Genomic DNA, 576,716 nt, shown 5'->3' with positions numbered 1-576,716 from the left:
CTGAAAAGTGAAAGTTTAAAGGTCATAGATCATTCTACTTAAAGAGGAGGCATTGTTAATACTGAAAATTGTTCAGCAAATAGTTTTAATGTTGCATAGCTGGGGGCCACAAATAATATTGACGGCACCACCAAATGATGAATCATTTTAAGAGATCCCTGCAGAATATACACCACAATGCTCTGGGATCTGTGCAGAAAATCAAAGGTTGATGGAGAGGGGTTATATGCTCTTAAGCACCATGCAGTAATTGGCTACTGAAGGGCAAGGAGAACCACTGTGGGCAGGGGACCCAAGTAAAGAGAAGATTTGTTGGTTGGCATTGTGATCGACAACAGTGAATCTTACGATTTTGATTTACAAAAGATCCTGTACGTGGGAAACGAGAATAAGCTTGAGAAAAACTCTGATCATGGTCTTCACACATGATCTCCTATTCCTTTTTTCTTACATCTTCATGTTTTTTTTGTCCAGCTCTTACGATTTACTGCTCAAAATTGCAAGCTTCAAAATGAATAGCTGACATATTACAATGGCTAGGCAAGTACAGTTCTCACCACACAACCTCAACTTTTCCAGATAAGCCCTGACTGCCGTGCTTTACATTTTTCCAACGCAGAGCTTCTATTACTCAGACCTATACCCATGGTTCGTGTCAGCAACTAAAAACCTGAGCTCAAATCGCATTGTTTTACACGAATATGCCATGTGACTGCCAAAAGTTAACACTGTGGCATCAGTACAGCAGTATTTCTGCCATCTGGGTAACTTGTAAAGTTAAATAGCCATTCCTGAAAGCCAGATAAAGAAACCTGTGCCCTTGGAAACTTAGAATGTTTGTGTTCTAAGAATAGAATCTGGGATCGGTCTAATTCACATCCCAATGGATAAAATATTGAACCAAACATGAGAAAGAAAATTCTCATTTGACTCCCCTTGTTATCGTATTGCTGTAACAGTCTTTATTTCACAGGAGAACTCATTCATCAATGTCACTTGTTAAAATCACCTTCCACTCCCTCTCAGAGGACTGTTTAGTGTCTCTAATTCCCTGGATTCTGAAACTGTTCAACTGTCCAACGAGTACAGACAGTCACTTAATAAACAGCAACCAATTTATTCTAGGAGGCTGCAAACAGGCATTAGCATGAAGAAGAAAGAGTACGTTTTGTGTTTCTTGTAGTAAATGCCCTAAGGATTTCAGATTGGAACAAACACAAACAATGAAAACTTGACATTCTATAGAAAGGGGTGACACAGTGTCTCAGTGATTAGCACTGCTGCCTCACAGCACCATGGACCTGGGTTCAATTGCAGCCTTGGACAACTGTCAGTGAGGAGTTTGCGCATTCTGCATGGGTTTCCTCTCACAAGCCAAAGATGTGCAGGTTAGAGGAATTAGCCATGCTAAATTACCCACAATGTCTAAGGGTGTGTAGGTTAAGTGGATTAGCCATGGGAAATGCAAGGTAACATGGATGAGGTGGGATGATCTTTGAAAAGTCAGTGTAGACATGTTGGGCTGAATGGCCTATTTCCACATTGTGGGGCATCTGTTAAAAGAGTCCCATTTGGCTTAGATAAGGTTTGACTGTGCAAACATACACACATCATGTGAAGCATGAAGTTTACTGGCAAAGCTATATTCATTACCCAGCACTAATTGATGGTGGCCTTCTTGAATTTTGTGGTGATGGTGTTTCCACAATGTTTTAAGGTATAGAGACATGCCTGGGATCAGAAGGAGGAATTGAAAATGGAAAAGTGGCTAACTTTGTTTTCCAAGGTAGGGAACCTTCTACCTTATATATACTGTGGATGCTGGAAGTCTGAAACAAATACAGAAAATGCTGGAGAGACTTGATATATAGTGCTCTAATAGAAAAGTGAACTAGGTTTAACAAAGTACAATTAAAACTCATAGCACCTTCCCATGCAATCGCAGAAGGTATAAAAATTACCCATTCATCTCCTTCCGCCTCACTATCCAAGGTCCAAAGCACACCTTACAGGTGGAGCAGCGTTTTATATATATTTCATTCAATCCAGTCTACTGTATTCACTGCTCATAATATAGTCTCCCTTTACATTGGTGAGGCCATGTGTAGATTGGGGTCCTGCCTTGTAGAGCACCTCCACTCTGTCCATAGGAATGAACCCCAACCTTCTAACTACTTATGAATTTCAATAAGCCATCTTTCTCTCATTCTAACATATGTGTCCTGGGCTTGCTGCAAAGTCCCAATGAAACACAATACAAACTTGAGGAAAAACACTTCATTGCCCATTTCGGCACTTTACAATCTCTCGGACTCAATATTGAATTCCACAGCTTCATATCTTGGCCACATGATGTTTGACTTCCTTTTTTTAACATTCTTCTCCCCCTTTCCCCCTCCTTCTCGCACGGGCTTGTCTTGTTTTTGTCTTATTTACGTTGTCCTCAGCCAAAATAAGCCTTTTTCAACTTTCCACATCTTAATTTATATCTGTATTTCTCTTTCACCTCCAGTTAGCAATACCTTTCTCTTTTGCACTGGTCCTCTAACCATCTATTCCCCTCACTCCTCCCCTGCCTCTGCCAAAAGTGTAATAACTATCATTTTCCAGCCTCTTCCAAATCTGAAGAAGAGTCATATCAGACTCAAACTATTAACTGTTTCTCTCTCCACCGATGCTGCCAGACCTGCTGAGTTTCTCCAGCATTTTCAGTGTTTCCTTCTTCTGGATAAGCACATGGATGATAGCACAATGAAGGGTCTGTTACGTTAGTTTGATCTTAGAGTAGTCAGCACAACATCAAGGATCGAATAGCTTATACTGTGCTGTATTGTCCTACGTTCTATGCTCTACCTTACTGCTCAATGCTGCTTTATAGATGTGCCAATGTATGTCTTATCATTGCTGTCCTTTGATGCTGTCAGGTTTCACTGTAACTTGTCTCATATCTCAGCAGAAATCCCCTTCATTGTGTTAATATGATAATTTTCTGAAGGTGGACAGGCAAATTAAAACATTGCTAAAAAGGTTTCATGAATAGAGGCAGAGAGTAGAAGAGCAAAAAAATTATGCTTCACCTCTACAAGTCATTGGTCAGACCACATTTGCAGCATTGTGTTCAGCTGGGCATTTTTTAAGGAAGGATGTTAAAGCCCTGAAGAGATTGCGAAGGAGATGTACAAGAATGATACCTGGAATGAGGGACTTTAGATACAAGGAATGATTAGAAAGAATTAGCTTAACCTCCTTGGAGCAGAGAAAATTAAGAGGGGACCTTATTGAGGTCTTCAAAATTATGAACAATTTTGACAGGGTAAAGAAACAGATTCTATTATCACTAGTTGGTATATTAGTAACAGGGATCAAAGTTTCAAGACTGTTGGTCGGAGAGCTAGGAGTGAGATGAGGAGAAATTTCTTTATTCAGAGAATTACTACACTGCCTGGGAGAGTGGTGGAGGCAGATTCTAAAGGACATTTGCAAAGGTATATATTTGAAATTGATTAATTTCGAGGGTTGTGGAGATAGGGCTGGAGAATGGGACTAGCTGGGTAGCTCTTTTGGAAACCAGTAGAGACGTGATGAGTCAAATGGCCTCCTTCTATACTGTAAACTTCTACAATACAATCTAAGGCCTTCCTTGCAAGAGGATGTGAGTGCAAGAGCCGGGATGTCTTACTGCACTTGTACAGAATCTTGGTGAGACCACACCTGCATGCAGTGTTTGTCTCCTTATCTGAGGAAGGATGTCCAGACTAATTCCTGGGATGGCAGGTCTGATATACAGGTGAAGACTGGATTGGTTAGAACTATATTCACTAGTTTAGATGAATTAGAGGTGATCTCACAAAAACCTATAAAATTCAATCAGGATTAGACGGAATAGATGCAGGAAGGATGTCCTCAACGACTAGCGAGTCCACAATCTGGGGTCACAGTCTAGAGATAAATGGTAGGCTTTTTAGATTAGATTAGATTAGATTACTTACAGTGTGGAAACAGACCCTTCGGCCCAACAAGTCCACACCGCCCCGCCGAAGCGCAACCCACCCATACCCCACATTTACCCCTTACCTAAGGCTATGGGCAATTTAGCATGGCCAATTCACCTGACCTGCAGGTCTTTGGACTGTGGGAGGAAACCGGAGCACCCGGAGGAAACCCACGCAGACACGGGGAGAATGTGCAAACTCCACACAGTCAGTCGCCTGAGGCGGGAATTGAACCCGGGTCTCTGGCGCTGTGAGGCAGCAGTGCTAACCACTGTGCCACCGTGCCGCCCTGTATTTAGTATAGACAAGAGAAGAAATTTTGTTACCCAGAGTGTCAAGTCTGTTAAATCCTCTGCCACAGAGAGTGGTTGAGGCTAAAGCATTGACTGTTCACAAGGAGTTAGATATAATTCTTAGGGCCAAAGAGATCAGAGGATATGGGGCGAAAGCCAGAACAGAGCACTGATTTCAATGATCAGCCTTGATAATATTGAATATTGGAATAGGCTTGAAGGGCTGCCTGGTCTACTCCTACATTCTCTATTTCTATGTTTCTAAAACAACTCGAAAGTGCATAAGCTGTTTTTGACAAAGTTTTGGCTTACAAAAATCATGTCTTGCCTTGTCCCCATTACATAGTTGTTTTATTTTTCACTGCGCTCAATTAGTTTTAATTTCAATGGAAGACAAAGAAATCCAGTCAATGTTTTCCATATCATATTGTGTAGTCAAAAAGAAAATTGAAGCAAGTTAACTAAAGGGAAGTAGTTAAGAGATAAAAGCTATTAGATTGGAGTTGAAGAGATTTTACGATGTAAACGGAACTTTTATTGAATTCTTCAGCTTTTACACTGTAATATTTTTGAGATGTGGTTTCAATAAATACATCTTTATTAAGATACTCATCTACTGTGTGTGAATATTGACATTTTATAGGGTTGCATCATGGACAGAATTTATGTGCTCCTGTATTCTGTGTCTGACTGATATACTTACATGTAAACAGTGTGCTTTCTTACCCTTTGACTGAAAAGGGCACGTTTTCAGAATGACAACCTGTAATTAGTGAAGAACTACACAGATCAGTGCTGGGGTCACCATTAATTCCACTATATTTTCATGTTTGGACAAGGCAAGTAAATATACTATTGCCAAACTTATGGATAACGCAAAAAGGTGAGTGCTGAGGATTACAGAAGGAGTCTGCAGAAGTGCACAGACTGGGGATAAAACTTGACAAATGGGATATAATGGGGAATGACTGTGCAAAGCTGCAACACGGATGGATTTGGAGGTCCTTTTGCAAGAATCGTAAAATGTTAGCATCCCAGTTCAGCATATAATAGAGGAAACGAATGGATAGTTGGCCTTTTTTTGCAAAGGGAATGAGGTATAAACATAGGGACATTTTGTTAAATCTATACAAGGCACCAGTCAAACTACATTGGAATGCTCTGAATAGTTTTTGCCTCATTATCTAAGGAAAAATGTACTGGCATTGGAACGGATCCAGAGAAGAAACTTGTTAGTTATAAAATGAAGAAAACAAATTAGATCCAGAGAACTAAGTAAATCATGTTTTAATTCTTTTCTATTCTATTGTTCTTCAAATTGCTTTTAAATATTTGTCAACATTCGGAAAGAATGGGGACTTTACAAACGCACATAACTCCCAATATGTAACTACCAAGAGCTGTAAATGAACCATGGCTGTCAAGCCAATCATTGTAGACCACACTGATGCCTCTAAGGTAAGAGCCTCTTATACAGTATATTGTTTGAACATATATAAATAGTTTTTAATTACATCTTCAGCTTTTGAAATTCATCTTAGCTTATGAGATATAATTAGATCTCAAAGCAAGCTTTCTTCTGCAAAAAGTACTTTAAAGAAATTGATTAATATAGACAACTTCCATTAATGTGCTAAAAATGTGGTGTCACTAGAGTCTGCGGGTTTTTCAACTGTGAGTGTTGCTTTGAGCATAATGTGACAGGGTGGCTTAATGTCAAAATTCCTAACTCCACTTTGAAATTACACAAGGAAACATGTTCTATGGAGATGGCAGAGACAGCTGAAGTAGTGTACAAGATGTTTAAGCTCTTTCAGGAAATATTCCCAATATGACACCTTCCAACACAGGAACTCTCAGACTGCATCCATCTCTTCTTGCAGGTAAAATGGATAAGACAAAAGGGTCACAAGCTAAAGCCATGCTATCTCACTCAAGACAACATTTATTCACAGTTATCTCCCCTCTCCGATTTTCTTCATCCCTTTTATGCTTGTTTAATCCAATTAGTGCTATCGCCCCAGATAACAGTGGATAATTGAGATTTATTTAACATCCCGTAAAAATTTTTAAAGTCTAGCTGACAGAAGAATCAGCGATTTTAATTAATGAAAGCTGTTCAAGTACATAGATCCCTCAAAGTTGCCAACCAAACGGATAGGTTTGTTAAGTATGCATATGGGGTTTTGGCTTTCATTAACGGGGGGATCCGAGTTTAAGAGGCGCGGCGTTTTTGCCAGAGCTTTACAAGTTTCTGGTGAAACCACATTTGGAATATTGTGTCCAGTTCTGATCGCCCTACTATAGGAAAGATACAGAGACTTTTCTCTCTGGAGAGAAGGAGGAAGAGAGGTGACCTGATAGAGGTAAACAAGATAATGAGAGGAATGGATAGAGTCAATAGCCAGAGACATTTCCCCAGGTCAGGATTGACTGGCACGAGGGGTCATAGTTTTAAGATATGAGTAGAAAGGTGTAGAGGGGATGTAAGAGGTAGGTTCTTTACGCAGAGAGTTGTAAATGCATGGAATACATTGCCAGCGGTGGTGGTGGAAGCAGAGCCATTAGGGACATTTAAGTGACTGCTGGACATGCACATGGATAGCAGTGAATTGAGGGATGCATAGATTAAGTTATTTTATTTTACATTAGGATTAATTCTCGGCACAGCATCATGGGCCAAAGGGCTATACTGTGCTGTACTTTTTTATGTTCTATGTTCTATTACTGAACTTCCCTCAAGCTACCCCAGTAATATGAGGCTCTGATGGTCTGCTCTATTCTCTATTCAATCCTATTAATATATAAATTACATATCTGAAAGTCCTGCTGGGCATTTAGAAAGTCAGGTCATTAACAGCCTTTAGCACAGCTTTCATTAATTAGAATCACAGATCCTTCTGTCAGCTACACTTTGAAAATTTTTACAACATGTTAAATAAATCTCAATTATCCACTGTTATCTGGGGCGATAGCACTAATTGGATTAAACAAGCGTAAAATGCAAAATAGTTGCACCATGGTGTGAATGAAGTTAATGAAGATGAGAAATATGTTTTCTTGATAAGATTTCACTTGCTGCCTGCCTTTTTCATCTAATAATAGGCACGTCGAGAACTCTGGCATAGCAGAAGCCTCAGTGATATCTTTATTATGGATTTCTTGCACGAGCCAGTCATCAAACAATAGGACATTGGTAAGACCTCGTCTGGAGCACTGTGTCCAGTTCTGGTCACCCTGTTATAGGAAGGATATTATTAAGCAAAAAAGGATTCAGAATAGATTTACTAGGGTGTTGCCAGGTTTGAGTTATAAAGAAAGGCTAGACAAGCTGGAACATTTTTCACTGGACTGTAGGAGGTTCAAAAGTGATCTTATGGATGTTTATAAAACCATAAGGGTATTGATAGAATTTCAAAACAAGGGAGCATATTTATAAGGTGAAAGGACAGACAGTTAGGGCAATTTTTTTTAAACAATATTGGTTTGCATGTGGAATGAACTTTCTGAGGAAGTGGTGTATGCAGGCACAGTTTTAATGTTCAAAAGACACTTAGATAAGTACATGAATAGGAAAGGTTTGGAGGGATAAGGGCCTGGAGCAGGCAGGTGGGACTAGTTTAGTTTGGGATTGCATTCAGTATGGATTGGTTGGACCTGAAGGTCTGTTTCTGTGCTGTATGACTCTATGCCTCTAGTAAGTTCTTCCATTCAAATGAATTAAATGTAATATTAGCATAAAATCCTCTTATGGAGAAATGGACAAAGAAAGACTTGAAGACCAAGACAGTGCAATCCCATATTAGAGACCAGACCATCTCCCCGCCCCCCCCCACCCCAAAAATGTTTTATGGAGATTGCCTGGACGCTAGCATTTATTTTGTTTTAAAGGCCAAGTATAAGACACTGTGATCCAGATGTGATTCAATTGATCCATCAATAAGCTTTAATCAAATTTCACTTTATTCTGACAGTGCAATTAAAATGCAACAAAACAAAGTATGGGTATAACTTTATTCTATTGACATAGTTAACAAGACAATGTATTTAACCTTTAATCATCAACAATTCCAATATAGGCAGAATCGCATAAACATGCCCTTTGGCAAAATGCAATGCAAGAAAGCAGTAATCATTTCATGTGCTGTCTCTCTCCAGTCCAGTAGAAAGAAACACTGAAAGAAACAATCCGTACTTTTGATTTCTAAGAAGAAACTCTCTGACTAAGTTTTTGATCTCGCAGTAGAGAGAACTCCAGCAGCTAACTAACAAAAAAAAACAGAGCAACTGAAAGCAAAGCAAACGTCCTCACGGTCCGTGTGAACCTGAGACTGCCCACTCATGATTCTTTTGTCTTATTCTGAAAAAGACACTCAGGGAGAAACCCAAAACTATTTACAAACAAAAACAGAAATTGCTGGAAAAACTCAGCAAATCTGGCAGCCTCTATTTCCGTTCAAGTGATCTTTTCCTCAGAATTGATGGAGGCTAGGAAAATGTCAGTTTGTATGCAGAAGATATAGTGGGGGGAGGAGGTAAGGAGTAAATTATAGGTGGGGATAGAGCCGAAAGACAGAAAAGAAAAGATGGACAGATGAAGGCGTGGATAATGGTTAGCCTAGGAGAATGAATACCTGGTAATGGAGACTATTCACGACTAACCACGGGCTGTGTGTCATAGCAGACTATGTGATAACAATATTTTGCCTGCTGGGAGGAGACACCTCAGCACCACAGTGACAAAACCCTTCTGCAAGAGAAACAGGACAAAACACATCTCTAAAAGGCACAGTTTTGTCACAACATTCACTCCTGAGTTCTTGTAACAGGTGGGACGTTTCATTCTATCTCCTACTTGTTTGGATGCAGTTTTCAAAGTGCTGTCCAGAAAATGATGCATCTTTTTCTCCAGAGGTTATCCTTGCCTTCAACCCCTCCAAATAGGACTTCCATAACCGCTTCCTGGAAGGAAGCCTTTCAGTCCATTAATCCATCTCTCCATCATTTCTATCCTCTAGAAGTTTTAAGTCAGGAAATAGCCCTGTTAAGCAATATTTCAATATTACGCGACGTCTCATTTGCCTATAAGCAGTTACATAGAAATTATAACATAGAAATGTTCAGAATTACCAATCTGTGCCAATGTTTATTCTTCACACGCGATCCTTCTTATACTATTTCAGTACATTGTATTAGCAGAACCTTCTGTTTCTTTCTCTTTCATTCCATAGTGTAAACTTCACTTAACAAATATTTATCCCATTCACCTCAAATATTTGATATAGTAGCAAATTCCACTTGTAAAAAGGTTGTTCTTTTTTTCATTATATAATATATTAGGTTCCTGCTTTACAGTTGACGACTACACCAAAATAATCCCAAAGTGGCACTTTGCTATGTCCAGTAGTCATGAAAAGCATTACGCAAATGTAGGTTTTGTTTTTGTTCATTTACAACACAATAACAAAACATTGTGAACTTTAATGTTTAGTGGTCAGAATAATAAATGCACTGTCTGAAATAAAGTACAATTCATTCTACTGCCATGTTCTGGTATATTTGGAGTTTTCAATCAATATTTTGTATTTTTAAAACTAAAATAAAAGGCTGCAACAGATGGCCACCTGAGGGTCACCTGCTTTCTTTCATGAATCGAATCCCCTCCCATGTCTCATGAGGAAACAAAAGAGACATTTCAGGCTGGTGTTAAATCGATGCTTCACTGGAACTAATTTGGAAGGGAAATTTCAATTTGAATAGCGCACTCAAACATAAAGGCCTCAGAAGCAATGGAGTGGGTCACGGAATACTTTCAATGCAGCAGGGGATACATTCTTGTTAGGCAGGGGAATCAAAGGTTATCCGAGGCAGATGGGAATGTGGAATTCAAAACAGAAAGCGATCAGCCTCAGTCTTATTGAATGATGGTGCATGCCTGAGGGCCGAAAGGCCTACTACTACTCCGAATTTGTATGTTTGCATATCATACATGTATTTATATAACACAGGTCATCAAAAACAGAGTGTCAAACAACAACACGAGGTGATTGGAAAAAAAGACAGATTATCCTTGCTTGAACTTGCAGAAATCACGTGATGTGGAAACCATTTTGGTTGCCTACTTCAAAAAAAAACCCCTTATGAAAAATGGGCATCAGAGGCTGGGCCAGAACACTTCCCAAGGATGTTGCCACGGTTGGAGGATTTGATCTATTAGGAGAGGCTGAACAGGCTGGGGCTGTTTTCACTGGAACGTCAGAGACTGAGGGGTGACTTAATAGAGGTTTACAAAACTATGAGGGGCATGGATTGGATAAATAGACAAAGTTTTTTTCCCCTGGGGTCAGGGAGTCCAGAACTAGAGGGCATAGGTTTAGGGTGAGAGGGGAAACATATAAAAGAGACCTAAGGGGCAACTTTTTCACGCAGAGGGTGGTACGTGTATGGAATGAACTGCCAGATGATGTGGTGGAGGCTGGTACAATTGCAACATTTAAAAGGCATTTGGATGGGTATATGAATAGGAAGGGTTTGGAGGGATATGGGCCAGGTGCTGGCAGGTGGGACTAGATTGGGTTGGGATATCTGGTCGGCATGGACAGGTTGGAACGAAGGGTCTTTTTCCATGCTGTACATCTCTATGACTTTATAAAGGATCAAATCTGTTCACAGTATTTCAGCAATGGTCTGACCAGTGCCTTATATCATTTTAACAAGACCTCTCTATTTTTATACTCCATTCCTTTTGAAATAATCACCAGCATTCCCATTGCCTTCCGTATTACTTGCTCAACCTGAATGCTGACATTCTGTGATCCAGCCGACTGACGTATCCATCAATGTCTTGTCTGAAACTCATCACAATTTGTTCTCAGCCTTTTGTCCTAAGCAAATGGCAAAGGCGCCCATCGGAATTCAACAGGATTATTCCTGGGAGATTTCATTAATTCCTGACTGCAATTGTAACTGAGATCTGAGCAGGAAATTCACAGTCAATTTCATGTCAAATGATCTTCAGTCAGGAAAAGGAAAGGAAGCAAAAGTAGCAATCAAGATAAGTTTTTTTAAACATGCCTTCATAAAGTCAGAAGGACATAGTTGTGGAAAAAAAATAAATGCACAGAATTATTTATCAAGACCCAATGTACTGACATTACACCTTAATTCATAAGCTATTAACTCTGATTGACAGTTTGTTAATTGCTTTGTCTAAACTTAACTTCTTAAAGTTATATGGTGATGATTCCACTCAAATCTGTCTACTCTCATTGCCTTTTGCTTAAAAATGCAAACTACCAATTTCACTTCGAGGATCAAGATGAAACTTTTAAGGCAAATGGGATCCCACTTCATTTCACTGAGCTGAATTGATGGATTTAAACTGGGGTCCTTTTTAAAAATAATACTCGATACATTCTCTAAAATGCAAAGAGCATGAAACAATCTCTCTTCGGTCCTTTTCACTTGTCTGCAGTCTTTGATATGATTGTTCACACCATCCTCATTCAACATTCTTCCACAGCTGGATTCCACCTGCTTAGCTCCATTCCTTTGTAATCAATCATAGTCAGAAAATTACCTGCATTAGCGTCTTTTCTTGCTTCTTCACAGTTACCTCTCCTGCCCTGTAAAATCTATCCCTGACACCCTGTTATTGTATATCTATGGTGTTTCCCAACAGTGATACCATCTGAAAAGGCAGTCCAAATTTCCACATGTATGCTGTCGGTACTCAGTTCTATCCCAGCAATACCCCTCTCCAGACACTCGCTAGGGATTGTGGATTCCAAGACAAATTATACTGTGCTGCCGATGTCCTAACTCACATTAAGTCCGAGGTAAAAACAATAACTGCAGATGCTGGAAACCAGATTCTGGGTCAGTGGTGCTGGAAGAGCACAGCAATTCAGGCAGCATCTTTTCGGATGCTGCCTGAATTGCTGTGCTCTTCCAGCACCACTGATCCAGAATCACATTAAGTCCTGTTCACCCATTTCCCCTCGGTTTGATGACCAACACCGATGCTCAGTCAAGGAACAGCTTGATTTTACAATTCTCATCTTTGCTTATAAATTGTGCATAATCTTGCCCTTTTCCATATCTGAAACCATTTCTAGTCCTATAGCCTTTTGAGTTATCTGCATTCCTCTAACAGGCATCTTGATATTCCATATTTTAATACCCCACTATTTCTGCCATGCCTTCAGCTGCCAAGAATAGATTTTCCTCCCTGAACTGTACTACCTCCCCCTGCAACTTTACGGAACTCCTTAAGACATAGATCTTCAGCCAAGCTGCTGCTCATCATTCCTAATATCCACTTTGGAGCAGATACAGAAAAGCATTATCAGGATTTTTCCTGGTTTGGAGGGTATTAGTTATGAGGAGAGATTGGACAAACTTGGTTTGTTTTCAATTGAACATCGGAAGCTGAGGGCAACCTGATAGAGGTTTACAAATTATGAGAAATATGGGTAGGATGGGTCGTTGAAGTCTTTGTCTCAGGGTAGAAATATCAGTTACAAGGGGACATGTGTTTAAGGTAAAAGGGGAAAGTTTAAAGGAGAAGTGAGAGGCAAGTTTTCTTACACAGTGCATTGTCAGAGGAGGTGGTAGAACCATCTATAATAGCAATATTTAAGAAGCATCTTCACAGATCAATGAATAGACAGGGAATAGAGAGTTATGGAATGCTTGGAGGCAAAATGTTTTTAGTTCAGAAAGGCATCATCTGATGGTGTAGGCTTGGTGGGCCAAAGTTCTAATTAGATTTGTGTGCCATATTATATTTTATAATGTCCTTGTGAACTGCCTTGGGGTGCCATACATTAAAGGCTCTATAAAAACAAAGTATATTGCTGCTTGCCATTGTGTTGGACCAATTTGTACAACATTGCTTTTTCACCTAACAGCTTCTTTCCATCCACATTTTCCACTGTTATTATTGAATTTTCAATGTTATTTGATGCCAGTTGAGGAAGTACTGCAAAACATGAAAAACAATAAACTCTTAAAACGTACACAATTCTATTTCAGGAAAGCAAGGAAGGGAATGAATGAAGAGGTAACTGGCTGTTTAGCAGAAACAGCCTAGAGGTATGCTGCCCTCATATCTTAATGCCTTTGTTACTTCATTCTTTTATGATAGCGTTCTTCAACCAATTCCTAAAATTCCCAGAGCCCAAGGATTCTGTGAGCATTCCTAAAGGATTCCACACAATTTTCAGATAATTTGAAAAATGTATCAAATTTTTCCATTTTTCATAATCCAGGTTATGTGAAGAATTACACTGACAACCAATTAAGCATTGCCAGTCAGGTTTGCAGTGTGTTGCACTTGTTTATGCTTGAAGCTACATATATTGATATTCAAGACCCTGTTCTTTGGAGAAGGAAAGAACACATACATACCTGTTTCAAATCAACAAAACAGGTGGTATCTATTCATTGGCTCATTTCTCAGAGCAAAGCCCTTGCCAATCAGAATCAACCTCCTTGATTAGATTACTTACAATGTGGAAACAGGCCCCTTGGCCCAACAAGTCCACACCGAAGAGCAACCCACCCAGACCTATTCCTCTACACCTAACACTATGGGCAATTTATGAGGAGAAAGTGAGGTCTGCAGATGCTGGAGATCAGAGCTGGAAATGTGTTGCTGGAAAAGCGCAGCAGGTCAGGCAGCATCCAGGGAACAGGAGAATTGATTCCTGAAGAAGGGCTTATGCCCGAAACGTCGATTCTCCTGTTTCCTGGATGCTGCCTGACCTGCTGCGCTTTTCCAGCAACACATTTCCAACTATGGGCAATTTAGCATGGCCAATTCACCTAATCTGCACATCTTTTGGACTGTGGGAGGAAACCGGAGCACCCGGTGGAAACCCACCCGACAAGGGGAGAATGTGCAAACTCCACACAGACAGTTGCCCGAGGCGGGAATTGAACCCAGGTCTCTGGTGCTGTGAGGTTTGCAGCTCAGCACTTTCCCCATGACTTGTCCGGACTTGACCTACCTGCCTATCTCCTTTTCCACCTATCCACTCCACCCTCTCCTCCCTGACCTATCACCTTCATCCCCTCCCCCACTCACCCATTGTACTCTATGCTACTTTCTCCCCACCCCCACCCTCCTCTAGCTTATCTCTCCACGCTCCAGGCTGACTGCCTTTATTCCTGATGAAGGGCTTTTGCCTGAAACGTCGATTTCAAAACTCCTTGGATGCTGCCTGAACTGCTGTGCTCTTCCGGCACTACTAATCCAGAATCTGGTGCGGTGAGGCAGCAGTGCTAACCACTGTGCCACCATGCCACCCATAGGTTTAAAATCTAAATAATGCCTAGTAGCTAATAGTCAATCATCAATAACAGCTACATTCTCCATGGCAATGCTAGTGTCAGTCAGAGTCCACCTGCCAACCAATCAGCACTTTCCGCTCATTCAGTCTATATGTTGGTTTCCCCTTTATGGTGTGGAAATCATCCTGATGAATGCAAAATGGAAACCTTCAACAAACTGTTTCTTTCAACAATGCTAGCATTTTCAAGACAAATTGTTCTTAAAATTAACCAAAATAATAACTCATTCATTTACTTTGTCTCATAACCTATGACGATGTGGATTCATTAACTCAGTTGACTGGACTGCTGGTTTGTGACACAGAGAGTAACACTAACAGCACAGGTTAAATTCCTGTCCTGGTTAAGATTACTATTAAGTTTCCACCTTCTCAATTTTGCCTGAGGTGTGGTAACCATCCAATTAAACCACCACCAGCTGTCTTTCACCCTTCTGGGACTCTGGCTACCTTTCCAGAGATAGGGGAGAGAGGATTGGAGTTCCAAAGAACAGTACAAAATAATGCAGAAATCCTAAAGAAAAATGCAAGATTAAAAGGTACCATCGTAGGATCTGCGTCCTGCTCAGTCACCAGCTCAAGCCCTGTACTCACCCCATCACTTCCACCACACATTGAACAAGGCAGGAAACTCAGTGCGGTGAGGAAAGCTGAACTTCCATTAGAAACTCTTGCTGGACTGACATTAGCACTGCAATGACAGACATGATAGGAATGGCAGACGATTCTCCTACTCACAGGTGACGTTGTCTGGCTGAGGGTGGTGAGGGGTTGTGGGGTGAGCTGGTTCTCTAACCATGTCAAAAATAACTGAAGAATTACATCTCTTGCAAAAAGCATCCTCTGAGGGTACGTTAAACGGTTACAATTAGCAGAATAAATGGTGGCATGGAGCCCGATTATACAATGCACAGTGAGCCACACTGTGGGTGTGAACGCAATCTGGTGCATTCTCCTATTTTCCAGCTCTCTGGGCTCAGAGTGAACATGGCTAAGCAGTTGAGATCAAAAAGGAGGATGAATGCTCTGACAGCTCAGCAGATGGATGTTTAAATTAAAAAACACAATTTTTCAAAGTGATCAACGGGCATGGACAAAGTAATTGAACTCCATTGATCTTTGGTTAATTAATATATTCATCTGCATCAGTCCACTCAAGGTAAAATATCTCAATTAGTGGAACGTAACCAGATGAATAAGGTACACCATGTATTGTATGAATGGTGTCTGAATAATGAAGGCTGGTTAAGCTGGTCTAACATCCCTTTGGTAGATTTGATGCTTCACGAGTGGAATTTTACTTTTCACAAGATTTCGATGGTACTGAGGAAAAATGTGAAGCGTTTTTGAATTGGTTGAACACGTGATGCAATTGGCTGAGTGATTGTTAAAAATAAATTGCTGGAGACTTAACTCCTAACGTTGGTTTTAACAGACAGGAGAGAGACTTCACAGCTTATGTGAAATTCTCCAGGGTCTACAACGCAAGAGCATTGTGGTATTGATGACTGCAAAAAATATTCAAATGTATGTAAGAACACTTCAGCACGGTGGCACGGTGGTTAGCACTGCTGCCTCGCAGCTCCCGAGATCCAGGTTCATTTCCCACCTCAGGTGACTGTCTGTGTGGAGTTTGCACATTCTCCCCGTGTCTGCGTGGGTTTCCTCTGGGTGCTCCGGTTTCCTCCCACAGTACAAAAATGTGCAGGTCAGGTGAATTGGCCATGTTAAATTGCCCGTAGTGTTAGGTGTAGGGGAATGGGTCTGGATGGGTTGCACTTCAGAGGGCGGTGTGGACTGGTTGGGCCGTAAAGCCTGTTTCCACACTGTAAGTAATCTAATCTAAAGAGGAAGACATGCAATCTTTTTCTGATGGGACCGGAGCTGGGACTTCTTTTACATATGCAATTTCTAATACTCTTAAGGCCATTTCTTAATACCTGGGGCTTTTTACCCCACTTCAATTGCACTTTCTAGATGCCAATCTTCATAACAGCATGGGACCAGCTCTCCCTTCGATCTCAGATGAGCATCAACTGCTCAGATGCTGATGGTGGGTGGCTGCTGGTTTTAGATCAAGGGTGGAGTCTGTGAAATACCGTGCCTACCACCACCTATGCCTTCCTCTATTGGGCCCCCTTCTCCATTTTGCTCTCATGACCCACCCACACCTCCCTGCTCACCAAGAGTTAAAGAGCACTTTGTTGCCCTTTAATGTAATGAAAGGCAAAGGGAAGTCTTTCCTACACCCTAAACTTGCAGAGTGAGTGTGCTGGCCATCGATTGGGACCAGAACGCACTGAGTTGATGTATCTGATACTCCATTGTGACAATGCTGTCACTTTGAGAGATTATTTTATCCTTTCTTTTAAAGGCAAAGGCGCAGAGCTGTCTGTAAGAAAGTAAACAATTTGTGAGGCCTTGGGTTTTTTTAAAGTTGAAACAATGGAAGTGGCTTGGGTGTGGCCAGCTCTCACAGATCAGGCTTTCTTTTCTTTAGCTTGTTTAAGTTTTTAGATTTAACTTTGAGCAGAATACTGGATACTGGAAGGTTTCTTGAATGTGCAACCAGCCAGGATCATACATTGTCATTACAGACCACGGTGCTACATTGTAACCAAAGGGAAACCAGCTTAGCTCAATATATGACACACCAATCATGTACAAAGAGAGTGAGGAAGTACACTTTGATGATGCTGAAAACACCAAGGAACTGCAGATGCTATAGAAATCAGAATCACAAACAGAAATCACTGGAAAAACTCAACAGGTCTGGCAGCACCTGTGGAAAGAAAGTAGTGTTCATGTTTTGAGTCCAGTGACCTTCTTCAGAACTTGATGATGATTGCATGGTGAGGTTGAGTGACAGTTACCAGCAGCAAGGCAACCAATTTGTCAAACAAGTGCAACAGAGAACAGCATGAATCTCTCCTGATGGTTGGTCAGGCAGCATCTGAGGAGCAAGAGAATCGACGTTTCAAGCATAAGCTCTTCACCAGCCTCATTCCTGATAAAGAGCTTATGCTCAAAATGTCAATTCTCCTGCTCCTCGGACGCTGCCTGATTAGCTGTGCTTTTCCAGCACCACACTCTCGATTCTGATCTCCAGCATCTGCAATCCTCACTCTCTCCAGAGATGGTGTCAGAAATACATATTAATGGACTATGTGAAAAGAAATACTGAGAAGATACTGAACTGTTCGGACACTTTTGAATATAAAAAGGGTTTACTACCCTTAATTGCTGGAACACTTTGCAGCAAGGCTGTAAGATCTCTCACTCTATCTTTCTCCTGGCTAAAACCAGTGTTTTATACAAATTTAACATACCCCTTGCCACTGTACTCTCTGGTTTTAATAATAATGCCTAGGATACCTTATCATTTATTAACTATTCTCTCAACCTGTCCTGCCACCTTCAATGACTTAGGTATGAATACATCGAGATTGCTCTGCGCCTGAACCCCTTTTAAAGATTGGACCATTTATTTGTATTATCTGTCCAGATTCTTCCTTTCAAACTGATTCAATTCACATTTCTCAAAATTGAGTTGTGTGTGCTCCCAGTCTGCCCATTACACCAACTTGTTCATATCCATTTGAAGTCCTGCACTATCCTGCTAAGAATTTACAATGCTCCCAAGTTTTGATTAATCTACACTCTTGATATTTTGTCCTGCAACCCAGCTCTAGATCATCACTGTATCTCAGGAAATGCAAGGGTTTTAATCTCTGCCAAACACCTTCCTCCAGCCTGAAAATCATTGATTAACCATTACACTTTGTTGCCTGTCACTCTGTTGCCTCTATTCTATGAGCCATCACATTGCTCACCATTCCATTCTATGGCACTATATTAAACACCTTTTGGAAATCAATACGCACTACATCAACATCATTGCTTCACTTCCCTCATAACCACTTCAAAAAATCCAACAAGTTAATTGAACATGTTTCACTCTTAAGAAACCTCTGCTGACACTCTTTAATGAATTTGCATTTGTCCCATGGCTATCAATTATGTCCCAAATTATTGCTTCTAGAAGTCCCTACCATCAAAGTTAAATTGACTGACCTTTGTTGCTAGGCTTATCTTTACACCTTTTTACAAATAAGAGTGGAACATTTGCAATTTTCCAATTTTTAGCACTTCATTTGAGTCTTAAAAACTATTGCCAGTGCTTAGAAAGATACAATCTCAATTCTCTTAGTGTCCTTAGATGGATCTCATCTGGCACTGGTGTCTTAGCCACCTGAAATACAGAAAGCCAATCTAAGACCATTAATTTTAAACCCTTCAATTGTCTGACCTATCTGTTTTTTCTCTATGGTCTGAGTAATATTTTCTTCCTGGGTAAAGAAAGCTAGAACATATTAATTTATTACCTCAGATATGACTTCTGTCTCCATGAATAAATGTGTTTTTTGGTTCCTAATCATCCCTACTCTTCCTACTAGCATTCATTATCTTAGTGCCTTTTAAAAAAAAACTGTGCAATTCCCTTTAATGTTAGCTGCTAATCCCTTTTCAAAATCCCTCTTTGCTCATCCAAAGGTGTGCAGGCTCGTTGGATTAGCATAGGGATACAGGAATAGAGGGGGGAGCTCAATCTGGGTGGGATGCTCTTCAGAGGATCATGGCAGACTCAATGGACTGAATGGCCTCTTTCATCTAGGGAAGCTATGATTATTTGTTTCATCTCTGAACCTCCTATTTTAAGCTTACTTCTCAATTATACCTGCCTGACATCAGTCATTAAGCACACTTCTCCTTCTTGATGTCTGTTATCCAGGGAGCTCTAGTTTTGGTTGCTCTACTTTTTCTTTTCGAGGAAATTTACCTTGGCTGCTCTGAAACACTTCTTTGATGATTTCCCAATGAACAGCTCCAATTTTGCCTGCCAAACATTACCTCCCATTTATTTGGCCCAGATCTGATCCTACCTCATTGAAGTTACCTTTCGGTAGTTAATTGTTCTTACTCTGGATTGGTCTTTGTCCATTTCAATAGATAGCTCATATTCCCTACTGTTCTCTTCTTGATCTACTTTGCCCATCTCATTCCCAAGAACCATGGGGTCTAGTAGTGCTTCCTTTCTTACTGGAGTGCGAACACACTGCTGGAGAACATACTCCTGAACACACTGGAAATTCATGCCTCTCACTGCCCTTTACACAACTGGTATCCCAGTGCATTATCAGATAATTAAAATCCCCTCAATGATTGTGGTTTTCTTTTCAGTTTACTGAAATTTCTTTGCAAATTTGTTACTGTACATTTTTCCCACTATTTGGTGGCTTAGAGTCAACACTGAGCTATATATGTTTTGTTCATTAGATCTAGCTATATAATTTCTATGTTCTACCACTCTGGAACATTCACTTCTCCAGCACAGAAGTGCTCTCCTTAATCAATACCTCCACTCCTCCTTACTTTCTTCCTTTCCTGCACAGGAGTAGTAAGGTGTCCTGTCCTTTTTTGACCAAGATCTCAGTTATAGCCACTACATTGTATTTCCACAGGGTAACCTGCAGCTCCAACTTAACAATCTCTTTATCACATTCTTCACCTTCACATGCGTATGTGTGGTAACCCTGAGTTAGACTTCCTTACTGTTTCTCTTACTCTGACTCCATCTGTTCAATTACTATTCCTTTGCAGAACTCCTTTATATCCAGCATCAACGAAATATTGCCCTTATCTTGTCACACTGCAACATGAGAACTAATAAACTGATTAAAAAGTAAATACCTTAAACACAAGAAAAATAAAATGTTTATTTGCATCTGTGGTGTTCCATGGTACCTCGATAACTCAGGAATTCCTTGACACAGTCCTTTCAATGTCTATTTCTTTGTCTTTTAGAGCATTCACACAGCAGCAGCTCTGGCACCATAACACCATTTGTATCATAAATTAAAACTTGAGAAGTGCAATAAAGGTAGAAACATATCACAGCATCAGCATCCCAGGTTCGATTCTAGCCTCGGGCGACTGTCTGTGTGGAGTTTGCACATTCTCCCCGTGTCTAAGTGGGTTTCCTCCGGGTGCTCCTGTTTCCTCCCACAGTCCAAAGATGTGCAGGTCAAGTGAATTGGCCATACTAAATTGCCCATAGTGTTAGGTGCATTAGTCAGAGGGAAATGGGTCTGGGTGGGTTACTCTTTGGAGGGTTGGTGTGGACTGGTTGGGCCGAAGGGCCTGTTTCCACACTGTGGGGAATCTAATCTAATCATTGGAGCTCTTGTACACAGCCCCACAATTTTACTCTTTTCACTCTCTTTCTTTGTAAAGTCTTCTTTTGTTTTTCTTTTACTCTGAAACTTGCTCACCTTCCTTGTTCTGAACTTAGCCATTATGTCCTTAAGCTGCTCCTTTCTTTGAGTTAACTATCTTCTTCCTCTATCATTTGTCCTTTTAAAACAGGCCTACTTTGAAACTTGAAATCATCTTCTCCTATACCAGCCTAGACAAGGCCCTGGTACCCCGTTATACTGCTCTTATCCAGCCAAGGCACATCCATAGGCCTCCTATTCATTGTACATTCCCATCCCAGATATAGCACCAATACCACCAACCACTAGTTGTACTGTCTATATCCAGCCCAAGAATAGGACTAACCTTGTATCCTCTGCATTGCCAATAACCATCCCAGAGACAGCACAAACCCCTGTCTAACAATTCTCAGACCCATCCCAGACAGCATCAAACCTGGTCTATACTGGCCAATCCAGCTCAGACACAGAACCAACCATCTGCTACCCTGTTCGTACCCAGCCCAGAGCCTCCCTTGGCTGTCCATTGCCCATATTAGGTAGGCACATTCTGTCTTTGAAGCTGCTTATGTCTAGTCCAGGGGCACTCCTCACCTTCATGGACAATGCTTACAATGTAGCCAAGGCACAGCTCCATCACTCTCAGCACTATCTACACCACTGACCCTCCTTAACACTGTCTATATTTAGGTCAGAAATACATCATTAGCCAGCTTGACAAGCTTTTCCAAACAAAATGATTGCATCACACAAATGAGTGAATTAATTGCTTGTCTCTTATCTACTCAAGTTTCTATGTTGTAAGGACCGTGCTGTCAATGTGTGTTTGCTGTCTCTAGGTTTTAGTGTGGGCTCTCGGCAGCTGGTTGATTAGATCTGAATGCACCGTCAGTGAGGCAAGTCTCTAATACACATTTTAGGTGGAAAGAAATCTCATGGTGCACATAAATGGACATGTGCAGACATTAACATTTTAAAGCAACAGCGTGGGGCTGTGTACAAGAGCTCCAATGATGGATGATACATTTCTACTTTTCAAGTTTTAATTTATGATACAAATGGCAAAAGGTGCCAGAACTGCTGCCATATAAAAATGAAGGTTGACATTTCGAGAGGGTGTGTATTGTTGAACTTGGATACTATTAAAATAATTTACTTTTCGCCATTGTTTATTTGTTTTGCCCACAAATTGCAGTATTATAGTGCGGATTCTCTATATATCCTGGTGCCAGGATCATGATGGGTGGCACAGTGGCTCAATGGTTAGCACTGCTGCCTCATAGCACCAGGGGCCAGGGTTCGATTCACGCCTTGGGCAACTGTGGACAGTGGAGTTTACACATTCTCACTGTGTCTGTGTGGGTTTCGTCTGGGTGCTCCGGTTTCCTCCCACAATCCAAAGATGTGCAGATCAGGTGAATTGGCTGTGCTAAATTGTCCATAATGTTTAAGGTAAATGTGGAGGAATGGGTCTGGGTGTGTTACTCTTCGGAGGGTTGGTGGGGACTTGTTGGGCCAAAGAGCCTGTTTCCATACTGTAGATAATCTATTCTAATCAAATATTCTCTATTCTTCATCACTGTTCAATGTTCTGACTTTGGATATACATTGCATATAGATTTTGACCCTTTTACATGCAAGGAAGCATATTTTTCTTTCCTGTTTGTAATATTGAAAGATCTTGTTGTAACTCTGTTTCCCACTGAGTGAAACTGAAATAATGGCAATGGGCAAGAGGTCAGCTCATTCATGCACTCCTGCCCCATCAACCACAAAATAGCTTGGTCCTGTGATGTGACTCTGTATGCTGTCAATTTCTGATCTGCCTGTTTGGAAGCAGGAAAGAAGGAAAACATCTTCAGTGAGAAAGAAATCAAAAGTCAGATCCACTTTCCTGTATCTCCAAGGTTTGGTACATTGCCAGCGATAACAGAACAGAATTTCTGACCACTCATTCAATCAGGTGAGGATGAACAATTAACACTCTTGCCTCTGAGTCAAAAGATAATGAGAAGAAGTTTGAGTGGAATGGGCTATGTGAGAAATATGGGGAAACACAGCAAGATTGAAAAGAACACAAGAACATAAGAACTAGGAGCAGGAGTAGGCCATTTGGCCTGTCGAGCCTGCTCCGCCATTCAATAAGATCATGCCTGATCTTTTCATAGACTCAGCTCCACTTACCCGTCCTCTCACCATAACCCTTAATTTCTTTACTGTTCTGTTTATCTTTCCCTTAAAATCTTTCAACAGGCTAGTCTCAATTGCTTTACTGGGCATGGAATTCTACAGATTCACAACCTGTGAAGAAGAACCTCCTCAAATCAGTGCTACATCTGCTCCCCCCTATTTTGAGGCTATGCCCCCACAGTTTTACTTACACCCACTAGTTCTATCCTATCTATTCCCTTAATAATTTTATATGTTTTCCTAAGAACTCCCCTCATTCTTCTAAATTCCAATGAGTACAATTCCAGTCTACTCAATCCCTCCTGCTCCTTGGATGCTGCCTGACCTGCTGTGTTTTTCTAGCACAACACTCTTTGACTCTGATCTCCAGCATCTGCAGTCCTCACTTTCTCCTCATCTTATTCTATCCCAGGAATTTGTTTTGATTTATTGTAGTCACGTGTACCTAAGCACAGTGAAAAGCTGTGTTTGCAAGCATTATGAGCAGACCACAGTAGGCAAGGACATAGACCATAGGTTGCTTAGACAGAGTGAGGCATACAGATTACATTGCACAGGAGGTGTGTGAAGCAAGATCAACATTAACCAAGTCAACATTATTTGAAGTTGGAGAGTCCATTCATCAGTCTAATAACAGCAGGGAATAAGCTGTCCCTGGACCTGTTGATGTTCAAGTGTGTTAAAGTTTCTGAATCTTCTGCCTGATGGAAGATGTTGTAGAAGAGCATTGCCGGGGTGGGAAGAGTCTTTGATGATGTTGGCAGCCTTTCCACAGCAACATGAAGTGTAAATGGAGTCCGTGGAAGGAAGGTCTGGTCTGGTCTGTGCACACAACCTTTTTATAGTTTCTTATGGTCCTGGGCAGAGCAGTTGCCGTACCAAGCCATTATGCACCTGGATAGTATGCTTCTGCGATGCATTTTTAAAAGTTGGTGAGGGACCTTATGGACATGTCGAATTTCCTAAGCCACTTGAGGAAGAAGATTCATTGTTGTGCCTTCTTGACCATCGCAACGCACAATGAAGGAATTCCTTTGCTTTTATCTATAATCTGCAGGCTTCGAACTAAAGTTTGCTATCACCAAATCTCCTGACATTTTTCTTGTACTTCTTTCAGATTTGATAGCATCTGATACTCTTGGTTTTGGCCATCTATACTACATACATAATTAATCCAACTCTCACTGAAAACAATTAATCTGCTTTCTCCTCAACATCTGTCCACAAAGATTTGTCATCAAGAAAAATTATAAATAATATTATAGACACAATTTGATTCACAAACACTGAGTAGATAGGAGGAATCTTCATAAAAACAAGAATAAATCAATCCAAAGCAAACATGGGATAATAGCAGATATATCATAGCAGACATCTGGAAATGAATCATACAGCAAACAATAGCTTTTTAAATTTTGCATAATTAATACAAACAGCTGCAATATACTAAGGGATTAGCCTGATATCAAGAATCATGAAAACAAAGATTTAACCTGGTTATACCATTGTTTAATCCATAAAGTATGTTAAACACATAGAGACTTGCATTTACACTCTTGTCTGTGACTAACAGGTCAAATGGGAGGTGGGTGAAAGAGATAAAAATGCAGCGAAACTTGCACCAAGTATTCCCATAAAAAGGAAAGACAAACACCAAAAATTCCTTCTGAAAACACATTACTTTTGTGTCATCACCCAATTAAAAAACGGCTCCTTTTAAAGTCCTATGGTGTATTTGGGCCAAAAACAGTTAGCATTGCAACACTGAGGCTGCCAACAACCTCTCCACAAATGAGTGAATAATATCTTCATAAACCTTTGGTGTTATTTGTAAATGAAAAGCTAAAAATGAAAGCACTGAGAACTAAACTTTGGTGGAATATTTTGTTTGAATCTTATAAGTTCCTTTCAGGCTCAGTTTCCAAGAGCACAACATTGTTTGCACTCCTTTGTATCATTTGGTGGTTGGTTTTTAGTAATTTCTCTTTATATTTGCATGTGGGAATTGCAAAGGGACTTATGTTGAAGGTATTCTTTCATAAACTCTAGGTGATCCATGTGGTCACTAGTCACATTGTTAATCTTTGGCAATTGCTTCCTGTCACAGCGCCTGCCTGGGTATAGAACAATAGTCAACATATTTCATTCAAACAAACTATTCTCTACAGCATTAAATTCAGGCAGTCAAGAGAATGGGAGGCAATCTGAACTAGTTGCTTGGCTTTGATCAATGGAACCTTGTTTCAATCCTTACTCAGATGAAAAGAATTGAAAGTCTGGCCCAGACATTTAAAAGGTCCCTTTTAAAATAAGACCAGCTAATGAGTCTTGAGTAGGCATGGGTTCACAGCAAAATATCTGCAGCATACGTAAGAAATGTCATGCATGATTGATACACGAATGAAACATATATATATTTATCAGTAAGTGCCAAGATGGGAGTCAGGTACCTTACTGAGGGTGGGGAACATTTATTCCAGCCTGTACTTTTTGTACTGGGTCAGAAGTCACACAACACCAGGTTTTAGTCCAACAGACTTACTTGAAATCACAAGTTTTCAGAGCACTGCCCCTTCATCAGCTGAAGTGAAGAAAAGCAGAGACATCAAAAAATCATACCAATGGTGTGAATGGAGTGTTGATAGGCTGAATACATTGCTGCAGGTGATCAAAAGTGTCAGGCAGTGTGAATAAAGTGTCAACAGCTGAATAGTAAGTGAAGGCATGATCTATAATCCGATTAATTGAGGCAGAGAGATAATTACAAAACAATTAAAAATAAGGTGGTGCTGGAGACAAACCAAACAGCTGGAATAACATAATAGGTAGAAGAGTTGATTGCTGAGGGTCTCACCAAATTAACAAGTAATCCAAAACTGTACAAACTAATTAAGGTAGAGAAATCATAACAAGTTACTTAGATGATGGTGTTAAAATAGGACAGTAAGGAAGATTTTACAGATATAGAACAGTATGGTGAGGTTACATATAACGTGGCATGAACCCAAGATCATGGTTTAGGCCATCTTCATGGGTACGGAACTTAGCTATCAGTTTCTGCTCAGTGATTCCATGTTGTTGTGTATCTCAAAGGCTGCCTTGGAGGACACGTACCTGAAGATTGGAGGCGGAATGTCCGTGACCACTGAAGTGGGATGGAACATTCTTGATTGGTGATTGTTGCATGGTGTCCATTCATCCATTGTTGTAGCATCTTGTGGTTTCCCCAATATACCATACCTCATGGAATCCTTTTCTACGGCATATGAGTAAGACAACATTGGCCAAGTCACATGAGTATCGGCCATGTATGTGGTAGCTGATGTTCCCACATGTGATGGTTGTATCCATGTCGATGACTTATTCAGCCTATTGACAGTCTACTCACACCATTTGAATGATCTTTTGATCTCTCTGCCCATCTGATCCCTCTACCTATAAATTCAGTGCCTGTGTGCTTTTCTTCACTTCAACTGATGAACAGGCAATGCTCCAAAAGCTTGTAATTTCAAATAAACCTGCTGGACCTGGTTTAATGTGCTTTCTGACCTTCCCTACACCAGCACTGTTTTATTAACAGAATCATTTATGACACAGAAGGATGCCACTCGACCAATTGCGTCAACAAAGAACTCTTTGAAAGTGCTCATTCCAGCATTAATATTCTTTGCATAGCAACATTTTGGCCTGGAACAACAAGGAAGAGTTCACTGGAACAGTTCCTTGTGGTAGTTTGATACTAATGAATGTAGGGAAAAAGCAGTAAAAGCACAGGAGACCATGCACCTTGTCATTCTACGCCACTTTTGTTCCCTACCCAGAATTTCAATTTTCTTCTTTGCTTCAAATATTTATCAATAGCTCACTATAACTTGCTTTTTCCTACTCCATCTGATACAAGGTGTCCTCGTAGATATAAACTCTCAGTTTCCTTCTTTCAATTTCTTTTGACTAGAAAAATAAATGCCAAGCATCAATGGGATATTTCTGAAATAAACCAGCTAATTAACTTTAGAATTTCAAAAAGGGTCAAAGTGATAAATTAATGGGCCTTTTTATTTAAGATTATTTTATGTGATGTGCGTATTGCTGGCAGGGCCACCATTTGTAGCCCTTCCTGAGGTGTCCTTGAGAAAGTCATGCTGAGCAACCTTCTTGGCACACTGCAGTCCATATGCTGAAGGTACATACACAGTTAGGGGAGGCAGTGGTATTATGACTAGAGTAGAGTGGTGCTGGAAAAGCACTACAGGTCAGGCAGCATCAAGGAGCAGGAAAATCGACGTTTTGGGCAGGAGCCCTTTATCACGAATCACTGCCTGAAACATTGATTTTCCTGCTCCTTGGATGCTGCCTGACCTGCTGTGCTTTTCCAGCACCACTGTAATCTTGACTCTGATCTCCAGCATCTGCAGTCCTCACTTTCACTAGTGGTATTGTGACTAGACTGGTATTCCAGTAGTCTGAGGACATCACCTTGAATTCCATCATGGCAGATGGCAACATTTTAGTCAATAAACATCTGAAATTAAAAGTTAATCTAATGGCAACCCTGTAACCATTGTCAATTGTTGTTAAAAAAATCCATCTGTTAGCAATCTCCTTTAGGGAAAGAAACCTGCCACCCTTACAAGGTCTGTCCTCCATGTGACTCCAAACTCACTGCATTGTTGTTAACTCTTAACTGCCCTTTGAAATAGTCCTAGCAAGCCAGTCAATTCAACTGGAAGTTAGAGATGGACAATAAATACCTAGTGGCACCCACGTCCTGTGAGTGAATAAAAAAGTCAGGAGGGATTTCCAAGGTATTGATCCTGCAAGGTAAGAGCAGCATATTTCTAGGTATTATCGCTGGACTGTTATTCCAGATACCCAAGAAATGTCCTGGGGATTCAGATTCGAATTCTGCCACAACCGATAGTGGAATTTAAATTCAATAAAAATCTAGAATTAAGAATCTAATGAATATATTGCTGATTGTCAGGAAAACCTCATCTTGTTCACTAATGTCCTGAAGGGAAGGAAACTACCATCCTTACCTGGTCTGGCCTACATGTGAATCCAGACCCACTGCAATGTGGTTAACTCTTAACTCTGAACAATTACAGATAAGCAATATATGTTGGCCTAGCTAGGGATGCCCTCATCCTGTGAATGAATATAAAAAAAGTCAGGACATGTCAGATTTAGAGCAGAACTTGCATGTGGTATAATTCTCATGCATTTGTTGCTTCCAAAGCTCTCTATGGAAAGAAGACAGTTAATCCTGTGACAGAAGAAATTCCTCCTTATCTCAGTCTTAAATTTGTCCTCCTGTATTCTGAGACTGTGCCCTCTGGTCGTAGAGTCTCCCACAAGGGGGAAACACCATCTCAGAATTTACTCTGTCAAGCTCCTTAAGAATCTTATAATGTTTCAATGTGATCACCTCTCATTCTTGTAAACTCCAAAGATTAGAGTCCCAACTTGTTTAACCTTTGTTCATAAGACAATCTCTCCATATCAGGGATCATCTGAGTGAACCTTCTCTGAACTACCTTCAAAGAAATAATATCTTTCCTTAAAGAAGAGGACCAAATGTTTTCACAGCACTCCAGATGTGGTCTCACCAGAACCTTATCAGTTGTAGTAAGACTTACCTATTCTGATACTTCAAATCCTTAAAAATAAGAGCCAACATTTCATTAGCTTCCTGATTACCTGCTGCATCTGTGTGCTAGTTTTCTGTGTCTTGTACACAAGTACCCCAGGACACATTGTGTTGCAGCTTTTCTCCATTTTAATAATAGCTCTTTTGTTCTCCCTTCCAAAATGAAAAACTTCACGTTTCCCACACTATAATCTATTTGCCAACATTTGCCCACTTACGTAACCCATCAATATCTTTTAGTACACCTCTTGTAGTACGATCTTTACTCATCTTAACGTGAGCCATGACCACATGGTTTGGAGACTGTGGTATGGTTGAGTTTTGTGGAAGGGCAATCAACACATAGCATCAACAGTCAAGACATTAGATGGAACATTAGATGTTTGCATCCTCACTAGCCACTGGAGAGGTCCTGGAGGACTGGCGAGTAGCTAACATTGTTCCTCTGTTCAAGAAGGAAAATAGGGATAATCCAGGAAACTATAGACTGGAGGTTGGGAAGATATTGGAGACAATTCTTAAGGATAAGATTTCCACACATTTGGAAAAGCATGGCCTAATTAGGCACAGTCAACACAACTTTGTGCAGAACAGGTCATGTCTTACTAACTTAATTGAATCTTTTGAGGAGGTGACAAACGTGATCGGTGAGGTTGGAGTAGTGGATGTTGTCTACATGGGTTTTAGTAAGACTTTCAATAAGGTCTCTTATGGTAGGCTCAGCCAGAAGATTAAGATGCATGGGATCCACGGTGACTTGGCCACTTGGATTCAGAATTGTATTACCATAGAAGGTAGAGATTGGTGATGACAGGGTGTTTTTTAGACTGGATGTCTGTGACCAGTGGTGATCTGCTGGGATTGCACTGGGAGCTATGTTGCTTGAAATATATATAAATTACTTGGATGAAAATATAGATGGCTAGCTTGTGTAGAACTGTGGATAGTGTAGAAGGTTCCCAAAGAATACAGAGGGATAGAGATCATTTGCAGATATTGGTGGAGAAATGACAGATGGAGTTTAATCCTGTTAAATGTGAGGTGCTGCACTTTGGGAAATCAAATGTTTAGAAAGACTATACAGTTAATGGCAGGACCCTGTACAGCACTGATGCACAGAAGGATCTTGGGGTTCAAGTCCATAACTCCCTGAAAGTGGCCACACAAGTACAAAGGGTGGTAGAGAAGGTATATGACATGCTTGCCTTTATTTTTTGGGGAATTGAGCACAAGAGTCAGGATGTCAAGTTGCAGCTTTATAAGACTTTGTTTAGGTCACACTAAAGAGTATTGTGTTTAATTCTAGTTTCCACATTCCAGGAAGGATGTACAGCCTTTGGAGAAGGTACAGAAGAGGTCTGCCAGGATGCTGTCTGGATTAGAGGGTACGAGTCATGAGGAGGGACTAGAAAATCTCGGGTTGTTTTCTCTGGGGTGGCGGAGGCTGAGGGGAGACTTGATAAAAGTCTATAAAATTATGAGGTATATAGATAGCGTTGATGGTCAAAATCTTTTTTTCCAGAGTTGGAATGTCCAAAACTAGAGGGAAGGTGAGAGGGGGAAAGTTCAAAGGAGATGTGAGAGGCAAGTTTTTTTACACAGAGAGTGGTAGGAGTCTGGAAGGCGTTGCAGGTGTAGTGGTGGAGGAGGATATGGTAGAGGCATTTAAGGGACTTTTAGATAAGCACATGAATATGTAAGGAATGGAGGAATATGGACCAATGGTGAGTGGAAGGGAATGGTTTAATTTGGTGTCATGAATGGCACAACATTGTGGGCTGAAGGGCTCATTCCTGTCTTGTACTGTTCTATGTTGTATGAAAAATAAATTTTAAGGTAACCCTGGAAGAGAGACAGATTTGTCTTCAAACATAACTTTTGCTCTGAACTAATCTGCCAGGCAGATTTTCTTCGCTAGTAAATCCAAATATTATAGCTATAAAAAATAATCTCCATGATAAATTTACAAATCCCAACTAAAGTCACCTTGCACATTTACAATACTCAGGCCAAATAGTTCCTAACTTTTCCCATTGGTAGCCTCTGCCATTTACATATAGTTCACCAACTACTTTAGTTACCTCATCAAATGTTTAAGAGCCACATCTAATAATAATGAAAGGATATTTGCAATGCTCATTCATATACATTAGTGCAAGAGACTTTTTTCTGATAAAAGTAGGGCACATCAGTTTAAAAAGAATGGACATATCTTCCACATCTGGTCCCAGCATGATACCTTCCCATGTCACGAAGAAAACGCTTTTATTAAGATTCAATGGAATGCCTTCACCTTAATCTCAGTGCAACACACTCTATCGCACTAAACTTCCTAATTTGTACAATAGCAAACCAAACTAAAAAAATTACAAATTGACATTCTTTAGAACTCCTTTTGCATTTTCACTATTTTGTTTACATTGATGATCTCCAGTTTTGCCATTCTATCTTGCCTCTTTGTCTACTCTATTAATGTTTTACATAATTTTAAAATATTTTCACTAGGTCATCCCGAATGCTTTTGCTTTCAACAGAAAAGAGCCCCAGCCCATTCATCCGTTCTGAATAGCTAGAAATTTGCAATACTGATATCATCCTCATAAATCCTTTTAGTTTCAATTATTATTTAAGAAAGGTGGTAAGGACAAGCCAGGGAACTATAGACCAGTGAGCCTGACATCGGTGGGCAAGTTATTGGAGGGAATCCTGAGGGATAGGATGTACATGTATTTGGAAAGGAAAGGACGGATTAAGGATAGTCAACATGACTTTGTGTGTGGCAAATCATGTCTCACAAACTTCATCGCGTTTTTGAAGAATTAACAAAGGGGATTGATGAGGGCAGAGCAGTAGATGCGATCTATATGGACTTTAGTAAGACGTTCGACAAGGTTCCTCATGGGAGACTGTTAGGCAAGTTAGATCTCATGGAATACAGGGAGAACTAACCATTTGGATACAGAACTGGCTCAAAGTTAGAAGGCAGAGGGTGGTGGTAGAGGGTTGTTTTTCAGACTGTAGGCCTGTGACCAGTGGAGTGCCACAAGGATAGGCGCTGGGTCCACTGCTTTTCGTCATTTACATAAATGATTTGGATGTGAGCATAAGAAGTATAGTTAGCAAGTTTGCAGATGACATCAAAATTGGAGGTGTAGTGAAAAAGGTTACCTCAGGTTACACTGGGTTCTTGATCAGATGGGCCAATGGGCTGAGAAGTGGCAGATAGAGTTTAATTTAGATAAATGTGAGATGTTGCATTTTGGGAAATCAAATCTTAGCAGTACTTATACACTTAATGGTAAGGTCCTCGGGAGTGTTGCTGAACCTTGGAGTGCAGGTTCATAGTTCCTTGAAAGTAGAGTTGCAGGTAGATAGGATAGTGAAAAAGGGATTTGGTATGCTTTCCTTTATTGGTCAGAGTATTGAGTATAGGGGTTGGGAGGTCATGTTGCAGCTGTACAGGACATTGGCTAGGCCACTTTTGGAATATTGCATGCAATTCTGGTCTCTTTCCTATTGGAAGGATGTTGTGAAACTTGAAAGGGTTCAGAAAAGATTTACAAGGATATTTCTAGGGTTGGAGTATTTGAGCTATAGGGAGAGGGTAAATAGGCTAGGGCTGCTTTCCCTGGAGTGTCAGAGGCTGAGGGGTGACCTTATAGAGGTTTTATCTTTTTTTCTACCATATAGAGATTTATAAAAGCTTGTGAGGCATGGATAAGGTAAATAGACAGAGTCTTTTTCCTGGGGTGAGAGAGTCCACAACTAGAGGGCATAGGTTTAGGGTGAGAGGAGAAAGATATAAAAGAGACCTACAGGGCAACTGTTTCACGCAGAGGGTGGTGCGTGTATGGAATGAACTGCCAGAGGAAGTGGTGGAGGCTGGTACAATTGCAACATTTAAAAGGCATCTGGATGGGTATATGAATAGGAAGGGTTTGGAGGGATATGGGCCGGGTGCTGGCAGCTGGGACTAGATTGGGTTGGGATATCTGGTACGTATGGACGAGTTGGACCGAAGGGTCTGTACCCGTGCTGTACATCTCTATGACTCTATGACCAAGATATTCTACGGTAGACAACATTTTGTTTTCATGTTCAATCACCTTATGTTCCATGTTTACATCTTGATCAACTTACCCATTAGTAAATTTAAAATGCAGTGATTTCTACGAGCAAAGATAGCAACACCACCAAAGCTATATTGCCATTCCTGCACTGTCGCTGGGCCCAAATCTCAGGACTCTTTCCCTTTGGCTGTATCCACACAGCAGTTCAAAAAGGCAGCTTAACACTACTTTCTCAAGGGTCAATTAAGGACACGACTAGTCAGTGATGTCCATATCCCATGAAAGAATATTTTAAAAACAAAAGAAAACAGCTTTGTTTTTCCAGTGATAAGCACAGATCACAAACTCTAACCTAGTGAGAAACATTTCCAATGACAAACCAATCAAATAACAGTTTCTATGATAAGATTATCTCATTGATTTTACCTCATAGCAAGTCAACTAATCTTTACAAGACCATAAGACATTGGAGCAGAAATTAGGCCATTCAGCCCATCATGTCTGCTCCACCATTCAATCATGGCTGATAAATTTTCTCAACCCCATTCTCCTGCTTTCTCCCTGTAACCCTTGATTCCCTTGACAATCAACTACCTATCTATCTCAGTCTTAAACATATTCAATGATCTGGCCTCTACAGACTTCTGTGACAATGAATTTCATAGATTCACCACTCTCTGGCTGAAGAAGTTTCTCCTTACCTCCATTCAAAATGGTCTTCCCTTTACTCTAAGGCTGTGCCCTTGGGTCCTAGTCTCCTGGAAATGTCTTCCCAACATCTATGCTGTCCAGGCCATTCAGTATTCTATAGGTTTCAATTAGTTCCTCCCCCCATCATCTTTCTAAACTCCATCAAGTATAGTCCCAGAAACCTCAAGCATTCCTCATATGTTAAGCTTTTTATTCCAGGGAACATTCTTGTGAACCTCCTCTGACCCATTCCAGGGCCAATACATCCTTCCTAAGATACGGGCCCCAAAACTGTGCACAATACTCTAAATGTGGTTTGACCAGAGACTTTTAGAATCCCAGAGATACATTCCTGCTATTATATTCAAAATAAACGCCAACATTGACTTAACCTGCAAGTTTACCTTTAGAAAATCCTGGACTAGAACTCACAGGTCTCTTTATGCTTCAGACATGACTTGTGCGGCACCTTGTCAAAGGCTTTCTTGGAGTCCAGGTAGATAACATCCATTGGCTCTCCTTGGTCTAACTGGCTCATTATCTCCTCAAAGAATTCTAACAGATCATTTCCCTTTGATGAAACCATGCTGACTTTTCCCTATTTTACCATACGCTTCCAAGTATTCGGAAATCTCATCCTTCACAATGGACTCCAAAATTTTACGCACTACCAAGGTTAGGCTAATCGGCCTGTAACTTTCCATCTTTTACTTTACACCTTTTTTAAAACAGGGATATCATGTTAGCGATTTTTCCAGTCTTTTGAGACATTCCCGAATTCTAGTGATTCCTGAAAGATTACCACTAACACCTCCACTATCTCTTCAGCTATCTCCTTTCAAACTCTGGGGTGTAGTCCATCTGGTTCACGTGATTTATCCACTTTCAGACCTTTCAGTTTTTCTAGCACCTTCTCCTTGGTGACAGCCACCATACTCAGCTCTGCCCCCTGTCTTTCTTGAATTGTTGGGGTATTACTCGTGTCTTCCATCATGAAGACTGACGCAAAGTAATTATTCAGTTCCTCGGCCATTTCCTTGTTCCCTACTACTATTTCTCCAGATTCATTTTCCAGTGGTCCAATGTCCCTGTTTACCTCTCTTTTGTTCTTTTGTGAAGATTTATTCACAAAACCAACAGCAGTGACAAAGATAAATCAATCTCATTTATTAAGATTTATTGTAAAATGGTTGGAATGTTTCACTTAAGACTACAAGATACTGGAGAAAAATTTTGTTTTAAAATACAAGTGCACTGATTGAAACTGGCAACCGTTGAACAGCACAGTGTGATTTACAGCACCACAGTAGACAGACACTAACAATGCAATTTCTAGCCAAACTCTCAATGTGTTCTCCCTTAAAACAGTCTGTTGCAAATGTCATGTTTACCCATCTTTTTCTGAATTTTCCAATTGCTTTTACATAATTTATTTGATGTTCAAGTTAAAAATATATCTAAACCCCAAACAAGGAAAAACTTTTGAACTTCTATGTCAAGCTAAATCAAAGAAAAATTAGAAATTAAAAACATAAGAAAATACAACCAAGCTTCTGGTGGCACCTGATCACATTTTTCTTTCAGAGGCTGATTGTCAGTATTGCCCATTTTTAATTCAGATTTCAAACATTTTTGACTTTATAAAAGATAGACTCCTTTTAAGTCCAATCACATTTTTAACATGAATAATATCTGAATTGGCCGCTGCAGTGTAGTCACATTTTCATTAATTGCTTGGGGTTCACTGAAGTCTTCAGGCAAGTGCCCATGTTAAAATGCAACATTGCCAAGCAAATGTCTTCAACTTTCCATTTAAAACATAAAACTGTTTTCTTTAGTAGTGGGAGTTGTTAGTAGGTCTGAATATTTTCATGCCCATGAAGAAGTGGCTTTTAAAGCTAAAAAAAGCACATTAGAGAGATAGCATTCATCACTTTAGAGAAAACTTAACTCAGGGAGAATGTACAAGAATATTAGAAAGATGAAACTATTGGACATTATAGTATTGGTTAAGATTTAAGATGGAACTTGTGTAGAATTAGACAGCTGACCCATAAAATACAGACCAGACAACTGAACAGCATAGGAACGTGCCCTTTGGCCCATGATGTTGTGCCAAACATGACGCCAAATTCAACTATTCCTTCTGCCTGCCCTTGGCCCATATACTGCCATTCCTTACATATTCATGTGCTTATCTAAAAGTCGTTTAAATGCCCTTATTATATCTACCACAACCAGCACCCCAGCAGTGCATTCCAGACCCCAAACACTCTGTAAAACAATTGCCCCTCACGTCAATTGTTTTTCAATTGAACTTTCCCCATCTCACCTTAACCGCCTACCCACTAGTATTAGACATTTCAACACTGGGAAAATGGTTCTGACTGTCAACCAGATCTATGCATCTCATAATTTTGTAGATTTCTACCAAGTCTTCCCTCAGCCTCTACTGCCCCAGAAACAACAAACTGAGTTTTCCAGTCTCTCTCTATATCTCATGTCCTCAGATCCAGGCAGCCTCCTGGCAAACATCTTCTGCATCCTCTCCAAAGCCTCCCACATCTTTCCTGCAATGGGGCGAACAGAAGTGAATGCAATACTCTAAATGTAGCCTAACAAAAGTCTTGTAAAGCTGCAACATGACATCCTGACTCTTGTACTCAATTCCCCGACCAACAAAGGTGAGCATGCCACATGCCTTCTTTATTATCCTATCTACATGCATGGCCACTTTCAGGGAGCTATGGACTTTTACCCCAAGATTCTTCTGTACTTCAATACTGTTCAGAGCCCTGCTATCACCTCTGTACTTTTCCTTAACATTTGATCTCCCAAAGTACCTCACACTTACGTGGATTAAACTCCTTCTGCCTTTTCTTCACCCATATCTGCGACTGATCTATATTCCACTATATCCTTTGACAATTTTCAACACTATACATAACTCCTTCAATCTTTGTGTCATTTACAAACTTTCTAACCCACCCATTTACATTTTAATCAAAGTCATTTATGTATATCACTAACAACAGAGGTTCCTGCGGAACACCATGAGTCATGGATCTCCAGCCTGTAAACCACCCTTCCACCACTAATCTCTGCCTTCTATGAGCAAGCCAATTTTGAACCCACGCGGCCAAGTCACTGTGGATACCATGCCTCTTAATTTTCTGGATGAGAGATGGATCTTATTGAAAGCCTTTTTAAAATCCACGTAAACAACATCCACTGCTCTACCCTCATCGATCACCTTTGCCACCTCCTCAAAAAATTCAATCAAGCTAGGAAGACATGACCTGACCTACACAAAGCCATGCTGACTGTCTCTAATTAGGTCATGCTTTTCCAAATGTGTATAAATCCTATCCCTTATACTTCTCTCCAATAGCTTCCCAACCACCGAGGTAAGACTCATCAGTCTTATAGTTTCCTGGATTATTCCTATTTCCTTTCTTGAACAGAAGAACAACATTAGTTACTCACCAGTCCTCCAGTGGCGAGTGAGAATACAAATATCTTGGTCAAGGCCCCAGCAATCTCCTCTCTTGCTTCTCTCAGTGATATAGGGTGAATATCATGGGGACTTATCCACCTTGATGTTCATCAAGAGATCCAACACCGCTTATTTCTTGATCTTAAAATGCCCTATTAGCATGTTCCACACAAATCTCACCATCCTCCATATCCTTCCCCTGGGTGAATACCGACACAAAGTAATCATTTAGGATCTCACCCATGTCCTCTGCCTCCAAGCACAAGTTCTCTACTTTATCCTTGAGTGGTCCTACCTTCTTCTAGCTATCCATTTGCTTCTAATGGATCTATAGAATGCCTTGGGATTTTTTAACACTACTTGTCAAGGTCATTTTATGGAGAAAGTGAGGACTGCAGATGCTGGAGTGTCAGAGTCGAAAAGTGTGGCACTGGAAAAGCACAGCACGTCAGGCAGCATCTGAGGACCAGGCCAGTATTTCATGACCCTTTCTTGCTCCCCTAATTCCCTATTTGAGTACTTTCCTGCTTTCCTTATATTCCTCACAGGCACTGTTCGATTTTAGCTTCTTAAACCTTACATATCCTTCTTTTCTCCTTCTGACTAAATTCACAATCTCCCTTGATATCCAAAGGTTCCTTACTTTGCTATCCTTGTCATCCCTCCTTACTGGAACTTGCCAGTCTTGACCTCTCATCAGCAGGACTTCAAACAATTCCCATATCAAATGTGGACTTATCTGATAACAGCTCCCTTCAATTAACACTCCCTCCCTTCTTCCTAATACTGACATAATTTGCCTTCCCCAATTTAGTATCTTTTCGCGAGGTCCGGACTTATCCTTGTTCATAGTTATCTGAAAACTTAAGGAGTTATGATCACTGTTCCCAAAATGCTAGCAAAGGAGTGGTTAGGAAGTATCTCTGTTCTCATCCACTGAAAGAGGCTATCAATAGATGCAAGAATACAGCTCAGTAGGTACTGGTTGCCATGCCACTGGACCAGAGGCCATTCTTCACGTGAGAATCAATGCAGTGTATTTCAGTATTTCTTTTAATTATGAGGATCACAAATGGTGATAATACACACACACATTTCAAGAGATCATCAGATGCCAATCAAGAATAAACTCCTATGTAATGTTCAACACACGGATAATAAAGTAAACTGTGGAGCAGAACAGAGCTTATTCCACCTTTGCTTGGATTTCAAAGGATGACTGGGAACTGCTCTCCATAACTGATTTTGTTGTAACACAGCAAACCGTCCATAAGCAATAGGAGACCTGAAAACGGGTCATCAGGTCATCTGATGCAAAAGATTTTAAGGAGACAGAAGTGTACAGCTGCTCAAGACAGTGAAAAAAATAATTTATTAAAGTACAGCAGATACTCAAACACACTTGTATACTGTTTATCTAAGATTATGTCAATTACATGACGTACACACTTAGATAATTGTACAAATGCAAATAAAAAATGCATGAAAGTCCTTTTTTTATACAAAGCACAGCCTTAATAGAGAATCAACAACATTCAAACATCTATAAGTTCTTCCTTTTCATTACCCATCTTTCGTCTCTACAGATTAAATGAAACATGGTACAAGTGATCCTCTTTAATTTAAAGCTGTTTCATTAAATAACAGAATCTCTGAAGATGTTTGGTTGACCACTTGTCATTGAGATTGTGGGAAGAGTCCACCAGGAGTCTATGACGGTGATCACTTAAACTGATTGTCAATCAGGGTACCTTTCATCTTGGCTTTCTTCGCCTCCAACTCCGCCTGCAAAGAAAGGAGAAGACGGATCTTTACAGGAGCCTTTAATCCACTATTTGGTGAAACCAATAATTATAAATTGATTAACAGCGTCATGACAACTAAATAGCTAGACTTTTTCTCTTTGCAATCACATTAATACTGTGGATTTACGATAACTACGAGATAGTGAGGGCTGCAGATGCTGGAAGGTCAGGGTCGATAAAGTGTGACACTGGAAAAGGCACAGCAGGTCAGGCAGCACCCGAGGAGCAAGACAGCCGACATTTTAGGCATAAGCCTTTATCAGGACTGAAGATGGGTTACGCCTGAAAGGTCAACTCTCTCGCTCCTCAGGCGTTGCCTGACCTGCTGTACTTTTTCCAGCACTACACTTTATAGATTTACAATAACTTACAGCCATGGTTGCTATATTTTCAGAGGAGGTTGGAATGGTGGGGGTTCAGTTTATTTTTGATGAATTTATTTCTCAATAAGAACAAATATTTAACCTATTATATGCTTTGTTTTCCAGAATGAGGTCCAGGAAAAACATTAGCTAAGTATGCAGTGGGTATGGACTCAGCATCAGTTCCAAAAACCTTCTGCTATTTGTTGATTGCAGCGATGGCAAAAAGGGAAGAAAGCTTGAATGCACTGGCTGTCAAGCTTGAGTTAGTACAGGTTGCATTCATGTTTGTGGAATACTACTGACAAATCAGACATCTGGCCCAGCAGCAAAATTCTAGCTGGATTACTAAGTATTGCAAAAGCTACACAAGCGGGCTTTCACTACTAAAAATATCTTGGATAAACCCTTTCTTTTTTCAGTGGCATTACACGAGAGAAGCATTTTAGGTTTTCATAGGTCTCTCAGTTTATGCAGAGATTTTATTTTGGTCCCATTTATATGAAAAGCAGATCCTGAATCTGGCCTAATGGATCTTGATAGGAGCGATGGTAAAATTGCTAATACGTTTACCAGTTCCTGCAGTCTCTTCTTGCTCATGCCCTTTCTTTCCAGCTGCTTCTCAATCACTTTGGCATTCTGCGCATAGGAATCAGCAATCTCCCTCTGTCAAATGCACAAATCACAGGTTAGTGTCATTTCGTAACAATTTCTAATTCTGACATTCATACATATCTGGGTTGTTGTAAGCTTCTAATACAATGCCCATGAAAGAATAAGATTTTGTTTTAGTGGACAGCAAAGAGAGTTACCTCAGATTACAACAGGATCTGGACCAGATGGGCCAATGAGCTGAGAAGTGGCAGATGGAGTTTAATTCAGATAAATGCGAGGTGTACATTTTGGGAAAGCAAATCTTAGCAGGACTTATACACTTAATGGTAAGGTCCTAGGGAGTGTTGCTGAACAAGGAGACCTTGGAGTGCAGGTTCATAGCTCCCTGAAAGTGGAGTCGCAGGTAAAGAGGATAGTGAAGATGTGTTTGGTATGCTTTCCTTTATTGAGTACAGGAGTTGGGAGGTCATGTTGCAGTTGTACAGGATATTGGTTAGGCCACTGCGTGCAATTCTGGCCTCCTTCCTATCGGAAAGATGTTGTGAAACTTGAAAGGGTTCAGAAAAGATTTACAAGGATGTTGCCAGGGTTGGAGGATCTGAGCTACAGGGAGAGGCTGAACAGGCTGGGGATGTTTTCCCTGGAGCGTCGGAGGCTGAGGGGTGACCTTATAGAGGGTTACAAAATTATGAGGGGCATGGATAGGATAAATAGGCAAAGTCTTTTCCCTGGGGTCAGGAAGTCCAGAACTAGAGGGCATAAGTTTAGGGTGAGAGAGGAAAGATATAAAAGAGACCTAAGGGGCAACTTTTTCATGCAGAGGGTGGTACGTGTACGGAATGAGCTGCCAGAGGATGTGGTGGAGGCTGGTAGAAGTGCAACACTTAAGAGGCATTTGGATGGGTATATGAATAGGAAGGGTTTGGAGGGATATGGGCCGGGTGCTGGCAGGTGGGACTAGATTGAGTTGGGATATCTGGTTGGCATGGATGGGTTGGACCGAAGGGTCTGTTTCCATGCTGTACATCTCTATGACTCTATGATTTAGAGAATCACAGAATTGTTACAGGACAGAAAGAAGCTGTTCACTGACTTACTTCCACTTTATATGAACCATAACAATCCGAGGAGTTAGTGATTAAATTTTAAAAAATCCATCCTCTAACACAGCGATAAAGCAAAACACTGCAGATACTGGAATTCTGAAATAAAACAAAGCACTGGAGAATCTCAGTGGTCTACCAGTAGTCTACATTTGGTCTCGCTAGTTTAGAGCAATGTCAGCAACAAATACAGCAGATTAGATTATAAGAAATAAAAGTAAAATACTGTTTCTCCTGGGAGCTGTGTTTGAGACCTTGCCGAGTGGGGAGGAAGGAGGTCAATAGACAGGAGTTACATCTTCTGCGAATGCATGGGAAGGTGCCGTGGGAGATTGATGGAAGGGCACACCATGGTATCGAGGAGGAAATGGCCCTTGTGGAATGTTGATAATGGAGGGAAAGATGTGTGGGGGCCCTCGGCTGAGGAAAAGATCATGTCAGAGACACCCAAAGAGGTGGCATCATTGGAACTGACATGACAGAGAGAAACTGGGAGAAGGGAATGGAATCCTTCCAGGAAGCGGGGTGCAAGGAAGTGCAATTCTAATCAAAATTCACAAAAGCTAAAGATTCCACATCTGTAGTGAAGTCCTTAATGTGTACAAATGAGTGGGTTGGGCAATAAATGCTGGCCAACTGGCAATGCCCACATCCCATAAAATGAATAAATAAATAAAATATCAATTACTTCTTTAAATATTTCTCATTTTACCTACAGATTAAACCCGTCAACAGTTCAGCTCAACTTACTGTGCAATTCTCATTTGTTCAAAACTGGTTTTAAATTTAAAACCTTGTTTTCTGGCTCTTCCTCACAAACTTAATATCAATCATGAGGCCACTATTCACAAGAAGCTCACTTTTCATCAGCTTATTAACTAATATTGGCTTGTTGCCTAGCATTACATTCAGTGCAGTGCACCCTCTTGTTGAGTTCTAAAAATAATATTCTCGAAAACTGTCTCAAATACATTTTGGTATTAAATTAATTGTCTTAACAACTTGGACTGTTTACTTTGGTCAATCTGTACAAAATATTTAAAATCTGCTGATTGCTAAAACTTTATTTTTTGATTATCTCACAATGTATCCCTGGAGTGTGTGGTGGAACACTGGCAAGACTGGTATTTATTGACCATCCTTAGTGGTGCCAAAAATATTAGGACGTAACTGTGTTCTTTTTCAGGCTTTTATGTGGGTTAGTTAAGCATCAGCTACACTGGTATGTGACGGGGGCACTGCCTGAAACTAAACAAATTTTGAATACAACAACTTTGGGACATATACAATTCATTCTGTGAGTGAAACAATGCATGTTTCAAGGCGTAAAATCTCAGACAACTAGTTTTGAAGATCAGTAATTAAGGCAACAGAAAGTATGAATTACAATTAGTTAATTTTACCTGGGTAAAGATACCCTACTGATAATATTGGTGACTTAGGATTCACCTGGAATAAATAGTAAACTGACAAGCCTAAAGTTTATTGATTTTCCCCAACTTCTTAGAGAATGGAGTGCCATTTGCATCTTTCTGATCCAATTCATGTTATTTTTCATAAAGTTATAGTAATCATTTGTTTTACTTAAAAATCATTGACAGCATTTGAATGGAGACATAGAAAATAAAAGCAGAAAAAAAACATGATATTTACCAGTAGAATTAAAATGCATGAAATATTTTGCAGATTATATAGTTGTACATTAATATTTGTCAATGATGAATATTATTTCACCATTAGATTTAATTTCTAAGTAACAAAGAACACAAAAGTTAACATTCCAGTCTATCAGTCAAAAGAAGAGTTTTGATCTATGAAGAAACTCACTGCTTCGATCTCCTCTTCCTCTTCATCGATGGTGGACACAGTGACAGAGCTGAATTTACCCATGTCTTTGGTCCTCTTTGTCATCATTACCTGTGGAAGCAAAAATCCAGTCAGTCAGTTATTAAGTCACATACTGCTTCATATTGCAAAATTAAAAAGCAATATGCAAATGATTCAGAAGAGATAATGTAGAGCCTTTTATTTTGAATCTTTGCGGACATATTTATTTATTTCTCATGGAACAACTGCTTTTTGTTTTACATTTTTCCTAACGTATTATGTATTCTGTACCAAGCCTCCAACCAAGGCTGTTTATAAGCAGTGAATCAACAGCAATTCAGAACAAATGCACTGCCCCAGACTTGATAACTTGCAGGCAATTCTTTGGTCATGGTCTCCCACTGTCAGCACACCTTTGATCAAAAAGATTACGAGCCTAGGTCAGTACATTACTCAAGGCTACATAATTTTGGAGCACAAGTCAGGGTGCTTGACTTTATAGTTGAAATATAATGCATATTGTGTTGTATATTTAACAATGTACTATAACATAAATAATATTTATGCACTGCCTGTAGGGGCATCGTCACACATATTATTAATCTTTTTCCCTGAATGGTGCAACTTAATTAATTTGCCTAACTGGATATACAATTTATAGACATAGAGCAGCAAGGTTATTGATTTTAAAATAAAGAAATATATCAGCAATTTGCTGCTAGAAAGAATATTAATACTATATTAGATCAAAGAAAGAGGCAATTATGGCATGGTGACTTACAGCTTAAACTTCAAAGCTGCAATGTCAATATGGGTGAGGGGAGAAGGGGAGGGAGAGGAAGGAAGGGAGAAGGGTAGGGAGAGGATGGAAGGGAGAAGGGACGAAGGAAGAAGGGATGGAGTGAGGAAGGGAGGGGAATGGAGAGAGAGGGATGGGGGTGAAGAGAGAGAGTTTGCTTTTGTTTAGAAATATTTTAAAGAGGCGACATTTTTCACTGTTCTATACATCACCATTCCAATGTATTCCGGCTGGTCCTGCATATTCCATCCTCTGTAATTTTGAGATCACCCAAAAGTCTGTTGCCTGGGTCTTACATGAACTGGGTCTAATTTCCCTATCACCCGTGCTCCAAAATAATTGATTTATAATCCTCATTTTGATGCAAGATAAAACTGCTAATTAACTATTGAGATGAATATCAGAATCAACCAAAATAAGATTGTTGTTGATAAACCATCTGGTGACAATCTTGGACCATCCAGAAGAATTTTCCAATTACACAGTAATTAACTGACATCACTGCACAACAAAACTTATATTCATAGAGCATATTCACAAAGACAAAATGTTCCAATGTGTGCACAGGAGCTTTACAAAGTAAATGCAACAAATCTTTGTATTCTGCAGATAGGGGCATGGAGCTCTCGCAGCTAACAAAAATACAGTGTAAATCTTCTATCTGCAAAGAGATAATGCAAAGGTTCGTACAAACAGACTGGAAGAATCAATGGGAAACAAAAAGAAATCGGGTCTGGGGTTGACCTTGCAAGTACATGGATCCATGGGTAGCAAATCAACTGATAATGAGGCATGAGTGTATAATGTTCAGCTACATTTAGAGAATTAGATGAGATGATCAAAAGCTTGATTTAAGAGGTACAGTTTACAGCGTGCCTTAAAGGGAGGTACAGATAGAGAGAGAGAAGGGTTTTCCAGTATTGGTGTGTAAGCAACTAAACGCATGTCCAAATGATGCAGCAAGCAAAATCAGGGAAGGCCAAAATACCAGAATTAGAGGAGAACAAATATATTAAAGAATGTGAGGCAGAATGAGATTACAGTGGGACAAGGTCAAGTAAAATATAATCTCTAAATCATCCATCTCTAAGTCCCTAGTGACATCTACTTGTACAGCAAAACGATTTAAAATTCCTTGGGGAAATGGAAAGTTAGAAGAATCTTTAAGGAGTTATAAATATATCAGCAAATGAATCTCATGACATTATTCTTCCCATAATTTGGCTATGAAACGGAAAATAAATGTATGAGAAAGTTATTTTTCTTGTCTCTCTTGCTGTGCAGACTTCCAATTACAGCATGCAATCACTTTTATGGCTTTAGAAGTGCAACAAACAACAAACAACCAACAACCTGCCACAGCTATCGTTGTAAATACAAATGGGTTCACTGACTTAATTCAAATCAGCAGTAGCAGAAAACTGGTGAGCTGTAACTGGATTGGTAGGCTCTGGAAAGTCAGTATCGAACCACTTTTATGAAACATATACAGCAACATAAAAAGGTAATTGCTTATTTAAGATTGATGAAGTATTCCTACTGATCCATACTAATGAAATCTACAATCCATATCCCTGAAGGAGCAGAATTTGCTTTGGTTTACGAAAATAATCTGATCGTCAATTTTAACTTTCAGCTGCATCCTGGGTTCACTGGGAAAAGATTTTCCTTACTTTGGGTGTTCTAGTGTTACATTTAAATGGTCAAATGCCAGGTTTCAGATTGGAAGACCTTTTTGTAGGTGCCACTGTTACCTATACCTGCTCAATTCACTCACTACAAAACTTCTGTTTGGAATGTATCAACATGTGGAAATGGAACAAATTTCCATTTCATGTGTTGGAATGAAGTACTAGAGGCTGGGTGCACAGACGGTTACAGATGCAAGTTCTCTTCATGCTGCTTCAGTGTTCCTATTATCCTACCTTCAGTTCAATTTTGCTATTTTCTATATATGCCATGCTGACTGAATTTACATCTTTTGTACACACAACAGAGTGCAGGTCAATCTGCTATAACGTGAGATTTGTTAACTCTAATTCGTTGTAACATGATTAACGAATTGGGGACACTGTTTCTAAAACGTGAACTTTTTAAAACTTTTGCTGGCTGTCGTGTGGTAACATCATCAACACTTTAAGTGCTGTTTCTAAAGCACGATTTTTCTATAATGCAGAGTTGTACAAGAATGCAACCATGTCATAGAAGAACTACCTGTAACTTTATACAGTGGAGCATTACCATGAATAACAGGGTTGAGTTTGTCTTGGATTCTGTGGACTTTAAACAAGACTAGTATTATACAGCCCCAATCATACCTCTCAACTTTGTTTGAAATGTAACAAGCATAATAAACTACTTTAAAGAGCAGTAGCTGTCATTAAGGTACCAAACTTGCAACTGAATAGTTCCAGGAAGTAGAGAAAACTGATTAAACAAACTGCATCAAATATAGTACTGCCCTCATGTACTCTGCCAAAATGGGGGTCAGAATTGAAGCATCAACCCAAATATCACCCAAGTTGGGGTACACTAAGGCAAATATAGCATCCACATATAGGATCAGCATGATTTCAACCCCACAAGAAATCAAGCGTGAGTCCTTCCTGATCTGTACATGTTATCTATTCACTCGAATAAACTAGCTGACCCAGAGGCATGTCTATCCCAAGCTTTTCAAACATCAGAATACAAATATTTATTGTGAAATCGCATCCATAATTTTTTTATTTTTTCAATTTTGATTACTGAAAAATAGTTTCATAATAAAAATGTTGAAACAAAAAGCAGTATTTAAACCAATTAACAGTTTGGAACAAAAACATTATTTCAGTCTTTAAATGGCAAAGTTGAAGAAACTTTCAAAAGTCATCCACAAATCAATATTTGGTAAATCTTGAGTAGAGTCAATGACTGTCAAATCTCATGCATTAACGCTATTGTATATGAAGGGCATGGAGTACAATCATCAGGTTAAATGGTTCAATAAGTTATCTTAGTGCAGAAAACTATTCTCTATATGAGAAAGATGAATTGAAACATGAGAAAGTTCAGTTGAAACTATGCAAGAGTATTTCAGATTAGTGATCACATATTTCAATGGCTTGCAGCTAGACTGTAGTAATTACTGGCAAAAATCTGGATGACTTCCACTTAGCTTTTTTGGTTCGGGGTCAACTCCCTACCATAAAGTAGCATGAGTCATTGTAAAATAATTTGCAAATAATCAGGAATAAAAGTTTTCTAGAGAAAAATACATTAACATACATACATACTGAAATAAAGAGGGCACATCAGCAGCAGCACCGTGTGGGGCTAAAAATGAGGCGTCAGTCTGAAGCTACATCACAGCACCACCGAAAGAGACAGAGACTACTAATCTGATGACCGATGGAACAGATCCAGTTGTGAATAAAGAAATAAACCCTAACCCAACTAACAGGAGGAGAATGATTCACAAATAGCCTCATACACAACAACAGGGATGTCCTGCACATCAATGCATAAAAAAAGGCTGAAGCATTTGCAATAATCTTTAGCCTGAAGTGCCCAGAGGATGGTCCATTTTGGCTCTCTCACCGACACTCAGTTTAGTTAATGCCAGTCACTCAGCTCCTGACCTCGTTACAGCCTTAGTTCAAATATGATGTGGAGGTGCCAGTGTTGGACTGGGGTAAACTTAGCCTTAGTTCAAACATAGAGAAAACAGATGAACACACGGGGTGAAATAAGAGTGACTCCCTTTGACATCAAGTCAGCTATCAACTGAGTCTAAAGTGAAGTAAATGGGAATCAAGGGAATACTTTCTGTCGGTTGTACTTAGTACAATGTAAAATGATTGTGGTTGTTGAGAGTCATTCAATTTCAGTATACTACTGCATAGGTACCTCAGGATACAGGCCAATTATCCTCCGTTGTTTAATTCACGACGTTTCGTCCATCGTAATGTCAAAATTGGGGATATCCACTGGTGATTGCACAGTTTGGCATAATTTGTGACTTCTCACACAACTCCAAGTTTGGGCTGATGTGGCAAATAACACTGACATCACACAAGTGCCGGTTAACGATCACCTCCAACAGAGAGAATCTAACCATCATCTCTTAATGTTCAACGGCAATACCACTGCTGAATCCCTCATTGTTAATGTTCTGGGGATTTACTATCAGCCAGATACTAATTTGGAGCAATTGGATAAATGTTTTGGCTGCAAGAGAAAGTCACAGGCCGGAATTCTACAGTAAATAACTCAGCTCCTAACAACCTAATGTACATTCACCATCTACGAGGCATAAAGGCATGAGTATGATAGCATGTTCTCAAATTGGACAACAACATTCAAATGGATTGGCACCATCCATTGCTTTCAAAATTCAGTCTTCACCACCAAAACACAGTGGCACCAGTGTCTACCATCTTGAATATCCAATGCAGTAACTCACCAAACCTCCTTTGATAGATAGACTTTACAGGTTTGGAAGGTGCTATCATCAATAAGGACAAAGGCAGCAGATACACAGGAACACCACCACTTGCAAGTTTTCTTCCAAGCCACTCAATATCCTGACGTGAAAATATATAGCCACTTCTTCATTGTCAATGGACCAAAATCTTGGAAATACCTCCAGTGCACAACAGTGGGTGTCCCTACAACAAAATGACTGCAGCAGTTCAAAGCAGCAATTCACTATTACCTTCTCATTAGGGGTGGACAATAAATTCTGACCCAGCCTGCAATCCCACATCATGTGAATGAAGTTTTTTTTTAAAAAGTTCAACACTATTAATTTAAAAAATTCTTTTTTCATTCTGCTCCATCAACTTTATCTACGTAAGAAGAAGCCCAAGATGAGCAGTTATCATATTGAATGGTAGAGCAAACTCAGTGGGCCATGTTTACTCCTGCTACTATTTCTTGTCTTCTAACAACTCTGCACCGTATATCACATTGCTCTGTTTTAATATACAGACTCTAATTTCCAAAGAGTATATGCAATCTGCAAAATCGAAGTGAGGTTTTCTCCTGTACTTGGATTCATCTAGATGCTAGCTGAGGGACATGGTAGGTAAACGGGGAAAAAAGATAGTGGATGGAAATAAGCATTAAGTTGCAATAGGGAGCATGAGAGGATATCTGGATTAGTGGTGCTGGAAGAGCGCAGCAGTTCAGGCAGCATCCAAGGAGCAGTGAAATCGACGTTTTGGGCAAAAGCCCGTCATCAGGAATAAAGGCAGAGAGCCTGAAGCGTGGAGAGATAAGCTAGAGGAGGGAGGGGGTGGGGAGAAAGTAGCATAGAGTACAATAGGTGAGTGGGGGAGGGGATGAAGGTGATAGGTCAGGGAGGAGAGGGTGGAGTGGATAGGTGGAAAGGAGATAGGCAGGTAGAACAAGTCATGGGGCAGTGCTGAGCTGGATGTTTGGTACTGGGGTGAGGAGGGGGAAGGGGAAATGAGGAAACTGTTGAAGTCCACATTGATGCCCTGGGGTTGAAGTGTTCCGAGGCGGAAGATGAGGCGTTCTTCCTCCAGGCGTCTGGTGGTGAGGGAGCGGCGGTGAAGGAGGCCCAGGACGTGGGGTCTTTTTGGAGGTGGCAAAAATGTCGGCGGATGATTTGGTTTATGCGAGGGTTGGTAGGGTGGAAGGTGAGCACCAGGGACGTTGACCCCACCACCAGGGATATATTTCCCTCCCCACCCTTTTCCGCCTTCCGCAAAGACCGTTCCCTCCGTGACTACCTGGTCAGGTCCACGCCCCCCTACAACCCATCCTCCCATCCTGGCACTTTCCCCTGCCACTGCAGGAACTGTAAAACCTGCGCCCACACCTCCTCCCTCACCTCTATCCAAGGCCCTGAAGGAGCCTTCCACATCCATCAAAGTTTTACCTGCACATCCACTAATATCATTTATTGTATCCGTTGCTCCCGATGCGGTCTCCTCTACATTGGGGAGACTGGGCGCCTCCTAGCAGAGCGCTGTAGGGAACATCTCTGGGACACTCACACCAATCAACCACACCGCCCCATGGCCCAACATTTCAACTCCCCCTCCCACTCTGCCGAGGACATGGAGGTCCTGGGCCTCCTTCACCGCCGCTCCCTCACCACCAGACGCCTGGAGGAAGAACGCCTCATCTTCCACCTCGGAACACTTCAACCCCAGGGCATCAATGTGGACTTCAACAGTTTCCTCATTTCCCCTTCCCCCACCTCACCCTAGTTCCAAACTTCCAGCTCAGCACTGTCCCCATGATTTGTCCTATCTGCCTATCTCCTTTTCCACCTATCCACTCCACCATCCTCCCTGACCTATCACCTTCATCCCCTCCCCCACTCACCTATTGTACTCTATACTACTTTCTCCCCACCCCCATCTTCCTCTAGCTTATCTCTCCACGCTTCAGGCTCTCTGCCTTTATTCCTGATGAAGGGCTTTTGCCCGAAACGTCGATTTCAAAGCTCCTTGGATGCTGCCTGAACTGCTGTGCTCTTCCAGCATCACTAATCCAGAATCTGGTTTCCAGCATCTGCAGTCATTGTTTTTACCTAGCATGAGAGGATATGAGAAGTGGAGTATAGGGTAGCATTTGGGAATTTGAAGATTTATGGGGATAGGTAGAATTGGTGGCATGAATGGGGAATGGGGTTACATTTGGGGATGAGGGCTGGAGGATTTCTTTACATTTTATTCTTTTGTTTTGACCTTTGAATATGATGTTTGAGCAAGGAGGCAGGCTTTCCACCCAATCCACAATGGGAACTGGCTGCTCCTTCAGTTCTTCCTGGGTCTCCTAGCCTGACACTGAAACCAACCTGAACACCAGAATGAAAATAAGAAGTGGTGCTGGCCATTTTTAAAGGTGAGGATTCTGGACGTGGATTGCTTCCACCTCTGTGCACACGACGCAGGAATGAAAATCATGGTTTAGCATCAGGTTTTCAAAAGAATGAGCTTGATCCCCATTTACAGCAATTGAGCAGATTTGCTTATATTTGGAGCTGGGGTACATGAATCTTAGAATCAGACATTACTGAAGAGGCCCTTTACCCCATCGAGCGTGTATCGCCCAAACTATGCTAAATCTACACCACTTCCATTTTTCAGCATTCAACCTATAGCCTTGAATGTAGTGGTACTTCAAGTGGTCATCCAAATACTTTTCAAGGTTGGGAGGCTATCCTTCTCAATTACCCCCGTAAGCATCCGCTGAGTGAAAAGACCTTTGCGCTCTGAGGAAGGGTCACTCGACCTGAAAAGTTAACTGATTACTCTCCACATGTGCTGCCAGACCTGCTACGCTTTTCCAGCATTCTCTGTTTTGGTTTGCTCAAAACCCCTCTAAATCACGCTCAAAGCTTCACCCCTGCTGTCATCAGACTTAAGAATTGATCTCACATATGTTAGAGTTGATCTTTCTCTGTAACTATAATGTTGCAATCTGCATTCTGTTCTTTTGCCCTAATGTAGTTATACAAGATATGATTTGTCTGGTTAGCATGTAAAACAATACTTTACCCTGTATCTCAGGATATGTGACAATAATAAATCCAATCAAAATGTGTGACCCTTGTTGCTGATCTTCAACTAAGCATAACAAATGCCATCTAATCAAGCTGTTCATGTCACTCAATCTTTTAACCTCCATCTGAACCCTTCAACCTCTCTGCTCCAAATAAAACAACCCAGGCTTATCAAGCCTTGCTTCATAGATGAAGGGTTTTATCTCAGGCCACATCTGGTTAGTCTCCTTTGCACACCATTTCAGTTCAATCACTTCCTTCATTTGGTACACTCGCCAGAACTGCACACAGTCCTCCAGCTGTGAGCTGACCAAAGTTCTGTACAGCTCCATATTACGACATGGAGTAAACTCTCCTGCATAATTTAAAACCAGCAACACCAAAATGATTTAAAATGTCCAGTAATCTGTGAAAATTTGATAGGCCAAGAACTAGCTAAAGTAAAAATTAACTTTATTTCTTAAAGTATAACAGAGAATAATTAACAACTATTTATAATTCCTTACTCTAATCTATCAGTTAGCTTCACATCTATAATACTAGTCCAATAAAACTCCCGATTACGATTTACAAAACAAAACTTATTATCTCAAAACCAGGCAGCTTTTATTTTCTCCGAATTCCAGTCTTCTTTTCTTCTTCTTAGGGATTTCCACTTCACAGGTTACTGATCGATAAAGGTACCTTTGAGAGAGCTCTTTTTCAGACAGTCTTTTTACATGCTAGGACTTGGCAGCTCTCCTCTCAATTATTCAATTTCCCTGGTCTTATACCCCAAAGCATTGGATTGTGTCATTGGCTTTTAAGATTGTCAATGTATTAAATTCAAACTGGATTGGAGTTTCGTATTTTTCAGGGTATAATTTGAATTGGCCTAATTCGAATCTGTTTTATCATTTCCAGGCAACCAGCTAAACGAGTTATTTAACCAAATGTTACATTATATTCCTTTTCAGAACACTTGGTTCTGTCAGGTAGTTCTGTTGCTTTTAACTCTCTTAAAGGACAGTACACACACATCTTCATAACATCCAACATCACCTCCCTTTTCTTATAGAACACTGTGTGGTAAATGGGTTCCATGTGACTGCTTAACTACCCTACTAACCGTTCAATGATTTGTGGACAAGCACCCCAAGATTCCACTGTTCTCTGAGCTTTCTAGTGTTCTGCTATGCATTGAGTATGGCTTGCATTTGCCATGAACACATCAAGTTTTTCTGAACCTAAGCTCACATGGATGAATTGGTTTTTTGAATAAAGCGTCAGGTTCACAAGAGGTGACACTAAAATGGATCTGATGTTTCATTTAGAAACAGTAGTGGGCCACTTTGCCTTTTGTGCTAGCTTCGTTATTTAATTAGGTCATGACTAATCAGTGTTTCAAATCCATTTACCTGCCTCGGCTCCACATCTACCAAATGTAAGTAAAAGTTTTGGAATTCAAAAACAAATAATAGAAAATGCTGCACGTCAATCAACACCCAAGAGACCAAAGCAATTTTCGTCATTTCAGGTGTAGAATGAAAGATCCTGCTGATGCATTAACCTCTATTTCTCTTTCAGGTTGATATTAACCTGTTGTGTCTCTCAATTTTGACGATATTTTGATGCATAGAACTGCAGCACAAGTTTACTATCTGTTGGATCTTGAAACAAAAATAGTGTTGCTTTGAGAGACATTTCATCTTTGTTAGCAATCAATCATTGGCTTTAAGTGAGAACAAAGTTGGGCCAATAGTAATTTGCTAGGCTAGGTGTTCACCTTATATCAAACTAAAACAGTGAAACTATTTCCAAAGGAATATTGCATTCAATTCTGGTCATTCTGCTATAGGGAAAATGTTGTTAAACTTGGAAGGATGCAGAAAAGATTTACAAGGATACTGCCAGGTTTAGTGGGTTTAAATTATAGGGAGAGGCTGAAAAGACTGGGGCTGTTTTCCCTGGAGCGTTAGAGGTTGAGGGCTGACCTTATAGAGGTTTATAAAATCATGAGAAACCTGGATGCAGTCAATAGCCAAGGTCTTTTTCCTAGAGTATCAAAGTCCAAAATTAGAGGGCAGAGGTTTAAGGTGACGAGGGAAAAATTTGAAAGGGACAGAGGGGCAACATTTTCAAGCAGAGGCTGGTGCATGTATGGAATGAGCAGCTAAAGGAAATGATGGAGGCTGGTACAATTACAACATTTAAAAATGCATCCGGATGGGTACATGAATAGGTAGGGTTTAGAGGGATATTGGCTGATAAATGGGACTAGATTAATTTAAGATATGGACGAGTTAGACCAAACAGACCGAATCTGTGCTGTACAATTCCATGACTCTATTTCAGCATGAGGAATAAAGTGCACTCCCCCATTCCCCATCCATGCCACATTATACCTTCTACCTATCCTCATAGATTTTCAAATCCCGAAATGGTATTCAACACTCAACTCTGCATACCACTTCAAACTCCCTATGTCAACATTGTGCCTATTTCCACCAGCATACTTTCCCTCTTTCCACCTATTTTGCCAATTCATCTTGTATCCAGATGTATCCAAGCACATAGGAGAAAAACTAAAATTTATCACTCAAAGTTCTATTTTTCAGACTGCACTCTTATCGAGAAAAAACACATTTTGACGGGTCTCGATTGCTTTGACACTGTTTGAAGGGTTCAAGGTTGAATGGCTTGACAGGGCTAGACTGACTTTGGCATGACTTAACAAGTTGGATAGCTCTGAAGATTTTATGCACCTTTTATTCAAAATTTTCTCCACTGTCATAAATGCCAACGGGTCCATGATCCCCATTCCCAAATAACACATGATTCCCCCATTCTGAAGTAGTCCTGGAACCATAGCTCCATGGGCACTTCACTTCTCCAAAGGGTACTCTGGCCATCCAAATGAAGAGCCCGGAGGACAGTCCTTCTCTAATCTAGTCTAATCTTGAATTCAGATTTCAGATATCTGGGAAGGAGCTCCAAAACGAAATGTGAGTGAAGACAGCTGATCATTTACAAGGTCAGTTACCTGTGTGAACCACACATGCATAAACCAAGGTCCATCCCAATCCTGACCAGAAAAATGAAAATGCCTGGTTTGGGGGATTTGGGACATCTTCCATCATTTTCATCACAGCAGAGACAGTCTCTGATATGGTGAACATCTGGGCCCAATACTTGCTTACTTATCAGCTAGAAGGGCTTTATCATTGCTCTGAAGCAAGTGAAGGATGGCTGTTATGTGTAGCTTTGCCACTGCAGTTTCCTTTGCCATCTACCAACTACAGACCGGCCACCATAAATGCGGGTCCGGTTTCTGCGGTTTCAGTTACCCGAACATATTACTGGAAACATTCCAGAACCAAATGTTTGGAAAAAAACATTTTCCAAAGGACTGGGGGGGGGATGCTGGGAAGGTATGTTTCCCATTTAAACGAATAGATTTGCTCTTATCCGCAGTTTCAGGCTTCCACGGTAGGTCTTGGAACATATCTCCCGCGGGTGTGGGGGAACTACTGTGTTTGATTTTCTGAGATGCACATTTTGAAGTTCCATAAGAAGTTAAATGCTGAACCTAAGTTAATCTCAATCAACTTGATGCAGATAAAAGAAACTTACAATTTTCATACAGTGTTGGGCTGACAGAATTTGCATTTTGCACCTTCTACTGGTGATTTATGGTTTGGAACCGCTTCCCCATCAGCTGGACAAAAATGCTGCTAGAAGGGATAAGGTAGTCACTACTCTTATTGTAACCAAATTACTATTCTGCAGGCTCTCTCATGTCTGGGGTTCCTCTACATCATTATTTTAATTGTGCTCACAACAACCAAAATCTATGTGCAACATTTTGAACAGTGGTTACAAAGTCATGTTAAGCAACTGAATACTTTGATGAAGGATATAACTTCCCCAAAAATGGATTCAGAATTACAACGGAACAACAAAACAGGAAACAAAAAGCAAACAGCCAGGTTGGCAGCAGCTTTTTTTTCCAAACATTTGGGACTTTAATACTTTATTTTCAACTACATCAAAGCAGAACAGAAGGAAGCATCAAAATTAATTTTTGCCAGGTTTTCAAACTCTAAGCATTGTCACTTAAGCACCTCTTTTGCATTAGTTATAGTGAACAGAGAACTTGAGGGGTAGGGGTGTAAATAACTTGTGTTGATTTAGTTCTTGTTTGAGCTATAAACAAGGTGTTATTATCAGCAGTGAAGAATGTTAGGATCAAAACAAACATTAGCAGAATCCTAGCAATAGTCAAAAACACCCTTGGAAATAAGTTCAGCTTGTCCCAGAGACATTTCTAAGCTTTATAGGTCAGCCAAGGTGCTTTTAATTATTTTCCCATAAAGATGTTTGGCTGGGGTCATTTGAAAGCAGTCCACCACAACTTTGTTACAAACTCAACTCTTCATAACACAATACTGCTTACATTCTAGCATAATAACTTCCTTGGGAATAACCCAAAAATACTGAAGCCTCACAAATATACTGTTGTCTCTCAGGTTGTAAAATCAACCAACATTAGGTGTCTCAATAGTTCTGTTAGCATTTGTACTACTGAGTTTGCAGTTGAGTCATGCCATCAGAACATCAGTGAGATGCAACATATATATCCTGTGTATAAGTAATCTGCAGGAAATCAGTTATCAAGATACTTCACTCTCTGCTGTATCCAATATGCCCTGATGAAAACATCCACTATATTAACTAAGAGTAGGTTTGTGATCAGTTGCTGTGCTTTGCACAGCCAATTACTACCGTCACTCACAATCTAGGTTTTTGAATTAAACAGTGATTGTTACTTGTGGCATCGTATCCAAATCAGTACCTTCAGTGAAAAGCAGGAATATTTGTTGGAAAAGGGGATTGACCGAATAAGAGAAATGATCAATATTTTTCCACATGTTCCATTGGACCATCTACATTTTTCCAATCTACATTGAAAACCTCAATGTCCCTAACAGCCATTCCATCGTGTCTTTCCCCTCATGTCCCCATTTGTTGACCAAGATTTGGGAAGGTTCCAATTGTAAGCTTTCTTTATAGGCTCCCCTTGTTCAAAGTAATTTCCTTCACACTTTGGTCATTAACACTGTCATCATTCCTAGTGCACAGGACGAAACCTGATTCATGTATAAATGTCTCCTTGCTCCTTTAAAAAATAAAAACTAACATATTGTTAGCTGAAATACACATTAAACATACTATGATATACCATGTTGTATTAGGTTGCTGTTTACTAAATCTGAAACTTACTTTATTACTAAACAGCATAAGGAACATTTTGTAAAATCTGCACTGCCAAAAGTTTTGACTTTAAGAGCAATTAGACTAACTGGATTAACTTACTTCCCCCCCACAAGATGTAAGCACTCTGCTGATAGGAACCAGCATGTATTGCTCAATTCTCATTGTGCCAAAAAGGTGATGGTGTGTGGAGTTCTTGAACAAGTACTTCCACATTCTGCACATTCACCTGAAGTCTGGTTAGAAAGGAACTGGGAAAACAAATTTTAAAAAGACTAGATTGGGGCAGCAAAAATTCAAAAATACAGTTCAACAAGCCCCTGATTAGTCTGCTCAAAGAAAGACTACTGTGAATGCTGAAAATTCAAATTATAACAGAAAGTGCTGAAGAAATTTAGCAGGCTGGCAGTATCTGAACTTGAACTTCAGTTCTGAAGAAATTATACTGGACATAAAACATAAGTTTATTTCTCTTTCCACAGGTGCATCTCGGATTGCCCCTTCCTTGGTCTGAAAGATTAAAAACTATAAACTCAGTAACCAGGATCCTCTAGCTCAACAGACTAAGTAAATACTTTGGTATATATCAGGATAAGAATATGTGCACTGATAACAACAGATGGCTTATTTAGGAAATATAATAAAAAAAGAGAACCAGGAAAGAGTAGAAATATGAAACATAGGGCAATTCTTTCACTCCTTTTCTTTGAGGGGATAGTTTTAATAATTGTTGAGCAGTGGTAAGAATAAAATACCTCAAAATACTTCACAAAAAATCCTTTTTGCTATTTTGAGCAATTGTCTCAGTTCATTTGCAAACACTAAAAGGAGTGTACACATCTCTCAATGGTCAGTATTAGGACTAACGTTTTTCCCAAGATGTATAAATGATCTCGATGCACAGGGGACAATTTCAAACTTTGCAGACATCACAAACTTGGGGGAATTGTAAACTGTGAGAAGGCTACTGGGGAACTTCAAAAGGACATACTAAAATGGGCAGATTGATCGTGGATGGAATTCAATACAGAGAAGCAAGAGATCATGCACTTTGGTGCAAAGAACATGTAGAGGCAAGGGTACTTTTGTAAAGAATATGTAGAAGTAGTTCAACAGAATGCATATATAACTCAGTCATTAAAGATGACAGGACTGATGGTGAGAGCTATTAATAAAGCATTCAATAGGCTTCATTTGTAGGAGGACAGGGTTCAAGAGCAGAGAAATTATGAAGTACTTAGGACACTAGTTACATCTCAGCTGGAATTCGGTGTACAATTCTGGGTACCACTGAGAAAATTAACGTGCAGTGGACAGAAGGCAAAAGGCGTTTACAGGAATATTTCCAGGAATGAGACACTTCAATCCATGAGGATAGATTAGAGAAATTAGGACTGTCTTCCTCGGAAAGAAGAAAGCTAAGAGTGAATCTGATAGAAATTTTCAAAATCGTGAGTAGTGTGGACACAGCAGATAGGGCGAAACTGTCCCTGCTCGTAAAAGGATCAAAACCCAGACGGCACAATTTTAAAGCAAAAGAAACAAATGCAAGGTAAGATAAATGGTTTTCCAGAAAATCAATTGAAATACATGAAGTGCGGCTAAGGCAGTTCACTTGAGGCATTCAATAGGGCATCAGATGATTATTTAAATTAATTGATGTGCAGAGAAAAGGCTGTGTGTGAGCACTAAGCAGCATTTTGAATCAAATGGCACTGAAAAGTCTGGTTTGCCACGAAAGTTTTAAATCGTGATTTCACAATCTCACTATTGGACAGTGACTACTTTACTTCCTCACACTTATATCTGGTTACAAGTCCACCTTGTCTTATTTATACTTCTAATTCTATTCTTCTGTCCTTGGTAACTATATGGTGCAACTTCCCAACAGTGAGTCTGAGAGGCACTGACAACTGCAGCTCACTATGTGCTTATCATAACCATCAATTATCTTTACCCAATGACCTTAGATTCCGTGGCCACTATCCTCCATGACACTTTATCCACACACGTTGGGCAATGGGCAACCACCAGTTCACCACCACATCATACTTGCTCTTGGGTGAACAGTCTTTCAACAGTTTACTTCAGAGCCTCAGAGACACCCAACACCAGTATGCTCCTGTCAGATCACTGCTTGCAGAGACACAAATGCATCTATACAGGATGCACCTTATGGCTGTCAGTGCTCACTCAATTTGCACTTACTTGGAGACTGTCAACACCTGTGGCATGTATTGTTTTTTTTGCTGCAGAAGATGTAGTAGGCCGTTTGTCATACTGGGAAGCATTGCACATTCAAGGATATGAAGCAGTCACTGCAAAGCACTGTCAAATCTGCAGTATGCAACATCAGCCAACACACCAAATATGGTTCAATCAAAAGGCCATATCTCAAAAGCAAACGGCAGCTGTCATTAATGGACCTCAGTGGGACTACAGTTGGTCAGGAGATACGTCCACAGTCAGTCCATGATGCTCATCTGATGCCAGCCCAGGGATTAGTCAGGCACTTGGGTCCAAGTGATTTGTTAAATTGAAATCCAAAGAGTGTGCTAAGGTCAGTCCTGCAGACGGGGGATAGCAATAATGTCTGTCAAGGCACTGTAGAGACATTAATACACGTGTAGTGATGTGGAGGTGAAAACAGACAGATTGAGAAAATATGGCCTTTGATGACACAAAGGGAGGGACTGAGTGTGCTGTAAATGGATGGAACAACAGTTAATGGTGATGCAGGAGCAGAACAGGTAGTTACCGGCTTTCAGTGAGTGAGTAGGAAATGCCAGAGGTAGGAAAGGTCAGTAATTTGGGAGGATGAGGTGCATTCTCATGAGAGTTGTAGTCCATGAGCCTTAAGAATGTAAGTGTACGATGGCAGAGTTTGAGTGAAAGTCAGTATTAAATAGCAGACACAAGGTGATGGCACTTAGAGTCATAAAGTTATTCAGCATGAAAACATACCCTTTGGTCCACCTCATCTGTGCCAACCAGACATCCCAAGTTAATCCAGTCCAATTTGCGAGCATTTGGCCCAGATCCCTCTAAAACCTGCCCATTCATGTATTCATCCAGATGCCTTTTAAATTGTACCCACCTCCATTACTTCCTCGGTCAGCTCACTCCACACATGCACTCCATCTGTGTAAAAAAGTTGCCTGTCAGGTCCCTTTTAAATCTTTCTCCTCTCATCCTAACTCAATGCCCTCTAGTCTTGGACTCTCCACCGCTGGGAAAAAGACCATAGCTATTCACCCTATCCATGCCCTTCAATAGTTTATAAACCTTTATAAGGTCACCCCTCAGTTTCCAAAACTTCAGGGAAAGAAAGCCCCAGGCTCTCCCTCGCGCTCAAGCCCTCCAACACCGGCAATACCCTTGTACATCTTTTCTGAATCCTTTCAAGTTGTAACTTTGTTATAGCATCTTTCCTATAGAGGGGAGATCAGAATTGAATGCCATACACTAAAAGTAGTCGAAGCAATGTCCTGTACAGCTGCAACATGACATCCCATCTCCTATATGAACCTTTTTCCTGCACTGCTGGACATTTCTTTTAACCCAGGGCATAACACTGACCCAGGTTGCCAACTGGGTCCATGCTGGCCAGTTTTGTTGGCATGGCCTCCTTCGGTGGTAATCAGGAAAAACGAATGCCCTTCTCTCCATAATTCCATCCACTAACACCTCCACATCCCCATCTGTGAAATGAGGAGTGGGCTTTGCTTTCTGGGCCATACCTTCAATGATGATCGTGTGAAGGACAGTTCCTTTGTTGCAGCACCTTGTGGAGTGTGCAGCTGGGCTTTAAATATGGCCATGATGTGGAGACGCCAGTGTTGGACAAGGTCAGAAGTCACACAACACCAGGTTATAGTCCAACAGGTTTATTTGAAGTCACAAGCTTACGGGAGAGCTGCTTCTTCATTAGGAGAAGTGACTTGACCTGATGAAGGAGCAGTGCTCTGAAAGTTTGTGATTTCAAATAAACCTGCTGGACTATTACCTGGTGATTTGTTACTACTGACTTTAAATATGGCATCAGAGGTATGAGTGGTGGATGGTTCGAGCAATGGCAAGCATATCCACCTCGACTCTTGAACAAATGGATGGGCAAAGTGCACCAAAAGTTAAGATTAGAGTGGTGCTGGAAAAGCACAGCAGGTCAGACAGCATCCGAGGAGCATGAAAATAGACTTTTCAGGCAAAAACCCTTCATCAGGAATGTCAGTCTAATACTGATTCTAATCGGAGGAGAAAGTGAGGACTGCAGATGCTGGAGATCAGAGCTGAAAATGTGTTGCTGGAAAAGCGCAGGTCAGGCAGCATCCAAGGAGCAGGAGAATCGACGTTTCGGGCATGAGCCCTTCTTCCTGCTCCTTAGATGCTGCCTGACCTGCTGCGCTTTTCCAGCAACACATTTTCAGCTACTGATTCTAATCTCCAGCATCTGTAGTCCCCACTTCTGACAAAATGCACCAAAGAGTCCAGTTACATTATAGAGGAGAAAATCAAAATACTTAGAGAGAAAAATCTCTATGAGCCACTGCAGACTAGGCACTATGAATCTCACTTGAGAAAACAAAAACTGAAAATGGGAAAATTCAGCCCAATGTCCATTTATGCCTCTGAAGCATCTGAGGTTGGTAAAGGCATTACGCAAATGCAAGTAATTGCTGTTCTCAAATGCTTGACCTTCTGTTGATCCTAAGAGTTCTTCCAAACTCTCAACAGGGACACGCGTTACATGGCATTGACACCACCATGTTCACAAGTTCAATATCTGCTCCGTGAGGTAAACTCAGCCATCACATGGTGATGGCCATGCTATGGTTGCTTTCAAAGCTTTTGGGTAAAGAGGAAAGACAAAAACAAAGGACAGCTATCTAGAATCTCCGGCTCGAAAAGATGAAAAAAAAACACCAGGTTTTGGGCGGCACGGTGGCACAGTGGTTAGCACTGCTGCCTCACAGCGCCAGAGACCCGGGTTCAATTCCCGCCTCTGGCGACTGACTGTGTGGAGTTTGCACATTCTCCCCGTGTCTGCGTGGGTTTCCTCCGGATGCTCCGGTTTCCTCCCACAGTCCAAAGATGTGCAGGTCAGGTGAATTGGCCATGCTAAATTGCTCATAGTGTTAGGAAAGGGGTAAACGTAGGAGTATGGGTGGGTTGCGCTTCAGCGGGGCGGTGTGGACTTGTTGGGCTGAAGGGCCTGTTTCCACACTGTAAGTAATCTAATCTAATCTTACAATAAAATCAGGTTTCACCGTAATAACCTCCACGAAGCTGGATAATGGACTCCGATGGACAAGATGCGTCGGGATCTGCAGGTTGTAGTTATAGTGTGCCGCATTACCATTTGATTAAGAAAGGAAACAAACAAGTGCAAGAATACTTTACAATGAAAAAAATTAGCTATTGTATTGTAAAAAAGGGTATGTTTTCATTATATCAAAAATGAGACCGAAAGATCCACGAGAATTCCATCAATGGTTCAACATAACCATGGAGGCCAACATCAAAACTGTGGAGTTCAGTAAGGGACGGGGAAGTAGTACAGATAATTACTCCTCCTTCACAATATTGAGATAAGCTCCCAGCTAGAGGAATTGCTGAACTTAAGAACTTAGCACTCAAACTGTTTTGGTTGAAGAATCTCTGTTTAAATGGACTAATAGTTACAGGCCCCAATCTAAAATCATAATACTTCATTATAACACTTCTATTTAAATACACAGAACGTAAAATTACGTCAGACTATTCTAAGGAAATATGCAGGTCAGTTTCTTTGGCTGCTTGTTATTTGGAAAAAGATATTTTCCTATTGCTTTGGCTGCTGTGGCCAAATCACTGTGCACTTTTTCCAGCCGCTGCGCATACTCAAAGAAAAGTGTTTATAAAAGATAAACAAGAAATACATCTCAAACCTTTCAGTGGTTCAGTGGCAGCTGTGCTTAATGTGGATCAGTTACAGCAGCACATTTGTGAGCTTTTGAAACATTCCTGTATCATGGCAGTGATGGTTGGAAATCAGGTGATTAGAACAGTCATGGGTAATCACTGGTTGCTCACAATCATCAACGGTAATGCAAAGCGTTGCAGGGCTCTTCTGGTGCAGTAGTACTGTATTTAATACTGAGCCAAGAGGTTTGGGTTCAAGTCCCACCTTCTCCAGAGGTGGGTCATGGCATCTCTGAACAGGATGTTTCAGACAAAAATGCAGAAGTTTACATACTTGTTGCTAATGAATGACATGATAGCCAACTGATTTTTACTTGATGTCTCTGATTGCCTCTCAAACACTTATTTTAAAGACCACCTGGAAAACCTCCACAGAGCCTCAGTGAGTTTTGAGAACGATTGAACTGCAGCAGTGCAAGAAGGAAGCTCCACACCACGTTAAGGGGGGACATGAGGGGTGGGCAACAAACCTTGGTCTTTCTAGTGACTCTCACATTTCACAAAAATGTTATTTAGAATCAAAAAGTCAATTTCCATTTTTTAAATTGATTCACAGGATGTGGGATGTATGTGTGTCACTGGCTCAGCCGGCACTTACTGCCCATCCCTAAGTGCCCAAAAGGCAATTTAGAGTCAACTACACTGCTGTGGATCTGGAATCACATGTAGGCCAGACCAGGTGACCAAAGATGGTGGCGGAGGCAGGCTCCTGAGCCAGAGCTTGTCTCCTCCAATTGCTCCTCTTAATTTTTAAAGAAGTTTCTCTTTTATTTACTTACCTTTGGTGGGTGGGGGGGGGGGGGAAGAGAAAAGAGGGGGGAATTGGAAGCTCAGTCATGGAGACAGCAGTGGTGACAGCAGCAGCTGGGTGTTTTGGCAGTCAGCCGTAAGGTTGCTGATGCACCCACACAGAACCCTGGCATTCAGCAGCATCATGGCTTCTTCGGGGTCCAGAATGGTACCAGCGTGGGAATCCAGCGGGAATGCGGGAGCAAGCAAATCCTGGCGGCAGCAGGGAAAGCAGGAGCAGACAGTCGGAGGCAGCTGGTGGCGGCAGGGGCAAGGTCAAGGTCGAGCCCGAGCCCAAAGCTGGGGAGGTTGAGCCCTTGCAAGGCGTACCAGGACGGGCAAGCACTTATGGACTGTGGTGTTCAACTGTTAACTGTGTTTCTTTGTTTTTGCGTTTTTTAAGCAAGGAGGACTATAATAGTTAACTTTTTAAACTCTTCTTTTCCTTATTTTTCTGCTTTGTACCTGAGGTTCCGTATGTAAGATGGTGCCATAAGTGGCCACTTGGAAACTTTTCATGTACTCATGTGAGTACACGTGACAATAAACCTAATTCAATTCTGTTCAGTTCAGAATGGTAATTATCTTCCCTGAAGAACATCAGTGAACCAGATGAGTTTTTCTAACATTTAGAATTGGTTTCATTGTTGTTATTAAACTCCCAATTCCAGATTTGCATTGGATTCTAATTCCACCATCTGCCATGGCGGGTTTTGACCCTGGCTCCTCAGGACATTACCAGGGTCTCAAGATTAATAATGGATAATATACATCCACTTATTTTACTGGGTTAGTCACTTTAGGGCGGCACGGTGGCTCAGTGGTTAGCACTGCTGCCTCACAGCACCAGCGTCCCAGGTTTGAATCCAGCCTCGGGCGACTGTCTGTGTGGAGTTTGCACATTCTCCCCTTGTCTACGTGGATTTCCTCCGGGTGCTCCGGTTTCCTCCCACAATCCAAAGATGTGCAGATTAGGTGATTTGGCCATGTTAAATTGCCCATAGTGTTAGGTGCATTAGTCAGAGGGAAATGGGACTGGGAGAGTTACTCTTCAGAGAGTCGGTGTGGACTTGTTGGGCCAAAGGGCCGGTTTCCACGCTATAGGGAATCTAATCTAATCTTTAGTATCTTTGCTAGAATAACATTCAACTATTTTGGGATATTTCTTTCCTTTATTCGTCTATTATCCACATCTCAGCTTTCTACTGAAAATAAATGTTGATGTTAGGTGACCCTTTAATTATCTAAACAGTTGACAGAAAATTGCAAAAAAAAAAAAATATTCAAAATTTCTCCCTTATTTTTAAAGGATTACCTTCTTTGGTGGTTCCTGCTTTTGGCTGTATATACTCGTGGTGCCAAATCCTTGTCCAAACTTCACCAAAGCACCATCTACAATAAATGTAACGGGAGTATTCTTCTGTTGATGCTGATAAAAGAGGAGCAGTCCACATCTGCAAAGTTGCACAGTCATTACACTTTTCCAGGTTTTTTAACAACTAAGAGATAAACAAATATCTAGAAGCCTTAAGTGTGTGAAATTTCACAAATAAACCAAATACTTAGAAAAGACAGTACATCTTTTAAATCAACAGCTAAAAGATAATTAAAATCTTAAATAATCAAAAGAAAATTAAAAGTTTATAATCACCTCCTTACAGTTTATTCTCAAAATTCTGCTGCTTCTTTCAGAATTTTTCAGCTGGTTATGAAAGGAACATGGTGTCGTTTCATGTAAATTAAACAACTGAAGCACACATAGCAAAAACAAAGTGCTATAAACATGAAAATACAGTTTAAAATAAAAGGGCAGGTCAACACTGTCAAAAACTGAAATGATTTAATAGAGGTTTGTTATGGGCCAAACGTTCCTTTGCTGTTAACAATTTAGCGTCAAGACTTCCATTAAACAAAATCAAGAAATTCCAATTTAACTGTTTATTTTGGTAATCATCTCTTCAAATGTTTCCTCCTTCTATACAAGGAATGAAATAAATCAAACACAACAGATGTATTTTACAAATGAGGTGGGCTAAATAACTCTTGACATTGAAGATAAATTCCTTTTTAGTTCCTAAACATTAAGGAATGTATTATACCACAGGCACTTTTGGGATTATTTTTGCCTGCTGTGATATTAAACTTTTTCGAAGCTTCACAATGTTGAAAAGACTTTATGTAGTCACATTGTTTTAATTCTACTACTCATTTGACTTGATTCTTGAAATGCAAGAGCTTAAAATGAGCTTGCTTCCTGCATTACCCTTTTAACCTTGCAAAGGGGACCATTTCAACTGCCTTTGAAATCTTATAATCTGATGAACAAATTCATTGTAACTTTTATTAATAATTCAATAAACTTTCATGTTTTAAAAACAGTTTAAATTACAGAAGAGTAAGTTCTAGAGGTCTCAGGATATAATGGTGGATAAATCTCCACAACCTGATCTAATGTATCCCAGAATGCTGTGGGAAGGAAGGGAGGAAATTACAAGACCCCATCCAGAAATTTAACAATCCCACAACACCAGGTTATAGTGTAACAGGTTTATTTGCAAGCACTAGCTTTTGGAGCATTGCTCCTTCATCAGGTGGTTGTGCCTAATGACTTGAGGGTGGCTAATGTTTACCTTTGTTTAAGAAAGATTGTAAGGAGAAAGCAGGGAACTACAGACCTGTGAGTCTGACTTTGGTTGTGGGTAAATTGTTGGAGATGATTATAAAAGATAGGAGTTATGGCCATTTAGATATGCAAAAACTGATTAGGGATAATCAGCATAGTTTTGTGTGAGGAAAATAGTGCCTCGCAAACTTGATTGAGTTTTTTGAGGAGGTTACCAAAAAGGTTGATGATGACAGATGTTGTTTATTTGGATTTTAGTAAAGCCTTTGACAAGGTTCCACATGGTAGACTAATTAGTAAAGTTAGGTCACATGAGATTCAGGGTGAGCTTGCCAATTGGATACATAATCGGTTTAATGACAGGAGAGAGAGTGTAATGGTGGAGGGTTGTTTTTCGGACTGGAGGCCTGTGACCAGCGGTATTCCACAGGGATTGGTTCTGTGTCTTCTTTGTTTGTAATTTATATAAGTGATTTGGATGAGAAGATAGAGGACATGGTTAGTAAGTTTGCGAATGACACCAAAATTGATGGACTAGTAGACAGTGGAGAAGGTTTCTAAGATTACAGAAGGATTTTGATCAAATGGGTCAATGGGCTGAAAAATGGCAGATGGACGTCAATCTGGAGAAGTTCAAGCTATTGCATTTTGGTACAACAAACAAGGGTAGGGCTTATGCAATTAATGGGTGGTGTTTTAGTACAGAGGGACCCAGGGATGCAGGTACATAATTCTTTAAAGTTTGCGTCACATGTAGATATAATGGTTAAAAAGGCATTTGGCATGCTTGCCTTCATTGCTAAGCCCTTGGAGTATAGCAGTTGGGATGTTATGTTGAGGTTACAAATAACATTGGGGAGGCCTCTTCTGGAATAGTGCTCAGTTCTGTTCACCCATGATACAGGAAGGATATTATCAAGTTGGAGAGGGTTCAGAAGAGATGTTGCAAGGTATGGAAGATTTGAGTTATAAAAGAAAGGCTGGATAGGCTGGGACTTTTTTCACTCGAACGTAGGCAGTTGCAAGGTGACCTTATAGAAGTTTATAAAATAATGAGAGGTATAGATAGAGTTAATGGTAGTTGTCATTTACCCAAAATGGAGAATTTCAAGACTAAGGGGTACACTTTTAAGGTGAGAGAGGAGAGACATTTATAATAGACGGAAGAGGCAAATTTCTTTTACATAGCGGATGGTTTTCACGTGGAATAAACTTCCTGAGGGAATGGTGGTTGTGGGTGCAATTACAATGTTTAAAAGACATTTGGATGGATACATGAATAGGAAAGGTTTGGAGGGATATGGGCCAGGAACAGGCAAGTGGGATTAGTTTAGTTTGGGATCATGATTGGCACGGACTGGTTGGCCCGAAGGGTCGGTTTCCATGCCTCTATGACATTATGAACCATAAAATATAACTTCAAACTTTCCAAAATTCAAAGCAGTCTAGGAGTTGAATGCTGTTCTTAATTCTCAGGATAATATTCTAGCTTATGCACAACCCCAGATAAAATAGAAGAGAAAGCCTTTTACCTAAAAGGCCATTCTTTTCATCCATCAAGCCTCCACCCTTTCAGCACTAGGAGTTATTTCATTGTTATTATTACCCTGTTTTTGTTTTCATCATGCACTCTAAATATGCCCTCCTTCGCCTATTTTGCCTCTTCATATATGCACCTCGGTCAAAACTTCCAGTTGTCAAGTCTAGTTCATTCTTATTCAACACTTGAAAATGGTGAAATTCTAACTTTCCACTTAAAAATTAACAGGCTGTGCTGCAGAGTTTCGGCCTTGGGTGTAACTGACTGTCCTGACGTAAGTTGCACTGGATTTTAGTCTTCCTTACATTTTTCTCCTCAAATTCATTTGCATATCACTAAACACACAGACTGCTACGGTTCCATTGCAGTTGGGCAATGTTTCTGACTGATTTTTAAAGAAACCTGGAGTCATTTATATCAAGCAGTTAAAATAGGTTTATCACAAGAAAAAAGCAATTTGATCAAACTGTCTAGGCCACCACAAGTAACCTGATTTTAAATAACTGAAAGGTAATTAAATAAAACCAGCTGCTAGTTTCTATATAGATTCAAGTAAAATCATATTAAAAAGCTTTTAAAAAAGTTTTTTTTTCAGTGTCCATGCATTTAAAAAGAAAGCTCAGCATTTAGGTCTTCCTTGGAGGCCTGCAAGCTGTGGCTATTAGTGGAAATTCAAATGGTATTTAATCCAATATAGGGCTTTGGTCACAGGGCTGGTTTCTTATAGAACGCTTTCTCACCTGGCACGTAAGATCACACTTAAGCTGCACCTAAAATTTTGAGATCCTTTGCACAAGTTTCATCAACTTAAGAAAAACTGACACAAAAAAACCCTGTACAACTGGACAGAAATCTTGACTCATTTTATTTTTAAAAAATAGTTAAAGATAGTGCAATATTTCATCTAATTGCTCAGTGGGTAACGGTAATGACATTTAGGTTGGAAGTCAATTTATTCTCAGCAATCTATAATTTATTCCATGAAGAATAGCCACTGCACAGAAACATGAAATGCCTGAATACAAACAGTGATACTTCCATATAAACTCCAATCAAATCCTTCCAACTAAAACTAAAGTCTTAACTATCTAGTTTCTTCATGAAAGAAAAGAACGTGCAACTAAATAGTGAATTTCACATGTTTTGGACATCTCAAAATGCTTCACAATCAATTTCATGTCGTCAGATGTGCCAGCATTTTGCAAGTGCCAAGGTTCCACAAACAACAAGAAAAGCTAAACAACTTTGACTTTGATAAAAGTAACTGCAGCCAAGGGATAAATGTACATCCGAAAGATCCAAGTTTACATCCACCCATGCAAGGAGGAGAATATGTCTATTTTACTTCTCATCCAAAAATGGCTCCTTCCACAAAGCAATACCTAAGTGCTGCACTCAACTAGATGAAATGCCCTTGTTTTTGCAATGCGGCTTGAATGCAAAGCCTTTTGATAAAGGGTGCTACCACGAACATTTTACAGAATTCAGTATTTGTACAATATTCCTCTTTCTCTCCCTTCAACCCCCTATTCCACCACATGCTTTGGAAAGTGCTCCCTATTTCTCTTAATTTATATCCATAACTTCTCATTAGTATCCAGCTATATCTTACATTTCTCTCGAAATAAAACATTTTTGACCACATAGAATGGTTGTCAAAGTCACTATAAATGAAACATATTGAGAACTGTGAAAAAGATAAACAAAACACTTTCTCAAACCCACTGTTTGCTGATAATTCAATTCTATATTCATCAGCCTCCTCCAGATTGCATGACCTCAACAGTCATGGCTACTAGCGTTCTCACAGTTTAAAAGGGAACCATTTTATTTGACATCTTCCATTAGAAAATAAAAGCATTGTTTCTTTCAATTCTTGGAACAAGTAATTTTCTGCTAATTTTTCACACATATAAAAATTAACAGTATCATCTTACCTTAAATTTCATTTGCTTGTCACAGAGTCTTACTATTTCTTCCATTGTTAAAGCTGCTTTCATGAAACTTCAACATTTCTTAAGCTTATAAAATTGTCACTACCATGACAGTGCTATTCCCCAAGAGTGTAGCACTTTAAACCAGACAGCCACTACTGTTGATCCCACTTTATTTCTGAGTGCACTTGATCTCAACTCCCCATGTGCAACACCACTGTTGGACTGACAAAAATGATTCAATTATAACTAAATGACAGGTACTTACTTTCCACATTTTTTCCTGAATTGTTTTTCTATCCCTTGTGGCCTACAAACAGGAAAAATAAAACGATGAATGTTTTAACCAAATCAGACTCATTCAGAATTCACATTTGCACATTCTTGTAACATGACCCTGACTTGTTTCAAGAAAGTAATGAATGAAATGGAAATTACTTCTGCAATTCAATTACCCACAACCATGTGCTGGTTAGTTATCTCTTAAGACTTCTTTATATGAAGAAGATTCTGCAAATCTCTCTTCATAACCTTAGCTGCTCAAGTGCCTGCATCACAGATGATTTCTTTTATAATTAAATCAAAAAGTGATGTTTTTCTGAGGACAATACCACTTCACAGCAGACAGTAAAATCTTTTGCCCAGGAATCTGTCATACTGCAACAGTTCACTGTTGATTCAAGTGTAGACACTTTTATTTTCAACTACCAAAGAACATTACCACTACCCAAAAAGACACAGCCAACTTACCGTCGAAGATAAATGCTCTCATCTTCCTCAATATTACAGAACTTATGAGCATGCTTGGATGCATCAATAACACGTGCTCGGTCTTGCGGTCGCATGGGCAGTTTCTCCAAATGACAATCTAATTAAAGCAATAAAAAAGTTAAACATATAAACTTCATTTCTTGATCACTTCTTAAGTAGTCTGAGACTGAGCCACATAAACCAGAAAACTCTCAAATTTTATCCTAACCTATACAGCATTCATGGATTTCAGCAAAGGGGCAGAGGGTAAGGGTGTCTTAGCGGTCCTGGGTTAGGAAATTAGTGGAGGAAAATAAAACATTAGGTACGATTCCTGCTTCATTCACAATCAAACAGCCTACCAACATTATTCATCTGAATTGTACATGAAGCATCACCTCAAAGGTGAGTTATCAGAAGTTTGCAGTCACTGAAGTAAAAATGTGTTTATAATAAGGGGGGAGTAAATATGACAGAATGGGGGGAAATTAAGAAGCAGATCTTTTTGTGAAAATGCACATTTACCTGTAATCCTAGTAAGAAAAGATACATCACTTTTTACTTCAATTTTGCGATATCATTGAATCCCAAAGTGAAATGAGTCATATTGCAAGATCCTTCAAGTTGCAATTCAACCAATAACCAATTTAGAAACAAATTGTAATAGGGTAGGAGGCCCTCTAGATTGACTGATTTGAGAGAGGTATCTTAAAACCAGGACACACTGACACACAGGTGGGTTCTACACCAAACAATCACATTTTAAGGAGTGGTAATGGAAGCAAAAACAAAAACAGCCTCTGAAAACTATACCAAATATTCATTTATCAATCATTCCAATAGCTTACTTTCAATGGAGTCCATTGAAAACTACTTTAACAGCAAGCAAAACAAGCATGTCACCCTGGTGATAAATAATAAAAAGGTGGAGAATTTAATAAAATACAACTGAAATTCAAAGGATAAATCATAAGAACATAACTAGGAGCAGGAGTAGGTCATCAGGGACTTCGAGCCTGTTCTGCCATTCAATGAGATCATGGCTGATCTTTTCGTGAACTCAGCGCCACTTACCCACACTCTCTTCATATCCCTTAATTCCTATATTGTTCAAAACAAAAACTACCTTAGCTTTAAAAATATTTACTGAAGTCGCTTCAACTACTTCCCTGGGCGAGGAATTCCATAGATATACAATCCTTTGGGTGAAGATGTTGCTTCGCAATTCAGTCCTAAATCTGCTCCCTCTAATCTTGAGGCTATGCCCTCTTGTCCTAGTTTCACCTGCCAGTAGAACATCCTCTCTACTTTCAACTTAATTCCCTTCATAATTTTACATGTTTTTATAGGATTCCCCCCCTCCCCCCCTCAGTCTTCCGCATTCCAATGAATAAAATCCCAGTCTACTCAGTCTCTCCTCATAAACCAACCATTTCAATTCTGGAATCAACCAGGTGAACCTCCTCTGATCTCCCTCCAGTGCCAATACATCCTTTCTCTAGTAAGGCGTCCAAAACAGCATGCAATACTCCACGTGTGGCCTCACCAGCCCACTGTACAGCGGCAACATAACCTCCCTGCTATTAAACTCCATCCCTTTAGCAATGAAGGACAAACTTCCATTTGCTTTCCTCATTATTTGTTGTACATGCAGACCAACCCTCTGTGTTTCATGCACAAGGACACCCAAGTCCCTCTGCATAGCAGCATGATGCAACTTTTTACCATTCAAGTAACAACCCTTTTTACTGTTACTCCTACCAAAATGGATGACTTCACATTTATTATCATATTCCATGTGCCAGACCTTTGCCTACTCAAAGTATCCATGTTCCTCTGCAAAGTTTCACAGTCCTCTGCATACTTTGCTTTGCCACTCATCTTAGTGTCATCTGCAAACTTTGACACACTACATGTGGTCCCCAACTCCAAATCATCTGTATAAATTGTGAATAATTGTGGTCCCAACACCAATCCCTGAGGTACACCACTAGTCACTGATTGCCAGCCAGAATAGCACTCATTTATCCCCACTTTTTGTTTCCTGTTAGTCAACCAATCCTCTATCCATGCTAACACATTATCTGTAATGTCATGCATCCTTATCTTATGCAGCAGCCTGTCAAAGGCCTTTTGGAAATCTAGGTACACCACATCCACTGGATCCCCATTGTCCACCTTGCTCGTAATGTCTTCACAGAATTCCAAAAGATTAGTTAAGCATGACCTGCCCTTCGTGAAACCATGCTGTGTCTACCTAACGGAACAATTTCTATCGAGATGCCTTGCTATTCATCCTTGGTAATAGACTTAAGCATCTTCCCCACGACAGAGGTTAATCTAACCGGTCTATAATTCCCATCTTTTGTCCCCCTCCCTTTTTAAATAGTGGTGTCACATTTGCTGTTTTCCAAACTGCTGGAACTGCCCCAGAGTCCAGCGAATTTTGGAAAATTACCGCCTGTGGACTTGCTATTTCTCCCTCCATCTCTTTTAGTACCCTGGGATGCATTCCATCAGGGTCAGGAGACCTGTCTATCCTTAGCTCCATTAGCTTGCCCAACACTACCTCTTCCATAATAACAATTGTTTCCAGGTCCTCACCTACCTTCGTCTCTTTGTCAATTTCTGACATGTTATTAGTGTACTCCACTGTGAAGACTGACACAAAATACCTGTTCAATGCCTTGGCTATTTCATCATACCCCATTACTAAATGCCCCTTCTCATCCTCTGAAGGACGAATGTTTACTTTAGCCACTCATTTTCTTTTTATATATTTATAGAAACTTTTGCTATCTGTCTTTATAGCCGAAAATGTGTTGCTGGAAAAGCGCAGCAGGTCCGGCAGCATCCAAGGAACAGGAGAATCGACGTTTCGGGCATAAGCCCTTCTTCAGGGCTTATGCCCGAAACGTCAATTCTCCTGTTCCTTGGATGCTGCCGGACCTGCTGCACTTTTCCACCAACACATTTTCAGCTCTGATCTCCAGCATCTGCAGTCCACACTTTTTCCTATCTGTCTTTATATTCTGTGCTAGTTTTTTCTCATGTTCTATCTTACTTTTCTTTATAGATCTTTTTGTGGCTTTTTGTTGACCTTTAACTCTTCCCTGGCGACTTTTTTTGGAGAAAACGTTTCATTTTCAGACGAGTTTTTTTATTTCTTTTTTATAGTATTTTTAATGCTGATTATGGAAATAACTTATCAGACGAGCTTGCACTCTGATCTGATGTATCCAAGCTTCTAATAGAAGGTACATACTCATTGTCATCTTCTGATCTCGACATCTGGACATAATTTGTAAAACAAAACAGAAAAAACCGAATGACAGTGTGAGCCCAAAAGCGGTGCATCAACGCTTCTTGCAATGCCTGAGGCGGAAGAGACACAGCTACCAGACGTATGAGTCACTGAGTATACTTGTTTCTAGCTGAGAAGGGCCCAGAAATGTCGAGAATTGACGTAAAAACTCGTCTGTGGCTGTTTTTGAAATTATGTGTTTTGGAAGAGTTTACTCGTCGCACTCTGAAAAAGACAAAGTTAACTCGTCTTTGCCGGGTAAGGGGTTAAAGTTTTCCCAATCTTCTAGTTTCGTGCTGATCTTGACTACTTTGTATGCCTTCTTTTTCAATTTGATTGCCTCCCTTATTTCGTTAGACACCCATGGCAAATTATCCCTTTTCTTATAGTCCTTCCTTTTCATTGGAATATATTTTTGATGAGCACTTTGAAAAATTGCCTTGAAAGTCCTTCACTGTTTGTCAACTGTCCCACCATAAAATCTTTGTTTCCAGTCTACTTTAGCCAAGTCCTCCCTCATTCAATTGCAGTCTCCTTTGTTTAAGCAAAGGACATCGGCATTGAATTTTATTTTCACACTCTCCAACTCATAGTGATTGCTCTTTCCAAGTGGATGAGTCAAAGAGTGTGGTGCGGAAAAGCACAGCCAGTCAGGCAGCATCTGGGGAGTAGGGGAATCAACGTTTCGAGCGTAAGCTTTTCGTCAGGAATGAAGGGGTAGTCCAAGGGGGCTGAGAGATAAATGGGAGTGGGGTGGGACTGAAGGGGATGGAGCTGAAAATACAAGAGGTAGATGAAGTTGGGGGTGAAGGTGATAGATCAGAGAGGAGAGTGGAGCGGATAGGTGGGAAGGAAGATGGACAGGTGAAGAGGGCAGTGCCAAGTTGGAAGGTTAGATCTGGGATAAGGTGGGGGGGGTGGGAGGTAAATGAGGAAACCGGTGAAATCCACATTGATCCCGTGTGGTTGGAGTGTCCCAAGGTGGAAGATGAGGCATTCTTCCTCCAGGCATAGGGTGGTTAAGGGTTTGTCAGTGGAGGAGGCCCAGGACCTGCATGTCCTTGGCAGAGTGGGAGGGGGATCTAAAGCGTTGGATTACAGGGCAGTGGGGTTGTTTCATGCGCATGTCCTGGAGATGTTCTCTGAAGCATTTCGCAAGTTGGTTGTCTGTCTCCCCAGTGTACAGGAGACCACATCGGGAGCAACGAATACTGTAGATCATGTGTGTGGAAGTGCAGGTAAATCTCTTGGGGCCTTGGAAGGAGGTAAGGGGAGAGGTGTGGGCGCAGATTTTGCAATTCTTGTGTTGGCAGGAGAAGATGCCAGGAGGGAGGGTGGGTTGGTGGGGGGCCTGGACCTAACAAGGGAGTCGCGGAGGGAATGCTCCTTATAGAACGCAGATGGGGTGGAGAGGAAAATATTTCCCTGGTGACGGAATCTTTTTTTCCAGGTTGTGAAAAGGGCAGAGGCTAATGCAATGTATCCAGAGGTTGTTGGGGTGGATGGTGAGTACCAGGGGGTGGGGGTTCTGTCATTGTTGGGGATGGAGGGGTAGGTTCGAGAGCAGAGGTGCAGGAAGTAGATGGGTTGCACTGGAGGGCATCATCGACCACATCTGAGGGGAATTTGCAATCTTTAAAGAAGGTGGACATCTGGTGTGTTCTGCATTGGAACTGGGCCTCCTGGGAGCAGATGCAATGGAGGTAGAGGAATAGGGAATAAGGGGTATTGTTTTTACATGAGGCAGGGTGGGAGGTGGTGTAGTACAGGTATCTGTGGGAGTTGATGAGTTTATCTATCCGCTCCACCCTCCTCTCCGATCTATTACCTTCACCCCCAACTTCATCCACCTATCGCATTCTCAGCTATCTTCCCCTCAGGGCCGTCCCCCCTCCCATTTATCTCTCAGCCCCCTTGGGCCACCCCTTCATTCCTGATGAAGAGCTTATGCTCGAATCTCCTGCTTCTCGGATGCTGCCGGACCGGCTGCTTTTCCAGCACCACAGTCTTCGACTCTGATCTCCAATATTTGCACTCCTCACTTTCTCCCCTTTTCAAGAGGATCCCTAACGGATTAGATTAGATTCCCTACAGTGTGGAAGCAGACCCTTCGGCCCAACCAGTCCACACCGACCTTCCGAAGAGTAACCCATCCAGACCCATTTCCCTCTGACTAATACACCTAGCACTATGGGCAATTTGGCATGGCCAATCCACCTGACTGGCACATCTTTGGACTGTGGGAGGAAACTGGAGCACCCGCAGACATGGGGAGAATGTGCAGAACTCCACACAGACAGTCTACCTGAGGCTGGAATCGAACCCGGGACCCTGGTGCTGTGAGATCATTAATTATTCCTGTCTCATTACAAAGGACCAGATCTAGGATAGCTTGCTCCCTTGTCTGTTCCATTACATACTGTTCGAAAAAACTATCAGGGATACACTCAACAAACTCCTGTTCAAGGCTACCCTGACCGAGCTGGTTTGACCAACCGACATGATTAGATTAGATTCCCTACAGTGTGGAAAACAGGCCTTTCGGCCCAACAAGTCCACACCGACCCTCCGAAGAGCAACCCACCCAGACCTATTCCCCTACATTTACACCTGACTAATATATCTAACACTACAGGCAATTTAGCATAGCCAATTCACCTGACCTACACATCTTTGGAATGTGCGAGGAAACTGGAGCAAACTCACGCAGACATGGGGAGAATGTGCAAACTCCACATGGACAGTTGCCCGAGGCGGGAATTGAACCCAGGTCCCTGGCGCTGTGATGCAGCAGTGCTAACCACTGAGCCACCATGCCACCCCAAACATGTAGATTAAAATCCCCCATGATAATTGCCGTACCATTTTTACAGGCATTACTTATTTCTTTGTTTATTGCCTGCCCCAAAGTGATGTTATTATCAGCCTTCTTAGAATTTCTAATTTCCACCCAAATGGATTCAACCTTATTCTCCACAGAACCTATACAATCTCTCAGCACTGCCCTAATGTCATCCTTGAATATCAGAGCTGCACCACCTGGATATTTAACTCCCAGTTATGACCATCCTGTACCTAAATGACTACTAAATCAAATTCATTCGTGACGATTTGTGCCATTAACTGATCAACCTTTTTACAAATGCCGTGAGCATTCAGGTAAAGTGGCCTTATGCTAGTTTTCTTACCCTCATGATTTCCAACATTTCTAATAATATCTCCCGAATTATCTTTCCTTTTTACTTCTTTCATAGTGTGCCTTAAACTTAAACCCTCCTGCACACATGCTAACTTGCTGCTTAACTTTTTGTTTACCATCATACTTTGTTTTCCCTTTCCCTTCTTCCTGACTCACTAGTTTAAAGACCTGGTGACTACCCTAGTTATACTTTTTGTTAGAACACTGGATCCAGATCGGTGAAAACATGCATTTCCCGGGTTGGTCAGAAATATTAACAGGTGTGCAAAACTGTTTAAAATTCACTCAAGGGGGGGATCCAAGATGGCAACGTTCTGGGAGAATCATGTTCGCTGGGCTCCACGCTACAACACTGACCTGACAGAGAGCCAGAACCCATCCAAAACACTTGATTGTGCGTATCAACACAGCAAAGGAGCTGGAAACCTGAAAAATTTTACTTACCTGTGTCCTTGCAGCTGGAGAATGCCAAAGAAATGAGGAAGCTCACCCAGGGGCAGGGCCACGGTCCAACCCTCTGAAGCAGTGGGTTTGTTTACTCACCAAACCCTGGTTGAGGACCTGGTGAAATCCTGCGAGGTCCTGGGGAGGCATATCCAGGAAAAAATTGAAGAAAAATTGGCTCCTGTAGCTGCTATGCCGCAAGACCTGGGAAGAAGGACCAATGAACTTGAGCGCTGGGCTGGAGGGGTAGAGGCAGAGGCAGAGACTGACTCCTCCAACAGCTGGATTGAAGCCCTGGAAAAACAGGTCCGAGGTCTGTTACATCTGGTAGACGATCTCAAAAATAGGGGCAGAAGAGAGAACTTGCACGTTGTTGGCATACCAGAGAGGATGGAAGGTGAGCGGCCAGTGGAGTTCTTCTAGGCGTGATGCCCAGAGTTCCTTGGCTTGGAGGCTCAGAAGGGAAGGATAACAACTGAAAAGGAGCCCACCAGATTGCAGCACGAAAGTCAGGTGCAAATCACGCCCTGTCCTGGTAAGGTTCCATCATTATAAAGATAAGCCGTGGGTCGTGGATGCCTCTAGAACCCAGGGGAGGGAACTGAAAGCATTGGCAAGTGGTGGCTCCAGGGTCATGTTTTTTCAAGATTTCTTGGCTACAATGGTCTGGAAAAAGAAGTCCTACGATGGCATCAAGAGGAGATTGAGACAGCTTGGGATCCAGTATTCTTTAAGATATCCAGCAGTCCTTCAGATCAATTATAATGGATCCATATATTCATTCGACTCAGAGAAAGCGAAAAACTTTGTGGCCACGATGGCTTGAGTCGAACGGCCAAATAGGCGTAGATGACAGAGCTGTTTGGATTTGCTTTTCTTTAAAAAGGACTTGGTGGAGTCTCCTTTTCTGGTAATAAGTTGCGTGAAATGATGCCCGGGATGGATAGAGTATTTATTTCTAATTTCTAAGTTATGTTAAGGGATGGGCGAGGTATTTATTTTTATTTGTCTACAGTCCTAACCTTGCTCTTGGTTTTTTTTTCTCTACCGGGTGGTCGGTGTATGTGGTGTGACCCTAGCTGGTAGGAGTTGAGAGGGCGGTTGGGATGGTTAGTAGGGTTGTAGGATGTGTAGGTACCCCCTTCAAATGGTATCCTCGCCCTGATTCATTGCTCTCCATGCCTTAACAGAATTGATGACTATTGGGCTATGGCAATATTCCATAGCTGTTACTTTAGTTAGACTCTCTGCATGTTATTCTAATCATCTGGTTAGTCTCCAGCACCACCTTATTTTTAATTTTTTGTAATTATCTCTCTGCCTCGATTAATCAGATTATAGATTATCCCTTCACTTGTGATTCTGCTGTTGACACTTTACTCACACTGTCTGACACTCTTGATCAAAGTTTGGGTGAAGATTTGTAGCTCGGGTGCTCGTTGTTGTGGTTCTGTTCGCCGAGCTGGAAATTTTTGTTGCAAACGTTTCGTCCCCTGTCTAGGTGACATCCTCAGTGCTTGGGAGCCTCCTGTGAAGCGCTTCTGTGGTGTTTCCTCCGGCATTTATAGTGGCCTGTCCCTGCCGCTTCCGGTTGTCAGTTTCAGCTGTCCGCTGTAGTGGCCGGTATATTGGCCACACACGCAGATGACAAGCAACATGAATTCAACTGGGACAACTCTACCATTATAGGGCAAGCCAAACAAAGAACAGCCAGGGAATTCCTAGAGGCATGGCACTCATCCACAAACTCCATCAACAAACACATCGACCTGGACCCAATATACCGGCCACTACAGCGGACAGCTGAAACTGACAACCGGAAGCGGCAGGGACAGGCCACTATAAATGCCGGAGGAAACACCACAGAAGCGCTTCACAGGAGGCTCCCAAGCACTGAGGATGTCACCTAGACAGGGGACGAAACATTTGCAACAAAAATTTCCAGCTCGGCGAACAGAACCACAACAACTCTTGATCACCTATAGACATTTATTATTCAGCCTGTTGACATTCCATTCACATCATTTGTATGACCTTTTGCTCTCTCCAATTATAAATTCTGTGCCAGGGTGCTTCTCCTCATCTAACCTGACGAAGGAGCAACTCTCCGAAAGCTTGTGATTTGAAATAAACTTGGTGGACTAAAACCTGGTGTCGTGTGACTTCTGACCTTGCTTAAAATGTTACAAGAGGTTCTGACTCAATCATCCTTTCAAATAGTAACTTCACCATCTGAATGAAAAAAAAATCTTCTCAACTCTTCCATTAGTCTTCTGCCTTACATTAAAGCAATGTCTGTCACTAATAGAAAAAGTGCCTTCTATCTACCACCCCCAAGCTTCTCATCATAGAGCCATAATCTTGTATATCTCTAGGAGGTTCCCTCTCATCCTTCGCCGCTCAAAGGAAAACAATCCCAACCTGGTTAATCGTTCTTTGTAGTTCAGACCATCCAGTCCAGGCAGCATGCTGGTAAATCGTTTTTGCATCCTCTCTAGAGCAATTACATTTATAATGTGTTTCTAGAAACACGTGCTGAACTCCATTTATGGCTTAACAATTTATACAGTTCCAGCATAGCCTCTTAGCTCTTATATTCAATGCCTCAGTGAATAAAGGCAAGTATTCCACATGCTTTCTTAATCACCTTATTTGCTTGCCCTGCTACATTCAGGAATCTGTGGATATTCACAATGAGGTCCCTCTGATCTTCACAATTTTCCAGGTTCTTACCATTTATTGTATAATCCCTTACCTCGTTAGGCCTCCCCAAGTGCATTACCTCACACCTTTTTAGGTTGAACATTTCCCATTGCTCTGCCCAGCTGACCAGTCCCTTGATTTCCTCCTGCAGTTTACAGTTATCCTCCTCACTATTTACCAGTAGCACTGGTATCCATTGCACTCTATGTCTAGGAGTTACTGGCAGATCACTTCTCCTTCACTTGTAGCACCTGGCATAGTTGCTATTAAGCCTAGATTGCCAAGGGTTGGAATTCGTAGTTAGCTCCTTCTGTCAAACACCCTAGACTCACAGAAATCAGGATACCACTATCAGAAGATGAGCTCTCCTGATATCCATGGAGAAAATGAGAAAAGATCGCTAAGACCTCAGGTATTCCAGTACCTTTCTCTCTTGTCCAGAGTGCTCTTTTAAAACTAGGAAAATGACACAGAGCAAACTGGCAGACACCCATCAGTTTAGATGAAGGTGACAGTTACAACACTGCTGAGAGTACCCTTTCAGAAGAATACTGCTTGAAGTGATGGCCATCAATATCAATTAATTATATCACTCAGAGCTGGGGAGTCTGTTTCCATTACGTGTAACTGTGACATACACTCTACTTTAAGATTATGTTTCAACAACACCTACCAAAGTTTGAAGGGGTAGTTCAAAATCAATTCCTAGCCAATAGTTTGTTTATACTGGTGAATAACAAATGTAATAAATCAGAGGCTTAGCCAAACTTCTTGCACACAAACTTAGCCAAAATTCCAAAGCTGCAGTCCCACCCAATAGGTTTTACAACATCCTGAGAAAATTTCTGCGCTCGAGACATTTATCACTAACTTTAGGAGTACATTAGCTCCAAAAAAATCACAAAAGATGTGCTTACATGGAACTCTAATGGCATTTTGTTGGAGCTGCACTCATCCAGGCAACTGGGGAATAATCTAACTTGTACCTTGATGATGGATGAGCTTTAGGGAGATAAGAGGCACGTTATGTGCTGCAGGATTTATATGGCTAGCTCAGCTTAGCGTCTGGTCAATGATAACCACCTGAGGTTTCTGACAATGGGCAATTCAGTGATTGAATGTCATAGAGCAGTACAGCATGGAAACAGACCTTTTGGTCCAACTCGTCCATGCCAACCAGATATCCTAAATTAATCTAGTCCCATTTGCCAGCATTTGGTCTATATCCTTCAAAACCCTTCCTATTCATATACCCATCCAAATGCGTTTTAAATGTTGTCATTGTCTCCACTACTTTCTCTAGCAGCTCGTTCCATACATACACACCCTTTGCATCAAAGTGTTGTTTTTCTGGCAGTGTCTGATGAGCTCTTAATGGCCCTTGAAAATCCAGGGGAGATGGTGTAAATCTCATGCCTTGCCCTACGCATATTCACAGCAGCTCTCCAAGGTGAACAGCCTCTGGCATGTTAGAATAACATAGGGAAGGGAAATTGGCAAGTCAGACCCTTAACTTCAGGAATGTCAAGGAGAAATGCTTACATTTTCTCATGTTGGCAAAGATAATTGGTTGGCACTACTGCACAAATTTCACTTCCCATGCAAGATGTGGATATTATCAACGAGGTAAAAACAATGACTGCAGATGCTGGAAACCAGATTCTGGATTAGTGGTGAAGGGCTTTTGCCCGAAACGTCGATTTCGAAGCTCCTTGGATGCTGCCTGAACTGCTGTGCTCTTCCAGCACCACTAATCCAGAATCAAGACATGGATATTGTTCAGGTATTGCTCCATTTAAGCATGGGCTGTTTCAGTACCTGAGAAGTTGCAAATGGTGCTGAACATTATACAATCATCAGTGAATACTCCCACTTCTGACCTTTTTGGAGGAAAGGTCATCGATGAAACAGCTGAAGATGGCTGGTTCTAGGACACTGTCCAGAAGAACTTTTTGTTGAGCTATCCTGGGACTAGGTATGACTTCAACAGGCGTAGAGTTAGCCCCAATTGCTAAGAACCCAAGTTTTGCATAGGCTCCTTCATACCCCACACTGTCAACCATCAACCTACTAATGTAACCACATATTTTCTTCTCTGACATTTGATTCCTCGTTTCTGCTTAAATGTATCGAAACTAGTTGCCTCAGCCACTTCCTGTGGCAATTAGTTTCACCTTCTCACCACTTTCTGGACAAATTACTTCTTTCAGTATTCTCTACTGGCTTTCTCATTGATTATCTTATATTTGCTATCCCCCAATTATGCCATTCCCACAAAGCAAAATGGATCCACTCAATCAAAACTTTCACAATTTCAGGCACCCCTCAGCCTTCTTTTTGCTACAGAGAGCAGCGACTGAGCCTATCAATCCATTTCTGATATGTATTTGCACAAATTTTTGACTTCAACTTTGTAGATCTTCACTGCATCCTCTCCAGTGCCTTCAGGGTAAATGTGGGACCTAACCCCAGGGGCTTCAACATCTCCAGTAGCCATGGTACCAACGAGGGTGCTGCACCTATTAAGCAGACCCTCAACATGTGGGGGCCCTCCAAAATGGAGGAGGGTGGTGGATGGCTGAGAATATCATCCCAGCCAAGAAGGCAACGAGATCAGCCACCTGCTCCACTGCAGTTGCAAGCACAGGAATCATACAGAAAAGCATGACAGTGGGGAGGGTGATGGCTCAGTGATAATCGCTAGACTATTAACCCAGAGATACAGGTAACATTCTGGCGGCCTGGGTTCGAATCACACCATGACAAAAGATGTTGAACTGAAAGTCTAATGATGACCATGAAACCACTATCAATTGTCAGGAAAAATCCATCTGGTTCAATAATGTTCTTTAGGGAAGGAAACTGCTGCTCTTACCCATCAAGCTTAAATCTGGCTCCAGACCCACAGCAATGTGATTAACTCTGAACTGAGTCTGGGCAATTAGAGATTGTCAATAAATGCTGGTCTAGCCAACAATGCCTACATCCCATGAACAAATTAAAATAAACACAGCAAAAATAGCACTTAGCTGTACTTGAGGTTCAAGTACTGTTTCTAATCACTCGTGATCCCTGCTCTCTCAACAGACTTCCAGTGTGGGAGCAGAACATTTTTGGCCAGATCCTCAGCTCTGTCAAGGCACCCAGTGAATCTGGCAACAAGTTGCAGAATTGTTAGAAGGAAAAGGTGTCCATCTGCATTAAACTGAACCTTTACTGCATTGAAATTGAAATGGCATCGGGGTGATCAATGATGCCCTCACTACATAAGGAAAGGGATCTCAGGCTACCAGAGCCCCTTGCTGGGGCATGCTGCAAGGTTCCACCAGATCACATTGCATGGAAATTAATTGAAACGCAATAGCAAATCATAAAGCAGCTGGAAAATAAAGATCCCTTCACAGTTATTTATGAAATTAAATCTCTACTGAAGCTATAGCTGCTTTAGAAAAAAATACTATAAGCTCTACTTGTGGAAATTTCACAAAAGCAAATCAAAACCTGCTGGACTGAAGAGATAACTAATGAGCTACAGACAGAATATTAAAATAGTTTGCTGTTGAGCATGGTGTTTGTTCGATTTATTTTGTATCTACAGTCAGCAACTAACATTTCTGCACTCAAAGAATTAACTTTGTGTTCATGTTATCAAACATTAAGGCCTTGTATTTTGAAAGTATTGGGTAAAAAAAAAATAAACTTTCTCCATCACTTGGTAGTACAGAACTTGTTGAATACTGAAAAGACTGATACGCTACCAAAGCCTATCTTGTAGTGACCAAGAAGAATACAAGAATGCTACATTTCAAACTTTCACAACAATTCATATGACAGGAGAAAAGGAGGGTTGATAGTTGGCAATGATTTAATGAGACAGAAAGCATTAGGGAACTTCAGTCTCCCCATGCTTCTGAGTAATTCAAAAGAAACCACAAGGCTTGAACATATTACTTTTGTTTGCAGAGAATTGGTACCAGATTATGAATGTATCTTTGGAGAGACAGCAGAGTCAATGCTTCAAGTTCAGTGACCCTTCTTCAGAACTGGAATTGAAGAAGGGTCACTGGATCCAAAATGCTGACTCTGCCTTTTCACCACATATGATTCTAGACCTGCCAAGTTTCTCCAACAACTTCGGCTTTTGTTTCAGATTTCCAGCATCCACAGTTTCTTTTTTTTTTCCCCCGATTGTGAAAGTGCCTTGCTTTTAGCAAACCTAAATTAGCCACATGCTGAGCTCCACTGATTATCTTAAATTTGTCATTAGTGCCTGAACTGAAGGGAATTTATATTTGCCAGTAAATGGTGTTGGAGAGACTGTTAGGTCTGAAGGCTGATAAGTCCCCAGGACCTGATGGTCTACATCCCAGGGTACTGAAGGAGATGGCTCTAGAAATTGTGGATGCATTGGTGATCATTTTCCAATGTTCTATAGATTCAGGATCAGTTCCTGTGGATTGAAGGGTGGCTAATGTTGTCCCACTTTTTAAGAAAGGAGGGAGAGAGAAAGCAGGGAATTATAGACCAGTTAGTCTGACCTCAGTGGTGGGGAAGATGCTGGAGTTAATTATAAAGGATGAAATTACGACACATCTGGATTGCAGTAACAGGATAGGTCAGAGTCAGCATGGATTTATGAAGGGGAAATCATGCTTGACTAATCTTCTGGAATTTTTTGATTCATTCACATTCCCTGCCTGTTCAAGTATCTGTCTAAATGCTTCTGAAACATTGCAATCAAGTCTGCTTCTACCACCTCCCCGGGCAGCATGTTGTAGGCACTACTACTGTCTAAAAAACCTGCCTTGCACATCTCCTTTAACCACTGTGCCTCTCACCTTAACCTAAGTCCTTAGTATCTGACATTTCCACTCTGGGAAAAAGACTCTGACTATTCACCCTATGCCTCTCAATTATATATACATCTATCAGGTCTTCCCTCAGCCTTCGATACTCTGACGAAAACAATCCAGGCTTGTCCAACTTCTCCTTATACCTAATATACTTCAATCCAGGCAAGATCCTCTTCAAAGCCTCCACATTCTTTATTGTGTGACAATCAGAACTACACACAATACTCCAAATGTAACCTAACTAAAGCTTTTTACAGCTGCAACATGACTTGCCAACCTTTATATGCAATGTCCTCACCAATGAAGTCAAGCATGCCAAATGCCTTCTTCTAAGACCATAAGGCATAGGGGCAGAATTGGACCATTTGAAATTGGAGGTGTAGTGGACAGAAAAGAGGGTTACCTCAGATTACAACAGGATCTGAACCAGATGGGCCAATGGGCTGAGAAGTGGCAGATGGAGTTTAATTCAGCTAAATGCGAAATGCTGCATTTTGGGAAAGCAAATCTTAGCAGGACTTATACACTTAATGGTAAGGTCCTAGGGAGTGTTGCTGAACAAAGAGATCTTGGAATGCAGGTTCATAGCTCCATGAAAGTGGAGTCGCAGGTAGATAGGATAGTGAAGAAGGCATTTGGTATACTTTCCTTTATTGGTCAGAGTATTGAATACAGGAGTTAGAAGGTCATGTTGCGGCTCTACAGGACATTGGTTAGGCCACTGTTGGAATATTGCGTGCAATTCTGGTCTCCTTCCTATCGGTAAGATTTGGTGAAACTTGAAAGGGTTCAGAAAAGATTTACAAGGATGTTGCCAGGGTTGGAGGATCTGAGCTATAGGGAGAGGCCGAACAGGCTGGGTCTGTTTTCCCTGGAGTGTCGGAGGCTGAGGGGTGACCTTATAGAGGTTTACAAAATTATGAGGGGCATGGATAGGATAAATAGACAAGGTCTTTTCCCTGGGATTTGGGAGTCCAGAACTAGAGGGCATAGGTTTAAGGTTAGAGGGGAAAGATATAAAAGAGACCTAAGGGGCAACTTTTTCACGCAGAGGGTGGTGCGTGTACGGAATGAGCTGCCAGAGGATGTGGTGGAGGCTGGTACAATTGCAACATTTAAGAGGCATTTGGATGGGTACATGAATAGGAAGGGTTTGGAAGGATATGGGCCGGGTGCTGGCAGGTGGGACTAGATTGGGTTGGGATAGCTGGTCGGCATGGACGGGTTGGACCGAAGGGTCTGTTTCCATGCTGTATATTTCTACGATTCTATGACCATTGGGTCTGCTCCACTATTTGATCATGGCTGGTATGTTTCTCAACCCCATTCCCCTACTTTCTCCCCACAACCTTTGATGCTCTTCCCTATCAAGAACCTATCTACCGCTGTATTAAATACACTCAATGACTTGGTCTCCACAGTCCTCTGCAACAATGAATTCCACAGATTCACCATCCTCTAACAGAAGAAATTCCTTCTCATCTCAGTTGTAAAGGGTCATCCCTCCACTCGGAGGTTGTGCCCTTGAGCGCCAGCTTCTCCCACGTCTACATGTCTACTCAATTCAAGCCTTTCCATATACAGGTAGAAGATCCTTTATCCAAACACCCAAAAACCGAAAAGCTGTGAAATCCAAAGAAGTTTTGTGAAGATTTTTTCTCATTAACAAGGTTGTTTGGTGAGCAAACAGTTAACCCAAGTCGACACTCACTGAACACGTGTCATTCAGATGCAACGTGGGGGGCGTGGCCAAGCACCGATTGGCCTCGGGTTTCTCGGTGAATGCCTCAATGTGACGTGGTGGTGTTTTGTGGGGGGTGGGGGGGGGGAACAGGGGGGCATGGCCAAGCATGTTCTTACTTAGAAGTCTGCTTCTCTGATAAGATTTTTTAAAATTTCACCATTAATCTGTCACTTATTCTGAAAACCAAAAAGTTCCAAATTCCAAAAAACAGCTGGTCCCGAGCATTTCAGATAAAGAATCTTCTACCTGTACCATAAGTTTCAATGAGATCGCCCTTCATTATTCGATAGAAACAAAAACAGAAGCTGCTGGAAAAGCTCAATTGGTCTGGCAGCATCTGTGAAAAGAAATCAGAGTTAATGCTTTGGGTCCGGCTCAGAACTCAGAAGAACACTGCCCACCACAACTCTTCTACAACCACGCCGATTTTGTATCCAACCTACCAACTCACCATGGATTCCATGTGAGTTAATCTTCTTGACCTGTCTACCATGGGGGCCTTGTCAAACGCTTCAATATCAACTGCAATTAAACTTCAAATTAACATGGAAAGGTGAAGTATCTCAAAAGTTTGAACAGATGCAGTGGAGCTATGTGGACAATCCATGAGGATCCTGACAGAGGCAGTCAGTATCACCAAGAGGAGTGGGCAAGTCGTGGACCCTGAGACAAGCAGTCAGCATTATCAAGAGCAGCAGGCAAGAGAAGGACCTGTGACAGGCAGTCAAAAGTAGAGCTGGAGACTTCATCATCAACACATATGCACAATCGGGCGGGCTGACAGCAAACTGGACGCCACGTTAAATCGCCAAGCTGCACAACATCTTCAGCACCCCTGCAGACAGAGCGCACTGTAGATACACCAGGTCATGGCCAGATGGGTCTATCCACACAAGGATAAATTTCCTGTTTATGTCCCACACATTCTCAGTCAGATCCAATGATGTCAAGCTGGTATTATTCTCTGACCACTGCTTCCTGCTGGCCGATTATCACCAGGATAATCAGCAGGCTGGCAAGGAAATGTGGAAGTTGAACATGAAACTGCTGACCCACTCCTCTTGGTGATACTGACTGCCTCGGTCAGGATCCTCATGGATTGTCCGCATAGCTCCACTGCATCTGTTCAAACTTTTGAGATACTTCACCTTTCCATGTTAATTTGAAACTTAATTGCAGTTGATAAGCTCAAAAGGGATTACACAGGTTGGAGAACTGTGAAACCCGTCTTTGAGTCTCCAGCAGACTGGTGGGAAACAGTCAAGGAGAACATCAAGGGCTTCTTTATTCTCAAAGCTGCTCAGAAGGTGAGAGCGCAATGGGGAAAACTGTCTAAAGTCCAGAAAAGAATTCAGAACCTACTCCTCCTGCAGATGATGGAGTTGAAGTCACGGAAGATCTCGTGGTGAAGGGACAGCAAGCCTTGCTCTTTGCCTCGGAAGCCTCCAAGATAAAAATCCAATCCAGGGGTTGCACCAAGGAGCAGGAAGAGATGTGCGCTTGTTTTTCTCTCAGAAGGTGCACAGGAAGAGCTCTGTGCTCAGCAGCCTCAAGGAAGAAGATGGCTCAATAATACCATTTCAGTCTGACATCCCGAGAATCAGCAAATCCCATTACGTCAAACTGTATGACACGAAGCCCACAGACAGCACAGCCTCCCAAATGTTTCTGTTCTCTAACACGGAGGTCCTAGATGACATTACTTGGGAGAGGCTGGATCAGCCATATTTCTTAGTTCAAAAATATACTTTATTCATAAAATATTTTGAGTTTCTGTACAATTGATGGTGCCAATCATAGGCGCACCTTGCATTTCTTTACAGAGAGAGATCGGAATTAATCATTCGTATATACAGATCTGTATGTTTACCATCCATATATTTAGCGGAGTCTTCAGCGGAGCCCACTTACTGAGTGGGCCCCCTGTTCTTCTTTGGCCAGCAGACGTTACACGGTGGTCTTTCCCCACTTTGCCTTGGTGACAGCTGCCCCAAGCTTCAGCACATCCCTCAACACGTAGTCCTGGACCTTGGAATGTGCCAGTCTGCAACAGTCAGGGCCAGCTCCTTCAGCTGGAAGATCAACAGGTTTCGGACAGACCAGAGTATCTTTGACCGAGTTGATAATCCTCCAAGCACAGTTGATGTTCATCTCGGTGTGCATTCCAGGGAACACACCGTAGAGCACGGAGTCCCACGTCACGGAGCTGCTCGGGACGAACCTCGACAAACACCACTGCATTCCTCTCCCTTTACAAATCTCTTTACAAAAAAAAAACCCAATACAGGTTCTTACAGAAGAGATGTAAGAGACAGGGAGGATCAGCATGGTCCTGCTACTTTGGGTCCAGCAGCTTCACAACAACTGTTTGCTAAAACCAAACCAAACCAGAGAAAAGCTAAGCTAGGAGAACTCACCACTCCCCTTTCATTGTACAAGTGTTTTATTTTAAACTTGTACAGCCTGTTGCCTGAGGCAGTATCTGTTAGCTATAATCAAATTGACTCTGAAACCCTTCAAACCTCGATCTTGTGGAATCACTGCTTTTACGACCTCTCAAAAAAAATGTCAAGGACAGCATAACTAGTTAAAGGAGCAGCATCATCACACCAAGACAAACATGGACTATGCCTGGAGAACCATCAACTTGGTAAAAAATACTCTTTGATCTGCCTGAAACTTGTTGGTCTTCTAGAGCAAGGAATTGATCTCAACTGAATGTTGCAGATTGGCATATTCCAAGGTCCATGTCTATGTGCTGAAGGACACACTAAAGCTAGGGGCAGCTGCTGCTAAGGTGCAGTGGGGAAAGACCACTGTCTGAGGTTTTTATGCCAAAGTTAAATGGTTGGGGGGCGGGGGGGGCAGTTCAGTTCTCGGACCCTCTGAATGCCTCAAATATATGTAAATATAGTCTTGTACAATTCCGAAATGCCTTTGGTTTGAAGTTTGACTATTCAGCAAACAATGTTTGTTTGTTTCTTCTGATGCAATTGTACAGAATCAAACTGCTTCAGTGACTACGTATGAAAAGATATTTTTATGTCTGAAGTATATTTTTGAAAAAGAAAAAAAGGCATTCAAAGACAGAGCTGAATTCATTGAAGCTGACTGGAATTGGTTCTTGCTCTATTACTGAGAATGATGTCTGTTTAGTAAGGCTCTCACAGACAGGCAGACAGCTAGGAAGAGGACCTGTGTGGGTCTCGAGAGGAGTGACAGTGAGGTTAAGGGAGCAGCAATAGAGACAAGGGTCCAGAAGTGGAGAGCCTGGGGGCAGACCTGTTTGATACTTGAATGCAGCAATGAGATTAAAAGAAACAGTGAGTGCTGAGAAGTCCCAGAAGCAGAAAAGCTGCTGGCAGACCTTAGTAGGATTTGGGAATAGCGGCTGCAACATTGAAAAGAGCGAGAATTGACAGATCCCAGAAACAGTCGGAATGGTGGTGCAACTGCTTCAACAAAATCAAATGGTGATGTTACAGGACAGCAAGTAGGTCATTCATTGGTATTTCTCATTTGCTTCCTTAATTGGATATTAAGTCAAAATGATAAGTATAGCTTAAAAAAAGGTAACTAATGGTTTAGAACTTTAAAAATAAATGATTTGCTTTGGAGAGTTAAGGAGGTCTGGTTGTTTGCCCCAAATCAATAAGAATAAGATTTTTCCAGTTTGTACTTAAGTCGGACTGAGGGTAAAGTTAAAGCAAGATCAGCACATTATAAGGAGGATTTGACTGCACTGGAGAAGGTGCAGAGGAGATGGTCAAGAATGTTGTCTGGATTGGATGGTCTGAGAAATTATTAGATGGTCTGAGAAATGATTGGATAGGGTTGTTTTCCTTATGGCAGATTTTGAGACGGGACTTGATAGAGATGTATGGGATTATGTAGGACATAAACAAGATAGTTAGGAAGGCATTTTATTTCACTTTCAATGACTGGGTCATGGACTTATGATAAGTGGTAGAAGGCTAGGAGGGGAGTCAAGGAGAACTTTTTTCCTACTACGGATGAGAACAGTCTGAAAGGTGGTCGAATCAGAAACCCTTGTAACATTTAAGCAGTATTTAGATATTCACTTGGCTGTCATAGCCAGCAAGGCAATGGACCAAGGGCTGGAAAATAGGATTGGAGGAGTCAGATCTTTGTTGACCAGCATGAACACTTTGGAGTGAATAGCCTCCTTCTTTATTGTCAACATCTAAGAGTCTAGATTAAACAAGTTGTTTCATTCTACTACTATGCAGTCAGGACAAGACTGCTATTTTCCACTAACAGCATGATGCTGTCAGTCCAAAAGCCATTCTGTCTACCAATTAGTCATACTCACTCACTCTCTGCCTCCCCACAAACTTGTTATTCATTTATTTTTGAAACTTGCCATCAAATCTGCTTCTACCATCCCCTCAGGCAGATCATAATAATTCACTGCATTAAACACCTCTCTTCTCCCCTCTGGTTCTTCTCCAATTATGTTTCAACTTGTTTTCTCTGGTTACTAACTTTCCTGTCGTGGAAAAGTTATCTCCTTGTTCATTCTTATAAAACTAGATTGGACATTAAAATAAGCATGAGTGGAGTTAGCAATGGCTCTGGATTTAATGTAGAGCATGTATTAATAAGCCAGTTTTTTTTAAAAGGAGAAACTAAATCAGCCTTTATTAGTTCCTTTGAACAATAGCTAAGAGTGGACTAAACTAATTGTAGCACACAGGTGCACCTCATGTTTCATTAGAGAGAGTAGATTCTGGTGGGCTTCTGGACCAGAAAGTCAGGGTTCAAGTTCCACATGCTCCAGGGGTGTGTAATAACATCTTTGATTAGAAAAATAGGTCACACCAGATTCTATCTTCCAGTCCCAACCTTCAGACTAAAGAGACAAGTGTTCTGCCACTAAACGAGAATGCCTGACATACCTAAAGAAGTTTCCCCATTTTCTTGTAGGAGCAAATTACTGCAGATGCTGGAACCTGTTCTGAAAAAAGCAAATATTCTGATGAAGAGTCATCTGGACTCTAACCGTTAGCTTGCTTTCTTTCTATGGATGCTGTCTGACCCACAATGATCTCCAGTATTTGCTGTTTTCAGTCCCTATTTTCTTGTGTCACTTCTGACAAGCCTTCTCTCTAAAATGTCAGATTGATTTCCACCCTCAGGTCATGATGAGCCTATTCTGTTTCCAGATTTTACTAGCTTAATTTCAGACTCTCACGCTGCCACATCACGTCTTGTCAGACCTGCCACTGTCACTCACCAAGTTTGCTGTACACCATCTTCAATCTACAAACATCATGCCATTGTACTTCAGGGCTGTGCGTTGTTTCTCACTTCGATAATAATTTTGGTTCACTTATAACAATAATGAACTCTCAAACATAAAATATTGTAAATTACAACTGTAGTATTTTTAAAAATACACTAAAACGAGAAAAATGAACATTACACTTGCATTAAATGTTTCAATAAAACCCCTATCTCACACCCCCGAGCGGGGGACATGCTCAGCCGGAAGAACTCGGTACTTGAGCCCGAGGCTTCAGGGCCTGTTCGAGTTTGCTTACCAAGGACCAGCACCATCTGTCCGCACAGACAGTAGTAAACATGTAGGGGTTTCTCGCCATCGTCGTATTCCTCGCGGTCCCTAGTGTCGGAACACACCACACTGCGAGACACCACTTTCGGCATCTTGGTTCAGAGGGAGGGAGGGAGGAAGGAAGGAACAGTCCCCACCCCCACCCCGTTCTGGAGATAGGGCCTATTCACGTGCTGCCATGTTAGAGACCCAATGCATTGTGGGATCGCAGCCAGTCCTCAAGACATCGTCCTATGGTTTGTGCAGCTGAGTGGAAGTGCCCGCCGGTCTGGTCACATTCTCTCCCTCCTGCTTCAATCATGATTTCTCACAATGTGATAACAGAGATCATTCGAAGAGAAAAGAAGGGTCACGGACAATTTCAAAAAAAAACTCACAAAATGTAAACGTTGTTGAAAGGTCATAGAGATGCAAAGCACGAAAACAGACCCCGAGATCCAACTCGCCCATGCCGACCAGATATACTAAATTAATTTAGTCCCATTTGACCCATATCGCGCTAAACCCTTCCTATTCATAGACCCATCCAGATGCCGTTTAAATATCATAATTTTACCAGTCTTCACCACTTCCTCTGGCAGTTATTCCAGACACACACCACCCTTTGAATGAAAATTTGCCCTTTCAGTCCCTTTTAAATCTTTTCCCTCTCACCTTATACCTATGCCCTCTAATTTTGGACTCACCTATCTGGGGAAAAGGTCTTGACTATTCACCCTATTCATGCCCCTCACTATTTTATAAACATCCCTCTGACACTCCAGGGATAAAATGCCCCAGCCTTTCCCTGGAGATCAAACCCTCCAATCCTGCTAACATCTTTGGTACCTTTTTTCCAGGTCAAATTGTGTGTTAGTGTGGCCAAATGGTCTAAGATGCTAGACTTAATTACTTGTCCCTATTCAGTCATGGGTTTGAATCCCACTACTACCAGAATGCCAGGTGGTGTGCCCAAGGCAGTTACTTTGAAGGTGTTATGAAAGTTGGAAAAGAAAGACAAAAGGTTGAAGCTTTTTGTCTTGCACTTATCAGAAATAATACTCAAAAAGAGGTTTGAAAAAGGGACAATGTCATGACTGGCCTAACTGATCAGCATTTTTTCCATACTAGATAAAATTGTTTCCCTTTTACACTGTTTAACCCATGACCACTACCATCTAGAAGGACAAGGGTCAACAAAAATTGCTAGCCCAGCCAGTGACTCACACATCCCATGAATGAATTATAAAAATAGAAGGGCAGCAGATGCATGGAACAACATCCTGTGAACCACCCCCTCCAAGCCACTCACCATCCTGATTTGGAAACATGTCACTTCTCCTTCAGACTCACTGGGTCAAAAGCCTGGAATTCTCTCCTGAACAGTATTGTGGGATTACCTACACCAAAAGAGTCCAGCAGTTTGAGAAGGCAGCTCAACACTGGCTTCTTCCGTCCGTTGGAGAGTTATATTTTACTGATACCTGACAGGCTTCTGAATAATAACCAGATAATTGGTCTTTGCTCAAGAGTCAGATTATCCAGTTTTTTAAAAAAAACATTTTTCAGATGATGGCGTTGCTGCCCAGGCGAGCATTTATTGTCCACCCCCAATTTCCAGAGGGCAACTTAAGAGTCAACCATATTTCTGTAGCTCTGTGGTCATATGTAGACTAGACCTGGTAAGGAAAGCAGTTTCCTTCCCTAAAGGACAGTAGTGAACCAGATGGGTTTTTCCCCAGCAATTGTTCATGATTGTCATTAGACTCCTAATTCCAAATTTTTATTGAATTCTAGTTTTACCATGGCAGGTTTCAAACTTGGGTTCCAAGAACACTACCTGGGTCTGTGGATTAACAGTCCAACAGTAATACAGCTAGGCCATCACCTCTCTTTGAATACATTCTCTAAATCATATGTCTGGCATCGCTGATAAACCTACCTTCAAATTTGCATAAAAACCAACCTGAATGATCATGTCTGATGAATTAATGTAAAAAGACTAAGTCATCTGCATATGACCTGAGAATAATGTTGAAGCAGGTTATAAAATGTGAAAGAAAACAAATTTGTCTCAATCCAAGGTCTCAGTCTTATTCAATATTATTCTCACATCATTGCTTCCCTAAACTTTGTTCTAAAATATCGAGTATTTTTCTCTTTTGTATCTCTTCTCAACTAGATCATGTCACTACCAGGCTATCAAGTGTAATGTTCTTTTTTCTCTTTTTAGTGGGTTTTTTTAAAACTACAGTTGAAATAGCCTGGTATTAGTCTCCAAAAATCTATCAATTTTTATCTTGACCATCCTCAATGATTGAACTTCCAAAGCCCTCTGGGGGAGAGAATTCCAAAGATTCACCACTCTTTGAGTAAAGAAGTTCCTCCTAATCTTAGTTTTTAATAGCCCACTGCTTATTGTGAAATTATATTACATTTTTAACAGACAGGGGAAACAGCCTATCTGAATTCACCTTGCCCAGCCTTGTAAGAATTTTCTATGTTTCAAAGCAATCACCTTTCATTCTTCAAAACTGAGAATGCAGGCCCAGTGTTGTCAATCTCTCCTCCTAAGACAATCCTACCATCTCAGCAATTAATCTGGTGAATCTTAGTAGAGCTCACTCTCTGGCAAATAAAGCCTTCATTGGATTAGGAGGCTAAAACTATACAAAGCACTCCAAGTGTGGCTCTCACTAAGGCTCTACACAATTGCAGCAAGAAATCTATACTCAAATCTCCTTGTAATGAAAGCAAACATACCATTTTACTTCATTATTACTTGTTGCATTTGAATTCCAAGTATCAGTGATTCATGAAGAACACCCAGGTCCCTTTCGACTCCATTTCCCTATGTCTTGCCATTTAAGAAATATTATATGAATAGGAGGGGTTTGGAGGGATATGGGCCGGGTGCTGGCAGGTGGGACTAGATTGGGTTGGGATATCTGGTCAGCATGGATGGGTTGGGCGAAAGGGTCTGTTTCCATGCTGTACATCTCTATGACTCCATCTTCTTGGTTTTTTTTCTTTAGCAAAGTGGATAACCCATGATAAGCTTTATTAAAGAGGAACTTTACTCCTCATCAGAATTTGAAATACATTAATAGCTTACAAGAAATGTTCATAAAACTAATTTTAGCAGTTTTAACAGTTTCCTTTGAGAATAATATCACATCACAACATTGCCTGATATGGCACAAATTGACAACATAATCTATAGGTAATCCATAGATGTCTGGTAGGGTAAATGGGGGGGAGAAAAACATATCAGAACATTGGAATTAACAATGCATTTTGGAGTTTCAAGTATATGTCTAAAGAAGGATAACAAGAGCATCACATTATCTGATCTGAGAATGCTTAATGCGTCTTGAGTTCATGCCCAAATGGAAATGTATTCAATTCTGGAGAACTAGCATGTTATTTTAATAAGGCACAAAAATTCTAAAGATTCTCTACAAGAAATCTAAATGATCTTAAATAAAATTGCAAATGTCACTTTATTTGACATTTACCATTTCTAGCTTTTTTTTATAATTTCATAACACAAAAATAATTCAGCTTCTCAAATAAATGTAAAATGTCACAATGATCTGGCAGGGTTTTGTTTTCATATAAAAATATTAATAAAAGTCAGCAATAAATTAATTGTACTTAAATTGAAATAACCTCAAGACATCTGAAGAGCTTCACCACACAAACAATAAGAGATGAGTGTAGTGATTGCTGTTCTTTGCTCAAAATAATAGCCTTGAGCCCATTTGCTGCAGAAATCCTAATCTAAACTTTGGTTGCGTCTCGACTTAACTATTGCCATGCTTTCCTAGCTGGTCTTTCATCTTCTGTAAATTTCAGCTCTACTGCTTGCAATACATATGAAATGCTTGTTGTCAGCTTTTTCCCCCTGATTCAATCCGGGTTGAGTTCAGATAACTTAGCATGAACCAATCATTATACTTAAGGGCTATGTGGGTATATAGCTCTTACTATCCCTCAAGCTACTGTTAGTCATGTTGACACCTCTCATATATAGTAAAGGTTCTGAAGTCAGTAATGTTCACCAAAAGGGTAAAAACAAGGACTGCAGATGCTGGAAACCAGAATCTAGATTAGAGTGGTGCTGAAAAAGCACAGCAGGTCAGGCAGCATCCGAGGAGCAGGAAAATCAACCTTTTGGGAAAAAAACCCTTCAATGTTCACCAAAACACAAGGATTGTTTTCTGTCTTCAAGTTCTGTGACACAATGTTCTTCCTCAGGATTTTCTTCCAGCTCACACATATTAAAAAATGTGACCTGGCACATTTATGTGTATTGACAATAATTCCAGGATTAAAGAAATTTTATTCCATGTGATCTCCCAGTTAGTGTATGCTGAAATTTAATGGAAAACCGTGTAAAATTGTTCAGAGAGCATAAACAGCTATTAGATGCAGCTTAGTCAATATCTTTTTTGAAGGGAAACAAAGCGTTGACAGATGCGGAGAGGGCATTTGTACCCTATTTTGACATCCAATTTGTCCTTTGAAGCTCTTTTCTTTCATAGCCACTCAGTGTTTTATTCCCCATTTGCGATAGTCAGAAGGTGCTGTAGGATATTTTGCTGCCTTTCCTTTACATTTTGCATTTTGTTACAAAATTTCTGTAATCTTACGGCAAGCCTGCACATCTGCTCCTTGCTGTACACTAATAAGTTTTGTCTAATTTGACCTCCTCACTAAAATAGTAGATAGATGTACAGTTGGTGTCAGTTTTGAGATATAGTGGCTGGTTAACCCTACAAAGTTGCACAGCATATGTATAATGTAGTCAAAAGTATGGTGCTAGAAATGCACAGCAGGAGAGGCAACATCCAAGGAGCAGGAGAATGAGTTCATTCCTAATGAAGGGCTTATGCCCAAAATGTCGATTCTCCTGGTCCCTGGATGCTGCCTCACCTGCTGTGCTTTTCCAGCGCCACACTGTCGACTCTGATCTCCAGCATCTGCAGTCTTCATTTTCTCCATATGTATAATGAAGCCAACAAAGCTTTGGTCCTTCTGCCTCAAGAGTGTTGCTCACTTAATTTACAGATATCTGGAGATCCATTAAATAATAGTGCATCTGATATCCCTCCATGTCAGATCACAGTGATGGTACCTTTATATTAGTCACATTCCAACTCAGGCCATGCTGCACCTAGGATTGAATCCTCTTTCATTCACAGTTTCTACTTTTCATTATTAGAATCACAGGATTGTTGAATCTTACAGCAGAGGCAGAGGCAGAGGCAGAGGCAGAGGCCTGAGTGTGGTACTGGATAAACATAGCAGGACAGGCAGCATCCAAGGAGCAGGAGACAATTTGGGCATAAGCCCTTCATCAAGCAGAGGCAATTCAACCCATTGAATGATCCATTCAGTGAAACCCACTCACCTTGTCAACTATATGTTAAGAATCCTTGTGATATTACCATTCTGAATAAGTGTCATATTAGGCTTGGAACATTAATTCTGTTTCTCTTTCCACAGATGCTGCCTGATCTGTTGAGTTATAATAGACAATAGGTGCAGGAGTAGGCCAATCGGCCCTTCGAGCCGGCACCACCATTCATTATGATCATGGCTGATCATCCACAATCAGTATCCTGTTCCTGCCTTATCCCATAACCCTTGATTCCACTCTCTTTAAGAGCTCTATCCATCTCTTTCTTGAACATATCCAGAGACTTGGCCTCCACCACTTTCTGGGCAGAACATTCCATATATTCACCACTCTCTGGGTGAAGAAGTTTCTCCTCAACTCTATTCTAAATGGCCTACCCTTTATTTTTAAACTGTGTCCTCTGGTTCGGGACTCACCCATCAGCGGAAACATGCTTCCTGCCTCCAGAGTGTCCAATCCTTTAATAATCTTATACGTATCAATCAGATTCCCTCTCAGTCTTCTAAACTCAAGGGTATACAAGCCCAGTCGCTCCAATCTTTCAACACGTGATAGTCCCGCCATTCCGGGAATTGACCTCGTGAACCTACGCTGCACTCCCTCAATAGCCAAAATGTCCTTCCTCAAATTTGGAAACCAAAACTGCACTCCTTGTTGAGGAATTATGAATTTACTCCTGTTCTTTCTCTTCTTTTCAGATCTTCAGTATTTGCAGCATCTTCAGTATTCTGCTTTTGTCTGGGAGAAAGATCAGATTTATGTATGGAAACAGTCCATTGAGCCCAAAAAGTCCACATCGACCCTCAGAAGAGTAACCCAACCAGACCCATTCCCCCTACCCAATGCATCTAATACTATGGGCAAGTTAGCACGACCAATTGACCTAACATGCACATCTTTGGATTGTGGGAGGAAACCAGAACACCCGGAGGAAACCCACGCAGACACGGAGAGAATGTGCAAACTCCACACAGACAGTTACCCGAGGTGGGAAATCGAACCTGGATCCCTGGCACTGTGAGGCAGCAGTGCTAACTTGTGGGCCGCTGACCCTTATTGTCACACAATAATACTTCTGCATTTCCTATTTTTCTCAGTTATCAGAGGCATCATAGTATATATGGAAGCATTGCTTTGATATGAACTTTAAACTAATTATGCAATTTTCCCATGGTAAAAAAACAACAAATCCTGGTCAGTTACCTGCAACTCAGTTTTTGCTGTATGCTATGTCAAGGGGGCGGCATGGTGGCTCAGTGGTTAGCACTGCTGCCTCTCAGCACCAGGGTCCCAGGTTCGATTCCAGCCTCGGGCGACTGACTGTGTGGAGTTTGTACATTTTCCCCGTGTCTGTATGGGTTTCCTCCCACAATCCAAAAATGTGTAGGTTAGGTGAATTGGCCATGCTAAATTGCCCATAGTGTTAGGTGCATTAGTCAGAGAGAAAATGGGTCTAGGTGAATTACCCTTCGGAGGGTTGGTGTGGATTTGTTGGGTCGAAGGGCCTGTTTCCACGCAGTAGAGGAATCAAATCTTAGTGGCCCTAAAATACATAATTGTACATATCTAGAGTCTCATTTGTGGGGAGACATTGGCCTAGTGGTATTATCCCTGCACTGTTAATTCAGAGCTCCAGGTAAAGTTCCAGAGACCTGGGTTTGAATCCTGCCATGGCAGCTGATGGAATTTGAATTCAATAAATATCTGGGGTTAATAGTCTTATGATGACCATGAATCTATTGCCGTTTGTCGGATAAACCCATTTGATTTGCTAATGTCCTTTACAGAACAAAACAGTCATCCTTATCTGGTCTAGCCTATATGTGACTCCAGACCCACAGCAATGTGGTTGACTCTTAACTGCCCCCTGGACAATTGGTGATCGGCAATAAATGCTGCCCTGCAGCAACACCCTCATCCTGTGAATGAATTTTTAAAATTCCTTCAGAAAACCACACTTCAAAATTGAAGGAAACACCTTTTTGGTTGAGGAAGCCATGCTTTTCAGTGTGCTTCTGCCCATTGAGAATAAAGCGCATTAAGTTACAAAATTTAGCTATCAACTTTATTTCCATGTTTAGAACATTGCCTCAATGCATGGCCCCAGACACACTTTCTGCACACTCCAGGAGACTGACTAGCATTGTTCAGAAACTACCTGTTATAGGTAACCTTCCTTTCTTAAAAAAAATACTATACAAATGAATTAGACAGCTGCAGTTTTATGGAAACAAAATTGTTTTAAAGGATCTTTGCATGACATTGAAGCTGCTCTTTTAATCCTATCTGTAAGTCTTAAACCTCATTTTTTTTCCATAGAGTAATTTAAATATACATGGCATTAGCAACTTTTGAGAAGATTTGTAGCTCAGGTTGAGGTTCTTGATGTAGGTTTGCTCGGTGAGCTGGGAGATTCTTTTTCAGACGTTTTATCACCATAATATCATCAGTGAGCCTCCGGATGACTCATTCTCACTAGTATCCTTAGAAACAGATGAAGAAGGACATCACTTCGACTGGAACAACACATCCTTCCTAGGACAAGCCAAACAGAGACACACACAAGAATTCCTAGAAGCATGGCATTCCAACCGAACTCTATCAACAAACACATTGACTTGGATCCCATTTACTGCCCCCTGAGAAAAAGGAAATGGCAGCACCACAGGAAATGACATCACCAACCCAAGGAAACATAAACACATAAATAGAAAGTGGACCAGTGCTTCATCATGAAGGGCTTATGAAGGCCTGATGAAGGGCTTCTGCCGGAAATGTTGATTCTCCTGCTCCTCTAATGCTGCCTAACTGGCTGTGCTTTTTCAGCACCACGCTCTTTGGCCAGATAAGCTTGTCAGACAGGATAAAGAAAACTACCAGAGACTTAAAAAGTAAAACAACCTTCATCTCTAATAATCCCTTCGGTATATCAAAGTTTGGCTGATTGTCAAAAATTATAATAACAGTTTGCTGTACTGAAAGCATTCAGAACTGCATGACATTGTTGCAATCTGATAGAACAATTTTGGATTCCAGCATGTTATTAAAGATATGCTTAAGGGTCTTGCAAAACACATCTCATCTGCTTAATCACCCTTGAGAGAACATCAGCTGAAGCAGCATTTGAATCTACTTTAAGCTTAATGTATTTCAAGTTTCTTATTTTTCCTAGAATAGTGACCTCAACTATCAGATTTTTTATATTTACAGTAAAACACATAGCTGGTATCAAACAAGATTCTGAAAATTTGGAGACTGATGAGAAATACTCTTTAATTGCATTGAATATAATGGAAGTTCATGTGATTCCTCAACATCTTTTAATGAATTTAACATTCCTTTTTGGTCTTCTAGTTACTAAAATGGATTTGAAAAATCTTTTCTGTCATAATTTTTGTTCTCATTCATTCATGAGATGTGGGCAACACAGGCTAGGCCAGCACTTATTCTCCAAATCTAACTACCCAGAAAGAGTCAACAACATTGCTGTGGGTCTGGAGTCACATGTGGGCCATACCAGGTAACAATGGCACTTTCCTTCCCTCAAGGACATTAGTGAACCAGATGTGTTTTTCCTGACAATTGAACTGTGGTCATCATTAGACTCTTAATTCCAGATTTTTATCACATTCAAATGCCTCCATCTACCATGGCAGGATTTGAACCTGAATCCCCAAGGCATTACTTGGCTTTTTGGTTTAACATGCCAGTAATAATGCCATTAGACTATCACCTCCCGCTATGGGAAGTTTTGTGGGAAGTACTCCAGTAAATTTTCTTAATATCATGTAGGCAAAGCAACTAGAAAACAAGTTATTTCAAAGCTAATGTCATGTAATGGGACAGGTTAATTAGTAATCTTATGCAATATGATCCTCAGTGGAAGTGCAATCATAATTTAATAGAATTTCATATTATGTTTGACAGTGGTATACTTAAATCAAAAACTATAGTTCAAAGTTTAAGCAAGCTAATATTCTCTTGTGTTTACAAGAATGACAGGCAATTTCATTGAAATGGATATGTTTCATAGACAACTTGTCTGGGGATTCTAGAATGAGGGGATATAAACTTAGGAGACAAACACAGAGAATACTGGAGTAACTCACCAAACCTGGCAGCATCTGTGGACATATAAACATAAAAACCTAAGAGCATAAGAACTAGGAGCAGGAGTGGGCTATCTGACCCTTTGAGCCTGCTCCGACATTCAATAAGATCATGGTTGATCTTTTTGTGAACTCAGCACCACCTACCCACCCTCTCATCGTATCCCTTAAATCCTTTATTGTTGAAAAAAAAATCTTAACTTTAAAGATGTTTACTGAAGTAGTGTCGACTACTTCACTGGGCAGGGAATTCCATAGATTTATAATCCTCTGGGTGAAGAGGTTCCTTCTCTATTCAGTCCTAAATCCGCTCACCCTAATTTTCAGACAATGCCCTCTTTTCCTAGTTTCATCTGCCAGTAGAAACATCCTCTCTACTTCTATGTTAGCCATTTCCTTCATAATTTTATATGTTTCTAGAAGATCCCCCCTCATTCTTCGAAAATACAATGAATAAAATTCCAGTCTACTCAGTCTCTCCTCATAAGCCAACCCCCTCAACTCCAGAACCACCTGGTGAACGTCTTCTGCATCCCCTCTAGTGCAAGTACACCCTTTCTCAAGTAAGGAGACGAAAACTGCATGAAGTAATTCAGGTGTGGCCTCACCAGCACCCTATATAGCCTCAACATTAACCTCCCTGCTTTTAAATTCCATCCCTTTAGCAATGAAGGATAAAATTCCATTTGCCTTCCTAATTACTTGTTGTACCTGCAGACCAACCTTCTGCAATTCATGCATAAAGACACCCATGTCCCTCTGCACAGCAAAATGCTGCAACGTTTTACCATTTAAGTAAAAACCCTTTTTACTGTTACTCCTACCAAAATGGATGACTTCAAATTTATTAATATTGTATTCCATCTGCTAGACCTTTACCCATTCACTTAAATTACCTATGGTCCTCTGCACAGTTTCACAGTCCTCTGCACACTTTGCTCTGCTACTCATCTTAGTGTCATCTACAAACTTTGACACACTACATGTCGTCCCCAACTCCAAATTTATATAAATTTTGAATAATTGCGGTCCCAACACTAATCTATGAGGCATACCACCAGTCACTGATTGCCAGCCAGAATAGCACTCATTGATCCCCACCCTTTGCTTCTTGTTAGTCAACCAATCCTCTATCCATGCTAATACATTATCTGTAAAGTCATGCATCCTTATCTTATGTGGCAGACTCTTGTGTGGTACCTTGTCGAAGGCCTTTTGGAAATCTAGGTACACTACATCCACTGGGTCCCCATTGTTCATCTTGCTCGTAATGTCTTCATAGAATTCCAAAAGATTAATTAAGCATGATCTGCCCTTCATGAAACCATGCTGTGTCTGCCCAACAGGACAATTTCTATCGAGATGCCTTGCTATTTCTTCCTTGATAATAAACTCAAGGATCTTCCCCAATACAGGAGTTAAGCTAACCAGTCTATAATTCCCAATCTGATGTCTACCTCACTTTTAAACAGTGGTGTGACATTTGCTGTTTTCCAATCTGCTGGTACTGCCCCAGAATCCACCAAATTTTGGAAAATTACCACAAGTGCACTTGTTATTTCTCCCTCCATCTCTTTTAGTACCCTGGGATGCATCACATCCAGGTGAGGAGACTTGTCTACCCTTATGCTAGCTCTTCCATGATAATGATTGTTTCCTGGAGGTTCACCTATCTTTGTCTCTGTCATTAGTGTCCTCCACTGTGAAGAGCAACTCAAAATACCTATGCAATGCTTCGGCCATTTCATCATGTCCATAACTAAATGCCCCTTCTCATCCTCTAAATGACCAATGTTTACTTTAGCCAGTCTTTTTCATTTTATATATTTAGAGAAGCCTTTATATTCTGTGCTAGTTTTTTTTTCTCATGTTCTATCTTAGTTTTCTGTATAGCTCTTTTTGTGGCTTTCTGTTGATCTTTAAAGTTTCCCAATCTTCAAGTTTCCTGCTGATCTTGGCCACTTCGTATGTCTTCTCTTTCAATTTGATAGCCTCCCTTATTTCCTTAGACACCCATAGCAGATTACACCTTTTCTTACAGTCCTTCCTTTTCACTGGAATATACTTTTGATGAGCACTTTGAAAAATTGCTTTGAAAGTCCTCTATGGCTCATTAGCTGTCCCACCATAAAATCTTTGTTTCCAGTCTAGCAAAGTCCTCCCTCATCCTATTGTAGTCTCCCTTGCATAAGCACAGGATTGGATTGGATTTTATCTTCACACTCTCCATCTGTATTTTTTTTTCGTGCCACCCAACACTCATGTTATTTTTTTTCTTTTTTTTTCTTTTTCTTTTTTTTTCTTTTTTTATTCAATTTCCACCACCAGATAGGAAAACACCCGAGTGGCCAAATCTCTGGTTTTTTTTTGTTTTTTTTTAACCCCCACACTACCGCCTAAGTGCGGTAGTGCTTATTTTATCCCCAGCACCCATGGTGTGTGTGTATGCGTGTGAGACACAGTGAAAGACACAAAGTGCACGAATCTTTATTCAATTTCCACCACCAGGAAGATAGGAAAACACCCGGGTGGCCAGTGACAAACACTGCCCTTCATATCAAAGGGCAGTGCTGTGTGATCAAAACAGTGAAGGGGAGGGTAGGGACTAAATCAAAATAGAGTTGGAGGGAGAAATGATGCACTCCACTCCCTGCGGCGCCCACCTCTCCCTGAACAACTCCAGGGTGTTGGTCGACACCGCGTGCTCCTTCTCCAAGGACACCCGGGCTCTAACGTAACCGCGGAAGAGGGGCAGGCAGTCGACTCTCCATCTGTATTCTAGATTCAACCATACTGTGGTTGCTCCTTCCAAGAGGACCCTTAACTATGAGATCATTAATTATTCCTGTATCATTACACAGGCTCAGATCTTGGATAGCTTGCTCCCTCGTTGGTTCCATTATATGCTATTGAAGAAAACTATCGCAAATACACTTAACAAACTCCATCTCAAGGCTACCCTGACCAAGCTGGTTTGACCAATTGACATGTAGATTAAAATCTCCCATGATAATTGCCATACTATTTTTACAGGCATTAGTTATTTCTTTGTTTATTGCCTGTCCCAATGTGATGTTATTATTTGGTGGCCTATAGATTATACCTATCAGTGACTTTTTCTTCTTAGAATTTCTAATTTCCACGCAAATGGATTCAACTTTATTCTCCATTGAACCTATATCATCTCTCAGCACTGCCCGAATGTCATCCTTCAATATCAGAGCTACACCACTTCCTGTCTGTCCTTCCAAATAGCCTGATACCTCTGGATATCCCAGTTGTGACCATCCTGTAACTATGTCTCTGTAATGACTACTAAATCATTATCATTTGCGATGATTTGTGCTGTTAATTCATCGATCTTGTTACAAATGCAATGAACATTCAGGTAAAGTGCCCTTTAGATAGTTTTTATACCCTCTTGATTTCCAACATCTCTAGTAATATCTCCAGAGTTATCCTTCCTTTTTACTTCTTTCATAGTCTGTCTTAAACTTAAACCCTTCTGCACAATGCTAACCTGATGCTTATCTTTTTATTTAGCATCGTACTTCCTGTTGTTTTACCTTTCCCTTCCCCCGACTCACTAGTTTAAAGTCTTAGCAATGACCATGTTTATCCTTTTCGCTAGAATGCTGGTTCCAGATTGGTTCAGGTGGAGACCATTCCATTGGTACAGATCCCTCCTGTTCCAAAACTGAAGCCAATGCCCCATGAAATGGAACATCTCCTTCCCACATCACACCCTTAGCCACATGTTTGCTCCCCTAATTTTCTTGTCCCTAAGCCAATTTGCATGTGGCTTGGGCAGTAATCCAAAGATTATAACCCTTAATGACCTGTTCCTTAATTTCATTCCTAGTGCTTGATCATCCCCAAACAGGTCCTCCCTCCTAGCCTTGCCTATGTGGACCACAACAACTGGATCCTCCCCCTCCCACTCCAATATTCTTTCAACTGCTCAGAGATGACCTGCACCCTGGCACTGGGCATGCAATGTAACATGTGGGACTCCCCATCTAGCTCACAAAGGATACTATCTATCCCCCTAATTATAGAATCCCCTATAACTACCACTTGTCTTTTTGCTCCCCCCTCTTGCTGGGCTTCTGCACCATAGTGCTATGGTCAGCTGGCTCATCCTCCCTGCAGTCCTTTTCCTCATCCACACGGGGAGCAAACCTCTCATAGCTGTTGGATATGGTCAAGAGTTGAGTGTCCTCCATTCCTGAACTCAGGATCCCCCTACCAGCCTCACTTGCAATCACACCCTGTTGTCCCTGATCACTAACTGCCTCCTGAAACAAAGCATCCAGGAACTTCTCCCCCTTTCAGATATGCTGCGGTGTTTGAAGCTCAGATTCCAGATGATCAACTCTGAGCTGGAGATTGTATTGAGAGACTGGTGAGAACCAAAAGAATCAAGTAATGTGGGAACAGGACAAGAAACATAAAAAATGTAAAGTTTTAGCCACAACTTCATTCAATCTTGAAACAGGCTTGTGAGACTGAATATATTTAGTTTTTAGCTTCTTATTTATTTGTGCTCCTGTACTGTCATCTGCACTGATAGCTGTTTTTGCTTGTCTTTCATTGACCATTGTAGTTCTCTCTATTCTCTTATGAATTACTATATATTCTTTTAATTATATACCTAGGGCAAAACATCAGGTACACTTCTTGGAGTAGTTCTACTCTATAAATAGGTTATTAACTTATCTCCAGAAACAACAGATGAATAGTTCTGGGAAACAGTCTCAACAATGTCTCTAGAATTTTGATTAGCATTATTATTGCACATTCTAGACTGAAGATTAATAAATACATGCATGGGGTTTGAGATTGAAGTGAGAAAACAAATTCTAATCTCAAATTTGAGTCATTATTTTCAAACAATTAAGGGATAATAAGTTGTTCTTCATTTTTAATCAGAATATTCCTATTCCATAGATATTTCTGTCACAGTAATTTAGGTTTTGAAATTACTTTTAAATATTTTTATCGTCCTGTTCACACCTTCTAAGTGAATTGTGATCAAAGGAATAATATTCATGGAAGAGTAGCTGGCAAGCCTTTAAAAGCATCCAAAAAATGATATTTATATGCTGAAAAATGTTTTAATATGATGGTTAAGAAGAAAATCAGGGAGTTTATGGTTTGATAGTTAGCATCACGATCATTAGACTTTTCTGTCAATGATAAAGTGAATGGAATCTACTGCTGATCTTGAAGGATCACAGATCACATAGCCATAGAAATCTTTGTTGCATTAATTTCAGTTTTCCCAATGTTAATTTCATTTTAGCATCAGGCATTTGACATTCTAAAAATATAAGATTAGCTTTATAGACCCAAAAAGGTTGTTCATCACAATTTATGCCTAAGTACACCATTAAATTCTAACTATGCATCACTCTACAATGTTTAAACGTTTCAATCAGTTCACATTATATATTAATATGGAGAGAGCATTGGCTAACTACAAGAAATGACGAATCGGGATAAATGGGCATTTATCAGATTTGCAAACAATAACTAGCGGAGTGCCACGGATATCCATGGTCGGACTTCAACTATCTATGATCTATACTAATAACTTAATGACATTACTGATTACATTGCAGCCAAATCTACCGATGAAGTGAAGATGAATAGGAAGGCAAGCAATGAGGGGGATTCAAAGAATTTGTAAAAGGATGCAGATGGATTGAGTGAGTGGATGAAAATTTGGAAGATAACATGTATAATGTGGGAAATGGGATGTTGTCCACTTTAGCAGGAAGCATCTCGGTTGATATAAGCAATATGTAAGCAGACTATTATTTAAATATAGAGAGACTGTAAAATACTGACGTTCGGAAGGATGTGTTTCCTGGTACATTAATCACACAACAAGATAGATTGTAAGAGCAGAAAGTAATTAGGAAGGCACTTGGAATGTTGGCCTTTATTAGTTTATGAGGAGAATAGAGGTTAAAGTGGGAGGACATGCTACATCCATACAGGGCATTGGTGAGTCCACATGTAGAATACTTTGTACAATGTTAGTCTCCTTACTAAAAGACAGATATGCTTACATCTTAGGACGAAGGGGTTTTATTCTGAGGATAATCCAGTGGAAAATATCCCATCAGACTCCTGACTTATACCTTGAGGATGGTGGACAGACTTTGGGGAGTCAGCACATGAGTTACTCACTACAGGATTCTTAACTTCGGACCTGGTCTTCTAGCCAAGTATTTAATGGCGAGTCCAGTTCTGTTCCTGATGGATGATAACCCTGGGATGTTGATATGGGAATTCAGCATTGGTAATGCCATTGACTGTCAAGGGGAAATGTTTAGATTCTCTCTTGCTGGAGCTGGTCATTGCCTGGCATTTGTGTGGCATAAAAAATGTTACTTTCCACTTGTGAGCCTAAACCTGGATTTTTCATCTCTTGCTGCATTTAGGCACAGTCTACTTCAGTAGCTGAGGATTTGCAAATGGTGCTGGATGTTAGGCAATCATCACCTGGCATCCCCAGTTCTGACCTTATGTTGGAGACAATGTAATTGGTGAAGGCTGAACATGGTTGAATCGAGGACATTACCCTGAGAAACTCCTGCAGAGCTATCCTGGAACCAAAATGACTCATCTTCAACAACTACATCTTCTGATGTGCCAGGTATGACTTCAACCAGCTGGGGCTTCTTAATACAAACTCAGTCAAACACAGACTTGCTACCAATCTTATTTCTGGAGTACAGCTCCTTTATCCTTGGTTGTAATGAGGCTGTATCAAAGCATGTGTTGAGTGCATGGCAGAACCTAAACAGAGCATCATGAGCATATTACAGCTAAGCAAGTGCTACTCGGTAGTCCATTTCCATCACTTTACTGATTACTGAGAATGTATGGATGAGATGGTAATTGGCTAAGGTGGTTTGCCCAACTTCTTTGCCATTCAGGATTGGAATATTTGTGGACCCTCTTCCTACAGAAAGTTGCTTAATTGCTCAACACCATTCATACTTGTGGGCGGCACGGTGGCACAGTGGTTAGCACTGCTGCCTCGCAGTGCCAGAGACCCGGGTTCAATTCCCGCCTCCGGCGACTGACTGTGTGGAGTTTGCACATTCTCCCCGTGTCTGCGTGGGTTTCCTCCGGGTGCTCCGGTTTCCTCCCACAGTCCAAAGATGTGCAGGTCAGGTGAATTGGCCATGTTCAATTGTCCGTAGTGTTAGGTAAGGGGTAAATGTAGGGGTATGGGTGGGTTGCGCTTCGGCGGGTCGGTGTGGACTTGTTGGGCCGAAGGGCCTGTTTCCACACTGTAAAGTAATCTAATCTAATCTAATCTAATCTAATAACTGGATGAGGTGGGTCTGCAAAGCTTAGATCTGATCCATTGGTGGTGGATTAACTTAACCCTGTCTATCACTTGCTGCTTCTGCTGCTCAGCATGCACATAGTCCTGCATTATAGCTTCCCCAGGCTAGCACTTCACTTTGGGTATGCCTGATGCTGGTGCCAGCTTGCCTTCCTGTACACTTCATCGAACCATACTTGATGGTAATGGGAGACTGGGGATATTCCAAACATGAAGTTGCATATGGTGTTGGACAGCAACACTACTGCTGTTGCTGATTCTCCACATTGCTCCACAGATACCCAGTCAGCACCTGGGGCAAAGAGATGGGTGAGGACGAGGTCAAGTACGTTTTCCCTCCTGTTAGTTCCCTCAGCATCTTCTGCAGATCCAGTCCAACAGCTATTTCATTTAGGATGTTACCAGTAGTTGTGCTGCCAAGGCCAAGATGACTGACATTGACTTCCTTAGCCAAAGTACACTCTGCACCTTTGTCACCCTCAGTGGTTCCACCAAGTGGTGTTCCACATGCAGGATTGCTGATTCATCAGCAGAGGAGTGGAGTGGATGCAGTATATGACAATCAAAAGATTTTTTTGTCAATGTTTGACCTGAAGCCATGAGACTCTCTGGGATCAAGAGTCAATGCTGAGGATTCCTAGCTAAGGCACCTCCCCCTGATGGTGTAACATTGTGCCACCAGCTAGATTAGATTAGATTAGATTAGATTAGATTACAGTGTGGAAACAGGCCCTTCGGCCCAACAAGTCCACACCGACCCGCCGAAGCGAAACCCACCCATTCCCCTACATTTACCCCTTACCTAACACTACGGGCAATTTAGTATGGCCAATTCACCTAACCTGCACATCTTTGGACTGTGGGAGGAAACCGGAGCACCCGGAGGAAACCCACGCAGACACGGGGAAAACGTGCAAACTCCACACAGTCAGTCGCCTGAGTCGAGAATTGAACCCGGGTCTCTGGCGCTGCGAGGCAGCAGTGCTAACCACTGTGCCACCGTGCCGCCCCAACTGTGCTAGTCCTACTATTGAGAGAGGACATATGCAAGATTGATGATGGTGATGTCTGTAACATTATCTATAATATCATTCCATGAGCATGACAATGTCAGGTTGTTTTTTTGACTTATCTGTAAGCTAGCTCTCCCTGTTTAGGCACTAGCTTCCAGATGTCGGTAAGGAGGACTTTGCAGGGTCAACAGGGCTGAGTTTGCCATTGTTGTTTCCAGTGCCTAGGTTGCTGCCAGGTTGGCCATTCTGTTTAATATGTCTTTTGAGACTTTTTAGTGGGTTGATACAACTGAATATTCTGTTAGGCTATTTCAAAGGACAGTTGAGAGTCACCTGCATTGCTGTGAGTCCAGATATAGGCTAGACCAGGTAAGGATGGCCGATTTTCTTCCCTAAAGAGCATGAGTGAGCCAGATGTGTTTTTACAACAATCAATAATAATTTCACGGCCACTGTTAAACTTTTAATTCCATATTCCTTTGAATTCACATTTCCCTATCTGATGTGGTGGAATTCAAACCTGGATCCTGAGATCATTACCTGGTGCTCTGGATTACTCAACCAGTGACAATGGCACTCCACCACTGATTGGCCTCGATGGTAAACAAAACAAAAACCACAAGTCTATCATGTCAGCTTTTGCTTGGGATCTGACTCTTCTAAATTTGCCACCAACTGGAATCATAACACATCAAACAATATGGCCTCTCTTAAATAGGACACAAAGTACTAAAGTGAGTTGCAAAAATGAACATAACTGCTTTGGTACACTTACTCTCTCTGTAGCTTTTCAAAACAGCTTTGAGATATGTAAACCTCATCAGAATATAGCAAGAGAGTGCTACGAAAATAGGCCCCATCACTTTGCTGAGGTTTCTGAGGTTTTCTCATTTGCAGGATCCTTTATCAAAAGATTGGAAAAAGCTAAATAGATTGTTTTGGTTTTTTGTCTGGTCCATGCCAGAAAGAAAATTCCAACAATGATATAAAGGTTCCAGTCAGTAGAACCAAGGGTTAGGAGGGTCACGGATATAAGTGGTGTTAAGACAGAGCAGCCATGATCTTATTCAATGCTGGGCAGATTAGCCTATTCCAGGTCCTATTTCTTATTATCTTACAAAATACACAACATAAAATACAAATTCACAGATTTTCACAAAGGCTTCTAAACATTTTACAAGCTGATACACCTGGGAACCAATATAATTCCTGTCAATCTCTAATTTCCACCTATGTCAGGCTACCAATTTATAACAGACAAGGTAATGGGCTCTTGAATAGCTCCCCTGCTTCATACTCAGCAGTTCCTCCTTTGCTGATTATGTATTTTCTACAAGGAATTCTGCAAAAGTGATTGCAGAAAATTGGGTAAGATGTCCAAACCATGTACCAGTTTATTAAAATATGCAGTTGTCAGTACATTTTGTGTTACATAATGGTAGTTTCTTTTGGTATAGAAGGAAATCTGATGAGACCTTTGCTTTTCTAAAGCGATTTGTGATTCTTAAAACAGAAGTGCATTTTGCGCATTCTGCCTTTTTATCTACTGGAACTGACTGATCTCTACAAGGTGAATGCTGCGCTGACACCCAGAGTTTCAAATGATCTTGTGGAGGAGATAACCTGGTGGAATGAGCAAGAGAAGTGTCCTGCTCCCATAACACTGCAATAATAGACTGAAAACACAAAGCAAATAACTGCCTGAAACATTTCTGCAAAGATTTGGAAGCTTTGTTGCATGAAATTCAATAACTTGACCTGAAAAGTGTGAGGTAGGATTCAAGCTCAGTTGTTCCCATCAAAGAAAGTTAAAAGTAGTGGATAAACTCAGTGGGTCTGGCAGCCTCTGTCGAGATAGAAATTGGGTTAATGTTTCGAGACTGATATAACTTTTCAGCAAAACTGAAGAGAGTGTGATGGGTTTTATGCTGTTGAGAAATGAGAGAGGAGCAAGTAAAAGGGGAGGTCAGGGAATGATTGGATGGTAAGGGAGTTTAGACTCCTCCCGCCCTGGTTCTAATCTCTTCTACTGTCTTCTGTTGGGACAAAGATACAAAAGCTTAAACACATGTACCAACAGATTCAAGAACAGCTTCTTCCCCACTGTTATTAAACTTCCGATTGGACCTCTCAAATTTCAAATTTAATGTTGACCTTGTTCTTTGTGCATCCTGTCTGCAGACATAACATTGCATTCCTCGTTCTGTTCTGTTAACCTTCAACACTTTGTATGGTCTGATCAACCTGTACTGCACACAAAACAAAACTTTTCACTGTACCTTAGTACGTGTGACAATAATAAGTCAAATCAAATCAAATCAAAAATTAAAGTTTTAAGACATCCAGAACATCTTTCTTTGTAATATGAACATTTTTCAAGATGTCACAATCTATTTCCCCCCATTCTATTTCTTCTATGTCCTTCTCCACAATAAATACTGATGCCAAGTACTCATTTATTATCTCCCCTATCTCTTGCGTTTCCACACATAGGCTGCCTTGCTGATCTTTGAAGGGCTCTATACTTTCCTTAGTTACCCTTTTGTCCTTAATGTTTTATTGTATCCCTTTGGATTCTTCTTAACCCTATTTGCCAAAGCAATCTCATGTCCCCTTTTTGCCCTCCTGATTTCCCTCTTAAGTATACACCTACTGCCTTTATACACTTCTAAGGATTCACTCGATCTCCGCTGTCTATACCTGACATAAACTTCTTTCTTTTTCTTAATCAAACCTTCAGTTTTTCTGGTCATCCAGCTTTCCCTATACCTACCAGCCTTTCCTTTCACCCTAACAGGAATGTACTTTCTCTGGACTCTCATTATCTCATTTCTGAAGGCTTCCCATTTTCCAGCTGTCCCCTTATCTGCGAACATCTGCCCCCAATCAGCTTTTGAAAGTTCTTGCCTAATACTGTCAAAATTGGCCTTCCTCCAATTTAGAACTTCAACTTTTAGATCCGGTCTATCCTTTTCCATCATTATTTTAAAACTAATAGAATTATGGTTGCTGGCCCCAAAGTGTGTCCCCCCTGACACCTCAGTCACCTGCCCTGCCTTATTTCCCAAGAGTAAGTCAAGTTTTGCACCTCCTCTAGTAGGTACATCCACATACTGAATCAGAAAATTTTCTTGTACACACTTAACAAATTCCTCTCCATCTAAACCCTTAACACTGGCAGTCCCAGTCAATGTTCCAAAAGTTAAAATCTCCTACCATATCTACTTACAGATAACTGAGATCTCCTTATAAGTTTGTTTCTCAATTTCCTACTGATTATTGGGAGGTTTACAATACAATCCCAACAGAGTGCTCATTCATCCCTTTATTATTTCTCAGTTCCACCCAAATAACTTCCCTGAATGTATTCCTGGGAATATCCTCCCTGCATACAGCTAAAATGCTATCCCTTATCAAAAACACAATTCCACCTCCTCTCTTGCCCCCTTTCTAACTTTCCTATGCCATTTGTATCCTGGAACATTAAGCAGCCAGTCTATAATTGCTATGATATCCCAGTCCTATGTTCTTAACCATGCCCCGAGTTTATCCATACTAGTTTAAATCCTCCCAAGTAGCTCTAGCAAATCTCTCTGCCAGTGTATTAGCTCCCTTCTAACGTAGGTGCAACTTGTCCTTCTTGTACAGGTCACTCCTACCCCAGAAGAGATTCCAATGATCCAAAAATGTGAACACTTCTCCCCTGCACCAGCTCTTCAGCATTTATCTGCTCTATCCTCATATTTCTACCCTCACTAGCTCATACCACCGGGAGTAATCCAGATATTTCTACCCTCGAGGACTTCCTTTTTAAATTTCTGCCTAACTTTCTCCATTCTTCCTTCAGAATCTCATCCTTTTCCCTTCCTATGTCATTCGTTCCAATGTATATAATAACCTCTTGCTGGTCCATCTCCCCTTTGAGAACATTCTGCACCCTCTCTGAGGTATTCTTGATCTTGGCACCAGGGAGGCAACCACCATTCTGATTTTCACTCAGCTACAAAAACGTCTGTCTGTGCCTCTGACTGGACAGTCCCCCATCACAATCCATCACTTCGAACCTGAGTACCTCTCATTATGATACAGCCATTCTTGGTATCAGAAACTTGGCTGTTCGTGCTATACTCCCCTGAAAATCCATCACACCCTACATTTTCCAAATCAGCACACGTACTTGAGAGAGGAGACTCTTACACTACCTGCCCCCCTCCACCCCACCCCCCCCCCCCCCCCGACCCCAACCGCCTAGCTTTCCTGGAGTTAACCTATTTACTTGGGAGGAAGAAGATTAGAATGTGAGGGTGATTAGACAGCGAAGGAGATTGAGTTACAATATGCTTATAAGAAGAGTTTTCTTCTTGATCCTTCAGGAAGATAACATTTTAAGAAAGGTTGCATGGGGTTATGAATTGGAGATGCCGGTGTAGGACCGGGGTGTACAAAGTTAAAAATCACACAACACCAGGTAATAGTCCAACAGGTTTAATTGGAAGCACACCGATGAAAGAGCAGCGCTTCGAAAGCTAGTGCATCCAATTAAACCTGTTGGACTATTACCTGGTGTTGTGTGATTTTTAACTGCATGGGGTTATTTTTTAAAAATATGGATGCCGCTTTGCATTCGACCGGCGCAGTGCAAAGCAAGATGCAGTAACGCTTTTATAGGGGAGTACTGTGCAATCCTCAACCCAATAGAGACTTGCCTTCTCTCACTCTCGTGCGCTTTGTGAGCTGTGAGCTGGTTAGGGCTGCAGCTGGGTGTGAAGGTGGAGTTAAGCTGGCAGTGGGTTGGCGGTACAATAACAGGGAGAGGGGCGGAGATCAGGGAGTCTCTTATCCGGCAGACTCACACACAGCAGCCAGGCAGAGTCCCAGGCAGACAGCTCCAGTCCCCGGGAGATCGGAGTCTTCAGCATGGTACCTGCTATCCTGCCACTGACTGTCCTCGCCACCATTGCGGGTAAGTCTCCTTCCTTTGCCGGCTGCACTTTTTTACACTTCGCTCAATTGTTAACCGTTGCAATTCCAGATGAGGCTCTGCTTTTGTTGAAAGGGGGATCTGGCGAGTTACTTGCCCGTATTGCACCATTCTAAACAATATAACCTATACTTGGAAATTATCCCTGTCTCAATTTTTACTTTATTTTAATACCCTCCCAATGTAACGGCATTGGAGATTCTTTTCAGTACAGGGCTGATGTGGAAGAAGATTTGCAAATGCATGTGTCCTCAGCTCAGAGGGAAGGAACATGAGGGGAATTCTCAGTTGGGATAGATTATTCCCGGCTTTAGATCAGGATTTGTTGGAACTTTTAAAACTGTTAGTAGATTTGACCACGTCCTGAAATTGCACCTAATTAACTAGTACACAGTTTATTTTTAATGGTTAATTATATGAGCACTTTTTTCACATTCGCTGTTCTGACAGGCTGTTCTGACAGCTTTACCCGCTCTGACTTAGTCTTTGAAATCTGCTAATTAAATATTGAACCTGTCCAGAATATTTCCCCCCGACTGCAGCTTCCCATTCTGCAGCGCATTGAACAAGGGGAAAGGTGTAAGTCAATTGGTGTATGAGCGGTTTCCTCGCTCCCAGGGCATCTCACTCAATTAAGACTTGCTGGCTAGCGGCTTGCAGAAAATGGAGCTCATAAATCATAGAATCATAGAATCCCTACAGTGTAGAAGCAGGCCATTCGACCCATCGAGACACTGACCCTCCAAATAAAATCCCACCCAGACCTACCCTCCCCCCCCCCCCCACTCCTATCCCTGTAACCCTGCTTTTCCCATCGTTAACCCACCTCGCCTGCACATCCTTGCACACTGTGGGCAATTTAGCACGGCCAATCCCGCTAACCTGCATACCTTTGGACTGTGGGAGATCAGGGCTCCACTGAGTGAACCCTCAGGCAGAGCCGCAAAGTACAGAGTCCTCTTACATTACATTAATGTGGTCCAGGATTCTTCACATGAGCCACCGAGGTGAATGGGACCCTGCCTTAAAAAAAAATCCTTCTTGAGGGCGATCGTGGGTCTTCAAAGTTTCTTCCCCCCCCCCCCCCCCAGGTTGAAAACAGAAGCCTTACACCCGCGCAATCGGGTCAGAGATTTCAAGTGACAGACTGGTCTTTGGTGCGTGTCTAACTGAAGACAACAGTGAGGTAGTGCCTGCACAGCGTTCAATCCTGAGAGTAAATCTTCACCGAAGCTCAATTAACAGAACGTTATTGTAACGATTTATTGTGGGGACGAGCTTTAAAAACTAACAAATCATGGAATCAGAAAATGCGAACCTTTTTGTATCTATCACCCCAAATTGGATCAGGCAAATATTCTTGAAAGTGGAAAATATTTCATTCAATCCAGACTCTCGCTCCAGAAATAAAACGGGGGAGTTTTCGAACGTAAGAGGTTGGGGAAGTTTTGCGTTAAACTTGGAATGCTTTTAGGATCTTCCTGGCTTTTGTCAAGAAATACCATCTTGGAAAGGTTTCACCTCAAATGTGTGGAAGAGAAAGCGGTTCTTCCACCTCCCACCCCTCACCCAAAACGCAACGTACACATACAGTCTTTCCCTTTTCATACATACATATGTTTAGCACTCTGCATAGAACTCTACAGGTATGAGGTGAGCTACCGATAGACCGCACCGGTAATTGCTTTCAGTTCTAGGCTATGCAAGGGCACCACAACAAATGGCCAAACTGTCTTCAGGGGTCCACTCTGGTACCGTTCAGTATTGCTAAGAGCCGTGTCAGTTTAAGTGCTGTCCTTTTTTTGATATATTTTCAAGAGCTCTTAACCTCTGTAATGGAAGCAGCATTGACAAAATGGGAGTTGCTGGACTGTCAATCGGCTTTCAAATGTTCACATAAATCTCAATGATCGCAATGGACAAGACCAGATTTTGTCCTTTGGCTAATGCAGCTCCTTTTAACTTTGGGACATGTTGATTTTTGTTCAGGAAAAAAATCAGCTGTATCCTGCTCAGAGCTGCCAAAGAATCTAACTCTTGAAAATGTTGTTCTTTTTTGCTTTGAGTATTGCTATTATAAGAGTTTTACCTCTCTGATGGATGACACTAACATTCTATGGCCCCCTCTCAAAACTTCAATACGTTAAAATGAGTAATATTGAATAAACGAAGACAGAAAAAACAACTGCGGATGCTGTAAATTAGTAACAAGAACAGGATTTGCTCGATTAGCTCAGCGGGTCTGGCAGCATTTGTGAAGAGAAATCAAAGTTAATGTTTCGGGTCCGATCTCCCTTCCTCAGAACTGGTAAGAAGGAACCTCCAGGTCTGTATAAGAGCCACCGGACCGAAACGTTAAAATTGATTTCTCTGCACCGATGCTGCCAGACCTGCTGAGCTTTTCCAGCAATTTTGAATAAATTGTTCATCATTTTTCTTTAACTTCCAGAGGCTATCCTAAGACTGCTATTTCATATATTGATAGGGTGAACGCTCTGCAAGATACCCACAACAGTTGGCAGAATCCAAATTTCTCTGTCTCTGCTATGATCTCAGTAAGTAGATTGCCAGGGTTGGAGGATTTGAGCTTTAGGGAGAGGGTGAAAAAGGCTGGGGCTGTTTTCCCTGGGGTGTCAGAGGCTGAGGGGTGACCTTATAGAGATTTACAAAATTATGAGGGGCATGGATAGGGTAAATAGATAACGTATTTTCCCTGAGGTCGGGGAGTCCAGAACTAGAGGACATAGGTTTAGGGTGAAAAGGGAAAGATATAAAAGAGACCTACCGGGCAACTTTTTCACACGGAGAGTGGTACCTGTATGGAATGAGCTGCCAGAGGAAGTGATGGAAGCTGGGACAATTGCAACATTTAAGAGGCATTTGGATGGGTATATGAAAAGGAAAGGCTTGGAGGGATATAGGCCAGGTGCTGGCAGGTGGGACTAGATTGGGTTGGGATATCTGGTCGGCATGGATGGGTTGGACCGAAGGGTCTGTTTCCATGCTGTACATCTCTATGACTGTAAGTGGACACTGATGTCCATTTGAAGGGATCACAGTTTTATCACGTACCGCACATTTGAGAGAAAACTTGACATTGAATTGAAGAATAAAGTTGGCTGAGGGATTTCACCCATTGAGAGTAGATGGGGGAAGAGGAGATTCATTGAAATTTTGTGTCACAGATAAAGGGAAGTGTTGAAGTCCATTTCAATTTTACATAATGGGAGCGAAACAAAATTGTTTTGATCCTTCATATTTCATACATTGAATAAAAAAGCTTGTTTCATGTGGAAGGATTTGGATGTCTTGTTAAAAATTAAATTTAGCAAGCAGTTACAGCAAGGCAAAATCTGCATTAGCCTTGATTCCAAGTGAATTGAAGTATACGGAATTTAGGAGAGGTCACACCTGGAGAACTGTTTACAATTTCAGTTCCTTTACCTCAGGAGGGAGGTTGCCTAGAAAAATACTGCATGATTGATTCTTAGGTTAGAAGGCTGTCCAAATGAAAAGAATTTGAACAGAATGATTCTGTATTCCCTGGAGTTTGGAAGAAAGAGACATGATCACATATAAATATTTCCTAGAAAGTTTGACAGGGCAGATACTGAGAGGCTGTCTGTAGGGTAATCAGTCAACTATTTATGACAGAGATGTGGAGACATTTTCACTCTTGGGATAATGAATCTTTGGCATACTGTATCACACAAAGCTATGGATGTTCAGTTGCTAAGTAAAGAGAAGAGAAACTCATAGTTTCTTGAGTACTAAGTAAACCAGAAAATATGAGGATAATGTAATGAAGTGGAATTGCTGTAGAAGTTCAACCATTATCTCATTGAATAACAGAACAAGTTCAAAAAGCTAAATGCCCTTTTCCAACTCCTAGTTCATATGTTCTTATTCAATTAATACATATGTTCTCATTCATATATGATGAGTGATTCCAAACAGTTTTGCTGTTTTGAGATTTTTACAGGGAGAGTGAATGAAATTCATTTTTTGATTCAAATTGGTGTCAACTAGTTGGACTGAAAGGCTTGTTTTCATGTGGTGTAACTCTTTGAATCTATAACTGAATGTTATAGCATGTGAATGAATGGGAGGAAAATTATCTATTGGAACTCAGATAAAGAAAATGCTTTGTTTCAGTGAAAATCTGTACATTTAGCTTAAATGAGCAGACGTCCTCTTCCATTGCTGTTACCTTCTTCATTGTATCTGGATAGCTTAATAATGTATTCTGTACAGTTATAGTATATAAAAGACAGGAGACACATTAAATTCTATAGGTTTTGCAATAATGAATTGAATAGTTTTTTTCTAAATAATAACATCAGTAATAATTCACAAAGTGGTATCTGTAATATATAACCAATGAGGTTTTGGGAGTTTAATTAAGATTCTAATCAAAATAATCATTTGCATGAAGTATCACATGACTCCATTAATGCAGTTTAACATGTTAACAACAAAACTGACATATGTTTGCATAGCAACTATAATATAGCAAAAACATATTTGTATGGGCCACAGAAAAGCATGCAAGGATAAAATCACTGAACAGTGGTGAGAGAGAATTAAAGAGATGAAGTAAAGGGAAGGCTTTGAGGAAATTGGCCAAATGGACAGACATGTGGCAGATACATTTCAATGCAGAGAAGCTTAAGATGGAAGAAACACAGACAGACAATAGAGGCTCAATGGTAAAACATTTTGGTGGAAGAAACACAGAGTCACAATACAGGCTCAATGGTACAACATTAAGGATCATCCAGGAGCAGAGGGATCTAAGGGTTCATGTGCATAATTCTCTGAAGGTGGCCAGGCAACTTGAAACAGTTGTAAAGACTGTTTAGGAACCTTTAGATTTATAAATGGAGACATACAGTATAAAACCGAGGAAGTGATGCTACACCTCTACAAATCATTGGTCAGACCATATTTGGAGTATTGTGTTCAGTTTTGGGCACCGTATTTCAGAAGGGAAAATGTGGGAAAAGTGCAAAGGAGATTTATTAGAATTATATCAGGAATGAGAGATTTAAGATACAAGGAAAGGTTAGAGAAATTGGGCTTATTCTCCTTGGAGCAGAGAAGATTAAGACGTGACCTTGTTGAGGTGCTCAAACTTATAAACGATTTTGATAGGGTAAGGAAGGACATCCTGTTTCTACTAATTGGTATGCCAGTAACTAGGGGTCACAATTTCAAGACTGTAAGAAATATAGCTAGGTGTGAGATGGGAGAAAGTCCATTACTCAGAGAGTTGTTAGGATGTGAAATGCCCTGCCTGGGAGAGTGGTGGAGGTGGATTGTATAGGAGCTTTCAAAAAAAAGCTAGATATATATTTAAAAGTGATGAAGTTAGAAGGCTTTGGAGATAGGGCTAGAGAGTGGGACTCGCTGGGTAGCTCTTTCAATAACTAGTACGGACATGATGGATCAAATGGCCTCCTTCTGTACTGTAAAATGTCCTTCTGTACTGTAAAATTTTATGATTCTGTGAAATTTTTGATTGTTGGGAGATCGTTGGCAAAACTGAAAGATGGGATGGATGAAAGTAACAAGCCCACGATTGAGATAATTGAAGGTAATATCATCAGATGATATCAGTTAGGAGGGAAAGATGTCCCGTAGTCTGGGGAAGAAAAAGTGAGGAACATGAACTAGGAAAAGAGATTGGAAGAGTATGGCAAGGGTGGTTAGGGTGAAATAAGGGCAAAGATTGATGTATAAATGAAAATCAGGTTTGTGGAAAAGGAGTCAATGAAGGTTGTTGGTGGTCGAATGATATGTAAAGAGGGTTTAGGTCAGGCTATAATGTAAAACATTTAGCTTTGGATGAGTTGAATTCTTGTGATCTCAGGAAGCCAGTGATAAGAATGTTGGAAAACATTAAATTGGCATTTATGTAAGTTTATATCATGAGTTTGCAAGGGGATGAGTTAAGGTGAAGGAAAGCAGATTTGCAGAGAATGAAGTGATGAAGGTCTTGATGATGAATAAAGTTTTCACATTCAATTTAAGGTCTAACTGGGCATAAACATTGTGCACTTTGAATTCAACTTATTTATACAGCAAGGAAAGGAATGCACTTGGGAGGTAGTGTGCTCTTTGACTGAATAGATGATTTTGGTCTTGCAAAGGTTATGTTGAATGAAGTTATAGTTTATTATTAGCATAATACCTTACAATCAGATAGAAAATGATGGTCATACAATTGAAGATTGTAACTTAGAAGATGTCAACGTAAATGTGAAAGCTGATTTCCAATTTTTCAGACGTATATAGCAGCATGCAGATTGGAATCAAAGTGGGTCCAAAGATGCATGCTGCTACACACCGTCTGATGGATGTCGGGCACTTCTGAAGTAATCTTGTGGATTTGGAGTACCAGCTAATGGAATATATTTGCAAGCTATACTAACCATGTAGTGCAACAATAAACTAATGACTTGATGTTTAACTGCCTAATTGATAGTTGCAGCGATACTTGTTTCCAGCTTGCATAATGTTTCAAAATAATTTAAAAGTTTCAAATAAAATAATACATCTGAGTTTATATGTTTTGTGTATTATGGGAAGAAACTCAGATTTTACAAAAAAAGTCACCAACATGTAATAATAACATTATATATTTTGGAAAAAAAAATGTTTTTAAAATACACATAATGAGCCTTACAAAGTGTCCCCAAGGATCGAAATGATTTCTTTTGTCGATTCAGTTGGAAACAAGAGGAAACAATCAGATTGTGTTGTCTTAAGAGGCAGTCGTGGAAGGTGTTAATTATTTCAAGGATTTCAGAGCTGTCCACTGAAAAGTGAAAACTCTCAAAAATCCCTGTAGTGTAGGAGAGAAGAGAGACATCACAAGGAATTCCAGCTTAAGTTAGCATTGCTTGTGGTTTTATGATTAATGAAAATGACAATTTTTAGCTATGTTAACGAATAAATGAAGAACAGAAATAGGTCATTCGACCTCTACAGCTTGCACCACTATTCAATAAAATCATGCTGATCTGATTGTGGCACATTCCACATTTTTGCCTACTCCTGATAATCTTTGACTTCCTTGTTAGTCAAAAATCTTTCTACCTCAGCCTTCAGGATATTCAATGTCTCTATTGCTTTCAGGGAGAGAGAGTTCCAAAGACTCATGACTCTCAGAGAGAGAGGAAAAATAATCTCCTTAGCTACCTTAATTGGAAGATTCCTTGTTTTCATATCTGTGTTCTCTCATTCTAGTCTCTCCCATGAGGGAACACATTCTTCCATCAGCCATTCTGTCAAATTTTATCAGGATTGTGCAGGTCTCAATAAGATCATTATGCACTTTTCTAACTGCCAGCAGGTACAGACTGTGTCTGTCAAGTTTTCCTCATTAGATAATCCCTCCATGCCAGATATCAGTCAAGTATACTTTCTCGGAACTGTTTCTGAAACTTTTATGTTCTTTATTAAATAAGGAGACTATGCTGTAGAAATTTGAACACAGTACTCCATCTGTCAAATTTCTGCCCACTTACCTAATCCATCTGTAACCTCTTGCAGGCTGCTTATGACTTCTTTGTAACTTGTTTTGCTACCTAACTTTGCATTATCAGAAAGTTTAGCTACCATTTATTTGATCCATTCATCCTAGCCATTATAAATAATTGAGATCCCAACACTGATCCCTTTAGCACTCCACTCATAATACCTTGCTAACCCAAAAATGGCCATTTATGCTATTTCTCTGCATTCCTGTAAACTTATCAATCTGTTGTCCCTACTGACATATTATCCTGACACCATGAGCTCTTATTTTAGTATTCTTTGATATCATACTGAATGAAATCCCCATGGAAACTGAATTGCAGCACATCCACAGTTCGACTTTATCCACATTGCCCTCTTCTTCTCCAATAGGTTTAGTCAAATGTCATTTTCCTTTTACAAAACCATGTTGACTCTGCCTGATGAAGGAGCAGTGCTCCGAAAGCTAGTGCTTCCAAATAAACCTATTGGACTATAACCTGGTGTTGTATAATTTTTAACTTTGTACACCCCAGTCCAGCACCGGCACCTCTAAATTATTGCATCAAAAGTTTCTAAGTGCCCAGCTATATCCGTCTTAACAGTAGATTACAGCATTTTCTTGATAACAGATGTTAGGTTAATTGGCTTGTAGTTTTCTGCTTTCTGTCCCTCATCCCTCTTGAATAGCGGGATCACATTTTGAGAAGAATAATTTGAACACCATATGGGAGACATCTTGAAACATTGACTGCTTCTCAACAGGAGACAGAGGAAGGTATATACGACTGCTGTGATGAATCAGGCTGCGAGAGTGACAACCTGCAGTGCATTAAAGCAAAACAAAGGAGCTTCAATCACATCCATTACCTGTTTTACTCAGTCCAACTGGAAAATTGATCTCCAACTATTCAACACCAGAAGCCAATGCAGTTGATTCAACTTTCACCCTCTTCATTTTGAAAACAGAATCTTCCAGCAAGATGGGCTTGCAACAATATTAGAGACTAATCTCAATTCCATTTTCATGTGCAACTTTAATTCTTATTACTTTAAACAGTCGTTTCTTATTTGAGCTAATAATTTTCTGACTTTATTATCTTTCATCAACAGTTTTAGAATAAAGTAACCTTTATCATGTTTAAAGCATAAAATTATGTTGCTGATTATTTTTAAACTCTAATACTTGAAAGCAATAAACAGGGCTCCAAAGGACTCATACAGACTCTTTGTTCAGAGACATCTCTGAGGAAACTCCCAGTATGTGGTTGTGACAATAGTATCAATTTTGCTATCAATTTTATATAGCCCCCATTCAAAACAGAGGTGAGCTTGACATGTCTACAATTTCCTTGCCTTTTGTTAATGTAAAAATGCATAGATCTTTTTGAGGAATTCAGATGAATTTAATGTCCATTTTGTTTATCAACCTTCTATTTCTTTTATTCATTCAGTGGGTGTGGGCTTCGCTGGTTGGGCCAGCATTTATTGCCCATCCCTCATTGGCCTTGGGAAGGTGGCAGTAAGTTGCCTCCTTGAACCATTGCAGTCCATATAGTACAGTTATGGCAGCAATGATGTTCTGGAGAGAGTTCCAGGATTTTGGAATTGCTTCAGAGCCAACCACTGATGTAATTTTAAAGGAGGTGAAGGTTGACAAGTTGACATGACAGGTTAACACAGCATTTAATAAAGCATTTAGGATCCTGAACTTTCTGAGTAGATACAGGGAGTACTAAAGCCAAGAAGTTTCTCTAGACCTATATAAATCACTTCTTCGGCTCCAGTAGTGTGATGAATTTTGGATAGGCTTTAAGAATGATGTGAGTGCTTTGGAAAGGGTACAGATTCACTAGAATGGTTCCAGAGATGCAAGATTACAGTTGCATGAATAGCTTAGAGAAACTGTTCTCATTAAATTGGGGAGGGCTAAAAGGAGACTTAAAATATAGGTGTTTAAAATAATGAAAGATTTAGACAGAGTAAATGAAGAAAATTGTTCCCAATAGCTGATGGATTGATAACCCGAGGGCACAGATTTAAAATTTTTACCTGATGTGTCGGTAAAGTTTTGGAATGCCTGGTGATTGGGGATTGATGAGGCTTAAATAATGATAGCCTACAAAATGGAATTATGTTAAGGATATAAGATTGAAAAGCAGAGGTGGAGTGGGACTAGTTGGTGTGTCACCTGGTGCTCAGTTGACAGCACTTTCATCTCTGAGTTGTAGAGTTCTTAGTTCACTCCAGGTTTCAAAGTGAGAGCTTAACACTGATGCTTCAGTATAACAGTGAGGAAGCACTGCACTGTTAGAGGTCCTGTCTTTTGAATGAGGTCCTGGCTGTCTGCACAAGTGGTTGTAGGAGACATTATGGCACTATTTCAAAAATAGTGTTGGGTGCCCCTCAATCGACATTGCAAAAACAAAATCATTTTGTCAATATCATATTGCTGTTTGTGAAAATTTCCTGGTGTTTTAATTACAATAGTGACTACAATATGAAAGATGGCAGCACAGTGGCTCAGTGGTTAGCACTACTGCCTCACAGCAATGGGGTCCCAGTTTCAATTCCAGTCGCAGGCAACTGTCTGTGTGGAGTCTGCATGTTCTCCCTGTGTGGGTTTCCTCCCACAGTCCAAAAATGTGCAGGTCAGGTGAATTGGCTGTGCTAAATTGCTCACAGTGCTAGGTACGTTAGTCAGAGGGAAATGGGTCTGGTTGGGTAACTCTTTGGAGAGTTGTTGGGCTGAAGGGCCTGTTTCTGCAGTGTAGGGACTCTAATCTAAAAGTGCCGTAATATACTTTAGAAATATCTTTGATCATGCAGAAACACGATGTAAATGCAAATCTTTCTTTTAACTGGAATGTTGCTTGAAAGATTGGGCATAGGTTTGCTAGGCTGAATGATAGAAACATAGGAACAGGAAGAGGCCATTCATCCCCTCAAGCCTGTTCCATCATGAATGAGATACTGGTCGATCTGTAGTCTAACTCCATATATTTGCCTTTGACCCATATCCCTAAATACCTTTGCTTAACACTTGTAGAGCAAAATCTACTCCTGGACAAGCCACACCCTTAACCCAGTTTTTGCATTTCAGCTTCAACAACAGCTTTTCCCAGACTCCTTTAAAAACTTACAAACTTGGGCCCAGAAATAGTGAAGTTAGGACAATTTGTAATTTCTTTAAAATGATTGAGGAATCTATAATTGTTTTTAAAATAGTTTCAAAGGGGCTTTTATGAGCTTTCATTGATATTCCTGGCAACAATGGTAATTTTCTTGCATAATAAGATATACTAAACCATGTCACCTCGTAATTCTTAACCTGAAAGTTATACCAAGAGGAATGACACCAACAGGCATAACAAATTCGTGGTCAGACACAGACAAGGGAGCTGAAGAATAAAGGAAATCTGTGATAGAAATGAGAACACAGGAGGCATATGTTCAGTGAGCTGTGTATGTGTGTAATACAGGTAAACAGTTCAGAAACCTGAATGCAGAAGTAGAGTAAGGTTCAGGAATTGGACAATATTACTATTGCTGTTTTAGTTTTGCTCAAGTTAATCAGGCCTTTTAACAAGCTTTATTAAAGGTGTAAGATAAAGAAATGTCTGGAATCTATGCCACCAAGACTGCCAAGAATCCAATTAAAGAACTTCTAAAGAGCGCTGTTCAGGTGACAACTATCTCTAGTGATTTTGATGGAGTATGGCTACTGGTGAATGAGATTCAAAGGCTAAATTGATTGAGTAGGAAAGTGAGAGATTCTCTGTTCCTCAAGTCAAGTTAGAGTACTTTGTAATTGCATGCCTGTGGAGCATTAACATCTCATCCACCACCTTAAACTTCATTACATCTTAAAGAGAAAGAATAATTTATTCTTTGAGACTCATCTTAAAATTTTCATTAGGGCAAGTTTGTGATTTCTTGGCACTATTTTGCTTTAAGTGACTACATTTTCAAGTAACAAAACCTTCTACATTTCTGTTAACTTTTGAGGCATATGGACTCACACAAAAATATAATTAGAATAATTCATGGATATCCTTAATAGTTTTCTACTGTCATTAAACTCAAAGATTTAAGAGGGAGGCATTTATTCCTAAACAACACAGTATTTAAGTTGTTACAAGACAGCTGGTTTAAGTTAACAAAGGTTTTTTTTTTCAAAACGACTAACATATACTTTTACACATAAGGAACAATCACCTTAAACACAACTTTGACAGACAGCTAATGTGTTTCCATTGTATATATTCAAAGCTAGAATATTTAGACAAAGCATTTAAATCCCTATTTACTGCATCTCAAGTCTCAGATTTAAATGTAACAATTAACAATTTTCATTGCAGTAGGATCCATGATATTTTTTCCCAGTATATTTTCTCCTGAAACTATGCAACCTTAAGCTAGAGATTCCACATCCATTTGCATATAATTGATTACCTCAATGATATAAAGTTTTGTTGGATTCCTGATATTGAGCATTCCTTTGTGGACAGATTTAAAACTTTTCTGTATTCACTTTTGCAATTTTCTCCCCCATTTTGCAACCGCCATCACCCCACACCCCTTTTGTGACTTCCTTCTCCATCCTTGCATCTCTTGCAGCCTCCTTCTACCCAATACCATACTTGTAACCTCTTCATCCCCATACAACCCTTGAAGCTTTCTTAGCTTCTTTATACTTTCTGCAGCCTCGTTGTCGCTATACAATCCAGTGCAGCTTCTTTCTTCCTCCTGAAACCCTCCTACAGATACCTCTTCACCCCAGCCCCTACCCTCCCTTGGCATTTTCACTTTGACAAAAAAAACAGCCCTGGCAAAAGTGTTTCTGTGTACCCCAGTACCCAGCTCCTGGACTTCACCCATCCCACCAATGTCTTGGCTCCACAGCTCCTGGCTTTCAAGACTTCAGGTCCAGCATTCTACTCTGAGCACCTCCGTGCCCCAGTTCTCATCCTGTGAGCATGGTAAAAGGCTCACCCTCAATACTAGTACTGACTTTCTTACGTGTTTATTGATCCTCCAATTGCACATTTGCTGAGCCAATCAGCTGTTCATCATTTCCTTCCATTCTATTTATGGTAGTGATTTGCTCTGATTAATTTGCCCGTGTGGGTAGATTATCTGAGGAAATTTAGAGAGTATTGGAGGTGGATACATGTATTTTGAATATTGCTTCATGTGCCTTGGCAGCAATCTGTACCATCTCCAGATTTCACTGCATTGACTCATCAAGCCTCTTTCAACAACACCTTCAAAATGCATGATCTTTCTGAACAAGGGCAATGGGAATATGACCATCTATTTGTTTCCCTCCAAACCACATGCTGTTGTGACTTTGGAAATGTAGCACAAATGCTTTAAATTTGGTCAAAATCTTGGAATTTCTGCCCTTACAGTACCATGAATGTGCCTGCACCACATGTGCTACTGCAACAGTTCAAAGATGTAAAAGGTGTTCAAATACAATGGAAGTTTGGCTAATTTCATTGGTGCTTTCAATTTTCTGGACTGGTACTAATGCAACACTTAATCAGAAACAGCATTGACCGTGCAAAGTAGAGTGTAGTTTAAGTGGTAAGAGTACCATTTGCATTTGTGCCAACCTTGTGACATCTACAAATAAGATTGTCATTGTAGAACAATTTTGTAGTCAGTGCAAGTTAGTGCATTTGGTTAAAACTGCTAAATTAAGGAAACTTCTGAAGGAGAGAAAATATCTACTTGGAGAGACAAGGTTTGATCAAGAATAGTCAGCATGGCCTTGTCAGAAGGAGATCATACCTAAAATATTTTATTGTATGTAGATGAGGACACTGTAGTTGATGTAGTTTATCTGGGTTTTAACAAAGCCTTTGACAAGGTACCACATGGGAGACTGATAAAAAAGGTAAAAATATCTAAGACCCAAATTAGATCTAAAATTGGCTTAGTGGTAGTGGTACAGGGCTATTTTTGTGACTAGATGCTTGTGTCCCATGATATATCACAGGGATTAGAGTTGGGTCCCTTATTGTTTGTGATATATATAAACAGTCTAGCAGAAAATGTGGTGGGGGAGGGGAAGGGGTAGAGATGATAAGTAAGTTTGCAGATGACACAAAACTTGGCTGAATTGTTGACAGTGAGGAAGAAGGTCTTACATTACAGGAAGATTTAGATGGATTGGTGAGATGGACAGATCAGTGACAGGTAGAATTTAACCCTGAAAAGTGTGAGGTACTTTAGTAAGACAAGGGAGTATTCAATGAATGACAGGATACTAGGAAACTCAGAGGAACAGAGGTGCTTGTCCATGGATCTTTGAAGGCAGCAGGACAGGTTAATAGGGTAATTAAGAAAGTATATGGGATATCTACCTTTGTTAGTCATGGTATACATTATAAGACCAGGGAAGCTATGTTGGAGCTGTACAAAACTTTCTAACTTTGTTTGAATACTGTGTGCAGTTCTGGTAACCTCATTATATAAAGGAGGTAATTGTACTGGAGGGGGTGAAGAGGAGATTTACCAGGATGACCACCGATACTCCTGCCGACTTTGTCTGCAGGAAATGCAGTCAGATCCTGATCCTCACCGAACGAGTTAGGGAACTGGAACTGGAGTTGGATGAACTGAGGATTATTCGAGAGGCTGAGAGGGTGATTGATAGAAGCTACAGGGACATACTTACGCCGGAGAACAGAGGTAGCTGGGTAACAGTTAGAGGTGGGAAGGGGAAGAAGCAGGCAGTGCAGGGTTCCCCTGTGGTCGTTTCCCTAAAAAATAAATATACAGCTTTGGAAACTGTTGGGGGGGACAGCGTTGCAGGTGTAAGCTGCAGTGAAGGGGTCTGTGGCTCTGAGACTCAGAAGGGAAAGGGGGAGAGGAGGAGAGCGCTAGTTATAGGGGACTCTCTAGTTAGAGGGACGGACAGGCGGTTCTGTGGACATGGGCGAGACTCACGGATGGTTTGTTGCCTCCCGGGTGCTAGGGTCCGAGACGTCTCAGACCGTGTCTTCAGAATCCTTAAGGGGGAGGGTGTGCAGCCAGAAGTCGTGGTGCACATTGGCACCAACGACATAGGTAGGAAGAGGGGTGGGGAGGTCATTCAAGAGCTCAAGGAGTTAGGCTGGAAGCTAAAAGCTAGGACAGACAGAGTCGTCATCTCTGGGTTGTTGCCGGTGCCACGTGACAGTGAGGCAAAGAATAGGGAGAGAGTGCAGTTGAACACGTGGCTGCAAGGCTGGTGTAGGAGGGAGGGCTTCAGATATTTGGACAATTGGACTGCATTCTGGGGAAGGTGGGACCTGTACAAACAGGACGGGTTGCACCTGAACCAGAAGGGCACCAATATCCTGGGGGGTAGGTTTGCTAGCACTCTTCGGGGGGGTTTAAACTAATTTGGCAGGGGGATGGGATCCGGACTTGTAGTCCAGCAAGTAGGTTAGCTGTTTGTCAGGATGCCCAAGACTGTAGGGGGGCTGTGGAGAAGGTAGCACTGACAGGGACTACTAGCGGACACAGAGATGGGCTCAAGTGCGTATACATCAACGCAAGGAGTATCAGAAATAAGGTGGGTGAACTTAAGGCGTGGATCGGTACCTGGGACTACGATGTTGTGGCCATCACGGAAACGTGGATAGATGTGGGACAGGAATGGCTGTTGGAGGTTCCTGGTTACAGGTGTTTCAGTAAGATTAGGGAGGGTGGGAAAAAAGGAGGGGGGGTGGCATTGCTAATTAGAAATGGTATAACGGCTGCAGAAAGGAAGTTTGAGGGGGATCTGCCTCTGGAGGTAGTATGGGCTGAAGTCAGAAATAGGAAAGGTGCAGTCACCTTGTTGGGTGTTTACTATAGGCCCCCCAATAGCAGCAGAGATGTGGAGAAACAGATTGGGAAACAGATTTTGGAAAGGTGCAGAAGCCACAGGGTCGTAGTCATGGGCGACTTCAACTTCCCAAATATTGATTGGAAGCTCTTTAGATCAAGTAGATTGGATGGGGCGGTGTTTGTGCAGTGTGTCCAGGAAGCTTTTCTAACGCAGTATGTAGATTGTCCAACCAGAGGGGAGGCCATATTGGATTTGGTACTCGGTAATGAACCGGGACAAGTGGTGGGCTTGTTAGTGGGTGAACATTTTGGTGATGGTGACCACAATTCTGTGACTTTCACCTTGGTTATGGAGAGAGATAGGTGCGCACAACAAGGTAGATTTTATAATTGGGGGAAGGGAAATTACGATGCTGTAAGGCAGGATTTGAGGAGCATACGTTGGGAGCATAGGCTGTCAGGGAAGGATGTGGTGGAAATGTGGAACTTTTTCAAAGAGCAGATACGACGTGTCCATGATATGTATGTACCTATCAGGCAGGAAAGAAATGGTCGTGTGAAGGAGCCTTGGTTGACGAGAGAGGTTGAATGTCTGGTAAAGAGGAAGAAGGAGGCTTACATAAGGTTGAGGAAACAGGATTCAGACAGAGCAGTGGAGGGATACAGGATAGCCAGAAGGGACCTGAAGAAAGGGATTAGGAGAGCTAAGAGAGGGCATGAAAAATCGTTGGCGGATAGGATCAAGGATAACCCCAAGGCATTTTATGCGTATGTGAGAAACCTGAGAATGACGAGAACGAGGGTAGGTCCGATCAAGGACAGTAGTGGGAGACTGTGTATTGAGTCGGAAGAGATAGGAGAGGTCTTGAACAAGTACTTCTCTTCAGTATTTACGAACGAGAGGGACCGTATTGTAGAAGAGGAGAGTGTGAAATGGACTGGTAAGCTAGAAGAGATACCTGTTAGAAAGGAAGATGTGTTGGACATTTTGAACAACTTGAGGATAGACAAGTCCCCCGGGCCTGACGGGATATATCCTAGGATTATGTGGGAAGCTAGAGAGGAAATTGCAGTACCGTTGGCAATGATCTTCTCGTCTTCACTGGCAAAGGGGGTGGTACCAGGGGACTGGAGAGTAGCGAATGTTGTGCCCCTGTTCAAAAAAGGGAATAGGGATAACCCCGGGAATTACAGGCCTGTTAGTCTTACTTCTGTGGTAGGCAAAGTAATGGAAAGGGTACTGAGGGATAGGATTTATGAGTATCTGGAAAGACACTGCTTGATTAGGGACAGCCAGCACGGATTTGTGAAGGGTAGGTCTTGCCTTACAAGTCTTATTGAATTCTTCGAGGAGGTGACCAAGCATGTGGATGAGGGAAGAGCAGTGGATGTAGTGTACATGGATTTTAGTAAGGCATTTGATAAGGTTCCCCATGGTAGGCTTATGCGGAAAGTCAGGAGGCATGGGATAGAGGGAAATTTGGCCAATTGGATAGAAAACTGGCTAACCGGTCGAAGGCAGAGAGTGGTGGTAGATGGTAAATACTCAGCCTGGAGCCCAGTTACAAGTGGAGTTCCGCAGGGATCAGTTCTGGGTCCTCTGCTGTTTGTAATTTTTATTAATGACTTAGATGAGGGAGTCGAAGGGTGGGTCAGTAAATTTGCAGATGATACGAAGATAGGTGGAGTTGTGGACAGTGAGGAGGGCTGTTGTCGGCTGCAGAGGGACTTAGATATGATGCAGAGCTGGGCTGAGGAGTGGCAGATGGAGTTCAACCCTGCCAAGTGTGAGGTTGTCCATTTTGGAAGAACAAATAAGAATGCGGAATACAGGGTTAATGGTAGGGTTCTTAGTCAGGTGGAGGAACAGAGGGATCTTGGGGTCTATGTACATAGATCTTTGAAGGTTGCCACTCAGGTGGATAGAGTTTGTAAGAAGGCCTATGGAGTATTATCGTTCATTAGCAGAGGGATTGAATTCAAGAGTCGTGAAGTGATGTTGCAGCTGTACAGGACTTTGGTTAGGCCACAGTTGGAGTACTGTGTGCAGTTCTGGTCGCCTCACTATAGGAAAGATGTGGAAGCTTTGGAGAGGGTGCAGAGAAGATTTACCAGGATGTTGCCTGGAATGGAGAGGAAGTCGTACGAGGATAGGTTGAGAGTTCTCGGTCTTTTCTCGTTGGAACGGTGAAGGATGAGAGGTGACTTGATAGAGGTTTATAAGATGATCAGAGGAATAGATAGAGTAGACAGTCAGAAACTTTTTCCCCGGGTACAACAGAGTGTTACAAGGGGACATAAATTTAAGGTGAAGGGTGGAAGGTATAGGGGAGATGTCAGGGGTGGGTTCTTTACCCAGAGAGTGGTGGGGGCATGGAATGCGCTGCCCGTGGGAGTGGTGGAGTCGGAATCATTGGCGACCTTTAAGCGGCATTTGGATAGGTACATGGATGGGTACTTAATCTAGGTTAGAAGTTCGGCACAACATCGTGGGCCGAAGGGCCTGTTCTGTGCTGTATTGTTCTATGTTCTATGTTCTATGTTCTATGATGAGGCCTGGGAAGGAGCATTTTACAATGAAGCAAGACTGGACAAGCTCAGGATGTTTTCTTTAAAGTCAAAAAGTGTGGCGCTAGAAAAGCACAGATGGTCAGGCAGCATCCGAGGAGCAGGAGATTCTCCTGCTCCTCGGATGCAACCTGACTGGCTGTGCTTTTCCAGCCCCACAATTTTTGACTCTGATCTCCAGCATGTGCCGTCCCCACTTTCTCCTAAATGTTTTCTTTAGAGCAGAGAAAGCAGAGGTGGGGGGGCTTGATTGAGGTATATGAGATTGTGAGAGTCCTGGACAGGATGGATAGAAAGCAGCTGTTCCCCATAATTGAAGGGACAATAACAAGGGACATAATTTCAAGGTGAAAGGCAGGAGGTTTAAAAGGGTTTAGAGGGAACGTTTTTCACTCCGAGAGTGGTAGGAATCTGGAATGACTGACTGGGAGGGTAGTTGAGGAGATAAAGCCGCAACCTTTAAAAAGTAATTCTTGAATGAGCACTTGAAGTGTCCTAACATTCAAAACTATGGGCTAAGTGCTGGAAAATGGGACGAGTGTAGATTTAGAGTACTTTTGTAAGTGCAGTCTCAAAGGGTCTCTCTGTATTGTATGTTTCTATGGATCAACGCTTCAAGGATTCTGCCCAAACTAATGCAGTCAGTGCTATTTCTAACCAACGTTTGAACACAGATCTATAGACAGAAGCATAGTGCATTAGCGGACAGGACAACCCTAGCCTTCTTCCTCTTGAGCCAAGTCACTAAAGATAACAAATAGCTTTTTTTTCTCTGTTTTGATGGTTATCCTGTACTTTGAAAGAACAAAGTGCACAGAAAACACGTCAGACTTCTTAATTTCAACATGTTTTAGCCAATAAGATGAAGTATGATGTCATGCATTCAGACCAACGTTACCATTCGCTTCACATCAGTAAGCAGCAGACTGAAAAATTTCCAGTTTCAAGCATCCTGTTCTTGTGTCAATGAAACGATAAAATGAATTGTTGGTGGAACCTAAACAATGTGTCTACATTAAATATATGCTGCTTTTCACACACATCTGTTATTTCATTCTTATCCTTGATTTATCTGTAGATATCTGTATAAATAAGAGTCCAAATGATGCAGAGGACCAGAGGGGTCAGGGGTTTATTATCTCAACTTCAATCCTGTATCTCTGCATTGAATCATGCCTCAAACCATAAACTTTCATTCTTTATTATCCCAGACCAACCATTCCTAATCAAGAACTTGTCATTTCTGATAAGTTCGATTCATTTTAAATTCAAAACACTTCCATAGCATTGTCAAATTTGACTTCGCTTTCAATGAGTGCTGTATAACAGTGACAACAATGTTATACTCCTAGTTTCCGACCCATCTCCAATGTTTTGCTGAACAAAATAAAGTGACCTGTAGTCATTCATACAGATTTGTGATCTTTTCTAACACAATTGCCTCATTGTTTTATTGTTTGCTAATGTTCTATGTCTTTCACTATTGTGGATTCCAAAAATGGATTGAAAACAAAAAATTTATAATGCCTTTTCAATGCTGACAATTAATTACTTAGACTTGGATCTTCAGCAATAAGTAACTGAAGTAATGGACATGAGGGAATTGTTAGCAGTAGAAATTGAGTCTGTTCTGTCAATCTATTGATATTGCATATAACTCAAGACTTAAATACTGTTGACTGCTCTTTAATCAAAGCATCCATTCTGAAAGTTCCTTTAAACTATATCTATTTATTTAAAGTCTTCATGGAGAACGGCATACATTAACTGAAAAATATGTTTTATTTCAGTGTTCCAGCAGTAAGATCTGGTACATACAATGATCTAATAGCATTAGCAAAAAACTTAATTCAGTTACAATGAAGAATTGCAAACAACAGAATCACATCAGAGTATATTATAAAAATTACAGTCTTGTTAATAAACCAGCACTGATCACAGGCACGGCTATTTATGAGCTGCTTAAGTATCAGTTGTGATGATAATCTCTTCATCCCATCGAGTACAGTGTTGTAGTTTAGTAGAATGGAGATCGCTTCATGTTGGTGGGACAGTAATGAATAATGAGTGTCAATGGACAGTGTGCATAGTATGCTTGAGGAATGCGGATTGCTTGATGCCAATGCTGTGATTTCCAATATTTTACCATACTTGCTGTCAATCACTCCAAGCCCCAACAGCTCTGACCATGTGTACCATCAACTGCCTGCACACGAGCCTCGGGACACCTCCAGACCTGCGCCAATCTGTGCCATCCACTTTTATCACTTCCATGTTTGTACGCTAATGATTACTGTTGTTAAGTAACAAAAAATATTTACAACAGTAAAAGGATGGCTGATTTATTGGGATTATTTGGAAGTTTGGAAAACAAGTTCTAACAGTAGAAAGTAAGTTTATTTCTATTCCTGGAGTGTGTGCAACATTAACAAGACAGTATTGATTATTTGCCCTTAGTTGCCCATGCAGCATTAAAATTCAATTGCATAGTGTAGGATGTCAGTTACATATAGACCAAATCAGATCAGGGTATATGGCCCCATTCCTAAATTTTAGTGGATTTTTGTTTTACATTGATCATTTACAAGTCCTTGACCCAGTGTCTTGCTTTGTAATTATTTATATTACAAAAACATTTGTAAAGATTTTCTTAGCATACAGCTCAATTTTAAGAATATTCACCCGAAGTGTACAACTCTCCTCTGGACACAAGGGCTGCAGGTGGCATTCATGATTACAAAGCAGCAGAGGAGCTGTTAAGAATAATGTGCAAATCATTAAGATGAAGTGATGAACACAGTTTCTGAAGTTTTTTAGTTTTATCTGAATGAGTGAAGATGGTCAGGAATTATGATCACTGTACACAAGAAATGTTGTTAGCCTTAAATCTCCACACTTGATGTCCTGCCTCATTATCTGACTCTGACATTTCTTGTAATGCATTCCTTTTTCAATTTCCAATTTTTCAATCGAGCAAAGTAAAATCCTTTTATTTACAACCTTTTTCTCTCAATATATTCATAAATGTCAATTGATTTATAATTATTTTCTCTCCTATGTATTTCTGCATTTATTTATATTCCTACATTTAAATCTACTTCTTATTTATTGTGTGCTTGCTCTCATTAAGTTGAGTGATGTTTCAACCCTGCCTGCATATATCAGGATGACCAATTACACTTACAAAATAGTATTTAAAAATTGTACAGCTGACCAAGGTTGCATGATATTTCTAGCAGCAGGCTCTTAAAAGAAGAATTATTGGAAGAAATTTGAATATTTTCATTAGCATTGACCTGCAATGATTATACGCCACAATGCAAGTCAGCACAAACAAATGCCTATATTTGTATTAGTCTGTTGAAAGGCAGTGTTAAATGTGCAATGCCTTTTCCACCTTAACTTTCTTTCTTTTCTAGCCTGCTACTTAGTAAAGGAAGTCACTGTCTCTCTCCCTTGATTGTTTTGTTTCATCTTCATGGCAGCTCCTGTAGGCATCTAGGTCTTGAGCTTAAAGTTCCCTTCCCCTTGAGGACACTATGTACAGTAATCATTGTGACTGAGTTGTTTGTCATCTATCAAAATGTTTCATCTTTGGCAGTGGTTGATTTCATTTGATTTGATTTATTATTGTCACACGTACCTACATACAGTGAAAAGTTTTGTTTTGTGTGTTGTACAGGCTGATCATACCATACAAAGTGCATTAAGGTAATAGACAGAACAATGAATACAATGTTATGGCTGCAAAGAAGGAACACAAGAGAAAGATCAACATTAAATTTAAAATTTGAGAGGTGCATTCAGAATTCTAATAACGTGGGGAAGAAGCTGTTCTTGAATCTGTTGGAACTTGTGTTTAAACCTTTGATCTTCTGCCCAATGGCAGAGATTGGAAGAGATTATAACCAGGGTGAGAGGGGTCTTTCATTATGTTGACTGACTTCCCGAGGGAGTATGAAGTATAGATGGAGTCAATGGATGGAAGGATGGCTTGCATGATGGACTGAGCTATGTTCACAACTCCCTGCAGCCTTGCATGGTCATGGGGAGAGCAGTTGGTGTCAATTGTCATCTGATTATATTCCTGTGAATTGTGCATAAATGCATGTTCTTTTGGGATTATAGTTTTTGCTTTACCGGTGTCAGCATTAATTTGGTAGATCTTCTCCAGGAGAATGCTTCACTTGTGAGGCTAGAGGAGAGAGTTGCTGAATGTCCATATTCGCACTCTGCTGCTCTAACAACTTAGAAAGGGGAATTGTGCTTTGCCTAGGAGAGGGGTGACTGGCAACAGAGAATCCAGCATCCCTGGCGCAGGCGCTATCTGTAAAATATATTGTGCACCTGGATAAGCAGCTTCACTCTGCAGGTGCCCTACAGAGGTCCTGAGATTTGTCCCAGATCTGTCAGAAATAGGAAAATTGGTCCCCCACTTTGTGAGCAGGAACCTGGAGGTTCTGATGGTTGGGATGAACCAGAGGTGGGACTTCTTCTTCCCCCAGGACCCATAGAAAAAGCCATGATGCCACACCATGCCAGTCTGGTTCGAGGTAGCCCCCTCCCACAAAATCAGTGCAATCTCAGGTGTCTGGAGGAATGCCCAGCACTACAGGCAGTTCCTCTATAATACAATGGTTGTGTTCTTGTGCAAAACCGTGTTATAGAAAAATTGCGCTTAAAGTGTTAACACTGTAATCGCATTACAGCCAACACACGTTTTAAAAGTTTGTGCTTTAGAATCAGTGCCTCCAATTCGTCAATAGCGTTCCAGTGAATTTGCATTAACAAAATGCATCTTACAGGAAGACCTATATAGAAAGAAGGTCAATGGCTTTCTCCATTCGACAAGAATATGGGCCATTATCTTCTCTGATACCTTACACTCACTCTGTCTCTGCTACTGCATGCTGCTCCTACCAGGACTCATACTCTACCACTCTTACTGTCATCTAGGAGGAAGTGAGGACTGCAGATTCTGGAGATCAGAGTTGAGAGTGAGTTGCTGGAAAAGCACAGCAGCTCAGGCAGTATCCAAGGAGCAGGAGAATCATCATTTTGGGCTTAAACCCTTCTTGATGAAGGGATTATGCCCAAAATGTTGATTCTCCTGATCCTCAGATGCTGCCTGACCTGCTGTGCATTTCCAGCAACATACTCTCCACTCTTAAGGTCGCCTGCAAGATTTTCCCTCACTTGCGGTTAGCCACTGCAAGACCCGATAGTACTAACCATCCGTGCCCTCAGCTCTCTATGCACTGGCCTCAGGAAACCTCCACATCTGAACCAACCAGCAGTGTCTGTTCAACCCACTTTCATCTCCCTTTCCCATCTGTCTTTCCAGGAGGAAATCAGCCCACAATAGAGTTGAAAGGCTCAAGGCAGTTGTTGGGCTGCCCCACATGCAGTTTTTCATCATCAATGAAGGGAGGATCCTGACCCTGACCGTCCGCCCCCCAAGTGGCTGAATGACCACCTCCAAGTATCTGAACTGATCCAGGAGGCTACCTTGCCTTACTTTGCGAAAGCAGGGACTGCAGATGCTGGAGATCAGACTCAAGATTAATGTGGTGCTGGAAAAGCACAGCAAGTCAGGCAGCATCTGAGGAGCAGGAAAATCAACGTTTCGGGCTAAAGCCCTTCATCAGGATTCTCTGGCCTGAGAGTTTGGTGCTGCAAAAGCGCAGCAGGCAGGGTAGCATTCGAGGAGCAGGAGAATTGACGTTTCGAGCATAAGCCCTTCATCAGCCGATCCTGATGAAGGTCTTATGCCCAAAACATCGATTCTTCTGCTCTGCGATGCTGCCTGACTTGCTGTGCTTTTCCAGCACCACACTCTTGACTCTGATCTCCAGCATCTGCAGTTCTCACTCTCCACCTCTGGCCGAAAGCTAACTCCCTTGACCTGACTGAGGAATGCTGACAACCATGAAAAGTTTCCTGGTTTTATGTCTGCACTGGTAAGGCAGTGGTAAGGCAACCTGCAGTACTGTGACATTTGTGGCTTAGAAGCAAGAGGAAAACTGGAAAAGCAAGACAGGAATGCTGTGAGCATCCAGGTAGGCCTAGAGTGAGTGAGTGCTATGACAGCAAGCGAGGAGTCCTGAGATGCAGCCTGGTCCAGTCCATGAGTTGAGTGTGTCCCTGAGCACACAGTGTCCTTGCTGCAACATTACAATGACAGTACAGTCCGAGGTGCAACATCGAAGTGCAGAAGCAGACTGAAATTTGCTTAGAGCCAAGCCATGAGGGTTCTTAGAGGTTGACACATTTTGGAACCAAAGCCTGTGGATAAGGGGTACAAGTGGCCAGTGTCCATGGACTTCCAAGTTGGAGGTTCTCAAGCTGAAGTCATCAGGCATCCACACTGGTGTCTATGTTGTAAATTTTTGGAGTCTAGTTTTGCTCACAGCATCTGGTATCCACTAAAGGATAAGGAAGGAAGGTTGTGTGTCGAACCTGAGAAAATGGGTGAGATTCTCAATGATTGCTTTGCATTAGTGTTCACTGAGGAGAGGGAAATGATGAATGTTAAGATTAGAGATAGAAGTTTGTTTACTCTGGATCACATTGACATAAGGAGGGAGGATGTGTTGGATAGGCTGAAGGATATTAAGGTAGACAAATCCCCAGGATCAGATGGGATCTATCCCAGGTTGCTGAGGGAGTCGAGAGAGGAAATAGCCGGGGGCCTGACAGATATCTTTGTAGCATCCTTAAACTTAGGTGAAGGATGAAGGGTTGCTAATGTTGTCCCCCTGTTCAAGAAGAGTAGTAGAGATATTCCAGATAACTACAGACCAGTGAGCCTGACGTCGGTGGTGGGAAAGTTGCTGGAGAAGGTACTGAAAGATAGGATCTATTTATATTTGGAAGGGAATGGGCTTATCAGTGATAGGCAACATGGTTTTGTGCGGGGGAGATTGTGCCTTACCAACATAATAGAGTTCTTTGAGGAAGTGACCAAGTTGATTGATGAAGGAAGGGCTGTAGATGTCATATACTTGACTTCGGTAAGGCGTTAGATAAGGTTCCCCATGGTAAACTAATGGAGAAAGTGAAGTCATATGGTGTGCGGGTGTTCTAGCTAGGTGGATAAAGAACTGGTTGAGCAATAGGAGTCAGAGTAGTAGTTGAACGGAGTTTCTCGAAATGGAAAAAGGTGACCAGTGGTGTTCCACAGGGATCAGTGCTGGGGCCACTGTTGTTTGTAATATACATAAATGATCTGGAAAAGAGCATTATTGGTCTGATCAGTAAGTTTGCAGATGACACAAAGATTGGTGGAGTAGCAGAAAGCATAGGAGACTGTCAAAGAATACAGAAGAATATAGATAGACTGGAGAGTTGGGCGGAGAAGTGGCAGGTGGCGTTCAATCCAGGCAAATGTGTGGTGATGCATTTTGGCAAGTCTAATTCTAGGGCAAACTATACTGTAAACAGAAGAGCCTTGGGAAAAGTTGATGAGCAGAGAGATCTGGGAGTTCAGGTCCATTGTACCCTGAAGATGGCTGCACAGATGGATAGAATGGTCAAGAAGGCATATGGTATGTTTGCCTTCATCAGATGGGGTATTGAGTATAAGAGCTGGCAGAACATGTTAAAATTGTATAAGACATTGTTTCGGCCACAGTTAGAATACTGTGTACAGTTCTGGTTGCTACATTACCAAAGGGATGTGAACACTTTGGAGAGAGTGCAGAGAAGGCTTGCGAGGATGTTGCCTGGTATGGAAGGTGCTAGCTATGAAGAGAGGTTGAGTAGGTTAGGATTGTTTTCATTGGAATAAAGGAGATTGAGGGGGTACCTGATTGAGGTGTACAAAACCATGAAGGGTATAGACAGGGTGGATACAGATAAGCTTTTCCCAGAGTGAGGGATTCAATGACAAGAGGTCATGTGTTCAAGGTGAGAGGAGAAAAGTTTAAGGGGGATGCACATGGAAAGTACTGTACACAGAGGGTGGTAGGTGCCTGGAACGCGTTGCCAGCAGAGGTAGTAGAGGCAGGCACAGTAGATTCATTTAAGGTGTGTCTGAGTAGGTGGGGAGCAGAGGGATACAGATCCTTAGGAATTGAGTGATAGGTTTAGACGGTGGATTTGGATCGGCACAGGCTTGGACGGCTGAAGGGCCTGTTCCTTGGCTGTAAATTTTCTTTAGTTCATTCTTTGTTTGGGTATGATAGAAAGCTGCATATTAATGAGGCAAGAATGAAATGAATAAGGTCATTAAGCACCAGTAATCCCCTTTAATAGGCAACTCCACACGGCCCAGTGAGAATCTTACTTCGATGCCCAGAACTCCATTAAAAGTTGTTCCTTATGTCGAGATAGGTTTCACTAGAGTTCTCATGGGATTGTGCCATGTTTCTCACCTTAGCCCACATAGTTCAGTTACCTGTAAACTTCTACCCATGGTTTGTGTGGATCAGCACATACCACTTTATCTGGTCACTCATTATGCCAGAAAGATATGTGGAAATTCTGTCACTGAAGGTGAGCAGTGAACTGACTATTTCCCACTAGATTGCCAGTTATTCTAGAGCTCAGAGTAGGTTTGCCATAATGCAATCAGTGTAACACACAAAGGTGCTCATATGTATGGTGTTAAGCAATAATCCATTCTTTCTGATGCTAACTGTTTCTTATAAGTTGAAGGGGTTTTCGATCTGATAGGTGGCAGTGGTGTGCCATCACTGCCCAATTCTTTCTAAGTGAACTGCTTATATGCCCATATTCACAAATAATACTTGCACTAAGTTTTAAGACTGAAACAAGAGTTCTGACTTTGTGAATCTCCTAGTGCAATGGACAGCATCAATTGTGAGACACCATGCAAACATTGTAGATCTCTTTCCCTGACTTTTGACTAATGACCATAAATCAAAAGAGATAAAAATACAAAGATTAGATTACCTACAGTATGGAAACAGGCCCTTGGGCCCAACAAGTCCACACCAACCCTCCAAAGAGTAATCCACCCAGATCCATTCCTCTACATTTGCCCCTATCACTATGGGCAATTTAGCATGGCCAATTCACCTGGTCTACACATTTTTGGATTGTGGGAGGAAACTCATGCAGACACGGGGAGAATATGTAAACTCCACACAGACAGTCACCGAAGGTGGGAATCAAATCCAGGGCCCTGGCACTGTGATACAGCAGTGCTAACCACTGAGCCCACTGTGCCACCCTAAAGGCTTTAAGTTTTAATTTATGTGGCTCACAATATAACAAAAAGAAAAAAGGGCCATCAAGATGATTTTGTTACAGCTTCTGCTATTGGCCCCAATGCCATTTTAACATTTCAGTCACATCCAATGATTAAAACAGTAGTGATTATAAATCAGCATTTCTGTGCATGATGATATAATTTAGCAATTACAGAAACACAGTAGAATGTATAGCAGATTAATATCTTAGCAACACGACTCCTTTAGTTTAGAAAGGAAAAGCATTAAAAATATCAATTAAGTCTCCTGTTCAACTTTTAATTGTTAAGTTTTTCATGATAAATTAATTATGTTACAAAGAACAGCTAATGAAAGCCAGTGTAATTAGCTGAGTTTGCACCACTGTTGATGCGGCAGAATCACAAGTGAAACAGCAAGAGTTGAGTTGTATGATGGATAAACTCACAGGATTTCAGTTTGTATGCTACTTAGTGCAGCTATTAGAGCTCAATTTGTTGGAATAAAAAGCTACGCTAGAGTAGGATGAAGTCATGATTTAAAATTACTCTCATTGTTATCATCACCTGCACTCTACGTGCTTCTCAGGAAACAGGTTTCACTTTTTGACTTAATGTGACTATGACTTACCCATACATTTTATTTTTAGAACACAATTAAACAGTGAGGTTGGACGTATTGGGTCACGCTGACCATTCACTTTGTACTGGAGCTCTGTGCTATCCTGCCTACATTTCCATTGTTTCCAATTGGACTAAACATGTTACAAGGAGTTTGGCCTGATTTGAGTTTGGCAACGTTTGGATGTTTCAAACACAATGTAGAACTTTGGTGTTTTAACTTTGAGAAAGTCTCATAGTTAGGATCATTTTTGAGTGTATTAACCTAACGCTGAAAATCTCCCACAGAGGATGACATCTCAGTAAACTCCCATTCTTTACAAAGTATTTTTAATGGTTCGATGCATTGTAAAATTCCTTAACTCTCCTGCATCAAGTACATACAAATCACAAGTGGATTGCCAGAAAGATTAAATTTCTTCAATATTATCCCATGAAGTGCTTCAACTTCAGATGCCACTTTATTATGTATGGATAAAATTCCTATTCATCGAGAGTAACATAAACTGGCATCCCTCAGATATTATGTATTGTATATGCTATCGGTCCTTAAACTATAATTTGGAGCAACTAGAATTATTTTGTGAGTGGGACATAAAGAGGAGAATTTCATCTCATTAGTCTTGATTGAGTCTGAGGCAAACCACAACAGTTTATTAGGAGAAAGTGAGGACTGCAGATGCTGGAGATCAGAGTCGAGAGTGTGGTGCTGGAAAAGCACAGGCAGCATCCAAGGAGCAGGAGAATCATCGTTTCGGGCATAAGCCCTTCATCAGGAAGCCCTTCACAAGCCCTTCACAACAGTTTATTAACCCTATGAGCTATTTACACCAGATTCTGCAACATACTAAAATAAAGGTTACCCTTAACTGTGCTCTCATAGAATCCCTGCAGTGTAAGAGCAGGCCATTGAGCCAACTGATTCCACACTAACCCTCTGAGGGGCACCCCACTCCAACCATAACTCTAATCCGCCTAGCATACACAGCCCTCTGGGCAATTTAGCATGGTCAATCTAGCTAACCTGCACATTTTTTTAACTGCAGGAAGAAACTCACACAGACACAAGGAGAATGTTTAAGCTTCACACATACAGTCATCTGAAGGTAGAATTGAATCTGGGTCCCAGGTACTGTCCATCAGCCATGCTAACCACTGAGCCACCATACAGCCCCTATGCTAGCTGTATTTAAATGGTATTTATTTTTCGAAATGAAATAGCTCATATAGCAACTATTTTACAATGGCACCAATAATGATAATTTTAATTTATATCATTTGAATATGGAAAGTAAATTATTATTAAGGGTAAATGGGGTACATTGTGACAACAACTGTAAGATTAGGAAGGTCAGCAACCAGCAACTCTCAGAAACAGCTAAGAGATAAATGATCCGTTAGTTGAATTTTAGGTGAGGAATTCAAGAACATCTGAGGATTTAGGAACACTTTAATATCAACCTCTAGGCTATGCAGCCATGCTCCAATGTCTCAAAGAATGGCATCCCTGATAGCTTCCAATCCTCAGAACATCTGGGTTGAATTCATTTACATCTCTTCTTGAGGGAAGCATTTCCATCCTGACTTTCTCTCTCTGTGTCTCTTAATAGCCCTGTTGGAATTGGATGCCTACTTTGTTATACATGTGCTCTGCTCCTTTCTTCTACTGCTACTTGTCTTCTCAAACTTTGCTCCATTGTGTCCCTCACTCTCACATCTAACAATAAGTGGGAGGACTTCTTCGACACCAAGAATAAGGCTATCCAATTATGTTTTTCTACTATTTGCTTCCCTTCCACTAGCCACTGACCAAACTTTCTCTCATGTTGCCTCACTCTAGCAATGAACTTACATCTTTTCTCATTTCTCTTCTAACACTCCTCTCATGCTAGCTCCAATTTCTCCTTGTCCATGTGACCCACCTGCTGCTTTCTGCACCCCAATCCCACTTAACTACTGGCTGAACATCCTCTGTTGGTCCCCATGTTAGTTGATACTTTTGCTGGTTCTCTTTCCTCTGGCACTGTCCATCTTCATTCAGATCTATTCCTATTTCCTCAAAAGACAACCCTTAATGCTTTTGACCTTGCAATCATTTGCCCTGTCTGTCACCCTTCCAGAGTCTGTAAATGTGTTGTGCACTCTCAAATCCAATGCTATCTGTCCCTGGAATTGAGGAGATGTGGAGAATTTTCGTTATTCAGAAAGTGGGGAGCCCATGGAATTCTATGCTACAGAAAGCATCTCAGGCCAAAACATTGAATGTTTTCAAGAAGGAGTGAAATATAGCTCTTAGGGCTAAAGGGGTCAAAGGATCCGGGGAGAAAGTAGGAATACAGTACTGAGTTGGTCAATCAGTCATGGTCATATCAAATGCTGGGGCAGGCTTGTAAGGCTGAAAGGCCTACTCCTGCTCCTGTTTTTTATATTTCTATGGAATTCAATGATTGAATCCCTTCAACTATGTTTTCACCTACCCATTAAGGGAAGGCAATGGCTTAGTGGTGTTATTCCTAAGCTATTAATGTAGAAACGCAGCTAATGTCTTGGGTTCAAATCCTACCATGGTGAACTTTGAATTCAATAAAAAATCTGGAATTAAGGGTCTAATGATAACCATGGATCTGTTTTTGGAGAAAAATCCATCTGGTTCACTAATATCCTTTAGGGAACAAAATCTGCTATTCCTTTCTGGTCTGGCGTACATGTGACTCCAGACCCACAGCAATGTGGTTTAATTTTAACTACCCCCCATTAGGGATGAGCAATAAATGCTGGCCTGGCCAGAGACACCCACATCCTGTGAGTGAATGAAAGAAGAATTATATGGCTTTTATCGAAGTCACAAATGGTGTTCCGTGTAACTATGAAAACAATGATCTGGTGCTCCTCATTCTTTCTGACCTGTCTGCAGCTTATCACATTGTAGGCCATTCCATCCTCCTCCAAAGCCTCTGTTTCCCACAGTTACCAAAATGTCTGACCCCATTCTTATCTCACTGGTTATAGCCAGAAAGTAAATTCCAATGGCTTCTCTTTCCCTTTCCTCACCATGACCGCTGTTGTCTCTCAAAGGTGTCCCCTTGGTTTCCTTCTATATCCTATCTACATGATGCCTCATGGCAACATCATCCAAAGGCAAAATGTCATTTTCCACATGTAAGTGATGGCACTCACTTTGACCACCTCTCTCCCATCCATTACTGTTCACAAATTATCATTTTTTAAAAATCCACCATCCAGTGCTGAAGAAGCAGAATTTTCCTCAAATTGAATATTGTGAAGGCCACAGTAAATTTTTTCACTGCCCTTTAGGGACTCCAAACCCCAGCCACCAGCATCTCTGGCAACTGTCTGAGGCTGTACCACATTGCTTGTGATCTGTGTGTTGTTTTGTCTTTGACCATACATTGCTGCTGTCAGTAAGACCATCTATTTCCACCTCGGTAGCATCCCTTGATTCAAATGATCTGCTGTTGAGACCCTCAGAAATGCATTTGTTACCCCTAGATGTGGTCATTCCAATGCATACGTGGCCAACCTCTCACATTGTAGCTGTGTGAGGAGGATAGTGATAAACTGCAAGACCAGATGTTGTAAGGAGCAGACCATATGTGAGGAGGATAGTGATAAACTGCAAGACCAGATGTTGTAAGGAGCAGACTAATGGTAGATGTAATTCAATGCAAAGAAGGGCAAAGTGGATCATTTCGGTAAAAAAAAATGAGGAGAAGCAATATAAAATAATGTGTGCAATTTTAAAGTCAATGCAGGAGCAGGGCACCTGGGAATATTTGCACAAAACAATAAAGGTTGGAGGACGAGTTAAAAAAAGCATAAGAAATATATTTTTCTAAAAATAGGATCATGAAGTACAAAAGTAAAGAAGTTATGATGACTTGAATAAAAACTCAACCGGACCTTTGAGTCCAATTCTAGAAGCTATAGAGTTTTTGGAGAGAATACTGAAAAAATCGTGAGAATAGTTTTGGGGATGAGGACGTTCGTTAACATGGAAAGGTTACAGAACTTGGGACTGTTTTCTTCAGAGCAAAGAAGATTAAGAGGACGTTCAGTAAAGGTTTCAAAATCATGAGATTGGATGAAATAAATGGGAAGGTACTGTTCTGTTGGCAAAAGAGTTGAAAACATGAGGACACCAATTTAAAGTGCTTTGCAAAAGAAGGAAGACTATAATGAGGAGAACTTTAGTAGTATTGGAATGCACTGCCTAAGGTTATATTATCGGTAGATTCTGTGGACACCCTTGAAGAAAATTGAATAATTAGATATATACTTGTACAGTATACTTTTTAAAATGATCTAAAACGCTCTAGAAACCTGAGGTCATCCAAACCTCTGCTGCTGAAATTTCCTAGCTCACATCGGATCCTGCTCATATATCACCTGTGCTCACACTCTGAGTTCTCATTCTTGTTTGCGAAGCTCCCCATTGCATCACCCTTCCCTAACTTTATAACCTCTCCAGCCTCATAACGCCCAGACTCCCAAGCATATCTGTGCCCTTTTAATTCTGGCCTTGTTGAATATTCTGATTTTAATTGCTCCCCTCTTTGCTGCCATACTTCCAGCTAGCAAAGTCCTCAGTGCTGGAATTCCTTTCCTAATCACCTCTACCTCTCAACAGTATCCTTTCCTCCTTTAAGATACACTTTGAAAACTTCCAATTTAGTAAAATTTCCTAACAATTTCCTTTCTTAATGTCAAATTAGTTTGACAATACTCGCGGGATTCGGGAAGTTTTTTATCTTAAAGGTGCTGCATCAATACAAGTTTATGTTGTTCCCAACCACAGTCCTGAAATATATTAACAGCAATAATTTCTTACAGTTTTCACCCAAGTTTAATAGGTTTACAGATGCTGCTGCTACTCTTATTTTCTGATTTACCTTTTCAAAGGTGAGCAATGATGAAAATTTAAAGAATTAATTCACAATTTGCATAAAATAAATACAGATTACTGTCCAGAATAAATCCCCAGAGGAATAATAATCCACCCATGATTAATAAAAAGAATAAAAGATGGTATTGTATTAAAGGAAGAGGCTTATAATGTCGCTGTAAAAAGTCCAGTCAGCTTGAGGTTTGGGAGATTACAGTAATCAACAAAAGGGACAAAGGAAATTGATGAACTGAACAAGAATATGAGTTTAACTTGCACAAAACCTAAAAATCAGTTATAAATTATTCTCTTGCCACACAAAGGGAAAGTGATTAGCAAAAATAAAACTGGGCCCATGCAAGAAAGAGATAATAGAAATTAGAATGTGAATAACTAAATGACATTGACCCAGATTTCTGTCTTCTGAAAAAGTCTGAAATGAATGTGCGTTTGGCAAAACACATGTCTGTTTGTTTAAAATTCTGAATTTCCCTTGGGAAGAGGGCTCATTCAAACATTCCATGGGGGATGAGGTCCGGATTAAGTTCAGGCAATTACCCTACCCATGCGAGGAAATAGAGAGTTGGAATAAACAGGTCCTTTTCAGAGTAGCAGGCAGTGGTGAGTGGGGTACCATAGGGTTCAGTGCTGGGACCTCAACTATTCACTATATATGTTAGCTATTTGGACGAAGGATTTGAATGCCATGTCTCCAAATTTACAGATGACACGAAGCTGCATGGCTTGAGGAGGATGCTAAGAGGCTGCAGGGTGACTTGGACAGACTGGCTGAATGGGTAAATACTTGAAAAGTACAACATCATGTGGATAAATGTGAGGTTATCCATTTTGGTCACAAAAACTGGAATGGTGGCAGTTTAGGAAAAGATGAGGTGCAACAAGACCTGGGTGTCATGATGGTACAATTGCTGAGGTTTGGCGTGCAGGTACAGCAGGCAGTGAGGAAAGCTAATGGCATGCTGGCCTTCATAGTGAGAGGATTTGAATATCAGAGTAAGAATGTCTTGCTGCTGTTATACAGGGCCTTAGTGAGGACACACTTTGAGTATTATGTGCAGATTTGGTCTCCTAGTCTGAGGAAGGAGATAAGGACATTTTTACTATTGAGAGAGCGAAGGTTCATCAGACTGATTCCGAGGATGGCAGGACTAACATATGAGGAACAACTGGATCGACTGGGCCTGTATAGTCACTGGAATTTAGAAGAATGAAGGGGCTTCTCATAGAAACATACAAAATCCTGATGGGACTGGACAGGCTAGAAGCAGGAAGAATGTCTCCAAAGTTGGGGAAGTCTAGAACAAGGGGGTCACAGTCTAAAAATAAGGGGTAAGCCATTCAGGACTGAGATGAGGAAACATTTCTTCACTCAGAGAGTTGTGAACCTTTGGAATTCTCTCCCACAGGTAGCTGTTGGGGCCAATTCATTAGATATATTCAAGAGGGAGCTAGATATTGCCCTTGTGGCTAAAAAGATCAAGGGGTATGGGGAGAGGGTGGAAAAGAAAGACTGAGATTACATGATCAGCCATGATCGTGTTGAATGGTGATGTAGGCTCAAATGGCCAAAGACCTACTTCTGTATCTATTTTCTATGTTTCAATGGAATGACAAAGTGCCAATGACCAACCTGGGAAAGTTTATTTTCCATGCTCTCCAGTATTATCTTCAGATTGGGTGATTTCTAAAACTCTCCAGATTAACAGTTCATGAATATTGAAGAAAGCTTGCTGAGAATGAACATTCTGGTAAGTAAATGTTACATATACTGACAACTTCACTATTGAATGCTATAATATAAATCAGATTTGCCCTGCAAAGATATATTGACTGCTCCATTGACCTGCATTGTGTACATGTTGAGATACGTCAAAGTAATTTTCACTTTGAGAAAATTGTTATATTCAAAATTGTGCCATAATCCAACATAAGTAAAATGTTCACTATGTTTCACCTTTATCATGACATTTGTGTGCAGCTGCAACTTGGAGACAAATGTAGGTGGCTAATTCTGGTTGCCTTGATCAGTGGTATTTTTTCAGAAGGTGGATGTTAGGAAAACTGAGCCGCGATCTGTTATTTCAGTTTGAGATGACTCCATTTATGTTCTGTGGAATGGCATGGTTTAACAGCTGAGCCCTAAATCAATGTTTAGCTGAGTTACAAAATCTGTAGAACTATCTGTTTTAGCAGGTGGTTATGTACTATGATTGATTGACAGCTTTAAGAGGTTATTAAAGAATTCTTCATCTTCGATGTGGTTACTGAATAGATTTTTATGTGCTTAGAGCTTAAAGGGATTCATGCTTTACTCCTTAGGTCTGAGGTTTTATTTTAGCATAAATTCAACCGTGTTTGAGTGACAATTCTAATAGTTTAAAGGTTCACCTTTTTATGACCACTTCATATATTTCACAGTGTTGTTACATGGCTGTTGCTTTCTGCTTATACTGGATACTGGATGAATGGCTATCGAGGAAGGATGGAGAACATAAAGTGGTCATGGGACTGTGAAGAGATATGAATGAGGGCACAGCAATATTGAAAAGGGTCTACACAGTGGACACATAGAGGGCATGAACTATATGAGAAAAATGTGGGGGCATGGGGCTGTGAGGAGCATGTAAGAAGAATGAGGGTGGATTGGTGGAGGGTTTGGGGATGAAGAAAAATGTCAATTTAAAACCAATATCCCCAACAGCAGGAGTGGGCATTTTCATGGCACCTACCTTCCTCCTTTGGCCTGTCTAAGGAGGTAACAGACCTGAACATTGCCAACCCATATCTAAAAGTTATGACATAAAGGGGAAGAGGTCACGTGTTTGGGTTGGTGGGGTTGAGAAACGGCCGAACTAACATTTGCTGAAGCTGAGATGAAATCTGGGCTTTTGTATTTTGCAAATGTAACTCCAGCATTAGAGGAAGGAAACAGAAAATGGGGAACTATAGAACAGTCAGCCTGACGTCATCAATCAGGTAAATACTGTAACCTATTATTCAGAATGGGATTATGGCCACTCAGGAAATTATAATATGTTTAGTTATCACAGAGTTTTGAAAGGAAAATCACATTTAACTATTGTTATTAGAGGTTTTTTGAACTTTGTAACCATTATAGTATACAAGGGGGCCCAGTATATTTGGGTTTTCAAAAGGAACAGTATGCAAGATTGCTGGAGACCTATTTCAGATTTCTATATTTGGCTGAGCTGAACAGGTTGATGTGGCAACCGGGTCTCAGAATCGGGTTATACAGGCAAACTCTTCATTCAGCCCTCCGGAAACAGCAAGTACTATGAAGCAAGAGGGCTCCTAGAAAACTCTAGCAATTTCCTGATCGTAAATGTTAGGCTAACCAGCCCATAGGTTCCTGCTTTATCTTTCCCTCCATTCTTGAACATTATGAAATATTTGCTTCAAAGTTTAGCACAGCTTATGCACTGACTTTCCTTTAATCTGTTTCCAAGCCCCCTTCAGACACCTCTCTCTTTGATCTTCTGAAATTGCCCTTATTTAAATTAAGGATATTGGTTTGAGACCCGAGTTGTTATCCATCAAACTGGATTTCAGTTTGGAGTATGTTGTGATCACTATCCCTGGAGGATCCATAATTGTGAGATTTCTTATTAATACTTCCTCAGAAGCAATTACCAGATTTAAAATAGCATGTTTTTGCAACGTAACGTTCTCAGAAACAATCCCTGATGTATTCTACATATTCATCTTCCAAGTTACCCTTACCCATCTGATTTGTCCAGTCAATGTGCAGATTAAAAGCACTCGTGATAATCATAGTGCCCTTCGTACACACCACCTCCATTTCCCAATTTATCCTTTGTCCGACAGTGAGGCAACTTTTTAGGAGCGTATAGACGACTCCTACTCATGGCATTTCCTTATTAGGTCTTATTTGCACCCAAACCGATTCTGCATCATGATCAATTGCACCAACTTCACTCCCAAAACCATCCTTTAATAGCAAAGCTTTTTCACCTCCTTTTCCTTTCTTTCTATTCTTCTGGAACGTCAAATACCCTGGAATATTAAGTTCCCAGTCTTGGTCAGTCTGTAACCACATATTTGTGATACCTATCAAATCATATTCATTTACTTCAATCTGTGCTGACAATTCACCTATCTCATTACAAATGGTGCATGCATCGGGTAAAGAACCTCAAGCTTTGACTTCTTACCATTATTACTTACTTGATTCTGATTTCTGATTCACCCTGTGTGATCCTGTATCCATTCCTGTCATACTTTGTCATTTTGATATTAGTAGCTTCTTGCAGTTCACCACATTTTGATGCACCAGAGAGGTCACAGAGCTACAGCAGGCAATGAGAGGGGACTTCATCTTCTTCTCTCTGAGTAGGGATGGAAAAACGTAGGAATTCACCAGGATAGCAGGATTTCCCAAAGATTCAGGACACCACTATCAGGCAATTACATCAAGAACTTCATCTTGATGAATCCTGCTGTCCTTGCAATGCCCACAAATTATTTATTTGTTCTGCACAAGTCCAGTAACCTGCCATCTTCAGGGGAAACTTCTGTCAGGACTGTATTACTGCAGTAACAAAAGCAAAGTAGGACAGATGCTGAAGATCTGAAATAAACATTGAAAATGCGAGAGAAAGTCAGCAAGTCTGGCAGCAGCTGTGCAAAAAGAAAACAGTCGAAGGTTTGAGTCAATAAGACCTTTTTGAAACTGTAAGAGGCTGGAGAAGTGATGGGCTCTAAGCTGTAGGAAAAGGTGAAGGGGAGGAGCAAGTGAAATAGATGGTAAAGGTGCTCCAGAGCAAAAGGCAAAGGGAGCACTAATGGTAGTAGAGAAGACATATAAACGAAGAATAATTGATAATGATATGTATTACTGACAGAAAATAAGCAGCTATATGGAAAGCAAACCCATGTAAATATGATGCTGGGTGGGGGGCAGTGGTGAGGAGTGAACATATTAGCTAACCTGTGCTCAAGATTGAGACCTGAAGGCTGTAAAGTGATTGAGTGGAAATTGAGATCCTGTTCCTTTGGGCTCCACTGGAACACTGCCATAATAGGCCTGCAGAAAGGTTAGCATGAGAGCAAGATGATATCTTGGATGGTAAATGACTAGAAGGTCAGAATTATTCATATAGACAGAATGGAGATGTTATACAAAGTGGTAATTCAGTTTGCGTTTGGTTACAACATTGTGAGCAGCAAATGAGACTACATTGTGAGCAGCAAATATGGTGGACTAGATTTCTCCTGAGTAGTTAGAAGGATGTACCCGAGCCATTGTATCTTTTGAAGGGTACTGGATAGTAGAGTGGCTTTCACACTTGGGCGGCACGGTGGCTCAGTGGTTAGCACTACTGCCTCACAGCACCAGGGTTCCAGGTTTGATCCCAGCCTTGGGCGACTGTCTGTGTGGCGTTTGCACATTCTCCCCATGTCTGTGTGGATTTCCTCCCACAGTCCAAAGATGTGTAGGTTAGGTGAATTGACCATACTAAATTGCCCGTAGTGATAGTCAGGGGTAAATGTAGGGGAATGGGTCTGGGTAGGTTGCTCTTCGAAGGGTCGGTGTGGACTTGTTGGGCCGAAGGGCCTGTTTCCACACTGTAGGGAATCTATCATCTATCTAATGTTTCACCTCTCGGAACTGATTTTGAATCTGTGAACATACAAATAAGAAACAGGAGAATTAATTTCTGACTCTTCTAAACTCTTTGCTTGCCTAACGTAAAGCAATCTGCTCATTTCAGGTATTAGTCCAGTAAACCTTCTCTGAACTACTTTCAATGCATTAATATCCTTCCATAGGTCTGGTGACTAATACTGTACTTGGTACTCCAGATATGACTTCATCGATGCCCTAGCTTAGACAGGTTGAAAGGTACATCAGTCTGTCAGATGACAGGTTCCATGTGAAATGTGGTTATGCACTCTTAATCAAATACCAGATAGGTAGTGATTCCAAACAGTTAATTGTCCTTAATTTGTCAGCTAAACACAACCAACCTGAGATTTGCTATGTGATGGCAGAAGTAGAAAACATAATTTTGATTATTGCGCTAACAGGGGAATAGTAGAAAACAGTTTACTTTATATTTTGTCATGTAATATCTGATGCAAGAGTCAAAAGGTGTGACGCTGGAAAAGCACACCATGTCAGGCAGCATCCGAGGAGTTGGTGAGTCAGTGGTTCAGGCATAAGCTCTTCATTAGGAATGTGGGAGGTAGGGGAGGGGGGAGGGGGCAAGGGGGCTGGGAGATAAATAGGAGCAGGATGGGGCTGGGGGGAAGAGAGGTTGGAAGGCTAAAGAGCTTCAGGGCAGAGGAGACAACTGGGGGGTGGGGGGAGGGGGGATGTTGCAGTGAGAGAGAGAGACTCACTGAGAACCTTGTGGAGGGAGGGAGGAGAACTTCTTCAAGGTGAGCATCCTTGGAAGAGACTTCGCAGTAAGGTTACAGCGACTGGAAGAAAGTGAGGACTGCAGATGCTGGAGATCAGAGTCAAAACTTGTGGGAAAAGCATCCTTGGATGCTGCCTGGCCAGCTGTACTTTTCCAGTGCCACATTATTTGACTCTGATCTCCAGCATCTGCAGCCCTCACTTTCTCCTAGTCACTGTAACCTTACTGCGAAATCTCTTCCAAGGATGCCTACCTTGAAGAAGGTCTCCTCCTCTCTCCACAAGGATCTCAGTGAGTCTCTCTCTCACTGCACCCTCCTCCCCCCAGGTCACCTCCTCTGCCCTGAAGCTCTTCAGCCTTCCAAGCTACCTAGCCCCCAGCCACCCCCTCCTATTTATCTATCTCTCAGGCCATTCCCCCAACATTCCTGATGAAGGGCTTATGCCTGAAACATCGACTCTCCTGCTCCTTGGATGCCGTCTGATTGGCTGTGCTTTTCCAGTGCCACACGTTTTGACACTGATCTCCAACATTTGCAGTCTTCATTTTCTAAGAACAAAGAACAAAGAAAGTTTACAGCCCAGGAACAGGCCATACGGCCCTCCAAGCCTGAGCCGATCCAAATGTACTGTCTAAACCTGTCAGTCAATTCCTAAGCATCTTTATCCCTCTACTCCCCACCTACTCATGCATTTATCCAGACGCATCTTAAATGAATCTACCATGCCTGCCTCTACCACCTCTGCTGGCAATGGGTTCCAAACGCCCACCACCCTCTGTGTGAAGTACTTGCCGCGTGTATCCCCCTTAAACTTCTCCTAATATCTGATGCAAGGCTATCAATACGAATGCTAGGTGTCTACAATGGGTTAGTATTTAATTTTCCAGCAACTATCATGCAACTAGAAAATGACAAAATATACCAGAAATAACTCACCAATCGGTAAGGTTGAGCAGATTCAATATGACTAACTTGATAGCATTCATTCTTCTAACTCAGTGGGTTGTGGTCTGGGTGGACATTGATAGAACGTTAGAGTAATGAAAATTTTGTAATCATCATGTTTACAACATATCTCAACGGACGTACACAAGGGACTATTTTTCGAAGTGCATTTGTTGTTAACATTGTTGGTAAACATGGACAAATTTGGCAAAAACTCCAAGCTCCTATTTAGAGTCACTTACTCCATCCAAACAAGCACTTGGATTTGGTTTAACATGTCAGCTGAAAGACTATTAATCTCACAATGTAATGGCAAACATTTGACTTTAAACTGATGCTATCAAGAGCAGATTAGTTGGTCATTCATCTGACTGCTACCTGTGGGAGCAGGCTGTTCACAAAATAGCTGCCACATTGGCCCATATAAGATTGACTGCACTCCAAAAGGAACTGATTGTACATGAAGTTCTTTGCAGTGTTTTAAGAGTTGTGATAAATTCTTATGTTCATTTCCATCAGGTGGGTACTTATTAAAGTAAGCTGAATGTATAGCTCACTCTTATTAGTTGCCTCTAGTTAGCAGGAAGCATGATTGTATTTCACGCTATACACAATGTTAAAACTGTTGGAAGTGTTTGCTCTACTGAACCAGAACCAATTTTTGCTTTCAACATTTAGACACCCTTAATAGCCTTGACATTGTACACTGCTGCTTTCTACAGCTTCCTTTTGTTATGTGAAGGAGAATTTTCTTCCCCCTTTGTTTCACTCATTAGGATGGTTGGCCCTCTCTGGTTTGTACGCATGAATTTCCCACCTCACTCCTTACAATGCTGTCTTCTCTCTAAATGTACTCGGGGAACCCCAAGGACAGTTATCCTTCTTTAATCTGAATTCATGTTTATAAGTTATTGACCTCAAAAATTTGAATTGTGCACAAGACTGAGTATGCAAAGTCGTTTCAAAATCTATTTTGAAATTCAAATACCACATCTTTGGGTTAAGTGTCTTCTGTTACTGAACAATAAATTAGCAAAATAAAATGCCATGAGGCACATGTTTGTCCTTTTTCCAAATCACAATCTTGTTTACTTGTTTTCGACATCCATCAACCTCCTTTCGCTCCAGAAGAGTGTCTAGATGCTCTTGAATCTATTTTTATTACTCATATCAAATGTCTTTTCCAGTAACCAGCCCCCCTACATTTACAAATTGGAGCATAGCAAACAACTTGACTCATTCAAGTTTGTCCTTTCCCATTGTGATGTTATAAAATTGCACAACACATCCATGAGAATACAAAAGGCAATTTACCTAATTATTTTGCAGAGAGACGCGCCATACATTCTGGCCTTCCCAGTGATACTTACATCCAGTGACCTATTAAAAAATAAAAATAGAAAACCCTTTGCTTTGACTAAGTCATTAATGCACACAATATTACACATTAACAAATGTCTTAAATAGCAACCTTGTATTGTTATTTTCTAAGATGACCACTCATTGTGCTTTCATGGTATTCGCCACCTCCACTAGTATGTGGTACTGGCTAAAAGTACCCAGTACCACATGTAGTAGCTCACTGCCACAAATCCATAGAGTATTTACAATAGAGGCACTTTTCTTGGATATCAAGGATTATTGAATGATAATAATAAGTACAATTATAAGTACTTCAGGAGCTACTATAGATACATCTGCTCCCAACAAAAGCTGGAGTGGAATTCCTTGGTTCTACCAACAGACTTGGTGTGATATCACTAAACTGGATGGAGCGAATGTAACTGTAATTAACCCCTTCAGAACTATTAGCTTATGCAACCTATCACCCCCAAGTTCTTTTTCCACCACAGTTAACCCATTATGCAATCATGTAGGGAATTAACTTGCTTTTATTCCAGCCTTATCTCCCCCAAGTATCTGATTTCACAATTTGAGGTTGGCTACATGTTTGAAACTTATCTTAGAATACACGATCTTTGGACATGGAAGAATAGTAGATTTCTTGCTGAAAGAACGTTGACTTGGTTTTGATTCGTAGATCATTTCTTCACTAAATTATCTTTTATCTCTTGGATATATTTTGTGATGGACATCATTCTTTGTAAATCCTACTGTTTGTCCATTATCTGATTTGGAAGGTATGTAACCTCCTGAATTTTCTTCTGGATTCTCTATTGAAATAGTTTCTTCCTTGTAATTTCTGGCTTCCTAGATCAGGTACTGAAATTGTCTCTATTTTTCAGTATCCTGGATTCTTGGACGAGACAGTTGTGATGATACTATAGCTTTAAGAGGTGTATTTTGCCCTTTTTTTTGTGAAGAAAGGTTGAGACAGAGGTAGAGAGTAACCTGCTCAAAGCCAATAAAGTAAGCAGCTTGTGAGACTTGGTTTTTTATTAAAAAGTTGGAACAATGGAAGCAGCCTGAATGGGTGGGGCCAAGTTCCCACAGAACCAGGATTTTTAGCTTTCAGCCGCAGTTGCTGGAGTCTAGAAGCTGGATGTCGGAGCTCTTATTCCTCTCTCTGTTGTAACTAAAAGCGAGGGTTCTCTTCCTGTTGCTGGAATCGCATGTGAGACAATCTATTTTACAGCTTTTGTCTTTGCCAAGGATGTGTTTATGGGATGTTACTATATTGGAACAGTTATTTGGTAGTAGTTATTATAGTATTTTGATAGAGTTACAGTTAAGCCAATCATTTTCTTCAATCTTTACATTGTCTGTATTTTAACAGGAGTGTAAAAATAAAGCATCAAATTGCATCTGGAACACAATACCTTAGGTTTATCTTTAAAATAAGAAAATGTTAGGGCCATCTAACCATGTCTAGGCCATCTTCTTAATATATTTTGAAGGATTTAGTCTGGTCCACAACAGTTCCTTTTTCTTGACCACACCATAGATTTATGCATGTGGCTCTGACTTCCATGGAGTTAAATACAACTTAACTCCATTGAGTTGTCGATCAGGTTGGACACCTTCAGTTTTCCTTTGTAATTTTGTAATTGGTGAAGCAACCTCTTCATTATCAGAGTTTCCCACCATTTTTAATTTCAAAGTGGTGGCTATCACTTCTTCCATGGCTTTCCTGCCTTCTGCAAGCAAAACAAAAATTGATTCTGCCCGAGTAAAATTGATGCTTTCAACTTTTCATGGTCTAAAAAATCAGCACTTACTTCAACATATTTTGAAAATAAATTTCTCTAACGATATAAATTATCCAGCTTTATAAATCTCCCTCTCAAATTGTGGTTAAGTGCCAATCTTTTCAAATCTTTAATCTTTTCATGACTTTTCTTCTTCTGTTGGTTTTGCTTGCAAGACTTGTTTACATTTGTCTTCCTGAAGAAGGGCATGTGCCCGAAACGTCGAATCTTCTGTTCCCTAGATGCTGCCTGACCTGCTGTGCTGTTCCAGCAATAAAGTTTCAGCTTTGATCTCCAGCGTCTGCAGACCTCACTTTCTCCTTTCTTCAGCTTAACAATATTTGAGGACTTCCCAATTTTGTAGCCCCGGTTTAAACTTATTTTCCGGACTTATCTCATGGATCCTAATGTCAGTGGCAGTAATGCATGTTGCAAGAAGCAAGGCCTCTTTTCCACACTCCTTGCCTTCCCTTTCTGATATTTGGGGCATTTTTAACAAAGTTGTGTCTTTTTCCCTTAGGATCTTGAGCTTTATCTCCTGAAGCCTTCAGCTAGTTTGTATGGAGGCTCCTTAACCAAGGCCTTTGTATTTTCTATGTGTGGCTGGCTTTCTCCCTTGTCCCAGCCCTTGGAATTTGTCTTTTCTTTGGATCTTTTGGATTTTTTCTCCTCATTGTGGAGGTCCGATCTACACAGCTGCCACCATGTCATATTTTCGAACATGTCTACGTATGTTATTTTGCTCAGTTCTGAAATGTTATTTCCTTGCTTTTGGGGAGTTGGGACAATTTATGCTGTCTCATTGTACAGGTATGGTAACATCCATGCAGTAGGAGTCAGCCATTCAACTCGTCAGTTCTGTTCTAACCTTCCATTGGATCATGGTTAATCTCTACCTCACTTTAACTTATCTAACTTAGTTCTCTATCTATTTATATCTTTACCAAAGTAAAAACTCACAATTTCAATCTAGAAATCTCCAATTCTTTTTCAACATCTACAATATTTTCGAAATGGATCATTTGAGATTTCTTCTACTGTTTTCAGGCCTGAGGAAGCAAGGCTAGAGAGTGGGCAGTAAGAATGGGGGCTGAAAGCAAAGTGAATCTGCAAAAGGTGCAAGAAGAACAGCAAGAGAGAGGAGGGGTGTTGGAGAATAGGGCAGCAAAATGGGCCAGTGGGGCAGCAAAGGATAAAGAGCAATTTTGAATCTTTCAACAAAGAATTGGTGTATGATATGGACATTACTATTGTAATGAATATTGTCTATTGGATAATTTAATCTCGAACAGTTTATTTCATAAAGATTTACATTCATCTATTATAACATCTCAAAGCATTTCACATACTGTGATTTAGTTATTTACCTAGAGTATACTAGCTGTGTTTGAGTCAAACATGTAGGCATTTAGCTGTGACTTCACCAGTCCACAGGAAGCTTGTTTATAGTGATTTTTTTTGTGTGTATTGGTGTGTGTTTGTTTGCTAAATAATTGGTCACCAACTCATGCCTGTTATCTCATGCCTGTTTAAATATTTCATATATGTAATGTTTAGCAGAACAATGATAATCTTTGAGGAAATTGATTAATTCTTCTAATTCTGTTTTTTTGTGAGTCCAAATACTGTCATGATCCCAGCTGATGATATTACTGGAGAAATCTGATCCTAGAATGAAATCCCATATTTTTAAACACATGGTCATTCACCAAAACACAACCACACTAAATTTGAGTTTCTCCAGGACAGGACAGAGGTTTTGCTACATAACAAACAAAAAAAAATAAAGTTATCTAGATATGGGATCCAGTTTTTTTTTAAAATTAGAAACACCCAGCAAGACAATGTTTCCATCTATCCCCCAAACCATCACTTTACAAAAGTTTAACTCCAGAGAAATGAACTCTCTAAATTGAATTTTCAAGTTCATTTTAGCTGATTTCTCCCAGACGGCTCACAACACATGCTCAAAGGCAACTGGGGGTGGAAAATAAATGCTGGCCCAGCCAGCGAAGCCCGCATTCCATGAAGGAATAAAACATTTCCTTACCTGTGAATTGTGAAATCTTCTCACATGACTACTCACAAAATTGAGGGCTTAGAGTTTCTCAGCTTTTAATTACCTGTGCTTTCTGACAAATGAAGTTTCACAAACTAAACATTTCTACTAATGTTACTTTGCTTATTCTGAACTCAACTGAACAACCTAATCTCCTATTTTAGGAATGGATCTGGTTTCTGACCCCAATCAGATCCTCTAAATTTCCAAAAACTTTTAATTTCTGAGGTTTTGCAAACTAAAACCAATTATAGAGTCATAGAGATGCACAGCACATAAACAAATGCTTCGGTCCAACTCATCCATGCCAACCAGATATCCTAGTCTAATTTGGTCCTATTTGCCAGCACTTGGCCCATATCCCTCTCACTCTTCCTATTCATATACTCATCCAGATGTCATTGTACTAGCCTCCACCACTTCTTCTAACAGCTGATTCCATGCACATATCATCCTCTGTGCGTAAAGGTTGCCCTTAGGTCCCTTTTATATCTTTCCCCCCTCACCCCTAAACCTATGCCCTCTAGTTCTGGACTCCTCCACCCCAAAACCTTGACTATTTATCCTATCCATGCCCCTCATGATTTTATAAACATATATAAGATCACCCTTCAGCCTTTGATGCTCCAGGGAAAACATCCGCAGCTTATTCAGCCTCTTCCTATAGCTCAAATAATCAAACTCTGGCAACATCCTTGTAAATCATTTCTGAACCCTTTCAAGTTTCACAAAATCCTTCCAATAGGGAGGAGTCTAGAATTGCATGTAATATTCCAAAACTGGCCTAACCAATGTCCTGAACAGTCTCAACATGACCTCCCAACTCCTGTACTCAATGCTCTGACCAAAAGGAAAGCATACCAACACCTTCTTCACTGTCCTATCTACCTGCAACTCTACTTTCAAGGAACTATGAACGTGCACTCCAAGGTCTCTTTGTTCAGAAACGCTCCCCAGGAACTTACCATTAAATGTATAAGTCCTGGCTAAAATTTGCTTTTCCAAAATGCAGCACCTCACATTTATCTAAATTAAAGTCCATCTGCCACTCCTCAGCCCATTGGCCCATCTGATTAAGATCCCATTGTACTCTGAAGTAACCTTCTTCTCTGCCCACTACACCTCCAATTTTGATGTCATCTGCAAACTTACTAATTATACCTCCTATGTTCACATCCAAATCATTTATATGAATGATGAAAAGCAGTGGACCCAGCAGCAATCCTTGTAGCCACCACTGGGTGCATAGTTTTTAACTTGTAACCTTGCCTGAAGTCTACAGTAGTGACTCAAGTGGGTTCTTTCTTGATTATAGTTTTTATTAAGATCTGTCTCTTGATTAAATTTTAAAAATATAAACCATAGGTATTAAGTTAGCCTGGAGCACTGTTTTTAAAAGCAGAGACAATTCTATTTTCTGCATCTGTAGATTGTGAAGGAGCAAAGATGGTCTTTAGTAGAGTGACATGCTCTGCCTGTCTGATATGAGTATTTAGGGAGAGTTTCCATGTTCCTAATGATTTTCTCTGCAGGAAGTGTCTTTGGTTGTGAATTCTATCATATTGCATGGTTTGGTTGGAGCAGCAGTGAGAGGCAATGAGGAATTTACAAGAGCTACGGCATGTAATAGATGGTAACTGTAGGAAGGGAGAAAAGCCGCAGATACAGTCAGGTACATGGCAATCATTGATTATTCTGAACCAAAAACAAGCTAATGACCCTTAATGTTTGCTCCAACCTTTATAAAACCACCACTGTAAAAACACCTTCCATTAATACTTCAGGAGACCTTCGCCTCTGACACATATTGGTTTAGGCCACTGCTCTACACCTTTTATTAAAGAAATTTTCAAAACAAGTAACCAGATGCCACTATTTTAAAACACGAACTCCAAAAATTATATTAATATATGTATACATCAGGCACTTTTCATTACAATATACCATAGGTCAATACAAAAACAGATATAAAAATGTTGCTACTTGAATGCATCACTGAATAAAGCAATTTGTGAGAAATCAAATTGATCTCATGAAAATCAAATACTAACACTTGAGAAAATCCTGAGCAGTTTTTGAAATAAAAATTATTTTAGCTCCTGCTTCTAAATAACTGGCTTAATGGTTAGCACTGCTGCCTTATGGCACCAGGGACCCAGGTTAAATTCCGCCCTCGAATGATTGTGTAGAGTTTGCACATTCTCCACATGTCTATATGTTTCCATCAGGTGCTCTGGTTTCAAGTCCAAAGATGTACGGTTTAGTTGGATTAGCTGTGCTATAGTGCCCAGGGATATGTAGGCTGAGTGGATTAACCATGCATTTGGATAGGATGGGTCTAGGTGGGATCTTCTTCTGCAGTCAGTGTGGGCTTGAAGTGCTGAACTGCCTGCTTCCACACTGTAGGGATTCTAATTTTCTATATCCCTTCGATCTTGATACTCCCGTGAGAGGAATTAGTTTCCGTAGATCTACTCTACTGAATCCTTTTAATATTTTAAACTTTTGATCAGATCATCCATTGTCTGGGGAATGTATGTTCAGTTTATGCAACTTGTCCTCCTGTGTTAGCTCCGTACAGACCAATAGGTTATAGTATTAACAATTTATGGAAAGAACAAGTTTCATTGACCAAATAATTCCTTATCATTCAGTGTATGTTCTGTGCTTATTTGTAATGTAGGATTACCTTTATGATGAGAGACATCAATGAATGCATTTACACTACAAACTCAGCATTGGTGCAATGTTGTTACTTAATTGTTACAATGCAAATTGATTACAAAGCGAAGCATAGTGGAAGTTCTCTTTCAAGAAATCTCACTTTCATGCCTTTATCAGGTTGAGTCTTGACTTCAAATTCAAGTTGCATTTATTCTATAACTGCAGCATGGTGGTAAGCAATACAAACACACACTTAAAAAACTGAAGCTGGAGCAGTGGATTCAGTTACTGAATGACTGAAGTATGTCCAAATTTTGTTAATATTGTTTTAACAGTTATATCAGTCCACTGCAGCCAAAATCTCCTCAATTGATCCAACACATGTTATGCATAATTCATCAAGGGCAGAAATTCGGAACAAATTCATAACCAAGATAGTAAGAAAAGAACATTTTGTTATCCAATAACAATAGATTTTAGATTAATTGAAGAATGGGGTCAGGAGAAGCCCAGGAAACAAACCGCATGCAAGTCATTACTAATATATGAAGCAATAATATTTGAAGGATTGAAACTAAAAATTGAAAATAAGGATTTTAACATGTTTTAAGCTATTCTTCAAAATAAAATTCCATCAAGGCTTTGCAAATTAAGAACAGCAAATGCAAACTTAGAAATAAAATAGACAAATTCCTTTATTTCTACATGCCATTTTTCAATAAGTAAAATATAAAATGGTGATCAATGGCTTCCATATTAAATATAATTGATATTAGGTGTAAAAACATCCTTTTATGTTGCTTTATTTTGCATTGCGGATCAAAATGGGAAAAGGACTGCTTCAAACCAAGGACTATGGAAGACGTTGCAACATATTTAAAAACAAGTACCTGGAACTCATTGTGAGTTGTGTTTACACTGTTGATCTGTTCAAGCAGTGAGGGAAGATGTCTAAAATGCTTTGGCACCATGGGTGTTTATGCAGAATAGCTTTGCCCAGAGAGATTGCTGATTGGTTTGTGCATACAGGACTTCTTGTATAGGTCAGGAATCATCAGCATGGGTACAGCTCTCTGATCAGCTCAAGAACAGGTGAATAGACAGTTCATGAACAATGCAGAAGCAGAAACCTCCAGCTTGCAATAGAAATTAGATGTTTCTCACTGCAGAGAAGTAACCAAAATCTGGAAGATAGCTAGCTATTCTCTTCCAACTTTTGATGGAAGCTGTTGCCTCTAACCAGTGACTGAAAGACTGAACAATTAATGTGCCAATTGCCCAGTGTCTGTGGCAAAGAACTATAAGAACATGGAAAGAATAAGGAAGTTTGGATCAAAATGTTTTGGGAAGCAAAAGGGACATCTCATTGAATCTGGTGGACTGGTATTGTTGAACAATGCTTCCCCATTATTATTTCTCCACCCATAACATCTTGTCTTTGTGCAAGTGTGTGATTTGTTTTAAGAAGAGGGTTATAGTTTTAGCAAGTAGAGTTACATGATGATCATTCACATTATGTTTGCCTGTGGTTAGAAATGATGTCTTTGTTGGTAATTAGTAGTTTCTTGCTACATACAGAAACCTCGTTAGTGGTTTTATTTATAACCTGAGTTCATTAGATTTTGTGTAATTGGATTACATTGTTAATTATTGTGATGACCCCAGGAATTATAGGGCTCAAGTACAGGCTCACTTTCCCAACTAAGTGGAATTAGCATTTTTTCCACAAGTTCACACAGTGAAATCACATTGGATTTTCAAATTGGAAACCTATACTTAGAATGCTTAATGTTATCTTTCCACTTTCTTGTTGCAGCTTCCAGTGCACTTCGTACAGGCCATCAAACCATATTCTGCCCCCTTGGATACTTCCCTTGTGGCAATGTCAGCGTGTGTCTACCACAGCCACTACATTGCAATGGGGTCATAGACTGTGAAAATGGAGCTGATGAGGACAAATGTGGTAGGTACAGTCGGGTTAATGTTGATAACAGGTGTAGGAATCTGTGTGTTTGAGTTATAGAGTCATAGAGGTGTACAGCACAGAAACAGACCCTCCAATCCAACTCGTCTATGCTGACCATATATCCAAAATCAATCTAGTCCCATTTGCCAGCATTTGGCCCATATCACTCCAAACCCTTCCGATTCATATACCCATCCAGATGCCTTTCAAATGTTGTAATTGTACCAGCCTCCACCACTTCCTCTGGCAGCTCATTGCATACATGCACCACCCTCTGCCCTTCAGATTCCTTTTATATCTTTCTCCTCTCACCTTAAATCTATGCCTTCTAGTTCTGGACTCCCCGCCCCTCATGATTTCATAAACTTCTATAAGGTCACCCCTCAGCCTCCAATACTCCAGTGAAAACAGCCCCAGCCTATTCACCCTCGTAAGATAGCTCAAACCCTCGAACAGTGGCAGCATCCTTGTAAATCTTTTCTGAACTCTTTCAAGTTTCACAACATCCTTCTTGTAGGGGGAAAGACCAGAATTGCACATAATATTCCAAAATTGGCCTAAGCAATATTTGTGCAGACTCAACATGAACTCCCAACGCCTATACTCAATGCACTGACTAATAAACCAAGCATACCAAACACCTTCTTCACTATCCTATCTACCAGCGATTACACTTTCAAGCAACTATGAACCTCCACTCCAAGGTCATGTTTAGCAACTCCCCCCCAGGACCTTACCATTAATGTATAAGTCCTGCTAAGATTTGCTTTCCCAAAATGCAGCACCTCATATTTATCTAAATTAAACTCCATCTGCCACTCCTCAGCCCATAGGCCCATCTGATCAAGATGCCATTGTACTCTGAGGTAACCTTCTTCACTGTCCACTGCACCTCCAATTTTGATGTCACCTGCAAACTTACTAACTATACTTCCTATATTCACATCCAAATCATTTATATAAATGAAGAAAAGCAGTGGGCCCAGCACCGATCCATGTGGCACTAGTCACAGGTTTCCAGTCTGAAAAGCAACCCTCCATACCACCCTCTGTCTTCTACCTTCAAGCCAGTTCTGTATCCAAGTGGCTAGTTCTCCCTGTACTCCATATGATCTAATCTTGCTAAGCAGTCTACCATGAGGAACCTTGTTGAATGCTTTACTAATGTCCATATAGATCACATTCACCTCTCTGCCCTCATCAATCTCTTTGTTGCTTCTTCAAAATCAATCAAGTTAGTAAGACATAATTTCCCATGCACAAAGCCATGTTGACTATCTCTAAACAGTCCTTGGCTTTCCAAATACTTGTAAATCCTGTCCCTCGGCTTTCTACAAGTATGTCAGGAATAAAAGAATGATTAGAGTAAGATTAGAGCTAGTCAAGGACAGTAGTGGGAAGTTGTGCATGAAGTCCGAGGAGATAGGAGAGGCACTAAATGGATATTTTTCATCAGTATTTACAGTAGAAAATGACAATGTTGTCAAGGAGAATACTAAGATACAGGCTATTAGGCTAGATGGAATTAAGGTTCATAACGAGGAATTGTTAGCAATTCTGGAAAGTGTGAAAATAGATAAATCCCCTGGGTTGGATGGGATTTAATCTAGGATTTTCTGAGAAGCTAGGGAGGAGATTGCAGAGCGTTTGGCTTTGATCTTTATGTCATCATTGTCTACAGGAATAGTGCCAGAGGACTGGACGATAGCAAATGTTGTCTCCTTGTTCAAGAAGGGGAGTAGGGACAACCCTGAAAATTATAGACTAGTGAGCCTTACTTTATTTGTGGGTAATGTGTTGGAAAGGATTATAAGAAGTAGGATTTTTAATCATCTAGAAAGGAATAATTTGATTAGGGATAATCAACACGGTTTTGTGAAGGGTAGGTCGTGCCTCACAAACCTTATTGAGTTCTTTGAGAAGGTGACCAAACAGGTAGATGAGGGTAAAGCGATCGATGTGGTGTATATGGATTTCAGTAAGGCGTTTGATAAGGCTCCCCACGGTAGGCTATTGCAGAAAATACTGAGGCATGGGATTGAGGGTGATTTAGTGGTTTGGATTAGAAATTGGCTAGCTGTAAGAAGCCAGAGGGTGGTGGTTGACGGGAAATGTTCATCCTGGAGTTCAGTTACTAGTGGGGTACATCAAGGATCTGTTTTGGGGCCACTGCTCTTTAGTCATTTTTATTAATGACCTGATGAGGGCATATAAGGATGGGTTAGTAAACTTGCAGATGACACTAAAGTCAGTGCAGTTGTGGACAGTGTGGAAGGATGTTGCATGTGACAGAGGGACATAGATAAGCTGCAGAGCTGGGCTGAGAGGTGGCAAATGGAGTTTAATGCAGAAAAGTGTGAGGTGATTCACTGTAGAAGGAGTAACAGAAATACAGAGTACTGGGCTAATGTTAAGATTCTTGGTAGTGTAGATGAGCAGAGAGATCTCAGTGGCCATGTGCATAGATCCCTGAAAGTTGCCACACAGGTTGATAGAGTTAGTTAAGAAGGCATACGGCGTGTTAGCTTTTATGGGTAGAGGAATTGAGTTTCGGAACCATGAGGTCATGTTGCAGCTGTACAAAACTCTGGTATGGCTGCACGTGAAGTATTGTGTACAGTTCTGGTTGCCACATTATAGGAAGGATGTGGAAGCATTGGAAAGGGTGCAGAGGAGATTTACCAGGATGTTGCCTGGTATGAAGGGAATGTCTTATGAGGAAAGGCTGAGGGATTTGAGGCTATTTTCATTAGAGAGAAGAAGTTTGAGAGGTGACTTAACGGAGGTGTACAAGATGATCAGAGGATTAGATAGGGTGGACACCATTCATCGGATGGTGATGGCCAACATGAGGGGACATAGCTTTAAATTGAGGGGTGATAGATATAGGACAGATGTCAGAGGTAGGCTCTTTACTCAGAGTAGTAAGGGTGTGGAATGCCCTGCATGCAACAGTAGGAGACTCGCCAACTTTAAGGGCATTTAAATGGTCATTGGATAGGCATATGGATGAAAAGGGAATAGTGTAGGTTAGATCGACTTCAGATTGGTTTCACAGGTTGGTGCAACATCAAGGGTCGAAGGGCTTGTACTGTGCTGTAATGTTCTATGTTCTCAGGATTCCCTCCAATAACTTGCCAATCACTGATGTCAGGCTCACTGGTCTATAGGGTGGGGTGGGGGGAGGGGGAGTGGGGGGGGAGGGGCGGTTGGGTGGGGGTGGGGGTGGGGTTGGTGCAGCAATCACTCCCAAGCTTCCCACAGAGTTCTAGAGTACACCTGATCAGGTCCTGGGGACTTATCCACTTTTATGCATTTTAAGGCATCCATCACCTTCCCCTCTGTAATATGGATACTTTTCAAGATGTCACAATTTAATTCCCCATGTTCTATTTCTTCCATGTCCTTCACTCATTTAGTATTTCCCCATCTCCTATGGTTCCCTGCATAGGCTGCTTTGCTGAACTTTGTGGGGCCCTATTCTCTCCCTAGTTACCCTTTTGGATTCTCCTTAACCCTATTTGCCAAACCTATCTCATATCCCATTTTCGCCCCTCTGATTTCCCTGGTAGGTATATTCCTACTGCCTTTATGCTCTTCTGGGGATTCACTTGATCTCTCCTGTCTATACCTGACATCTGCTTCCTTCCTTTTCTTGACCAAAACCTCAATTTCTCTCGCCATCCAGCATTCCTTACACTTACCAGCCTTTCCTTTCACCCTAACAGGAACATATTGACTCTGGACTCTCGTTATCTCATTTTTGAAGACTTCCTATTTCCCAGCCGTCCCTTTACCTGCGCAGAGGCAATTTGATAGATATGTATCTTGAAAAATCGATGGTGATATGACCTGCCTCCAGACAATTTTTCATGTTGATTTATTTTCTTTGGAAGGGACTCTCAAGGCAGTCTTGCATTCAATCTACAATAGAGATAACAGATAATGACATATTTGATTATTGACTTTGTGCCAACTGCCTTTGATGACATAAAAGAACTTTGCCCCAACCTTTGTCAAATATAGTGATATTTAGATCCAAAGTAATCAATGGCATAATATTTACCTTAACTAGTTTGCAGAGAATTAGTTATACAAATTGTCATAAAAAAAGCAAAATTTCTAGGATTTAGGCAAAACTAGTCTCCTGAAAGCAATTAGATTCTGGCTGTTCTTGCTGTTTTAAAAGACAGGGTTGAATTTCCCTGTTGTCTTGATGACAGTCTAGGAAGCAGTTGGAGAGCCAGTAAAATATACAGTAGCCAATACCCAGTCGCAGTTTCAGAGCGGAGTTGGTTATCTGCTCCACACCAGAGATGGGGCCATGAAAGGCCTCAGCCTGAAGCCAAATGGTTCACCCTCTTCTCCGAGCAGCCTCGTGGCTTTGACCCCATAATGATTAATTTAGATCTTTGCCTCAGAGGATGCCTCCATATTGAATTGCCCACCTCTCCTTGTGTGACTGTGAGTCAACCATCTTATTAAGAATGTGATGCAGAGGTCTCCAATTAAGAGGCAGCCTCTGGGAAGATTGTACCTCTTTCTCGCTCCTAGCAAATCTGATTTTAAAGCCATTTTGGAGTTTATCTGAAGAGTGAAGCTTTGATATAACCTCCTGCATCACTCATCTGCTTTATTTTTCCTGTTTAGCTGACATCTATGGCTGGCCAAAACTTGTAGATTGGTACTTCGACCAAGTTACAACTATTAATGATGAATCAGGCGATTGCTGTGAGTAACCAGATATTTTACCTGATTTGTAGATTTGTGTTTCCCATTTGAAAACTAGCTTAATCGGTTGCCAAACAATTGCAGTCACACAGCATTATACAGTTATCAGGACTTTAAATTCCTGAATTTAAAAATTCCAATTCCCAGTTCCTAGTATTGCATCTCTGTGTAGAGAAAGTTTCCTAATGCATTCCTTTGTGATTCTGTGTAATATTTGTTAACTTTTAACTCATTGACAATCTTACACTTCATTCCAGCACTCGACTTGTATCCAAAGAGATGTACGTGTGAAGGTTTTAAAATTACCTGTGAAGATGCAGGACTTATCACTGTGCCATCAGTTTCCACCAATGTAACAAAACTGTAAGTGACTTGACCATTCCTCTCCTTGAGTAACACAATCAACAGACTAATGTCCACATCAAACAGACTTCAGTGTTTCTTTGTTTTTGGAAAGCAGTTTTCCCACCTCGTGTCCAGACTTTTACACTTCCCTATGTTTTTCTCTCTGACAACATAAGAAATAATTTACTTACCAAGTCCACAAAGCCATCTACAATCTATTCATATCTGAAGGAAGCCTCTTTGATCTCCAAAGATTTGGGAGGAAATGCCAGAAATAAAGCAGCCACCTCATTCCTCCTGCATTTTATTTTTAATAGCTTTTCCGCTAATGATCAGAGTTAGAAAATTTCTAGAAAGAAAATTGATATTAAAGACAAAGTAATTCTAGAATTTTTGTTGGGTGTTCTTACAGAAATGTACAATAGAAAGCATAAAATTGATCCTCCATGTGTGGGGAGTGATAGCCTATTGCTAAACTATAAATCCAGGGACCCTGATAATGTTCTGGGGACCTGGGCTTGAATCTAGCCACGGCATATGGTGGAAATTGAATTTAGTAAAACCTCTGGAATTAGGAGTGTAATGATGACCATAAAACCATTGCTGATTGTCAGGAAAGCCCATTTGGTTCACTAATGCCCTTTAGGGAAGGTAACTGTTGTCTTTACATGGTCTGGCCTACATGCGACTGCAGACCCACAGCAATGCGGTTGAAGTTTAGTTGCCCTCTGGGCAATTAAGGATGCTGGTCTTGCCGGTGATGCCCACATTCCATGAAGGAATAAAGAAAAGGTTACCCTCTGGATGTGTATTGGGATGGTGCTTTGTCCACTTGGCAGTGAAGTCACCCTAGTTTTTAAGTCAGAGTTTATTTTTATTCTTTCAGAGGATGCAGGTGTGACTGGCAAGGCTGACATTTGTTGCCCATCCCTAATTGCCCTTGACTGCCACAGAAGGCATCACGGTTGTTGCTAGATGACTGACCTGCATGACTCACTGCTTATGGCCACAAACCAGCTGGGCTTTGAGGGAGTAGAATTCCTCCAGTTCCAGTATGGAGCAAACTTCACATCTTGTGCCTGAGACACAATGTGTGCTGTCAATGACAGCCTGCATCATGGAAAGGTCTGCAATCCAAGCAAGACTACAACTCTCTCCATCTGTTTGTGTCTGGCAAGAGAAAATGAAATGAAGTTGGCTGACTTTGATTCAGGAACCTCACAGAATAAGAATGACAAGCTACAAGATAATGCAAAAATCCCTGATTCCATCCAAGTAGGGGCCAGATGAGTAGTTTCATTGTCCTGGTAACCTTCACAGCCACTGGCAAAGTAGTTCTTGCCCTGCTTTGGGGTTAGAATTGTGCCTGCACTGAATGGCAGATTCCTGTGAGGATGTCTGGGTTGAAATGCAGAAATCTTATGCATTGTTCCTCATTGAAGTTCGGGCAGGAACACTTTGCACAGATATGGGCTTCTGCTAATATCACTTCTTCCTGTTTTTCTCCTCAAGTGTTCAGTCACTTGTTTGGAAGCTCACTGCTCAACCTTGCAGTCTGGCTTTATTCCAAGAGGAATACTTATTAATTTCTGGGAGCAGCTAGTTTATGCAAAGGTTTTGTATTCACAAAGCTGACCTTCAACACCTACCACATTGCTCCCTAAAAACATTCACAACTTATCAATAGCACGGTGGCTCAATGGTTAGCACTGCTGCCTCACAGCATCAGGGACCAGGATTCAATTGCAGTCTCGGGTAACTGTCTGTTTGGAATTTGCACATTCTCTTCGTGTCTGCGTGGGTTTCCTCCGTGTCCTCCAGTTTCCTCCCACAGTCCAAAGATGTGCAGGTCAGGTGAATTGGCCATGCTAAATTGCCCATAGTGTTAGGTGCATTAGTCAGAGGGAAATGGGTCTGGGTGGGTTCCTCTTCATAGGGTCAGTGTGGACTTGTTGGGCCACACTGTAGGGAATCTAATTTAAATCAGCCAGGATCTAACCTGTAAGTAGTTGGTGATCATTTGAAATAGAGTGGTGGTGGTTTTCTTCCCCATAATAAGTGATGTTAAGAGACGGCATAGGTTATTGTGAGGAGCCGTGAAATTACATTAAGTCAATGTTGTACACTGATCTGCCTGTTCTGCATTACTAGCTTGCTAACATCTTCACTGCTTTGATACCTGATGGAATTTGTGGCTGGAGTGCATGCATGCACATTGGATATATTCTTGGTTCATCTACAGCAGATGTAGTGACAAAACAAGAGACGCTAGCCACTCTACATTCATGCCCACGACCTATATATAAGAATTCATTGCTGTTATATGTGTCTTACCTTAGTAAACCAAAACTGTTTTAAAACTCTCTGTCTTCTGCCTCAATCTAGGTTGCTAATGCAAAACAACATCACAACCCTCCTTGATGACCAGTTCATTAGATACAGACAACTGGAACTACTGTGAGTATTTCTCTAATATTAAGAGAACAAATTAGCTAGCCATGGAACCCTTCGAAATGCACGAACCAAGTGTGCTATATTTAGTCTGATTGCAAACTTGATTTGTGATTTATAGTTTAGGCAAATCTGAGCTAATGGTTTAGGAGGAAAAGTGCAAACCTTCGACAAGCAGACAAGACTTTGAAGTTATATTATAGAAGATGGATCTACGCTTATGGTTTGTCTTTCAGAGAGACATTCCTACTCTTTTTGACGATAGCCAGTTATCCTACCCCCACCCATCACTCCCTGTCCCATGGTGAATCATCCATTAATGAATTAGTTCCCCTCGTTTGATCTTGTACCTCATTAGTGCCTCTCATGTTCTTATGCTAAAAACAAACTGAACAGATGTGCTGCAGAAAATTCCCCTCACACTTGAGTATGTTCATAACATTGAAGTACGTGCAACCTGCTGGCACTGGGAGGGAAACAGGAATGACAATTCTGCATGAATTACCCAATTCTGATCACCAGTATTCACACAAAAGAATAGTATAACCTGCAAGATAGTAATCTGGACAAAAATAACACCCATTATAACATTTGGGTTTTATCTGTCTATACTGACAGACACTAAGTTCTCATCAGAACGAGGGTCTAATAAAAAAAATCTCAGCTTGTAATATCTTCCAATAAAGTTACTTCGTTACTCAATACCAAGTCATTCCTGATTTATTGTGGATTACTAAAAATTGTGAATGCTGATTTGAATGCTAGATTGTCTACATCTCACCTCATATTATTCCTATCTCTTCCCCTACCATCAATTGCTTTAGCCAATGAAAATCTATCTATATCAGTCCTGAAATCTCCAGTCACTCCAGTATCAACAATATATTTGGGGGTGTGAGTCAAAATTATTGGGTGGACAGGAAGTGCAACTTCAGAATTCCATTAATCATCATGTGGCCTAACACTAATTTTAATATTATGTTCATGTGTTCTTGATTTCTGCCACCAGAGGAACTGTCAGACTGAGAACATCCTTTTAATATTTTAAAACTCTTCCAACTTTTGTACAACAAGAAATGGATACAATCCATGTTTACAGCCACTTTGCATAATTTCAACTTCTGACTTCTGGTATTATTATAATGAATCTATGCTGCAGCACTCCAGGAACAATATATACTTATTAAGATGCAATGCCCAGAACTGAACACCATGCTCCAAAAACAGCTCAACAGAGCTTGAAATATATTGATGTTTAGATTTCTTCCATTTTTATATTAGTCCAACCAGCCCTTTTTAAGATATTTTCTGTACTTGTACATTATATTTTAGATTAGATTAGATTACATTACAGTGTGGAAACAGGCCCTTCGGCCCAACAAGTCCACACCGACCCGCCGAAGCGAACCCACCCATTCCCCTACATTTACCCCTTACCTAACACTACGGGCAATTTAGCATGGCCAATTCACCTGACCTGCACATCTTTGGACTGTGGGAGGAAACCGGAGCACCCGGAGGAAACCCACGCAGACACGGGGAGAACGTGCAAACTCCACACAGTCAGTCGCCTGAGGCGACTATTTAGTTACAAACAAATACAGAGATTGCTGGAAAATCTCATGAGGTCTGGTAGCACCTGTGGAGAGAAATCAGAGTCAATCTTTCAGCTCTAGTGACCCTTCTTCAGAACTGGATTAGATTTTACTGATTTGTGTACTTAGTCCCATAATTACTTTTCTTGTGTCCGAAGTAGCCATATGCAGACTTGCTTACATTGAACTCAGTTTACTATAATTTATTCCCATACCTCTTCATCTCTGCAACTTCCTGCTCTTACCTGCACTACACAGACCCACTCCTAACTAGGCTGTAGCCAAATTTACCAAGACAAGCTTTTCAGACAGCTGTTATATAAATTATAAATGAGAAAGGTATCTTGTTAGGCTCAAGAATATATGCTCACCGGGAGTAACAACACCTTTTTTAAAAAATTTGGAACTTGAATTTTTAGAGCACGTTTAAAATAGCAAAATGCCCAAAGGACTTCATTACTGAACAACAATTTGACACATAGCTGGGAACAGAGGTTGAGAAATTAAGGAAAGAAATCTGGGGCAAGATTTCACTATCGTCTGGCAGCAGGAAGGAGAGCCTTCATAAATCTGCAGGTATCTTTCCCATTGTCTACACATCTGACCCTGAACGGGAAGCAACTTTGTTGGGGATGGATGAGGCCTTAGAAGATTTGTACATGAGCACCACGACCAAGAATGAGCAGAGGCCTCATTGATGTTGTGGTGTCCCTCACCATGTTTCCCACCTCCCAGGTCTCTGTCCTTTCCAGCCTTCCAAACGTAACCTCCTCCAACATCACCACCACATGCTCCAGTCTCCTCACCCGGCTCTTGTATCAGAGAGACCTCTGGATGTACTTGCACTCTAAACTCCCAGCACATTGTTATGTGGGAGTTTGTGTTGTCACAGCATTTGAGGGAAGCTTCTCTAGGCTGATACCAGATATGAGGAGACAATCTTAAGGTTGAGTAGGTTAGGCCTGTACCTGTTGAACTCCAGAAGAATGGGAGGTGATCTTATTGAAAAATGCAAGATTCTTTGGGTTCAGGGTAAATACAGAAGGGTTGTATCCCCTGTGTAAGAGTTTGAGAGCCAAGGGTATAATTTCATAATAAGGGGTTGCACATTTAAGACAAAAATGAAGAGAAATTTCCCTGTCCAGAGGGCTGTTGAGGCTGGGTTGTTAGGTATATCCAAGGCTGAAATCAGCAGATTTTTAATCAGGACGAGGATTGAAGGTTATGGCGAAAAGGCAGGAAACTGGATTTAAAGGTTGTCAGATTAGCTATGATCTCCCTGAAGGGTGGAGCAGATTCAATGATCACAATGTTGCTCTTCTGCTCCTACGTCTTCTGGTCTTATAGAGTGAGAAATGGGCAATGATAACACCATAAACACTTGTTTATTTGTGATGTCGTGGTTTAGACTCTGGGACACCAGTGTCCATGAGCTACTTCTCATATTTATGCAAGGAAGGATATATTTGCCACATTAGGGAGTGTAAAACATGTTCATCAGGGTCATCCTTGAGATTGTGGGGTTGTCCTGTGAGGAGAGACTGCAGAGACCGGGCTTGTACTCTCTAGAGTTTCCAAGAATGAGGGATGAAACATACAACATTCTTTCAGGTCTTGACTGGGCACATGAAGAAAACATATTTGCCCTAACTAGGAGTGGGGTTCTGGAACTGAATTACAGTCTCTGAATAAGGGGTGGTGTATGTAGGACTGAGATGAGGTGGAATTTCTTCATTCAGAATTGTGAATCTTTGGAATTCTGTACCCCAGAAGCCTGTGAAGGCTCAATCATTGAGTATATTCAAGACAATTTCTACTTATTATAGATATCAAGGGATATAGCATGGGAAGATGACATGACACAGAGATAGAAGATCACCTGTGATCAAGATGAATAGTGCAGCAGGCTCGTGGGCTGAAAGCCATTGTTCCTATATTCCTTGACCTTGGAAGCAGTTTCACCCCATGCCACTGGAGGGGGAAGCAGTTCAGGCATATTATGTTCATGGAATTTCAGAAGACAATGATAATTGGAAGCAGTCAGTAATGATTAAGTGAGGAGATACACATTAGTAACTGACTGAACACAGCCTACATATTTGAGAAGTCTTGTAGTGTGGAATGTAAGATTCTACCAGTGTACTTGTATAGCACACAAGTTTCTCTTTTTGAAAACAAAGTAGAACTTTTTCTCGTATAAAATCGAAACACTGTGGATCCTGGAAATCTTGACAAGAATTAAAAGATTAGACAGTACAGCAGATTCCTTCAGCCCATCAGATCTGTACTTCCGAAAATACAATATTACCTACATTTGTCCCACTTTCCCACACTGCATCCATTACCTTGAATGTTATGTTACAGCAACTGCTGGAGAAATTCAGCAGGTCAGGCAGCATCTGGAGAGAAAAACAGTATTAATGTTTCAAATCCAATACAATTTTCTTCTTGAACATTTTTTTATTGTGAAAATTCAGAAAATGGAAACAGATAGCAATAAAAAGTAAGTGTCTCACCCTGTGTATAACACGTTCACCACTCCTTGAGTCCCCTTGGATTTTTAAAAATCTGCCATTTTCACCAGTAAATAGGAAATTGGTAATTTCCTCAAGCAGGCAAGTTTTGTAAAACATTCAGCTCACCTCAAGTTAAAAGTTATTCCACCGTGAGGATTTACATTCTACCTGTAATAATATTAATCATAATCTACAAGCATAAAGACAAAACTAAAGTGACAAGAAATCAAAATGAGCAAGTTCAAACTTTTTAATCTGATCCCCTCGTCCATCTTTATTTCCGCTGTTCTTTCCTACTTGATGCCCTTTACAGAATTCTTTCTTGATTGTTTAATATTATATTTTTGTCATGAGCCTTGGTTAGCTCTCAACTCTGAGTCAGAATTCTCTACCACACATCTCATAAGGCAGTCACATTTCAATATGGAACCCCTGGAAGTGTCATCTTTCAAATAAGACATCAAACTGGGACCTTATCTAAACAATGATTCGAAGAAAACATGAGGAACTTTCCCATTGTCCGGGGCAATATTTATCCTTCAATCCATTTCATTAGAACACATTGCCATCTGTTTCTTATTTGTGGCAACATCCAAGAGACCTTTTCTGTTGCATAAACGTCAATGAAGCGTGTGGTGGTTGTAACGAAATTGCAGCAGACCCCCAACAAAGAACTGGCCAGGGAATAGTTTCAGCTTCTAACTCTCCCAAAAGACACATTTCAGCTCCTTAGAACAAAGCAAAGAGAATAGCCAGTGCCCTGCAGAACAGCTTCCAGAGCATGATGACCCTGATGCATGCTTCTGTCTCTCAGGGTTTTCAAGATCAGATAGCTACTTTCCAAACGGCACATGCTGTTTTTGTCTACTGAACAGTATAAATCAAATGCATCAACCGTCAAATGAAAGAGCTGATTATTGTAGAATAGATTCTGTCACTTAGATAGATGTAAAAAATGATTTTCCAGTGTATCCAAGGTGCCCTCCATTCATTTCTCAAAAATAATAGAACAATATGTGTACAAACTAAAAACCATTGTTGGAATGAAAATGATTAACATACTAGCCTCAGATTGAAAGCTGGCCATTTTCAAAAGACTGCACTGACTTCATGCTACATAAATGCCAAGCAATGACCATCTTCACAAGAGAAAATCTAACAATTGTCTTTGATGTTCAATGGCATTACCATCACTGAATCGTCCACTATCAGAATTCAGTGGGCTATCATTGACCAGAAACTGAACAGGACTTGCCACATAAATAATGTAGCTACAAAAAGAGGTCAGAGGCAGGGAATTTTGCAGCAAATAAACTCACTTCCTGACTCCCCACGGTCAATTTACTATCTGCAAGTACAAATCAGGGATGTGATGGGATACATTCAATGTGCCTGGCTGAGTGTAGATCTAACAACACAAGACACACGACACCCTCTCAGGACAAAGCAGCAACCTATCCATCAGCCTAAACTCTCACGCCCTCCAGTACCTATGCATGCTGACAGCAATGTGTACTGTATACAAAATGCCCTACAGTAACTGGCTCCTCTGCCAACTTGAAGGACAAGGGCTGTGAAAATGTATGTGAACACCACTACTGGCAAGTTCCCCTTCAAGTACTCACCATCCTTGGCAGCTCACTGTCATTTTCCTAAGGGCAATTAGGGATGGGGAGCAAGTGCTGGCCTAGCCAGTGACAGCCACATCCCATGCAAAGAATGAAAGAAAGCTCAAGTAAATTCTTCTTATCCTGTTATTGCACTTTATAGAAATAATTAAAAATTTCTTGTGAGGCATATGATCTGGAATTAAACATATACATTCACAATGATTAATCCGACTGGAGCGTTTCTATTGAAACCCTGGCTGTTGATACACAAACTTCATCTCAGATGGAGCATTCCCTGTAGGCTGAAACACATTTTGTGCAAGAAATTTACCAAAGATCACATGCTACCTGTGAAAATTCAATAGAAATGTCCTACGCTTTGCCTATTGCAGGGTATCAGGCAGAAGGCTGGAAGAATACAACAAGCCAGGCAGCATCCGAAGGTGGTGAAGTCAATGTTTCAGGTGTAACCCTTCTTCAGGACTGGGTGGGGGTAGGTGTAGGGGGAGCTGCAGATAAAGGGCTTGCAGGGGAAGAGTGGTGAAATGGGGAGAGGTGAAGTCAGGCAGAGGGTACGACCTGGTTGGTCAATGGGAGGGATGAATCCTGTAGGTGGCTGAGAGGAGTGAAAGGGAGGGGTAGGGGCTGGGAAGGGAGTCGGGGGAAGGGAAGGGAGATTACTTGAAATTGGAGAACTCAATGTTGAGTCCTGTATTGTCTGAATCCTGTAGCCTGTTAGTTTGCTTGTTCATTTCCTTGCCTGTTTCCTCAAATCACTGCTTGTCCTTTCTTCCGTAGGATTTTGCAAAACAACTCAATACATTCCATCTCCACCAGAGCCTTTGCAGGACTTTTCCGTCTAAAGAGACTGTAAGTATTTAAAGGCATGTCGTCTCGCATAACCTCTCAACTCGGGGAAATTATATACTTCTGTTATGGACCAGGCCAGAACTCCACAAAACATTTCAAGAAAGTAGCCCAGACCCTAACTTTACTAGTTGTTTTAGCAGGTGTAACGCAGATATTCCAGGAGTGATGTGAGCTGGTCAAACCACTTGGTTTTAAACAAAACAGAATTTGTTTACAAGATTACCGAATGAAACACAAACAAAAGAGAACAAAATACCGAATAACTTAACCTATCCAAAAACTCAACAGACTATCCCCACTTAATGATGCTGTTCCAAATACTTACAGCAATCCCCATAAACACCCCTTGGCACAAAAGGTAAAATCAAACATAGGGCTTACAGCAGAGATGTCAGACAGAGAGGGTTAGCATTGACCTACTTCTCTTGGGCCCAGCAGCTTCACAACACTACTGCTTGCTAACCAAACCAAACCAAACCAGAGAGAAAACTGAGCTGGGAGAACTGGCCACTCCCCTTTCATTGTAGAAGTGTTTATTTTCAAATTTGAAAGCATTTTTCCTGAGGCAGTATCTATTAGCAATTATCAAACTGGCCCTAAAACCCATCCAAACCCAGACTTTTTGGAGTCTGTGTCTTTTAGAGCTCCTAAAAAAAACGAAGGACAACATAACTTTGTTAAAGGAGCAGCATTGTCACACCTCAACACCACTGATTCTAAATAAATTGTCTCGTGGGGATTTTGAAACACTAGTTGTTTTTCATTGAACCTGTAAAATTCTACCACGTTTAGTCGAGGTTCTCCAATAATCTGTACAAACTACTTGCAATTAAGCAAGCTTGGTGGAACAGTGGTTTAGAACGTTGTTTTTAACTGGATTGATGGAATCAAGTCTCCTATCTCTTTATCCTGATGAAGAGTTTCGGCCTGAAACTTTGACTTTCCTGCTCCTTGGATTCTGTCTGACCTGCTGTGCTCTTTCAGCCTCACATCTATTGACTCTGGCTTCCAACATCTGCAGTCCTTACTGACTCTCATCTCTTACAAGTGTTCCAAGATTAATAAGCTTTGTGGATACTTCAAGCCAGAAATCTTAGTGTCTCTGCTTTCACATCACAAAGTCACCAATTCTAGGATGTTTTAGATGGAGGGAGCATGGACAGTCAAATTAGTCCTTAGTATGAGACGCAAAACCAAGTTTCTACTTGCCAGTTCAGTTTGAGATTAAGGATTCCAGAGCACTATTTGTACAATGCATGGACTTCTCCTGGACAACCCACAACCTTTATGAACAAGAACGAGACAGAGTATTGGTGTTTTACCAAGCGCATACCATGTGCTATTTATCTACAGTATTTCAATATGTAATATTGAATATGCAAATAGTAAAAATATATTTTGTGAAGTGCGTTGAGATGAAATAAGATACTACACCAATGCAAATCTTTCTTCCTTTAACAACCTTTTTACTCGTTTACACCAGATATCTCGGCAGGAATAAAATCTCCGTGCTAAAGCCAGGAGTATTCCATGATTTGCATCAACTTGAGTGGCTGTAAGTGTTTTCAAATATTTTCATGTTCCATCTGTGGAATATTTCTCCTAATATGGTTTAATTATTATTTTGTTTTATGTTGCAAACTTCCAAGCAATAAACCAAGTCTTGAAAGCATGAATAAAAATTAAGTGCTGATAAGTTTGAAAAACTTGAGGCAATGTATAAGTGGTAAGTCATCAATACATCAGAGAAGCAAAAGCAAAATATTGAGCATGCTGTACATCTGAAATGAGAACAGAAAATACTGTAAGCATTCATCAGGTGTAACAGTTTCTTTGGTACATAAGCTGCCAGACCTGCTGAATAATTACAAATGATTCTGGTTTTATTTTTAATAATACAACAAGTATTTGTGTTGTGTAACTTCCACGAATTACATAGGAGAACAATTCATGAGAAATCTTATCTGGGTTTTGAAGTTAAAGTTTTTTCAGATGGTTTAATCTCCAATGATGTTGAGGAGCTGGATTTTTTGCATCTTCTGCATGGCATTTATAGATATTGCTGAGATCATATGCTTCGGTTGCCACCAAAGGAAGCAAGTGCATACTTTGTGAATTTTCCTATGGCCCACTATCAACTCCCATGGCTCCTCATTCTCCCCATGACAACCTATTTACTGCTACTCCCATCTCCATGGTCTCTTAAACCTATTATGTCACCTTATGCCTTCCTACCCAGTCTTCATGGCCTCTCAAACCCTCATACCACCCTATTCCCCTATACCCAAACCACATCGCTCCTCATACTCCCTATGCTAACCTGTGCCCTTGTACACAAGCTCCTGGCCCCTTATAACTCCTATGGCAACTTAGTGCCAACTCTTGCCAATGCAAGCTCCATTGCTACTCTTTGTCCTTTCCTCCATGCCAACCTGCTTGGTATCTACGATGGGAAACTTAAGGAGCAATGCTGACCTGGTTATGTGTCTATTAATAGCTCAAAACTACATATTATATGCATTAAAAATCAACATAGCGAAATTTCTCCAACTAATCTCTCGTGAAAACATTTGGACGCTAAATTGTTTGGCAGCTTTAACAGTTCATTGCCTATTTTGACAGTTCTAATGGGTTTATGCATTTTTAAGTGCATTCAAGTCAACGTTTTGCAATCTCAAAGTGCATCAGACACTCTCAAAGGTTCCTGGCCAACCCTGAACAACTGATCCTCTGATGATCGCGTGAACCTTCCTCCCCAAGGTGGCCTGGGTTACCACACCTCTCCAAAGGACTGCTTTAGCTATCCAAAAAAATTTATTGAAGGAAACTTGCTCTGTCCTGGTCTGCTCTGTAAATTCTGGATTCTGGACTGTGAGGATATGAAGCTCTGATTTAAATGGAATCACTCATGAAAAGTCCATAAATTTGTCTCGAAAGATACTAAAAATGATGCTTATGAAACTGGGTCTTCCAATCCTTGGGGTTATTTGGTACATCCAACTGCCCTAACTACCATTCCGACTATTCTAAATTCCCAAAGAGACTGTAAAAAAATAAGGAATAAAAAGAATCGAGTTACCTTACCAATCCAGCACACAGAATCTTTTTTTTTGGTTAGAGGAGGAGGAGGACGAGTGGGAGACACTAACTAAGTAGTGTATCAGGTAACACAACCGCCCAGATATATTACTTCACTTATTCAGCAGTCCCATGTCTGCTCCTGCTCAATATGCATTCCACCCATTCATGATATAAGTTTTTAAACCAGTGACTCAACTTCCCGTCAGCCCCTTTGTCGATGCTCCCGCTCTTCCTGCTGCTGAAGCAAAAGTAGAGGGCCCCCATGCTCAAGGTAAGTTTTTTAATCAGTGATTCACCTACCTGTCAGCCTTCCCGAAATGCTCTGTAGCTTAAAATATGGAGGAGACACTTTGCAATATATGCTACTGACACTGAGGTTCCTGAATACATGTTCAGTACCTTTCCAGAGGGAGAGACGAAAGGGCAATATTGAGCTAACCTGTTGTAAACACATAATAGTGTTTTCCTGCTGCCAAACACAACCAAGTTACAAATATTTTTCTCAACCTTTTTTGAAGAAGTTGATATTTAATTTGAAAATTTTGTCTAGTCTCTTAACTTTGTCTAAACTCCGGTACAAAAATGAGATACCCTCTTGGCAACAAGACTAAAGGCTTTTGAACAGCTATTCATTACAGGACAAGATGCACTTCATTCCCATTGATTTATCAGGAATTGAGTGAACAACACATAATAGAATATATACACGTCTCATAATGAGAGGCCTTACAGTTTTCCAACTAGGATCACAAGATTGTATTTTTTCCAATTCCATTATCTTATTACAATGGAGTCGGTACATTCTACTCCCTAGACAATTGTATTCAAATCTATGCACAGTCACCAAATGAACATCTAAGCCATAAATACATATTCAGTCACTTGGTGACCAAGAGATACATCGCTTTTTCTCAGGATTGAGAATGATTTGCTTGCTCTCAATTTTGATGTCATAGAGTCATAAAGTCACAGAGATGTACAGCATGGAAACAGACCCTTCGGTCCAACCCGTCCATGCTGACCAGATATATCAACCCAATCTAGTCCCACCTGCCAGCACCCGGCCCATATTCCTCCAAACCTTTCCTATTCATATACCCATCCAAATACTTCTTAAATATTGCAGTTGTATCAGCCTCCACTACTTCCTCAGGCAGCTCATTCCATACACATACCAGCCTCTGTGTGAAAACATTGCCCCGGAGGTCCCTGACCCCAGGGAAAAGATCTTGTCTATTTACCCTATCCGTGCCCCTCATAATTTTGTAAACCTCTATAAGGTCACTCCTCAGACTCCGATGCTCCAGGGAAAACAGCCCCAGCCTGTTCAGCCTCTCCCTATAGCTCAAATTCTCCAACTCTGGCAACATCCTTGGAAATCTTTTCTGAACCCTTTCAAGTTTCACAACATCTTTCCAATAGGAAGGAGACCAGAATTGCACGCAATATTCCAACAGTGGCATAATCAATGTCATGTACAGCCGCAACACGACCTCCCAACTCCTGTACTCAATACTCTGACCAATAAAGGAAAGCATACCAAACACCTTCTTCACTATCCTATCTACCTGCGACTCCACTTTCAAGGAGCACTCCAAGGTCTCTTTGTTCAGCAACACTCCTTAGGACCTTACCATTAAGTGTATAAGTCCTGCTAAGATTTGCTTTCCCAAAATATAGCACCTCGCATTTATCTGAATTAAACTCCATCTGCCACTTCTCAGCCCATTGGCCCATCTAGTCAAGATCCTGTTGTAATCTGAGGTAACCCTCTTTTCTGTCCACTACACCTCCAATTTTGGTGTCATCTACAAACTTACTAACTGTTCTGAGATTGCTGGTAAGTCCAGAGTATGATCCCTGACTTGGACACATGCTGGCCATTCAGTTTTGAGAGGGTCAGGAGAGGCAGGAAAGATTATTAGTTCACTCTGTCGCCTCGACTTCACCTCTGCATGTACCTGATGAAGTCTCTTAATGTTCTCAGTGCCTTCCCAAATAAACATTCTCAATTTTAATAAGTCACAAAACAGAGGTTCCAATGAGCCCAATGCTTTGAATCATCCTTTTCGCTATCTTCCTGGGATTCTGAGTTGAAAAGTAATTTTGTGAATCTGGTGTCATACTATTAGATGCATACCCTTCTAACACGTAGTGCTACAGTCACAAATTGAGATGTTAACTTCTATTGTGATTAAAAGGAACCAGCCTTGGGCAACTGTCTGGGTAGAGTTTGCACATTCTCCCTGTGCTTGCATAGGTTTCCTCCCATAACCAAAGATTTGCAGATTAGGCGAATTTACCATGCTGAATTGCCTGTAGTGTTCAGGGATATGTAGGCAAGTTGCATTAGTCTGGGTTAATGTAGGGGAATGGGTCTGGGTGGGTTACTCTTTGGAGGGTCAATGTGGACTTGTTGGACGAAAGAGCTTGTTTCCACACTGTAGGGATTCTATGAGTCTGCAATGATAGTGATCAAATTTAATAAAGCAGTTATTCTGATTATATGATTTTTCTTTAAAAGCATAACCAGTTCTGATCCTATGCTGACCAAAATTGTTCCAATTCTCGTTACATCAGGTTCCAAATTCAATGAGCCTCCCAGTTCCTAATGCTGATTTTGATATATTATCTGTGCACTAGAGTGTTGTACTTGTAAAAAATGATGTATTGTTAGGGAATCAGTTAAGTGATAATCTAAATTCTTCTTCTGTCATAGCATTTTGGACAACAACTTGATAGAAAGTATCACACCAAAGACCTTTGTTGGCCTGAAGTCTGTCTTCTTCTTGTAAGTAGTGAATAATTGACACATCTTTTACTATTGAAAAGTTTGCTCACTCAATGGATTTAGACAGTGACACTATGGATCTCTGTTGCTAACTAGAAGTTGGCCATCATTTCTCTGTTCAGAAAGAACCACACTCCTGATTGTGGATTGTAGATTGTGGAGCTCACGTCTGATTACAGTATCATTGGGATTTGCATCACATGGAATTGTACAACGTGAATAGGCATTTTCTACCAGTCGAAATTTCAGAACAAACAATTATCAATTACACCATGATAGTTATAAACTGGGGTGTTCCTTTTGAATAGTCTCCTTGGTCAAGTTACAAATCAACTCTTAAGCAGGACCCAAACAAATTTTTTTGTAACCATTTCATTAGCTGTCACCATTTAGATTGAGAGGCTATCTGGCTGACGGGTTGGTCAGTCTGTAACACTTGACCAGGATCAGGTAGCGCAATTGAGGATAGACAGAGAAATGACGGGTTTAATTTTCCTGGCTATATGGTGTTGAGTGTGGAGGCAACAAGGCAGGGGATACTGGGAGATGAGTGGGACCTACTTTGGGATAGTTCCCATATCCATTCTGCCAACAGGAATGTTTTCCGGTGGGGTCAACTGTGCAGAGGCAGGTGGGCAACAAGATACAATACTGCACCATCATCAATAACTATGCTGCAGAGCTAACTATGTTCAGGTCTTTGGCAGAAAGATGTTGTTTCCTTCAAAGGCTGTGAGATATTTTTCTTCCACAGCACTGACAAGGTCTTTTAGTACCTGGCAACGGTCCTAATCATTGTACTAGTTTCTTATATGTATCATTTATGCTTTTGCACCTTAATACTTGAATAGATTCTCCTCATCAACTGTTACAAAGTTCATCTTTTCCTCTAGGATTGATTTGAGCTGAAATGGGACTTTTGCCTCACTCACCATCTGAATGGCTTTCCTTCAGTCAGATCTTCTTTGAACTGTAACAAATTTGACAAAGACTCATCAGCAATACCTACAGAAATTCTCTCTTCTGAATTTTACTTTAAGGCATGATAGTCATATTTCTCTGCTAATCTGTAGAAAGCATGAATGAAATCCTTCCTCTGGATGTTGAACTGTTCTATTAAATCTTGCTCTTTCAAGAATTGTGTTAGGTTTGATATTGAAGTCATTGTCAAAGGCTTTTAGTATCTTTCAAAAGTATCTGTTGCCTCTTTATGATTGGCAAGTTTTAATATCATAAACTATACTCCCAGTTGTTTACAGAAGTATATTTACTTGTCCTGCTTCTGATTGAATATCTAATTTGGAAGGTATTCTGTATCTCAGAAATTGATTTTTTATAACATATCATGCTATCTTTGATCCATTTCTGACATTATGCCTTCCTAACAATATTATTTCTGATGCCACAACCTCCTAATGAGAGAATATATTTCACTTGTTTAAAAGACTTTATTTCATAGTAATAACAGTACTGCTGCACTTTGCTGCTGCATTCAAGGATATTCCCATTTTTGTTTTAGCTAAAATGGAGGATACATACCTATTTTACAACTTCACTGTATGAACCCAATTGGTTGCAGTTTCAATAAATAATTCTAACTTTAATCATGATTGAACTGAATGGTTCCCACACCTTGCAGTTTAAGTAAATCATTCTGTCTGTATCGTGCCTCTTATGAAAGAGTGCCCACTCTCTGAAAACTTTCTATCTCCCTTTCTGTCTGTTTAGGCTTTTAACCTGCCCAACATTATCACTTTAATTGTTGGCTTTGCAATGTCCCTGGGTCAGCAACCTTGTCTTAATATTTCTTTTGTGGTCCTTTACTTTGATGTTTATAGCTGTCCCCTAAGTTAATCGCTTGCTATAGCAGTGATGCTTAATCAGAACTAAAATAATTTTTTAACTTATCACCTTTTTGGTCATGGTTTACTGCACTTTTTGACATTTTCCCCAACTCGCTGAGGATTTTAAGCTTCAATCATGGAGACTCTAATGTCTGTTTGCTCATTGTTCAACTCTGACTTCACACTGTTCTTGCAGACCATCACCTTGTGATACAGTATGTAAGTTTGGAATTATCAATTCTCTTTCTCCCGGGAGTTGCCTAAGTCTCCTTTTTCAGTGGGTCTCTTATCAGACCTGAAATGCTTTTACCATTCACTGAATTGTTTCTCCACATTGTCATGATGGTTTCATATGTAGATTTCTGAAACATTCAGCTCTTCCCTGCTGCTGACTGTGTCTTGGGAGCATGGCAACTTAAAGCTGGGATCGAAGATGTCACACTGCTGCTCACCATGTGCTGTACAGGCAGTCAACTCAAAGGTGAACAACTGCATAACTTATTGTATGGGTAGGCCAGCTCACAACACTGTATGTAACCTCATAATGAATGATGCTGCCAACATTTTCTTTAGGTGTAGGAAACTATAGGGCCTGTTTGATCTAGAGAAAATCCACTTCCTGATCCGAGTAGAAGAGTCTCTAGTAGATGACAAGACTGATTTTATTATGTGTTAACAATTAGTTTCAGATTACATTCCCTTGAAACTGTTAGAGACCTTGAGGAGTCCACATGACAGGGTGCACTCTGTCAAGATCGCTAGTTGTTATGCCCCGAAGTCCATTTGACATCATTATGTGGATGGTGCTTATGGCACTCTTCCATTCAGACCTTTTCAGATCTTTTGTCTTTAACTTGGATAGTGCCAAGCTTCTTGAATGATGTTGGAGCTTCACCTATCCAAGTAAGTGGAGAGTATTCTATCACATTCCTGATTGTGCCTTGAATATGGTGTTTACACTTTAGAAAGACAGAAGATGAGTTATTCACTGGAAAATTCCTAGCCTCAGATCTGCTCTTGTAGCCCTGCTTAAATGGTTATTCGAGTTCAGTTTCTGGTCAATGGTAACCCTAAGATGTTGCTAGTTTTGGGATTCAGCGATGCTAATGTCATTGAATGACAAGTTTAGATGGTTAGATCCTGTCATACTGAAGATGCTGATTGCCTAGCACTTGTGTGACATAAATATTTCATGCCATTATCAGTCTAAATCCCATAAATTAAAAAAAATGTGAGTGAACAATTAGGTAATCTGTTTCAATGCCATTGGTTGAAAGAATGTTCAGCCACTGTTGCTGAAACAGAGTAAAACGTTAGATTACAGAAATAAAATATGCAGATGCTGGCAATCTGAATGAAGAGAAGAAAATGTTGGATGTACTCAGCAGGTCTGACAGCATCTGAGGAGAGAAACAGAATTAATGTTGATGATCTGTGATCTTTATCATAGAAGTAGAGAGTTGTCTATCACACTCTTGACGTCCACCTTTTAGATGGTGGACAGACTTTAGGGAGTCAGGGGGTGAGTTACTTGCTGCAGGATTCATAATCTCTGACCTGGTCTTGTAGTCATACTTGTATTGTTGGTCCAGTTCAGTTTATGGTCAATGATAGCACCAGACATAACCTCCCTACATTCTACTTTTACATCTTACTTCTACATCCAATTGAGCAAAGAAATTACTCAAGTTCAATCACTAACCCAAGAAAATGCCACTTTTGACAGTGCAGTACTCCCCCAATATTTCATTAAATTGCCATCATGTTATTCATAGTTGAGATTAAATAGAGTTATAGAGTCTAAAAATGTACAGCATGGAAACAGACCCTTCAGTCCAACCCGTCCATGCCAACCAGATATCCCAACCCAATCTAGTCCCACCTGCCAGCACCCGACCCATATCCCTCCAAACCTTTCCTATTCATATATCCATCCAAATGCCTCTTAAATATTGCAATTTTCAATCGTAAAGTGTTTTAAGTTGGACAAACTGTTACTTGAAATATAATTCTGCAGTATGTAGACAGAAGGGTGGATTAAGAAAGGCAATTATTAGCGAAGGGAAATTAATGACAGATACTACACCTGACATGGAGGTGCCACGGTTGGACTGGGGTAGACCATGTCACAAGTCACATGACACTAAGTTATAGTCCAACTGGTTTATTTGAAATCTCAAGCTTTCAGAATGTTGTTCCTTCATCAGATAAAGATAGTGCACAATCATATGAAAAAGAAATGCTGCACTCTCTGGAATATTAAAACTGTACAAGACAGAAGAAGTGGCAACAATGACTGTACAATGTGCTGAACAAGACAAGTGATATTCCCAGTGATCATGGAAAGGACACAACAATCCTGAATAATATTAATTGTAAATGAATAATAACAATGTCTACTACTGGAAAAGGAAAATTCTCTGCATACTGTGGGAAATGGATGGTTAAAATTGGGAGACAGGAACCATACTGCACCCATCCATGTGATCTACTCATATTTATAATCAGATTTTTCACCCGAACCATGTGCCATTTGAAAATCCTTTGAGAATTCCCTTTTAATCAAATGAACAGTGATTATTTTATGGAGAGAAAACAGAGTTAAAACTGTGTTTTGGAAGGGTCACTGGACTCGAAACGTTAACTCTGTTTGTTCTCCATAGATGTTGCCAGAGCTGCTGAGTCTCTCCAGCAATTTCTGTTTTTGGCTGTCTCAGATCACCAGCATCTTCAGTTTTTTGTTTTCTTTTAGCAGTTATTTTATCTTGAAACCGATATTGTCCCATAAAATGTGGAAGTATTTGCATTTTCTCAACTTAGCACTGACAAATATTGAAGTTGTGTTTAAATCTGTCGATAAATATTTGCATTAGCACACATTGTCAGTTCCTTTTCTGAGACCTTTGGGGGCACAGTAACAGGTTCACTTACATCAGTCATACATCTCACTTTATTAAATTCCATTTAAGGTAGTTCAGCTTATAGCTAGTAACTTGCTGTTGGAGTTTTTAAAGTTTTTGCATTTTAAATTTTAGTTTCTTCTCTTACTTTCCCATTTGACTTGGTTTTTATTTTGTCTTTCTTAAATCAATCTTTCTTTCTCTCTCCTTACTTGTTTCCAAGCTGATTTGCCTGCAATTCCCCTATCTTAATTCATCCTCTTTTTGAGTCTTTGTTCTGTTTCCTTGTCAATTCTTAAATCTTACACATTCAGGAGAGATGCTAGTAGAGCACCAATCACCAAGGGGCCTGATGTACCATGGCTTTGTAATAAGGGATGTGTTGTGTTAACACTGCTGGCACCTTCCATGGTAAAACCCTTCGAGCTGAAGAGTGCAAGAGAAAGCTGCTCTACCCCAGCAGAATGTGGTCTAATGTTTCAGCATTGTATAAAATTTCAGTCCAGAATACTTCATTTTTAAAAAATTCTTCTTCTTCCTTCAGATATATGATAAATAATTCATTGGAAAATATTCCCAATATCTGTTCTGTACTTCCCAAACTGAAATGGCTGTAAGTATGAGAATGCCTTTTAAATTATTTAATATTGGTTGAAAGTTGTGATGATAATGAGAGGCCAAGTATGGACTGTGGAGGTTGACGTAAAATTCATGTAAATCTGTCTCTCGTTATTTTCTTGAAAAGCTTGAGATAAGAAGGGGAAAGGGCTATTCTTGGTCTCTGCATGCTCATACGGAGCTTTAGCTTGATGCCATAGAGAACCTTGTTCCAGCCTTCTGCCTCCTCTTAACAGGGGATGTGCTGCAATGGCCACCACCTGTAAGAGGGGCTGCTGAGACATGAGAACTGTCAGCCATCTCATTGGCCTTCAGCACTCAGAGACAACATTTTATCTTCAATGGGACAGATGTTCTATTTCAAGCCACTTAAAGCTGTTAAGTGACTGACAGGTGTGCCAGCTAAGCACAGGCAAGCTCACTTCCATGTGAAATCTAGCTCCAAATTCTCATTCACTCTTCAGGAGATTTTCTTAAGAGCTCATTTTTGATTTTCAGGGGCAGCCTGTAACTTTTATGAGTCTTTCCTTCATTCTTGTTCACTCATTTATTAGATTTTGCAGTCAAGTTGTAAAAACACCTTCCATATTTTTGTTGACCTATAGACTTCTTGGCTTCACATGGAAGCAGAATTAGAATAATTCATCAATATCATTAATAACTATAATTCTTCCATTAAACTTAAGGCCACAAAGCACAGGGAAAGCATTAATTTCTATATTTAAATTGATGCAAGAAAATACACATAAGATAGTGACAAAAGTTTATTTCAAAATAACAGAGATACATTTCAACACATGAAAAGCTGCCACTCAAGACAAACCAGTTTGGTATGGTGGCTCGGTGGTTAGCACTGCTGCTTCACAGCTGTAGGGACCTGGTCCGATTCCAGCCTCAGACAACTGTCTCTGTGGAGTTTGCACATTCTCCCCTTGTCTGTGTGGGTTTCCTCCCACAATCCAAAGATGTGCAGGTTAGGTGGATTGGCCATGCTAAATTGCCCATAGTGTTCAGGGATGTGTAGGTTAGGTGCATTAGTCATGGGAAATTTAGAGTAGTAGGGTGGGGAGTGGATCTGGGTGGGTTACTCTCCAGAGGGTCAGTGTGGATTTGTTGGGCCAAATGGCCTATTTCCACACTGCAGGGATTCTATGATCTTCTACAGACGTGTGAGGACATAGTGACAGCATATCTGTCTAAGCTGGAAGATTCTAACCAGGCAAATTTAAATTTTACAATTGACAGTGACATTTCTCTTCATATAATAATTCCTGAACATGTGTGTCCATAAGCTAGAGATTCCACATTCATTTGCAATGAATTAATTACTTCAGTAATTTCAGGCTTTCCTGGTTTCTCAATAATTTGGTATTCCTTTGGTGATATGTTTACAATTTTCCTCTACCTCTGCTGCTTGCAAACTGCCTCAGACCCCACTTCAGTCCCACTCTCCTTGCAGTCTGTCTATATGCTCCCTTGCAGCAACCTCTTTCACCATCATGCTGCTCCCTCTGTGGTCTAACTCCACATCCCCCCCTCACCAACCTTGCCCTTACTCCCTTCCACCATGCCTGACTTCCCTCACTCCCTATGCAGCCTGCCCACCCTTCTGACCTACGCCTTGCTGACTTGCAGCCTGTCCCTTGAAACCTCTTGCAGATCCTTCTTACCGCCTCTTCCCCCCAAGTCTCTTTCTTCTGCTAGTCTCTCAGCCTCTTTCTCACCTCACCCCAAATGATGAAACCCTGCCCCCAACCCACACCATCCCCTGTAGATCTGGCAGATGAATCTCCTGATACTCAGCTTCTCAGCCTCATTCCCGAGAGAAAGCCTCGTGATCTTAACATCCTAGCATGGCCAGGCCTCAGCTTCCTGCAAAAAGCTCTCCTGGCACACTTTTGTTTATTTTTCTCTTTCATACTTACCTGCAAAGTGTTCTTCCAAACAAAGGCTGGTTCTCTTCCACGTTCCCTACTATGTACCTTTCGGGAATTAATTTCCCATCAGTCCCATGTATTTTGAAAAGTGACTGCACATAGTTGTGTAAGCACCCATAATACAATGACATAGCTGTTTAGGTTTCCGATCTCTTTAGAATCACATTGGGATAGAAGGAAATGTGGACAATATATTAGAGGGTTATTAGTTCTCACAGACCTTCAACCAAAAACAGAATGTCCAACTTCTAGGAGTTGAAGGGAGAAAATCAAGTGAAAAATTGGATGTGGGGTAAAGAAGAATTGAATGACAAGATTGAATTAAATTTTTTAACATGTATTGCTGTGCAGAGTATACCTACTAATCTTCACAATTTGTTGCAATTGAAATAGGGATGTAGAAGGGAACAATATTGAGTCCATCGAAAAGAAGAATTTTCAGGCATGCAACAAGTTTGATGTCCTGTGAGTATGCCATGGAGCTCTATTCTCTGTAGTTGACTCATTGGTAAGATAATTGTCCTTGTTTCCAGGGAGGAACAAGGTGACCAGTAGACCAGTGCACTTCTCCAATATGGAAATCTCGAACTTTGTTGAGGCTGCAATCAATTACAAAACTGACTTTGAAGGACTTCTGTTAGGCAAGCATAATAAGGATTATGCAACCAACGTGCCTAGATGGAGATACAGATTAATCATGATCTAATTGAATGACAGAATAGGGTTAATGGCTGACTCCTGTTCCTATGCATACAGAATATAAAGGCAGAAAGGGAGTCAGACAGTAAAGCAATAATCATGAAGCATTGCAGTTATAGAGTTGTATATTTCAGCTTACATGCTGGTCAAGAACAGATTGGAAAAACCCTGGGGAGTTAAGGAGACTCAGAGGGCAATAATCATACAACAGTTCACTGGCACTCAAGCAGTCAACGACTTCACAGAGAAATTGGGAGAAGATAGAATATTAGTTTTGAATAAAGTCATTCAAGCTGGAATTTTTTTAAAGCTAGTTTTAAAAAGTGTTTGTAAATGTGAAAAAGAACAGAAGCTAATGAGAAAATATGGTGGAGAAGATATGGTCTTACAGTAACTCTTCAATGAGACAATTCATAGTCTGCCACTCACCCAGCTGAATTGGGAAAAGACCTGATCAAACTGCATGGTTAAACTTGACTGAAACCTTCTTCGTGAGGTGTCAAAAGTTGAATGAACACTGTCTGATCGTTCACTACCTCCACCTGAGTCAGAGATCATATATAGAGGGAGCGGAGCTGGAGGAGACAATCCTGGTGAAGTAAGGTACACGTGGTAGTGGTTGGGAAGATTCTCCCAGTCTTGGAGCAGCATTTCTCAAATGCCATCCCGATTTTCACCACTGGCTTCATTGCTCAATGCTAACCTCTAGAGTGGTGTTTGGAATGTCTTCACCAGATAAACATCAAAATTGTTGTGAATTCCCTCGCAAAACATGTATTATGATTTACAAATCTAATTTGACTCCTTCCTGTTCCTTAGCTCATCTGTTTCCTGGCCTATTCTGAAATTGGAGTGTACAATTTCTCAGTTGTGTAGACAGGTTAGGTGTTAAATGTTGCACCTTTTATGGTGGACACTAAAAATAGCACCCGTAGCTGCATTGTGGGACTCCTTTTTGCCCTGAGTCATTTCCATGAGGCAGATATGGGGTGGCGGGGGCCAAGGCTACTGGCCCACATGCCACAGCAGCCAGTCCAGCTCCTTCAAGTCCATCACATCCAATTGAAGGAGCCTTTCTGGGATTTTCTAGTTCCTGCAAGTGGTTTTAGGTGCCTGAGATATAGACTCCTAGAGCTGGAGAGGATCAGCTCTCCTAGACAGGCCTAGAGTTCCTCCTGGCCTATATGAGTACAGCAGCAACAACCACAGGTCACCCTGGAGATGAAATCGCACACCCTGATAAAAGTTACCTAACTGTAAAAGCCATGTTTTTAAAGTTCAAATTGTAAAAGGTTGGAGAGAATGCAGCTCCATTTTTAAGTATCTCCATCTACCTATCCTATATCCTCCTGCTACTTTATGTTGGAAGGCCTTTGATTTACCCTCCTTAAATGGACAGAAATCCCACCCTCTGGCAATTAGTTAGCTGCTCCAAGAAAATTCACTATAATTGGCTATTTCTTGTATGACACAGGCTTCTGATGCCCCTTTAAGTGTGACGGTGGAGTTCAGAAGCCTGAAGGGACAAATCAGTCTCATCTTTCTGCAGCTTTGCCTCTCATAGCTTGTTCTGACTGGAATATTCTTGGCTAAGAACTGTACTGCAACTGAAAAGGCGGGACAGCAAAGAGAAGAACTCAATGAGAGCTCACAATCAAAGAAGAAAACTTGAGCACCTCCTGTTGTTAAGCTTCAAATTCTGTCATGCAAAATATTCTAGTTAAGCCTAGACCTATCATGCCAGGGTCCTTTGTGGAGTTTATCTTATCCCTGGTCCTTTTGCATATCCATTTCCAGGTTGTAAATTAATAATTCTCAATCATTTTCTGGAGCTTTTATCTTTATATACTTGCTATCTAGAATCTATGGGGGGGTGAAATAAATGTATCCAATGGTAGCAAAAAATGGGCCATAGTGAAGTCGTAGCTGTTACAGTAGACTGTATAAAAATATTGGTCTTCTTTTTGAAAATTTAGAATGATTTGCACACACTTGAATTTTATGTCAATTGATTTTCTTAGAGTCATAGAGGTGTACAGCATGGAAACAGACCCTTCGGTCCAACCTGTCCATGCCGACCAGATATTCCAACCCAATCTAGTCCCACCTGCCAGCACCCGGCCCATATCCCTCCAAACCCTTCCTATTCATATACCCTTCTAAATGCCTTTTACATGTTGCAATTGTACCAGCCTCCACCACTTCCTCTGGCAGCTCATTTCATACACGTACCACCCTCTGTATGAAAAAGTTGCCCCATAGGTCTCTTTTATATCTTTCCCCTCTCACCCTAAACCTATGCCCTCTACTTCTGGACTGCCTGACCCCAGGGAAAAGACTTTGTCTATTTATCCTATCCATGCCCCTCATAATTTTGTAAACCTCTGTAAGGTCACCCCTCAGCCTCTGACACTCCAGGGAAAACAGCCCCAGCCTGTTTAACCTCTCCTTATATCTCAAATCCTCCAACTATGGCAACATCCTTGTAAATCTTTTCTGAACCCTTTCAAGTTTCACAACATCCTTGCAATAGGAAGGAGACCAGAATTGCACACAATATTCTAAAAGTGGCCTAACCAATGACCTGTACAGCCGCAACATGACCTCCCAACTCCTGTACTCAATACTCTGACCAATAAAGGAAAGCATACCAAACGCCTTCTTCACTATCCTATCTACCTGCGACTCCACTTTCAAGGAGCTATGAACCTGCACTCCAAGGTCTCTTTGTTCAACAACACTCCCTAGGACCTTACCATTAAGTGTATAAGTCCTGTTAAGATTTGCTTTCCCAGAATGTTGCACCTCACATTTATCTGAATTAAATTCCATCTGCCACTTCTCAGCCTATTGGCCCATCTGATCAAGATCCTGTTGTAATCTGAGGTAACCTTCTTCGCTGTCCACCACACCTCCAATTTTGGTGTCATCTGCAAGCTTACTAACCATACCTCTCATGCTCACATCCAAATCATTTATATCAATGACAAAAAGTAGTGGATCCAGCACTGATCCATGTGGCACTCCACTGGTCACAGGCCTCCAAGTCTGAAATTGAAGTTAATAAAATGAGAATCAGAACCATATTGCATTACCGCTGAAGACCAATGTTTTTTTTAACAAGAATGTATGCTTAATCAGAATTATTGCTTAAATTAGTGATTTTTTGTTCCAATCAGGATACTTTCTTTCTTACAGCGTTCTTCGCAACAATAAAATCAGATATATTAAGGATGATACTTTCTCAACAATGCCATTCATGATAGAACTGTAAGTGACTCTTGGGCTATAACTTTTCAGCTTTTTCATTTTAACAATCTACATACACCCAATTAATTTTACATAGGGAGACCATACCACACTCCCAAATAATACTTAAAAATAGATGCAGTAAAGAAAATAAAAGCACAGGCCTGTCATTCTGTTCCTGAACAGCACTTAACATTCTTTATGGTCCTTTTTTTAACTGCACATAGCTGTGCTTAAAGAGAGTGCAGTAATGTGACTTAAATGCAAATAAATGTCAGAGACTTTGCATTTAATATTGTAAGGGCAAACATAACCCATAAAAACCTGACACTACTGATTTTCCAGCTGCTGTTTAGGCACTATCAGCCTGACAGGATAACGTTATCAAGTTAGTTTATTCATGATGAAATAATTGGGTTTGTCCTTTAGGATTTATTGCTGACTGAGTTTTAATTCAGTGTTGGAGGCTGCCTTCAGTGTTTTGCTCCCTATGTAATTTTCTGTGATATGGCTCATTTGAATTAAGACAACAAGGAAGAACCACAAACCCTCTTGACAATTGCTTGACAGTCATTCATCTGATACCCTTTCTGTAGCACTAGCAATAGTTCATCAGAAAAAGAGTAGTTGCCTGACTAGTTGACCTTACTACAGCTTCATGCAACCCCATTTATTTTCAAAAAGCTTCATTATCAAGCCGTTTCTGCACTTTTCTTTATCCCATTCCATCATTAGTTAATACTCAATTTGCTTTATCTGTTATAGAGTCATAGAGATGTACAGCATGGAAACAGACCCTTCGGTCCAACCCATCCATGCCGACCAGATATCTCAACCTGATCTAGACCCACATGCCAGCAACCAGCACATATCCCTCCAAATCCTTCCAATTCATATACCCATCCAAATGCCTTTTAAATGTTGCAATTGTACCAGCCTCCATCACATCCTCTGGCAGGTCATTCCATACCCGTACCACCCTCTGTGTGAAAGAATTGCCCCGTAGGTCTCTTTATATCTTTCCCCTCTCACCCTAAACCTATGCCCTCTAGTTCTGGAGTCCCTGACCCCAGGGAAAAGACTTTGCCTATTTACCCTATCCAGGCCCCTCATGATTTTGTAAACCTCTATAAGGTCACCCCTCAGCCTCCGACGCTCCAGGGAAAACATCCCCAGCATGTTCAGCCTCTCCTATAGCTCAAATCCTCCAACCCTGGCAACATCCTTGTAAATCTTTTACACTTCTAGCAAACCCTCTCCAAGGCAGACTGCAGTGGCACCTGAACTTATCAGAGTGCTGCTAACACTTACAGTTTTGCCACAACATGACAAACATATTCAGAACTTTTGAAAATCAGCACAGGATTCTGGATAGAAAAGTGATGAATTGTCACCAGTCTACTCCTGTCTCACTGAAAATAGTGCAGCCAGTCATTGTAGTAACCCTCCAACTTGGCTGGCAAACTGTTGAATCCACATAGACCAAGGGACTAAATTTGGATCATTCTTCCATCTACATTTCTTCATGAGCTCACAATGTTAATCTTAAAAGCTTAGATACTGTTGCAGAGAATTTCAAACTTGCAACATATAGATCAGTGTTAACTACTCAAAATTGTCATTCAGAATTTACATTAAATACTCAAATTTAATGTAATAGTCACGCATTCTGGCACTCAAACATTCATCTTAAAGCTCTGAAATCTTCCTCAGAAAATTTTCAGGAAAATTCATGTCCCACTAATGTTTCCAAATCCTTAAATACATTTGTACCATGTAATGGCTGATGAGGCTGACGTCCAATGGAATGCCAAAAGGAACTTTGTTTGACAGCAGTGGAACATGAATATTCCTGGACACTTTCTGAAGAAGAAGACAGAGCTTTAACCCAACACACAATCAGGGTAATTGAAAAAGGACACAGAGTACAAACCTGAAATGTTACTAGTTTGAGTTTTTGTCTGCATTGTTTTTCAGGAATTGTATGCATATTTCTGAACATGATTTTAAATGGTAACACATTTTATACCCTCAGTTGTGAAAATACAAGTCTGTGAGCTGTATCAAATTACTGCACCCACACACAACTAATTACTAATTGGGCGACATGCCAGAGGAGAAATGAAAGGAAGAGAATATGATTGAAGCATATTTTCAAGTGAGAGCCATCAAGAAGACAAATGGCACTTTTCTGTTCATTTGAATGACTTTGATAACTAAAGTGAAGGAATCGTGAAGAATGGTTTGGTTGCCTTTGCCCTCATATCCGTCACACTACTTCACTCAATACCTACCGTAAGCAGACCTCAGGGACCATGCAGAAATGAACAGAATACATTTTAAGTAGTTATTCCTGTCTTCACTTTATTAAAAATAGTGTACCTTTCTTTAATAAAAGCTCAATTAGTACATTCACATCCAATCAAGTAGAATTATTTCTCCATATCCACGAGGGTTCAGTTCGTGAGCACTCTCGCAAATGATGAATTTCACAAGTGCAGAGCCTGTTAATAATAGATTAAAAATAGGTTCAAAATCACAGATACACAAGCTTTACCCACAGATGTTGATTTTTATTGGTACTTATTGTTTCGCATGGATAGACGAATTCATGATTTTCATCCCTCATACCACTGAGGGTGTTATTTTACATTATTCACTGGTGGGATGTGGTTGCCACTGACAGGCTAGCATTTATTACCCATCACTAGTTGCCCTTGAGATGGTGATGGTGAGCTGCCTTCCTGAACTGCTGCAGTTCAGAAGCTGTAAGTAGATCCACAATGCCATTAGGGAGGGAATTTTAGGATTATGACCCAGCAACACTGAAAGAAGAGTGATATATTCCCAAGTCAGGATGGCAAAGAGCTGGGAGAGGATCTTGCAGGTGATGGTATTCTCATATATCTGCTGCTTTTGTTCTTCTAGATGGAAGATTAGATTAGATTAGATTAGATACAGTGTGGAAACAGGCCCTTCGGCCCAACAAGTCCACACCGACCTCCAAAGAGCAACCCATCCAGACCCATTCCCCTACATTTACCCCTGACTAATCCACCTAACACTATGGGCAATTTAGCATAGCCACTTCACCTACCTGCACATCTTTGGACTGTGGGACGAACCGGAGCACATGGAGAAAACCCACGCAGACACGGGGAGACTGTGCAAACTCCACACAGACAGTTGCCCAAGGTGGGAATTGAACCGGGTCCTTGGCTCTGTGAGGCAGCAGTGCTAACCACTGAACCACCGTGCCGCCCTAAAGTGGCAATGGGTTTGGAAGTTGCTGTCTAAAGAGCCTTGGTGAATTTCTGCAGTACATCTTGGAGATAGTACACACTGCATTGAGTGTGGTGAGAGCGGATGTTTGTGGATGTGTGCCAATTAAGTGGTCTGTGTTTTCCTGGATGGTGTCAAGCTTCTTGAGTGTTGTTAGAGCTACACTCATCCAGGCAAGTGTGACTATGCTCCAAAGAAGGCAGCTCATTACTAATCTCTTCAAGGCAGTTAGAGATGGGCAATAAATAGATTTTTTTTAGATTTAGATTGTATTGTGATGTGTACTCGAGTACAGGGGTACAAGACTACAGTGAAAAGTGTACAATATCAAATACCGGCCTAACCAGTGACATTCACACCTCATGTTTGAATAATGGATAAAAAATTATTTTGCCCCAAAGGCAGCTTTCCAGCAACTAAATCCGACTCATGTTTCCTGCCTCTACAATGAAAATTCAGCCCATAGTGTTTTTTCCAGCTATAATTTATTTATAAAGGCTGTCTGTTTTGTTTTTAAAGGGATTTGTCTATGAATCAGCTTCAGGAATTGTCTCCCTCAGTATTCAAAGGTTTTGAACAGCTTCATCAACTGTAAGTTGCTGAATTTCTCAATGTTTACTACTTTTCTCATAGTCAGTCACACTTGGATCTCCTTCATTACTGAAATCAAGGGCAAACATAGACCTAGAATAGGCCATTTGGCCCATTAAGCCTGATCCTTTCACAGATCCTGCAAGATTTACACCACAGAGTAATGTGACTTTGGCAGAATTGCTTCTGAACTTCTAAAGGCAATTAAGCAAAACCCATTCACATTATTCATTCTTGGTCACTTGTCCTCCACAGACGGCTGATATAACAGCTAAAGGATTATCATGTTCCGAGAAGATTTTGTGATCTCCATCCTTATGTACCCTACAGCCTCTAATCCCATTCCAAATATAGTCCGCTCTTATTGATGCCATGTACTGTTTTGGAAATCATATGAGGTTTCCAAATTAAATTTAACATTGTGGTTCTCAAGCAGCCAGATGTAATCTGCAACTGAGCAAGGGCACTGCTTCACTGATTATGCAGGAGTTACTTCTGTGTTTGAACTCAGACAGTAAATTGCAGGTTATAGGAATTAATATAAACTAAAATGACAAAGTGTTACACATAGTTCCTCTGCAGCTAATGTTGGAGGAGAGGAGGTGGGAGTATGTATGAATGGAGTTTGGCAGCAAGCCAGGGTTGAATAATGGAGATGAAAAGATGGATGGATATTCATCAGTTTTGCTTGATTACTTTTGGAGTCAATTATTTATACAGAATGTTCTCTTGGGGAATTAAGGGCTGGATAAAGTCCATAAAAGGATAGATTTTACTTGGTCTGGGGAAAAACATAAATTTCTGTGGAGAATCAGTGAAACAGGCTGAACGGTCTCTCATTTGTCACTTAACATTTGTGTCTGTGGAAAGGGGTCAAAGCATCTTTTCTCATTCTGACGCACTCAGTGAGAAAGTGGAAAGAGATGGAAGGACAGCGAAGGAGAAAAAAAGAAAACTAAAAGGGATTGACAAAAGCAAATTTTCTTGGCTCAGAGTGATTACCTGAGTAAGAACTGGATAGGAAAAGCATCCAAAAGAACATATCCGTAAATGTAACTTCATATCAATGTGTATATAAAAGACATCAAAAATTTATCCAGGTTAGGGGCCATGCACTAGATAAATCATAAAATGCAATCTGGGATCTCTAGTCTGGCAGGTCTGAAAAATTCAGCAATGATAAACATGAATATCACACATTCCTTTCCATTTCAAACATATGCCAGCATTTAAGTAGGTATTCCAATTTTATACAAATGCAATACTGTCAGCAAAATCAATACAAGTTTGTATATACCAAGGACACTGGACCTACTTTCTATCACTAGATCTGGACAGAGAAATGCAGTGTGAAAACTGACAAACCTGCATATCATGGAAACCAAGTTTCCTGGTGGTACAAACATTGTTGGCACCGTAAGCAATTTAGCATAAAGCATCAAATCACAAAGGGATGCATGGATCAAGTGTTAAGACTGCGACAAATAGATTTCAATGTGAGATCATCCATCTTGCAACTAAAGAAGGTGATACAGCATGCTTTCTAATGGTAAAAACATTGATAATCAGAAGAGATTTGGAAATGTCCTGAAACATAGAACATTGAAATGTCACGCACAGGAATAAATAATTAAGAAAATGCAGGAATGCTGGCATTTAAACTTAGAAAACTAGAACACAATGGTACAAGTCATGTTTCCACAATACAAAGCCCTGTATGGATTGTATGTCAAGTACTGGGACAAGTCCTGGGCATCACTCATCATACCATGGATTGCTCTTTGAGGGAGTACCACATATGTTTATCAGAATGACACCTGGGCTCCAAAGTTTAAATTGTGCAGTCAGATTACACAAACTAGATTGTATCCCATGGAATAAAGCTGGTTAAAGGGTGATTTGATTGAAAATTTTCAACATATTAAAGGGAACAGAAAATGTAGATTGAGAAAAACTATTTCTGGTTGAGAAATGCCAGACTGGGGCAGTTTCAGCTGAATGAAGCTTGCCACCCATCTAAGTAAGATTACTTGAGCAAAGTAGGCCCTGGAGGCTAACTATCCTCTTGAAACAGTGTCTTAACAAGAAACGAATAATTTCAGGAGACAAAATTAAGGAGAAATACATATTGTGAATTACTCACAGCATGGGAATTTTCTGGAAAATTAAAGTTAAGGATCTCTAAGACCTTTTGGAAGCTTTGAAAAATTTACTCCCATTCTGTTATTTAGCATGTCTTTTCTGGTGCTTTACAGGAATTTATCACGTAACCCAATGAACTATATTCACATGGATCAGTTTGACCACCTTGTTTCTCTTAAGTCACTGTGAGTACAGTTTATCTTGCTTTGATCATTGGTAGAACATGTGTCTGGTTACTGGATGTTCAGTTTTCTTTTTGGTAAGGTGACAACTTTCCCATCAAATGTGAGCCAAATTCAGACTCATTGCAGACAGCTAACTTTGACTATTCATCTTCACATTCAATGGTGTGGTGAACATGTGGCTGAACTCCAAGTTTATAAACAAAAATTAGGGAAGAAACAGGCTGAAACTTAATAGAAATAAAAGGTTGGGATGTATTCCAACTTTATTCAAGTGCATATTTGTGGGTGACATATTATACTTAATTACTGCTCCAGTCTGCTTTTGGATTTCCCAAGGCAAGTAGACAAGAGGGCAACCAAACACTGAAACCTACTCCTTTACTGCACTGCAGTAACCACCAGAAAGTAATGGTTGTAGCCCATTAATAACTCTTGTCCAGTTCCCTTTCTCCCATCGCTGCAGAGGACGTGCCTCAGGCAGAGTTTGTCTTTGCCAAGATTAACCACGCAAATCAATTTGGCCATGTGTATACTAGTTGGCTTTTGTTTTTCTTTCCCAGGAAAATTACTGTTCAAGTGTTAATTCACCCCTTCAATAGTCCCTGTCTATTACTCTTTCAGGGTATCATTACATATAATAAAAACAGAAAATCTCAACAAATCTAGTATCATCTATGGAGACAGAAGAACAAAAGTTAGTGTTTTGAGTCAAATGTGACTTTTTTCAGAACAGCATCTTCAGTGTTATGCTTCCGTATCATTATATTCGATTCTTTTACCTTTATGAACTGACTTTGAACACAGCCCAATAAAAACTGAAAGAACTGTGGATGTTGTAAATCAGAAGCAAGAACAGAAATTGCTGATAAAGCTCAGCAGATCTGGCAGCATCTATGAAGAGAAATCAGAGTTAACATTTCAGGTCCGGTGACCCTTCCTCAGAACTGCCAGAACACGGTCCAGACTTGTGGATTGAAAGTCTTGATTATTTTCTACTGATGTAAATAAATTGTTTGGGCAACGTCAATTACAACAAACATACTGCACGAAACTGGATATAAAAGGAATAGGGGAATTTCTGAGCAGAAATAAGGCAATCAGCTTCTCAAGCCATTTTGTGAAATCAATGTGATTTGCATCTCAATCCCATCTTCCCACTTCTGTCCCATATATCTTAATATACCCTTGATCAACAATAATGTAATAATCACATTTTAAGATTTTCAGTTGACCTGGCCTCCTCAACCTTTTGTGAAACAGTATTCAAGATTTCCATCATCCTTCATGTGAAGAGGTGCTTTCTGACATGTCCCATCAATTATCTAGCTAACCTTAGGCTTGAATAACTGAAACCTCCATTTCATTCTGGGTAGAGAATTCCAAAGATTCACCACTCTCATCTCAGTCCTAAGTGGCCTGTGCCATATGGGGAGATGGTGCCCTTTGATGCTAGATGCCCTCAGGCAGGCTAATAGTCTTCCTGTTGAACCCTATTTGAATATTTGAATAAAATCACATCCAATTCTTCAAAGCTCTGGAGAATATAGACATAGTCAATTTAAACTTTCTTCACAGGATATTCCTTCCCTTCCAAGAATTAATTTGGTGAACACCCTCAATGGCAAGTGTATATTTGTGGAGACAAGGAGGTCAAAACTGTACACAATGCTCCAATTGTGGTCTCACCAAGGCACTATATAATTTCAGTAATACTGTACATCTTTACTCCTGCACTTAAATTGTCTTGTAATAAAAAGAATTGTATTTGTCCTCTCACTTGCTTGCTGTACCTTCATGTTAACTTTGAATGACACATGAACAAGGACACACAGGTCCTTTGAAGTTCAACACTTCCCAATCTTTTACCACTTAAGAAATACTCTTTATTTCTGCTTTTCCTACCAACTAAGGATATAGACAGGTTAAGTGAGCGGGCAGAAACTCAACAAATGGAATATGATTTGGACAAATGTGGGATTATGTACTTTGATGGGAAGTATAAAAGAGCTGAATAAATTATTTAAATAGAGGAAGACCAGAAAGCTATAGATTGAGAAATTTGGGGGTCTTTGTGCATAAGTCACAAGAAGTAACAGGGAAGGCAAAAGGAATGCCTTTCTTTCTTTCAATGGGAATAGAGCATAAGAATAGGAAAGTCTTGTTAAATTTATACAAACACTCATTAGACCACACCTAGAATATTGTGAATAGTTCTGGATTGTTTTCTAAGGAAATATACACTGACAATGAAGGCAATCCAGAGAATATTCACTGGGTTGATGCTGAGAATGGTGGAGTTTTCTTATGAGGAATGGTTGAGTGAGTTGGTTGTGTATCATTTAAAAGAATGGGAAGAGAGTTTATTGTAATCATAGAATCCATGCAGTGTGAAAACAGGCCATTTGGCCCAACAAGTTCACACTGACCCTTAAAAGAGTATACCACCCAAACCATTCCTCTACCCTATTACTCTACATTTACCCCTGACTAATGCACCTAACCTACACATCCCTGAACACTATGGGCAATTTAGCATGGCCAATTCACCGAACCTGCACATCTTTGGATTGTGGGAGGAAACCAGTGGAAACCCGCACAGACATGGGGAGAATGAGCAAACTCCACGCAGGCAGTCATGCAAGATTGAGATCGAGCCTGGGTCCCTGGCGCCATGCGGCAGGATATGGGACTTGAAAATGCATTCACTGACTTTGACCACTTAGAACATAGAACATAGAACAATACAGTGCTAACCACTGAGCCACTGTATAATATAATATGTACAATATTCGTAGAGGGTTTTGACTGGGTAGATGTTCTTCTTGGAGAAGAGGTTCGGCCTAGAAGGCATAATCTCAGAGTAATGGGTTGAACATGTAGGACAAAAATGAGGAGGAATTTATTTTCTCAGAGGGTATTGTGTCTATGAAACTCTTTACTGCAGGAGGCTGTTGATGCTGTACTATTCAGACTATTCAAGGCTGAGACAGACAGATTTTTAATCAATAACGACATCAAGAGTAAAAGACAGAAAAGTGAAATTGAGAATTATCAGATCACATTGAATGGTGGAGCAGATCAATGGGCTGAATGGCTGACTTCTGTTTCTATGTCTTATGGTCTTATTGTCAAATTAGTTAACCTCATATTTCACCTGTAGTCTTGCATCTTTTGTGTGCTCACCCAGTCTATCTAAATTTCCTTGAAGTGTCTTTGCATCATCCTCACAATCCACCCCTTCACCTAGTTTTGTATCATCTGCAAATTTTGGGATGAGAAGTAACTGGGGATATCAGATGGAGGAGCATGGGTAACTGTGTCGTGGCTGAGGGTAGTGGTGGAATTGGTAGGATATGGGACTTGAAAATGCATTCACTGACTTTGACCACTTAGAACATAGAACATAGAACAATACAGTGCAGAACAAGCCCTTCAGCCCTCAATGTTGCATCAACCTATGAACTATTCGAAGCTCATCCCCCTACGCTATCCCATCATCATCCATATACTTATCCAAGGATTGTTTAAATCTCCCTGTGGCTGAGTTAACTACATTGGCAGGTAGGGCATTCCACGCCCTTACCACTCTCTGAGTAAAGAGCCTGCTTCTGACATCTGTCGTAAATCTATCACACCTCAATTTGTAGTTATGCCCCCTCATACAAGCTGACGTCATCCTCCAAGGAAAAAGACTTTCACTGTCTACCCTATCTAATCCTCTAATCATCTTGTATGTCTCTATCAACTCCCCTCTTAGCCTTTTTCTTTACAATGAGAACAGACCCAAGCCTCTCAGCCTTTCCTTATAAAAGCTTCCCTCAAGACCAGGCAACATCCTGGTAAATCGCCTCTCTACCTTTTCCAATGCTTCCACATCCTTCCTGAAATATGGCGAGCAGAACTGTACACAATATTCCAAGTGCGGCTGCACAAGTGTTTTGCATAGTTGCAGCATGACATTGTGGCTCCGGAACTCAATCCCTCTACCAATAAAACCTAACACACCGTATATATGCCTTCTTAACAGCATTATCAACCTGGGTGGCAATTTGTGTAAAGTCAGTGAATTTCTTGATGCACTGCATCTAGGTTCTTGAGGCTTGACTGCCAGCATTCATTTCCAGAATCCTCTACTCCATGTGCCTTTTAACTGTGAAAGCTTAACTACAATAACTGTAGTTTATAAACGTAAGCAGTTGTATTGTGGATGCCCTCCTACCTGGCTTCTTCCCCTTCTTGTCTTTTCTCCTTTTCACCTCCTCCACCAAGACATCCAGTGCGGCAGCTGGAAACCTTGGAGACTGCTATCCATAATGTTGCACTACCTCAGATTGTTTTACAGCATAGATTCACATTTTGCAAGCCTCCAAGCACTTGGTCTGGCCACAATGCACCCCTTCCTCAAGAAGCCCAGCATAATTTTAAGTGGTTCTTGGAAGTTATGGTTTTAAGCCCTCTGCTAATGCTTATAGCCAATTTAGAGCACAGCTCAGGTTGAGCATGAAGTTAAGACGCCAGCTGCATTTCAATCAATAGGTGGACTTAATCCTACCTTGAGATCCTCACAGGGCCGATCGAATTTAACACCCATGCTACCTGTCTCTCCATGTTATTAAAACCTTCAATCATCTTAACAAACTCAATTAGATCACTCCATAAACTTCTTTACTCAAGAGAATTATAAGTCCAGTCTATGCAAAATGTTCTCATAACTTAACACTTTTCAACCCACTACCATTCTGGTGATTTTGCACTCCTTTGAAAGACAGGATATCCTTCCCGAGTTGTGATGTCCAGAACTGAACACAGTGCTCCAGACCTAACCAAGCTTTATATAACTGACATAACTTCTTTTGCTTTGTGTTCCAGTCCTCTTGAGATAAAAGCTAACACTGTATTAGTGTTTTTAGTTGTTTATTGCACCAGTCTGCTACTGGTTTCTGTACATGAATGTCTGAATCTCTTCTCACCATTTTAAAAAATACTCCAATCTATCTTTCTTATATCTAAAGTGGTGATCTCAAACGTTGACAGATTAAGCTCAAATCTATGAGGTTTTTTTTGTTCTTTGTTCTTTCCTGACTGTCACTGCAAGGCCAGAATTTGATGCCCATCCTTCATTGTCCCTGAACTAAGTGGCTTGCCAGGCCACATTGTTAGGGAATAGAGGCACATGCAGTCCAGATTGGGAAAAGATGGCAAATTTCATTCCCTTAAAAAGTATTAGCAAACTAAATAGGTTTTTGCAACAGTCAATAACAGTTGCATGGTCCCCAATTCAACATTTCTTTATTAAATTCCACCAGCTTCAATGGAGGTATTTGAACCCACGCCCCCAGAACATGAGCGTGAGTTCTGAATTACTGGTCCTGTGAGATTACCACTATCTCGCCTTCGTTGACTTTTTTAGTTCCATGCTTAATAATTCACCTAGTTTGAAGCTATCAGCATACTTGGATATATGACCCTCTAATCCTTTGTTAAGTCATTTCTATATACAGTGAAAAGTTGAACACACTGTACCAAATTCTGGAGAACTCCAGGAGTAATCTATAGTATTGTCAATTTGAGTACAATGCATTACCCCCAGCCTCTGTCTCTGACCGTTTAACCAATTTCTTTTGCAAGTCAATACATTACCTTCAGTTCACACGGTCATTTACATAGAACATAGAACATAGACAAATACAGCGCAGTACAGGCCCTTTGGCCCTCGATGTTGCACCGATCCAAGCCCACCTAACCTACACTAGCCCACTATCCTCCATATGCCTATCCAATGCCCGTTTAAATGCCCACTGCTACTGGCAGGGCATTCCATGAACTCACGACTCGCTGAGTAAAGAATCTACCCCTAACATCTGTCCTATACCTACCACCCCTTAATTTAAAGCTATGCCCCCTCGCAATAGCTGACTCCATACGTGGAAAAAGGTTCTCATGGTCAACCCTATCTAAACCCCTAATCATCTTGTACACCTCTATCAAGTCACCCATAAACCTTCTTTTCTCCAAGAAAACAACCCCAAGTGCCTCAGCCTTTCCTCATATGATCTTCCTACCATACCAGGCAACATCCTGGTAAACCTCTTCTGCACCTGTTCCAGTGCCTCCACATCCTTATGGCGACCAAAACTGAACACAATACTCCAGATGCGGCCGCACCAGAGTCTTATACAACTGCAACATGACCTCAGGACTCCGGAACTCAATTCCTCTACCAATAAAAGCCAGTACACCATATGCCTTCTTCACCGCACTATTTACCTGGGTGGCAACTTTCAGAGATCTGTGTACATGGACACCAAGATCCCTCTGCTCATCCACACTACCAAGTATCCGACCATTAGCCCAGTACCCCATCTTTTTGTTACTCTTACCAAAGTGAATCACCTCACACTTACCTACATTGAACTCCATTTGCCACCTTTCTGCCCAGCTCTGCAGCTTATCTATATCCCGCTGTAACCTGACACATCCTTCCTCACTGTCAACAACACCACCGACTTTCGTATCATCCACAAACTTGCTCACCCAACCTTCTAGCCCCTCCTCCTGGTCATTTATAAAAATGACAAACAGCAATGGTCCCAAAATAGATCCTTGCGGAACACCGCTAGTAACTGCACTCCAAGATGAACTTTTACCATCAACTACTACCCTCTGTCTTCTTCCAGCCAGCCAATTCCTAATCCAAACCTCCAACTCACCCTCACCTCCGTATTTTTTGCAGGAGCCTACCATGGGGAACCTTATCAAACGCCTTACTAAAATCCATATACACCACATCTATCGCTTTACCCTCGTCTACCTCCTTAGTCACCTTCTCAAAGAATCCAATAAGGTTTGTGAGGCACGACCTACCCTTCACAAAACCATGCTGACTATCCTTGATCACATTATTCCTATCCAGATTTTCATAGATCCTATCCCTTACAATTCTCTCTAATACTTTGCCCACAACAGAAGTGAGACTCACTGGCCTATAGTTACTATGGTTATCCCTACTCCCCTTCCTGAACAAGGGAACCACATTTGCTATCCTCCAGTCTTCTGGCACTATTCCTGTAGACAACGAGGACATAAAAATCAAGGCCAATGGCTCTGCAATCTCCTCCCTTGCTTCCCAGAGAATCCTAGGATAAATGTCATCAGGCCCAGGGGACTTATCTATTTTCACCCTTTCCAGAATTTCCAACACCTCTTCCCTACATACCTCAAAGCCGTCCATTCTAATTAATTGTGACTCAGTATTTACATCGGCAACAATATCCTGTTCCTGAGTGAATACTGATGAAAAGTATTCATTCAGTGTCTCCTCAATCTCCTCAACCTCCACACACAATTTCCCACTATTTCTGTTATTTCTGTTAATTGTTTCTTGTGTGGAACTTTATTTCATGTCTTTAGGAGCCATATGAGGTAATATCCATAGATACTCAGTTATCTACTATTTCAATTACTTCTCCCAAAAAAGGTGCTAGGGTCAGCATGATTAGATATAATCTGACAATGACTTGACAATCTCTTTATAGCTTTTACAAAATGACCATTACAAAGTACATTAGAGCATCATGAGACTATTGACTTTATTTTCCCTACAGTCAAGCAGACAGATAGGGAATTTTACAGGACATGAGGAGTGCATTCAACCTGAACAAAGTCTCTGAAAGAGATATTTACTTTTTTTATGATTTCCTTGCTTTTTCTGAATACTCTTTCAATTATTTTGTTTATCAAATTTTATATTTCTTCACTCGTGGGAGATAGGACATGGACATCACTGGTTGGAAAAATATTTATTGCCTGTCCCTCGTTGCCCTTGAGAAGGCTAAAGTGAGTTGCCTTTGTGAACCACTGCAGCCCATGTTCTGTAGATAGATCGAGAATGCTGTTAGGGAGGAAGTTTCAGGATTTTGACCCAACAACAATAAAGAAATGCAGATACATTTCCAAGTAGGGATGGTGAGTGGCTTGGAGGGGAACCCCAGGTGGTGGTGTTCCCATGTATCAGCTGCCCTTGTCCTTCAAGATGGAAGCAGTAGCAGCCTGGAAGGTGCTGTCTAGGATCTTTGGTGAATTTTTGCAGTGCATCTTGTAGATAGTGCACATTGCTGCAACTGAGTGTTGGGTGTGGAGGAGTGCATGTTGAAGTTGGATGTGGTACCAGTCAAGTGGACTGCTTTGACCCGGATGGTGTCAGGCTTCTTGAGTGTTGTTGGAGCTGCACACATACATTCAAAAAAGTATCTATTTTTCTTCAATAGCTCTTTTACTTTGTACTATTCTTTCTGGTAGGGTATTCCATGTTCTATCAACCATCTGAAAAATCTAAAAATTCTTCTCAGATATTATTTTGGCCACTGTCATAAACGTATGCCCTCTTTCTGACCAACCAGTGTGAATACTTCCTGTAATTTTAATTTATCGAAGACTCTTACAATTTTTCAATGTCTATACTCAATCTTCCTTTCACCTTTATTATTCAAATTCTTTAGTTCTTCTTTATAGTCAAGGTTTCACCTCGGTGATTTTCTTCCGATCTTTTTCATAGCCTTGACATCAAGCCCAAATTTAGGTGCCCAAAATTGGTTTAAGTAGCTGAAGTTAGTTCAGCATTTGGCTTTTTAGGATTCTTGTCAAATTTTACAATAACGGCTCCTGCTTTCTTTATTTTACAGAGACTTGTCTGGGATCAACATCTTCAATATTCAGAACCAAATGTTTAAGAATCTGGGCAACCTCTCGTACATGTATGTTGAATTTTACTTTAGAAGTGTTTATGGGCTGATAAAACAGCTTACAAACAGGATTTGTTCTGGCAAAATATGTCATCAGTCTTTAATGCCAGGCAATTCGAGTTTAATAATATCCACTTTACAAGATGATCTGTTTATTTGACAGTTATGAGAATGTTTAAATAGCTGCTCAGTTATCCCACTTTTAAAAAGGAAAGCCATCATTTTTGGAAATGTCATATAATTCTGAACTTAATCTGTTCTAGGGTCTTAATTATATACATAGAACAATGTAAAATTTGCAGTAGAAACAATCTATCCAACTCAATTGGCCTATATACTTATAGTTTATATTTCAAGCAATCCTCCCTTGACCTACTTCATACAACCCTATCATTAAATGCTGTTCCTGATATGGATCTAGCTTCCCATTAATTCCTATTTGTCTCAACTACTGTTTGTGATATTAGGTGCAGCATTCTAGTCACTCTCTGGTAGGGAATGTTTCTTATTGAAGTAGTTGGTGACGATCTTTGGTGAAACCTAATTTTGAACTCCTTCACAAAATATTAAGTCCTGGATTTTCATTCTTGTGTCAGGAGTGCAGAGCAGGAACACTTCCTAGCTTTACAAACCTGTAAAAGTGGCCCGGAAGTTAAGGTTTTCATTCTGGTGTGCTGAGACTCCCTGCTTGTCTGGGAGGGTGAAATTGGAACAAGGATAGAGGGTGCCGGGTGCAGAGGTGAACTGGGTGGAAGGTACCATGTTCAGGGGCAGGACTTGCAATTATTGACCCCATAGTGAAATTCCAAGTCTAATTGTTTCACAATTTTGCTTTAGAGTGGAGATTAATTTTTTCGAGCTTCCTCTTAAATTAACTCAACAGCTTAACAGCAGCTTCTTCAAGCTATAGCATTTCAGCTTTCCTTATTACTGTGGATTTCAGTTCATTAATGCTGCTGTCTGCAATGTAAAAGTAACCTAATGTAATATAATTTAATTAATAACTTAATGTATGATTAATGGATAACAGATTTTGTATTGTTTATGAAATAATTGGAAACCTACAATTACTTTGTCTTGCAACTCACAATGAGTCATCCATAATTCTATTTTTGTAATGCGAGATCCTAATACACTAACGAGTATCTCAGTTTCTCATATCTATTTCAGAGGATATCTCTACACTAACTGGTATTTTTCACACACTTCTTGTTTATACATATATAATGATTGATGTCTCACAATATTTCCCTTTGGAAGATATATTGATACAGTATTGTGTTCTTCAGTGTATTTATTTCCAAAGATGTTTGCATGTTGACTAGAATTAACTAACCATTTCCTAAGAGAGATCTATATATTGACTGATGCCTGTGTCTCCTCACTGCGAGTGAGATGTTAATGTAATGCTTTCCATGCAGCCAACAGTTGCTTATTAACTGATCTTTCTCAGCCACTCTCTTAGAAAAATATAAATATGTTTGCTGCTGCTACTCATTTCTCCCTCAAGTTGTCATCCATAAAATAGATGCTAAGAAGCATAAGGTGTGTTTCACTTTGGAACATTTTGGTTTATCAGATGGGCATGCTGCTGCTATAAACATAAAACATGGCCTATTAAGCATTAGCCCGACCTTTAAGTCAGTCCAGTTTATCTATTTGCAGCACTTGGCTTCTTATGTATGTTATTATGACGTAACAAAACTGGTATTCAAACAATATGTTTTCTAATTAAAACTAGCCTTTTTGTAAAAGGAAGAATTCCAACACTCCTGTGTTATTTTGTTGTGGAGCCACTGCTATGTTTTATTCATCTTTTTACTGTAATCCAAGTCAGTTTTAAAACAGTGAAGACTCCTCTCTGAAAACTCCGTAAAGTGACTTTTCTTCTCCAGAGCTGAGCCATGCAGAACAGGAAAATCCCACAGGTTGAGCGGCCCCCGCTCCCCCCATCAGAATAGCATTGGAGATGTGACATTTCTAAATTTCTATAAGCTAGTGAGGAAAAGCATCGTTTATATTTTCAACTTCCAATGACATATTTGAAGACTCCTGCCAGAAACTATAGAGGATGACTGACTGCCTGGTGAGGAAAGTATCTGGTTTAGCAGGAATACTGCTCATGCTGCCAACACTTGGCATTTACACAACATTTCAGCTTTACTTTTAAGATCAAATTCCCCTTGAGAATCACAATTCTGCCCAACTAAGACGCGATATTTGTCAGGCTATAGAGGACATGTCTGTCATTTTATTAGATATTTTCCCCCTCCACCTCTTTGAGTTTTGCCACATCACAAACGTTCCCCTGTCCAGCTCCTACTTGGATAACCTGCTTCAGGGCTATTTATGTTCCAGTTTTGTTGATAAGATTTTCTCATTTCAGCATATACAGAGTCAGGAACATTTTAGCTATGGTCATATGCTGGTCTCTGATAAGCTTAATCTTCATGAGCAGTGTTAGTGAGCTCTGCAATCCAGGTAAATCCTAAATCTAAATGCTGCTGTGAGCAAAATTACTCAACTCTACCTTGGCAACAGTCACTAGGAGAAAATGAGGACTGCAGATGCTAGAGAGTCAGAGTCGAAAAGTGTGGCACTGGAAAAGCACCGCAGTTCAGGCAGCATCAAAGGAATAGGACAGTCGATGTTTCAGACACAAGCCCTTCATCCCACATTCCTGATGAAGGGCTTGTGCCTGAAACGTCGATTCTCCTGGCCCTCGGATGCTGCCCGACCGGCTATGTTTTTCCAGCGCCACACTTTTTGATTCTTGGCAACAGTTGCCCACTGCAACTAATGTTGGTGTCCTCAAGTTAAGAAGAAGGTGTAAATTAGGATAGAAAGCATCTATATGTGGACATAGCTGAACATAGGCTCATATATATTTGTGAGGTAGTCCACAATTTCATATCATTTTCTTTGTATTTTGGTGCATATGGAATGGCTACTTGGTTCAGATTTGAAGAGTCACTGGCCATGGAATTAAGACTACCTTTTTCCATTTCTACCACATCTCCCATCCTCTGTTGCTTGTATCTTTACTCCGACTGTTCTGTTCATCCGTCATCACAGGGCTTTCTGGACCATGTGATACTTGGTTAAGCAAAGTATAACTTTTACACAGTGCACAAACAGAAAACACTGGGACCACTCAACAAGTCAAGCAGTATCTGTGGAGAGAAGTATTATTTCAGGTCAATGATGGTTGGTCAGGATTTTTTTTGAATACATTTTATTCATTCTGTACACACACACACACACACACACACACAATTAGTGTCCTTACCTACTATTGCCTAAGCTTTGGATTCATTCGCTAAACCTCCCCAATTTTCTCTTCTTTGTTCTCCTTGAAGATGATCCTTGAAGCCTACCTCTTTGGTCACCTGTCCTGCCATCTTATTATAAAGAAGAATGAGAGGTAGTCTCATTGAGATATATTGGATTCTTAAGGTGTTTGTCAGGGCAAATGCTGAGAGGATGTCTCCCCTCATGAGAGAGTCTAGGACCAGAGTACACAGTCTCAGTACAAAAGCGTGCAATTCAAGATTGAGGTGAGATGGAATTTCTTCTCTTAGAGGGTTTTGAGTTCTTGGAACTCCCTGCCTTAGAGAGCTAAGGGCGCAGAGTCCCTGTGTATACTTTAGGCTGAGATAGATGGATTCTTTATCTGTAGGGGAATCAAGGCTTACAGGAAAAGGCAGAAAAGTAAATGTGAAGAATGATGGATCAGCCACAATCATCAAAAGGTGGCAGAGTATGCTCAAGGGGCTGAAAAGCCTCCTCCTGTTTCTATTTCTTACACTCTTATATGGCTCAGTGTCAAAGACCATATCTTAGGTTTATCTAACACTTTTAATATCCTGAAATATCCCAAGATGCTTTATAGAAGCATGATTAAACAGAATATGATAGCAGCAAAGGACCTAGGACAGAGTTCATTGATGTTATAGAAGTGGAAATGGCTTGCTTTTGTTCTGTGGTCAATAGCTGCCCTTCAGCACTTCAACCAAGTAGCCACTATGGTATGTTTCAAAACATACAGCAGGTATTGAGAATCAGACATGCATCACATGTGCTTATCTAACGTCAAATACTTGAACATCATTCAAAAATCTAATTCCATTAACCTAATATCTATTAACATTTCAGAAAAAGCTATTGCATTAGGAAACAGGAAGCATGCTTGATTTATTTCCTTCTGTGAAGGCTAATGGGCATGGAGACCAAGTGCAAAGTCCTTACTCATACCCCTCAAAACTGAGATTAGATAATAACGTAGATGAATGGTCAAACCTGAGACTCCCTGATCTGAGTGGCCTGATATCACACTGGAGTCATCAGAGTATTAAAAATAGTATCCAGCTAGCGCTTGAGTTGGCTCATGTGCTTCCTTAGAGATTATGGATTTACTTAATTGTGACTTTCTCACTTCTTAAAATAAAGAGTGGACCTTCTCAGAACTGAACCTGCAATCTGTATTACTACTACTTAAAAGAATTCAACTTCCCACATCATAATAAAACATTATACATCTTTATCACATATCCAAGTGGGCATGCATTTAAAAAATGCTTCAGCAGCTTAAACATAGTGGGCTCACAGTTGAGCCTATTTCGTACCATCCCCCCTCCTAATATTAAACTCAATAAATGTACCAGTTATAAATGAAAGAATGTATTTTTCTGGCATGAGATCTTGTGACAAATCACCTTTTTTTCAATAAGGGACATCTAGGTCCATGAACAGCAGAAAATGGAAACCCTTCTGTTTGATTATTAAAGTTCATATTTCTTTTTTAAACTTTGGCAGATACTTCAAGAAGTTTGAATACTGCAGGTATGCTCCACATGTCCGGAGCTGCAAGCCGAATACAGATGGAATCTCATCTTTTGAAAACCTGTTGGCCAACATCATTTTGCGGGTCTTTGTGTGGGTGGTGGCTTTCATCATCTGCTTTGGAAACCTGTTCGTCATCTGCATGAGGTCATGCATCACAACAGAAAACAGGCTACATACCCTGTCTATCAAATCACTCTGCTGTAAGTAGGCCCTGGAGACACCTTATTATTTGAATGGTACAATAAACTGTAACTAGAGACAAGAGTAAACGAATACATATTTCACAAATGGAGCCTGATTATTATGGGGGTAAAACAGTTCTGAGTTTTTCTTATTCATTTATGGGATGTAGACATTGCTTGTAAGGCCATCACGCATTGCCCAGCTCTAATTGCCAATTGAAAGGGTGGTGATGATTGGTGAGTCACCTTATAAAGTACATAATCTAAGCTTGCACTTTGGTGCTGTATTAATGGAGTGCTGCCGAGTTGGAGGTGCCATATTTCAGATGATACATTAAACTGAGGCACTTCAGGGGGACTTGAAGCATGCTTTTGTAGTATTCAGTAAAGAACAGGGAAGCTTTCTCAGAGTAGTTGACTTTCTCTGCAATCAAAACAAATTATCTGGTTATTTATTTGTGGGAATATGGTGTGCATTATTGGCTGCCTCATTTGGCTACCTTTCAAACGCACTTGATTAGTGATCTAGTATTTTCAAATGAGTTGAGGCTGTGAAAGGGGCTATAGAAGAAATATGCCATTTGTTTCTTAATTTAATAATGTGCTTCTTTCTTAGGTGCTGATTGTCTGATGGGAGTTTATCTCTTCTTCATTGGTGCCTTTGACATGAAATATCTTGGAGAATACAATAAAAATGCCCAACAGTGGATGGAGAGTATGAAGTGTCAGCTCATTGGTGCATTAGCCATGCTCTCCACTGAGGTCTCTGTCATGCTACTAACATATATGACACTTGAGAAATACATGTGCATAGTCTTTCCATTCACTCATTACAGGCCAGGCAAGAGGCAAACCTTATCAACACTGGTCTCCATCTGGATTGCTGGATTCATAATCGCCATGATACCATTGTGGAATCATAATATGTTTGGCAATTATTATGGAAAGAATGGAGTGTGCTTCCCTCTTTATTCTGAACAGTTTGAGAGCCTTAGTGCAAGAGGATACTCCACAGGAATATTTCTGGGTAATGGACTTTTGATTTCATTTGTCTTCACATCAAAGTACAGTGAACAGATCTTTCTCCATTGATGAGAAAATGTGTATTATTTAAAATAAATATCCAGCAGTATTGTTATTAAATAATATATTTCCTTTATTGTTTCTGGTCAATGGTTAAGGATCATTTGCAGGGTGAGGTTTTAAAAGAAACTCAAACCTCAACACTCAACCATGAATCTGGCTCAGTGATCAATAAGGCAAAGTGTTGCTCACATCAAGGAACAAGATTTTTAAAGAGGTATAGCCAAACACTGATCTCGGGGTCAGCACAATGGCTCAATTGTTGGCAGTGCTGCTGTCTCACAGCTTCAGAAACCCGGGTTCAATTTCAGCCTCAGGTCACTGTCTGTGTAGAACTTGTACCACACATTCTCCCCATGTCTGCATGAGTTTCCTCCGGATTCTCCAGTTTCCTTCCACATTCCAAAGGTGTGGATTGGCCATGCTAAATCATCCATAATATCCAGGGATGTGCAGACTAGATGGATTATACATGGGAAATGCAGGGTTACAGGGTTAGGGTTGGGGGTTGGGGAGGAGGTGGGGGTGGGATGGGGTGTGGGGGTGTTGGTCTGGATGAGATGCTCTTTCGATGATTGATGTGGACTCAATGGGTCAAATGGCCTGCTTCCATGCTGCAGGGATTCTATGATTCTAGAGAAATATGTATTATTCAAAGTGTTCACTGTTATCCAACATATTGCTCAATAATCCCTTTAATAAGTTCTGTAACTGCTGTGGTTCCTGCAATATTAGCTTAAACTCCCTTCCATAGCATGTGCTCACCCCAACCCATCCTGTTCCCTCACCTATTCACACAATGAATGTCTTCCCCATCACAGTGCATTTATCCACAGTACTCCACAGCATTCCTCCCTTTGTATTCTTCCATCCAGAATTCTACCTCCTATATCCTATCAATGTTATCTTAATTCAAGACCAGTCTCCCACCATTACAATTGCTAACCACAATTTTTCCAACTCATAGCTCCTGACCTCCACACTTCTACCACATCCAGGACTGTTTTGAATACTGCCATGTCAGACTGCCTCTCTTCCAGTTGGCCTCCAGTGCGCATTGTGACGATTCCTTGGCAGTGTTCTTGCATCTTGAGACCACCCCAACTGTCTCATTTCAATGAACCTTGTAAGCATGTTCCTCTCTCTCCAAAGCTAGCAATGTACACTTTCCCATAGATGCTTGATCAATCCAACAGAGTTTCTAAAGCCTACCTTCTACCTGCTGAAAACTGGAAGATCTTTCTTGCAGTCATCCCCTCTACCACAGGCTTTAAAAAGAAATGAGATAAAATCACCTATAGTTTGCACGATCCAGATTTATCTATTTTCTAACAGATGGCATGGTTATTACTACTGTACTAGAGTCAATTACAGCATTTGTGTTTATAAAGTGTTAAATGTGCCCACTAATTCAATACTACTTCACCGCACTTATCAAATTATCTGACTTCATCAGGAAAGTCAGGTATTCAAGCCATTTTAATTAGCCATCCACAACAAATTAAAATGCAATTGTCATGGGAATGAGATTGCAGTTGGAGTTGCTAATAATTAAGATTTATAACTTTCTCAATGAAAATGTCCAGGTTTCAAGTCTCACCTAGGATGTGATGCCATAGAAATTTGTCATAACGTCTGAAAACTAATTTTTATCCTGATTAAAAAATGTAGACTAGTTATTTATCTTCGTAGTTTTCATAACCATCATGTATAGTGTAAAAAGATTGTGCTAACACTAAATGCCCAGTGCACATTATGAAATGAACACATCATAGAAGTTAAAACCACTGGTTCATAGATTCTGTCTTAATATGGACCACACAATTAATATAATTCTGACAATGCTCTGATATGTTACATAAATGATCGCCAATTCAGTGGCCCTAATAAGGTATCTTACTTTGGATGGGAGTAGAGAGACGATTGCAGCACTGAGTAGTGCAGGACCAGAGTTGAGATTGCAGGAGTGAGCGGTGTAGGACCAGAGTGGAGATTGCAGGAGTGAATGGGATAGGCCCAGAGTGGTGATTACTGAAGTGAGTGGTGGAGGACCAGAGCGGAGATTTCAGGAATGAGCAGGACAAGACCAGAGTGGTGATTTCAGGAGTGAGCAGGACAGGACCATAGTGGTGATTTCAGGAGTGAGGAGGACAGGACCAGAGTGGTGATTGCAGCACAGAGTGGTGTAGGGCCAGAGTGGGGATTGCAGGAGTGAGTGGGGTAGGGCCAGAGTGGGGATTGCAGGAGTGAGTGGGGTAGGATCAGAGTGAGGATTGCAGGAGTGAGTGGGGTAGGATCAGAGTGGGGATTGCAAGAGTGAGTGGGGTAGGATCAGAGTGGGGATTGCAGGAGTGAGTGGGGTAGGGCCAGGGTTGAGATTGCAGGAGTGAATGGGATAGACCCAAAGTGGAGATTGCAGGAGTGAGTAGGGTAGGGCCAGAGTTGAGATTGCAGGAGTGAATGGGATAGGCCCAGAGTGGGGATTGCAGTAGTGAGTGGGGTCGGACCAGAGTGGGGATTGCAGGAGTGAGTGGGGTAGGATCAGAGTGGGGATTGCAGGAGTGAGTGGGGTAGGATCAGAGTGGGGATTGCAGGAGTGAGTGGGGTAGGGCCAGAGTTGAGATTGCAGGAGTGAATGGGATAGGCCCAGAGTGGGGATTGCAGGAGTGAGTGGGGTAGGACCAGAGTGGGGATTGCAGGAGTGAGTGGGGTAGGATCAGAGTGGGGATTGCAGGAGTGAGTGGGGTAGGATCAGAGTGGAGATTGCAGGAGTGAGTGGGGTAGGATCAGAGTGGGGATTGCAGGAGTGAGTGGGGTAGGGCCAGAGTTGAGATTGCAGGAGTGAATGGGATAGGCCCAGAGTGGGGATTGCAGGAGTGAGTGGGGTAGGATCAGAGTGGGGATTGCAGGAGTGAGTGGGGTAGGATCAGAGTGGGGATTGCAGGAGTGAGTGGGGTAGGATCAGAGTGGGGATTGCAGGAGTGAGTGGGGTAGGGCCAGAGTTGAGATTGCAGGAGTGAATGGGATAGGCCCAGAGTGGGGATTGCAGGAGTGAGTGGGGTAGGACCAGAGTGGGGATTGCAGGAGTGAGTGGGGTAGGTTCAGAGTGGGGATTGCAGGAGTGAGTGGGGTAGGGCCAGAGTTGAGATTGCAGGAGTGAATGGGATAGGCCCAGAGTGGGGATTGCAGGAGTGAGTGGGGTAGGACCAGAGTGGGGATTGCAGGAGTGAGTGGGGTAGGTTCAGAGTGGGGATTGCAGGAGTGAGTGGGGTAGGATCAGAGTGGGGATTGCAGGAGTGAGTGGGGTAGGATCAGAGTGGGGATTGCAGGAGTGAGTGGGGTAGGGCCAGAGTTGAGATTGCAGGAGTGAATGGGATAGGCCCAGAGTGGGGATTGCAGGAGTGAGTGGGGTAGGACCAGAGTGGGGATTGCAGGAGTGAGTGGGGTAGGGCCAGAGTTGAGATTGCAGGAGTGAATGGGATAGGCCCAGAGTTGAGATTGCAGGAGTGAATGGGATAGGCCAAGAGTGGGGATTGCAGGAGTGAGTGGGGTAGGACCAGAGTGAGGATTGCAGGAGTGAGTGGGGTAGGATCAGAGTGGGGATTGCAGGAGTGAGTGGGGTAGGGCCAGGGTTGAGATTGCAGCAGTGAATGGGATAGGCCCAGAGTGGGGATTGCAGGAGTGAGTGAGGTAGGACCAGAGTGGGGATTGCAGGAGTGAGTGGGGTAGGACCAGAGTTGAGATTGCAGGAGTGAATGGGATAGGCCCAGAGTGGGGATTGCAGGAGTGAGTGGGGTAGGACCAGAGTGGGGATTGCAGGAGTGAGTGGGGTAGGATCAGAGTGGGAATTGCAGGAGTGAGTGGGGTAGGGCCAGAGTTGAGATTGCAGGAGTGAATGGGATAGGCCCAGAGTGGGGATTGCAGGAGTGAGTGGGGTAGGACCAGAGTGGGGATTGCAGGAGTGAGTGGGGTAGGACCAGAGTGGGGATTGCAGGAGTGTGTGGGGTAGGGCCAGAGTGGGGATTGCAGGAGTGAGTGGGGTAGGATCAGAGTGGAGATTGCAAGAGTGAGTGGGGTAGGATCAGAGTGGGGATTGCAGGAGTGAGTGGGGTAGGGCCAGAGTTGAGATTGCAGGAGTGAATGGGATAGGCCCAGAGTGGGGATTGCAGGAGTGAGTGGGGTAGGACCAGAGTGGGGATTGCAGGAGTGAGTGGGGTAGGACCAGAGTGGGGATTGCAGGAGTGAGTGGGGTAGGACCAGAGTGGGGATTGCAGGAGTGAGTGGGTTAGGGCCAGAGTGAGGATTGCAGGAGTGAGTGGGGTAGGACCAGAGTGGGGATTGCAGGAGTGAATGGGATAGGCCCAGAGTGGAGATTGCAGCACTGAGTGGTGTAGGATCAGAGTGGGGATTGCAGAGTTGGGTGGGCCCAGATGGAAGACAGCAGTACTAAGGGGGCGGTGACTAGACCTGGAGTTTAGTGCAAGTGAAACTGTGGGCAGAGTGGGTGATGACTTCCATTCCTGGGTGGAGCAGATGCAAATTTCTGGTTCTGGCTAAGTACCTTTACACTCTTCCTCTCTTACAATGTCTCACTAAACAGAGAGTAGAACCATTCTTATAAATCTTCTTCGGTTTAAATAATTATACTGAGCTACTGTTGGTTCATATTTCTTGTCATCATTGTTCTTTGCTAGGCGATGTACTCTGTGACCTATACCTGTGCATGCTTCCTATTGTCAAATCTTTGCTCTCTTATGTCTCAGAAGTGATAACATGGGTTTACTGGGGGAAGGGGATATTTGTTCCTTGAGATATAGTTGGTCTTAAGCCTCTCCAGGCGTTTGACTAGTTATGCTGCCTTTTTTTCCCCTTCTAGGTTTGAACTTACTTGCTTTCATCATCATTGTCTTCTCCTACACCAGCATGTTTTATTCAATCCACAAAACAGGAGCACAGTCGGCCGAGAGGAGCCTTTTCTCTAGAGAGGTAGCCATTGCAAAACGCTTTTTCTTCATCGTGTTCACTGATGCCCTATGCTGGATCCCTATATTTCTGACGAAGTTACTGTCTCTCCTTGAAGTAGACATACCAGGTAATAAATCAAAGCTTGCTGAGTTTGTATAGCAAGCATAAATTTGACTGCAGTCCTATGGTGTAATAAGACATAATCAGTAATACCTATTGCCTTTTGGGTTGGAAAGTTGTCAGTTCAAGTTTCACTTCAGAAACTTGAGCACAAGATCTAGGTAGGATGTTCCTGTCCAATGCTGAGGGAGTATCACACTGTTGTCTTTCTGTTCAGCTGTTAAACTGATCTTCTGCCTACCTTCCTCCATAAATGTAAAAAAATCTCATGACACAATTTCAAATAAGAGGCAGTGGTGTCCTCCCCAGGCTATGGGACAACATTTAAATACAGATGGAATCATTGCAAACTCCAAGGAATTTAATAGCAAACTATTTCCAGTAGTTGAGAGGTCAGGAATGAATGCCATAGATACAAGATTAAATACAAGAGAGTATGAGAAGTGTCTTCTGACAAAAGGACGAGAGAATGTGGAATTAACTTCCCAGGATTAGGTGTTCAGACAGAAATTATGTCAACATCTAAGAGTAGACTGTGCAGGTGGATATAAGAAAGGGAGATGAAGGGATATGGAAACATCATAGCCTGTCATGACAAAGACTGATTGCTCATATAAGATACAAGTGTCAGTTGTGTTTACAGTTTGGAGTCCTGATACATAACTCCTCAGATAAGTAGTGCTAGTTAAACCCATAAATAGTCTGCATTATGATTTGAAAAATGAATCTTGTGGCTAACTAATAGCATGACTCAATTCTTATGTTTCTTTTATATGTTTCGAACTTTTTAAGGCAGATCATGATTCAAGATCAAATATTATTCGTAAGGCTGCTTTAGTTCATGGCCAGTCAACAAACAGGAAAGGAGGGCAGTTGGCTCGGTTGGCTGGACTATTTGTGTGTGAATCAGATTAATACCAAAAGCACAAGATTAGATTATTATTCGCACTAAGGTTGCATCAGGACCAACATTCCTTCCAAGATGTGTGGCTGTGTGCGCGTGTAACTGCTCTGAGTGTCCACAGAGAAGAAAACATTAGTAAGAACACTGCTCAGGATCCGCCTCCTTGCCCTACCCTGTAGTGAAAAAAATGTCATTTTGCCATGGTTCAGCAAATAGTCACCAAGGACTTGCCATCAGGCAGAGAAGTCCAAAAGATGAAGAAACACACAGGTCTGCCATTATGACTGAATTCACATGGTTCAAGCAGAACAAACCTCTGTGTGGAATTAAATAATGCATTTGCTATATTTCCAAACATCAGTACTACTTTAACAAAATAATTCCTGCAGACAAGACTGTTAAATAATCACATTTAACATTTGCCTAATAATATCAACAGTCATTTACTTGCTCTGTTTTAATGAAAATGGAAAACAAATTCCCCTTCCAATTCACAGTCTAGATATTCTTCATAGTATTGATCATACCATTCTAAGGTATTAAACTGAGAAGGTAGATGAGTTGTGTAGTTTTAGAGCAACTACAATATATTGCACAAATTTGATCCCAGAAATTCCTGGTAATGGCATTGTTTTTCTAAAGCTTTGAAATGACTATTTGCGTATTATTAGTCACTAACAAAATGTAGTATTTGGAATGATGATAAATGTTAGCCCAAAAAGATTAAAATCACTGCATCAAATAATCAGTGAGATTTGTTAATAGTAACATAAGCTGAGATAGTTAGAGGCAATAGTGGAACAATTGTAAGCTACTGATTTGTTACTGTCACCATTCATGATATCCTCTGAATGTGGAATATTGTGAGCAGTTTTGGGCTCCAATTATAAAGAAGGATGTGCTGGGCTTGGAGGGGGGTCCAGAGGAGGTTTACAAGAATGATCCTGGGAATGAAGGGCACGTCATATGAGGTGTGGGGGTTTGAGGACCATGTGTCCGCACTTGATGGTGTTTAGAAAGCTGGGACTTCTCTGAGACTTACAAAATACTGAGAGGCTTGGATAGAGCGGACATGCAGATCTTTCCACTTGTGGAGGCCCTAGGACCCAAGGGCACAGCCTCAGAGTGAAGGCATGACCCTTTACAACTGAAAGGAGGAGGAATTTCAACAGCTGGAGGGTGGTGAATCTGTAAAACTCATTGCTGCAGAAGATTGTGGAAGCCAAGTTATTGAGTGTATTTAAGACAGGGGGAAAGTGAGGACTGCAGATGCTGGAGACCAGAGCTGAAAAATGTGTTGCTGGAAAAACGCAGCAGGTCAGGCAGCATCCAAGGAGCAGGAGAATCAACATTTCGGGCATAAGCCCTTCTTCAGGAATGAGGAAGGTGTGCCAAGCAGGCTAAGATAAAAAGTAGGGAGGAGGGACTTGGGGGAGGGGCGTCGGGAATGTGATAGGTGGAAGGAGGTTAAAGTGAGCGTGATAGGCCGGTGAGGAGGTGGGGGTGGAGAGGTCGGGAAGAAGATTGCACTTCAAGAAGGCGGTGCTGAGTCCAAGGGTTGGGACTGAGATAAGGTGGGGGGAGGGGAAATGAGGAAGCTGGAGAAATCTGCATTCATCCCTTGTGGTTGGAGGGTTCCTAGGCGGAAGATGAGGTGCTCTTCCTCCAGGCATCATGTTGTCATGGTCTGGCGATGGAGGAGGCCAAGGACCGGCATGTCCTTGGTGGAGTGGGAGGGGGAGTTAAAGTGTTCAGCCACGGGACAGTTGGGTTGATTGGTGCGGGTGTCCCAGAGGTGTTCTCTGAAACGTTCCGCAAGTAGGTGGCCTGTCTCCCCAATGTAGAGGAGGAAGCCACATCGGGTGCAGCGGATGCAGTAAATGATCTGTGTGGAGGTGCAAGTGAATTTGTGATGGATATGGAAGGATCCCTTGGGGCCTTGAAGGGAAGTGAGGGGGGAGGTGTGGGCGCAAATTTTGCATTTCTTGCGGTTGCAGGGGAAGGTGCTGGGAGTGGAGGTTGGGTTGGTGGGAGTGTGGACCTGACGAGGGAGTCGTGGAGGGAGTGGTCTTTCCGGAACGCTGATAGGGGAGGGGAGGGAAATATATCCTTGGTGGTGGGGTCTGTTTGGAGGGGACAGAAATGACGAAGGATGATACGATGTATCTGGAGGTTGGTGGGCCTTGAATCGTTCTATTTCCAGGGATCTATAATGCCCTAGTTACTTATTCTTCTTAGAAACTTCTTTCTTATGTTTGATTTTCATTTTTTGACAGGCAATGTAACTTCTTGGGTTGTAATCTTCATCCTGCCAATAAACAGCGCCTTGAATCCAATCCTCTACACAATTACCACTGCATCCTTCCAGGAAAAGCTGAAGCAGTGTTTGCGGAATCAAGAGCTGCTTGGTCCCAAAAAGAGCCTCACAAGCACGACACAGATGAGCAACGTGTAAGATGACCAATCCTGACAGCATCAAGCAAAAGGGTGTTAACATCTTACATCCCTAGATGAGTGCTAGGTCACACAGTAACTCTTTACAATATTGAGTGAGAACTATCATCTGTCTCTTACCAGAAGCAATGCTGTGTGAAACAACAATTTCTGACAGCATATGTTGAGAAAGCTTTACCACCTCATTTCTCTAAGTGAATGCTGTGTTACACAATCATTCAAATAGCGTGGATTGAGGAAGATTCATCATCTTGGGTCTGGACAAACAGTCACGGTGTAACACAGCTATTCATGATGACATACCATGAGAATTTTATTATTTCCTTTCTTTCCATGAATGGGTGCAACATATATTGAGAGAGCCTTTGCCATGTAACTGCTCATCAAGCAACCATATTTAGTGTAGACCACCAGATCTAATAGCACTAATGTGATAAATGTCCTAGGTAGTCCTTTCATCCATTATTGCAAACATTGGACAAGATAAAGAGTCAACTCCCCACTCAAATTACTTTTCACATACATTATGTTACCCTCTTTTTCCTGTTTCAAATCCTAAAATTGCCTGACTCTCTTTTTACAGATCCTTATACTTAGTTGTGTCTTTGCTTCTCAACTCCCAATCAAACCGTTTTAAAACAGATACTGTGCTACAGTCTTAGCTGCTCAAGCACAATTGTCTGTAAAACAATTTTGGATGTGAGTAAATCATGGGAAAGCCAGTTCCAAACTTAATCATTTCAGTCTCAGCTGCCAGACTTGACTGTGTCAGACTCATGGCCTAAATGTAGTCAATGTTCTTGTGTCGTGGATATAAATCAAACATATTGAAGAACTGAATGGTTGAAATTTGTATGGAAATTTTAAAATGATGTTACTGTTTTACCCTGTCTCAGATACTACAGAATTTAACAACTTCTTCAATAACAGCACTGCTTGACCACTGTTGAGTGTGAGTTCCTTTGTTATAGTAGCATTTGAATACATGCAGCTTTCAGCATACAAATGGAAGCACTGGCAGTGAGGTAGTGACCTGTAGAGTACCACACGATAGTGGTAAATCCCCTTTTTACACTACATATCTATAAGATCTGACATAGATGTACATCACAGACCAGAAGTGAATGTCTCACTTTTATTTGACTTAAAGGTATTGAGGTTAGTTACGCACAGGTGTTATCAATTCTAGAAGGAGTGAAAATAGACAAGTCCCCTGGGCAGGATGGGATTTATCCGAGGATTCTCTGGGAAGCTAGGGAAGAGATAGCAGAGCTGTTGGCTTTGATATTTGAGTCATCATTGTCTACACGTTTAGTACTTGAAGACTGGAGGATTGCAAATGTTGTGACCTTGTTCAAGAAGGGCAGCAGAGATGACCCAGGTAATTATAGACCAGTGAGCCTTACTTCTGTTGGAGGAAAGGTTTTGGAAAGGATTATAAGAGATAAGATTTATAAACATCTAGCAAGCATGTGAAAACATTGGAAAATGTGCAGAGGAGATTTACCAGGATGTTTCCTGGTCTGTAGGGAAGGTCTTATGAGGAAAGGCTGAGAGACTTGGGTCTGTTCTGATTGGAAAAAAGAAGGCTAAGGGGGGATTTGATAGAGACATACAAGATGATCAGAGGATTGGATAGGGTAAACAGTGAGAGTCATTTTCCTAGGATGATGATGTCAGCGTGTACGAGGTGGCATAACTACAAATTGAGGGGTGATAGATTTAAGACAGATATCAGAGGCAGGTTCTTTACGCAGAGAGTGGTAAGGGCATGGAATGCCCTACCTGCTAATGTAGTCAACTCAGCCACATTAGGGAGATTTAAACAATCCTTAGATAAGCACATGGATGATTTTGGGATAGTGTAGGGAGACGAGCTGAGAATAGTTCACAGGTTGGCGCAACATCGAGGGCCGAAGGGCCTGTTCTGCGCTGTATTGTTCTATGTTCTATATTCTATGAAGCTAACATTGAGTCAAACACAAATGGTACACTACAGATGGAAATAAACAATTTTACTTAGTAAACCTTACTGTAGAAAGTCTGACACTTGTACAGTACCAGATGGGAATAACTTGTTCCTTTTGTTTCAACTTAAGACATTATTATTGTTCTTTGTTACATCATATTATTAGACATTATATTTATAATATTTAGTGCACAAGTCATAGTACTCAAAGTAAATTGTTGTAGTGTGTACGTATTATTGAGTGTCTTAAGCTGGCTTTGACCCCAAGGGGCTACTCTGGGGAATGCTTATAATATTGTGCGTACTATTGTGATTGTTCATATTTGTACGTGTCAACTGCTGACTTTATGCTGTGCTACAGAAAAATATTATTGTTATCCAATGTATACTGTACAAGAACAGGGTTTGACACTGAAGTCCAAGACAATGTTTCAGTAGAATGGTGGAAGACAATAGTGTCTAAGTTGGGATCAAATATTTATATGTCTTGCAATAGACCCAGAAACACTACACACAACCATTTGGGGAAGAATTAATGATGCTTACTTGATGGGTCCAGCATCAAAATGATACTTGGTGAAATGTTACGCAAGTTATAATTATTAGTGGAATTGGCTTTGAGATTGCAAGTGCTGAGAACATAGATAAAAGCAAGTAACCCAATGTTCTATTGTGTTTAACAATGTGTTCAGACACAAAGTCCAAAAAGGCAAGGTAACATTCCTCATCACAATCAGCAGTCGGTGCCATATAGTTAATGTTGTTTTCTTTTTGTTTTTCCAACTGGTCCCAATTAATTTCACTGCACCTCCCATGCACTAAATGTTTTACCAAAAGGCTGCGGATGCAATGGATGTGCATTGAATGCCTAGTTTGCTGCACAGGGTCAAGTGCAGAGAATTTTTAAACAATGGATTTAACCCATCCTAGCCCAGACTGACAGTAGATTAGGCTGAGATCAAACTGCAGATCAAATCTGGGGTGCTCCGGGACTGTATATATTAGTGTCGCATTCAGCATTGCATCAACTGAGTCATTAGAAGCCATTTCAAAGCAACTTACTGGACTGGAAATAAGCAAATTAGGTCTAGCAGTCATTTTACATCACTCCCCACCCCCAAAAAAAATTTACTCTCCATTGACTCCATGTGAGAATAAAATCTTATGGAATGTGAAATTGGTCTGTGTCCCAAAAGTATTTGTGTCCTGCCCAACAGATTAGGTCAAAGTGTCTTTCAAAGTCTCCTTGACGGAGAAGCATTAGGGTAATTCCACCTCAAGTTTACAAACAAATGAATTGTTTTTTGTGTTTTAACATTTTAATAGTTGGCTCATTGGATGGGAGACACAGTGACAGATGCTGTACATTCTATTTAATAAAAGCCTAGTCAGTTTATCCATGAAAGTCAGGGGGAAAGAAACTATTATTTGTCAGGCAATTATTTTGACACAAGATACTCCCTTAATGTGTAATTGAAGCAGGTACAAAAGAGTACCAAATAATTTTTGAATGCTATAAAAACTCCATCCACACAAAGTTTGGTGAGAATGTTGAATACCATGATATAAGTCCACAGCCATGAATTCTTAAAAACTAAAAGGAGAGAATTTATAAGGATTTGTACAGGGGACAGGAGCGTTGGAGAAAATAGATGGAGAAAATAGCTGCACAGGCAGACCTGTTGTGTTAAATGCCCCACATCATTGCTGCAGTAATTTGTGATTTCATGGTTTACTAGTAACAATGGTATTCTCTGTCACTGCATCACGTGTTTTTTTTTGTTAGATTGCAGGTGTAAGCTTATAAGAATTGGGTAATTGGGAACAACTATGGGATCAGTTGTGTTGGGGGTGGGAAAGATTGGGAAGGGGACATGTCATGAATGATGTGAAGAAAATCTGTTCACTTCATTCCACTCTCTCTCGTCACATGTGTTTATCACTTAAAAATAGTCTGAGGAAATATAGTTGAAGCAGCATTTTGTCTTGCTTCTGGAAAGTATTCTGCAATCAGATTGTAATGGAGTGGAGACAGGGTCATGCCAAACATGGAATATGGGACAAAAAGAAAGGTTTGAATTGTAAAGGATCTGAAAGGAAATAATTTGAGACATGGATTAGCAACAAGAACAAAGAATTATAAGTTAATAGGAAACAGCACAAACATTAAGTTGTAATAATGCCAGATCTTCAACCAAACACTCAGAAAATTAAATGAAAGCAAACACATTTTTCACAATAGTGGAGAACTCAAATCAGACAACAAAAACCCAATAAGACTGTTATTTACATCTGCCTTTGCATTGTACATTCTGAAAGAGCTGTGTAAGTAAGTGGTGGAGTGTTTTGAATATATTACTGCAATGATGGATAAGGATTTAATTTGGATTTTCAAAAAAAAGAACAGGAAATCAAAACAGCAACTTGCATTAATATAGAATCTTTTCTCATAGTAAAGCATTTCAAGATGTTTCATGCTAGCATTATCAAACAATATTTGACACTGGGTTACGTAAGGATCTACTAAGAAGTGACCAACAGCTTGATCAAAGTGATAGGCTTTAAGGTGCATCTTAATGGAGGAGATTGAAGTGACAGGTAAACATGACTGTGATGAGGACACTTTTGGTGACCACAAGTTTACAAAAGATATTATGTGGCAAAACAGCCAGGAGAACATTGGAATGGTCAGGATCAATACAATTTGTTGCTACTATGAATACTTAGAGGAAAGTATTCCATAAATATCTTTTTGAGAGATAAGGGATATAATGATAAGTCAAGTAGATGGGATAATAACTCACAAGAATCAACAAACTTGTTTGTCTGAATAGCCTTTTCTGTTCCTAGAACCTCCTAACCTATAACGAGTCTAATCAACTTTTTAAATATAGTTACCGAGGACAAGTGAAAAACAAGAGCACTTGGAACTGGGATGGACACACATCTCTGTAAAATAGTGAATACACAAAACATTTATAGTACATTACTTCACCTATCCTTAACACTGGTTCTCAGAAACTGTGTTGTCTATTCACTTTTACAGCACAGCATCATTGTTTCTATATACACTATTTTGTGGCAAAAAATTATTAAATAATTCTTATGCCATGTTTATCAAATTGGACAAGAACGAGGTTTGTGATTGGCTAGGTGGTGGTTTGGGAGCCAGGTTTGGGCACGGAAGGAATGGTTCAATAACCTAATATTGAATCAATGATTGGGAAATCTGATTTTTGTTCTTGTGCTTATAAAGTAAATGAATTTGTTCCAGGGTAAGTTATTTGTGAATTTTGTCAATCTGCTTATCACAAATGCTAATAATTTGGGCAGGAATCTCCTATCGTATCTAAGCTTCTAGCACAGCAGGCCTCATGTCTCATTTCTACATATAAAACTGTTAAATAGATCTGCTTAAAAGCTGTATACATGGGCTCTGTAATTCCTAGTGTTAGAATTTGGCCCAAACAATCTGTGTGTAAATGTGAATGCAAAATGTTATTTTTCATGCAAAATTGTGTATTTTGTACTTGCTGTATGATAAACTGCAATAAAGTAACTATTTAATATTTTACCTGATTGTGGTGTTTGACTTTAAACAATGCATTGTTCTTTAACCTTCAGTTTCCTTCCATTACTCAGTCCCTTCCAGCATATGAACCCTGTGGTCAAAATTCTAGGGAAAGCAAACTGTAGTTATCCATCTAAAAACAGATGGGGAAGCAGTGGTATAATGGAATAATGGTACAGTATGGACTAGTAATTTAGAGGAATTAAAAGCTAGTCTTATGGTGGCCATTGTTACTGTCATTAAAAACCTTGCTGGTTCACAAACTTCCCTGAAGAAAGGAAATTTGCCATCCTTGTGACTACAGACCCACAGCAGTGTGATGGACACTTAACTGCCCTCTGAAATTGCCGAGCAAGCTACTCAGTTCAGGGGCAATTACAGATACAATTACAGATAGACAACAAATGCCAGTGTTGCCCTAATACTATGCAAGAATTTAAAAAATGAGAACAGCGAAGACTTTAATTATCTTCCAGCTCATTTACAAGAGGTCCATGGTCTCTCATTCTTCACCTCCATTTTAATCTTGGTACTAATTACTTTGAATTTAACCTCATTGGTTTTGACTTCTGTAAGAGAAATAGGTTCATCCTATTTACTCTATCTAGGTCCTTGGGTTCAGAAAAGATTTAAAAGGATGTTGCCAGGGTTTGAGGATTTGAGTTATAGGGAGAGGTTGAACAGGCTGGGGCTGTTTTCCCTGGAGTGTTGGAGGCTGAGGGGTGACCTTATAGAGGTTTACAAAATTATGAGGGGCTTGGATAGGGTAAATAGACAAAGTCTTTTCCCTGTGGTCGGTGAGTCCAGAACTAAAGGGCATAGGTTTAAGGTGAGAGGGGAAAGATATAAAAGAGACCTAAGGGGCAATGTTTTCACACAGAGGGTGGTACGTGTATGGAATGAGCTATTAGGGGAAGTGGATTCTAGATTAGAGAGGTGCTGGTAAAGCACAGCAGCTCAGGCAGCATCCGAGGAGCAGGAAAATCGATGTTTTGGGCAAAAGCACTCCATCAGGAATAGAGGCAGAGTGTCTGCAGGGTGGAGAGATACTTCCGAAACATCGATTTTCCTGCTCCTCGGATGCTGCCTGAACTGCTGTGCTTTACCAGCACCACTCTAATCTAGAATCTGGTTTCCAACATCTGCAGTCCTTGTTTTTACCAGAGGAAGTGATGGAGGCTGGTACAATTGCAACATTTAAAAGGCATTTGGATGGGTATATGAGTAGGAAGGGTTTGGTGGGATATGGGCCAGATGCTGGCAGGTGGGGCTAGGTTGGGTTGGGATATCTGGTCAGCATGGATGGGTTGGACCGAAGGGTCTGTTTCCATGCTGTACATTTCTATGATTCTATGACTCTAAATCTCCTTTCAGCTTTCACTGTTGCAAATAAATCAATCTTAACCTATCCTGTCTCTTCTAGATAAAATTCTTCAATCCTGCCATTATGTCATAAATCTCCTTCCTGGTAGGATCATATTCTTCTTGTAACGTGACTCCCAGAACTGTACTCTGTAACAGTGGCCTAATGTTTTAGATAGTTCTAGTATAACCTCTCTGTTTTACACTCGCCACCATGACTAATAAACTGCAATGTTTTAACCACCTTATATATCTGTTCTACATTGGGGGATCTGTTATAATGAACTTCAAAGTCTCTCTAGTCCTCAACACTTCTCTCCAATTACCTTACACATCATCTGATTGAATTCTATTTTTTGCTTTTCTACCCACCTGATCAGTCCATTCATATCTTCCTGCTGCATACACTTCTTTCCTGCACAGGCAATTTTGAATCATTTGTATACTTCTTAATCATGATCTTATATTTAAATCTAAATCATTAATAATCAAGATGGAGGATGGAAGAACCTTCTGGCTGTAAGAGCTACTCCTTTTTTGAGGTATTTTAGGTGTTGGAGGTGTTTCCTCAAATTCCAGGAGCAGCAATTTCTGTTTTATGTGCTGTTGCATTGTTTGGAAATTTGGAGAAAATAAAGTCAAAACAACAGCACTTTTAAAAGGGACAAGGACAGACAAAAGTCAGCACATGGTCAGTGGAGAGAGAGAAAGAAACCTACACTGCTAACTGACACAGCAGTGAATCTGCGCAGTTACTGCCTTTGCTGTTTGAACTCATGTATCTCTGGACATTGGAGTATGTCTAGGAAAACTTAACAAACAGTGAAATTCACAACTAATCTTGGAGGAACCTGTGTGGGAGAGCCACAGCACAGGAACAAGTAAGTGCATCGTTTTTAAACGTAGCCTTGCAGTAAATCTACAATAGTGAGTAGAGTGTGTTCTTTCTAGATTACATACTTTATTGATTAATTTTTAAAAATATAAGCCATAAGTATTAAGTTAGCCTGGAGCAGTGTTTTCTTTAGTGCAATAAGATGGTGCTATTTTCTGGGTCTGTAGTTTGTGAAGGAGCAAAGATAGCCTTTAGTAGTGTGAGATGCTCTTCTTGTCAGATGTGGGAGTTTAGGGAGAGTTTACATGTTACTGAGAATTATGTCTACAGGCAATGTCTTTGGTTGGGAATCCTATCAGATTGAGTGGATTGATTGGAACGACATTTAGAAGCAATAAGGAATTTACAGGAGCTAGGGGGTATGATGGATGGTAGTTATAGGAAGGGAGAAGAGCTTCAGATAGTCAGAAAGATGGATTAACTCCAGGAGAGGTAGAAGAGGCAGGCAAGTGGTGCAGGAGTCTTCTGTGGATATCCCCATTTCAAACAAATACGCTGTTTTGGAAAATGTAGGAGGTGATGGAATCTCATGGGAAAGTAACACGAAAAGCGAAGTTTCTGATATTGAGACTGGCTGTAATGTAATGAGGGATACATCGGGTTCCAAGCGATCGATTGTGAAATGGGACTCTCTAGTCAGAGGCACAGACAAAAAAATCAGAATGATATATTACCTCCCCAGTGCCAGGATCAAAACCGGTGGCATGGTGGCTCAGTGGTTAGCATTGCTGCTTCACAGCACCAGGGGTCCGGGTTCAATTCCAGCCTCAGGCAATTGTCTGTGTGGAATTTGCACATTCTCCTCATGTCAGCACAGGTTTCCTCTAGGTGCTCTGGTTTCCTCCCACAATCCAAAGATGTGCAGATCAGGTGAATTAGCCATGCTAAATTGCCTGCAGTGTTAGGTGCATTAGTCAGGGGTTAATATAGGGTAGGGGAATGGGTCTGGGTGGATTACTCTTCAGAGAGTCGGTATGGACTTGTTGGGCCGAAGGGCCTGTTTCCATACTGTAGGGAATCTAATCTAATCTAATATTTCATTGTGCACCCTCTATGTTCTCAAAGGGGAGAGGGACCAGCAGGAGATCATTGTACATATTGGAACCAATGACACAGGAGGGGAAAAGGATGAGATTCTGAAGGGAGAATGTAGAAAGTTAGACAGGAATTTAAAGAGGAGGTCCTTGAGGGTAGAAATATCTGGATTACTCCCAGTGGCACTAGTTAGTGAGGGTAGGAATAGAAGGATAGAGCAGATGAATGCATCGCTGTGGAATTGGCGCATGGGAGAAGGGTACACATGTTTGGATCATTGGAATCTCTTCTGGGTAGAAGTGACCTGAACAAGAAGGATGGATTGCACCTGAATTGTAAGGAGACTAATATGCTGGCAGGTAGATTTGCTCAAGCTGCTCAGGAGGATTTAAACCAGCAAGCTGAAGGGGGACAGGGAGATAGTGAGGAAAGAGATCAGTCTGAGACTGGTACAGATAGGAAAGGGAGCATGTCAAACAGTCAGGGCAGGCAGGAACAAAGTAGTACAGAGAAATTAAACTGCATTTATTTCAATGCAAGAGGCCGAACAGGAAAGGCAAATGAACTCAAGGCATGGTTAGGAACATGGGACTGGGATATTATAGTAATTACAGAAACGTGGCTCAGGGATGGACAGGACTGGCAGCTTAATGTTCCAGGATACAAATGCTATAGGAAGGATAGAAAGGGGGACAAGAGAGGAGGGGAAGTGGTGTTTTTGATAAGGGATAGTATTACTGCTGTACTGAGAGAGGATATTCCTGGGATTACATCCAGGGAAGTTATCCAGGTGGAATTGAGAAATAAGAAAGGGATGGTCACTTTATTGGGATTGTAGTGGGGGAGCATAGAGTCATAGAGATGTACAGCATGGAAACAGACTCTTCGGTCCAACTCGTCCATGCCAACCAGATATTCCAACCCAATCTAGACCCACCTGCCAGCACCTGGCCCATATCCCTCTAAACTTTTCCTGTTCCTATACCCATTCAGTTGCCTTTTAAATGTTGCAATTGTACCAGCCTCCACCACTTCCTCTGGCAGCTCATTCCATACAGGTACCACCCTCAGTGTGAAAACGTTGCCCCTTAGGTCTCTTTTATATCTTTCCCCTCTCACCCTAAACCTATGCCCGCTCGTTCTGGACTCCCTCACCTCAGGGAAAAGACTTTGTCTATTTATCCTATCCATACCCCTCATGATTTTGTTAACCTCTATAAGATCACCCCTCAGCCTCCGACACTCCAGGGAAAACAGCCCCAGCCTGTTCAGCCTCTCCCTATAGCTCAAATCCTCCAATCCTGGCAACATCCTTGCCAATCTTTTGTGAGCCCTTTCATGTTTCACAACATCCTTCCGAAAGGAAGACCAGAATTGTATGCAATATTCCAAAAGTGGCCTAACCAATGTCCTGTACAACTGCAACATAACAATGTTCAGTGTTGCTGAACAAAGAGATCTTGGAGTGCAGGTTCATAATTCTTTGAAAGTAGAGTCGCAGATAGATAGGATAGTGAAGAAGGCGTTTGGTATGCTTTCCTTTATTGGTCAGAGTATTGAGTACAGGAGTTGGGAGGTCATGTTGCAGCTGTCCAAGATGTTAGTTAGGGTTATAATGGTGCTGAAAAAGCACAGCAGGTCAGGCAGCATCCGCGGAGCAGAAAATCAATGTTTCGGGTAAAAGCCCTTCATCAGGAATAGAGGCAGAGTGGAGAGATAAATGGGAGTGGGGTAGGGTGGGGAGGAAGTAGATCTGTACATCTCTTTGACTCTATAAATGTACTTTCTCCCCACCCCCCTCTCATTTCTCTCTCCACTCTACAGGCACCCTGCCTCTATTCCTGATGAAGGGCTTTTACCCGAAACATCAATTTTCCTGCTCCTCAGATGCTGCCTGACCTGCTGTGCTTTTCCAGCACCACTATAACCTAAACTCTGGTTTCCAGCATCTGCAGCCCTTGTTTTTACCAAGATGTTAACTAGGCCACTTTTGGAATATTGCATGCAATTCTGGTTCGATTCCTATTGGAAGGATGCTGTGAAACCTGAAAGGGTTCCAAAATGATTTACATGGATGTTGCCAGAGTTGGAGGGTTTGAGTTTCTCGGGAGAGGTTGAATAGGCTGGGGCTACTTTCCCTGGAGGATCTGAGGCTGTGGGATGACCTTATAGAGGTCTATAAAATCATGAGGGGCATGGATTGGATAAATACACAAAAAAGTGCAGACAATACAGACCCAGCAAGCCCCGTCCCTCCCATTTTCCGGCCACTCTAAAGCAGCTTGCCCCTTCTTTCTCTTTTTTGCAGGTGTGAGACACTGAGTCACAAGGTGCACAAATCTTTATTCAGTTTCCACCACCAGGAAGAAAGGAAACACCCAAGTGGCCTTTGACAAGCAGTGCCCTTCACATCAAAGGGCAATGCTGTGTGATCAAACAGCGAAGGGGAGGTCAGGGATTAAATCAAAATAGAGTTGGAGGGGGAAGTAATGCACTCCACTCCCTGCGGCGCACACTTTTTTTTTGAACAGGATATCTGACACACCTATTCTTTTTTTTAACCCCCACACTACCGCCTAACTGCGGTAGTGCTTATTTTTTCCCCAGCACCCATGGTGTGTGTGTGTGTGTGCAGGTGTGAGACACTGAGAGACACAAAGTGCGTGAATCTTTATTCAATTTCCACCACCATGAAGATAGGAAAACACCCAAGTGGCCAATGACAAGCACTGCCCTTCACATCAAAGGGCAATGCTGTGTGATCAAACACTCTTCTTTTTTCCTATTAACCCCCACACTTCCGCCTAACTGCGGTAGTGCTCATTTTTCCCCCAGCACCCATGGTGTGTGTGTGCAGGTGTGAGACACAAAGTGTGCGAATCTTTATTCAATTTCCACCACCAGGAAGATAGGAAAACACCTGAGTGGCCATTGACAAGCACTGCCCTTCACATCAAAGGGCAATGCTGCGTGATCAAACGTTTCTTTCTTTTTCCCCCTCTTCTTTTTATTAACCCCCACACTACCGCCTAACTGTCGTAGTGCTTATTTTTCCCCAGCACCCATGGTGCGTGTGTATAGGTGTGAGAAACAGTGAGAGAGACAAAGTGCACAAATCTTTATTCAATTTCCACCACCTGGAAGATAGGAAAACCCCCGGGGTGGCCATTGACAAACACTGCCCTTCACATCAAAGGGCAGTGCTTTGTGATCAAAACAGTGAAGGGGAGGGTAGGGACTAAATCAAAATAGAGTTGGACTCTTCTTTTTTTTTATTTATTTTTTTTTTAACCCCCACACTACCACCTAACTGCGGTAGTGCTTATTATTATTTTTTTCCCCCAGCACCCATGGTGTGTGTGTGTGCAGGTGTGAGACACAGTGGAAGACACAAAGTGCACCAATCTTTATTCAATTTCCACCACCTGGAAGATAGGAAAACCCCCGGGGTGGCCATTGACAAACACTGCCCTTCACATCAAAGGGCAGTGCTTTGTGATCAAAACAGTGAAGGGGAGGGTAGGGACTAAATCAAAATAGAGTTGGACCCTTCTTTTTATCTGTCAGCTAGGGCTCCCTGATTGGACCAGACTAACAGCCCCAATAAGGGAACTCATTTTCTATGCGGTCCTGCTGGCTGTCCTCATTACAATCACTACAATTCTTAAGAATATTAGTGAACCAAATGGGTATTTCAACAATCAACAATGGTAACATGGTTGCCATTATACTTGTTTCGAACTCCAGATTTTAGTTGCATTTGAATTTCACCATTTATCAATATTAGGATTCAAACTCATATGTTTTTAGAAAGTCAATCTGGATTCTTTAATGATAGTTTTTTGACATCACAATTGCACCAGAGTGCCCCCCAAAGAAAATTCCCTACAATGATAGGAGTCCATTGGTGGGGAGGTACAAGCTGTCTGGTTCATACAAGAATCATCTCCCTAGAACTGGTCTCAATTCCCAGGGACCTAAAGCTACTCCTCCTGAAACATCTCTCCAGGCACATGTTCATTTACATAACTCTCCTTTTTTTTGGATTCATGTACAGAATTTTAAAATAACTGACATTTGTACAGTATATTTAATACAGTAAAATACAACACAGTATGAGATTTTAACTTCATCAACAGGACCTATCATCTGCCAGGGCCCTTGGTTAAGTAATGTTAAGAGAATTTACAAGATGTTGCTGGAAATAGTTGACATGAACAGTTACATGTCCCTTTACTCTTAAAAGATTACTACAATGCCCACTTAAATTGATGAATACCCACAATGATATTGGCATTATTATGAGCAAAATTAGGTGGCTTTCTTTATGAGTATCCAATTATCCTAATTTTCCTTGGAGTCAAATGGAAATTCAGCATCTCAGTGATTAATTGCCAGCATTTGGGTGGCATCATTTAAGTAAGTTGTAGGGTTTTCATTGTGATCTCATGAATGGGCAAAAGGAGCAGGTCAGAGCAAGAAATATGCTGAAATTATCATGAGTCCTTTAGGACCACCCAGCTCCTGTTGACCCCTAAAGTAAACATTCCACACTGAACTTGTAGACTACGTTGTTTCCATGAGGAGGATGACAGCAGCTTCCACCCTGGGATCAAGCTAAAGTAACCTTGAAGGCTCTCTGAACATTAAAGGGCAGCTATCTGGGTCTGATGTCATTGACATCAGAAAGACCTGCATGGAAAATGGGATGGCTTCATTTCAGTTGCCTGCCTACTCAACCTCTGTGAGTGACAGGGTGGCCATTTACAAACAAGCAGAATCTCTGCTCAGCTCACAAATCCTGTTAGAACTCAGGGAATGATTGAAATGCTTTTTGTGAGGTGAAAAGTTACATTTACACTGTACTGTAGATTTACAATAAAACCTTTGTAACTCTCTCAAAGTCTTTTGCCACTTAATTCAACTTATGGTATCAATGTATAAAACAAAGTGTCTTGTTGTAAATACAGGAACAGCATGAGAAACATAAAATGGAACCATTGCTGATTCTGAAGTTAAAGCAGAGCGGTGTAATATTGCAGGATTAAGAGAGGTTTGAAGGCCAATTTTTAAAACAGTGTTTCCAGCCCTGACTTATTGAGCCACTTCTCTTCAGGATTATTACAGAAATCAAGGGTTCATTACCAAAAACAGAAAAACCTCTTTTTTTTTCCTGACTCATACTCCACAGGCTCCTCTGGCAGCTCACTCAGTGACACTCCTGCCCCTATATCAGAGGATCCTGGATTCAAAGACGTTGACACAGCATCCAGGCTAACATTCTGTACTGCATCAAAATATGCATGACTACAAGACCTGCAGTACTCTCGGAGAGCTGCATGGCATGAATGCTGCCTCTTTCACACTTCTTCAGCTCTGATGAAGTGTCATGTAAACTCAAAACGTTAGCTTGCTCTCTCTCCATGGTTGCTGCCTGACCCGCTCTGATTTCGGTACTCAGAGATGTTGTCCTTTGGATTGGATATTAAACTGATGTCCCATTAACCTTCCAATGGGTGCAAGGCTCCTATAATGTATTATTCAAAGAAAACATAGGGAATTACCCTGGTTTCCTAGCACACATAAACAGATTACCTGTTATTCTGGATGTTCTCAGGAGCTTTACTGTGAACAAATTGGCTGGTGTATTTCTTCTATTACTTGAGTAAATGCACTTCAAAAGTATTTCATTGGCTCAAGGCACTTTGGGACATCCTGAGTTGTTAACGGCAAAATATAAATGCATGTCTTTCATTTCTTTTATTTCCATGGAGAACTGGAAGGCCCTGCATGGTCAACAATATGCTAGCTGCTACTTCAATAACGTGCTCTCCAGTGGCTTCTTCAAAAAGACAATCTTACCTTTGATGGGTCACAGACTGTGGATGGCCCATCCAATTTTACACCATCCAAATTAAGCAAACTGTCTAGAGAAAAGGGATTTGCACTGGCTGCTGTGAATGAAGCCTGACTACAATATCTGATCTGGGCAAGTAATCCAAAAACTTCCTGTTCAATAAATGATGGAAATGAAATCATTGTGTTTACCACGATATTTCTCATTGAGTGAGGGTAATCATTGAGTGATGCAGAATAATACAGCAGTACCAGATTGGGTTGAGTAATATGAAGGGAGCTGATGCCACCTAGTGATAGACAATGAAATTGTACTTCATAATTGATAACACATATTTCTGATCACCCTGTCATTCACATAACATTAGAGTTATATAATGTCTTTCCTGGCAATAGTATGTTACAAAAATGGCATACTGTCAATGAAATACTTCTTTGGTGGTCATTGCAAGGACAAATTCTATTGTCTGATCCTGGCAGACAGTAAGTCCAGCATGCAAGATGCAGAGTGAAAACTAGACTCTCTCATTCTACCGACAAGTGGAACTAATTTCATTTCAAATTAGTTTTGACATTTAAAGCTCCTTGACAGCATTTGCTGATGGAAAGAACAAGAAAGAATAAAGAACATGGAAGATCCGAAGAAAAAACTACTTGCATTTAGTCAACACAAAAGGCTTAAAGCTATACATACGGGAGACAAAACTTTGCGCTGGATGGAAAATTAGTTGAACATAATTGATGCTCGTTGACTGAAATTACAGAAAGGAAACATTTAATGAATTATATGTCCCAGAATCAATACTGTATAATGCTTGCAAGTTTTTTTCCTGATCATAATTCCAAATTTATCTCAAGTTTCCCCTTCATTTGTTAGCCAATAGGTACGTAACAGATAACAAGATTAGCAGAAACTTGATGAAACTTAACATTAAACTTTAACTGTGCTTGGATCAAGGATAATTCCATCTTTTGCTGAGGTGCAACAAACATTCTAGTTCAATCTGTCAGCATTTATTTCCAACATAAAAAATGCTGAAAACATTCTGCAGGTTTGGGAGCATCTGTGAAGTGCTAATTATCTAGATTGTGACTTTCTCATCAATACTAGAGAAGAAGGAAGAAGTTCTTCAAGGTGGCAATTCCTGGAAGAAAAGTGACAATGAATTAAACACTAATTCAAAAGCAAAATATTACGGATGCTGGAAATACTCATTCTGGCGAAGGAAGGAACATCAACATTAAATGGGGGAGACACGGTGGCTCAGTGGTTAGCACTGCTGCCTCACAGCACCAGAGTCCCAGGTTCAATTCCAGCCTCGGGTGACTCTCTGTGTGGAGTTTGCACATTCTCCCCGTGTCTGCGTGGGTTTCCTCCGGGTACTCTGGTTTCTTCCCACAGACCAAAGATGTGCGGGTCAGATGAATTGGCCATGCTAAATTGCCCAGAGTGTTAGGTGCGTTAGTCAGAGGGAAATGGGTCTGGGTGGATTACTCTTTGGAGGGTCGATGTGGACTGGTTGGGCTGAAGGGCCTGTTTCCACACTGTAGGGAATCTAATCTGTAGGGAATCTAATCTAAATGTTAAGTTTATTTCTCTGTTCGCAGGTGCTGTAAGACCTTGCCAGTTTCTATTTCAGATTTCCAGAATTCACAATATCTTATGTTACTATTTACCTCTATTAAGCTACACTCCACAGTTCAGAATAGCATACAATGTTGATTCCAAGCTATACTTAGAATTGCACATCCTTCTTCAAATGTGAGTATACCACAGAAGTGTTATTGTATCTTTTGGCCTCTTCAAGAGCTCTGAATATTTTGAATGTTGACAAATATTTTTGTCATGAAGATAATTCTGAATTGGAACAAGCAGAAACAAAGTGTAGATGTTGTGGTATTCCAAGAAATCATGCATAAATGACACAGTAACATCAATAATGAATGGGACAGCTGTGTTTTCTGCATGGTTTTGTAAAGTTGCTGCCTGAGATTTACTGCTGGTGGACTTATCCACCACTGCAATATTTTGGCTGAAAGTCACTACTTGCACAGCAGATAGAAAGATTCACTATATAAAGTGAAGTTGTCTCCATTTCAGACTGAGTACCCTTTAACTATATGATTAGTGTTAGTTATAATTATCAATAACCTCCCAGTCACTGAAAATAAAGTTGTTAAAATGTAGAGTCTCAGTCCTTTAGGCTTTAGTTTTGGAGATTTTAACAATATAACAATTAATTTTGTTCTAATATTTTCTGTGATAATCTTAATCCAAGCCTTTCTCTATTTCTCCTACTGTAACTGATTAGACATCGAATTTATCCACACTAATTTACGCTTCTTTCTTATCCTTGCATAGTTAATTCGGCAACTATTCACTGATTGGTTAAGAAAATATATAGTTGGTTGTCCTATCCAGTCTAATGCTACATGCACGGTTGAGTCCATAACTTGCCATGCAAAAAATAGTAAAACCTGAAAAGGTCTGACCAATGACAGCTGGTGTTACATGCTTTACTCCAGTAAATTAAATTCCAACATAGAAATTATAGTTTACCGTCAGTTGTGGGTAATGGTATGAAGGATACGACAGAGTATTTGGAGCTGCTGTTTGAGACTTGCAAAGAGCAATGTATTCCATTACTACAAATCTGAATTTAAAACAGAAACTTTTATAATAAAAAGTCATCAAATTGAAATGTTAACTCAGTTCTCTCTCTACTGATGCAGCTTGATCTGCTGAGTATTTATTGTACTTTCATTTTTACTTCAAATTTCCAGGATCAACATTATTTTGCATTATGGTGCAAAGCAAAAGCAGATGGGGTTGGATAAGTAAAGAAACAGACGATGAATATGGAAAACCATGTAAATAGAAAAGCAGAATCATCTCCCATGATCCTGATAGATAATATTGTTGGATATGGAAGAAAGTTATAATGTCATCAGTAGTAGGAAGCATGTAAGTACATTGAGACAAGCAAGGAAAAGTGGAAAAATTGCTTTGATACTTAAATTGTTATACCATTCCACTTATTTATATAGCTTTCAGTATTAATACTAACATAAAAGATTATGACCCAAAATCTTGACAATAAGAATTAAGACTATTAGACAGTCTGCATGAGGCATAGATAGGATTTATAAAAGAAAAGCAAAACAGATGTCTGCAAACATACTTGTTTGGAAAAAAACACTTGAAAAGAGAAAACAAAATGCAATTACTACCATTGTCAAAGCAAATGGCAGCCATCAACAAAAATGGAGAATTGCTATTGATTACAACTTTTGAAAGTTTTAATCAATGGTAATTGAACTTTACTGATCACTTTATATATCTCTTATGAACATAAGCAATAAAAGCAGGAGTAGACGATATTCAGGTTGAGCCTGTTCCACCATTCAATGTTATTGTGGCTGACCTTCAGCATCAACTCCACTTCCACTCCCACTCCCACTCCCCATGACAGGGTTTTTGATGCTCAAGTTAGGATTTTCTCAAGGTTTTTTTTATTTCTACAGTTACCTTTTGATTTTCAAGGACTACAGTTTCAATTTTACTATCTAAATTATTAGGTCACAGTAACAAGATCACCATTTTTGTAAGTTCTAGGTCACAATCAATGAAGTTCCCATTAAATTTAATGCTTATTTATCACTGACCATTTTCTCTTCTGAGATCCATTTGTTGAATTTTGTGCAGTGTTTGAACTGTTGAAAGAGTGATAATTACTTTTCTTTAAAAAAAGGCAAAAGATATAGTAAAAAAAGTTTCTCATAACCATGAAACTATTAAAACTAACACAAAAGATCACAAAGCACTAATTTAAACAATGTCTTACACTGTATGTAAAAACAGTAGTGAAATATTCTTCAATACAGTAGAGTGAAAGTCTAAAGGATTATACAGTTACAAATGTAAACACAAAATTAACTCTAATACAAAAGGTTATATTGGCTAAAGATTAACCTGTATATACTCAAGTACATACCTCATGTAAAAGTCAATCTCCTATTTTTGATCAAAAAATCTGGAATTTTCATTCATCTCATGTAAAAGTCGATCCTAGTTCTTCACAAACAACAGATCTACATGAGTCAGTGTGCCAGTTGTCCGGCTCTGCTCCAGGTCTTCCAGTCCACCAGCCAACACACTCTGCTCCGGGTTTTCAGAATTACTTAATTAGTATATAGAACATTATGGCGTAACACAGACCCATCAGCTCTCAATGTTGCACCGACCTGTGGAACCAATCTGAAGCCAATCTATCCTTCACTATTCCATTTTCATCCATATCTTTATCCAATGACCATTTAAATGCCCTTAAAGTTGGCAAGTCTACTACTGTTGCAGGCAGTGTGTTCCACACCCTTACCACTCTGAGTAAAGAAACTACCTCTGACATCTGTCCTATATTTATCACCCCTCAAATTAAAGCTATGTCACCTCATGCTAGCCATCACCATCCAAAAAAGGCTCTCACTGTCCACCCTATCTAACCCTCTCATTATTTGAAATATCTCAATTAAGTCACCTTTCAACCTTTCGTCTTAAGGCCTTCCTACCAGGCAACATCCTGGTAAATCTCCTCTGAACCCTTTCCAAAGGTTCCACATTCTGTGTGTTTTCTCATTCTGTGTTTTTTCTTTGTTTAGAAATCAGTTGGGCTTCTGCTAATGATACAACATAAATTTTGACAAGCATGAATTTCAGCCACTCAGAAGTAGTATCCACGTAATAGTTGACCCCATAAATTTAACCTTAAAAAAGTAATTTAAAAAAATTGACTATTACTTGAGTATATACGCTACATTTAATCACAAATAATTGCTTCACTTCTCCAACAAATTAAAACAACACCAGTACATAGGCATATCGGTGACCATGACTTTTTGGTAAGGGCTAATGAGCTGGGAGTATACCTACTCTCCCTTGGAATTCTGGAAATAAGTGCAGCCTTGTATATCTCAAAGCTGAGTGTACTGCTTTCATTCTGTTCACAATTCCATGGTGTATATCTTTGTCGAGCAATGCTAAGCAGAGTCACATGGTATCAAAACATTAAACACTACATCTTAAATAGTATAATATTAAAATAATTAATGAATATACTTCAAATATATGATTACAATTAAACAAAGTCAATAATTAAACGTTACTTTCCCTATTTATCTTAAAGTATTTGGACTCACTCACTACACTGGAAGAGTTCATCAACATAGACTCAGAGTCATAGAGATGTACAGCATGGAAACAGACCCTTTGGTCCAACCCATCCATGCCGACCAGATATCTCAACCCAATCTAGTCCCATCTGCCAGCACCCAGCCCATATCCCTCCAAACCCATATATCCCTCCAAATTCATATACCCATCCAAATGCCTTTTAAATGTTGCAATTGTGCCAGCCCACTCCACTTCCTCTGGCAGCTCATTCCATACACGTAGCACCCCGTGTGTGAAAAAGTTGCCCCTTAGGTCACTTTTATATCTTTTCCCACTCATCCTAAACCTATGCCCTCTAGTTCTGGACTACTCCACACCAGGGAAAAGACTTTGTCTATTTATCCTATCCATGACCCTCATAATTTTGTCAACTTCTATAAGTTCTATTGGCATCTATCCTAATATTGATTTCAATAAGTCTTCTCACTATTAAAGTTAAACTGATTAGTCAATAACTTCTGGACGTATCCTTATAAACTTTTATGAACAAGGCTACTACATATACAATTCTCCAGTCCTCTGATGCCTCCAACCACTCCTGCACCAATTCTAGAAAAGTTTTAAACCTTATTTCTACAATTTCCACTCTAATTTCTTTCCATATCCTTAAATGCACTAGAACTGGTTCTACTGCCTTATCAACAAGTATCAACAATCTATCCAATACCTACGTTTTGTCTTTTTTAACCCTGCTCACGACTGAGTTTCATCAGTCATCAAGACTTGTGGATCACCTTCCTTTGTGAAAACTGTCACAAAGCTGGTGCTTTTATTTTCTAGAAGCTGTTCCTTTTTTCAAGGATACTGTGTTCTTGATTATTTTCAGAGGGGTCATAAACAGTCCAGGCTCTGAATCAACTGGTTTGGTACAGAAATAAAAGGGTTTATCGAGAGGCCTTTTTGTTTATACGTATCCAGGTGAGACTTTAGGCCAAAGCTTTTATGTTTTAGAACTTACCTGTATAATGAAAGTGGAATGGTAAGTCCTAAAAGTTGAAGTCTTGTTTGAGTCAGTTCAGCAGTGGGCTGTGTGGAAACAGGCTGCTAGACTCTCTCTCCTTCTGCCCTTCTAACTTTGACCTGTAAGCCTCTGTTTCAGTTTTATTCTATGTTTAAGGGGTTTGTTTATTGGAACTGTTGCGCATTTTTGGAACAGCATTATTAAGTCTAGTTTGGATAGACTGAGTTCTGTGGGTATTCTATATTCTGTTCTTTGTGTTTCGTTTCATAATTTTGTGAATAAATTTTTGTATGTTTTAAAACCTGGTACTCAATCTAGCTAACTTACTCCAGGTAATTTTCACTGTACACTTACCAAAGCAAATAACAAGGTTACGGTCTGGGCTGTCTGCTTAAGAATGTTTTGAGTGGCCTGGCCTAGACCACAAAACAGATGCAAAGTATCAAATTCACACCTTAGCCAGGTCCCCCATCACAACGTGAAAATCTTTTTGCAGTCCATGATGAACTTTATTCCTCCTTTTGCCATTCATTGTTTAAGAGTCTATAGAAAATTTTGCGTTGATTGCTAGTTTCTTTCATAATCCCTCTTTGCTGCTGTCACAACTCAATTGGGAAGAGCGAACAGATAATCAAGCACCACAATTGCATACGTTGCCGCAAATGTGAAACTACTCAATTAAATCAGAGATGATCAATTTACCTGACCGACTGATAGTCAGAACAACAGTGACTCCTCACTAGGTTTTGTCATTAACAGGAAAATAACTATTTGCTGTAATCAAATATTCCTTTTCCAATGGCACAAAATGGGTTACTAATACACTACTATGTACCTTAAGCTATACTATATCCTAAAACCACAGACGCGCACATTCATTCAAAAATAAGATGGAGAATAAAAAGGACAGTTTGACTCAAACATTATGGTTGGAAAAAGTATGGAGAAAAATTCTCGACACCAAAAGTCCAGACCACAAAAAGGTGGCGGGAGTTGTTTCTCATATTTCTTTTGATTTTGTTTTGTTTTAGTCATGGTGACATGTTGCTGTCTGCAGTTAAGGTTAAAAATCGCACAACACCAGGTTATAGTCTAACAGGTTTATTTGGAAGCACTAGCTTTCAGAGCACTGCTCCTTCATCAGGTCAACCACCTGATGAAGGAGCAGCGCTCCAAAAGCTAGTGCTTCCAAATAAACCTGTTGGACTATAACCTGGTGTTGTGATTTTTAACTTTGTCCACCCCAGTCCAACATAAGCTCCTTCACATGTCTGCAGTGCTATGATCAATATTCAATTCAATAGCTGAGTGGGTGCACCCAAGTCTTTTCAGTGTTAGAATTATTTTCTGGGCCTTCAAGTTCTGTTCTTCTCATTCACAGAGAAATTGTGAGATGTGTTTCTTGTTTGCAGGCTTCTGAATGTTGCTGACTCCACTGTCCTCACAAGACTTACAAACTGCAGTTGGACAAATCCAAAAGCTGTCATTAAGATGTTTTTCCCAAACCCGAAATTTTATGTTGTTAATGCATCTCAAAAAGTATCCATCTCACTGTTCCAAATATTACCATAGACTTGAACAGCTAAAGTGTACTTCATATAATCCCACTTGATCTTTGAAATGCAAAAGTTCTCCTGATACTTTCAGCTAAATCAGAATCCAATTTCATTTTCCAGGTTATATTGTGAAGGAAAGAAAATAGGTAATCCCTTACTTCTCTTATTTTTCATCACCTTTGCCTGAAACATCATTTTCCTGCTCCTCGGATGCTGCCTGACCTGCTGTGCTTTTCCAGCATCACACTTTTGTCTCTAATCTCCAGCATCTGCAGTCCTCACTTTCGCCTAACTGTCATAAGCATGCTTTTCCTTCTTTGACTTAATCTCAATCGCCTTTTAAATCAATAGAGTTCTTGCTTTTGCCTATATATTTGAAAGAATATATCTCAATATCTGGCTTTGAAGGTAGCCCATTGTTCAGCCAGTTTTTGCCATCGACCTTTGCTTCCAGTCTATCACTGCCCTTTTTCCCCCCCATGGAGATCAGTTCTCCCCACGCAATTATACTTACTCTGGATTGTTCTTTTCCACTGTCATTCCAAACTTTATTTCAAACAATAATCTCTGTTCTGTAAATACTCCCTCACCAACACTTAGTTTACTTGGCTCATGCTATTCCTTTGTACCAGGTCTAACAGTGCCAATTTCCCCACTGAACTGGACACATCCTGTAGAAAATTATCCTGAACACAATCTAGGAAAATTCCCCTTGCTGCTCTTTACATGAACACTATTAATTAAAATCCCTTGTGATTAGTATTCTATGATTTTTGCATCTCTCTGTGATTTAGTTGCAGATTTGTTCCACTTGGTGACGTGTATACTGCATCAAGCAATGCAATTTCATCCGTTTTGATCCTTAGCTCTAGCCAAATCAACTGCCCTCCAACAATCTTGGGCTTCCCATTTCTGCAGCACTAAAATGCTCTCCTTAACCAATACCATTAACCCATCCCCTATATTTTATGAACTTTATGACCAAATATACTTAACACAGTCATCCCTCTCCTTGAGCCATGTTTCTGATCTAGCCACAAAACCATAATTCCAAATGGCAATCTGCACCTGTAGCTCACTAACCTTCTTGACTACTCTGTGCATTCATGTAGCTTAACCCTAATTTAGACTCAATTTATTTCTTCCTTTCTGCAACTTTGCCTAATACTTATTACTCTATAATGTTCTGTCTCTCCCAAACTTTTGAGCCCCCGCCCACAGTCCTGATGCATCAGATGCAACTCATCTGGCGTATACAGTAACCAATCCTTTTTGTAAAAATCTAAAGCCCTCCCTCCTGCACTATCCTTCCAGTCACACTGATATATCATTCCTCCATGTAATTTGCATTTCCACCCTCCCCTAAATAATGCATCCCACGACTGATGAATCAGCCCCTGCCATTGACATCAGTTGCATCTTTATGTTTCTTCCATCAGGTATGAAGATTGCACACCATTGATCACTTTTTAGGGGTTTGGATCAATCAGATAAGGCTTGGTTTGTAAAATACTAACATATTCCTAAATTTACATTTGATAAAAACTAGTATACAGTATACAGTTTGTGCAAAACACATAATAGTCTTTCATCACATGAACAGAACCAATGTCTTCACTTCCTTCCCTTTATTTTAAATTCTGCAACGTGTGCCAAATTTCAGGGAAAAAGGCAGCCTTAAGATATTTGAAATGTTTTTAAAAAGAACATCTATTCACACAATTCTTAGGACTTACATGCAAGTTATTGTCCTTAATGATTCATTCTTAAAATCAATGTAGAAGACGTCATTTTTTACTTGTAAAGTTGTAAAGACATGTCTTCTCAGCTAATGGTACAATGCAAAATACCTGCTATATTATAAACTGTTACACCCACTATCCCAGCAGTCCTTCACTCCTCCCTCTCACCAAATTATCCTTCAAATATTTTGAGATTTAGGCAATAGGAGCTTTGTAGAATTTGGTTGGATTGTTCATTTTTAGGGCTAGGGATAAACAACTCGCTAACTGCATTTGTTATTTGAGATATGGGCTGAAAGGTTCTTGTAGGTGAAACATACTGCTGCTCTGTCAGTGATTGAGAGAGTGGATATTTGTGGACATGTTGCCTATCAAGCAGGCTGAATCGTCAAGCTTTTTGAGTGTTGTTGGAATTGCACTCATTCAAGCAAGTGGGGAGGATTCACTCAAACCCCTGACTTCTTTCTTGAAGTTTGTAGACTGACTCTGGGGAGTCAGGTGAGTTACACGCTACAGGATTTCTATCCTCTGACCTATTCTTGTAGCCATAGTATTGATATGGTTAGTCCAGTTCAGTTTTTGGTCAAGATAGTGGTAGTGGGGGGTTCACCAATATAATACCATTGAATGTCAAGGGGAAACAGTTAGATTTTCTCTTGTTGGAGACAGTTATGCTTGGCATCCGTTTGGAGCAAACATCATTTGTGACTTGTCGGCTTAAAGTTGGATATTGTCCAAGTCTTTCTGCATTTGGGCCCGAGACTGCTTCAGTATCTGAGCAGTCACGAATGGTGCTGAACATTGCACAATCATCAGCAAGCATCCCCAGTTCTAACCTCATGATGGTGGAAAGGTCATTGATGAATCAGTTGAAGATAACTGGATGAGGACACAACCCAAAGGAACTCCTGCAGCGATGTCCTGAAGCTGAAATGATTGATAGAATTCCAACAAACACAACCATTTCCAATGTGGCAAGCAGGACTCCAATCAGTGGAGAGTTCACCCCACCCCCATCCCCACTGCCACCAATTCCCATTGACTATAGTTTTTTGGAGGGCACTTTGATGCCACACTTGATTGAGTGTGCCTTGAATTTCAAGGGTAGTCACTCTCACTTCACCTCTGGAATTCAATTCTTTTGTCCATGTTGTAACCAGGGTTGAAAGAAACTTAGGAACAGAGTGACACTGGCAAATGCAAATTGAACTTCAGTGAGCAGTTTAATGCTAAGCAAGTTCTGCTTGATAGCACCATTGATGGTCTCTTCCATCATTTTGATTATGGATTGAGAGTAAACTAATGCGGTGGTTGGATTTCTTCTGCTTTTTGCGTACAGGACATACCTGGGCAATTTTCCACACTACAAGTATTGCAACACCACTAGAACAGCTTGGGTCAGAATGCAGCAAATTCCTTGATTTGGTTTGATTTGACTTATTTATTGTCATGTGTATCCGTCACAAAAATACAGTGAAAAGTGTTATAGTGTCACCACTCTCCAGTGCCATCTTATAACAGAGAAAAATAAACCAAAATATAGAATATAAAGGCAGAAAAATGGAGAAAGTTTCCAACTTTACTTCTTGTTATGTGCTCCATCATGGCCCATGAGCCTGATGGCCAGACACAAATCTCCTTCGCTGTGCTGCCACCACTGGAATGAAAGTCACCAATCTTTGTTACCATCTCCCATTCACTGACCCCCTTGCTAATACGAGTCCTTGCTGGACCTCAATATGCCACCGCTGCAGCCCGATTCCAATCTAGCCCAAACCCAAATCCACCACCAAAATGAGTCCACTTCAGGCCCACCTCACCAATGCAGCAACTGGGTACAAATTCACCTCTGCCACCGCCTCCTTGAATCTGTGCTGGATGCAGATGCCATCGGGAACACAAACTCACCTCTGCTGCAGCAGCCATAAGTCATGGCTAGGACCAGCTCAACATTGCAGAAGCTGCTAGGAACCCAAACACGCCTCCGACATCACTGCCATGAATCTGCACTTCTGGGTCTACTCACCACCACCAATGCCGTCTTCACCAAAAGCTAAGTAAAATAAAATAAGAGAGAAAAAAGAAAAAATAAAGAAACAAGAAGAAAAGAAATTAAATGAAAAACAGATGGAGCGGAGAAGTCCAGGCCTCAGAAGCCCTACTCCACTACCATCTCAGTGGAAGGATATACATCTTCCATGCTACTGCCAATATGCTGTCAGTGTCCATAACCTTTGCAGTATCCATTTTCTCCAGCTATTCATTGACACCAATCAGCATTCCGTAAAGACCACTCCCTCCGTGACTCCCTCGTCAGATCCACACCCCCCACCAACCCAACCTCCACTCCCGGCACCTTCCCCTGCAACCGCAGGAGGTGCAAGACTTGCGCCCACACCTCCCCCCTCACCTCCCTCCAAGGCCCCAAAGGAAACTTCTATATCCGCCACAGATTCACCTGCACCTCCACACACATCATCTATTGCATCCTCTGCACCCGATGTGGCCTCCTCTATATTGGGGAGACAGGCCGGCTACTTGCGGAGCGTTTCAGAGAACACCTCTGGGACACCCGGACCAACCAACCCAACCACCCTGTGGCTCAACATTTCAATTCCCCCTCCCACTCCACCAAGGATATGCAGGTCTTTGGACTCCTCCATCGCCAGACCACAACAAAACGACGGTTGGAGGAAGAGCGCCTCATCTTCCGCCTAGGAACCCTCCAACCACAAGGGATGAACTCGGATTTCACCAGTTTCCTCATTTCCCCTCCCCCCACCTTGTCTCAGTCTAATCCATCGAATTCAGCATCGCCTTCCTAACCTGCAATCTTCTTCCCGACCTCTCCGCCCCCACCCCAGTCTGACCTATCACCCTCACCTTGACCTCTTTCCACCTATCACATTTCCAACGCCCCTCCCCCCTACCTTTTATCTTAGCCTGCTGGACAAACTTTCCTCATTCCTGAAGAAGGGCTTATGCCCGAAACGTCGATTCTCCTGTTCCCTGGATGCTGCCTGACCTGCTGCGCTTTTCCAGCAACACATTTTCAGCTCTGATCTCCAGCATCTGCAGACCTCACTTTCTCCACCAAGTGGAGGGAATTAAGTTGACTGGAAGGCTGCCATCTATGACAAATAGAAAAGAAGCAGTTAAGTCAACCTACCAAGTTAATAAGGAAGCAAAATATCTCGTAAATTTTTACTATAAAGTGCTATATACTGCATCATATTTTGTTTTGCTGGGTATTGGAAATGTTTTAAACTGTTAAACATAGATAGTTTTGTTTTACTTCCTTTTGAATAAAAGATTTCTCTTTTTTTTATTAGAACTAAATCTTGAGCCTGGCATGCTTATGTTTCATTGAAAGATCACTACATTAAATTTTCAAATAAAGAATTAAAATATGATCTATCAAACAAGATTTCATTCTGAGATTTGACTTGTTCAGTAAAACTGCAGCTGGGATCCTAACATCTTCTGCTGCAAGTTCTTCTTTTGGAGCATACACAAATGACTGTTTTTGGTACAATGAGACATGGAAACTTCTGTCAAGAAGGATAATGGGATGCCTATACATGGACCATTAACATCGTACACTGAACAATCCATGTTGAGCACATAGAGTAGGAGATCACAGTATGGTAGGATCGGACACCTTACCCCACACCCTTAATCCCTAAATGATTGAAGAAAGGCAACAATCCGTAAAACAACATATTCTAAAATACTTACAATTCAATGAGTGAGGTGAGCAGCTCTAGTGCTATATAGCCTATAAGGAATTAGAACACGTTTGCAAATTTTGGAGTAGTGAGGTTTTGGATACTTTTGGGGGGTGGGGGGAAATGAGTTACCAGGGGTAAGCTATGGGGTCTGGCACAGAGTCTATCCCTGTTCTTCAGAAGGGAAGGAGGGGGTGGGAGAAGAGCAGAGCTTTAGTCATTGGGGACTCTATAGTTAGGAGGACAGATAGGAGGTTCTGTGGGAACGAGAAAGACTCACGGTTTGTGTGTTGCTTTCCAGGTGCCACAGTTCATGATGTCTCAGATCATGTTTTCGGGATCCTTAAGGGGGAGTGGGAGCACGTCGTGGTCCACATAGGCACGAACAACATAGTTAAGAAAAGGGATGAGGATTTAAGGCAGAAATTCAGGGAGCTAGAACAAACAGTTGTTATCTCTGGTTGGTTACCTGTACCACATGCTAGCAAGACAAGGAATAGGGAGAGAGAGGAGTTGAACACATGGCTACAGGAATGGTGCAGGAGGCAGGGTTTCGGATACCTGGATAATTGGGGCTCATTCTGGGGTAGGTGGGACCTCTACAACCAGGAAGGTCTACGCCTGAACCAGAGGGGTAGGGGAATGTGCTAATACTCTTCGGGAGGGTTTAAACTAATTCAGCAGGGGAAAGGGAACCTAAATTGTAATTCCAATGGCCAGGAGGTTGAGAGTAGTGAGGTCAGAAATAAGATTTGAAGGTCATCACAAGAGGGTACTGACAATCAGGAAAGTGTTCTAATTCCTTATAGGCTATATAAGCACTAGAGCTGCTCACCTCACTCATTGACTTCAACGCCAGGATCATCTGGAATAAGGTGGATGAACTTGCAGCATGGATTGGTACCTGGGACTTCGATGTTGTGGTCATTTTGGAGACAGGGATAGAGCAGGGACAGGAATGGTTGTAGCAGGCTTCAGGATTTAGATGTTTCAGTAAGAACAGAGAAGATGGTAAAATAGGGGGAGGTGTGGCATTGTTAGTCAAGGACAGCATTACGGTGGCAGAAAGGACATTTGGAGACTCGTCTACTGAGGTAGTTTCCTGATACAGTATATAGATACGTTAACAAGGAACGAGGCCATATTAGATTTGGTACTGAGTAATGAACCCAACCAGGTGTTAGATTTGGAGGTAGATGAGCACTTTGGTGATAGTGATCACAATTTGTTTATGTTTACTTTAGCAATGGAAAGGGAGAGGTATATACCGCAGGGCAAGAGTTATAGATGGGGGAAAGACAATTATGATGCCATTAGGCAAGTTTTAGGGTGCATAAGATGGGGAAGGAAACTGCAAGGGATGGGCACAATTGAAATGTGGAGCTTATTCAAGGAACAGCTACTGCGGGGCCTTGATAAGTACATACCTGTTGGGTAGGGAGGAAGTGGTTGAGCGAGGGAGCTGTGACTTACCAAAGAAGTTGAATCTCTTGTCAAGAGGAAGAAGAAGCTTATGTTAGGATAAGACATGAAGGCTCAACTAGGGTGCTTGAGAATTACAAACCAGCCAGGAAAGGCCTAAAGGGAGAGCTAAGAAGAGCCAGGAGGGGTCATGAGAAGTCATTGGCAGACAAGTCATTGGCAGAAGTCAAGGAAGACCGTAAAGCTTTCCATAGGCATATCAGGAATAAAAGAATGATTAAAGTAAGATTAGGACCAATCAAGAGCATAGTGGGAAGTTGTGCACAGAGTCCAACGAGCTAGAGGAAGTGCTCAATGAATATTTTTCATCAGTATTCATACTGGAAAAAGTCAATATTGTCGAGGAGAATACTGAGATACAAGCTACTAGACTAGATGAGGTTGAGGTGCATAAAGAGGAGGTTTCAGCAATTCTGGAAAGTGTAAAAAATACGCAAGTCCCGTGGGCTGGATAGGATTGATTCTAGGATTCTCTGGGAAGCCAGGGAGGAGATTGTAGAGTCTTTGGCTTTGATCTTTATGTTGTCATTGTCTATAGGAATAGTGCCAGAAGACTGGAGGATAGCAAATTTGTCCCCTTGTTCAAGAAGGGGAGTAGAGACAACCCTGGAAATTATAGACCAGTGAGCCTTACTTCAGTTGTGGGTAAAGTGTTGGAAAAGATAAGAGATAGGATTTATAAACATCTAGAAAGGAATAAATTGATTAGGGATAGTCAACACGGTGAAGGGTAGGTTGTGCCCCACAAACCATATTGAGTTCTTTGAGAAGATGACCAAACAGATAGATGAGGGTAAAGCGGTTGATGTGGTGTATATGGATTTCAGTAAGACATTTGATAAAGTTCTCCAATTTCTAAATCAGAAATTGGCTAGTTGAAAGACGTCAGAGGGTGGTGGTTGATGGGAAATGTTGTTCCTGGTATTCAGTTACTAGTGGGTTACCGCAAGGATCTGTTTTGGGGCCACTGCTGTTTGTCATTTTGATAAATGGCTTAGATGAGGGCATAGAAGGATAGTTTCGTAAATGCGCAGATGACACTAAGGTCAGTGGAGTTGTGCATTGTGCTGAAGGATGTTGCATTTTGCAGAGGGACATAAATGTGCTGCAAAGCTAGGCTGAGAGGTGGCAAATGGAGTTTAATGTGGATAAGTGTGAGGTGATTTGTTTTGGAAGGAGCAATAGGAATAAAGAGTACTGGTCTAATGTTAAGATTCTTGGTAGTGTAGATGAACAGAGAGGGATCTCGGTGTCCATGTACACAAATCCCTGAAAGTTGCCACCCAGGCTGATGGGGTTGTTCAGAAGGCATATGGTGTGTTAGCTTTTATTGGTTGAGGGATTGAGTTTCGGAGCCATGAGGTCATGTTGCAGCTGTACAAAACTCTGGTGCGGCCACACTTGGAATATTGTGTACAGTTCTGGTCACCGCATTATAGGAAGGATGTGGAAGGGTTGGAAAGGGTTCAGAGGAGATTAATAAGCATATTGCCTAGTATGGAGTGAAGGTCTTATGAGGAAAGGCTGAGGGACTTGAGGCTGTTTTCGTTATAGAAGAAGAAGTTTGAGAGGTGACTTAATAGAGACATATAAAATAATGGGAGGGTTAGACAGGGTGGACAGTGAGAGTCTTTTTCCTCAGATGGTGATTGCTAGCACAAGGGGACATAGCTTTAAATTGAGGCCTGATAGATATAGGACAGATGTCAGATGTTTCTTTACTCAGAGAGTAGTTAGGACTTAGGTTACCCTACCTACAACTGTAGTAGACTTGCCAACTTTTAGGGCATTTAAATGGTTATTGTATAAACATATGGATGAAAATGGAACAATATAGGTTAGATGGGCTTCAGATTGGTTTCATAGATTGGCACAACATTGAGGGCCGAAGGGCCTGTACTACGCTGTAATGTTCTTTGTTCTACGACTGTAGATGACACTTGAAAAGATCGCCTATGTTCAGTTTTGACTGGCATTAATTTGTAAGGATGAATATCATAATCAGGATTGCTTGTGCCTAGATTTCTGTTTGACCATGCACGTAAGTTTTGTGAGGCAGGTGTCCTTAATCTAGAAGATGAAAGTTTCTGATTAATGCAACCACCCATTGAAGGAGCTCACATCACACACAAGTGGACATTGCTTGAATCTAAACAAAATTTATTCTGTCCACTACAGGTGTGCTGGTTACAAGTTTCATTTTCATTATGCATTTGCAACTCAAATGGAGATGGAAGGAAACATGGCTAACACATGAGAGTGAGTCACAGGCTCTGTATGTTCTTCTAGGTACACCTCACCCACCCACCACACTCCCAACCCCACCCCTCCAAGTGTCATGTTTCTTTCTGCATTGTGTTTGCTCTCAAACCCATCAGGTTTGAACCTCTCCACATTCCAATCTGACCATCTTATTTAACTGTACATCTCCATACTTTATCCCTTGAGCTGTATGCCTACTGCCCAATGTAGTAAGGCACTATCCTCTGTCAGAGCAAGATGGTGATGATGACTGTCAATAACCTAACTTTCCAAAGTACTCAATGACCTACCATGCACTATCATCTCCCACCTTAACATTTTGAGTTGCGCCCCTTTCAAGTGACTGCCCCTGTTTCCCAGATGACTCCAATCCCCACACTTGACTTCCCAACTTCCATATCACAGCAGTAGCCCCGATAACCTCCCTTCAATTCACTGAGCCCCAGAAATGGGTGTGGCCCATCCACCAACCAACTTGGAATGTCAATCCCAACTGCTTGTAGACCAGACCCCAGTCTGATCTCTGCACACTTCTCCCAATTAAATTGCCACTAATCCTTGGACAGGTTGGACTCTATGTGCTCAACTGACTGGACCCATTCAGCAGACTGTAGCGAGATAAATACCACACCTTGATCACATCAAATGGCTGACTGATCATGTCCAAGCCTCTGAACTGGGGTCAAATGCTGCCCTTGATTGACTGTGGCAGGACTTGCCCTGACTGACCATTGACCCCTTTGACTGGACTAAGGACCACTCCTCTTTGACTTTCAGGCATGGCCATTTTGTTGAAGCACATGCAATGAATTTGCCACGTAAGCTGTTTGGTGTAGGTGTGACATTGATCTCACATGGTGCCTTACAGCAACATGTCTGTCCCCTTGACTGATCACTACTGGAAAATATGGCAAACTGTCTGGCTGTCTACACTAAAAAGCAAGGCAAGACAGAAGGAGCCTGTAAATACTGAATGAAGACGCCATGCATAAACAGACAAGGCAAGGCAGAGATGCTGTGAGCATCCAAATAAGTAAGTGATCACTAAAAAATGACAGAGATGCATCCTGTTCTGATGCATGAGATGAGTGTCTGTCGACGCAAAGTATTAGCATTGCAATGTTAGGTATTAGTGCATTCCAAAGTCCCGTATTAAAGTAGTGAACTTTATTAATAGTTGGTCCAATGTGTGCCATGATGTGGTGGGGCTGATGCTTTGCTGATGCCAACCTCTAAGGACAGAGAAGCAAGCGGATGCTGCCCATGGAGCATGGTCTGAAATGTTGGAAAATAGTGGCCAAAATGGATGCATAGAGAAGACACTGACGAACTGTAGCCAACAGCTAACTACTGACTTTCATACTGGGAATTGTGCCTTCTATTTTACTTCTGATACCTGGGAAAAGGGCATTCTGATTATTACTGAGGTCATATTAAGTAATAATAAGGTGTTAATGAATGCAAATAAATCCCTAGCTACACACTAGCAAGACTCATCCATTTGTTAAAACATTATGTGGAAAATCTGATATTTTTCCCTCAAAGTCTAGACTCTGTGCCATTTGTGTCATATTTTACTAACTGTCCCGCCATTTCCCATGTTGCTCAGAGGCTGGAAAAACATTCTATCAATTGTTGTTAGGCACTGTTTAAATATTTTGTGTGTCATGCCTCATTTTCACTGTTTTTCTTGCTTCCAGGATTTATAAATCTTGTAAATAAATGTGCTTACTTGACTTCAGACTGAATCATGTATTTTACTTTCCTTTATGGGTAGAAGTACAAAGTAAGAACCTATAACTTCTCTTGCAAAATCATCATGATAAAAGAGTAATTGTTGGACCAGTAGCACACTAATCCTATTCACTAATCCTTCAGGGTGTGCACTTAGGGTTGATGGAAGTTCTGTTTCACTGCAAACACAAAGAGAGAGAATTGGGAAAGCATCCAAATTGTAATACAATCTTACCCCAGTAGTCAACATGACCCCTGCTTGGCTTAATTTACAGAATAGTTTGCTTCTGCGAAAACTCCCCTGTGAAATGGCAGTGAATACATATGGATCAAAGAAAGCTGCCTATTGCAACAAGGAAAGATTTTATGCATATGGTTTGAAGTAATTGCACATCTGTACTTTTCACGTGCCAGGGTATTTTTTTGTTATATAATTGTGTCACTATTTTGGGTGCACTGCACTCTGTTTCTCCAAGCACTTCTTGCTGCTAAATATGTTTGAGCTTCACAGAATTTTCCTTCATTCATCATCTTTATTTGTAACGTGAATAAAATACACATATCTCCAAAATGTATTGTTTTATGATAGAAGATGAAGGAAATCCTTGACACAGAATGCAAACTGTGCAGCATTTTGTTTGTTTTATGAGTTGCATTATTATATCCCAAAGATATGCTTTAATAAGGAAATGCTATATTTGCCCAGATTTCCTGCGGTAAATGCAGCAAAACTGTTAATGCTCACTGTGATTTCTCCACTGAAAACTGATTGCAACTTTGGGAGAATGCACTTGTGCAGAATAATGTGGAAATTCACAAACGGCATTTGTTAAATCTATGCTGCTTCACTGAGTAATCTGTAGACTGCAGTCTTAATTTTCTTGAAAATTTAAGTTTTCATCATCTTACTGTAAATACCCTTATAAAAGTTGCACCTTGTTGAAGGACATCCAAAAGGTTTACAATGGCGTGCAAACTTCATAATTACGGCTAAACACCCTTACAAGCCATAGTAACCAACATATTCATGGAACGGGAAATTTCTCCACATTGGATTAAAATATAGTCTAAAACAAAGATAAACTATCAGTCATTTTCTTACCATCTCAAAATTTAAATTTAAAGTGAAGTGATTTCACGATTTTAATTTCCTAGTGCTGCTATCTGTGAGAAGAGTCAAAGAATCCTGGAGGTTCACAGGACAGAAAAAGGCACTTCAGCTCATCCAGTCTGCGATGGTCAAAAACAACCATCTAACTATTCTGATCACATTTTCCAGTACTTGGCCCATTGCCTTGTGTGCCTTGGTGTTGCAAATGCACATCTTTGTACTTATTAAATGTTGAGGATTTCTGCTTTACAACTCTTATAGGCAGTGAGTTCCAGCTTCCCAGCACACTCCGTTGAAAAATTGTTTCCTCACATCCCCACTAAACCTCTTGCCCCTTTACATTAAATCTGTTCCCCATGGTCATTGATCTCTACACCCAGCTCATTCCTGTATACCTTACCAATGCCTCTCAAGTTTAAATATTGCAGTTACGTACCCCCTCAGTCTATTCTGCTCCAACGCAGGTAACATCCTCGACACCCTCTCCAATCACATCCCTCCTGCAATGTGGATTCCAGACGCGCACACAATACTCCAACTGTGGCCTGACCAGCATCTTATACAGTTCCAGTGTAACCTCTCTGCTCTTAAACTATATGTCGCGGCTGATAAAGGTAAGTATCTCATGACAATCTCCCATGGGGGACCTTATCAAAAGCCTTGCTAAAGTCCACATAGACTACATCAAACACATTGTCTTCATCTCTCATAGACATGACATTTAAAACCATGCTGACTATTTGCTTTGCCCCTCCAAGTGCAGATTAATTCTGTCCCTCAGAATTGTTTCCAATTGGTTCCCACTAGCGTTGGACTGACTAGCTTGTAGTTTCCTGGTTTATCAATTTCTCCTTCTTGAATTTCAGCACTGCACTTTATGTGACCATTAAAATGTACCTACTTTTCAGCCTGTCAGCCCACTCAGAACCTTCTGTCTATGCTAATTTCTTTAATTATATTACAATCCTTTTCCATGATTTCTACACCCATGTTGCCCTTCCCATTAGTGAACACAAACACACCAAACCTCACATATGTCCTCCAGCTGCACACAAATTCCCACTGTGCTTATTAATGGGCTCTAGTCTTTCCTAGTTGTCCCTTAACGTGCTTGTAAATAATACAGCTCCTTCCCTGCTGTTATTAGACTGTTGAATGGACCTCTTTAATTTCAAACCTATTGTTGATCTTGCTTTGTGCACCTCCTGTGCAACCATAACGTTGTGTGCCTTGGCCTGTCTAAGCGCCCTATGATCTGTATGTACTGTTTGCTATGATCTGTCTGCACTGCTCACAAAACAAAACTTTTTGCTGCACTTAGATACATATGACAATAAATCAAATCAAATTTGGAATTTTTCTTTCTTTACCTACTATTATTCTTTCCTGCCCCATATTGCACTCCTAATTTCCTTTTTAAGATTGCACATTCTATACTCCATCAGAGCTAATTCTGTTTTGAGACCTCCGTATCTGTCATGAATCTCCCCTTTTTTAAAATCTTTATACAATCCTATGTAACTCTCGATTCGGAGAGTTCACTAGATTTGTTGGTTGCACCCTTTGTTATGATTGGAACACATTGGTCCTGTACTCTCCCTAATTTCTTCTTGAGTGCTTCCCACTGCTTTCACACAGATTTAACTAAAAGTATCTGCTCCCAATCCACCCTTGCCAAATCATATCTGATCTTATGAAAATCAACTTTCCCCCAGTTTAGAAATTTGAATTCAGGGACATCTTTCTCCTTTTCCATAACAATCTTGAATCTAACAGGGTTATGATCGCTGCCCTTAAAATACTCCTCCATTGATACTGCAAGTGCTTGCCCTGCTTCATTATTAAAAGTTAAGTGCAAGACTGTCACTTCTCTTGTAGACACTTCTACATACTGGCTTAAAAGGATGCGTTTTAAGAATGTCAGTCCCTTTAAAACCTTTCACACTATGACTACCCTGGGAAAGTTGAAATCCCCCCCTTTCACTACCCTATTACATTTAGTTAAAAATCACATACCACCAGGTTATAGACCAACATGTTTATTTGGAAGCACTAGCTCTCGAAAGCTAGTGATTCCAAATAAACCTGTTGGACTATAACCTAGTGTTGTGTGATTTTTAACTTTGCTGAAAATGTGTTGCTGGAACAGCACAGCAGGTCAGGCAGCATCCAGGGAACAGGAGAAGCGACGTTTCGGGCATAAGCCCTTCTTCAGGAAATGTCGATTCTCCTGTTCCCTGGATGCTGCCTGACCTGCTGCGCTGTTCCAGCAACACATTTTCAGCTCTGATCTCCAGCATCTGTAGACCTCACTTTCTCCTCAATGATTTTTAACTTTATCCACCCCAGTCCAACACCTGCACCTCCAAATCACTTACATTTCCACTTCTTTGAACACATTTTGCTGCTTGTTCTGATTCATGGCAAAATATCATCTTGATTTGGAGTCATAGAGCTGCAAAGAATGGAAACTGACCTTTCAGTCCAACTCGTCCATGCTATCCTAAATTAATCTAGTCCCATTTGCCAGCAATTGGCCCATATCCCTCCAAACCCTTCATATTCATATACCCATCCTGATGCCTTTTAAATGTTGTAATTGTACCAGCCCTCACCACTTCCTCTGACAGCTCATTCTACACACGCAACACCCTCTGCGAGAAAATGTTGCCCCTTAGATCCTTTTTAAATCTTTACCCTCTCACCTTAAACTAATGCTCTCTAATTTGGACTCTCCAACTCTGGGGAAAAAGGACCTATCTTTGTCACTCATGATTTTATAAACCCCATAGCCTCTGACGCTCCAAGGAAAGTAGCCCCAAATTGTTCCAGCTCTCCCTAGAGCACAAACCCTCTAATCATGGCAACAACTCTTATCAATCTTTTCTAAACCCTTTCAAGTTTTGCAACATCTTTCCTATAGCAGGGAGATCAGAATTGAACCAAAAGTCACCTAACTAACGTCCAATGTTCTCCACTAGGTGCTAAGCAAACTCCTTCCAGTAAAAAAAAACACACAGCAAATTATCTGCTAAACTGGGTCCTAACCAGACCCTCTACAAAAATATACTAAACTGAAACCAACGTGCTCCACAGGATCCTAGGAAGGATCACATTACTGGAAGCAGTCACAATCCACTCCACTAGACCACTGGACCACTCAAATATAAGAAACCTGCGAGGAAGCGGGGTAAGCATGCCGGCCTGCAAGTAAGACTGAGACTACGTGGTTTCAAGACCCCCCCCCCTTCCTAGCTTACTCCTAGCAAAGGTAAAATCTCTGGAGAACAAATGGACAAACTCCGATCAAGGCTCATCTTTCAGCGTGAACTGTGGAGCTGCTGCATACTCTGCTTCACAGAAACCTGGCTCAACCCATTCCATTCCCGACTGCGCACTTCAAGCTGATGGTTTTTCTATCCATCGTACAGCGTCCTCAGGTAAGGCAAAGGGTGGAGGGGTTGGCTTTTGAATCAACAACTTGTGGGACACGGACATTGCAATCCTGAGCAGCCATTGCTCCCCAAATCTTGAATTTCTCACCATCAAATGCCGCCCCTTCTATCTACCACAGGAATCTACCACTGCTATACGAACTGCTATGTACATATCGCCATAAGCAAAGGTTGAGGAAGCTCTGGATATGCTGTACTCCACCACTAACACCCTGGAGATGGAACATCCCAAGGCCCTGTTTATCGTAACTGGCGACTTCAAGCAAGCCAATCTAAGGTGTTACCCAAGTACCACCAGAACATTACCTGCCCCACCAGGGGGGCCCGTACATTTTAGACCACTGCTACACCGCTGTGAAAGATGCCTACCACTCCAACCACGCCCTCATTTCGGGAACTCTGACCACAATGCCATGCTTACAGGCAAAAGCTCAAGCAGGAGACCACCTTGCGGTTACAGTTCCAGTGCTGGTCCGAGGTGGCACAGGGTCAACCCCAGTGCTATTTGGAATCGGCTGATTGGGCATGTTCAAACAGTCCGCAGGTACCTTGGTCGATTACGCCACCACAATCACAGGCTTTATCAGCAAGTGTGTGGAAGACTGCATACCAAGGAAGTCAATCCAGGTGCTGCCCAGCAGGAAGCTCTCGATGAATCAGGACATATAGAACCTGCTAAAAACTAGGTGTGAGGCCTTCAGATCAGGAGACGCACTCAAATATAAGGAATCCAAGTACGACCTTCACAGAGCCATTAAGACAGCTAAGGACCAATACCGATCCGAACTAAAGACCCAGACAGATACCCGGCAACTACAGCAAGGACTGAATGACATCACAACTTCTAAAAAGAGACAGTGCAAGACAGCAGATGATGACACATCCCTCTCAGATTGTCTCAACGCCTTCGATGCTCACTTTGAGCAGAATTTCGGTGGACAGGTAACACCTATTCCGACAAGTCCTGACAAAACTATCCCAGCAGTCACTGCAGAGATCAGATCAGTTTTCTTTCGTGTGAATCCAAGGAAAGCGATGGGACCAGTCGGAGTACCAGGCCACGCACTCAGAGCATACGCAGATCAACTGGCAGAGGTCTGCACAGACATAGTCAACCTCTCCCTGCCTGTTTCAAGAGGCCCAACATCATCCCTGTGCCTAAAGGTCATGCAGTATGTCTCAATGTCTATTGCCCAGTGGTCTTAACTTTGGTGGTCATGAAGTGCTTTGAAAGGCAGGTCATGGCATTAATCAACTCCAGCCTCCCCACTACTCTTGACCCACTCCAATTTGCCTATCGGACCAACAGATACACTTCATATGCCATATCACTTGCCCTTCATTCCTCCCTAGAACATCTTGACACCAAGAACAGCTACGTAAGAATCCTATTCATTGACTACAGTTCAACCTTCAACACTATTATCCCCTCGAGACTGATTAGTAAACTTCGTGATCTCAGACTAAGCCCCATTCTCTGCAACTGGATCCTCAATTTCTTGACCCATAGACCACAATCAGTGAAGACTGGGGACAATATTTCATCCTCAGTATTACTCAACACTGGAGCCCCCCAGGGGTGCGTACTCATCCCCTTACTGTACTGTACTCACTATATATCCATGACTGTATCGCCAAATACCAGACTAATGCCATTTACAAGTTTGCTGATGACACCACCATAGTCGGTCAAATCTTAGATGGCAACAAAACAGACTATCGACGGGAGGTGGAAGACCTGGAGAAATGGTGCACGGAGAACAACCTAGCTCTCAATGCCAGCAAAACCAAGGAACTCATTATTGACTTTCGGCAGGACGTTACTCATGCCCCCCCTACACCTTAACAACACAGAGGTGGAACGAGTGGAGAGTGTCAAGCTCCTGGGAGTGGTCATCCACAACAAGCATTCTTGGACTTTTCATGTGAACGCACAAGTTACAAAGGCCCAACAACGTCTCTTCTTGCTCAGGCAGCTGAGAAAATTTGGCCTGACAGTGAATACCATTGCCAACTTTTATAGATGCGTCATCAAGATCAGAAACTGTTACAGAGAGTGGTGAACTCAACCCGGACGATCACAAAGGCCATTCTCCCATCTACAGAATCCATCTACCAGGCCTGCTGTAAAGCAAAGGCCACCAGCATTCTCAAAGATCCATCCCACCCTGGCAATGTTTTTCTACAACTTCTACCATCAGGGAAAAGGTACAGAAGCCTGAACACGCACCGGGCCGGTTTCAAAACAGTTTCTACCCTACTGTTGTTAGAATACTGAATTGACTCACAAACTCTTAACATTCACCTGTCCATGTTTTTTTGTTTTTGCCAGTGTTTACCTATTATTTACTTATCTATGCTACTTAACTCCGTGATCTGCCTGTATTGTTCGCAAGACAAAGCTTTTCACTGTGCCTCGGTACACATGACAATAAATTCAATTCAATTCAATGTCCTGTAAAGTCACAACATGACCTTCCAACTCCTATACTCAATGCACTGACCAAGAAAGGGAGCCATACCAAATGCCTTCTTTGCTATCCTATCTACCTGCGACTCGACGTTCAAGGAACTATGAACCCGCACTCCAGGGTCTCTTTGTTTAGCAACATTCCCTGGGACTTTACCATTAAGCATATGAGTCCTACTAAGATATGCGTTTCCAAAATGCAGCACCTCACATTTATCCAAATAGAACTCCATCTGCCACTCCTCCACCCATTGACCCATCTGATCAAGGGCCCGTGTACTCTGAAGTAACCTTCTTCAATGCCCACTACCCTCCAATTTTGGTGTCATCTGTAAACTTACTCACCATACCTCCTACCTTCACATCCAAATCATTATACCAGATTGAAATATCCATTGGAAAAGGGAATTAGGTGTTGTGGGCAGCCATCCTGAAACTCAGTAGTGAGTACCGTTGCTTGCAAATGACCACAAAGTCCAGGTATTTAAGAAAACAATGGATTATATATGGATTACATGCTTGAGCCATTGTCCGAACTAATAACTGGGATTTTCATGAACCAAAATGATTTTAAAAAAGGTCCAAAATGCAGACTTAAAATGGATTAAGCAAGAGACAGCCTGTAACTGAAATTAATATTTTTCCCCAAGGCAACGAATAAGTTAATATTTTCCTAGGAGGTATAAAAAGGTCCTCAACTCCTATCTGATTTTGATCATGAAACCTTCATATGTTGTAGACCAAACATTGCAATGCAGATCAAAAAGCTTGCATTCCAAGGAGCTTTCTGAGATAAGCAAAGGTGATACGTTTTTGACACAACAGAAGTGAAACAGGCTGGAGAACTCTCTCTCTCTGGCTCTCAAAAAGAGAAACCCAAAATCAACACAAAGAAGCTTTAAAGAAACAGCAGGAAACCAAGAACCTCAAAGATCTGAACGTTCATACAAACAGAGTCGGTGTAGGCAATTGAGCCCTTCAAACCTGCTCTGTCATTCAATAAGATCATGGCTGATCTGGCTGTAAGCCACTCCAATCAATTATTTACCCCCAGCTTAACTAAGAATCTATTCACCACTGCTATAAATATGTCTTAAAAATTCTACTTTTGTCACCTTTTCAGGGGAGTGTTCCAAAGACTCTCAACGCTCAGAGAGAAGAAAATTGTCTCACCTTTATTTTTAAACAGTGACCCTTGTTCCAAATTCACCCATGAGGAAACACCCTCTCCACATCTACCCTGGGAAGACGCCACAGGATCTTAAATGTTTCAATCAAATTGCCTGTTACTCTTAGAGTCATAGAGCTATAGAGCATGGAAACACACCCTTTGATCCAACTCGTCCATGCCAACCAGATATCCTAAATAAATTTTGTCCCATTTGCCAGCATTTAGCCCATATCTCTCCAAACTGTTCCTATTCACATACCCATCCAGATGCCTTTTAAATGTTGTAATTGTACCCGTCTCCACCACTTCCTCTGGCAGCTCATTCCATATGCACATCTGCGTGAAAAAGTTGCCCCTTAGATCCCTCTCACCATAAGTCTGTGCCCTTTAGTTTTGAACTTGCCCACCCCAGAGAAAAGACTCCCCTGATTTTATAAATCCCTATAAGGTCACCCCTCATCCTCTAATGCTCCAGGGAAAATAGCTCCAGTCTATTCAGCCTCTCCCTAGAACTCAAGCCCTCTACAACATTTATAACATCCTTGTAAATCTTTTCTGAACCTTTTCAAGTTTCACAACATCCTTCCAAAGCAGAGACACCAGAATTGCACAGATTCCAGAAATGCCTAATCAATGACCTCCAACTCCTATACTGTACTCAATGCATTGACCAATCAGGGCAAACAAACCAAACACCACCTTCACTATCCTGTCTACCTCTCCTCAACTCTGGTAGATGCAAGCTTTGCTTGTCCAACCTTGCTTCAATAGACAAGTCACTCATTTGAGGTATTGGCCTGCTAATCTTCTTTGGACTCTGTCCAATACATTCATATCATTTCTTAAATAAGGTGACCAATACTGTGCACAATACTCCAGTTGCAGTCTCACCAATGCCCTGCTTAACTGAAGCATAAACTTTCCAGTTTTGCATTCAATTCCCCTAGTGATAAATGATAGCATTTTATTAGCATCCCTAAATACTTATTGTACCTATTAACTTTTTGCAATACGTGTACCAGGACACCCAGATCCCTTTGTATCTCAGCAATTTGCAATCTCTCACCATTTAAATAATATTCTTCCCAACAAAATGCTTATGTTGCCTTCACAACTTACTCCCTGACATATATTTTTGTCATCAGGAAATTTGGCACTTTATCTTCTACCCCTCATCCATTAAATTGTAAACACTTGAGGTCCCAACCCCAACTCTGTGGCATACCACTCAATACATTCACCAACCTAAAAATGCAATTTATGCCTGTTTTCGGTTTCCTGTTAGCCAGCCAAACCTTCTATCCATGCCAATATGCTGCCCTCAAACAATAAGTTTGAATTTTCCATAATTTCCTTTGATGTGGCACTTTACCAGATGCTTTCTGGAATTGTATTACAGTATAGTCGGTTCTGCTGTAACATGTGTTTCTTCAATGCGAATTGGCTTTAATGCAGCTGAAGAATTTAGGTTGTTATTTGTAGAATGTAAACTTTCCTTGCCTGTACTGGCTATAACACAATCTCTGTCCCATTAGTTTAAATGGTGCTGCTATTGCGCGATTTTCTTATAACACGACATCTCATGAGAACGGAACTATTGCGTTATATCAGAACAAACTGTACATCCACCAGTTCCCCTTTTATTCACTGCATGTGGTACTTCTACAAATAACTCCAACAGATTGGTCAAATATCATTTTTCGATCACAAAACATTTTGATTTTGCCTAATTGTCTCAAACTTATCAAATAAGAGCTTCTAACATTTTCTTTATGATACTGTTAAGCGAAATGATCTGCAGTTTCCCAATTTCTATCTCCCCACTATTTTTGAATAGAGGATTTACAGTGCCTCTTTTCAAACTGAATTGGATCTTCCTCGAATCAATTTTTTTTTTGGAAAATTGAAATCAAAAGTGTGAAATATCTTACCAGCCACTTCTTTTAAGAACACAACAGATGAAGTCCATCAGGACACGGACAGTTTTCAGCCCACAAGTCCAATTTACTCAGCAGCATTTCGCTGGGTGACTACAATTTTCCTGGATTCCTCACTCCCTTACATTTTCTGATTATCGCTGATTCTGGGATGTTTCTTGTGTATTCTACTGTGAAGACTAAAGCAGTAACCAAAATAGCACGTCAACACTGAACGTCTAGACAAAAACACTGATGATGACTTCACAGTTTACAGTCCAGAAACAGGCCACACTGCCCATCTTATCTGTGCTGATTAACACGGATATGACTATACATCCCATTTTCCAGCTTTTGGCTCCATGGGCCTGGGAGTTACAGCCATGCAAGCAAATATCTAAATACTGCTTCTGACTCAACCTTCCTCTCAGACAGTGAGTTTCAGATTCCGACAACACCTCGAACATTCTCACCTGTCATCTTAGCATTATACCTTCTCATCTCAACTCCGTGGCCCCTGGTAATTGACTCCTTTACTAATGGATAAAGTACCTCCCTATACATCCCATCTATGTCCCTCAATCTTATCCCTGTGTCAGGTCTGCTTTCAACCTGCTCAAAAGAAGCCAACACTAGCCTCTCCAACCTTTTCTCAGGTCACAGACCCTCCAGCCCAGCAGTATCCTGAAAAATCCTCTCTATACATTTTCCGGTGCAGTCATATCATTCCTATAACGTGGTGATTACCATGAATGTCCCTCGTTCTCAATCTCTCCCTCATCTGAGGTGCGGCAACCTCAGATTAAATCCCCATCAGTCATATCTTATGAGAGAGCAGCCCAAGTCATCTCAGACTACAGAGACTTTATAACATGATGAGCAGAGCTGCCCGCAATACTCCAGTGATTGCCTACCCAGCATTTTACACAGCTCAAGTATAACCTCCTTGCTCTTGTATTCTATTCTGGCTAATAAATTCAAGAATCCCGTATGAAGTGGCTCATGAATTCAACTATCCCATATGCTTTCTTAACCACTTTGTCTACTTGCCTTACACATTCAAGGATCTGACCATCACCTGTAAATTCCTCTGTGTCGTACACCATCCCTTCTCCCCTTTGACTCAAACAGCTTGTGCTAGCTTCCAGAACAATATAACCTACTTTGCATGCTTCTGGCACATGCATGATATATCTGCATCATCTCCAAGATGATAATAAAAGTTAGGAATGCTGGAAGGCACTGGAAACAGATTCAATGACACTTCCCCACCCAACCCACCTAACAATCATTTTATAATCACCAACTTTCTGATTTGAAAACTGGCATCAAAGATCTGAATTTTGCAGCCTGTGTACCTCAGGAAGAATTTTTCAACCTTATGAGTTAAGATATACTGCTGCTTCTCCTATTTCGTCTGATTCCTGATCTATTGCAGAGGGCATCATGTTCTAACGATTTTCTAATTAGTGCAGGTTAGAATACAAAGTTCATAAAACTCTGCAGGTAAAATATAAATGCAATAAATAGCTGGGACCTTTAATTCAGCACAGGTCATAAAATTCAGAACTTATTTCTACTTTATGGTGTAGGAGGTGATCACTTTGAACTGCATGTTTATCAAATTGTAATTGAGAAGTAACTGAAAACAAAGGCATGTTCTCTACAATAATAAAATCTTCTTAACTGTCCCTCAGGATTGAAAATGATATACTTCCCCACTGGTATAATCAGCTTCCAGATAGCTAACGGATCCATTATTCGTGACCTACAGACTTCGCCACGTATAGAATAAGTGCTATTTGAACAGTAAGGTAGAAGGATTGTTTAGATGTTCGTGCGCTTCTTTTGATACCTCAAATTTGTGTTTGCAAGTTCCTGGAGAATTATTTCAATGTACAAAACACCTTAATAAATTAGCCTTCAGCATTTTGATTGATAACAAATCGAGGTCTTTAATGAGTCAGTAGGGATTTTTGAGCTCTTCAGGGATGCTTTAAGGATGGCCTTAAAATGGTTCACTGTCCATCTGGAAACTCCTATTATAACAGAGTTCCAAACAGAGCAGTTGATATGGCTTGCGCAGTGGAATTGGTTTTGAGTTATTAACACTTTGATGCTGGGCAAGTTGGCTTTGGAGAGACTGCGGCTGTTATACCATCTTCCTTGTTACTAGCTTTGGAGGATTTTCTACCGGTGGTTCTGCTCCAGTTTCGAAAGCTGTCCAAGTCTCCGAATATACAGGAGCATAGTATCATTGCTGCCAGTAAACCCTGACCTTGATTTCTGGCTTGAGGTCACGGCCCTCAAATATTCTTTAGTTCTAAGTCAGTCAAAGGCTAAGCTGTATTTTGTTGCCTTTTATTGTGGATGCTCCCAAGATAAGAAAATGGTCAGTATTTTCCAGCACATTGCCACTGATTTTAACCAACGATGGGGAAGGTGTTATGCTGTCCAAGCAGTTTGAAAGAAAACTTGGCTTACTGCCTGTTAATTGCAAGATCCAGTTTCTCATATGCCTCGCCATGGAGTCAACAATAATCATGGCCTGAGTTTCTGAGTACTTGCACATACACTGAAAGTGTATGACTGAGATTGGAGTCTTTTTGGTTTTGAAACGAAGATGGTGTAGGTTGAACAGTTTCCAATCTTTTCTGCAGATTGTCTCCGAACTTAATTTGCTGGAGGTAAAGTGTAGTATCGTCTTGACAAAAATAGAGAAGACAGTTGATGCAAAGACACAACTTTGACTGACCCCAGATTTTATTGAGCTAGGATTTGTGGTGGTCCTGTTGATGAGGACCATGACATACATGTACATATGAGGATGGTCACAAATTTCCAAGGGTAACCAAATTTGATGTAACAAAGTAGAGCATCAATGAAACATTGTTGATTAACTGTTCAGGAACTGAGTTGCAGTTTCTCTATTCTTCAATTCTTTTTCATCTCCCAGTAATGCCCTGACTATTGATCTCAACCAATTTAAGTAGCAAGGGCCTTAGATAAAGTAGGAATAATCTACATTTTTTGGCATAGTGGTGCAAATATACTCATGCAGTTCTGAAATGATCCAAATAAAATCTGCATGAAATTTATGGAATATTTCTTTCTACATATTCTGGTGATTGCATGAAACAGACCTTTATTTAATAACGCAATTATTTTTGTGTCTTGGTATTTAAATTGGGAACCTAATATCCATTGATGGACATCTTTGAGAAATTACTTCATTAAGAACAGGGCTGATTCCTGGTCTGCCTTGTATTAGAATTCTTCAGTAACCCCTGGGTACTCCAGATAAGTAACAGAGCTATACAACAAAAATACACAGAGGAGCAAAACATTGTCACCACCCCACAGCTTCTGTACGCCACTTCATATACCTTCTGCCACTAGTGAAGCAGACAGCCTGATGATAATATCTTTGACACTTGAAGGTGAGACGAGTGCCAGTATTACATTTGCGTTTATTAATGAGGTCGAAGGATCCTTATATGTTGATTTCGAGGTTCATAGATTAATTACTAGCCCAAGAGAAATTAGTGCAAGAATAACTAAACGATGGGTCAATTGCAGCCTTCTAAGTGTAATCCCTGACAACCAGATATTTTGGTGCTATTTACGCTTAAGTTATTTGGTTTGCCCTGCCTGAATTCTGTGGTTCTGGATGGTTAAAAATGTTTCAACACTGCTACCTCATTGGTGATAAATCCTAAACATGACCACAAAAGTACCAACATTAGCAAATTGAAATTAAAGTACATTAATGAGGATATTGCACTCCCCCCACCTCTCATTGGTGCATAACTTCTCTGTAAAAGACAACAAAAATCTTAAATGCAACAATATAAAGAATGCTGATTATTTGATTGATTAAAGGTCCCAAAGTCTCCGTACCCTCTACAAATCAAAATATTATATTTATTTGGAATCAAAGCATTCAATTAATCTATAGCTCTCCTAATGAAATGCTGCACAACTCTGCAGAAATGTCAAAACACCAAATACTTTGAATTTCTGTGTATTTGTTGACTCCAGTCCACTAAAACCAACTTCCTCTTGTAGATCAAGGTTTCCTTACTTGTCTGGCTTGCAAGTTTGCAAAGTCATTCTCACAGTTTTGTACCTTTAAATGTATAACATAGTACTCTTTATTTCTTGTAAACAAAACTTTAGGTTTTCATTCTAATGTTTAAAAACTTCATAAATTTAAACACTCAAATCCATTGTAAAACATAAGCAAAATAAATTATTTATCTTTACTGACACTAAATCAATGTGTTTTTTTTTCCTCCCAATTCTTTATCTTTCCATGCTTGCTAGCCAAAAGGCCACAAGTACTGCATAAAAGCTGAATTCTGCTGTGTCTCTCAGTAGCAATGTAAATACATTGTGGTAATTCTCATGAACGTTTACATTTCCCTCCCATAACACTTGAGGAAGATCTCTCCTTTCAACAATGATATGATAATGATGAGTACGATAGGAATAGGGCCAGTCAAAGACAGAAATGGGAAGTTGTGTGTGGACCCTGTGGAGATCGGAGAGATGCTAAACAAGTATTTCTCATCTGCTTTCACTAAAAAAAAAGGAGAATATTGTAGAGGAGAAGCCTGAGATACAGGCTATCAGACTTGAAAGAATTGAGGTTAGTAGGAGAAGGTGTTATCAATTCTGGAATGTGTGAAAGTAGATAAGTCCCCTGGGCCGGATAGGATTTATCAGAGGATTCTCTGGGAAGCTAGGAAGGAGATGGTAGAGACTTTCGCCTTGATCTTTGAGTTGTCATTGTCTACAGGTTTAGTACCAGAGGACTGGAGGATTGCAAATGTTGTGCCCTTGTTCAAGAAGGGCAGTCGAGATGACCCAGGTTATTATAAAATAGTCAGCCTTGCGGCTGTTTCGGAAAGGTTTTGGAAAGGATTATAATCGATAGGATTTATAATTATCTAGCGAGCAACAATTTGATTGGAGATAGTCAACATGGTTTTGTCAAGGGCAGATCCTGTCTCACAAATCTCTGAGTTTTTTGAGAAGGTGACCAAGCACGTGGATGAGGGTAGTGCAGTTGACAGATTGTACATGGACTTCAGTAAAGCCTTTGAGAAGGTTCCACAAAGTAGGCTATTGGAGAAAATACAGATGCATGGGATTAAGGGTGATTTAGCAGTTTAGATTAGAAATGGCTTTCTGTAAGAAGGCAACGAGAGGTGGTTGATGGAAAATATTTAGCCTGGAGTCTGGTTATTATGGTGTGTTGGGACCACTGCTGTTTGTAGTTTTTTTATAAATGACTTGGACGCAGGCATAGGTGGATGGATTAGTAAGTTTGCAGATAACACTAATGTCAGTGGAGTGGTGGACATTGTGGAAGAATGTCACAGGTTGCAGGGGAACATGGATAAACTGCAGAATTGGGCTGAGAGATAGCAAATGGAGTTCAAGGCAGATAAATGTGAGGTGATACACTCTGGGAAGAATTACAGGAAGGCAGAATACTGGGTCAATGGAAAGATTCTTGGTAGTATGGATGTGCAGAGGAATCTTGAGTCCATGTACATAAATACCTGAAAGTTGCCACCCACGTGGATAGCGCTGTTAATAAGGCATATGTTGTGTTAGGTTTTATTGGTAGAGGGATTGAGTTCTGGAGCAGTGATACCATGTTGCAACTGTACAAAACACTGGTGCGGCCTCACTTGGAATACTGGTCACCCATTACAGGAAGGATGTGAAAGCATTGGAAAAGGTGCAGAGGAGATTTCCCAGGAAGTTTCCTAGTCTGGAGCGAAGGTCTTATGAGGAAAGGCTGAGGGACTTGGGTCTGTTCTCATTGGAGAAGAGGAGGCTAAGAGGGGATTTAATAGAGACATACAAGGTGATTAGAGGATTAGATAGGGTGGACAGTGAGTCTTTTTCCTCGGATGACTAAGACGGCTTGTTCAAGAGGGCATAGCTGCAAATTGAGGGGTGAAAGATTTAAGACATATGTCAGAGGCAGGTTCTTTACTCAGAGTGGTAAGGGCGTAGAATGCCCTACCTGCCAGTGTATTTAACTCAGCCACATACGGGGCATTTGAACAGTCCTTGGATAAGTATATGGATGATGATGGGATAGTGTTGGAGGATGGGCTTAGATTTGTTCACAGGTCAGCGCAACATCGAGGGCTGAAGGGCCTGTTCTGTGCTGCATTGTTCTATGCTCTTTAAGTAAGCCACCATATGGAAAATTCCAAACACCAAAACATGTGCTTGTTAGTGCTTAATTGTGCAGTGTGCTGTCACTGTTTTCTCTTCCAAAAGATTTCTGATACAATATTACATTCTTTAAAATATCCCTGCATCGTAGCTCCTTAGTTAGACATATTGCAAACTCATTTTTAAAAACTGGAATTGGTATTACCTTAGCTTTTCTCAGTAAGGGCAGATATTTTCAAACGCGCCTGTTCCGGTTTGATATTATACATATCAACAGCAATTGGAAATTGAACCAGGGCCACCTGGCTGAGAGATAGGGACAATGCTAATTAAGGATATTAGTGTAATTAATTTAAAACAATTAACCATGGCAGAACAGGTGATGTATCAAATCTGCAACAAATGGGACCTCCTGGATAGAACTGTGTTCCAGGGCAGAATTAGAACAGTCTTCGAACTGTGCTAAATGGGATGACTTCAAACAAATTTATCAACTCATGATGAGGAACTTTAGGCTATCAGCAGTAGAAGAATCATACTCCAACAAAATCTGCAACCTCATGGCCCTCCCTATACCCTATTTTACATTACCATCAATCCAGGTTCAATGAAGTGTGCAAGAGGTCATTCAGCCAGAAATGCCAAATAGGTGATTCATCTTGTATCCCTCCAGGGATCACCATCATCACAAATGAACAGTCTTCAGCCAATATGATTCACTCCACATAATATCAAGAAATGGTTGGAGGTACTGGATAATGCAAAGTCTATGGGACTTGACAATATTCTGACAATAGTACTGTGGAATTGTGCTCCAGAACTTGTTGTACACCTAGTCAATCTTATCTGTACAGCTATCATACCAGCACTTAATGCGTAAACTTGTCCCAGTATTTCCAGTATAACATAAATAGGATAAATCCAATTTGACTAACTATAACTGATCATCAATTAGGTGATGGAAGATGTCATCAACAGTGTTATCAAGCAGCTCAGCTATAATCTGCTCACTGACACTAAGTTTGGATTCCGCCAGGGCCACTCATGACCTCATTACTCCTTTGAATCAAATATGGACAAAAGATCTGAATTCCAGGAGTGGGGTGAGAGTTACAGTCTTTGGCATCAAGGAGGCTGAGCAAAACTGGAGTCAACGGGAATCAGGGGGGAAATTCTACACTGACTGGAGTCATACCTGGCATGTAGGAAGATAGTTGTGGTTGTTGGAGGTCAGTCATCTCAGTTGCAGGACGTCTCTGCAGGAGTTCCTCAGAGTAGTATTCAAGGCCCAACTATCTACAGGTGCTTCATCACTGACATTTCCTTCATCATAAGGTAAGAAGTGGGAATGTTTGCCATTGATTGCATCATTTGGGATTCCTCAGATACTACAGAAATCCATGTTCAAATGCAACAAAATCTAAACAATATGCAGGCTTGAGATGACAAGTGGCAAATAACACATGCACATTACAAATGACAGACAATGGCCATTGCCAATAAGAGACTATCTAACCACCAGCCCTTGACATTCAATTACCATCACTGAATCCCCGTTATCAACATTCTGTGGGTTACCAGTGATCAGAAACTCAACTGCACTCACCATATCAAAACAAATGGCAGAATAGTAGGGCTCCTGTGCATAGTTTATCTGCTCCAAATGCATTTCTTTTTCTTTTCATTTTTCTCTCTTTTTTTCCCCACTTACTTACCTTGACCTAAGCTTGGAAGGCATCTGCGGATGCTAGAGCCCAACGCACTGGCCTCAAGCAGACCCAGGGCATGGACTTCAAGCCGGGCCCAGGGAAGAACCTGGGGTGAGTCTACCGCACACCTCGAGCGACCCAGGGTGTGGTCCTCAAGCAGTTGCAAGGCAGGCCCAGGGCACGGACCTTTGGCGGGCCTCCATGGATATCAAGAGGCCCAGTGTGAACCCATACTTACAGGAACTGGAATCAGGCAGCTGCTACATCAGCAGAGGTGACAGATGCAAGGTAGGCCCAGCGGCAAAAGATGGCACGTGAGGATTGGCAACTTCATCATTGGTTGGGTCCAGTGCTGGCAGGGGAGAAGTGAAGGCAGGAAGGGCATAATGGCGACATCAATGAGGTGAGCCCAGCAGCAAGAGAAGTGCTCTGATGTTGGTTGGTCTGGCACAGGGCGGCAAGGTGGTGGTGGGGGAACATTGGCTCAGTGGCAAAGATGGCGTCTGAGGATTGGCAAATTCAATGTTGGTTGGGTTCGGTCTAGACAGCAGCGAAGCAATGGCAGAGGGATGGCGATGCAGGTGTTGTTGAGAGTGATTAGTGGCCTCAGGACTGAAGGACTCTCTTCAAACTATATTTTTCATTTTTATTTCTTTACTCCTTATTCTTTAATTATTCAAGATGGCACTGTTTCAAGGCAACAAATGAAAGGTTTTCACTGTATTTTATTGTGTTCTTACTGTAAAATACATATGACAATAAAATCAAATCAGTGGTTACAAGAACAGGTCAGAAGCTAAGAATACTGTAGCAAGTATTGCATGCAGTACTCACTTGCATAAGTGAGCAGTATGATGGAATACTCCCCATTTGCCTGGATGAGTGTAGCTCCAACAATAGTCAAGAAGCTTGACACTATCCAGGACAAAGCAGCCCACTTGATTGGTACATCCACAAGCATCCACTCTCTCCTCACTGCTGCTCAGTAGCAGCCCACTAATGAGAACTGTTCCTGCTGTCCTTGTCTCCAACATATGCTTACTTATCATATTTTCCTCATTATGTGATAACCTCGCTTACTCGCTTGGAATCTCCACAGAGGTGCGTGTATCTGACTTGTTGGAGGACGCAAACGTGACAGAGCTTCCACTGAGTGAGTAACCTCCTCTGTGTCAACCTCAATTAGTGGTAGCTGTTGCCTCATTGTTGATGGAACTGTACAAAATGAAACAGAATTAACATGGGGAGGAATGTGGAGGTGATCACATTTCAGATGGTGCTGACAGCAAATTAACATTCGCAATTGTTTTAGGGCAAGTGGTAGTATGATTTCTAATTCGGTCACTAGATATCAAGAATACCCCTCTTTCATTGCCAATGACTATGTACACTGTTACCCCACCAATCTCCAAAGCACCCACATCTGTCACAGACAGAGTGACTCTCAACATTTTCCACAAAAGCTTAATATCATTATTAAACCAGGAGATAAAATGTCATGCACTATTATACGTTTGACAGTTGATTCCACTCTCCTACTCCAAAAGGCAGCCATATTCTCAGAGACCACCAACCTTCTCTTATTTTAAATGGATATAAATTTAAAAGTTATGCATATATTATGGTCTGGCAAACACTGAACTCTTTCCTTCTGGGTGCTGCTGTCTGCTCTGAATCAATGGTTATGCTATGATCTAGATTATCCCTCAAATTGTCACACTAACTTGAGACTATTGTGCTCCATTGTCCTAAGATGCCTTGCCAACTGAACACCATGTGAAGCAAGATGTGTGGCTTGTATATATTTTAATATCTTGCATATATTTTTATATCTTCATTTTTGAATTTGAACTGGTGACATATGTGCTCTCTCTGTGTGTGAAGAGGCTTAATGATTAACATGTGAGTCTTTCTAAATCCATGGTAACTTATTTTTAAAAACCAGTTGAGGCAGATGGTTCTTGAAGCATAATGGAGTTTGTTTATGTTTGGAGAGTTTTTGAGCAAACAATATAGAGTGATGTGCATTAGGCTGCATTAGAAAATTCTAGATTACTTTTTTGGTTTAGAGAAAACACCCAGAGCTTGAATAAGCCCTTTTAGACTGAAAGGTTTTGCAGCAGTCTTGGCTGAAGGTTAAGCCCTGGAGAAGGCATTGTCTCTTTGTGAGTACTATAAAGTAGTGCTGTTGTTAATAATGGGATTGTGTTTTAGTGTTTCAAAATCCTTAAACATGTGTTGCATGCAAATAGTCTGGTTTATTCAATTTTTGCCGTAGTTCTGTTCGCCGAGCTGGACGTTTTTGTTGCAAACGTTTCGTCCCCTGTCTAGGTGACATCCTCAGTGCTTGGGAGCCTCCTGTGAAGCGCTTCTGTGGTGTTTCCTCCGGCATTTATAGTGGCCTGTCCCTGCCGCTTCCGGTTGTCAGTTTCAGCTGTCCGCTGTAGTGGCCGGTATATTGGGTCCAGGTCGATGTGTTTGTTGATGGAGTTTGTGGATGAGTGCCATGCTTCTAGGAATTCCCTGGCTGTTCTTTGTTTCGCTTGCCCTATAATGGTAGTGTTGTCCCAGTCAAATTCATGTTGCTTGTCGTCTGCGTGTGTGGCTACTAAGGATAGCTGGTCGTGTCGTTTCGTGGCTAGTTGATGTTCGTGGATGCGGATCATTAGCTGTCTTCCTGTTTGTCCTATATAGTGTTTTGTGCAGTCCTTGCATGGGATTTTGTACACTACATTAGTTTTGCTCATGCTGGGTATCGGGTCCTTCGTTTTGGTGAGTTGTTGTCTGAGTGGCTCACAATCCTTTATTCAATTTTTCTTCATATCTTCTGCTTAATAAAGTTCTGTGTCATTGTTGAAACAAATGCTGCAGAATTGTGTGCTTATTTTAGTGAAAGATCACCTGTTAAATCCAAAAATGATTGATCAAGAATCCGGTCTGGAATCTGACTTGACAAATAATAACATCTGGGATTAAATAGAACGTGCACTATCCACCTTACTACAAAATCAATATGCATGCAATGCTCTGACTGAGGTCTTACTAAGATTTTATACAGATTTAATTCATTTGACTTTTTTCAGAGGCATTCCACATAATCCTCCAATTGACTTGTAAGGAAAGTTACAAACTGGAAATCCAGGTCAAAGCAGCCTGATTGACAGACACCCTATCTAATACCTTTAACATTAACTTCTTCCACCAATGACAGTGACAGGACTGTGTAACAATTTCCAACTCATCAAGGTTCCAAGAGCACCTTACAAACCCACAACCTTGATTATCTAGAAAGGACAATGCATATCACAACCTGCAAGTTTCACTCCAAGTGATATCACCTTGAGTCGGTACTACTCTGTATTGCTGTTCCTTTAGTGTCACTAGTCAAAATCCTGAAATTCCCTCATTGACAGCACTGCGCATGTACCTACACCTCAAATACTACAGCAGTTCAAGAATACAGCTCACTAACCACTTTTTCCAAGGGCAATTATGAATGGACAATGCCAACTCAGGCATGGTGCCCACATCTCAAGAATGAATATATTTTTTAAAATTACTCCTCTTTCCCCTATGCTCTCCTCTTACCCTTCTTTGAAGCTTAACTATTTTGCCATGTTCTCCTCCACCATCTTTTGTCTTTTCTCTTTCTTCACTCAGCCTCTACTTTCTTTCTCTATCATTTTTTTAGATTACTATAGATCATTTGAAAGATTACATTTCTTCAGAACCATTATGACTGTTTGAAAAGGCAGTTCTTAATGAGGAAGGACAATTGAAGAGTGTGGCAAGGAATACAAAATGAGAGAATGCATCAAAACTGTTGAGCTTGGATAATATGATCAAGTTCCACCCATCTGGAAATATACTTTTCAAAAACTCCCAACCTGAAATCTCCTGATAACTTCAAAGGAATCCAGCAAGTTGCCTGGTGGCCAGATAAAAGTCCACAGGCTGTAGTGGATCACCTCACTTCTCAGTGGTACTGTGGTCAGTTAAACTTTGTTTTTATAAACAAGACTCTGCATCTACCCTATCCTAATGCTTTTCTGATGGGTGCTGTGATGTTGTTTTTTTCTCTCGTTCTTTTCTTGGTTTAAGGTTCATTAGATCAATTACAAAGCTCTCCTCCCAACAAAAAGGCCATTGAACCAGTGCCCTTCCTAAAGAGTATAACTCAGTAAGACTTGAAGATGGAAGATAAGCATTGTGCCAGCATAACTACTTTAGTTTTCTTAAATATCCATGTTTAGGACATGGAGAAATGAAATGGATGCCCCTGTCAGCCAGGAGAAAGTGAGGACTGCAGATGCTGGAGATCAGAGCTGAAAAATGTGTTGCTGGAAAAGCGCAGCAGGTCAGGCAGCATCCAAGGAGCAGGACAATTGACGTTTCAGGAAGAAGGGCTTATGCCCGAAACATCGATTCTCCTGTCATCATTTTTCAGCCCTGTCAGCCAGTAGTAAAAGACCCCAGTTTTCAGAAGAGCCAGGGAAGTTTACTACAGTGTCCTGGCCAGTTGTCATGTTTTAACCAATATTTTAAAGGACAAACTATTTGCTCAATACCACATGGCTGTTTGTCAGATTTCATTGCTGCTTTTTAAATTTTTATCATGAGAGGAGTGTCACAGTCAAGGGCATTTCTTGTCCTTGAGAATGTGATGGTGATCCCGGTTCTTGAACCACTGCATTCCAAGCAGTGTCAGTACACTTACTATGCTGTTAGAGAGGTAGTCACAGTGTTTTGAGCTAGTGATAGTGAAAGAATGACAATATAGTTCCAAGTCAGGATGTTATGAGACTTGGAAGGGAACTTTCAGATGGTAGTGCTCCCATACATCTGCTCCCCTTATCCTTTCTGGTGTTAAGAGTTTGGAGGTTTGGAAGGTGATGTTGCTGAGTTGATGCCGTATGTTCATACATTTTATACTTTGTATTCTGTGCACACTGCTCTCATATGCACTTGCATATGAGAGTAAGAAAATATTTCAAAGGTGGTGAATGGGTTGTCATTCAAGCAGACTGGTTCATCCAGGTTGGGTTGTTCAGGTTGTAAGTTTGCTTGCTGAGCTGGTAGATTTGATCCCAGACATTTCATCACCATGCTAGGTAACATCAGTGAGCCTCCGGTGAAGAACTGGTGTTCTTGTCTTGCTACTTATGTGTATTGGTCTGTTGTGGTGGGTGATATCACTTCCGGTTCTTTTTCTGAGGTTGGTAAATGGAGGCCAAACCAATAGGTTTGTAAATGGAGTTCGTTTGAATACCAGGCCTTGAGAAATTCGCATCCATGTTTTTGTTTAGCCATCCTGGATGTACTGTCTCAGTTAAACTAATGTCCCTCTTCATCTGGGAGTATGGATACCACTGATAGTTGGTCATGTCTTTTGGTGGCTAGTTTCCTGCCCGCCTGTAAGATTTGTTGCAGTCCTTGCAGGGTATTTTGTGTGTGACGTTTGTTCTGCTGGCTGTAGGTACATGGTCCTTAAAATTCATCAGGAGCTATTTCAGTGTGGTGGTAGGTTTGTCAGCTACTAGGATATCTGGGCTTGGAGATGCCAGTGTGGAGTGTAGAAAGTTAAAAATCGTACAACACCAGGTTATACTCCGACAGGTTTATGTGGAAGCACTAGCTTTTGGAGCGTTAGCTCCTTCATCAGGTGGTTGTCCCGAAAGCTAGTGCTTCCAAATAAACCTGTCGGACTATAACCTGGAGTTGTGTGATTTTTAACTTAACGATGTCTAGGGGCCAGAGCAGTCCGGTGGCCATCGCTGAGATTTACAGTTGAAACATTAGCTTTCTCTCTCTCTCCATGGATGCTGCCTGATCCGCTGTGGTCTGCAGCATTTGTTGTTTTCAGTACAGACCACGGCCATGTCTAGTGCTCGCTGACGGGATGTGCTCCACATCCACAAGCACTTCCTACCACTATCTGGACTCAGTTGCCTAAGCTAAACACGCGCCAAGAGAAATACAAATAGGTCCTCTTTATCAGGCTGTGGTTGCGAATAAACGTTATCTTACCTAGACAGAATGCCTTAAGCTGACAAACACATCCCTCAGACACACGAACGAACTCGCACGCTCCAGTCACGTCCAACACACTTTCAAAAACAAGGGGGCGTGGCCCGGCAACGGGGAAGATGCGCGCGCGCTCGCCCTGGCCCAGCCTCCGCCAATCGCCAACCTCGATGGATGAGAAGGCCGGAGGTTTACTCCGTAAACCCGATTTTCATTGGGCGACGGGGAGAGCGGAGGGTGGTGACGGCCGTCCGCCGCGGGGAGGGCCAATCGCGAGGCTCCGGCGCCTTCGCGGAGGGAGGGGGTGGGAGAAGAGAGGGGAAGGCTCGTCGGATGGACCAATGGGCCAGGGCCAGGGAGGCGGGGCCGAGCGAGGAGCCAATGGCGAGGCGGCGCGAGCCGGACACCGCCAAGATCGGTTGAGGATGAAAACAGTTGCGAGCGGCTGCAGGCAGCTTCATTTTGGCCGGATCGGTGTGAAGGCTGGTGGGGAGGGAGACGGGGCGGCAGCGGGCTGGAAAGCATACCTTATCCCATCCTAGGACCATCTGAACACCCTCGACTGCCAACCCTCCTCCTCCCTTCCCCTCCTCCTCTTTTTAACCCACCCTGCACACCGATAAAAAACTGACAGAAACAAAAAAAACTAAACCCTTCCCGCCTCCCAGAGAATAATGACAATGTAATTCCAGTGGAGTGGAGCTGAGTTTTATTTTAATTTTAAATCCATTCCCCTGATGTGTCTGAGGTGCTGGGCGAGAAGCGGCGATTTGCTTCATTTCCCTCACTCACCCCCTTCCCCCTCCACCCCCTTCTTCATTTGATAAATCGCTGTTATATTTATTTTAAATTTCCCTTCATTCACCCCAGTCCCCCTCCCCTCTCACCCTCCTGGAAAGAAGGGAAAAAAAATTTGAGAAAGCGCCGCCTGTGGAGTCGACAGATTGATATGTGTTGAAAAGGTATCATCGCTTCATATCGCTCTTTTTTTCCTTAAGAAAATAGGAAAAGGGATATGTGATCGGCCTGATTTTGGCCTCAAACTAAGCTTTTCTTAAGTTTCTGGTCTCGATTTTATCTCGGTGATCTTCCTGGAAATTAGTTAAAATGACTGAAATGTTTTTATTGTTGCTTCATTTTCTTTTTGACATGAATTAAGGAAGGAGGCCTGGTATGGTGGGGAGGGTTGAGAGAATTGTTTTTTTTCCAGCTATAACCTTTTCAGTACTGGTGTGAGTCCCATCTGCTGTTGGTTTGGCTTCAGGTTGTTTACAGTAAGACAGCCCCTGGCTTCAAGGCCTACAGGCTCCAGATGAGGAGGAGGGGAGGGGAGAGTGCCGAGGTTGGAGGTGTCCCAAGTTGAAGTGGAGTGGGGGTAAGGGGAACTGTAAATGCAAACCGAATTCTTTATAATGTATGAATTTCGCTAGGTTTTCAATTTTAAAAGGGAATTGAAGCGCCTCCAAATACAATACCAGAGTAAGTATGCAAGGCATCAGCACGAAAGACAAAAGCAATTGCAGACTAATTTATCTAAAACTTTTTTTATCGTCCAAACTTCTTGACGTTGTAAATGTGCATAGGTTTTATATCTGTATGTATAATCTTGAAGGAGCCACATCTTGGGAGCAATGAATATTCTGATGAAAGGATAAGCTCTCTCAGAAGGTTTGTTTCGAGCATGCTTGCAAAGTAAAAAGTGTGATCTTTTAAATGTTCTGATCGTTAACAAGACAGCGGGTATAAGGTGTGGAAGGTACTAGTCCTTAGTACCGAATTAAAAAAACAGCGATTATTAAATGTATTTGTTTTTCATATTCGTGTATGTGGTGGATAGGCCATGAGGCCTGGCGGGGCCTTAATGCTAACTGGTCTGCAGGAAACCGGTTGTTAACGTTTTGTCTTGATGTATTCTCGTATTATTTTAACATTTGACCTTAGTTCGCTAAAGTAATAACGTTGATCAGGTTTTGGTGTAGGTTTTAGACTAATGTAAACTGCAGATTGTGCAAAACCTGATCTAACAATTTGCCTAGTTGCTTCTGGAAGACTAGGCCCAGCAATCATCTTCAGTAATTTCCAAATTAAGTTTTATTTGTATGCAATTACCAAGTTTCTTCAGTTTTTCATTTCTATATTATTTTCACTTTGTAATATTTGTACAAACATTTAAGATTAACTAGAAAGTGCACAATATAATGAGCAATTGACTGCATAAATAAAGAAAATTGCAGTGTTTTGCTATGTAATGTAACATTAAATGCAGCAAGCCAAATAAGCATTGAAGTTTTAAAAAGTTGAGTTAAATGAAGGCGTAAGTTCACTGACTTTGTTATATTTTGTAACTTGTGAATAAAATAAATTTACTGAAAAAATTGTTCAGTTTCAATCTTTTATTTTTAGGTGCTGTTACAGTGGAATCCTGCATGTTTTAATTTTGGCAACCGAGCTATCCAAAATTCAGCAATAAAAGAACCATTAACATGGCCAAAGATGTAAGTCTTATGTTTTTGCCAAAAATACAGCCTTAATTGTGAACTTTTATCCACAAAATTCGGTGACATTAGCTGACATTCGTGAATTAATCCAAAGGTGTCCTTGGCCTTATTTGCTTTTATAGAATGGAAGAAAATTTTCACTTTCTATAGTATACCTCGTATTGCAATTCATTAGGATTTTGTTAAAATACTTTGCATCCAATTATTTGCATTTATGTCAGCAAACAAAGTGACCAAGATCCGCAAAGATCATGAGGTGAACAATTGTTGGGTCATATTGCAGTGTGAGGTGAATGTGGTTTATTAGCAATAAAAAAAAGGCTTCTTCAAATAGTGTCATTGTGTTTCAGTTGTTCTTCAGGTACATCTGTCTCAATCCAACAGCTGGCAGAAGCCATGGAATCTATATATCCAATTGAACAGATAAATGGATTAATGTCACATCAAAAAAACAGCAGTTCCAGTAATGCAATGCAAACCTCTATACGATATGTTGAACGATCTGTCCACACTATATGAGGGCATATCTGACTCTAGCTTAAGTGCAACATGCTTACACTTACAAAATCAGACACATTGTAATTTTTAACCCACAGTTTACTCTTTACTCTTGTGATTGTAAGCTTTGAAAATTCCATTTTGATGCAAACTTCTCTGTAATTCCTGCTGTTCTTGCAATAACGATATTTCTCTGTGTGGTCCATGGCCCTTCGCCATCTTTTAGCCTTTTAAGTTCTGTAGACTGACAGTTCTATGTCATTATATCCAAATGATTTGCTGTATCATTGTGTCAGAAATTATAATTGCTCAATAACCTTTAAGTTGTGCTGACCAATAAATATCAGTAGTTTACTTTATTAACCTTCCAAAGAGAGATTGAGAGTAATAAATATCTGCTCTATACCCATAGGAGAAAAGTCCAACTAGTTTATTAGCTAGTTGCTGATTTTGTACTCCAATTATTTCATTAAATTAATTTTACCACATAGCTAATTTTTTTTTCTCAAAAATGTTCTTACTCTTTCTTTTCAAAATGCAGCAGCTGTCTGTTGGATTATTGCCCCACTAGCAACTGGGGTAAACTTGCAGTAAATCAACAGAAATTCACAAGTTAAGCCAACGTATATATGAATATACAAATTAGGGGCAGAAGCAGGCCATTCAAGCCTGTTTGCCCATTCAGTAAGATCATGGCTGATTTATTTAGAATTCCACATTCCCATCTATCTCTCACTTTTGATTCCCTTCTTGACAAGCAAGTGACCTCTACTCTAACAATATTCAATGACTCTGTCGCCTCAGCTTTCTGAGGCAGTTAGTTCCAAAGTCCCACAATCCTCAGTAGAAACTTGCCCACAGCTCTGTCCTGAAGTTTTGGCCCCTAATTTTTAAAATAGTGTCCCCTAGTTCTGAATAGACCAGAAGAGGAAAAATTTGTTCCATGTCCATCTTATCATAATTTTAAGAATATATAAATGAAATTGCCCATTACACTTTTAACTCTTGTGAAAGCAAGCCCAACCTGTCCTTGTGATAAACCACTCATGTTGACTATCAATTTGTAAATCACTCCCGAACAGTCTCTAACATGCTTACATCCTTCCTTAAGTAGGGAGACCAAAACTGTACACCATATTAGAGATGTGGTCTGACAAATACTGAAATTGTATCATAAAATCCTTAGTTTTATGTTCTGTTCCTCTTCTAACAATAGATAGGATTGCATTAGCTTTAATTATTTCCTTAATTGTATGCTAAGTTTTTGTAACTTATGAATTAGAATATGTAAATCACTCTAGTTCAAAATTCTTCTGCTTTTTCTATTTTTGCAAAAGTGAGCAACTTCACATTTTCCCATATTGTACCCCATCTGACTTTTATCTTATTTGTTCATGGAATATGAGCCCATCTGAATGCTCAGAAGAACATTAAGGGTCAACGACATTGTTGTGGGTCTGCAGTCATACGTAGGCCAAATCAGGTAAAGATGGCAGGATTTCTTTCCCAAAAGGACTTTAGTGAACCTGATTGCCATAAAAAGCTCAATCAACAATTTTTTATTGTATTCAAATCTCACCATCTGTCACATTGAATTGCAACCCATTTCCCACCGACATTAGCCTGGATTACTAATCCAGTAACATTTTGCCCACTCAATTAATCTCAATATCAGCCTGTGACATGAAAGCATCTTCCTACCCAGCTTCATGCCATCTGAAAATTTAACCACCATGCCTTCAATCCCCTCATCTAAGTAATTGATTTAAATTGTACAAAGTTGATATCCCATCCACAGACCTCTATAGAACCTCACTCATCATATTCTGCCAATCTGGAAAAGACCCATTCATGTGTACTCTATTTTCTGCGAGCCAATCAATTTTCTATCCATGCTAGTATTATATTCCCTAAACTGAGTTCTTGCTTTGCACAAATCTTTTATGTGGTACCCCATCAAATCTGGAATCCAAGTACAACACAAATGGACACCTCTTTTATCCACAGCATGTTACTACTTAGAATTCAAATAAACTGGTTAAATACAATTTATCTTCCATAAAACCATGCTGACTCTTCCCAGTTATCTTGAATGTTTCCAAGTCCAAAGTTATAACCATCTTAATTGTTGGTGCTAATTTCCCCACAGCAGACATCAAGATCTGATTGCACAAAGATAGGTAGGAAAATGTTCCAGAATTTCCTGTTTCCTGCTTCTCCTTCCCTCCTTGAGCACGGACTTGACTGCACTGCAGGTACCAATCTCAGACTGTGTTCTAGGATCAGCAATCCCAAATTACATTTGTAGCTTTTCTTTGTTTCTGTCTACTTTGAATATAATATATACTGGGAACTTTACTGAGTAGTTGCATCACATCTATGAAGTACTGAATTGTATACCTAAGAGCAGGTCATCAATGCATTTCATTAGGACAGGTGGGATGTGTTGACTTCAAAGATATGTAAGCTTAGCATAGAATTCACAAATCATACAGTGCAGGATGAACGCACCTGGCTCATCTCTACTGACTGCTTGTTTGAAAAATCTATCCAATTAGTTCCACACCCTGTTTTCCCCTCCCCTCCATACCTTTGTAAATTTAGAGTCATAGAGATGTACAGCGCGGAAACTGACCCTTTGGTCCAACTCATCCATACCAGTCAGATTTTCTAAATTTATCTATTCTCATTTGCCAGTGTTAAACCTGTATCCCTCTAAATCCTTCCTATTCATTCACCCATCCAGATGCATTTTCAATGTTGTAATTATACCTGCCTCCTCCGCTTCCTCTGGCTGTTCATTCCATACACGCACCACGCTTTGCGTGAAAACGTTAGCCCTTAGGTCCCTTTTAAATCTTTCCCTTCTCATCTTAAACCTATGCCCTCTAGCTTTGGACTCCCCTATCCTGGGGAAGATACCTTGACTATTCACCCTATCCGTGCCTCTCATGGTTTTATAAACTTCTATAAGGTCACCTCTCAGCCTCCGATGCTCCAGGGAAAATAACCCAGCCTATTCGGCCTCTCCCAAGAGCTCAAGCCTTCTATCACTGGCATCTTTAATATCGAATTTGTCCTTTCCAACCTTTTGGGGTAGCCCATTTCATATCATAATAAGGCTATATTATTTTTAACAATGATTAATTGTATTAAATCGCTATTTGCTTAATGTTTGAGACCTGTAGAAGTTGAGTTCTTGTCTGATATGCTGTTGTGGTTCTATTATATTTATATATTATGTAATGACTATAAATTCTTGGTTTACCCTTATTTTACAAATGTGATTATTTGTATTTGTATAGTGACTCTAACATTACAACATGTACCATGATGGTTCACTCCAGGTTACAAGATATGCAGGGGCAGCAAGCAAATTTGCCCTCAAAAGCTCCAAAAACAAATCCTGAAAAACCAGTGAGAGAAAAATCACCTTGGTATGTGAGAAAGATTAAAATCGGTGAGGAGCAGCTCCTCCAAACTCTCACTGGTCCTTTGTTTAAAAAAACAAGGTTTTACACAGCCACTTGAGGTAATAATGAGTTTAACTATTTAGTTTAAAGAGGCAAATTTTAAGTTTTATCCATAAAGGAAAGTGATGTGAAGAGGATTAGAGTATGAATTTTAGAAAAGGCCTTGCTGCTGAAAGCAGAGTCACCAATGGTGTCATACTTGAAATCCACAGCGTCCTTAATGGGCTTTGCACATAAACTATTCAGTTGAAATTGGGTGGGCTGGTGGTTCAGTGGTTAGCACTGCTATATCACAGTGCCAGGGTTTTGGGTTCAATTCCAGCCTCAGGTAACTGCCTGTGTGGAGTTTGCACGTCGTCTCTGTGTCTGCGTGGGTTTTCATTGTGTGCTCCAGTTTCCTTCATTTGTGGCGGGACAGTGGCTCAGTGTTTAGCACTGCTGCCTCACACAGCGCCAGGAACCCGGGTTCAATTCCTGCCTCGGGCGACTGTCTGTGTGGAATTTGCACATTCTGCCCGTGTCTGCCACTTTAGGGATCTATGGATAAGTGCATGGTGACTCAGTGGTTAGCACTGCTTCCTCACTGCACCAGGGTCCCAGGTTCAATTCCAGCCTTGGGCGACTGTCTATGTGGAGTTTGCACATTCTCCCTGTGACTGCGTGCGTTTCCTCCGGGTTCTCTGGTTTCCTCCCACAGTCCAAAGATGTGCAGGTTAGGTGAATTGGCCATGCTAAATTGCCCATAGTGTTAGGTGCGTTAGTCAGAGGGAAATGGGTTTGAGTGGATTACTCTTCAGAAGGTCGGTGTAGACTTGTTGGGCCTAAGGTCCTGTTTCCACACTGTAGGGAATCTAATCTAAATTGCCCATTGTGTTCAGTACATTAGTCAGGAGTAAATATAGGGTAGGGGAATGGGTCTGGGTGGGTTACTCTTGGGTCGGTGTGGACTTGTTGGGCCAAATGGCTTACTTCCATCTGGAAGCATGGGTGATTTTCCGGATGGTGTAGGTTAATACATTTTTTAAAAAACAAAGGTTAAAAATGGCCTGAATTAGGAATGTAGATATATTTTTTGTGGGGCTGCTAAAGATTAGAGATGAGAGAGGCAATGGACGGTTGTGAAAATGAGAAAAATTGAGGCAATGTTGGGCAATAATAATGAGTAATTGATGTATGGGATTTGGAGCAATGAACATGTGCAGCAGAGCTTTGGATGACCCTAAGTTTATGCAAGTTGAGATGTGGGAGGTTGTCCAGGGGTCTGTTGAAATGTAGAAAGGTATGCTAAATGCAGTTACAGAATTGGCTCGTGCGTGTGTTCAGGGTCTTTCTCCCCAGTGGTAGACGTTGTAGTAAAGCATTGCCAGGGTGAGATGGATCTTTGAGAATGCTGAGAGCCTTTCCTTGACAGCGGGCCTGGTAGATGGATTCGAGAAATGGAAGGTTGGCCTTTGTGATCATCTAGGCCGAGTTCACCACTCTCTATAACCGTCTCAGATTGTGAATGGTGCAATTGCCATATCAGGTAGTGATACATCCAGACAGAATTCTCTCGATGGCGCACCTGTAAACGTTGGCAAGGGTATTCACCGTTGTGCCAAATTTTGTCAGCTGCCTGAGCAAGAGGAGATGTTTTTGGGCCGTTGTAACCAGTGTGTCCACATGAAGAGTCCAAGAAATGTTGATAACCACTCCCAGGAGTTTGACACACAACTTGTTCCACCTCTGTGCTATTAATGTGTTGGGGGGCATGAGTAACATCCTGCTGAAAGTCAATAATGAGATCCTTGGTTTTGCTGGCATTGAGAGCTAGGTTGTTCTCAGTGCACCATTTTTCCAGGTCTTCCACCTCCTGACTGTAGTCTGTTTTGTCGCCATCTGAGATTTGACTGACTATGGTGGTGTCATCAACGAACTTGTAAATGGCATTAGTCTGGTATTTGGCAACGCAATCATGGGTATACAGTGAGTACAGTAGGGCCCTGGGATGTTGAGTGTTAGTGAGGATGAAATATTTTCCCCAATCTTCACTAATTGTGGCCTGTGGGTCAGTAAACTGAGAATCCATTTGCAGAGAGTGGTGTTGCAGGTAGAACTACAATACCCTTGGGGAAAGGTTTTCCAGAATTTTAACTCTGCAACATCGAGGGACTGGAAATACATTTCCAAGTCCATATGGTGAGTTGCTTGGAGCAAAACCTACATACAATGGTGTTCTCATGTACCTCCTGCCGTTCTTCTAGATGGAAGTAGTTGTGGATTTGAAGGTGCTGTCTGATATTCTTTAGTGAATTTCAACAATATTTTGTAGATAGTACACATTGCTGCTGTTCCTGAAGTGGTGAAAGGACCTAGTGTATGTGGTGCCAATCAAATATGCTGCTTTGTCCTGGATGGTATCCTGCTTCTTGAATATTGTTGCAGCTGCACTCATCCAGGCAAGTGGGGAGTATTCCATCACACTCCTGACTTGTGCCTTGTAGATGATGAATAGGGTTTGGAGAGTCAAGAGGTACGTTCCTAGCCTCTGTTCTATTCTTATAGCCACCGAATGTGTATGGCAAGTGCAGTTGAGTTTCTGGTCAATGGTAACCTCCTAGGATGTTGTCAGTGGGGGATTCAGTGATGGTAACAGCATTGAATATCAAGTGGTGTTGGTTAGATTATCTCTCACTGAAGATGTCCATTACCTTGCAAATGTGTGGCACGACTGTTACTTGCCTCCTGTCAACCCAAACCTGGATATTGTTCAGACCTTGTTGCATTTGAAAACAGACTCCCTCAGTATCTCAGTATCTGAGGACTTGTGAATGATGCTGACCATTGTGCAATCATCAGTGAACATCCCACTTCTGACTTCGTGATGGAGAGGGGAAGGTGTTTGATGAAGCACCTGAAGATAGTTTGACTTTGGACAGACTCCTGAGGAACTCCTGCAACTGTGATGACTGACCAACAACTAGAACCATCTTCCTATGTGCCTCACCTCTGGAATTCAGCTCGTTAGTCCATGTTTGAACTAAGGCTGTAATACGTTCAGGAACCGAATGGCCTTGGTGGAATCCAAACTCTGCGTAAGTGAACAGGATGTTGCTGACCAGGTGCTGCTTTAGCTCTGTTGATGACACCATCCATCATTTTACTGATTATCAAGAGTAAATTGATGGGGTGGTTTGGATTTGGGCATCTCTTTTGCATGTAGGACATACCTGGGCAATTTTTCCACATTGTGAAGTAGATGCCAGGATTGCAGCTTGGCTAAGGGAGTGAAACATTCTGGAGCCCAAGTCTTTATTATTACTTCTGGGCTGTTGTTAGAGCCCACAGCCTTTGCAGTATCCAGTGACTGCAGTGTTTCTTGATATCGTATTGAATGAATCAAATTGGCTGAAGACTGACATCTGTGTTGGGACCACAGGAGGGAGGCCAAGATGGATCATCCACTTGGCACTTCTGGCTTAAGTTTGTGTGAATGCTTCAGCTGCAAAAGGCAACTTGCAAGATAAACAGTGGAAGCAGCAAGCATTAGTTAGAGCTTTGAAAAAGTTACATCAGTTGATCAGATCTGAAAGACTTGCTACATTGAGTTGAGTGGTGGCAGATAACTGAACAGTGAAGAAGATGCAAAGACTCTCTAATATCCCCTTCCTTAGTGATTGGGGGAAACCTAGCACATCAGTATGAAATCGATTATTTTTCAACTATAAGTGTTGGTTAATAATAGTTTTGGTCTCCTGTTGAGGTCACAAATACAACCTTCAACCAATTTCTATTTATGGTATATCAACATACAACTGAACGCACTGGAGACTGTAAAGACTATAAGCCTGACAACATTCCAACTTTTGTATTGAAGATGTGCCTCTGCAGTAGCTATAGGGTATATCCAAATTGTTCCAGTACAGCTACAATACTGGCATTTAGCCAAGAATATGAAAAATTACCAAGTATGTTGTGTCCTCAAAGCGGAGAAAGTCTGACATGGCCAGTTGGCACCATACTGGTCTCCTCTTGAGCCCCAGAAAAATGATGTAATATATTATAAACAAAATTATTAAGCAGCATGTATTCAGCACCAATCTGCTTATTGACACACCATTCAGGTTCAGTCATGCACACTCTGCTCATGATCTAATTACAATCTTGATCCAAGCATCAACAAAAGAACTGAACTCCAGAGATGATGTCAAAATAATTGTCCTTTACATCAAGGTAACATTTGACAGAATATGACATCAAGGAGCCAGAGAAAAATTGGACTCAACGGAAATGGAGCGAGGGGTTGAGTGTACTGTCCACTGGTGGAGTCATACTTCACAAATTAAGATGGTTGTAGTTGTTGTAGGCCAGTGAAGGACATGACTGTAATAGGTCCTCAGGATACAGTCCTAAGCCCAACCACTTTTTTTAGCTGTTTAATCACTGACTGCCTACTATCATAAAGTCAGACTGGGGGTATTTGCTGTTAGTTGCATTGTTTTGTTCCATTCATGACTCCTCAGCTCCGTACTAAAGCAGCCTGTGTTGACATTCAACAAGACCTTGACAGTGTTCAGGCTGAGGCTGAAAAGCAGCAACTAACATTTGTCTCCACTACTAAGCGATGACCATCTCTAATAAGCAAGAGTGTTAACTGTCTTCCCGTGGCAGTCAATAGAATTACCACCGCTGAATCCACCATTATCGACATTCTGACCAGAAAGAGGCCAGCCATGTAAATACTGTAGCTATGAGAGCAGATCATTGGCTGGAATTACTGCAGTGTTATTTGTCTCCTTCTGCCACCAGTATCAAAGCATCAGTCAGGCGTGTGATGGGATACTGTCCAGTTGCTTCAACAGCATTTGAAGCTTGACAACATCCAGGACAAAGCAGCCAACTTAAATGGCATACATTTTAGTATCTTCAAATTTACTATTTCCATCACTAGTGCAAGTTGGCAATCGTGTATACCATCTGCTAGATGCAACGACACTAACTTGCGTTCAACAGTGCTTTCCAAACCTGACATCCCTGCCACCTAGACGGGTGAGGATAGCAGATTCATGCAAACCCAGCATCTGTGTTAACCTCCAAGTTGCAAACCATCTTAACTTGGAAATTTTGCCTCTTTGTCACTGTCACTGGGTCAAACTTCTCGGAACGCTTTCCCACTGGCATTTGTGTACCTATGCCATATGGAATGAAACTGCAAGAAGGCAGCTCACCATCACCCTCTGAGGTGCAGTTATGGATAAACAGTAAGGTTGTCATAGTTGGTGATATCTAAATCCTGTGTAAGAATATACAAAAAAATCAATAAGGAAATGTTTATCTAAAATGCCACAAGCATAATTGTTGTAAAGATATCTATCTGCAGCTTGTCAGTGTGTTGATCTCTGTTTCCTATTCTCGTGGGCTTCATAGAAACATTTATTTCTTACATGAGATCTAACAAACATACTGAGAGATTCTGGAGCAATTTTGTGGCATGACTTCAGTTTGCACTGACAGTTCCACATAAATGAACTTCCTGATTAATGCTACGTGACTAAGGAAAATAGTCTTCAAAACTGGAAGGGAAAAAAAAGTTACTAGTGCCTGCCTTCAAAATAATAATATAGCACTGTAGTGTAGGCCTCTGAGCAAATTGTACATTTCCTGAGTGTTTCTTTTTTTGAAAATTGATACCTAAAGGAATGAAGGGAAATAACAAAATGTTGTAAAATAAATTGTTCAAATTTCTGTATTCACTAAACTGTACTAAAGTAAAATTGCTATTTGTAATATTCATGTTCTTTTTCATAGATTGGAATACTAGAAAGTAATGGCGAGATCAAAGTTTTCACAGATCAGAATGTTAGTCCAGCAAAAAGTAAGTATTGATGTGGTTTTCAATAACTTAACATTTAATATGCATTTCACTTGGTAAAATGAATCAGTTTTGGGGGGGAGTGGGGGAGCACATTCCATTCCTTTCAGTTGGAAGGTTCAAATTTAATGAGTTCTGCAAGCTTAATTTGGCTTTGAAAAAACTGGTAGCTACAATGAGGTTCACTAACTGGTTCTGCCTTTTTAATTAATAAAAGTCAGATGGTAGTATAAAGAAATGGAGCTATCTAATGCACCATTGACCAAACTGATATGCAAGGACTGGCTACATTTTCTCCATTGCTCTTCAATGAATAGATAACCTGCTCCCAGACCTCTGCTAATTGTGCTCCAAATCAAATTGAAAGATTATGTGCAAGAATGGCAGAGTGTGGTTCTCTTCCACCTCCACCACACGCACGCATACACATACAAACACCCCTCAATACATATTTTGTGCACATCCCAAGCAGAAGGCAGTGTAACTGTCCATCAAACTGTACAGTCATTTGGCACCATAATGCATCATTCTGCCTGAATTACTTAACACTGAACTGAATCTACCATTGACTTAGTATCCTGATAGTCTAATACAATAATTGCTGAAGACTGCTCAATGAATGAAGGGAACATATTGATTTTTCAGTCAGTCTTTTATCTAGACAGGCAGATGGATAGAGTTGTTTCTGATCTGTTATGGCTCTAGAGGATATCAGTGGTGTCCTCTACAGAGATAATTCATCCATTTTATGGTCTAATTCTGAGGAAAATGAAAATTAAGAAAAAGCATGGCTATAATGCCACATCTCGTTATTTGGCTTGTTCACATTTTATGTGGTAAATCTTCTGAAATCTGCCGTGTGTTCTCAGGGATGATAGTCTCTGTTCTAAGTGCTGAGTAGTATCTTTTGACTGGAACATGCGATTTTTCATTAAAACTAAAAACAAGGTTAACCTGTGCAACATGTATAGTATTTTTGTTGCATCTAACTATTGGCATCTGCCAATAAACCATGTGATCCAAGACTAAAATTTCATAAGTAATTTATTAGTTGTTTTGGAAATTGTTGGAATCCATAGACTTCATTAATTAAAAGAAAATACATCTGCACAGCAAGTTATGTTTGTTGTTACAAAATTATGAATCTTGTTTGCCTCCATCTTTTATAGTATCTCACAGGCTTCTTTTTTTATTTCTTGTAATTGACAAGTATACAGATGCTAGAGCATCTTGAATTACCAAATGTTTCCATTGGTAATGTGAATACCAGAAGATGATGCTGGTGCTTGCAACCTCTCTCTTTCTCTTTACAGTTGCATTAGTGACAGTAGCATCTTCGCATCTCACCACCCCAGGGAAACAAATTTTGCCAAAAACACTGGGGCTATCAAATGTTAGTAACGCTCCTCAGATGGTAAGGATGCTGCTTTCAAACGACAAATGTTGACTGTTGCAGTATGATGGCATATCTTTCCCATTATCTCACCTCTTCTGAAGGTTCAATGAGTGTTGGTAGCTCTCTTGATAACCTTACTAAGTAGGCAATCTTGATAGTGATGTGACTATATGACCAGTAATGATAAAAATATTGTAACTGAGCTCAAGCCCTCACTCTAATACGAAAGGGAGAGGAGATGATTAGATGCCCATCTGTCCTCCATGAAGCTTCTACAGAAGATTACCTAGATTAGCAAATGAGGAACATTTGCAAGATGAGTAAGAATGCGAAAAGACATTCTGTCTATTTTGACTTACCTGCTTTACAGCCATCTATCTCCTAATAATATGCTTGCATATTTTTATTCTTCACTTCTATAGTTTGCAAGTCCGTTCCAAAACGCACTACCTAACAAATCCTCGACTCTACTGTTGCTATCAAGCAAGGGGATTGGGGTTTTTTTGAAGAGTGCAGGAGGACATGCCAAGAATAGCACGAGGCATGCCAAAAAAAAGGTTGACAGTTTGATGAAGCTGGACACAGTATTGACTAGAATGCCAAAGATTGGAAACAGCATGCAGTGTATAGAGCTAAGTGATCTGTCTAAGATCTGCAGTCCTTTCACGTCCAGTCATGAATGATGGTGGACAATCAGTCATGGAATTCGAGGATGAAGTCTCACAAATGTCCCCATCCCCAATAACTGGTGAGCCCAGTATATCAGCAATAAGGATGAGGCTAAAGTATTTACAACCTCTTCAGCGAGTAGCATCATGTAGTTAATCCATCTCTGAATTCTCCTAATATCCCCAACATCACAAATTCCAGATTTCAACCAATCCATTTCAATTCTTATAATTTGAAAGTACTGAAGACACAGGTTGCTGCAAAGACTGTAGGCCATCACAACATTCTGTCAGCAGTACTGAACGTGTTCCAGAATTAATGTGCCCTTAGCCAAACTATTCCAGCACAATTACAACACTGGCAACTACTTATTTTCTTATCAACCTGTTCAGAGATGTTGTGACCCACCTCTGGAGTAGGTGGAGCTAGAACCTGGTTCTCCTGGCCTAGAATTAGGGGCACATCAATGGAACACCAACACTGGCTTCCATATATTTTTAGGATAACCTATTCAGATGTGTTATGTCACACCTCTAGAGTATGTGGGACTTGAACTGGAAATGCCTGACTCGGAGGTGGGGACGCAACCGCTATACAACAAAAGGCCCACACTGGCATCTACCTGGTAATGTGAAAATTTGCCCAGTTGTCTTGTTTACTAAAATCAGGTTAATTGTAGTCGATTCAAGCAATAGCAACACAATGGAAGGAGTCTCTAATGGAGCTAATATTTGGCATCTAAACAGCAATAATTTTCCAGTGAAGTTCAGTTTGCATTCCAGCAGGCGCAATTAGCTCTTGACCCCATTCACGGCCTTGGTCAAAATATAAGCAAAGGAGCTGAACTCTAGAAATGATATGAGAAGCATTAAACAGAGAATGGTATGAAGGACCTTCACTAAAATTAATGCCATAGAAAATCAGGAGGGAAATCTACACTGCTTGCATAATGTTCAGCACAAATTAAGGAGTTTGTGATTGTTAGAGATCAATCCTTTCAGCATGGGACTTTGATGCAGGAATCCTTGAGTGTTGACGTGTCTAACCATCTTCACCTGCTTTCTCAATGATCTTCCTTCTTCACAGAGATATTTGCTGAATATTGCACATTTCTTAGTACCATTCACAGATCTTCCTACAAAAGCAGTTTGTCCACATGCAGCAAGACCTAGACAATATTCGGAACTGGTTGATGTGGTCAAGTGACATTGCCTGGCACTTGTGTGAGACAACTACCATCTTCAATATGTGAGAATCTCCCTTTGACAGTCAGTGGAAATAGCATTGCTAAAACCCAATATCAAGAGTCTTCAGGTTACTATTGACCAGAAACTGAGCTTTGAATCTCCTGTTCCCTGGATGCTGCCTGACCTGCTGTGCTGTTCCAGCAATAAAGTTTCAACTTTGATCTCCAGCATCTGCAGACCTCACTTTCTCCCAGAAACTGAGCTGGACTAGCTATATAAATACTGTAGCTGTGAGAGCAGGTCATGGGCTGGGTAATACTCGAGCAATACTTACTTGGCTCAGACTTCCAAAATCCTGTCTGTTAACCACAATGCAGTTAAGTTAGAAGTGCAATAGAGTATTCCCCACTCGTCTGGGTGAGTGCAGCTCCATCTTCATTCAAAATAGCGTGAATCCCTTCAGGATAAAAATGTCTTGTCACGTAAAACACTCACTCACCCCACCAGCAAGGCCAAGTTGTAGTAATGTATATAATCTAAAGGTTGCACTGTGGCTCCTTATCTAATCTCTTTCAACAGCACCTTCTAAATCTACCATTCAGAAAGACGAAGGCAGCAGATGTATGGAAACATCATCACCTGCAAGGTTACTCATGAGAGGAATGTTTCTCATGATCTTAGTAAATAAAACAGGATGCAATACTGTGCTTGTGATCTCATCAAACCTGATAGTTTTCATTTTTAATATGGCATTCTTTAATGTGTTATACCATGTAATATTCTCCTACTTTATAAACAGGGGTCAGTGTTATGCTTGTTGATCCATAGGGACTGGACATGTTCCACTATGTCTCTCCCTGAGATTTTATTCAACATCACTAATTCCATAACACTTCCTGAATGCATTAAGCTTGACTATCCGCTCTCTCCCCTATACACTATTTACCCACCATTTCTTATGCTGGCTCTCACATACACCTAGGTGGTTAGGCTACCAGCACTCATTATCTTCATTTATGTCTGTTGATGATTTTTGATATTAATGATATTTTATTTCAACAGGGAATGTTATAAGGAGTAAAAATATAATTGGGAATAGGGTTAAAATTGTTGGAAAAAGAGGATTGAAATTGCTTGGTTTAGTACTTTTTAATTTGAGCTAATTATCACTTTTTTTTATATACAAAACTTTGAGGTATTAACTTCCTGGTTCCTTCCGGAAAGTTGCCTAAACTGTTCTTTTGTTCTTCCAGTAATTGGCTTCTGATCAGCTTTGACAAAGACCAGAAAATAAGTCCCTTTTTGTTTTGTTCCTGGGGTTGTGTTTATTACAAGAAAACCTAGTTAAGGATAGCTCAGAAAAGGATATGGCTTAGCAATTTGCAAATAAAAGGATGTTGCTTGCTAAATCAATTGAAGCAAACCCTAACTTTCCAACTATGGCCATTTTTCCTCCCACAGTTCAAATATTTATCCAATTTTACCTTGCATTGAAATGATTTCTATCTTAAATATTCCATGCTCTAACATTCTTCTGTTCGAAGAAGTTAGTCCTAATCGACCATTGATGGAGAAATCAAAGACTAGGCCGTTTCCTTTCTGCGTAAAACATCATGTGATGCTTTCAGTGTACCATACAATAATATATCTGTTTACTCTCATACACTGTAAGACCAGGAGTTCATTTTAAAAAAATGTTATACCATACATCTTCGCAAATTGTTCTGCACAGGAGAACCCCTCTACTCATTGCTCTTGAAATGTCATGCATCGCAATTGAAGTATGTTGTTTTCTGACTTTTCTACAGAGAATATACATTTTACTATGTATTTAATCTTTAAGCTAATATGATCTCATTGAGAATCAATTTCAATTTGAGATGATAAGTCAAAGATGGTGCTGTTATCTTTAAACTGTCTTGTTTGTTTAAACAATTTTTAATCCCTTTCTATTTCTTCCATTTCCTATTTAGATAATTAGTACACCTCAACGGACACCGACAACACCTACTGTTCTAGTGGGAAGCCCCCATGGTCCTAATATACACATGTTAACTCAGGGTGAGGCATCAGACTCTTCTCCATGGAGTACAGGGTAAAGAAAACAAACTTGTTCGTATTGCACTTTAAGGAATATAGATTTTTCTTTGCATCAAGTTTGTAAAATTGAACTGCTTTCTAAATCATGTGCTCATTGTTTTGTTGAAATTCATTTCTTTTTTGAGTTTGTGAAGCTCTGTCTGAGTGGAATAGTTTCTATGGACCACAAAGCTTTACAGCAATTGTACTGAAAGATTAAACCAATTTTTTGATAAAATATTGTATTTTTATATTGTTCCAAATCCATTAGACATTAATCCTTTTTAACTGTTGAAGACAAAGTATTTAACCAGCAGTTAAAAAGTTAATTGTTAAATAGATTAGCAATTCTTCACAAGATCTGACTAAATCTCAAAAAGCATTATCACACAATGGGTTCCATCACTCAAAAACTGTCTGCTATTCTAAGATATCCAGGAAGACAGTGGTAATAGGCAGCTTCTCTTCAACTGTCCCTCTTCTCTTAGAAGCCTTAACTCCAACAATAAATGCAGTGAGTTCATGGATTTTTCTTTTGTATTACAAAAATCAAGACTGTTTGTTCATCTGCTTTCCTCTTCCCACCCTCTCCCCTCCACCCTGCCCGCCACCAACCCACCACTTCCTCTAAAGTTTCCACCTGATTAACCATTAATTCAATTCTGCCTCCTAGTTCTCCTCTTCCCTCCTCTCCTGTCCAAACTCTCCTTATCAGTAAGCCCACCTTCCTGCTCCCTACTCATTCCTAATAACTGCTAACTACACAGATTCTCCATCTTTGTATATAAATGTTCCATCGCTTTCCCTCCCACCAAAACTCCACGCGGCCTTCCTTTGAATCTGTCATCATGCTTCTCCTCAAGAACAAAACTCCTAAGCCCCTCTACCTTAGAAATGACTATGCACATTAAACCTCTTTTACCTCTTAAGCCGCCTTTCTTGGGATTCCATTGGCAGCATCTTCTGGTCCTGACTAATGACTAATTTAAGGGCATATTCCCATCATCATTTCCCTGCAATTAGTTTTGCCCCATGCAGGGAAAAATAGAGATCACGCACCCAACCATTCAGAGAAGGCTGGCAGGCTCTCGTTTGTGGAAAGGAAATCCCTCGATCTGCAGTAATTTGCTCACGAATGAGGAACTAGCCATGGGGAAATGGGGTGCCAGCTTGAAATTGACCAATAGTCCAGTTTCATCAGTACTATTGGTAGCTTGCCATGGGACATGAATGAATTAAGCTAGAACGCTCAGGGCAACATGCTGAATTTCTTTGAAGCCTGCATTTGCAGTGTAATGAAAAGTATAATAATTTTCTGGAAATCTACTGGAAATATTTAGATTTGGGGATGGTGGAAAGATGAGATGAATAACAAATAAAGTTGATTTCTTTAATCTACTCCATGAAGGAAGTATCATTTTTTTTCTCCAAGATGAGTTAAAAATTATTCAACACTGGGCAGTGTTGCTGAACAAAAAGATGTTGGAGTGTAGGTTCATAGTTCCTTGAAAGTGGAGTCTCAGGTAGATAGGATAATAAAGAAAGTGTTTGGTACGCTTTCCTTTATTGGTCAGAACATGAGTATAGGAGTAGGGAGGTCATGTTGCATGTGTACAGGACATTGGTTTGGCCACTTCCAGAATATTATGTGCTATTCTGATCTCCCTCCTATAGGAACAATGTTTTAAAACTTGAAAGGGTTCAGAAAAGATTAACAAGGATTAGCGAGTTTTGAGAAGATTTGTAGCTCACGTTGAGGTTTTGGATGTAGGTTTGCTCGCTGAGCTGGAAGGTTCATTTCCAGACGTTTCGTTATCCTACTAGGTATAATCTTCAGTGGGCTTCAGGTGAAGCAATGTTGAAAATTCCTGCTTTCTATTTGTGTGGGTACTGAAATACTGAAGATGTTACCTAGTAGGGTAGCTAAACGTCTGGAAATGAACCTTCCAGCTCAGTGAGCAAACCTACATCCAAAACCTCAACGTGAGCTACAAATCTTCTCAAAACTCGCTAGTCCTTGTAAATCTTTTCTGAACCCTTTCAAGTTTTGTAGCTTGCAAGTCATAGAGATATTTTAAGGAGTAAAGGGCAACACGGTGGCTCAGTGGTTAGCACTGCTGCCTCACAGTACCATGGACCTGTGTTCAATTCCTGCCTTGGGCGACTGTCTGTGTGGAGTTTGCACCTTCTCCCTGTGTCTGCATGGGTTTCCTCCAACAATCCAAAGATGTGCAGGTCAGGTGAATTGGTCATGCTAAATTGCCCATAGTGGTAGATGCAGTAGTCAGGGGTAAAGAATGGGTCTGGGTGGGTTCCTCCGGAGAGTTGGTATGGGCATGTTGGGCCAAATGGCCTGTCGGGAAACTAACCTAAGTTTCTCATACTGAGTTAACAAAATATACCTGTCATTAAGATCACAAGTTCAGAAATGACAAGTTACTTGTGAATCATACATTGACCAAAAATTGTAGTACCTTCAGCCCAGGCTTCCTGGCTGAGAAGTAGCACAACCACTGCAACACAAGAGCCCCAAGTTCCTCATAATAGATATTTTCTAATCAATTCAAAAATGTTATTGCTTAACTCTGGAGCAGATGGGACTTGAAACAGGACCTCCTGGCTCTGATATAGGGACATTGCCACTACGGTATAACTGCCGAGTTCCTCTTAATATCATCTTTGGCTCAACTGTCTTCAACTCTGACTGTCAATTATCTTTCCTCCGTCAGAATTAGATGATGTTGCCAGGGTTGGAGGATTTGAGCTATAAGGAGAGGCTGAATAGACTGGGGCTGTTTTCCTTGGAGCATTGGAGGCTGTGGGGTGACCTTCTAGAAATGTATAAAATCATGAGGGGCATGGATAGGATAAATAGATGGTCTTTTCCCTGAGGTGGGGGTGTGCAGAACTAGAGGGCATAGGTTTAGGGTGATAGGGGAAAGATATAAAAGAGATCTAAGGGGCAACCTTTTCACGCAGAGGGTGGTAAATGAATGGAATGAGCTGCCAGATGAAATGGTGGAGGCTGGTTCAATTACAGCATTTAAAAGGCATCTGGATGGGTATATTAATAGGAAGGGTTTAGAAGGAAATGGACCAAGTACTGGCAAATGGGACTAGCTTAGATTAGGGTATCTGATTGGCATGGACGAGTTGGACCAAAGGGTCTGTTTCCATGCTGTACCTCTGACTCTAAGTAGGGGAGTGCTTAATTCTAATCACTACTTCTTAGTTAATGAAGTAGTCCATGCCTGCATGCAGCTAATATGATACCATCTGATAGGTTTCACTTTGACCAGTATCACTGACTTGACCATAGGTTCTATTTTTGCTATTTGTTTAGCTTGGTGAGCATTCACTGAATATATTTTCAAGAAATAACCAAGATACTTTGGGGGGGGTAAAAAAGATAATCAAAGTTTATCACAAAAGAGAAAAGCAACAAACTACTGCTCTCTATGTACAAACTATTCAAAACCATCTAGCCACAGTTATCACAAGTAAAGATTCAACCCTTTTACCTTCTGCATAACCCTGCTTATACGAAGCCCCAGTGAAGGATCATCTTTTATTCACTTTAAATAAGCTTATTCAGTTGATACATTTGAAATTTGTTTCTGGAGTTCTCTTTCTTACTGAATTCTAGATACTTTCAGAGCAAACACTTGAATTTTCCATACCCTCCGCTTCTGGAGTTTTTGTTCTGTACTACTTGCTACTTTTTTTTTAATACTACTTTTTGCTCTGAATCAACCTGCACATACTGCCTGACCACCTGGATGATTCTGCCTTTGAGACTGTGGGCTGCTGGAGCTAGGCAATAGTGTTATTTTAATTTTCTCTTCTACTCTTGTTCCTAATGGACTGAACTATTCGCCTTAAGGGTTTTAAAGATACATATAATGCAAACTTCAGATAACCTGTCACCATGCTCAGAATATGAATGAAATTAAAACTACTTCCTTCACTCTTCAGCACAATAAAAAGTACTAATCAAGTTTAAAGCAGTATGTTGTTCCGTGTATTTTAGGACCCAAGTTTCCTAATAAATCATGTGCCTTCATCACACCAGCAAGGTCTGGACATTTGAGCTTGGGCAGAAAAGTATCATTTTATGCTGCACAAGTTGCAGATAGTTAATCCCATTCTGAGGAAGGGTGACTTGATCTGAAACGTTAACTCTGATTTCTCTCCACAGATGCTGCCAGACCTACTGAGCTTTTCCAGCAAATTTTGTTTTTGTTTTTGACTTAAAGCATCCGCAGTTCATTTAGTTTTTAGAAATTAATCCAATTTGTGGGAATCCTAACCATCTCACTGACATCCAGTGATCTTACCACTGCTGAAACCCTCACCATCTGATCCTAAGGGTTGCGATTGATCAAACTTTAAGTGGCCGAGCTGCATAAATAGAATGGCTACAAGAACACAGGACAGAGTCTGAATTTTGCCTTGAGTAATTCCCTTCCAAACTTTCTAAAGCTTAACAATTAAACAACATATGTCAAGAATATGTTTGAATACTCTGCACCTGCCAAAGTGAGTAACAATCAAGAAGATAGTCAATTCCAGGACAACACAGTATCTTGTGCACCAAATTACACACTCTCAGCAGTGTCTATCATCAAGAGACAATGGGACAACTAGTCAAACCTCTTTTGACAGCATCTTGCAAACCAGTACTCTATCAGATAGAAGAACAAGACAGCAGAACCTTGAAAACACCACAACTCACTCGTTTCACAAAGCTTCATGCCATTCTCATTTAGATTAGGTTACCTACAGTACGGAAACAGGCCCTTCGGCCCAACAAGTCCATACCGACCCTCTGAAGAGTAACCCACCCAGTCCCAGTTCCCTCTGACTAATGCACCTAAGACTATGGGCAATTTAACATGGCCAATTTACCTAACCTGCACATCTTTGGATTGTGGGAGGAAACCGGAGCACCCGGAGGAAACCCACACAGACACTAGGAGAATGTGCAAACCCTACACACAGTCGTCAAGGCTGGAATCTAACCTGGGACCCTGGTGCTGTGAGGCAGCAGTGCTAACCACTGAGCCACTGTGCCACCTGAAAAATTTAAAAAGCGTAGTGTTACTTTCTCACTGTCACTGGGTAGAACTCCTTTTCTAACAGGACTTGTGGATAAACCTACATTCTATTTGCTTCAGAAATAGTCATCGAGTCATGTAGTATGGAAACAGACCCTTCGGTCCAACTAGTCCATACCGACCATGTTCTCAATAAACTAGTCCCACATGTCTGCATTTGGCCCACATCTCTCCAAACCATTCCCATTTGTGTCTTTATCCAAATGTCTATTCAATTTTGTAACTGTACCTGCATCCACCATTTCCTGTGCCAGTTCATTCCACACATGAGCCACTCCCTGTCTTTTTTTTAAAAGAAATCGTTGCCCTTCATTTTTTATTAAATTTTTCTCCTCTCACTTTAAAAATACGCCCCTAGTTTTGAATGCTCCCATGTTAGGCAAAAGACCTTTGCTATTCACCTTACCCATGCCCCTCATGACCCTATAAACCTCTAAGGTCACCCCTCAATCTCCAACACTCCAATTTTTTAAAAAAGTCCCAGCCTATTTTTATAACTTAAATCCCCATTCCTGGCAAGATCCTGGTAAATCTCTTCTGAACTTTTTCAAGTTTGATAGCTTTCTATAACAGGGCAGCCAGAACTGGGCACACTACTCCAGAGCGGCCTAACCAATGTTCTGTACATCCTCAACATGATGTCCTAACTCCTGTACTCAAAGGCCTGTGCAATGAAGGCAAATATGCCAAATGCCTTCATAACTACCTTCCATACCTGTGCTGCAAATTTCAAAGAATTGTTTCTAAACCTCAAGGACCCTGTCCAAGTTCAGAGTATGTTTTACCAAAATGCAATACATGAAACGTACATAAGGCCCAGGCAGCTAACAATGGCACATTGGTTAGCACTGCCGTCTCACAGTGCCAGAGACCCGGGTTCAATTCCCATCTCAGGCAACTCTGTGTGGAGTTTGTACATTGTCTGCGTGGGTTTTCTCCGGGTGCACCGGTTTCCTCCCACAATCCAAAAATGTGCAGGTTAGGTGAATTGGCCATGCTAAATTGCCCGTAGTGTTAAGTGAAGGGGTAAATGTAGGGGAATGGGTCTGGGTGGGTTGTGCTTTGGTGGGTCGGTGTGGACTTGTTGGGCTGAAGGGCCTGTTTCCACACTGTAAGTAATCTAATCTTAAAAAAAACAGAACTGGCATTGGAGGAATATCGGGAGACTAGGACCAATCTTAAACAAGGAATCATGCAGGCTAAAAAGGGTCATGAACTAACTTTAGTGAGCAGAATTAAGGAGAATCCCAAGGCCTTTTATTCTTATATAAGAAGCAAGAGGGTAATCGGAGAAAGAGTTGGTCCACTAAAGGATAAGGAAGGAAGGTTGTGTTGAATCTGAGAAAATGGGTGTGATTCTCAATGATTACTTTGCATCAGTGTTCACTGAGGAATGGGAGGTGATGAATGTTGAGATTAGAGATGGAAGTTTGTTCACTCTGGATCACATTGACATAAGGAGGGAAGATGTGTTGTGTAGGCTAGAGGATATTAAGGTGGACAAATCCCCAGGACCATGCCCAACCTCATAAGGCACCTGCCTGACATGAAATCTATCAGAACTTACCAGGTAAGCAGCCCAAACACCTCTGCAAAAAACGTGGCTGGAGCAACAAATCATCAGCCACTGAAACTAGGATCGAACTGGACAAATCTGAACACTAGCAGGAACTTACCTTCTCCACTGGGTCCTAAGCAAACTCCCTCTGGTAAAAAACCACACAGGAAAATACCTGCTACACTGGGTCCTCTGCAAAAATACACCAAACTGCAACCTACTTGCTCCACATATTCCGAGGAAGGATAATGTTACTGGAAGCAGTCAGAATCCACTCCACCAAACGACCAGACTACTCAAATGTAAGAAACCTGCGAGGAAGCGAGGTAAGCGTGCCGTCCTGCTAGTAAGACTGAGACTACGTAGTTTCAAGACCCTTTTTCCTAGCTTACTCCTAGCAAAGGTACAATCTCTTGAGAGCAAGATGGACAAACTCAGATCACTGCTCAGCTTCCAGCGTGAACTGCAGGACTGCTGCGCACTCTGCTTCATAGAAATCTGGCTCAACCCATCCATTCCAGACTGCACACTTCAGGTTGATGGTTTTTCTATCCATTGTATGGACTGCATAGCGTCCTCTGGTAAGACAAAGGGTGGAGGGGTTTGCTCTTTAATCAACAAATTGTGGGGCACGGACATTGCAACCCTGGGCAGCCATTGCTCCCCAAACCTTGAACACCTCACCATCAAATACCACCCCTTTTATCTACCACTGGAATCTACCGCTGCTATATGAACTGCTGTGTACATATTGCCACAAGCAAAGGTTGAAGAAGCTCTGGATGTGCTGTACTCCACCACTAACACCCTGGAGATGGAACATCCCAAGGCCCTGTTTATTGTAACTGGTGACTCCAATCAAGACAAACTAAGGAAGGTGTTGCCCAACTACCACCAGAACATTACCCGCCCCACTAGGGGTCTGAACATTTTAGACCACTGCTACACTACTGTGACAGTTGCCTTCTACACCACCCTCCACCCTCATTTCAGGAACTCCGGCCACCATGCCATGCTACTTCTCCCGGCTTACAGGCAAAAGCTCAAGCAGGAGACCACCTTGTGGATACAGGTCCAGTGCTAGTCAGTGGAGGCAGAGGGTCAACTCCGGTGCTATCTGGAATCAGCTGATTGGGCCATGTTCAAACAGTCCACAGGTACCTTGGACGAGTACACCATTACCGTCACAGACTTTATCAGCAACTGTGTGGTGGACTGCATACTGAGGAAGTCAGTGTCCGACAACAGGAAATCTGAGATGAATCAGGACATACCGAACCTGCTAAAAACCAGGTGTGAGCCTTCAGATCAGGAGACACACTCAAATATAAGGAATCCAAGTATGACCTTCGCAGAGCCATTAAGATAGCCAAGGACCAATACCGATCCAAACTAGAGCCCCACACACACACCAGGCAACTATGGCAAGGACTGAATGACATCACAAGTTCTAAAAAGAGACTGAGAGATAGCAGACGATGATGGAACCCTCCCAGATCGTCTCAACACCTATGCTCACTTTGAGCAGAATTTTGGCGAAGAGGTAACTCCTATTCCGACAAGTCCAGACGAACCTATCCTAACAGTTACTGCATCAGAGGTCAGATCAGTTTTCCTTTGTGTGAATTCCAGGAAAGCGATGGGACCAGACTGAGAACCAGGCAGCCCACTGAGTATGCGCAAATCAACTGGCAGAGGACTTCTCAGACATCTTCAACCTCTCCCTGCAGCAGGCTACTATCCCTGCCTGTTTCAAGAGGGCCAACGTCATCCCTGTGCCTAAGAAGGGTTATGTAATATGTCTCAATGACTACTGCCCAGTGGTTTTAACCTTGGTGATCATGAAGTACCTGGAAAGGCTGGTCATGGTATTAATTAACTCCAGCCTCCCCACGACTCTTGACCCACTCCAATTTGCCAGTAAGACCAACAGATCCACATCAGATGCCATATCGCTTGCCCTTCACTCCTCCCGAGAACATCTTGACACCAAGAACAGCTATGTAAGAATCCTACTCATTGCCTTCAACACTATTATCCCCTCGACTGATCACTAAACTTAGTGATCTCGGACTAAGCCCCACTCTCTGCAACTGGACCCTCAGTTTTCTGACCCACAGGCCACAATCAGTGAAGACTGGGGACAATATTTCATCCTCACTAATACTCAACACGAGCCCCCCAGGGGTGTGTACTCAGCCCCCTACTTATTGTATACCTATGACTGCATCACCAAATACCAAACTAATGCCATTTACAAGTTCGTTGATGACACCACTATAGTCAGTTGAATCTCAGATGGCGACACTACAGATGGGAGGTGGAAGACCTTGAAAAATGGTGCACTGAGAACTACCCAGCTCTCAATGCCAGCAAAACCAAGGAACTCATTATTGACTTTCGGCGGGATGTTACTCATGCCCCCCCTACACATTAACAGCACAGAGGTGGAACAAGTGGATAGTGTCAAGCTCCTGGGAGTGGTCAGCCACAACAAGCTTTCTTGGACTCTTCATGTGGATGCACAGGTTGCAAAGACCCAACAACGTCTGTTCTTCAGGCAGCTGAGGAAATTTGGCATGACGGTGAATACCCTTGCCAATTTTTATAGATGCGCCATCGAGAGCATTCTGTCAATGTATCACTACCTGGTATGGCAACTGTACCATTCAAGATTGGAGATGGTTATAGAGAGTGGTGAACTCAGCCTGGGCAATCACAAAGACCAACCTCCCATCCCTCAAATCCATCTACCAGGCCCACTGTCAAGGAGTGGTTGCCAACATCTCAAAGATCCATCCCACCCTGGCAATGATTTTTTTTTTTCAACCTCTACCATCGGGAAGGTACAGAAGCCTGAACGCACGCACCAGCCGGTTTAGCAACAGTTTGAATATTGTTAGAATACTGAATTGACTCTCAAACACTTAACATTCACCTGTAGCTGTGTTTTTGGTTTTGCCGCTGTTTACCTATTATTTACTATTTATGTTACTTAACTGTGATCTGCCTGTAAGACAAAGCTTTTCACTGTGCCTCGATACCCATGACAATAAATTCAGTTCAATTCAACCCAATGGGATTTATCCCCGGTTGCTGAGGGAGGTGAGAGAGGAAATAACTGGGGCCCTGACAGATATCTTTGTAGTATCCTTAAACATAGGTGAGCTGTTGGAGGACTGGAAGGTTGCTTATGTTGTCCCCATGTACAAGAAGGGTAGGTAGGGATATTCCAGGTAACTACAGACCAGTGAGCCTGGCATCAGTGGTGAGAAAGTTGCTGGAGAAGGTACTGAGAGAGAAAATCTATTTATATTTGAAAAGAATGGGCTTATCAGTGATAGGCAACATAGTTTTGTGTGGGGGAGATTGTGCCTTGCCAACTTAATAGAGTTCTTTGAGGAAGTGAACCAAGTTGATAAATGAAGGAAGGACTATAGATGTCATATTAATGGACTTTAGTAAGGCATTTGGTAAGGTTCCCCATGGTAAACTAATGGAGAAAGTGAAGTCACATGGTGTGCGGGGCGTTCTAGCTGGGTGGATAAAGAACTGGTTGAGTAACAGGAGACCGAGAGCAGTAGTTGAAGGGAGTTTCTCTAAATGGATAAAGGTGACCAGTGGTGTTCCACAGGGATCAGTGCTGGGGCCACTGTTATTTGTGATATACGTAAATGATCTGGAAAAGGGCATTGTTGGTCTGATCAGTAAGTTTGCAGATGACCCGAAGATTGGTGGAGTAGCAGAAAGCATAGGAGACTGTCAAAGAATATAGGAGAGTGTAGACTGGAGAGTTGGGCGGAGAAGTGGCAGGTGGCGTTCAATCCAGGCAAATGTGGGGTGATTTTTGGCAAGTCTAATTCTAGAGCAAACTATACTGTAAATGGAAGAGCCTTGGGAAAAGTTGATGAGCAGAGAGATCTGGGAGTTCAGGTCCATTGTACCCTGAAGGTAGCTGCACGAGTGGATGGAGTGGTCAAGAAGGCATATGGTATGTTTGCCTTCGTCGGATGGGGAATTGAGTATAAGAGCTGGCAGGTCATGTTAAAATTGTACAAGACTTTGGTTTGGCCGTATTTAGAATACTGTGTACAGTTCTGGTCGCCACATTACCAAAAGGATGTGGATGCTTTGGAGAGGGTGCGGAGAAGGTTTACGAGGAAGTTGCCTGGTATGGAAGGTGCTAGCTATGAAGAGAGGTTGAGTAGGTTAGGATTGTTTTCATTAGGAAATAGGAGATTGAGAGGGGACCTGATTGAAGTCTAAAAAATCATAAAGGGTATAGACAGGGTAGATAGAGAGAAGCTTTTTTTCCCCAGAGTGAGGTCACACCTTCAAGGTGAGAGGAGAAAAGGGGGGTACACATGGAAAGTACTTGACAGAGGGTGGTAGGTGTCTGGAGCATGTTGCCTGCAGAGGTAGGCACGGTAGGTTTGTTTCAGGAGCATCTGGACAAATGCATGAGTAGGTGGGGAGCAGAGGGATACAGATTTGCTTAGGAATTGGGCGATAGGTTTAGACAGTGGATTTGGATCGACTCAGGCTTGGAGGGCTGAAGGGCCTGTTCCTGGGCTGTAAATGTTTTGTTCTAATACCTCGTATTTATCTAAGTTAAATTCCATCTGTCACTCAGCCCATTGACCAATTGATCAAGACCTCTTTGTAATCTTCGATAACTTTCTTCACTGTCCACTATACCACTAATTTTGATGACATCTGCAAACTTAGTAACCATGCCTCCTGTATTCTCATTCAAATTATTCACATGAATGACAAACAAAAGTGGACCCAGTACTGATACCTGCAGATCACTGTTGGTCACAGGCCTTCAGTCTGAAAAACAACCCTCCACTACCACCCTCTGTCTTCTACCATTAAAGCCAATTTTGTATTCAATTGGCAAGCTCATCCAGAATTTCATATGATCTAACTTCACTAATTAGTTTACCTTGTCTTTGTTCAAGTCCAAGTAAACAACAACTACTGCTCTGCCCTCATCAGTTTCTTTTGGTTACTTCAAAAAAAACTCAAATCAAGTTTTTGAGACACTGTTTCCCTCATAGAAAACCATGCTGACTGTCCTTTAATTATTTAGGGCAACCGATTATCATTTCTCGAGGTCAGTTGGGAATGGCCAATAAATAACTAGATTTGCCATTGATGTTCCCATCCTGAAAACAGATGTTTGAAAACATGATGAATTTCATTCAGTGAAATTGCAACGACTCAACATCTGTTGATGGGGAGCTCCAATTTATGTCAGAGCTGTCGATCATTCCCATCGGCAGAATAGTAAATTCAAAGGTGTTGCACCAGTGAGAAGTCATCTAGTGGTAACTCCACTTAGCTGAATGTGTGTAAACTTGTGTGACTGCACTGACCAATTTGCAGAGTTAAGCCATGCAAGTACAAAATTAAGAAGTTTTGGACAAAGCCTTGTTTGACATTGACACCTTTCTGTGAAAGGATGTTTAAAACCTGCAATATAGCTAAACCTGGTAAGAAGGCTGATTATGTTGATTTAAAGAGCAAGTGAAAGATTGAGTAACTGGAAACCTGTGGCATTAAGCAAACAGCAGATATCGCAAAGGGTTGAGAGATTCCACTATAGTCTTTATCAACCATTTTGTAATATATGCTGAACACCTCAGCACAGTTTGTCAGGCTTGCATTCTGTCAGTCAAGGAAAATAATGTGAATAGCTCTCTATCCTGATGTTGAGGAAACTCTCTTAATTTGATTCAAGGTGGCCTCAGCAGTGAACATGCCCAACTCCAGTTCAGGAGAAAGTGAGGACTGCAGATGCTGGACATCAGAGCTTAAAAATGTGTTGCTGGAAAAGCACAGCAGGTCAAGAAACTCCAGTTCATCCAGCTGGAAAGGGGAGTAGTTATTGGCAAACTGGCTGGGCCACTAGGATAGCAGTAACAACATGGTGGACTGCATGGCACTGTTCTGAATATAGTGCATTAAATAGAAGAAAATTAGTGAACATTTCCAATGCCTTTTACAAATCAGACACATGCAAAAATTGGAAAAAGTTGAATAGAAGACATTCTTGCATAAAGTGCATTTGTAGGCAACTCAAGGATACAGGTGGGCCTCCTCAGCCAACTGAGTTGTCTGACCTATGTTAATGGGCGAATCCCCTAAGGTTCCACACGTCCGGATTTTACCACCTTCTGGCTTCGAACTTTGGTGCTGCCTGAATAATAGAATCTCTGCTGTGTGGAAGCAGGCCAGTCAACCCATTGAGTCCACACTGATTGTCTGAAGAGCATTCCATCCTGACCCATCCACTACCCAATCCCTGTAACCCTGCATTTCCTATGATGAATCCACCTAGCCTGCATATCCCTAGACACTGAGCAATTTAGCATAGCCAATCCAACTCACCTGGACTGAGAGGTAACCGGATCACCTGGAGGAAATCCATATAAATGAGTGAGAACAGTCTTGTTTGTTCTCATTGAGTCTTACTTCATGTACAAATTACTTGTTCTGTAAATACTTGCCTTTGTCCCCATGTGGTATAAACTTGCTTACTTTCAACAGCATTTCTAATCTTAATCCTTGCGACTTTGCTAAGGACATTAAGACCTGAGCTTGTTACAAGTTAAGCTGCTACTGTACTATTTTTATTCTGCACTCCATGTTCTAACTGAATTGATGGCATAGACGTACCTACTGATGCGTACAGTTTACTTATTAGCTGTAGTGATCGTGACCTGGACAGTGGGTATGTGCTCAGACTGGCAACCTCTTGGTATTACTTATGCCTAGATGGATTAGTGATAGAACAGGGAAACATTTTCCACAAAACAGGGAAAACCGTATCTAATCTAATGGTGTTGATGGTTCTGCTGCATCAAAGCTGAAACTTTATTGCTGGAACGGCATGTGCCCGAAACGTCGAATCTTCTGTTCCCTAGATGCTGCCTGACCTGCTGTGCTGTTCCAGCAATAAAGTTTCAGCTTTGATCTCCAGCGTCTGCAGACCTTACTTTCTCCTCTTCTGCTGCATCAAGTTTGTGTACTTGCTGTTTCTTTGGAATTTGCAAAACAAAGCTATTTCAACCATTGATTAATCATTGCCTTTGTATCATATCCAATTAGAACTCTGTTCGCCCAGCTTGAATATTATCACTGTTGAAACATATGACTAAAGGGAAGCTTGGTACTCTTTCAGAAGAATAGTGAATGAAATGCATCATCAAGGCCAAATCGTTCTCCTCTTAAATGACTAATATACCAAATTGTTCGAAGTTCAAAGCTGTTGTCTTCAGCCCTCACAGAAACTTGGTTCCTTAACCATTAATATCATATGTCTGCATTATCACTGTCTGAAACTGAAACAGGGTATTCATAACTTTGATAATTCTATTTGAACCAGAGTGGAGCTTCCAACCTTGTAATCTATCCATCACCAAGTTGCCTACTTCCAAATCTGTTACTTCACCTGTTTTCAACTTTATTACTTTATTTTCTTCTTGTATCTATCCATGTCATTGTTATCTGTTCCAAAGTTGACCAGGCCAGGCTTCCATCTTCATCCTCCATAAGTATAAGCTTATCCGAAACAATAATTCCATTCGGTCGTCACTCCTGTACTTGCTGAGCAGTATTGGTAACTGTAACTGTAATTCCTCACTTTAAAGTTTTCATCCTTTTCTCTACATTATTGCCTCAGCACTGTAATCTGCAGCAATAAGTAATATAAGTTACAATGAGGGATTTCAAGTCAAATAATAAGAAAGCCTTGTTGTAATCGTACAAGGCTTTGACAAAATCACATCTGGAGTATTGAGTATAATTTGATCTGAGCTTAAGAAATGATGTATGTTGGCTTTTGTGGATTTGTGACCATAACTACCTAATGCAGGTAGTCATCCACTTGCAAGAAATTTTCAGATAGTTTAAGAAGCTGCACGTTAGATTTTATACATTAGTTAACTAGACAAAAAGATACACAACTCTTGCCAATTCAGTATATTCACTTATACCAGAGGACGAACAGGAAGTTTTTTGTAACTAATCTTGTGTGAAGGCAGCAACCTTCTTTCTCGTCAAAGTGTCATGGTTCTCTCCCCTGGGTTGTCTTTTTCATCTGAAGAAGACAGTTGTCTGGCAGGCACTGCTACCTGACAAGGTCACTCCTCTGAGTACTTGTAGATATGCCCTATTTTGGGGGCTGGCAATCTATGCTGCGTAAATCACTTGTCTGAATCCTTTTTAGCAAATGAGCCCCTGGACACCTATTTACCATGTCTTAAGTCAGTTTTCTTTGTTCCTGGGAAAGTTTTCTAAACAATTTGAGGCACCGGGCAACAGTGCCTGGTAGCTTTCATAACCTTTAATTTGCCTTTGTCTTAGTCAATTGTTTATATTTGGGAAGGGAAGTAACTGGTGTAGCAGCTATTACATGTTGAGTGGTATGCTGAAAATACGAGGAAAAATTTGCTTTACTTGTAGAGAGATTTTAATTTCCAATATGTTTACTTTAGAAGGAAGCACAGCAAAGCTCCGTTAGATTGGCTCATGAATGAAAGGATTGTGCTAGCGTAAACTATTTAGAGTAGGTCTATACGCTGGAGTTTCAAAAAGCGAGAGATCAAATCATTCAGAAAAATGATATATATTTGAGAGGGCTTGGGTAGATGCATATAGACTATATGCTATATGGCATGGTCGTGTTTGTTTTTAAATATTTTTGTGTAATTTCCTCCATTCCTGATGAAGGGCTTATGTCCGAAATAACATCAATTCTCCTGCTTCTCGGATGCTGCCCTACCGGCTGTACTTTTCCAGCATCACACTCTTCCACTCTGATCTCCAGCATCTGCATCTTGTGCATTCTTCTTTCCACTTTCAGTCCCAAGACCTGGAATATCCTCCTTAAACTGCTGTACATCTTTGAACCCTTTGAGACACTCTTTTGACCAGGTTTTCTGTTACCTGCCTTTTGTGGCTTGGTGTCAAGTTTGATTGATATTGCTGCTGTAAAGCTCCTTGACACCTTTTCCTATATTTAAAGTGCAATGTCAGTGTAAATTGATACCTAAATTTCATAACAATTTATTACAGATTTTAAAACAAAAACCTTTACTTTTCAGTAAAAGGAATAAAAAGGGTGAAAAAAATGGCAAAGGACTGCGACATTTCTCAATGAAGGTCTGTGAGAAGGTGCAGCAGAAAGGAACAACCACCTACAATGAAGTGGCAGATGAGCTTGTGGCAGAATTCAGTAACACCAATAATCAAGAATCTGGCTCTGATGAAGTAAGGCACTTCTAATAATTAGAATTTCAAAAGTGGCTGCATTGATTTCTATTCACGTTGAAAACTGTAGAATTAGTATTTTAATAAATCTGAATATATAGAATGTTTGTGATAATATATTTGTGTGTAGCAGACATTCTACAATGAACAAAATTGTGAAATAAATAAGATCTAGAAATAAAATGCTCAGTGAAAATGTAAGCATAATATAAGGAACATTCGAATATTGTTCCTCAACAATTCTTTTGTTGGTTTAGATAGAGAAAGAGACTAGCAATGAAGGAGAAGTTGGATTTTATTCTTCCATTCCACAGACTTCAGACAAGTTGACTTGAGCCCATCAAATAATGTGGTTAAAGTTCGGCTAACTAAATAGAGAGAAGTATGGACAACATTGCAATAGTGTGGGTAAAGTTAAACTGAATCATTACCTGTCGCTGAATTAGGTGCGTCACTGAAGAAAACCTAACTAAGGTGCTTATTAATAATAACCATCTTCTGAATTGATGAACAACTTGGTAGGGCACAAAGTTTAGATTCACAGATGCTGCCTAGTTGAGATTTTCTAGCACTTGTTTCTCTCTTACTTTAGATTTACAGCATCTGCAGTATTTTGTTTTTGTGCTATTGAGTTCCTGTTGGTGTTTGGCAAGCAATTCACTGACCTGGCTTAAAAATCAGAAAACTTAAAAAGTTGCAAATGCTCAGACAGGAGAATAGGAAAACCGTATTTATAGACGGTGTCATCTGTTAGATCAGCGTAAGGAATTTAAGGGATTGATGATGGACTGCTGAAATTGGCTCTGCGGTAAAGAGTTGAAGGTGAGGAGATACATTCACATTGTGACATAAAGGTAAACAAAATTGAATTTACTGATTGATTGAATTGGAAATTGATGGTAGAAGTAGAGTTAGCAGTAAAATGAATGAAAACACCTCAACAGATTATAGAATTCTTATAGAATTGTTTGAAGGTGGAATCAGTTTTTCACTTATCCAGTCTAATGCAAATATGTGATCTGGAAGACTGCAAGAAGAAAGTGCTTGTATTGGAATTATGAATTCAAACAAAGTTTTTAAAGTTTATGGCCAACTTATGAAGCATAGATAACTTCTTGTTGATATTTTGAACTACTGGGATTCTGCTGGAAAGTATAGTCAATCTCTGTTCATCAGAAACTCATTCAGAAGTGGCAATACTGTAAAATGAAGGCAGTAGGCACTGAATGTTTGTGCAGTAACGAATTTGTGTAAATCCAAACGGAAACAAAAAATTGAGACAAATTGTTGTCCAGAGCGCATAAATCACTGACGAAGTTGTTTTTCTGTGACTTTGAGAGGAATGTCCATTTGGTACTTAACTCCTAGGTTGGGATACCTGGTCACATGGGCGGGTTGACCGAAGGGTCTGTTTCAATGCTGTACATCTCTATGACTAAGAGTTCATACAGCTATGTGCAGAAACATGTTGGATATGTGTGAATATGTTACAGAAGTAGCCATTTCACATGGCATTTGAGGTGAATGGAGAAATCAACATGGAAATAGTAAAGTGTGGCCTGGATAGTGAGGGGATGTAATGCAGCAATGATATTGTAATATGCCTGTGATTCATAACTTTGGAGGGTAATACAGAATCCAGAATTATGATGACGTACAAGGAGACCTTTTGACTATCATCAGTGCCTGCTTGAATGCCTGAACTGAACCTGCCTTGACCACGTTTTCAGATAGTGAATTTCATACCCTAAAACTTGCTGGGTGGATAAGAAGTGTTTTCTCATATCCTTGTTTCATTTACATATCATTTTAAATCTGTGCCGTCTCACTCTTGTTTCTTTTTACAAACCAAAATAATATTGCCCTATCTAATGTGTCCAGCCTGAAATGGTTTTAAAGCCCTCAATATAATCTCATCCTAAAGGCATAGAATCCCTACAGTGTGGAAGCAGGCCATTTGGCCTGTTGATTCCACATGGATCCTCCGAAGGGCATCCCACCTAGACCCCCCACCCCATTCCTTAATTTAGCATAGCTAATCCACCTAGCCTGCACGTCCCTGGACCCTATGGGCAATTTAACATGGCCAATCGGCATAACCTGCACATCTTTGGACTCCTCTCCAGATATGCCTTCTCCGGGGAGAACAGCCTCATCTTGTTCAATCTATCCTCCCAGCTGAAGTTTCTCATGCTTGAGAGCCATTCTGGTAAATTACTGCTGCACTCTCTCCATTCCATTCACATCTTTTGTATAAGGTGGTGCCCACAACTGTACACAATCCAATGATTCCAACCCCATCAGTCTACTCTTCATCAATAAAGTGATGTTAGTTATCGTCAGTAGTGCTGTCAAGCAACACCTGCTCACCAATAACCTGCTCACTGTGGCATCTAGCTTGGATTGTGCCAGGGTCACTCTGCTCCTGACCTCATTACAACCTTGGTTCAAACATGGACAAAAGAGTAGAATTTGAGGTGAAGTGACAGCCTTTGATATCAAGGCCTCATTTGACGGAGTGTAGCATCAGGGAGCCTTAATAAAACTAGAGTCATTGGAATTCAGGGGGCAAACTCTCCAATGTTTGGAGTCATATCTGGCACATAGGAAGGTACTTGTGGTTTTTGGAGGTCAGTCATCTGAGCTTCAGGTCATCTCTGCAAGAGTTCCTTGAAATAGGTCCTATGCCCAATCAACTTCAGCTGTTTATCAATGATCTTGCCTCTATCATAAGATCAGAAATGGGATCTGCAATCATTTGCAAATATCCACCACATTTAAAAGACCTTTGGACAGGTAAATTGATGGAAAAGGTTTGCAGGGGTATGAGCCAAATGCAGGCAAATGGGACTAATTCAGTTTGGGAAACCTGGTTGGCGTGGACAAGTTGATCAAAAGTGTCTGTTTCCATCCTGTATGACCCAATGACTAACTGCTCCGACACTGAAGCAGTCTATGTCCAGATGCAACAAGACCTGGATAATATCCAGGCTTAAACTAAAAAGTAGCAGGTAACATTTGCTGCACACAAATGCCAGGCAATGACCATCTCCAATAAGAGACCGTATAGAGGTGTTACCATCACTGAATCCCCCACTATCCGTATCCTGGGGGTTACTGAATTGGTCTTGCAATGCAATTACAGTGGTGACACAGGCAGTTCAAAGGCTAGGAATACTGCAATGAGTAACTCACCACCTGACTCCCCAAACCCTGTCCACCATCTACAAGTCAGGATGTGATGGAATGGTCCCCACTTGCCTGGATTAGTACAGCTCCATAAACACACAAGCTTGACACCATGCAGAGCAACCCACTTGATTGCCACCATATCTACAAACATTCAGTCACTCCTTCACTGGCACTCAGCAGCAGTGTATACTATCTACAGGATGCACTTTGAAATTCACCAAAGGCCTTTTTGGCAGCACCTTCCAGACTCATGGCCACTTCCCTCCAGAAGAACAAGTGTAGCAGGTAGATAGGAACACCACCACCTGCGAATTCCCTTCCCAGCCGCGCTCAATCCTGTCGTAGAAATATATCACCATTCCTTCACTGTCACAGGTTTAAAATCCTGGAATTCCCTCCCTAATGGACCAACTGTGGCAATATCTTTTAAAATAGACAAGCAAGCTGTGTAACATAAATAGTACTTAAGTCTAAACCAAAACCTTCCCATTGTTGAATTACCTCAGCTTTAATCAGTTATCTTTCAGTCTGTTAAATAGGTGATTGGGAGTTAAGGTACTCATCCTGATGATGAGAATAGGAAGAAAATGTTCCTTCTTAACCGACTCTATCTCATCCTGCCCAGTAAGAAAACAAATTATTGGTAGCAATATTACAATTTTGAAGCAATATTAAATTAGAAGAAAACCCTCTGCAAGGGAACACAAATTAAGTGTATGCAGCTAAGAAAAAATTAGAAAGGTCTATTTAAGTGTAGAATGTTTTCCTCTTGATGGGCACCCTGGACTAGTATGGCTGATGTAAGATTAACATTTTTTAAGTCTACTACTGCCACATTTAATTCCTTCCACTAGAGGGCTTGTATGACCTATGTAATAAAAGCTGTAGTGGTAAAAATGTGTATTCTTAATATATCCAAGCCTTTTTGTATCATTTGAATTTATGTTCATGTATTTTATGTCAATATGTAAGCCAACTATTAACATCCTTGAACTTAATTTAGTGGTAACTTTGCTATAATATTAAACCAAATGAAAGCAGTTGACAGAGTAATTTGTATTTCTCCAGTTTGTGTTTGAAGGAAGAACACATATGGCAGATTTTCAATTCTTTACAGTTTAGTATTCAGTCTGTGTATAATGTTCCCTTTTGATTTTCTTTTAGGGAGGGGCAGCTTGATTACTTCACTTCCAAAATTTAGTTCCATAACCTTCATCAAATTGTTTGAATAGTGAGCCACTCAACTCTCCAAACCTGTGCTACCATTGATTGAGGTTGTGGCTATTTTGTGTCCTAATTCAACTGACATCATTGGCTTCCTATCCCTTATCTCCTTTGGCTCGCAAAAATCAATCAGTCTTCGAATTGAAATTCTAAATTGAGCTATTTGCTGCTTTTCAAGGGAAAAAATTTCCGGACTTCTACCACTTCTCCCCAGCTGGCCTAACTCTGTGTCATGAACCTTGTCCTGGCCTCCTCCAACAGTGGCAAGATTTCTCTTTCAATACCACCATTCCAAAGACAATCTTAAACTAAATGAATCAAAACATTTTCTATCTTGCATGGAATATTAAGTCCAGTATATGAAATCTATTGCTGTACTCATCAATTAACTCTTGGAACCCTGGTTTCATTTTTTTGAATCTGAACTGTGCTCCTACCCTGCAGCTTGCAACGTCAATAAAGGATCAGCATTGATCAGTTTGTAGCATCTTCACTTCATGAGGTTTTATGTTAAAATCCTATGCAGAGCCTGAGCACTGAAATCAAGATGCAACTCCAATGTATTGCTGAGAAAATGCTGCACTAATGGAAATGCTTTTCGGATAAAACATGAAACTAAGGCTCTGTTTTCCTCCTGGAATGGCTGTAACAGACCACTTTAGAGATTTTTTGAAGAACAGGGGAGTTATCCCAGGTATCCTAGCAATGTTTATATCTCAGCCAATATCTCAAAGAACATATTACCTGGTCAACCCTTCAAACAACACCATGATAATGTTTGCCAAATATTTTCCCACTGTGATGCTATTTAGAGGCTTGAAAATTGTCACATTCTCTGCAAATTCTGAGAGTGAGTTGGGGATGTGAAGGCACATATGAGAGTATGGGATAGACAACAGAAATAAGGAGGAGCTGTATAAGGGCCATTGCTGCCTATGATCTTGTGACACCAAAATTTCAACTGGTGACCCACTTGGGGGTCCTGACCTCAACTTTGAGAAACCCTGTTTTAGGAATTTTCTGTGCACACGTTGGCCATTGTATCTCCTACATCAGTGACTACACTTAAGTAGGTCATAGCTTTAAACCGTGTAGAAATGCCTGGTGATCATGTAAGGTGCTAGACAAATGTGCATTTTCTTTAATATTTCAATTTTATATAATAATAGCCAAACTTTCTCGTTTTTATGTTTGTGCCCTCAAAAGCATAAAGGCCAACATTCTGTTAAAGTTTTTGACTTTTTGTTTGCACATTCCCAGATCTGAGTACAAAGTCTCTTTGGATGTCTGCTGTTCCCAAATGTTTGCATTTTTAAAGCAAATAATCTGTTTTACTTTGTGCCCAAAATGAGTGCTCCTCCTGCTACAATTTTGCTCGCTCAAAGTATTGATCAATTTATAATTTTACGCACCTGTCACCATTACTTGCAATGCCGCCAATCTGGAATACAGCTGTCCATTGTGGTATCGAAATTATTATTAAATGTAGTAAGCTGTTGATGCACCAGCATAAATTCCTGTAAGCTGCTCATAACTTTGTACAATTTTTGCAAAAATATTTTTATCCTTTTGCTTTATGCTTCACAAAGCACCTAACAAGTTTATGAAATAAATGAAGGAGTACATTTCTTTCATTTGCGGTTAAAAATGAAAATAGTATCTATTGAGTCCTTTAGAATAATTACATAGTTTGTATTTTTAAATATTTATGACTTTTATTAATACATTTTTCATTAAAATTAATACAGAGGAACCTTGATTATCCAGCACTTGATTATCCGAACGAAATCACATGGTCCTGATGCATGGCTAAACTGTTATGCCGCATTCGATTAACCGAACGAAATACTTCCCACCTGTGGCTTTCAGACAATCGAGGTTCCTCTGTATTATATTATTGTGGTGATCGCTCATTACAAAATATGTACAGCTTTCAGCTGTCCAAAATCTAACAGATGGTTTTTCCAGCAGTCTAGTAGTTTGTTGGTCGCCATTACTGAAAACTAGCTTTTGATTCCAAATTCATTTAATTGAATTTGAATTCCAGCCAGTGAGGTTTAAAGTCACGTCTCTAGAGTATCAGTGTAGACCCCTGAAGTACTAGTCTCTTAATTTGCCATTATGTTAATGATAGTTATTAAGAATTTACTTCTTCTGTTATCTTTGAGCTTGGATGAAGGGATGTTGCTGAAACAAATCAATACAATATTTCCGAGACAAAGGATGGTTTCTGTTCCTCCTTTGAGCACTCTGATTTGGACAACTGGAAGTTGTACGTGCTTTTTGTAATTAGCCCCTCTCTGACTTTCTGTTGCAGAGTAAGTGTGGCTAGGTTCCAATTTCCAACCTATTCAACTAAGAACCTGACCGTGTTCCTTTCATTCATTTAAACATTCTATTCTTTGGCTCTTCTCCGGTAGCTATTTTGTGTTTGATATAATATTGTACAACCTCTAATTTGCAACAGGGTTATGATCAAAAGAATATAAGACGTCGTGTATATGATGCTTTGAATGTGCTCATGGCAATGAATATCATCTCCAAAGAGAAGAAGGAAATCAAGTGGATAGGACTCCCTACAAACTCAGCTCAAGAATGCCAGAATCTAGAGGTAGGAGTACAGTGACTCTCTTCATGGATCATAGCACACATCCAATATGTGTAGACTCAACTATGTTGGTGTGCTAAGCTGGATGCAATAGGCTGTTCCAATAGGAGCAAGTTCTGTAATTCTGGTCTAAACAGTTAATATCTGCAAATTATTTTGTACAGTTCATCAACATTTTCATTTTTTTTTCCCCTGTAGCCATTAAACTTTCACTTTTCCCTTCTGGATCTCCATGTCCAGTTTCTACCTGTGAAACCTGCTGTGGATATTTTAGGTGATTGAAGGCTCGTAGTTTTCAGTTAATATTCTTCGGTGCCCTTGGAAAACCCATTGGTTTCCAATTTGGCTTGAGAAAAACAACCTGTATTTCCACAACACCTAGGGCTCTCTTGCCTCTAAGTTACAGAAGCTTCTGTAATTTTCTGTTGTTAAAAGACACCTTTCCTAGTATATACTTATGTAGCTTTGGTTCAAATGATTCTTGATAATACTCCAGTGATATTCCTTGAGACTTATATGACTTTGTTACAAGTGCTGTTTACTGTAGTCTGCAGTTGCAGCTAATGATAGACTTCTGTTAATTTTTATATGAATAGATGGAGAAAAGAAAGAAAATGGAAATGATTAAACAGAAACAATCGCAACTTAAGGAGTTGCTACTGCAGGTAAATTAAAATTTAAAGAAAGTGAAACATTTTGCAGTTTTTCATACATGCTACACCCATCCGCATGATGGATAAATGTATTTTTTCAAAAATCTTGTCTAGCTTAATCTTTAATACTATTAAAAATATTACAGTAATGCTACGAGAGTTATATAGAAGACTTCACATTATGTCAAAGATTTTCTTCAGAATGTCTGCTTTCTTTCTGGGCCAATTCTTGCATTTGAGTCAGATGGTAGATGCAAAATGTCATACAGAAGAAGAAATCTTCTTCTGATCAATAGTTATCCTTTTAAAATATTGGATGCTTTTGAGAGTGAAAGAAGCATATTAAATGCAAGTAAAATTATGATAACGTATTGAACACAAAACTGAGACTAAATTACTAGTTTTGTGTTTTGCAGCAAATTGCCTTTAAGAACCTGGTTCAGCGAAATCGCCTTGTAGAACAACAGTCTGGGAGGGTTCCTCCTCCTAATACTGCCATTCAACTGCCATTCATTTTAGTCAACACCAGCAAAAAAACAATCATAGACTGCAGCATCTCTCCTGACAAGTAAGTATATCAAAGCTGACCATATTTTGTTTGATGATCAAACTTGTAATACCAGCTATTAAGTTAGGTTACATTTGAAAATTGTATCCTTGAAGTACTTACCCTCTCAAATTGTGATATAACCAATAAGGATAATAAAGTAAGTGGTGTAGTCTGAGTATAGATTTAGTACACAGGTTAACATACTTTTTTGAATTATTGTATTGTTTTATTTTGAATTGGAATTTTACTAGTGCTCATTTTTTTTGAGTAAAATATCAGGGGCATGTGTTGGTGAGAAATTTATGTGGATTCATTTAATGTTAAAACCATTAATGACAGGATGTGATCTATCATGTGAAATATTGCTCCCTTCAAGATTAATAGGCCTATTAAATGTAACTAAGTTCATAATTTTAGAACAGACCTTTCCATTAACTCTTGCAATTAGAGTCATAAAGCTGTACAGCATGAAAACAGACCCCTCGGTCCAACCCATCCATGCCGACCAGATTTCTTAAATTGATCTAGTCCCATTTGCCAGCATTTGGCTCATATACCTCAAAATCCATCCTATTCATGTACCCATCCACATTCCTTTTAAATTTTGTAATTGTACTAGCTGCTACCACTTCCTCTGGCAGCTCATTTCATACACACATCACCCTTTGTATGAAAAAGTGCCCCTTAGGTCCCTTTTTAAATTTTCTCCTCTCACCTTAAACCTATACCCTCTAGTTTTGTCCCTCCCCTGGGGAAAAGACTTGGTTATTCATCCTATCCTTGCCACTCATGGTTTTATAAACTTCTATGACATCATCCCTCAGCCTCCGACACTCTGGGGAAAATAGCCCAGACTATTCAACCTCACCCTCGAACTCAAACCCTCCAACCCTGGCAACATCTTTGTAAATCTTTTCTGATCGCTTTCACATTTCACAATTTTCCTTCCTGTTGCAGGGAGACCAGAATCGAATGCAATATTCCAAAAGTGGCCTAATCAATGTCCTGTACAGCCGCAACATGACCTCCCAACTCATATACTTGATGCGTTGACCAATAAAGGCAAGCATACCAAACACCACATTCACTACACTGTCTACCTGTGACTCCACTTTCAAGAAACTATGAACTTGCACTCCAAGCTGTCTCTGTTCACCAACACTCCCCAGGACCCTACCACTAAATGCATAAATCCTGCCCTGATTTCAAAATGCATTTATCTAAGTTAAACTCCATCTGCCAGCTATTGGCCCATCTGATCATCGTCCTATTATAATCTGAGGTAACCTCCTTCACTGTCCACTGCACTACCAATTTTGGCGTCATCTGCAAGTCTACTAACCATACCATCTGTGTTTACATCCAAATCCTATAAATGAGAAAAAACAGTGACTCAGCACTGATTCTTGTGGCACACCACTAGTCACAGGCCTCCAGTCTAGTTGTCTTTTTAAAATATGGGCAAGATTCAGACGAGCAAAACAATTGTTTTAATCTTAAATTTTAAAGAATTTTGGGAGAGGTTATTTGAAAAGCTGATATGATTTTAGGATATTTCTTTAAACTTTGCAAAGTGAAAAATTCAACTTTATGACATTTCTTCACAGGTTTGAATATTTTTTTAATTTTGATAATACATTTGAAATCCATGATGACATTGAAATTCTTAAGAGAATGCGAATGGCTTTTGGATTGGAGTCTGGCGGCTGTTCTGCTGATGAATTGAAGATGGCTAAGAGTCTAGTACCCCACGTGCTGGAACCATATGTCATAGGTAAAATGGAAGGGGATATGATTTATTCATGGTATCCATCACATACTTTACCAAAGCCAGAAAAGAGCTCAGCCTATCCGTAAAGAGAAAGGGAGGGCATTGGAACTTCACTTTACTGAGTAGTTACCTAATTTTGGAATCTACTTATTTATTTGTCTCGCTCATGGATATTGAGTCTTAGTGTCACAATTGCTTAGATGGCTAATGCACATAGCAAGAATCAAAATGCAAGACTTTTTTGCATAAATCAGGATTAACTGTTTTGGAGCTTTTCTTTTGGGTGGTTGGGGCAGCTGGGAGTGAAATGTTACATTACTCACTGTGCGCCCTGTTTTAATTTCGAGCCTCCTAAGGCAGTTTGTGTAAGTAATCATATTTTATTTCTTGATCCTCCTAGCCTCGAAAGCTACATAATAGACTTTTCATAGAATCTTAGAATCCCTACAGTATGGAAGCAGGCCATTCGGCTCATTGAGCATACGTCAACCGTCCAAAGAGCATCCCACCCAGACCCACACTCCTACCTTATCTTTGTAACATTGCATTTCATATGTCTAATCCATCTAGCCTGCACATTCCTGGACACTGGGCAATTTAGCATGGCCAATCCATCTAACCTGCACATCTTTGGACTGTGGGAAGAAACTGGAGCACCTGGATGAAACCCATGCTGGCATGGATAATGTGCAAACTTCACACACAGGTGCCAGAGAGTGGGATTGAACCTGGGTCCCTGGTGCTGTGAGGCAGCAGTGCTAACCACTGAGCCACTGTGCAGCAATCCCATGAATGCATAGAAAAAAGATAAAAGCTTAGAGTGCTCCTCACTGAAGCTGTTGGGGCATGGTATATGGAAACAGAGGCTTTATCAGTATGGGTATGGAATACACAAGAAACTAAGCTATGATGAAACTTTGCTCAATAATGTTTGACTTCTACTGGAGAAATCTGGTTAGTTCGGGGCAACGGGATTTTGGAAAGATGTAAAGGATTTATGTTGTGGTTCCAGTGAATTTGGGACATTTTTTTCATTATAGTGAATGGTTATAATCTGAATTGCCAGAGAGTGCTGAAGACAAATTTAATCATGGTTTTCCAAAGGAATTGGGCAATTAGTTGAAGAGAAAATTTGCAAAGGTATTGGGAAAGGTAGAGGAATGGGACTAGCTGAGTTTCTCTTTCAGTGATTTAGCTTAGGCCAAATGGTCTTTTTTTGGGTTGAGTATTCTTTTGAATCTATAATTAAACTCAATTTTTTTTTTTAAAAAGATCATTTCAGTAAAACTATTTTAAATTTGAATAACTTGTTCTATAACTAGTTCCTAATATATATAAATTACTTTTTTTTTTCAAAATTAAAACTGTAGTCACCAGTGTTCCTTGCTTGTGTTTCAGGACATTGCATTCAGTGCTAAATGGAAATGAATAGTCTTTACATGACTTCAAATTTTCACCTAGAATTTTAATTTGGATTGAATTTCAATTCTTCTAGGATTTTTTTTGCTGGAAAATAAGGGTGGAAGGGTTGAGTTTGATCAGAGCTGACTGATAGCTCTTCAAAATGTTTCTAGGTGGATGTCTGGTGGTGATGCTGAGGAAAGAAGCTGGGGTGGTGACAGTGTAGCTGACCCATCTTTTTATAGTAATGGGGTATAGCAGCAAAAGCAGGAATGAGAAACTGCTTTGTATTAGAGGGTGTATTCACCCTTGTTTGATGGTGAGAAGGAGGGTCGAAGCCAAGGAAGCATTTGAGGAATAGTGAAAGAATCTTAGATAATAGACAATAGGTGCAGGAGTAGGCCATTCAGCCCTTCGAGCCTGCACCGCCATTCAATATGATCAAGGCTGATCATTCCTAATCAGTATCCTCTTCCTGCCTTATCTCCATAACCCTTGATTCCACTATCTTTGAGAGCTCTATCCAACTCTTTCTTAAATGAATCCAGAGACTGGGCCTCCACTGCCCTCTGGGGCAGAGCATTCCACACAGCCACCACTGAGTGAAGAAGTTTCTCCTCATCTCTGTCCTAAATGGTCTACCCTGTATTTTTAAGCTGTGTCCTCTGGTTCGGCACTCGCCCATCAGCGGAAACATGTTTCCTGCCTCCAGTGTCTCCAATCCTTTCATAATCTTATATGTCTCAATCAGATCCCCTCTCAGTCTTCTAAACTCAAGGGTATACAAGCCCAGTCGCTTCAGCCTTTCAGTGTAAAGTAATCCTGCCATTCCAGGAATTGACCTTGTGAACCTACGCTGCACTCTCTCAATAGCCAGAATGTCTTTCCTCAAATTTGGAGACCAGAACTGCACACAGTACTCCTGGTGTGGTGTCACCAGGGCCCTGTACAGCTGCAGAAGCACCTCTTTGCTTCTATACTCATTCCTCTTGTTATGAAGGCCAGCATGCTATTAGCCGCCTTCACTACCTGCTGTACCTGCATGCTTGCCTTCATTGACTAGTGTACAAGAACACCCAGATCTCTCTGTATTGCCCCTTTACCTAAATTGATTCCATTGAGGTAGTAATCTGCCTCTGTTCTTGCCACCAAAGTGGAGAACCATACATTTATCCACATTAAACTGCATCTGCCCACTCACCTAACTTGTCCAGGTCACCCTGTAATCTCCTAACATCCTCATCACATTTCACCCTGCCACCCAACTTTGTATCATCAGCAAATTTGCTAATGTTATTGCTGATACCATCTTCTATATCATTAACATATATTGTAAAAAGCTGCAGTCCCAGCACGGATCCCTGCGGTACCCCACTGGTCACTGCCTGCCATTCCGAAATGGAGCCCTTTATCACTACCCTTTGTTTCCTATCAGCCATCTAATTTTCAATCCAATCTAATACTTTGCCCCCAATACCATGCACCCTAATTTTACTCAATAACCTCTTATGTGGGACTTTATCAAAAGCTTTCTGAAGGTCCAGGTACACTACATCTACTGGATCTCCCTCGTCCATCTTCAGAGTTACATCCTCAAAAAATTCAAGAAGATTAGTTAAGCATGATTTTCCCCTTCATAAATCCATGCTGACTCTGTCCTATCCTGTTACTACTTTCCAGATGTGCAGTAATTTCATCCTTTATAATAGACTCCAGCATCTTTCCCACCACTGAGGTCAGACTAACTGGTCTATAATTTCCTGCTTTCTCTCTCCCACCTTTCTTAAAAAGTGGTATAACATTAGCCACCCTCCAATCCTCAGGAACCGACCCCGAATCTATCGAACTCTGGAAAATAATCACCAACACATTCACGATTTTCCGAGCCACCTCCTTGAGTACCCTGGGATGTAGACCATCAGGCCCTGTAGACTTATCAACCTTCAGACCTAACAGTCTCTCCAACACCAAATCCTGGCAAATATAAATTCCCTTAAGTTCAGGTCCTTCAGCCACTGTTACCTCCGGGAGATTGCTTGTGTCTTCCTCAGTGAACACCGATCTGAAGTTTCCATTTAATTCTTCTGCCATTTCTTTGTTCCCTGTAATATATTCCCCTGTTTCTGTCTTCAAGCGCCCAATTTTAGTCCTAACCATTTTTTTGCCTTGCACATACTTAAAAAGCTTTTACTATCCTCCTTTATATTATTGGCCAGTTTACCTTCGTACCTCATTTTTCCTCTGTGTATTTCCTTCTTAGTAATCTTCTGTTGCTCTTTAAAAGCTTCCCAGCCTCAGTTTTCCCACTTTTCTTTGCTATGTTATACTTTTTCTCTTTTAACTTTGTGTTTCTTAACTTCCCTCATCAGCCCTGGCCGCCCATGCCTCCTCCTGGGATCTTTCTTCCTTTTAGGAATGAACTGATCCTGCAACTTCTGCATTATACATAGAAATATCCACCATTGTTCCTCCACAGTCATCCCTGCTAAGGTATTGCATCATTGAACTTTGGCCAGCTCCTTCTCATAGCTCCATAGTTCCCTTTATTCAACAGAAGTACTGTCACTTCCGACTGTACCCTCTCCCTCTCAAATTGCAGATTGAAGCTTATTGTATTATGGTCACTACTTCCCAATGGCTCCTTCACTTCGAGGTCTCTGACCAATTCTGGTTCGTTACACAATACCAGATCCAGAATTGCCTTCTCCCTGGTCGGCTCCAGCACCAGCTGCTCTAAGAATCCATCTCTGAGGCACTCCACAAAGTCTCTTTCTTGATTCTCCCAGTCTACCGGCATGTTGAAATCCCCCATAACAACTGTAGTAACATCTTTGCGACAGGCCAATTTCAGCTCCTGATTCAACTTGCATCCGACATCCAGACTACTGTTTGGAGGCCTGTAGATAACTCCCAAGAGAGTCTTTTTACCCTTAGTATTTCGCAGCTCTACCCACACTGACTCTACATCCCCTGACTCTAGGTCCCCCCGCGCAAGGGACTGAATATCCTCCCTTACCAACAAGGCCACCCCACCCCCTCTGCCCGTCAGTCTGTCCTTACGATAGCATGTGTTGCCTTGAATATTCATTTCCCAGGCCCTGTCCACTTGAAGCCACGTCTCAGTTATCCCCACAATATCGTATCTGCCAATTTCCAAAAGAGCCTCAAGCTCATCCATCTTATGTCTAATGCTTCGTGCATTCATGTGTAGTATTTTTAACTTGTTACTGCTCTCACCCTTCCCATCAACCCCTATTTCACTCAACCTTCTAGCATAATCCCTTTCTGAGTTTTCTGCCTCATTGATACAGTTGTCTTTCTTGACTTCTCTTGTTCTAACTTTCCCTTCAATTTCCTTTTTTAACATCCAGCTTGTCCCCTCCCCCCCGCTACTTAGTTTAAATGTAGCAGTGTTGCAGTAGAAAACCTGCCTGTCAGAATGCTGGTCCCTAACCTATTAAGGTGCAAACCGTCTCTCTTGTAGAATTTATGCTTACTACAAAATATACCCCAGTGATCCAAGAACTTAAATCCTTGCTTCCTACACCAGTTCCCCAACCACACGTTCAAGTCCATTATCTCCCTATTTCTGGCCACACCAGCCCAAGGAACTGGAAGCAAACCGGAGATAACTACCTTGGACGTCCTGCTTTTCAGCCTTCTTCCTAGTTCTCCGAAGTCCCGCTATAGTATGTTCCTCCTCTTCTTCCCGACATCATTTGTGCCGACATGTACCACCACCTTTGCTCTTCACCCTTGTCCTTGAGGATTTCCTGCACTCTGTCTGCGATGTCTTTCACCGTGGCACCAGGAAAGCAACACACCATCCTTAAATCCCGTCTGCTGCCACAAAAACCCCGGTCAGTTCCTCTTACGATGGAGTCCCCTATTACCACAGCTCTGTGCGATGTCCGACTCTTCCGCTCTGCCTCTGCACCAACGTTTGATTGACAGACCTGGCCGCCTTGCGAACTGGCAGTGTCATCAGTCTCTTCTGTTTCCAAAAACTTCAACTTGTTCCTGACAGGTACTTCTCCCGGGGTCTCTTGCACCTGTCTCCTCTCTGCCTTCCTCATCATCTGCTCTCTTCTGGCATGATTGGTGTAATAACCTCGCTGAAGGTCTTGTCCAGAAAGATCTCATTCTCTCGGATGACCCTAAGGTCCTCGAGTTCTTTCATCAGCACTGCAATATGCTCGGTCAATAGCTGAATGTGCACACACTTTCCACACATATACAAGCCAGACACACCAGAGTCGTTGACCTCCCACATCAAGCACGTAGCTCACTGAACCAGCTGGGCAATCATGTCTTCATCCTCTTCAACTGTGGCATAATCACTTCACTCAACCTCCTTGTCAAAGTCTCCTGAGCTGAAGCCTCACTCTTCGATCCAAACTTCCTTAGACCATCTTTTTGTGAACTCTTAATTTAGGTTAGAGGAGGAGGGAGGGAGGGAGACCCTACTTTGTAGGAGCAGGGGTTTAGAACACACCCACTCTAATAGCAATCACTTACCTTCCCGACCGGCTTTGCGCTCCACCTAAACTTCCGCCCAGCTCCCGCGCTCTCTGCTGCGAAAAGCAACTTAAATCAACTCTGGAAACATGAAAGACTCACAGAACTTTACCATGACCAGGTGTAATGCAATGCGATACATTTTAAGATTTCTACCTGTTAGAGGTTGTAAAACAGATGTTCAACCAGGAAAATTTCCAAGCACTAAACAAATGCATTGTAGTTTTCATATTAGAAGGTGAAAGATCAGAGTCGAGAGAGAGAAATATTTTTGGAGGTAATGAACTTGTGTGAACTCAGTTGTGATGGAGAGAATTAATTTTAGAATGCTTTGACTTCGCTAAGTGTAACCTGAGGCCAGCCAGAAAAGTTATTCTAGTCAGTGTTGAAGTTGATTGATGGTAGTGCTGGTACTGATGGTAGTGAAGAGTGTGGTGTGGGTGAAGTTTAAGCGTGCCAATTTTAATGTTGACAATCCAAGATTGTGGTATCACCTGGAAATGGAGGAAACAGTGAATGGCCAATCCATTGCATGCTCTTGGATGATGGTTCTTTGAAGGGTACTAAGTAATGAGAGAAGGCTAAAAGTTGAACCTGAGGTGCAGCAATGGAGATTCCATGGGTTCAAAACAGGGAGAGATGTGTAATTGCATTCCTGCAGCAGAGTTTCTAGGAGCTCTAGCATAGGTGTAAACCCACAAGGCATGACTGTTGCATGTTTGAGTTTGATGCCTGATACCATTCTAATATAGCTATAGAAGCCCTGACATCACTAAGCTAATAATCGAACCACTGAAAATTCTTTTTCTGCCTTCATGAATGGGTAAGGAAAGAACAAACCTTCTTTGCTAAAGAAGGGAAATTAAATTGGGAGTCTGTTTGAGCAACATTAGGGCTAACATTCAGCCAGATATCTCCACCAATCCTATTTTATTCTGGGCAAGCAAGTATAGGATGAAGTCAGGTCTGCACCTCTGGAAGCAAGTCTCAGATGTGTGAATGGTTGAAGGCCTGCCTCCATTTATTGGACATCAGTTCAGTTGTAATCATGATTGTCAGGCCCAGAGATCTTCACCCACCCCTCCATACCCCACTCATTTCCTGCGCCCTCACCATTCTCCCCATGTATTCTCTGTATCCACACTCCCAGTATCACTGTGCAGAGTCAGAGCATTTGGTGAATGTCAAGTCCTTAAAGTTCTCCTGAAACTAACATTATAGGAAAAGGGGGCAAAAAAACTGCTCTGTTCATAACCTCAAAGTGTTACATCAATTACAGCCATTAATCCTATCAATGACTGAAAGCTATTACCTACTTCATCCTTCTTTGTGCAACCATTCAAAAAACACAGTGAAGAAAGATAATTTCTTGCAATTTAATAAATATGTCAAAAAAAAACGCTTTGCTTGCTGAGTGAAGTACGTAAATGGTCTTAGAGCTCAGCCAAGTATTCATAGGTGACCATCTGACAACTTCTACCAACATACTGGACAGTTGGACAGACTTCTATATTTTCATTTGGCCTTGTTATTTGGCCTTTGCTGAGTTCACCTCCTGCTCCTTTGCTGCCTGACCTGCTGCGCTTTTCCAGCAACACATTTTTAAGTTCTGATCTTCAGCATCTGCAGTCCTCACTTTCTCCTAGTTGAGTTCACTGTCAGGACAGTGTTTCAATGGAAGTACAAACCTTGAATTGGCATTATATTGGCTTATAATGAACTGATTTTTGAAGTGTTTTTCTTCTCCCCACACACACCCCATGCCTATGTATTTATTTCCACATTTTAGTATTAAGTGGAGAATAGCTTTCTGTCATTGATGTTATGAATTGCCGTGATAGAATGACAGTTTTGAGAATCTTTGGAGCATGTCTGCTCTTCCTGGTTATAACACGACGCACAGTGAAGATGAGAAAGTACACAACAATGTTCAGCAATGCAGAATTCCATATTTTATCAGAAAAGTCTTAATGCAATAGAATATACTTGGGCTATATATATTTACTGTTCCATGATTTTTTTTTTAACTTCGTCAGAATAGATAACTAATTAAGTGTAGTCATACAGCACGGAAACAGACTCTTCGATCCAACTCATCAATGCTGGCCCAGTTTCCCAAATTAAAATAGTCCCCTTTTGCCAGCATTTGGCCCAGTCTTTTTAAAGGTTTGTAATGTATCTGCATTTACCACTTAGTCTGGTAGGTCGTTCCATAGACGAACTACTTTGTGTGGAAAAAGTTGCCCCTCGGGTCCCTTTTAAATCTTGCTCCTCTCACCTTAAAATTACGCTTTCTAATTTTTGAACTCCCCCACCCTTTGCGATTCACCATATCTATGCCCCTCATGAGTTTATAAACCTCAAAGGTCACCCCTCAACCTCCCATATTCCACTGGAAAAAAGTTCCCGGCTTATTCAGCCTCTCCTTATAACTGAAACCCTCAACTCCCATATTACTCAAGTATTTAACTGAACTTTTGATATACCTTCTGGTTGTCAAGAATTTTGTTTTATGATAGCAATAGAGCAGAGGAACAGCAGTAGGCCATTCGGCCCCTTGATTCTGGATCAGTGGTGCTGGAAGAGCACAGCAATTCAGGCAGCATCCGAGGAGCTTCGAAATCGACGTTTCAGGCAAAAGCCCTTTTTTCCTGATGAAGGGCTTTTGCCCGAAACGTCGATTTCGAAGCTCCTCGGATGCTGCCTGAATTGCTGTGCTCTTCCAGCACCACTGATCCAGAATCTGGTTTCCAGCATCTGCAGTCATTGTTTTTACCTCATTCAGCCCCTTGAACCTGTTTTATCATTCAGTGTGCTCATGACTGATTTGTAACTCATATCCCTGAAACCTTTGCTTAACAAACTAATAACTGAAAAGGTGTTTCAAACCAAGCTCTACCACCTTTTGTGTGTGAAGTGCTTCTTAACATCTCTGGCCCACTTCTCAGACTATGCCTCCTAGTTGTAAAACCTTCAACCAGTGAAAATGATTTACCTTTGTCTATCTTGTCTTTTTCTGTTAATATCTAGAAAACCTTGATCAGATCACCCCTTGACCTTCTAAATTGTAAAGAAAACAGGTCTAATTTGTAGAACCTCTCCTCATTACCTAATCTCTGAAGTCCAGGTATCATTCTTATGAACCAACATTGTACTCCCTCCAAGACCAATATATCCTTCCTGAGGTGTGGTGCCCAGATTTGCTCTCAGTGCTGCAAGTGGGGTCTAACCACTGTGTTTTGTACAGCATAATTTTTGTGGACTTGTAATTCAGTCCTCCAGATATAAAGACCAGCATTCAATTCCTTGTTATTTTCTACACTTGCTTGTGGCATTTTAAAGATCTAAGCACTTGAACACCCAAGCCTTTTTGGACATACATTATATTTAACCTCATGTCATCTAAAAAGAACCCTGATCCAACTGTTTTCCCTCAAATGGATAACTTTTCACTTGCTTATTCATACATTTGCCATAATTTTGCCCATTCACTTAGTTCACCAATATTCTTTTGTAATTTTTTAAAGTTCTAATTTTCCTTTGTTATTATTCAGAAATGGCTAAAGTAGTGCAAAATGTTAACTCAGGCCCAAGTTCAGTAGCAGCATCTACATCTTCAACAAGCTTCCAATCTAGCAGGTAAGTCTGTGGGAACTACTTGCATTTCCTAATGTTTTCAAAATTGATTATGTACAACTGAGTGACTTCATAGTTGTGGGTATGTTCACCAAGCTGGGAAGTTGATATGCAGGCATTTCGTCCCCTGCCTCGGTGACATCTGTGAAGCGCTGTTGTACTGTGTCTTCTGGAATTTATTTGGTTGCGTTCCTGCTGCTTCTGGTTGCCGGTTCCGGTTATTTGTTGTAGCGTCTGGTATATTGGATCTAGGTCAACATGCTTGTTGATAGAGCCTGTAGATGAGTGCCATACTTTGAGAATTTCTCTAGTTGTCCTCTGTTTGGCTTATCCTGTGATCATTATTGTCCCCAGTCAAATTTGTGGTCCTTGTCATGTGTGTGTGGGTACTAGAGACAGCTGGTCGTGGCATTTAGTGGCTAGTTGGTGTTCGTGGATGGGACTGCTAGTTGTCTGCCTGTCCTCGGGTTGTGTCATGTCCTCATCGTGTTGTTGGTCTGTTAGACATCTGTGGATGAATTTGCAGGAAGGTCTCTTCTTAGTGAAGACTCTGTAGAGGTTCTTCTTCCCTTCATAGGTCGGGAGTGCTGCAGAGTGTTGTAACCCTTTTGAACAGGGTCCTAATGCAGCTTCTCTTGTGTGTGTTTGGGTGGTTGCTATTGTAGTTCAGGACCTGGTTGGTGTGTGTGGCTTACCTGTACACTTTTGTGGTGCATTCACCATTCTGTACTCTTTCTACGATCCCATCTAGGAATGGGAGTTGACTGTTGGTTTGCTCCTCCTCTCGTAAATCTGATCCCAGTGAGCATCGTGTAAACTTCACAAACTACTAAACCAGTACTTGATGACACACTTCACATTTAACAAATAAATATACGAACAGATCAATAAAACATCTACGGGCTCACACATTTCTGGGCTCATAGCAGAAGCAGCGATGCAAAGGCTGGAACAAACAGCCCTCTCTCAAATTCAGCCCAAACTCTGGATCAGATACATGGATGACGCTTTTGTTATCGTTAAGAGAACAGAGATCGAGAGCACACACTGGATTATCGACACCATGTTCACAGGGATCAGATTTACGAGAGAGGAGAAAACCAACATTCAACTCCCATTCCTAGATGTGATGGTAGAAAGAACACAGAATGATGAATGCACCACGAAAGTGTACAGGAAAGCCACACACCGATCAGGTCCTGAACACACAAGAGAAGCTGCATTAGGACCCTGTTCAAAAGGGCTACAACACTACAGCACTTCTGACCTACAAAGGGAAGAAGAAGAACGCCTCTACAGTCTTCGCCAAGAACAGATCTCCCCGCAACTTAATTCACAGGTGCCTAACAAACAACACGCTGAGGACATACCACAACCTAACTAACTAGCCATGCTACCGTACACAAAAAAACATTTCTGAACTGACAGCCAGACTTCTCCAACCACTGGGATCCACGTTAGCCGATAAACCGACAGCCACGCTCAGACAACTCACCAGGGCAAAGGCCCTATACCCATCATGTGAAGGCGTGATTTACAGGATTCCATGCAAAGATTGCACGTAACACTATGTAGGACAAACAGGAAAACAACTAGCAATCCACATCCACAAACAACAACTAGCCACTAAATGCCACGGCCACCTGTCCCTAGTAGCCACACACCCATAACAAGGAACACATATTCGACTGGGACAACACAACACAATGATCGTAGGACAAGCCAAACAGAGGACAGCCAAACAATTTCTCTAAGCATGGCACACATCCACCAACGCCATCAACAAGCACATAGACCTAGACCCAATATACCATCCATTACAATGAACCACTGGAAGCAGCAGGAACGGAACCAAATAAATTCCAGAAGAGAGAGCACAGCAGCGCTTCACAGGAGGTTCTGAAGCACTGAAGATGCTCCTTAGACAGGGGGCGAAATGTCTGCAAAGCAATTTCCCAGCTCGGTGAACGTACTCATAACTACGACAACTAGCATCCGAGCTACAAATCTTTATGCAAACCTTGAGTGATTTCACCTCCATATTTGCTGAAGATGAGAGTACCTTTGAAAAAAAATTGTAGTGAAGGTTTAAAAAAGAATAATTTCCTAGACAATGCTTTTAAATTTGTAGCTCTGGTTCTTCATTTGACCATCTCCACATACCATGCATATGTTTAACACGCTTAATGAAATTCCACTGTCTGACTTGTCTTTAGCATATTATTTTTGTCTGTAATATGATTTCTGTATTCTTAAGTGGTGTGTATACGTTGTCTATTTTTCATAATATTTTTGAACAAAAATGCTTTTGATAATTTTGAAAGCAACATACTGAGCTGACATAATAGTTTACTCTATCAAATATACTGGTCAGAGGTGATATCTATTGAAATCTAATATTGGCTTGTTCCTCTGACTGAAAGATGATTTCTTTTCAATACTATTTGGTTTGAAATTAGTTTTCCAGATTATATGAAAAGAAGTAATTTACTTAACTTTTAATGGGCTAGTTGTAACAGCCTCAAAAAAGAATTTGTTGCTTTGAAATAACAGCCCTATATTAATAAAGGTAGTTGAATTAAGCTGTACTCAGCGGATTCTTGACCCTACCTGTTTGTTCATTTTTTTTAACTACTTTTTCAATGGTTTTGTATTTGGCTTCCCTGTTTCTCCCCGCCCACCCCTTCCACACCTTTTAAATCATTTAATTTCACTGTGTTCCCCGTTTCTATTAAAAATCTATTTTAATAAATTATTTTACTTTCAGAGCATTTGGTGCCAGTGATGAAATAGCCTTACCAACTGATACCGAAGTGGCCTTAGTGACCAGTCAAGCACAAGGAAGTTTCAATGGTACACATTGTTCCGATCCCAGAATGGAGACTCCTACGTCCTATATTGAAGATGATGATGATGATGATGAAGAGGAATATGAATGAATTAATAATCATTCTGCATTTCTTCCTGTTTTCTGTTGCTTAAAATGGCATCTCTGAAAAGAACTGTCTCATGAGACAGAGACTTTAAAAGAATTGTTATTTTGACTTGTGAGGGGTTTAACTTAATTCTATTCTCTTCTAATTTAAACATCAAAAACTTTGAATACAGAACTGTAGAGAGAACTTTTTTGAATTTATGAGCAACTGTTGAAATTTTAAAGAAGTTTTCGCTTCTCTGTTGAGGATCTACAATGTGTTTTCTAATTGCACCAAGTGCAGCTATAAAAAGCTACTGTTTGTTCAATTATATCTTAAGGCACTATCACAGTAACATCTCTGGCTTCACTGCCTGGTACTGATGTTTACATGTTGTGATTTTGCTATTCTCAGCTGAGCTGGTGTAGCACTTTACAGATATGTCCCATTTCAGGGGTGAAAGAAACGGAGTTGTAATCTCCTCCTGCTACAAGTTCATGTGTGCTGTTGATCACCAAAAGGCATTGAAAATGGTCACAGATGGGTCAGTGATTTGATGTATCTCATCAGCTCAGAGATGATGTTTTGAATAAATAGTTGAGCTAACTAATAAAGAAGAGTTTAAAAATTTGCTAGTGCAGAAGAAGAAACTGTTTGAAGTGTTACATGTAATTTTAAAGCTTCTTGCTGCTGCCAGAAAACTTTGTAAAAGGCAATCTGTGATTGGTGTAATAGAATTTCTGGTACTAGGTCAAATACACAGTGCACCATATAGTTCTATTTAGTACGCTTCTGAAACAGCAGTAATGTATGAAGTACTTCTTAAAGTTTAACTTCACATTTTCAAACACAAATATAGTGGTGTATTCACTGATCAGATGCAGATCTTTTTACCCATCTTATCTTTGTAACCACCTACAAATAAATGCTGAACAAAGCCTGTTGTGGAATCAACAGTTTTTATTAAACACGTTTTTAATTTAAAGAAATCTTGCTGACCCTTGGGATTTTAAAACTTTTTGCAGCGTGTATAAAAATGCTTAGTTTTCTGCGGCTAAGCTAAAAGCTTAATATTTTACACTGTGGTATTTCTCTGCCTACTACCTGTACAGGTTTATTTTGGAGTGAAATTGCTTTCATAGTATAGCAACACCTAGCTTTCTGATCCTCCACTCAATTTGAGTATTTGCGTCACTTTTCCTCAGTATGGCTAATTCCGCTATATGCTGTTGGAGGATCGGGGTTAGGGTGGGCTGTGCAACAGTATGAAAGGAAAGCATGTAAAACACTTTATAGCTGCACTTCTTAATAGGTTACAAGCAGAAAGGGAACAGGCTTTGCTCCTTCAATTGGACATAGGTATGAGATGCAGGTCTGACTTTTCATCTAATGCAGGTCTGACTTCAGTGACTAAAGGTACAGCTGACTTCCTAAACTGCTAGAGACAATAGACATTCTTGCCCAGTATGTGCTACGTAGTTGATTTATTTTAATTGCTGAAGTTTGCTGAATTGTTTCCCAGAACTGAAGAAATCATTGTGGAAAGCTGGCATTTCCTATCTCTGGTGAAAGCGTGCTTCCTGGTGATTATTTGAATATTGAACATGGGAAAGTCTACAACTTGGATCGTTGTATTCCCGAGTTATATGGGTGCCTTCAGAAAGCCAGCTGGAAAGATAAAAGGGGCAAAAAGGTTTTCCATCAAGCATGATATTTCTTAGATTTATTTAAATGCATTTAGAGTAAAGAAAATAGAATCAAGTTGTGAAGAATCCCTCAGAAGTTTGCTTTTGCCCTGTTGACTACAAGCAAAAGCGTTTTCATGTATAGTTTTGTTATTCAAAACACTTTCTTGTCCATGACACTTTTCGTCCCCTGAAAATGTATGGGATGCAGCAACTTTGTAACCTTTTCATTGTGTCTCTCCTTTTCATGTTTGTTTCATTCACTTTTTGGAGCAATACAAAATTGACTTCACTACTTGCTGTTTGTTAATCTAACGATAGGGTGAAACGTCATCCTCATAAGCAGTGCATTTTTTTAAAAAAATTATCAGTAAGATCAAATAGCTGAAGATTCAGACTTGAAGCAAAACTTAAGCTCGTGTGTGCGTGTGTGTGTGTCTTTCTCTCTCCCAGGTTTGTGATTGAGCATTTGGTTTGAATAAAGCATAGGAACTGTGGCCCCATGGTAATCTAATGAATTAAGCATGTATCTTGATTCTTAAATTGATTTTATGGAATTTTTCCTGAAGCATCTTTTTGAGAAGCTTTGTAAATTTTCAGAAACTTGTTCGCAGTTTTTTCTATAAACACTAGGTCAATTTGTAGACCCATCTTGAGTATAAAGAGAAGGCAATAACTGGAATAGAAATTATTTAAGACTGACAAGTCTCTAAAAACACACTTGGAACAAAGCAATTTGCAATATTAAAAAAAAATACCATATTTAAAAAAAATTTATGAAATCCCAAAGGTGTATATTTTGTTGGCAATAGTGTGCTTCAATGATGCAACATCTTTCTTCCACATTACGAACAATGTAGTTACAGATAATCTTTTCCTATCCTAAATACATTTTTTGGTTGCAAAATGAGAGTTGGGGGAAGAGATTGGAAATGTTGAGACAACCTGATTTCTCAATGCTGCAGTTTAATATCTGTAATTCAAATATATAATTCTGTCTACATTGTTACATACGAGGATGTTGTTTTTAGTTTCACCACTCATTAAAATTTATAAGCTTGAAATAAAACTGTAATCTTATATTTGACTTTGGTTGAAAAATGCTATTCCTTTAATTCAAGGTTTTCAGTACTTGTGTAATAATTTGCTATTATTTTTGGTTATTTTGAACAGTTGCTAGGCAGTAATTTTTATAGTAATTGGTCACATTTTGGTACTTTTCAAATTGTCTCAAGTTTAACACAAATGGCAGTAATTGTCAGTATTGGATGTGTTTTTAATCTTGCAAAATTATTCTGTATTTTTGTTTATTGCTGAGGGAAGAAAAATTGGATCAGGAAGAAAGAGACAAAAGTCCATCTTATTTATAGTTCCATTCAATTTTGGTTCAGATAAACTAGCTAATACTTGGTATTGGACTTGTTCTCTCATCTGTTGCAAGAAGTTATTTGCTATTCAATCTGAGGAAATTACAGGATTTTTTTGTTTTCTGATATCTTCTGAACCCTGTGTCAATGCTGTGCTTTACAAAGGTTTATTCTTGTTGTCAACTCGATTCTGAACAGTCCTTAACATAAATCTCTTGTGTCTCTCCGTGAATTTATTATCTTTTAAATTTTGCTAGCTACTAAATATATTTCCTAGGTTTTTTCTTTGCAACTTAAATCTCTACCTTGATTCTGATATGTTTAGCAATATAATGGCACTTAGTAAAATTTCACCCCAGTTTTCAATTTCAACTGATGTTAAATGTTGGATGAAAATTCAGCACATTGTGTTGGCTAAATCTGTTAGTTGTATTTTAACCCTTTTTGATTTCTGTATGAAGACAGCATTGAAGGAGAGGTTGATTGGATGGTTTTTGGTATCCACGATCTTTCAAAACAAAAATCTTATTAATATTTGTTACCAAGAAAACAATTCACAAGTGTAACTGGAAGCCCATTTAGGTTCCACGTACTAACCACACAGTATCAAAAGCCTCAGATCTGACTTGTTCTTACTGCAGAAACAGTTGAGATAAGATTTTGCCACCTTGGTGTCTTGGAAAACTGGTTGCTGCTCAATGCAATCGATCCATTAATCAGTACAGATGATTGGACATTGGGGTAAAGGATCATTAAAATCTAGCTAAGGAAAATTTTCTGTTACAATAGTAGTGAAGGAGTTTGTAAATTGTTGTATGTGCTTTTGGTAATTGATCACCAGAATGAACTGCAATCTGAATAATTATTTTATCACACCAGATATCAATGTACAATGATGCTCAGGGGCACCTAAACGCTGGTAATGTCTAACAGTTTGACATCCATAATTGTAAGTCCATTCATAAAATTCGGCAAAAAGCATCAGCTAACAAATGTTGTTCCCCATGTGAACTGATTGTTTAGTGGGATGTGTAAAGTTCTAGTGAGCACATAATGCTTTTAAAGGAACATGATCCTACTATTGCAAAATAAATCCACATCAAGGTAACCTGGACTTGAAAGCAAATGAAGATATTGGAAATTTGTAACTATGCTCTTGTATTCATGAAATAAAATGAATATGGGATAATTATGAAAATGTTGTTGGAAGGTCACTGAACTAAAAGATTAACTGTTTTGATCTCCATAAATGCTTGACTGCATTTTCTGTTTCTAGCATGAAAGTCTCTGCCACAGAATAAGAGAACAGTAGGTTAAAAAGATAAAAGATTCTGTTTTTCTTGGACCCTGATAACCAGCTGAGTGTTCAATTGTCCTCGTCTCTTCAGATATCCCTCTTAGCAGTAAGCTTGCTTACAGGTGTTCTTGCAACAGAGCTATAGCCATTCAACAGATTGTGACAGCGGCCAGTTCACCCTATAGAACATCTTTGGGAATATGGAAGTTGCTGGAAATCTAAAAGTCAGTGTTAAAAATCTGGTGACCTTTCCTCAAAATTGGTCACCCGACTAGAAACCTAACTTTGATTTCACAGATGCTGCCAGACCTGAACTTTTCTGATGACTTCTGTTTTTATTTCTGATTTTCTGCATCTGCACTTCTTATGGTTTTTTTTAGTCCAAGCCAAGAACATTGTTTAGAAATTTCTGTCGTCTTTTTTAAAAATAAAATACAGCAAGGTTAGTGATGTTCATGCTGATGCATAGTAGTATGGAAAGAGTTGATGAAGGCTTGTTTGAGTTGAAACTCACCCCATTTGCCACATTTCTCATTCTGACAAACTTCACTAAATTCTGTTGTGTTTCTGATTAGATGTCTGAGGGAGTGCTAAAATCAAAGATAATTTAATTGAAAGGTTTAATTATAATACTTAAATTACTTCATATTGATAGTAGTTCTATGCAGCATTTCCAATACTTGCAAGACACAAGGCTTCGTAATTAACAATAATGAATCTCAATCTCACCTTGGACATTGCTGCAGTAATTGCTCAAGGTAGTGTCCTAGGTCCAACTATCTTGAGCTACTTCATAAATTACCTGCCTTCCATTTCTATTTCTGACTTGACTGCATTCAACAAAATCACTGTATAGTCCTAGTCACAACTCACTAGGTTCTGAAGGCTGTGTTGATTTGACACCATAAAAGATGTTATTTGCCACTGGACAATTCCATGTCCTTGCATCTGTGTGCTGTCAACCAAGACCAAAAATAAAATGTATTTTATCCTTGAACATCAAGGGCACTACATTGCTGTATCTCTGGCCATCAACAGCTTGGGGGTTTATTGTTTACTCATAGACGAACTCTATACATACTATGGCTACGTGACTAGAGGTTCGGGATTCTGTGATAACTCGCGTCCTGACTTCTCAAACCATGTTGACTATTTACACAGCAGAAGTTGGGTGGGAGGGAATCTAGTAAAGTGTATTCTAACTTTTGATGGGATGAGAATGGTTTTATCCTAACTGGATACAAAGATCCACGAAGGAGAACAGAACATTAGGTAATTTTTACAAAAGAGATGCTTCACAGTAAAGAGTTGATGCATTCCAACAAGGTCATGGAAGTTTGGAGACAGAATTTGATAAAACAATAAAAGTATGCTATATGTCAGGTTAATTCTAATGAAAACCAAGTTCATTACAATAAGTTTGAGAGGGAAACCAAATGGGCAATGAAAGAATGAGAATGAAATGGCAGTCAACGTAAAAGGGAACCCAAAAATCATTTACTAACTTGTAAAGGGTGAGCTTGTGGTAATGTCACTAGACCTGTAATTCAGAGTCCTAAAGTAGTATTTTGGGGACATTGGTTCAAATCTCACCATGTCAGATTCAATTTTGAATTCAACTTCGAAAAATTTGAGATTAAATGCTGTAATCGTTGTTGAATGTCATGCAAACAAATCTGGTATACCCTTTAGAGAAGAAAATCTGCCACTCTCCATTGGTCTGGCCAAATGACTAAACCTACAGCAATGTGCTTGACCCTTAACTGCCCTCTGCCACTCTATTCAAGGGAAATAAAGGATTGACGGTGAATGCTAGTACAGTCAGTGATGCCCAAATCTCATGAACAAAGGAGGCCAGTCGGAGCAGCAGAAACAGAGCAAAGGAAAGTGAACTGCAGTGGCAGGATAAATAGCTGAGGAACAGGGTTAGTCAGGAGTGAACATGAAGCTGAAACTAGAGCAGAGCTCTGGAGGTGATGTCACAACTCAAAAAGTGATGCAGGCTTGGCTGTTGGGGAACCAGGTTTGCAGACAGGTGTGGAGAGAGATAAAGTACTTTTTGTAGTTAGTCTACTAGGAATAGAGAGCAGGAGTGAGAGATCGGAGTTTGATGTGTGGGTATGGTTTGTGTAAGTTTGGAGAAAATTCTTAGGATTTACTCACATTTGGAAAAATATGAACTCTTGATGGGCAGCATGGCTTTGTGTACTGATTATTTTGTCTCAAACTTGATTCAGTGTTTTGAGAAAGTGACAAGCTAGTAGAGGGTAGGGCAGTAGATTTTGTCTATGTAGACTTTGGCCAGACCTTTAACAAGGTCTCTCTTTTGGCAGGCTGATTCAGAAGGTCAATCACAGTGAGCTGGTTGGATTGTTACAGAACTGGCTTAATTATAGAAGACAGAGTAGCAGTAGAGGTGTTTCTCTGAATGGAAGAAGATCTGTGAGCAGTGCTGTTCTGCAGAGATCAGTGCTAGGACCCCTACTGTTTGTGGTATATAAATGATTTGGAGGAGAATATACATGGCCTGGTTCGTAAAGTTAGAAAAACATCATGTGTCCGTGCAGTCTTGGGCTGAAGGGCCTCTTCCTGTGCTGTTATTTGTTTAACACAAGAGTGTCTGGTAACTGGTGCAATGGATCCAATTAAGATCAAATTGGATAATGTTAGAAGTGCAAGCAAGGTTGGAGTTCATAATGAGTGATTTGAATCTAAGGAAGACGAGTCTGATAGAATTGAATCAAAGGCTATAACCTGGTGTTGAGACACTTCTGACTGAATCAAAGTTAGCATAAATAATGAATACTGCCCTAATTGATCTGCAGAACTAGAATGGCTGGCAGTGTTTGAAATGGATAGGTCAACTAATCCAAGTGACTGACATCCTGGATTGTTAAGGATATTGAGATATAAAGCTACCCGTAATTCTCCATGTTTCCTCCATGTGCCAGAGGTTTGGAGAGAGTGAAGGCAGGTGCCACATTTGCCAAAGAAGGACAGTTTGGTGTTAAACATCAGAGTGGCAACTGAAGTAGTTATGTATCTCAGCAATGCCCTGACTGTCACCTCCTTCAGTAACTGCTCGCAAGTATCTCTTCCAGATTAACTCATGATTAGAAATATGCACCATGACAGCTGCAGGAATGATACAGCTGTTTGTGGAGGTGGAACTGAGGAACTTAGCATGACATATATGGGCTGGAAGCAGAAGTTGCTGACTTGCTGACTTTACAAAGATTCAGTGCTATCAACACCATGCTTGTGGCGCAGTTGGTTGGAATGGGTACATTTAAAAGGCATTTGGACAAATACATGGATAGGAAAGGTTTAGAAAGATATGGGCCAAGTGCAGGAAAATGAGGTTAGCATGGATAGATACCTTGGTCAGCATGGATCAGTTTGGACCAAAGGGCCTGTCTCCATGCTGTAGGACTCTGACTCTAATTCAGAAGTACACAGTTGTCCAAGGGTGAAGGACTTAATCATGAAGCGTGCTGATAGTGTGAGGGACATTGAAGACATGAAGGTCCACAAGACTATTTATCAGCTGTCTTGTACACTTTGCAATTTCATTCATTACATAAACAAAATTTCTTGACCATTTAGCTTTAAAAGTGCACAATTTTGCATTTGAAACTAAAATGATGGCATTTTACAGCTGGCATACTAAGACCTTAAGCATGTGGTCTGCATCCATTCTTCAAGGCAGATGCTATTGTAACTGCTACAATAAGTACATGTGTATAGCCCTCTGTTCTCTCATCTCCATCTAAGCCATCTGTATCAAAGAACCAATTTGGAAGCTGTTCTTGATTTTCTCGGTGAGAACGAACCTGCCTATCACCATGACACCAAAGGTCATCACCCTTCCAAAAGATTTTTCTAAAAGTCTGAAGCTGACCAGTGACCTTTTAGTACTTCACTCATTGTTTCATATAAAATAGAACAAAAACTGGGAAATGTTGGAGAAAATTAGTAGCTCTGGCTGCATCTATGGAGAGAGAAAGTTCAATTCTGAAGAGTCATCATCTTGGACTCAAAATGTTGACTCTTTTTCTCTCCTCACAGATGCTCCCAGACCAGCTGAGCTTCTCCAGCACCATTTTTATTTCAGATCTACAGTACTTTGCTAAATCTCTCTGAGGTAAAGCAATGGGCGATTCTTCTAAGAAAGATTTGGATAAAGGCAAGTTTCTTCTGACTGAATATTATAGCAACCTCTGAAAGTAATCACAGACATTTTGGCTTTCTAGCTACTTTTCATCAGAACTGGGAAAATTTAGCATGGTCAATCCACCTGACCTGCACATCTTTGGATTGTGGGAGGAAACCAGAACACCAGGAGGAAACCCACACAGACACTGGGGGAATGTGCAAACTCCACACAGACAGTCAGCCGAGGCTGGAATCTAACCTGGGTCCCTTGCGCTGAGGCAACATTGCTAACCACTGAGCCACTATGCCACCCTGGATTCTAAAGCAGTTATCTGCATGACAACTGAATCTTTGTTTGAAAATCCAACTGAAATTCAATATGCCTTTATCACATGATAAGTGCTCAAAAAATGGTTTGGAATTGTGAATTTTCAAAATCTTCCCTGAAAATTATAATAGTTCCATGTACTCATGGGTATCTTTAGCCTAAGGTCATCCAATTTGAAGAGGAAATATCTGTGAAGGAGCCATCCATTTTGTGCATCTCTAACAGGCTCAGCTGAAGAATAAGTGTGAACAGTGGAAGGAGTGTGTAAAATTCTGAGCACCCCACCACAATCCTCTTCAAACACACCTGCCTTACCGATAGCAGGGTAGGAAGATGAGCATAGGCTTATCAATTCAAAGCCCACAATTCAGCAATGGAAGAAAGTGATCTTTGATCCTAAGGGATTATCTAAGAAGAAAGATTTCGTCCAGGTTAGCCATTGTATTGGAACAACCTTCATGGAAGCAGCTAGTCAAAACAAGTCTACAGCGTGTTGTACTTGTGTAGGTTATTAGAATGAAAATCTAATTTCTTAACAAAATTTATTTTTGTATGAAGACAACTTTTTGAAATGGAATTGTCTGACATCTAAACTGAATCTTTGGAGTCTACATTTTAGCAAAGATTTGATGAATTTCATACTGACTATATCCACCAGCAAGGTCCGGTATAGACGCATGTCTCAGTAATGAGATGTCAATGGGAACCTTATTCAGACTGAATGCATCAGCGTTTGTGAATACATCTATTATTCCTTGCTTCAACTTCTTGATGACTGAATCAGATATTGATTCTGCAATAATCGCTCTAGCCTGAACAGCAACCATGTCAAAAACAAAGGTATTTGTGCCTTAATTTACATCCAGTTTTGTAAGTGGTTTGCTGATTTTGGCTGTATCAAGTACCTCTGGCTTCCAAAACATGCCAAGAGCCTTCAACTAGGTGAACCTGTGAACCATTGGTGCTTTTAAAGAGTACGCCATTCTTTAATGTAGGAAGTACACTCACATGGAAATTGAAGAATTGTAGTATGGACTTTCTTATGCTAAATATAAAAATTAGGAAAGCAAAGATGTGAGAAAGCACTGGCAGGTCACATTAAGGAAAATCCAAAGACTTTTTATTAGAGTCAAGAAGTACTGTGTACAAGTATATAAGTATATTTATATATAAGAAATATATAAGCATTGTGTCTCAGTAATCAGTACTGCTGCCCCATTCTAGCCTTGGGCAACCGTCTATGTGGGGTTTGCTCATTCTCTTCATGTCTGCACTGGTTTCCTCTGGGTGCTCTACTTTCTTCCCACAGTCCAAAGATGTGCAGGGTGGATGGATTAGCCATGGGAAATGCAGGGTTACAGAGATTGGGTAGCGGGTCTAGATCTGGGTGGGATGCTCTTTGGAGGGTCAGTACAGAGTTGATTGGCCAAATGGCTTTTTTATGCAATGTAGAGATGGTCTGATTCTCGGAGATTAACCAGGGAAAGAGTAGACCCTATTATGGACCAAAGTAACAATCTGTGTCTGGAGCAGGAAGATATTCGATGGGCCAAATGGCCTTACTTCCGCTCCTATGTCTTATGGTCTTATATACTGAGGCTTTAAAGGAGTACTTTGTATCTGTATTCACAATAGAGAAGGATGCTGTAGGTCTAGAAACCAGAGAAGCAGACCGTGATATACTTGAACAAATAAGCATTGAGGGGAGGAGTTATTAGTGGTTTTAGTAGGCTTATGATGACCCTTTTAAAAAACATTGATTTGATCTCAACGAGATTCTGGATTAGTGGTGCTGGAAGAGCACAGCAGTCCAGGCAGCATCCAAGGAGCTTGGATCCTAAGTTCGAATCACAAGACTTTAGAAAGGATGTGAAGGCATTAGAGATTGCTGAAAATGTGCATTTAATTGACTGTAGGCATTAATGTTAGCTGTGCAGACAAACGGAAGAAATAAGGCTGTCCTCCATTGATAGAATTCAGAGGAGTTATGGGAGAAGTTCTGAAACTCACGAGGGGGTCCGAACATAGTAGGTAAGGAGAAACTTCCCATTGATAGAAAGATTAAGAACCAAAGGAATTCCAGCTTATTGACAAAAAAAGAGCAATAGTAATGGGATGAAGTTTTTTCACCAGTTACAATCTGGAACGGAATGCCCTGAGAGTGTGATGGAAGCAGATTCAGTTGTGCCTTTCAAAGTAAAATTGGATAATTAGCTTGAGGAAAGCTCTGCTGGGCTAAAGGGAAACATAATCAACCCACTAAGTGAACTGCTCTGGCCAGAGTGAGCACAGGCATGATAGACCAAATTACCTCCACCAACTTAGTAAAACAAAACAAGGTTTTGTGAGATGGCTTAAATATGTCTGACGTCAGTTGAAGACCAATTTCTCCTAAATATTTTGAATGTTTGATATCTAATTGTAAATACTTCCATTGTCAATAAATAGGTCAGGTTTTTCAGGGTCAGCAGGATCAGCAGGCAATGGTTGGCTTTTATATACAACTTGCCTCAACAGAAAAGCATGGTGAAAGTCAAGCCCTACTGTTTCTGGAGCCATCATGAAAGATAAAGATTTTATGAAAGTTCCCAAATTTCACGATCTTTAAGACCCTGGTTAACAGAAAGCACAGACCAGGTTTCTGTACTTAACAGTAATTTCACATTCATAGGTTCTAGCTATGGAGTTTCCTGCTTTATGAATATCCAACGTATGAATGCTCGTACTTGCCATCATGATCCCATACATGGTATTAATCTTTAAAGATCTGACATACGGATATTTCTTGTACTTATGACTGACTGCTTTTCATTGTCCTGCATTGTATTCCAACTGGTAAACAAATCAGCTTATGGACAGACCCAGAGCACATTTGCAAATCCGGGGACCACCTGTACAGGTAAACAATTATGAAGCATTGACATATAACACTACTATTTAATACCCAAATCCTCCTCACACAATTCCTCCCTCAGGCAGACATAAATAGATAAAAAGAAAGTGTGGGTGTTGTGGGCAGTAGGAAAGACTGGAAAGGCTATTCAATAATTCCTGTTCACTGAGATGATCCTTTTAGTCCGTCAGGACCTACTGCTCCTCAATCCACCTTTCCAGCTATTTCCACTTGCTTATAGGAGGCATAGGCTTACTGGTTCACATTTAGTCACAATAAGTCTCTGACTTATTGGTAAAAAGCCACAGTTTACACAAAATGATGGGAAGAAGTAAACAGACTTTCCTCCTTATTTCAGTTTTTTTCTACTGCAGAGGAAAGGACCACTTCATCCCTTCCAGAATTCTGTTGGCTTCTCATCATGATGCAGAGGTGCTGTTGTTGGACTGGCGTGGACAAAGGTAAAAATCACACAACACCAGGTTATAGTCCAACAGGTTTATTTGGAAGCACTAGCTTTCGGGGTGCTGCTCCTTCATCAGGTAGTTGTGGAATAGGACTATAAGACACAGAATTTATTGTTGCTATGAGTTCTGTGTCTTATTGTCCTGCTCCACATCCATCTGATGAAGGAGCAGCATTCCGAAAGCTAGTGATTCCAAATAAACCTGTTGTGCCATAACCTGGTGTTGTATGGTTTTTAACTTTAGCTTCTGATCAAACATCCATATCCACAAGCTGTTTAGCTGCCTCTGAGCCAGTTCCATAGTTATTGGCAGGCATAAGGCCTTTGGCTTCTACTGGTCACCAAGCTCAATCAGCCGCTTCTTGCTAGCCGAACCTCCCATCATACACATCCCCCGCTTTCAGTTCATCTGCAGTAAACATCTTGCCACGGTTTGAGCAAACAGCAGTGTAAACAGAACTTATATAATGAGTGTTGATGACCTGTTTCTAATGAAGTGCAGTAGTCCTTTCCACAGTCCTTGGTTTTTAAAACAGTCCTTTTCTCATTTCTGTCTACAATCAAACAAAACAAATTTTAAAAGATAGTCTTTGCAATATATTTTTTCTTTTAAAATTGTTCGATAAGTATAATTTCTGTTGCATGAGCCTGTGAGAAAGCTGCAACAGTGCAACAGCTGAAATAATACAATAGACCACAAGAGGGCAGGCTGTAATTTATCCATGTACAGTAGTAGAAGGGAATAGAATAGTAATCTATTATCACTTGTATTTTTACAAATAAAACAGTGAAAAGTGTTTAAGTCGCCGTACTCCAGCACCTTTATTAATGACAGAAACCATATATAGAAAAAGACAAAGAACACCTTTGTTCAATTCGTGGCTCAAGGATTCCCAAGGTTAAGAAAAAGACAAAGACCACATTCTCCACTGCTGCAGAAAACCATCAAATCTCAGGCCATTGGAATCCTGAACAGGACCACCATACCACCAGAGATGCTGCAGAAACCGCCTCAAGGAATCCTGGGCCGTTGGAATCCTGGGCCAAACACACCTCTTCACCAAAGATGCTGCCGATCCCGGCCATTTGAATCTCAGACCAAACCCACAACGCCACTGAAGGCAATGAAGCAGACCACCATTCTACAGGACCTGGGGTGTGGAACACTTTGCAGAGGATGCTGCAAACCTTTTGCAAATACAACCTCTTTATAACATTTTTCAGTCATTTGTGATGTTCTATGAGACTTACAGTTTTGCATGGATGGACACCAAAGTAATTTACCCAACCTTGGTATTCTTGAACAGTGTTTGATCTTGAGATCTTTGATATTGAGTCTAATGAGACACTGATATCTTTTATTCAGTTCACAGTAGGCATGCCCAGAGAAAAAAACTCATAAAACCACACATCAATATAAAACTTTTATTTCCCTCTCTGTGCAGAAAATAGACATTTCTGGCAAAATTAAGACATTGGATAATTAATGTCCGAAAGATCTCTGCAAAGTAAGACCATAATAATTACATCCAAGTGTAAATAACTACATAGCTTAACCTTTTATCATTTGACAATTGTTTGGTTTTGTTATAATGATTTGACATCATGGAAACTTTACAGAAATATGTTCCATCAGTGACCTCTCCCAAAACCAAAGTCAAACAAAGTCTGAATTTATCTTCAGATGAATCTCTTGGCTATTCAGTAACTTAAGAAGGGAGGGATTAAGCTGCTAAATTTGTGAACCTTACTGATAGAATAGTCATGCTAGTTAATACAAGTCTTTCCTAGCAGAGAAATCGAATCATTAGATATTGCACCATTGTCTTTTGCAAAGGAACTTTCACTTTACATTATTCTTGAATATTAAGTGTGAAAACAATCCTGCCAGAAAATCGATCTTCAAAGATGTCATTTTGGATGCCAGGCCCGTTTACTTTACATTGAATGCTCACAGCGCTGTTTTTCTTCATATTCTCATACTGCATGGCCACTATAGGAATCGAATAATTTACCTAGAATGATTAACAATCAAGAAGTGAAACATCAAAGTTTCTTAAAAACCCAAGGTCTAACTTTTACTCCAGACATCCCCATTGCCACTAAAATAGAAATACATAAAATTAATAAGAAAATTAGAAAATACATTTAAATGTTTTTAATCAAAGGTGGTGAATGTAGAATAATTACTTAAGATTAGATCCCCTACAGTATGGAAATAGGCCCTTCGGCCCAGCTAGTCCACACTACCCCTCTGAAGAGTAACCCACCAGACCCATTCCCCTACACTATATTTACCTCAAACTAATGCACCTAACACTATGGCCAATTCACCTGACCTGCACATCTTTGGATTGTGGGAGGAAACACACAGAGACACAGAGAGAATGTGCAAACTCCACACATATAGTTGCCTAAGGCGGGAATCGAACCCGGGTTGCTGGTGCTGTGAGACAGCAGTGCTAACCACTGAGCCACCATGCCACCACTTAAGGCCTGATTCTGTTACTAACTTTATAAATATAAATGTGACCTTGCACTTTCTTTTCTTGTTCTTTCATTGGATGTGAGTGTTGCTTGCAAGGCCAATGTTTATTGCCCATCCCTAATTGCCCTTCAGAGTATAATAATGAGTTATCTTCTTGCACAACTACAGTCCATGTGCAGTAGGTGCACCCATAGTACTATTAAAAGTTAAAAGGTAAAAGGTTCCAGGATTGTGACCCAGCAATGATTCCAGATCAGCATCGTATCGGATTCAGAGGGAACTTGCATGGCAGATGGACATCATTAGCAAGGTAGTATTCACTACCCATTCTGAATTACCCTTGAACTGAGTTTATTTTTATTTATTCATTTTTATGGGATGTGGGTGTTGCTGGCTGGCCAGCACTTATTGCCCATCCCTAGGTGCCCATCAGAAGGTGGTGGTAAGCTGCCTTCTTGAACCACTGCAGTCCACCAAAGCCATTAATGAGCGAATTCCAGGGCTTTGACCCAGTGAAAGTGAAGGAACAGCAATATATTTCCAATTCATGATGGCGAGAGGCTTTGAGGGGAATTTGAAGGTGGTGATATTCCCATATATCTGCTGCCCTTGCCCTTCTAAATGGAAGTGGCCATGTATTTGGAAGGTGCTGTCTGACGATCTTTGGTGAATTTCTGCAGTGCATCTTGTAGATAGTGCACACTGCTGCTACTGAGTGTCCAAAGTGGAGGGAGTGGATGCTTGTGGATGTAGTGCTAATTAAGCATGCTGCTTTGTCCTGGATAGTGTTAAGAAGCTGCACTCATCCAGGCAAGTGGGCATCACACTCCTGACTTGCTATTTGTAGATGGTGGACAGGCTTTTGGGAGTCAGGAGGTATGTTACTCACCACAGTATTCCTAGCCTCTGACCTGCTCTTGTAGCCATTGTATTTATATAGTGAGTCCTCTGATCAATGAGAACTTCCAAGATGGTGATAGTGGGGTTACCAGTGATGGCAACACCATTGAATGTCAAGGGATGGTGGTTAGATTGTCTCTCATTAGTGATGGATCAGTGGTGCTGGAAGAGCACAGCAATTCAGGCAGCATCCGAGGACAGGCAAAATCGACGTTTCGGGCAAAAGCCTTTATCTCATTAGTGATGGCCTGGCATTTGTGTGGCACAAATGTTACTTGCCACTTGTCAGCCTAGGACTGGAGATTGTCCAGATCTTGTTGCATTTGGATATAGACTGCTTCAGTGTCTGAGGAGTCACAAATGATGCTCAACATTGTGCAATCATTGTCAAACATTCCCACTTCTGACTTTATGATGGAGGGAAGGTCATTGATGAAGCAGCTGAAGATGTTTGGACCTAGGACACTACCCTGATGAATGCCTGCAGAGATGTCCTGGAGCTCAGATGACTGACCTCCAATAACCACAACCATCTTCCTACATGTCAGGTTTGCCCCATCATATCTTTTGATTCCAGTTTAGCTCCAGCTCTTTGATGCACCCCTCGGTTAAAAGCAGCCTTGATGTCAAAAGCTGTCACTCTCCCCATCCCTCTGGAATTCATCACTTTTGTCTGTTTGAACCAAGGTTGTAAGGAGCCAGGAGCTGAGTGGCCCTAGCAGAACCCAACCCTGGGTGTCACTGAGCAGGTTGTTGCTGAGCAGGTGCTGCTTGATAGCACTGTTTATGAAACCTTCTATCTCTTTACTGATGCTCGAGAGTAGACTGATGGGGTGGTAATTGGCTGGGTTGGATTTGTCCTGCTTTTTATGTACGGGACATACTTGGGGGCAATTTTCCACATTGTTGGGTAGATGCTAATGTTGTAACTATTCTGGAACAGCTTGGCTAGGCGAGTGGCAAGTTCTGGAGCACGAGGTCTTCAGTAATATTGCCACAATATTGTCAGGGCCTATTGCTTTGCAGTATCCAGTGCCTCCAACCGTTTCTTGATATCACATGGAATGAGTTGAAATTGCTGAAGACTGTCCTCTGTGATACTGGGACCATTGGAAGGGGTGTAGGACCATTTGGCGCAGCCACTTTGGTGCGAACGATTCGGCGCAGCCGATTTGGCGCAATCCATTTCAGCACGAGCGATTCGGCGCAGCTCTTATTTATTCCTTTTTGGGCTTACTTACAAGCATTAATGAAAGCAATAAAAAGAAAAATAATGTTTATCCTCTTCAGTAAAAATGTTAAAAAGAAAATAAAAATGAAAGAAATAAAGCAAATACAAAATTGTTGATGGCATTTTAATGGGTTTTATTTTATTTTAATAATTTGTATATTAATATGTTTTATTTTAATATATCTTAATAATTTTAATAATAGTAGTTTAATAACTACTACTGAATAACTACAAAACAGTTCTGCGCCGAAATGGGTCTGCGCCAAAATGGGTCACGCCAAAGCAGCTGCGCCGAATGGTCCCACTCTGCACTGGAAGAGGCCAAGATGGATCATTCACTCTGCACTTCTGGCCAAAGAAGGCTGGAAATGCTTCAGCCTTATCTTTTGCACTGATGTGCTGGGCTCTTCCATCATTGAGGGTGGGGACATTTGTGGAGCCTCCTCCTCCAGTGAGTTGCTTAATTGTCCAACACTATTCACGACTGGAAGTGGCAGGACTGCAGAGCTTAAATCTGATCCATCGGCTGTGGACTCACTTAGCTCTGTCTATCACTTGCTGCTTATGCTGTTTGGCATGCAAGTAGTCCCGTTTGGTGGCTTCATCTTCACGTCTGCCTGGTGCTACTCCTAGCATGCCCTCCTGCATTTTCCATTAAACCAGGGTTGACCCTGTGGCTTGATGGTAAGGTTGAATGGGGAATATGCTGGGCCATGAGGTTACAGATTGATTTGCTAACGCCATTATAGAGGACAGGTCAGTCACATTGATGTGTGTCTGGAATCACACATCAGCCAGAAGGCAAATTGCCTTCTCTGAAGAACACTAGTTAACCAGATGAGAGTTTACAACAATTAGATTTATTAATTTAATTTAAATTCTACCAGCTACCAGTGGTGGGCTTTGAGTCCATGTGCCTGGAGCAATAGCCTTGGTTTCTGGATTACTAATCTGTGACATTACCACTGTCTCGGCCCACTCCATGTATTTGTTGTCCTTTATCACTTCAGGTGGTAGAGGCTGTGTGTATGGGAGTGCCCTCAAAAGAGTCTTGGTGAGTTAATGCAGAGTATCTTGTACACACCACAGCCGTGGTGTGTTATTGGAGCATGGAATAAATGGATGGAGTGCCAATCAAGTGGGGTTGCTCTGACATTGAGCTTTCTGAGTGTTGGTAAAGCTGTACTCATTCAGGAAAATTACGTATTCATAGAATACATAGAATTCATAGTGTGGTAAAAAACCATTTGGCCCAACAAATCCACACCGATCCACCAAAGAGTAAGCCACACAGTCCCATTTTTCTGCACTATTACTCTACATTTACCCCTGACTAAGGCACCTAATCTTAAACATCCCTGAACACTATGGGCAATATAGCATGACCAATTCACCGAGCCTGCACATCTTTTGGATAATGGGAGGAAACCAGAGCAAACCCTCACAAATACAGGGTGAGTATGCAAACTCCACACAAACAGACACTCAAGGTTGCAAATGAACCCAGGTCCCTGGCGCTGTGACGCAGCAGTGCTAATCACTGAGCCAGCATGCCATCCTCCAACACATCCCTGACTGTGCCTTCTAGATGATGGACAGATTTTGTGGAGACAAGTTCTGAGTTACTTCCACCAGAATTCCCAACCTTTGACCTGCTCTTGGATTAAAGTATTAACTTAATTGGTCCAGTAAAGCCATTCAAGTGGTGTAGAATATTAGGAATATAGTGGTACCAGGGAACTGCACTGTTATGTGGCTAGGTCTAGTTCTTTACATTCTAGCATGAGAACCCAGAGGCTGTGTTGCCCCATGTCAGGACTGGAGAGGAACTTGCAATGGAAAAGGCAGCATCAAGCTATCATAGTGCGTGCAGCTATGAACAGCATAGGTAAGACTACTAATGAGGTTTTGCTTTGGCAATTTGAGGAGCGAGGCACTAAATTATACAGCAGAACCTCCCAGTTAATAATTTCTATTAATCTCTATAATAATCACTAGTGTGGGAGAAGTGGATTTGTGGAACATTGGCAGCAGTATTGGAATAGACTTCATCTGAAACATGCTGAACTGGTGTTCTGGTGAGGTAGAGAGGGTTTTAATCTAAATAGAGGGGGAATGCAATCAGAACCAGGTTTGTGATACATGAGCAGCTTGGTTGAGCAAGCAGGGAAGAAGAAGAAAGGAAGAACAATAATGATAGGGGGAATCCATTAGTTAGGGAAACAGGCAGGTTTTTCTGTGGCCAGAGACATGGCTCAAGGATGGTATGTTGTCTTCCTGCTCCCAAAACCAAGGGTGCCACAGAGTGGCTGCAGGACATTCTCCTAGGAGAGCGTGAACAGCCAGAGGTCGTTGTTCCACACTAGTATGGTACTGGTTCTCTACAATTTCAACTCAGCTCATTCAGCTCCTCTGCCTTTTCCCCTTGGCCCTGCAAAAATCTTTTTATTTCAGACAATTATCCTATTCCTTTTCAAAACCTAGTACCAAATCTGCCCCCATCATACGATAAGGCACTACATTCCAGATCCTAAACACTTGCTGCATCCAAAGATTTCCTTCATATTCTCTGGGTCTTCCAATCACTTCAAATCAGTGACTTCTGGTTCTTGACTCTTCCACCAATGGAAATTATTTCTCCCTATTTGCTCCTATTAACATTAACTGTTAACAAAGTGTTTTGAATCATGGGTACACTGAGAGTTCTGAAGTAGATTCATATTGGACTCAAAGCTTTACACTATTTCTCTCAGATGCTGCTAGACCTGCAGAACTTCTCTCAAACATTCTGTTTTTATTCTTAGCTCCCCAATACCTGCAATATTTTGCTTTCATACTGAGACTATTTGCATTACAACATGAGAAGACAGTGACATAGTGACAATGCCACTGGACTCATCATCCAGGTTATTGTTCTGGGGGGCATGGGTTTCAATCCCACCATGGCAGCTGATGGAATTAGAGTTTAATTTTTTTAAATCTGCAATTAAATAAAAAAGGTAGTCTAATTGTGACCACAAGCAATTGTTGAATGATGTGCAAATGCATCTGGTTCACTATTGTCTTTTATGCAAGGAAATCTGCCGTCCTTACCCAGTCTGACTTACATGTGACTCCAGTCCTAAAGTAATGCAGTTGATTTGGTTTTCTGGGCAATTAGGAATGGGCAATAACTGCTGGCTCAGCCACTGACACCCACATTCCATGAAAAATTAAAAAAGGAACAAGTCTTGTCATTCCTCTTTAGAAAGTGATATTAAAATATGATGGTTATTTCCATAATGACCACTTGTAATAATAGCTACTATTCTTCCTGTGAATGAGTCAATGAAAGGAGCTGTGTGCAATCTCTTTCACCTTTATTGTTTCATTGGGTAACCAGGAGAAAGTGAGGACTGCAGATGTTGGAGATCAGAGTTCAGAGTCAAGAGAGTGGTGCTGGAAAAGCACAGCCGGTCAGGCAGCATCCGAGGAGCAGGAGAATCGATGTTTCAGGCATAAGCCCTTCATCATTCTGTCTCATTGGGTAATCCCATGATCATGTAATTATATGGCTAACTCTGGCTGTATCTATTATACTTTGCTCTCATTCTTTTTTAGGTTACTTGAGGTCAGCACAATGCTAGTTGATCACCTTTCTCCATCTTTTCTTATCAGTATCTAAATTAATAAAAGCTAAAGCAAAGGCAATAGAAGCAAACTATTTAACCCCTTCAAGTCTTTGAATAGAACAAACTTCTATTTCAACTTTCCACATTAACTCCATATCCCTCGATTGCCTGAGTATCCAAAACTCTGTCTTGCACACACTCAATGTCTAAGCATCCATAACCTTCTCGGCTGCGAATTCCAAAGATGCATGACCAATTAATGAAGGGATTTCACCTCATCTTAGTCCCAAAGAGCTCACAGCTTATTCTGAGACTGTCACCTGTGGTTTCAGAATCTTCAACCTGGGGAAATAGCCTCTCAACAGCTATTTTGCCTGGATGGTGGCATGGCAGTAATGTGACTATAATCCAGGAGGCATGGGTTCAAATCTGATTGCAGCAATTGGTGGTAATTAAGTTCAATTAGTAAAATCTAGGATGAAAAGAAAGCTATTCTCTGTGATGGTGATTACAATATTTATCACTAATTGTCATGAAAAATAATTTTGTTCACTAACACCTTTAGGGAAGAAGATCTGCCAATCTTTCTCAGGTCTGGTGTAAATCTGGTCTGTCAGGTGGACAGCGATAAATTTAGGGTTAACTCTTATATGCCTCTAAGCAAGCAGTCTAGGTATGGGCAACCAATGCTGGCTATTCCAATGATGTACAAATCAATTAAAAGAGTAAACAAAAGGCTCTCTAAGTATCTTACTTGTTTCAATTAGATCACCTTTCCTACTTGTAAACTTCAACAAAAGTATAGGCCCATTTTATTCAATCTCTCCTCATAGGATAAGTCCCTCATTCCAGGCATTAGTTTATTGAACCTCTGGTGAACTGAATGTAATGCTAATAAATCTTCCCTTAGGTAAACTGACCCCAAACTGTATAAAATACTCTATGTATGGATTCACCATGGCCCTGCATAATTCTTGATTAGTAAGGGAACCAAAGGTTACAGGGAGCAGCCAGGAGAATGGGATTGAGAAACATATCGGCCGGGATTGAATGACAGAGCAGACTCGATGGGCCCTAATTCAGGCCTAATATAGGCCTAATTCAGCTCCTATATCTTTGGTCCTATAATTTCATTAAGACTTATTTTCATACCTCAAGTTCTATGTAATATAGGCCAATAAACTATAACAGATTTTTGTACAGTAAAAGGAATTAAGTGGAGCTGAGTCTATGAATAGATCAGCCATGATCTTATTGAATGGCAGGGTTAGCTCAAGAGGCCAGACGGCCTACTCCTGATCCTATTTCTTATGTTCTTATCATCCTTTGTCAAAACCTAGAATGTTAACATTGGGTTAAAGAAGGAATGTCAAAAAGCAGTAAATATTATGATCAATCATTCATTTCAAGAGGAAGAAAACAACATTGAATATCAGCTTCTGAATTCAGAAGATTTTAACCCACTTACGTGTGTCAGTTTTCCATAATAAGGAAAGTATGTGAGATCAAAGGTTCCATTATTTGGATAGAAGTGAATTGTGGCACTGTTCTTTTTTTCTTTCTGAAAGGAATCAGAGCATAGAGTCATTTCTGCCATAACGCGGTAATTCCATTCTCGTGCAATCCCGTGTTGAAAGAAAATTGCATTATATCAGCACGATTTAAACTAATGGGGCCAGAATCCAATTATAACCAATACACGCTTCAAAACTTCGTGCTTTAGAAACAGTGTCACCAATTCATCGATCGTGTTATAGCAAATTTGTGCGAACAAAACGCACGTTATAGCAGAACAACCTGTACTTATAGCGACATTTCCAAAGAGGTGTGAAGATTTTCTTTCACAAATGTACATCAAAATAGAGTAGTTACCTTAAATAAAGAAATGCCTTAGACTGGGAGCATCATGTCCTCAAATAGCTAGGCAGACTGGAATCTTTGAAGGTTTCCCGACTGGGATTTTTATTAATTTGCTCAATTGATGTTTAAACTATGTGACAATACAGTTCAGCCAGGATCAAATAGAACAGGGTTTGCGAGGCTGAAAGTTCTCCTTCCCATGCTCCATCCAGTACTTAAATAGTTAGGTTTCTCCAGCTCATACCATTTTGTTACATAGATGAACAGTAGCCATTTCTGGATAGAACATATAAGCCATTTCTACTATACATAGAAATTATACATTCCACACTATGTAAAAGACTGAGTAGAACTCTCATATGTTTAAGCATTTGCCTTGTAGTATTGAGACATTTTGATTTCATTTTTGTTTGAAATGGTCTGCAATTGAGGTTGATAAATGACGACTTTTTCTTTACTGTAACCATCCATAAGGTCAATCTTTTTTCCAAATGTTCATCTTTGAGTGCTGAGTTTTAAATTAATTAACATAGAAAAAAAAAGCATTAACAGCTACTCACCATTTTGAGTCATAGATTTGTACAGCATGGAAACAGATCCTTCGGTTCAACTCATCCATGCCGACCATACACCCTAATCTAATCTAGTCCCATTTGCCAGCACTTTAGGTTAGATTAGATTACTCTATTAAATTAGATTACTTACAGTGTGGCAACAGGCCCTTTGGCCCAACAAGTCCACACCGACCCGGCGAAACGCAACCCACTCAGACCCATTCCCCTACATTTACCCCTTCACCTAACACTACGGGCAATTTAGCATGGCCAATTCACCTAACCTGCACATTTTTGGATTGTGAGAAGAAACTGGAGCACCCGGAGAAACCCCACGCAGACACAGGGAGAATGTGCAAACTCCACACAGACAGTCATCCAAGGCTGGAATCGAACCTGGGACCCTGGCGCTGTGGGGTAGCAGTGCTAACCACGAAGACACCGTGCTGCCACTTGGTCCATATCCCTCTAAACCTTTCCTATTCAAATACCCATCCAGATGCCTTTTAAATGTGCAACTGTACCACCCTCCACCACTTCCTCTGCAGCTCATTCCATACATGCACCACCCTCTGTGTGTGAAAAAGTTGCTCCTTAGGTCGTTTTTATACCTTTCCCCTCTCACCCTAAACCTATGCCCTCTAGTTCTGGACTCCCCTCACCCCAGGGAAAAAACTTTGTCTATTTATCTTATCCATGTCCCTCATGATTTTATAAACCTCTATAAGGTCACCCCTCAGCCGCTGACGCTCCAGGGACAACAGCCCGGCCTGTTCACCCTCTCCCTATATCTCAAATCCTCCAAACCTGGCAACATCCTTGTAAATCTTTTCTGAACCTTTCAAATTTCACAAAATCCTTCCAATAGGAAGACCAGAATCGCATGCAATATTCTAAAAGTGGCCTAACCAATGTCCTGTAACATGACCTCCCAACTCCTATACAGGTTGTAAGTTTGCATGCTTTTCTATTTTGGGCACTTACTACTACCACTACCTACCACCATGTGTTCCCAATCAGGAATGCAGGAGCTAAGTTTGGAGAAAATCTTACCTTTATTCTTCATTAGCTCTGTACCTTAAGCCCACCATTACTATCCTATCAACCTGCCACTCTACTTTCAAAGAACTATGAACCTGCACTCCAAGGTCTCTTTATTTCAGCAACAGTCCCAGGAATTTACCATCCAAAGATGTGCAGGTTAGGTGAATTAGCCGTGCTAAATTGCCCATAGTGTTCAGGGATGTGTAGGTTAGGTGCATTAGTCAGGGTAAATATATAGAGTGAATATAGGATAATAGGGTAGGGGAATGGGTCTGGGTGGGTTACTCTTTGGAGGGTTGGTATGGACTTGTTGGGCCTAAGGGCCTATTTCCACACTGTAGAGACTCTTTGATTCTATGATTAAGCGTCTACGTCCTGCTTTCCCAAAACGCAGCACCTCACATTAATCTAAATTAAACTCCATCTGCCACTCCTCAGCCCACTGGTCCATCTGATTAAGAGCCCGTTGTACTCTGAGGTAACCTTCTTCACTGTCCACTACACCTCCAATTTTGGTGTCATCTGCAAACTTACTAACTATACCTCCTATGATCACATCCAAATCATTTATATAAATAACAAATTGAAGAATGGAATTATTTTTAAGTATTTAAATTAACTTTGTCTGTCTGAATAATAGACAAATAAATAGTGAAGCATTTGAGATAATGGCCCTGATATTCAGATGCTTTTCCATGTCATTTCAGCAGAGGCTAATACACAGCTGTTTCCACCTTTCCTCCAGGCAGAGATACACCAAGATACCAAGTGAACTACTCATAGAATTTACAGGCCAATAGAGGCACAAAAACATGCATATTTTGAATATTGATCATTTGCTCATATTTCAGATTGTCACACCTAAGAGAATAGCTTATTCCTGAAGACCATTGACTAGAATTAACCAACTGATGCAGGGGTTCCTAAAGCTTCGGTAGCTATGATGTACTAATATAGTAGAAGGAAGCTTATTGTGAGCTTTTTCAGGTTGTAAGTTTGCATGCTTTTCTATTTTGGGCACTTACTACTACCACTACCTGCCACCATGTGTTCCCAATCAGGAATGCAGGAGCTAAGTTCGGAGAAAATCTTACCTTTATTCTTCATTAGCTCTGTACCTTAAGCCCACCTTTACATCACATAGTGCACAGTCAGAATTTTTCCACATCCTGTGCAGCCTCCCTAGTTTCCCTTCCTAGTTAGCTGACTGTTTATCATTTATTTTGAACAGTTTTGTGTTGTAAGACCATGCCAACTTGGCATCAACTTGAGACTGTCCAAGCTAAAAGCTCCCAAAACAACATCAAGATGCAAAGGGTGAGGAGATTTTCATCCAATTAGTTTGCACTGCATTCAAACTCAGCTTCCAGAATTTAAAGGCAGTGTGCTAACCTATTGCATCAGCTCATCTCTCTGGACAAATGAACCAACAATAAAATACCAAAGCAACAATAAAAAGAATGAAGCACAATGTAGAGGATTTATGAAGCTCTCAACAGACTCAAACCCAGCTAAAGCATGTCAATAGGCCATACATCAGCATATTGCTTGCAATTTGGCACAGTTGGGGAAGCTTTAAAAAAAGTATTCCTCAGAACAGTAAATCCACGTAAAAATAGCAACATGCTGTATTTTCGGCTTCAGCTACCTGCCAATGCATGGAACCCAGAACTCTTTCACAAGCATTGCATTTTAAAACCAGAGGTTATTGGTTATTTTAGAAAAACAGATAAAAATGCAATATTTAAACAAGACCGAGAGGTTGTTAGTGTTAAAACGCTCTTTGTCTAAAATGTTAACTTTTCTTTCAGATACTTAAACTTTGGGAAAGTTGGTCACTTGCTCCTCCTGCTTAAGAAGCGATGTTATGTTGGGAAAACAAACAAACTTGAAGCTGCCAGTATATTTCTTTTGGTGTGTTGATCATTTTAAATGTTTATCATTTTATAAAAATGTGTTGACCATTTTATATGAACCCAATGGACAGAATGGCGTTGTTCTGTGCCATAATGGCTCTCTGCCTGTCTTCAATAATGGGCACAATAGTAATAGTTAAAGAGATTATTTCAGTTATTGAGAAGTAAATTCAAAGATTTATGCTGTATTTCTACAAACCTTTATTACTTGAAGCACAGCATGAAATACATGTGCTATATTTACATTCACTGTAATATGATAAACCTATATTCATAATACTTTCTAAGTTATTAAAACTAATAGATATGGAATGGTAATGATTGTAGCTGTGGCTTGGTGCACTGTCTCTTGGGACCTTGATTCAAATCAGATCTAAAGTGTTGAGCTAAAAATCCCTGATCTCCTTGCTGGCTACAAGGATCCAAATTGGAATGAGTTTTCCCAGTTTCCATCTATTTCTACAAAGCATTTTTACAACATTAATTGACAGCATTATTTGAATAACCTACCAGATTAAGACATCACCATGTAATATCTTTGAACATTGTTGAACTATTTTACTCATTCATGGGACATTTGTATCATTCATTGGGCCAGCATTTATTGTACTTGAGAAAGCAAAGTTGTGCTACCTTCTTGAACTACTGCAGTTTTTTTTTTGAGGTGAAGCTATACCCACAGTGCTGTAAGAAAGGAGTTCTAAAATACTGACCCAGCAGAAGTACAGGTAAAGCAATATTGACAGGGTTGGGTTTGTCGGTATCCTTTCCAATGCCGAGGTCAATGCTGAGCAATCCGTGTAGCTTCAGTCCTTTGCTTTGACTTTGAACCATGTGTTAACCAGCATCTATGTGTCACTATGGAACTCAAAACTAACAATTGTACTTTAACTCAAGGTGAGGTATTTCAACACATGGTTTTGTAACAAAGCTAGTCCTTTTTTTTACTAAAAGCTGTTCCTTGGCTCAAGGAGGCTCTGTCTTTGATTTTTTTCAGAGGGGCAATAAACCAGGTTGGGCTCCGATCAGACTGGTTTGGAACAGAGATGAAAATGATTTTGAGAGGCCTTTTGTTGATATGTAAAGGGATGATGCCAAAGTGCTCGTGTTTTAATGTGACCTGTATAATGAAAGGGGAGTGGTCAGCTGAGCTAAGAAGTTTAATTCAGCCCAGAACTGGTCAGGAGTTCAACAGTGAGTTGTGTGGAAATTCTCTCTTCTGTCCCTCTATCTTCAACCTGTCAGCATCTGACCATTATTGTACTGTGTTTTAAAGGGGGTTTGCTTACTGGGACTGTTGTGTATATTCGGAACAGCATACTTAAGTCTAGTTTGGATAGACTGAGGTGCATAGGGGTTCTTTATTTTGTTCTTTGTGTTTCATTGTGTAATTTTGTTTGTTTTAAACCTGGTAGTCAACCTCACTAACTTAACCCAGGTAATTTTCACTGTACACTTACCGAAACAAATTGCAAAGTTATGGTTTGGCTGCCTGCTTAAGGATGTTTTGAATGGTCTGGCTGAGTCCATAACATTTTACTTTAGACATTGATGTCACTTACCAGGAATTCGCAGGTTACATATGGTGTTGTACCTTTACCAGGCAGATAGCCAATTATCTATAAAAAAAAGCAGATATTGCCATATGGCTCATGAATATTAATTTCATATGCTGAAGTGAATAAGAATGACAGTTTCCTCTGTAGGTTACATCTTCCTTAGTGCAAACTCAAAGTCTCATTAAAAACTTTGATACAAACTTAGAAGGTTCTTCATGCCAATTACTATAAAATTAATTAAAAGAAATAATTTGGCCCGAGTTAGTCTCTGGACCTAATCAGTACTAACATGCAGGTTTATCACGTTGTGATCTGATCCCAAGATAGGCACTAGCTGTAGTGATTGGAAAGAGATCAGTCAGATGGACGTCATCAGATTGGGGAAGTTAATCTGGTCCGATCAGGGACCCCTGGCTGGCAAATAAAAAGGGGCCATATCAGAGATACTGACACGCTGGCAACTGAATCTGAATGAGGCAGTACTAAAGTCTAGGACTGTTCACAGCTAAATAAAGGGTGACCTGGTGATGGGATACCAGCCTCTGTGGACTTACTTCATCAAGCAAAGGCATTTCCTTAGATGGATGCAGAAAAAAAGTCACTAAAGACTTTGATAAAATAACCTGACTTTTAATGGCCAATTTTAGTGTGGTAGTGGCAACTACAGTAACAGGTTATCACAATCTCCTGAACAATGGTAGATGTACTGAAAATAGAGGGGTAGCAAAGTGGCTCAGTGGTTAGCACTGCTGCCTCACAGCACCAGGGTGCCAGGTTCGATTCCAGCCTCAGGCGACTGTCTGTGTGGAGTTTGCACATTCTCCCCGTCTGCGTGGGTTACTCTTCGGAGGCTCGGTGTGGACTTGTTAGGCCGAAGGGCCTGTTTCCACACTGTAGGGAATCTAATCTTAATAAATAAAATAATGCAATTGTATTACAGAACATATTGCAATGATGTACAGTATTTATTATTTAGTTCCAGATGGAACTGATAAGCAGTGTCATAAAGTAGAGATTGAAGTAATAGTTATAGAGTCATAGAGATATACAGCACAGAAACAGACCCAACTCGTCCGTGCCAACTAGATATCCCAAACCAATCTAGTTCCACCTCCCAGCACCCGGCCCATATCCCTCCAAACCCTTCCTATTCAAACACCTATTCCGTTGCCTTTTAAATGTTGCAATTGTACCAGCCTCTACCACTTCTTCTGGCAGCCCATTCCATACACGTAGCACCCTCTGTGTGAAAAGTTTGCCCCTTATGTCTGTTTTATATCTTTCCCCTCTCACCCTAAACCTATGCCCTCTAGTTCTGGACTCCCCCACCCCATGGGGAAAGACCTTGTCTATTTATCCTATCTCATGATTTCATAAACCTCTATAAGGTCACCCCTCAGCCGGTGACCCTCCACGGAAAATAGCCCCAGCCTGCTCAGCCTCTCCCGATAGCTCAAATCCTCCAACCTTGGCTACTGAATCTACTAAATCTTCCTAAATCTCTTCTGAACTCTTTCAAGCTTCACGACATCCTTACAGTAGCAAAGAGACCAGAACTGCACACAATATTCCAAAACTGGCCTAACCAATGACCTCCCAACTTCTGTACTCAATACTCTGAACAATAAAGGAAAGCATACCAAACGCATCCTACACTATCCTGTCGACCTGCCATCTACTTTCAAGGAACTATGAACCGCACTCCAAGGTCTCTTTGTTCAGCAACACTCCTTAGGACCTTACCTTTAAGTGTCTACATCCTGCTCTGATTTGCTTTCCCAAAATGCAGCACCTCGCATTTATCTAAATTAAACTCCATCTGCCACTTCTCAGCCACTGGCCCATCTGATCAAGATCCCATTGTAATCTGAGGTAATCTTCTTCACTGTCCACAACACTTCCAATTTTAGTGTCATGTGCAAACTTACTAACTATACCTCTTATGCTCACATCCAAATCATTTATATAAATGATGAAAAGTAGTGGACCCAGCATCAATCCTTGTGGCACTCTACTGGTCACAGGCCTCCAGTCTGAAAAACAATTCTCCACCACCACCCTCTTTCTTCTACCTTTGAGCTAGTTTTGTATCCAAATGGCTAGATCTCCCTGTACTCCATGAGATCTAACCTTGCTAATCAGTCTCCCTTGGGGAACCTTGTTAAACGTCTTACTGAAGTCCATTTAGATCATGTCCACTGCTCTGCCCTCATCAATCCTCTTTGTTACTCCTTCAAAAAACTCAATCAAGTTTATGAGACATGATTTCCCATGCACAAAGTCATGTTGACTATCCCTAATCAGTCCTTGCCTTTCCAAATGCTTGCACATCCTGTCCCTCAGGATTCCCTCCAACAACTCCCACCACTGACGTCAAACTCATTGGTTTATAGTTCCCTGAAATGTCCTTACCACCCTTCTTAAACAGTGGCACCACATTAGCCAACCTCCAGACTTCCGGCACCTCAGTTGTGACTATCGAAGATACAAATATCTCAGCAAGGGGCCCAGCAATCACTTCCCTAGCTTCCCACAGAGTTCTAGGGTACACCTGATCAGGTCCTGAGGATTTATCCACTTTTATGTGTTTCAAGACATCCAGCACTTCCTCCTCTGTAATGTGGACATTTTTCAAGATGTCACCATCTATTTATTTGTATTTAGGGTAGAGACACTGAATAAATTCTGAGAATGAGTTGATAATTGTTTAAGTGTAATTTTGATCTCTGGTAACACTGACTCTGAGTCAGAGAGAATGAGTTCAAAGCCCCAGTCCAAAGAACTATACATAATCTGGACAAATGCTTCACTGAATTATGCGATTGCTATATTAAACCCAGAGTCTACAATGGTAAGTAGAAATGATCAAATGTGTCCTTTCCAAGAAAAGTGGAAACATTCTCCCTATGTTACGGCTAATATTTATCCCACATGATTGGCAAATCACCAAGATTTCGTCCATTTGAAAGATTCATGAAGATACCACCACCAACAAATTCCCTTCTAAATCTCACATCATCCTGATTTGGAGAGATAATACTTTTATCATCGCTTAGACAAAGTCCTGGCATTCCCTATCTAACCACATTTGGACTGCACTGATTTAGTATGGTTCACTTTTGATAATTTTATTTGAACTAGTGGCTTATGGGTTTTCTGTTTCTATTGAGTTTAATGATTAAATTTTAAATATGTAGCCATGGTGATGTCTTTTTAAAAATAGTGTGAGCGAAATAGTTTTGGAGGCTATTGGGAGATATTATGAGCAAACAAAGTAAATGGTGTGGTGCATTACATTTTCAGATAGAAGATTCTAGATCTTGTTTTGACCTTTAGGGAAACACCAATAGCTTGGAAAACAATTTTTTGGTTTCAGTTTGTGAAGTTCTGCTGAGTTGTTAGTGAGGCCAGATGTGTAAGAAAGGAAGATAGTCTACAGTTGTTAAAAATAAATTCCTCCGTGTAAGGAGTTTAGTTTAAAAGTTCCAGACCAGAAATGTTTGGTTAGAATGCTGGACAGGTTATTTGAAGCTCTTTCAAACACATGAGATTAGAGTAATTTTGGTTTACCCTATTCTATCGTAATTTCTTTTGTTAAAAAAAATGAATCTATAGCATTGCCTGTTTGTGTTTCAGTGCAAAACCATCTCAATAGAATGTTAAAAAAACAAAATATGGTCTATCAAGCCACATTTCAGTTTGGTATCTAACTTGTCCTATAGTAATACCAGCTAGGACCACAGCAATAATGTATGTCGGCCGTGTGAGTGTTTTTCATGTCCTCAGAAACATTTTGTTATTAAAAACCAGCAAGATCAAAACAGGTTAACTGGTCACTTATTTATATCACTGTTTGTGGGATTTTGCCATGGCCAGTTTAGCTGCAGTGCCTGCCTGTACAAAGTGTACTTCCTGTAAATCATTGATTGGAGGCACCTTGAGATGTCCTCAGGACAGGAAAGACCATATGAAAACATATATTCTTTCTTCTTTCTTAATTTAATCAACAGATTGTGTGTGCCAGAGAATAGTCATATATTTGACACCAGTTAATTTCTGCAAAGATCAAAGTTTCAAGATTTATTGATATTTGTTTCCACATGTCAATAAATCTTCTGTGAACATAAAACTGGCCCAAACTCCGACAATGGAAATAGGCTAGAATCTTTACGACAATTTATTGAACTTATACAGTACCTTTAGTGTTGACAAAGAAAATAAGGATGATCAGGTGCCTAGCCATATAGGGAAACATTAGGAGATGTTGTAAAAAGTCAAAAGATGGATACATCTTAAAGCAGACATAGAAGTGAAAAAACAGAGCTTTTTAGTGAAGGAATGCCTGAGTGTTGGACCATGGTGATTGAATGCATGGCCAACAATACTGTGGTGAAGGTGAGCAAGGGTGCACAAGAAAGGAGAATTCAAGAGGAGGAACTGTAAGGCAATAGGAGGTTACAAACAAAGGAAAGGGGCAAATTCATGATTTAAATGCATGTAAGAATTTTAAATCATAGTGTCTGGGAGCCAACAATGTCTCAGAAAGGACACGAGTGATGTGCAAGTAAAACTTGAAAAAGACAGCAGAATTTTAGTGAGCTATGTTTGAGGAGGATGGGGGGGTGGGGGGAAGGGAGTGTGGCGGTGGAGGGCGAGTGACCCACCAAAGACAGTACAGGAGTAATAGAGTCTGGAAATAATAAGGAAACATATGAAAGGTGCGGTGGCAAATGGACTGCAAGAAGGCCAGAGACAGTTGACATTACGGGAAATAAAAGTGGACAAACTTTGTGCCAGACAACGTATGACATCAGATGCTCAATTCAATGGTGAGTGACCATTCTGTGAGACAAAAGCATTAGCTTTCCCAATGGGTCTCATCTGTAGATGTCTTATATATGTTGAAGGTAGTCTAGCATAATTACCCCTTACTTCCATAAGCCTAAAGAACCAAATGTAACAATTTGAACTAATTTTAACAATTGATGCAAAATGGATGGTGGATGTGCAGAGAGCATTCCCATCACCCATTGCTCATCCCCGCACCATTGCTGTGGTGATAAATGACAGGGAAAGTAGAGACGGATTCGTTCATCCAACATACTCTATTCATCTTCAGAAAAATACAGGGTTTTCCTGCAGAGTATCCAAAAGTAGGATCTTCAATTCCAGAGCAGTTTTTCAGCATGGTCCGATTAAACTGACAAGCTAACCGCTCTTCACTTTCATCTTTCTTTTGAACGAAGTATTGCCCAGGAGAACATGGAATGTTCTTAACTGCCTGGATACTGTCATTGTAGGCTGTAAAAGAGACAAAAAGAAAGTTTCAAAAAACACAAGCCAACAGTAGTAACAGCTTGTTTCAGATAACAGATAAAAGGAATTGATAGATCGGTTACAAAAATGTCATTGTATGCAGGGTAATTGTTACATGGAATTATCTACCTGCAATGTATTGAAGTGGTAGCCCTTTGATCTCAAAAAGGGAATAAGACACCTCATTACTAAAAGAAGAGACTGCAGAACAAGTAGGTAACTGGGTGAGATTAGGTGATCTATGTGAATAAAAAGCACTGGCATACATTATTTTTAAAATTCATTCACCGGATGAGGGTGTTGCTGGCTGGGTAAACATTACTGTCCATAGGTGCCTCAAAGTTGCCACCCAAGTTAGTAGGATTGTTAAGAGGACATATGGTGTATTGGCTTTCATTAGCAGGGGGATTGAGTTTAAGAGCTGTGAGGTTTTGCTGTAGTTCTATAAAACCCTGGTTAGATCACATTGAAATAATGCATTCAGTTCTGGTCACTTCATTATAGGAAGGATGTAGAAGCTTTAGAGAAGGTGCAGAGGAGATTTACCAGGATGCTACCTGGACTGGAGGGCATATCTTATGAAGAAAGGTTGAGGGAGCTAGGGTTTTTCTCATTGGAGCGAAGAAGGATGAGAGGTGACTTGATTGAGGTGAACAAGATGATGAGAGGCATAGATAGAGTGGATAGCCAGAGACCTTTTCCCAGGGTGGAAATGGCTATCATGAGGGGACATAATTTTATGGTGGTTGAAGGAAGGTTTCCGTGAGATGTCAGAGGTCAGTTCTTTACACAGAATGGTTGGTGCATAGAATGCACTGCTGGCAGTGGTAGTAGAGTCAGATACATTGGTTACATTTAAGTGACATGGATGATAGTAAAATAAAGGGTATGTAGGTTATTTTGATCTTACAGTAGGATAAAAGGTCAGCAAACATTGAGGGTCAAAGGGCCTATACTGTTCTATGTTGTATTGCCCATCGGGCAGATAAGAGTCATCTACATTACTTTGGGCCTGGAGTCACACACAGGCCAATCCAGGTAAGGACAGCAGTTTCCTTCCATAAAAGGACATTAGTGAACCAGATGGGTGTTTCCCCTAGCAATTAATTCATGGTTATCATTAGACTCTTGACTCCAGATATTTCTTAAATTCAAATCCCCCCATCTACTATGGCAGGATTTAAACCTGGGTCTCCAGAATCTTACCAGAGTCTCCGGATCGACAGTCCAGTGATAACTCCTAGAGGTCATTGCCTCCCTTGCATTCAGATGGCTGGATTGCAATACAAAGTGACACCAATAGTGTGTGATTCAGTTCCCACACCAGCTGAGGTTACCATGAAGGATTCTCCTTCTCAACTTCTACCCTCACTTGAGGCATCGTAACTCTCAGGTTAAACCACCATTAGTCATCTCTCTCCAAAGAGAAAGCAGCTCTCTGGTCTTGTGGGAAGATGGAAACCTTATCCTTACTTTTAGTGGCCAGTTTTTCTCAGTAGAGAAAATACTTTCCATGACTGCAAAATATTTTCAAAACTATTCTCCATTTCGAGAAGAAGATTATTACAGGTTCTTGACCAGATGGGCTAATGGGCTGAGAAGTGGCAGATGGAGTTTAATTTAGATAAATGCGAGGTGCTGCATTTTGGGAAAGCAAATCTTAGCAGGACTTATACACTAAATGGTAAGGTCCTAGGGAGTGTTGTTGAACAAAGAGACCTTGGAGTGCAGGTTCATAGCTCCTTGAAAGTGGGGTCGCAGGTAGATAGGATAGTGAAGAAAGCATTTGGTATGCTTTCCTTTATTGGTCAGAGTATTGAGTACAGGAGTTGGGAGGTTATGTTGTGGCTGTACAGGATTGGTTAGGCCACTGTTGGAATATTGCATGTAATTCCGGTCTCCTTCCTATCGGAAAGACGTTGTGAAACTTGAAAGAGTTCAGTAAAGATTTACAAGGAGGTTGCCAGGGTTGGAGGATTTGAGCTACAGAGAGAGACTTAACAGACTGGAGCTGTTTTCCCTGGAGGGTCGGAGGCTGAGGGGTGACCTTATAGAGGTTTACAAAATTATGAGGGGCATGGGCAGGGTAAATAGGCAAAGTCTTTTCCCTGGGGTCAGGGAGTCCAGAACTAGAGGGCATAGGTTTAGGGTGAAAAGGGAAAGATATAAAAGAGACCTACGGGGCAACTTTTTCATACAGAGGCTGGTACGTGTATGAAATGAACTGCCAGAGGAAGTGGTGGAGGCTAGTACAATTGCAACATTTAAAAGGCATTTGGATGGGTGTATGAATAGGAAGGGTTTGGAGGGATATGGGCCAGGTGCTGGCAGGTGGAACTAGCTTGGGTTGGGATATCTAGTCGGCATGGATGGGTTGGACCGAAGGGTCTGTTTCCATGCTCTATATCTCTATGACTCTAAGTGTTGCTGTACTGGAGTTGGGAGGTCAAGTTGCAGCTGTACAGGATGTTGGCTGGGCCAATTTTTGGAATACTGTGTGTAATTCTGGTCTCCTTTCTATCGGAAAGATGTTGTGAAACTTGAAAGGGTTCAGTAAAGATTTACAAGTTTGTTGTCAGGTTGGAGGATTTGCTCAATTGGGAAAGGTTAAATATAGACTACATTAGATTAGATTACCTACAGTGTGGAAACAGGCCCTTTGGCCTAACATGATGGGGCTGTTTTCTCTACAGCGTCAGAGGCTGAGTGGGTGACCTTATAGAGGTTTATAAAATGATAGGGTAAGTAAACAAGGTCTTTTCAAAGTTTGGGAGAAGATTTGTAGCTCGGGTGCTCGTTGTTCTGTTCACCGAGCTGGGAATGTGTTGCAGACGTTTCGTCCCCTGTCTAGGTGACATCCTCAGTGCTTGGGAGCCTCCTGTGAAGCGCTTCTGTGATGTTTCCTCCGACATTTATAGTGGTTTGAACCTGCCGCTTTACGGTTGTCAGTTCCAGCTGTCCGCTGCAGTGGCCGGTATATTGGGTCCAGGTCGATGTGCTTATTGATTGAATCTGTGGATGAGTGCCATGCCTCCAGGAATTCCCTGGCTGTTCTCTGTTTGGCTTGTCCTATAATAGTAGTGTTTTCCCAGTTGAACTCATGTTAGAACATAGAACATAGAACAATACAGCACAGAACAGGCCCTTCGGCCCACGATGTTGTGCCGAACATTTGTCCTAGCTTAAGCACCCATCCATGTACCTATCCAATTGCCGCATAAAGGTCGCCAATGATTCTGACTCTGCCACTCCCACAGGCAGCGCATTCCATGCCCCCACCACTCTCTGGGTAAAGAACCTACCCCTGACATCTCCCCTATACCTTCCACCCTTCACCTTAAATTTATGTCCCCTTGTAACACTCTGTTGTACCCGGGGAAAAAGTTTCTGACTGTCTACTCTATCTATTCCTCTGATCATCTTATAAACCTCTATCAAGTCACCCCTCATCCTTCGCCGTTCCAATGAGAAAAGGCCTAGCACTCTCAACCTATCCTCGTACGACCTGTTCTCCATTCCAGGCAACATTCTGGTAAATCTTCTCTGCACCCTCTCCAAAGCTTCCACATCTTTCCTAAAGTGAGGCGACCAGAACTGCACACAGTACTCCAAATGTGGCCTAACCAAAGTCCTGTACAGCTGCAACATCACTTCACAACTCTTGAATTCAATCCCTCTGCTAATGAACGCTAATACACCATAGGCCTTCTTACAAGCTCTATCCACCTGAGTGGCAACTTTCAAAGATCTGTGAACATAGACCCCAAGATCCCTCTGCTCCTCCACCTTACTAAGAACCCTACCGTTAACCCTGTATTCCTCATTCTCATTTGTCCTTCCAAAATAGACAACCTCACACTTGACAGGGTTGAACTCCATCTGCCACTCCTCAGCCCAGCTCTGCATCATATCTAAGTCCCTTTGCAGCCGACAACAGCACTCCTCACTATCCAGTTGGTGGCTAGTTGGTGTTCATGGATGCAAAAATCCCATGCAAGGACTGCACAAAACACTATATAGGACAAACAGGAAGACAGCTAACGATCCGCATCCATGAACACCAACTAGCCACGAAATGACACGACCAGCTATCCTTAGTAGCCACATACTCAGATGACAAGCAACATGAGTTCGACTGGGATAACACTACTATTATAGGACAAACCAAACAGAGAACAGCCAGGGAATTCCTAGAGGCATGGCACTCATCCACAGATTCAATCAATAAGCACATCGACCTGGACCCAATATACCGGCCACTGCAGCGGACAGCTGGAACTGTCAACCGGAAGAGGCAGGTACAAATCACTATAAATGCCGGAGGAAACATCACAGAAGCGCTTCACAGGAGGCTCCCAAGCAGTAAGGATGTCACCTAGACAGGGGACGAAAATCTGCAACACAAATTCCCAGCTCAGCGAACAGAACCACAACAACAAGGTCTTTTCCCTGGCGTATGGGAGTCCAGACTAGAGGGCATCAGTTTTGGGTGTGAGAGGAAAGATATAAAAGGGACCTAAGGAGCAAATGTTTCACGCAGAAGGTGGTGCGTGCATGGAATGAGCTGCCAGAGGGAATGGTGGAGGCTGGTACAATTGCAACATTTAAAAGGCATCTGGATGGGTATATGAATAGCTGAAAATGTGTTGCTGGAAAGGCGCAGCAGGTCAGGCAGCATCCAGGGAGCAGGAGAATCGATGTTTCGGGCATGAGCTCTTCTTCAGGAATTCCTGTAGAAGGCACATGCCCGAAATGTCGATTCTCCTGCTCCTTGGATGCTGCCTGACCTACTGCGCCTTTCCAGCAACACATTTTCAGCTCTGATCGCCAGCATCTGCAGTCCTCACTTTCCCCTGGGTATATGAATAGGAAGGGTTTGAAGGGATATGGGCCAGATGCTGGCAGATGGGACTAGATTTGGTTGGGATATCTGGTCGGCATGGACAAGTTGACCAAAGGGTCTGTTCCATGCTGTACATCTCTATGACTTTATAACTCGATGTTACATCAATGGTCAATATTTTCAGATACAGTGTGTAGAAAGCTGACTACAGTGAATATCACCTCAATCAAAAGTATTTATGTTCAACCTAAGAATTCTACAAAATTGGCAATTTTCCTTTCATTTTCCTAAATGCTTACATTTTCATGCCTCCACCCAGATCGAAGGTGGAATCATAAATGTGGAACTGATTCATGGATTCCTGCCTCCAGACCCAGAATGTGGGATTTTTATGACCCAGTGATAAGGATGTGCTTGAGGAGCCACCTACAGCAATTCCACCCTCAGCAAACTCCATTGAGGGGTTGGACATTTTCTGACTCCTGCTATTTTCCTGCAGTTGGGTCTGTTTAATTAGGAGACTTGGAGCTGGACATTTGCAATGTCAGGAAGACTGCACGGACCTTGTCGAAATGTTACTTGGGAAATATTAAGCAGACAAATATTAGAAGATCCTGCCAACTTCAGCTCTCAGAATTAACTGCAGTATGGAAAGTTAAATATGGCTTTATAGCCATGATTGATCAAATTGCTTTAACCTAAAATAGTAAATGACCATTAAATTGACCAACATTTTATGAATGTTCACAATTATCAAAGTATTCTATTCAGTGAGTAAATGGCTCTTACAATATCAATATTACTGAGAATCTGACTTTAATATCTCATCTGGACGCTGTGCTTTTATCTTCAGATTAACTTAAAGTCCAAAGACCAATGGAGACCTTGAAACATTCTTCTAGCATTCCCCCAGGGCCAGAACCTACGAGCTCTATGACAAAATTGCTTTGAAATACACGGCAAATCAGCATCTATTTAATTAATAAATATCAGTTCAGTTGCTTCAAAAGATTTCAATGTCAAATGTGAGAGCCCTTTGGCATAGCTGTGGTTTCTGGAAGAGTGGGTATGGAGGATGCATGGGAGGTTTAAAAAAAGCCATGGGTGGCATGATGGGGCATGGCAACAACATGGAAGATGTGAATGAGCAAGGTGGTCATTAGGCAGAGTGAAGCAAACCTGGCAACCATGTTGAATACAGGACCGATGTTCCAGAGGATGCAGGCATCCTTCTACCTTGCCCTTGCAGCACTAACCTGCCTCTATTGCCACCTTGCAGCTGCTTCTGAAGGCATTGGGTCCTTCTTCAGATCATCCTCACTTCCTCAAGTTGCACATATGGGGGATGGGTATTACTAGGACAGACGTGGAATCATTGAGTAAAGAAAATTCTTGACCTCTGATTCCAGCCTCAGACATGAAAATCCAGCCCCTGTTACTTGTTTGGCAATTTTAAATTTAGATGATTGCTTATTGGTTTTGCTACTAAAGAAGGCATGCAGAAACTTACATTCAAGAAATTGATGTAGGCTTTTCACATAATGTGACCACGTGCTTTCCTCTGAGGAGTTGAATGCAATAGTAAATCCACCAAAATATGGTCTTATCATCACACCTGGAAAAATGGAAAGATTATTGGCAGTCCAGAATTTCACCCAGCAGCTAATATCAAGACAAAACCTAACAGATATCTGTCATTAATCTTGACTGTTCCATTCAATAGTGTATTTACACTTCAACTAATTGAGGGTTTCATTTCTTTAGGAGTCGATCTGTATACAAAAACTAAAATTTCAATACATTGATGAAAATAATTGAACATTGCATCTGCAAATGACTTAAAGATGGTCTGTCAATGGTTGGACATTCTGGCGATGATGAAACACAGTCTCTCAACTTCCACCCATGTTGTAATCTCTTGTGTGCCTTATGATTTGGTACTCAGTAATTAAATTTGGGCTTGATTGTTTACTCAGGGTAAATTGCCCATACCCCAATATAAATGTCAAGAGGTGAGCCCTTCTCTGTTCAGTGCCTCAATGTTTCTCAGCTGATGCATCTTTACTAAGGAGGTGAGATTTTCTCTCCACTTCAGCAGGAAGTCATCAGAAGCATTGGTTACAACCAGTGTATTCCTCGCTCTGTTCAATCACCCTCTGATCTTTGTGTCTTTGTACATTATTATCTGCTGTATTGCTCTCAAAACAAAACTTTTCACAGCACTTAGTTTAATTGACATTATTGAATCATATCAAACATGTGCACTCAGGACATTAAGGAGGTGATCAGCAATGAACCCATGCCCAGCAGTAAAATGAAACTGCACGGGGCAACAGACAAACCATAACATGGGGACCCTGGTCAAATGTATAGGCAGATTCTGGTGAGGAATGTGGCAGTCTCTGTGTGATTTCAGTGACTAGTTTTCAAATCTTTTTTGAGGCCTTCAATGAATAATAAAGCAGTGACCACAGCATTATCCCTCTGCACGTGACATTCTAGTCGACTATGCTGATTCACAGAGTTATGCATTTATATCTGACATGATTCATATTGCACTGTGTGTTGAACAAAAGTCCAGTAATATTTTTAATATATTACCTCAAAGTCTTAAGAGCTGACTATATCGTGGCATCTAAAAACAGCTGAGAGACACTCGGTTCTGATAACCTCAGCAAGGGGACAAGTGAAAGGTTAATCATCAGGAGACAGCTTCCTCTGAGCCAATGATTGGCCTTCTTCCCACTGGAGAGCAAATAATTGGCTATCTGACATTTAACTGGATGTGCAGAGAGAGTGGCGGCAAGAGCGAGCGGCACCCTCAGTTTTCGTTGGACCTCCCTCACCCTCCGAGAAATGTAAGGTTCAGCCCATGTTTAAGTACCTGGATTGTTGACTCGGTCGCGATATCTTGGTGTATACGGACTGATTGTGGTAAGCATGCCATACAGGCACAGAGAAAACATTCCAGCCAGACAAGAATATAAACAAAGGTAGAAAAATAAAATAAGTGCTGCAAGGTAAGGAGAAGAAGTATTTGTGTCAGTACCATATATATGCACTAATTCATCACTTTCAAATCTAAAATATTCTCCAACAGTTTGTAACTCCTTTCAGTCCCTATTTGAATTATGCACGTTTTGTGGTGTTGGTATCCCCATACCTCTTCCTCTGCTGTTTTGTCTTTGAGAAGTGCACACATAAAGAGCCCAATGACAACACTTTGCACTTCCCATGGCAAAACTCTCTCGGCTCCAATCACTACATGACCATAGCGACATTGCAGGTTTTAATGGGAAAATGGAGTGAGAATTCAAGAATTCCAGTGGAGTACCACATGGATCTGTACGGGGTCCACTACTTTTCATCATTTATATAAATGATTTGACTATGAGCATAAAGAGGTATAGTTAGTTAGTTTGCACATGACATCAAAATTGGAGGTGAAATGGACAGCAAAGAAGGTAACCTCAGATTTCAACAGAATCTTAATCAGATGGGCCAATGAGCTGAGAAGTGGCCAATGGAGTTTAATTTAGATAAATGCGAGGTGCTGCATTTTGGGAAAGCAAATCTTAGCAGGACTTATATACTTAATGGTAAGGTCCTAGGGAGTGTTGCTGAACAAAGAAACCTTGGAGTGCAGGTTCATAGCTCCTTGAAAGTGGAGTCGCAGGTAGATAGGATAGTGTAGGAGGCGTTTGGTATGCTTTCCTTTATTAGTTAGAGTATTCAGTACAGGAGTTGGGAGGTCATGTTGTGGCTGTACAGGACATTGATTAGGCCAATTTTAGAATATTGCGTGCAATTCTGGTCTCCTTCCTATAGGAAAGATGTTGTGAAACTTGAAAGGGTTCCCTGTGGAACACTACTGGTCATCAAGCTCCAGGCTCTTCTGCAAATTATATTATTTTTTGCTGACTGATTTTGTTTGTTTAGTTCTTTTCAGACTTGACTCATGAAACATCAGTGTAACAAGTAACACATGTAAACTGAAACACAATTGTTTCTCCAAGGTCTCCTCAGATCTCCAGTCACACTTACAGTAGACAATCATTAGCAATCCTGACCCCAATCTGCTTATATTTAAAATATACAATTAAAGGTATATATCCCTGAACAGATAATCTTAATAAGTGTATTTGTCATGCAGTATTCCTAATATTTGAAATGATAGCTGAGGCACTAGTTCCTTCTGATTTAGAGATTATTGTGACGGTTAAATAAAGATAGATTGTATCTCCACTGCCCAGTTCTCACCAGACTTTCAAGGAAAATTGAAAATTTTGATCATGTAAGGATGTCAATGGGAATACCTAAATAAATACCATGTCTCTGTGAAAGTGACATCGAAGCTACCAGATTGTCAAACCCAACTGATCCACAAGGATCAGTTCTGGGATCTCGGCTGTTTGTAATTTTTATAAACAACTTGGATGAGGAAGTTAAAGGGTGGTTCAGTAAGTTTGCCAATGACACCAAGGTTGGTGGAGTTGTGGATAGTGTGCAGGGCTGCTGTAGGTTGCAACGGGACAATGACAGGATGCAGAACTGGGCTGATAAATGGCAGATGAAGTTCAACCTGGAAAAGTGTGAAGTCTTTCACTTTGGAAAGTTGAATTTGAATGCAGAATGCAGGGTTAAAGGCAAGATTCTTGGCAGTCTGGAGGAACAGAGGGATCTTAGGGTCCATGTCCATAGATCCCTCAAAGTTGCCACCCAAGTTGATAGGGTAGTTAAGAAGTCATATGATGTGTTGGCTTTCATTAGCAGGGGCATTGAGTTTAAGAGCCATGAGGTTATGCTGCAGCTCTACAGAGCAAACTTGGAATATTGTGCTCAGTTCTGGTTGCCTCATTATAGAAAAGATGTGGAAGCTTTCGAGAGGGTGTGGAGGAGATTTACCAGGACTGAAGGGCATGTCTTATGAAGTAAGGTTGAGGGAGGTAGGGTTTTTCTCATTTGAGCAAAGAAGGATGAGAGGTGACTTGGTAGAGGTGTACAAGATGATGAGAGGCATAGATAGAGTGGATAGCTAGAGACTTTTTCCCCATTGTGGAAATGTCTATCATGAGGAGTCATAATTGTAAGGTGATTGCAGGGAGGTTGAGGGGAGATATCAGAGGTAGATTCTTTACATTGAGAGTGGTGGATGCATGGAATGCACTGCCAGCGGTGGTAGTAGAGTCAGATACATTGCTTACATTTAAGTGACTCTTGGATAGGCACATGGATGATAGTACAATGAAGTTATGTAGGTTATTGTGATCTTAGGGTAGGACAAAAGGCCGAATTAACATTGAGAGCCAAAGGGCCTGTGCTGAACTGTTCTATGTTCAATGTTAAGAGGCAAAATGGTATTCATCCCTAACAGGCTACCACTCCAAAGGGGAAGAGCAAATCAGCATTGTAACTTTTTATTTCACATTCATAGATTTTGCTGGCCTCAAGGAATAATTTCACTTTAGCAAGAGAGTAGTCTTCTGCATTGGATGGTATCTTACACAACCTATAATATGACTTACCAAAGGCAATATCATGGGATATTTATGAGTAATGTTAAAATATGATGGACAGGAAATAGCATATGGCTATTGCAACATCCTCATTCTTACAAGGTGATACAGTGAGGAACTATGTAGTTGGAAAGGTTAGAACATGAGAGCACAGCTTAAGAATTAGAGCAGACTTTACAGAGCTGTATTTAAGAAACTTTGTCACAAAGATTGAACAAAACCTTGGAACTCATTACTGTAAATTAGAGTCATGGAATCCCTGTAGTGAGGAAGGAGGCTATCCAGCCTATCAAGCCCAGACCGATCCTCCAAGGAGCATCCCACCCAGACCCAACCTCCGACCCTATCCCTATAACCCTGCGTTTCCCATGGCTAACCCACCTAACCCACACATCCATGGGCACTATGGACAATTTAACATGTGTGTAGACTTAACCTGCACATCTTTGGACTATGGGAGGAAACCAAAGCACCTGGAGGAAACCCACACAGACACTGGGAGAATGTACAAACTCCACAAAGACAGTCGCCCAAGGCTGGGATTATACCCGGGTCCCTGCCTTATATGAGGGAGCAGCACTAACCACTGAGCCACCATGCCATCCTGCAGTTGATGTTAGGGCAATGGGTACACAGAACAGTAGGTGAAAGGACTTTGTCCATACATTGTGCCTTTTTCATTGAAAAATGGTTACGGAGACTGCTACATCCTGCTGCATTCCCTATGGTAACACCCTGGCCAGTTAGAGTCCACCTGCCTGGTCTGACTTTAATCTGCTAGCTGAAATGAACAACTACCAGATCCTGCTGCATTTCCATGCAAACACGGTCCAACCAATCACCAACCTTTTTAAATTCATGTTTTTCTGCAAATTTTGGTTTTTTTTTGCATCCCAGTCCTTACGAGATGAAAAGCTTAGACTTTGTGCCTCCTTTCAGGAATGTTTTAAGTTCTGTGTGACTGAGCAATTGTCATCTAACATACATGCAAAATAATGTTAAGCTCAGGGACATTTCAGCAGTTGACATAGTAAATTAGTGATCATGTTAAACAATATATTGCCTCACAGTCATGCTGCTGAATAACATAGGAGAAAAAGAATGGACATATAAAAATCACAACATCAGGGCTGTGCAGATTCAGAGGTACAAATTCTATTCAACATTACTTTTAGCATGTCACCAGACACAGTCATACAACATTCTTATGTGATCTATTTTAACTAGCTTGACTAATAAGGGCACTAATAAATTATGAGAGAGTGCAATAATCGATATAGCAAAATAGTGCTACAAATGGAATTTCAATCTCTTTGATTTAATTTTAATTCATAGAGGTTTACCTTTAAAGGAAATTAAGTTACTCTCACTTCACTGGCATTAGTTCACCAGAAGTACAGTGGAAGCCTTGTATCTTGTGCATCAAAAGAATCTCAGCCAATCTTCTCCTAATTTGCAACTTGTGGAGTGGGAACAGCTCCATTGAATGTCCCAGCCATAATTAATTAAGTGATGAAAATCTCATGCAAACCTCCACAAAAGTTCATTAAAGTTAAAATATCACATGGAGGCAATTCCTCTTAGTGTAAGGCAAGGGAACGCTTGTTTTAGAAATGTATTGAAGTTATAGCTGACATTTACCCTCCACATCAGCAAAAAAAGTCTAAATTACATTTAATAACAAAATTGCATTTCAGAACCAAGTATGTTTTGGGACCAACAGGTTTAGACCACTTTTTGATAAACTATTGTTAGTTATCCTAAAGTGACTGCATCAACACCCTAAGTCAAGGAAACAAATACACCAAATCATTACGCAATTCACTCCAGTGATTCCTTCAATGAAAGGCAGCAAGCATTTGCTGATTCCAGTTGCCTGACTGTTGATTAAGACTGTGGTTGTTGGCTAATTTCTCAACTAGAGTTACAGCTGCTTCCAAGTCATTGACAGACAGGGACATTACTGAAGCTGTTATTAGACATTTCAAAGTTGCACAGGTTTTGCTATTAATGGGTTTATTGCATTTACATGAGACTTTCTGGTGAAATTGGTAATAGTGTGGAGCTTTCAATTTCCAGATTTGATCATTTCCAGTCCATTCTGTGTACAGATTACTGCAATTTTGTATTTTAGTCAATTTAAAGGAAGCCATTGTGACTCAAGCAATTGAGAAAATGTAATCCAAAAGCAAAATGCTGTAGACGCTGATGATCAGAAATAAAAACATCTGTGGAGAGAGAAATGGAGTTAACATTTCAGTTTGTGACCATTCTTCAGAAAAAAAAATCTAATTACTGGCGCTAGTTCAGAGTCTTAGCAGAACTTAGTTAAATTGTTTCAGCTCTTCAGGTGGGGCCATGTTCTACATTTATTAGCAGAATCTGGAAAGTTCAGAAATAAATAGCTCAGGAGCAAACACATCCTTTGTTTTCAAACGGATTTGCAAATCAACACACAAATGAATTTTCAAACGTAGTTCCATGACCAAATTCAACAAGATGCACCCACAAGTTTCAGGGGTGAAGTGAAAAAGCAAATACATGAAGCAAAGAACAATTAATATAAAAGACAAGGCTGCCAACCTAAAAGGAAATCTGAAAGTCTTGTCGGAAACACATCAATAGTAAAAGGTGGTGAAAGGAAAATTAACCCAGTTTCTTAGGGAACAAAAAAGGGATTTACACTTGAAGACAAAAACCATGCCGGGGGTGTTAAATGAATATTTTGCATCCGTCTTTCCCTACAAGACAATTCCCCTCCATCCACAACAGTATTTTCTTTGTTCTGTCTGTCTCTGTGTCCATGCGTTGTGGGGGAGGGAAGGTTGGAACGGACTTAGAGTTTTAACTAGTAAAGTTACTTGTCGACAGTTCATAGTTGTTTACCTGTGGTTAGAATATATTTGTAATGAATAGCAGGTCTTGTTAAGTAAAGAAGCCTGGGCTGTGTTTTCTGTTGACTGCTTACCCTTTTGCCTATTAGACAGGTAATTTGAGGACTTTGCTTAATTTGATGAAAATGTTTAACTTCTGTGGGAACTCCAGCAGGGCTTGATTTCCAGTGCGCCACCCCAGCAAGGTGTAACAAGATTCATCTTTTTTCTTTTTGGAAGATTTATGCAGAGTTTCATGTGTTACTCCATCTTTTATGTTCCATCCATTACATAAGGGAATAAAACAAACAACAGCAAATGCTAGAGATCCGAAACAAAAACAGGAAGTGTGGGGAAAACTAGCAGGTGTGGAAGAATCTGTGGGGAGAAAGTAGAGTTAATCTGGTGACTCTTCATCAGAACTGATAGTAGGGAAGTTGTGTAAGGCATTAGAGAGACTACATCTGGAGCACTGTACACAGCACTGGTCTCCTGCCTTAACAAAGTATATAATTCAGAAGCAGTTCACTTGAGTGATTCCAGGATTGAAAGGGTTATACGCAAGAGGTGATCTTATTATCTTATTCCATCACAGAATATTCTCCACAGATTTCAGTTTCCCCAGCATCCACAGTTCTTTGTTTTATTTGAAGTAGATTTGCGAGGGATGTGAACCTAAGAGGAAATTCAGAATGGAATGAAGCAAAACTGATAATGGGAAGTAGGAAGCAGCAAGAAAAATTAGAAAAGAGATAAGGCAAAGGCAAACATCAAATAGGATCAGAGTAGGAATAATATTTAAAAGGCTGAATTAAAGACATCTGAAGTCACTTACAATTGACAGAAGGAACAAATTGGAATAAATGGATCTAATCTAATTGCCATTAAAGAAATATGGCTACAGGGTGACCAAGATTGGAACCTGAATATCCAAGAATATTCATAATTTAAGTAGAATAGGCAGATGGGAAAGGGAGGTGAAATAGCGCTCTTAATAAGGGAAGTGATTAGAACATTTGTAAGAGGGGATCTTAGGTCAAACAGTCATGATTTGACACCTATTGGGTGGAGCTAAGTTATAGCCAGATCAGCTGACATACATGGGAGACTTGTTTATGCCACTAAACAGTAATTCTAATGTTGGGCATGGTACGAATGAAGAAAGTAGAGATATTTTTGCGGTGGGTATCTTAGGGACCAAGAATATGATTGTGAGAAACATTATGGTAGACTCTAAAAACTTCTTCAGTTATGAGAAAGGAAAATAATAGCTTGGATAAATGTGGGCCCATTACAGGTGAAGGTGGGATATTTATAACAAAGAAACTAAAGTATTACTTTGCATTTTGTCTTCACAGAAGAAAATACTGAAAATCTCTCAGAAATACCAAGCAACCAAAGGCCTTGTGAAAATAAGAAGCTGTGAGAAATTAGTATTAGGAAAGAGGTAATAATTAAAAAGTTAACTGGATTGTAGGTTGGTAAATCCCTGGACCGGATGAGCCTCAATCCAGAGTATTGAAGGAGATGGATGTGAGAGGATGGGCGCATTGGTGGTAATCTTCCAAAATTCTGTAGATCCTGGAAAGGGTGCTGTGAACTCAGAAATAGCAAATATAATCAAGGAATATGGGGAAGGACAGTCAAGTGGCACTGAGATGATCAGCCATGACATAATCGGATGGCTAAGCAGTCTCAAAGAAGTGAATGATCGTCTCCTATTCTTATATTCTGAAGTCCTTTGAGGCCATAGTCAGATCAGTGATGATTTATTGAATTGTGGAGCAAGCTGAAGAGGCTGATTGGCTTACTCTTGCTCCTAATTCTTGAATTCTTGTGCACACACACACACTTGCCAGTGTCATCACAATGATCTATTCCTATTAGTTTACTGTTGGGTTAATTCATCTGTATTACTTAATGGGCAGTGTAGTTTACAAAATGTTATCTTATGTATTAAATCAGAATTGAATGCTGATTAAACATTGTATTCCCAGAGTATTTTTAACGTGAAAACTATTTAAATCCTGCACTCTTCCCCTACTTTATTCTTTAATGTGTATTATGCTTTCTAATTAATCACAGTGACTTGGTCTTCAATATGAAAATTCACCTTAACGATACTTTAAAGTGACGTAAAAGCCATTCAGTATGGATGCATGATGTGATTCTGAAGTTACCTTTTCAGCAGCCTCACTCTTTGTTGCCATCTGCAACCACAACCCAGCACCAAATGTGCAGTTAGTTTTACTCACACCAACTCCTGGATGTTCTTCCCAAGAATTCTCTCTTTTCCGGATTCCACAGAAACATTTTAAAACTTTGTATTTTTTCATCCCAGGATTTGCCATTTTTGGTTGCCTTCACTTCGGTTCCAGTAACCACTTGATCTTTATCTTCCCCTTTCGCCCCAGTCAGGTCTTCCTGAATCAGTGAGAGGTGGGATACCAATGGCAAGTTTAGTTTGAGTTCAGAGCGTTGTTATATTACCACAATGTGCACAAAGCCCTGGATGTTTGGCAAAGCCTTACAGTATGTTATTTCCTGTTGGAATTCCTCAGCGTTGCCAGAACAGTTATTTAACAGCTGTACAGAAAACCTCCTCATTACTGAGAGAAAGGGACAGCTCAGCGTATGTAATTATTAATTAAATGATATAAGACATTAAAGCAGCAAAGAATAGCACTTGAAGATAGTACATTTTAGAGTATAACTCACTTAATTGAAAAGCATTCCTTTGCAAACAGAAGGAAGTTTTGTTTCATAGGTTTAAAGCTGATCATGTTTGTGCTGACTTCATACAACAAATCCTGCTTTAAAAAAAAGAAATGAGACTTTGCTTCCTATTTTAATTTATTTATCTCAATACCAGCTTGATAGCAGCATGAGATATTTCTAAACTGCTAATGGTTCTCTTTGCAAAAACACCTTACCACCTTATACATTCGTAGAGAAATGAACTGAACAGCTCAAAAGTTTGTTGTGTGTGGGGACATGTTGCTATACATTAGTGTTTATCCCATGTTCCTGTTCAGGGTTATACAGAGGACACATTGGATCAGAAATTTATCTGCAGAGTGCAGACCTACCTCAAACCCTTTGGGGAAATGGCACCATAGACTGCTATGTAACTTGGCATCCTTCAAGTCTAACATTGCCACTATGCAAATTTCACCCCGAGGTTGTTTCTGTGTTGTAACAGTTTGAAGGCAGTTGCGTTGCCCTCTGTGGTGCAAACAAGAATAAAGAGCAATTCGATACTATGTGGGTAAAAAGGTCATAGAGACATACAGCACGGAGACAGACCCTTCGGTCCAACTTGTCCATGCCCACCAGATATCCCAAACCAATCTAGTCCCACCTGCTAGCACCTGGCCCATATCCCTCCAAACCCTTCCTATTCATATACCCATCCAAATGCCTTTTAAACATTGCAATTGTACTAATCATTCCATACAAGTACCAGCCTCTGCATGAAAATGTTGCCCCTTAAGTCTCTTTTATATCTCTCCCATCTCACCATAAACCTATGCCCTCTAGTTCTGGACTCCCCCACACCAGGGAAAAGACTTTGTCTATTTATCCTATCCATGCCCTTCATCATTTTATAAACCTCTATAAAGTCACCCCTCAGCCTCCAACGTTCCAGGGAAAACAGCCCCAGCCTATTCAACTTCTCCCTATATCTCAAATCCCCCAACCCTGGCAACATCCTTGTAAATCGTTTCTGAACCCTTTCAAGTTTCACAACATCTTTCTGATAAGAAGGAGACCAGAATCGCATGCAATATTCCAAAAGTGGCCTAACCAATGTCCTGTACAGCCGCAACATGACCTCCCAACTCCTGTACTCAATACTCTGACCAATAAAGAAAAACATACCAAACGACTTTTCACTATCCTATCCACTTGCGATTCCACTTTCAAGGAGCTATAAACCTGCACTCCAAGGTCTTTTTGTTCAGCAACACTCCCTAGGACCTTACCATTAAGTGTATAAGTCCTGCTAAGATTTGCTTTCCCAAAATGCAGCACCTTGTATTTATCTAGATTAAACTCCATCTGCCACTTCTCAGTCCATTGGCACATCTGGTCCAGATCCTGTTGTAATATGAGGTAACTTTCTTCGCTGTCCACTGCACCTCCAATTTTGGTCTCATGTGCAAACTTACTAACTATACCTCTTGTGCTCACATCCAAATCATTTATATAAATGATGAAAAGTAAAAATGATGAAAAATAGTGGACCCAGCACCGATCTTTGTGGCACTCCATTGGTCAAAGGCCTCTAGTCTGAAAAACAAACTTCCAGCATCACCTCTGTCTTTGACCTTTGAGCCAGTTTTGTATCCAAAAGGCTAGTTCTCTATGTATCCCATGAGATCTAACCTTGTTAACCAGTCTCCCATGGGGAACCTTGTCGAATGCCTTACTCCTGGCTAGTCTTTTGAAAATTTGGACAAAACCAAATGTTTAACTCTTTTAGATCAAGTATAATTTTCCATTGACAGTCATGTTTGTTTGCAGCAGATCTGTCTCAGAGTGACGAATTTAAATCCCATTCGGGAGCTTTAAGCACAAAATCCAGGCTGACATCCAGCACAGAAACAAAATGTTTCACCATTACAGGTGTTGTCTTTTTCGATGCAACATTAAACCAAGACTCCATCTGCCATCTCAGATGGATATAAATGGGCTCACAGCACTATTTCAAAGAAGAGTTATGAGTTGGGAACCTGACTAATACTAATGTTTTAACTAAATACCATTGAAACAGGTTATCTAGTCATTAGTATGTTATTGTTTGTGGGAGCGTACGAACTGGCTTCCATATTACCTACAACAGTAACTGTACATCAAACCTCATTAATCGCAAAGCACTTTTGGCATAACCTAAGTTATGAAACAGACTTTATGAAGGCAAATCTTTTTTCCATTATTTAATTTAATCTTTAAAAACTTGGAGGCTGTAAGCTGGGGTCCTGATTCACTGCTGTCTGCGTTACATTATTGTCAGGAATAATTTAACACTCATTTTTGGGATTCATATGTGGACAAATAATCTAGATAGCAACAGATTATGCTTTCCTTGGTGCTGTGATGAAAGGGATGTAAAATCACTTTTAGAAAGTGGAATTTCAAACTTGTGGCATATTGGTTACTTTTATGAAAGGATTTTTTAAAATATAAGATCTCAGTCAGACAGTCCTTCTGAAATAATGACCTAACCCAATACAGCAGAGAGCAGATAATTGCAAACCCCTGGAGTTTTCCTGGGAAAATTGTTTGTACTATGGTGCTTTAAGGTAAGTGGAGTAAACATTGAAGACGATTCGCTAGTTTTCAGTTCAGAATAATAAAGGATTGATTTAAGCTTTGAAAACACAGAGATTAAAATTTGCTAGGACAATTCACAGGAGGCCTGAAAAGTAGAAAAGTTTAATTTGGGAAACTTCCAAACAAGTTGTGTTTGGTAGAAATCTGCGGATATTAACAGATGAGAAGGTTTAAGCTCTCTGTTTTGTGAGTAATCATGTAAGAAGACTCCACAATTCAAAAGCCAGAAATAGAGGAGAATCAGTTGAGTGGAAATTAATATGGGGGACTCTTTGTTTGGATTTGAGTCATTGTAACAACTGGAGTTTGAAAGCATGTTGAAACTTTATTTTGCTGTGTGTTTTAAATATTTTTCCTAACTGTTCTATATTTAAATAGCTTGATTTAATTTTTTTTTTCATTGGTGTAATAAACTTCTATCCTGTTGTTAAAGAAACTCTGCAGTCTTGCTTAACAATGTTTTGGTGAATCCACAACCACATTAACTAAAACAAAAGCGATCAGGACAGATTTCATTCTGGGATCCAGATTATCCAGTAGAAGTTTTAGATGGTCTCATACTATACTACATTCTTTGATATTCTCTGTGCTAAAGAGTATCTCTGTTTTTGTGTTCATAGTCTGGTCATCCTCACCATCTGACCTGGCTAGATAACAAACGATGGTCGTAATAACTAAAATGGTCACATGACTGAGCTCAACTGCAGATAACAAGTCTTAATATATCAAGGGCAAACTAGTAGGTTTGAGAACAGCAACTGCAGGAACAGGAGCAGCAGCTAATGCAACATTAACTTTGTTTTAAAACTAGAGATAACAACATCCTCAAGCCTTGAGCCTTTTCATTTCAAGTATAGCAGTGCAGAAAAAAAATTCTTTGCTATGAAGACTACATACAAATAACTTGATGATGTACAGAACTTCCAGATCTTTGAAGAAATCCTGCAAAGATTCTTATAAAAGACCTAGACAACTGAATCTACTGAGACTATCCACCAAAGTTTATAAAATCATGAGGGGTATAGAAAGGATTAATGGTAAGCATCTTTTCCCTAGCATGGGGATTTCAAGACTAGGGGGCACATTTTTAAGGTGAGAGGAGAGAGATTTAAGAAAGACGTGAGGAGCAAATATTTGACTCAGAGGGTGATTCGCATGTGGAATGAACTTAAGAGTCATGGAGATATACAGCATGGAAACAGACCCTCCAGTCCAACCCGCCCATGCCAACCAGATATCCCAACCCAATCTAGTCTCACCTGCCAGCACCCGGCCCATATCCTTCCAAACCCTTCCAATTCATATACCCATCCAAATGCCTCTTAAATGCTGCTTCCTGAGGAAGTGGTGGACGTTTTTACAATTACAATATTTAAAAGACATTTGGATAGGTACATTAATAGGAAAGGTTTGGAGGGATGTGGGCCAGGAGCGGTTGGGTGGGACTAGTTTAGTTTAGGATTATGTTTGGCATGGACTGGTTGGACCAAAGGGTCTGTTTCCATGCTGTATGACTCTGTGACTCTATATCATTTTTGTATAGGTTTATGGTTACCTTTATGAAGGGTTTAAAAAAACACAAGGTCTGGGAGACCTTCCATAACTGTGCCTAATCCAGTATGTGTCAAAGAGCAGGTAACTGTAAGCCACCTGGAATGTTAATGGAAGATTATTTATACTACAGGGTTTACAGTTGGAATCAAACATTGAAAGGCATTAGTTTGTTTCTCTTGTTTAGAATAATCAATAATTAATTTTAGTTTAGAAAAACACAACTTGAAAACTTTTGCAGAAATTGCTGAAGAAACTGTAGAGAGAAAGCAGTGTTGATGTTTCACTGGACTCTCTACAGGTGCTCCCAGACCTGTTGAGTTCTCCCCAACAATTTCTGTTTTAGTTTCAGATCTTCAGCACCCACAGTTCTTTGTTTTATTTTATTGAAAACTTTTAGGACAGTTTTAGAGGAGACTTGACTGTGATCAGAACCAAATATAGTTTCTCTCCTTGAAAGCATTGTAGGATGGTTTAGGGTAAGCTTGGTTGTCTTGTTAAAAAAACTTTAACTTTTGAAACTTTCAATTCATGAGAAATCAGCAAATTATTAAAGACTGAGAAAATCTCAGAGCTTTTAGTTTTGTGAGTATTCATTTAGGAAGACTTCACAGTTCAGAGGACAGAACCGAGAGGTAGCAGTTCAGTCAAACCTAAAGATTTGATACAGAAGGGTAATTTCGCTGGATTTGGATTATTGTAAAGTAATAGGGTTGGGGAATGAATGAGAATGAATAAATTGCTTTGCTGTGTGCATTAAGATCTTTCAAACTGTGTTCTATATTTAGATAACTTGGTATGTTTCATTTTACTTCTTTATTTTACATCATAAACTTTTCTTTCATTGTTGAAGAAAATCTGCAGCCTTGTCTCCTATGTTTCAGTGAATGACCACCATGTTAAATAGTATTAAAATCTATCAAGGATAGTGAAGGCAGCATTTGGTATGCTTTCCTTTATTGGTCAGAGTATTGAGTACAGGAGTTGGGAGGTCATGTTGCGGCTGTATAGGACATTGGTTAGGCCACTGTTGGAATATTGCGTGCATTTCTGGTCTCCTTCCTATCAGAAAGATGTTGTGAAACTTGAAAGGGTTCAGAAACGATTTACAAGGATATTGCCAGGGTTGGAGGATCTGAGCTACAGGGAGAGGCTGAACAGGCTGAGGCTGTTTTCCCTGGAATGTCGGAGGCTGAGGAGTGACCTTATAGAGGTTTACAAAATTATGAGGGGCATAGATAGGATAAATAGACGTAGTCTTTTCCCTGGGGTCAGGGAGTCCAGAACTAGAGGGTATAGGTTTAGGGTGAGAGGGGAATGATATAAAAGAGACCTAAGGGGCAACTTTTTCACGCAGAGGGTGGTACGTGTATGGAATGAGCTGCCAGAGGATGTGGTGGAGGCTGGTACAATTTCAACATTTAAGAGGCATTTGGATGGGTATATGAATAGGAAGGGTTTGGAGGGATATGGGCCGGGTGCTGGCAGGTGGGACTAGATTGGGTTGGGATATCTGGTTGGCATGGACGGGTTGGACCGAAGGGTCTGTTTCCATGCTGTACAACTCTATGACTCTATAAGCTAGACTTCATCCTGAAATCTGACTTCTCCAGTTGTAACATCATCTGAGATCCTAACAATATGCTATGCCCAACAAAAACACAAATCACATGACTTAGAACTTTTGTTTGTGATTTGTAGAAGGGCACTATCCTCTTTATTTGTACTTTTCAAGAGTCTGTGTGAGTGATGTAACTTTAGATTTCGGGGTGAACATATGAATACATAATCTTTCTTGTTTTGTTAATCCAGAATGTGGAGATATTTTAATCATTTAATGTAGGGCAGATGAAAATAGATTTATGATTACTTAATATTGTTGTGCATTGGAGGAAGGGAGAATCAGCTGAGAATATAGCACAATCATTTATTGGAAATGATGTTAAATATTCCACTCAAATCTTAACATTATCTTCTAGTTATTTGGTGAGATCAAGCAGATGGTATTCGAAAACACTGATAAAAGATATCATAGATCCATGAGTTTGTGGAGCTTAGAGGATCATTGCTCCTGATGACACTTCAAGAACCATACAGCCTGGTTAGCCAGTGCACCCTCTTGCCACTGAGATGCCCAAAGAATACTTTATTAACAGGCAACATGGCTATCTTGGATTACATGATGACTAGTTGCCAGGATGAATAAAGGCATCCACTATTTTCTAAATGTGGAGAGGCTTCCGAAATCCGAAGCACAAAGGGACTTGGGAGTCCTTGTTCAGGATTCTCTTAAGGTTAGCATGCAGATTCAGTTGCCAGTTTGGCAGGCAAATGTAATGTTTTAATTCAATTCAAGAGGACTAGAATACAAGTACATGGATGTACTGCTGAAGCTGTATTAGGCTCTGGTCAGACTGCATTTGGAATATAGTGAGCAGTTTTGGGCCCTGTATCAAAGGAAGGATATGCTGGCATTGAAGGAGGTTCACAAGAATGATCCCAGGGTATAAAGGGCTTGTCGTATGAGGAGCAGTTGATGACTCTGGGTCTGTACTCGATGGAGCCAAGAAGGATCGGGGAGGATCTGATTGAAACTTACAGAATACTGAGAGGACTGGGTAGAGTGGATGTGGAGAAGATGTTTCCCCCAGTAGGAGAGACTAGGACACAAGGGAACAGCCTCAGAGTGAAAGGATGATCCATTAGAACTGAGATGAGGAGGAATTTCTTCTGTGAATCTGTGGAACTCATTGCTGCAGAGGGCAGTGGAGGCCAAGCCATTGAGCGGATTTACGACAGAGATAGATAGGTTCTTGATTGGCAAGGGGATCAAGGGTTAAGGGGAGAAGACAAGAGAATGGGATTGAGAACCATATTAGCCATGATTGAAAGGCAGAACAGACTTGATGAGCGTAATGGCCTAATTTTGCTCTTATGTCTTATATCAATTTCTGGAAAGTTTGCTCAACATTAAGCAGGGAATAATAACTTACATTGTCTTCCTAGAATGTCACACTTCTTATTCCAGTAAAATAATGCAAAAGAAGAGTCGATGATGTGTCTATCTCACCCATTTCGAAACAAAGGAGACCATCAAAGCCCAGTAATGCTTGATTTAGTGTTAATGGTTCCACAGCTATCTGCCACAAAACACAATTAGTCTAGTTGGCTGAATGGCTAATCCAGAAGCCCCAGTCACATGATCAAAACTGCAAGTTTGTTTGAATCACTTTTAATTATGATGTTTTTCACATCTTTCCTCGGTCTGCCTATAAAACCAGAAAGAAAGTAGCTCCAGCTTTACCCTCTGATCTCAATACCCCCCAAAAGTTTGATTTCCAGAAGTAATTCTGTATTTCAGCTGTACAATGAACTAATACCCAATTTACAACTATAGCATCTTCAAATAGAATTCCATTGTATTGGAGCTCTTGGGAACAGGACGTCTGTAAATAGCCAACTTCAAAGATCTTCCACTGGACACTGTTTTACTGAACTCTCTAATTCGTGTGAAAATGAATTCTAACATCCTTGATTTTTGAATAATTTGTAACTTCTTCCCTATCTTTTCTTTTTTCTTTCTTTGATGCATGTGTGTACGTGCACACGTGTGTGTGTGTGTGTGTAAACATTCCACACCATTCCCCCAGTTTTGAATGCAGCTTTGTTTTAACTCTAAGAATTTGCTGTGGGTCATTTTAAATAGGGCAACACAAGCAGAGTTGAGAGTTACACCATCACCTACTTTAAAATGGAAGAAGAAAATATGAAAATAAAATTAAATACCCCTTCCATTACTCACTCCTCCCTCTTGCCAATCATATCACTAATTGGCCAATTCACTCATATTTTCCATTGGATTACACTCCAAACACTGTCAGGTCAGGTCCCCATTTGATCTCAACAGAAGGACCTCAGCCCAAAATCCTGAACTGATGTTCTAAATAATCTGACAGAGATTGGTCATTTAGAATATTATTATTTGTTGTGCATTAGGATTATGTTTGGTAACCTGTACGATCCGGTGGTGGATAATTTAGAAACATTGAAATATGATTATAATCATTCTGAAATGAAACTACAATCAGGCAATCAAGGAAAGAGACAGTAATCAGAGACATGAGAGCTAATTTTAATCTCCTCAAAGTATCTGTGTTGAGAACAGCACATGACCTGCCTTACCCCGTCCCTTAAACTTCCAAACCCACCAAGAATACCTGTCCCTTGTCGATAATGGAACCATACTTTCTGTTTAAAACATCAAAAAAACAACCTTTACATTGTGGAAATATAAAATGGCGACGAAGATGTATTTTTCTAATCAAGTCTATCTATATGTCATTGAAAGCAACTAATGCTGGAGATCACAGCGGGTCAGAGAGAGTTAAAAATCACACAAACTAGGTTGTAATCCAACAGGTTTATTTGGAAGTACTAGCTTTCGGAACACCGCTCCTTCATCAGGTGATTGTTGAGAGACTAAGCTAACATTTCGAGTCTTGATAACTCCATCAGAGCTGAAGTGTGGAAGGGTCCGCATTTATACAATAATTGGGGTGGAGTAGCTGGAGGTACTGGGTAGAGGGTGCCAATGAAGAAAAGCAACCAGCACCATACACCCACCACTCCTGACACCTCACACCCCCCCAAACTATCGCATAAACATGTCTCCTCTACACTACTTTAGTTCTGATGAAGAGTCATCTAGTCTTGCAATGTTAGCTTGCTCTCTCTCCAGGGAGGCTACCTGACCACTGTGATCACCTGCATGTGTTGTTTTCAGTACAGATTCCAGCATCTGCAGTAATTTGTTCCTATGTCTCTATATTTCATTGCTGCTCTGTAAAAAAACTTTTCAAACCTAGTAGATTATGAATGCATGTGAATTTTTATATAAAGTCTGAACATTCATATTTGCAAAGTAGTTGCATATATTCCAACACAGTTTAAGTCATAGTTTCCTTTACATATTAGAATACAATTCTATATCTGCTAATGACCTATTTACTATGATAGATAGTTTCCAGTGTACTGGATATTAAATTAATTGTAGTGCTATGTAAGGAACAGAAGTCAGGAGACACACAAAATGATTTGTCTGCTAAGTAAATGCATTGTGCTGACCTTAACTATTTGTTAATCAAACCGGTCTATTTCTGGAATGTAGCAAATTAATTGATTGCATTTTCTGGCAGTCAAAAAAGACCGTGGATTTTACTTGTGTCAACCACAGAAAAAATTAATTCTCAGCTTTTGGTCAACATTTTATGTAATTTAGGGTAAAAATACTACTCAGCTTCAAACATCAGAAGTCAACTGACATATAGAAAGTAAAAATGTTTTAGTTAATAAATATTTCTGGAAGCGCTTCATTATTGATATTACTGCATAACTGAAGATTGATGACAGACTTTAATCATTTTTAATATTACAGAAGGGGTAAGTATTCATTTAACAGCTAATTTAGAACAACTAACTCACAATGAGATGGAAAATCAATCATCATTTTGATCAAGTGTGATTTTCCCTGACTAATATTTCTGGACTTCTGACTATATGGTGGTGGCAGGGAAATTTTCTGCAGCCAATAGATATTCATTTTTCAATTAGATTAGATTACTGACAGTGTGGAAACAGGCCCTTCGGTCCAATAAGTCCACACCGACCCTCCGAAGAGCAACCCACCCAGACCCATTCCCTTACACCTAACACTATGGGCAATTTAGCATGACCAATTCACCTAACCTGCACATTTTTGGACTGTGGGAGGAAACCAGAGCACCCGGAGGAAACCCACGTGACAAGGGGAGAATGTACAAACTCCACACAGACAGGTGCCTGAGGTGGGAATTGAACCCAGGTCTCTGGCGCTGTGAGGCAGCAGTGTTCTTTGCTACTGGTTTATCACTATTAATTATCATCCATATTTTACTTGAAGAATGGAAAGTAAGTGAACAAATGCAAGGACATGGGAAATGTATTATTTTCTATTTTCTCAGGTAATGCATAAAATCATGGCACTTATGGGATCTGAATTTATTTTCGTTGAAAAACCATTTCTTCTCAAACATCCTTCCCACATACAGCTAATGTATTATTGACACAAAAACAGGAATTGATGGAAAATCTTAGTAGAGACAAAATAAATTGCAGATGCTGGAATCCTAGGTAGACAAGCAGGAGGCTGGAATAACACAGCAAGCCAGGCAGCATCAGGTCATGGAGAAGTCAATATTTCAGGTTTAACCCTTCGGACTGCGGGTGGGTGTAGGGGGAGCTGCAGATAAGGGGTGGGGGGGGGGGTGGAGGGATGGGTGGTCAGGTAAACACAGGTAGAGGATACAACCTGGTTGGTCGATGGGAGGAATGAATCCAATTGAAAGCTGGAATGAAGGGTTGGTAAAAGTAATGAAAGAGGAAGAGGGGCTGTTGAGTTCTCCAGGCTGTAGGCTGCTCAGGCTGAAGATGAGGTGTTATTCGTTTAATTTGCAGTCTGACTTGCTGTGGCATATCAGAAAGGGAGAGGGAAGGGTAATTAAAATGGGTGGTGACTGGGAGGTCAGGTTGGCCCCTGTGAGCCCAGCTGAGATGTTCAGTGAAGCATGGCCTGAGATTACTTTTGGTATCTACGGGAGCACGGATAGAGTAAACTAGGTTGGAGAGGCAGGTGAACCTCTGTCTCACCTGGAAGGATTGTTTGGGGCTCTGGATGGAGGTGAGGAAGGTGGTATGCTGGCAGGTTTTGCATTTTTTACGGTTGCAGGGAAAGGTACCTGGGGGTTTGGGGAGGTGTCGGTAGAAGAATGGCACAAATCAAGGATTGGCAAAGGGAATGGGTCCTTGCGGAAGGCAAAGACAGGTGGGGAGGGGAAGATGTTCTTGGTGGTGGAGTCTAATTGAACATGGTGGAAGTGTTAAAGGATGATATGTTGGATGTGGCAACTGATGGGTCTGACAGTAACAAATCTCAGTAGGTCTGACAGCATCTGTGGAGAGAAATAAGAGTTAACATTTTGGGTCCAGTGACCCTTCTTCAGAACTGATGATACCCAGGAAAAGGATTTTTTTTTTATCCAGAACATGGGGTGGGAAGAGAGGGGAGAGTAAATGATAGTTGGACAGACAAAATGGTAGTCAGAGGTCAGTCTGGAGGATGAACAGCTGCCAATAGGGACCATTAGTAGATGACAATGGGTAGTGTGAGGTAGCAGCCCATGTGATGCCATGGCCTAGTGTGTGGGGTGGGAAAAGTATACAGAAAGGTGCTCAAGCCCCAAATTTATTGAACTCAATATTAAGTCCAGAAGGCTGCAGAATTCCCAAGCTGAAAATGAGGTGCTGCTCGTCCAGCTTGCGCTGAGCTTTTCTGGTCCGTTGCAAACAGAATGTAGATGTTCTGCAAAGTGGTCATTAGTTTCCCCAATGTAGAGGAGGCCATATTGTGAGCAATAAATGCAGTAGACTAGATTGAGTGAAGTCACCCCTATTGGACAGAGATGAGGAGAATTTTCTTTCCTTGGAGATTTGACATTGGAACTCTCTGCTCAAAAGATGATGGAGGTGGGAGGAACAGTCAATAATTATAAGGCAAAGGAATTAAAGTTTATCAGAGGGTGGATGGGAATATATAATTTGAAACACAAACTGACAAGCCATTATCAGCAGGCTCAAGGAGTAGAATGCGTACATCTGCTCCTGATTTATATGTTTACCTGATAAAATAAATTGCATAGAGGAGGTCTGATCATAATGTGGAAGTGATGCATTCGTCATTATAATAGTTGTTTATATTTGTCACTCCAACCTCATCTCCTCCACAGAATTTACACAAGCATGGGCCTGCATTAATGTATGTGCTGAGAGGTATTATCATCCCAGATTGTCTGTTAGTGTGTTTCTTAGTTTAAGATTTATAGAAGATTTCAGTCAAGCTAAGCTTTCACCAAGGTTGAGAGATGAAATAATTTACCCTGAAACGTAATAACTCCACACCCTTTATGTGTAGAGAATATTTTCAGCAGAAGTGCAGCATATGAGAATCTAATGTGCAAAACGTGTAGAGAGTTTTCTACGGGAATAGATAGAGAGGAATCATTTTGGATCTCTGAAATAAACAGACCACTTCCAGGGAATTCATCTACCCACCCATTTAAGATTCACCTGCCTTTCAAATGCTTTGACTTAGTTTACTCTTGATCATCAGCCAAGTGATAAAAGTGTCATCAAAAATACTAACAAGCTGCACTGACTCAGCAAAAACCTGCTCACCAATTCTTCACTTAGGTTCTGCCAAGACAAATCAGTTTTTGACCTCAATACAACCCATGGCCCAAAGATGAATAAAAAACAACTCGAGAAGTGAGGCACAAGTCACTGCCCTTGACATCAGTATTTGACCAAGCATGGCATCAAGAAGCTCTCGTAAAAGCTTTCCACTGGTTGGAGTCATATCTAAAACTGAGAGTTCATCATCATCGCAACCCCAGGATATCACTGCAGGAGCTGCTCAGGATAGTGACCTCAAATGCTTCATCCATGACTTTCCCTCCATCAGAAGCTGGAAGTGAAGCTGTTCATTAATGAGCCCAGTGATTAGTACCATGCATGAATGTTCAGATACTGAAGAGACGTGTTTGCATATTCGGCAAGACATGAACAACATTCAAGCTTAGATTGATAAACAGAAAATAATGTTTATACCACGTAAGTACTGAAAATTTCCAACAAAACAGAATCCAACCACCTCCTCTTGATAATCCAGGATAGTTTCCACTCGGAATCTCCATCATCAACATCCTCAACTTATTGTAAACCAGAACATTTCCAAAGCTTTGTGATGCCATATAAGAGTAGATCAGAGGCTTGGCATGCCCTTCCCAGCAGTACTGCAATTGTACATACATCCTCAGGGTGTATGTGAAGTTCAAGAAGACAACTCTCCAACACCATTCCAAGGCAATTAGGGATGGGCAACTAGTGCTGGCTAAGTCAGCAACACCCACATTCATATATACGAAAAAAACGTTACTGATCAGACATCACAAACCATATTTATTACCAGTTATCTGTCTCGCACAAGCCAGCTCTTTAACACAATGATACTCTGTAATGTTTTACTTCTTCTGCCACACATGGTTTTAGCAAAACATGATTTGGAATTCAAACAAAGTTTATCTATTTTCTCAGCATAGAATGATTCGCAAATTGACCTCATTCAGAGGGCTGAAGAAGGGCTTATGCCCGAAACGTCGATTCTCCTGCTCCTTGGATGCTGTCTGACTTGCTGCACTTTTCCAGCAACACATTTTTCAGCTCTGATCTCCAGCATCTGCAGTCCTCACTTTCTCCTCAGAGGTGTCAATTACACAACCTGAGTCCTACAGTAGTTCCTTGTGACCCAGTGCAATTTTACTTTAATGCATTCCCAGCAGTACGTTCACATTACCTATAGGTGGTGTCTTGACTTGTTCATGCCGATGTTAATCTTTCACATTTAACAGAACTGGAGTGTATACAGCAGAGAACTCTCCAGCTAAGTGACATTAAACCAAGCAGCTTTTACTTGAATTAGGGAAGCTTCCAAGCTATGATGCCAAGCTATTGATATACAGAATTAGAAATAAGAATTCAACGATGGCCATTGTCGATTGTCAGAAAAACCCATCTGGGTCACTAATGTCCTTTAAGGAAGGAAATTGCTGTCTTTACCTGGTCTGGCCTTCATGTGACACTAGATCCACAACAATGTGGCTGACAATTAGGGATGGGCAACTAAGTGCTGACCTAGCCACTGATGCCCTCATCTTGTGAATGAATTTTTTTAAATATTGGATTCTTTCAAACTTATTCTGTGTTTGACATCAGGACTCTTTCTGCATTTCTTAGACGAAATTAGTGCAAACAAAAAAATCCAATTCTTTTATCTTTCCAACCAGCTTCACTCTTACTGTTCCTCTCCTAAGTACATTGGCTGAAGTTCAAAAAACATGGAACTCCTCCAGTCCTTCTGCCAAATGACCAAATTGAATTTTGAACCCAATCAATGTTGGCAAGAAGTTGCCTCGCTGTTGTTTACTCCTTTCACTACCAGAGGTTGACAATTTCCTTAATGTTTAAAAAAAGTAACCTTATTCTAATAGTATACTGAAATAACTGCACAGATGGCAGTATCCCATCACCAAGTCACCCTTTATTTACTTGTACACAGCACACTGGCCATGGCCAGTCACTGCAGAGTCAGTCCCCTGAACTGAGGAGATTGTAATCCCCTGATTATTTTGCTTTCCTGAGGAGATTCTAATCTCCTGGTTAGATTACTTTTATTCTTTTCTTCAGACAGCAGTAGGGCTCATATGCCTCGGCACCCATGTCTGTGTGTGTGCAAATGAAAATACAGTGAAAAAACACCAAGTGAAAATAACTTTATTAACATTCCTCCACCAGAAAAGACACCAAGCGGCCAATGGACAAGTGACAAGCAAAGCCCAGAGTGAGCAATGTTTACGTGAAAGAAGGTGAAGGAGAGGGCAGGGACTAAAATCAAAATAGAATTGAAGGGGAATATAAAGCACTCCATTCCCCATTGTACCCACCTCTCCCTAAAATGGACAAGACTATTGGTAGAGATCGCGTGTTCCAACTTAGGGACACCCGGGCCCGAACATAACCGCGGAAGAGGGGCAGGCAATCGGCCACAATGACCCCCTACGTGTCATGCTACCTGGACCTGTTTATGGCTAGTTTGACCAGGCCCAGGAGCAGACCCATGAGAGGTCCTCTGATTTCCGCCCCAACCTCCCTCCCCAACCACCACCCCCTGCCCCTGCACCGGGTGCCCAAAGATCAGGAGCATGGGACTGAAGTGCAACCTAAAACATAAACAAAGATCCTTAAGGAAACCTAAAAAGGGAATGCAGACACCCACACTGCTACATGGTAAACAGACTCCACAGCACCACAGAACAAGAAGTTGGGCCGGGAATCCATGAACAACTGCAATCTGCAGTTGCAGGGGACTGCTGCGTGCAGCCCCCTCCATCTCAGATCTCCAAGTGAAAGGGGGAGGACTGCTGCGTAGAGAGCCCTTCAATGGGGATCGACACCAACCGATGCCAAATGGGCACACCAAGGCGAGTCTGGGTGGTGGATGAGGGAGAAGAGGTGAATACTGTGCAGCAGCAATCAATACATGCCCTGCCATTTTGTATCCCTGAAGGGAATAAATCTAAAATTTCGGAGGTGGCTCAGGTTGTTTTGGTTAGCCAGAATTTTCCTGCTTGGCCCATGTCAACAACTCCAATCAACAAGATCCAGTTGGTTCCAATCATTACATCCCTCCCCCACTAAGTCTAGGAATGTAGTCCTGGTCTTTCTCTTGTAGTTTTCCCATGACGTTTTCGCCCCAGGCCCATTTCCTCTGATTCAGACTCTGACACAGGCAGCGTGTACCAGACCATCACCCGCGTCTTGTGTCCACAGCATCTTGGGAGAGTTTCCTCATCTTGTTTCAGCAGTAACAGTATCGGGGCTGCATCCATCTCAGACTCTGAGGTTTCCTCGACACTAGATGGAGGAGGAGAACCTACAATTTCTAACAGGCCTTTCTGGCTGTTTTGAGGGACCAGGGATGTTTTGCTCCTGTCCACTTTGCGAGGCAACAGCTTTCAGGTGATCCACGTGTTTGTTCAGGACCACCATACCGACCTAAACTTTGGAAATCACAGGACCTGACCCCACATTAACCTCACCTCATACCCATACAGGGCAATTTCCCTGGTTCCAGCACCAAACTTCATCCCCTGAATCAAATTGTCTGTCTCACTTAGAGGACATATGTGGCCATCAATGGCATTCCTGCTGCCATTCCCTCCCCCTACTCCCAAGTCTGGGAATATCAGGTTTAACCTGGTGCAACTCTGCTGTCATTGTGTGCAGGGTAGTCCTGTAATTGAACAGGAACCAGGACAGTTTGGTATCAGTGACACTGTAGCCTGCTTCATTCAGTCTGCCTTCAACATTTCGTCTGCTCTTTCCACTGGACCATTCAACAATGGATGGTTATGGAGCTGTCCTTATGTGCCAATTGCCATTTAACTTTAGGAAATATTCAAATTCCCTGCTGATAAATGACATCCCATTGTCCATGACCAATACTTCCGGGAATCCATGTCTCGTGAACAATGCTCACAGCATCTCAATCGTCATCCCTGAGTTTGTTGAACAAACTTTATGCACATCCAACCACCGAGGATGGGCCACCACACCAATGACCAGAAGCATTGAGCCCATGAAAGGACTGGCATAGTCAACATGCAACTGAGCCCAGTGTTTGCCCAGCCATTCCCACAAATGTGGGACTTTGCTGGTGGCAATTTTTGTCCTTGTTGGCACTCTGGGCACTGCCCCACAAAAGCAGCCATGTTGGCATCCGTCCCTGGCCACCAGACATAGCTTCTTGCTCACATCTGCATCTTGGAAATGTCTGGATGACCCTGGTGGAGTTCTGCCAGTATCTGGTGGCAACCTTTACTCGAGACAATCATCCGTGCTCCCCACAGTAATATGCTGTCTTCTACGGTAATTTGGTCTCGCAGGGTCCAGAAAAGTTTCAATCCTGGTTGTGATGGGTCTTCTGTTTTTCCCATTACACCAGCTGTTTTAGTTTTGTTAGGACAGGATATGATTGTGCCTACAGTCATACATTGTCAGTGATGACTGGAAGGGTGTCCAGAAAGTTTAAAACCAAAATGGACTGTTCCAAAGGAGGCACCACTGGTGCAGTAACTGGCAATGGGAGGCGTGTCAAGGCATCCGCATTAGCCACTTATCTTCCCGGACGGTGTTCTAACCTGTACATGTACTCCCTGAGAATAAGGGCCCAATGTTGAATTCTACCAGAAGCTATGGGCAGCACCGCCTTGTCTTCCTTCACTAGCCTGAGCAGCAGCTTATGATCTGTTACTATGACAAATTCCTGTCAATAAAGGTACTGGTGGAACTTTCCTCACACCAAAGATGACTGGCACACCTTCCTTTTCTATCTGGGCACATTTGCATTTGACATCAGCCAAACTCTGGGAAGCATATGCTATTCGGCGATCCTCTCCATTGGGCCACTGGTGAGTCAACACTATCCCGATAGCATCAGGGGAGGCATCACATGTCAGCACCACTTCTCGCTTCAGATCATAGTGGGCCAACAGCTTAGATGATGATAGCTGCTTTTTTCACTTCTCTACAGGCTACGTCCTGGCTACACAACCATTTCCAAGACTGACCCTTTTTCAATAGGATGTGTAAGGGTGCCAAGATGCGGGTCAGGTTATGTATGAACTTTCCATAATAATCCACTGACCCAAGAAAAGCCCTAAGCTCCGGTACAGATGTGGGAGCCGGGGCTCATTGGATTGCCCTCAATTTATCGTCCAATTGGTGTAAACTGGTTTTGTCAACTCTATAATCCAAACTGATAACTTGGGTGCCTGGAACTCACCTTTTCTTGCTTCTAAGGCATACGCCCGTCTGGAAGAAATGTTAAAGCATTATGTCCAAGTTCTCCAAGTGCTTTTTATTTGCTCTTCCCAGTTATTAGTATATCATCCAGATAAATAGCAAGCTGGGTAGCCCCTGTAAAACATTCTCCATGGTCCACTGGAAAAGACCACAGGCTGATGATACTCCAAATGGCAGTCTTGTGTATTGATATAAACCCTTCTGGGTAACTGGAGCTTCGGATGCTGAGGGGTGACCTTATAGAGGTTTATAAAATCATGAGGGGCATGGATAGGGTAAATAGATAAAGTCTTTTCCCTGGGATAGGGGAGTCCAGAACTAGAGGGCATAGATTTAGAATGGGAGGGGAAAGGTATAAGAGACCTAAGGGGCAACATTTTCACGCAGAGGGTGATACTTGTATGGAATGAGCTGCCAGAGGAAGTGGTGGAGGCTAGTACAATTGCAACATTTAAAAGGCATCTGGATGAGTATATGAATACGAAGAGTTTTGAAGGATATGGCCGGGTGCTGGCAGTGGGACTGATTGGTTTGGGATATCTGGTCACCAGGGATGGGTTGGACTGAAGGGTCTGTTTCCGTGATATACATCTCTATGATTCTGTGGCTCTAATTGTAGGATATTTCTGGGACTCTTTATCCAGTTGTAATTGCAGGTAGGCATGGCTCATGTCCAGCTTTGTAAAGGCCAGTCCCTCCACCAACTTTGCATCCAACTCCTCGATGCAAGGGATCAGGTATTTATCCAGTTCCAAGAAGCAGTTTATTGTTTGCTTAAAATTTCCACAAGGGCGAACAGGGCTGTCAGGTTTCACAATTGGTACAACCACTGCTGTCCATTCTGCAAACTGCACTGGTTTGATGATTCCTTTGCTCTCTCGCCTCCTCATTTCTCTCCTTTTGCCCACAAAACAAATGGCACTGGATGGGCCTTGCAAAATCTCAGAATTGCTTCCTGGTCAACATGTAAAGTGGCTTTGGCCCCTTTGATAGTCCCAAGCCCTTTTGAAATACTTCCGGGCATTTCATTAGGACTTCACTGAGGCAGCCATTTTTTTTAATCGAAAATGTTAAGCCAATTAAAATGAATCTTTCTCAATTAATTCCACCCCAATTGGCTTCTGCCCAACCTTTTTTTCTACCATCAGTAGTAACTGCACCAACTGCTTCTCCTCGGATACCGGAACTGAAGTTGTACCCTTAATCTGCAACAGTTCCCCAGGATGTTCTCAGTCTGGCCGAGGTCTTGCACAAACTTAACGGGTTGAGTCCCGAACGAATCTTGTTAAAGACAGATTCTGCAGCCACAGATACAGCTGTGTTGGTATCGACCTCCATGGGAACTAGGTGACCATTTAACTAAACATTAATGTTAATTGGTTCTGACTGGGATATCACAAAGCAATTTAATTGTTCCAACCTACATGTAGGGGACTTTCCAGTGTGTGCCCTCTACTGGGTACCAGCCTATGAATTTTCTTACTCAAATCAGGCCTCGTAGTGCTCCTTTACTGTCTCAAGTCCACATACTGGAAGCAACTACAGTGGCTCACTGGCCCAAATCCTGAAGAACATTTTCACCACTTGGCTGAGGCTTAGCTTTGTCATGGGGTTCAGCTGTGGGTTGGCCTAGGGTCCTTGTATTCAGGATATACACTGCGTGAGGCTCTGCAATTGCCTACACTCAAATGCTGCTCCCCAAGCACAGTTGGACAGGTGAGGGTGTCCACTTCCATTGGGATGCCCTGGAGCTCCAATGCTCCACTTGCCACATTTTCTAATGACAAAGCCAGTTGTAGCACCTGTTTGAAGTCCAGTTGGGCTTCAGCTCGTAGGCGCTCCTGCATGATTACATCATTAATCCCACATAACAAACAGTCTCAGTATTTCATTCAGGGTTAATCCAAAATCTGCCAGCTGTCTCAACCTTGTCAAAAATTTCCCCCGGTTCTCTAACAGCTAAATAAAGCCAATAGCGTCTCAGAACTAAAGGAGGCTTGGGGTTGTAGTATTCCTTAACCAACTCCGTCAGCTTTTGGAAGGTTTCAGTGTCTGGTGCCTCTGGGAAAGTTAAGCCCCTTATAACAAACATGTTGTGTGTCCTCTAACAATCAGAAGGATTACTCGGTGCTTTTCATCTGCCCCAATGTCGTTTACCCAGAAAAGGTATCACATTCTTTCCACATAGTGGGCCTGTCTTCGACACCAGATTGAACAAGTCAAGCTTCCCAAATAAAGGCATGATGCCAAAAATACTTAACCCAACTCCAAGGTGATTGTTGCGAGTGATATGTTTAAGACACATACTGTTTTCTCCTGTTGACACTGAAATAACTGGACAGAGGCTGTTTTCCCATCACCAAGTCACCCTTTATTTACTTCAACACAGTACACTGGCTATGGCCAGCCAGCTCAGAGTCAGTTCCCTGAATGGAGGAGATTCTAAACCTCCTGGTATTGGTCAGTCAGGGCTTTCCTGATTGGCCCAGGTCAACAATTCCAATCAAGGATCCCACAGTCAACAAGATCCAGTAGTTACAATTACTACATATACTATGCACATTTAAATGTTATTTTCATTCTTGTATGGGATGAGAATGTCGCTGGCAAGGTTGGCATTTGTTGCCCAACTCTGGTTACCCTTGAATGGATTGGCTCTTTGGGCCATTTCAGAGGACAGTTAAGAGTCAACCACACAGATGTGCATCTGGAGTCAGGTATAGACCAGACCAGGTAGGAATAGAACATAGAACATAGAACATACAGCTTCTTTCTCTAAATAACATCAGCGAACCAGAAGGGTTTTTATAAAAATCAGCAACGGCTATACAGTCCCCATTAGGTTAGCTTTTAGTCCAGATTTTTAAAAATGAATTCAAATTTCTTGGTGAATTCAAACTCATGTCCCTAGAACATTAGCTCTGGATTACCAGTTAGTGACATTACTGCTAATTCACAGCTATATGATATAGTCTTGGGTCAGACCATTTAAGCATCTGTGATTTCATAGTACTTAAAGTTATAAGTATTAAGAATCCTAAATAACTATAAAATTCCACAGAATTGTTCAAAGCAGGCTTCAACAACAGCAACTTGTATTTTTGAAGCATTTCTATCCTAATAAAACATTTCAAAAGTACTTTAAAGGAACTTTATGAAACAAAAGATAATACTGAACCAAGCAGAGTTTTAAGGGCAAAACACTAAAATCTTAATCAAAAAGGTAGGTTTTTGGGAGTATCTCAAAGAAGGAATGCAAGGGTCGATTTAGGGATGGAATTCCAGAGCTAATCTATCTAGGCTGATGCCAGGCATGAAAGGACTGTCTTATGAAGAGAGTTTGAGTAGATTGGTCCTGTACTTTTTGGAATATAGAAGAATGAGAGGCAACTTTATTGAAACACACACGATTCTTACAGAACCTGACAGGGTAGATGCAGAGAAGTTGTTTCCCCTTGTGGGAGAGTCTAGGTTGAGAGGGCACAATCTCACAACAAGGGTCACCCATTTAAGGCAGAGATTAGGAGGAATTTCTTCTCTCAGAGGATTGTGACTCTGTGTAATATTTTACCAGAGTGGGTGGGTGAGGCTGGGCCATTAAGTATATTCAAGACTGAGATAGATAGATTTTTATGGGAATAAAGCAGGAAAGTAGAATTGAGGTTTATCAGATCTCTGGAAACTTCAAAATCACCACTCTGTTTTAGTGAATAAATAAATCAGGTTCCATTTTTAGTTCAAGCATTTTCCAGAATTTCACTTCAGTCTCAGGGATTTTACACTAAAATTCTTTCTTTTCATAATAGTGTGATTTGGCTTCATGTTTACTGAGTAAATCAAGCTGTTTTGATTCTGTACACAATACTCCAGTTTTGGTCTCATCAATGCCCTATAGAGCTCAAGCATAACATTGGTACTTTTGCTTTCATGTCCCCTTGCAAAACATTATAATGCTTTGTCAGCATTCCTAATGGCCAAACTTGATGGGCTGAATGGTCTACTTCTGCTCCTATGGTCTAAGCACCCAGGTAGCTGAAGGCACAACAGCCAATGGAGGAGTGATTTAAAATCAAGGATAAATGAGAGGCCATGATTGGTGGAGTAGAGATCCCAGCTGGTTGTGAGGCATGAGAAGTACAATTAGAAAAGGTGACACCAGGGAAGAGTTTGAAAAGAAGAATGAGAATTTAAAAATTGTGGTGTTGCTTGTCTGGGAATCAATGTTGGTTAATTGATACAGGGGCAAGACTAGAAAAAATGTAGTCACTATATTTATTACCAGTTAACACCAGGAGTTCTGTGACTAGTGGAAAACATCCCAACTGTTTGGATCCAGGCCTCACCTCCTTAACCTGACCTGAGATGCATGGCCAAATGCAATAGACTAGATTGTGTTCGGATATCTGGTCGGCATTGATGGGTTGGACCGAAGGGTCTGTTTCCATGCTGTACATCTCTATGACTCTCATCAAAACCAACATCAAGCAGTTCCATTACTCACTGAGCCATCAGTATGAGCTATCCTAAATAGATGTCAATGCAAGGTGTTATGTTGTTGCAAGTCTGGTCAGAAGCAGACTACCCACACACCAACACAATATAAAACATTAAATGAAGAAAAGTCACTTTTATAGGAAACATCAAAATCACCACTGTTTGCAGAGACTAAATAAATCAGATTCCATTTTTAGTGCATGGATTTCTTTAGAATTCCACTTCAATTTCAGGGATTGTACACTGCAACTCATTCTATTCATAATAATGCTCTATGGCTTCATGTTTCTTGAACAAATCAAGTTATTATTACTATACACAATACTGTACACAGTATTCCAGTCGTGGCCTCATCATTGCCCTATATAACTCAAGTATAACCTTGCTATTTTTACATTCATATTCCCTTGCAATATGTGATAATAATCTGTTTGCTTTCCTGATTGTTTGCTGTATCTGCACACTAACATTTTACAGGACACTCAGATCACTCTGTCTCTCAGACCTCCATATTTTCTAACTATTTACATTCTTATTTGTCAATAACAAGGGGGCATAATTTTAAAGTGAAAGGCAGGAGGTTTAGAGAGAATTTGAGGAAAACCTTTTCACCCAGTAGGTGGTAGTATTAGAATGCACTGTCTGGGAGAGTGGTAGAGGCAGGAAACCTCATAACCTTTGAAAAGTACTTGGATGAGCACTTGAATTGTCATAGTATTCAAAGCCATGGACCTAGTGCGGGACAGTAGGACTAGTGCCAGCAGCAGTATATTTCGGTGATAGCTGAAGAGTCTCTTCTGTACAGTATGATTCTATGAATATAGTGGTCTTTCATTAAATATACGCATGCAATAATTTGATATTAACAATCAAACATAAGTTTATTGCACAAAATGAATGAATATGAAATAGAACAAAGCAAGCAAATTATATATATCATGATCTGAAAGACTTCAAATGTCAATATAAAATCCCATCTGTTCTGAACATCAATTTACATTATTCTATCCCATCAATAAATTTTACCTAACTATTTCTTTCACTTCTCAGTCTGTGGGAGATAGATAGCTTTTTTCTTGATTGAACTTAAATTGTCTTAGCTGCAAATAATCAATAGACAATAGGTGCAGGAGTAGGCCATTCTGCCCTTCGAGCCTGCACCACCATTCAATATGATCATGGCTGATCATCCTTAATCAGTATCCTGTTCCTGCCTTATCTCCATAACCCTTGATTCCACAATCCTTGAGAGCTCTATCCAATTCTTTCTTAAATGAATCCAGAGACTGGACCTCCACTGCCCTCTGGGGCAGAGCATTCCACACAGCCACCACTCTCTGGGTGAAGAAGTTTCTCCTCATCTCTGTCCTAAATGGTCTAACCGTATTTTTAAGCTGTGTCCTCTGGTTCGGCACTCACCCATCAGCGGAAACATGTGCCCTGCCTCCAGAGTGTCCAATCCTTTAATAATCTTATATGTCTGATTATATATAGAAATCCTTCAGTTTTCTAACCAAACTTCTGGTCTGGAATTTTAAAGCCAAAACCATTACTATGTCCTGACATTCTTAGCTAACTCGTTTCTCCATGAGAAACTGGTCATACACTTAACCCCAACCAGATATTCCATGAACAGAAGCCAAAACATTTCTGAAAGCTTGCCAATTAAATAATGAAAGGATGGTGTGGAGCTTTTTGTTAAAGCAAACAAAGGTAGTTAGCTATAGGACACTACCCTCAGAAACACCTGCAGCAGCACCTTTGGACTGGGACAATTGTACTTCAACTTCCAGAATCATTTTGCTATGTGTTAGCCATGACTCTAACTAACAGAGTTTTGCCCTTGACTCCCATTAACTACAGTCGAGGGTGTGGTACTGAAAAACACAGCTGGTCAGGCAGCATCCAAAGAGCAGGAGAATCGATATTTTGGTCATAAGCCCCTCATCAGGAATGAGCTCATTCCTAATGAAGGGCTTATGTCCGAAATATTGATTCTCCTGCTCCTCGGATACCGCTTGACCTGCTGTGCTTTTTCAGCACCACACTCTTGACTCTGACCTCCAGCATCTGCAGTCCTCACTTTCTCCCTACAGTTGACTACAGTTTTGCTGGGGCTCCTTGCGACCATACCCTATCAAATGCAGCCTTGATGTCATCGGCTGTCATTCTCATCTCACCTCTGGAATCCAGCTCTTTTTTCAATGTTTGAACCAAAGCTGCAGTAATGAGCTCAGGAGCTGAGTGGTCCTGATAGTATCTAAACTTAACATCAGCGAGCAGGTTAACATTGTGAAAATGTTCCATTCTGTCAGTTTTCTGAAGACTGAGAATAGACCATAAAGAAATTTTTGTTTTACTTTATATTTGATTTTGAATAAAGTGGGGAAAGGACCATTTTATTGCCAAGGACTGTAAAAGGACTTTTTTTTTTAAAATCATTCGCATGATGTGGATATCACAGACAATGACAGTATTTATTGTCTATCCTTAATTGCCCAGAGTGCAGTTGAGAGTCAACCACATTTCTGTGCGTCTAGAATCACGTGTAGACCAGACCAGGTAAGGACAGCAGTTTCCTTCCTACTATCTGCAAGAATCAAGCTCAAGTCCCCAAGACATTACCTGGATCTCTAGATTAATAACAAAAACAGAAATTGCTGAAAACAGTCAGCAGGTCTTGCAGCATCTGTGGAGAGAAAGCAGAGCTAACGTTTCGAGTCCAGTTGACCCATTGTACCCTGAAGGTGGCTGCACAGGTGGATAGAGTGGTCAAGAAAGCACATGGTAGCGTGCCTTCATCAGACGGGGTATTGAATACAAAAGCCGGCAGGTCATGTTAAAATTGTACAAAACATTGGTTCGGCTGCATTTAGAATACTATGTACAATTCTGGCTGCCATTATCAAAAGGATGTGGACGCTTTGGAAAGGGTGCAGAGAAGGTTTACGAGGATGTTGCCTGGTAAGAAAGGTGCTAGCTATGAACAGAGGTTGAGTAAGTTAGGATTATTTTCATTAGAAAAAAGGAGATTGAAGGGAGAACCTGATTGAGGTCTACAAAATCATGAAAGGTATAGATAGGGTGGATAGACATAAGTGTTTTCCCAGGGTGAGGGATTCAATAATGAGAGGTCACACGTTCAAGGTGACAGGAGAAAAGTTTAAGGGAAATACAATGTACTTTACACAGAGGGTGGTAGGTGCCTGAAACAGGTTGCCAGCAGAGGTAGTAGAGGCAGGCACAGTAGATTCATTTAAGACGCATCTAGACAGACACATGAGTAGGTACGAAGCAGAGGGATACAGATACTTAGGAATTGGGCGGTAGGTTTAGATAGTGGATTTGGATCAGCTCAGGCTTGGAGGGTCGAAGGGCCTGCTTATGGGTTGTAAATTTTCTTTGCTCTTCTTTGTTCTTTGTTCTTCAGAAATGGACCCAAAATGTTAACTCTGCTTTCCCTTCACAGATGCTGCAAGACCTGCTGAATATTTCTAGCAATTTCTGTTTTTGTTTCTGATCTCCAGCATCCTCAGTTCTTTGGGTGTTTTCTTTCTTGGACTAATATTATAGCGATAATCCTACTAGGTTACTGCCTCCCTATGTTGCACCTTTAAAAGGAAATTACTGGATTGCATTGTGAGTTGCTTTACTTCAAGACCACACTTGGACTTGACTCTAAGTATTTATTATTGATATGTGGTTTAATATTGCCGCCAACATCCTAACTCACATTAATTCTCTGGAGATATTTGGGCTCTTTATTGTTCACAATTTAAGTCAATCCATGATCTGCACCCAAGCCTACAGCTGCCAAGGTCCCAAACTCTGGAACCCCTTCTCCTAACCTCTCCTCCTTTCTACATTTCCTCCTCCTTCGAGGTGCTTCTTAAAATTTACATCTTTGATAAAGCTTGGCCATCTGCCCTAATGTCTTTTTACATGGTCCTGTTTGAAATGTTGTAAAATGGTCAGATGAAGCAGGCTGTTTCACTACACTGAAAGCACTGCGTTCATTTAAATCATTGTTATTCCCATAGGGGAAAATGGGCATTCATGGTCTCCAGATTGGTTGAGTATGTAAACACACCACAATAGGGGAACAGAGGACTATCGGAACAGGGAGCTGTACACCAGTCAACTACATCAAAGCTGATCTGTTTTATTTTTATTCATTCACAGGATGAAGGTGTCTCTGGTCGGGCCAGCATTTATTATCCAGAGGGCACTTAAGAGTCAACCGCATTGCTGTGGGTCTGGAGTCACATGTAGGCCAGACTGGGTAAGGATGGCAGCTTCCTTCCCTGAAGGATATTAGTGATTCAGATGAGTTTTTCCAACAATCGACAGTGGATTCATTCAACTCTTAATTCCATATTTTATTATTGAATTCAAATTCCGCGGCAGGATTCGAACCTGAGACCCCAGGACATTATCTGGGTCTCTGGATTAACACTCCAGCGATAACACCACCAGGCCATTGCCTCCCCATACATTACCTCTATCTGCTTAGTTTGGATCTATGGCAGTCACCTTCTTTGCCTGACAATAAATCCAGGAATCTCAATTTTAAAACGTTTTATGGCTCCCAGCCTCAATAGCATTTTGGAAGAATAGTTCCGAAATTCCATTATCTTTGTGTCCACATTGGCTCTTTGTCACCATCTTTGAGTGACCTAACTCCTATCTTAAGTATATTGCCTTTTTTTGGACTCACCCACCAAAGAAAATAGTTTATTTCTATTCTCCCTATCACCGAAGTAATGATTTTTACTCTTCTCTACAGGATGATACACAAGTCCAGTATGTGAAATCTATACTGGTATAATGTAACCCTTTAAATCAGGATAATATTGGTCAATCCATATCGCAGACCCTCCAAAGTTAAGATATTGTTTCTTTAGTGTATTTTCTTCATTAAGTTACAGATATGGGTGTCGCTTTCAAGTCCAGCACTGCCTGGCTGTGAGCATTGCTCCCCACATGGTGTCCAGTTGAATAACTATAACATAACTTCCCTCCTTGTGTGAAAAGTACCTGTTAAATTTTACTTGATACTTCTCCACTACCTTTTAGAGATTTCTACACATGGATGTCTAAACCATTCCCGAGTATCTTGTCATTTAGAAAACAGATGAGGTGTTTTAAATAACTCCCAGCAACCCAATACCAAGTCAGCCTTTATTTACACATGAACAGTCCTTGACTTTAGTACTGCCTCTTCAGGGTTAGCAAAGTGCCAGAATCTCTGACACGCCTCTTTTTCTCTGTCAGTCAGGGCTCCCTAATTGGACCAGATTAACAGCCCCAGTCAGGAAACTCATATTCTATGAGGTCCAGTGACTGATCTCATTACAGTCACTATACCCTCCCACCCTGAGTCCATGGACATAGACCACTCCATTTCTTAGGAGAGCTTCCTAGGGCATTTTAGCACCAGGTCAGGTTGGTCCAACTCAATGTCCAATATGGGGGATGGTATATAATCCATGGGAGCTCGCCCCTTGAGCCAGGAGTGTCTCGGTAGAATTTCACTCTCCAGATGGCAAAGGCATCAAGACGGCAACATCCATTATATCTATTTCTGATTCAGAAGACTCATCAACATTTGACGGAGAGGGTGAATGCACGGATTTCAGCAGCTTTGCCATCTGTTCCGAGGAGCTAGGCACTGTTTTGCTCCCATACTGCTTGCAAATTTGTGGTTCTTATATGGTCTATGTGCTTGTTCAGGACTTAATCAAACTTCGTCCCCTGAATCAAACTTGGTGAAATCTTCTGTCCAACACTGGCATTCCAAGTGCCGTTTCAGTGTTAATAACAAGATGTTTGATAACTGAACAAGCAGCCTGCTTGATCAGGAGCACATCTGCCAACTTAAACATTCAATCCCTCCTCCACAGTGACAGCCATGTCTACCAGCTTGCACGGCAGCGGCTCACCAAGATTCCTTTAACAACATTTTGAAAACTCACAAAAGTCACAATCTAGATGGTCAACTGAAGCAGGCACATGGGAACACTGCCACCAGTAAGCTCCCCTTCTAGTCACACACTATCCTGATTTGGAACTCCATCACTACTTCTTCATTGTCACTGGGTCAACACACTGGAACTTCGTAGCCATGAGCATGTACCAACATCACTTGCTTTGCAGGGGTTTGAGAAGGTCGCCAACACCTTCTTGGGTAAAAAGGAGTGGGCAATAAATGCTGCCACAGCCAGTGAGGCCCATAATCCATGAACAGACAAAAGGAATACTAATCCATACAGTTGAGGAAGGTCCCAAGCACAGCCGGGCACGGGAAGGTACATCAGGGCTCAATGGGTTGAGGCTTCAGCCCTTGGGTTAGAGGCTGGGGGCAGGCATGGGGGCCCAGGCCAGGAACAGCATAGTGACTGATGATTCCTGTCCCTCCCCCGGTCCCATTTCTAGCCTCTGCTAATTTCCTGTGAAATGTTCCCACAAGGGAGCAACTGAAGTGCTCCAAATAACTTCAGGATCTCCTGGGCTTAGGAGGAATACAATGAAGGTTCTTTCTTATGTTTGGTATATAGTAATTCCTGCTAGAATGTGATAATAGGCAAATAACAGCAGGATCGAGCTCAGCTCCATCACACTGACGAAGTTGGGAAAAGAACAAATTAACTATGTCGGAAGTTATATCTTCAGTGACTTCATAAATAGAAGATAGATTATTATTTTTGGGATAAGCCAGATGAAACATCAAGCCTTCCACCGATTATATCCTGTCATGGTCTGCCCTCCACTTAATTAAATCTGCTGATAACAGTTCTCCAAACTTTCGCCCAAGAGTATAAAATCCAAAAAAGTATAAATGACAACTTCATTGTCATGCTGCTTACTTTCCACATTTCCCTGGTCAAAACAGGACAGGGGCTCTTGTGCTTTATGGGATATCTGATTACATTTGCTCATCATTGGCACTGGTTGCTGGGGAGAGGAAGTGATTTGTTGGTGAACAATTTTCAATATTTTATACTGTAACCATGAATGAATAAAAACATAGAACATAGGACATAGAATACAGAAAATTACAGCGCAGTACAGGCTCTTCAGTCTTCGGTGTTGCGCCAACCTGTGAAACCAATCTGAAGCCCATCTGACCTACACTATTCCATTATCATTCATATGTTTTTCCAATGACCATTTAAATGCCCTTAAAGTTGGTGGTGAGTCTACTACTGTTTCAGGCAGTGCGTTCCACCCCCTACTACTCTCTGAGTAAAGAAACTACCCCTGACATCTGTCCTATATCTATCACCTCTCAATTTAAAGCTATGCCCCCTCGTGCTAGCCATCATCATGCAAAGAAAAAGGCTCTCACTGTCCACCCTATCTAATCTTCTGATCATCTTGTATGTCTCTATTAAGTCACCTCTCAACCTTCTTCTCTCTAACAAAAATAGCCTCAAGTCCCTCAGCCTTTCCTCATAAGACCTTCCCTTCATACCAAGCAACATGCAGGTAAATCTCCTCTGCACCATTCCCAAAGCTTGCACATCCTTCCTATAATGCAGTGACCAGAACTGTGCGCAATACTCCAAGTGTGGCTGTACCAGAGTTTTATATAGCTGCAGCATAACCTCGTGGCTCCGAAACTCAATCCTTCTACCAATAAAAGTTAACACACCATATGCCTTCTTAACAACCCTATCAACCTGGGTGGTAACTTTGAAGGATGTACATGGACACCGAGATCTCTCTTCTCATCTACACTACCAAGAATTTTACCATCAGCCCAGTACTCTTCATTCCTGTGAATCACCTCACATTTTTCTGCATTAAACTCCATTTGCCACCTCTCAGCCCAGATCTGCAGCTTATCTAATGCCCTCATATAAGTCATTTATAAAAATGACAAACAGCATGACAAACAGCATTAAAGATCGTATGAGGAAAGGCTGAGGCACTTGGGGTTGTTTTCATTGGAGAAAAGAAGGTTTAGGGGTGACTTGATAGATGTACAAGATGATTAGGGGTTTAGATAGGGTCGACAGTGAGAATCTTTTTCCACGTTTGGAGTCAGCTATTACAAGGGGGCATAGCTTTAAATTAAGGGGGCGTAGGTATAGGACAGATGTTAGGGGTAGGTTCTTTACTCAGCAAGTCGTGAGTTCATGGAATGCCCTGCCAGTAGCAGTGGTGGACTCTCCCTCATTATGGGCATTTAAGCGGGCATTGGATAGGCATATGGAGGATAGTGGGCTCGTGTAGGTTAGGTGGGCTTGGATCGGCGCAACATCGAGGGCCGAAGGGCCTGTACTGCGCTGTATTCTTCTATGTTCTATGTTCTAGCAGTGGCCCCAAAACAGATCCTTACAGTCCACCACTAGTATAAAAACAAATTGCAATTTTGAAACATCTTCCCTCAGCGATGCTGTCAATCACAACTTCGCCATCTGCATAATGTCTCCAATTTGTCCATGTATCTGAAATCCATCAACCTGCAACCATTCCTGTCATGCTTTCACATCCTTCTTAAAGATAAAAGCCCAGAATTGGATACAATTCTCCAACTGAGGACAAATCTATATTTTATAAAGGTTCATCATACCATCCTTGCTTTTTATCAAGCCCAGAATGCCATTTGCCTTTTTAAGCACTTTCTTCAACAATTATCTCTCATGGTTCCACTTCACCAGGACAGGAAAACACAGCAACCTGAATTTGAAATTGAAGATCCATTCTGCCAGTATTTATAAAAAAAAAGAGTGACACCATGATTCTGTCAGCAGTTGCAGATCTCAAATCAACAATTCATGCAGGGGAACTGCATTGCAGGATTCACAGAAATGTTAGAAATCATTAGCATCCCTCAGGCTCCCCTCAACTCCATGAAACTTCTCCACACATGAGTATGATCATCAGAGTTTAGGACAAAATTCACAATTTGTTTCTTTAACCTATACCTGAAAGAGGAAGGAGAACATTCCTTTCCAGCTCACCCTGTCTTTTGTCCATAAAATATTGTCATCATTTGATTTACTTTCAAAATACCAATATGCTCTTTTAGTGTGTGTTTACGATGTACTTCTATATATCAAATAACTTCTAACCTTCTCCCTTACATAAAACCTTTAATAAGATGCTGCAAAATACAAGATATTTATATGAGACCACTATTACAAAAGGTTAAATTTAAGAGAAGTCGTAACTATTGCTGTTAGTTCACAAGAACAAAGAACAAAGGACAAAGAATAAAACAGCACAGGAACAGGTCCTTCCGCTGACACATTGCTCTTCCCTATTAAAACTTCTTCCCTTACAGGATCCGTATCCTTCTATTCCCTTCCTATTCATGTATTCATCCAGGTGCTTCTTGAATGCTGCTACTGTGTTTGCTCCCACCACCTCCTTTGGCAGCACATTCCAGGCACTCACCACCCTTTGTGCGAAAAACGTGCCTCACACATTTCTTTTAAACTTCCCCTCTTGCACATTGAACCTGTGTTCCCTAAAACTGTAATTGACCCCTCCATCCTGGGAAAAGGTTTCATACTTTCCACTCTATCCATGCCATTCACAAACTTATAAACTTCTATTAGATTGCCCCTTAATCTCCTGCATCCCTTTGAAAACAAACCCAGTCCATCTGACATTTCTTCATAGCTAAAATCCCCCAGGCAACAGCCTGGTAACCCTTTTCTGTCCCCTCTCCAAAACATCCACATCCTTCTGGTAGTGTGGTGGGCAGAACTGCACACAATATTCAAGTGAGGCCAAACTAAACTTCTACAAAGCTGCAGCATAACTTGCCTATCTTTATATTCAAATGAATTCAATTGAGTTGAACTGAATTTATTGTCATGTGTGCCAAGGCACACTGAAAAGCTTTGTCTTGCGAGCAATACAGGCAGATCACAGAGTTAAATAGCATAAGTAAGTAAATAATAGGTAAACAGTGGCAAAAACAAAAACACAGGTACAGGCAAATGCTAAAAGTAGCATGCCATAGACCTTTTTTTGACTGCCACCTTCAGTGATCTGTGGACCTGCACACCCAGGTCCCTCCGCATATCAATACACCTCAGGGTTCTGCCATTCACTGTATAATTTCCACCTGTACTTGACCTTCCAAAAAGCATCACCTCATGTTTGTCCAGATTAAACTCAATCTGCCATTTTTCTGCTCATGTCTCCAACTGGTCTATATCCTGCTGTATCGTCTGACAATCCTCCTCACTATTTGCAAGTCCACGAATCTTTGTATCATCTGCAAACTAACTAATTAAACCAGCTACGTTTTCCTCAAGAACATAATGGCTCTGATTCTCACATTCACCTTCAGCTTAAACTTTGTCTCCATTACTAAATGTTTTTAATTCCTTTTTTGTGGAGAGTCCAAAAGCTGAACAGTTCTGAAAATTGATATACTGGGTCTGCAAGCTTTCTACCTGGTGCCAAAGTCAATTCCTGGGCACATCTTGAGTCTAGTTCAATGCAGACATTAGTTCCGTCCAAGTATGAATGAGAGTGCACCTGGAGTATTGCATACAATTTTAATCCCCTTACTTGAGGAGGAATGTATTCTACTGGAGGCAGTAAAGAGGAGATTCATTAGATGAATTCCAGAGATGAGGGGTTTATCTTATGAAGAGAGATTGAGCAGTATAGGCCTGTACTCTCGCAAGTTTAGAATAAAAAGAGATCTAATTGACGTATATAAGATGTTAAAGGAGATTGAGAAAGTAGACATAGAGAGGATAGTTCCTCACGTGGGGCAGACTAGTACAAGAGGTAATCGTTTCAAGATGGAGGGGAGCGCAGATTTAAAACAAGATAGGATGAAATTACTCGTCTTGAGGGAAGATGAATCTGTGAAATTCACTACTCCAGACACCGATGGATGTTGGGATATTGAGTAAAATTTAAGGAGGAGATAGATTTAAATTTAGTAATGGGTGGAAGGGCTATGGAGAACAGATGAGAAAGTGGAGATGCAGGTGAGATAAGATCAGTCATGATCGTATCATGTGGCTCGAGGGGCTGAATTGTCTGCTCCTGCTCCGAGTTCTAATGTAAAACCAGGCAGTTTTTTTCAGGATGACCACAATTCAGGTTGTTTGACCATGTGCGTCCACCCCTGATATGGGGCTATTGCTGTTAAAAGTATTGTCCATTCGATTGGGCACGCATTGATTGCAGCAAACAAAGAGATTCACTCTCCATGTGTGAAGCTGGATCAAAATATGGCTCACTGAATATAGAATCAGAATCATAGAATCCTTACAATGCAAAAGCAGGCCATTCAGCCCGAGTCCAGACAGACCCTACAAAGAGAATCACGCATCCAAACCCATCCCCCTACCCTATCACCCTGCATTTCCCATGGCTAGCCTGCCTAGGCTGCACATCCCTGAACACTATGAGCAATTTAGCATTGCCAATCCACTGAACCTGCATATCTTTGGACTTTCAAAACTGGAGCACCCGGAGGAAACTCATGCAGACAATGGGAGAATGTGCAAACTCCACACAGGCAGTCACCCAAGGCTGGAAGCAAATCCAGGTCCTTGATGCTGTGAGGCACCAGTGCTAGCCACTGAGCTACCTGACATGTGGCATCATGTTAGTGCCACACATGGAGACATCAGAAGATGCAACTGGTCATCATGTAATTCCGTACGGTAATTCTATAACTGTGCAGGAAGAGCCCAGGTGTCCTTGGAGAAGGAGCATGAGGGTGTCCACCAACACCCTGGAGTTGTTCAGGGAGAGGTGGGCGCCGCAGGGAGTGGAGTGCATCATTTCTCCCTCCAACTCTATTATGATTTAGTCCCTACCCTCCCCCTCACTGTTTTGATCACACAGCATTGCCCTTTGATGTGAAGGGCAGTGTTTGTCACTGGCCACTTGGGTGTTTTCCTATCTTCCTGGTGGTGGAATTTGAATAAAGATTTGTGCACTTTGTGTCTTTCACTGTGTCTCACACCTGCGCACACACACACCATGGGTGCTGGGGGAAAAAAAAGAAAAGAAAAAAAAGAAAAAGAAAAAAAAAACTGTGCAGGAGAAACAAAACACTGGCAAGAGACAAGGTCAGTTTAAGGAACAATGAGCCACCAAAAGTATCTAAGAAGAACTTGAAATTAAAACAGTTAATGTTGTTATTTGAAAGAGTGGTAAAGCACAGAACTCTAAGTGAACCAAAACCAAATTACATAAGTTATGGTAAGAAGTCTTGGAAGTGAACAGTGGTGTTTGAGAGCGCTCTCTGACAAATGAGATTGAAGGATGCACCAGAATCTCTTCAATTAATATTCATATCCAATATACTGTTCAAAACAGTCAATTGCACAAAGAAAGTCACAGCTGCCTATTTCAAAAACGACACTCGAAAACCTTTACCAAATTGTTCTTCCCTTTCATTATCAACAGAACAGATTCCTCGAAAGGCAAGGCCAATGTTTTCAAGGAAGTTTGAAATCTTCATATGCTTTGTCTTAAAAAACACTTTCAATCCGTTAATGATTAGAAAGTCGATGTCCTGAACCATTACTGCCGACGAAGGGGAAAGTTTGCATTAAAAGGATGCATTAAGTCCGAAACGTAGGCATAGGAGACTCACCGGCGTCTTAGTGTCGTTCCCATAATGTTCTTCGGTGGCATTGAGTGCGGAATTCATCGCCATGGTTCCTTAAATAAGGTAGAAAAGAGCAGAATTCAGATCATGCAGAGAACTCTCGCTATCAAGGGTTAAAAACAAGTTGACAGACAGAAAAGATAATGAACAATAATGTTAACTAAAGCCCCTGCAGTCGAATGGTTATAATGCATTGGGCTAAAGCAGGGCTTCTGATATTATATCCCATTGATAATGAAATACCTCGCTTTTCCTCAGAGCAATGGCTGTATGTAGTGTAGATATGACCTTGCGAGGAGGAACTGGACTAAAGGGGCAAAAAATAACTTGCTTTCAACAGATTTGGCAGACTCTCAGGTTAAGATGGAGTCTCCTTATCCTTTGACATTTTTTTCCAAGTGTGGAACTGCACAAAATTGCTCAATAACTTATGGCCACCCCTTTCTCCTATTGAGAAGTAGTATGTGAATATAAACTTTTCTGGCAGTACTTTTTAAAAAACTAAACTTGTCTCTTTCACGTTATTGAATTAAGTTTCCCCGTAGCCAATGTGTTGCTGTCAATCAGGATTCTCTTGTGCATTGGTAAAATATAACTGGCCTGAGGATCTATATATAAACCTCTCTTCTGTGGAGACTGACTGCAGCAAATAAGCCAGTTGAAGTTCACTAAAACTTGCCCCTAACCGCAAAACGCCTCAGTGCACTGCCACTAAACAGAGAAAGCAAGGGCCGCCCCCACCTTCTGCCATATCACACCTACTCTTGAGTAAAACAAAACACCCGAACGTGAGAAAACAACTCCTTCAATCTCGCGGAAACTTAGCTGTGTCTCAGTCACATTCGACTTTGGACGTGGTTTGCACCGTTTTAGGATTGTTACTCATGTTTAGCTTTTTTTTCCGAGAGGCGCATTATTTGTATTGCTTCTATGATGTAAGTAGATCTCCTGCGAAAATTTCGTGAATCTGGAAGGTGCTTGGAAATGCGCTCCGCTTACACTTCCCTGAAATGAGCCCCCACTGACTTCGTGCTATGAACCTTCCGACGAAATCTGTGAAACAATGACATAAGCAGTGACACATAACCTTGGTGTAGAGCGTTGTCATTATCCATTGCCATTATTAGTGAGACTGTTACCCCAGAAAGGAACATTGACATTATTAGTGACTGTAGACGAAAGTGGGTACTGCAGATGCTGGAGATCAGAGTCAAGAATAGAGTGGTGCTGGAAAAGCACAGCAGGTCAGGCAGCATCCGGGGAGCAGGAGAATCGACGTTTCGGGCAAAAGCCCTTCATCGTTCTGGATTTTCCTGCTCCACGGATGCTGCCTGACCTGCTATGCTTTTTCAGCACACTCAATTAGTGACTGGATCCCAATATAGAATATTGTCATTATTAGTGACACTGTACCCCAGTATAGAACAATGTCAAAAATCACACATCACCACTTTATGGTCGAAAAGGAGCACTGCTTCTTGATCAGGTGGTTGTGGAGTATAAGATTGTAAGACACAGAATCTATAACAAAAGTTTACAGTGTGATGTAACTGAAATTATATATTGATAAAAGACCTGGATTGTTTGTTAAATTTCTCATCTGTTAGAATGACCACGTTGGTTTCAGTTCTTTCATATGTAAATCGCAAAACTCTTTTTAAAAGTTACATTCTCAAGTGAACTTTAACAATTGGTGTCATGTTGGCCCAGCTAGTGTATTGAAGGTGTGAGCTTCCCTGTATGAGACTGTTTATGCCACAATGATCAGACTGATTCTAATCTAAAGAATGGATTTACAGAATCTTACGTGGATTCATGCAGTTTTTGAGCAAAGTTAAATGTAATTCTGCAAATACAAATTCACCCCACAAACTTATATGTGTATGAGTGCATGTGTGTGTGCATGGAGGGTGTGTGTGTGTGTGAGAGAGAGAGAGAGATGATGTGAGATGGTACCCCATTTGAACATTGTCATTATTAGTGAGACTGTATGCCCCAGGATAGAACATTGATATTATTAGTGACACTGTACCCCAGTATAGAACATTGATATTATTAGTGACACTGTACCCCAGTGAGAAACATTCTCATTATTAATCAGATTGTACCACAGTATGGAACATTGACATTATTAATGACACTGTATCCCAAAAAGAAACATAGTCATTATTAGTGTGACTGCACCTCTGGATGGAACATTGTCATTATTAGTGAGACTGTACTCTAGTATAGAACATTGACATTATTAGTGAGACTGGACTTCATTATGGAACATTGACATGACTAGTGAGATTGTACCTCTGCATGAACATTGACATTATGAATGAAATTGTACCTCATTTTGGAAAATTGACATTATTAGTGATACTGTACTCAGTAAGAAACATTGTCATTATTAGTGAGACTGTATCTCTGTATGGAACATTGCCATTATTAGTGACACTCTACTCCAGTATAGAACATTGACAATATTAGTGAGACTGTACCACAGTATGGAAGAAGGGCTTATGCCCGAAACGTCGATTCTCCTGCTCTTTAGTGAGACTGTACCCCAGTATAGACCATTGTCATCATTAGTGAGACTGTACCCCAATATAGAAAATTGACATTATTAGTGAGATTGTACCCCAATATAGAACATTGACATTATTAGTGAGACAGTACCTCATATGAACATTATCATTATTAGTGAGACTGTACCTCAGTATGAACATGTCATTATTAGTGACACTGTACCCAGTAAGAAACATTGTCATTATTAGTGAGACTGTATCTCTATATGGAACATTGCCAATATTAGTGAGACTGTACCCCAGTAGAGAACATTGACATTATCAGAATGGAAATGCTGATAGCTTCTTCCTGGAGCTGTCATGCCACTGAGCTTAAACCTCTTTGTGTCTTATCCCAAAACTTCCAATCTGGGACTACCACTAATTCCTTATCTTAAGGTAGTCTAAATTCACAATATTCTCCCATTCTGAGGAGCACTGATTTATACATATATTTCCATGCAAGGATTGCCAGAGAAAATTGTGCACAGTTACAACATTTAAAAGACATTTGGACAGGTACATCAGTAGAAAATTAAAAATCACACAACATCAGGTTATAGTCCAACAGGTTTAATTAGAAGCACTAGCTTTCAGAGCGCTGCTCCTTCATCAGGCGGTTGAGGAGTATAAGATTGTAAGACACAGAATTTATAGCAAAAGTTTACAGTATGATGTAACTGAAATTATATATTTAAAAAGACCTGGATTGTTTGTTAAGTCTCTCATCTGTTAGAATGGCCACATTGGTTTCAGTTCTTTCATGTAAATCGCAAAACCAATCACAACATCGTCAGCAAACCAGCAGATAAAGGAGGAGCCATCGTCACTCAGAATAGAACAGACTACTGCCAGGAAGTGTAACCGACAACTGAACAACCAGGAACACTACAGGCAACTACCAGCTGATCTGACCAAAGAGCACACCCGTGAACTAAACACATTGATCAGGACTTTGAATCCAGTCCTTCAGAATTCTCTACGCATCTTCATCCCATGTATGCCTCTCGGCCTTTTGGCTAAGATCAAGTGTCTGTTCTTATCAGGACAGGGGTCGAGTTGCGAGTCATCAGAGCTAGTGGAGATCATCGCTGGATCGTGATTGGACGTTGGAGGATTGTTTGGTTGTGCTGACCTGCTATTGGTGGATCTTCATGCTGGCTTCGGCCTAACTCCAATTCAGGGACCAGCCAACCTCAGAGCTATGGTCTCAACAGCTGCGCGCAGCCCTGGGCAGGGGGTTCGAAACACGGTCCGGGTGTCTGTCAAGAAGGTGGAGGAGCGTACACCAGTCGATCGGACGGTGTTCGTCAAGAAGGTGTTGTTCGAGTGCTGTGGATTCGCCGCAGCAGACGTGTACTGCCTGCAGGATTTCCCTGGGGCAGGCTACTTCGATGTCACCTTCAGGAGCGTGAAGCAATGTGAGCAGCTCCTGAAGGTCTTCAAAGAAAAGGAAGGGGAGCCGCTGTTCTCCATATTGTCGGCGGTCCCGTTGTGTGTGCTTCCTGCACAAAGGAGCCGGGTTGTTACAATCCACGTGTACAACCCCTACGTGCCAGCAACTGATGTCCTGACGTTCCTGGGAAGATATGTGCAGGTCGAGGGTCAAAGCACCGATGTGGTTGACCCTTTCGGGATCTGGACCAGCAAACGACAGGTCAAGGTAACCCTGAGGGTGGATGCCAGCGGGAATATCTCCACCCACCCTCCAGCTTTGCTATCGGAGGGAGAAGAGGGTACCTGACTTATGCAGGGCAGCCGAAAGTGTGCCGAACCTGTGGGAGGTCAGGCCACATGGCGGCGGACTGCAAGGTCACGATCTGTCGCAATTGCAAGAAGGAGGGCCACCCGACCAAAGAGTGCAAGGAGGAAAAGAACTGCAATCTGTGCGGGGAGGCGGGCCACGTGTACAGGGCCTGCCCAAGACGAGGGGCCGCCACCTACGCGCAGATGGCCGGAGGCGGGCCACAAAAGGACGGCAAGGCACCGCAAACCGGCAAGGGAATGGTGTCAGGAGGCATGCAACAGGAAGGACAGGCCGGAGCAGAGCAGATGACAGTTACCGGAGAGGTACAGCTGCCGAGCGAAGCTCCGACAGGACAGGAGGAGGAGGCGGAGAAGGGAAAGAACGAGGCAGAGGAATGGACCGTGGTGAAAAACAGGAAGAGGAAAACCCACCCGGTCACCAAGACCTCCCAGAAAAAGGGGAAAAGGCAGCTGCAGGTGGAAGACACGGACAGCTCTTCGGAGGGTGAGGACGGAAGAAAGGAGGGTCGTCACCAAAAGAAAAGGCAGAGCGCTGCGAGGAGAAAGGAGAGCAGCAACTGCCAACCAAGGGACGAACCTCCTGAGGAAATGGGAAACCACCACCCCCTATCAGGTGAAAGCCAGGAGGGCCCTGCCGCCACACAGCTCCAGGTCACTGGGAGCAGCGACCCTCTGACAGCCCCGCTGTCAGATATAGAAACAGACAGCGTGGACCCTGGTCTCGGCCCAATGACACTGGAGCAGGTAAATGGACCGAGTGAGGAGCTGGACAGCTACCTCAGCCCTGCGAGGGTCCAGCAGTTTGCTGCACGGGGATGCAGACAGCTACCCCAGAGGGGCAGGACCAGCGACAATCGGACATGGGTAACCTTACAACCTGTTAACAAAATGGGGTTTAAAATTGCAACTATCAATGTGCGCAGCATAAAATCTGCTGCGCGATGTGTTTCAACACTGGCCTTCCTGGCCAACGTTAAAGCCGACGTCCTGTTTCTGCAGGAGTGTGGGATACCGCACCTCAGTAGTTACAGGAGATGGTCGAGCTTGTGGGCCCATGAGCCGTCAGTTTGGTCGGGGGGGCAACGATAACCGCTCCTCGGGCCTGGGTATTCTGTTACGGGGAGGCAACTTCACCATCTCCGAGGTTAAGGAGGTGGTGGGCGGGCGCCTCCTTGTTGCTGATGTTACATACAGAAACGCTCCCGTGAGACTAATCAACGTGTACGCCCCAGTGGGTAAGAGTGAACGGTTGGCTGTCCTGCAGCAGCTTCCACTGTTGCTGGCTACGTCCAGGCCGGTCATTCTGGCTGGAGACTTCAACTGTATCATTGATGCAGATGGACGATCCGGTTGGGGGGACAGTAAACTGGACGCTACGTCCAGAGCCCTGATGGAAACGGTCAAAGATGCCAAGCTGCACGACGTCTTCAGCGCCCCTGCAGACGGAGCGCAGCGTAGATACACCTGGTCACGGGCAGACGGGTCTATCCGCTCAAGGATAGATTACCTGTTTGTGTCCCGAACGCTCTTGGTCAGATCCACCGACGTCAAGCCGGTGTTATTCTCTGACCACTGCCTCCTGCTGGCCGACTGTCACCTACAGGACGAGCAGTGGGCTGGTAAGGGAACGTGGAAACTGAACACCAAGCTGTTGACCCCGGGAAACATCGAGGAGCTCAAGAGGGATTATGCAGGTTGGAGAACTGCGAAGCCCCTCTTTGAGTCCCCAGCGGACTGGTGGGAAACAGTAAAAGGGAACATCAAGAGGTTCTTCATCCTCAAAGGTGTTCAAGAGGCAAGAGAGAGACGGGGAAAACTGTCCCAGCTCCAGGAAAGTATGCAGAACCTGCTCCTGCTGCAGACGTTGGGGGTCGATGTCACGGAGGACCTCAAGGAGGTGAAGGGCCAGCAAGCCTCGCTCTTTGCTTCGGAAGCCTCCAAGATAATCTTCCTGTCCAGGGTCCGCTCGGTGGAGCAGGACGAGACGTACTCACGTTTCTTCTTCCAGAAGGTGCACAAAGAGAGCTCTGTGCTCAGCAGCCTGAAGGAAGAAGATGGCTCGCTAACGTCATCTCAGGCTGACATCATGAGGATCAGCAAATCCTTCCACGCCAGTCTGTATGACGCGAAGCCGACCGACAGCGCGGCCTCCCAGTCGTTCCTGTCCTCTATCATGGAGGTCCTAGACGATGGAACACGAGAGAGCCTGGATCAGCCGCAATCTCTGGATGAGCTGACCAAGGCCCTCGAGTCCTTCGAAAAGAATAAAACTCCCGGAAGCGACAGCTTACCGGTCGAGCTCTATTCTGCTCTTTGGGACTTGATTGGTTGGGACCTGCTGGAGGTGTATGACAGTATGCTTCGGGTAGGTACCATGAGTGAATCCATAAAATAATTATTCATAAAATAATTTGATGGTCTGTACAGTTGGTCATGTCATACATATGTAAACATGAACATACAGGGATCAGAATTTATCATTTTTCAATCATATGCCCATATAATTAACTGAGGCGTTAGCGGAGCCCAAATGACTGCATGGGCCCCCTGTTCTTCTTTAGGCAGGCAGACTTTACACAGTGGTCTTTCCCCACCGCGCCTTGGCGGCAGCTGCCCCAAGCTTCAGCGCGTCCCTCAACACGTAGTCCTGGAACATGGAATGTGCCAGTCTGCAACACTCAGTCGGGGTCAACTCCTTCAGCTGGAAGATCAGCAGGTTTCGGACCACCTAGAGAGCGTCCTTCACCGAGTTGATGATCCTCCAGGCACAGTTGATGTTCGTCTCGGTGTGTGTCCTGGGGAACAGACCGGAGAGCACGGAGTCCCGCGTCACGGCGCTGCTCGGGACGAACCTCGACAAACACTACTGCATTCCTCTCCAGACTTCCTCTGCGTAGGCACATTCCAGAAGGAGGTGTGTGACAGTCTCGTCCACCCCGCAGCCGCTTCGAGGGCAGCGTGCGGTGCGGCTGAGAGTCCGGGCGTGCATAAATGATCTCACAGGCAGAGCCCTTCTCACCACCAGCCAAGCCATGTCTAGGTGCTTGTTGGAAAGTTCTGGCGATGAGGCATTCTGCCAAATGGCTTTGACAGTCTGCTCAGGGAACCGCTCGATAGGATCCGCCCTCTCCTTTCCCGAAGGGTCTCAAGGACACTACGTGCTGACCACTTCCTGATGGACTTGTGGTCAAAGGTGTTTTTCTTCATAAATTTCTCCACGAAGGACAGGTGATACGGAACGGTCCAATTACTCGGAGCGTTCCGCGGCAGCGAGGCCAGGCCCATCCTTCGCAACACCGGGGACAGGTAGAACCTCAGTACGTAGTAACATTTGGTGTTTGCGTACCAGGGATCCACGCACAGCTTGATGCAGCCACACACAAAGGTGGCCATCAGGGTGAGGGTGGCATTGGGTGTATTTTTTCCCCCGTTGCACCGGTCTTTATACAGTGAGTCCCTTCGGACCCGGTCCATCTTTGACCTCCATATAAACTGGAAGATGGCCCGGGTGACTGCAGCGGCACAGGTTCTGGGAATAGGCCAGACCTGTGCCACGTATAATAGCAATGACAGTGCCTCACACCTGATGACCAGGTTTTTTCCCGCGATGGAGAGCAACCGTAGCTTCCATCTGCCCAGTTTCTGCCTCACTTTGCTGATACGCTCCTCCCAAGACTTGGCGCACGCCCCAGCCCCTCCGAACCAAATACCCAGCACCTTCAGGTGGTCGGTCCTGACGGTGAAGGGGATCGAGGAATGGTCGGCCCAGTTCCTGAAGAGCATGGCCTCGCTTTTGCCAAGGTTTACCTTGGCCCCCGAGGCCCGTTCGAACTGGTCACAAATGCACATGAGTCTGCGCACGGACAGCGGATCCGAGCAGAAAATGGCGACGTCATCCATGTACAGGGAGGCCTTAACCTGCAGGCCCCCGCTGCCAGGAATAGTCACCCCTCTCAGGCTCGCATCCTTCCTGATGGACTCGGCAAATGGCTCTATGCAGCACACAAACAAGGCAGGAGAGAGGGGCAGCCCTGCCTGACTCCAGATCTGACTGGGAAGCTATCTGATTCCCACCCGTTGATTGAGACTGCACTGACGATGTTGGTGTAGAGCAGTCTGATCCAATTGCAGATTCCCTCCCCAAAGCCCATTTTGGAGAGAACATCTCTCATATACGTGCGTGATATCCTGTCAAAGGCTTTCTCCTGGTCCAGGCTGATCAGGCAGGTGTCCAACCCTCTGTCCTGCACATAGGCGATCGTATTCCTGAGGAGTGCGAGACTCTCAGCGATCGTCCTGCCCGGCACAGCACAGGTTTGGTCAGGGTGAATCACCAACCCTAGAGCAGACGGAGCGCAGCGTAGATACACCTGGTCACGGGCAGACGGGTCTATCCGCTCAAGGATAGATTACCTGTTTGTGTCCCGAACACTCTCGGTCAGATCCACCGACGTCAAGCCGGTGTTCTTCTCTGACCACTGCCTCCTGCTGGCCGACTGTCACCTACAGGACGAGCAGCGGACTGGTAAGGGAACGTGGAAGCTGAACACAAAGCTGTTGACCCCGGGAAACATCGAGGAGCTCAAGAGGGACCACGCAGGTTGGAGAACTGCGAAGCCCCTCTTTGAGTCTCCAACGGACTGGTGGGAAACAGTAAAAGGGAACATCAAGAGGTTCTTCATCCTCAAAGGTGTTCAGGAAGCGAGAGAGAGGTGGGGAAAACTGTCCCAACTCCAGGAAAGTATGCAGAACCTGCTCCTGCTGCAGACGATGGGGGACGATGTCATGGAGGACCTCCAGGAGGTGAAGGGCCAGCAAGCCTTCGCTCTTTGCCTCGAAGGCCTCCAAGATAATCTTCCGGTCCACGGTCCGCTCGGTGGAGCAGGATGAGACGCGCTCACGTTTCTTCTTCCAGAAGGTGCACAAAGAGAGCTCTGTGCTCAGCAGCCTGAAGGAAGAAGGTGGCTCGATAACGTCATCTCAGGCTGACGTTATGAGAATCAGCAAATCCTTCTATGCCAGTCTGTATGACGCGAAGCCAACCAACAGTGCGGCCTCCCAGTCGTTCCTGTCCTCTATCACGGAGGTCTTAGACGACAGAACACGCGAGAGGCTGGACCAGCCGCTATCTCTGGATGAGCTGACCAAGGCCCTCGAGTCCTTCGAAAAGAATAAAACTCCTGGAAGCGACGGCTTACCAGTCGAGATCTATTCTGCTCTTTGGGACTTGATTGGCCAGGACCTGTTGGAGGTGTATGTCAGTATGCTTCAGGCAGGTACCATGAGTGAATCCATGAGGAAAGGCATCATCACCCTCATCTACAAGCAGAAGGGGGAGAGGGAGGAAATTAGAAATTGGAGACCAATCTCACTGTTAAACACAGACTACAAAATCTTGTCAAAGGTCATTGCCAACCGGGTCAGGTCTGCTCTGGGATCGATGATCCACCCTGACCAAACCTGTGCTGTACCGGGCAGGAAGATCTCTGAAAGTCTTGCGCTCCTCAGAGATACGATCGTCTACGTGCAGGACAGAGGGTGGAAACCTGTCTCATCAGCCTGGACCAGGAGAAAGCCTCTGACAGGATATCGCGTACATATATGAGGGATGTCCTCTCCAAAATGGGCTTTGGGGAGGGAATCGGTAACTGGATCAGACTGCTCTACACCAACATTCAGTGCAGTCTCAATCAATGGGTGGGAATCAGATAGCTTCCCAGTCAGATCTGGAATCAGGCAGGGCTGCCCTCTCTCTCCTGCCTTGTTTGTGTGCTGCATAGAGCCATTTGCCGAATCCATCAGGAAGGATGCGAGCCTGAGAGGGGTGACTATTCCTGGCAGTGGGGCCTGCAGGTTAAGGTCTCCCTGTACATGGATGACGTCGCCGTTTTCTGCTCGGATCCGCTGTCCGTGCGCAGACTCATGTGCATCTGTGACCAGTTCGAGCGGGCCTTGGGAGCCAAGGTAAACCGAGGCAAGAGCGAGGCCATGCTCTTCGGGAACTGGGCCGACCAATCCTCGATCCCCTTCACCATCAGGACTGACCACCTGAAGGTGCTGGGTATTTGGTTCAGGGGGGCTGGTTCGTGCACCAAGACCTGGGTGGAGCGGATCAGGAAGATGAGACAGAAACTGGGCAGGTGGGAGCAATGGTCGCTCTCCATCACCGGGAAAAACCTAGTCATCAGGTGTGAGGTACTCTCAGTATTGTTATATGTGGCACAGTGTGTCTCAGATAGTCAGAGAGAGTCAGAAAGAGTCACAATTTGTCTCAGAGAGTGTCACATTGTGACACAATCTGTCAGAGAATGTTACATTATATTTCAGAGTGTGTCAGAGAGTGTCAGAAAATATAATTTTCAAAAATAAAGTATATTTTTGAAATAAAAAAAAAATTCTCGCATAGGCGACTTCTACTGCCTTCTGAAGATACAGAAAGCCAATACACCAGGACCTCCCATTGTATCAGGCAATGGCTCCCTGTGTGAGAACCTCTCTGGCTATGTCGAAGGCATCTTGAAACCCATTGTACAGGGGATCCCCAGCTTCTGTCGCGACACTATAGATTTCTTACAGAAACTCAGCACCCACAGACCAGTCACACCGGGAACATTCCTCGTCACAATGGACATTTCCACACTCTACACCAGCATTCCCCATAATGATGGCATCGTTGCAACAGCCTCAGTATTCAACACCAACAACTATCAATCTCCAAGCACCGTCCTACAACTCATCCGGTTTATCCTCGATAACAACATCTTCACCTTTGACCAGCATTCTTCATCCAGACATACGGAACAGCCATGGGGACCAAATTTGCACCCCAATTATGCCAACATTTTCATGCACAGGTTTGAACAAGACTTCTTCTCTTCGCAGGACCTCCAACCAACACTATATACCAGGTACATTGACAACATTTTCTTCCTCTAGACCCATGGCGAGGAGTCACTGATAAAAATACACAGTGATATCAATGAGTTTCATCCCACCATCAAACTTACCATGGACTACTCTCTACTATCTGTCTCATTCTTGGATACATGCATCTCCATCAAGGATGGGCACCTCAGCACCTCACTCTACCGCAGACCTACGGATAACCCCACGATGCTACACTTCTCCAGCTTCCACCCAAAAATACTAAAACAGCCATCCCCTATGGACAAGCCCTACGCATACACAGGATCTGTTCAGATGAGAAGGAACGTGACGGGCACCTGAAAGTACTCAGGGATGCCCTCATAAGAACGGGGTACGATACTCAACTCATCGACCGCCAGTTCCAACGTGCCACGAGGAACCGTAATGACCTCCTCAGGAGACAGGCATGAACATCAACCGACAGGGTACCCTTCGTTGTCCAGGAGCTGAAAAGCTACGCTATGTTCTTCGCAACCTGCAACACATTATCAATGAGGATGAACACCTCACCAAGACTTTCCCCACACCTCCACTGCTCGCTTTAAACAGCCGCCAAACCTCAAACAGATCATTTTCGTAGTAAACTGCCCGGCTCTCAGGACAACTCCATACAACCCTGTCATGGTAGATGCTGCAAGACGTGTCAGAGTCTGGACATGGATTACGGTTGGGGACACCTCCCACCATGTACATGGCAGGTACTCATGAAACTCATGAGGAGAAAGTGAGGACTGCAGATGCTGGAGATCAGAGCTGAAAATGTGTTGCTGGAAAAGCGCAGCAGGTCAGGCAGCATCCAGGGAACAGGAGAATTGACGTTTCGGGCATAAGCCCTTCTTCTCCTGTACCCTGGATGCTGCCTGACCTGCTGCGCTTTTCCAGCAACACATTTTCAGCTCATGAAACTCAGACAACTTTGGCTATCTCATATGCTGCAGGCAAGGATGCCCTGAGGCATGGTACATTGGTGAGACCGAGGAGAGGCTACGGCAACAGATGAATGGGCACTGCACAACAATCAACAGACGGGAGTGTTCCTTCCCAGTTGGAGAACACTTCAGCAGTCCAAGCCATTTGACCTCTGACCTTCGGGTGATCATCCTCCAAGGCAGACTTCGGGACAGGCAACAGTAAAAGTGGCCGAGCAGTTGCTAATAGCCAAGTTCGGTACCCATGGGGATGGCCTCAACTGGGACCTTGGATTCATGTCACACTACAGGGGACCCCATTGCACTATACATGCACACAGACATTCACACACACACATACACACACATGCACGCACACACATTCCTATACATGCACACACACACAGACATATACCCCTACACACACCCACACACTCCTACACACACACATGCACCCTTTCACAGACTTATACCCATTTATATTCACACATGCACCCACTCTCTCAAAAACACTCACAACACACACACACGTATAAGTTTATGGGGTGAATTTGTATTTGCAGAGTTGCATTTTACTTCATTCAAAACCTGCATGAATCCATGTAGATTCTGTAAATTCATTTTTTTAGATTAGAATCAGTCTAAGCATTGTGGCACAGACAGTATCACACAGGGGAACTCACACCTTCAATGCATTATCTGGGCTGACAGATACCAATTGTTAAAGTTCACTTGAGATTGTAACTTTTTTTTAAAAAATTTGCAATTTACATATGAAAGAACTGAAACTAACGTGGTCATTCTAACAGATAAGAGACTTAACAAATAACCCAGGTCTTTTTCAATATATGATTTCAGTTACATCACACTGTAAACTTTTGCTATAAATTCTGTGCCTTACAATCTTTTACTCCAAAACTGCTTGATGAAATAGCAGCGCTCCGAAAGCTCTGCTTCCAATTAAACCTGTTGGACGAGAACCTGGTATTTTGTGATTTTTAACTTTGTACACCCCAGTCCAACACCGACATCTCCAAATCATGAATAGAAAAGGTTGAGAAGGATATGGGCCAAATGCAGGCAAGTGGGACCAGTTTAGGTTGGGACAAGGATGATCTGAATAGAAGGGTATGTTCATACGCTGTATGACTCTATGACTTTAATGAGACTATACCCCTGTATGACCATTGTCATTATTTAGAGAGGTAATACCAAGGATGAAATATTCTCACTTTCATTACCAGTAATGCCATTGGAACATTTCAGTAGTGAGGCTGTTTCTGATATGAAATATTATTATTCCTCAGGATATTTCCCAGTATGAAGTATTGCCATTACCAGTTCGGCTACTCCCCAATATGAAAGATTGACATTTTCAATAAACCTGTAACCCACAAAAATATATTTACATTCTCACAGAATCACAGAATTGTTATAGTGCAAAAAGAGACTATTCAGCCCATTTGTGTGCCTGTTCCCCATTATGTAACATAGTCTTTCTTAGTCAGACTGCACCTTAGTATAAAAACTTGCATTACTAGTAACAATATATTGTCATTGGCCATCTTGGAACCCAACTGGGGGATGGAACTGCACCAACTCAACATGTGTCCCACAGTGAGACTGTATGCCAATATGAGAAACAGTATTGTTATTACCTGTGAGGCTGTATTGTGACAATGCTATGGCTTTAAGAGATGTATTTTGTCCTTTTTTGTAAATGAGGTTTCAAGGTAGCGGTGAAGAGCTGTCTACTTTGAGAGCCAGTAAACAAGTTGTGAAGCCTTGGAGGTTTTTTTAAAAGTTGGGACAATAGAAGCAGCCTGGCTGGGTGTGGTCAGCTCTCACTGACCAGGATTTCGAGATTTTTCTAATTTTTGGATTCACTTTAAACAGTTACTGTTGGATCTCAACCGGACAGATGCTGCTAGAGTTTTTAAGATGAAGAAGCTATCTTTTCCCTCTTTTGTTTATAGCTAGAAGCTGGGGTTTCCCTCTGCTGCTGGGTTACCTGTGAGACAAATCTAGTTTTCTGAATTTGCTTTTTTTCCAAGGCCTGCATTTATGGGACGTTACTAAACTGGAATAGTTAATTAGCAACAGTAACTGTTTCTATTATTTGGTTAAGTTTTCCAATAGGTCGGTCATTCTAAGTTTTTCTTTCTTTTGTTGCATTTTAACGATAGGATATAAATAAATTGTGTTTTGCTTAACATCAAGTAGTTTGAAATTGAAACATTTCAGACTGCTGAAGTTACCCCTTTAGGACCTATCTCTCAGGTTTCATTGCTGTGGCCAATCCCCTGACTGGTCAGATTTCATCCAGGCAGGCCCACATAAAAGAACTGGACTCAAAATATTAACGCTGTTTTCTCTCCACAGATGTTGCCAGACCTGCTAAGTTTCTTCACCAATTTCTGTTTTTGTTTCTGATTTCCAGCATCTTTAGTTCTTTGTTCATTTTTTGACATAAAAGATCTGTCTGTTCTGTCATTCATCAGTGCTCTGAAGCTCAGGAAGTGGATAATTCTTTTCCTTCTCAACCGTTAAACTCATGTGTTACATAGCAACCATAGAAATCAATCATTCTGTGCTGTTTCAAGAGACCTTTTAAATATGAGATAATATGAATCCTCAAATACCTTACCTTTTCAACAACTTATACTTCTATAAAATAAAAGCAAAATACTGTTGATGATGGAAATTTGAAACAAACACAGAGAATGCCAGAGATATTCAACAGGTTTGGTGGTGTCTGTGGAGAGAGAAACAATGTTACTTGAACTGGAATAACTGTTCTTCAAAATCTTCAGAACAAACATGCCAAATCCCAAATCTTTCAAGCAGGAGATGAGGTGTTAGAATCACTGCCATTACAAGATGAACCATTGAAAACATGATTCAGTGGTCCATATAGTGTAATCAAAAAGATTGATGAAGTAGGTTGTCCAATTGTCACTCTAGATCACCGGTAAAAGTATTGGCTGTGTCACATCATTATATTGAAGCATTGAAACAGGCACAGCATGTGCACTCGCTATCTGAAAGAACAGGGCCCAAGAGATTACATTAATATATGTAGCTTCCAATATGTAAAATGTACAAAGAATTATGCTGACAACCAGTTTAGGACATTCAGTTGGGGCTCAGGGGATGGTGCACTTGCATATAACTGCAAGTTATATCAATGTTCTCACACCCATTCTTGGTCAAAAGTGTCACATTAATCATTGTCCAATCCACTAACTTCTCTCTTGTGTATAAGGAAGATTGGAGGATTATGGTAATCCTTCCTGCTTTTCACTTGCCTAGCCTTTCCAAACTATCCTGCAATCAATTTTCACTATCCATTACCTCTACCATCTCTACACCGACTGATATTTTGTCAACATCTTGTTCCTTAATAAATATAGGCTGCTCAATTGGTGTACGAGATGGCCATTTGTCTACAAACTCATATCATGATGTTTGTCTCTAATAGTACTCTACCTTCCCAGCTAATAACCCACTAACTATCATAAGCCAATGGATTACCTTTTAATTGCCATTCAATTTTCATATTTTGTCTTTGCCAGTCCTTTTTCCCTCTTCACTATCTTGTATTTGGCATTTCACTTGAAAAGTTCACCAGATGTGCATCATTCACCCTGTTTCTTTATTGTTTCTTCTCTCTCTCCTGTGTCACCTAAGGAACCTGACTTTGGTTCTGTGATCTTTTGTCCTTGTTGAAGGTATCAAGCTTGTACTTTTATCATTTCCTAAGGGTGACCATAGCTTGATTACAGATTTCCCCGTCAGTCTTTAGTTCCATCTTACCCGAGCTAGATAGTCTATCCTACCTTTGGAGGTAGCCCTCTTCCAATTTAGAAATTCTACCGTAGAGTATTCCTTCTCCTCTCCATTATTAATCTAAACTATGGTGCCATGATCACTCTTGCCCAAGTATCCCAAACAGAATTGGTCAATTCAGCCCACTTGATTCCCTGTGCCAGGTACAGCAGGTCACCCATAAGGTTAGACCAAGAACACATTGGTGAAGGACATTCTCCCGAATATATTTCAGAAACCCTTCACCCTCAACTCCTTTCACTTTTACAAGAACCACATTGATATTTGAATAAGTAAAGTTCATCAGTATCATTAGTAACTATATATGTGCTATATATAGTTCTTGCACATCTCTATTTTACTGTAGATTTGCTCCTCAGTTTTTCTCTCTAACTACTTAGAGACCAAAAATGGCCCTTCAAATATGTATACACCCCCTTTGCTTCTCAACTGTAACTAAATTAATTCTGTCTTTGTTTCCTCAGGATCATCCCCTCTAAATGTCTCCCTTAAACCAAACTGCCACCCCCAACTTTCCTTATTCCTTCTCTACCTTTTCTGAACATTCAGTTCTTTTCGATGAAAGCAAAATATTTGAAATAAAAACAGAAAGTGCTGAAGAAATGCAGCAGGTCTGGCAGCATCTGTAGAAAGAGAAACAGAGTTAATGATTCAAGTCCAATATGGCATTTCTTCCGAAAGTTTATTTTAATTTCTGCCCTTTTCCATGTTGTGATTGTCATCACATGAAAGAAGCTACAGAGGAACTAACAGCGTAGAAGGCACGATGTGTGGACAGATTCTTCACATACAGATTCTTTGTAGGGTCCAGAAATGGTTATGTTAATGGACTAGGAATCCAAACATTGCATCTCCAAAGCTCTTGTATGGCAGGTTGTGAAACAGAATTTTATAGATGTGCTTATCCAAGGGGTAATTCAAAACAAGTATCTGAAAGCTGCCATATTGTTGCAGAAATATTTGTTTCATGGCAATACTGTCTGATCCTGCATGTCATATTAATTTTAAAAAATTGCTCATCAGGGATTGAGTAGCTCCATGGATTGGTTTACTTAAAATTGTAAATTACCATACATATTAGGAGGAAGAGATCACAGCAAAAGCATACAATTTATATGTGGGCAGTTTCCAGACCCACAGCAGAGTAACTGGCAGGTGGAATTGCAATACTGGAAACACACAGTGTATGAAATTCTTAAAGGTGTACACTCCATAAAATCATAAGACATAGGAGCAGAAATTAGGCCATTCGGCCAATCGAGTCTGCTCCACCATTCAATCATGGCTGATAGATTTTTCAATCCCATTTTCCCACTTTCTCCCCATAACCTTTGATCCCCTGGGCAATCAAGAACTTATCTATCTCTATTTTAAATGTACCCAATGACCTGGCCTTCACATATGTGGCAATGAATTCCACAGATTCACTACTCTCTGGCTAAAGAAGTTTCTCCTTATCGCCATTCTCAAAGGTCTTCCCTTTACTCTTAGGCTGTGCCCTCGGGACTTCACTCTCCTGCCAATGAAAACACCTTCCCAACGTCCACTCTGTCTAGGCTATTTATATTCTGTAAGTTTCAATCAGATACCCCCCTCATCCTCCTAAACTCCACCAAATATAGTCCCAGAGTCCTCAAACATTCCTCATATGTTAAGCCTTTCATTCCTGGGACCATTCTTGTGAACCTTCTCTGGATCTGCTCCAGAACCAAAACATCCTTCCTGAGGTATGGAGCACAAATTTACTCACAATGCTCCAAATGTGGTCTGACCAGAGCCTGATAAAGCCTCAGAAGTACATCCCTGGCTTTATATTCTAGTCCTGTCAAGATGCATGACAACGTTCTATGTGCCTTCCCAACCTCTGACTCAACCTGCAAGTTTATCTTAAGAGAAACCTGGTCTTTGCACTTCAGATTTCTGAATTTTCTCCCCATTTAGAAAGTGATCTATACCTCTATTTTTCTACCAAATGTAACCTATGCCTCCTTTCCAAAATAAATTTTAACTATTTGCACAGCAGGTGAGCTTATGAGTCCCTATAAAATATAAGTGTTTTGCTGATATTTTCAGTTCCCATGATGGTGACTTTGTTTGGAAGTTGATTTCCAGTCATCAGTGACTTTGTCCATTGTTCCTGTTTGTGTTATCAAGTTTATGGTTTGTGGAGTATAGTTGCTGTTGCAGAATTTGAAAATCCTGAAACAGCACAGCCATGTTTTGCACCAAATTAACCACAGACCGATCTTATGGTAAAACAAACAAAGGCATGGCTTATACAAGTAAAAGTAGAGCATTGAATAGAATTGTAGAACAGAGAGACCTAGGGTTCAGGTACATAATCTTGGAAGTTTACGTCACATGTAGACAGAGTGGTTAAGAAGGCGTTTAGCACACTTGCCTTCATTACTCAGATCTTTCAGTATCGGAGTTGGGATGTCAAGTTGAGGTTGCGCAGGACTTTAGTGAGGCCTCTTCTGGAGTACTGTGTGCAGTTCTGGTCACCCTGTTGTCGGAAGGGTATTATTAAGCTGGACAGTAATCAGAAAAGGTTTACCAGGATGTTGCTGGGAATAGAGGGTTTGAATTGTATGGAAGAGGCTGAATAGGCTGGGACTTTTCTCATTGATGAGTAGAATGTAGAGGGGTGACCTTATAGACATTTCTAAAACCATGAAGGGTATGGATAAGTGAATCCTGAGGATAAGGGATTTCAAGACCAGGGTGCATATTTTAAGGTGAGAGGAGAAAGATTTAAAAAAGACATGAGGGCATTTTCCACAGAGTGGTTTATATGTAGAATGAAATGTCAGAGGAAGCAATGGATGCAGGTATGGTGGATGCAGGTACAGTTATAATGTTTAAAAGATATTGAGATAAATACATGAATTAGAAATATTTGGAGGGTAATGGGCTAAGTACAGGCAGGTGGGATTAGTTTCATTTGGGATCATAGTAAGCATGGACTGGTTGGACTGAAGAGTCTGTTTCCGTGCTGTTTGACTCTATGTTATATTATAAGTGGCTCAAATCTCTTTGGCATTTACTGTTTTGTTCCTTAACAACTGAAGCACTTGATCCTATGCCCTGGATTCTTCTAATTCTAGCAAAATTTTAGCATTCTGTTGGTCGAGCATTTGTTTCTCTTTCATAATGTGCTCTACTAACTGTCCAGACTCTTCAACTAGTTTTTTTTGTTTTGCTTCTTATGATCGCTTCATGATTGTTTGGTTTCCTCTATGTCTTCCTTGATTTCTTTTACGAGAGCATCATTGCTGGTATTTATTTCTGAAAAGACTGCCCTGAGGGATTTGTACACTATGCATCTCCACCTGTTTTTGCAGATCTGTCATTTACTCCAGCATTGATTTAAGTTCAAGCTGATGTTTCTGCAGTTCCTCCATGCTGAGCCTGATCTGTTTTACGTGTGGGTTTCCTATACATCAGCAATATTTTCACTGGATTCATAATTCTTCCTTCCTTCCTTTCTTTTATTTATCTTTGTGAATAGAGCAGATAGCTCCAAAAGATGACATCATCTCTGAGATGGTACTCTCAAGCATGGATTTATCTTGAGCTAGTTGTTCAGCCTTTTCTTTTTGAGTTTAATTTTTCAGAGAGCTGACATTTTGATTCCACTAATTCAAAAGGAACTGAAGTGTTCTGTTGTTTTTTATATATTCAGTTTGATGAGTGATTTCTTGAATAGCCTGCTGCAGTTTCAATTGCATCTCTGATGTCTGTCTGATTCCATGGATTGTGACTGGTGTGAGGTCACGGCATACCTGCAATTGCTGGTCTAGTGTCTATGCTACAACATCCAAGCAATTGTTTGTATTTGTACTCCAATAACTATCAATCCTGCACAAGGAAATATGAATCGTTGTTTGCTGAATGTTTTACATTTGCAGGTTTTGCCATGGCTTTCCATGTCTATAGGTATATATTTTTCAGAATTCGCAGGAGTATTATATATTGGCATTTGTCCTTTATAAATTGTAATAATAAAGAACAATTGCCAATTTTCTGAGGACAAATAATTTGAATTTTGCAAGCATTTCAAACCATGTGATAACATTGCTGTTTTCCACGAGGTTGACAGTGTGAAACATGTTCACCACTTTTTGTCTCATCATGTACATTGTCAGATTGTGGGTTGCTGATCAATTAATGTATACACCTCTGGCAGTATACCAGAAGGTTGTTATTGTAGCTTAAATGTATTCATTGTATGTGCTCTGTAGGGTCAGTGCATGGTTCTTTGTAGCTTCACCAGCCTTTGCTCGAGTGCATCTCCTCTGCCAGTGGTATTTCCTGCCATATACTGGCAATATTAATTGAAAGGTTGACATTTACTTGGTTCATGTAGAAGACCACACTTTCTGAGTGTATTGTTCTGTTTAGGTGCTTTAGTAACTGCGCCAACTGTTACACTTGAACTTACAACCTGTAAACTTCATTCACCTGTGAAGATCACTTTGTACTTACATCCGTCCTTTAATGCTATAAGCCCTCATTTTGCTGATCAAATCATTTTAGAAACTTCCATGGAGGTGGATGCGACCACCAGCTTAACAATTCTGTTTATAGATCCCCGTCTGAAAAATCATAGAAAGAACCCTTTTCTCTGCAGCAGCTCTCGAAGTGCTCTGTGATTCTGCAGGCTTCTGAATAATTGATATGTATTCTAGTCAATGAATACGAAAGTTTAATTTGACACTGAAATGGTCTTTTAATATGGCCCATATCTTTTAGCTAACTTTGAACTTTTCAGCTGTTAATCCTGACATGTTAAGTCTGCACAGACCTTCAGTCTCAATTGCTCAGCAAATCTTAATGACTTATGTTTCCGCATCAGACATGCCTGAGTCTAGAAACCATAGCTTTCAACGCTGATTAAACATTTTAACTTCTGTTAGGAAGTCTGCTGTGTCCCAATTTAAATGAAGGAATTTGTCGACTTTTTCACAATATGACCACTGGCCTTTCTCCAAACCTTTAAACCAGCCTTTCACTAGGGAATTGACTGCTTAGCTGCAAATTGTTTTCTGCACTTACAGATGCTGTCATGAAGAAAGATATCAAATATTGTCTCATGTATTTTAGCACAATTTAAGAGAATTGAAAATGCTTTTCACCTTCAGATGACATTTCCTGCTGACTGTTCAAACTTGGTAGGCCTCATCACCAAAATGGGGAAGAAAGTGAGCACTGCAGATGCTGGAGATCACAGTCGAAATGTGTGGTACTGGAAAAGCACAGCCAGTCAGGCAGTAGCCGAGGAGCAGGAGAATCGATGTTTAAAGCATAATCTCTTCACTAGGAATGAGGAGGTTGGCCAAGGGGGCTGAGTGAAAAATGGGAAGGGGTGGGGCTGGGGGTGAAAGGTAACTGGGAATGTGATAGGTAGATTAAGTTGGGGGTGAAGATGATAGGTCAGGGAGGAAAGTGGAGGGGATAGGTGGGAAGGAAAATGGACAGATAGGACAAGTCAAGAGGGCGGTGCTGAGTTGAAAGGTTGGATCTGGGATAAGGTGGGGGAGGGGAAATGAGGAAACTGTTGAAATCCACATTGATCCCGTATGGTTGGAAGGTCCCAAGGCGGAATGTGAAGCATTCTTCTTCCAGGTGTCGGTGGTAAGAGTTTGGCAATGGAGGAGGCCCAGGACCAAGATGTCCTTGGCGGAGTGGGAGGAGGAGTTAAAGTGTTCGGCCACGGGGCGGTTGGATTATTTTGTGTGTCCGTCCCAGAGATGTTCCCTGAAACATTCTGCCAGTGCAGAGGAGACCACGTTGGGAACAATGGATACAGTAGATGACATGTGTGGAAGTGCAGGTAAATCTGATGGATGTAGAAGGCTCCTCTGTGGCCTTGGACGGAGGTAAGGGGGGAGGTGTAGGCGCAATTCCTGCAGTGGCTGGAAAGGTACCGGGAATGGAAGTGTTGGCTAGTAGGGGGATGTGGACCTAACTGGGGATTCGTGGAGGGAATGGTCTTTACAGAAAGTGGAAGGGGTTGGGAGGGAAATTTATCCGTGGTGATGGGGTCCATCTGTAGCTGGCAGAAGTGGCAGAGGATAATGCGATGTATCCGGAGATTGGTGGGGTGGAAGATGTGAACGGAGGGGGGGGTTCTGTCCTTGTTGCAGTTGGAGGGGGGGGTTCAAAGATGGAGGCATAGGAAGTGGATGTGATGCACTGGAGGACATCATTAACCACATGGGAGGGGTGTCTATCGAGGGTGGGTAGTAGGCCAGCTTGGGGTGTTTATCGAGGGTGGGTAAGAGGCTAGCTCGGGGTGTTTATCAAGGGTGGGTAACAGGCGACTCGGGGTGTTTATCAAGGGTGGGTAACAGGCCACTCGGAGTGTTTATTGAGGGTGGGTAACAGGCCACTCGGGATGTTTATCGAGGGTGGGTAACAGGCCAGCTCGGGGTGTTTATCGAGGGTGGGTAAAGGCCACCACAGGGTGTTTATTGAGGGTGGGTAACAGGCCACTCTGAGTGTTTATTGAGGGTGGGTAACAGGCCATTCGGGATGTTTATCAAGGATGGGTAACAGGCCAGCTCGGGATATTTATCGAGGGTGGGTAACAGGCCAGCTCGGGTGTTTATCGAGGGTGGGTAAAGGCCACCACAGGGTGTTTATCGAGGGTGGGTAACAGGCCACTCAGGGTGTTTATCGAGGGGGGGTAACAGGCCACTCAGGGTGTTTATCGAGGGGGGATAACAGGCCACTCGGGGTGTTTATCGAGGGTGGGTAACAGGCCAGCTCGGGGTGTTTATTGAGGGCGGGTAACAGGCCACCACAGGATGTTATCGAGGGTGGGTAACAGGCCACTCGGGGTGTTTATCGAGCGTGGGTAACAGGCCACTCGGGGTGTTTATCGAGGGTGGGTAACAGGCCAGCTCGGGGTGTTTATCGAGGGTGGGTAACAGGCCACCACAGGATGTTATCGAGGGTGGGTAACAGGCCACTCGGGGTGTTTATCGAGGGTGGGTAACAGGCCAGCTCGGGGTGTTTATCGAGGGCGGGTAACAGGCCACCACAGGATGTTATCGAGGGCGGGTAACAGGCCACTCGGGGTGTTTATCGAGGGGGGGTAACAGGCCACTCGGGGTGTTTATCGAGGGTGGGTAACAGGCCACTCGGGGTGTTTATCGAGGGTGGGTAACAGGCCACTCGGGGTGTTTATCGAGGGTGGGTAACAGGCCACTCGGGGTGTTTATCGAGGGTGGGTAACAGGCCACTCAGGGTGTTTATCGAGGGTGGGTAACAGGCCACTCGGGGTGTTTATCGAGGGTGGGTAACAGACCACTCAGGGTGTTTATCGAGGGTGGGTAACAGGCCACTTGGGGTGGCTGGGTCATCACCAAAATGTCTTCCATGGCTGTTCATCATGTGCTGTTAATGGTAATGGTCTAATAATCTATTGCTCATTTTGTGCACAAGTTTATTTAAAAAGTGTAACACATTATAAGCTATGAACCTGACATTAGAGCAAAACCAACTGATTTATATATGTGTGAAGCTTACAGACTGTTGGGCAGACTAAATGGCAGGCAGAGTCATAATATTGTATACACACAGCAATTGGAGCCCTTAAAGGTGAACTCATCTAAAGGCAAGGTACACATAAAACATTTGTAATGCAGCTGGGAAACATTGGGTGGCTACGAATATGATGATGTTGGAAGTTGCCAAGAGGTTATCCACCTGTACCACTTGCTGTGGTCGTCGACGATCCTCAATATTGTTTCTTGGGATTATCACAGCAGCAGTCCTTGGATCCTTTAAAGATATGGTACTGAATTTTCTATGATTGCAGAAAATTAATTTGGAATAATGTCATATTATCTGCATTAATGTCACTTTGTTTTGTGAGCTAGGAGTAAATAAAAACTTGCTTTTCTCTTTCTTAGAGAAGAGACGGTGGAAGATCTCCCTCCAGTATATTGAACAGACAGTCTTGGCTGATCCTTCCTGAACCAGTGTTGAGGGAGGCTACACTGAGTTGCTGTCCTCCACATAAGACATTAAACCATGTCTTAAAACATGGATGTAAAGAATTACATGGTACTGTTATGAAGAGGAGCATAGGAATTCTCCTCATTATCATGGTCAATATTCGTGCCCCAGGCAATATATTGAAACAAGATATCACATTTTGGGTCACATTGCGGTTTGAAGGAATTTCCTTTGTACAATCTGACATGGCATTTCCTGTATTTCTACATCTTAAAAGTACTTCATTGGTTTTAAGGAATTAGGGATGTCCCATTATTATGAAGGGTGCTACATAAATCCAAGTTCGTTCTTGTTAAATCAGCAAGCAAGAAGGTAATAAGCTCACAGATCTGCTGTAACACTGCCCTGTAGCTGGAACCTGGAAAAGATTCATAATGATCTTGGAAATTAATGCCCATTATTTCTGTGTTTCTCTAGAGGGAATACTTCAGCAGTCATTCTGGCTGAGTCCCTCTGATGTCTCATTCATTTTGCAATTCTGCATTATTTTGTGCCTATGTAATCCTCTGGAATTTCATCTTATCATGATTAAGAATGTGTGAGTAATGCAAAGGAATTCATTGTTGGATTAAGAAAAAAATCGTACAAATTATTTAATACTTTGTTTGAATTAACTTATTAAATTAAATTAATAAGTTAAATTATTAAATTACTGGTCTTACAGTAAAGACTGAAGAACTCAGGGCATGTATGGGAACACATCATAGCTATTACAGAAACTTGGCTGTGGGTTGGACTGGACTGGCAGCTCAATGTTCCGAGTTTTATATGTTACAGGAAGTATAGAAACAGAGGCAAGAGTGGAGGGATGGTGGCATTTTTGAGGAAGGAAAATATTACTACTGTAATTAGAGAAGAGACTTGAGGGATCATTTAGTGAAAATATATGGGTTGAAATTAGAAACAAGAAAAGGATAATCACCTTGGTAGGATTATACTACTGCAATCCCCCCACCCCCCACATAGTCAGAGAGAAATTGAGAAGCAAATATATCGACAGATTTCAAATTCTTGTAAGAATAACAAGGTTGTAATAGAGAATTTTAAAACACTGGCCGGATCTGCTATAATGTTAAAGGTTTGGATGGTGAAGAATTTGTTAATTGTGTTTAAGAAAATTTTCTTTGTCAATGTGTAAGCATTACTACTAAAGAAGGAGCAAAACCTGGGAAATACGGCAAGTGACGAATGTTTTAGTAGGGATCACTTTGGGACTAGTGATCATAATACTATTAATTTTAAAATAGTTATGGAAAAGGATAAGTCTGCCATAAAACGTAAAGTTCTCAATTGGAGTGAGGCAAATTTTAAGAGTATGAAACAAGAACTTTCAAACGTTGATTGAAGTTGACTGTTTGCAGTAAAGAGACGACTGACAAATGGGAAAATTTCAAAAGAGTGATCACGAGAGTTCAGAAGCATTACGTTCCTATTAGAGTGAAAGGCAAGGCTGGTAGGATTAGGGAACAATTTATACATAAAGATATTGAATTTCTAGTCACACGATAAAAGCATCATATATTAAATTTGGATAACTGGGACCAACTGAATCTCTTGAAGAGCATGGACAGTGTAGGGGCATTCTTAAGAAGGAATTCAGGAGGGCAAAAAGGCGATATAAGAGAGCCTTGGCAGATAAGGTTAAAGATAATCCAAAAAGATTCTACAACTACATAAAGAGCAATTGAGTAACCAGAGAGAGAGTAGGACCACTTAAAGATCAATGAGGTTGAACCTCAGGAGATGGGAGAGATGTTAAATGAACATTTTGTGTCAGTTTTCATTGTTGGGAAAGAAATTGAGGCTAGACAACTCAGGGAAATAAATATTGATGTTTGGAAAACAGTCCGCATTACAGAAGAGGAAGTGTCGCAGGTCTCAGCAAATATTAAGGTAGATAAATCTCCAGGACCTGATCAAGTGTATGGGAGGTTAGGGAGGAAATTGTGGGCCTCTAGCAGAGGTATTTGTATCATCTATAAACACAAGTGAGGTGCTGGAGGACTGGAGGGTGGGTAATGTTGTGCCATTGTTTAAGAAAGGCTGTAAGAGAAACCTGGAAATTATAGACCTGGAAGTCTTACATTGGTGGTGGGTGTGTTGTTGGAGGTGATTCTGAAAGATTGGATTTACAAGCATTTGGAGAGGCAAGGGTTGATTAAGGATAGTCAGCATGGTTTCGTGTGAAGAAAATAATGTCTCACAAACTTGATTGAGTTTTTAAACTAAGTAATGAAAAAGATTGATGAGGGCGCCGTTATTTATTTAGTAAAGCCTTTGACAAGGTTGCGCATGGTAGATTAATTAGTAAAGTTAGATCACATGGGATTCAGGGTGAGCTTGCCAGTTAGATACAAAATTGATTTAATGATAGGAGACAAATGGTGGTGGTGGAGAATTGTTTTCGGACTGAAGGTCTGTGATTAGTGGTGTACTGCAAGGATTAGTGCTGGGTCCATTTTTGTCTGCCATTTATATAAATGATTTGGATGAGAACATAGAAGGCATGGTTACCAAGTTTGCAGATGACACCAAAAATCATCATCATCATCATCATCGGCAGTCCCTCGCAGACGAGGATGACTCTCTTCTACTCTCAGGGTGAGTCCATAGGTGGCTGCAAAGATTGATGCAGCTACTGCAGGCCTTATTACACCTGGGGCAGGGGGTGGTCATGGGAAGGGGTAGATGGGGCATTGGTGTGGCAGTGCATTCCTTTCGCTGCTTTCGCCTGGCTTCCGTTTGTTCCCGACGGCAAATCTCGAAGTGCTCAACACCTTCCCAAATGCTCCTCCTCCACTTTGACGATCTTGGACCAGTGATTCCCAGGTGTCTATGGGAATGCTGCAATGAGGTCTTAAGGGTATCATTGAAGCGCTTTTGGAAGTCGACACCAAAATTGGTGGTATAGTGGACATGAAGAAAGTTATCTAAGATTACATAGAGGTATTGAACAATTGGGTCAAAGGGCCGAGGACTGGCAGATGGAGTTTAATTTGGATAAGTGTGAGGTATTGCATTTTGGTAATACAAACAAGGACTGATACAATTAAAGGTCAGGCCCTGAGTAGTGTTGTAGAACAGAGAGACCTAGGGGCTGAGATACATAATTCATTGAAATTTGCATCATATATAGACAAGGTGGTTAAAAAGGCATTTAGCATACTTGCCTTCATTGCTCAGACCTTTGAGTGTAGGACTTGGGGCGTTATGTTGAGGTTGTGCAGGACATTGGTGAGGCCTCTTCTAAAGTACTGTGTGCAGTTCTTGTCACCATATTATAGAAAGGATATTACTAAACTAGAGAGGGTTCAAAAATATTTACCATGATGTTGCTGGGAATGAAGGGTTTGAGATGTAAAAATAGACTGGAAAGACTGAAACTTTTTTCATTGGAACATAGGGGCGTGAGGGAAGATTTAATTAAAGCTTATGAAATCATGTAAGGCATAGATAAGGTGAATGACAAGAGTCTTTTCCCTAAGGTGGAGGAGGTCAAAACTAGGGGGCATATTTTGAAGGTGAGAGGAGAAATATTTTAAAAAGACATGAAGGATAACCTTTTTACACAGAGGGTAGTTCATGTGTGGAATGAACTGCCAGAGGAAGTGGTCGATGTAGGTACAGTTACAACATTTACAAGAAATTTGGATAAGTGTGTGAATAGATAAGATTTAGAGAGATCCAGGTGGGACTAGTTTAGTTTGGGAATATGGTCAGCTTTGACTAATTGGACCAAAAGAGTCTGTTTCCATGATGTATGACTTTATGGTCTACAATTGACTCCAGCCCCATCCTGGATGGCTGGCATTTAGTGTCCACTCAAGTAATTCAGCTATTATCAGTCACTTCTATATGCAGAAATAATGAAGTCATTGGGCCAATCCATAAGAAATTAACCAAACAAGACTTAGGCAATTGACCTATTCAACCTTGCAAAATCTGTCTTATTAACATCTCGGGGCTGTTGTGTACTTTGGGCTATAACCTACAAGCGATAGAACAAAAGCTGGAGAATGTGATGGATGTTTAATCATCGACATCACACCCCTTAGGATGACATCTTCTGGTTTGGCCTCTGGTCAGGGAAGGGACGGTGTGACTATAGTTCGTTAGTTAAGGGGACCCAGAGGGAGAGAGTGCAGGAGCGTCAGCAGTTGCAACGGTTTCAAGGTGTTAGCAATGAATCTTGTTAATAGGATACTGAATACCTTGGAATTATAGGTAAAAGGGAAACTAAATAGGCAAGTTGATTAAAATGTATTTGAAGAAAATCTATACAGAGAGGGATTAGCTTATTGGAATAGGGAAACATGCTTTATTGTCAGGAATAAAGGAGCATTCCAAAGTGTGCTCAGTATGTGCTTCACAAATAGGCTCCAAGATTTGCGAATAGCAGGGGATGGTTGTCTAATGTGAAGCTGGGATGTTAAAGAACAAAAAAAACAAATAACAGGACAGCACAGGAACAAGCCCTTTGGCTCATTAAGCCTGCATCAACATATCGAGTCAGCGAATCATAGATGCATATAGCATGGAAACAGCCCCTTCTGTCCAACAAGTCCATGCCCACCCTGTAACCAAACTAAACTAGTCCCAGCTGCCTATGCTTGGCCCAAATCCTTCCAAACCTTTCCTATTTAGGTACCATACCATCAGTTTTGATTCTCCAATTTTTATAATTTCTTCACATTTCTTTATACTTCCTGGGGTCAACAATTTACTGCATAGGTCTATGAGCTCCTGTAATTCTCTGGTCTTCTTTTACACAACAGCAAGCCACAGCAAGAAGACTGGATTGACATCAGTGATACTTACAAACAGGAAAATACCAACCCACCTGGCCTTGTCCAGTTGTATCAGCTCAGGACGCCATCTACAGGCTGCTGAAGCATCCATTTGGCCTCCACCAGGTGTATTAGGATAGCACTCCATCTGCAGACTTGCTGAACACATTGTGTAACTTGCAATTTTTGCAGTTTACATCAGGACACTAAATGTGGTGTTGAGCCCTTCCAAATTATCCAGCTGCATTGATATTGCAGTTGAAGTCAGTGTGTATCCAAAGTAGACTGGATATCACTAACATGCTGAAAGTAATGCCATTTATTCACTCTTTTGAGAGAGGATACATTCCTTGCTTAACTGAAGCAGAGAATTTTGTGTATTATGTTTGCTACATAGAGGTGACCATATATCACTTTCTTGACATCGTACATTCTGAAACAAAGAAACATAGAAGATAGGAGCAGGAAGAGGCCATTTGGCCCTTTGAGCCTGTTCTGCCATTCATCACGATCATGGCTGATCATCCAACTCTCCTGAAGGGCTTATGCCCGAAATGTCGATTCTCCTGTTCCTTGGATGCTGCCTGACCTGCTGCGCTTTTCCAGCAACACATTTTCAGCATCCAACTCTATAGCCTAATTCTGCTTTCTCCCCATAACCCTCAATCCCATTCACCCCAAGTACTATATCTAGTTGCTTTTTGAATACATTCAATGTTTTGGCATCAACTACTTCCTATGGTAATGAAATCCACAGGCCCACCACTCTTTGGGTGAAGAAATGTCTCCTCATCTCTGTTCTAAATGGTACACCCCGAATCCTCAGACTGTAACCCCTGGTTCTGGATGCACCCACCATCGGGAACATCCTCCTTGCATCTACCCTGTCTAGTCCAGTTAGAAGTCTCCATGAGATTCCCCCCTCATTTGTCCAAACTCCGGCGAAAACAATGCTAACCTAGTCCATCTTGCCTCCTAAAGCAGAATACCCAGACCAGAGGGATACAAATCATTTCTTCCTTTTTTTGTTCATACATGGGACATGGGTGCAGGCTGGCCAACATTTATTGCCCATCCTTAGTTGCCCTTGAGAAGGTGGTGGGTGGCTGACTTCATGAACCACTGCAGTCCATATGCTGTAGGTTGACCCACAATGTTCTTAGGGAGGGATTCTTGGATTTTAACCCAGTGATGCAATTTGGTGACCTCTGGTCCCACAATCACATCTTGCAGGAGCTGTGGTGTGGCATTTTGTAATCCGGCATGGCACATTTTGACTCGGTAAGAAAGTGACACTAATTGTGGCCAAGTCCATGGATCGGTCTAGGAGACTGACCTTTAATGACTGTGCAGGGGCCCCCTGACTGATTTAAGTGAGAACTTTTCCTCTTAGACTCTGAGACATGACATTTGCTTGCAGCACAGGTAGTGCATTTACTGTGTAAAAGCTGCTGGCACATGGTGCAGGTGTTTGGTGTAGGTTGGTGCAATACAGGAAGGCCTAGTTGTATTATCACTGCACTATAGATCCAGAAACTCAGCTAATGCTCTGAGGACCTGGGTTGAATCCCACCACAGCAGATGGTGAAATTTGAATCCGATTTTAAAAAATCTGGAGTTAAGAATCTATCGATGACCATGAAACCATTGTCAATTGTCAGGAAAACACAGCTGGCTCACGAATATCCTTCAAGGAAGGCAATCTGCCATCCTCACGTGGTCAGGCCTATATGGGACTCCAGATCCACAGCAAAGTGGGTCGCAATTAGGGATGGTCAATAAATGCTGGTCTAGCCAGTGATGCCTACATTCTATGAATGAATTAAATGAAACAGCAAGATGTTTACCCCCAGTGAACAAGGGGCTGCTGACCAGCAAGACCAGATGCCTGCCTTTAATTTTGCACTAAGTGAGTGAGCACTAAAAGAACAAATGATGCACCCCGGCTCAATCTGAAAGCTGGGTGTTTTCTCCTGTATACACATAGATTGGAGAGGTGCCATGCCACTTCTGAGAGGCTGGCCGTTGTCCGATGGGGATAATCCATTGAAGTGGGGCCTGTTTTGCAGGTGCCCGTGACACATCCCCTGAGAAATGGCCAGCTGTCTACGATTAGGGCCCTCATAGACTGGAAGCTGCAAAAGTCCAGTTACGCAACGGGGACTGAAGGATGCAATCATCTGGCCGCGTCCAGTGACAGAATGGCAGCCTCCAATGCTAGGAAGGTTCAGCTGTCTGAGGGAATGCTAGGTATGCAAACAGACCTGCACTCCATCACATTAATCATTGGTCCTCAGCACCCAGAGCAAATTGATAGGGATCTTGAGCTCACTCCAGGTGCATCTCCCTGACAGGGTAGTGCCAGTAGGCACTTCACTGTTGGAGAAAAAGAGAGACCCCTCAGAAGTCTTCTCCCAGGACACTTCATATGTAGCCTGGGCTTCCACCTCCATCCTGGCTGGAGAAGTAAGCGGTGAGCTCTGACCTATATGTCCGCAATTCTTCATGTCTAATCTCCTCATGGTAGGTAGTAGGATAGGAAACTGTATGTTAACAAGGCTGACAACAATAGGCATTGCACAGCTGCCAGGCGGGAATCTCATCTTGACATCTGAAACTCTGTAGGTAAAAGCAGTTAGTTATGCCTGACATCTAGGAAGATCTAGGCAATAGTGAGGACTGCAAATGCTGGAAGCCAGAGTTTAGATCAGAGTGGTGCTGGAAAAGCACAGCAAGTCAGGCAGCACCGAGGAGCAGGATAATCGATGTTTCGGGCAAAAGCCCTTCACCAGGAATAGCCTCTATTCCTGATGAAGGACTTTTGCCCAAAACATCGATTTTCCTGCTCCTCGGATGCTGCCTAACCTGTTGTGCTTTTCCAGCACCACTCTGATCTAGAAAGATCTCACTGGACGTCCCATAGGATTTTTCCAGATTTCTTGTCATAGCCAACATGGGCAGAACCCTATAAGATATCACCATGAGAGACTTCTTAACTAAAAACCTTTTATCTCTACATGGTCCATATCCTTCTATTCCCTGCCTTTTCATACATCTGTCAAGATGCGTCTTAGAAGTTGCTATTGTATCTGCCTCTATCACTTCCTCTGGCAGTACATTCCTGCATTTCCCAGCCTCTGTGTAAAAAAACTTGCCTGTCATGTCTCCTTTAAACTCTTTTACCTTAAACCTATGTCGCCTGGTAATTGACATTTTTACCCTGTGTAAAAGACTACAATTATCCATTGTATCCATCCCTCTCATAATTTTTTAAACCTCGATCAAGTTGCCCCAGCCTGTAATGTTGAAGTGAAGCGAAACAGAATTTGTACACTCTTTCCTCATTGGTAATACCCTCCACGCCAGGAAATACCTTGGTAAAACATTTTCTGTACCCTCTCTAAAGTCTACACATCCTTCTGTTAGTGTGGTAACCAGAACTATATGCAATATTCCAAATGTGGCCTAATTAAAGTTTTGTACAGCAGCAGCATGATCTGTCAAACTTACTATTACTCACCCCTATCTGATGAAAGGAGCATGCCATACACCTTCTTGATCACCTTATTCACTTGTGTTACCACTTTCAGTGGATTTGTATGACTAGAACCCTCTACATACCATTTACTATATACTTTCCTCCTATATCAGATCTTCCAAAATGTATTGCCTCACATTTATCTGGATTAAATCCCATTTTCCATTCACTGCCAAGTCTCCATTTTGATTTGAGTTATTGTTGTCATATGTACCTAAGTACAGTGAAAAGTTTCATTTTGCATGCAATATAGGCAGATATAGATATAGGACATAAAGATCATAGGGTGATTGAATAGAGTGAGGAATACAAAGTTACTCTTGCGCAGGAAGTGTACAAAAGCAAGATCAACATTACACTTAAAATTTGAGAGGTCCATTCAGAAGTCTAATATTAGCAGGGAAGAAGCTATCCTTGAAACTGTTGGTATATATTTTTAAGCTTTTCTATCTTCTGCCTGACAGAAATGTAGATGGAGTCAATGGATAGGAGGTTGGCTTGTGTGATGGTCTGCTCCAGCCTATCTACGTTCTGTGGTATCCTCTGGCAAACCTTCTCACTATGCACAGCTACTCAATCTTTGTAAGATCTACAAACTTACTAATTAGGCCACCTACATTCTCCTCCAAATCATTTATATGTAAATATAAACAACCATCACTGATCCTTGCAGAACAACACTGGTCACAGATCTCCAGTCAGAAAATTACCCTCCAACTGCTAATCTCTGTCTTTGTTGACCAAACCAGTTATGTATCCATCTTACTAGTTATAGAGTCATAGAGTCATAGAGATGTACAGCATGGAAACAGACCCTTCGCTCCAACCCGTCCATGCCAACCAGATATCCCAACCCAATCTACTCCCACCTGCTAGCACCTGGTCCATATCCCTCCAAACACTTCCTATTTATATACCCATCCAAATGCTTTTTAAATGTTGCAATTGTACCAGCCTCCACAACATCCTCTGGCAGCTCATTCCATACACGTGCCACCCTCTGTGTGAAAAAGTTGCCCCTTAGGTCTCTTTTATATCTTTCCCCTCTCACCCTAAACCTATGAGACCATGAGAACCTTTTTCCATGTATGGAGTCAGCTATTACGAGGGGGCATAGCTTTAAATTAAGGGGTGGTAGGTATAGGACAGATGTTAGGGGTAGATTCTTTACTCAGCGAGTTGTGAGTTCATGGAATGCCCTGCCAGTAGCAGTGGTAGACTCTCCCTCTTTATGGGCATTTAAACGGGCATTAGATAGGCATATGGAGGATAGTGGGCTAGTGTAGGTTAGGTGGACTTGGATCGGCGCAACATCGAGGGCCAAAGGGCCTGTAGTGCGCTGTATTTTTCTATGTTCTATGCCCTCTAGTTCTGGACTCCCCGACCCCAGGGAAAAGACTTTGTCTATTTATCCTATCCATGCCCGTCATAATTTTGTAAACCTCTATAAGGTCATCCCTCAACATCCTTGTAAATCTTTTCTGAACCCTTTCAAGTTTCACAACATCTTTCCGATAGGAAGGAGACCAGAATTGCACACAATATTCCAACAGTGGCCTAACCAATGTCCTATACAGCCTCAGCATGACCTCCCAACTCCTGTACTCAATACTCTGACCAATAAAGGAAAGCATACCAAACGCCTTCTTCATTATCCTATCTATCTGTGACTCCACTTTCAAGGAGCTATGAACCTGCATTCCAAGGTCTCTTTGTTCAGCAACACTCCCGAGCACCTTACCATTAAGTGTATAAGTCCTGCTAAGATTTGCTTTCCCAAAATGCAGCACCTCGCATTTATCTGAATTAAACTTCATCTGCCTCTTCTCAGCCCATTGGCCCATCTGGTCCAGATCCTGTTGTAATCTGAGGTAACCCTCTTCGCTGTCCACTACACCTCCAATTTTGGTGTCATCTGCAAACTTACTAACTGTACCTCTTATGCTCGCATCCAAATCATTTATGTAAATGACAAAAAGTAGAGGGCCCAGCACCAATCCTTGTGGCACTCCACTGGTCACAGGCCTCCAGTCTGAAAACCACCCTCCACCACCACCACCCTCTGTCTTCTACCTTTGAGTCAGTTCTGTATCCAAATGCCTAGTTCTCCCTGTATTCCATGAGATCTAACCTTGCTAATCAGTCTCCCATGGGGAACCTTGTCGAACACCTTATTGAAGTCCATTTAGATCACATCTACTGCTCTGCCCTCATCAATCTTCTTTGTTACTTCTTCAAAAAACTCAATCAAGTTTGTGAGACTTGATTTCCCACTCACAAAGCCATGTTGACTATCCCGAATCAGTCCTTGCCTTTCCAAATACAGTCACTGCAAATATTATGTGATTTCACCATAGTATGAGAGATTTTGTTAAAGGCCTTGCTAAAGTCCATGTGGACAACATCTACTTCCCTGCCCTCATGAATCATCTTTGACAATTCCTCAAAAATCAGACAAGTTTGTTAAATCTGATCTCCCTTGCACAAAGCCATGCTTCTTATCGCTAATAAGTCCATATTTTGCCAAATGTGTGTGAATCCTATACTTAAAGATCTGCTCCAATAATTTTCCTACCACTGACATAAGGCTCACTGGCCTGTAATGTCTCAGATTATCTCTGATGCCCTTTGTTATGGACTAAGCCAGACCACTCAAAAATTCTTAAGCAGGCTGCTCAGACCACAACTTTGCAATTTGTTTCGGTAAGTGTACAGTGAAAATTATCTGGATTAAGTTAGCGAGGTTGATTAATAGATTTTAAAACAGACAAAGAATTATTCACAAAATTACACAAAGAACCCCTACAGAACTCAGTCTATCCAAAATAGAATTAATTATGCTGTTCTGAATATACACAACAGTCCCAATAAGCAAACTCCCTTTAAAACCCAATACAAATGGAACATGTGCTGACAGGTTGAAGTTGAAAGGCAGAAAAGAGATAGCGAGTTTCAACACAGCTCCCTGTTGAACTTCCAACTAGTTCAAGACTGAACTAAAATTGCTCAGCTCAGCAGAGAGCTGACCACTCCCCTTTCTTTATACAGGTCACTTCTAAAACATGGCCACTTTGGCCTGAAGTCTCATCTGTTTACATACAAACAAAAGGCCTCTCAAAATCCTTTTCATCTCTGTACCAAACCAGACTGATCGGAGCCCGGCCTGGTTTATTACCCTCTGAAAAAAATCAACGACAGAGTATCCTTGAGCAAAGGAACAACTTTAGGAAAAAAAGGGACTACCTTTGTGACACCTTCTTAAACAAAAGAATAACATTGATTATTCTCCAGTCCCCTGGGGCTCTCCTATAACTAAAGAGGATACAAAGATTTCGTACAAGGCCCTAGCAATTTCCTCACCTGCCTTCCTCAGCATTCTGGGATAGATCCCAGCAGATCATGGGGTCTTGTATAATTTAGTATTTTCAAAACACTCAACACCTCCTCCCATTTTATATTGACTTGTCCCAGAATATCAACATATCCGTCTCTGGATTCAACCATGTCCTTCTCATTGGACATACATGGAATTTGCAAGGTTTGTGAAGGGATTTGTAGCTCAGGTTGAGGTTTAGGGTGTAGGTTTGCTCGCTGAGCTGTAGGTTTGATATCCAGATGTTTCATTACCTGGCTAGGTAATATCATCAGTGGTGACCTCCAAGTGAAGCGAAGCTGTTTTCTCCTGCTTTCTATTTATATGTTTGCCCTGGATGGGGTTCCTGGGGTTTGTGGTGATGTCATTTCCTGTTCGTTTTCTGAGGGGTTGATAGATGGTATCTAGATCTATGTGTTTGTTTATGGCGTTGTGGTTGGAGTGCCAGGCCTCTAGGAATTCTCTGGCATGTCTTTGCTTAGCCTGTCCCAGGATAGATGTGTTGTCCCAGTCGAATTGTTTTTTTTCATCCATGTGTAGGGCTACGAGGGAGAGAGGGTTGTGTCTTTTTGTGGCTAGCTGGTGTTCGTGTATCCTGGTGGCTAACTTTCTTCCTAGTTGTCCTATGTAGTGTTTGTGGCAGTCCCTGAATGGAATTTTGTAGATGACGTTGGTTTTGTCCATGGGTTGTACTGGATCTTTTAAGTTTGTTAGTTTTTGTTTGAGAGTGTTGGTGGGTTTGTGTGCTACTAGGATTCCGAGGGGTCTTAGCAGTCTGGCTGTCATTTCTGAAACTTCTTTGATGTATGGTAAGGTGGTTAACGTTTCTGGCTGTGTTTGGTCTGCTTGTCGTGGTTTGTTCTTGAGGAATCTGCGTACTGTATTTTTTGAGTATCCATTTTTCTTGAATACGTCGTATAGGTGGTTCTCCTCTGTTTTCCGAAGTTCGTCTGTGCTGCAGTGTGTGATGGCTCGTTGGAATAGTGTTCTGATACAGCTTCGTTTGTGTGTGTTGGGATGGTTGCTGGTGTAGTTAAGTATTTGGTCAGTGTTTGTCGGTTTTCTGTATACGCAGGTTTGTAGTTCTCCGTTGTCCTTTCTTTTGACTGTGACGTCCAGGAATGAGAGTTTGTTGTCAGTTTCTTCCTTCAAACTCTCATTCCTGGACGTCACAGTCAAAAGAAAGGACAACGGAGAACTACAAACCTGCGTATACAGAAAACCGACAAACACTGACCAAATACTTAACTACACCAGCAACCATCCCAACACACACAAACGAAGCTGTATCAGAACACTATTCCAATGAGCCACCACACACTGCAGCACAGATGAAAACAGAGGAGAACCACCTATACAACGTATTCAAGAAGAATGGATACTCAAAAAATACAGTCCGCAGATTCCTTAAGAACAAACCACGACAAGCAGACCAAACACAGCCAGAAATACTAACCACCTTACCATACATCAAAGAAGTTTCAGAAATGACATCCAGACTGCTAAGACCCCTCGGAATCCTAGTAGCACACAAACCCACCAACACTCTCAAACAAAAACTAACAAACTTAAAAGACTCAGTACAACCCATGGACAAAACCAACGCCATCTATAAAATTCCATGCAAGGTCTGCCACAAACACTACGTAGGACAAACAGGAAGAAAGTTAGCCACCAGGATACACGAACACCAGCTAGCCACAAAAAGACACGACCCTCTCTCCCTCGTAGCCCTACACATGGATGAAAAAAACCACCAATTCGACTGGGACAACACATCTATCCTGGGACAGGCTAAGCAAAGACATGCCAGAGAATTCCTAGAGGCCTGGCACTCCAACCACAACGCCACAAACAAACACATAGATCTAGATACCATCTATCAACCCCTCAGAAAATGAACATGAAATGACATCACCACAAACCCCAGGAACCCCATCCAGGGCAAACATATAAATAGAAAACAGGAGACAACAGCTTCGCTTCATTTGGAGGTCACCACTAATGATGTTACCTCGGCAGGTAATGAAACGTCTGGATATCAAACCTACAGCTCAGCGAGCAAACCTACACCCTAAACATGGAATAGTGTAGGTTAGATGGGCTTCAGATTGGTATGACAGGGCGGCGCGACATCGAGGGCCAAAGGGCCTGTACTCCGCTGTAATGTTCTACATTCTATGTTCTCCTTTGTGAATATCGATGCAAAGTATTCATTAAGGATCTCAGATATACTTTCAGATTGAAAGTTTGAATTGGAGTTCCTTTTTTAAGAAGACAATAATTGGAGAGTTTTAAAAGAAAACTCTCTTTTGAAATCAGATATAAGTGTCAGTTTATGACTTTTCATTTTTGTTTTGTGACAAGAGAACCTTGTAGCCATTAAAAGAATAAGGTCAATGCATGGACATGAATTCCATCTCTGTTGAGGAGAAAACAAAAAATGATTCTGCACTTTTTCTTCTTAGCAGAGGCAAGAGCAGCTATGAAGTGTTGATTTGGAATTAGAAGTTGAGCAGCTGGATAATGACACAGCTTTCAACATCCTCCAAAGCTTTATGGATAAATGTTATATGAAAGATGACTTCGTGAATACCTACAAAGCTTAGCCAGAATTTCATGAGTTCAGGAAATTTGGTATTTCCATCAAAGAATGCAACATAGAGGTTAGTTGACTATGTGCCTGATTTCAGCAATTCCACATCCTTACATGTTGCCTTCAAATTATTGAATTGTATGAGGAAATCAGACATAGGCTCTTGCTCCTAACAGGAGTTAGATTCAACGAGCTAGGTATGCTCCAAAATCAGATGTCTAAAATTCTCAAAAATATTTTTGCCATTCATTTCCAAATGAACATGGAGTCACAGGTAGATAGGATAGTGAAGAAGGCGTTTGGTATGCTTTCCTTTATTGGTCAGAGTATTGAGTACAGGAGTTGGGAGGTCATGTTGCGGCTGTACAGGATATTGGTTAGGCCACTATTGGAATATTGCGTGCAATTCTGGTCTCCTTCCTATCGGAAAGATGTTGTGAAACTTGAAAGGGTTCAGAAAAGATTTACAAGGATGTTGCCAGGGTTGGAGGATCTGAGCTACAGGGAGAGGCTGAACAGGCTGGGGCTGTTTTCCCTGGAACATCGGAGGCTGAGATTTATAGAGGTTTACAAAATTATGAGGGGTATGGATAGGATAAATAAACAAAGTCTTTTCCCTGGGGTCGGGGAGTCCAGAACTAGAGGGTGTAGGTTTAGGGTGAGAGGGAAAAGACATAAGAGAGACCTAAGGGGCAACCTTTTCACGCAGAGAGTGGTACGTGTATGGAATGAGCTGCCAGAGGATGTGGTGGAGGCTGGTACAATTGCAACATTTAAGAGGCATTTGGATGTGTATATGAATAGGAAGGGTTTGGAGGGATATAGGCCGGGTGCTGGCAGGTGGGAGTAGATTGGGTTGGGATATCTGGTCGGCATGGACGGGTTGGAGCGAAGGGTCTGTTTCCATGCTGTACATCTCTATGACTCTATGACTCTATTCCTGCAGCATCTTGGTGACTTTAAAATTGTTCACTGTGCAAAAATGCTGCTTTGACATCAATGGATCTATGTTCCTGTGTCTGAATTGCCAGAGGTGCTGGGAAAATCCTCAGACTCACTTTTCCAGTTGTTGAGGAGATTACATTCACTTCCTGGTCACTCACTCAGTTCTTCTCAGAACCCTGAGCTATATGTTCTGGCCTTGCCGCTGGAACAGTTTTCCCTGGAGAGTAGGAGGCTGAAGGGGTGACCTCATAGAGGTATTATAAAATCATGAGGGGCATGGATCGGATAAATAGACAAAGTCTTTTCCCTGGGCTGGGGAAGTCCAGAAGTAGAGGGCATAGGTTTAGGCTGAGAGGGGCAAGATATAAAAAGGACCAGAGGGCAATTTTTTCATGCAGAGGGTAGTTCGTGTATGGAATGAGCTGCCAGAGGAAGTAGTGGAGGTTGGTACAATTGCAACATTTAAAAGGCATCTGGATGGGTTTATGAATAAGAAGGGTTTAGAGGGAAAAGGGCTAAGTACTGGCAGGTGGGACTAGATTGGATTGGGATATCTGGTCGGCATGGACGAGTTGGACCGAAGTTCCGTGCTGTACATCTCTAGTCCGTGACACAAAGGGGAACATCAGCAGTGACTTCAAAAAATGCAGAATGTAATGCTAGCACCATATTAAGATTGGTCAAACATGGGACCCAAGCTGTTATACAACAGAGTAATCACAATTCAGAAAAATAAGATTTTAAATTGTTTTGGCAGCTCTATCAAGTGACAGGAATTGGGCAATTATAAAAGGATGAACCCCAGGAATAACCAAGGAGTAGTGGATAGATGCTTCAGATGTGACTCAAAATATTATTATGCATCAGATTACTCAAAATGGAATTTGAGGAATATGGAAAAAAAATGATATGGAAGCTATGGAACAAGAGAAGGGCAATACTGAGCAATCAGAAGGAATCTTATTGGTCACCAGAACCCACAGTCCTGTAATGAGTGTGAGTAGCAGATTCATTCAATTGCACAATTCTAAATAACGGTTGTACATCCATGCTGTGTGGAGTGAAGTGTTATATCGATTTTATTTTGTGTAAGAAGTCCTGAAACAAGGTCAAAGAATATGACAGATCTACTCATTTAGATTCTGTGATGAAAACACATTGAAATCACTGTCAAAAGAATAAATTTGATGCAAGATTGGGATAAGTCACCTCATAAGCACAGGTCTAGTGAAATACCTTTACTATTAAGTTAGTATCAATTAAAAAGGCTCAAACAGCTGCAGAGGTTCAAGAAGGCAGCTCATTATCACCTTCACAAGGGCAACTAGGAATGGACAATTAATGCTGGCTAGCCAGTGACGCCTATAATCCCATGACAGAATTTTTTAAATTAAATTGGATATGGAACACAATAAAGTGATTGTCTTTGGAAGATCTGTCGATTTGCAATTGACACATTTGGGTCATTACTGTATTCTGTTAACTAGGCTTGCCACTTGTAAGCAGAAAGTCAAATATGGATGGCATCTAGGGATAAGGATGTAAAGGAAAATAAACTGATTATTTTCAAACTATAGCAATAGTTTACAGAGAAAATCACCAGAAAAAGTAAGAACTTTGGTGAGAGGGGAATTCTAGTTTCAGCCAACAAGGTAGATGGGAAATTATGAAAGAAGCATAAATAATGTGATAGGCTGAGAAGATTTTGAAACATATAGATGGATATGTACAAAGAAAATACTTCCTAATGGTTTGTATAAAGTTAAGGCCAGAACACATAGCTCAGGGTTCTGAGAAGAACTGAGTGAGTGACCAGGAAGTGAATGTAATCTCCTCAACAACTGGAAAAGTGAGTCTGAGGATTTTCCCAGCACTTCCTGGCAATTCATTCATAGGAACATAAATCCATTGATGTCAAAGCAGCATTTTTGCAAAATGAACAATTTTAAAATCACCAAGAAGCTGCAGGTATAGAAGGGAAAGGATTAAGTAGGTGTCTGCAGTAAATGATGCATCCAGATCCATGGTGTAATATTTTTCAGTTAGATCTTCTGTTAAAACCTGGTTGTATTTTGCTAAAAGCAGATCTATCATTTTGTTTAGGAAAAGAGAAGTTATTCAGACCTTTGAGTATGACAGTTCATAAAATCCTTATGATGTGGAAAAGGCCATTTGGCCAAACAAGTCCACACCGACCCTCCAAACAGTAACCTCTCAGACCCGTTCTCCTACCCTACGTTTACCCCTGACCTAACCTACGCATTCCTGAACACTATGGGTAATTTAGCATGGCCAATTCATCTAATCTGCACCTCTTTGGATTATGGGAGGAAACTCACGCAGACAGAGGGAGAATGTGCAAACTCTACACAGACAGTCACCCGAGGCTGGAATCAAACCTGGGTCCCTTGTGCTGTGAGGCAGTCATGCTAACCACTGAACCATCATGTTGACCTGTCATGTTGAGTTTGTTCAGGACGTCAGAGAGGCCTCCTGTGGAGCATTGTATGCAGTTTTGATCACTTTGTTATAGGGAGGATATTATTAAATTGGAGAAGGTTCAGTAAAGGTTTACCAGGATGTTGCCAGGATTGAAGAGTTTGAGTTATAAACATGGATAGGCTGGTACTTTTTCACTAGAGTATAGGAGGTTGAGCATTGACCTTATAAAATCATGATGGGCATAGATAAGGTGAATAGCAAAGGTCTTTTCCCTAAGGTGGGGGAATTCAAAACTAGAGGGCATTTTTTTAAGGTGAAAGAAGAAAGATTTAAAAAGGACATGAGGGGCAACTTTTTTACACAGAGAGTGGTTCATATGTGGAATGAACTCCCAGAGGAAGTGATGGATGCAGATACAGTTATAATGTTTAAAAGACATTTGGATAAGTACATGTATAGGAAAGGTTTGGTGGGATATGGGCCAAAGGCATGCAGGTGGGACTAGTTTAGCTAGGAACATGGTCAGCATGGACTAATTGCACCAAGGGGCCTGTTTCCATGCTGTATGACTGTATGACTCTATAAAAACTGGTAGGCACCTTCTTAATCTACATGGATAATTCCATGCGGGAGGATCCAAGGCATTTGAAACATGAGTGATAGATAAAATTATAAAGGAATATAAAATTAGAAGTCAGGCTTTAGGAACTTTTAGATATAGAAAATTAGATATTAAACAGGCTAAGTTGGGAATAACTCTGAATGAACATTCTTACCTAGAAAAAGTTAAAAAGATCCAGATAAATTGGGCTAGATCCAGATAAAATAAAGACTCTAAAACCAAGCAAGAAGTAAACTGGATACCAAGTTTAGTTGGGCATTTCAACTGGATATGCACACAAACTAGATCTGGTGAATGCTGTTGTGTGTTAGAAGTAAGCACCATGTTGAAATATGCTACTATTGGCTAAGTGCTGAAAACAAATAAGACATTGAAGAAGTTAAGTTTAGAACATTGTACGCTCAGATTTCCAACCCTAGGTGACCCGAAAGAAATGGAATTGGTTGTTTTTAATGACATCTCACACTCTAATCTTTTAACAGTTATTTGTGCATAGCAAGATTCATTATCATTTTATTGAGGAAAGAAAATGATAAATGTTGTCCCTTAACTTTGGAATTTTTAAAAAAATAGTGGTTAAAAGCACCTTAGCTGCAGAGACACTTGCGCTAGTGGAAGCAATAGATATGACTATGTATTTATCAAATATTTCCCTATATAATAAGCAACTGGGAAAGAAAAATATGCCTACAGAATGTTGATAACCATTTGTTCTGGGAAAATGTTCACTCATCAAAATGTCATGGAAAACCAATTATGCATTGATTTCATGCATATAAAAAATCTTCTATATTTCAAAAATAAAATGGGTTGTTGCAGGTCAATTTGAAATGCTTTACAGTAGGAAATGCTTATCTAAAGAATTGTTGGATGTCCTCGAACACATTGCTTTTGTTGTAATGAATTATGAGAACAAAGAAGTCCACGTGTTAACCTTAATGAATTTTTTCGGGTTTTCAAGATGGATGTGGAATATAGAACTTGTTAAATATTGCTTTTATAATGCAGCATACACATATCATTTTTTATCTTCTCTTGCAAAATTTTTTATTTTCATTTGAAAAACTAGAGGAATCAGTTGGCATCTAATTTTCTTGTTAGAATGCCATATACCTTGGAAGGTCACAATATTCGATAGAACATGATTAATTTAAAAAATAAAAAAGGAGGGAATAATTAGGTATGAAGGAAAACCAGCTAGAAAATTAAAAACATGTGTTTCTATTGGTATATCTTAGAAAAGTTAAGAAAGTGAGTGTGAAGATCATGGGAATAGGACTAGGTCATTCAGCCCCTCCAGCCTGTTATGCTATTCGATAAGATCATGGCTGATCCATGGCCAAACTCCATTGGTCTGCCTTGGGCCCATATCCCTTGATCCTCTTGCTTAATAAAAATTTGTCTATCTCAGATTTGAATTTAACAATTGAATTAACATCGACCTTCATTTGAAGAAGATAGTTCCAAACTACCACTACTCTTTGCATTATAGAACTGCTTTCTAACATCTCTCCTGAATGACCTGGCCCTAATGCTTAGAATTGCTTCCTAATTCTAGAATTGTCTACCCGTGGAAACAGTTTATTTTCATCTACCCCATCTCTCCCTGTTAGTACAGTATCCTGAAGACCTCAATTAGATTATCCCTTAACCATCTAAATTCAAGAGAACAAAGTCTTAATTTGCCTAATCTCTCTCACAATTTAAACCCTGAAGTGCAGGCATCATCCTTCTAAACCTGCATTGAACTCCCTCAAGGGCCAAAACATCCTCCCTAAAGTGTGGTACCCAGATTTGCTCACAGTACTTTAAGAGGGCTCTAACTGGAGATTTGTATCACTGCACCATAATGTCTGCAACCATATACTTGTGTTCTTTACATATGAAGGCCAATATTCCATTGGCTTCTTGACTATTTCAGGCATCTGTTCATGCCATTTTAAAGAGCTATACACCAGAACCCCAAAGTCTTGTTGGACATCCACTGCACTTAATTTTGTGCCTTCTAAAGAATACCCTAATCTATCCTTTTTTTGGTCCAAAATGGATAACTTCACACTTATTTATATTAAAATCCATCTGCCGCAGCTTTGCCCACTCACTTAATCTATCAATATCCTGTTGTAATTTTATGCTGTCGTCACCACTGTCTGTAATACTGTCCAATTTTGTGTCATCAGCAATTTTGGATATTTGACATTTTATGCCATTAGCCAAGTTGCTAATGAATATTGTGAATAATTGAGGCCCAAACATGGATCGTTGTGGGACGCCACAAATCATGTTGTGCCAATTTGAGTACTTACCCATTATTCCAACTCTGTTTCCAGTCTCTTGGCAAATTTCCTATCCATGTCAGTAATTCCATGGGCTTTTACTTTAGCTAACAATCTACTGTGTGGGACTTCATCAAAAACCTTCGGCAAGTCCATATAAAAAACATCCATCAAGTTACCTCTGTCCATAACTTTGTCACATCTTCAAAAATCTCTATGAGGTTTGTCAGGCATGACATGCCCTTCTTGAATCTATGCTGACTCTCCCTGATTAACTGAGATTTTTTGAGGTAATTCCAGTTACCCTATCCTTGATTATAGACTCCAACAATTTCCCTTCCATAGATGTTAGGCTAATTCCCTCGTTTCCCTCTGACACTCTTCTTAAAGAGCAAATTTCCAACCAGACATATAACTTCCAAATCCAGGGAACACTGAAAGATTACCATTAGAGCATTGGCAATGTGCCGTCATACCCCCTTTAACACCTTGGAAACCATCCTCAGGTGCTGGGATTTGTCTTTCTTCAATTCCATTAATTCCCCATTAATGATGATTTATTTAAGTTCATTTTATTTAGACTCAGTCCCTAATCCTTTGTTAATTTCCTTGGGACTTTTGGCTATTTTCCTTTCCTGCTGTGAATACTGAAGAAAAATAATTGTTCAGCATGTCTACAATTTTCCCATGGTCACTGACAATATCTCCATTCTCAACCTTCAGTGGATCAATAGTACTCTCAGCCAACCGCTGTCCCTTTATATAATTATAAAATTTCTCCTCTTTGTCCTTTGCACATTTCTTTTTATAATTTTTTTCTGGGTGCTCTAATAAGATGCTTTGTTGCCCTTTGTTGGTCTTTGTATTTGCCCCATCCTGTGGGGTCTATACTGTTCTTTCCATTTTTATAAACTTTTTCATTGTCACTCACCTCCTTCGGCATCCAAGAGGGAGGCAACGGCCCAGTGGATTTCTTGCTGAACTCTTAAACCAGAGACCCCAATAATGTTCTGGAGACCAGGGTTCAAATCCCATCATGGCAGATGGTAGATTTTGAATTCAACAAAAAAATCTGGAATTAAGAGTCTAATGATGACCAGGAATCCATTGCCAATTGTTGGAAAAACTTATCTGGTTTACTAAGGTCCTTCAGGGAGGGAAACCGTCATCTCTACCTGGTCTGGCCAAATGTGACTCCAGACCCACAACAATGTGGTTGACTTGTAACTCCCTCCTGGGTAATTAAGGATGGATAATAAACACTGGCCATGCCAGTGATAGCCATATCCCATGAATGAATTTTAAAAAGGCTGCTTTTTCCTACTCATGGATATAAACTGCTTCTGAATCGCATTAAATATTTCTCTGAATATCATCCACTATTCCACTTAGTTGTTTTATTTATTAACAGAGCTTCCCAGTTTACTGTGGACAGTCTCTGCCTCATTCTATTACAGACTTCCTTATATAAATCCAAATTTCTAGTAATCGATCTTTGCTTATCTCTTACAAATGCTCACATGAAATTCAATCATGTTATGATCACTATTTGACAAATGCTCATGAACAGCTAGGTCACTAATTAAATCAGGCTCATTGCTCATTATTAGATTGCTTGTTCCCTTGTCACATGCAAGAGGTATTGACGTGGGAAACTATCCCGGGCACACTTTAGAAATCCATAGCCTTCCTAGCTGGTGCTTGTCTGTCTCTCCCAGTCTATGTTAAAATTAAAATCCCCCATTAATACTACCCTGCCTTTGCTACATAATTGCCTCATCTCAGCATGTATAGAGCCTAGCACTCTGAACTGCTACCAGGTGATCCATATATGACATCTGCTGTTTTAGTTCCTTTCCTGTTCCTCAGTTCCACCTATAAAGTCTCTACTGGGTGCTTTCTCCTCATTACATCCACCGTCACCATAGAAGTGATTCTGTTTATAATCAGTAATGCTACACCAGCCTCTTTGCTGTTTTCTCTATTTCCCTTCTAAACTTTATGACCTGACATAGATGAAGTTTGGGGAATTAATAGAAATAAGGAAATGGTATTTTTCATCAACTTTCACAACTAAGGATAAAAGTAAGATGCCAGAAATAGCTTTAAATCCAAAAATGGAAGGAAGAAAGGGAGGTACTGGAAAAAATTACGATCAGTGGGGAAGTGGTATTGAGAAAATTGTTGGAGCTGTTGGCTGACAAATCACCAGATCCTGATGGTCTTCATCCTAGGATTTTAAAAAAGGGCTAATGAGATAGTTGCATTGTTAAAGTTGATGGCCTGTTGCAAAATTCCAATGAAGCACAATGAAAGCTCAAAGAACAACACCGTTTCTGCTTCAGCACTGAGTCTCAGCAGTGAATTCCATAACTTCATAAACCAACCTCACTTTGTCTGTTCTCCATTTTACTTACATTCCCTTCTCCCTCTCCCCATCACAACATAGTCTTGACTTGTTTATGTCTTGTTTATGTTGCTGTTAATCGAGTTGTCCCTTTCACAAACTTAATTAACACTCATTCTACATCTCTGTCACCATCATTAACCCCCTTTATTTTTGCACTGGGCCTCACCACCATCTGCCTTCTTGTTCCTCCTCTATCTCTGCCAAATGTATATTCAAAAAAACTTCCAGCGCCTTTCAGTTCTGAATAAGTCATGCCATACTCAAAATGTTAATTCTGTTTCTGTCTCCACAGATGCTGCCAGACCTATTAAGTTTCTGTAGCATTGTCTTTGTTTCAGATTTCATGTATCTGCTATATTTGATTTGATTTGATTTATTATTGTCACAAGAGGAAGTGGTGGATGCAGCTACAGTTACAATATTTAAAAGACATTTAGATGAGTACATGGATAAGTACATAGAGCAATATGGGCCAAATGCAGGGAGGTGGGATTAGTCTAGATTGGGATTATGGTCAGCATGTATTGGTTGGACCAAAGGGTCTGTTTCCATGCTGTACAACTCTAACAGAGCTAGGCATATAAAGTCATGGCTACACAGGAGGTATGCAAAAGCACGATCGACATTAGATTTGAAATTTGAGAGGTCCATTCAGCGTTCTAATACCACAGGGAAGAAGCTTTTCTTGAGCCTGTTGGTACATGTGTTTAAGCTTTTGTATCTTCTGCTTAACAGAAGATGTATGAAGAGACTATAACCAGGGTGGGAGAGTCTTTGATGATGTAGGCTGCCTTTACGCAGCAACAGGAAGTGTAGATGGAGTCCATGGATTGGAGGTTGGCTTCTGTGATTATCTGGACAGTGTTCACAACTTCCTGTAAGTTTCTTACAGACCTGGACAGAGCAGTTGCTGTACCAAGCAGGGATGCATCCAGATAGAATGCTTTCCATGGTGCATCTGTAAAAGTTGGTGAGGGGCCGTATAAACATACCAAATTTCCTTAGCCACCTGAGGAAGAAGAGGGGTTGTTGTGCCTTTTTGTTTGTCATACCTATGTCATAGAGTCATAGAGTCATAGAGATGTACAGCATGGAAACAGACCCTTCGGTCCAACCCGTCCATGCCGACCAGATATCCCAACCCAATCTAGTCCCACCTGCCAGCAGCTGGCCCATATCCCTCCAAACCCTTCCTATTCATATACCCATCCAAATGCCTCTTAAATGTTGCAATTGTACCAGCCTCCACCACATCCTCTGGCAGCCCATTCCATACATGTACCACTCTCTGCGTGAAAAGGTTGCCCCTTAGGTCTTATATCTTTCCCCTCTCACCCTAAACCTATGCCCTCTAGTTCTGGACTCCCTGATCCCAGGGAAAAGACTTTGCCTATTTATCCTATGCATGCCCCTCATAATTTTGTAAACCTCTATAAGGTCACCCCTCAGCATCCGACGCACCAGGGAAAACAGCCCCAGCCTGTTCAGCCTCTCCCTGTAGCTCAGATCCTCCAACCCTGGCAATATCCTTGTAAATCTTTTCTGAACCCTTTTAAGTTTTACAATATCTTTTCGATAGGAAGGAGACCAGAATTGCACGCAATATTCCAACAGTGGCCTAACCAATGTCCTGTAAAGCCACAACATGACCTCCCAACTCCTGTACTCAATACTCTGACCAATAAAGGAAAGCATACCAAACGCCTTCTTCACTATCCTATCTACCTGCGACTCCACTTTCAAGGAGCTATGAACCTGCACTCCAAGGTCTCTTTGTTCAGCAACATTCCTGAGGACTTTACCATTAAGTGTATGAGTCCTGCTAAGATTTGCTTTCCCAAAATGCAGCACCTTGCATTTATCTGAATTAAACTCCATCTGCCACTTCTCAGCCCATTGGCCCATCTGGTCAAGATCCTGTTGTAATCTGAGGTAACCCTCTTTGCTGTCCACTACACCTCCAATTTTGGTGTCATCTGCAAACTTACTAACTGTACCTCTTATGCTCGCATCCAAATCATTTATGTAAATGACAAAAAGTAGAGGGCCCAGCACCGATCCTTGTGGCACTCCACTGGTCACAGGCCTCCAGTCTGAAAAACAACCCTCCACCACCACCCTATGTCTTCTACCTTTGAGCCAGTTCTGTATCCAAATGGCTAATTCTCCCTGTATTCCATGAGATCAAACTTTACTAATCAGTCTCCCATGGGGAACCTTGTCGAACGCCTTACTGAAGTCCATATAGATCACATCTACAGCTCTGCCCTCATCAATCTACTTTGTTACTTAAAAAAACTCAATCAAGTTTGTGAGACATGATTTCCCATGCACAAAGCCATGTTGACTATCCCGAATCAGTCCTTGCCTTTCCAAATACATGTACATCCTGTCCCTCAGGATTCCCTCCAACAACTTGCCCACCACCGAGGTCAGGCTCATTGGTCTATAGTTCCCTGGCTTGTCCTTACCACCCTTCTTAAACAGTGGCACCACATTTGCCAACCTCCAGTCTTCCAGCACCTCACCTGTGAATATCGATGATACAAATATCTCAGCAAGAAGCCCAGCAGTCACTTGTCTAGCTTCCCACAGAGTTCTCAGGTACACCTGATCAGGTCCTGGGGCTTTATCCATCTTTAACCATTTCAAGACATCCAGCACTCACCTCCTCTGTAATCTGGACATTTTGCAAGATGTCACCATCTATTTCCCTATAGTCTATATCTTCCATATCCTTTTCCACACTAAATACTGATGCAAAATATTCATTTAGTACCTCCCCCATTTTCTGTGGCTCCACAGAAAGGCTGCCTTGCTAATGTTTGAGGGGCCCTATTCTCTCCCTAGTTACCCTTTTGTCCTTAATGTATTTGTAAAAACCCTTTGGATTCTTTTTAATTCTATTTGCCAAAGCTATCTCATGTCCCCTTTTTGCCCTCCTGATTTCCCTCTTAAGTATACTCCTACTTCCTTTATACTCTTCTAAGGATTCACTCGATCTATCCTGTCTATACCTGACATATGCTTCCTTCTTTTTCTTAACCAAACCCTCAATTTCTTTAGTCATCCAGCATTCCCTATACCTACCAGCCTTCCATTTCACCCTAACAGGAATATACTTTCTCTGGACCCTCGTTATCTCATTTCTGAAGGCTTCCCATTTTCCAGCCGTCCCTTTACCTGCGAACATCTGCCTCCAATCAGCTTTTGAAAGTTCTTGCCTAATACCGTCAAAATAGGCCTTTCTTCAATTTAGAACTTCAACTTTTAGATCTGGTCTATCCTTTTCCATCACTATTTTAAAACGAATAGAATTATGGTCGCTAGCCCCAAAGTGCTCCCCCACTGACACCTCAGTCACCTGCCCTGCCTTATTTCCCAATAGTAGGTCTAGTTTTGCACCTTCTCTAGTAGGTACATCCACATACTGAATCAGAAAATTGTCTTGTACACACTTAAGAAATTCCTCTCCATCTAAACCTTTAACACTACGGCAGTCCCAGTTGACGTTTGGAAAGTTAAAATCCCCTACCATAACTACCATATTATTCTTGCAGATAGCTGAGATCTCCTTGCAAGTTTGTTTCTCACTTTCCCTCTGACTAGGACGGATTTCTGGTTATAGTCACTCCCAAGTATTTTGGTTTCGTCTGAATACTTTTAAGGTAGAGTTAAGTTGTTGATAAGCAAGGTTGTGAAAAGTTATGAGTCCTTGTGGAGGAATCAGAATGGCCAGAATCTTACTGAATGGTGGAGTAGGCTTAAGGGAGTGAGTGGCCTACTCCTGCTCTGAATTGATTATTTATAGGGTTGGAAACGACGGGCCGAATAGCCTATTGCTATATTGTAAGTTTCTATGGTTCTATAATTTTCACCACTGATCTGCATATGCTTAGCTGTTATGTTTCCCAAAATGCAGGATACAATGGTTTGATTTATTGATGACCTTTCTATTCTCATCACGTTACTGTGGGGCAGGTTAAAATGTTGTAGAACAACAATTCATCATGGAATTAAATTACAAGAACGGCCATTTGAGAGTAAAAGCATTGTAAGTGATCTGGAATGCACTGTCACTTAGAAAGTTGCACTGTGTGAAATGTACAAAGGGTGCGCTGCCGCACTCCGCCAATGTTACTTCAGCAGCAAATCGTTTTGCTGACAAGGACAGGCTCGGTAATGTTGTGGGAACACCGTGACCTCCAAGTTCCCCGGTGTTGGAGTTCCGCCGCTGTCCCTGCATCCCGGCTGGGTCAATATCCTGGAATTCCCCAATTCACGTGTTGATGGCAACATCAAGGACTGCAACGTTCAAGGAGAAACCTGAGCAGCTGCGAGCCCGGACAACTGAAGGATATGCAATAAATTGCCCTCAGGAGGCACATACATCCTGAGGACAATATTATTTCTGCTAATTTTGCAGAAACATTGCCGTGTGCTTTTGAAGAGATCTGGAGTTAACGAGCTTGCAAAAATGTTCCCCGGATATGGTTTCATTTTCAAACATCCGCTCCGTCTCCCCCATTGTCATTTCTGATTGCACTTGCCTCACATTGAATTGATCAGTTCCATTCATGCAATAAACAGGAGCGGGGTGGCTGTATCACCTGATTGACTGAAGGGGCAATGTTCTTGAGTTTAGAATTAAAGGGAGGCGGTTCCTTTGTCTGCTTCCACCCTGGGACAGCAGAGCTGGGGGGGAGCAGCGGGCAGAGTGAAGTGAATTGGAATAGAGTTCAATATCGTGCCCATTTCAAGCCCGGAGCCCAGGGGTTGGGCTGAAATGGGGGGGGGGTTCAATGCCAAGGGAACCCTGACGCATGCGCTGACGCCCACAGGCAGTGTAGCAGTGAGCAGCTGTGGGTGGGATCGAACCGTGCAGGCAGCAATTCCCATTCTCCTGGAGGAGGGAAGGACACAGGCGTCTGAGTGGAGGGAGGGAGCGAGCGGAAAGTGCAACATGGCCTGACTGTGCTGCATTTGTGGAAGCTTGAGGAGAGGTGCGGTCAGAGCAGCTCAGGATGCAACGGCCACTGAGTCAGCAGCAGAGTGCATTGACCCTGCATGACTCCGTGGGTAAGCCAACAGCCAGCATTATCCATTGCCACGGGGAATTAGACTTAACTCACCATATCGTTGCCCACATTCATACCCTGCCTGTGTGTGTTTTACCAACACGTTGTCATTACCTATCCTTCCAGTTTTGGGGTGTTTTCTCTCTCTGTCCCTGTCTCTAACAGGATCTGACTGCTGTATCTTTTACACAGGGCTGTTCAATAAGAGGAAGAAAGCTTCTCTCCTGGTGAGCAGTGCCCTCCTCATCGCCTCGGTGTTGATTCTGACTGTCGGCTTGGCAGCCACTACAAGAACTCTGAATGTTTCAGTTGGAGGATATTACCCGGGCGTCATTGTGAGTAAACTCTTTTTAGGAAGGAAGGTTCTGTTTATTTCGATACTTTCCAATTGATTGTCAATATCTAATTCATGAATTCTGATTTTTAACAATCGTCGTTGGCTGTTACTTTGTTTTTGTTTAACTGTCACAGAGTCAGGTCTAACAGCAGTGTGTGTTCTGTTTTAAAGTGTGAATAGAACTTCGCTTGTCTTTACAGTGCCGAGTGTTTCTGGCACTTAAATCTGGTGAGGATTTTGTTTTTGCCTTCCATGATCACCTTGACACTGCTGTTTTTATATGACCTAACTTTAACGACTTAATTTGAAAATTTGTACTTCAGCGCCCTGTCATGATATAATTCATAAATCTGTTCAGGAGAAATCTTTTCAACCCAGAGAATGGTTAGGGTGTGAGAGTTGCTACAACTTGGAGGAGTGAGGCAGATGGGGAAGATGTATTTTAAGGGGAAATAGGGGAGATGGAGTTAGATGCAATAACAGATGGGCTATTGGTGTTGTAATCTTTCCAAGTCTGTATAATGTTATAGTGGAGTCCCAGAGCAGTTCAGCTGCTGGGTTTTTGACTTTACTGGGAAAGGATAGTCTGGCAGTGTAGTTTGGATAAATGTCATACCTTTTGTTGAAGGTTGCAACCTATGAGTGTTGGAAGAGAAAGCTAAATTGTTGAGTAATGGACAAGACAGAATATGGAGGCGACCCTTATGATTTTGTTTGCGATTTGATTTATTGCTGTGGTGAATCTAGATTAACACCAAGCATGTAGGCGAAAGTGAGGACTGGAGATCAGAGACAAGACTAGAGTGGTGCTGGAAAAGCACAGCAGGTCAGGCAGCATCCGAGCAGCAGGAAAGTCGACGTTTTGGGCAAAAGCCCTTCATCAGGAATGAGGCTGGGAGCCTCGGGGGTGGAAAGATAAATGGGAGGGGGTGGGGCTTGGAGAAAGTAGCTGAGAGTGGATGGGGGGGGGTGGTAAAGGTGATGGGTCAGAGAGGTGGGAAGATTGGCAGTCCTCACTTTCACCTAGTTGATTTTAACCTTACTGCAAATCTTCTTGCAAGGATGCCTAACTTGAAGAAGTTCTCCTCTCTCTGCAAAGATCTGTGAGTCTCTCTCTCACTGCAACCCCCAGGTCACCTCCTCTGCCCTGAAGCTTCACCAGTTTCCTCATTTCCCCTCCCTCCTCCTTACCCCAGTTCCAACCTGCCAGCTCAGCAGCATCCTCATGACCTGTCCTACCTGCCAATCTTCCTTCCCACCTCTCTGACCTATCACTTTCATCCCCATCCCCAGCTTGCCTGGGATTAGCATGAAGGTGAGATTTCTGCTCCTTTCCCTGGAGCATGTCTAAGAGAAGCTGCCCAATGGGATATCCAGTAGCTTTAGTCCTAGCAGTGCCAGCTAGGGGCAGTGGCTGCTGCTGAAACTACTGGCAGTTCCCAATGCTGAGGAGATCTGATAAGTCTGGGTCAGAGATCTCCCAGAGCTGGCTTAAGGAGATAGCCAAGTTCAAGAATACAGAGAGAAGAGTTATTTGTTGATGTGCTTGGGACCAAAAGAAATCTCCTCCCCTCCCCCCTCCCCCTCCCCCTTGATCTCCAGCAGACCACATAGCTATTGCTGTCAGATCTCCTACATGAAGGGGCCTTCCCTCACTACGTAAAAGTCCACTGGCACTGCAATGAGGTCTTTATGCCATTATCAATTGGCCACTTAAGGATCTCAATAGGGCCAAATGCAAGTGGCTCACCTGGTGCCACCCTTGTAAAGTTTTAAATAGATATGGAGCAGGCAGACTGCCTAATGAATTTTACAAGCCTCCCTGCCTTCAAACATACTGGTGGAGGAGTGTAAAATCCAGCCCTAGTTTAAGTGGCCATGTGAGAAAAATATGAAGACATAGTGGCTGAATACAGCAATATGGGGTGGCAGTAAATATTCCATATGGTGATAGTGGAGTGTAGAGGATCCATCAAAAAGAGGGATGGTGAGGCACTTTATCAGCTGGTAAAGGCCGACCTATGGTTTTCGCTGCCGTCAGGAAGCTATGTTTGTGGGATTACATTGGGGGTCTGTGAATGGAAAATCCGTAACTCTGGCTGCAATTTCCTGCAGCACATTTGCTGTGGACATCCAGTGGTTTGCTGGCTGTGGACTGAGCATGCAGTAATAGGATAGTTTGTGAAGCATTATAGGGGGCACAGAGGGCTCAAAGGAAAGATACCTACCCAGAGGGCTAATGGGGATATTTACTGACACCCTGTCTCGCTCATGCCCAAATTTAGCAATACTGTTGAGAGCTGGATTTACAAATGATGTCTGGCAACATCTGATGACCTGCAATGTGGCAGAGCTGCAGCTTATGCTGCTTGTGTGATATATGATCTTAGCATGGAAACACTATGTCCGTTCACACTCCCATGATAGAGTGATGTAGTTGTACCTTTCTCTGTATTTTATAATAAATAGTGAAACTCAGGTGGTGTAGAACATTGACAGAGATTTTATCCTTTTGAACAGAATGAAAATCTGAAATGATTTTTAAAAAATCAGGAAAAACAATACTTTGTATTTTGATTCAGTTTTCACTCAGATAGCAAGTTGGTGAAAATTATGTTAAAATGGTGAGCTATATTATTTCCCCATAGGAAATGTTTTGTCTTTTTCATGTGTGCAGTGCCTCTAGAAGCCCAGTAGTTCAGTGTGTCCCCATACAGTGACTTTCTAAATGCATTCAAGTCACTGGGGAGGTTCGAAATGGGGATTAGATGCCTCTAGCTGAGAGAACCATACGAATGACATGTGAAGTGCAGGAACTATGAAACAGAAATGGAAAAAGTTGTAAAATTGAGGTGGGCGCTAACGGGAAACTGAAAATGGCATGGGCGGGGCACTTTTTTTTGGTCACTTTGACACTGTAATACATCTGAGTATAATTCATTAAGGGAAATGTATTTGTACAAGTCTTTAATTTTCTAAAAAGTCCTAAGTAGACTTCAAAATAACCTTGCACTTGATTTCTCTTACAGTACCAAATTTGTGACCTTATTCATTTTGATTTTCTGAAAGAGTGGAATTTTTTTGAAAATTCAGGATCATCAGAAAATGCAGGCAATGTCAACAAGGCACAGTGTGAATTTTTAAAATGTAGTGGTTTCGTTAGTTTTTGCACTGAATAATTTTCATTTGGTTTTGGATCATTTCAGCTTGGCTTTGGATCATTTCTTGGACTGATTGGGGCAAATCTGCTTGAAAATAAAAGACAGATGGTAAGTGAAGGATCTTCTAATGGAATCCTGCTGCGTGGTCTTCAGCTGTAGCATATTTATCCTTCAGGCCGTGTAAAATATAGAAATATGCATGAGTGAAAGTGTTTATCAGTAGTTGTCTTTTTCCAATATCTCAATATAAAAATGGATTAACTGGTCAAACTAGTCAACAGCAAAATGTTGCCAGGTTCTGAGTAAGAGTGAATTGACCCAAAACATTAACTCTGATTTCTCTCTACTGATGCTGTCAGACCTGCTGAGCTTTTCCAGCAATTTCTGATTTTGTTAAGCATCTGCAGATCTTTCTGTTTTTATTTTCAATTAACTAGTCAATAAGTATTAAATATGATTGGTGTACGAGAGTCAGAAGTGAAGCAAAGTCTCAGTTTAATGGATTGTAGTTTAAGGACTCACCAGGCTAGACTGAAGGAATTTTGCTTGAGTTATAAATATAGTTGTCTTGTCACTACCTCTATTGTGTTTAATATGCTGTCTGTTGCTTCAGCAAGACTTGTAACAAAGTAAGACTTCTGCTTCGAGCTTTTCAAATAGTGAGAAGCAGGTAGCAATTTTTATTTATTTCCTATTGCATTTTTAATGTTGCCCCTCTTAAGACCTAACATTTTGGGTCAATGTGCCAACCCACCTACCGTCTGACATGCTGTTGTTTGGTGAGTTGTTAGAAAGTTCGCTAGCAAAGACCAAGGTGGCATTCTCTTCCTTCACTCTGAAGAGGGAAGTGCCCTGTACCATAGGCATTTGTTCAGAGACAGTGATCTTTTGATGACATTTGATTTAGGATTATGGAGCTGTTTTAAATTGTAGACCCAAATGCATGAGAAATCTTCATCAAAATGTTGCCAGGTAGTCAGATAAAATAAATATGATTAAAAATTAATTAAATGTAAGTAAAGCTCTCATGAGTTTAGCAGCTCACTTAGTCTTGGACAACTCAGTGGCGTAATCCTCTATTTTGAGTCATTGTGTCATGACCCCAAGACCTCCTTCAGAAATTTGAACAAATAATCCAAGTTAACATTTCTGCATAGCTTGAGGAGATGCCATCCTTTAAATAAGGTGTTAGATCAAAGCCCTGTCTGTTCCTTGCAGGTTAATGTAAGAGTCAAATCATGGCATGTTTGAAGGAAGATCGTTGGTGTTCTCACAGAGCACTAGCCAACAGGCAGTCCTGAACAAACACCACCGAAGTCAACTTAGCTGATTATTTATTGTTTCTGTACAGTATACAATGCTTAATGTTAAACACTAAGCTTACAACATATTTGTTGTCTGAAGTTGGCTATGGAAGTGGATTAAGAGATTATGAATAGATGAGAAATGGCAGACATTTAAGCAGGTGTTCCATAATGCTAAGCAAAATCATCTTCTGGCCAGAATTGGTGTAGTGGACAGCCAAAAAAATTATCTCAGAGTACAACGGGACTTTGATCAGATGGGCCAGTGGATTGAGGAGTGGCAGATGGAGTTTAATTTAGATAAATGTGAGGTGCTGCACTCTGGTAAGGCAAACTGAAGCAACATTTACATATTTAATGGTGAGGTCTGGGGTGTGTTCCGAACAAAGAGACCTTGGAGTGCAGGTTCATAGTCCTTGAAAGTGGAGTCTCAGGTAAACGGGATAGTGAAGAAGACGTTTGGTAAGTTCCATTTATTGATAAGAGCATTGAGGAGAGGAGCTGGGAGGTCATATTGCAGCTGTACAAGATGTTGGTGAGGCCAATTTTGGATTATTGTGTTTAATTCTAGTCTCTTAGCTATAGGAAAGATGTGAAACTGGAAAGGGTTCAGAAAACATTTTACAAGGATGTTGCCAGAATTGGAGGTTTTGAGCTATAAGGAGAGACATATTTGTTGTCTAAAATAGGCTGGTGCTATTTTCCCTGGAACGTCTGAGGCTGAGGGACGACCTTCTAGAAGTTTATAGAATTCTGGAGGGCATCGATAGTGTGAATAGGCAAGGTCATTTCTCCAGGGTAGTATGGTCCAAAACTAGTGGGAATAGGTTGAGGGTGAGAGGGGAAAAATATAAAAGGGACCTAAGGAGCAACTTTTTCATGCAGAGGGTGATGTGTGTATGGAATGAGCTGCCAGAGGAAGTGATGAAGACTGGTACAATTACAACATTTAAAAGGCATCTGGATGGATATATGAATAGGAAGGGTTTAGCAGGCTATGGGACAAATGCTAGCAAATGGGACTAGATCTATTTAAGATATCTGGTCGGCATGGACAAGTTGGACCGAAGCGCCTCTTTCTATGCTGTATGTCTCTATGACTTTAAAATGAAAGACTGGATGAAAGAGGTGGCCTACCCTTGGTTAACAAAGGTGTTCAAGGAGAGAATCCAAACAAAAATGAAGGCATACAAAGTGATGAAAGCTAGTTGCAGGCCAGAGGATAGGGAATCTTTTTAGAAAACAGGAGCAGATGACTTAAAAAGCTAATAAACGGAGTGAAAATTGATTGGAAAGGCCATCACTGAAGAGAGGGTGCTGGGGAAGCTGAGAACTCTGAATATGGATAAAATATGGATAGACCTGATGGACTACACCCCAGAGTTCTGAAGGAGATAGCTAAGGAAATTGTGAAGGTATTGGTGATCTTTCAGGAATCACTGGAGTCAGGGAAGATCCCAGAGGACTGGAAAATGGATAACGGAACACTTCTGTTTAAAAAGGAAGGGAGGCAGAAGCCAGGAAACTATAGGCCATTTAGCCTGACCTCAATCATTAAGATTTTACAGTCCATTATTAAGAATGAGATTGCAGAGTAATTGGAAGTGGAGGAAGTGAGGACTGCAGATGCTGGAGATCAGAGCTGAAAATGTGTTGCTGGAAAAGCGCAGCAGGTCAGGCAGCATCCAAGGAGCAGGAGAATCGACGTTTCAGGCATGAGCCCTTCTTCAGGAATGAGGAAAGTGTGCCAAGCAGACTTGGCACACTTTCCTCATTCCTGAAGAAGGACTCGTGCCTAAAACGTCGATTCTCCTGCTCCTTGGATGCTGCCTGACCTGCGCTTTTCAAGTAATTGGAAGTGCAGGGTTAAATAGGATTAAGTCAGCACAGCTTCATTAAATAGAAGTCATGCCTGACAAACCTGTTAGAATTCTCAAAAGAGAGCTAGTACGCATGATGTATTTAGATTTCCAGAAGGCCTTTGAAAAAGTGCCACATGAGCGGATCTAAGTATTATGTTAGTGGAACGTACTGGCATGGCTAGAGGTTTGGCTGACTGGCAGAGAGTAGAGGTAAAGGTGTATTTTTCACGATAGCAACCAGTGACAAGTGGAGTTCTTCAGGGATCCATGTGGGAACAAATGTATTCACGTTAGACATTAGTGATCTGGACAAAGGAACTAAGGGCATTGTTGCTAAGTTTGCAGGTGACACAAGAATGGAGTGACAGGTAGTTCTGAGGCAGTAGGGATGGGTTAGGAGAGTGGGCAAAGGAGTAACAGATGGAATACGATGTGGGAAAGTGTGAGACTGTACATTTGGTAGAATAGAGGCATAGACGTTTTTCTAAATGGGGAAAAGCTTTGGAAATTTGAAGCACAAAGACACTGAAGAGTTCTAGTTCAGGCCTCTCAAGGTTAACATGCAGGTTCAGTTGGTGGATAGGAAGGCAAATGAAATGTTTGCATTTATTTTGAGAGGGCTGGAATACAAGAGTAGGGACATACTGCTGAGGCTGTGTAAAGCTCTGCTCAGATTGCATTTGGAATATTGTGAGCAGTTTTGGGCCTTGTAGCTAAGGAAAGCATTGGATGGGGTCTAGAGGAGGTTTACAAGAATGATCCTGAAATGAAAGGCTAGCCATATGAATGGTTGAGGACACTGGGTAGGATATGGGGACTTCTGATTGGAATTCACAGAATAACGAGAAGCCTGGATAGAGTGGATGTGGAGAAGATATTGCCACAGAGATTAGGACCCGAGAACACAGCCTCAGAATGAAGGAACTCCTTTTAGAACTGAGATAAGGAGGAATTTCTTCAGTTCGAGGGGGCTTAACAGGTTAGATCTTGGGAAGGTGCCTTCACTAGTTAGGGAATCTCGAAATAGGGACCATAGTTGTAGAATAAGGGGACACTCATTTAATATTCAGATTTGAAGGAATTTCTTCTGAGTGGTGAATATCTGAAATTTATTTACCCCAGAACATTATGGAGGTTAAGTCGCTGAAAGCATTTTAAGAAGAGGTGAATAGACTTTTGAAGTATCTGAGAGTTAAGTATTTATGAGGTCATAGTATAAAAGAAGAATTGTGAATCAACCATGATCTTATAGAATGCTGGGCAGGACTTGATGGGCTGAATGATCTACTGCTACTATTTGTGTTGTTCTTGTGTACATAAGGAATGCTCAATGAATGTATATTTTATTTCCACAAGTGGATTTACTAGATGTGAGCATAAGAGGTACAGTTAGCAAGTTTGCGGATGACACCAAAACTGGAGATGTAGTGGACAGCGAAGAAGGTTACCTCTGATTACAATGGAATCTTGATCAGATGGGCCAATGGGCTGAGAAGTGGCAGATGGAGTTTAATTCAGATAAATGCGAGGTGCTGCGTTTTGGGAATTTCAGAACAGAAATGCGGAGACATTTCTTCAGCCAGAGAGTGGTGGGCCTGTGGAATTCATTGCCACGGAGTGCAGTGGAAGCCGGGACGCTAAATGTCTTCAAGGCCGAGATTGATAGATTCTTGTTGTCTAGAGGAATTAAGGGCTACGGGGAGAACGCTGGTTAGTGGAGCTGAAATGCGCATCAGCCATGATTGAATGGCGGAGTGGACTCGATGGGCCGAATGGCCTTACTTCCACTCCTATGTCTTATGGTCTTATGGTCTTATGGGAAAGCAAATCTTAGCAGGACTTATACACTTAATGGTAAGTTCCTAGGGAGTGTTGCTGAACAAAGAGACCTTGGAGTGCAGGTTCATAGCTCCTTGAAAGTAGATTCGCAGGTAGATAGGATAGTGAAAAAGGCGTTTGGTATACTTTCCTTTATTGGTCAGAGTATTAAGTATAGGAGTTGGGAGGTCATGTTGCGGCTGTACAGGATATTGGTGAGGCCACAGTTGGAATATTGTGTGCAATTCTGGTCTCCTTCCTGGTGACCTTATAGAGATTTATAAAATTATGAGGGGCATGGATAGGATAAATAGACAAAGTCTTTTCCCTGGGGTGGGGAGTCCAGAACTACAAGGCATAGGTTTAGGGTGAGAGGGGAAAGATATAAGAGACCTGAGGGGCAACGTTTTCACAGAGGGTGGTACGTGTATGGAATGAGCTGCCAGAGGAAGTGGTGGAGGCTTGTACAATTGCAACATTCAAAAGGCATCTGAATGGATATATGAATAGGAAGAGTTTGGAAGGATATGGGCCGGTTGCTGGTAGGTGAGACTAGATTGGGTTGAGATATCTGGTCGGCATGGATGACTTGGACCGAAGGGTCTGTTTCCGTGCTGTACATCTCTATGACTCTCTGATGCTACTGCTGTAAATAAAGAGCAACAAAGCCTTGAACTTGTAAACCAGACTTGTAGAATTAGTTTTAAAGTTGTGTAGCATGAACCAGCTAATGCTAATCTGTTTAGCATTTTATTTGAGTATTTCTCTGTAAAATGCTTTATTGATGCAATTCCTTCTGTTGTGAGAGATTTCTGTTTAAAGACACAAGTGTGCTTGCAACCCTTTGAAATGAAGGTAGGAGTTCCATCAACAGTTGTCACCAGATAAAGCGGCTTCTTTTGTTCCATAACCCAATCAGTGAAGCAGATGTAGCTACGTACCATCAACATCGCCTTCAGAATTTTTTTATCAGTTATTAAAGAAATTCCATTCTTACATTAGTAGTTGTTAAGTCTCACTGCACAGATTCTCTTAGGCTTTGACTAATACAGATATTATAATAAATCTGTCAGGTTGATCTACAAAATGTGCTTTTCTTTATGAGCCTGCATAGAAGAACATGGAATTTGCGAGAATTAACAGTATCCATTTTTGTTTAGAAAAGCAGTTGAAAATAATCCTAGAAAATTGTCAATCAAGCAGACCATTTAGAGTATCAATAACAGAAATTATAAGCACTTGACATTCCTTTACCTTGTGCAATAAAGCTTGAACTCTTAGTCAAGCCTCATTAATGCATTTTTGTTAGAGACAATTATGAATTGGGGTTTTAGATTAGATTAGATTAGATTACTTACAGTGTGGAAACAGGCCTTTCGGTCCAACAAGTCCACACCGCCCCGCCGAAGCGCAACCCACCCATACCCCTACGTTTACCCCTTACCTAACACAACGGGCAATTTAGCATGGCCAATTCACCTGACCTGCACATCTTTGTGACTGTGGGAGGAAACCGGAGCACCCGGAGGAAACCCACACAGACACTGGGAGAACGTGCAAACTCCACACAGTCAGTCGCCTGAGGCGGGAATTGAACCCGGGTCTCTGGCGCTGTGAGGCAGCAGTGCTAACCACTTGCCGCCGTGCTTTTTTTTAAGCATTTCAACACATTGTAACCATTCAGCTCATTAATATGTACAAAGTATATATAGTGAATAGCAATGGAAGACAGGAAAGGAATAGGGATGGGTGGGGGCAAGAGTTGTCATGGAGAGGATGTAGGTAGGACCTTGCGGCGTTGTCTTTCAAAAACATCCTGAATCCTTCTCAGAGAGGCCATTAGCCAGGAGTCATGGGGAGGCTGATCTGACTCCAGGAAAATGGTCAGGGTGGTGCAGTAAGACGCCCATCCCTGCAATGGTGCTGGCCAGGTTGAGAGAGCAACATGCAAGTTTGCAACCTGAACCTATTCCTCTGCCAGCTTGAATTGGGCCAATTGGAATCTTGGAATGAGGTTTAACGGCCATTTTGAGGTAGGTCCAGAGTTCTTGCTTATGATACCATGAAAATTCAAATTGTTAAAAAAATGATCTCTTTGGATTCATGAAAGCAATCTGCCTACTTTGGTTGAATGCCATCCATGATCATTAAGAAAGCGAAGGTGCAAACAATATTATGTATTTGATTGAGAAAAAGTATTTGATAAGGTTTCACATTGCGGTAATGGCCAAGGTAAAGTGAAACAGAATAGAATGCAAAGTGTAACACCAAACAGACCATGGTTTGAGAAAACAAAATGAAAGATAAACATTAGTGGGAATGCCTCAAGTTGAAAATAGATTAATTAGAGAGATTAAAGACATTCATTTGATTAGGCTTGTGATCCTTAGTATTTTAATATGTATGAATCATTTAGGTGTGTGAATGTTGACATATGTCCAAATTTACAAATGATACCAAAGTTAGGAAGCAGATCATATAATGAAGAATACCACAATGCCAATTAAAAGGATTTGGATCTTTTACAAAAGCAAGATTGCTTCGATAACTGGGACAGAAGGAGGTTGGAACAGCTTTCACTGTAGTTAAATGTAAGATAATTAACGTTGTAGCAAGGAAACAAAAAATTAGTGTGCATTAAATGGAGCAGAGCTGATTAAGAAACCTAGGGGATGAAATGACTTCTGAAAATAGAATCACATTGAAGGCAAAATTGTTATTTTTTTCATTAAAGCTATTAATAGGAGACATTTCACCTGCCACAGGGATTCTGACGCAGCTCTCTATGAAGGTTGTCAGTATTGTGTATGGTTGAGATTTTTTCGGTGGTTCATAAGGCACTTTTTTTTTAAATTATGAAATCTGGGTTTTGCTGGCTAGGCCATCATTTGTTGCCCATCGTCAATTGCCCTGGAGAAGGAATGGTGATGTATTTCTAAGCCAGGGTGATATCTGACTTGCCAGGAAACTTGAAGTGGTAGAGGTTGGTTTTTTTTTTTGGAAGGTATCATTTAAGGATTTGGTGAGTTGCTGCATTGCATCTCGTAGATGGTCCAACCTGCTGTCACTGTACATTGGTGGAGAGAGTGAACGTTGAAGGGATGGGATGGGATGCCGATCAGGTTGATTGCTCTGTCCCTAATGACAACAAGCCTCTTGTGTTGCTGGGTCTACATATCCTGGAAAGTGGAGTTTGTTCCCTCACATTGTGCCTTGTAGATGGTGGACAGGGTCTGAGGAGTCAGAATGGGAGTTGCTTCCTGCAGAATTCTCAACATTTAACCTATTTTTGTAGCCATGATTATATGTGGCTAGTCAAGTTCAGTTCCTAGTTTATGCCCCCACGATGTGATGATGGGAGTTCCCACGATAGCAACACCACTGAATGAGAAGGGCATATGGTTGGATTCTACCTTGTTGAAAATGGTCATTGCCTGGCTTTTGTGTGGCGTGAATGTTACTTCTTACAATTCATCCCAAATCTGGACATTGACCAGGTCTTCCTGAATGTGGGACGCACTGCTTCAGAAGATGAGGAGCAATGAATGAGATTTAGCAATCTGCAATGATGCACTATCCCAATCACAACCATCTTCCTTTGTGCTGGTTATGATTCCAATCAGTAGAGAGATTTCGCCCCCACCCAACCTCCAATTGATTTCAGTTTTGCTGAATTCTGCAATGTTACCTTCAATCAAAGATTGCCTTGATGTCAAATGCAGTCACTCTCACCTCACCTCTGAAATTCTGTCCATGCTTGAATCAAAGGCTGGCACAGTCAGTGATGCCCAAATCCCATGAACAAAAAATTCTAAGAATGTTATTGCTGCATAAGTGCCACTTGACGGAGCCGTCAATGACACATTCCAACACCTTGCTGTTGATTTCAGAGTAGATGGATGGATGATATATGTCTGGATTGGATTTGTCCAGCTTTTTGTGGAAGAGGTATACCTTGGCAACCTCCTACATTGTTAGAAAGACACCAGTACTGTCACTGGACTGGAATGGCTGAATTGCATTAAGCGAAGAATTAAGAACTTCTGAGGAGATTGTTTATTATTTAAATGGAAAAGAAAATTGCTGGACAAACTCGGAAGGTCAGGCAGCAGTCATGGACAGAAACAGAGTTAAATGTTTCAGGCTGAGATGACATTCTAACAGAACTATTGAGGGGCAGAAATGTAGGTTGATTGAGTCAGTGGAAAGTCAGTGGTAGGATGGAGTGCAGAAGAGAGTAAATAACAAAAGTGAGTGGTAACACCTATAGTATGGTGAAGCTGGAATAGCCGCAGAGAACCCTTTCCTATTTGATAGAGACAACTGGTGGTAGTTTAATCAGAAGGTCACCATACGTTAGGTGAGATCGAGAACACAGGACCTTCATGGTAAACTCACTCAGTACTGGAATTGAATCTGTGCTGTTCGTATCACTCTGTATTGCAAACTTGCCACCCAGTCAACTGAACTAACCTACCTCCTTCTAGAGATATAGTACAGAAACAAATGTTGTGTCCAAAAGAGATGTGAATGGTTAGATGGCAACCATCTGAATGCAATGTGAAGGGATAAAGAAAGGATCAAAAAGACCAACAAATCAAACCAAAAAGGACATGTGGTGCTGAATCTTGGGTTTTTTTTTGACTAAGTGTGTATTGTTCTGAGTTTGGAGTGATTTTTTCCCCCCCCCCCCCCCAATTTGGCCAAGTGAGTTTTCTCACTAAATCTTACCAAACTCACTATCAATTGCTATTCTGGACCCTAGGGCAAGTATCACATCTGATTTCCATCATGTTAATAGTACATGCCATTCCTGGAGTAACAGGCCAGTCACCGGATATCCCAGAATTGACCAGCATTCATGGCAGAGGCACCATCTTTAGAAGCTGATTGTGCCCATTGTCAATTACCTTTTCCACTCCACCAACCTTCCCTCTGATTCCTCACACTGTCTCTCCTACCATCGCTATTGCATGCAATATCTTCCCACTCTCCTTTACCCTACCCCTACCTGCAACACCACTAACCTTCCATGCCCTCTGCTGCCACCTTACTCTCTTGGAACACTTACCCGTTTTCACCAAAAGCAATAACTTTGCCACCCACTTTCATCTTCCATTATACCTGCCTTTCTCTCATTTCTTTGGAAAAAAAGCCCATTATAGGGCAAAAAGAGTCAAGATGGTTGATATGCTGTCCATGATTCGGCTCCTCCCTCCTTATGAGGAGGGAATCCTGAGACCGTTGGCCCCAAACAAGGCCTGGGCTAGTACCAGAGGTTGCCTTAACAGTGCCAGGACCCCCTGAGAGACGTTGGCCCCTTGATTTCGCTGAGGTCTGCTGATGACTATAGCAAGCTTCCTGATTTTCATTGTCTGTGCTATGTAGCACAGCAAATGTCAGTAATACAAGTCTGTTGAGAGGTGACCTGATAGAAGTGTATAAAATAATGTGAGGTATAGATAGAGTTAATAGTAGTTGTCTTTTCCCTAGGATGTGGGATATCAAGACAAGGGGGCACATTTTTAAGATGAGAGGAGAGATTTAAAAAAGACATAGGGGCAATGTTTTTTTTATATAGAGGGTAGTTTGCATCTGGCATGAGGAAGTGGTAGATGTGAGTACAGTTACAACATTTAAAAGGCATTTAGGTAAGTACATGAATAGAAAAGATTTGGAGGGAAATAGGTGAGGAGCACATAGGTGAGACGAGTTTAGTTTGGAAAAATATTCGGCATGGATTGGTTGGACTGGAAGGGTAGGTTTTCATATGGTATCTCTGGCTGAGGGGGCAAAGTGCAAAAGGACAGGTCAGTACTGGGTTGTCAAATGACAAGTAATATTTGCACCATATGCCCAACAATGACCATATAAAACAAGAATGTATCTAACAATCTTTGACCTTCAATGGCAGTACCATTGCTGAATTCCCCACTGTCTTATCCTGGAGATTACCTTTGACTTGAATCTGAATTGGGTGAGCCACATGAATTCAGTGACTACAAGAGTAGGTCAGAGACTAGGAATGCTGCTGCAAGTAAGTCACCTGATTTCCCCAAAGCTGTCTGTCATCTACGAGGCAGAATTCAGGAATGTGATGGAACACTCCCTACTTGTCTGGATGCATAAAGCTCCAACAACACTCAAGAAGCTTGATACCATCCAGGACAAAGCAGCTTGCTTGATTTGCACCACATCCACTTCCTCCACTTGACACACAGTAACAGCAGTGTGTGCCATATACAAGATGCACAACAGAAAGGCACCAAGGCTCCTTAAACAGCATCTTCCAAACCCATGACAACTTACACTTAGAAGGACAAGGGCAGCAAGTAAGTGGGAACACCACCACCTGCAAGTTCCCTTCCAAGCCAAGCACCATCCTGACTTGTAAATACATCACCACTCCTTCATTGTCACTGGGTAAAAATTCTGGAACTTCCTTTTGAACAGCACTGGTGTCTCTGCACCCCATAAATGGCAGTGGTTCAAGAAGGAAACACTTTTACTCAAGCATCAAAAAGTGGGCAATGTTTGCTGGCCCAGCCAGTGACTCTCTCATCTGAGTGACAAATAAACAGAAGCCACCTTGGAAGCTGTACAAAGACAGTACTTCCTTTTCTGACATGCTATTCAAATACATTGAACAGTGTGAAATTTCTGCAGCAACATCTTTGATGTGTAAACTTTTGTAATTACTGGTATACATTTCAGTGTTACATACCCATTAAATGATAGATTTATGTTAACTACTGCCAAATCATCTTAATGGAACCGAATAAAAATAACTTTTATAAATGTAAAATCTCATTCCTTCAATTTGTAGTTGTTTTTTAGGACAGAATTGCCCAAACTTTCCACATTTCAATCTTTCTGGGGTGGGAGGGGACATGTGGAAAACAAGCTAATTTCAGAAAATTTACCACAACAGTAAGTATGAATTTCAGAAAGCAAAATTGAAAGCAATAAAGCAATGATTAAAATGACCAATTAATTAAAGAACTGTCCATTTTTAAAAATGCCAAGCAACAGAGGTAACTAACTAAATTCTTTGTCTTTTTGTTTAAGAAGCAGCTACACAGAGGAAATACTCGGGCCAGTCAGACGGAGGGGGACAGGAGTTGTGTTTAATTAACACTGACCTTGGTTTGCCTCTGATGGGGCACCCATAATTTGGTGGAACTCACATGGAAGTGGTTTTCCTGTGCTTTCACCCACACAAATGCCCCACTGTGACCCACTCACGAATGCCCCAGTCACTCACCCACTCAGCAATCTGCCAAATCACTCACCCAGTCCCTAATTATTCATTCACTCAGTTATCTATCTAGCCCAGCTTGACTGTCATTTCTCTCCTCCCCAAGCCATTGTTTCCTGAAAGCCTCCCAATCCCAGTCATACACTTACTGCTGCTTCAGGCCTTGGGTTGAGTTAAGTTGCTCACCTTTGTTGCTCGCTGCTCCTCCAGGCAATGCCTGCTCGTCTTCCACATTTGATACTGATAAGTTCAGTAGTGACTGGTCAACTGTCTGATGAAACCCAACTTTGGCTGTTCCTACCAGCGACATTTGAAGAGTCACACCGATTAAACCTGTGATTTGCAGGTGAATCCACAGTTTAAATTCTCACAGAATCAATTGTGTTGTATGGATAAGTTCAGAACCTACACTATATGACGTAGCATCGCAGTGGTTTTCAATACTGTTGTTATTTTTTTTTAAGTTTGCTAGTCGAACAAGGGCATTGCTGGCTGTTTCAGGATTTATTGCCAGTTCCTAACTGCCCTATAGAAAGTGGTAGTGAGCTGCCATCTTAATTCAATGCAAATGACTGCTGTAGGTAGGTCCATAATGCTGTCGTAGGGAATCCCAGACACCCCCAACCCCGCAAAGGACACTGGAGGAATGGTAATAATATTTACAATTAAGGTGGTGAAGTGGCTGGGAGGGGAACTTGCAGGTGGTAGTGTTCCCATGTATCCTCCGTTCTTGCCCTTCTAGATGGTAAAGGTCATGCGTTTGGAAGGTGCTGTAGTTGGACTGTTGGTGAATTTCTGCAGTGCACTCTGTAGATATTACACACTGCTACTGAGCATCGGTGGTGGAGGGATTGGTTGTTTGTGGATGTAGTGCCAGTCAAGTGGGCTGCTTTGTCCAGGATGGTGTTAGGCAGCTTGAGTATTGGAGCTGCACTCATCGACACAAATGTGGAATATTCCATCACACCATTAGCATTTTGCCTTCTATGCACTGTTGGCAAGCTTCCCAGCAACATTTCCAACAAAGCAAGGGATTTTCAGAGACATTTGTGTCATTAATTAAATACTGGACTTTATTCTACCCAGTACTGGATTTATCTAACATTTGGAAAGGCAATAGCCTAGTGGCCTTATCTCTAGACTGTTAATCCAGAGACTCAGGTAATGTTCTGGGGATGTGGGTTCGAATCCCACCATGGTAGATGGTGTAATTTGAACTCAGTAAAATCTGGAAATAAGAGTCTAATGATGACCATGAATCTATTGTCGATTGTTGAGGGAAACAACCCATCTGGTTCACTGATACCTTTTAGGGAAGGAATCTGCCGTCCTCACCTGGTCTGGCTCACGTGTGACTCCAGACCCACAGCAATGTGGTTAACTCTTAACTGCCCTCTGGGCAATTAGGGATTCCTGTTGATGAGTTACACTATCAAGTGTGCTGCAATCTCCCCATTATCAGATCGGGCCCAGAGATTTGCATTACACATATCTCTGTGCAGCACTGATGCCCGTGGTCTTCATAACTTAATCAAATTAAATTTGCACCTGCCATGCACTTAACTGAGGTCCTAATAGAAGCCACACAATCCAGTACTTTTGTCATGTTCGCTAAATTCTTTTCAGGCCTCCATGGTGCAGCAATAACATGCATCAAACTATGACTCAATGCTCCCTTAGTATTCCTGACACAAATACATTTTCATTGTCCATGGTGCCTGCTGTCCAAATGCAACCCTTTCTGATAAAATGGTAAAAGAGAGGGTTTGACACTGAGCCCATGTGGAGGATATCAGAGTCACAATCAACTAAGTAAAAATGCACTTGAGAGGACTTTTTTGTTTTGATTCATTCACAGGAAAAGGGCATCGCTGGCTAGGCAAGCATTCATTGTCCATCCCAGAGAGCAGTTAAGAGTCAATTACATTGTTGTGGGTCTGGAATCGCATGCAGTCCAGACTAGATAAGGATGGCAGTTTCCTTCCCTAAAAGACATTAATGAACCAGATGGGTTCTTTTTTTTTCCCCCCTGACAGTTGCTTCATGGTCATCATTAGACTCGTAATTCCAGATTTTTATTAAATACAAATTCCACCATCTGCCATGGAGGGATATGAACCCAGCTCCCTGGAACATTACCTGGGTCCTCTGGATTAACAGTCCAGCAATAATACCACTAGGCCATGCCCTCTTCTTTTGGAGGAAATTATATATGATCAGAATTAATAGAAGGCCAAGGACAAGATTGATTTTTGTTTTTCATTGATAACACATCGATAGACCAGTGAAGATTTGATCTTTTTGGTTTACGAACCACGTTTCTTTCCCTCTGTCTTGTGGATGTGGTGATACTCCTCTCTCCGGTTCTGCCCTGATTAGCTGTTCGCTCATTATAAATGCAGAGCTTTCGGACAGGGACGTTCCATGCGCACGCAACTAACCTCTTTTGAATACTTGCACTGACTGATTAGTGCAAAGTAAGGTATGAAATCAAGGACTGGAACTTCTCCAAGATTCAAACATAGCCTCTTTAAATCCATTAGGTTAAGTGGTGAACTTAAGGTCCTCATGTGGACGCTGAGGCAATAGTTAAGCCATTAGGCTTCACTTCAAGGTGAATTAGAAACAGTATAAATTATGTAACCTCGTCTCAATCATTGCTGTTTGTACCAGGCTAATACTCCCTTGACAAAAGCAAAGTACTACAGATGTTGGAAGTCTGAAATATAAACTGGAAATACTCAGAAGGTCTGGTGGTATCTGTGGAGAGAGAAACTGAATTAGCAATTCAGATCAATTTATCGTCAATTACACTGCTGTAGCATTACTACAAGTCACAACCAGAGACTTTTCCATTTGAGATAATACAACTTTTGGTCATGCTAAATACTTTTGAGTCAAATGTAGCTGTCTGTATGTCTTTGTTTTCGATGTATTTATCTGGCTGTCAAGACAGTCCGTTCATCCAGAATAAGTGCTGCTTTCTGATTTAATTCTGTTGATTGTGCATTAGGTAACTTAATCTGTCCCGACCATGATAATGACTTGTACAAGGGATCTCTTCACCGACTGATAGTGTTTTGCGCTTGAACTAAGTCACCGAATTGTTATGGCATGGAAGCAGGCCATTCAGCCCATTGTGCCTGCACTGATTCTGTTACTCAGTGCCAATCTCCTGTCTTTTCCGCACATCACTTCTATTCAAATAATTACCACTGCCATCTTGAATGCCTCAATTGAACTGCCGCCACCAAATGTTGGAAATGGGCTGAGTGTAGATAACACAGATGTTTGATAGATTCCAGTCTTAGAACTAATCATTGATTTAAGGAGTGCAGCTTTATGCTCTAAACACTTAGAATTTTGTGCTTTCACACTATTCTTGAAAGTATCTGCCTTGAGTTTACTGTAAGGGAAAGTTTGCAGGATTATTCAGAAACAGTACGGCTAATTGGATAAATCTCCTCTTCAAAGATCTGGCATTGGTGCATTGGTCTGAATGGCATTTCCTCCATCGTATGAGCAGATGTGGGGGATGTTTGCACCCTTTACCACTCCTCAAATACTGAAGTAGTCCATGCTGTCATACAGCAACACCTGTATAACATTCAGGCTTGGGCTGAAAAGGGACAAGTAATATTCAAATCACTTAAGTGCCAGGCAATGACTGTCTTCAATAAGGGAGAATCAAACCCTCACTCCTTGGTATTTAATGGCTTTGCTGTCACTGAATCTGCCACTATCAATCTCCTGGGGGTTTCCATTGACTAGAAACTGAACTGGACCAGCCATGTAAATATTTTCACTTCAAGAGCAGGTCAGAGGCTGGGAATTATGTGACGAGCAACTCTCACATCTTGGCTTTGTAAAGTCTGTCACCATCTAAAGGCACAAATCGGGACTGAGATGGAATACACTCCATTTGCCTGGAGACTGTAGCTCCAACAACATTCAAGAGGGTCAGCACCAGCCAGGACAAAGCACTCCATTTGATTCATGTGCCATTGAATATGTTTACATTCACTCACTCCACTAATGATGGACAATGGCCGCAGTGTGTACCATTTACAGGAATGCAATGCAACAACTTAGCAAGGCTCCCTCAGTGTCTTCTAACCCCATGACATGTCCAGAAGAACAAAGAGAGCAGATATCCAGGAACACCACCTGCAAGTTTCCCTCCAAGCCACTCACCATCCTGACTTGGAAAAATATTGCTTCTCCTTCACTTGTCATTAGGTCAAATTCCTGGAATCTCCTTCCTAACAACATTGTCAGTGTATCTACAATTTCAGATTAATAATTTTACACATGCATTGTCTGTTTGAGCACAAGTTACAAATGGCATTTATTGAAATACATGCAATGTCCCCATTTGTGGTCCCCTTTCTTTTCACCTAACTACTGAAATGGTTAACTCTTTTTTTCAGTGTATTCAAGGCAGTGTTTCAAATGGTCATGCAATCCATTTCATTGTGTTTTTCAAAACAAAGCATAAAAGTTGTTTTAGTATTTGAATGTTCTACCCAGGCAGGGATTTCTTTTGTGTAATAATGTACGTTCTGTTTCTGTAGCTGGTGGCATCGATCGTGTTCATCAGTTTTGGTGTAGTAGCATCTTTCTGTTGTGCCATTGTAGATGGTGTATTTGCTGCCAGACACATCGTGAGTATAACTTCTTTCTACTGGTGTTGTTTTGCCAAAGAGATGCATTGTTACCAGTGTTTGCTTCCATAATACCTTATGTTTTAAAGCACTTGAAACATATCTGTCTTCTAGTGATCTTTAGGCACTTACTGCTGAAGAATCCTAACATAAATTCATAAGGACAATCACCAGAAAAAAAACTTTACATAATACATGTATATTTCCAAATTTACAGGATTACTTGAGAGAGTCTTGTTTCAGGAATGCACGGTTTGTGCAGCATTTCTGGTGGTAATTTGTAGATGAGATGGAGATAAATGGGAATTGAATACAAAAGTAGGGAGATTATGCTTCAATTATACAAGGCTCTAATAGACCCCCACTTTAATATTAGGCACATTCTTGCTCACCATATTTAAGGAAGCATATAAATGCTTTGGAGGCAGTTCAGAAGAGGTGAACTAAACAAATACTTGGAACAAGTGGGTTGTCTTGCAAGGAAAGGTTGGATAGGTTTGGCTTGTATTTGCCAGAGTTTTGAAGAATAAGTCGCAAGTTGATTGAAACGTACAAAATCCTGAAGGGTCTTGAGAGGATGGCTGTCTCCCCTTCTTGAGGAATATAGAACTGAGCAGTTAGCTGTTTCAAAATCAGGGGCTGCTCATTTGAAATAAAGGTGTGAAGGTGCCAGTGTTGGACTAGGGTGGACAAAGTTAAAACATTGCACAACACCAGGTTATAGTCCAACAGGTTTGTTTGCAAGCACTAGCTTTTGGAGTGCTGCTCCTTCACCAGGTAGCTACCTGATGAAGGGGCGGCGCTCCAAAAACTTGTACTTCCAAATAAATCTATTGGACCATAACATAGTGTTGTGTGATTTTTAACTTTTGAAACAAAGATGAGGCAAATTTATTCTTAGAGGGTCGTGAGTCTTTGGAACTTTCTCCCTGAAAGGGTGGTGGAAGCAGAGCCCTGGAAGTATTTTTTTGAGCCAGATATGTTTAGATTCTTGTGGACCAATGGGGTGAAAGATTATCAGGGATAGGCAAGAATGTGGATTTGAAGTTAGACTCCGATCAGCCACTATTTTATTGAATGGTAGAGCAGGCTAGAGTGGCTGAATGGCCTACTCCTGCTCTTGATTTGTTTTTTCTTCATGTAAATTATGGAAATGAAGAAGTCTAGGGTAAATATTCTGTGGTTGTATTCTGCCTTTTGCACATGCACAATTTTATTTCTGAGCCCAAACAGAGACTATCAAAATTCTGCTTTTATGAATCTGTTGTATAGACATTCACTCTCTTTTCTGTTATTTTATTCTAAATTAATTCTTTTTAATCTTTTAACTTGAACAGTTTGTCTTCTGAACAAAAAGTGGATCCCTTCATTCAAGTACTGTCCAATGATTATTCACCTACTTAGTCACTTCATTTTAAAGGCGAAACTTGCTTTGCTTTTTACAAAGGGCCATTAATACAGTTGCAGGAAGGTCAATTAACAAACTGCTCACTGAAGGGAAATGCTGGAATAATGGTAATGTAGTTGAGCTGGTAACTTCACAGGCCCAGCCTAATATTCTGATGGATGCGTTCAAATCTCACCATGGCAACTGGTGAAAGTTAAATTCAGTTAGTGATAGCCAGTCAGTGACAAGCATGACTCACGAGTGAATGAAACAAAATTAATGAAATGTATGGATTGAGAGCTAACCTCGATGTTGGCCGTGAAACTGTCACTTTTTTTTTGTCATTTTAAAAACCCATCTGGTTGTGAATGCCCTTTCGACGATGTAACTTCCTGTCCTTACCTGGTCTGACCCATATGTGTCTCCAGAGCCACAGCAATGTGACTGACTCTTAACAGCATTCCGAAATGGTTAAGCAAGCCATTCAGTTTCTGACAATGAGTTACAGATGCTGACTTTACCTGCAATGCTTACATTCTCATATTTTTTTTTAAATGATGGCTCTCAAATCTTTAGCAGCAGACTGAGTTTCCACTCATAATGTCACCTTTTGAATCCTAACTTCCGCTAAATTCAATATCACTGGAGAAATGGCTTCTCATAGAGTCAGAGATGTATGGCACAGAAACACACCCTTTGGTCCTACTCGTCCATGCTGACCAGATATCCTACATTTTGTCCCATTTGTCAGCGTTCGGCCCATATCCCACTAAACCCATCCTCTTCATGTACTCATTCAGATGCCTTTTAAATGTTGTAATTGTATCAGCCTCCACCACGTTCTCTGGCAGTTAATTCCATACAGGCATCACCCTCTGCATGAAAAAGTTGCCATGTAGGTCCATTCTATATCTTTCTCCTCTCACCTTAAATCTATGCCCTCTACTTTTGGACTCCCCTACCGTGGGGAAAAGATGTTGGCTATTCATCTTCTCCATGCCCATCATGATTTTATAAACCTCAATAAGATCACCCTTCATCTTCGATGCTCCAGGGAAAATAGCCCCAGCCTATTCAGCTTCTCCCTATAACTCAAAACCTTCAATTTTGGCAATGTCCATGCATAGGTAGGCTATTTATTGGGCTGAATGTGTCTTTGGATTGAGAAGAAAGCAATAGTGAAATACTCTTTTTGTCAGTCTTGAAGTTCCATTGCACAGTATTCATGAAGAGCTTCAGGTAGTCTTCCTTTTTTGCATTGGATTTCCTAAAATTGGTAGCTCCATTACAGGCCATTTACTCTTTAGTGATTATGTTCCACACAAGCAGCATAACCCTAAGCTCCTGCCATGTTCTTTTCTTACCCCTCCCCGCAATTATCAATACGTAAAGTTGTCATGGTCTGTGCTTCCATTTCAACGTGCCTCACACTCCTATGTGTAAACAGCCATTTTCCCTCTTCGTTGTCTGAAATACTTCCATTTAATCTTGTTTTTTTTTGTCTCTTTGGTTTAGAACCTTCAGTCACTGCAAAGCTACTTTCCATCTATATTGGTCCCTCCCTTACATTTTCATAATTTGAAACAACTTCTTCAAATTGTCCCTTTCTTGTAAAAATTACCAAATATTTTTGAACCTTCATATTTGTAGAATAATAATTTATTGTCCCTTGTATTTTTACAAAAAATACAGTGAAAAGCATTTAAGTTGCTCCACTCCGGTGCCCATATTAATAGCGCCTGCCAGCCAGCACCCTAGTGAATCTCAACCAAACCCCCTCTCTGATATCAGCATCCTTCCCATGTAACACTCTAATTGTGGTCTTGCTAAAGGCTTGTTTTGATTCACCTCTGAATCTGTATTTTAATATTCTAAACATTTTGCTATTTGACCTAAAAAAAAAACCTGAAAAAGGAACAGCTGTTACAACCAGAAATTTTTCCTGTCCTCCATCTTGGATTACCATTATGTCTCACAAACTTGATTGAGTTTTTTGAAGAGGTAACAAAGAGGATTAATGAGGGCAGAGTGGTAGATGTGATCTACATGGACTTCAGTAAGGCGTTCGACAAGGTTCCCCATGCGAAACCGCTTAGCAAGGTGGTAAAGACAAGCCACGGAACTATAGACCAGTGAGCCTGATGTTGGTGGTGGGCAAGTTGTTGGAGGGAATCCTGAGGGACAGCATGTACATGTATTTGGAAAGGCAAGGACTGATTAGGGATAGTCAACATGGCTTTGTGCGTGGGAAATCATGTCTCTCAAACTTAATTGAGCTTTTTGAAGAAGTAACAAAGAGGATTGATGAGGGCAGAGCAGTAGATGTGATCTAAATGGACTTCAATAAGGTGTTCGACAAGGTTCCCCATGGGAGACTGATTAGCAAGGTTAGATCTCATGGAATACAGGGAGAACTAGGCATTTGGATACAGAACTGGCACAAAGGTAGAAGACAGAGGGTGGTGGTGGAGGGTGATTTTTCAGACTGGAGGCCTGTGACCAGTGGAGTGCCACAAGGATCAGTGCTGGGTCCTCTACTTTTTATCATAAATGATTTGGATGTGAGCATAAGAGGTACAGTAAGTAAGTTTGCAGATGACACCAAAATTGGAGGTGCAGTGGACAGCGAAGAGGGTTACCTCAGATTACTACAGGATCTTGACCAGATGGGCCAATGGGCTGAGAAGTGGCAGATGGAGTTTAATTCAGATAAATGCGAGGTGCTGCATTTTGGAAAGCAAATCTTAGCAGGACTTATACACTTCATGGTAAGGTCCTAGGGAGTGTTGCTGAACAAAGAGACCTTGGAGTGCAGGTTCATAGCTCCTTGAAAGTGAAATCACAGGTAGATAGGATAGTGAAGGCGCTGTTTGGTATGCTTCCCTTTATTGGTCAGAGTATTGAGTATAGGGGTTGGGAGGTCATGTTACGGCTATACAGGACATTGGTTAGGCCACTGTTGGAATATTGCGTGCAATTCTGGTCTCCTACCTCTCGGAAAGATGTTGTGAAACTTGAAAAGGTTCAGAAGAGATTTAAAAGGGTGTTGCCAGGGTTGGAGGATTTGAGCTATAGGGAGAGGCTGAACAGGCTGGGTCTGTTTTCCCTGGAGTGTCGGAAGCTGAGGGGTGACCTTATAGAGATTTACAAAATTATGAGGGGCACGGATAGGGTAAGTAGGCAGAGTCTTTTTCCTGGGGTCGGGGAGTCCAGAACTGGAGGGCATAGGTTTAGGGTGAGAGGAGAAAGATATAAAAGAGACTTCGGGGCAACCTTTTCAGAGGTTGGTACCTGTATAGAATGAGCTGCAAGAGGAAATGGTGGAGGCTGGTACAATTGCAACATTTAAGAGGCATTTGGACGGGTATATGAATAGGAAGGGTTTGGAGGGATATGGGCTGGGTGCTGGCAGGTGGGACTAGATTGGGTTGGGATATCTGGTCGGCATGGACGGGTTGGACGGAAGGGTCTGTACATCTCTGATTCTATGACTCTATAATACAGGGAGAACTCACCATTTGGATACAGAAGTGGCTCAAAGGTAGAAGACAGAAGGTGGTGGTGGAGGATTGTTTTCCGACTGGAGGCCTGTGACCAGTGGAATGCCACAAGGATCGGTGCTGGGTCCACTACTTTTGGGCATTTAGAAAAATTATTTGGATGTGAGCATAAGATATAGTTAGTAAATTTGCTTATGACACCAAAATTGAAGGTGTAGTGGACAGTAAAGAAGGTCACCTTGGATTACAATGGGATCTTGATCAGATGGGCCAATGGGCTGAGAATTGGCAGATGGAGTTTAATCTAGATAAATGTGAGGTGCTGCATTTTGTGAAAGCAAATTTTAATAGGATTTATACACTTAATGGTAAGGTCCTCAGGGGTGTTGCTGAACAAAGAGACCTTGGAGTGCAGGTACATAGCTCCTTGAAAGTGGATTCGCAGGTAGATAGGATAGTGAAGAAGGCATTTGGTATGTTTATTGGTCAGAGTATTGAGTATAGGAGTTGGGAGGTCATGTTGCGGCTGTACAGGACATTGTTTAGGCCACTGTTGGAATATTGCATGCAATTCTGGTCTTCTTTCTATTGGAAAGCTGTTATGAAACTTGAAATGGTTCAGAAAAGATTTACATGGATGTTGCCAGGGTTGGAAGATGTGAGTTATAGGGAGAGGCTGAACAGGCTGGGGTTGTTTTCCTGGGAGTGTCGGTGTCCAAGGGGTGACCTTATAGAGGTTTATAAAATAATGAGGGGCATGGTTAGGATAAATAGACAAAGTCATTTCCCTGGGGTGGGGGAGTCCAGAACTAGAAGGCATAGGTTTAGGGTGAGAGGGGAAAGATATAAAAGGGACCTGAGGGGCAACGTTTTCACACAGGGTGGTATGTGTATGGAATGAGCTGCCAGAGGAAGTGGTGGGAGGCTGGTACAATTGCAACATTTTAAAGGCATCTGGATGGATATATGAATAGGAAAGGTTCGGAGGGATATAGGTTGGGTGCTGGCAGGTGGGATTAGATTGGGTTGGGATATCTGGTCGGCATGGACGTGTTGGACTGAAGGGTCTGTTTCCGTGCTGTACATCTCTATGACTGGTGTTCCTTGAGTGCATTTTTAAATGGCCTTAGCAATTTGGGATGCTAATGTTTTTAGTGTGTTGTGAATCTGCGCTTCCAAATCCTTTGGTTGTACATTACATAGTTCTTTCCCCATTCCAAGTATAACTTATTTTTCATCGAAGTATATCACCTGATATTTACTGACAGCTGTCTCAATCATTTTTGTGCACCTCCGTTTATCTCCTTTCATTCTGAAGAAGGATTTACATTCTGAAGAAAAAGGCTCAACTTCTGTAGTCTATCGTAAAACTCTGTACTGTCTTGCACATATCTTCCCTACAATGTGATCAGAACTGGACACAGTACTCTAGATGTGGCCTAACTGGTTTGATAGCATAACTTCCCTGCTTTGAAATTCTATCCCTCTTCCAATGAATGAAATAATTCTGTAGGCCTTCATAACCAGCATGTTTACCTGGCATAACCTTCCAGGATTTGTGTACGTGCAATCAGCTCCTCTACTTCTCAGTATCCAACCACTTGCTGTATATTCTCTTGCCTTGTTTACCCTCCCTAATGAGTTACCTTATTCTCTCTGAATTCCACTTCTTTTTAATTCCATTTGCCATTTCTTTGCCGTGCTGACCGTTGGTACCTTCCTATAGGTTTTTCTACAACAAACAAAAACAATTGCTGAATAAGGGTCAGTGGACTCGATATTAACTCTGCTTTCACTCCACAGATGCAGCCAGACCTGCTGAGTTTCTCCATCTGTTTCTGTTTTCATTTGTTTCGGATCTTCACCGCGGTAGTTCTTTGTTTTATTTTACTGTAATTTTCTGCCTCATTAAATCATAGTCATTTTTAAATATCGTCTGCAAACATTCAAATTATGTCTCCTATGCTGAAATCTCAAACATTAATTTCCATTCACAAAAATGCCCATTGACTGTTACTCATTACTTCCTATAATTTTGGATCCAACTTGCCACTTTTCCTCGACCTATACAGGCTTTTACTCTTTTGACCAGCCTGTCATCTCAGACCTTGTCAAAAAACTTGATTGAATCTGTGCTGACCCTAAGAATTGTACAACCCTCATCACTCTTCCTTTTTACGCAAAAAAAATCAACACCATTAGATGTGACCTTCCCTTATTAAATCCGTAATAATTATTTTTGATTAATCTGTGACTTTCTGAATGGTGAGTAATACAGTCCCTCAGATTGTTTTCCAATAAACACTGAAGTTAGATGGGGAGATGATCTAGTCTAACCAAATGGATAACACGAATAGTCCTCAGGCACCATGCCTGCAACTGAGCAAGTGTGATATCATGCACTTTGGTAGGAAGAATAGAGGCATGAACTATTTCCTAAATGAGGAGAAAATTCAGAAGTCTGAAGTGCAAAGAGACTTGGAAGTTCTAGTCCAGGATTCTCTCAAGGTAAACTTGCAGGCCGAGTCAGTAGTTCGGAAGGCAAATGCAATGATGGCATCTATTTTGAGAGGACTTGAATATAAAAGCAGGGATGTACTTCTGAGGCTCTGTAAGACTCTGGTCAGACCACATTTGGAGTATTGTGTGCAGTTTTGGGCCCCACATCTCAAGAATGACGTATTGGCTCTGGAGCATGTTCAGAAGAGATTCACTAGAATGGTCCCAAGAATGAACAGCTTAACGTTTAAGGAATGTTTGAGATCTCTAAGTCTATATTCAGTAGCGTTTAGAAGGATGAAGGGGGATCTAATTGAAACATACAGAATACTGAATGGCCTGGACAGAGTGGATTTTGGGAAGGTGTTTCCTTTGGTAGGAGTAACTATGTCCCAAAGGGACAGCCTCAGAGTAAAGGGAAGACCTTTTAGAATGGAGATAAGGAGAAACTTCTTCAGCCAGAGAGTAGTGAATCTATGGAATTCACTGCCACAAGGCTGGTGAAGTCAGTTCACTGAGTATATTTAAGACTGAGATAGATAGGTTCTTGATTGTCATGGGGATCAAGGGAAAAAGCAGGAGAATGGGGTAAGGAAACTTATCGGCCATGATTGAATAGCGGAGCAGAGTCGATGGGCTGAATGGCCTAATTTCTGCTCCTATGTCTTATTTTCTTATATTGGTCAGGTTCCACTATTTTGTCCCATCTCTTTGCAACCTGGGATATATTTCACACAAGCTCCAAACCTCTTAATATTTCCTCCTTCACTATGTTTATCCCACTCAACATTTCACACTTTCCTTAAGCCACAACATCTGTTCCTCGTTACCTTGCATTTGTCATGAGGAACAGATGTTGTGGCTTAAGGAAAGTGTGAAATGTTGAGTGGGATAAACATAGTGAAGGAGGGAATATTAAGAGGTTTGGAGCTTGTGTTTCTCATGACAAATGCAAGGTACATGTGCACATGCAAACGCATGCACACATGTGCGACACACCATCCACCCCTATTTTGGTCTCTTATAGACCTTCTGCTTTTTTTGTTAACCTCTTGCTTTTCATTTCTCTATAAAGCATCTTTGAGTTTTCTTTGAAAAAGTATTGAGAACTAATATCATCCTCTTTCTGAGCTCAAAAGTATAACATGTTCCATTTCTTGGTGTAAATTGTACAAGATTTTTGTTATGTTATAAGCCTAGTTGGTGATCTTATTGGATAAGTCCAATTTCAGAGTGAAAACTACCTTGGTAGACTACAGTTTTATTTTTACTGTTTACTGTGGAGGTCAGTAACTGAACATCTTCACAAGAGGCTGTCAACGTACTTTTAACAGGAGAACATACAAGTGTGTTATGCAAAAGAAAAACTGAACAAACTTTACGACACTATACAAGAATCATTGGAATAATCTCACTCCAAACATCAGAAAAAGATTTCCATCCCTTTTGTGCCAGTAATACCCTTACAGACACTAAAACCTGAGGGAAGTGTGACTCTTCTTGACGCTAAAGCTTCTCACTCAACTGGCATGGTTTTGTTTTGGCACTTTGCTGTACATTCACTAGATATTACTTTCTTCATTTCACAATTCTCCTTGAGACCCTTAACTCAAACTACTGACTTAACTCACTTACTTCACATGGGTTCCCTCAACTTATGTCTTCAACATCCTTGTAAGATGTCTTCCTCTCTGATACTCACACAGCTTTCTGCTTCTGGAGTATTCTTATTGACTTCTAAGCACCTCCGGACTGCTCTCCAGCCCTGACTATTAGGATCTGCTTTAACATCACCATGGCTGTTTCAGGCCTCTGTTTCTATCTCTGGTGGTTGTAAAACTCAAATCAGCAAACATCTGTAGTTTTCTCCTAGCTAGCTAGATGGTTATTTAGCTGAAATCTGGTAATCGTTCTAAGGACTTCTTCTGTCTTTTTGTGTGAAGATGCCTGATATTGCCCTCTAACTATCTCAGCTTTCATTTTAAGACTATACCTCTTTGATGGAATAGTTGCTTCTTTGATGGTAAGGACCAATGCAAAATAAAATTGTGGAAGTCTAGATCCATTTCCTAAATTTTTCCAGATAATAATCTGACTGGAATTGCAATGATCTTGCTGGTGCTACAGAGGATTCTCCTGAATTTGGCATTACGCTCTAATCTGATTAGATCCCCTATGGTATGGAAACAGGCCATGTGGCCCAACAAGTCCACACTGACCCTCTGAAGAGTAACCCACCCAGACCCATTCCCCTACCCTATATTTACCCCTGACTAATTTACCTTATACTATGGGCAATTTAGCATGACCAATTCACCTGACCTGCACATCTTTTGAATGTGGGAAGAAACCGGAACACCCGGAGGAAACCCACGCAGACACTGGGAGAATGTGCAATCTCCATACAGATAGTTGCCAGAGGTGGGAATTGAACCTGGGTCCCTGGAGCTGTGACACAGCAGTGATAACCACCGTGCTACCCTATAATCTACAGAAGTTATAGTTTAGAGCGTAAATTGAGCTGTACCAATCCAGGGGGTACTGACAATTGGAAATTCCACCCTAAGTTTAACACTCGAGCTGACCGGCAGGTTTGAAACAGCTGACCACTTTAAAACCAACCTTCAATATGAGTTCATAATTTGTGGAAATGACTAGATGATCAGCAGGACACAGTCTTGGAGCTTAATCTGTTGCTACTGCATGCTCCATATTTGTCCGATCTCAGAAATAAACCCACTTTCACAAAAGAAGCTTGAATTGCTGAAGACATAGTCGCTTGGAGTATGTTGCGTCCTCCAGAAGCTTGTGATTTTTGATACGCTAGTGCGTCCTCCAATATTTTGGAATGCTCAATAAAGTAAGCGTTATATTATCTAAAATAGAGGAGGAAGAAAGAGGGCAATGACATTTTTTCTAACTTCTATTGCCCATTTCACTCAAAAGTCGCTATATCTGAAAAAGAGATGTGAATCATGTATGGGTGGTTTGTGGCCATTTGTGACTGTAGATAGCAGTTATCAGTTTGTCAATGAAGTTACCTTACCATGTCCATATCTGTTAGCCATGTATTCTGGTCACTTACAGTACTTCTGTTCCTCACAACTAACAAGCTTACAACTTGAATAGTGAGGAAAATTAAACAGCTTTGGATTTTCTGCAAGCCACTCCAACCCAGATTTTAATTATTCCAACAATCTCCTGTTTGCTATCCCTCCATCCATCTGCATGGGTGTTGGCATTCTTCCTCCTAGGACCAGAACATGTAGAAGCAGAGGGAGGCCATTCAGCCCCACTGAATCTGCTCTGGCAATTCAGTGATACCATGCTGATCTGATCATCCTTAACTCCACTTTCCCCTTTCCCTTGATTCTCTTACTGATTAAAAATCTATCCAAATCAGCCTTGAATAGACTCAATGACCCAGCTTTAACAGCTTCTGTGGTAAAGGATTCCACAAATTCATAACAGTCTGATAGAAGAAATTCTCCCTCGTCTCTGTTTTAAATGTGCAAGCCCGGTGGGCGGCCCCGTGGCACAGTGGTTAGCACTGCTGCCTCACGGCGCCAGAGACCCGGGTTCAATTCCTGCCTCAGGCGACTCTCTGTGTGGAGTTTTGCACATTCTCCCTGTGTCTGCGTGGGTTTCCTCCGGGTGCTCCGGTTTCCTCCCACAATCCAAAAATGTGCAGATTAGGTGAATTGGCCATGCTAAATTGCCCGTAGTGTTAGGTGAAGGGATAAATGTAGGGGAATGGGTCTGTGGTACGCTTCGGTGAGTCGGTGTGGACTTGTTGGGCCGAAGGGCCTGTTTCCACACTGTAAGTAATCTAATCTAAAAAAAGCCCATATTCTGAGATAATGCCCTCAGGTCCTAGACTCTCCCACAGGGGGAAACCACCTTTCTGCATTAACTCCTCTAAGAATCTTCTATGTCTCAATGAGATTGCCTCTCATTCTTCTAAATTCCAATCAATACCACCTTTCCATTTGTGTCATCCGCAAACTCGGCAATAGTCATTAATATATATTGTAATGAAATTGTGGGCTAGCTAGTAGTTACAGTTTACCAACCTGAAAACTATCTGTCCTGCCTGTTACCTCCTCAAAGACTTCCCCTTCATGAAGCCATGCTGCCTCTGCTTGATCATATTATGTCTCTCTAAATGCCCTGTTGTTACATCCTTTATAATAGACTCTAAAGTTTTCCCAAAAACAGATGTTAAGCTAACTGGCCTATCGTTACCTTTTTAAAATCTCTGTCCCATTTTAAATAAAGGTGTTATATCAGCAGTTTTCCAATCCTCTGGAACGTTTTTCCAGAATCTAATGATTCTTGGAAGATTACTACCTTCCACTAACTCCATACCTACTTCCTTTTATACTCTGGGGTGCATCCTATCAGGTTGAGGGGACCTATTGCTCTTCAGTCCATTTGTTTCCCACCATTTGTTTTCTCTAATGATAGTCATTGTACTTATTTCCTCACCTCCTTTTGTCCTTTTGATTATTTAGTCATTTTGAAATGCTATTAGTCTATTGTGAAGACTGATGCAAAGTATTTTCATTTCCCCAGCCTCATTCTCTAATGGACCTGTGTTCAATTTGGCTTCTCTAAAGAAGCTATTGTTGTCTGTCTTAATATTCATTGGAAATTTACTTAAGTTTTTTTCTCCCTCTTTTTTTCTCTTTCATCATTGTTTGCTGGCTTTTAAAACTTTACCCATCCTTTTGTTTACTGCTAATTTTTGACACTTTTCTTTTAAATTTGACACTATCCTTAACTTCCTGTTTTACCATGTTTGATTATCCCCTTTCTAGATTCTTTCTGGAATCCTGTTTACTCACTGGAACATATCTTCGCTGTAAGCCCAGAATGAATTTCTTAAATGTCTATCATTATTCCTCAACCATCTTTGTTACTCAATGTCTTTCCCAGTTCACTCCAGACCTGCCCACACTCCTTTTGTAATTAGCCTTATTTAAATTAACACATTTGTTTCTGACCCAAGTTCTTTCCTCTTAAACAGAATGTTAAATTCTGCCATTTTATGGTGACTGTGTTTTCTATGGGAATCTTTTATTCTAGTGTCACTTATTAAACCTGCCTCATTACACGCCACCAGATTCAAATAGTCTGATTCCTGATTGGATCCACATCATACTGATCGAGAAGACTGTCTGAAATATACTCCCTATTTGTCTTTTCTTCCTGCCACTGTGCCCCACCAACTCTCAACTTAAATTGGTACTTCACAAGTGCCCCATGCAGAGATGAAGCTAATATTTCTGTCCTTCCTTTGCTGCCGCCTCAGTTTATGGATCTCATTTCTTCCCTCCCTCTCAAAAGGATTTCTGCCTTCAGCTGTAATGCACTATGTTGAACACTGAGAATGGGGTTTCCAAGGACATTTTGACAACTGAGCAGCATTCTGGCGAAGTTCACCAATGCTACAAAGATAGATGGACAGGCAGACAGTACTGAGGAGGTGGGGAGGCTGCAGAAAGATTTAGACCATTTAGGAGAGTGGTCCAGGAAATGGCTGATGAAATTCAACATGAGCAAATGCGATGTCTTGCACTTTGGAAAAAAGAATACAGGCATGGACTATTTTCTAAACAGTGCGAAAATTCATAAAGCCAAAATACAAAGGGATCTGGGAGTGCTGGTCCAGGATTCTCGAAAGGTTAATTTGCAGTTTGAGTCCATGATTAAGATAGCAAATGTAATGTTGTCATTTATCTCAAGACGATCGGAATATAAAAGCAGTGATGTGCTTCTGAGACTTTTAAAAGCTCTAATTAGGCCCCATTTAGAATACTGCATCCAATTTTGGGCCCCATACCTCAGGAAGGACATACTGGCACTGGGGCATGTCCAGCGGAGATTCACACAGATGATCCCTGGAATGGCAGGCCTAACATATGATCAGCTGAGGATCCTGGGATTGTATTCATTCGAGTTTAGAAGGTTGAGGGGCGATCTAATAGAAACTTACAAGATAATGATTGGCTTAGAAAGGGTGGACGCTGGGAAATTGTTTCCGTTAGGTGGGGAGACTAGGACCCGTGGGCACAGCCTTAGAATTAGAGGGGGTCAATTTAGAATGGGAATAAGGAGTCATTTCTTCAGCCAGAGAGTGATGGGCCTGTGGAATTCATTGCCACAAAATGCAGTTGAGACCAGGACGTTAAATGTCTTCAAGGCAGAGAATGACAAATTCTTGATCTCGCAAGGAATTAAGGGCTATAGGGAGAGTGCAGGTAAGTGGAGTTGGAATGCCCAACTGCCATGATTAAATGGTGGAGTGGACTGGGTGGGCTGAATGGCCTTACTTCCTCTCCTATGTCTTCTGGTCTTAACAGTGTTCGTTCACTTCTAGCCATCGCAACGTTAGGAAATAAGATCCCAGGACAATGTGAAAGTTGGGACATCCTGACCAGAACCTTCAGAGTGGGAGAGGTAGATCAGAGTAGTCAGTGCCCCTAGGGAAAGTTCCAGGTGTTCACATCAAACATGTTCTTTGAACACACAAGGGAAAATATCCGATAGTCTGGGTTTGGCTCTTTTACATTTTGTTGGAATGGAAGTGGACCTTTCAAACCATCAAGCCTACTCCAACATTTAATCACATCATGGCTGATCATCTCCCTCAGTGTGCTATCTCCATGTCCCTCAATGTCATTAATCTCACAAAATCCATCGATTTCTGCCTGGACCCTGCTCAGTGACTGAATTTCCACAGCTCTCTGGAGTGGAGAATTCTAAAGATTCACCACCCTCTGAGTGGAGGGAAAACAATCCTCCTCATCTCAGTTTAAATGGCCTGCTTTCTTTCCTGAGATTATCTCCTTTGATTCTAGACTCAACAGCCAGGGAAAACATTTTACCTACATCTACCCTATCACACCCTGTATGAATTTTGCAAGTTTCAATGAGATCACTTCGTTTTCTTTGAAATTCAAGAAAACCGGCCCAATTTCCTCATTTTCTCCTCCTAAAACAGCCCAGTCATCCCAGGGAGTAGTCTAGTGAGCCCTCATTGCACTCAGTTTATAGCATGTACATGGATACAGAAACCAAAACTACAACTATATAGAATTTGACTTCCTAACCGCTACCAAAGAAGTCTTAAATTTTGATATTATTGAATATCATTGAAAAGAGAGACCTATTACTGAAATTTTGCACACATTAGGACAGATGCAAGAATGCCAAAATTCCAACAATCTCAAGAATTTACAATGCAGGATGAAACGGTGTTGATTGGTTCGCAACATGTACAACCTTTCAGTCCCATTCTACGCACTGAAACAATCTATTTGATGCTGTTGTTGAAAAGATTGAAATTAAATTTGTTCTTCAAAGTCTTGTCTGTTTCACGTGATGAGAGTTGAGCCGATCTCAGTTACATTAGAAAGTAGTAACGTTGCCTTCTTTTGCGACAGGATATCAAACCCTTCCATGCAGGGAGATGTCAGTATTATTCCAGTGATACCTCTAATCCTTCAGATGACTACAATGCAGAGGTATGTTAGCCCATGATGGCTCAGTATTGTCACAGTGTCGATATTTCTGAATGCTCAATGTTGCTCTTGGATGCAGCTCACATTTAACAAACCTGAAAGCTGTCAAGCATGTGTACAGATTTTGTAAAAACTTCCCATTTCTTCAGTTTGTTTCCTACCCTTCATTTTAGTCTAACCCGCTGTATCCCTGCTGCTGGCTGAAGAGCAGACAAGATGCCCCTACATCCTTTCCTTTTGGGAAGACCCACCAGATCATGTGCCATTTCAGATACTTAATGATGCTAGAGGTGTCTTTTCATAAGGACACCTGCTCCCCACTGCGAGCAGACAAGCCAGGGTTTGCTTATTGCACTCCTCATCTGGTGGGTTAGCTTCCTGCCAGTGGACTAATGCCATTATAAGAACATAGAAATGTACAGCACAGAAGAGGCTCTTAGGCCCACGATGTTGTGCCGAGATTTAATCCTAATGTAAAATATAGTAACTTAACCTACGCACCCCTCAACTCACTGCTATCCATGTGCATGTCCAGCAGTTGCTTAAATGTCCCCAGTGACTTTGCTTCCACCATGTCAACTGGCAACACATTCCATGCATTCACAACTCTCTGCGTAAAGAACCTACCTCTGATGATCTCCTTTATACCTTTCTCTTAATATCTTCAAACTATGACTCCTTGTACCAGTCAATCCTGCCCTGGGGAAAAGTCTCTGGCTATTGACTCTATCTATTCCTCTCATTATTTTGTACAGCTCGATCAGGTCTCCTCTCTTCCTCCTTCTCTCCAGAGAGAAAAGTCTGAGCTTATTCAGCCTTTCTTCATAAGGCAAGCCCTCCAATCCAGGCAGCATCCTGGTAAACCTTCTTTGCACCCTCTCCAAAGCCTCTGTATCTTTCCTATAGTAGGGCAACCAGAACTGTACACAATATTCCAAGTGTGGTCTCACCAGGACATGTAGAGCTGCAGCAAAACCTCACGGCTCTTAAACTCGATCCCCCTGTTAATGAAAGCCAAAACACCATATGCTTTCTTAACAACCCTATCCACTTGGGTGGCAACTTTGAGGGATCTATGTACTTGCACATCCAGATCCCTCTGTTCCTCCACACTGCCAAGAATCCTGTCTTTAATCCTATATTCAGCATTCGAGTTCGACCTTCCAAAATGCATCACTTCGCATTTTTCCAGGTTGAACTCCATCTGCCATTTCTCAGTGATTTGGAATAAAGTGAGTCTGAGTGGCCATGGGAACAACTTTGGTTTGGAGTTGGATAGCAGCAGGGCCCTCGAGAACCTTTTGGTTTTGTCAGCAAGGGGAAGCAGTAGAAGCAGGTGAGGACATGGCCTCAACACCAGGGACTGATACACCTCACAGCTGTAATTCCTGGGGAAGGTGAAGCGAGCAAGGAAGTGAGGTTTAGAGTTTAATTTCTGGTGTACATAATGATCCTAGTACCCTGTCCACTCAGAAACATGAGGGGGAACATCATCACAGCTGTGGAAAGAACAAAAAGCTGTCATCGTTCATACCTTCTAATGCTCCACACACACTCTATGCCCTATCCACACCACCTCATAACACCTACCCATCTCCCATATGGCTTGTTGTCAATCTATGAGCCATAGCCTCCTCTGTCATTACATTCTGACCTAATTGTTTTGTTGGCGACAAGAGCGTCAAAGGTGCAGGTTGAGTTGGCTGATGTTCCAACAAACCAATGGTAAAGAGAGGAGCTAGAGATTAGCAGTTTGGAAATTTGAAAGTGCATTTAGATTAGATTCCCTACAGTATGGAAACATGCCCTTTGGCCCAACAAGTCAAAGCGACTTGAGTGACTTCCTGTGATGTATTGATGAAAGTTGGGATTGCAAAGGTTACAGAGCTGAGGAAAGTGAGGAGTATGACAAGATCAATTTGTGAAAGATTATGGAAGCAGAGAGGCTCGTGGAAGATGAAGATGCCAAGGAAATGTGTATGAATAATTGCAGAGGGGTTTAAGGACAGCAGTAAACTCAAAGATACACAAGGCCATAAGGTAGAAATCGAAATGGAGAAATTGCTCAGTTCAAAAGTTCAGGCACCAAAGATACCTTGGTGCAAATTTTGGGGTTGCTCTTGTGATAATTTAAACCAATTTTGATTTTTTAAAAGATAGGATGCATTAAAAGAAGGCAGTAAGTTCATAACTTTATTAGGCTTCCGCCTGATTAAATGAAGGATGCAACAAGATGAACCCTTTCAAGGAAAATAGGGTTTCTGAGAATGGAGGAAGAGATGCTAAGCTGGTTTTGGTGATGAATTCCACATCAACATCCTGGTGTTCTTGGATAAAGCAAATAATGAAAGTGTAGCCAGACAATAAGGTTTCAGTAAGGGGACATGGAGTTGTCACCAATAAATCCAATTTCATTTAAAGCCAGGATGCCAACTAACCCCTGCTCTTGGTGATTTACTGGGAAGCAGAGTTAATGAAAAGATGGAATGGGTCAGCTAGGGTTGCAAAGGCCTTAGTAACCCTTCATTGCTAAGTGGGACACAGTTGGTATAGGGGTTGTGGGGTTATTCGAAGGGGCTTCAAGCATGAAGTAACAGCTAGAAATTAGCGAGTTGGAGTAAGTAATTGGGAGACAATGTACTTGAGAGTAAACAAATGATTGATTTAACAGGAAGACAAGGAGAAAACAGTTGAGATTTAAAAAAAAGAAATAATGTAGTTGATGTGAAGTATTATGTATTTCATTTGTACGCTTAATACATCATAGGAGACGAGACCAGCATTTATACATCCCCGGAGCCATTTACACATCATAGTGATGTACTCGAGGGTTAACTTAAGGTCCTTGGTTGGGCATCTTATCAAAAAGATGACACCTTTTAATGTAATCAGGTTACATCTGTATTGCCTTTATAACCGATCCTATTTTGATTGCCCTTGTATGTAGGACATTGAATTGAAAGCAAGAATATAAGGGAGCATTTGTATAAGACATTGATTTGGCTAGAGTACTCTGTGCTGGTTTAAATACCCCATTTGCAAAAGGATATCAGTCTTCTATGTAAATTCACTGGGACGATGCTCAGAGTGAGAGATTACAGTTACAGCAATTGTGCGTTTCTTCAGAATTTTTTTTGGAAAGGATGAGTATTGTTTTCTTTATTCTTTCACAGGATATGGGCATCGCTGGCTGGACTAGCATTTATTGCCCATCCCTAATTGCCCTAGAAAAGGTGGTGGTGGTGAGCTGCCACGTTGAATAGGTGCAGTCCATGTGGTGTACGTACATCCACAATGCTGTTACAAGAGTGTGCCAGGACTTTGATTCAACAACTGTGGAGCGACAGTGATATGTTTCCAAGTCTAGCTGGTGGGTGCATTGAAGGGTGTCCCCATGTATCTGCGGTCCTTGTCCATCTAGCTGGTAGCAGTCCCAGGTGCTGTCTAAAGAGCCTTGGTGAGTAGCAGGAGTGTATCTTGTGGATAGTACACACTGCTGCTACTGTGTTTCAATGGTGAAGTAAATGAATATTGAAGCTGGTAGATGGGATGATGCCAAGCAAGTGGGCTGTTTTGTCCAGGATGGTGTCAAACTTCTTAAATATTGTTGGAGCTGGACTCATCCAGGCAAGTGGAGAGTATTCCATCATATTCCTGATATGTGTTTGTAGATGGTTGACAGTCTTTGAGGAATCAGGAAGTGAGTTATTCACTACAGAATTCACTGTCTCTGACATACCCTTGTAGCTACAGTAGTTATATGTTGGTTCAGTTCAGTGTTGGTCAATGATAGCCCCCAAGATATTTAATTGTGAAGGATTTAAACATGAAATGCAATTGAATGTCAAAGGGAGATAATTACATTCTCTGTTTTATTGGAGATGCTAATTACCTGTTTGAAAAGGTAAATGGTGAAAATTTGTTTTTGCTGATGAATCTGTATCATTACAAAAGGAATATTTATGGTAAAATTTGCAACAATCATGAGCTTTGGGATGTTTTACCATGGCATGTATTGAGGCAGAGATGATAACACAATTATGAGGTGGAGGAGCCGGTGTTGGACTAGGGTGGAGAAAGTTTAAAAATCAGGAGAAAGTGAGGAATGCAGATGCTGGAGGTCAGAGTCAAGAGTGTGATGCTGGAAGAGCACAGCAGGTCAGGCAGCATCCAAGGAGCAGGAGAATCGACGTTTCGGGCATAAGCCCTTCATCAGGAATCTACCTGATGAAGGAGCAGTGCTGTGAATACTACTGCTTCCAAATAAACTTGTTGGACTCTAACTTGGTGTTGCATGATGTTTAACACAATTATGGTGAAGGTCAATTTAGCATTTGAATTCAAAGATATTTATGAAAGTTTAATGATAGCATTAATTTGCTCAATTACCTAAGTGTGAATCTCTCAGCGGTCTTTCCGTCTCATCTGATGCCTTCTGCATGTTGTATAGATATGTCGCTTATGTAAAGTGTGACTTTAAAGGCAAGTGAATCACTGCTGATTGAACAAGGCTTGTATTGTGGCAGAATCACTATACATTGTTTACCCAGTAGAAGGAGAAATCTGAAGTGACAGGAAATATCTTTGAAATTATAATGAGGTTTGAGAGGATACATGTAGAGTAAGTGTTTCGACATGTAGGTGATTCACAAACTAGTGAGTCATCAATGTGATATAAATCCAATAGGGAATTCAGGAGAAAGCTCATTATCAAAAGAGTGGTTCGAGTGCGGAACTCGCTGTCTCACACAATGGATAACCCGAATGTCAGAGATGGATTTGAGGGGACATTACATAACCAAGTGAGAAAAGAAAGAATAGAGGAACATGCTAATAGGGAAATAAAGAGGAGTGGGAGGAAGCTGACAGATCAAGTGAGTTGAATGGCTTATTTGTTTCCGACTGAATATAACTCAGCGTTGTTTGCCACACTAATGGGGAGAGATACCATAAAGCAAACTCTCTCAGGTCACCTGTACCCTGGAATCTTTGAGTCCTGTGTCTGACTTGGGGTCGGATTCTTTTTAAACTAATCTTAACTGGCAGCTCTGCAACCAGGAATTGCCTGAGCTGGTTAAGAAGGCCTTGTCTCCACTGATCAGTTTTTACATGCGTACTGTTATTCATTCAGTGAATGTAAATCTCCAAAGCCAAGAGGTAACCACCTAATTTGCTGAGTTTAAGGTGACTAGCTTGCCACTTAGTCTGTAGAGGGGCCACTCCTCTCCACAAGTTAAATAGGGAAGATTTGGAGGGATATGAAGAAGGGCATGTGCCCGAAACGTCGAATCTTCTGTTCCCTAGATGCTGCCTGACCTGCTGTGCTGTTCCAGCAATAAAGTTTCAGCTTGGAGGGATATGAGACTAGTTTAGTTTTGGGATTACGGTCGGCATGGATTAGTTGGAGAGAAGAGTCTGTTTTCGTGCTGCATGACTCGTAAGTTCAAAAGGGGTTTGTACTGAAGCTGCCAGTGGTGGCCAGAGACCCTGGCTTTTCCTGATCCTGTCAGCAGTCTCAGCATAGTAGATCAAAGGCTGCAATTTGAAAGATGGAATGCGTCATAAAACATTCCCACAGTATTACCCATTCTTTGATCCAAAGGCTATCTGCTGGTAAGTAGCAAGTAGATGGGATTGTTACTGGAAGGTGTACTTGCAGTGAAACCCAAGTAAAAGGTTCACTGAGAGATTCCATCATGGTGCTTCAACTTTGGGTGAAAGTTTTTTTGTGTGTTATGGACACTGATAAAGGGGAGTTGTGTCATGTGTTTAGGTGTCCAAAGAGATGTAAAATTCCTGCAACTGAGAGACGCCAGTGACATTAATCCATGTCTATTTTCAGTAGCTGGAATCATCGACTGTAGATTAGCCCCACACCTGGATGGTATGACCATGTTCCTGGTTTCTGAAGAATTGAGAATAGGAAGTTTTTTTTTGTCATTTGCCTGTCAGCAGTTTATAGTTTCCCCTGAAGACTAAAACATTCCCAGATCTCATTTCAGAAGTGTCGGGCCTCCTCTCCAAATACAATCTGAAAATCCCAACCATCATTTAAAAAGGAACCAGATAAGCTGTTGTAAAGAACATTTCTAATAGAACAATGGGTAAGGCCACAGAAATGCCATTATAACAGCTAGCTTTTTTCAGTTGGAGCTCTAGTGATGGACTAAATTCCTTCTGACAGTGTACAGGTCGTTCTGCTATAACTGACAGTTGTGCTCCTCTGCAGCCTCATGCTGTAGAAAATCAAGTTATGGAAAACTGCTATAGATATCACGGTGACTCAGTGGTTAACACTGTTGCCTCACAGCGCCAGGGACCCGGGTTCAATTCCCATCTCGGGCAACTGTCTATGTGGAATTTGCACATTCTCCCCGTGTCTGCGTGGGTTTGCTCCGGTTTCCTCCCACAATCCAAAGATGTGCAGGTCAGGTGAATTGGCCGTGCTAAATTGCCCGTAGTGATAGGTGCATGAGTAGGGGAATGGGTCTGGGTGGGTTACTCTTCAGAGGGTCGGTGTGGACTTGTTGGGCCGAAGGGCCTGTTTCTGCATGATAGGAAATCTAATCTATTCTAAATCGCTCTTTAGAAGACCACGATATGGAAAACCTACTATACCCATTCAGCAAAAAGTTTGTGTTATGCAAATGATGTCCACAATTCATCAATTACGTTATAGTCAATACACGTTGATGAAATGCGTGTTAATGAAGAACTATGTGTACCTGCTCTGGTTCATATTGAAAACTGCTACATGATATTCACTACATAGTCACTGATTCACAAGAAGTGTTATAATGAAATACTTTCTCTTGCTATTGAAAAATAGATTTTACTGGGGGAAATCAGTCTTAAAACCTTTTGTCATAGTTTGTATTCTTGTGATCTCTACTTCTGATCTGCTTCTTGTATTTAAATCAAAAGGGCTGCATTTATTGACATGCTCTCACCAGGGGGAGCACTTCTCACATGCAGATGCACATATGTAAGTCATTATAGTCACATCATGGTGACTTACCATAAGCAGCTTGCCTGCATTATAAATGGTCCCCATTTTCACAGCATCCGCTCAGGCCTGTTCACAAATTCACATCTTCCTTGTTGGATGGATCTTGCTACCCCAATCCAACTCCTCGCTGCCTTTCCCTTTCACCACCTCTTTAACCAGCCCCACTCACCACCTGTTTATAACACTGGCCCCCTCAATGTCATGCTGACAGAACAAGGTCGGGTTGGAAGTGGGACAGAAGCGATGATTCGAAATCAGGACAGCGAGCTTTCAGGAGCAAGAACATCAAGGGGAAAGGAGAGAAATTGGGAGCAAGAGGGAGAAGAGTCAGCTGAGTTTGGTGATGCTACAATTGCAGAGGGCGCACTTCCTGTAGCTGTGGTTACAGTGCCTGAGAAGTCAAAACCAGCTTCCTGCACCGAAGATGGCAAAGATCTAACAAAGTCAGAAGAAGGGAAGGTTCTTTAATGTAACATTTCAGCACATGGTAGCAGAAATAGCTGCTCTGCATCCTTTATGTAAACAATTCTTACATTGATTTTGTGTGTTAATACATTATCATGTTAGACATGAAAAAATATTTCAGAAGAAAGATCCAGATTTTAGTTGGTCGGGCAGTGATTTCCTGTGCAGATATTGAGGGGCTATTAACAAATCTATGACTCGACATGATAAATCTATGTACAATAAAGTGCCATATTTCAAGGTATTAAAGCTGAGGAAAATGCTTGAGAAGTAGGTCAACCCAGGGAAGGAAATTGCCATATTTGGATAAAATAAGATTTTCCTGCGCTTGATAAGGAAGAAGATTCCTGCAGAGGCTGAAGGGAGTGGGTGAACAACAGGCAGAATGACTCCCTGAGCTGCAGGCAGTAACTGGCTCACTAATGTGAGCAACCAAACATGTGACAGCATCAAGTGCATGTGCACCATTGTCACTGGCATTTTTTTTTTCCTGTTGTTTAACTCTCTGAATAAATATGATTAGCTTTTGAAGCATCTAGCCTATCATCCCTTCAGAGAATGCAGTGTTATCCATTACAAGTGTCATCTCCCACCTTTCCGTCTTCTTTTCCTGCCCTTCCAGAATGTAGAAAAGCCAGGAGTGTTAATTTCCCTTACTGCGAATGTTTATATCAAGTCCATGTTCTAGCAGTTATATCATAATTCCACGTGGCAATCTTTGCGTACTGCTTGTGAATCTTCCTGGTACCATTCCTTACGTGCAGATTCATTAACACATGTACCTTCCAACATAATGTTAGTTTTCTTTGCTGCTTCCTTGTTTTAATTCCTACTCTTATTGCGTAAGGGGAGTAGCTCTATGGGAACACTACCACTAGCAAGATTCTCTTCAGGTCAAATATCATCTGGCTTGGAACTATATTGTCATTTCTTTACTGTTGCTGGGTCAAAATCTGGAACTCCCTGTCTAAAGGTACAATGTCTGTACCCTAAGTCTGTGGAATATAGCAGTTCAAGGAGGCAGCTCACCACCACCATCTCAAGAGATGGACAGTAAATGTCTGTCCAGCCAGCGATGCCCATTCTCACTCAGCACTAGTTAACCTCTCCTTGAGGACTTGTCTCATCACTGTTCAGGTGCAACCTTGTCTGGCTTGTGTAGGTATCTCCAGCTCCAGAACTGGTGCCCCAGAAATCCCCTTCCACACCAATTCTCAGGCACACATTCACCTGCATTATCTCCCATATTGACTAGCACATATTATTGGGAGTAATCCTGTGTTTACCATCTTTATCAACCTGTTCTATTCATTTCTAATCTTGACAAATTTTGTGACTGTAAAATCTCACCCTTTTTCGATGTTACTGGTTCCACATTGGCAACAATGATATAGCCAAGAAAACGATCGAGTTTATAAAAAGTGATTTCAGGGAGTTAGGTTGAAAGCTGCAGAGCAGGATGAACAGAGTAGTGTTCTCTGGTTTACTACTGGTGCAACGAGATAGCGAGGCAAGGAACAGGGAGTGGGCGCAACTTAACTCGTGGCTGTGCAACTGGTGTAGGAGGGAGGGCTTCAGATATGTAGATAATTGGGATGCCTTCTGGGGAAGGTGGAACCTGTACAAGAAGGATGGGTTGCATCTGAACTTGAAGGGGACCAATGTCCTGGGTGGAAGGTTTGCTCAAGTTGTTCAGGAGGGTTTAAACTAGTATGGCAGGGGGGTGGGAACCTGAGCTATATACCGGTGGTGAGAGTTGATGGAGATGAGGCAATAGCAAGAGGGAAGGAATTTCCTGGGAAAGAACCAAGGGATCGGTTAAAGTGTGTTTGCTTTAATGCAAGGAGTATCAGTGATGAGCTTAGAGCATGGATCAGTACCTGGTGCTATGATGTTGTGGCCATAACAGAGACATGAGTTTCTCAGGGGCAGGAATGGTTGCTGGATGTTCCAGGGTTTAGAACATTTAAAAAGAATAGGGAGGGGGGAAAAAGAGCAGGGGTGTAGCACTGCTAATCAGAGAGGGTATCACAGCTACAGAAGTTACCATTGTCGAGGAGGGTCTGCCTACTGAGTCAGTATGGGTGGAAATTGGGAGCAGTCACGTCATTAAGGGTTTACTACAGGCCCCCCAATAGCAGCAGTGAGATTGAAGAAAGCATAGGTCGGCAGATTTTGGAAATGTGTGAATGTAGTAGGTAGTTGTAATGGGTGACTTTAACTTTCCCAATATTGATTGGAACCTCCTTCGAGCAGATGGTTTGGAACGAGCTGTTTTTGTAAGGTGTGTTCAGGAGGGTTTCCTAACTCAGTACGTTGACAGGCCGACGAGGGGAGAGGCCATTTTGGATTTGGTGCTCAGCAATGAGCCGGGGCAGGTGTCAGATCTTGCGGTGGGAGAGCATTTGGGTGATAGTGACCACAACTGCCTCACATTCTACATAGCCATGGAGAAGGAGAGAAGCAGGCACAATGGGAGGATATTTAATTGGGGAAAAGGAAACTATGATGTTATCAGATGTGAGTTGGGAAGCAGGGACTGGGAGCAATTGTTCCATGGAAAGGGCACTATAGACATGTGGAGATTGTTTAAGGAACAATTGTTGCGAGTGATGCATAAATGTGTTCCTCTGAGACAGGTAAGAAGGGGTAAGATAAAGGAACCTTGGATGACGAGAGCGGAGGAGCTTCTTGTCAAAAGAAAGAAGGCAGCTTACGTAAGGTGGAGGAAACGAGGGTCTTGCTCAGCTCTAGAGGATTACAGGCAGGCGAGGAAGGAGCTCAAAAATGGTCTGAGGAGAGCCAGGAGGGGGCACAAAGAGGCTTGGCAGGAAGGATTACGGAGAATCCAAAGGCATTTTACATGTACGTGCGGAATAAGAGAATGATCAAAGAAAGAGTGGTGCCGATCAGGGATAGCATAGGGAGCTTGTGTATAGAGTCTGAGGAGGTAGGGGAAGCCGTAAATGCTTCTGTATTTACTAAAGAAAAGGACCTTGTAGTGACTGAAATCATTGAGGAGCAGGTAAGCATGCTGGAACGGATAGAGACTGAGGAAGCTGATGTGCTAAAAATTTTGACAAACATTAAGATTGACAAGTCCCCAGGGCCAGACCAGATTTGTCCTCGGCTGCTTTGGGAAGCGAGAAATGTGATTGCTTCGCCGCTTGCAAAGATCTTTGCATCCTTGCTCTCCACCGGAGTCGTACCTGAGGACTGGAGGGAAGCAAATTTAATTCCTCTCTTCAAGAAAGGAAATAGGGAAATCCCCGGCAATTACAGACCAGTCAGTCTCACGTCTGTCGTCTGCAAGGTGTTAGAAAGGATTCTGAGGGATAGGATTTATGACCATCTGGAAGAGCATGGCTTGATTAAATGCAGTCAGCACGGCTTTGTGAGGGACAGGTCATGCCTCACAAATCTTATTGATTTCTTTGAGGATGTTACTAGACAAGTTGATGAGGGTTGAGCAGTGGATGTGGTGTATATGGACTTCAGCAAGGCATTTGATAAGGTTCCCCATGGTAGGCTCATTCAGAAGGTCAGGAGGAATGGGGTACAGGGAAATTTAGCTGTCTGGATACAGAATTGGCTGGTCGACAGAAGACAGCGAGTGGTAGTTGAAGGAAAGTATTCTGCCTGGAAGTGAGTGGTGTTCCACAGGGCTCTGTTCTTGGGCCTCTACTCTTTGTAATTTTTATTAATGACTTGGATGAGGAGATTGAAGGATGGGTTAGCAAGTTTGCAGACGACACAAAGATTGGAGGTGTCGTTGACAGTATAGAGGACTGTTGTAGGCTGCAGCGTGACATTGACAGGATGCTGAGAGGTGGCAGATGGAGTTCAACCTGGATAAATGCGAAGTGATGCATTTTGGAAGGTCAAATTTGAAAGTTGAGTACAGGATTAAAGACAGGATTCTTGGCAGTGTGGAGCAACAGAGGGATCTTGGTGTGCAAGTACATAGATCCCTTAAAATTGCCACCCAAGTGGACAGGGTTGTTAAGAAAGCATATGGTGTTTTGGCTTTCATTAACAAGGGGATTGAGTTTAAGAGCCATGAGATCTTGTTGCAGCTGTATAAAACTTTGGTTAGACCGCACTTGGAATACTGTGTCCAGTTCCGGTCGCCCTATTATAGGGAAAATATAGATGCTTTGGAAAGAGTTCAGAAGAGGTTTACCAGGATGCTGCCTGGAATGGAGGACTTATCTTACGAAGAGAGGTTGACTGAGCACAGACTTTTTTCATTGGAAAAAAGAAGGAAGAGAGGGGACCTAATTGAGGTGTACAAGATAATGAGATTAAAAATCACACAACACCAGGTTATAGTCCAACAGGTTTAATTGGAAGCACACTAGCTTTCGGAGCGATGCTCCTTCCTCAGGTGATTCATCTGGTGTTGTGTGATTTTTAACTTTGTACACCCCAGTCCAACATCGGCATCTCCGAATCAAGATGAGAGGCATAGATAGAGTTGATAGCCAGATACTTTTTCCCAGGGCAGAAATTGTTAACATGAGGGGGTCATAGTTTTAAGCTGTTTGGCGGAAAGTATAGAGGGGATGTCAGAGGAGGGTTCTTTACGCAGAGAGTTGTGAGAGCATGGAATGTGTTGCCAGCAGCAGTTGTGGAAGAGAGGTCATTGGGGATATTTAAGAGACTGCTGGACATGCATATGGTCACAGAAATTTGAGTGTTCGTATATTAGGTTTACCTTACATGAGAATCAATGGTCGGCACAACATCGTGGGCTGAAGGGCCAGTTCTATGCTGTACTGTTCTATGTTCTAAGGTGTATCAGAGCCTCTGGCTGCTGCCCATTTGCATTGCATACCCTCAAGCACCACAAAATTGAGAGGAACAGAGGGATCTCTTGGAATCCTACAGTGTGGAAACAGGCCCTTTGGACCAACAAGTCCACACCGTCCCTCCAAAGAGCAACCCACCCACACCCGCTCTCCTACCCTATGTTCCCCTGACATCTAACCTACGCATGCCTGGACTACACTACACCTACACTAACCTATACTACGGGCAATTTAGCATGGCCAATTCACCTAACCTGCACATCTTTGGATTGTGGGAGGAAACCCATACAGACACAGGGAGAATGTGCAAACTCCACACAGATAGTCACCCGAGGCTGGAATCGAACCCGGGTCCCTGGCGCTGTGAGGCAGCAGTGCTAACCACTGAGCCACTGTGCACTTGTCCATAGATTCCCTAAAGGTGACAGGTTAATAAAGTAGTTAAAGCTAAATGTCCAGCATGCCTCATTATCAGTTATGGCACAGGTTATAAGAGCAGGGAGCTTATGAAAAAGCTATACAAAACTTTGGTTTGGCTACACTTGGAGAACTATATGCGGTTCTAGTGTTCGCAGTATAGGAAGATTGTGATTGAACTGGAGGGAGTTGAAGGGGACATTCACCAGGATGTTGCCAGGGATGGAGCAGTTTAGCCATGAAGAGAGGCTGGATAAGCCTGGATTGTTTTCTTTAGAACAGAGAAGGCTGAGGGAGACCTGATTGAGGTGTACAAGATTATGAGGGACAGGGCTGAATTGGAAACAGCTATTCCCCATGGTTGAAGGGTCAATAACCAAGGGGCATATATTTTTGGGTGAAAGGCAGGAGGTTTAGAAGGGATTTGAGGAAAAGCTTATTCAGCCTGAGGATGGTGGGAACCTGGACTACACTGCCTGGGAGAGTTGGAGTGGCAGGAAACCTAAAACCTTTAAAAGATGTACACGAACGAGCACTTGAACTGTTGAAACATTCAAGGCTATTGGACACAGAGCTGGAAAGTGGGGCTAGTGTAAATTTAGAGTAGAATTTTTCTTGGTGCAATCTTGGTGGGCAAAAGGGCCTCTTCTGCATCTATGACACTCCTCAAGCTCTCAACCCCTGAGCGCGAGCAGTGGGTGGCACCTCCTGATGAAAGGTCATCAACCTGAAATATTGACTTTGTTTCTGTCCCCAGGTACTGCCTGTTGTGCTGAGTGCTTCTGGCATTGTTCCCATTTATTTCAGATCTCCAGCTTGAGAGGCTTTTTAAGTTTGTATTGACTGTTGGTGATCAGAGAGGTTTGCGCATGCTTGCACAACAATCACAGGGTTAGTGTGCAGGTACACCAAGTGCTTAGAAAGACAGATGGTATGTTGACCTTTCTTTGCAGGAGGATTGGAGAACAACAGTGAGGAAGTCTTTTTGTAACTGCACAAGGCTTTGGTGAGACCACACCTGGAGCAACGTATTCTTATCAAAAGAGGGAAAGTTTAGTTAGACTGATTTCTCAAACAAGAGACATCTCCAATGAGGAGAGATTGCATAGAAAGTGACTGTCCTCTCGTTTTTGGAGAATGATCGATGGTCTTATTGAAACATAAGATGCTGAGGTGGTCACTTCCCCTGGCTGGTGAGCCTAGCACAAGAGACATTATCTCAGGATAAAGGATCGGCCATTTTGGGTTAAGGTCAAGAGACGTTTCTTTACTGAGGTTTGTGAATCTTTAGAATTCTCTTTCCCCAGAATGCTGTGAATGCTCAATCAGTGAGAGTATTCAAGACTGCCATTGATAGGCTTTGGACTCTAACTGCATGGGATAAGTCAGGAGTTGAGATTGGCCATGATTTTATTGAATAGCGGAGGAAACTAAAGAAGTTTTCATCCACACGTGCTCCTATTTCTTCTTATACTTCAGGCTCAAAGTCTACAGCATGGCAGAGCTCAACAGAAAGAAATGAATTGGTCACTCATTCTTTAAAGTCCAATAAAAGCCACAACAAAGTAACTGAACCTTTTCAGGTTAAGTAGAGAAATGAAGTTTTATTGCACAGTGTCAGGTGACTGGATTTCTTCTTTTCATTAGGTGATGTGCCCGAGTCAGTCACGTGCTCCCTGCGTGCTGAAAATAAAGAGCAATACCTGTTACTGTTGTGACCTTTATAAATGTGGCAGGTGGGTTTCATTTTAAAATCTCTTGGTTTATGCATTTTAAATTAATTTCTGCTTTGACATGAGTTAACCGTTCTCTGTTTAGCACTGACTTTTTCAGTCTAATGCATCAAACGGAACAACTCCCAAACGTATGTACTAAGTCCCATTCAACCCTATGCTCACTAGCTGATATTAGTACCCAATCTGACAACACTTCAATTTTAAGATTCAAGCCCCTGTTTTCAAGTTCCCTCTGACACACACACTCACACTCACACTCACACTCATACACCAACAATCCTTATCTCTGGAACATCCGCTAGCCTTCAGACCTCTGAGCCATCCCTGAGCGTTTACCTAAGTTCCTTCACTCCACACACACATCACCACACGTTAGATGCTAGAAATCTGAAATGAAGATAGAAAATGTGGGAAATGCTCAGCAGGTCATGCAGCTTCTGAGGAACGGTCATAGAACTCAAACATTGAGCATAATTTAATGCCCTAACCTGAGGCAAGATTGGTGCCAGGGTGAGATTTAATCAGGTGGAGAGTGCCAGTAGGAGGCCTCACCAATTTCCCAGCTCCACCTGGGACTATGGTGGTCAGCTTTCAAGTCCAGGACCAGGCCATGATAATGTGAGGGTTTTGCCTCGGCTGTAGATTCAACCTTCACAATCAAAAGCATGCACTTCATTTAACGGCAATGCTGAGGAATGCCAAAGTGGCCAATTTGAAATGTTGAAACAAGTGTTTCAGGGATCCCAGTATAACAGATCAAGGAGAGATCTAATATTGTTCTAGCTGCAGTTTGTCCTTCAACCGACATGACCAAAGCCAACTGATAAGACGGTAACTCTATGTGCTGTATACACATTGACAGCTGTGTTTGCCTACATAGTCCGTCAAATATTATTAATTGAGAAGCATTTTGTCCTGAGGGTATGAAAGGTAGGCCATTGTAAGCTACTTCTAAACTATAAATAAAAACAAAATACTGTGGAAGCTGTAAACCTGAAAAAAAATGAAATGGTGGAAAAACTCAGCAGGTCCAGCAGCATCTGTGGAGAGAGAAACCGAGTTAACGTTTCAAGTCTGGTACAAATCTGAAGAATGTTAACTCTGATTCTCTCTCCACAGATGCTGCCAGACCTGCTGAGTTTCCTTAGCACTTCCTGTTTTTGTTCCTAAATTGAGTTTGTTTTGCAGAATAGATATGTTGTTTTATGTACAGTGGATGAAAAAAAAACCACAAATCCATTCACACTTGTCTCACTATTTATTGCACTCGTGCTTGTATTCTCATCCTCTCCTCTCTGCTCCACCTTCCCCAATTCTACTCATCCCATTTGCCTCATACAATCTATCCTGCTGAATGCTCGCAATGTCTTTTTAATAGCTTTGCAGATATGAATCCGATCCAGATTTATAACCTGTCTAACAAATCCACATCCAAGGCATCAAGTCAATTTCTATAATTCAGTGCACTTACAGAAACAATCATTTTTATTGTTCTTCAGTAAACCAGAATTAAAATGGCCCCATTGAAATGGAGGGAACAGAGAATATACAGCTCTTCACCAAAGCCTTTCATTGACCTGATACTAGTTTAATACAAAACAATACCAACCCAGTAGCCATCAACCTCTGGCTGTCTGCCTTTGAGCGTGAACATTTTGGGGTAGTTGCAAACGGTCCTGTCATCTTTGACTTTCATCCAATCATTATCCTCCAGCTCTGAATTCTGCACCTCTAGGAACATACTTATATGACATGTATTTACAGTACAGATCTGCACAATTAATTACTGATCTTTGGGCCCATTTCTGCAGACAGTGCCAATCTATTTGTAATCAATATCCTCCTCTAAAGTTTGTATAGCGTTAAACTGGCCAGGAACAGATACAACTGAGTCATTTTGTCTGTCCCAGTCATAAAGACAACCATCAGTCCCACTTTCTTTTTCCAGAGGCTGATAAATTTCCCCCCTTTCCTTGTATTTACCAAATTTCAATTTTTAAGTGACTCTGATTTTATCATACTTTTCAGTGCATTCCAGCTAAGAATCAACTGCATTTAAAATAACTCTTCATCTTACACCTGGTTCTGGTGCCAAGTATCCTGAATCTGTTGACGATTTAGCAACGTTTCTGCCACTGGAAGCACATTAGCCTTTTTACTCTCAAAAAACCCTTCATTGAACTGTTCTATTAAATTACCCTTTAAATTCCTTCTGGAAAGGAGAATATGCTTACATTGTAGAATCATAATAACACTGGAGGTGTTCATTCAGTTCATTTCATGTTGTCTGTGAAGCAATCCAATTAATCCATCATTCTGTTCTAGCACTCTAGCCCTGCAAACATGTCTCTACTTGCACATCATTGAAATATTGCATTCATGATGCCTTTCTGCCAGTGGTTAAAAATTATTTAGAGGCAACATTTGATACACCTCCTTTTTTTGGAGAAGCAGGTTTTGGACTTGGTCCTGGGACTTTTTTTTTTAAAAAAACTAAAATTCAAACCAATTGTTCATCACACATAAACATTATTTATGCTGTTTTGCTGACAAGCCAATTATTCCATTACATGCTACTTTTGACAAAGACTTTTTGATAATATACCTCATCAATGACTTGAATCTCATGAAATTGTCTCCATTACTCATTGAAGAACTCAAGCAGGTTCACCAAACACAATTTACCTTTTACAAATCTGAGCTGGCTGTCATTTATTAACACCCGCTCTTCCATGTGACAGTCAATTTTGTCTTTAATTATTGTCTCCAAGCGTTTGCCCATTAACATGTCCAGCTGCGTAACACGTTTCCAGATTTAGCCCACACTTTCTGAAGAGCGGCGTAACATTTAAATTTCTCCAATCATCTGGCACAGCTCCCCGTGTCTCAGAAAAATTATAAGATTATGACCTGAGCCTCCAATATCCCACCCTTGTGTTCCTCAGTAACCTATGATGAATCCCATCCCTTTGGTGTTTCTCTTTATCTATTTTTCACCAATTCAGTTTCTCATCTACCTTCTTGTTTGCTGTGTCATTAGCAGCATCCGCTCCTTTAGTGAATAGGGATGTAATTTAGTAACGTCACTTTGTGTTCTGCTCCGAATTGTTAATGTACAGAAGGTGACCTGGCACAGATCACTTGTGAACCTCAGGAGAGGCTGGAACCTACTGGGGGAAAATCATTTGATTTCAAATCACCTCTGGCTGATCTGCAATCTATCTTGTGATATCCCCTGACACCATTACCCTTAATTTTAGCACAGAGTCCCTCATGCGGCACTTTGATGAAAATCCTTTTTAGAAATACAAATAGATGACATTGCTACATCCCGAACCAATTCTCATTAATTAGGAACCCAGGGACAACATTTTTAAAAAGGTACAACAGTTGCTTTTCCCACTGACTGCTCAGCAGGAAAAGGCTCTTTCCTTGTCTAAATAATAATTTATGTACAGTATTGGATTATGCAACATTTCCTCTGATTCTTTTCCTTACTGTCCATTTATTTAGGTGGATGGGGTTATTGTGTGGTTGTGCGCTGACAATAATTTAAGGGGACTGATTTGTAATTGATTAGATTCCCTATAGTATGGAAACAGGCCCTTAAGCCCAACATGTCCAATCGACCCTCCGAAGAGTAACCCACCCAGACCCATTCCCCTACCTTATACTTACCCCTGACTAATGCACCTGACACTGTGGACAATTTAGCGCGGCCAATTCACCTGACCTGCACATCTTTGGATTGTGGGAGGAAACCGGAGCACCTGGAGGAAGCCCGTGCGGACACTGGGAGAATGTGCAGACTCCACACAGACAGTCACCTGAGGCGGCAATTGAACCCGGGTCCCTGCCGCTTTGACACAGCTGTGCTAACCACTGACCACCATGCTGCCCCCCGCCACCCCCGTGTGTGGAAACATCCAGATTGTTGCAAAGCCATGTAGCTTGGAGGGAATATTTATATTGCAATACATTTTAAAGCCTTAGAGATGTGGCTTCTACTATTTTTCTCTCTCATGAATACTTTACTGTATTCACTCCAACCTGCTCATTAATTATGGTAAATCAGATCCCAGTTTTTCCACCTTATCTTGAGCATTGTTTCAGTGCAGCATGTCCAGTAAAAACATCTAAAATAAAGGAGCGTGACCTGCAGAAAGTGTCTTGACAGAAGTTGAGATTGCCACAATGAATAATTGCTCTTTCTGTTGTGAATATGCAAGAGTTGGTGGATTTATTGATATAGGGTTGTATTGAACAGTGCATAATGCCAGTGATAACTTGCAACAGGGCCAGCTGAGCTCTTTAACCCTTTTTTATACGTTCGACCTCAGCAATAATGTATTTAGTCTGGTGAGGGAGCCAAATAATTGCAGGAATCGTGTCCAGGAAAGGATTAAAAACTCAGCTATTTCTCTCTGCCCAGCTGAAGGTAATGCATGAAGTTTCTAATACATCATCCCTGACAACATTACATACGTTACTCAACCCTGACCAGCATGCCTGCTGTTCCAGCTCAGGAACTGTTAAGAAAACAGTGAGACAATTTCAGAGGAACATGCAAACCGCTTTATCATTACTCAGGTGTCTCCAGGTGGAAATGCTGTCATTCACTCGTGTGACCTGTGCATCACTGGCTGAGCCAGCAGTAATGGCCTGTCCCTAGTTGCTCTTTCAGAAGGTGAGCTGCCTTCTTGAATCATTGCAATCCATGAAGAGAGAGATTTCTTCAATACTGGTGTTGACAGTGGTGGAATTGCAGAGACTCTCTTGTGAAATTTATGCCAGGGTTTTTATAATGGCACATCACAGTGAGTGGCATTCATTGGGGGATTTAATCATCACATGACATTACAATATTGTTGAAAACAGGTGGATTTACACAGAAACATAGAAACACAGAAAATTGGAGCAGGAATAGACCATTTAATCCTTTGAACTTGCCCTTCCATTCAATATGTTCATGGCTGATCATTTAAGTCAGTCCCTTGTTCCTGCTTTCTCCTAAGCCATTTAATATCTTCAATCCTAAAAATATTACCTACCCTCCTCCTTGAAAACATTCAATGTTTTGGCCTCAACTTTCCTGTTAGGAATTAATAATTATATTTTAGATTTTGTAGAGTTTATTAATTGTAAATTAATAAGCATTGTTATCTCAGCAATTTCTGACCAATTAATTGTACAAAACACATCATTAGGTGAATTGCATGCTGTTCATGGAAAAATTGGCTTCCTTCATCTGACCGCTATGTTAGTGAAGCCATGAGCATTATCTTGGCTGAACTGCATTTTAGGAACAATGTCCTCTTGGTGGAATGGACAGAGAAGGGGCTGCTGACTTTAAATCACTGAAATACATTCCCCTGTACTCTATATTTCTGATGATTGTAGAGTTAGCAAACATAAAACAGGAATTCCTCATTTCCTCTGCTGCCTGGACATTAATGCATTGGTGCAAAGGTAAAATAAACAAAAAGGTGCAACCTCTTAGAGTCTGAGAATACAAATAAAAAAGAGAAACATTTCTTGTTGCTAAGAGCATAAACACAAAAGTGGTATTATACTTAACACCACACAGTTTAGGCTATGTCATCATTGATGCAATCATTAGCCTACAGTCATAGAGATGTACAGCACGGAAACAGACCCTCCAGTCCAACTGTCCATGCTGACCAGATATCAAAAACTAATCTAGTTCCATTTGCCAGCCCTTTACCCATATCCCTCCAAATCCTTCCTATTCATACACCCATCCAGATGCCTTTTAAATGCTGTAATTGTACTGGCCTCCACATTCCTCTAGCAGCTCATTCCATACACGCACCACCCTTTGCGTGAAAACATTGCCCCTTATGTCCCTTTTAAATGTTTCCCCTCTCACTTTAAACCTATGCCCTCTAGTTCTGAACCCCCAGGGAAAAGACCTTGCCTATTTACCCTATCCATGCCCGTCATGATTTTAAAAATCTTTGTAAGGTCACCCTTTATTCAGTATTGATACCATTTTTGTATCTTATTTGACACAAGCAGAATTATCTCTTTTACACAGTAATCTACATTGTTTGAACATTTTCCTTCCCACCATATTTCCCAAACCCTCCTGGTAATACAGATTTTTTTCTCCTTTTTTTGAGCAGAACCTGCAACACTCCTGCTTTTTTTCCCCCTTTTTCCCCCCCACACTACCGCCTAACTGCGGTAGTGCTTATTTTTCCCCAGCACCCATGTTGTGTGTGTGCTAATACAGATTTTATTTTACATCTCTGTGCACTGTGCATAGGTTTTAATACTGAAAGTGATTAATTGAACCCAGTATCTTTCAAAGAAAATTCCACATATTAGAAGGCGTTTACACTTTCAAGTGAAGACGCATATACTTTCTGTTTGGATTGTAATACAGTATCTTTGGAGAGCTGGGAATGTCCCTAACTCAAAGGAATCTGTTATGTAGATGCTCCAATATTGATATTTTTTGAAGAATTATTTTAAAAAGGAATTGTGGATAGTGGTTTATTGGATCCCTGAATTTGCTTGATTTTGAAAGGGAGTCACTGGAAGCTCATTGGGACTTCACTTTTAAAGAGAACTCTTGGAACTTAGAATGTTTAAAGTAATATGCTCTGACTTTGTTTTGGATATTATTTGGAGTTCAGTTGAACTACACCTTGCTGAGAGAGAAGCCAGCAGTTCACTCTCTGCCTTTTTAAGAACACCCTTTTGGAGAGTCTGGTGTGAGATCTGAAAAGCCTTTGAATTCTTGACATCTCCTGAACAAACTGTGAAAAAAGGGCCCAGTGACAGCTGCCTGTGGTTAGTGCCTTCCGCCTGTGTGTGACAGGATTTCCATTCAAAGCCATCTTGAGCATTTCATTCCTTATTTCTATCAAAAACCACCAATCATTGGTGGAATTTTTTTTCCTCAAAATTAATCTCCTGTAGAGAAAGTTCTTCGTTTTTAATTGGAGTGTATCCATGTGTTTCTTCAAATGGTAGATATTTATACTTTGTTATTTCGATCTTTAATACAAATTGAAATAACAATAAGTATTATCAGCTTTATATCTTTGTAGAGCTAATCCTGTTGTTTGTTAAGGAAACCTTTTGATGATCTTTCTTATTCCAAACCTAATATATCTAAAGCATATAATTGACAATATTGGTAACTGGGCAAAACATTTAAATTTTATACTGTGACCAGTGGAGCGATGGGCCAAGGGAAGGACAGTGGCTTTCCTCTAACTTTAGATGTTGCACTGTATAACCAGTTTTACAACTAATGACAGATTGATCCTAATGCTTCAGCTGTTATCTTTGTGTTTTGTAAATTTGATGGTCTGGCTGCGTGAAGGATGAGTTGAACAAGAGGGAATTACAAATATACTTGTCAAACCAGTTAGTTTCTTTCCCTAACCATTTTTTTTTTAAAAGAAAGCAATTGACATAAAAACAGAAAAGTGCTGGAGAAACTCAATAAGTCTGCCAGCATTTGTGGGGTGAGAAGCCTAATTAATGTTTTGAGAACAATGACTTTTGTTTCTCGGTCATTTAATATTCCAGATCCACAGTGCTTTGCTTTCATTTTTAGGTAAGAAATTGATGTTCCACTTGCTGCAAATGAATACTGACAGCTCAAGCTCTAGAAGCTTGGTTTGCTTGCTTGTAACTCCAAACCAGCCACCTGAACTAGATATGTATCACTGAATGAAATAACTGATCTAATTGCACACCCTGCTTGGCAGCAAAATGGCAAATTTAGTTATGTTTGTTTTAATAGGATGTGGGCATTGCTGGCAAATATTTTGGTTGATTCATTCACAGGATGTGGGTGGTATTGTGCAATTCCCATTGCCCTTGAAACTAAATGGCTTGCTCGGGTCACTTCAGAGGGCAGTTAAGAGTCAATCGCAATGTCTGGAGTCACTTTTAGACTAGACCAGGTCAGAACAATAGATATACTTCCCGAAAGGACATTAAAGAACCAGCTGAGATCTTATAAAAATCATTGTTTGTTGTCCCGGTCATTGTTGCTAAAGACTAGCTTTAATTTCCAGAGCTTTTCATTTAATTTACTAGCTTCCTATTCTGGGATTTAGGTTAGATTAGATTCCCTACAGCATAAAAACAGGCTATTTGGCCCAACAAGTCCACACTGACCCTCTGAAGAGTAACCTACCTAGATCCATTCCCCTACTCTCTATTTACTCCTGACTAATGCACCTTACACTATGGGCAATTTAGCACGGCCAATTCAGCTGACCTGCACATCTTTGGACTATGGGAGGAAACCGGAGCAAACCCACACATGGGGAGAATATGCAAACTCCACATAGACAATTGCCCAAAGCAGGAATCGAACTCTGTGAGGCAGCAGTGCTAACCACTGAGCCACCATGCAGCCCTTCAGGAACTTGTGTTTCCAAAGCACTTAACTGGATCGCCAGTATAGTACAATTTTCCTCATTACTTCTGGAAGAATTTACTAACTCCTCCTTTTGGTTGGGTCGGAGGACATTTGATGGTGCATGGCACGCAGGGAGAGAGCATCATTCTTCAGATAGTCTCATCTTGTTTTATTCTTTTAACGCAGCCGAGAAACGTTGGGTGGCTACTACGAATATAATGATGTTGGAAGTTGCCAAGAGGTTATCCACCTGTACCACTTGCTGTGGTCATCGACGATCCTCAACATTGTGGGCTTGTTTCTTGGGATTATCACAGCAGCAGTCCTTGGATCCTTTAAAGATATGGTACTGAATTTTCTATGATTGCAGAAAATTAATTTGGAATAATGTCATATTATCTGCATTAATGTCACTTTGTTTTGTGAGCTAGGAGTAAATAAAAACTTTCCTTTCTCTTTCTTGGAGCAGAGACAGTGGAAGATCTCCCTCCAGTATATTGAACAGATAATCTTGGCTGATCCTTCCTGAACCAGTGTTGAGGGAGGCTACACTGAGTTGCTGTCCTCTACATAAGACATTAAACCATGTCTTAAAACATGGATGTAAAGAATTACATGGTACTGTTATAAAGAGGAGCATAGGAATTCTCCTCATTATCATGGTCAATATTCGTGCCCCAGTCAATATACTGAAACAAGATATCACGTTTTGGGTCACATTGCGGTTTGAAGGAATTTCCTTTGTACAATCTGACATGGCATTTCCTGTCTTTCTACATTTTAAAAGGAATTAGGGATGTCCCATTATTATGAAGGGTGCTACATAAATCCAAGTTTGTTCTTGTTAAATCAGCAAGTAAGAAGGTAATAAGCTCACAGATCTGCTGTAACACTGCCCTGTAGCTGGAACCTGGAAAAGGTTCGTAATGATCTTGGAAATTAATGGCCATTATTTCTGTGTTTCTCCAGAGGGAATACTTCAGCAGTCATTCTGGCTGAGTCCCTCTGATGTCTCGTTCTTTTTGCAATTCTGCATTATTTTGTGCCTATGTAATCCTCTGGAATTTCATCTTATCATGATTAAGAATGTGTGAGTAATGCAAAGGAATTCATTGTTGGATTAAGAAACCATCGAAATTATTTATTACTTTGTTTGAATTAACTAAACCCTTACCATTGAAAAGAAAACTTTAGCTATCATTGTACTTAATACTACTTGATGGGGGCGGGGCCATAACTTTTGTGCAATAGAAAATCTTACAGTTTCATAGCATGTTTTTCTTACAAATTGAGGTGAAGTTGACCAAAAGGATATGTGTTGATATTCTCACTCTTTTTTTCAGTGAACTTTAAGCTCTGATTCTCTTGCTGATCATCATTGTGTCAGAGGTATTGCCTGGATTTTTGCCAGGAAGGAATAACTCCAGAACCATTCAAAAATGGATGTCAATTTATGCTTCCTGATCCCACTCCTGGGTTTTTCCGTTTTCAGGAGTATCATTTAAGTGTGCAAATGGTTCAGGGCACAAGACTTCACCTGGCACTACCCACCTGGCCAATTCCATTATAGAGAAAGGCATGGCCTTACCATTTTTATTATTCATTCATGGGATGTTAGTGTCATACTGGCTGGATCAGCACCATTACCCATTCCTAATTGCGCAGAAGGCAGTTAAGAGTCAGTCACGTTGCTGTAGGTCTGGAATCACATGTAGGCCAGACCAGGTAAGGATGGCAGATTTGCTTGCCTAAAAGATACCAGTGAACCAGATGGGCCTTTCCTGACAATCAGCAATGATTTCATGGTCATCATTAAACTTTAAAACTTCAACTGCTATGGCAGAATTCACTGTGCAGTTTTCATGGAGATGGGGCTGATTTTCAAAGGGGGCATGGTCTCCATCACCATAGAGGTGTTGTGAGCCATCACTTGCATGAAGGATAAGTTGAGAACTCCTCCTCTTGCCCTTTTGCTGTGCTATGCCCTTCCACTCCACTCCCCCAACCAAGCCCCTCATGTCCCCTATGCCAAATGTCTATATCATTAACCTACCACTGTACAGAATTAATTAAACCTCTGGTGACAATAGTGTACCTGAAAATAAACTTCTACAAAATCATTCAATTATAACTTTGCACATTTTAAAACAAAAGGTTTATTTTATTACAGGACAGTAACAGTGACAACCATTCAAACTTTTACAATATTGATAGCAGAAAGCTCTTAACACAATAAGGCTTAGCTGAGAGCCCAGAAATCATTACGCTGTTGATACACCTGACCTCCTGGGAAAACATTATTTGATTGACAGTAAAATAAACAAAGAACTGTGGATAGTGGAAATATAAGCAGGAACAGCTGGAGAAACTCAGCAGGCCTGCCAAGATCTGTGGAGAGAGAAAGTTCCCAGTGCAGTGACCCTTCTTCAGAACAGTCTGGTTAGCCAAATCAGTTTCCAGGCCCAGGATTCCCTGAGAAGACACAAAGCATTCTAATTGGAATTGTATTAGAAAATTGAAATGGCTTCTCTGCTGATATTATGTGATTAGAGTTGTAACAGAGTCCTATGAGGTTAGCAAGTCACTTTGAATAGCCATGCAGGTCAGCATTAAGTCATTCATTCCAGATTATGTACTGATTTAGTTGATGGGAAGGAAGAGATTTAAACTGGGGCTTATGTGTCCCTAGAGACGGTAAAGAACATGGACGTTTGCTCCCAACTGGAGACAGTGGGAATCAGGAGGAAAACTGTCCAATTGGAGTCATATCTGGCATAAAAGAAAATGGTTGTGGCAGTTGGAAGTCAGTCATCTCAGCTCCGGGACAATTCTGCAAGAGTTCCTCGAGGTAGTATCCTAGGCCTAACTTGCTTTATCAACAACATTCCTTCCATCATAAGGTCAGAAGTGATGATGTCAGCTGATGATTGCACAATGTTCAGCACCATTCTTGACTCCTCAGATACTATGTCCATGCATGACCTGAATAATATCCAGGCTTTGGCTGAAAAGTGACAAGTAACATTTGTGCCTCAAGTGCCAGGCAATTACCATTTCTAACGAGAGAATCTGACCTTCACCATTTGATGTAAAATGGGGTCACCATCACTGAATCCCTCAATATGAAGATCCTGGGGGTTACCATTGACCAGAAACTGAACTGGATTAGTCATATAAATCCTGTGGCAGGCCAGAGGCTAGGAATCTTGCCCCAAAACCCTGTCCACCGTGTACAATGTTCACAGCAGGAGTGGGTGCAGCTCCAACAATATTCAAGAAGTTTGACACCATCTAGGACAAAGCAGCCAGCTTGATTAGCACCACAGCCTCAAACATTCAGTCCCTTCATCGATACTCAGTAGCAGCAGTGTGTACTATCTACAAGATGCACTACAGATATTCATGAAGGCTCCTCGAACAGCACCTTCCAATCCCACAACCACTTCCATCTAAAAGGACAAGGGCAACAGAGGTATGGGAGCACTACACTTGAATGTTTCCTTCCACGGCATTCATCATCCAGGCATGGAAATATAGCGCCATTCCTTCAGTGTCGCTGGGTCAAAGTTCTGGAGCTCTCTCCCTAGCAGTATGGTAGATCAACCTCATCAAACAGACAGCAACAGGGCAATAAATTCTGGCCCGGCCATCTACACCCACATCTCATGAAGCTGATTAGTGGATGATTATTAATGCAAACAGAACTGCTACCCCATTATCTGACTGTATGAAATGAAACCCACACATGGGTTTGGGTTTGTATTTACAAAAAGAGGAAATCTAGAATTCTCTCCTCAAAAAATATTGTTGTTAATACTCACCGATATTTAAGTTGTTCAGACTTAAGTTAGGAGCATAGATCAGCCATGACAAGTTGAATGTTGGAAGAAACTCAAGGGACTTAGTGATCTGCTGCTGTTCCTACATGGAGTGACAACTTCACTGATTTACCAGAGAATTCTTGGAATGCTGCCTCAGCAGACATCTGCACCTTGCAAAGAGGAAAACTTGAAATATTTGTAAAATGCCGAAACAAGACACTTCCAGAGTGTTAGTTCCATAATATGTATTATTGCATAAGAACATAGAATTTAGGAGCAGGAATAGTCCATTTAACATTTGCCATTCATTATGAAGATGGTTAATCTGTTTGTGGTCTCAACTCCATCTTCTTGTCTCTGTCACCCACTTTATTACATTGTGTATCATAAAATCGAAGTCCACCTTAAACTTTACAATCAAATCTCTACTGCTTTCTGGGGAAGAGAATCCCACAAATTAATGCCCTTCTGAGAGAAAACATTCCTCCTCATTTTTTAAATTATTGTGCTTTGGATAAAGGTGGATTTTTTTTAAAAAATTCATTCAGGGGATGAGGATGATACTGGTTACGCCAGCATTTATTGCCCATCCTAATTGCCCAGAGGGCACTTAAGAGTCAGTCACATTAATGTAAGTCTGGAGTTACATGTAGGCCAGACTGGGTAAGGGTGGCAGTTTCCTTCCCTAAAGGACATTAGTGAAGTAGATGGGTTTTTCTGACACTCTGCAATAGTCTTGTGGTCATCATGAGATTCCTAATTCCAGATTCTGATGCGATTCAAATCCAGGTCCTGAGGACATTATACCTAGATCCTTCAATTAACAGCCCAGCCACAAAAGCATTAGGCCATTGGCTCCCCATATTGTACTTGGAGTTCTAGAATACATTTGATAAAACACCATGTCAAAAGTTATTATGGAAAATAAAAGCTAATGGTGTAGTGTTGCACTTGATAGAAGATAGACCAGCTTACAGGAAACCCAGTAAAGGGGAACATTGGTCTCTTTAAGGAGAGATGTAAATGTGTTCGAAGCATTGAAAAGATTAACTAGAAAATTACCTGGAATGGGTGAGTTGGCTGATGAGGCAATGTTGGACAGATGAGGGTTGTATCTACTGGAGTTCAAAAAAGTAAGAGACCACTTGATTGATCCTGTAAGGTCATGTCAGGGTGCATATAAGAAAGATTCTCCCACAAAAGAATTTAAATTCACTTTTTAAAAATAAGGTGTCACCCTTTTAAGCAGACCTAAGTGGTTCTTTTTTCTCACAGATAGCTGTGAATCTTTGGAACTCTCTTCTTGAGAAGGTGGTGAAAGGAGAGTTCTTAAGGCAGAGGCAGATAGATTCTTGATAAAAGACAAGGTGAAAATTAATCAAAGATTGGTAGTAATGTGGTGTAATCTGATCAGCCATGACCTTATTAAATGGCACAGCAGGTTCGAGTGGGCGCAGTGGACTGTTCCTCTTAATTTGTGTGTTCACAAAGTTAAACTGTGTTCCCTAGTTCTAGTCCCCTCCAGAAGAACCAACTAGTGTCCACCATTTCAAATCCCCTTGGGATCTCTCACGTTTTCACAAGATCACCTCTCAATCTTCTGTACGGGTATAAAGGTAAAAGTTGTCATAGGGTTGCTGTCTCAGTACAGGGAGATGACTGGTGGTGGTTTAAACACCTAAGGCAGGGGGAGAGGTTGAGAAGGAGAGCCCTTTATGGTAACCCCAGCCAGGTTGGGAAATGAACTCCTGCTGTAGACAAGCCAGCTGTCCAGCCAACTGAGCTGACCAACCCCCTAAATATGGATAGATGAGATAAACCAGTATAGGTCCAACTTGTACAACCTTTCTTCGAAAACTAGCCATTTATCCAAGAAATGAATTGAGTGAACCTTCTCTGAACTGTTTCCAATGCAATCATATCGCTTTTGAAATAAAGAGACCAAAACCATACACTGTGTTCTCGAGGTGATCACATGTCTCAGTGAGATACAATTAATCTGTGCAGTGTTAGTAATGATATATTACAGAGCTTCAACCTTCACTAAATCTCTTTATCATACTGGCTTCAGCGTTCTACAGCCATGTGAAAATGGACAGTTGTTATTACTTACCTCTGCAAGGATTACCTTGGCAACAGATGGTGTAATTAGGAGTTACAATGAGTGAACACTTTGAAATTTATTTGGCTTTTAAGAGAATGTGTCTTCTGATGTGGTTTCTTTGATTTTTTTTTTGTTTCCTTAAAAGAAAGTCTCCACCTAGCCTGATTTATGCTGAAAATGAATTCTGATGATGCAATAACTGGTGTGGGGCCATTTGCTACTTGTGGTTTTGAAACAGTAATTCTGACCTGGTTATAGAATCCACTCCAAAACAAACGAGCTCTCATACAGGCTACATGCTACTCAGTCCTGACAAGACATCTCATTGTGGACTTGTGCCTGTCCTTACCTTCTGAGGTTCAATGCTATGATATGTTGAATACAAGTTAAATCAATGACTAGGATGAAGGGACTAAAAGTATGATAGCAAAATTTGTGGATATCACAAGGATTGGTAGAAAATTAAGCAGTTGACACAAGATAAACAAGTCTACAAAGACATGTGGCAGGTGAATTATAATGTGAGAAAATGTAAATTGTTCATTTTACAGAATAAAGAGAAAAGCAGCATATTATTTGAATGTAGATTAAACTACAGAACTTTAGGGGTTTTTTTCCCACAAACTGGATGTCGGCATCATTGCCTGGGCCAGCATTTATTCCCTGTCCCTAATTGCCCGTGGGAAAGTGATGGTGAGAGGAGTGCTTGATCAGCTGCAGTCCATTTGGTATAGTTAGACACAAAATTCCATTAAGGAGGGAGTTCCAGCATTTTGACCCAGCAACAGTGAAGGAACAGCAATTATAATTCCAAGGCTGGAAGGTGAGGGCTTGAAGGGGAATTTGTAGATGGTGGTGTTTCCATGTATCTGCTGCCTTTGTCCTTCTGGATAGTGGTAGTTATAGGTTTGGAAGGTGCTGTCGGTAAATTTCTACTGCGCCTTTGATAGATCCTGCTGCCAATGGGGCATCAGTGTTGGAGGGAGTGAATGTTTGAGAATGTGGTACCAATCATGCAAACTGCTTTGTCCTGGATGATGTCAAACATCTTGAGTATTATTAGAGCTACACACATCCAGGGAAGTGAGGAATATTCCGTCACACTCCTGACTTGTTCCTTGTAGATGGTGGACCAGCTTTGGCAAGTCAGTAGGTGGGTTACTCACTGCATGATTCCTAGCCTCTGACCTGCTCTTGTAAGCACAGCACTTGTGTGACTAGTCCAGTTTAGTTGCTGGTCAATAATAACCCCCAGGACATTGATAGTGGATAGTGATGGAGATACATTGAATGTTGTGGGGTGATGGTTAGATTCTGTCTCGTTAGAAATGACTATTGCCTGGCACTTGTGTGTGACTGATACTTGGCACTTGTCATCCCAGGCCTTGTTATTGTCCAGATTGTGTTACACCTGAGCATAAACAGCTTCAATATTCAGGAACTCAGAGATTTGGGCATCCAGGTATATGAATAATGAGATGTTAGTCTGTATGTCTGCCAAGTGACTCAGAAGGCAAGTGCAATATTGAATTAGGAGTGGGCTCAATGACCTCTGCTCTTAATTCATATTCTTGTGGGAAAAAAAATCAAAATTGCAATATTTAAAAGTGGCATATGTGAAGATACTTTTCAAAAATTGCATGTTTTTCTACAGTATTACGATGCCACTGACCACCTCGATAATGGTGCCATATCCCTGGGCTCAGGAAATGTCATCCGGGACTCCAGCATCACTATCTGGCAACCAATCCAGCAAAGTCCATTAGATACATCTTGATTTTGTACAATATATTATACAGGCTCCTGGCACCCAATTCCCTTTATCCACAAAGGGCTCACCATGTGTGTAGACATTAAAAGGATATCAGTTGGACTGCCTGTAATGCTATTCCCCCCATCCTCACCATATAAAGTGACGTTTGACATTAGCAATCCACATGTGCCTTTAAAAGTTCATCATATAACCATTTTCCAACACCAGTCCCTCTGGTCAGATGGCAAGAAAGGTTGGAAGCATGGGATTGATTTCTTGAGCATCCAGTGCTATAGTCAGTATAGATGGTATATGATTAGCTATACCCAGACTCCTTCAGCATGAAGTATTCTCAATAGAACTTGTTGCACTTGGAAGTGATATACACAACCAGCAAGATCCCAGGATTGTTGACCACTTCATTCTATATAGGATAGCACTTGGTGTGTTTCATGTAGTCTCAACCATCAATGAACTATGAAATTGTAAGTTGAAAATTGTCAGGAGACTCGTCCTTACTCACTATTGACTCATTCGTCCTAAGAAGTGTACAGCCCACTGACATAGACAATGTGCTGAAATGTTTTGAGGAGTGTCTGTTTGGGATGAGTAACCAGACAGCAGCTAGTATCTCCAGAGAGATGAACTACTTACCACACAGGAGGAGGCCATTCAGCTCATGATGTTTGTGCAGTTCAGAATGTATGTCAGCCGGGATGTGTGGGCAGGAGACAGGAATTTTCATTTTTTTGTATGCGCAATTTCAAAATTTAGTTCTCAATTACAGTTTTGAAACTTGAAATTGAAACAATTTCTCATGCTCTTAAATCTATGTGCACAGTCAGAGTATTTAAATATTTATTATACACTGAGTGACATTGTGGGAGCACTCCCTTTGAAAGAACATCCACAGCTAACTGCATAAGTCCATTATTTTTCTAACAATGGCACTGTGGATTAATGGTGCTCCCAGCTGTGACGGTCTTTGTATGGCCAATTTTCACAGCTAAAATATTTACACCTCAGTGAATAGCACAAAATTTGAATCTTTTATTAAAACAAGTTTACATCCAAAACAGCCTGAGAACTGCTTCACTGAAGAGATTAAGTGTAAAGGGTATTTGTGGTTGCAGAATTACTTCACTCCTGTTGCAGCCAAATGGTTATATATGTCTTTCTCTGATCTTACTCCAGCAGACACCAACTGCTTCCCAGATTACGTACGCACCTGAACCTCCAACTCCACCCATAATGTATGATCCTGGACAGCAGGTACTGGCCTACACAAACTTCTATCCTGGGCCTCCGCATCTGCCACCTTACAGCCCATATGATATTCAGGTACAGTACTTAGATATCAAAATTGTTGGATTAAAATCGCTGCATCATCTTCCATCCCTTGACTAATTAAATGAAATGTGATATATGCTAAATGTGTGTTCTTTAAATCATGGTAGTCTTTTGTTGTGGGGTACATTTAGCTTAGTTGACTAGGTGGCTAGCTATAGTTCCTAATAGTGTGGCTTTGTGAGAATAGGTGAATTATATCCCCCCTTTACAACCTCCTTGGTTGGCTGGAACACTCTTTTAAACTTCTTGTACACAGCTATTCCTCTCTTTAATAAAACATATAGTTGTCAAATGTCTAAAATACAGGAAGGTGTCAATCATAAGGTTTCCTTGAGTGAAATAAAGAACAACTTCATTATCTGCTCCAAGAAAAATAATGATGTTGTGTTAAGCAAACACAGGTACAAAGTTAGAAGGGTTAATGTCCAAACAAAAGGAAAATGAAAAGATTGTACAGTTTTAATGTTCTTGGGGTTTCCCTGAGGTACAACATTTTAACCTGAGACCATGGTTGTTTTAACTGATGCCTTGCATCCTCAGCAACAGCAAATATTTCAGATGTCCTGAGTTTTTGGTGTTCTGATGGCTTTTCCTAATCAGCTCTGTCACCAGGACATCTTTCTTTCTTCAGTGTCTAAGTTCATTGCTTCAGGTTTGATCATTTCAGGTGATCTCTTTCATCTCCAGGTTGTAAAACTTAGCATTCAGGTGGATTCCAAATTTTTGTTATATATGATGATAACGCCAGCAGTGTAGGTGCAGTTCCCATCCTGGCAGAGGTAGAATTGGACCTGTCACTTCATCCTACTCTGTCTTGAAGGAGGTGGTAAGCAACGGCAAGCCACCATGAAAAAAAGCTGCTAAGAAAGTAGATCAGAACAAAGCATTAATTGACAATGAGCCAATGACCTGTCTTTAGGCAGTCCACACCTTTTAGATGCCAAAAGTTTTGGCATTGTTTTAAGCTGACAGAAATGCAGGCATCCCCAATAGGTAAACATAATCAATGATGTCAGTAAGCCATATGCACCAGAATGTTCTTAATCATGTTGTTTGCATTTTCCTAAGATGTAGTCCTGTTAAGATCGGCTTGTACACAGGCTTCATAGGGAAGGAAAGTAGGCACTTGATCTGGTATGTCAGAATATAAAGGTGTTGATTGAAGATAGGATCATAGACACTGCTGTCCTGAATTCCACAGTCAAATATTATGTCAAGTAATGTGGGGTTCACCCATCAAGAATTGCAACTTGGACTAGGCTTATCAGACTCATGTAAATGAGACCCGAGGCCCTCTACTGGATATTTCTCATGTCTTTTCAGTTCCAGAGCATGCAACATGACCTGCACAAAATTTATGCCAAAATTAATCAACACTGTAATGGTAACAGTCCTTTACCAATTAGAATGGAGAGTGTGGTGCTGGAAAAGTAATGGTAACAGTCCTTTACCGATTAGCAGTTGAGCTCTGTTGTCTCTGGCATGGTATTCTGCACCTGAAACTGTATTAGGTTTGATGCCAAGAGTTGTATATCTGCTGTAGATGATGGTAATTTGAGCGCAAGTCAGAAATTCCAAAGTTCAACCCTTCCTTAAGTACTCACTAAATTTCAAAAAAAAAATTGCTTGCTGGCAGAAAATGTATTCCTTTCCCAATATAATGAGTGCAGAATACTAGGAAAATGAAGATCAATACAGATGGCTCAAAGTTCAACTAGTAATTCTGCTTAATGGGCGAGTTACCTACCCTATTATCAGACTTTTGCCAGACTCCTGGGCTGGAATACAAGAATAAATTTCCAATGATCAGCTTTAACTAAAGCAGCTTTTTAAAATAGTTTCTCAGCTGCAAAATTAAAATAATCCTACAAGCTGTCTTTTATCAGTTTCAGGCAGGAAAGTTTTTTGTTTCCCATTCTGCTGTCGTTGAGTTCACTATGGGCTCATACAATAGAGACAGATGTTGTCAAACTCCCTCAACAACACCTCATTCCTAATTCTGCTTCTGCCATTGTTTCCTATGTGGTCCACGACAACTGGATCCATCTCATTCTCCTATTTTTTTTTTCATTTCCAACTGCAATGAAATGTCTTTAATCCTGACCTGACAACGAGCCAATGACCTCTCTTTAGGCAACACAACTTTTGGAACTCTTAGTCTTGGCGACAGAGAACAAAATCTATCCGCTTACTATACTGTCTCCCATCACTATCAAATTATAGAGTCATAGTGTCATAGAAATGTACAGTATGGAAACAGACCCTTTGGTCCAACCTGTCCATGCCAACCAGATATCCCAACCCAATCTAGTCCCACCTGCCAGCACCTAGCCCATATGCCTCCAAACTCTTCCTATTCATATACCCATCCAAATGCCTCTTAAATGTTGCAATTGTACCAGCCTCCACCACTTCTGGCAGCTCATTCCATACACGTACCACCCTCTGTGTGAAAAAGTTGCCTCTTAGGTCTCTTTTATATCTTTTCCCTCTCACCCTAAACCTATGCCCTCTAGTTCTGGACTCCCAGACCCCAGGGAAAATACTTTGCCTATTTACCCTATCCATGCCCCTCATGATTTTATAAACCTCTACAAGGTCACCCCTCAGCCTCCGGCGCTCCAGGGAAAACAGCCTCAGCCTGCTCAGCCTCTCCCTATAGCTTAAATCCTCCAACCCTGGCAACATCCTTGTAAATCTTTTCTGAACTCTTTCAAGTTTCACAACATCTTTCCGATAGGAAGGAGACCATAATTGCACGCAATATTCCAACAGTGGCCTAACCAATGTCCTGTACAGCCGCAGACCACATTGAATGGCCTGCAGTCCCACAGTGCCGTGTTCCGTTTGCTCATCCACCATGCAGACTCTTTCATCTTCCATACAGACAGCAAGAACCTGCTGGTTAAGGACAATGATCAACTATCCTCCTGTAATGAATCTGGGGTATCGCTACCTCTGGTTGTCACAGCCTCTGGTTTAGGCTACTAACCAGATCTGTACCACTTCCTAGCCTACTGGGTATGACTAGGTGAAAGTGCGGACTGCAGATGCTGGAGATTAGAGTCAAGATTAGTGTGGTGCTGGAAAAGCATAGTAGGTCAGACAGCATCCGAGGAGCAAGAAAACTGACGTTTTGGGTAAACGTCGATTTTCCTGCTCCTCAGATGCTGCCTGACCTATTGTGCTTTTCCAGCACCACTCTAATATTGGGTCTGACTGCCTCCTGGGATAGGAACAGTGTACAGCTAACTTTTTCCCTCTCTAATGCCCCACAACACCTGCGGTTCAATTAGTCCTAGCTCCAGTTTCCCCTCTCAGTCCAAAGATGTGTAGATTAGGTGGATTGGTCATGCTAAATTGTAATTTCTAGGCTAGAAGTATTAGCCACAGTAAATGCAGGATTACAGAGGTAGGGTGGGAGGTGAGTCTGGGTGTGATGCTCTTCAAATGGTAGGTGCAGGCTCAATGGACTGAATGGCTTCTATCTACACTGTAGGCATTGTGTTGTGGGGGATCACAGTACTCTCTACAAACTCTCACATGCTGTCATTGCTGCATATCGCTTCCACTGCCATCTGTAAATAACACTGTTTAACCTATTCAGTCAACTTACTCAAAAACTGAAACTATAAGCCAAGAAATTTATCTAAATTTGGATATAGCTAGACTACTTTAAATATTGACTCATTATGAACACAATTATTGCTGGCATTAAACATCAGTTCCTTTCCCCTCTCCAATTCACACGCTCAATGATTTTCCAGATTTTACACTCGTCATAATGCACTGCGCTGCTTATTTTTGTAACCTTTTTTGAGCCACGCCCATGTTGCAATGTCTGGTTCTGCTTCCAGGGATGAGAACCTCTACAGGTCATCATGTAGTTAATCGACAGCCACTGTTCCTGTTAAAGGTTGACTAATTTACAGTTTCATTTAGTTTTAAAGTTTCTTCTGATTCAGAGAAGTAAAACTTTGTGGTTAAACTAAACCTCAGTTAGATAGTACATTATTGCTGTACCAGAAAATACAATTTGTCAGGTTCCCAACTTTGACCTTCTGGGTATGATTTTTACACCATCCTTGCGAAGCCAAGCTGAGAAAAAACTGTTCTGGGATGGTTGGATTCCTGGGGAGGAGGCCTGGCGAGCCCCTGAATGAGAATAGAGACTGACAGCTGCAGGTGTGGGTTGAGTGCAAAGCCAGCCTCTGTGCACTGGGACTGTGCTGTAAATAAAACAAAATGAAACCAAAAACGGCCCTCACTGCTCACCGATTTCTCCCCATCCTCTATGCTCCATCTGTGCTAAACCTATGCCACTTCTGATGCTTCCTTAACCACACCCCATGACCCCTCATATTTCTTAAGTCCCTCTACCCAATACTCATTGCCCTTTATAGCATCTGTCCTAACCTATGCCCTGTACCCATCACTTTAACCTCTAGAGCCCTTATGCCAAAGGAGTGCCAATTCATCCAATATGTCAATCACCTTTGACCTTTTACCTACTAGTTTCCATCATGGACAGACTTCAGGACCCATGCACAGTAAAGGAGAAATGAAGTTATATGAAAGTAAATTCTAATGCACCCTCTCGGCATCATAACATTAGCCTTACTACAGCTCTCTAAATAGCTTTGTATTGTGACTGCCCAAAATAAATTCACTGAAACAGACCTGCAGTGGTGATGGTGGGGATTTAAAAAGACCATGCTCACTGAAATGAATCAATTTTGCACTACAAAGGGACATTGGAAAATAAAGTGTTTCCTCTAGGAAAGGCAAAGAAAAAAAATCCCAGTATTCTACATGGGTTGGGCAGCCACCTTTGTCTGCACCTTTGTCATTTAGGGCTGCCATTATTATTTGGACATTGACAAGTTTTATATCCATTTCTGCTGTATCAAGTTTCCCTGCAGTTTCCAGACCAAACCCTACACTCCCTTCAGAACCCTTTTGGATTTGGATGTTTTCCAGGTAACCTGAGGCTAATGGTAGTTATACACACATATCCTTAGTCCTCGGCCTATGTAAGTTAGTTGACTCTACCGTTTACAGCATGGTGAGTTCCACTCCCTAAAAGTGAACCATGTTACATTGTGATGTTAGTTCCAAACGCACAGTATTGTTGGACTTTGTGCCATCTATTGTGCTACAAGCTTTCAATCATTTAAAACCTTACCACTAAACCACCTCTTAACAAATTTGAATTGATTGTCATGGTAAGTTTATAATGAAACTTTAGCCTGTTTTTTTTCTTTCCAGTCTGCAGATTGAGCTGTTGTGTATTTATGCTCCTATAAATTCTAATTTTGTAGTTCTAAGTCAAAACTACACTGCAGTGTTTCTTTCCTCCCTTCACTTTTTGTCAAAACGTAGTTCAGTCTTCTTGTATCTTTTCGTGCACTTAGCAACTAAAGAAGAGCCTCAAGTGTTTCATCTGGAGGATTAACTGGAGCTTGCACCATAGGACTGCAGAGAAGGTATTTCTGGGGAAGGCTCTGAGTAAAGGGAGGAGTCCAAGCTTGTGCCCTGCCAAGGCGTCCAATCCGGCCTACCATCTGGTTTAAAACACAGGATGTACAAGTGTAAAGTTCTGCAAAAACATAGCTGAGCCTCAATCTTTCAGCAGTAAATGCAGGATCAAATTGGCTTCTGATTGGAAGAGCATTGAGCACTTCTTTATTCAGCGAATTTTGAGAAGAATTGTAGCTCAGGTTGAGGTTCTGGATATAGGTTTGCTCGCCTAGTTGGAAGGTTCATTTCCAGACGTTTCGTCACCCTACAAGGAAACATCTTCAGTGGGCCTCCAGGCAAAGCACTGTTGGTACTAGTGAGAGAGGGTCATGTTGTTTAGTGGCTCACTAGTATCCTTACATACAGAGGAGGAAGGACACAACTTTGACTGGGACAACACATCCATCCTAGGAAAAGCAAAACCGAGACATGCATGAGAATTCTTAGAAGCATGGCATTCCAACCAGAACTCTATCAACAAATACATCGAGTTAGACCCCATCACCTACCCCTGGAAAAAAAATAGGAAATGACATCAGCCACCGGAAATGATGTCACCACAGGAAATGATATCACCAACCCAAAGAAACCCAAACATATAAATAGAAAGTAGGAATTATCAACAGTGCTTGGCCCAGAGGCCCACTGAAGATGTTACCTGGTAGGGTGGCGAAATGTCTAGAAATGAACCTTCCAGCTCAGCGAGCAAACCTACATCCACCACTTCTTTATTCAGCCTGAGGACTGTGTGCAGTGGCAGTGGAAAGTCTGCTAGTGAAGAAGCTGCTCAGGACAGAGTGCCAGCCAGGCAGGTTAGGGGCAAAGAGGTTTCACATTGGAGGAGGCAGCTCGCTGCTCCCTACGCTGACACTGGCTGCCTGAAGAAGGCAGTCAAAATCATAGAACAGATTCAAAAGCCACAGGGCTGAGAGCAAGCATGGGGAGATAAGTGAGTAAGGGGCAGATGGCGAGGGCAGGAGTGCGAGCAAGGGACAGAGGACCAATTATATTTTTTATTCATTCATGGGACATGAGTATTGTAGATGCAGATACAGTTACAATATTTAAAAGACTTTTGGAAAGGTACATGAATAGGAAAGGTTTAGAGGGATATGGGACAATTTAGTTTGGGAAACTTGGTCGGCACAGACAAGTTGGATCTGAGGGTCTGTTTCAGTGCTGTATGATTCTATGGCTAAGCCAGCATTTATTGCCCATCTGTATTTATAAGGAATCACATCTAGGCCAGACCAGGTAAGGGTGGCAGCTTCCTTCCCAAAAGAACACTTGTGATCCAGGTGGGTTTTTTCCAAGAATTGACAATGGTCATTATTAGACTCTTAGTTCCACATTTATTGAATCCATAGCTGGTTTCCAGCCTGGGTCCCCAGAAAATTTCCAGGATCTCTGGATTAGATTAAATTCCCTACAGTATGGAAACAGGCCATTCGGCCCAACAAGTCACACCGACCCTCCAAAAAGTAACCCATCCAGACCCGTTTCCCCTACATTTACCCCTGACTAATGCATCTAACTCTATGGGTAATTTAGCATGGCCAATTCACCTAACCTGCACATCTTTAGATTGTGGGTGGAAACCGGAGCACCCGGAGGAAACCCATATAGACACAGGGAGAATATGCAAACTCCACAAAGACAGTCGCCCGAGGCTGGAATCGAACCCAGGTTCCTGGTGCTGTGAGGCAACAGTGCTAACCACTGAGCCATCGTGCCGCCTGTCTGATGATAATATCAGTAGGTCATCACCTCCCCAGAATGGGTGGGAAAGTCAGCATGGGGGCAGAAGGGTGAGCAAGTAAGTGAAGAGCAGGAATTGAGCACCTGGGAGAGGGGCAGAGGGTAGGATGGGGGAGTGAGAGCATGGGATGGGAGGATTACAGAAAGTGCACCTAGGAGAGGGGGAGTGTGTGAAACCTGAGAGTGAACCAGACAAACACATTCATCCTTACTTTGTCTGGACACAAATCTCCTTAATCTACAGATTATCCAGGTGGGGGCAACAGGAAATGTGTTCTTAAAGAATTAATGTTTCAAAATTTTCATACCAGTAAACAATACCTCGCTTTGGAGTCTGTGTTTGGATTTCATAACAACTCATTTTATGTATTGAATTGTATTTACAAGAAATGCTATTTGTTTTTTTTTAAGGCACATTTTATCAAATTATGGATGCTAGTGATTAATCTTTGAAACAAGTGTCTAATCATGTTAAATTGAAAGGCATCATTGTCATAAAAAATTCTGTATGTGTGTGTTCACATAATATGAGACAATTTGCTGGTAAATAGCATGTAAACAAAACAGTCACAGACATTAGGGTGTACTCTGTACTGATTCATTTAATGTCTACTATTTCTCTTTACCAGCATCCCAGTATATTCTCAGCCTCCACGCCATCTGATGATTCACAGTCTATTTCACAGTCTGCTTCAAGTTACATGTGGCCGCCAAACACTCCTCCTCGCTACTCGCCAGCGTACTTCCCACCTGATGAAAAGCCGCCACCCTACACACCATAGATCTCTACTTGTTTTCATCATCATCACAGACTTTGATCTTTTTGGAGACCTTCATTGCAAAGGCATCATCCACCCAGATCACTTTATGATCTCCATATGCATACTCTTACACACAGTGATGTGTTTGTAGAAACTCTTCTGTTAAAAAGAAACCAAAAGCATATCATTCTGCTACTTGTTAAGGGTATGTTAATCATAATTTGTTGGAAAATGATGCACTTATACTTTAGGTTGTAATTACAAAAACAAAACTTTGGAAAGCTACAAACCACTGTCGGATCAACCATGATCACATTAACTGGTCAAACAGAAGTAAGAGGCAGAATGGTCTACACTTGTTCCTATCTTCCTATGTTGCTAATTTATCAATTAAGCTGTGCAAATATATAATTTAAAAGTAAATGATCAATTTTAGCTTTGTAGTATACTGTTACCTTTTTGGTAGTTTTTTTACTGGTTGAAATCTCTACTTCTTAGCAGTTTCTGAGGCTCTTTATGAAGTTTCTGTGCATATTTTAGATAAGTGTCCAGATAAACATTTCAGCACTGCTGTTATGAAATAGATCCATTTAGAGGCCCATTTTCATATCTCAAACTGGTGGAGCATTATGTCATAGCAAGGTTCATAGAGAGTTTGGTTCCCCTTTCAGTGCTGAGTAAGGTGTTTTCTGCTGCAAGGCATTTTAATATTCCATTTGATCTGAACTGAGTGGCCCTTCACTAAGAATTGGGGAAGTTCTAATTACTGATTGCATCCTGCTGGAAGTCAGTGTGGGAAGACATTTGATCAGAATGTGTCAAGGCTCAAGAGCCTACTCCTCTTCCTGTTTCTTGTGGTCTTTATGGCTCATGGTTCACACGTGTCATGATCAATGGGCAAGATGCAGTCGGCACATGCTTGCAAAGAGGGAGTGCCTTTAAGATTGAAGGGGAGGGAGAAAATTAAGCCTGAGAACAAATGTGGTTCTGGTTACCAGTTTCATCTCAAGCCAGCTATAGATGAATGTAAACTACCTTCCCTTAACCATGTAGAAAGACTTAGATAAGAACAGAAAGTTGGATTATCAGTGCACAGTCTCTAATGTCTGTTTACAGAGCACAACTATTGGAATTCAGATTCCTGGTGCTTGCATATTGCATAGACCTTGTGACATTTTGAGGGAAGATAAGGAAATATTCTATTTAACAATGACTGCTGCTTTATTCATTGGAAAATAAATGGATTGGAATGTGTTTGACAGTCATGAAATAATTTTAAAACCATGCATGAACATAGAGGGGCTTGTGTGCACTTCACTGAACATTATATATCAGAGTTGCCTCTAGTCTAACTACCATTTGAAAGATAAGAAAGAGTTGCAATTATGAATAATTGTGGGGTAGCAAAGTTCACAGGATTTGTGGAGCATATTCTTCAGAGTTCTAAAGTTCTTGGGCTTCAGACCACATGAAGAATTAGCAGATTTAAGTTCACTTTGCATACAACCAGATGAATCCCATAAACAGCTGGTAGGAAAAATGCATGGACTGTTAAAATTTCAGTGGGGTACCCACTTGTTAGCTATGGATCCATCTTTGTCCTTGATATAAGTAAATCTTTTGTTTTCAGTAACTTTTGAATTTGTGGTACATAAGTAGAAAGTTGGCAAAAAGTACATATCTTCAGGAAGATGCAGACAAAAAAGCTAGCAGATGTAATTTAAGCTGAATAAATGTATGTTAATTCATTTTGACTGAAAACCAAGGTTAGGAGAATATGTTTATTGGAAGGACATGGAGGGTGGGGGGGGGAAGAATAAGCAGAGAAAGAATCAAATACACAGATCCTTGAAAGAGCAAATGCAAATGCATAAATGGGATGTGTTGTAGCGGTAAAGGATTAATTGGGAATCCCGCGTCAAACCACTTTGCAAAGTTAGATGGCCCTAACAGCAATAAAGATGGAAGATGCAAATTGGGGTAAGAAAACTCACTGGGGTGTGGGAGGTGAATGAATGGTTTTTGTATTTCAGATTGTTTTTTGGAAACAAAATTGGGGCTTGATGACATCTATTTGAACCAAGTTTTCATTTCTTATCATAATCCAAAAAAAATCTTTTGTGTAATGGCTTCAAATCTTAATGGATTGGTCTATTAGATTTCTTTTAAAAAATCATTATTTTATTGAATGCATTGTTTTGTTTCCCAACATCATCCCTAAGACTCTTGCTGCTTGCTGTGTTTACCATGTTGAGTTATCCAACTGTGCAGCTATGAACTTAAAACAGCTTATGTAAAAGCACTCTTACTAAGAAAAATTGGTGCCAGTTCACCTGAGTTCCAACATAGAATACTGTGGGAATTTGTGGTATTCTTGCATGTGTGGTTGAAATTTTGACAGGAGTTCTATTTGCATTGAAATTTATTTCTCCAGTAAGAAGTGGCCAAAAAGCTCTATAAAATGTGTGCACCCAGGCCCAGTGCATAAAGTTCCTAGTCACTTTCTGGTTATTTGATTATGCAACGTATACAGAGGAATTTCTTCTTCTCTAAGAGGGTAATGAACCTGTGGAATTCTTTGCCACGGAGAGCCTCCAAGACTTTTTTTTTAAAGAACACTCAAGGCTGAGATAGATTTCTAATCAGTAAGGGAATCAAGGACTATGGAGAAAAGACAAAAACTGAAATTGAGGAATATCAGATTAGCATTGATCTCATTGAATGACGGAGCAAACCAAATGTGTTACTGTACATGTATGCAAATAAATTGAATATAGCAAACAAGATGGGGGAATTACAGGCACAGATTGCTAAGTGGAAATGTGATGTTGTAATGATAAGCGACCTGGTATTCAAATAAGATAGGAAAGGAGGCCAGAAGGCAGGATTATTTCAGGAGAGCATTGTAGTGCGAGAGAAAGATGTCACAGGTCAATTGATTAAAACTAAGGAACAAAAAGGGTACAATTACATTGCTAGGTGTATCTGTAAACCACCAGCTAATGGTAAGGATATGGAGAAACAAATGTGCAGGGAAATTCCAGATGCCAATGTTATGCACTAATTTTAATGGGCAACTTCAGTTACCCAAGTATAGACTGGGACAGTCATAGTGCAAGGGCAGGAAGGGATAAGTGTTCTGAGATTGCATTCAGGAGAGTTTCCTACAGTAGTATGGGTCCAGCCCACAAAAACAATAGTTGGACCTGGCTATTGGGAATGAGGTGTCATCGAGGATTACTAAGGAGACAATGATCATTATATTGTAAGTTTCAAGATAATGGTGGAGAATTACATTCATCAGTCCAGAGTGAAGAAAGATCAGTTGAAGAGCTGACTTCAATGGGGCAAGAACAGAGCTGGACAGGACAGACTACAACAAGAGTTTGGCAGGAAAAACTAATTGAACAATGGTCTGCCTTTGAAGAGAGGATGGTTTGGTACAGTTGTGGTACTTTCCTTCAAATGGGAAAGGTAGAACAAACAAACCTAGAACTCCATGAATAACAAAGGAGATAGAAATAAAGATAAAGAAGAAATAGTGTGCTTATTACAGATGTCAGTTAGAGGATGGAATTGAGAACAAAGAGAAATACAGACAATTCAGAGACTAGATTAAAAAAAGCAAGAGAAACTGAGAAATGACTGGCAGCCAACATATAGGGGTGCTCCAAAATCTTCTGTGGGCACATAAATATTAAAGGTAGTCAAAAGGGGAGTAGGGCTGATTAAAGCTCCAAAAGGGGATTTCCACATAGAGGTAAGGGCATAGCTCAGGTGTTAATTTGTTCTTTGCCAGAGGTGGATGCTAACCAGACCATGATGACAAGAGCAGGACTCTGTGACAAAAAAAAGTAACTCTCACTAGAGGAGTTCAGCATTGTTAAGGAAGAAGACTTGAATGGACTGTTGGTGCTTAAAGTTGACAAGGTATCAGGATCAGACAAGACACACCTAAGAATATTGAAGGAAGTGTGAGTGTTAATCGCAGGGGCACTAACCATAATTCTTCCTTAGACACCATGGAGGTATCAGAAGACAGGAGAATTACAATCATTATGGCCATGTTCAAGAAAGAGAATAAACCCAGAAATTATAGACCAATCAGTTTACCTTCAGTGATGGGTAAGCTTCCATAAATAATTATAACTGGAGATCTTTGGGGACATAATGAGGGTAATACATTGATGTGGTGTTCTTTGACTTCCCGAAGGCAGTTGTTACATTGCCACAGACAGACATGAGAAAATTTATACATCATGGAATAAAAGGGATAGTAGCAACATGGATACAAAATTGACTGAATAATAGGAAACAGAGAAATGGCCAATGCGCATTTTTGGGGCTGGAGGATCATTTGTTGTGGAGTTCACCAGGGATTGTTATTGGGACCCTTGCTTTACCTGATGTGCCTGTATTAACGATAACATGTGCACAGATCATTGAAGGTGGCAGGATAGGTGGGGAGAGCAGTTAAGAAAGCATATGGTATCTTTGGCTTTATTAATAGGAGCATAAAGTACAAGGGCAAGGAGATGTTAAATTTGTGTAAGACACTTAATAAACTTCAACTGGAGTTATGTGTACAGTTCTGGGACCACATTACAGGAAGGAAGTGAAAGCATTGGGGAGAGTCCAGAAGCAATTTTCAAGAATGAAATTCTTCATCCATAGAACTATTTATGAGGGTACATTGAAGAGGTTGGGACTGTTCTGTTTGGAGAGAGGAAGGCTAAGAGGAGTTCTAATTTTTTTTAAAATGTCAAAATCATGAGTGGGCTGGATAGAGAGAAACTATCCTGCTCATAAAAGATTAGATTAGATTACTTACAGTGTGGAAACAGGCCCTTCAGCCCAACAAGTACACACCGACCCGCCAAAGCGCAACCCACCCATACCCCTGCATTTAGCCCTTACCTAACACTACAGGGAATTTAGCATGGCCAATTCACCTGACCTGCACGTCTTTGGACTGTGGGAGGAAACCGGAGCACCCGGAGGAAACCCATGCAGACACGGGGAGAATGTGCAAACTCCACACAGTCAGTTGCGTGAGGCGGGAATTGAACCCGGGTCTCTGCCGCTGTGAGGCAGCAGTGCTAACCACTGTGCCGCCCACTAAAAGGAACAGGAAGGAAAGGACTAGATTTAAAATGATGTGCAAGAGGAGCAAATGTGACGTGAGAAAAGTCTTTTTTCATACCGCAACTAGTTAAGGAATAGAATGCATTGTGTGGAAGCACATTCAACTGACACATTCAAGAGGGTATTGGATGATTATTTGGGTAGAAATAATGTGCAGGGATATGGGAGAAAGGTGGGTGATTGGCACGAGATACTGATGTTCATTTAAAGAGTCTGTGCAGACACAATGCCTCCTGCGCCATAACGTTTTTGTGATTCCATGATCCATCAAATATTTTAGTGCATATTCTTCTTAAACTCGAGCAGTTTTGTTTTAAAATCTAATGGTTACAGCTCATGCAAGTTCTCCTTGGGAAAAATCAGTGAAAACTTGTTTCAAAGCTGCCACTGAAGTAGACTGGATCAGGTGGAATCACGTTTGACTGAACCACTGGATTACCTCCTTGAAAGGCTATAATAGACAAAGGATCTTAATATTCTCTTCTCCAAAACGTTGGGTTGAAACCCTTCTCTTTTCTTTGAATACCATGTATTCGAAGTCATGCCTTCAGTTATATAAAGCCCTAGTTATACCACCATTTGATGTACTGTGCACAGTTCTGGTCACCACACCTCAGGAAAGAATGCAGAAAATGTTGAATTACAGGAACGATTCCACAAACTAGAATAGGATTTCCTAGAATTTTGGAATATACAAGTTTCTAAGGCTAACAGGGTAGCGTGGTGGAAACCAGTTGATGATATTCTGTGGTGAAGAACTGCATGCAATGCTTCTGCCTTTAGAGCCATTGCTGGATGGGTGACTGCACATTTTCAGACTTAACTTCTACAATCTGCAGCATTGGCCACACAATTTAATACGGATTGTCAGAGTAGATAAAGACAAACTATTTCTGCTGATGAAAAGTCTGGATTTAGGATGCACAATTTTTTTTTAAATTGAGCACAGTCTCTCAGGAAACTCTTCTTAACACAAGCTGGTGGAAGTTTTGTCCTCCTCTGCAAATAGCAGCTGCTGCTAAATCAATTAATTTCAAAACTGAAAGTGACAGATTTTTGTGAATCAAAGGCTAAAGAATATGCAGTGAAGATGGGTATTGTATATGGCGTTATGCTGCATATCAGCTATGGAGAAGATCTAAATTAGAGAAAGGCCAATTTTGATGGTATTAGGCAAGAACTTTCAAAAGCTACAACAAATGTTGTAGATGTTTGCAGGTAAAGGGACGGCTGGAAAATGGGAAGCCTTCAGAAATGAGATAACGAGGGTCCAGAGAAAGTATATTCCTGTTAGGGTGAAATGGAAGGCTGGTAGGTACAGGGAATGCTGGATGACTAAAGAAATTGAGAGTTTGGTTAAGAAAAAGAAGGAAGCATATGTCAGGTATAGACAGGATAGATGGAGTGAATCCTTAGAGTACAAAGGAAGTAGGAGTATACTTAAGAGGGAAATCAGGAGGGCAAAACGGGGACATGAGATAGCTTTGGCAAATAGAATTAAGGAGAATCCAAAGGGTTTTTATAAATATATTAAGGACAAAAGGGTAACTAGGGAGAGAATAGGGCCCCTCAAAGATCAGCAAGGTGGCCTTTGTGTGGAGCCACAGAAAATGGGGGAAGATACTAAATGAATATTTTGCATCAGTATTTACTGTGGAAAAGGATATAGAAGATATAGACTGTAGGGAAATAGATGGTGACATCTTGCAAAATGTCCAGATTACAGAGAAGGAAGTGCTGGATGTCTTGAAATGGTTAAAAGTGGATAAAATCCCAGGACCTGATCAGGTGTACCCGAGAACTCTGTGGAAAGCTAGAGAAGTGATTGCTGGGCCTCTTGCTGAGATTTTTGTATCATCGATAGTCACAGGTGAGGTGCCGGAAGACTGGAGGTTGGTAAACGTGGTGCCACTGTTTAAGAAGGGCAGTAAAGACAAGCCAGGGAACTATAGACCGGTGAGCCTGACCTCAGTGGTGGGCAAGTTGTTGGAGGGAATCCTGGGGGAAAGGATTTACATGTACTTGGAAAGGCAAGGACTGATTCGGGATAGTCAACATGGCTTTGTGAGTGGGAAATCATGTCTCACAAACTTGATTGAGTTTTTTTGAAGAAGTAACAAAGAAGATTGATGAGGGCAGAGCAGTGGATGTGATCTATATGGACTTCAGTAAGGCGTTCAACAAGGTTCCCCATGGGAGACTGATTAGCAAGGTTAGATCTCATGGAATACAGGGAGAACTAGCCATTTGGATACAGAACTGGCTCAAAGGTAGAAGACAGAGGGTGGCGGTGGAGGGTTGTTTTTCAGACCGGAGGCCTGTGACCAGTGAAGTGCCACAAGGATCGGTGCTGGGCCCTCTACTTTTTGTCCTTTACATAAATGATTTGGATGAGAGCATAAGAGGTACAGTTAGTAAGTTTGCAGATGACACCAAAACTGGAGGTGTAGTGGACGGCGAAGAGGGTCACCTCAGATTACAACAGGATCTGGACCAGATGGGCCAATGGGCTGAGATGGGGCAGATGGAGTTTAATTCAGAAAAATGGGAGGTGCTGCATTTTGAGAAAGCAAATCTTAGCAGGACTTATACACTTAATGTTAAGGTCCTCGGGAGTGTTGCTGAACAAAGAGACCTTGGAGTGCAGGTTTATAGCTCCTTGAAAGTGGAGTCGCAGGTAGATAGGATAGTGAAGGTGGCATTTGGAATGCTTTCTTTTATTGGTCAGAGTATTGAGTATAGGAGTTGGGAGGTCATCTTGTGGCTGTATAGGACATTGGTTAGGCCACTGTTGGAATATTGCGTGCAATTCTGGTCTCCTTCCTATCGGAAAGATATTGTGAAACCTGAAAGGGTTCAGAAAAGATTTACAAGGATGTTGCCAGGGTTGGAGGATTTGAGCTATAGGAAGGGGCTGAACAGGCTGGAGCTGTTTCCCCTGGAGTGTCAGAGGCTGAGGGGTGACCTTATAGAGGTTTACAAAATTGAGGGGCATGGATAGGGTAAATAGGCAAAGTCTTTTCCCTGGGGTCAGCGAGTCCAGAACTAGAGGGCATAGGTTTAGGGTGAGAGGGGAAAGATATAAAAGAGACCTAAGAGGCAACCTTTTCATGCAGAGAGTGGTACATGTATGGAATGAGCTGCTAGAGGAAGTGGTGGAGGCTGGTACAATTGCAACATTTAAGAGGCATTTGGATTGGTATATGAATAAGGAGGGTTTGGAGGGATATGGACCAAGTGCTGGCAGGTGGGACTAGATTGGGTTGGGATATCTGGTCGGCATGGACGGGTTGGACAGAAGGGTCTGTTTTCATGCTGTACATCTCTATGAATCTATGACTCAGCAAATAGTGGAACAGGTTGGAGAAGCTAAATGGGCTATCCCAATTCTGCTGTTCCTTAAACTGTGAACTCATTACCCTGTTTGTTTAGTCTAGCACAATCTAGCTAGAATGCACATCTCTTCTAGCCTCTGAATATTCTGAATCCAATTTGAGGATATTTGTAGAAAGAGATTACAATCTCGCATTCAGTTGTAACTGATTTATTCTAGCAAGAAATGTGAATGTATCCTTGAAACAAGTGCCAAAATTAATAGGGTTAATTGATCTCTCCAATTTTCTGAGTTAATCATGTGCAGGTTTTCAGTATAAAATTTGAGATCTCAAGTTGAAAATGATGTACGGCACGGTGGCACAGTGGTTAGCACTGCTGCCTCACAGCGCCAGAGACCCGGGTTCAATTCCCGACTCAGGCGACTGACTGTGTGGAGTTTGCACATTCTCCCCGTGTCTGCGTGGGTTTCCTCCGGGTGCTCCGGTTTCCTCCCACAGTCACAAAGATGTGCGGGTCAGGTGAATTGGCTATGCTAAATTGCCCGTAGTGTTGGGGTAAATGTAGGGGTATGGGTGGGTTGCGCTTCGGCGGGTCGGTATGGACTTGTTGGGCCGAAGGGCCTGTTTCCACACTGTAAGTAATCTAATCTAATGTACATTGCATTTTGTACAGCTAAATTAGGATCGAAATTTAGTCCATCTGATAGCCTCATTTAGCCCTGACTGGGAAAAGAATCTGGAAATGTGTTGCTGGAAAAGCGCAGCAGGTCAGGCAGCATCCAGGGAACAGGAGAATCGACGTTTTGGGCATAAGCCCTTTTTCCTGAAGAAGGTCTTATGCCCGAAACGTCGATTCTCCTGTTCCCTGGATGCTGCCTGACCTGCTGCGCTTTTCCAGCAACACATTTCCAGCTCTGATCTCCAGCATCTGCAGACCTCACTTTCTCCTGGGACAAGAATCTGTATGATTATCAAAGCATCTCTTTCAATGGCAAGGATGTCATGAACAGTTAAGTTCTGGTTAGCACAAAGTCCATTTGTAATTCAATATTTTAATTCAGGAGGTCTGTGAAATAGAGTAAAAACTGTTTTATCAGTGGAAGAACAGTGGCATTGCCAGATACAACGAAAGAATGTCAATGAGGGTTACCGATGTATCCACTTTGTATCACATGTTTAATGTAATAAAACAATCAAAGGCACTTCAGAGAAGCATCGTAAAACAAAATATGACATTGAGTCACATCAGATGGCCAAGAGCTTGCTCAAGAGGTAAGTTTGAAGCCGTGCCTTACAGAAAGGAAGCAAAATAGAGAGGTGTGGAAGTATTTCAAAGATCAGGGCCAGCAACTAAATGTGTGACCACTAACAGTAAAAGTATCAAAATTGGGGCTAGCACGAGGCCAGAATTAGGCAAACATAGAGATTAGATTAGATTACTTTACAGTGTGGAAACAGGCCCCGAAGGCTGTAGGAGATTAGAGATAGAGAGGGGCAAGGCCAGGAGGGGATATGAAAATAAGGTTGAGAATTTTTAAAAACAAGATACTGATTGGGGTAAATGTAAATCAGCAAGTACATGAGTGATTGTTGCTCGGTGCAAGGTCAGACACAATCATCAGAGTTTCAGACGACCCCTTCAAAGAGGGCAGAACATGAAAAGCTGACCAGTAGTGCACTGAAATAATGAAGGTTAGAAGTAACGAAAACATGATTCTTGAGGATTTCAACAGCACGCAAACTGAGCCGGGGCAGAGTTAAAAGGTGGAAGTAGACGTTCCTAATAATGGCACACACTTCTTATCAGAAACTCAACTTGGTGTTAAATCAAATTATATGGCCAATGCTGCAGATTGTAGAGGTTAAGTCTGAAAATGTGCAGTCACCAACAATGGTTTTAAAGGCAGAGGAATTGCAAGTGGTTCTTTAACATTGCATAACATGGGCTAGTTCCCAGCATGCTACAGCAAGACACAGACGCAATGGGAAGGAATTTGGTTCCGTTCTGTTGATAATGATTTATTTTGCATTGGGCTAATTGGATATAACCAATTAAAAAGAGTTAGAGGTCAGGAATTCCAGGTGTTAAGTGAAATGGGAGGGAAGACCAAAATCATTTTGAGGGGGAAATAAGAATACCCCTTATTTCTCCATTCCCACCTATGATTCCATCTATGGAGCAGTACCTTAGTACCAATTAAGAGTGATGAGCCAATTGTACCCAAGTGGGACGAACAGAATTGGTTATTTAGTACCGGCGACTGCTGTTTTCCCTCTGATTCTCTTTTCTAGTTAATTCTCATGATGGAAACATGTTCAGACAATGGGTGCCTGGCACTTAGCATATTGGTTAAGATTAATATTGGCACAGCAGCCTTAACTGGTTGTGTTACCTACCTGTATCCCTAGTTCTTATGTTCTTTAAGCCCAAGAACCTTACTGCATTTAGCCAAATGATTAAAATGACAGAATTGGCTTCATCTATGTTCCATCATCTATCATCAATTAGCTTGTTAGCACAAATTGTTAAGGCTTACATAAGACTAATGATTCCATTGGAGAGATACTAGTGTACTCTGTACATGAGTACTATGAAAAGTGTCCAATGTCACCATTCCAGGTGCCAGCTTAGGTACAAAGGTATCTAGATATAAAATCTTTGCCACAAAGTAGAAAAATAAAGAGAGTTAAACATTACAATCCTTCTTAATATTAGGTAGAAAAATAAAGAAATAAAAGTGCAATGGTCTTTCTTAAATGCTTAGCCATGGCGGGCTTGCACACCCTAGGATAGAAACCGTTGGGACTGGAAGCATTCTTTTCTGCTGCAAGTTAGAATTAACAGACTTTTTTTAAAAAGGAAAAGACTATTGATAAGATGGTGAACAACTATTGAAGTCCATAGTGAACTACAGCAGAGAACATTAAGGAGGTTCAAATGAAGTTCATTCCTATAGCGATTATTACATGCAGAGAAGAACCTCCAAACATTCTATAGGAGAATAGGTGAGAGCAAGAGAGGAAGGTATGAATGAAGAGTATTAACGGGGCTTTTGAAAGCAGAGAGGGAGTTGACAAGTTATCAGTAGTTGGGTAACAGGAATCAAAAGTACAGAGCTGAACTTTACCAGGGGAACAGATGGGCTTTTGTCGCAACACATTCCCAAAATTCACAAAAATATCTTGCCCATGCTGGGGTTTGAAAGCAATGGTGAGAGGTGTAAAAGCGACTAACTACAGCATGGACAGCAAGAGGAAATGGACAGGATGCACTACGAGGCATAGCTGAAATTTTGACAGAGGAGGTTTGTCAGCTCCAGAGTTTTGGGATCGATGTACTTTGAGGTGGTCAGAAGCTTCACTGGAATAATGATCTCAGTGAGGATTTCAAGGATGGGGTGGGGGCATGCATAGGTCAGAGAGGCAGGTAATGTTAAAGCGACGAAAACATGTTGGCATGGGCACATTTAATCTGACTTAGAAATACTTTTTGTGCCTGACTCCAGACTGGTGAACTCAAGTGGTATGCTGGGTTACTGAAAGAAGAATAAAGTCCTTATTTGAGCTATTTTCAGCTCTTGACAAACCTTTGAATTAATGTCAGTGGAACTACAGTTAAAATTGTTAAAAGGAATCCCAAAATGGGAATAATATAGATGTATCTCTAAAATAACATTTATTTATTGCAAAATTATCTGAAATAACTAATCATTTTGTTGATCAAGGTTTTAAAAAACTGAATCATGCTTCTATGTTCTACTTGTGTACAAAACCACATTTCTAGAAAACTAAAAAATAATAAATAAACAATTTTAAAAAAGTGTTGTTCTATTTGTCAAGATTCAAGTTTCACATTTTGCTGACCAAGAGAAAGATGGTTTACAAATGTTTGAAGTCATCTGCCTTATTACTTTTCAGTGAAAATGCAACATGTTTCAATTATTATATAATGTTATGGGGTAGGCTTGCCAACTGTCCAGGATTATCCTGGAGCCTTCAGGAATTAAACATGAATCTCTGGACACCACTGCAATCAATCAATCTAGAAGAAAAACACAGACGTCATTAAAAGTGTTGTTACTTGACATTGTCTTCGAGCATAACCTCCTTCTACTTGTAAATTGTGGATGTGGGAGGAAGAAACAGGCAGAATATTAAAAACATGATGATCATTTGATGAAACTGCTGGAATACATTCATCCAAAGTTCACAATTAGAGGGCCAGCATTTTTGATGTAGCAGTGGACAGGCTTAATACTGGTACCATGAGCCTATCAGGACAGAAACAATCCATCAGGGTTAGGAAGAGTCGTCTTATCAAACTTGCAAAGTGAACTTTGTTTGTCTTCTCACAGATTAAGTAGAGTTAAAATGTGGCTGAAGACAAGGTTATTGGGTTATTCTGATTCAAGGAGCATTGAGACCTGTTATGGACAGGAATGAGCTTTATTGATGGGACAGTCTACCTTTAGAACATAGAACATAGAAAAATACAGCGCAGTACAGGCCCTTTGGCCCTCGATGTTGCGCCGATCCAAGCCCACCTAACCTACACTAGCCCACTATCCTCCATATGCCTATCCAAAAGAACTGGGACTAAAATACTCTCAAGGAAGAGTTTAAGCTAATTTAGAAAGGGAAAGCATAAAATAAAACAGAAAAGCAGAAAAAAAAATATTTGAAATTAATCTGGAGAAGTTAGTAAAAAGACAGAAGCAAGGGAGTTAAAACAAAAGGGAACATTGTAATATAAGAGCAGGAGTATGCGAATTAACTCGTTGAGGCTTCTGTTAAATCATGGCTGATCCACCCCTAAATTCCAATGACCCACATTAGCTCTTGAAATTCTTTCCCAACAAAAATCTATTAATCTCAATTTCAAACATTCTAATTGGTGTTACATTGACTATTACCTGCAATAACCAACATTAAAACAAATGACATGCAAATTGATGTCAGAGAAGTGATTATAAACGTAAAGAGTTGAAGTTCCAGGACAAAAATATTTTACAAAGTGAAAAACAAAAGATAATAGAACAAACAATATGATTACATATAGTAATAGATTAAAGATTTATAAGTTTTTCTTGACAGGTCGTGTAAAGTATGCAAATATTATGATAACAATAACAAAGCACAGCATTAAGATGCATTAACAAAGGAACTGACTGCTTATTGATGACACTGCACTTAGAATATTGCATCCAGTTGTGATGAATGTACCTTACAATGAACTCTACAGAGGACAGGAACAAGGATGACAGCTATGTCTGAATCAACATTCTCTGAAAACACAGTTGGAAACTTGGATGGAGTACATTATAGAAAAAAAACTGACTGAGAAAGCAACATGATTCCAGTCTTTAAAAACAATGAATAATTTTCATAAAATGAAAATCTCAAACTATTTGCAGTTAAACCCAGGAATCAGCATTTGAGGTTATAACAATGTACAAAATAAATCACAATTGCAAAGGAACATAATTATAAACTGCCAGCCAGCACAATTATATTGGGGTCAAATGCATTCTTCAGGTGCAACGCAATAGATTACCTGTATGGGATAATAAAGTGATGGAACTTTAAGATATAAAAGTTTCAGAAAGAATTAATTTTTGATGAATGAAAGCTAGGATTCTCTGTGATGTAACCTGTATAAGCCAAATGATCTTGTGCATTGATAAACAATAGTCAAGGATCCCCCTGCTCTACAATCCAAGTTGAATTGTTCATTTAATTTGGAAGCACATAATTTCTTCAAATTATCTTTCTTCTGATGCCGAATAATTACTATGTAGTTTTTTTTAAATACTCAATAGCCTCAGTTTAGAAAATGTTATTTGTTATCTCTTGGACTGTATTTTAATTAGTTATGTACCACAGCTCGTGATCCAAAATTCTATTTCAAAACATCACACTGTCCATTAAAGTGAATTAATAATTATACTCAGTTCGGATGGTTCGAGGATTACATATTTCACACATGATTTTTGAACAATTTTGATACATTAAAAAATTGTGTTTCTAAATATAGGATCAAAGTTTAGAAATTTGGCTCCCTGCATAGTGGGGCTGGGAAGCGGGTAATAATGTTAGCTATTACAGCTGGTCGTGGTACACTAATTCAGAATTGGGTTGACTGTCATAACTTGACAAATCTTAAACAAGAGTAGGACTGATGATAATGATACAGTTGTCAGATAATATGACTCAGTGCTTAAATCTATTACAGTAAGCAAGTACTAAAGTTACAATGGTTCACCATTTTATGAGGACCAAATGGTAATGGAAACACTTGTTAAATGCAGCATACTTAGCAGTTTTCTCTCCTTTCCCAAAGATGCCAACTCCACGGGGCAATGATTCATGGGCAGCAACAATCTCAGGAACTTAACCCCAGAGACCATATTTCATCAGTGAGCTTGAACAGTAAGGGATGACAGACTACTTGATTGCAACAGAAATCATACCTAATCTCAGGCCTATTCTTGACTGACAACCATTTCTGCATACCGTGCTCCACGAAATCACTATAGTGTTAATGCAACCTAAAATCGGTACATTGACAGGATAATTTGGAAAGGTTGTGAACCCAAAGCACCTTGGCTAGAAATGACAGCTGCACAACACATAGCAATGTTGCAATGTAAATGGGTGAACTGATTGGATTCACAATGCACTGGCTGTAGCAAATATCCATGATATAACAGTGAGTAAACGATTGAGTGACCTACCTTACTTATTAGGTAAAAAATATACAAAAGGAACACCCACTGCAAGTAAGACTACTATAATCCCTGTAAAGTAACAGTTAATCAATAGGTTTAATTGATGGATCGTTATAACATGACAGGAACATTGGTAATTTTATTAATGGTCACTATCAGTGATAAGGTAGGAGAACAGTGTAACTGACCTTCATTGATGGCAATTAAAAAATGACAATGATATATTGTGACTGACCTTGTGAGGTTTAATGAGAATACCAAAACAGAAATCAGGTGGATTGTGGCACAATGTAAAACTAACTACAGAGATTGCAGAACACAGAACAAGCCATTTGGTCCAACCAGTTTACGCTCAGTACAAACCTACTCTCACCCACTCTTCATCTAATCCTATCAGCATGTTCTTTTATTCCTTTCTTCCTCAAGTACTTATCTAGCTTCTCCTGAAATGCATTTATGTTACTTACCTCAATTACTCCTTGAGGTAGTGAGTGCCGCACTCTAACCAGAGTCTGGATGTAAAATTTTAATCTGAATTAGGTGTACTAGTTAACATATCTATGGACCCTAGTTTTGGTCTCTGCCATAAGTGAAAACGTATCTTCTACATCTATTGTGATCAAAAAAAATAAAAATAGTGACTGACTTGTAGAATATTGATGGGGAGAGAGAGAGACTTTCTGTGATCAATTAAGTACCATGAGGAGGGCACCTGAATTGCAAGGCTTACCAGGGAGTGCAGCTTATTGTACCAAGCTTCCATAATAAGCTGTATGCACCCTTGGTTGGTGAATTAAATATAAATCAGTATTTAGCATTAATTTTAAGTTATTTGTTTAAAAATTCAGAAGTTACAGTGATAATTTTCTCTTGAAAATATCAACGCCTCTGTGTTGATAGCAGTGCCAACATATGGTAACTCACCACATAGAATATCTTTTGCCATTGATCTCAGACAGTGAGCAATCATAGGCTATTTGACCATGATGAGTACCATAAACAAGCCCACTTACGTTCTCTTTTGACATTCACACCTTACATTTATCAGCCGAGGAATTAGTGGATAATGTAAATGTGATGAATATGGGTCAGTTAATAAAGTGAGCATAACATGGTGGGTGGTTAAGATGCTAATGAAAACGACTGCCATAATATAGCAAGATAGCTATACAAAGAAAGGTCACTGGACCTAAAATGCTGACTCTCAACAGATGCAGCCAGACCATTTGAGTTTCTCCAGCAATTTCTGTTTTTGTTTCAGATTTCAAATATACACAGTTTTTTGTTTAGCAATACAAGTCAGATGTGTGAACAGTGACTGATTCCTATTACCTAGTAAAGGCACTGCCTACAACAAACACAATTTGATTGGGTAGGTAATGAAACATTAAAAAAGGACTTCGTTAGGTCAATCAAAGTCTTTTATCAGATGCAAATATTGCTAGCAAGGCCAATGTTAGTTGCCCATCTCCAGTTGCCCTTGAGAAAGTGGTACTGAGCCAACTTTTAACTAAAGTCCATTAGACATCAGTATATCCACGGTGCTGTCAGGAAAGGAATTCCAAGTTTGTGAAGGTGAAGGAATGATTTTAATATGTGCTGGGAATGGACGTGCAGATTGTGGTATTCCCATGTTTCTGCTGCTCTGATTATGGACCAGACCAAACCTCCTCAAAATATATCACGGAGATAGCCTAGACCCTAACTTTTTCTTATATATATATTAACTACTACTGATTAGCCGTTCCAATAGAGCAGCCTTCCATAAGCACTCTTGGCAAAGGCCATTAGGAAAACTCAAGCACAAACCCAGCAGTACAGAGACAGCACAAGCTTTTGCAGTGAGAGAGAGCTGTGATTTCTTCCCAAATCCCAACCTCACCAACTGAAAGCAAAACCTGCAAACCCTTGTGAGGGCTTGACTCCACCCACTCATGCTTCGTTTGTCTACTTTAAAAAAGACTAAAGCTAGTTACACTGCTGTACACAGAGCAGAAAGCTCGGCTCCAGGTTTACATTTGCTTTCAAGAGATGCAGAACAGAACATATCCCTCTTAAAGGCACATCCAATGAATAAATCTCTGGGACCTGAGAAAGTGTATCCTAAGACATTGTGGGAAGTTAAGAGAATAAATTGCTGGATTCCTAGCAGAAATAATTGTATCATCTATAAACGCAGGTAAGGTGCTGCAAGACTGGAGAGTGGTTAATGTTGTGCCTTTATTTAAGAAAGACTGTAAGGAGAAGCCTGGGAACTATAGGCCTGACATTGGTGGTGGCCATGTTGTTGGAGGTGATTCTGAAAGATAGGATTTACATGCTTTTGGAGAGGCGAGAAATGATTAGGGTCGAGAGTGTGGTGATGGAAAAGCACAGCCAGTCAGGCAGTATCTGAGGAGCAGGAGAGTCGACATTTCGAGCACAACCTTTTCATCAGGAAACCTTATGCTCGAAACATTGATTCTCCTGCTCCTTGGATGCTGCCTGACTGGCTGTGCTTTTCCAGAACCACACTCTTGACTCTGATCTCCAGCATCAGTAGTTCTTAGTTTAGGGATTAGGGACAGTCAACATGGTTTTGTGTGAGGGAAATTGTGTCTCCCAAACTTGATTGAGCTTTTTGAGGGATTAACCAAAAAGATTGATGAGGGCAGAGTGATAGACATTGATTACATGGATTTTATTAAAACCTTTGACAAGGTTCTACATGATAGACTAATTAATAAATTCAGATCACATGAGATTCAGGGTGATCTTGCTAATTCGATACAAAATTGGCCTGATTGTAGGAGACAGAGGGTGGTAGTGGAGGGCTGTTTTTTTGTACTGGAGGCCTGTGCCCAGTGCAGTCCACAGGGATCATACTGGGTCCTGTTTTGTTTGTCATTTACATAAACAATATTTTAGATTAGATTAGATTCCCTACAGTGTGGAAACAGGCCCATCAGCCCAACAAGTCCACACCGACCCTCTGAACAGAAACCCACCCAGACTCAGAGTCATAGAGATGTACAGCATGGAAACAGACCCTTCAGTCCAACCCGTCCATGCCGACCAGATATCCCAACCCAATCTAGTCCCACCTGCCAGCACCCAGCCCATATCCCTCCAAACCCTTCCTATTCATATACCCATCCAAATGCCTCTTAAATGTTGCAATTGTACCAGCCTCCATCACTTCCTTTGGCAGCTCATTCCATACACATACCACTCTCTACATGAAAACGTTGCCCCTTAGGTCTCTTTTATATCTTTCCCCTCTCACCCTAAACCTATGCCCTCTAGTTCTGGACTCCCTGACCCCAGGAAAAAGACTTTGCCTATTTACCCTATCCTTGCCCCTCATAACTTTGTAAACCTCTGAAGGGTCACCTCTCAGCCTCCGACGCTGCAGGGAAAACAGCCCCAGCATGTTCAGCCTCTCCCTATAGCTCAAATCCTCCAACTCTGGCAACATCCTTCTAAATCTTTTCTGAACCTTTTCAAGTTTCACAACATCTTTCCGATAGGAAGACCAGAATTGCACGCAATATTCCAACAGTTCAAAGTTTGTGAGAAGATTTGTAGCTCGGGTGCTCGTTGGTGTGGTTCTGTTCGCCAAGCTGGGAATTTGTGTTGCAGACGTTTCTTCCCCTGTCTAGGTGACATCCTCAGTGCTTGGGAGCCTCCTATGAAGCGCTTCTGTGATGTTTCCTCCGGCATTTGTAGTGATTATAAATACCATATATACCGACCACTGCAACAGACAGCTGGAACTGACAACTGGAAGCGGCAGATTCAAACACTGTAAATGCCGGAGGAAACATCACAGAAGCGTTTCACAGGAGGCTCCCAAGCACTGAGGATGTCACCTAGACAGGGGACGAAACATCTGCAACACAAATTCCCAGCTCGATGAACAGAACCACAACATTCCAACAGTTGCCTAACCAATGTCCTGTACAGCCGCAACATCACCTCCCAACTCCTGTACTCAATACTCTGACCAATATGGGAAAGCATACCAAATGCTTTCTTCACTATCCTATCTACCTGCAACTCCACTTTCAAAGAGCTATGAACCTGCACTCCAAGGTCTCTTTGTTCAGCAACACTCTCTAGGACCTTACCATTAAGTGTATAAGTCCTGCTAAGATTTGCTTTCCCAAAATGCAGCACCTTGCATTTATCTGAATTAAACTCCATCTGCCAAGTCTCAGCCCATTGGCCCATCTGGTCCAGATCCTGTTGTACTCTGAGGTGACCCTCTTCGCCGTCCACTATACCTCCAGTTTTGGTGTCATCTGCAAACTTACTAACTGTACCTCTTATTCTCGCATCCAAATCATTTATGTAAATGACAAAAAATAGAGGGCCCAGCACTAATCCTTGTGGCACTCCACTGGTCACAGGCCTCAAATCTGAAAAACAACCTTCCACCACCAACCTCTGTCTTCTACCTTTGAGCCAGTTCTGTATCCAAATGGCTAGTTCTCCCTGTATTCCAGGAGATTTTACCTTACTAATCAGTGTCCCATGGGGAACCTTGTCACCCTGATTAATGCACCTAACACAATGGTCAATTCACCTAACCCGCACACCTTTGGAATGTGGGAGGAAACCAGAGCACCTGGAGGAAACCCATACAGACACAGGGTGGATGTACAAACTCCACACAGACGGTCACCCAAGGTAAGAATCGAACCTGGGTCCCTAGTGCTGTGAGGCAGCAGTGCTAACCACTGTGCCACCCTTAATTTGGATAAGAATGTAGGAAATATGTTTAATAATTTTGTAGATAACACCAAAATTGGTGGTACAGTTTACAGTGAAGAAAATTATCCAAGATTATAAAGAGATCTTGATCAATTGAATCAATAGGCTAAGGAATAGCAGATGGAGTTTAATTTGGTTAAATACATTTTAATAAAACAAACAAGGACATGACTTGTACTTAATGGTAAGGGCCCTGGGTTATGTTGTAGTAGGGGTTGAGGTACATAATTCTTTGAAATTTGCATCACAGGTAAATAGGATGGTTAAAGTGGTGTTTAGCATGCTTGCCTTCATTGCTCAGAAGTTAAATATAAGAGTTGGGACATCACCTTGAGGGTTGTGCAGGATATTGGTGAGGTCTTTTCTGGAGTACTGTGACCAGTTCTGGTCACTCTGCTATAGGAAGGATATTCTAAAATTGGAGAGGGTTCCGTAAAGATTTACCATGATGTTGCCAAAAATGGCGGGTTTGAGTTATAAAAATATGCTGTATAGGCTGGGACCTTTACACTGCAGTGCAGGATTTTGCAGGGCTAAGCTGAACAGCAAGGGTCTTTTCCCTAAGGTGGAGAGGTCAAAATTAGGGTGCAAGGAGAAAGTTTTTAAAAAGACATGGGGTACATGTTTTTAACACAGACTGTAGTTCAAGTGTGGAATGAACTGCCAGAGAAAGTTGTGGATATAGGTACAGTTATGACATTTAAGGGACATTTTGGAGAAATAAGTGAAAAGGAAAAGTTTGGAGGTATATAGGGCAAACACAGGCAAATGGGACCAGTTAGGTTTGGGAACGTAGTCCGCATGGATTAATTGGCCCAAAGGGTGTGTTTCCATACAGTATTAATATATGCTTCTGCTGTTCTGGTCCTTCTCGGTGGCAGCAGTTGTGGGTTTAAAATGTGCTAATAAAGGTTCCTTGGTGAACTGTTGCAGTGTCTCTTGTGGATAGTATAGAATGCACCGATTGCTTGCTGGAGCAAAATTTTTAAGGAGCGGGGTACCGGGGAATGGGGGTACAATTAAACTGTTTTGTCCTAGATTGTCAAGCTACTTGAGCATTGTTGGAGATGCACTCATCCAGGCCAGTGGAGAACATTCCATCATACTCCAAACTTGTGGCATGTTGATGATGGACAATTTGGGGATGACTCAGGACATGAGTTATGTGCTGCAGAATTTCCAGTGTCTGATGTGCCTTTCTAGACGCAGTGTTTATACTACTGGTCCATTTGAGATTCTAGTTAATGACAATCATTCCTCCCACATTTCACATTTATGATGAGGGGTTCAGCGATGTTATTGCTATTGAAGGGGAGATGGTCCGGAGATAGTTACCATGAGATATTTGTGCAAGGTGAATGTTACATAATCTACTAACGCTGTGGTCAGCTAACTCAACACAGAGAACAAATCCAGGGATCATTTAAGTGGGGTACAATTGTACATAAGTTATCCCTAATTATTCAGTAGATAAATTTAACCGTTTATCAATGACACTGCTGCAAAAAGAAAGTTAAGTACCAGTACGAACACTGCTTCCTGGTAGCAAAATTAACTCTATAGACTTGCAGTCTGACCGACAAGATTCATGATCCCAGTAATGGGGAACAGGAGAATGATTGCAACCTTGAGACCACAACTTGAAACAGACTCCAAATTTTCAATCTTCAATCCCAGGCTGAAATGCACTCCAGTGACAAAAGTAAAACATTTTTGTCTTGTTATGTTTTGATACTGGCTCCTTTAACTCAATCACAGCCCTTAAGGGGTTAATAACAGCAGTGTAAAGTCCTGTCCATGTCAATTCAATACTATGTCAGGAAAATTCCTTATTGCTTCAGCTGCTTGATGCAAACCTGCATTAACAATTATTTGCACCCAGAATGCCCCAAAACCAAAGCAAAACACACAAAGGTTTCATTTCTGAGATTAATGAGAGACTCAGAACCAAAAGCACATCCAGAGTAAAAACAACCAAAGACAAACTACATATGGATGTCAAGCTAGTACTGTACAAGTTTAACACGTCTTGTACAGGCTAAGAACAGTTGGATAGAAAATGAAAAATCCATAATGAGGATGTAAGTCCCAAAGTATATATTTCAGTAATTAAGGCACATTTCAGGTTAGTCTAAACTTGTACTTAGGAAACTGACTTATATACCCATTTAGCAGAGTCACTGGGGACATTTAAGCGACTGCTGGGCATGCACATGGATAGCAGTGCGTAGGTTAAGTTACTATATTTTACATTAGGATTAAATCTCGGCACAACATTGTGGGCCAAAGGGCCTGTTCTGTGCTGTTCTTTTCTACGTTCTATCACTGCTACAGCACCAATTGCAATTCCTGCACTAAATAACTACAAAGGCTATGCCACAGAAAGGCCTGTCTTTATGTTTCAGCATGCAAACTGGAAGATAAACTATGTTAATAAACAAATTCAAGGAACAAAAACTGTGCTTTTGAGGTAGCCAAAATAATATCACAAAAAGGAATCACAGGATTACTAGAAATTATAAAATGGTAAACATATGTTCTGTGACACTGATCGGCACTGGGGCAGCTGGCCTGGGGTGTGGGGACTGGCAATATAATTGCCCTCAGTATCTCCAGGCTGTTGTGGGAGTAGGGAAATCATCCAGGATTCCTGTTCCAGTTCATCCCTGCAGAAAGCATGCGCATGTGCATTGGATGAGGGTAGAATGAATCCTCAGTCATGACGTGACCCACAAATGGCTTGTTGGCGCTGCCTAGACTCACACATAAAGAATGTAGACTTGGCGAGGCTGCTAGTCTGTCATTATCTTCAGGAACGGAGAGGAGACAACCAGCGGAGAAAAAAAAGATTTAATTATTTTCTAATCAATACATCACATTATTAATTGCAATGCATTGCTTATACAGATCAGAAAATAGATCAGTCTAAATTTCACATCAAGCTAGGTTTTAGAGTGTAGAAAACGCAATTAATCCTCAAACAACTGCATTTAGCTTTGTTATGTTTAAAATTACTACACTACAATCTATAGCTGTTAAATAGTTTTCCAATAAAAATAAGAAAAGAGCTTATGATGGAACATCTTTTAGACATCTTCATTTTTGTTTTAAATTGGAGGTGTGGGGAAGAAAGGAAACAAATGTTTGGCAGTCAGCAGGAGCTAGCAACCCAAGTGTGCTGTCATACACCCTCCAGCAGCCACAGTGGTATGTCTCTCAATTGCTCGCTTCAGTCATGTAGAAGTGCACTTTACATGAGGACATCAGAAGGGGATAAATTCTAGTCAGTTTAAAGATGAGGCTGAATAATGAAATATACTCAACTGCTGGAAACCTTTGGCCGTATGTCTTTCCACAATACAACCAAATATCTATATCTATTTGGAGACCATCTAAACAAATTGGTTCCAGAATGCACAACTGCTGCAATTAACTTAGTTTTTACTCCGGAGAGGGAAAAAAAATATTTGCACAGTCTGCACTGCAAAACCGAGTGTTTCGCTTTGCCAAAAATGCAGTTTGGGAAATCAGTTTTCTGTTATTCTATCCTTCTGGACTATCCATATGCTCTCTTGCCATTCCCAATCGTCTCTTCCTGTTCAAAGGCCAATTTTCTTTCCTGCTAGCCATCTTTTTCACACTCCCAACCCCATTCTCTCTCCTCCCTTCTGGTCAATTGCTTACTCCTTTCACTGGCTAGTTGCAAGGAGGAGAGAAAAGTACAAGTCAGAAGTGGCAAGCAAAATTAAATGAAGGGGAACAAGAAAAACAGTTGATTTTTAAAAAAAATATAAAACCTAACTAAAATATAAGTCCTTCCCACCTGGCCCTAACAAACAATTAGAAATCCAAAAAGGCAAGATGATTTCAATCCTCATCCTGGAACACATTTCCAATTATTAACTTATTGGAACTTAACTAATCCCTTCAGAAGAATGAGAAAAGATTTCAGCTAAATGCACAAAACATGTTTTCAAAAGAAGTGCAATGTTTGATGAGAAATATCACTTAGTTAAAGTTCAGTAAAGCATTCTTTTTGGCACCAATGCATCTGTTTTTAAATCTTTTGGCACGACTTCAGTCCTTTGTGAGCAAAGTGGCCTACATCAAATTCTCCTACATTCTTGGGTGAGGAACATCTCAGAAAAAATAATTTCAAGACAAATAGACTGAACCAAAGAAAGGCCTTTTATGACATAACTAATGAAGTATTTTTGAAGTGATGCCACTATGTTGCAATGCAATTTGGCAGTTATTATGTACAATAACATGGTCCCACAATCTGTAATTAGATGACTGATCAGACAATAAGCTTTACTTGGTCCATGAACTAAATGTTAGTTAGAACACTGGGAGAACTCTCCTTTGAAAAGTGCCTTTGAATCTTCTATCTCCATCTGAGACAGAACAGAGTTGTGGAATAACATCTCCGAAAAAAAAAAGACTCCTCCAACAATGCATTTACCCAGTATTGTATGTTAGTATCAATCTAGACTTTATGCTCAAAATCTTTTTTAAGCAAAGAGTAGCTTGCTTCCTACATCTGGTGGAGCCAGAATCATTGGAGCTTTTAAAAGAGAATTGGAAGAGAAAAAATTTGTAGGTCTATAGGGAAAGGCAATGGAGTGGGACAAGTTGAGTTGATCTTGCGGAGAGCTGGTAGGGACTTGTAGGGTTAAATGGTCTCCTTCTCCACTGTAACCATTGATAATAGTTTCTGCAATTGGCTTGAGATCTAAATCACTCAGAGACAAGGTGGGTGGCATGGAGGCATAGTGGTTAGCACTGCTGCCTCAGCGCCAGAGACCCAGGTTCAATCCCCGCCTCAGGCGACTGACTGTGTGGAGTTTGCACATTCTCCCCGTGTCTGCGTGGGTTTGCTCCGGTTTCCTCCCACAGTCTAAAAATGTGCAGGTTAGGTGAATTGCGCTGGCTAAATTGCCCATAGTGTTAAGTGAAGGGGTAAATGTAGGGGAATGGGTCTGGGAGGGTTGCGCTTCAGCGAGTCGGTGTGGACTTGTAAGTAATCTAATCTAATCTAATCTAATCTAATCTAATCTAAGTGTTCTATCATGTTTTACAAGTAGCTTTGTGAACTTCAAGAAGATGCGAACATCAGTTTAACAATAGGATTCACATGTGCACCAAACAGCATTTGCATGTTTTGACTGACATGGTTCAATAATTTGCATTTTAATTCCTATGATATTTCAGCATGTAAAGAACGTGCTGTAAAAAATTACACAGTTTGTGGGACAAATGCTGCAAATATGTTTTGAGGTTTCAACTTTTTTTTAGTAGGTTTTATACAGTGGGGAACAACGAGGATGATGTCTAAGTAAGCGAAGAGGCATTTTAGAGGCCCTGGGATAGTGTTCATTAGCCATTCAAGAACTCCCAGACCCAATGACCAGTGACACAGAATTTCCTAGATTGACAATCATACTCGTTATCGAGTGATTGCCAACAACAACATATACAGCTGTAATTGTCAGAGGGAAATGAGTCTAGGTGGGTTGCTCTTCGGAGGGTCGGCGTGGACTTATTGGGCCGAAGGGCCTGTTTCCACACTGTAGGGAATCTAATCTAATCTAAAATTGTTTGATGGAAAGTACTTGTGAAATTTAATCTTTAACTATAAATGAACATTAGTAGAGAGCTAATTTTTAAAAAGTTCACTTGCACCTATCCTAGATATTTCCACCTCACCTGATTTTGAAATTAATGAAACCCTAAGCACTCCAGTACTGATGGTCTGACTTGAAATATTAGGACATCTCTCCCTTATTTCATGTGAGCAGTTATTCAGTTCTACACAATATTCAATGTCATAATAGGATAGAAAACACAAGAACTGACAAAGTAAGGTTTGAAAACTGTCAATGATCTTCAATGGTATGCTGCGGTTGTAATGCAACATCACCAATTACCTTCAACATGAGTTAAAGTGAGTGCATTCTGTTTAGACGTACAGCCATATCCTCAAAAATGGGAGTGGAGAGACTGCAGGTGAGAAAGTACAATCAATTTATTTTGAAGCACTTCTTTGCCCTCACCTTGAATATAATAATTAAATTCTCAAGAATGAAAAGCTGCAAGGATTCATGATCAAATGTAAAATTGCCATTTTTGAAAGGAATACACAACTAATGAAACTCATTTTATGAATCCCATAAAAACCTAATTAAGTACATTCAAAACTGTGTACACAACAAGCAATCATTCACAGACAGATGAACAAAAAACTGTTTGACAAGAAATCCCTCTGTACACAATTAATACTTTTGTGGGCTCCACTGCGGAGTCAGTGGGTAAATTAGTATGTAGTGCACAAGTGAGCCATGCAAAACAGGAAGGTCTGTTTGTTTGATCCTTGTTCTGCACTCAAGTTGGCCAATCTTATCCAGGGAATTAGGCAATGTGTTCCTTTGGCCGGGAGTCAGGGAGATCCTATTCATTAGCACTTTCCAGTAACCTTTGCTGAAACATTACACAGAATCAATTCTTCCTGATGTGCTTATTCTTGTATGCTGTTTGCCTGAACTACATTTTGCGATAGCAAATTCTACATTATAACCACTCTGAGTAGAGACATTTTTCTCAAATTTCTTGTTGGAACCATTAAAATAAGATGGTCAAATTAATCCAAGTTTTGGACTCCATTAAGGAGTTAAAGATTTTTCGACATCTACCAATGAATCCTTTTCATAATTCATCTAAGCCCTAGTGTGGAAGCAGGCCAGTTAGCTCATCGAGTCCACACCAACCCTCCAAAGATCATCCCACCCAGACATAACCCTCTACCCTATCCCTGTAACCCTGCATTTGCAACAGATAATCCACCCCTAGTCTGCACATCCCTAGACACTATGGGCAACTTACTATGTACTGTGTGAGGAAACTGGAGCACCCGGAGGAAACTCATGCAGACATGGGAAGAGTGTGCAAACTCCACACAGACAGTCACTTGAGGGTGAAATCGAACCAGGTATCTGGTGCTGTGAAGCAGCAGTGCCAACTACTGAGTCACTGTGCCACCCCCCCAAATAATAATCTTATAAAACTCAGCCTTAGTCTCATCTTTTCTCAAATGCCCCAAGATGTTCATCTTTCTGATAAGTATATTCTTTCAGTTCTGGTTGAGCTTTGTGAATCCTTTTTCTTCTTTGTAAGTATGTGGTTTGGATGAAGTTTGAAATGCATGAACAAACAGCCTGTTGACATTCATTGGGCTTGCTGAATCTTCTGACTCCCTAAAGTCTTTGCATTATCTGAAAGGAACAAGTAGAAAGTGTGATGGAATATTCTCCATTTTCCTGGCA

At 41.2% G+C, this 576,716-nt stretch overlaps 5 protein-coding genes and 2 long non-coding RNA genes across 12 annotated transcripts; 3 read left to right on the top strand and 4 right to left on the bottom strand.

Annotated features, from left to right (window-relative positions):
• Nucleotides 1–38,364: 38,364 nt before the first annotated feature.
• On the bottom strand, nucleotides 38,365–91,885 carry steep1 (STING1 ER exit protein 1). The gene is made up of 7 exons (XM_043705059.2): nucleotides 91,706–91,885; nucleotides 69,895–70,012; nucleotides 69,413–69,454; nucleotides 64,363–64,501; nucleotides 42,724–42,813; nucleotides 39,752–39,844; nucleotides 38,365–38,796 (listed from the first exon to the last, which is right to left on the bottom strand). The coding sequence occupies exons 1-7, from the start codon at nucleotides 91,827–91,829 to the stop codon at nucleotides 38,734–38,736; spliced, it is 669 nt and encodes a 222-aa protein (XP_043560994.1). The 5' UTR covers nucleotides 91,830–91,885; the 3' UTR covers nucleotides 38,365–38,733.
• A 22,636-nt stretch (nucleotides 91,886–114,521) lies between these two features.
• Nucleotides 114,522–228,857, top strand: rxfp2l (relaxin family peptide receptor 2, like). The gene is made up of 18 exons (XM_043705268.2): nucleotides 114,522–114,595; nucleotides 164,306–164,452; nucleotides 169,106–169,186; nucleotides 169,444–169,549; nucleotides 171,917–171,988; nucleotides 178,502–178,573; nucleotides 180,057–180,128; nucleotides 184,374–184,445; nucleotides 189,734–189,802; nucleotides 192,138–192,209; nucleotides 195,642–195,713; nucleotides 199,494–199,565; nucleotides 201,821–201,892; nucleotides 210,574–210,645; nucleotides 215,449–215,678; nucleotides 216,277–216,687; nucleotides 221,620–221,835; nucleotides 225,009–228,857. The coding sequence occupies exons 1-18, from the start codon at nucleotides 114,550–114,552 to the stop codon at nucleotides 225,185–225,187; spliced, it is 2,133 nt and encodes a 710-aa protein (XP_043561203.1). The 5' UTR covers nucleotides 114,522–114,549; the 3' UTR covers nucleotides 225,188–228,857.
• An 8,441-nt stretch (nucleotides 228,858–237,298) lies between these two features.
• LOC148148767 (uncharacterized) lies at nucleotides 237,299–277,132 on the bottom strand. Its single transcript, XR_015758615.1, has 5 exons — nucleotides 276,841–277,132; nucleotides 252,294–252,494; nucleotides 251,272–251,416; nucleotides 242,435–243,588; nucleotides 237,299–241,732 (listed from the first exon to the last, which is right to left on the bottom strand). It is a non-coding gene; the product is annotated as an uncharacterized LOC148148767 (long non-coding RNA).
• Nucleotides 277,133–277,309: 177 nt separating this feature from the next.
• LOC148148766 (uncharacterized) lies at nucleotides 277,310–282,735 on the bottom strand. The gene is made up of 2 exons (XR_015758614.1): nucleotides 282,630–282,735; nucleotides 277,310–277,817 (listed from the first exon to the last, which is right to left on the bottom strand). It is a non-coding gene; the product is annotated as an uncharacterized LOC148148766 (long non-coding RNA).
• Nucleotides 282,736–283,093: 358 nt separating this feature from the next.
• LOC122557396 (transcription factor Dp-1-like) lies at nucleotides 283,094–341,471 on the top strand. 2 transcript variants are annotated; one of them, XM_043705060.2, is made up of 12 exons: nucleotides 283,094–283,588; nucleotides 285,030–285,121; nucleotides 294,883–294,949; nucleotides 296,260–296,360; nucleotides 300,172–300,293; nucleotides 316,066–316,231; nucleotides 323,115–323,258; nucleotides 323,852–323,920; nucleotides 324,325–324,476; nucleotides 326,066–326,232; nucleotides 335,703–335,787; nucleotides 338,552–341,471. In XM_043705060.2, exons 2-12 carry the CDS (start codon nucleotides 285,110–285,112, stop codon nucleotides 338,721–338,723), a joined length of 1,257 nt encoding a protein of 418 aa, XP_043560995.1. In that variant the 5' UTR covers nucleotides 283,094–283,588; nucleotides 285,030–285,109; the 3' UTR covers nucleotides 338,724–341,471. The 2 variants fall into 2 exon arrangements, with proteins under 2 accessions (XP_043560995.1, XP_043560996.1); XM_043705061.2 differs by lacking the exon at nucleotides 296,260–296,360 and having other exon boundaries at nucleotides 283,095–283,588.
• A 10,830-nt stretch (nucleotides 341,472–352,301) lies between these two features.
• Nucleotides 352,302–423,084, bottom strand: atp1b4 (ATPase Na+/K+ transporting family member beta 4). Of its 5 annotated transcripts, none has more exons than XM_043705068.2 (9): nucleotides 422,865–423,084; nucleotides 422,088–422,155; nucleotides 386,857–387,025; nucleotides 379,097–379,225; nucleotides 377,723–377,827; nucleotides 371,158–371,354; nucleotides 366,057–366,113; nucleotides 360,589–360,681; nucleotides 352,302–352,905 (listed from the first exon to the last, which is right to left on the bottom strand). In XM_043705068.2, the coding sequence occupies exons 2-9, from the start codon at nucleotides 422,148–422,150 to the stop codon at nucleotides 352,744–352,746; spliced, it is 975 nt and encodes a 324-aa protein (XP_043561003.2). In that variant the 5' UTR covers nucleotides 422,151–422,155; nucleotides 422,865–423,084; the 3' UTR covers nucleotides 352,302–352,743. The 5 variants fall into 5 exon arrangements, with proteins under 5 accessions (XP_043561003.2, XP_043561004.2, XP_043561001.2 ...); XM_043705069.2 differs by having other exon boundaries at nucleotides 422,929–423,083; XM_043705066.2 differs by having other exon boundaries at nucleotides 422,844–422,865.
• A 50,880-nt stretch (nucleotides 423,085–473,964) lies between these two features.
• On the top strand, nucleotides 473,965–549,867 carry tmem255a (transmembrane protein 255A). The gene is made up of 9 exons (XM_043705071.2): nucleotides 473,965–474,201; nucleotides 474,393–474,535; nucleotides 477,744–477,806; nucleotides 494,515–494,604; nucleotides 509,439–509,519; nucleotides 523,866–523,954; nucleotides 532,551–532,710; nucleotides 541,237–541,383; nucleotides 549,300–549,867. Exons 1-9 carry the CDS (start codon nucleotides 474,147–474,149, stop codon nucleotides 549,450–549,452), a joined length of 981 nt encoding a protein of 326 aa, XP_043561006.1. The 5' UTR covers nucleotides 473,965–474,146; the 3' UTR covers nucleotides 549,453–549,867.
• The last annotated feature ends 26,849 nt before the right edge of the window (nucleotides 549,868–576,716 follow it).

Source organism: Chiloscyllium plagiosum, unplaced genomic scaffold, assembly GCF_037043375.1.
Source record: "Chiloscyllium plagiosum isolate Xiang-an unplaced genomic scaffold, Cpla_swu_hap1 HiC_scaffold_11, whole genome shotgun sequence".
NCBI classification, from domain to species: Eukaryota; Metazoa; Chordata; class Chondrichthyes; order Orectolobiformes; family Hemiscylliidae; genus Chiloscyllium; species Chiloscyllium plagiosum.
Note: the sequence above shows the minus strand (reverse complement) of the source record. Positions and strands in the feature narration are given on the sequence as shown.

Coding starts and splice junctions, on each gene's coding strand:
- tmem255a (XM_043705071.2), top strand. CDS start 474,147: ATGCAACGGCCACTGAGTCAGCAGCAGAGTGCATTGACCCTGCATGAC. Junction 494,605..509,438: donor TATTTGCTGCCAGACACATC/GTGAGTATAACT, acceptor CTTTTGCGACAG/GATATCAAACCCTTCCATGC. Junction 532,711..541,236: donor TTGGATCCTTTAAAGATATG/GTACTGAATTTT, acceptor ATCTTACTCCAG/CAGACACCAACTGCTTCCCA.
- rxfp2l (XM_043705268.2), top strand. CDS start 114,550: ATGGTACCTGCTATCCTGCCACTGACTGTCCTCGCCACCATTGCGG. Junction 164,453..169,105: donor AGCTGATGAGGACAAATGTG/GTAGGTACAGTC, acceptor TTTCCTGTTTAG/CTGACATCTATGGCTGGCCA. Junction 192,210..195,641: donor TGCAACAAGTTTGATGTCCT/GTGAGTATGCCA, acceptor TCTTTCTTACAG/CGTTCTTCGCAACAATAAAA.
- LOC122557396 (XM_043705060.2), top strand. Junction 294,950..296,259: donor GAATGTTAGTCCAGCAAAAA/GTAAGTATTGAT, acceptor TTCTCTTTACAG/TTGCATTAGTGACAGTAGCA. Junction 323,259..323,851: donor AAGAATGCCAGAATCTAGAG/GTAGGAGTACAG, acceptor TTATATGAATAG/ATGGAGAAAAGAAAGAAAAT.
- atp1b4 (XM_043705066.2), bottom strand. Junction 387,026..422,087: donor GGAACGACACTAAGACGCCG/GTGAGTCTCCTA, acceptor TCACTGATTCAG/GAAGACCTGACTGGGGCGAA. Junction 377,828..379,096: donor CGACCGAGTCAACAATCCAG/GTACTTAAACAT, acceptor CCATTTTTCCAG/GTGTGATGATAAGACCATAT.
- steep1 (XM_043705059.2), bottom strand. CDS start 91,829: ATGCCGAAAGTGGTGTCTCGCAGTGTGGTGTGTTCCGACACTAGGGAC. Junction 69,455..69,894: donor GAGAGCATTTATCTTCGACG/GTAAGTTGGCTG, acceptor TCCTGTTTGTAG/GCCACAAGGGATAGAAAAAC. Junction 42,814..64,362: donor AGCAGGAACCACCAAAGAAG/GTAATCCTTTAA, acceptor TTGCTTCCACAG/GTAATGATGACAAAGAGGAC.